This window comes from Barbatula barbatula, assembly GCF_947034865.1.
Source record: "Barbatula barbatula genome assembly, chromosome: 15".
NCBI classification, from domain to species: Eukaryota; Metazoa; Chordata; class Actinopteri; order Cypriniformes; family Nemacheilidae; genus Barbatula; species Barbatula barbatula.
The window spans coordinates 9,665,380-10,106,814 of NC_136778.1; the positions used below are offsets into that span (position 1 = coordinate 9,665,380).

The 441,435-nt window shown below is 38.2% G+C and overlaps 24 protein-coding genes and 1 long non-coding RNA gene across 49 annotated transcripts; 13 read left to right on the top strand and 12 right to left on the bottom strand.

Moving 5' to 3' along the window:
• The first annotated feature begins 8,757 nt into the window (after window positions 1-8,757).
• On the top strand, window positions 8,758-25,547 carry mylk4b (myosin light chain kinase family, member 4b). Of its 2 annotated transcripts, none has more exons than XM_079474218.1 (14): window positions 8,758-9,059; window positions 19,876-19,963; window positions 20,151-20,484; window positions 20,684-20,913; window positions 21,001-21,106; window positions 21,796-21,889; window positions 21,988-22,097; window positions 22,445-22,586; window positions 22,737-22,807; window positions 22,998-23,126; window positions 23,229-23,381; window positions 23,608-23,686; window positions 23,773-23,823; window positions 24,030-25,547. In XM_079474218.1, the coding sequence occupies exons 1-13, from the start codon at window positions 8,913-8,915 to the stop codon at window positions 23,815-23,817; spliced, it is 1,728 nt and encodes a 575-aa protein (XP_079330344.1). In that variant the 5' UTR covers window positions 8,758-8,912; the 3' UTR covers window positions 23,818-23,823; window positions 24,030-25,547. The 2 variants fall into 2 exon arrangements, with proteins under 2 accessions (XP_079330344.1, XP_079330343.1); XM_079474217.1 differs by lacking the exon at window positions 8,758-9,059 and adding an exon at window positions 17,740-18,355.
• Window positions 25,548-25,913: 366 nt separating this feature from the next.
• gmds (GDP-mannose 4,6-dehydratase) lies at window positions 25,914-83,028 on the top strand. 2 transcript variants are annotated; one of them, XM_079475002.1, is made up of 12 exons: window positions 25,914-26,161; window positions 31,446-31,490; window positions 32,033-32,120; window positions 32,215-32,235; window positions 33,426-33,535; window positions 44,843-45,035; window positions 47,510-47,614; window positions 51,064-51,191; window positions 72,199-72,317; window positions 72,514-72,610; window positions 80,505-80,573; window positions 80,662-83,028. In XM_079475002.1, the coding sequence occupies exons 1-12, from the start codon at window positions 26,066-26,068 to the stop codon at window positions 80,722-80,724; spliced, it is 1,134 nt and encodes a 377-aa protein (XP_079331128.1). In that variant the 5' UTR covers window positions 25,914-26,065; the 3' UTR covers window positions 80,725-83,028. The 2 variants fall into 2 exon arrangements, with proteins under 2 accessions (XP_079331128.1, XP_079331129.1); XM_079475003.1 differs by lacking the exon at window positions 32,215-32,235 and having other exon boundaries at window positions 80,662-81,171.
• A 1,714-nt stretch (window positions 83,029-84,742) lies between these two features.
• foxc1b (forkhead box C1b) lies at window positions 84,743-87,371 on the bottom strand. Its single transcript, XM_079475004.1, has 2 exons — window positions 87,209-87,371; window positions 84,743-87,095 (listed from the first exon to the last, which is right to left on the bottom strand). Exon 2 carries the CDS (start codon window positions 87,069-87,071, stop codon window positions 85,770-85,772), a length of 1,302 nt encoding a protein of 433 aa, XP_079331130.1. The 5' UTR covers window positions 87,072-87,095; window positions 87,209-87,371; the 3' UTR covers window positions 84,743-85,769.
• Window positions 87,372-92,233: 4,862 nt separating this feature from the next.
• Window positions 92,234-96,530, bottom strand: foxf2b (forkhead box F2b). 8 transcript variants are annotated; one of them, XR_013787707.1, is made up of 5 exons: window positions 96,379-96,530; window positions 94,452-94,626; window positions 93,319-94,297; window positions 92,510-92,736; window positions 92,234-92,427 (listed from the first exon to the last, which is right to left on the bottom strand). XR_013787707.1 is itself a non-coding variant. In XM_079475664.1 (4 exons), exons 3-4 carry the CDS (start codon window positions 94,268-94,270, stop codon window positions 92,561-92,563), a joined length of 1,128 nt encoding a protein of 375 aa, XP_079331790.1. In that variant the 5' UTR covers window positions 94,271-94,297; window positions 94,452-94,626; window positions 96,379-96,510; the 3' UTR covers window positions 92,234-92,560. The 8 variants fall into 8 exon arrangements, 3 of the variants coding, with proteins under 3 accessions (XP_079331790.1, XP_079331789.1, XP_079331791.1); XR_013787708.1 differs by having other exon boundaries at window positions 93,319-94,626; window positions 96,379-96,515; XR_013787710.1 differs by lacking the exon at window positions 96,379-96,530 and having other exon boundaries at window positions 94,452-94,637.
• A 2,366-nt stretch (window positions 96,531-98,896) lies between these two features.
• Window positions 98,897-100,306, bottom strand: foxq1b (forkhead box Q1b). The gene has a single exon (XM_079475028.1). The coding sequence runs from the start codon at window positions 100,177-100,179 to the stop codon at window positions 99,295-99,297; it is 885 nt and encodes a 294-aa protein (XP_079331154.1). The 5' UTR covers window positions 100,180-100,306; the 3' UTR covers window positions 98,897-99,294.
• A 22,601-nt stretch (window positions 100,307-122,907) lies between these two features.
• On the top strand, window positions 122,908-142,619 carry exoc2 (exocyst complex component 2). Of its 3 annotated transcripts, none has more exons than XM_079474764.1 (28): window positions 122,908-122,988; window positions 125,520-125,648; window positions 126,085-126,261; window positions 126,418-126,544; window positions 127,201-127,314; window positions 127,396-127,520; window positions 128,810-128,890; window positions 129,518-129,663; window positions 129,750-129,831; window positions 131,051-131,153; window positions 131,287-131,405; window positions 133,486-133,590; window positions 133,798-133,922; window positions 134,068-134,136; window positions 134,354-134,511; window positions 134,593-134,714; window positions 135,691-135,752; window positions 135,823-135,903; window positions 136,002-136,061; window positions 136,157-136,218; window positions 136,299-136,365; window positions 137,835-137,951; window positions 139,701-139,842; window positions 140,479-140,534; window positions 141,443-141,565; window positions 141,660-141,721; window positions 141,843-141,902; window positions 142,230-142,619. In XM_079474764.1, the coding sequence occupies exons 2-28, from the start codon at window positions 125,531-125,533 to the stop codon at window positions 142,321-142,323; spliced, it is 2,757 nt and encodes a 918-aa protein (XP_079330890.1). In that variant the 5' UTR covers window positions 122,908-122,988; window positions 125,520-125,530; the 3' UTR covers window positions 142,324-142,619. The 3 variants fall into 3 exon arrangements, with proteins under 3 accessions (XP_079330890.1, XP_079330888.1, XP_079330889.1); XM_079474763.1 differs by lacking the exon at window positions 122,908-122,988 and adding exons at window positions 123,849-123,866; window positions 123,964-124,023 and having other exon boundaries at window positions 127,201-127,520; window positions 142,230-142,553; XM_079474762.1 differs by having other exon boundaries at window positions 122,911-122,988; window positions 127,201-127,520; window positions 142,230-142,553.
• Window positions 142,620-144,505: 1,886 nt separating this feature from the next.
• Window positions 144,506-148,155, bottom strand: irf4b (interferon regulatory factor 4b). The gene is made up of 9 exons (XM_079474281.1): window positions 148,057-148,155; window positions 147,740-147,937; window positions 147,460-147,643; window positions 147,205-147,290; window positions 147,018-147,120; window positions 146,816-146,923; window positions 146,306-146,638; window positions 145,373-145,485; window positions 144,506-145,224 (listed from the first exon to the last, which is right to left on the bottom strand). The coding sequence occupies exons 2-9, from the start codon at window positions 147,935-147,937 to the stop codon at window positions 145,066-145,068; spliced, it is 1,284 nt and encodes a 427-aa protein (XP_079330407.1). The 5' UTR covers window positions 148,057-148,155; the 3' UTR covers window positions 144,506-145,065.
• Window positions 148,156-154,448: 6,293 nt separating this feature from the next.
• Window positions 154,449-157,892, top strand: LOC306904281 (adenosine 5'-monophosphoramidase HINT3). The gene is made up of 5 exons (XM_079474089.1): window positions 154,449-154,650; window positions 156,318-156,435; window positions 156,737-156,806; window positions 156,878-156,998; window positions 157,098-157,892. The coding sequence occupies exons 1-5, from the start codon at window positions 154,528-154,530 to the stop codon at window positions 157,194-157,196; spliced, it is 531 nt and encodes a 176-aa protein (XP_079330215.1). The 5' UTR covers window positions 154,449-154,527; the 3' UTR covers window positions 157,197-157,892.
• stx11b.1 (syntaxin 11b, tandem duplicate 1) lies at window positions 157,570-159,959 on the bottom strand. The gene is made up of 2 exons (XM_079474088.1): window positions 159,869-159,959; window positions 157,570-159,185 (listed from the first exon to the last, which is right to left on the bottom strand). Exon 2 carries the CDS (start codon window positions 159,178-159,180, stop codon window positions 158,296-158,298), a length of 885 nt encoding a protein of 294 aa, XP_079330214.1. The 5' UTR covers window positions 159,181-159,185; window positions 159,869-159,959; the 3' UTR covers window positions 157,570-158,295.
• Window positions 159,960-160,672: 713 nt separating this feature from the next.
• On the top strand, window positions 160,673-162,541 carry stx11b.2 (syntaxin 11b, tandem duplicate 2). 3 transcript variants are annotated; one of them, XM_079475537.1, is made up of 2 exons: window positions 160,673-160,799; window positions 161,029-162,541. In XM_079475537.1, exon 2 carries the CDS (start codon window positions 161,233-161,235, stop codon window positions 162,097-162,099), a length of 867 nt encoding a protein of 288 aa, XP_079331663.1. In that variant the 5' UTR covers window positions 160,673-160,799; window positions 161,029-161,232; the 3' UTR covers window positions 162,100-162,541. The 3 variants fall into 3 exon arrangements, with proteins under 3 accessions (XP_079331663.1, XP_079331664.1, XP_079331662.1); XM_079475538.1 differs by having other exon boundaries at window positions 161,223-162,541; XM_079475536.1 differs by having other exon boundaries at window positions 160,687-160,911.
• A 558-nt stretch (window positions 162,542-163,099) lies between these two features.
• On the top strand, window positions 163,100-189,699 carry mthfd1l (methylenetetrahydrofolate dehydrogenase (NADP+ dependent) 1 like). Its single transcript, XM_079475326.1, has 28 exons — window positions 163,100-163,566; window positions 165,066-165,150; window positions 165,289-165,339; window positions 165,435-165,488; window positions 165,887-166,011; window positions 166,119-166,219; window positions 166,493-166,635; window positions 166,875-166,986; window positions 167,317-167,393; window positions 167,532-167,629; window positions 168,612-168,785; window positions 169,897-170,033; window positions 170,176-170,222; window positions 170,906-171,013; window positions 171,400-171,474; window positions 172,372-172,474; window positions 174,066-174,142; window positions 175,152-175,292; window positions 175,517-175,585; window positions 178,137-178,248; window positions 180,968-181,107; window positions 181,187-181,228; window positions 183,032-183,132; window positions 183,222-183,399; window positions 184,468-184,575; window positions 184,994-185,146; window positions 188,377-188,490; window positions 188,747-189,699. The coding sequence occupies exons 1-27, from the start codon at window positions 163,340-163,342 to the stop codon at window positions 188,464-188,466; spliced, it is 2,928 nt and encodes a 975-aa protein (XP_079331452.1). The 5' UTR covers window positions 163,100-163,339; the 3' UTR covers window positions 188,467-188,490; window positions 188,747-189,699.
• Window positions 189,700-191,816: 2,117 nt separating this feature from the next.
• On the top strand, window positions 191,817-222,967 carry akap12b (A kinase (PRKA) anchor protein 12b). 2 transcript variants are annotated; one of them, XM_079475293.1, is made up of 4 exons: window positions 191,817-192,445; window positions 206,578-206,680; window positions 215,024-219,550; window positions 221,394-222,967. In XM_079475293.1, exons 1-3 carry the CDS (start codon window positions 192,332-192,334, stop codon window positions 219,544-219,546), a joined length of 4,740 nt encoding a protein of 1,579 aa, XP_079331419.1. In that variant the 5' UTR covers window positions 191,817-192,331; the 3' UTR covers window positions 219,547-219,550; window positions 221,394-222,967. The 2 variants fall into 2 exon arrangements, with proteins under 2 accessions (XP_079331419.1, XP_079331420.1); XM_079475294.1 differs by having other exon boundaries at window positions 215,024-219,546; window positions 221,394-222,956.
• Window positions 222,968-223,255: 288 nt separating this feature from the next.
• Window positions 223,256-229,702, bottom strand: zbtb2b (zinc finger and BTB domain containing 2b; the record flags this gene model as incomplete). Its single annotated transcript, XM_079474883.1, is given in 5 exon segments — window positions 223,256-226,562; window positions 227,825-228,005; window positions 229,182-229,296; window positions 229,605-229,633; window positions 229,636-229,702. Coding segments are annotated over 5 exon segments (1,830 nt in total). The 3' UTR covers window positions 223,256-225,124.
• Window positions 229,703-229,849: 147 nt separating this feature from the next.
• Window positions 229,850-235,191, top strand: armt1 (acidic residue methyltransferase 1). The gene is made up of 5 exons (XM_079474882.1): window positions 229,850-231,823; window positions 232,316-232,421; window positions 232,648-232,889; window positions 233,000-233,165; window positions 233,576-235,191. The coding sequence occupies exons 1-5, from the start codon at window positions 231,771-231,773 to the stop codon at window positions 234,353-234,355; spliced, it is 1,347 nt and encodes a 448-aa protein (XP_079331008.1). The 5' UTR covers window positions 229,850-231,770; the 3' UTR covers window positions 234,356-235,191.
• A 1,293-nt stretch (window positions 235,192-236,484) lies between these two features.
• esr1 (estrogen receptor 1) lies at window positions 236,485-250,562 on the top strand. Of its 5 annotated transcripts, none has more exons than XM_079473961.1 (9): window positions 236,485-236,598; window positions 237,063-237,496; window positions 241,325-241,545; window positions 243,171-243,287; window positions 244,739-245,077; window positions 246,312-246,450; window positions 247,417-247,550; window positions 248,419-248,602; window positions 248,686-250,562. In XM_079473961.1, exons 2-9 carry the CDS (start codon window positions 237,174-237,176, stop codon window positions 248,945-248,947), a joined length of 1,719 nt encoding a protein of 572 aa, XP_079330087.1. In that variant the 5' UTR covers window positions 236,485-236,598; window positions 237,063-237,173; the 3' UTR covers window positions 248,948-250,562. The 5 variants fall into 5 exon arrangements, with proteins under 5 accessions (XP_079330087.1, XP_079330088.1, XP_079330086.1 ...); XM_079473962.1 differs by having other exon boundaries at window positions 236,486-236,598; window positions 237,058-237,496; XM_079473960.1 differs by having other exon boundaries at window positions 236,491-236,598; window positions 236,701-237,496.
• On the bottom strand, window positions 250,315-325,477 carry LOC306904202 (nesprin-1-like). Its single transcript, XM_079473959.1, has 104 exons — window positions 325,319-325,477; window positions 324,040-324,222; window positions 323,827-323,928; window positions 323,545-323,748; window positions 322,842-323,049; window positions 322,281-322,393; window positions 321,940-322,145; window positions 321,414-321,575; window positions 321,019-321,292; window positions 320,192-320,364; window positions 319,049-319,358; window positions 318,780-318,944; window positions 316,462-316,821; window positions 315,220-315,356; window positions 313,458-313,635; window positions 311,884-312,066; window positions 311,231-311,374; window positions 310,079-310,234; window positions 309,664-309,828; window positions 309,393-309,565; window positions 309,130-309,283; window positions 308,850-308,993; window positions 308,517-308,681; window positions 308,090-308,407; window positions 307,850-308,005; window positions 306,405-306,575; window positions 303,023-303,349; window positions 302,786-302,938; window positions 302,039-302,206; window positions 301,671-301,847; window positions 300,202-300,348; window positions 299,924-300,049; window positions 299,277-299,453; window positions 298,475-298,740; window positions 296,193-298,350; window positions 295,745-296,082; window positions 295,426-295,570; window positions 295,109-295,318; window positions 293,439-293,707; window positions 293,082-293,247; window positions 292,116-292,271; window positions 291,874-292,026; window positions 291,595-291,777; window positions 291,296-291,433; window positions 291,033-291,218; window positions 289,719-289,841; window positions 289,322-289,504; window positions 288,909-289,052; window positions 287,167-287,361; window positions 285,362-285,496; window positions 284,256-284,378; window positions 284,013-284,174; window positions 283,592-283,792; window positions 282,621-282,794; window positions 281,303-281,494; window positions 280,140-280,271; window positions 277,912-278,012; window positions 277,518-277,674; window positions 277,257-277,376; window positions 277,002-277,160; window positions 276,308-276,517; window positions 276,111-276,212; window positions 275,879-275,998; window positions 275,603-275,803; window positions 275,343-275,516; window positions 275,129-275,260; window positions 273,905-274,101; window positions 273,659-273,791; window positions 273,379-273,561; window positions 273,149-273,298; window positions 272,872-273,048; window positions 272,617-272,772; window positions 271,714-271,869; window positions 271,444-271,614; window positions 271,031-271,164; window positions 270,721-270,925; window positions 270,140-270,322; window positions 269,848-269,994; window positions 269,609-269,763; window positions 269,384-269,531; window positions 268,864-268,958; window positions 268,535-268,769; window positions 267,950-268,144; window positions 266,054-266,179; window positions 265,272-265,427; window positions 264,083-264,241; window positions 263,740-263,906; window positions 261,795-261,957; window positions 259,884-260,071; window positions 259,205-259,355; window positions 257,985-258,167; window positions 257,753-257,890; window positions 257,479-257,670; window positions 256,888-257,188; window positions 256,707-256,775; window positions 256,264-256,367; window positions 256,063-256,189; window positions 255,695-255,906; window positions 255,200-255,400; window positions 254,993-255,121; window positions 253,078-253,290; window positions 252,858-252,950; window positions 252,278-252,336; window positions 250,315-251,239 (listed from the first exon to the last, which is right to left on the bottom strand). The coding sequence occupies exons 1-104, from the start codon at window positions 325,346-325,348 to the stop codon at window positions 250,978-250,980; spliced, it is 19,830 nt and encodes a 6,609-aa protein (XP_079330085.1). The 5' UTR covers window positions 325,349-325,477; the 3' UTR covers window positions 250,315-250,977.
• A 5,462-nt stretch (window positions 325,478-330,939) lies between these two features.
• LOC306904589 (nesprin-1-like) lies at window positions 330,940-334,464 on the bottom strand (the record flags this gene model as incomplete). The annotated part of the gene is made up of 9 exons (XM_079474575.1): window positions 334,262-334,464; window positions 333,735-333,807; window positions 333,485-333,649; window positions 332,986-333,135; window positions 332,780-332,836; window positions 331,813-331,953; window positions 331,571-331,731; window positions 331,292-331,442; window positions 330,940-331,200 (listed from the first exon to the last, which is right to left on the bottom strand). Exons 1-9 carry the CDS (start codon window positions 334,414-334,416, stop codon window positions 330,940-330,942), a joined length of 1,314 nt encoding a protein of 437 aa, XP_079330701.1. The 5' UTR covers window positions 334,417-334,464.
• A 535-nt stretch (window positions 334,465-334,999) lies between these two features.
• LOC306904590 (nesprin-1-like) lies at window positions 335,000-355,051 on the bottom strand (the record flags this gene model as incomplete). Its single annotated transcript, XM_079474576.1, has 24 exons — window positions 354,622-355,051; window positions 353,555-353,616; window positions 349,267-349,362; window positions 348,376-348,459; window positions 346,218-346,238; window positions 345,816-345,908; window positions 345,555-345,733; window positions 345,213-345,409; window positions 343,498-343,607; window positions 341,841-341,948; window positions 340,607-340,744; window positions 340,257-340,421; window positions 340,046-340,158; window positions 339,764-339,932; window positions 339,483-339,579; window positions 338,033-338,229; window positions 337,743-337,907; window positions 336,675-336,824; window positions 336,450-336,587; window positions 336,077-336,226; window positions 335,768-335,926; window positions 335,522-335,686; window positions 335,305-335,439; window positions 335,000-335,212 (listed from the first exon to the last, which is right to left on the bottom strand). Exons 1-24 carry the CDS (start codon window positions 354,719-354,721, stop codon window positions 335,000-335,002), a joined length of 3,204 nt encoding a protein of 1,067 aa, XP_079330702.1. The 5' UTR covers window positions 354,722-355,051.
• A 12,860-nt stretch (window positions 355,052-367,911) lies between these two features.
• On the top strand, window positions 367,912-370,291 carry myct1a (myc target 1a). Its single transcript, XM_079475628.1, has 2 exons — window positions 367,912-368,248; window positions 369,213-370,291. The coding sequence occupies exons 1-2, from the start codon at window positions 368,194-368,196 to the stop codon at window positions 369,791-369,793; spliced, it is 636 nt and encodes a 211-aa protein (XP_079331754.1). The 5' UTR covers window positions 367,912-368,193; the 3' UTR covers window positions 369,794-370,291.
• Window positions 370,292-371,057: 766 nt separating this feature from the next.
• On the top strand, window positions 371,058-378,521 carry LOC306904864 (general transcription factor IIH subunit 5). Of its 5 annotated transcripts, XR_013787672.1 has the most exons (18): window positions 371,589-371,766; window positions 371,853-371,889; window positions 372,322-372,464; window positions 372,675-372,764; window positions 373,228-373,359; window positions 373,538-373,659; window positions 373,751-373,879; window positions 373,964-374,077; window positions 374,483-374,645; window positions 374,761-374,911; window positions 374,996-375,140; window positions 375,277-375,377; window positions 376,240-376,337; window positions 376,454-376,636; window positions 376,731-376,874; window positions 376,970-377,114; window positions 378,048-378,130; window positions 378,207-378,261. XR_013787672.1 is itself a non-coding variant. In XM_079475031.1 (17 exons), exons 2-17 carry the CDS (start codon window positions 371,676-371,678, stop codon window positions 377,104-377,106), a joined length of 1,980 nt encoding a protein of 659 aa, XP_079331157.1. In that variant the 5' UTR covers window positions 371,058-371,106; window positions 371,670-371,675; the 3' UTR covers window positions 377,107-377,677. The 5 variants fall into 5 exon arrangements, 4 of the variants coding, with proteins under 4 accessions (XP_079331157.1, XP_079331156.1, XP_079331159.1 ...); XM_079475031.1 differs by lacking the exons at window positions 378,048-378,130; window positions 378,207-378,261 and adding an exon at window positions 371,058-371,106 and having other exon boundaries at window positions 371,670-371,766; window positions 376,970-377,677; XM_079475030.1 differs by lacking the exons at window positions 378,048-378,130; window positions 378,207-378,261 and adding an exon at window positions 371,129-371,267 and having other exon boundaries at window positions 371,670-371,766; window positions 376,970-377,677.
• A 534-nt stretch (window positions 378,522-379,055) lies between these two features.
• On the top strand, window positions 379,056-386,588 carry LOC306905135 (macoilin). Its single transcript, XM_079475535.1, has 11 exons — window positions 379,056-379,281; window positions 380,585-380,726; window positions 380,901-381,027; window positions 381,157-381,280; window positions 381,371-381,540; window positions 382,139-382,565; window positions 383,080-383,238; window positions 383,883-384,053; window positions 384,741-384,867; window positions 385,257-385,431; window positions 385,562-386,588. The coding sequence occupies exons 1-11, from the start codon at window positions 379,205-379,207 to the stop codon at window positions 385,747-385,749; spliced, it is 1,887 nt and encodes a 628-aa protein (XP_079331661.1). The 5' UTR covers window positions 379,056-379,204; the 3' UTR covers window positions 385,750-386,588.
• A 68-nt stretch (window positions 386,589-386,656) lies between these two features.
• Window positions 386,657-396,675, bottom strand: nrbp1 (nuclear receptor binding protein 1). The gene is made up of 18 exons (XM_079475088.1): window positions 396,023-396,675; window positions 395,055-395,380; window positions 394,752-394,874; window positions 393,306-393,407; window positions 393,125-393,214; window positions 392,686-392,726; window positions 392,384-392,478; window positions 392,209-392,292; window positions 391,751-391,809; window positions 391,558-391,656; window positions 391,262-391,394; window positions 391,063-391,150; window positions 390,920-390,970; window positions 390,604-390,739; window positions 390,149-390,202; window positions 389,991-390,054; window positions 389,004-389,059; window positions 386,657-388,215 (listed from the first exon to the last, which is right to left on the bottom strand). The coding sequence occupies exons 2-18, from the start codon at window positions 395,301-395,303 to the stop codon at window positions 388,120-388,122; spliced, it is 1,620 nt and encodes a 539-aa protein (XP_079331214.1). The 5' UTR covers window positions 395,304-395,380; window positions 396,023-396,675; the 3' UTR covers window positions 386,657-388,119.
• Window positions 396,676-397,534: 859 nt separating this feature from the next.
• capn3b (calpain 3b) lies at window positions 397,535-405,887 on the top strand (the record flags this gene model as incomplete). Its single annotated transcript, XM_079474577.1, has 21 exons — window positions 397,535-397,825; window positions 399,720-399,789; window positions 400,756-400,874; window positions 400,996-401,129; window positions 401,209-401,377; window positions 401,512-401,595; window positions 402,040-402,203; window positions 402,282-402,442; window positions 402,593-402,750; window positions 402,917-402,928; window positions 403,163-403,371; window positions 403,811-403,844; window positions 404,117-404,143; window positions 404,343-404,417; window positions 404,502-404,559; window positions 404,771-404,835; window positions 405,108-405,176; window positions 405,298-405,376; window positions 405,453-405,569; window positions 405,711-405,769; window positions 405,861-405,887. 21 exons carry the CDS (start codon window positions 397,535-397,537, stop codon window positions 405,885-405,887), a joined length of 2,181 nt encoding a protein of 726 aa, XP_079330703.1.
• A 251-nt stretch (window positions 405,888-406,138) lies between these two features.
• On the bottom strand, window positions 406,139-411,361 carry znf106b (zinc finger protein 106b). Of its 2 annotated transcripts, none has more exons than XM_079474677.1 (13): window positions 410,987-411,361; window positions 410,639-410,743; window positions 410,404-410,465; window positions 410,106-410,309; window positions 409,914-409,956; window positions 409,647-409,708; window positions 409,366-409,569; window positions 408,337-408,981; window positions 407,856-408,108; window positions 407,736-407,784; window positions 407,156-407,304; window positions 407,004-407,072; window positions 406,139-406,566 (listed from the first exon to the last, which is right to left on the bottom strand). In XM_079474677.1, the coding sequence occupies exons 2-12, from the start codon at window positions 410,741-410,743 to the stop codon at window positions 407,007-407,009; spliced, it is 1,842 nt and encodes a 613-aa protein (XP_079330803.1). In that variant the 5' UTR covers window positions 410,987-411,361; the 3' UTR covers window positions 406,139-406,566; window positions 407,004-407,006. The 2 variants fall into 2 exon arrangements, with proteins under 2 accessions (XP_079330803.1, XP_079330804.1); XM_079474678.1 differs by having other exon boundaries at window positions 410,907-411,064.
• A 1,508-nt stretch (window positions 411,362-412,869) lies between these two features.
• Window positions 412,870-417,981, bottom strand: LOC306904367. Of its 2 annotated transcripts, none has more exons than XR_013787626.1 (3): window positions 417,900-417,981; window positions 414,408-414,511; window positions 412,870-414,127 (listed from the first exon to the last, which is right to left on the bottom strand). It is a non-coding gene; the product is annotated as an uncharacterized lncRNA (long non-coding RNA). The 2 variants fall into 2 exon arrangements; XR_013787627.1 differs by lacking the exon at window positions 417,900-417,981 and adding an exon at window positions 415,646-415,692 and having other exon boundaries at window positions 412,877-414,127.
• Between the last annotated feature and the right edge of the window lie 23,454 nt (window positions 417,982-441,435).

Here is a 441,435-nt window from a genome sequence, read left to right on the forward strand (position 1 = left end):
TGTACATGATTTATTTATTTATTTTCCACCTCGGGAGGGCAACGTGAGTCGAGAAGGGCATATGGGCAGTTGCCCGGGCAACCTGAGCAACCCCCCTGTGCACGTCCCTGACAGGGGTAATGATCCCATTTAAAAGTTAAAAGAGTTTTATTTTACTGTAATTTACGACACATTTTACCAATATTTATTTTAGCAGTCAAAAAATATAGTCATTATGGTCATTATAGTTCACACAAAAAATGTATTTCTGTCATAATTTTAACCCTGAAGTTATTCTAAACCTGTTGTTCCTTCCTATTATAGTCAATAGTGCCCCAGAACCTTTTGATTACAAACAATTATTTTCCAAATATCATTCTGTATGTTCAGCATAACAACGGAATTCATACTGGGTTAAAACAACTTGATGGTAACTACATAATGAAAGAAATTTCATTGCAGGCAGAGAATCACACAAACACACACCCACATACCACTGCTGCTCTTAAATTTCACCTAGACAGCAAAACGTACAGGTCAGATTGAGGTTGAAATAAAACTCATGTCAACACCCTGGTTTGGTGTTTCCATACTTCACACTGCATGCTTACTTTCTCTACTGTGTGTGTGAGAGATATAATTCGACTGAAAGCGTCACAGGGTACTTGGAAGGAGGAGGGTGAGGGAGGATTGGAAATGTTAAATTGTAACATTGCTCTTTTGCTGACAGACAGACAGGCACACATCAGGTCTCTAATTGTATCAAACATCTGCAATGTACACTGCCACATTTGTGTAGTTTTTACAGCAGGTTGCTGTAGATCTGCAAATCATCGTGGGAACATTTTAGTGGCAGGAAAATTCGTGCACAAAATGACATATTTTCTCATCTGGCTAGATTTTATTGATAACATCTTCAGTTCGGCGAAGGAGTAATTATGTTGGATAAAAATACGCCGGAATTGTGTCCATGTGTATGTTATTTGTGTGTTTGTGCGTAACCATGTGAAGGAAATCGATACTGAAGTGTGCTGAGCTGAAATAGAAGCCAATAAAAGGTAAGACTTTTAAAGAGTTTAAATGGTAAGACATTTCATGTTCTTTATAAGATTCAGTGCACGGCAACCTGCAGCAACCAATGACTGAGAATAACGGGGGCTATGGGAAAAGAAATGTCCCCAAAATTCTACAGAAAAGGCCCAAAATGCTCCTGAATAATACAAATAAAAGTGTTACAACTGTTACGATTAAAAGGAAATGTGAATAAAGTGTCTTATTACATCTGATCGCATATTTCTCTGATTCGCATGTGTGTTATTTACAGCGAGCCCTCTAACCTTTCAGAAACGGTGCATGAATGTATATGGCCATTCAGAAGTTTAGATGACTCATGGCTTGCTTATAAAAACAACAGGTTTCAGATACAATGTAAGTCAGATTCATTTATTATAATGTAAGTTTAATGCAGTCGACTTCACTCTTTATAACTGCAGTGTAAAGGTTGAGGAGGGAAGAACAAAAGAACAGTACAATAAACAGAAGGGAACTAGGGACTCTTACAAGGATGATAATATAGGGCAGGTGAAGGGAATGAACACTAACGGGAAACTACCAGGGGAATATCGAATGAGCGGAGAACAAGAGGGCAGGCTAAGAGACACGACCGGAGGACATGTTGCACAGTCAAAACGAAGGCCACGTGTCTCCACACAAAACATAACAAACACAAAAGGCATGACACTTTCACAACCCTGTCCACAGAGCTAGGAAACTACTGACAAGGACATGATCATGTCATGCAGTAATTTACTTTTTCAGTTATGAGTTCAGTTATTAAATTTTGTTTATTCCCACACTTTTTTATGCTATTAAAAGAAACAATGTAAATGTATTAATGCAAAACAGCAATATCACCTATTAACTATTTGTCTTAATAGTCAATAAGAATGACCTGTAAGAATGACAGGCTAAACAATTTAAACATATTCTATTATTTGACAAAAATCAGGATTAAAGTATTAACACGAATATCAAGATATTTTTTTATATTGCAGTCCACTGTAATGAGTGCCTGTTTCTTATATTCATGACATGTGATATGCGCCTCTAACTCAGTTTAAAGACATCATCAGCCTTAAACTTTTTCTTTAAGTTTTTCATAATGTATACACAAGCATTTAAAATGACATAAACCTTATATCATTATAGAGTCGTGGTACAGTACGGCACATTTGAGCAGCATTAAAAACCGGTAGTCTGTGTTATAAACCAGATTTAGCTTCTGCAGATTAAATATCACCGGATCTAATGAATCTATATCTTTTGTATTTTACTGCAGGGAAGAAGACTTCAGACCAGGAGGATGACTCCAGTTCAGGAAAAACATGCAGATTTTAATTTAAAATTTATAAAAGAAACAATCAAAATATTTGAAATGCTTGACATTGAGGAAAGGACAGGAACAGGTGCAGTTTGGCTTTGATCCTGTTGTTTTTAATGGGCACACAATCCATCATCAACAAACGCACAACTGTCAGGCCACAGGATAGTGAACCTATTCTAACACAATAAAATTAATCCTTATAGGTTTATCTAGGGACAGCAAGAGAGGAACAAAGACTTCAACACCAGCTCTCAAGGTCTTGTATGCCTATGGAAAAATACCAGAGGCACTGTTTCTCCGTGTGACATCCTATTTTTATTATTATTATGAAATCTTTATTAATTAATTTTTTTTAATAAAGCGAATAATCCATTACCAATGTTTTTGACAATGGCATTTCCAGAATAATAGCGTTACCTGAATTACTTATACATGCAGAACTAGAGATACATTTGCCATTTTACCTGAATTTGACCTCAGGTTTCCAACTGGCATTGTTAAAACTAAAATAGTTCAGACATGAGTCTTGGGGTAGTTTGTGAGGTATTCACAGCTGATGGTTATAAATAAAAGAGTGACAAGACAAAGCCAATGAGCTGATTGTTTAGACGAAATGATCTCCATATGGACTAGAATTGAGGTGTTTTCAAATTTGTTTCATTAATGAGGACATACTGAGTTCCATCTATCCCCTAAACTTGACCCTCCAACAAACCTATTGACATTAAAGATCCTCAGTAAAACAAGAGAAACTAATAAAGTATAGCGGGTCCTGCAAACACACAGGAACACATGGTGCTGAAATTCCATACCCTCTAGAATGACATGTTTCACCCACACCAAACCACCACTATTCTCAGGGCTTCTCACCCCCACCCCACAGACACACACACATTTACACTTGACTCATCTCTTGCTGACTTGTTTCCACAGGCACATCCCACAGACATTCTCTTCTTACTCTTTGGACGTCTGTTACTGATACAGTTTACACTCTGTGGACAGCAAACCATGTCTCAGGCCGGACGCAGATTTACAACACGAAACCCTTGATGCATCTGTGTTTTCCAGCAAAAGGAAAAGAGGAAATATTGACATAGGAGAGGAATTGGACAGCTCAAATGTAAGTGGAAACTGTATGTTTGTCTTATCTCATCTGATCTTATCAAATCACTGTATTATGAGTACAGTATAGGACATTAAGATCGAAAAAAGTCTGACCTCCTAATGATTAAAATGCTTTAACTGTATCAAACTGTGTGTGTGTGTGTGTGTGTGTGTGTGTGTGTGTGTGTGTTTGGCCTAAATGCTTGTGTTGAATGTGTAAAGTGCATTGAAGCATGTGTAATTGTACACTGCTCAGCTATTGCATTAGGCATCTGCAACAGTGATGGTGATGATACGAGATAAGATATTAAATGTTCCCTGGTGCTTATCTGTAAGCGGACAAAATAGCTTTACATATTTTAATAGGACTTCAAACAACTCCATTTATCAAGACCATCCTTCTCAATTTAACAACAGTTTAATGGGTCAGTGGCCCACATATTTTTTAATCCCTGAAATATCAAACATTGTGAAAAATTTCTGAACATCTGGTGTATTAGAAGCAGAGATACTGACTTATTTGTCCTAGCATCAAAGTCTAAACTTTTCTTACCATATGTTATTAGGCGAAACTTAAGTAAAAATGTAATGCAGTATATTACTAAATAACACATTTCCACAACAGAGTGCTTATATTTTTCAATATATGAAAAGGGGCAGTTTTTTCTGTTTTATTCAATATACTGTAATATATTAACAATGTATTATTCTATGTAAACATAAATGTTTTATGTAAAAAGTCAAATGGAATGCAGGAAACATTGAAGTTCAATTTTCAAAACCTCTCAGAATTCAGACAAAACATTATAATTCAACGGTAATGATTCATAAAATGATTTAATACATTGATTAAATCATTGGATTATAGGAATATGTATTTTCCTAAGACATTCTTAGAAAGTATCAAATATATCTTCAGAAGACAATCAATAAGATTTACTTACTTTTTGTACTATTCGTGCCAGGTTTTTGCAAATTTAGTTAATTGTACATTTTACTTAAAAGAAAAGTGTGCAAAACCTTGACACAAAATAATTAAAATTTACTTAAAAAAACAGTGCACCCTGACTTTTGTTGGATATCAATTTGTCATTATTTTGCTTGTTTCATAGTTTAAAATCTTGTTACAAACTCTGAATTTGAGGTAGACCCACATTCACAAACAAACACCACATGTATTTGTGTTTAAGTGATTGAGACAGCATGGTTACCATGTGCACTACTTCACAAATATATCATCTCTATAGCACAGACATCTCCATATTGACTTTTATGTTAGGTAACTAAGTGTATCTTGAGATGTGCTGACGGATAGTCGGCCAGGGTCTTTCATCAGCGTAGCATAAGCCATTAAAAGCCCTTTAATTGAGCCTCTGTAATACTGCACCGATAAATATGTAGCCAAGATCACAGCACATGGTACACTTAGGGGGTCAGTTCGCTGGACAAAACACAAATTACATTCTGTGGGCCCTTATAAAGGTAAAGAAGCAAAAAACCTTTTTTGAAATAAGTTATTTTTCCCCTTTCCCTTTTCTAATAGATAATACAGGAATATACAGAGACACACTTATAGAGCCTGCCGTACTAATATTACACAATACATCCAACATTCTTATTTCATTCCATGGAATGAACAGTGCGTGCCCACCCGAGGCGCCAGATTAGATCCAGGACTGTGTCTGGTTTGAAAATAGAGCGATGATCTTCTTGTTGGGGTGTCCCAGACCAGAGGGGATCACTCTCCACTCATACCGACTTTCTGTTACCCCCGAGTGGATCAACATGTTAAGCACAGAATGGAATCTGTTCCAAATCTGTATTCATTTCCTTGTTCCGATGAACACAGAGAAATATATTTGGAAGAATGCTTGTAACCAGACAGTGCTTTGCCAATGGGCACCATTGACCACAGTAGGAACGGTTTGCTTTCCTACAAAAATGTTCTGTTCAACAGTTTCATGAGTAGAAATACATTCATACAGATTTGAAACAACTCGAGGGTGAGTAAATGATGGCAATATGTTTCATTTTTGTATGAACTTATCCTTTAACAGATAAAAGACAATTAACTTGCAATACGCATTGTTCCATAAGTGTACAGAAGATCACCACCTGACTCAAGGTGAAAGAAACAATCTTTACTTTACACAAAACGACCATTTGACCTCCATAACGCTTCTTATAGCTGCTGACCCCAACATCACACTGCCCAGACCTCATCCCAGACTTGCACCTGCTAACTGACTCAACACACACAACCATAAACTTAAACCTACTTCAGTCTGTTCTTTTGTTTAATATAGCTCAGGAAAACCCACAATTGTTTTCTTATTCTTAAGTAAAACCAGACATATAATAGGTCAAATAATAGCACAAGAAAGGCTAACGCACTTTATGGAATCTTCACATAGCCTACCCAAGTAAAAGCGGATAGGCTCAAAAATCTAAATCCTCAAAACATTAGTTTCCCCACATACAAAATAATTCGAAATCTGTATGACTATATGTTTTTTCTGTAGAACGTGAAAGAAGGTATTTTGAGCAATGTCTCGGGGGGGGGGGGGGGGGGGTCGGTAGTGCGCATCCCTAAAGTGGATGTCAATGGAGGCCAACGGTGTTTGGTTACCAACCTTCCTCAAAATATCTCCTGTGTTCTTTAGAAGAAAGAAAGCCATACAGGTTTGAAATTACATGAGGGTGAGTAAATAACGAAAGATATTTCATTTTTGGCTGCTGTGGGGCTGCAGTGTAACGCAGCACAATGCCAGAATTAAGCCAGACCAAATTAGTCTTGTTTATACATGCATTTGCCAAAGCATGAATTTATATTTTAGTGTGTTATTGCTGATTAAAATGTTTTTTTGTGACATGCCTTATGGATTTTTTATGTCAGGTAATGTAAAGCCATTGTGACTACTTGCATCATTTAGTGTCCTGCTACTGGTGCTACAGGTATAACAAGACCTGCTACATGTCTTATAAATAAAAAAGAACGTATAAATAAAACTTCCTGCTATCCAGGATTATGAGTCACATGCTAAAAAGTTGAATTGTTTCATCGTCTCTGTTTTTAAACTCATCCCAAAGAACACAACGTTTAATGCAATAAGGAGTTTGTCAAGTCCAATAACACAGGCCATGTCTTACTTTTTTTTGACAGCGGAGCCACTGAGGGGAAAAATCTAGTGAATCTAGAAGTTTGGCATGAGTCGACTGACGCTTTTTCACAATCTTGAACGAGTAGACGCAATGCGCTGCTACTGGGAACTCAAACATGTCCAGCTAAAACAGGTAACTCTCTAGAACACGTACTTTAATATTTAATCCACAGCATGAAGCATGATCTATTTTCTGGCAAACACTGCTACATATACTGAAAAAAAGGGATTTGTTCAATTATATTGTGGATTTATTTGTTGTACTGTTTAGTACCTGCCAACAGAGGGGTATGACCATGTTTTATTTTTGCTGTTCGCGTTTAGGCTACAGAGACGAAATTTGTGGTAGTTTTAAAATGCTGTTCATCTAATACTGTTCATCAGCTACTTTCAATCTTCACACGAACCGCAATAATTCTGGTCTATTTTTATAGACATTAAATATGAACACTTTAACACACTGTCGACCATACAAACACACACATGCCTGCACGTCCACATATATTAACACCTTTGCAAAAAGGTCATATTTACAAGGAACATGCGAATGGCAATGTGTAAACACACTGATCGTACGGCAGGGGGCGCCAGTTAATTAGTTGCTTGAGTCTTTGTGCTCCTATTACATTTAGGTTGACATTTCCTGCTTAGCAAGGACAACCATTTAAAGATTTAGAAACATACTGCTGTCCCTGTTTATTAGTCTAAATAAAAAAGAACAGAAGAAAATCTAGTTGTTTTTTGAGTTTTTAAAAAGGAATTGTTCGAAATAAGAAACAAACAGAAACAGGCTGACAACCTAAATTTAGGGTCACTTAACTGAAATGTTTTGCAGGATGTTTAAATAATTTTGAACTGAGTGTGTATGTGTATATTTCTTTATTTAGGTATTATAGAGATACAAATATAATCTCTATAATACTGAGCAAGCCTATAGAAGAACAATAATTGTCCCAACATATTAATTTCTTTTTCATTACAAACAAATTATTTTTTTAGAAATGTTTTGAAACATTTTGAACCAAATAATATAAAACATCCGCCAAGACCTCAGAACAGATGGAATCTCCTGAATAAAAGGTTTAAAAATCCTCAAGAAAATAGTGGATTAAAATTGAAAAAACACTTTTTTGCAAATTCTCAGCGAAGGGTGACTGCATTGAAGATGCTAAAATAAATAAATATATAAATATATATATATATATATATATATATATATATATATATATAGTTTGGATTTGCATGCATGTAAATACATTTTTAGATTTATATAAATTTTCCGATGTATATATAATTATATTATAGGCAATATAAATATGAACAATCGATATATAAATTAAAAAAATCTTTAAATTAAAAAGGAAAAAAGTTAAAATAAAGAAGAAGTGGCGCAAGAACAACTTCAGATAAGGTATAGAATAAGAATGTAAGTTTATGATACATTAAGTCTTTACTATTTCCCAAAGACAAAATGCTACTCAATTTTTACTTCACTTTATTTTTTGATTTCTTTAATTTCCACTAGAATGACTCTAATCCTCCGGAATGCCAACATATCAAAATCCAAACAAATTTTTATTATTACACTCTATTATGATTGTAAGCCATTCCAGTGCAAAGTGAATTCAGATAGGTATAACTTAAGAGCTCTAGTCTATTTAAATCAGACCTCTACTGTAGCTTTACCGCCCCAACCCATCACTTTGAGTGTGTGAGTCTGATTACACAGGCTTGGATCAGCCATCCATGTTGTGAATAGCTGTGAGTGTTTGTCTGAATGTCAGCCTGCACATATCTCCAGTCTCCTTATAGCAGACACACGTGCAGAATCCGTGATAAGTTGGCATATCTGATTCCAGCCCGTTGTGTGTCCTAGAACACAGAGTTTACTCTCTACCGCTGTGTATGTGTCAGATGATATACACCATTGTGTGTGTGTGTGAACTTTAAGTGCTGTGTCTAATGTTAAAGGATACATTGAGTTCTGCTAACTGCCCTTCGTGGCCGTGAAGCCAGAGATCCACCTGTTCACCTCTCGTCTTGCTGACTGGCAGATGTTTTCCTCCTTTTATGGTTGACAGGGTGGGGGCGTTCTGTCCCCTATACCAGCATTCACTCTATGTGTCCACCTTTCGTAATCTGTAGCTCTCCTGCAGTGCCGATGTCAACAACCGGAGCAGGATTAAACGAAAGAGAGAGACGGATAGAGATAGACAGAGCTAGATATATACTAAAAGAAAGAGTTTCAGAAGGAAAACCTGCTGGGTGTGAATGTTGTTGCCATGGAGAACTTTTTGCAGGATAAGGACCTCTGGATTGTGGGCAGTGTGTGTTTAGTCGCATCCATTCTATGGAGGCCATTTTGGAATTTATTTACATACAAGAGAAAAAGAGAAGTTTCACCTGAAAGTCCATGCTTTGACATACAGGTAAAAATCTAATTTATTTTTATTTCCAAATTTAAAAATGTAATTTTCATTTGATCCCAGTTATTAATCCACACATAATTGTATTTAAATTGAATGTGCATAATATCTTAACTTTTATATTATTTTATGATTCACATCTCTTAAACTAATGCGTATCTACTGTACGACATAACCTGATGATGCTCAGTAGAAATGGGTCTTAAAGCCTAATCACATAACCATGCAACCAAATTTTGCAATGGTGTAATATTCACATTCACAATGGATATTGACTGATATAGCCTATTTTAATCTGATATTTGCTGATTCTAATTTGACAGGTTTCTCAAACTCAGTGTAATATTGAATCCATGTGCAAATCCTTTTAGATTTTGTAACATTTATGACATGAGGAGTAAATAGACTAATTGACATCTAATACAATAAGTGACATGAATAACTAGCACACAGTCTGAACAGAAGACTAACGCACTTGATGCACTTGAACAGCTTATCACAAATTTTGGTCATAATAAAGAATTACAAACAGGCATACTGCAATGTTAATATATTTAATAACACAAATGCAATTTATTTTAATCTCAGTTTCATTTTTAGATGACAAATTAATATAAATAGAGAGCAAATAGGAAGTTTTGTTTAAGTTTCCTGCTTCTGCTTAGAAATAAATCTGTCAAATGGTAGATGATGGAGTCTCTTATGCAATTTAGCATTTTAATTATTAATGAAAATATAACTATTAAATTGACTATTATATACTATTAATTTTTAATTAATACATTTTTGCTAAATCTGCTACGCCACACCATAGCACACATGTACAGTATATTATAGTATATCATCACTGTCCTTCCAAAAACATGGATGTCCAAATTTTCTCTTTTTGAGGAAATGGAAAAACACTGTACTTATTAAATGACTGGGTTGTCAAAATTGACAAGCACTTTTTATACTTTTTGGTTAGATATTTGCAAAACCCACTGACGTACATAAAGGGTGACCATTATTAATGATAAAAATTTAATACAAAAATATACACGTATATCATACAATATGGATATGTGAGGTTTGAGAAAGACAGCAGCAATATGTTGAGTACTATAAATACATGTCATCAATCCTATTTTGTTTTTGCAGAAAAGAGTAAATGTAAACAGAGTGCTTTTTGATCTTTCTGATCAACAGGATTTTACAAACACAAGTCAGTAAAATATGTTGGTAAATTTGCTTTTACCTTAAATAACTATAGTGCCTTGTGCTATGTGGAAATGGTTTCTTTAAGTCAAGTGTTCTTGTGTGAGAGTCACATAGAGGACAAGTTTCATTTCAATAGCACTGCATTATGAGAGGCTGCAGACATGTTAATTCAGTGTCCGGTGTCACCATGTGACTGTGTATATATACTGAGAGAGAGAGAGAGAGAGAGAGAGAGAGAGTTTGGCATCTTGCTCTCTTTGTCTTGTGCTCAATGATGTCAGTACAGCAGCTTGAACATTTATTCATTGACATCATGGATTACTTCTATGTCAAAGAGTGTTTATGTCCACTGTAAAAATAGAAAAACACTACATCTTTTTGACATTCCCGATCTGTGTAATGAAGAAAAGTGTACACCGATCAGGTAATTGAATAGTTACTTTCCAATAAAATATGCTGTATATTTAAAATTCATACTTAAATTTTGAGAGTACAGCAAAAGCTGAATGTCAACCAGATCATTTGTCAACCTGTCTTTAAAATCCGGACTGAAGTCACAGAATATTATACGATTTTGAGTATCAAAGTAGTCATAGCCAATATATGAGTGTTTATCACTGATGGATAATATGATTTGATATACAGTTCTCAATGTTTTTTCATAATAATACCTATAATACTGAAATGATTTATTTAACATTGTGAAATTAGTTATTTTGTTGACACTACATTTTATAATGTTGCACCAAAAAGAACAGGCTGGCTTCCTAAACCTTGATGTCAATCCTTAATACCCTACTCAGTCAATATAGATAACAAGGTTATTTTCACTGATTGTTCTTTACATTATGTAATATAATTTTATGTATGCAAACAGTAAATTGCCTTTACACAAGACGGTCATCAGCATCGTAAATCCTCCAAAGTTTTTTTGTATGTATGTACATTCATAACACTATACTTTGCATAATATTACCTTTCTATCATATTAAAACCCAGAAATTAGAAAAAGGTCCATCACCAAATATAGCTTTAGCTGGGGTTTAACATAATGTAAAAAATGTCAGACCTCTCCAACTCAAAGAGGTTTTGAAGTTGGCTCCATTAAAGTTCTGTAAACTTTAAGGAACGCCTGAATGCGCTGTTGCCACAAGTGATCAATTTATATCCTCTCAAGCTCAAACATTTCTTTTCAGTCACTAGGAGTTTTTACAGTGCAGGCAAGGTCACATTTTATCCCACTTGATTTTCTTTGATAATCTGATTAAATAAAACTATAAACTATCGTGATGTAAAAATATAGATACATTTACATGCCCTGATATGCTGATTCACATTTCCCAGATATGCTGTATAATGTGTTGAAAGAAGCTGATAATATTACATTCTTACAAATAGCCGAAAGCATTGCTAACCTTATAATTAATCATATGAACCAGAATATGTAAAAGCAAACATGCAGGGGATGTGTAAAACCATCATTCTCCTTCATGAAAATCTCTGTTGGCAGATTCATAAACCTTCCATTTAGTTTTTCTAAAGTGTTTTGAAAGGAGTCAACTTTGCTTCGAAAATGCCTAAATAAAATTCCTGCTTCAGGGTTCAGTTTACATTAGAAGTCTAGCACTAACCAAATACTACGTCAGATCTTACCGAAACAGAACTGAACATTCATTTTATACTAAAGTAAAACATATATATAAAATGAATAGTAATGTTCTTAAAAATTAGCTTAAATCAGTTTCCATGCAGTTGTTTTTATTAAGTGATAGATAAAGTTTGTTGATATGTATGCATTTACAGTATATGTGTCCTCTGATCATGATTAAACTGTTTAAAATCAGTTTTGCAATCCCAATATTTAAATCCTGTTACGTTGCATAAATTAACTTCTATCACACAACGCACAGAGTGCTGGAGGCTCTGTTAATACGCATGAGCCAGCTTTTGTCGTCACCTGCAGTGAGTTCATCAGTGTTTCCCTGGGACTCCCTCACATCAACATGAGCGCAGTCAGATGCACGTCGCATTCAGTACCGATGCCAACCACACTAACTGCCAAATAGACACAGAGAAGAGGGGGTGGGGTGGCTGTTCAGTGACCTTTACTGGGACGGCCTGTTTAAATACTCCAAAAAATGCTGTTGTTTTCAATCCATGGCGGGTAGGTTAATTTAAAACAACGAATAGGTTTGTCCAAAGTTGACCCAACAGTGAATTGAAACCAATCCAGGATTTTTTGAACGAGGAGAAAAGAAAGGGTTAAAAGGATAGAAATGGAGCAGGGGGGGTGGAGGAGTGGGGGCATTTTGTTACCTCCCACCCTGAAATAGCATCCAGCGCATGCTCGGTCTATATGGACACACTGAGTCACGGTAACATGCTTGTGAAACTAAAATGTGGTTTGAGAGTTTATCTAAAGTACATTTTAGGTAAAAAAATGTAGAAACTGTAAAATAGTTCTGCACTCATTTCTAGTTGAAAAATAAAATAAGGAAATTTTATGCAGGTCAGAATTTCAAGCTTCCAATGAAGCACACAAGATTGTGCCAATTTAAGATTATGCCAAAATAAAATAATCATAATTTTACAAACTTGTGAAGTCCTTGCCAGCTCGAGTGCATCCTGTGGCATATACACAAAGAAGTTTATGATAATAAATAAATTCAACCTTTCACTCATTTTATTAGGCTGTTAATTTGCTACCATCAATAAGTCTTAAATGATAAAAATGCAAAATATGAAAATTTCTGAGTATTTTTACACCGACTTTCAGACTCCACTGTCCACATGCACAAAATCTTACACACACTCATCACTTTTAAATGTCTCCGCTTACAGTGTCTGGTTAGGGTTGCATTGTGGCTCTGGTGTACACTTACTCCTGTACCTGTACATTAGCTCTCTTACACACACACACACACACACACACACACATTCTCCGGCCATTTTAGCAAACACACGTGTTTGTGCCAACACATCTAACGCATTTACAAGAGGATTAGTTTTGAGCTATTAAAGAGGTGATTGGCACAGGTAGTTAAAGGGGCACCAATCCGTTTTTATGGGCTGTCATCAGAATCGTTTGTCTGGTGTTCAGGTCGAGACGTAAGGAGAAAAAAACATGTACTCACATTTTAAATCATTCGTTGATGTTTATATTCTTCAGTCGCAGGATGCGTTTGTTTTCCACAAAAGAAGTAAATGTCAAGCATTAAGCATGTCATATATGTAATGTCTGACCTCTTGTGGTGGATCAGAGCAGTGTCAAGCCTGGGGGAATTTTCAAACCCTCATTCCTTGGTTTGTAGGAACAATAACCATAAAATGAAGATAGCATTAAATACTGCAACACTTTGTAGCATGTTTGTTTGTTTTTAACACACACTTACAGTTAATCTAAACAACTAGAGTTCATTTGAAAAAACTGATTTAAAAAAAAGGATTGTGTTAGCTGTACTTTTTTGTTGTTGTTATTACTTAATAAAAAAACTGATCTGCAGTTTGATTGATTCTACTTGGAATGGAAAATGTATATCTGTTTTTGCAAATTAACTCTTTAAATTATCTTAGTTATTGTAAATCCATACTGGCAAACATTTAGGAACAATTAAACAAATAAGGTTTTAAACAAAATGAACACACCAAGAATATTTTTATATTTTATCAATTTGAGGTCAGGACAAAGTCATTTGAAATAATATGTAAAATAACAAAACATATTTTTTTATTTAGATTTTTGTTTTGTGATCAGTGTTTCCCTTATAAAATAAAATAGATAGCACGTTACAACATTTGTTGACATTTGTCAATGCATTAGCCAACATGAACCAACAATAAACAACACTTCTACAGTATTTATTAATGATCGTTCATTGTAATTTCAGCATTTATACATTTATAAATGTTATAAATTACCTATAATATTTTGATAATTTATATATTTATTATAATATACATTACTAATAATGTTTAAAGTAAACAAGTTGTAACTCTTAACATTAGCCATCATGAAAAAACTATATTGCAAAACTGTTGCTTTATGCATTCAAAGCTGTTAACAAATACAACCATATTGTAATATGTTTTAAATAACAAGTTTATGAAAAACTGTTTGCGCGTTTGAAGTTACAGAGTAGTGAGATCTCCTGTCAGACAGTTTATACGAGTTCACAGCTGCTCATGTTCAAATGATGTCTCCGTGTGTGTCCTCTGTTTGTCATTCTACACATTTTATACACTCTTTAAAATCCCCAGCTCAAAGTCCATCTGTGATCAACTCCTCAGAGCTGCCATATCATATATCCCTTTTATGTAATCCCAGTTATTTCCTTCTCATTTTTCTGTTTCTCTCTAAGCCTGTGTCCAAGACATTGTCAATGGAACATGAACGATATATCATTTTATGGAAACGTCACACAAGTGTTTAACTCTTTCTTACTGCGTTAGTAAGGTCACATTGATCTCTTGAGTTTATGCCATAAACTATATCTCCATTGCATATAGCAATACATTCCAATCTGATCATGTGTTCACAAATGTGACCCTGGACAACAACAGCAGTCTTATGGGTAAATTTTTCGAAATTGAGATTTGTACATAATCTGAAAGCCGAATAATAAAGCATTCTAATGATGTATGGGTTGTTAGGATATGACTGTAAATGGCGGAGATACAATCGTTTAATACTCTGGAATCTGAGAGTGTGAAAAAATCTGAATATTGAGAAAATTGCCTTTGACGTTGTTAAATAGGCACTGAAGCAGGCCTTCCTCTCACAAAAAAAGCAGTACATCTCCAAGGTCTGACGGTTTATTCCGTAATTAAATAAACTATAAACACGATCAGGCATGTGCGTACAAAAACACAAGAAGGAATGTGAATGCTTAGTCTCTTATTATTTGTCCTTGTTGTCAGAACAGGGGAGCTCACCGCACATTATCAAATTCCATTCCAAAGGCGTCACCAATCCCTCAGAGATTACTCGATGTTCAGAGGCTATATATGTGAGCCAATCAGAAAACAAACATTTACTCCTCCAACCATTAACCGCTGGTTAATATTTAGGTGGTCTATAACATACAGGGGTGGTTTCCCTTACAGGGATTTGCTTCAAACAGGACTAGGCCTTAGTTCAATTTTTAAGCTTCAATAAGTTTTTAAAATCAAGCCTTACAAAAAAGCATTATTGTTGTGCATCTTGAGAAAAAACAAAGGCACTTATGTATTTTAAGTCATGTCAGTGCAATCTTTTTTCGATTTAGACAGCTCTAACATCTATTTTAGTCTGGGACTAGTTTTAAACCCTGTCCGGGAACGGCCCCACATATTACAAGGTTTCTAGATTCAGGATAATCCACGGCTACAGTGGATTGCCAGTAATGTTCATGAGTTCATTTCAAACGTTGATCAAACTGACTGGAACTAATAGTTTTAATGCACACCCTGCAGCCAATCAGAATCGAGTATTCAAACAAACCATAAAATAAGATAATTGTATGCTCAGTTATTAGCTTATCTGTTGCGGTTTTGCTTATATTTGAAAGATATCGGCATGCAGGTTAGCATGTGAAAAGGCATTAAGCAGGACTAAGTGTGTAGATTTTGTGTGTGTTTGTCATTCATTCGATAAATTGTACGTTGGGGTCTTGTTTTCATTTTGTACTTTTTCCTTTATGCGTACATCAACCTTGAGCTTGTAAATGATGTCACAGGCTATAAACAAAATTCTTGATATGGAGATTTTTACATATTCTTTACTAAATGAATGTTTTTGCATGAATAGGGTTGTTGCATATCAGATGTTCACCATAAAATGTTATGTAAAAGGCTACTGAAGTATTAGTCACGGACAGGATGAAACATTAGCACATTAAAATGGTCTCGGATGGGCTGGTATAATGAGTTTTCTGGAAAATTCTCAGTACCATCTGTGGCATTCTGTCAGTTACCCAAGAAAACAAGTTTGACTCGTTTGTTGAGTTGAAACATATACAAAGGAAGTCTGTAGCATTTGTGCCAGGTTGGATAAGTTAAGGTAGAGTTCAGTAGCGAGAACAATGGGAATCATGTTGGAAATAGAGGTCTGTGCCTGTGGCATTGGACTTCTGTCTGTTTCATTCATCACACACCTGCTTTCATTCACTCACACATTTACTCTCCCGGCTTATTGTGTTCTCGAGCCTGGAATGAGGGCGGAAAAGGTACATAGACCTTTGTCTGGATACACCATATTTCTGAGGATATAATAGGCTGACTGTTTTATACTTTCTTTATATAATTACATGTTTACCCTCATAAAAACACACAAACAAACCTAAGGCATGATGTAAAGTCCCTCAACAGAAATGTGAAGGACTGAGAGAATGCAAAGATGAATGAAAGTTGTGAAAAAAGTCTGACTTATTTGATCTTACATTCATTTTCGAACTGATCCTAAAAAAATACACTATTGTATTGTTTAAACTTGAATATGAACTTGTTTTCCTTGCACTATTCAACATCTGCAAACATTGCATCTTTTTATTGTGATTTTGACCGATTTGTCCAGTTTTAATTTTCTGCAAATGAAATAAATGCCAATTTTCTTTTCATTTGGAAAAAAGAACAAATGTTGTTAATTCCCAAAATGAAACAAACTCAAAATTTGTTTTCCACGGCTGTATATTTTTGTCAGAGATGTTTAGATGATTAGGTAGCAAACCAGGTCAGCAGGTTGACTATTTCCACAATCAGTTCGTAAAGTGTCACGGTCAATGAGGGAACAAGGACAGAGGACCCAGGCACAGACAGCGGGTAAGGGGTTAGTTGGGGTTAACAAGACTTTGATAAAACGCAAAACAAAATCCCACAAGGGGGTAAACAAACAGATCATAGGTAAAGATATGATGGGTAAGCAGGAACATAAACTAACTACGTAAGACTCGACTACAGATAACACTAGATAAAAGCAACAACTAACTAGACTTGACTCATGAAGTCACATGAATCACAATGAATCAGAACAAGTCTGAAAACACAGGGGCATTAAATAGGGCAGCGAATCAAAAGGGAGCAGGTGCAGGGCATGAAACAATAAACAAGCAATTATGAGACAAGAGGGTGGGAACAAAGACCAGACCGGTGAGAGCGTATGGCAAGCCACAACAACAATAAATGTCTCTCTCCACATTAAACACGTGGGTTTAAAAAAGCATGACAAGAGGAGGCAGAATCGTGACAGTTAAGGGGTTCAACAGCAAAACAAGGCTCATTTGAAAGTAAAACAATTCTGTCCTTCCAATGCATCACCTGTTGCGTCAATCTCGTTTTTTGCACAGAATCTGGTTTCAATATCTTCACACCTGGCTAAAAACTTCACACTCTGATAACATGCAAGAGCTCCTCCTCCATGAAAACCCTGATATTATGCTGACCACTCACACACCAACCAATCAGAGAAAGCCTGTTGCCCACTATTTAAAGCCTGGAATCCAAAGACACCAGACACGAATACAAAACAAATGAACTGTAGGTTGGAAAGCAAATTATCACCATCAAGAAGACGTGAAGGAAGACAGACTTCAATCTTATAACCAAGTGTCATCATGAGCTCTAATTTTGTGAAGTCTATTGCACAGGTTTATGATCCCAAACCGCTACACGCTCAAAAGCGTGCCAACGGTGGACGAGCTGCGGCCAAAAAATCCACACTCTCCACACCAAACAAACATCTGTCCCCTCCTTCTTCATCTCCTTCAAGGTCTGCTTCTTCTCAGGCGAAGTCTTCTGCTCTTGTAGGAAGGGTCAATGCTTTGAGCGCTAAGATGGACAAACTCCTCGAGCTACAGGAAGCAGCTATAAAAAAACTGGATGACATTGGTCAGAAGCAAAACGCATCGAAGGATGACCGGAGCGTGGAGCAGACGTTGCGCGAAATGCGTGTTGTCATAGAAACCATTAGAGAGAAGGCGGAGCAACAGGATCGAAGGCTTGATGCTGTGGAGCATTTGGTCGGTGGAATTCAACAGGTTGTTCATTTTGTTGATGAAGTGCTGAAGCACTCTCAGTTGGCTGATATCTTCAAAAGCACTCAAAATCGCTCAAAATCCAATGGCAGGGTGAGTGTAAATGCAGGCAGAAACATTCTTCGTGAAGTACAGAAATAGTCTTGCTACAGTAAAAAATTGGCCAAAAGCACTCAAAAACCTTTAAAAACGTAGTTCCATATTTGCATATCACATGACACATACAATACAGTTTAAAGGTTTAGGGTCACTTGACTGAAATGTTTGCATGATCTTAACAATCTTTTAATCTGAAAGCATTCTATATGTCTAAATATTTTAAATTTGTTAACAAATTTTTTAGTATTACACAATATATTTATTTTTAAATTGACGATTTGGACAAAAAAAACCAGAATAATTTTTTTATAAAGCTTCTCAGGTAAAATGAAATCTAGGATCATTAGGCTATATTAAATTTTTTCACCACTTTATTCCTATAGCTACATTTGTGTTATTTCATATAGTTTTGATGAGTTTTATGTAGTGAAAAAATTAATATATGAAAAGAATGCATACATTTCCCAATTTTAGTGTATTTATAAATATGACCTAAATTTATAACATGTTATGACAATTGTTAGTTTTGGTAGTGTATAGCCCTAGAAAAGCTAAAATAGATCAAAATGGTTATCACAAAGGTTCTCCACAAAAGAGGAACTCCGAAGAAATATCTTGTTGTTATCTTATAATAATTTGTGGAGTTTAAAGTACGAGGATATGAGAATTGAGCACTGCCTGGCTAGAAGACAGAAGAGAAAATGAGCCGTATACATGCACCTGTTTCCCCAAGAAAACAAGAACGGGTTTTATATGCCGTGACTGTGGAAGTAAATGTGCATCCCGCATTGGATTGAAGAGTCATCAAAGAACCCACAAAAAATAGGATAAGTCATCTTCGGAGATGATGGACTGCTGGAAAGATTGACAAATGTGTGAGCAAATTAGTGTGTATTTTAGACGGGCTTTTCTTGAACACAGTTTTCAAGATGACTTATCACTGGCTTGAGTCATTTCTATAACAGATTGACTGTTGACATGATAAGAGATTCTCAGTAGCAGCTCAAGGACACAACTGCACATTTAACTCACAGCAGATATAAGGGAACGTGTGTGCATGTGACCAGCAATATCAGATTTATTACATGTTAGCTTGTTGCATTTGTGTGAATTACATGACATTGACCAAATAGAAAGCAGGTACTTTTATTAAAAGGGATGTTAATGAATGATAACTTTGTTATTTACTGTATAAAGGGTGATGTCAGTATTATAACCAAATGAAGAGAATCTCTTGTTTTGGTTATTTTACTGTCATTAGTAGAATGACACAGACCAGATTAAACTAGTTCATAGTCCGTAAACCTAGTCTGTCAAATATTTGAAATTTGAATATTACATCTTTTTAATATTTTTATAAACGCTTCTTTATTATCGTTAAATCACATTTACTAACAAAGGTCATTCTACTGTATTGGAGTTCTTTATTCTTTTATATTTAAAATACATTATTTTAATTTCTCACTCTTTGTCTTTCTCTCCCTCCCTCTCTTTCTGTCTCTCTCTCTCTTTAGCTGAAAGATAAGGACGGAAATGAGAAATCTCAAGAATACCCGACAGGGGTAAAATCCCAGAAGAAAAAAAATATACAAGATGCAACAGGTAACTTGTAAATATTGACAAAACCAATCTGTATTAATATCATTAAATAAATACTTTATAAAAGGGCTATATACGTATTTTTTATAACTCACGCTGAATGCTTGTACATCTAAACTAAGAAAGAGGTTAGGGTTAGACATTGGATTAAAGAGCAGTAGTTACATTTCTGTCCTCATTCATTCTCCAGACCTGGTCCAGGCTGATTTAGAAGAAGTGCAGAAGCTCAATGAACAGAACACTCAGATTTCTCAATGCACAGCAACAGCAACATCCAGCACATCAGAGTCTCTGAGTCTTTTTGAAGAAGAGCAAGAAACAGAGCGATGTACAGAAGAAAAGGATGACACACAATCAGCAGCAGTGGAGGAAGAGCCAGGAAAAGAAGAAATTGTAGTTGAATTGTTGCATGTAAAAGACGATGAACCGCCGAAAGAGAAGACACAAGATCAAGCAGAGATCCAGCAAAATTCACAAAATTCATTCAGCCAAAATGATGATAGAATTACAGTAACACAGGACAGGTACGACCTGTATGTTCTGTCTAACAAATTACCGTCAGATAACAATTACAAGCCACTTCCATGCATTTAACTACAAACATAAATAAATTGCATGGACATTCCAATTAAAGTATGTAAAATATAATAAAATGTAATTTATTTGATGTAAATGTATATTACAAATATATACCTTCCTCATTTACATCATGTATTTTTGTAGCTGTGTGGAGCATCAGGAAAGTCCTTTAAACCCTAAGAGGCATGTTAGTGATGATCTTGAGTCAGATGAGCTTAAAAAAAGTAGAGTGGAGGAGGCGTCAGAGGAGTTACAGATCCTGAAGGCATTAGTAGCAGAAGGTGAAGCTGCAGAGGCGGGACCAGAGAGAACAGAGGAGGCAAAAGCGGCGGAGAGACAAGATGGAGAGCCAGTACCTGAAGAGTATGTCATTGGTAAGAAAACGGTCTGAGAATGATTGTAGTCGAATTTCTAATTCTGATCAATCTCATTTCTTCAAATCCACATCTATCTGTCCTCAGATACATCCTCTCCTCCACCTGCTCCTTTTGAGCATCGTCTGGTCACAACCAAAACCCACCAGATCACCAGCTACTACACTATCAATAAAGAAGAAGTTCTTGGAGGGTAGGTTTCAGAAAGATGTTTATTTTTAATGTGGTTAGACAGTTTAGTATATACAGCATTACTTCGGGTTTCTTAAAGGAACAGTACTCCTAAAATCTTTTTAGTCAACATTCACTTGCTTCTTGATTTTTGTTATGGTTTTCGTTTCTCTATGGAACACTAAAGCAGATGTTTTGACACTGCTGCTTTCCATACAATGAAAGTGAATGGGGACCAGAGACCACAGAGTTAACAAATGAGAAAAAAATAGCAGCCTCTTGTCACCATTAACTTTTATTGCATGTAGAAAAACAACTTTCAGCCCAAATCTTTTTGTGATGGAGGAAAGAAAATATTTTGGAACAACATACAGAGAATAAAAGATGACAGATCCCTTTAACATCAAAGGAATTTTTCATGTTATTGTAACAGGAATGCCTGCAATATTAAACCCATATCATATGATTCCTAAAAATTTTCACACCTTCCAGGACACAAGATACACAGGCATTAAAATGATGGACAGCTGTGTGTGTGGGAAAAAAAGACGGAGAGGGACGGGCATATTTTTAGCCCTTAGTAAAGTAAACAGCTTGCTGGAAATTAAAGTACATTTCCACTGAGGTCTCACAAATGGTGTGGGAATTTACACCATGCAAATGGTTTGTCATTTGAATGTGATATTAATACTTGTATTCTGATTTTCGTAGAGGACGCTTTGGTGTGGTACACAAATGTGTTGAGAAATCTTCTGGGCTCATATTAGCAGCTAAGATCATCAAAGCTAGAAGTCAAAAGGAGAAGGTAAATGCCATCTTTAAATGTATCATTGGACAGTGGAACCATGACTAATCTGATGGACTAATCAGATGAACTCTGATTTTACGTGTTTGTGTTGTCAGGAGGTGGTGAAGAGTGAAATTGAAGTTATGAACCAGCTGAACCACGCCAATCTGATTCAACTCTACGCCGCCTTCGAATCTCGCTACGAAATGGTTCTGGTCATGGAATAGTGAGTTATTCCCACACACAACACATTATAGTTTCATGCACACACATTACATATAGCTATACCAGAGTTCTGTTGTTTTAACCCCGACCCACATCTTGAATTTCTTTCTTTAAATATATAGATTTATTTATATATGGTTTTACTCTTTTGATAAAAAGATGAACAATCTGTGTCCATCCTTTCATTTAGAAAAAAATAATGTCATCACAAGCACACAAATACATTTTCGATGCCTTCACAAACAATCCCAACAATCATATACTTATGAATGCTTTATTTATTGTTTTTCTTTAATTTGCATGTTTAAGATTTTACAATATATACAATGTATTGTGTGTAACTCCTAGTGTTGATGGTGGAGAGCTGTTTGACCGAATCATAGATGAGAACTACAAACTGACAGAGCTGGACACAGTGCTGTTCATTAGACAGATCACTGAAGGCCTCCAATATATGCACAAGATGTATATATTGCACCTTGACTTAAAGGTATCGAACACATTTTGGTCAATTTGATGTATTTTAAAGTGAATTGTGGATTTATTTGCAAATATTTGCAAGATAAATTGCACACACTGTTTAGTACATTATTAAATCCATTTATTACAAGTTTAAAATGTGTTTTTACTGTGTCAACAGCCTGAAAATATTCTTTGTATCAGTCGACAAACAAACAAGGTCAAGATAATCGACTTTGGGCTTGCAAGGAGGTAAGTATTTTCGTCGGTCTGTATGTATGATACACTGTATTAACAAAAGTATTGGGACCACCTCTTAAACCTAAAGAAATACAACATAGTATGAATACATAAAATACATTATTAAAAATTAAGTTAAAGAATGTAGCTTTTATAATGTATCTCTGTATTCCTCTCATTGGTTTGTCTTAATTTTGTTCAGATATAAACCCAGGGAAAAGCTGAGGGTGAACTTTGGTACACCCGAGTTTCTCGCTCCTGAAGTCATCAACTATGAATTCGTCTCATTCCCAACAGATATGTGGAGTTTAGGTGTCATCACGTACATGCTGTGAGTCTGTGCCGTGAACGTTAATAAACAGTCATAGAATGCAACATTTGGAAAAGCTTAACTAAAAAGGACACCTTTTTATCTGGCTTGTTTTTTGTGTAGGCTCAGTGGACTGTCTCCGTTCTTGGGTGAGGATGATAATGAGACTTTAAATAACATTCTGGCCTGCCAGTGGAGTTTTGAAGAGGCGGAGTTTGCCGATATCTCTGAGGAGGCAAAAGACTTCATCACGCGCCTCCTCGTGAAAAGCAAGAGGTGTGTGAAGTAACAAATATTGAGTTTATAGTATAATTTAAGTCTCTTTTGCTTGTTATACCACAGTTAGCCAACTTGATAAAACTTAATGTGCCAACCTCAATAAGATATGCTTGTTTTTAAATAGTGAAAATTGTTCTGAGAATGGTTAAAGTGTATGTAAAGTCATGATTTGGTTACCTGTGTGTTTGTATATGCTGATGCAAATCATATTGTGTCTGTTTAGCTGGAGAATGAGTGCATCACAGTCTTTGAAACACCCGTGGCTTTCAGACAGAGAGCTTCACTATAGTCTGCACAAAAAGGTTAGTAAACACGTTAGGTTTGCAGCTAAATTTCCACTTCAGCAATAGACATTGAGATTATAGACAAACATTTGTGTCTCTTACAGAAAAATAAGTGCCACTCCTCACATGCACCTCCTGCAGAGGATTAGACACAGGTGAGCACCGTTTGTTAACATGATAACAAATGTAAACTTTTCACAAGAATACACACCTCTCTAGTCCACAGTTTGGGAATTTTTCAATCTTGTTCCTGTCTATCTAGAGTCAATAGACATTTACATTTATGTTGATACTTATCTGCAAGTCATTGACTGACACGTGTGGTTTATGTTCACTTCTTGTTTGTGTGTGTCATTTGCAGGAGTGTTCAAAGGCTCTAGTCGTGCCATGGCAACAAACTGGACCAATAATGCTGTACCTGAACAGCTACATCTGTTACTTACATTGCTGTGTAAGGACTATTTCCTGATTACCTCAACACATCAGCTCAGAAGCCCTACAACCCTGTGTGATAAAATCACATTCAACACATTAATAAGTACTGCCCGCCATAGTACAATAATATTTCACCGTCTTGTAAAATAGTAATCCGTGGCAAATGACAAATTGGTCTTGGTTTTGTGGTGTAGGCTATGGTGTGCCGATTGAAGATTTTTTGGGATATTTTTCTTACTTTTCTTGGGCTTTTTACAGTAATATACAGGAATATGTGCACTTTGTAATAACCAGGACTAGAGAAAATACTAAACTATAACTAACCAAGAAAAATTATGGTTTAAGCTCTACGCACAAATGTATTTAGTCGTCATCCTATGAGTCTTATCATGGTAATATTCTGTACTTTGGTTTCGGTTTCATATACTACAGGGACCTTTCTGTACAAGGAAACTGTACTGTATTTTACACTTGAAACTGTGGCACCCTTAAAGGAGTAGTTCACTTCATAATCCTACTACAGTAGGAATAAAAGTTACTATAGAAAGTGAATGGGGACAAATCTTGAAGTGAACTACACCTTTAATGTCACAATCCTGCAAATGATCTAGGAGTTTTGAATGTTATGTATCTTCAGTTTTTAGGAGGTTTAAAACTTAAGTGTCACAGAATCTCTGAGTTTTGTCTGCTTGCATCTAACTACTTTTACCTTACACGTACCTGTATGCAACCATGCAGCAACCTCAAGTGCAATTGATACTTTTATTAAAATTGTTAAGAATCCAATGAGCTCTGATTTTAGACTTTTTATGAGACTTCATTGTCTTTTTATTTCTAAGCTTGAAATTTGAGATGGGACACTGGGCTTTAAGACACACTTTTAGGCAACATTATGGTGTTGCTTGCCCCCTCTCTTGGCAGACATCTCACCTTCCATGAAGGCCAAATGAAAAACACTACCTACAAATATATTGTGTGGCTCCATATATACTATAAAAAAGTTTACTTGAAATGCTTTCAAAGCAGCGCAAGGGGGAGGGGTGATGGATGGTGGGGTGTGGGGTAGGTGGGGAGGAGAAATGGACAGCTTTGGCTAACATATTAGTGTTTTTGAAATACTCTAGGAAGAGAAGGCTGACGCAAACTGGATTTTTATGTCACATAACTAAGAGAAAAACGTTATTTATTATATATGTGTTTGATTTAAAGTTTTACTGTATGATGAATGGTTTTGTCTGTATCTTTGTTAGACCTGAACTGAGGAATGAAAAAATATAATGACTCATAAACTACCGGAAAAATACAACAAATAGTTGTTTAAATGCCAAAAGGTAAATGTTGCCATCAGGAATGTGTCTTGTGATGTAGGTGCCTCAGATCTTTAAAAATATATAAACATGAAAATGTAATAATACAAAAACATGAAAATAAAAAGTTAAACGTTTGATTGTCTTGTTGTTTGTATGCATGTTTTAATGCACGATAGTGCAGTCAACTGATGAATTCAGAAGCGGGGATACTCTCTCAGAGAGATTGTCAAATACAAATGATGTATCATGATACCATCGATATGATGCACAAAATTGTATTGTAGTTGCGAGTACACCAGAGTCCTATGTGATTATTCTTGCCTCACTAAATGCTGCAAAGTGTCCTACTTTTTGGTTTTATGGAAATGGCCACCCGACGTATGATTAAAATTGTTTTGTTGTCTTTTGATTCCCCGAACTCCGTGTCCAATAGATGGCGCTGTGTCACGTCTGTGACCAAAATGCAACAGGATTTCTCTTCTCCTATTGCCCCATACGTCACACACGCGCTGATTGGCCGCTGAGCGCAGGTTCCTGATCTGTCACTAATGCAGCTGGAGTTTCGGATGCGTCCCCATCATCCGATGAGAGAGAAACACACACCGGAGTCGACTCACCTACACTCACGCAGAACCGAAACCAGCGGCACGCAATGGCTCAATGTACATCAACTACGGCCTGTGGTGAAGTGAACGGAGATGGACAGGCGAAGAGGAAAGTGGCGATCATTACAGGCATAACCGGTCAGGTAACACGAATCGCTATTCATACGTGATGTGCAGTCGCCGGGTAACGTTAGAGCGCTCTAGTGAGTTGCCTACCGAGGCAGTTTACTAGCTTTAAAGACGAGCCATGTGATGCTCAGTACAGCCTTTCTCGGTGAGCTGTTAAAGGCGCATTCAGCGTTTGGATGATCAGAAGTGTCCCTTGAGACTTGACGTGAAGCTTACGCATAGATACAGATACTTAGATATATACACCTTCCGGCGTCCTGTCGTGTTTATCGCGTCTCTGTAGGGTTTCATGCTAGCTTTGCTAGGGAAACAATATACTAACTTTGTTTTAGCCCACGTTACAGTCCTTTATTATTATTTATTTATTTTTTATTATCGCTTAAAACAATATACAAATAATAACACCTACGTTTCAGTACTTGTAAAGTGGAGAACTTTCAGTATGACGTAATATTGTGGCGCTTTTGAAGTGTGCATGTGGGTGTGGGTGTTTCATGAAAGACCTTTATGTGTGGGATGCTATTATGTCCCCTCCTTTTGCGCCCTAGTTGTGACATATTTCAGAAATATGATAGTTGTGACATATTTATGTTACAAAAGTACACAGGGTGTGGTAAATGCAGTTATTCAGTTTTCAAATATAACCTAATGTATGAACAACCTCTCATACAGTGCAGTTGTTTAAGGACTTTGAACTTTATTAGGCAGTGTTATGGGTGGAAACTAAACTTTCACAGACAAGGGGGAGGGATGTGAACTATCACTTTAAATCTAGTCCCAGACTAAACACGTCATATAAATTTGGAACGAGTCTGTTTGAGCTGTCTTTAGTGAAAACTATTTGCATTGGCCAAAGCGTACATCTTTATCAGCTTTACCTTTATTTCTCAAATATTCTGGGATCCAATGTTGTATTTTTAGTAGTCACAGAAGAGAGCCAGACATGTCTGTGTGTTGATAATATGCATATGTGTATTTGTTTAACGGTTTTGCTTTATGCTAGACTCTTTCAACATGAGTGTTTGTTACGTAGACATATTTACGTAAATATGCCAGTTCCATTGTCTTGCTTACGTTTTGGGATTAGGTCAACATTGTCCGCGAAACCGGCATGCCAACGTGTCTTATTTGCATTTTAGGAAGTGGCAAATGCGGGACACATTACACAACATTAATACTAATTTACCGGGTTTGTTTAGCAGGATAAACCGGCTTTAACGGACATTTGCTTTTGTGCTGGTACTGACAAACGCAGGAGAAAGAAAAGAATGCCATACATTTTGTACCCTCCCCTTAGAGAATTGCGATGTTATGGCTATGTCAAATGATACGAGCGATTCAGTTGGGGGCACAGCGCTAACACAGTTTATTCAGAAAAAACAATGGAACATGCAGGTGCAGTTTTCCAGATCAACAGCAGGGGGCGTCCAAATGACAAAAATCGTCTAGGGGTTTTCAATAAGTGAGTCTGGACCCATTGCGGGTCGCGCAAAGACACTTGGGAGCTGCAATGAATGGCACACAAATAGGTCAAGTGCATGTAATGATAACAATTGTTTTTTGATACGCGTGTTTGCATAGGGCGCATCCTTGATATTTAAAACACATCCGGGTACTTTCATGCGATCACTTTTCTTGAGTATTGGAACCGGACTTGGTTAACCGGGTGGTTATTGATGACGTCGACCGAGAACACGAGGACACAAGACCGCTGAAATAAGCATATTGAGACATGGACAGAATTTTCATCACTTTAAGAAAATGCATGTTAAATTAACGGTGTTATTAAATTAACCTGGTTTTATTACCATGTTTTATAGACTACTTTGAAAAACGTAAACAATGCTGGTACAGAAAACGTTCTGTTTCAGTTTTTTAACACTGCCCATATGTTTGAACTGAATACAACCAGCAGAACATTTGAACTGAATCAAAATGTTAAACGTATATCTTATATTTTCTATATGTAAGATAAAAAAGGAATCTGGAAGTGCTGCTGGAACAGTGTTCGTGGCTTAATTTGTCTATACGGTTATAGAATAGTAACCATAATTGTACGATTAAGCATTTATACTCTTTTGGATGAGCAGTTGCCATAGCAACAAAAACGAATAATCAAAATACTGTTATTGTGCATCTTTTAGTTGATTTAAATTATGTTGAAATTGTTGCATCCACTTGTGGTTTGTGGGGTAACACAGAGACATTTGTTAAGATTTGAGCTTGGATGCGGTGAGTAGAGACAGACTGTTCAACTGCGGGGGCAGGCAAATAAAAGGGACCTGTTTTCACATACAGGGAAATCAACATGTATTACGTGCACAAACTGAGACGATACATCACAGATGCAGTGACACACACACACAGTCACATACACACGAAGACTGTGGTCTTTCTTGATTCGTTTACATTCTTTCCTTCACCATTTTGGTTTTCTGTGAATAAATGCACTCCTCAGCAATCAGTGTGTGTGTTTCTATTCATCTATATTCATCAACTTCGTCTCTACATAGCGGGTGAGGGTGATGAGGATGATTGCAATGGAAGTTTTTCCAAATTAAACGGCATATCTGAGATGTTTTGCACATGTGGTTTAATTGAGTGGAAGAGAGATGATGAAGAAATAGAAAGTTTATTGGCAGAAAGTGATTGAATGAGATGGTGGCCTACAAGGTGGACCTGTTTGTGTGTGTGCATGGGCAGACTGGTTGGAATGTCGTGTCCATTTAAGTTTCCTGTCTGTAAGCACAATCTGCGGGAAACAGGCAACGTTTCCCATCAGTCTCAGCATGATGATAAGCTGCTTTTATCACAGTGGGTTATGAATCTATGCAGTTAGCAGTGATTGTGTGACACACACACACACACACAAGTATGTTTTATTATCTCCGTGGGGAATAGGCGTAATGAGTTGTGTACTGTACAAATCGTATATTTTATCCCCTACCCTTAACCCAACCCCTAAACCTAAAGATTGTAGAAAACTTTTTGCATTTTTAGATTTGAAAAAATATCATTCTGTACAATTTATAGGCTTTTGTGCCCTTGGACACACACACACACAAAGAGGCTCAGGTTGGCATAGGACAAGAATCGAACCTGGGACACCAATTGAGCTACTAGATAGTAATTTAGCAGACACTTTTATCCAAAGCGACTTACAAAGAGTTCGGGGAGCAATAAGCGATATGTCATACAAAGAGCAATAGTACAATAGGTGCTAATACAAAGTTACTAGTTTCAACAAAAGCTAGACCACTACCTGTTGAGAGAAGAGGGTTAGTGTAAGTTTTTTCTAATATATATATTTTTTCATTTGTCTGTCAGGTATTCGCCGAAGAGGTGTGTTTTAAGTAGTTTTTTGAAGGTTGTGAGAGATGTGGTTGACCGGACCGCATTGGGAAGAATGTTCCACCAGGAAGGAGTTGTGAAGGAAAATGGGATTTAGTGCCCTTATGAGAAGGCATTACAAGGCGCCACTCGTTTGTTGAACGCAGGGTTCTTGATGGGGTGTAGGAGTGTAGTAGGGTGTGAAAGTATGCCGGCGCAGATCCAGTGATAGTCCTGTATGCAAACATCAGTGACTTGAATCTAATCCTGGCTTCAACCGGTAGCCAGTGGAGAGAGATGAAAAGAGGTGTCACATGAGCCCTTTTGGGCTGTAGGAATATGAGGCGTGCTGCTGCTTTTTGAACCAGCTGTAGTGGTTTGATAGCCTTTGCAGGAAGACCAGCAAGGAGAGCGTTGTAGTAGTCCAACCTTGAGATTACCAGGGCCTGGACAAGGAGTTGTGCCGCATGCTCAGTGATTTAAAATAACGAACTTGCTGGCGCAAAAGATACGAAATGTGAATCGTCCCTAAAAGACTACTTTCATTACCTAAAATGAAAATTCGGTCATGATTTTTTTTCTTGTGCTAAACACTAAAGAAGATATTTTGAGGTATGTTGGTAACACAAAATAGAAGGACATTTTGATTACCAAAATTTTTCTAAATAGCTTCTTTTGTGTTTTGCTAAAGAAAGAAATTCATACAAGTTTAAAATGACAAGAAGCAGTAAATGATGACAGAATGTTCAATTTGATGGAAACTACTCCTTTAAAGGTCCAGTGTGTCATTTTTGGCACGATCTATTGATAGGACTGCAATATAATATACATAGCTGTCTTCAGAAGTGTATAAAGAGCTTGCACAGTAAAGTGTTATGTTTTTATTACCGTAAAATGAGCTAAATTAGCTATTTCTATATCTATCTACATACACCTTTGCATGTGCTATCAGCCGTCATAGTGTTTCGAAATGGAGGGGTTGAGTGAGCAGTTGGTTGCAAACTTATTTTCCCCTTATAGGGATTGTTCACCCAAAATTAAAATAATCAATCATCATTTTTTCGCCCTTAAGTTGTTCTAAACAATGAATATGACTCTTTCTTCTGAGGAACACAAAAGAGAATATTTTAAGAAATGTATTTTTTGTGGTTTTGTGTCCATACAATGGAAGTTAATGGGAGGTCAACGATGTTGGAATAGCACAAACATGAGTAAACGATAAAGGAGATTTCATTTTTGAGTGAATTGTCCCTTTAACATTGTGTCTTTGTTAGCATATACGTCCATGACATATAGATCCACATAATTACACACATACAGTCTCGCAGCACTGCTTGAGCCCTTTTCTCATTTTTTCCCAAAGGTCTTTGGGACTGTGCCTATATCACCCCAGCAGGAAGTGGGGGGCGGAATGCCATGGCTGGGGCGGAATGTTCCAGAGTTCTAGAATGTGCGGTCGGGAAGTATGAGAGAGGGTAAAGGGAGAATGAGAAAGAGAGGAGCATAAGAATGAGAGAACCTTGAATGTTGTTTACGTTGTGTGCGAGTTGTGTCGGTTTTTGACAGTCAGGTGGATTCGGCGGCTTAAACCGATCCGGCAGGCGTTCACTAACTGACACTGTGGCCTTGTTTGCTTCCTTGTTTTATACTTTATTGTGTGTTTATAAGATGCACCCAGATGATTCATTGAGCTTGAATAACTGGCTTACGGCGTGTGATATAAAGTGTAGGCCCTGCTTAACTATTTGTCAATTTCATCTGTTTCAGTGAGGAGAAAAACGGATCTTGAGTCTTGACAAGAGAGTGTGTGGATTTGTATAATGTAGGCGTGTATTCGCTCTGGTCTGACTCACATGTGAAATTCAGAAAGAAATGGTCATTGTGTTGCGTACTCTCTTGGGAAATGCTTGCTGTAAATGTGTGTGGGTTCTAAAGACTCCATATAATTCTCCCTCTGTGTGGTTTCAGGATGGTTCCTACCTGGCTGAGTTTCTGCTGGCTAAAGGTTATGAGGTGGGTGATCCAAAATAACCCTGCATAACATCCAAAAAAAATTTCACATTGAACCAGTACTGTTTTCGAAACTGTCATACACCAAAATATAATAAAAAATATATATATTTTAAAGTCATTCTTTCGCATGAATCAAATGTATTTGGATTTATAAAAAAGGAATAGTTCAATCAAAATTGTAAATGATTTCATCATTTACATTTACTAATAGTCATGTCATGTCAAACCTGTATGACTTTCTTTCTTCTGCAGAACACAAAAGAAGATATTTTAAAGAGCGTTGGTAACCAAACAACATTGGTACCAGTTGACTTCCGTTGTATAGACACAAAACCACTGAGACTTAAAATATCTTCTTTTGTTTTCCACAGAAGAAACAATCATAAACTGGTTTTGAATGACATGTGGGAGAATACATTTTGGCTATCCCTTTAAGCCTTTTCATAAACATTTGAGCTGTGTATATTTCTGCAAGACTGCCACTTTATCGGTTTTCATGTTATTATTATGAATCTGTGTTTTTCCTGATTCTTCCTGGACAGGTTCATGGTATCCTACGCCGGTCCAGTTCTTTTAACACAGGCCGAATCGAGCACCTCTACCATAACCCTCAAACCCACACAGAAGGAAGTGAGTTTTACATACAAACATCTGACTTTAATAATCACGTTTATGACAATTGTAAACACATGAATGGTCTCTAACCAATTTAAAATATCACTAGGCATTGGATCCTCTAAAAATTGTAAGTTGTTCATTCAGTATTTTTAATGAGGCATTTTCTGTCTAAAGCTTAGTCTGTATCTGGTTTTTAAATGAAAAAAGTCTAGAATAAGCTAGAACGAAATATAGAGTTATTTTCAAAAATCCAGAAACAGACATTATTCTTTTAGTAGAGCTGGTGATGGGTGGCTGTCATAGTTCTTCAATCATTTTATAAATGTTTTCATATGATTATGACATTTTTATATTCTGCGTTAAACGCACTGATGCGTTGGTCGATCTCGCTAAGGTGATGTTTGTCTTTTAAAGAAATATCTCATTTTGAAACTTTAAGTCTCTCCTTTGCTCATGCTTATGTTTTTCTGAACCCATGTGACTTTGGCTTCTTTAGGGAAACACAAGTATGTTATCAAGCTGTGTTTTCCATATCTTTGCCGATACTAAAAGTGAATAAAGATGGTGACCATCCAGCTCTAAAATGACAAAAAGCAACCTGAAATGATAACAAATGATCTATACAATGTTTACAGCATATTACAACAGCGTCTGCACGACTCAAATTCAAAATATAATTTGCTTGAAATCTACTCTAGTCTCCTGATTTAAGGACTCTTAAGTCAATTATTTTCACTGAATCATCAGACTGATTCATAAATCACACTTTCCATCTTCAAGTTGCTTTATGATCTGGTCACAGCTCACTAGAGAGAAATGTTGTAACTGATAACAATGTTGGACTGTTCTTTACCCCATTGCAATAATTTTTATCATATGACATCAGATGATGTGTCATATACCTCATTGTGGGTCTTTAAGATACTTATTGCAATTTTGAAACCTCAAAATTGCAGACGGGTGACTTGAATATTCTGCTAAAATTCCCCATTTGTGTTACAGAGAATAAAGAAAGGCTTGCGGGTTTGGAATGACGTGAGGTTTAATAAACAATAACAGAACTCAAATTTTTTAATTGGCTGTGCCTTTAAACCTAAGTGTGTGTGTGTGAGAGACAGAGAGAGACAGAGAGAAAGAGCTTGTGAGAGAGAGGGAGAGCAAGTTGTCTCAGCACGTCTGGAGGATCAACTCTTTCTAAACCTTTCCAGCACACTTGATTAAATAGTCATATAGATATTTTTAAATGTGAAGTTAAGAAATAAATATTCCTTAATTTGTACCTGTGCTTTTTCCCTCCCATAAACCTGTGACTCATAGACATGATGTTGCACTATGGTGATTTGACTGACAGCACATGCTTGGTGAAGATTATCAATGAAGTCAAACCCACTGAAATATATAACCTTGGAGCTCAGAGTCATGTCAAGGTAAAACATTATCTTTCTCTCTCTGTTTCAGTCTGTCTTGTCTTCTTTTCTCTCCTAAAACAATTCTTTCAATAATCCTCCCATTTAAAGGTCCAGTGTATACATTTTGGAGGATCTATTGACCTTAGAATGAGCTATTTCTATACATACCCCTTGCATGGATTTCACCTGTAGCCCTAAACAGACATTTCAACGTCTGTAAATATGTCCGAAGGATCTCCTTCGGCAAAGAATTGAAAACGTGATGACATCTCAATCCTGTATCAGCTTCTGTAGTGATTCAAAGGGGAGGGGTGGAGTGATCCGTTACTTGCAATTCGCATCCTTACCACAAGATGCAGCTACATTTCATACACTGGACCTTTTATCAAATACAACAGTTTAGGTGCAGAATATATATGTATATATGTGGTTTGCACTGATATTATTCTGCTTGTGTATTATAAATAAGGCCCAATGGGAGTTTTATACTAAAAAAATATTTTTTAACAATCTCTTCTCCTTAACTTAACCTTCACAGACATTACTAGATTGGAAGTAAAACATTATTTGGAGCCTTTCAAATAGTCACAACCAGTTTTGCTTTTATTCGTGAGGACATTTTCAAATATGTGTGCCTCACAAGTGTAGCCAAATTTGTGTACACACAGTTTCAAAGTGACTTTGGTTTATTTCTCAGTGTCTGTGAGGTGAGCAAATGACCCCAGCCAGTAATAGTTCGGAAAGGAAAAAACAGTTAACCAAATACAGAAGACTGTTGAGTCCTTTCACTCTCTGTTCCTTTACACACACCCTTAATGTCCAGTCATCTGGGATGAGGTCAGGGGATGTTAGTCAGAGAGCTGGCCATCGGTTTCTCTGTGTGGGTGCTCCACAGGGTAATTTATGGGAAACGCTGGTTAAAGTTAGGGTGAGGAAGATGATGAAACAAGATCAGAACAAAACAGAGATTCTGCAGGGGTATTTAAATGAGGCATTAATATTGATGCTGCTTCATTCAGTTACTCATGATGCTTTTATGCCCAGTCACAGGAAATATTTGAGACTGACCAATGAAATGTGCTCAACTGGGTATTAAAGACAAATAATAAGGTCATGGTTTTGCTGTAATACATTTCAACCACACAGAATACAACATATTCAATAGTAAGATGAGTTTCTTCAGAATAATTATGTGAACTAGCAGTTGAAAGCAATGTCGGGTATTTCCCTCATATATTTTCCACACATTGACCTACATTATTAATCCCATAATATTATAGGGCAGCACTCAAAAAAATGATACTTTAACTTAACTTAATTTCAATTATGGACAGTGGTTCCACATAACAGAAACAAGTTATCTCTACATGAATACTTTATGTATCTCGACTCAAATGGATAATGTAAAGGGATTCAGAATAATTGTGTTATGCTAACATGATTTATTGAAGTAAATTGAAAAAGCATCAAATTATTTCTTTGGATCGACATGATTAAAACATATTCTTTTAAATTTGAACATTTAGCTAAGCCAAAGCATACCCGATTCAAGTCTGTTTGTTTGGATTTCAATAGACTATGACAGAATCTATAGAATATTATAAAGAATATAGCGCACTACTTTCAATTTGTGCTTGAAAAGCCATTTTTGAGGTTAGGAAAGGTTATTCCAATTTGATGTGATATTATTGAAACGTTTTTGAACTGCATTAGCATAATAAATTGCCTATTAATATACTTATTTAGAAATGAAAGAACACATTCCAATAAGGTTGTATTTGTTAACATTAGTTAATGCATTACATATCATTAACTAACAATGAACAACAGTTCTACAGCATGTATAAATCTTATCAGCATTTACTAATACATTTTCAAAATCATAGTTGTATATGTTAACATTAGTTTATGGACCACGAACAAACATGAACAATTGAATTAACATTGACTAACATTAGCAAATAGTGATAAACTAAAACATTTGTGTTAGCAGATGCTTTCATTACATGCTTTTCAACAATTCTTGTTATAAAACTTATTTTTTGAAAGTTGTGAACTATACAAATGTTATTATTTAAAGATATGCATATGCCAAATAGTTATTTGTTCAGTCTGTACTTTGTGGTTCTACAGGAAATTGAACAGTTAAAGCAGTAGAATATTGGAGTAAATTGTATAAAATTATAAATATGCCTCGGTGGGTTTAGACGTCAGTTGAACTGAAAGAGATGCCACAGCACCTTCAGGCCGGCTTAACACATACAGATATAGACGGCAGCTGTGTAAAAGGGAACTAAATTATTCAGATGGAAACTCGCTGAAAAACATTGAAGAAAAGGCAATAATCCTTTTAAATATACATAACTAGGTGTTCAATTTGGTAGCTTAATTTTTTTGCAATGACAGACAATAGAAACGTTCCCTGTGGCTCCTTTTCAATGCAAAAACGAATTTACTATGCGTAGATTGAGTAGTTCATGTTTAAGAAACCATTGTCATACCAATGACAAATCGTTGTCATACTACATTGTGGAAAAATAAACAAACTTGGTTTATTTACTCCTTAAACGTAGTTTACGCATAACTTGTATAGGGAGAGTTCATTAACAATAAGTATTTTAGTCAATGCCTGAAATAATGCATTGGAAGATCAGTGATAGTGAGATTTTAGTTTATTTTTTTATTCAGCACTCTAGGCAAAAAGAGTGGCAGAGTAAACATACATAGACGCACACAGGCTCAGTTACCAGTTATTACACATAGGGGGCAGCAGTGTGCTGTTTATTCATTCACTTTTTCAATCTGGCTGGTTTTGTGGCTTGTTAACTTGTTTGTGTTTACAAGAAAGTTTATTTGACAACGATTAGCATTTTTCTTTATCCACACTAAATGCTTGGTTTGAGTTATTTAAATAAATGGAAAGTGAGACATGATGTAAAGGGAAGGCAAGTGTAAAGTCTGCAATAGGCTGTGATAGAATTTATGTGAAATCTGGATCACTTCAGGTTTAATGATGTCCACAAATGAAGACATAAATGTTGGTTTGTTTTTGTATTACAGTTTCGTAGAGTTGCCTGTTCCTTTTTTATAATTATTTCAAAACTTAAGTGTAGTTTTTATAATATTTGTTTACATTGGATCTCATTGGATACATTAAGCCATCACAGCAGATCTAAATAAATATTTATAAAGAATAGAATATACATTACAATAATCAAAACATTTTTTTATGAAAATACTTGTATAATATCTCCACCTTCTTATGCTGCAAGTACAAAATAAGCCATTAAATAGTTATGCTCTATGAACATGAATACATTTGAATAGATGGTGGGGAAATAGTGTTTAAAAATTAAGTTCTATCTTAAAACAAAAATAACCTATTTTTCCTCTGTATAGATTTTCTAAATATTTTATCCAAAGATGTCTTAATTATTATGTGCAATAAAACCAATAAACCCACCGCTCAGTCACCTGTCAGGATATTTCAATCTAATTATTAATTTAACATATCTTTGATATTAAAATGCAAAACATACAAGGCAACACCTGTTAAATACATAATACATACATGAATAAAATATTAAATAAATGGCGATAACAACAAAAAAAACCTAAATTATTCAGGTGGGATATACCAGCGTCGGTTGGTCCATCTGTCAACACACAGAGCGAGAGAAAGGCATGTATTTACATATACATGTGAATGTTAGTTATTTATTACAATGAAAAGAGCGCAGCGTACTTTACATGTTGATGTTTGTACAAACTTTAAACCTTGTGATTATTATCAGATTACTGCAAATAGATCAGCTTCACCACAATTAGTCATGTTATACCACATCAATCGAAGATCGGATTCAATGGAGTTAGACACTGTCACTTAAAGCTAAGATTGAGTGGCAAATAAAACAGGCATTTTTATGAAAAGCTAGAAACTGAAGTATCTTGTGGGACTAGTCAGTAAGAGAACTTGATTCATCCGTTTTATCAAACATTTTTTTTCTTAAAATTTAAAAGCTGTAAGCATTTTTTTAAAGTGCCATAGAACACATTTTGAGATGTTAACCGATCTTATTTTCTAAAACAGTAACAGCTCCCATTTTGTTTATGAATTGTTTTATATGTATGTATTTGTATCATTTTTTTAAGCGTTTGAAAACCAAAGTAGACGCAATATAACAAAATAAGAAGTCGTCTATCTCATTGAAATGCAGAGATGACTGTAAGCAAACCGTTTGTTTTTTTGTTTTTCGCATTTTTTGAGAATCTTGACATAAAAACATTGGCTCAATGTTGAAGTGCTACATATTCAAACATACTTGATATGATTTTTTTGTTTGGTGTCTCCAATACCACAAAATGGCACTTCACAGCTTTAAAATAGTTCCTAAAATTGTTTATTATTGCACAAAATACAAAGTTAAGAGTTTAGTCTAGTATTATTCTCTGTTGACCTTACTGTTACCTGTGAGCAATTAATTTTTTTATGATTCCGTCTCAGAAGTGTTTGTGCAGGTACGTCTCAGGACATGAAGAAGTTTATTTACTCGGCTCAGATGTGCTGTTTGCTCACAGTTTTAGGGCGGGTGTGATTGGCGTAAGCCTTGTGTTTTTGTTTGGATTAGCTCAGAGCTAGGTAATATCGGACGGGGAAAGTCAAAGTGTGTCATGTTTTGTGTTCACTTGTGAGTGTGTTTGAAGAGTATGTGTAAGTATACAAATATGTTTTGTCCCTGGAAGACTTTAACATTGTATCCATGTATGTAAACGGACAAAAGCGGGCAAACAGCATCGAGAATGCATAAGTCATTGACAAGGTTAACTATAGAATATTTTCCGCAAATGATGAGAGTATCTTTTAACAAGGCAGTAGTTGAGCTGTAGGACTTTGTGTAAAATTTAGGGAAAGTTTTCTTGTTAGTTAATTGGTCGTCTAGAGAACGCAACGCTCTTTACACAGACACACAGTTAATTGCTTGTGTAAATCATTCCACTCCTGTCACCTTCACCGGCTGATGTCACCCCCAACAAACGGGGCTTTATTTAAACCACATTACATCATGTTTAAACAAGGATTGATTGATCTGAATGATACCACCTGGGAAACTTCATTTCATTATGAGAGATAAATATCTCTGGTGCTGTACAGATACATTTTAAACAACTTTAAACATGTTTGTTTTGAGTAGACCGAGCACTATAAAAAAGGCTGATAGATGGATTATTATGCATAGATTTGTATTAGAATTGTGTACTAGCAATTATTGCTATATAACCTTGTCTTTTTTCCTTTCTTTTTTAACTGAACACTGAGCTTTTAAATAATAGGTAAATAATTGTAAAGCTATAACTATGCTCATTGGCGTTGGGCACTTTTAGCATTCAGTAGACTACTGTACCTGGGGTTGACGCTTCTCATAGTTATTGAATGGCAACACAATTGTGCTCTTGGTCTTGTTCAGGTATGAGTCATTGAAAAAATATCATACAAATGTGTCATACTTGGCAAATGGCAATTTAAAGTGCATTAAGCAGTTGCAGTGTTAAACCAGGTCTTAAAAGGGCATTAAGCTTGTCAGTAAACAATAGCAGTCGGGACATTGCTAGCCTCGCGTAAGCCATGTGCCTTTTACAGTCATTGCAAATGCAATAACTGGAAAATCAGTTAAAGCAGTATTTCAATAAAGTTGGTTAAGATTGGATTCAACCTATTCGGTTGATTGAAAATAAACATTGGGTTGATACATAAGTTATACTACAAGATATGTCGGTTTACTCGCAACAGCACTCATCTCTTGAGTGAGTGTAGTAAAATAGCCGTTTAGAGAATAAAAGCAGGAATTGCTCGAAACAATTCTTCTTTTGTGCGGGTATAAACCGACACATTCCTGTCTTATGCCCTGCCCTAGAGGTCTTATCTTTTTTTAAAGAGAAGTTTTTGAATATACCTGTGTGAACATTATTATAATAATCATCATTATAATTAGTATGGCAATTACCCAAGATAATGAAATTTACACGGAATAAACGTAAGAAAGAAAAGAGGGTAAACATGCAGGATGGTATTTTGGATCATAGCTATAGCAGAGATGTTGGTTTAAATCACTGGAAGACCAGGATTAGGAAAGATTCAGCTTAGATTTCATTAGTACAGTAGTGTGTGATTCCAAAGTAAACTCAAATAATGATTAATGACCTTTGAAATTATGATAATGTAATGTGAAGCGATTAAATCCAAAAAACATAAGCCACCACTTATTGCATTATACAGAGAATAATTAGACTTTATAATTTTATTTCCAGCTTTTGATTTAATGTCGATATGTGCCTCGCATCAGCTTCAGCTGAATTACAGGTGAAAATCATTGCACTCCCTGTGGTCACTGCTGGTGGTGTGTGTCTGCATAAGTTTTGTTACTGTCCAGGTGTATAAATAGATATTTACAAAATAAAATATATTTATATAAGATGTATTTGGAGAAATTGGCAGTACTTCACAATAAGGATTTTTTAAATTGTCTTTTCAGATTTGCACCTGTCCTGCCAACATTTTTAGGATACATAAAAAATGAATACTGCAAATTTGCATGTGTCATTTCTTCACAAAAACAATTTTTCAAATAATTTAAATAAATTATGAATGAATTAATGAAGATTTTTTTTATTCTCCCAGGACTATTTAGTCATGTTTGCAGTTTTGTCAAAACTTCATTCATGTCAACTAGATAGATAATAAGAAAGATAATTAGATAACACTTGACCTACATAAACAGAATTAGCAAATGCAATATTTATAGCGGCCATAAGGCAGACAGTTTCTGTATATCTCATGTTAATCTTGTGTATTTGCAGAATAGTGTCGCACCCTTTAAATATCCGCAGAGTGTTTGGTTTGATCACATTTATAAAAGACAGATACAGCTGTTTCCGAAAACATGTGACGCGTGTGGGGGGAGGCGGAACTAAAGCACGTGCGCACACATTGCAAGAAAACGCAGACATCAGTTTCACTTACCGCGTCTATCAGTTTCAAACGATCTCCAAATCCAGCGTTATGTCCACTGTTTATATAACATTCATCACCCAAATGCAGCGAACAAACAGCGCAACTGAACTTTGCAAACATAGTGCTCTCTCTCTCCTGCACACAAGTGAAAGCGCATGCTCCTTCTCTGTGCTTTTCCGGGAGAATTGACCAATAAGGGACTAAGAAAAGTCGGTACGTTACCATTTTTCATGTTTGAAAAAAACTTTCCGTAACCTGTATGAACACTGGGGGCGTGCATCAAGCACAGAAATACTACATAATACGTCCAACTTGTTTTTGGACAAGTTGACCATGTGAAGACAACACGCTTAACATTGTAAAGAAGTCAAAATGCATGACACACCGTTGCACCACCCCTTTAAAAAAAAAACTAAACCCGACTTTAAAATATCACTTAGAAATTACCGAAATCAGGTCATCCTTTGTCACCCATTGTTTAAGAACATTATCTTGATGTAGTTGCCGGGACTGACGTACATAGACAGGATGATCTGTATTTTGTGTTGAAAGATGTTTCCATATAATGCCAACCAGACAGCACAATATATAATTACATCTATTTATAACCTTATAACATTGTCATCTACTCTCACAATCGCACTATTGTGGTTAATTTCACGCTATCGTGGTTTTTTTTAAATCTGATGTGCACTTGATCAGAATTTTTCAACAAGAATCTCAGAATTGGTGAGGTAGATGCTCAGCCATGCGAATCTTGGCATGTCAGTTTATGTGGTGTCAGTGTTTCGACACCGTTTAGTATGTGTGTAGGCTTCTTGACGCGCAGACAAGTGCACACAATACCTTGCCTCATTTTTTCAATCTCCTGAATGACAGCACCTGTCATCTGAGAAGACATGCATGCGGTGTGTGTCGAAGTGGAGGTGCAGTCAGGAATCGCTCACATGTGGTAGCTGTTGGTCGCTGTCAACACAAGGTTAACCTTTAGGAACTGAACAGAACCTTGTGGATGAGTGTATTGTTCTCTAGTTAATGAAATGAGATGGTAAACCAAGTGTGGCTTGATTCTCTACGCTGTAAACTGGAACTGGTGCTTCTTTGAACCTTTGGACCTTTGAACCTGAAAGCATGCAGACCAGTTGCCTTATTAAAGACACTTGTTTTGAAAGGAAGTGGACTGTTATCCCTCCATAATGACTTAAAAACATTTAATGAAACTTTAAGATGGACATCTCGTAAAACCAGTGTTGTCATGTTCACTTCATGTGGACATCCTACACAGTAACGTTAGTCAATTTAGCAGAAATGGCTTGAATTAAAGGGATAGCTCATCCAAAAATGGCAATTAGGGTTAGGGAGTATCATTGTTTGAGTTATGAGTTATTTTATTAAGACTAGTAAGTATATCCCTAAATAATGCTCAATTCGACTTGTTTAAGTTTAAAAGTGTTTACAGCGTGTATGTATGAGCTGTAATGACATGCTGGATGCTGACAGTGTGATCCGCCAATTCTGTTTCTGTTCAGTCGCATGTTTCTATTTGTGGTAAAAATAGAGCTTTTGTTATTACAAGGATGGAGACAGTTTAAGGACATCTGTAACTGGCTAAACGATTCCCTCATTACTCGTAGATTCTTGATCTCTCCCCTCCCTCTCATCTTACACACATGCTTGTATGCGATCTGCCATTGCCACAGACAACTCACGCCTGGGGCAACCCCAACCGCAGCCCATAATGATCCTGCCTGTTGCCATGTTTACATGTGTGTTTATGTTTGAGGGAACGAGTGAATGATGAGGTGAGCGTGTCTGGTTGGGCCGGGAGAGGAGCGAATGTCAATTTAAGCATAGATTTAATTAGCCGGAGAATTCCGATCCTGGCTTGCTGAGGAGAGGAGGAGTAGTATCGACATGCAGGGGAGGGGGACTTGGTGAGGAGTGCTTTTTAAGAAAGAAAGCAAGGAAGAGAGAGCAAAAAGAGAAATGATGTTCGCCTGTGCACAAGTCGCCCCAGGGCCGGGGACTTTCCCCATGTCAGACATAAATCCTGCCCCTGACAGTTCCAAGTTGCTGTGGAAACGTGCAGAAAACGCTTTCGCAATATTCTTCGAGTCAGCCACTGACTAAGGATAACGCGCAAAACGTGGCCACGCTTACATAAACAACAAAATCCTTGTAATTTCTGTCTTTTCTTAGTCTACAAAAGTTCACAGCGTGTAGATCTCATGCTCTCCCGCATCAACACTGGGCTACCGCTTCAACAAACAGCTGGAACAACCAAATTACGTTATCTGTGGTGCTAAACGCTCTATTTTGGCGTATTTACCCCATCAGTCAATCAGACAATTTAGATCTGTGTCATGGGTGTTTTTTTGTACGCAGAAAACAATGCGCCCCCCTCCGAAAAAGAAAATTGCTCACGGCGTGCCTATACGCCGTGAAACCTCCCCGCACAATCTGAGGTCATAAATCTACCTGCACTTGACAGAAACATGTCGCTCTTGGTTCTAACTGGCATGATTGAATGTTTTGGCTCGGCGTAGGGAACGTGTTTGCACAGTCCAGAAAACTTCAAGCTAATTATCCCAGCAACTGTAATGATAGCTGCTGGGAAGGTGCCAAGCAACACAGCTCAAGTCAGTCCACAAAGCATTAAAAGGATTATTTGAAATCGATATGAATCTGTGTTGCGAACGCATTTAAATATAGTTTCTATCTCACGATAATCAGCTGTCAGTCTCTTTTTTTTTTTGCACGGCAAGGTGTGGTTTTAGATGCACACTTGGGTATTTTGGGACTTATTCAGATCATGCTTGTTGTTGAGGGCTTGTCTCGATGGAAAAATGTGTAGGTGTGATTCAAAAAGAGGGTGTCAAATAAGAGGAACAGGTCAGATGAGTTAGCTCTCTGTCTCTTTATTTGACTTGTTCGTGTAACTTGTTTGCCCCCTCTTTCTTTCCTTATCTTAAACATCTTGGTTTCTGTCAGGGATTTCCCAGATTTCTGGTGTTTTGGGGGCCATTGTGTCTGTACTCGTTCAATTAATGATTGGGACCTTTCCCTCTTAAACACGCACATGCTGTGCAATAATCTGAACTCATGGCAATGTTAAATTTCACATGTGCACTTGATGGTAATCTTTAAACACCATTTGTTTATTTATAAAAAAAATTATATATCCTACAGGTCTGCTTATGGACGTGTTTGCTGCATTCGCCAATTAAAATAACATAGTTCTTTCTGTAATTGGAAGTCAAATTAAAGTAGACGATTCTTTAAATAGATTTTGCATGTCAAAAATGGTTGTGGTGCAAAAATCTGAACACGGCTTGCAGGCTGGTCCTGAGTGCAAGGTTATAGAGGATACAGCACCACGATCTGGCATACTTTACCCGTACTGAACCACATCTCTCCACAACTGAGATCCAGGTGGCTGAATCAGCTTTTTAAACTGCAGGAAGTGTGCTCCTCTACACAGCACATCTGCATATTTGTCCCAGTTATATATTTTCTATCTTTATGTATTTTGGGAAGAATTTGCAAGCAAATCTTAGTTTGCCGACAGTAGAAAAAGCTACATTTTAATAGTGCCAGGCAAATAGCTTTGCCTTTTACAAACCATTGAAAAGCTATAATAATAACTGATAAGTTAATTACTCTGTCTCTGTTCACATGGTGCAGTGCTATATCTGCACAGATAGTGGCTGGTTAAACTGGATTATGGGTGTTGTTTGAAGAGAACTATCTAGTTTAGTCGCTTTTGAGTTGTTGTGTTAATGTAATTTGGACGAACTTTGTTTCTCGGTACAGTTGCATGAATGCACAGGGCATCAAAGAGTCTTTATATCAACCATCTTCTAAATCCATCTAGTAAGCCTTTCTTTCTAAAGTGCTTTGTGCTAAATTACTGTATATTACTCATTCTTTTACTTTAATTTCATATAAAAATACAAAACGTATATACAAAGCCCTCGAATGATCAACGGAGCTTCATTAGTACTATTCTTTCTAAACTGAGAGTTTGAAAGAATATGTATTTCTATATTACTGTATTGAAAGATTCCCAGAAAAAAAGGAAAGCAGTATTAATATAAACTTCCATACATATCTTCCAATTCATATAGATATCTTGGTCCTCTTTTTATAATGGTCCTCTTTCTGTTGTCCATGTACTGTTCCTTAACTTATTCTTTCTTCCTAATTTTATGTTTGTAAATGCAACTTCTTTGCTGATTTATGACATAATACTGAATTAAATGTCTTCGTGCAGTCATGTGTTTCTCATGCATTCACGTTGCATTGGTACTGATTAGATCTCCTTTGACCTGGCCGAGTACACGGCAGATGTTGATGGGGTTGGAACCCTGCGGCTGCTGGACGCTGTGAAGACCTGTGGTTTAACTGACACCGTCCGCTTCTACCAGGCCTCCACCAGCGAACTCTTCGGGAAAGTGCAAGAGATTCCCCAGAAAGAGACCACTCCGTTCTACCCTCGTTCTCCTTATGGTCAGCACACACACAGCACTTCTGAACACTCAATGTCTTAAATTTACATTTATTCATTTAGCAGATGCTTGTATCCAAAGCAACTTACAGTTAAGGAATACAGTATACAATCCAACGTGGTGTTTATTTCAGTTAAATTTCATAAATGGACCTTGCGTAGAAAAAATGGGTCTTGCAATAATACCAGGCATTTTATATCTATTATTATTTATGAATTATAATGCATGTAAAGCTGCTTTGCAACAATGAAATTATGAAAAGTGCTATATAAAATAAAATTGAATTGACGACTGATGATAATCTTTAAATTATAATTGAATCTAAAGATTTTGTTGTGTTATATTTATTATAATATTTTGATTTAGCTTTTATTTTTATATTTTTGGTTGTCAAGCAAATGACTTGTGCAGTTTTTATTATTGATTTGCTTTTGTTGAGTTTTTTAAAATATAATTTAACATTTATATAAAAATATATGATTTATTTCAGTCAAATTTTTTTTTTTAAATGTTTTCGAATAATATTTAGGTAGATATTTAATTGGATTTTAACAGAGATGGGGACAAGTCACATATGGTCAAGTCCAAGCAAGTCTCAAGTCTTAACCATCAAGTCTCGAGTCAAATCTCAAGTCACAGTTTAGATCAAGCAAGTCAAGTCAAGGGTTCACCCTAAGCAAGTCAAGTCGAGTCCTGATAAGTTTCAAGTCAAGTCGCAGTACTAAATAAACAGGTCAATTTTTTCAATACATGTTTATTTTTGCACAGAAAAGATGAACTAATAAAAAAACTAATGACTTCGATAGAAGTTAAAGTCACCCTTCAAAATATTACTTGAGTAAAAGTCTTAAAGTACCTGACATTTATTGTACTTAAGTATTAAAAGTAAAAGTATTTTTAAAAAAAAAGTGAACGGTTGGAATCAACAATAACAGTCAAATGAGCATTTTTTGATATTATCTTTAGGCTACCAAGTGCAAGAATTATAAACACTCATGGAAGCCCACCCCTACCACCCAGTCACTAACACTGTTAACTTGGATTCATTGCTGTTGTGTAGCCTGTAATGTTGTGTTGTGTTAACTGGTCGTTTGTCTCCTGTCTGTTACTAGCTGACCTATATGGCAATAAAATCACTTTGACTTTGATCAATATGTTAGCCTACATTCACAATATATAACATTAGTCGATAACAAGTTTTGAGGTAAATAAATCAAAGCAAATCTCAAGTTTAACAAAACGCATGGTGCTTTAGAAGACGCGAGTAATCCTGAATGCTCCTCTGTAACCTGCCATATTAAAATAAATCCCTTCACCGGTGTAACGCTAATTTACCGAAGGAAATATTCGGCCACTATACCAGAAACCGCTATTAACCCTTTCAGTTTATGGACATCTCTTCAAGAGTTTTGTGTGGAATTATTTCGCAGGAAAATCATTTGTGTTGTTAAATATCTGCACATTGGCTAATCAGAAAAGTTAACTAGCACACATTAGCGTGGCCATCACGTTAGCCAGATATCAGAACAGTCTTATATGATAACTAATTCATGTTAAATAACGTTGGCATTATGGCTTTATTGAATGAAAATGTATTTAACCTACCTAATTTAAGCTACGATGTGCTTCTTCATGTTGGACGGGGAGTTTTTGAATGGCAATATTTCAGTGACTCTCGGTACGAATAACAGGCACGTAATCCGGTAGGATGAATTTTCTCTCGAATGTAAGAAAATATTTCTTGCAAATACGGCCACGGGTGTGTCACATTATCTTCGTCACCACCACCAAGTTCGCCACTGTAGTCGAGATGCCCGTCAGTGGAAACGTTAGGGGCAGAACCTACAGCAGGTGCTCCACGATGGCAAGGCATCAATAATGTGACACGTCCGGACAAGCAGGACTTCTTCTTCGTGCTTGGCGGTTGACATGACTTCGAACAGGCAATACGTCACGTCACCAACATACATTTCTTCTAATTTGAAGTAACGAGTAACGAAGATGATTAGGAGAAATGTATCTGAGTAAAAGTACACGATTTAATTCGGAAATGTAGTGGAGTAAAAGTGAAAGTTGTCAGAAAAATAAATAACGAAGTAAAGTACAGATATGTGAAAATTCTACTTAAGTACAGTAACGAAGTATTTGTACTTCGTTACATTACAACACTGCTAATTCCATTACTTTATATTAAAAGTTCAAGTCATTGTCGAGTCTTCCATTTAAAGTCAAGTCAAGTCTCAAGTCACTTGCTCTCAAGTCAAAGTCAAGTCAAGTCATTTTCTAACTTTAATCAAGCAAGTCGCGAGTCCTGAAAATTGTGACTCGAGTCAGACTCGAGTCAAGTCATGTGACTCGAGTCCCCCACCTCTGGATTTAAATGAACAGAATTATTTGAATAGTTTACTTTCACCTTTGGTAAACTATAATAACCTTGATGCTGATCTTCTGAATTTAATTTATTTTTGTTTTAAGGTGCTGCAAAGCTCTATGCATACTGGATCGTGGTGAACTTCAGGGAAGCCTATAACCTCTTTGCTGTGAATGGAATCTTGTTTAACCATGAGAGTCCTAGAAGAGGTTAGAGCTTCAGACACACCACACGCATTCAAAACGAAACCATCTGCCTACACAGACAGCTCCGAAGGCATTGACATATTGACTCAAGTCGTGTGCCAGGCATAAGTGCTACGCTTGTAAACTTTCATATGAGTTTCTATTCAGTTAGACTCTTATTTCTATATATGGCTGCTTACGTACACCTTAAACATCTCACTAGGCTTTGTCAAACAGACAGTGTCGCTTTTTACTACAGTAGCACGGCAGACTACAACAAGGAAGCGATGCAAGAGTCCAGTGAGAATGTTGTGTGTGTGGCCTTCCTGTGGTGCCTCGCTCTGATTGGTTTACGGGGGCGTATCATGACACAACATTTGGTAAAGGGTGCAGCCATGACATCTTCTCAACAACAGACCGTTGTTCTGTGCCCCCACCCGTCCCCTCACACACACCACCCCAAAGCACTACTAAGAGCAGTGATGTCATCTGCTAGTATTATCGCCATTATCGCTCTGGGTATGCGGTGAGGATTTTAAAACCGGCGGCCGAAGCGAAGCCATGTGTGTCTGAAAGTAGACGGCATGACACAAGTTTCTAAATGTGTGTGTCAGAAGAGAGGGAGTACATGGGTGGAGGAGAATTGAAGATAGCTAGACAGGAGGAGAGACAGATGGAGTAGTGTGAGGGAAGTCAACTTCATTTCCTGTCCTATCGGCATAGTAAAACAGCCTCCCGTCGTTGCGCGGGCCGGAGGTGATGAGTTAATCTGGTTTGGAATTCACTTTGGTATTTTCACCCCTCAGCTAGTGTCATGTCCACCAATAAAAAAAAAGCGGCGAGTTTACGTAAGACGAGGAGAATAAAATAAATCTGTAACGGATACGAAATAAAACCTGGCTTCATGTGCTAGTGTGAGGCACATGTGAAAGAAGTTGCACTATGACACCTATTCTGGTTTTATACGGTGTCCAATAAACGTGTGTCGTTCCAGACAGAAGAAATAGCCATGCCAGTCAATCAGATGACTTCCATTACGCACTCATCTCTCGTCTTTTTGCTTTCTCACGTTCCCTCTTTCTCGTTGAAAGATGAGCGTTTTAAAAAGTTAAACCTCTCCAGGTGAGAAGAGCTACACCTGTATGAAGGTGTCGATAGACCTCTCACCTATCTTGCACGCACACACGCATGAGCTGTGAGGTGTTTTGTCATTTCAATCCTCATCAACCCTCCTCACACACCTGTGTTTGTGTAGTCACGTCGTCTCGGCAACAAAGAAGGGAAATGACTGAGATTCTCCTTTAATGTCTTAAATTAAACATCAATCTTCGCCTTGTATCCCTTGTTGTCTGTTTTGTCTCGCACACAAACTCGCTCAAGCTGGTAGAGTAACTGTTTTTCTACTCCAACTTTTGCCAGTTCGGTCTTGAAAGAGAGCAGAGGTCTGGGTGTGTGTGGTTATTTTAGTTCACTTAAATGCACATTTGAAGGGAAAAAAACTAGTTCTCGTGTTCGCGTCTGAGCGTTTAACCGTGTGTGCGTGCCTGCGCGTATGTGTCTCAAGATGTGTGTCAGGAGCAGTACCTCGTACTGACAGTGGTTTTTTTTACACGCTGGAAATATCTGAGTGTCATTGACTGATAGACCAGACATCTTGACTATGGTGTATTTCCACCTGGGTTGGCAGGGCGTCTTTCCATCCATTATAAACTTTGCATAGATACTCAACGTTACACACGTTCGTTATTCTTCAAATCCGCATTGACAGCGCCCGGGCACCTTCTGTCGCCAACGTGCACACCTGCAGGTCCGCCGCCTGTTTTGTGGCTTTTCTTGAACTTCTCTGCGCATAATCACGTCGAAACCGACCCTAAACTGGCCTGTTTTAGACTTGATGAGGGCGGGCTGTGGTCAACTCCCTGCGACTCTGCTCCTCGTCAGGGCTTCCCGACGTGCGCTAAGAGACGGCCTAATTACACCACGACTGGAAACAGGAGCCAGTGCGCGGAAATGGCCCGTCCCGGGCTTTTAAACACACTTGTGCACAGACGGTTAGCCGGCCTGGACCAGGGTCTGGTCAGTCGGCTTCGTTTTTTTCCCGAAGGAACGAACAGAAATCGGATCCTCCTCTGTGGTTTGTCTGTGACGACAGATTGACCTGGCTGTTTACAGTGTGGTATTTTAAACCGTTCCTCTCGTGCCAAGCTCACGCACCTGGCTGTAAGCAGGGATTAGAATGAGCCCTTTGTGATGGCAGCAGGACTGGCCCCGGGAGGCCCGTGCCAGAGATCCCGCAAGTGGAAGGAGTCGGCCCCCTTAGTGTTTTAGAATTGTTATATTAATATAATGCACGATCACTTTAAAGTGATAGTTCACCTGAAAATGAAAATTCTGTCATTATTTTTTCACCCTCTTGTCAAACCTGTTTGAGAACACATAAGAACATATTTTGAAGAATGTTGGTAACTGATCAATGGTGGTCCCCATTCACTATATGGACACAAAACCAATGCAAGTCAACGGGTACCATTGTTTTTCAGGTACCAACATTTTTCTTCTAAAATATTGTATTTTGTGCTCTGTGGAAGAAAGAAAAACAATAAAATCAACACAGGTTTGAAATAACAAGAGAGTAAAGTATGACAGATTCCTTTTTTGAGTGAACTACACCTTTAAATACAATTTAATTCGATTGGGTGTCAATGTTTTAACGTTTTAGCTGGAAAAAAAATCCTCCGAAAGTTATCCCAGCGATATCATTCTTCCACTGGGTCCCCAGTCTGCGATTGCGTCTATCAGCAAGCTTTGTATGTGTGCTTATGTGAGGTTTTGTGTTATTGCACTAACAAGAGATGATCTTCCCGGCAACACTGATTCTCTCAGCCAAGCTTTTCTGACAAAAACACACAGCGAGCAGAGGCTTCTGCTCAAGTCAAGAGCTTTAATAGCAGCCATTCACTTACACACTTAGTGTAAGTGTGTTCCCAAGATCTGCTCTGACCTGAGTCTTGGTATTACAGGCCTGGCTGTGCGGTGGAGGTTTCGGCTACAACTCCTGCCTCTTTCGGATTCAAGCTATAGCACAAACCAGCGGGACATGAGTCCATCCAAGATTTCCCACAGATGAGGCATATGTGTATGTGTGTCTGGCAGCCCTGTAGGAGTTGGACTGGCTTACTGATTCTCCAGGGTGGTCCAGTGACCAGACAAGAGTCTGATTTTATCCCTGTGTGTGAATGTTAGCGTGTTTCTGTTTGTGTGCAAGAAAGAGACTGACAGACATGGTTCTGGATTCATTCGACCCAGGTGCCATTAATGTTGATTGACGCATTGATTGATAATAAACAGAAGAAACGAAAAATGGGAAACAGGAAGATGATCAGGGATTGACAAAAGAGAATTAGTGGTGTTTATTTAAGACTGTATTTTTTTTATATATATATATATATGTGTGTTTGTGCATGTTGTTTCAGGTTCAAATTTCGTAACAAGAAAGATCAGTCGCTCTGTGGCGAAGATCCACCTCGGCCAGCTGCAGTGCTTCAGTCTGGGTAATCTGGACTCTAAACGAGATTGGGGCCACGCAAAAGATTATGTGGAGGTACACACACACACACATTTACTTATCTGTCTGAGTGGGGAAATTCCATAGACTTCTATTGTTTTTAAGTTAAAAACACTATGAACTACAGTTACCCTAAATCCCACTTTTACCTCAACCCAAATGAGAACTTTCTGCATTTCTTTAGGTTAAAAAAAGTATTTGTCCCCAAAATATGGTTAAGTAGACAACCCCCCACACACAAACTATTGTTCATACAGTCGTCATTTGTATTGAAGTCTCTTCATAATTTATCATATCTGACAATATGTGTATTGAAAGGAACTATTCGTCTACAAATTCTTGCACAGTTACTGTTAAATCCAAACTTCCTCTAGAAAAAAACCCAATCCAAAAGTGGGAAAAAAGTTCTGGTACTCTCTTGTGCAATTATTACCACATTTGAAATTACTAGAATGAGAAAACTGTATTTGGATATTGCTGGTGCTACATATTTATATACTAAAGGAACCATTTGCCAAACCACTGACTTAATAATGTTACATAAAAATTCATTACCTGTGGTAATAGTTCTTCAGTCTATTGAATTCTTCTGTTAATGAAATCCATCATATATACACAATCATGTCTAATGCCTTATATTCTATAAACTTGTATGTTGTTTTTTTAGTCAAGTCATGTTGCATTACATTATGTGACAAACCACCTAAGTTTTCATTTAAAGCAGCATAATTAGCAAAAGATAAGTAGTTTGCATATCTGAAATCTTACCATTTATCATTTGATTGTAAATCCGTTTTGTTACGTTTGCCTTCTCAGTTCTCACTACACAGTCATAAGCGCCCGCCTGCAGACTGTCTTCTTCAATTTGACTGGCTGAGCATTCTGTCTTCCTAAATTTAACTGTCTGAAATGCTGCTTGGCCTCTGTAATTTGATTGGCTGGATCTCCTTAAACCCTGTTTGTCACTATTAATCACCCAAATGACAACAAACCCATTATGAACAAGCCGCTGTGTCTTGCCGCGTTTTGAAGGAAATAAAAATCTATAAAATTCGGAAGTGCGGCTGAACTGCTGTTTACATCTTGCGAGGCGGTCTATATATGTATAATAAAATATGTATTTCATATTCAAAATGACAGTCATCTTAATCAATTCTTCATCCATATCTTCTCTCTCATCCTTCATCATTTTCACAAAAATGCATATTAGGTGGATGAATTTTTTACCTACATTAGGCGGGTGATATTTCTTAATTTTGTAGAGCATTTTCTTTGTTGCAATATAAGATGTTTCATTCATTTAGTTACATGGTTGGTTTAAAAACGTCTGTGCAGTTGTCAACATGTGTGTGCTTGTTTGGACTATGAAGGTCCCTTAATTCAAACTGTGACTTACATCAGTAATCTGTCAACAGTTCTGCATGACTTCAGAACTACTATTGTCTTTCAAAGTCGCATGTTGCCAATAATGTTAACCAAAAAAGAAATAATTCTGACAGTTGTTGGCTTTTAATGGCTCTCATTTCCACTTTAGTGATCTCATCGCATGTTGCATTGCTGTACGTAACCCCTTTACTATGGGCAAACTTAAATTTGTGTATACTGTATATATGAATACAAATAGTAAGCGTGTGTGTGTTTTGACCTTGTAGTTTCTTTTCAATTTGCTGTGTAATTACCCTCTGAGTGCACAGCCGTGCTGTTGTATTTATCCTGGATTAGAGCGACCTGAGTTCCTTTAGGCTTTTGCCAGACTCTGAGCTTTAGTTTTGTGTGTGTGTGAGCTGCTCCAGGTTTCCTGTGGGAATGCTGGTATTTCAGGCGGCTGAATCATGCAGCCAGGTTTATGTGGCTCAGGACTAGGCAGATTTCGGGAAATCGGACCAAAGCTGTGAGTGTGTATATTTTTAAGTGTTTTGTGTGTGTCTGCATGCGTAGATTGATGGAATAGCTTGGCCGTGGACACACTCCATGTCCTCTACTCCCTCTCCCGTGCGAAATGCAAAAAAGTAAAAGTAAACCAACGGTTTGTTTACATTAATTTTCCTAAAATGACCAAATGTCAATTACCCTTTGTTTGTTTAGACTGTTAATGTTTTTCACACACTTCAGAAAGATTTCGGAATCTTGAATTTTCATTACAGTGCCACTATTTGACACCATAAACAGTAAAATTTCATGACCTTTGAATATTAATTAAAAAACTACAGCAAAATATGCTAATAAGACAGTTTTATTAAAAAAGTTAAATATCCATATAAATGTGTTTACAAATGAACTTAATTCAATAAATCCTTCAAGTAGGACACAGTTGCATAAAAATAAATGAAGGTGTTTCAAGAACAAATAAAAGCAGTTGCTGATTTAGTTTTCTGTTTTGTCGATTTTGTTGTTTGATTATATTTCTGATATATTGGACAGTAGTGAGTCCATTATAACACTTTAAGGTGTATTGATCTTTTTTCAGCCCCACGTTTTCTTTTTTTTCCACCTGTTCACATTAACTTTTTTTAAAACGGCTGTTCATATTAATATTTTACCAAATATTTCGTTTTTTTGCGAGATAATTGCATTTTTGTTTTTGCACGCAGCTGCATTACCACAAGGCGCGAGTTTGCAAATACACATGTAAGTGTTTATAAGCAGCTCCCTGTCACTGTGTGTGTAGATGAGGTTTTGAGTTTTCAAGAATTTGTGTAATTACATTTTTTAGGTGTTGTTTTTGTATGTGCACGACATGTGTCCGTGTGTGTGTATATGTGTGCATTTGAGTACATTGAAGCTGTATGTACTGAAGCCAAAGCAGTGGGAGATGAACATTTGCATGTTTGTGTAAACGTTTGAACCCGCAGATAGTTTTAATTGGTTTGCTGTTTGTATAAATGATTGAGCTCTTTGAAACTCAAAGCTTTATAGTTTTATGGATTTTCAGACTTTCAGAACTCTACTACAAACATACATAAAATCAGGGCACAAATGAAGCGAAGTTCAAAGATTCCTGTGAAAACACATGAAGCGGGCTGATAGCGTGAAGCTCTTGGCGGGGTCTTAGAGGTTGGTGATGTTTTTGTTTTTGTAAAGATGATTTCACCACGAAACGCTTTGTTTCTCCAGCAACACAATGATTTTACCCTTTCGCTCACCTCTTACATCCATCCACGCCGCTGACCAATCGCGTACTAAAGAGAGCTCAGAGATGCCCTTTATGAGAACGCGGAGGCCAATCAAATCACTCTTTACCCCATTGACCAGTTGTACCTGCAATGACCCGTCACTCCAATAGACTCATGCTTGTAATGTTTTGCAAGAGTGCTGCATAGGATTTTCCAGCAAGATGAGGAGATTGTTTTCAGAGAAGACTGGGAAGCCATCTGGAACTTTCCGACTAAAAGGAGATCGCAATTTTAAAACACAGTTTTGGGGAATTTTACTGCGCATATCAGCTTCCTGCTAATGGTGAATAGCTAACCGGAGCGCTCGCCAACTCAGATTGATGTAGTTAAAGTAATAAAGAAGGATCTTTTGAAAAAAATGTGTGTGTGACGGTGTTTCCTGCACCGCAGTTCAGGTGCAGCACAGCTGAATTGGCACCACTGTGGTTGAAGCCTTTACATTTTATTAGTCAAAAACAATGGTTAATTGTACAAATATTTTTTAGTAATCGAGTTGTAAAAGTTACATTTATAAGCAACAGTGGTTGTCAAAATATCCGACTTGGGTGTTTTGGGACAGGCGGCGGGAGGCTGTAGCGGGCTGGTAGGATTTGGTACTCTGAGGGGTATTTTGGTATGAAGTGGGTGGTTTTGTGCAGTGTTTTTTTTTTGCGGGGGGGTGGTCTTAAACTCCAGTGGCCAGCATCCAGCAGAATAAATAAACACAGCTGCAAGCTGAGACCACCTTAATGCGTGTGTGCGTTCGTTCCCTCATTTCATGTGGGAGAACTTGGACTACAGACTAAAATCCTGCTAACACACAGATGCACATATACACACGTATACACAACCACAGTATGTAAGGTGATCTAGGGAAAGGGCTGATTTTAGGGTTGATTTAGCAGAGCATTTAACACAGGGCATTCCTGAGCTTGTGTAAAGCTCTCTGTGCTGAGGGGAGATCAGGACTATAACACTCTTTAGTGTCTCTCTCCCTCTATGTGTGTGTGACAGTTGTTGGGTTTGCTTTGAATCTGTAATGTCCCGAGCTACATGCTTCTATTAGCAGACACTAGTTCAATTACAGTTGAGATGCTCTTAAAAAAAAGCTAAATTTCAATACCTAAATTTACTAGGTAATGTGAAGGTATTTAGAGGATAATTATTTAAAGAAGCTTTTTAAATAAATGTCAGATACAGCTGAAAATGTAGTCATTATTACAAGCATTGGGTGTTTACGGTGACACTTCCAAATTTCTAAAACCATTATTTTAAGTTATAACATAAAACGAATGAACTATATAACACACAACAAGGCCTACTGTATGTAACACATTCATATGTGTATATGTGAGCCCCTTTGAATAATCGGGGATTTTTTTAATTCAGGCGTTTTACGTAAATCCAGCGGTTAACTTTTAAATGGCTTGATTTATCAAAACTGTCCAAAGTTACTGATTCACAATGAACAACATTTCCCATCAAGGGCTGTCACTATATCAGATCTTCACGATATTATCACATCTCTTAGAATTTCTTTTCAACAATACTATCGGTCAAATTATCAAACTATCTTTATTTTATTAGGTGTCTTCTCGTTTTTTTATGGCCAAATAATTCAAAATATATGAGTGTAGTGAGGCAGAGAAAGAGAGAGAGAGAGTTTGTAACCATGGTAACCATTGTAACTTATGAGGCAAAAGTTTAAGCAAGTGCCGAATTATTTACGGTATTATTATATATGTAAAAATATCACTCTATAAATAATTGTGCTTTTTAATATCACGGTTATTGAGAATACCAGTATATTACGACACTCCTATTCCCAACTCAACATGTGAGAAAGAACCATTTAATGGAGCAAGTTTGATTATATTTTCACAGTCACAGAGAGATAACAATTTTATTTTAAAATGTTACATCAATACATGTTTGAACCAGTTGAACTATTGTCACGTTTGCATGTTTTGAACTTACTGTAATCGCGTCAGAGCAGTGTTGTGAGTCCGTGGTTTTGTGTGCTTCTGGTTCTGTGTGATTATTGTGGGTTTATTCCACTGTAAAATATGTGTGTGTGCATGTTTGCGCATCTGTGTGTGTGGCAGCTGACTGTCTGTGTGATTGACATGGCTGAGCTCTTCCCCGCTGTGTTGAGGATGAAAGCAGATGCTCTTGTTTCATCCTCTCCCTTTTTTCTCCCCTCTCTTCACATGCCCTCTGTAACCAGAATCCTCAACTTTCAGCCTCTCGCAGAGCTGCAGATATGAAAGAGGGAGAGGGCGATGATAAGAAAGGGGAGGAAAAGAATTATTGAGTGGAGAGGAGTCTTAGAAAGTGCATGAAAGAGATGAAGTTTATCACGTTATTCTGTTATCGCTTTGTGCTTTGGCAGTACAGTATAGAAGCAGAACATGCCAGTATGGCCTCAGTGATTTGAGTTATTCTGTCTCTGTCTTACTGTCCTTGGCTGGGCTCTTTGGCTTTTTTTCTCATATGCATCACTGGGCTTTTTCCATCCCTTCGACGCTCTTCTAGTACCTAGCGTACTACCTAGCATACAACATTTTAAGGTCTCCCAACGCACAGACTATTGTAAAAGGTAGACATCTGGGTAATTCAATGCAAATATCATACTGTTGGTCACAATTCAATATCTTGTGGTTTAAATGCCCTTAAAGTTTTCCATAGTCAGGTATGGGAGTTGGCATATCCATAACAGTCCATTTTCCTCATAAACACTTTATTTTCATAAGTGTTTTATGTTCTATAAATGGCCATCCCTCCATTTGTTTGGTATTATTGCTGGTTTACAGAAATCTTACAAAGTTTGTTTTCTCTCAAAAAATCTTTGTCACATCCATAATGCATCTTTTAAAATCGAAAACTCCTGATATTTTTCTGATGTCTGGTCTTTATTATCAGTGGTTTAGTAAAATATGAACAGATTTTTTAATATCTTGGCATTAAATCTATATCTGAGAATTCATATTTTATGTTTGACTGAAAATGACACATCCATAATGCTGGAATTGCACATATTTTGCTGTCCTGGACCCCTAGCTAAAGATTAAGAGCATCACGCTTGGAAAATGCAATCCCATTGCATTGGAACAAGCTTAGTGATTACATTGATACGCGTAATCATGATTATGTTAATATTCATGAATTATGTCTATAGACATAATTTATTCAACGTAAAAAGTATCTAGAAAAAGGACAGTACATTTAAAAATAGATTTAGTAATAGTAATATAAATTGTTTTAGTTTCAAGTTGCTCATTTTTTGCTTGGATTTACTGTTAGTAGAAGTGCATTCTCAGTTTTGCCACAAGGGGCACTATAACGAACATTACAGTCAGTGATCAGTTTATTTTTCTTTTAAGCAAATGACCACTTATATCATAGTTTAAGTTAAACAAAAGTCACTTTTTTGCAATGAAGCTACTGAATGTTATATCAAAGTTACACAAAAGTGCATTTTGCGCATGCATACTCGAGTGAAGTATTCTGGCCTTAAATGGCAGCTTACTATGTAGCCAGCAGGCAGCAATGCAGCTCACTTGATTTGGGAATAGAACTTGTGCCTCCTCTTCTCTCACACACACACACACACACACACACACAGTTTCTTTTCGATTCAAATTAATGGCTCCAGGGACATATCCAGTCTAATGGTCTACGGTCAGTTCATTCTCTGGAATAGATATGAAGACTCGCCACCATCTATAATACCAATGTAATATCAGGCAGCCTCAGCTGACGTCTGTTTTCTCTTAGTGCCGAGTCACACCCACAACCGCTCTCGATCCCAAACCTGGCTGACCCCTCTGTCACCTCTCACCTTGCCTTGTCTCACTGAGTTACAGACCTCCAAGGCTGCTCCATATTTCTGTCCGTTCCATTCTTCTTCTGCGCAGTCAGCAGCCAAAGTCTGTCATTACAGCGGAGACACGCACACGCATATTTATTCACACTCCATCATTCAGCACAGTCACATATTTCCACTGACAGCTTCTATATTAAGCGCCTGAGTTTTTGTCTTTTGCAACATTCGGACCAAAAAAGTAAATCTAACCTGCTGTTGACTCACCACAGAAAGCAACAGCGTGTGTGTGTTGTGCCATTCGTGACCATGTGTATCATGGTTTGTAACAGCCCACATTTTCCCTCTTGCCTCCATGTTAGCACATCAGTTTTCCACACGGCCGGGTCGAACCGTGACACAACATTACCGCAAAGTTAATTCTCTCAGAAAGAAGCTCTGTTCAAGTTTCTGTTTGCTGTGCGTCTGCTGTTTTATAATAAAGATGGGTTTTAAAAATAAAATACACTGCTATAAATAAAAACGAAATGGGATGTATTACATTTCTTTTCAAATTAAATTATGGAAAGTGTGTGGAAACAGGTCACTATTTCCTTCACCTTTTTGAATCACTTTTTAGTTTTTTAAAGTACAATGTGTTGTCTCTGTAAAATGTACTATAGAATGGTTAGAGATACGTTTAAAAAAAATATTTAGTACTGAATGTCACTGCTTGACATTTCATGTCATCTAGTTAGTTATGTTTATATTGTGATCTGTCATCATTGTTAAAGATTTAGGCAGACTATTAAGAAGTACTGAAAACTTAATGAATCCACAAACATTGTGAAATAGATTCCCGGAGTCCCACAGCTACAGGTGTGTGTGTGTGTGTATGTGAAAGTCTGAGACGAGTCTTGTTTGTCCATTAGAGCGTGAGATGAAGTCCTGACCGCGCTGTTTGAAGTGATGCAGAATTCTGTGTGTATATGTGTTTGTGAGTTGCACTTACTTACTGGAAATGAAAATATCCCACATCTGTCACGTTATTCCACTTATAAATAATTCATATTTGCTTTCTCTCTCCCTCTCCTCTCTTTTTCGCCTCTGTCTTTGGGTTTTATCCTGTTAAGTTGACAGATGTTTCTGTATCTGTCACACCCGTTTCATCATTTATTTTTCCACACAAACTCACACACACACACACACACACACATTCTATATCTGTCATAAATTATTAATGAGCAGGAAAGACCATTTATGCTGTACGTTATTGGATGGAAAAACGTCAGCGCACTTTTCTTGGAAACGTCAGGGTTTGCCAGGGAAAACAGCGTTGTTAGGGCAGCATATGTCAGACGGACACGCACACAAAGTCGCCCTCCCTTTATAAGAGACTGGGCGAACAAGTGACACAGAAGAGAGGTTCAGTGTGTTAGTGTGTGTTTGTGGTCAAGAGAAGGAGGCCGTTTGCCAAACAGCATCTGTATGCAGAGAACAGAGTAGCACTGTAATGCAGCATTTTGGAAACATCAAGGGAACATAGCGTGTGTGTCCTGTGCTCTTGACCTCACTGTGAGCTGTACGTCTAAGTGTACTGCCCACTGCATTGATGCATACTATTTTTACTATTAGTTAAAATACTATTATTTATGTTAGTATGAATATTACGATTTTAGTTTACATTTTAAAGGTTTGCGTAGTAGTTGCTGTAAAACAATATTTAAAATTGCAGCGTAATATGAAAATATGTACAGTAATGAATAATCAACAATATTTATAAACAATCAACATTTCACTCTATGATATGCTGTTGTCACATTACTATATTTATTCATTCAGTTTGTCATTAGCTAATATGTGATTTATGTATAAACATCCAAATAAACAATTTATACATTTCTTTTCAACTTTCTGTGTCACAGTTATATTTCGTATTTGCCAAGTAATTTTTTGTGATAGAAAAAAGTTTTAATGAAAAAAAATTGGGAATTATTGAATATTATTATTTATTTCTATAGAGTCACATTATCCATTTCTTCCGATTTTCTGTTTATTTGTGAATATACCCACTGAAGTAGGTTATTATACACGGCTTTGTTGGATGAGTTGATAAATTGATTTCCACTAGGAAGTCACGGCGGGACATATTCTGCTTCCTTTCGAAACAGCCAATAGCGTTTGGTTAACCTCACGACCTGGATGCTGAAGTGCACAATGCTGTAATAAAAGTCATTGATCTGGATTGATAAACGTAAGACGTTTCGAATGATTATATCTGCAAAAATCTAAAGTTGTCAAATAGGGAGCACAATGTTTTATAGAAATTATAGGCATATTCATAATTAAAGCATAAAAATGAATTTTATGATAAATGACTAAAAGTAGTCTGTAACGACAAAAAGGACAACGACAAAACTTATTGACAAAAATGTTGATTTCATATCATTACTGAGGTGTCAAAGGCTGTTACGGTACAACACAAACATTTTGGATTCAACCCCAGTACGTGCATGTTTAAAAGCCCATGTATGTCACTTCAACAACAAAGAGCCTTTGTTTCGAGTTATCTAGCCTGAGGTGTGATGAAAGAACATTGTGTGTGTGTGCTCTATAGTCTGCTGAACGAATGTAAAATGTAATAAATCCTGAAGTTGCTCCCCACTGATCGGCCCACATTCACCGAAACTGCAGAGCTCAACTTTCCCCTGTGAGAGTGCGAGCGTTTGTGTGTTGAACCCTTTTGTACGGCCTGCTGTTTGGTCATCAGTCAACCTCTGTAATCTGCACGATGACAGGCTTTGGCGAAGGATAGTGTTGTCATGGCGACGCGCGGCCACGTTAACTCTTCACCCTAATATCTCACAGTGTGATGGATGCCAATGACCACCAACCGGCGTCACGATGTAGAAAAAAGTCTGGTGGGGCCTTGACATGCCGTGTGCGTTTGTGTGTGTATTTGCGTGTGCAAGTATGTTTAGACATGTGGGTGATACCGTGGCCTGTTGCATGTCTGTCAGTGTGCCCGCCTCAAGAACTCAATAGCATCCCTACGATGACTACAGACTAATGTAAGCGGCCTTCCTTTGAGTGCCTGTGTGTGTATGTGAGGAGGTGATAAGTGACTTAATGAGTTTTCTTCTCACCCGCTGCATCTAATGGACCATCAGAGATGCTTAACAGACATGTTATAAATGATGTTTTTAGGAGTCCATGGTCCGTTGTCATCTTTCGTAACTTTGTATGTGTAGATTGTGGGGTGTTTGTTGCACGTCTGGGTTCAGTAGGTCTTGTTGAGACGCCCGGGAAACGAACGCGGTGACCCTACTAGATGCTCATGCACGCGAGGTTCACGCGCACGTACTTATCCAACCCGATCTGACCCGGCCGATCCCGTCACCTTGTCATCTGGTTCTGCTTTGCCCCTCCCTCAGGCCCAGGAAATAGCTGAAGAGCCATGTGTTTCCCTGGGGGCACGTTTCACAGGTGCACCACTGTTTGTCTCTTGGCTTTAACATTTGTCTCAAATAAGAGAAATAACAAATACGGCCCTACACGGAGAAGCAGGACTCACTCGGAACTTCACACGGGGTCCTGGATTTCCATATTGACTCTCAATGTTGTCAACTAGTCAGTGTTCAGGGTGTCTGTATAATTTTGCTGGTTTAGGGTCATGACAGGGAGACACTTTTAAGTGTTTTCAAGTGATGTTTGGATGTCAAGTTTAGCTTTTTAGTAAGGTACACGAAATGAAAAGGTACCTTCTGGTATTGTCTATGCTTACATTTTGTATTTTTCTAAGCTTGTCTGGTTTACAGTTTACAATAAGATTGTATTTGTTAACATACATTAAGTAAATACATTAGCTAATATAACCTAACAATGAACAATACTACAGCATTTATTAACCTTAATTTCAGCATTTACCAATACATCTGAAGTGTAAACATTAGTTAATGCACCTTGAATTACATCAATAACTTCATTGACATTAACTTACATTAACAAAGATTCCAAAAACAAAATAGCTTATTGTCATTTTATATTATTTAATGGATTTACTAATGTCAACAAAAACAGCTTTTTTAAAGTGTTCCCACTACATAATCTCTTTATATTTTATCATCTTGTTATTAATGCTTGTTGCCTGTCTACCCCATCTTCTTGCGAGGGAAGGAAAAAACAAAACAAGAACTTCATTTTAAGTAAATATGAGATTTTGAATATTGAATCTAAAAATTAATTTAAACAAAACTGATGCACAGTAAAAATGTATGAGAACTTGCAGTAAACAATACAGACATCTGTGAAATTTTGGTCAGTGAATTTGTAACAAAAGCAGTGCTTTTTATAGTTTAATTTTAGTACATAATCGTAAAAATAAAATTACAATTATTTTACAAAATCTCTTGCATGCAAATACACATTACTTATTTTTTTCTACATGTCTCCTTATTATTTTCTTATCTTTCCTAATTTTACTTTCTCTTTCACATTTTTAAAGTCACACGCACTGAGTGAATAACAGCTTATCCACCAACATCCGCAATGCTACACACAGTAGTTTAAAGGTTCATCTTGAGCCAGTGAAACCAGAGCACTTTTTCATGTCAGCTTTAAACATCTTAATGGCACAGCAGTCTGTCCCGCACCTCCAGCATTAATCATCTCTGCACTCTTATGTTACACGCTCGCACACACTCACGCAGCATCCAGATGTGAGCGGTGATGCGTTTGATTGGATAATAGGCTTGCTGGGACTTTTTAATGGTCAAAGTTTCTGTTTTAGGGTTTAGTGGTGAGAGGTCAAACGCTGCTCTGCCCATTAAATCTGACCGGTGTGTGTGTGTGCGTTATGGTGGGTGGCAGGTTCTACAATTACTTGTAAATTCACACGCAGGAGCGAGTTAACAAACTCACTTTATTGCACTTTTTTTCTTTTTTTACTTGACACACACGCATTTATTTCTCTCTCAAAATCCGACCTAGCTTCATATCATATTTTATGTTGTTATTTTATACTCCCAAGGAGTATAAATGGAAATGCTTAATTATGATATTTGATAAATGGTGTCAAGTAGTTGATTCAGGATTTGACAGAAGTGCTGTCACACCAATACAATTCATTATTGTGTTGAGCGTGTGCGATAAAGAAGCAAGGGAGAGAAAGAATGTTACCGTTTGTGTAAATGGACTGAATGGTTCCTCTGTATAAATCTCAGGAAATCAGTAGAGACTGGCTGCTGGACCGAGTGAGTGCTTCCTGTCTCAACAGGAAGTCCTGGCTTTTAAGAGGAAAGGTCATTTAGAACAAGAGTGTTATCTTGATATCTACATAATATATTTACATACACACGTATGTGTGGTTGTGTGCCTTAATATGAGTGTTGGTCTTTATTTTGAAAATATTCATATATTTAAATAGCAAATATGTCTTTCTTTGTACTCTGGAATCCGTCCTCTGTGGATTTATTGCGTTTTAAGATTGTTTGCTATGATTATCGTCATAATCATTATGATTTCTTCATAACTGGCCAGTTCTTTATTTTTCTTTCCATGTTTAATCAAAAAGCCATTTGTCTCGTTTCAGTCGCACGCAGCTAAACGCAATCAAAACCTGATCACACAAGCCATGTAGGGCATGCAGGAACCCTGATCATACTACACACACAGCTGGCTCTTGTTATGATCTTTACAGTAGCCGACTCTCGTTCTCTCTCTCTCTTGCTCTCTCTCGGTTATTAGAATTGGGTTTTACTGCTGCCGTAGATCAGAATTTATGCAGTACAGGTGTTGAGGAATCACACACACCATCATGTTCGTGATCTATAGCCTCTTCAATGTATACAGTCTGGTATTTCTCCTCCAGCCGTCCACACATACACTCGTACGTGCACACACGTGCTGTCTGACTCCTGACTCACACACACCTCCCTGCAGGTTGAACATATCACGGTCCGTCTCGCTGAAATTGCAACATATGATTTTGATTTCAGGGCCTTCAAATCCAATATGAAAAAAATGTATTTCATTATAACTTCATATATTTCCGACTTAAGTTTGCGTACACGCATGTTGAAGGGCGGCCGTGAGGTTGGATGCTTCGTTAAACGTGTTTGTTTACTTCTCACCAGGTGAATGGAGAGCATTGGGTTTGTATGGGACTGTATTTGAAATCGTGTGTGTGTATGTTGCTAATTTCCTCTCTGTGTGTTCGGATTGTTGAGATGGAGGTTTGTCTCGACAGGAATGTGAGTTTTAAAGGCTTCGTGGTATCAGAACGTTTAAGCATATAGACTGTGTTGAACAAACACTAGGATTCTCTTTTAGATTTTCAGGGGTTGTCAGTAACTATTGAACCTTTTTAAAACGACTTGTTTTTACTTTAAATGAACGTTTAAACGGCAAAGTTTCTGCAGCCTTTTTTAATAAACTGTGTCTTTCATTGTTACCTGTTGACTTTAGAAATATTTTATTGAAAGATAAGATAACGTTATTTCTTTTAAGTTGTTATTTGAATATAAAAAACAGAAATGTTGCTTTTTATTAGGCATGCATTAGCTTCTGAGATACACATCCTCTTATGCTCACACGGGGAGTATAAAATAACTGAATTCCAGCTTTCCATGACCAACATCTATATAAAGTGAAGAGTCGAATTTTACTCCGCATTCCTGCCACACAACCTCATGCATTCAAGTCCACACAAACATGTATTCATTGCATCGCTGACCATATCTGTATCAGCCATAATCATTTTTATCACCCATTTTATTTTTGATTGTATCACTTTTATTAGGATCTTATCTTGTAATAATTGTAACAGTATAGTTTTTGTTTATACTTAAGATGTTCACCTTTTGTACTGTTAGTTATGAGGGTTTGATATCTGATTTAATTTGAAGCTTGTAATTTTATATTTATGTTTCTTTTTGTTTGAAATCACTTTCTTTCTTTTTAGAAGGCTATAACAAAAGAGAAATCTGAATTTTAGCATTACAAATGACACCATAATGCTTATCGGCTAATAGACAACATAATAATTCAATATAAATATAAAGTAAATATAACATTTTTGTATTTATCACTTTGCAACACACATTTTCAGCGATTACCTTGAGACAGTGATGGTTATTTGTAGTAATGGATAACAGCCGATCCTTTTTCATGATGGCCATTTTGCTTGAATTATTAGATGCCGTCAAACCCACACACATAAATTTAATCTGTTGTCATTTTTTAAAAGGTCATTTTAAAACTGCTGAATCTCACAGAATAATGAATTGGACTAAAATATGTTCCTTGTGGTCTACAGACACACACGTTCACCAATGCCGCCACATTCACATAAACACCCAACGTTCCTTGCTGATTCACTTTCACTGTTAAACACTTTTTAATACACACATGACGATCTCAGAGGTGGTCCGGGTGACCCTGGGAATTGTCAGCATATTTTACGAAAACACCTCCAGAGAACCTCCTTCCTAGCATTCGCTTTGTTTCTTTTTACTGCTCCGATTTCATTGGAGTCCAGAGCAGCAGCTTTACATGTGCGTCTTATTTTACTTAAGCTGTTTTTGCTCGACTAATAAGATTTTAATAAGGTTTAAAGCTGTATATTTGAAGTGGAATGACAAGATGTTAAAACGTCCCAGATCAGATGTCGGACTCCACCCCGCTGAAATCAGATCTCCTTCTATCGGCATCTGAAACGGTGCAGATATTAGAAGCGAATTAAACAAACAGGTATCCTAGGATCGGCCTCGCTGCTCTGCTGATCTTAACAGTTATCAAAACAGCACATTCTGTACATACCTTCTCTCCTGCCAGCACCTCAGGCCAAATGCAGAAGACTGACAAGGCTTTTGTCTTCTCTTCCTTATTCTTTAGTCGAAAGTATTTGACAGCTTATTGGTTGGCGACATGTTTTGGCCACTCTCACAAGGCGGTTTCAACCGTTCGTAAGGAACCGGCTCCCTCTCTACCTGCATGCAGCTTTCGTAAACACATGAAACCGAGACCTTTCATTTTCATCTCCTCTCACTTCCTTTCGGAGTCTTCTTTTGTGTTTTGAATATCGCTGGTAATCTGGAGATTAAAGGTTTGGCGAGGTGTGGATGTGTGCCGGGGATTGTGTAAGCCTGGCTGTTGTTAAAGGAAGATGATTATATGTGTACATGTACGTGTTTATCTTCAGATAAACATTTTCATTGTGTTATTGTTTATTTACGAGCATTAAATCGCCATTCTTTTAATCCAGTATAAACACATGCCAGCGTGCCATTATTCCTTTTGTAAATAAGAGATTTGTTGGTTTTATACGCACCTAGACATACACGCGGGTGGAAGTTCATATTGAGTTTGAATTTGATTCCTGAAATCTGATTCATATTTTTTCAGGCTGTCAGCAGAGCGTAATAACTTTTGATTGGTTGAAGTGGATTTTGGATTCCAAGAGCGATGGGGAAGAAAATTCATAAACCTAAAGAAAATTCAAAGTGTGCACATAAATGATGGATTGTGGTTTTTTAACTATGTGTATTTGTTTACTTTCTGCAAAAGTTATACATTTCCGAAAAATGTAATGATGATTTAGCAATTATGTATTTATCAATTATTACTATTATTATTAAAAAAATATATATATTCATGTATGAAACAGTTAACAGTTCAAATAAAGGTTATAATCATTTACCAGAGTACACAGCAGACAAGAAGGTTGACATTAAAGCAACATTCTTAAAATGCAGGGTTGTTTTCAACCCAGTGTTGGGTCAGAATGAGATCAACCCACTAGTAAGGTTAAATTAACTCAGAAAATGTTTATATTTGAGTCAACATTTGGTTAAAACAACCTAGAATTATTGGTGGAAGCAAACCATCATAGATGAATTTACATACCCAGTGGTTACGTTCATTCCTTTTTGACTCAACGCTGGGTTGAAAATAACATTTGTAGAGTGAAGGAAATGCTAAATATATCTAATAAATATATATTCATATTTATTTAATAAAAATCTTAAATAATGTACTAAAAGTACTAAAAACGGTTTATTTTATGGTAATTAAAGTACATGAAAAATCTATTTATAATGTTGTAAAATACGAAGGCTTTATAGAAAGTTGACACAGCGTTCTGAATGGCAGATTCAATCTGATTCGCTTCATTTTTAGTCAACATTTGCTGCGTTGCATTTCTGGGCACCTCTATCCAAGTGAAGGCAGATTCTTTAAGACTTTTGTATGTCTGTCATTGTGACTGTGTTAAAACAGGCAGGAAAACGCATACACACCTCTCTTTGTTCATTGTACTCCAGGCAGTAAAAACTCACCTGGGGAAAACATCAGCACAAAGATTCGCCAGCACAGCATGCCTCCACAAATACGACTGTCATCACTCTGTCACACATGCACACAGTGTAAATGTTCATTCTCCCGTTTCTCACACACACAAATACAATTAAAGTAGTCCTAATATGTGAGAAAAATGTCCTGTCAGTGTTACAGCTTGACCTTTCAGTTTTATATGACCACACAAAATGAAGCCACCTGTGAAACAGACAGCAGAAGAAAAGGGAGAGAGAGAGAGAGAGAGAGAGAGAGAAAGAGAGAGAGAAAGAAAGAGAGAGTGCATGTCTTTGCATCTGTGTTTATTGCGAACATTTATAGATGGCGGTGTTGAACTTTTCTGTTTTTCTGCTTGCAGAATTTCTGTGGTCCCAAAGTTGTGTGCACTGCTAATGGATGTGTGTGACAGTGTGTGTTCCTGCACACACACCTGTTCCTCATTTTCCAATTTGTAACCAATCTGCTCTCAACAAGGGGCTAAACGGCCCTGATAACCATCTCGACTGCTCTCTCTCTCTCTCTCTCTCTCTCTCTCTCTCTCTCTCTCTCTCCCCGTCTCTCTCTCTCTCTCTCACACACTTCACTGTCTGGATGCATATCATTTTACAATAATCAATAGTCAATAAGCTTGCATTTTCATCCTCTGTCAGGCTAAATCAGTTTCCTGTTTTCACATCGCTTCCTATATTGCATCACTATGCACTCTCACCGGATGCGACCGACACGACAACGATACGACAAAAGACATTAGAAACTCATTAGAACCCATTATAATTTAAAATTGTGTCCGAACTGAACGCTACATGACGCGACAAACCCCATTAAGAACAAATAGAACAAAACTACCCAGACATTTCTCAAAATATCTTCTCTTGTGTTCCACAGTTTTGAACGGCAGGAGGTTGAATAAATGATTTAAAAAAATGTACTGAATTTTTCCTATATCATCACTTTGCTGCGTATCGAGTGAACCTTGTGCAAAAAATCCATTGAAAATAAGGTTAATAAAGTAACCAGGCGATCTGCTGTCGAAAACACACTCTCTGTATGTGTGTGTGTGAGCAAGTGTCACACTATGACAGGCAGTCTCTGCCTAATTCAAACCACCTGCCTCAAACAGAGTACTTCTGTGCTCCGGACAAAAAAACACTATGTCTGTGTGTGTGTTGTGGTGGGTAGAGGGGAGTATTTAAACTTTCAGCAGCTCCAAAAATAAAAATAGGCTTTTAAAACAGGCCCCCTTCTAAACCAATGACTCCTGGAGCCATAGAGTCAGTTCCAGGGTATGTGTGCGTGCGCACATGTATGTGCCCTTGTTGGTGGATGGTTATGAATAGTTTTATTATTACTGGGCAAGATCTACCTGAAAGACTTGTACAGTTCTTGGGTGAGGAATTCTTTACATGGCATGAAGCACGGTTTCTTTTAGTTTTCGTGTCACAGTCGTAAACGTGTGTTTGGTCGAATCGGAGCATGTGCAGGACTGTTTAGAACAGAGTAACAAACTTAAAAAAAAAGTAAACAGCTGCAGTGAAGCGGTCCAGCAGGTCTCTCTATGTTTGCCCATCAGTGAATTAGAGGAAAATTAGTGTTTTAAAGAGACATGACATTTTTATCTGTGTGAAATAATATGACAGGGTTAATAAAACCAGTCTCAGATGAGTGGAGCGGGGTCAAAATTCATATTGTCGCTGTCCTTTCCAAACCTTGGATGTCCAAATTTGCTGTTTTTCAGGAAATTGAAAAAACACTGTACTTTTTTAATAACTGTCAAAGTTCACTAGAATTGTTCATGCTTTATAAGCTAGATATTTGCAAAGCCCAGTGACAAATATAAAGGTTTACTAATAATGATTTGTAGGAAAAAATTATGTAATATGGAGATCCAAGGTTTCAGAGGCGATAATGCTTTATTATGCGATATGGTCTTTGTTCAATATTTGGTTCTATTAAACATGTTAATGGTTCTGACAGTCTTATGTAGTTCTTTTATGTGAGTCTGCATTTGTTTCTTGTCTCCTCTTTTATTTAAATTTATTAATAATTGAATTTGATTTGTTTTTAATTTGTTCTTATTTTATATTTGGATGTATTATTATTACTATTATTATATTACATTTAATAGGGATCAAGTAATACATTTTGTACCCACAAAAACTGTGCCTATTTATTTATATAGTTATTCCTAAATTAAAATGAGATTTTATTTATATTACAATTGTTTATATTTGGGTAATACTAATAAAATAATTAAAATTCTAATTAAATTCATTCTAAAATATCAATAATATTATATAAAATAATTATTATAAAATGTATATATTTTATTCTTAAATTGGAAAACAGCAATAAGAAAGAATGCGCTTGCTTTTCTAACCTTTTGGTAGTGTACATCAAGTATAAGCTCATCACATTTCCACACAATTAACCTTCTGGTTGGGAATTCTGTTTGGATGTATGCTGTCACATGACCAACATTTGCGTAATCTTTGGTAGTGTACCATGGCAGACTGATTTGAATATTTCAAGATACTTCATTCTAAAGAACCTGCAGGGGAATATAGTCACACATACCCTGATGCACAAAAACAAAAGAGGCATTGATACCCATAAGAGGATGTCACAACAATTCATCCAATGGTTTCTATTTCACCTTACGTGTCTTAAAACCCCCTCGTCCTGTGGCTTGATGAAGTTTACATTTGCTCGTATAGATGGATAGCTGCAGGGGCACTGGAGGAGATTCGAAACTGCTGTACGTGAAATCTGCCCTCAAACCTTCCGTTATGATTTACCTCTTTGACCCGTCCAGTGGGCTTTAAAGTGATTGAACAGATGTACGTGTGCGTTTCCTGATCTACATGTAGACATCTTGGCTTCTTCCCTGGATAAGATGGTGAGTTTGGGATGAGGTTAGTCAGACATGCAAAGTAAAGCAGTAAACAATAAACAAAAAGATGTAAATAGCTGCAAAATACTGCTTCAAGTTTATCGATCATCAAACACTGTTTGTAGACTTTCTAAACGTATTCAGGAGAATAATATTTCAGATCAGTGGTACCAAACCGTGCAGTCCGTTTAAAACCCAATATTGAAATCTTTACTTTAGTGCTTTAAAGGCGCGTAGCACATACATTTGCTCCTAAAAAATGCACAGACAGCGTTGGAGCGACCAGACTCCTCCCATTCCAGCCGTTGAGTGTGTGAACAGGAAGGAAGGGGAAGGGAGTCGAGCTGCAGGCCTCTCAGCTGTCTGTCACAGCGCTAATGATCCTTAGAGAGAGAGAGAGAGAGAGAGAGAGAGGGAGGAATGGAGACGCGAGGGATGTTAGACGCAGCCGGGGCTGTTGGTTCCAGTATTCATATTTTTCACAACGAATGTGTACTGTGCCATTAAATCACCTCACTTACACTTGAGACATGCAGAAAGGGAACATTGTCTGTAAAAATTAGTTTGAGATTTCGTGAACGTACGTTTACAGCGCTTCACTTCCCTTGTGTGGGTGTGAGAAACAAAAGAGTGAAAAAGAATGTTGTTTGCTGTGACTAAAATAAGATCAGAGAATGTTTCTACTTCGCTTGAACTCTTTTTCTTGCTATGTCTGGCTCTTGTTTTCTTACACACACACACGGTCACATCAGTAACCCATAGGTTTCATCCTTTGTGAGCTTGTACTGGTGAAAATTAAATGCTTGAGCTTAACCCTTTAACCTTTCTTCACATTCCATGGTGGTCATTTTGAAAATGGGTAAATATGTACAGAATATTGTCAAATAAAGCAGCATTGTAAATAGTTTGGGTAATAAATGATGAATTAATCTTGGTTCAACTTTATTAACTTAGACATTAGACATTTATTATTCAGTTTGATTGTTTGTATTGTGCTAAAATACAAAGCCTCTCAATCTATCCGTCCATCTGTCTGTTGTCTCATTTGAGAGGTTTGGATTGAGTGCAGCATGAGTGATATAAGAATCCATTGGACGGCCAAGTCTTGCGTTCCCACTGCAGCGTATAAAACGTGCTGATGGGGTCTTTATCCCTCCATCAAGCATACGGGAAGAAAAGAGTGAAGTCCTATCGAGGGATTGGATTTATTCTCCAGCCAACTGGCTGAATGCTGAAGCGCTGGAGTCAAGATATATATATATATATGTGTGTGTAAGAGAGAGAGCTAAAGCCAAAGAGAGAAAGGAGACAAGAGACTCTGATGATATAGACCCATTGACCTGCTGGCAAGCGTTCTTGCTTTAAGTATCTCGCTATTTATTTCCCAGAAAGCTTTAGAAATTTGTTCTCTCTTTCATCTGGATCACCACAAGGACCATGTAAATGTAAACTGTGTTTGTGTCGTTGTGTAGTGGTTGTATGGACCTGGGAACCCAGTGCCTCATTCCCACAATTGATATCCCGTGAGGCTTTGTGTTGACGTCAGGACAGGGATGGACGTGTGTTTGTGTGTTGGGGCGTGTGTAAGATCATAACCACATAAAGGCGCATACTGCTGGGACCAGATGCGTCTGCATTAAATCTTCTCAAGAAGATTTGTGATCCTAAATACGAACCTAAGACAACATAGCTGTCTCAACACTGCTTTGTGCTTTACTGTATTACAGCATGCATTCTTAAGACCACCTCGATCTTATGATGTCGTCATGACATTGAATGTGTCATCTAGTTATAATGAAATGCAAATTACTTCATAACTGTATCTATCTTTGTGTCATCTTGTTACAGGCAATGTGGCTAATGTTGCAGCATGAGACCCCTGAAGATTTAGTCATAGCGACAGGGGACGTGCACAGCGTGAGGGAGTTTGTGGTACATGCCTTCAGACACGTGGGCAAAACCATAGTGTAAGAGATCAAGCACACACACTCGAACACGTACACCTCAGATATTAGCCCATCTGATTAATATGGCCCATCTGGTCTTGATTCACTCAAACACGCCATAAATATTATAAATCTGTAATGTCGGCAGATAGCTGAATTGCGAAGCGGAGAGAGAAAGATGAAGGAATGTGTTCAGAGGTCTTGTTCTGTCTTTCAGGTGGGAGGGGAAGGATGAGAAGGAGGTGGGCCGCTGTCAGGAGACCGGAGCCATCCATGTGAAGGTTGATCCAAAGTACTACCGGCCAACTGAAGTGGTGAGTTAGTGTGTTTGTAGGTTGATGTGATATGTTTCTGACTCTTTCTGCTGTGGAACAAAAAAGAAGATATTTGGAGAAATGTCTCAGTGGTTTGTGTTCATACTATGGACGTCAATGGGGCCAATGTATTTTGGTTATCAACGTTTTTCGAAATATTTTCTTTTGTGTTCTGCAGAAGAAAGACAGCCATACAGAATTGTAATGACTGGTGCGTACTGTACAATAATTTTCACTTTTGGGTGAACTATCCCTTTAAGATAGACTGAAGAAATTTGAAATTTCTCACTGTATTCAATTTCTAATACCAATATTTACATTTCATCCAGATATAATAATGCAATGCCAAGTCCTTGTTAATATCTACCCTGGTTTATTTCATTTTGTATGGCAGAAGTACTAAAATGTTTTTTTTGCATTTTAAAATAACATTTGTTGCTTGATACAAAGTGTGAGACCTAATGGAATGGACAAATACACCCTACCAAGATATATTTTACATTTCTGTATTTTGGCAGACACAACCTATCAGTATGTGCATTCCCTTGAGTTGCCATTGTTAGCACCCTGCTCTACCAGTTCAGCCACAAAAAAGTAGATCAAAATTCCCATGCCCACTTTTAACCTTTATATAACATTACTCTATTTGTAACGTATAGATTATTTGAGTGTCTGTGTGTGGTGGGTGGTCACTCCGGAATGAGAAAGGCCAGTAAATCTTTTAAGAAAACATGTGCACTAAATGATTGTTGACAGATCAGAGGTTTTCTCCGAGCGTGGGTCAGCAGGAGCTCTTTCACTGAGAAGAAAGGATCATGTTATGGCCAACGAGTGAGATGCAGGATTAGAGTTAGTCCGCAGATGAGTGACATCACGGGATTAGGAAGAACCGGTGTGAAAAGGTTCTGGGTTGACCTGCACACTCACGCGCTTGTTATTTGTGAACAGAGCCAATAAATAGTTGTGGAATCAGGTTCCTGATGACCTCAAAATGCATCATCAGTTATATAACATCAGATTAGGATACTTTAGATGACACGAGTCGAGGGCGGGTCATCCGTCAAGAGAGGTGAAATGACAATTTGACCTTTAACCTCTGCGATAGGAAGTAAATCAACGCTTTTCGCGATTTAAGTCGACTGGGTGGGTGTGAGGAAGAGAGATTTACAAATGTGTTGTTGTAAGGTAGCATTTCAACATATTTAGAACTATTCGGTTATTTTATTAAAGGGACACTTCACTCAAAAATTAAGAACTGGTTACAAGTATTTTTCCAAATATCTTTCTCTGCGTTTAACAGAATATAGAAATGTATACACATTTGGAACAACTTGAGGGTGAACTTTCCCATTAAGTCGATAATGGATCAAATAACGACCATGAATCTACTTTAATTTCACACACACACTTATTAAACGTTTCTAAGTTTCTAGTTTCTTTGTTGAATAAACTCTTGCATTTTAATAAAAGTAATTACTGAATGACTAATACTCTTCTGACTGAAACATTCCACAGCACTGCTAAAAATATCTGTCACACCCAATATGGTTTTGGATGAATGGCTACATGCATTATTATCATTCCCAAAATCAACATTTGAAAGCGCTGAGTGATGGGTATCATGCCAGACGTAGCTAGTGGTTGGATGTGCGCAAATTCGCCTTTCTTTATTTGCATAACCTTTAGAGATCACATAGCCAGCATATCTGTGTGCGCAAATGAAAATAAAATAAATGCCGTATCCTGCTGTTGATACACACTCGCTCGCATTACTTCAAGAGGTATGCGTAGTTTTAGCTTTACAATGAGAAAAGCAGGTAACTACTTGGCCTTGTCTATCCGTCACACGCCATCTACTCACGGGGTATGTGTGTGCACATTGACTTCTTTTTAAGGCTGAGAAGAGTTTTAAATGATGCCTTAAAATATTCGAGTGAATTCCGGTAACTTTACGGTTTCCTGCAGGAGTTGGTTGTAAAGTGAATCGTGGCCATTTTTTCACACGCATATAGTCAGTGACAGTTTGGGTGCAGTGAAGAACACATGAAAACTAAGCATTTTACTTTTAGCTGATCGAGGGGTTTAATAGAGAAGGTTCTGATGAATGTGGCCCCCAGACAGCCGCCTCAGACCGCTGTGTGAACCCGGCACTCTCCGCTCAGCCTTCAGTGGATGTGATTTTGCACATCCATTTCATTCGTACGGATGCTGATTTAGACAATTTTTATGAGGCTCTTTGGGGAAAGAGGACCAAAGTTTGCCAAAGGGTCTTTTTTCACTTTTTATTTTCCAGACAGTCCCTAGGAAACCCTCATCGTTTTTTTCTCTTCGTTTTTCATTTTAAAGAGTGAGAGAGCGGGCATAACGAAGGCTGAACTCGCAAAAAGTTTTGATTTATGCAAGAAACTCCATAGCAGTTTAGTAACGCTGTGACTTTGTTTATATCCTGCCATGCTAAACTTATGTGCACATCTTCTCAAAAGGACACGTTAAGATTTATTCCTTCGTAAAAAGTGCTTTGGTCATTTTGTTATATGGTGTAACCTCAGCTGCCGCGTAAATTAATGTTTAACTGTGTTTTTACAGGATTTGAGAATGTATTACTGAATATGGGGATGTGGGGAGGAATACACAACAAGGTTTATTGGAATTCAGTAGTGTAGTGTATAAATGAGCATGAGTTTACTTTGTGAAATAAGGCAGTCACAACACATTGCATGCAAGTTGCTTAATTTAGGAAGGACACGCTTGCCAAAAATATAAATGCAACGTACAGTAAATAAGTATGCGTGTGAGTATGCATGAGAGTTTGACCAAATGCTCGAGCAACACAGAGTACAGTTCACCATGCGGGTATTTTAGCAAATCAAAACTTGTTGACTTCTCTGCAAACTTGTTGTGGTTTTGCCCTCACGTACAGATGGAAATATGCGGATTATGAAGTATTAGGATTATGTTGCAATCCAGCACCTCAAAGACATGCTGCACTCTTCTCTTTTAGAGAATTTGTGACCCTGCATGTGCAAACCAGGCTAAAGTCTTGGGGCGGTTTCCCAGACATAGATTAGGTTAAACCAGGACTAGGCTTTAGTTATATTAGGATATTTTCAAGTCATTAAAAGAAATATACCAATAAAAAATATATTTCTGGAGGCCAAACAATCGCACTTACATATTTAAAGCTGTGTCATTGCACGTTGTTTTCGTCAAGACGCCTCTAACATTTCAATTAGTGTGGGACTAAGTTTAAACCCTGGCTGGAAAATCGCCCCATATGAGCATCAAAACATTTGTGCCGCATCATCTCCTCAAAATGAAGAAACCTGACTGCAGACAATGCTTTACCAGTTCAGGTTTGTGCCACTTTCTTGAAAGTTTCAGGGATAAAAGCAATTGTTATTTTCTCTTACAGCATTTTATCACGCTTGAAAATGTTAATATTTCTTATAATTTAGCTTCTTTTGATAACTTTCTGCTTTGTGTAAATAGCTTCAGGCATTATTTGATTTATACATGAACAAGTATATTCTATATTGGATTAACACATAAATTAGTTTATTTTATAATTGATAAAGATATTAATAAATATACATTTATAATCTGTATATTTCATATGTGATAAACACTTTAATCCGTACGACACATGCACATGAAGTAGACATTTCTGTACTGTTTAGATAACATGTAAGTGCTTGCGTTTCGGTTTCAGTTTAATGAAAGATGGCTTTGACCTTTCACTCCAAGGATCAGAATGGGCTGATCTTATCTGCTTAATGGCAGAGGTCAGAAGCAAGATAAAAAACATCACATAGTGAGCAACACACACACACAAAGGCCCTCACCCCGTCAATGCAAGAGCGTCTTTATCTGACCCATGCTGGGCGTCATAGTACCAGCATGCAAAACACAGCTGCACCATCACTTACCTGCAGCTTTTCCTTTTAATTTGAATGAAAGATTTTATACCAGGCTTATAGGATCAATGGCCAAAATGTGAACTCCTTTTCATCACTGGCCCGTTTTGTGTGTGAATGTGTGTCCATGCGTGTGCCTGTGTTTTTAGATTTATGTGCATGAAATGCAGGTCTCCCACCTTCAGCGGAGTTTAACCTCTGTTGTCTGTCGTGATGCTTTATGGGTAATGCAGTCTTGGGGGTTTTCTGTCTATTATAGCTGCGGTTGGAGAGGCTGGCTCTATGTGACAGTTTTACGGTGATATGCAGTGTAATAGGTCAGAGTTGTTAAAGTTGAGTGTGAATGATGTTGTAAAGAGTCTGGCCCCGGGCCAGGTGGAACTCAAACCTGCAATAAAGCCACACGCTTGGCGTACAAACTTTCCTCGTGACGATCGTATATACATCCACTTTTATATACATCAGGCCTTACGGTAAAGCTTAAATGTGACATTCATAATGTTACGTGGCACATTTTTACGTGAGGTCTTTTTACCCCGTGCCCCTGGACGTCTTCTTTAACCATGCTACTTTGTCTTGCTGTGACTTTAGATCAGGGACAGCGAGAGAGGGGCATCAGAGAGAGAGAGAGAGCGAGAGAAAGAGAGAGCAAGGGAGAGTACAGAACTGAAAAAATAAAGAGGGAGTGAGGGGTGTATGTTCTCCCGTGGCCTACTCTCTGGTATTTCCTGAAGGACTTTGACTAAGCGGAACCACCCTGGGCCCCACAGAGGGGAAAGAACGAGAAAGAGTTTTTAAAAGAAAGTTGAGAATATTACTTAAAAGCAAGTCAGATGTAAAGCATCCTGGTAAACAGGTGAATGTTTGTCATTTTCAAAACCTTTGTATTATTATTTGAGTAGGTAACTTTAGAAAAACAGCGGAAGTGTGATTTAATTCAAATTTGTCGAATTGGTTACAGCTAACGCAAAGAAAATGTGCATAAGCAAAAAGCTGTCACATTGGATAATATTGGAATGTAATATCTGAATCTGCTGTTTTTGCAAGGCAAGCGTCTCTAAGAATATAAACGTAAATATACGTTTGAACTTTACTTGACTATAATTATATGGTAAAGTATTGTGTTAGCATCGCAAAGGTCACGGGTTTGATTCCCATGGAACACACACAATTATAAATTACATACTGTAGCTTGCATACACTTAGTTGCTTGACAAACACGTAAATGTAAAAAATGTAACTTGTGGACCCTCAATGGGCTTCTTTGAGCCATAATGTGTCATAATTAGCTGACGTGTGTGTGCGCGTCCGTAAGTGTTGGCACTTTCACGGCTGTGTGTAGCGGGAGAGGGGAGGTTAATTGTGGGCTGCCCTCTGTAAATGGCTCGTCCCCGGCTGGTTATCGTGATTGAGTAATTAACTCTGGCTCTCGGCGCTCTTACCCACACTCTGTCAGAGCGCTGAACTCCTGACACCTCGCATTCCTCGCTCGCTCTCTCGCGCTTTCTGCCCTCTCGCGCTCTAACTTTAACTCTGCTTGTCTCGCCAGGCTTTCAATTTATCATCATTTTCCTTTCTCTCCGTGTCATTCTTGCCTTCACTCTCTCGCTCTTGCCTCCTCTTCTGTCTGTGTAAAATGTTTGTGAAAGGTCGGGTGTACTTAAGAGGGACACTTTTTTTTGTTACAAATGTCCCAACAAATGTAAAGAAAACTCATCAATTGAGCAAATCTTGTTCTTATAATGTCACCAGGTTTCTGTGGAAGTTAGGAAACCTATTGCCTTAAGGCTGTGTGTGTGTTAAGCATTTCTGTCATTGCTTTTCTTTCTTCCCACACATGTCAAAGTAAAAATAAAGATGATAAAAGTATTCAGCTCTTTAATGTTTGTAAACACGTAAACAAATCACCATCATACCCACATAGGCACACACAGATCCTCGCCGTTATCCAGACTGCATGTTGAGCGATTCATGGTTTCAAAGCCGTAAACTTGAACACAGTCACAAATTCAGATGGACTTTTGCTCTCTATCTTTTGTTTTCTTTATATAGTTTTCCTGTTCTGTGGCTGATTGACTGTTGTTTAAAAAGGGAAATCATTAGAGGCTTTGATCCCTCCTAAAGTTTACAATATCCCAGGGCAAACAACACACATATACTCACGCACAGAACCGCACAGCGCCTAACCCGACGTCGCAAATTTTACGTTCTAATTTGCCGTGTAGTTTTAATGTATGCTGTTGAATTCATCTTTCATTCTGTCTCGCACATGTTTGCATATAAAGTGTCTGACACTTGGGGTCCGTGTCTCTCTACTGGTGTGGGTTTACATGATCATGTAAATATTTATTAAACTCTTGAAGCAAGAATCTGAGATAGAGATGTTCTCCCTTGTGTTGATACAGATCAGAGGGTTCTGCATTGTCTTTTGTGTCTTTTTTACACTTGAAAATGTCAAAAGCAAAGTTTATTTGTAGTTTGTTGGGAGTTCATTGTAACACTGTACATAGAAGGCTAGTGAATTGTTTTATTTAGCTAAGGTTAGCACGATAAATCTAGATTAAATACAACTTTTAAGGGAGTGAAGAGACACGTCATGCACAAGTTCAACAGCCACTTTGGGCATATTCTAAAACTGGTCATACTTTTGTGGATTTGACCCTTTGAATCTGAACACCTGAACATGTTTTATTCTTATGCAAAAACATTAAAAGCCCTATCAGACACTTCTTTTATCCATATTTACAGAGTTTTTTAACCTCATGCTCAGTCATGTTGTGGTTTGCTTTGTAGAAGAGATTTAACAAAGGTTGCTTGATGTTTTTCAGGGTCTGTCCCACCAAAAGTACTAAATTCCTTTACGTTAAGTGCACAGTCACACACAATAAAAATCTACCCAGATGATGTTTATCGCTTTTATTTATTGTCTGTTTACATTTTATTTAACATACATGCAGGCACTGATTTTCCTCCCAAACGGTATACTGTACATCATTCCTTTTTTTAAATCCCATGATTTGCAGCTAATATTTGCCTGTAAACTTGCTCTTGGACTTTGTCTTGACATGCTTGACATTCTGTTTAAGAGGATTCACACGCACGGGCAATTCCTCTGTCATCTTCATCAAATTGTTACAACTCTAGTTTTATCGCTGGTAAATGCTTCACTTTGTAACTCTAAATTGTCAGTACGCGCTTTTGTGGTAGTTTGCATGTGAAGATTTGGACGTGTGACAGAAGCAGCTGAGATGAATTTGGCTTTCAGAAAAATGAAGACTAATTATGATTAATTTGTTGCTTTAATGCGGGCCTTGATTATGATGGTTGCATGCTGTTTCATGTATTGAGGAATGAACTGCATTTAGCTAATTCGTTTTTTGACAAAAGTGGTTATGTATTTTAAATGATTTAATTGGAGTTAAAATAGAACCATGAGTTACTGTAACTTCTCTAGGATGGATACAAAAAATATCTTGTAACGGCAGCTCCCAGCTGATATTTAACATGCGAGTCAAGGCACAAAAGTGCTGTTGTGAATGTGTGCGTGTGTTCTGGTTCCTTAGAACCCTTAGAGCCATGGCGTAATCAGGACACCTTCAACCTTTTACTGCCACCCCGAGAAGCACCCCTTAAAAATCAACTTCTGTCTAAAAGTGTGTGTGAGTGTTGCAGTCCCTGCAAAAGAACAGAAGGGGTTAGGCTACAGGAGTCACATAATCCATCATGCTTTGGCACTGGGAGAGGGCTGGAAAGTGGGGGTGCTGGATGGATGGCCTGCCTCTGCCCTCACCTTCCCCCAGAGACACAAACCCTGACACCTGTGTGTGTGGTGCTGGCGAGTGTGTGGGTGTGTGTGAGTGAAGAAGAGAGTGGGGGGGTACGTACAGGTTGGGAGGTCCTGTTAATAAAGAACAACAACACCACCCCCTCTACATTTTCTTCCCTTTCATTCTTGTTTGTCTCTTTTTTTGTCCATCTAGGACTTTTTGCAGGGAGACAGCTCCAAAGCCTTTAAGCTGCTGGGCTGGAAACCACGCGTGACGTTTGAGGTGAGCGTTCCTGTAAAAATCTCAGCCATTCACTTCATGCGTTCTCGAAATGAGCTCAATGTATCGGTGCGTGTGTGTATTTGTACAGGAGCTGGTTAAAGAAATGGTGGACGCAGATATTGAGCTCATGCGGAACAACCCGAATGCCTGAGCTCACACGCCTTAAGACTCTACGCTTGCCAAAGGAGCAGTTCTCATGTGTTTGTGTGTCTGTGATTCGGCCACGGGAAGAAGCCATCCTTACTGCAGTTCTTTTTCTTTATCATCTTTCCCCCCAGTTTTTGCCTTTTGACCAAACTTTTGTTATGAGGGACCCTGGTATCTCCTTTCTGCATTCCATAATACAGTCACGTTTCTGGTTATGTGTATGAATTTTCGTTTGTCTATTTTTATGAAGGTGTTTTTCTTCATAGGGTTGTTATGATGAAAATTGTATAAATTAAAAGATTTTCGATACCTTTCAAATGCCTCTGTTATTTTTCTTCCTATAGGAAGGCTAATCCCTTCATCCAAAGTTACAATCAACAGTTTGAAGGTTAAAATGTACTCATCCTTGTTTAGCATACTGTAATAAAGCATAATCTGGCTAAATTCATTCAGATATAGCCTGCGTTTATTTCATAGACACCCTAATGATTTTACCCACTGTTGAAATCAACCATGACGTTTAATGTTTTATAATTTGTAGATCAACCAAGCGACATTCAAATGAGATATTATTTATTGAATAATTATGGGGTTAGGAGGTAATACTATTTCGGCCAGTGTCTTTGTATTTTAAGTACTTTTCAGTTATCTATCCGGCCCGTGCCAGCTCTCGCGGGTTGCCTGGCGGTCATCTACCGCCGAGCACAACTGCTCACTTGTGTTGAGAGGATCGCGCGTACACGAGGCCTCGTCTATTCCAGATGCTACAGCACGGCCCACCGTGAGCAGCCCAGGGAGCCGTAACTCGGCTTTGTAAAGCGGCTCGTGTTTAATCACCTCTGACGTCGGGCGCAGCTGGGCCACTGAAGCCTGACAGCGAAAACATTTCGTCGTGCGAAAATCCTCCGGTGTGTTTATTTGCAGCGGTGACGCGTTCGTGCTCGTCAACGTAACAACAGCTTCGAGGGACCCATGTCAGCGTGGCTCTAGGAGAGAAAAGCGCTAAACCAGTCCCTAAAACGAGAAGGCCTATTCCATGCTAATTCAAGTGCCAAATCCTTGGTAAGATCATTTGACACCGACGTCTAAAGAAAGCAGGGTCTGTGAGTTGCCTTTTTAAGACAGGCGAGGCGATAGCGGGGGTGTATTTGTCCATCAAGAGTGCCATTTAAGTTTCTTACACAGCGCGCCAGTGTGAGCAGGCCTGATGGAAACCAGACGCGTCTGGATGCTCCGCGAGCGAATAAAGCACTTTTCCACTGGCCGGGGTCGCGAGCTCTACCACATACAGGTGCACGGGCCGCCGTGAAGCCACTAACTGCGTTATGTGTCTTAGCGAATTTATTTGAGCGAGGAAATTTCTGGTCTTCGGTTTGACAACTATGCCGAAGTTCCCGTAAAAGCAGTGGGGAAACATTTCCAGTAAGATTCAAATAAATGCAGGTATAGGCTATCATAAGAATTCGCGTGACATGTGATTATAATAATAAAATGACCGAAAAAGAGAAAATCGATGTACGTTTTCAAATACACATTTAATGCGCTAAATAAAACGGGGACGTAACGCTCTTGCAAACGAATGAAATATTTAACGAGGCACAAAAAATGATTGCGCACAAGTTTAGACTATTTCATGAAGGCAAATTAAATGTACTAAGAGGTGTTCTGTTCTCCTACTTTTTCTATTTATAAAATATTTGAGCTAATCGATTAATGTGGACTATAACCTATGCGCGGCTATAGGCTAACGATAACCTTGTTTAATAAATGTAAAATTGTGTCTGATCATTATACATCATTCATGTAATGTATTGCAATTCTTTTATTTGTTCATCTTAATATATAGCCTATAACGTTTTCCGATTAGAAGGCTAAACCACCAGCAAATATTTTTCTTCGTGAGAAGCTGAGAAGAAAAATCCATTCCGAGACACGTATCATATAAACTGTATTTTTCGTCTTTGTTTTTTATTTGAAATCAGATTGACATAACAATGCCTTTTTATTACCCCGTTGGAAGACCAAAGCATTACGTGTTTGCTAATTATAATTTCAGAAATGATCATATTATAAATTAGATGAAATAAAATGATTTCCAGATTGATTATTAAATTGGTAAATTGACATGTATATGTCGTGCAAATGTAATAAATTGTTCTCCGACATCAGCAATATAGGGGGTAGATTTGTGTTTTGTTTTTATATCTTTTTGAGGTTTCGAATTAATGCTTTGCATTGGTGACTTGTATCAAATACATGTATTGTGACGTTTTATGTAATACGAAAATAAATCTTCTGGATGAGCGCGGAACGTTTTTTCCTCAAACTGCTGCATATGGACCTTTTATTGCCATTATATTTTTCACTTATGTAGTCGTGTGTCTAGGCGTGTGAGAGAAAAATCTGAGATGAAGCAGGTTGCTCACATTGCATTATACTATGCATTTTTGTTTCTAAGTACGTGCAATCCCCTGGGATCGAACCCACTGAGCTACAGGAAACCTATATCTTATAAATGATGTTATGATCTTATAAAAAATATTTTACGCCGATATTTGCATTTATAAAAATTAAATGGATATAAATTCATTATTTCATTAAATCAATTTGATAATTTTTACTGTTGCTATTTTAATTATTATTTATAGGCTATATTTGATACCCTTTGGTCTTATCCTCTCAAACTGTTTTGGAGCACCTAAAAAAGAAAAGGCGTGAGAAATTAAAGTGCTATGAAACAATGCATTGTCCTGCATTTAGCCTGCTTTAGCATACGTACTCCTTTGCACCTGACGAAGCTGTTTTTTACTGGTCATTAATGAAAACTAAATTGGTTACATTTGTGCGCACACAAAGACGGCTAAGTGTGTCACGTCGGATTTCACGCAAGATACGAAACAAAATAAATACACCTCTGAGGCATATTGAGAAATCGGCATCTGGTTAAAGTGTGTTCGACACGTACAAGGCTTTCTCTGCTATATCATATTCCCCTTGCGAGCAACTCAAGCCTGAAACACGCAGTTGATGGCAACAAAGACACCTTTTCACTGGCACGAGCCCTTAACACTGCCCTCACGCACCTGGGATGCATTTGGCACTTAAGCCCTTCATACAGAGTCAAATCGCCTCGGGCTGACCTTGCACACAAAGAGACGTATTTGTGTGACGTTTATTTAGTTTCACTCTTTTCACATTTTTTCTTAATTTCTCGTTTGATCTGTCTGTCTTTGTCACTATTGATTTGTTTCTCTCAATTCACATGAGGCCTAAACCGTTTCTGTGACTTAGCCATGCGCAATCTTATTTAATCGTACAATTTATATTATTGTTATCAGATAGAGCACATTAGCTGCGCGAACCAATTATGCATAACAATAAACACAACCCTTCACCAAAAGGACATAAGGCCCTGCCTGCACTCAGACAGAGGTCCAGAGTTTCTACTGACGTTCGGCTGTTTTGTTAAAATCGCTACGTGCACTGGCTTATTTGAAATGAAACATAAAAAACAATCACAATTCGTAATTGTTATTTGAATTACACTTAAATTAAATTAGAATCTTTGTTTTTTATTTTCCCAGTGTATTGATTTAAACTTGACAACAGCGATTTTGGGGGCTTAGTTAAAATGCATTTGTAATTTGTTTAACAATAATTGCATATAAAAGTCAACAAAATGAATACCGAGTAAAAATGTTTTTGTATGCAGGTCCTGGGTAAATTCATAATTTGATATATCGAGCCCATGTAGCCTATTGCATTGCTTGGCTCAACATATCTGGCCCACAGCAATTCTTTTATCGGCTGTTTATCTCCTTTTTCATCTATTATATGTTTACAAGTGAAATGTTTTATCAAAACCAAGTGGACAATGGTTTTCTAAATTCCTCAAGATTGCAAAATAGCTGTTCACTTTAGTGATGGTGTACATATGTAACCTAAAAGGAAATCGAGTAAAGACGCTCATTTAACAGCCTGACGCAAACACCACAGTAAAAATAAACTCTTTCTAAGGCATAATAAACTGGATCTACCTATATTTACTAAGTGTATTAGACAGCCTACGTGAGATAAATGACGGTACGTTTCAGGTCATACAATATCGTAAATTAGTATATCGATTTATAATTCTGCATAAATTCCACCGTTTTAAGAGTCTAAAGAGGGGTCAAGGTCAAAGGTTATTGTGCGATAATATCTGTCAAATAAGCAGAAATATTTATGTTTGATGTAAAACATTTGAATGTTGTAAAACATTTAAATTATAATTGTATTTTTAAATAGGCTGATAGTAGCCTACGTTATTTTGGTGTGCCTCTGCATTGTTATTAGCAATGCTATTTTTCAGGAATACAGACCCATTCCATGCGTAATTGAAAAACAATACTTTCCAGATGTTTTTAAACCTTTGCCCCTTGGATCTCCCGACCCCGCGTGCCAGCACAGTGTCTTATTAAATTATGTTCCAAAGCGCAAGGCATATTTAGGAGAAAATATGATAATTGTTTAACATTTTCTCTTTATGTTTAAAAACGATGCATGCTTTATATGCTTTAATAGTCTTTAGTCTGTTAAATTTATCAATAATAAGCGCTGACAATGATTTACCTAATGTATTCAACAGGCATTATAAATAGATCAATCACTCGAGAGTTTAACTCCAAGAAAACGAGAATTTATTTAACAAATAGTAACTTTGGATATTTTCAAAAAATATATGAGGAAAAAAAGTAACTCAGTTGTACAGTCGTTGCCTTTCTATACTGAATTGATTATAAATAGTTAATGACATTTCCTTACAAAGTTGGTCCCCCTGCTCTACATAAAATAAATTAACAAATTTCCCTACTTCTGCCTTTCGTCCATTTTGACGAGCAGGTAGCGAATGTTTATGTGCAGTCCGACGACCACAGCAGAATTATTTTACTTACCAACACAAACTGGCATATAACCTCGAGTTCACTGCCTAATCGTTTCCTTAAATTACAAAAAACATGGAAAATACAAATATATATTAAACAATTTTGAAATTCATAAAACTTTTGGTCAGAACTTGCTGCAATCGTATACAAAGGCTCCGGGAGCCCGATAGAGTGGCTGACTGGAGGGAAAAGCCATTTGACAGCTATTGCTTCCGGTCACCGGAGAGCCGTTCAGAGATATCCGCTGCGTCTCGAACATCTCGCGCACCGCGTGAAAGTTCTGCTGCTGGGCGGGATAGCTCGCGCTCAGGTGTCCCAGCTCTCCGGGCTGATTGAGGTACCAGGGTGTGAGTCGGTTCTGCTGCAAGTGCTGGCTCTCCTGACTCGAGCTCTGATGGGGGTGTGAGATAGAGGAGGCGCTTGTTGTGTTCGTGTATTCCGGTAAAGTGTCATCCTCGTGGCCTCGGTCCCCAGTGTAAAGGCTCGTAGCTTGCATGTTGCAGTGATAAGTGGCGGGCTGGCCGCAGGGTGGACTGTAGTGCGGCTGCGGTGATGGCGAGTAGGTCAGAGACACTGAGCCCGGAAGAGCAGCGCGAGAGGCCGGGAGCTCTGCGGCGTGCTGTGGGGACCCTCGAAGTCCTGCCATGATTGTATCCATGCTAAAACCCTGTTGCGTCGTTTGCGTTTGGGGACTCCCGCTACACGCGCTCCCGCCGCTCTTCTCCGGGCTCTCCGTTTTGGCCACTGCGCTGAGGGGCGGAGTGCTATCATGCGGAGGCGTGCAGGCCCCGTTCTCCGTCTTTATTTCCCGGAGCTTCACTGGCTGCTGTGGTTCCTGCTCGCATGCTTGTTGTCCCGGGTTATCTTTGTCTTGTCGGTCCCGCTCCTCTTTATCTCTCAGCACATCTTTCTTCTTAAAGCGGCGCCTTCGTCGCAAGAAACTGCCGTTTTCAAACATGTTATACGAGTCCGGGTCTAGAGTCCAGTAGCTGCCCTTACCTGGCTTCTTATCATCTCGTGGCACTTTGACGAAGCACTCATTAAGTGATAGGTTATGTCGTATGCTGTTCTGCCAGCCTTGCTTATTGTCCCGGTAAAATGGAAAACGTTCCATGATAAATTGATAGATCCCATTCAACGTGATCTTTTTATCGGCTGAGTTCTGGATAGCCATGGTAATAAGCGCGATGTAGCTGTATGGAGGCTTCACCAGGTCCTTTGGCTGTTGCGCAGGAGCGTATGGCCCATAGGCACGAGCCATCCCACTGGGGTACTGCTCGTGCGCTGCATGAGAGTACATACTCATAGGCGCAGGCATACCGGTATATCCTCCACCGGCCGCAGCTCGATAAAACCCTTGGTCTCCGGTGATGTAAGGCACTACGCCTAGAGGGCTTGGACTGGACACGGGGTAGCGCGCCTGCATCGTACCCCTCTTTCCAATCCTCTCCTGCCACGGAAAAACGGAGAAAGATCTGGTAAAAACTAGCCAGACGCCTGACTTTGTACACTTCAGAAAAAGAAAGCAAATGTATTCAAAGCATTCCAAAGTTCTCCACTTACACCTTTTCTTTGAAGGTCTCGTCTTGAAACGTGTATCCAAAGTTGGTTTTCAGGGATCAGACTCGGCTGTGCAGGCAAGAAGCAAAACGTCTTACGTGGAGAAGTCGGTGAAAAGGGAAAACCTGTGAACTTCCCTCATCCGTCACTTCAGAGGGACTTTTACACCGAATTACTAAATCAGCCTTTTGGGTGCGCAAGCGCTCCGCCCCCAGCGCGCCAGACGACCAATTGACGCTCGAGAGCTCTGTGGGAAGGGTGGACCCGACGACCGTTTCCCTGTGGGTATATAGACATAGCCTATAGGCTACTTGAGTTAAGGATAAAGCAGACACAAACATACGGAAAGACTAGAGATCTTCACATAATATTCACAAATCCTCAGGTATACAGCTAAACAAATACACCGCTGGATCGTGATATTAGATTGTAAAACATAGGATTTAATATGACACATTCATCTTAGAAGTAAATAGCCTATCAAGGTGTCTTTTTCAATATGATACACACGATGTAAAATTCTTTGACTTTACATTTAAAGATGTTGTCTTTTACAGACATAGCTCCATGTTTTTGTTCACGTCCCGCACGCGTGGCTCAGGGATCATTCAAATCATTTGGATTCGCTGGAGCGATGTAAAGTGCTTTTTGCTTTTGGGAAACGAATGTGCTGCTGCATGTGGGCAAGGTCAAATTCTGCCGACCAAAAGGTGTAAGTGCGCCATTGTAAATAAGGTGTCAACAATCTGTTGTTTAGTCGTCATAAGTCGCCCAAATGGTGCATATAGCAGTTCTTTCTCAGTGTTGTAATAATTGTCTTCACGCTTTAAAACGTTGCATCCCTAATTAGCATAATTTAATAGCTTTAGTTGTTGTATTGCCTTTCATTGACAAATCAGACTTCTTCTCACATTTAATGTTTTTATCACGAAGTGTATTACTGTAGTAAGTTAAAAATGACATTTTATCATTAAGATTTATTGTTATGTTACAGGTAATTAAAAAAATGTGTATACCTTTACGATTTGACATGCTTCTGGTGTTGAAATATTTGAAATATTTATATTATTTGTTTGTGCAAAATAAAAATAGAGGCTAAAAACACGGAGATAAGAACGAAAAAAAAACAAAGGGTTATCATTATTACAAAAACAAACAAAAAACAAATAATTTAAAATAAATGTAGTTTTAACTTACAAATAAATTCCCCCGCCAAGCATTACCGACAGCAACAATAACACCCGTAAACTGTAAAAAAAGCAATTTAACAATAGCCGTATTCTTTATATTGACTCATAATCAACAATAATTGAACAACAACAAGAACAAGCGAAGCTTTCTTTTAATTTAAGAATTTTATTACTTAAAATTTTCTCATAAACTTGTTTCATTCTAGTAAATTTAATTTAATTTATTTATTTAATTAAATCACCCTGGATGAATCAAGCTGCATGTCACAAGCATTTTTAAGTAAATCAATGACTGGAGAAAGTGTTTTATAATTATTTGTGGTTTTGAAAGGATATTTTTACTTAATATGAAGGTTATCAAAAATGTTTTTATTCATGTGGAGGAGTCCTCTGGCCTTGCTTTAATTGACTATCCAAGAGCTCCTTAAGTCCTGTTGTATTTGACCAATTTGGCACGGTGCAACGAGGAGCATTAGTTAAGCTTTTTTCGTAGTATGTTGGCCAATTCACCTTCATACGTGTCCCAGTCATTGATCGCCCCCTTGTGTTCATTGTGTGCAAGCGCCTCACAAGCTTTTCATGTATTTTGAACGAAGATGTATACTATACACATTTGTGTAGGTGTACAAATAGGGATGTGTACAAAGGTATATATTCCTATGCCACAGTCAACACCTATTTAAATGAAATGTCCAAACTGTATAAATGACGTCTCTTTCTTATGAAAAATAAATACAGATAAATTCCTATCATGATGATGCCAAATGAAGCCCTCAATAAGAAATGGATCTCTGGAGCTAGCACTTCTTTTGCTGCACTGGACCACAGATGTCCGACTGCATGCGAACAGGCAGACCACACACTAACTTCTTCAAACAAATTGATTCACTACAGTACAGCGAATGAGTAAGAAATGCAGTCAGCTAATGCACTTAAAGCAATGCTCCATTCCCAGCCATGTAAACGCTGCATTATTCATGAGCATGGTGTATGTGAAGCTTTTCCCAAACTGATTTGTTATTTATACACGCTCTTGTGTAAGTCTGTGTAGTTTTGAATAAAGTGAAAGCTGTATTGAATACTTGAAATGTGATATTGTAACAAAATGCACATGACAGTATGTGCGTTTGGCAACGGAATTAGAAGCAAAAAAAGTTGGAGAAGAAATACATACAATCTCCATAATTAGACTGACAACTTTTGATATGTTCTGCTATGTCACTAAGAGCAACCACATTGAGAGGAACGCGAGAGAAGTTTCACTGTGCTGTGGTAGTGTACTGTCATAGAGTAAGTCGTGTTTATTTTTCTTGGCAGACTTCAATAGATGCGTTCCCTTTGAGCTCATATGGGCTCAACTGCAACTGAAATGCTCGATTTGCTTGGTGAAGCTTACACATTCAAAGATAATTAAAATGAAATTAACAGAAAGCCATGAAATTAAAATTTCTTAGAGAGAATGATTACATAGTATTATATATTTACATCTAATAAAAAAAGACACAGAATGAGCGTATTTCATTATCGCTCATATTATTTATTTCAACCCCTGTAAAATTCTTCTGCATGAAAAATAAAAGGCAGAGATAACTCGATTGCTATAGTTACTTTGTCTGAGCTTAATGGCAGATACGTTGTTTCTGTAGTTCAAATGAAAGTGCTGATGGCATCCAAGTTTATGAGAACACACATATGAAGTACTGAATCACCCTAGTAAAGTTCTTTGTAGCGTACCTTGAATGCACTGTGAGTTAACAAACGCGTAACTCGTTGGCTTTTATAGCTGGTCTTTGTAATTAATTACTTTTGTCCATTAAACCTTTATAGCTTCGAGAAAGCATTTGTACCACACAGTGCCAGGATTTTTTTCCCTATGAGGCCAATGAACAAATTATGCAATCATTTGAGCTACAACACATGCCCATGTAATGCTGCAAGTCATTTCTTTAATGAAAGCCATCCTGGTTGGATCATTTGTCAATCAACTGTTTTTGGTTAGCCCAAGGTTATGGTTTTCCTCCAGCATACTGTAGTTCCCTTAGTAGTACTCAGTAGAAACCATTTAGTACATGTCCAGAAAATCACTTGTTCATACTGCATCCATTTTTTGCTTTGTAAAACACATCAATTTTTTTGCTGCAATTTTGAGTATTTAAGAGCAGTTTGTACAATATAATTCATTATAAGTGTTTCCTTAAAAATTATGAATATGTTTTATATTATATAATGTTAACTATTTTATATCTAGAAGTGGCAGTGGTATTGACAATGATAGCCTTAATAGGTATTTCCAAAATAAAAATTCTAGTTACATTTCGTTTACATTGTTGTAACAGTCCTTGCTTTAAACAAAATTTAAATCCAAAAGACTTGAGAACATCATTTAAAAATGCTTGGAAATACTTTCTTCTTTGAATGTGTCTTTGTTTAACAGTCAATCAGCAATGAGCTCTCTGCTTTACAGAAGACCTTGGCTTGCGTACACATCTGGTGCACAGTTTTCAAGGCATATGGGAATAAGAACATGAAACAAACATCCATGCTGAATGAATGAATTCTTTTCAATCTGATGTATTTGAACTGCGTGACATCGTGGTTGTGAGTGCCACCTCAATTTGCTCTCATTTAGTATCTTTCAGCAACTTTTCAGTTCTACTCGGGAATTTCAAGAAGTTAAAGACAATGTTGCTCATCTGTTCTTGCAGTGATTGCAACACAATTTTTACATTAGTGTAAAATACAAAACAGTGACGTTTCACACTCAAGAGTGTAGATTAAAACTAAAAGAAAAAATACATTATACATACAATATAGGCTGCATTTTTGTTTATCTGAAATCAAAATTGTAAAGGGAGTATCTCATTTGTTGTCCCATCACCAGTTGAAATGATATACGCTCAGTCACACCTGTACTCTGCATAATGTGGACACAAATTCTCCTAATTTTCGAAGTTGTTTACTGAGCTTTTAGTTTGCTGGAATGTTTGTTCATTATGCTTTGCACTGATAGGAACATTAGCTCGGACACATCATCATGTGTATTGAAAGCTTGGATTGTGTGTTTTTTATTGCTTTGTGTCTATTTATGACGCCCTGTGCAAGTACAACAAGATACCACTAGATGGTAGTAGAGTACCATCTAAACGTTGCACCGACTGTATAAACTGAGACTGTTCAAGAAGGAAATGAAGAACTTCAACATTCTCATTGTAAATATCACTGCCAAAAATGTAAAGTAGCAACAAAACTGCCTTCATTAAATTGTATCTTATCTTATTTAATCTAAAATCATTGTTAGATGATTGTAAAAACCATTGCAGTAAGTGAAGTGTTAAATGTGTTCGTGCTGCGTGCTCAAACATAAATCTGTCAAATAAAACCTAAACCAGTAATTATTAATATGAACTATAACTGTATCAACTGTAACATGTCTTATGTTAAAATATGTTGTTCTGCAAATCAGTTAATATAAAATCGTTTCTGAGTTAGGAAGTATTCAAAGAGTGGTTTTGCTGAATTCAAAAAGTGAAATGGTGAAATGTTGTTTTTTGTGAGCGATTACGCAAAGAATGAAAACGTCGGCTTTTCAATTTATTATTCAATTTTCCTTATTTCCAATTGTAGAGTTAGAATAATTTTAGTACATCAGTTTACAGTGTTGCTCTATTTCAGTTTTAGTTTTTTCCAAACGCATTTAAACTAATCGTTATTTTCGCGAGAAAATGTTACCATCTAGTTCGAGAACCTGCAAGTGGCATTTTATTTATTGTTATTTACGCAATGGTAGGGGGTTGTAGCAGCTCAAGTGTCAGTAAGGCAAAATAACAAAAATGTTCTTGAAATATTTTATTGCTGCCGATAACATTGCACTGTACAGATTACGTGAAATATGATGAAATCTGCTAAATTCGATGTTTTTGTTGTTGACATTTAATCACAAGGCACAGCAAAAATGATCAGTCCATGAATTTTATGAACGAACAATTATTTGTTTACTATTCCATACTCGATGCGCCGTCGTGTTGTATTTTTCTGCTGGAAAACATTTGCAAATATTTGAGTGTCTACACTATTAAATGTGAATTCTTCAATAAGCTTTATTATTATGTTTTACCTTAGTTACTCAAAAGCTTATCTTTGTACAACCTGCGCCACAACAGCCTGCCTACATTACGCAAGGTTTGACGTCTTGATGCATGCTCTGATGGTGGTGGTGATGATGATGGTGATGATAATATCCCCCAGCTGAAGGATGGAAGGACGAAATCCCGTTAAAATTCAACACGAAGTCCTTCCGTTCTCCGACGGGGGAAGAATGAGTCGGATAGCGAGATATACCAACTGGGAAGAGATATATGTGCACAGTAAGTACAAAGATACATACATAAAACCAATAATTATGTAAGCGTTGTTCATAATAACGGTATAGCCTATGTAACCTATACGTTTGTTAAAGTGTGAAACCAATTAAAATTGCATAAATAAATAAATTATACTAATTTAAACGTACCATAAAATATATTTATGGTTTATCATTTTCAGAATAATTTTAACAACAAAAACAATAAAATCAGAATAATAATTTTTTATTTTTTATTGTTGGTTGCTCCTCTCATAATAATGGCAAAAAGTTTGGGCCACTCTGCACATAATACAAATAATTTGAAATCTAAATCTTCTAAACCTTTTGGCTTTTTGAGAGTGGAAATGTGATTGGAAGGCACTATAATATAGTATAAACATAAAAAGGCTTTCTAAAAGCCTGCTTCGTCATGTTTTTCGAGTTTTTAAGTGTGTCGGGTTTGACGTGATATTGACTCCAGTGTGATGTTTAAAACAAAATTTGTTTTAGACAATTTGCCTCAACATAAATTAAATGCATATTAAAAATGTTTTATAGCTGGTAATAGCTTTTTGTGTTACCTGGCATGTCTGTGTTGTCTCTCGCATTTTGTTGTATATACCCCTGCTCCAGAGAGTAGGTGAAAATACCGGGATGATGCCCTGTGGACGGCGAATTGCTCGAGTTGGTTGTCGCTTGTTTTAAGTACGGAGAGCTCGAAGAAGCCCAGAGTTGCGAGCCCTCAGAATACGGTGAGTGGCCCTCAAGCAGGCTCCCCATTGCCGGAGAAGACGGGACTGGACTAGTGTTGCTATCCCCACCATAATCTCCGTTGCCCGGGCCTGTACAGCCGGCCATGTAGCCATGTCTGGTGCTGGGGGACATGTGACTGTGATGGCCACCGCTTATTGACTCATACCCGTTACCGGACAGGTCCAGATTATACCCACTGCTGTGGCACGAAAGTGCGCCGGTGGGAGGCTGGTAGTCAAAGCTTTGAGGTAAAATGGCGGAACCGAACCCAAGGCCGTTCATCATTCGGTACATTGGTTTCATGGCCTGACATTTTCTCCGAAATCCTCGGGGTCTTCGCCGAAATGACCCTTCTTCGAACATAAACTCACTGGTGGGGTCTATAGTCCAATAATGTCCCTTTCCTGGCCGACCAAGTCCCTTTGGTAGTTTGATGAAACACTCATTCAGAGACAAGTTGTGGCGAACGGAGTTTTTCCAGCCCTGATAGGAGCCTCGGAAAAAAGGGAAGCGCGTTTGCAAGAACTGGTAAATCTCACTAAGCGTAAGACGTTTGGTTGGTGCGCTCTGAATTGCCATCACGATGAGAGCAATGTAAGAGTACGGCGGTTTCTCCGGCCGTCGCAGTCCTGAGCTGGTCTTTTTGCTCTTGGACGCTACGGCATGGTCCTCTGCGCTACCCATCGAGTTCATCAGTCCGGGATGCAGCGCGATGGACGCTGGACTGGTCCTCATTGGGGGCGTCGACCCGAGTGGTTCGTGGGAGCGCTCAGTCGTCATCTGTCCCGCGCTGACGTACGAATTAGACTCAATTGGGCAATGACGTTCACAGAAAAAAACACGCAAACTCCAACATTCAATATATTTGAGAACCAATAACGAAAATCAGTACAATAAAACTGAGAACACAAACCTAACACATGTCTGCCAAAGTTCCTCGCTTTTTCATCAAAAAAGTTACCTGTCCTGTTTCAGTCTTGCTCCCATAAAATCGGTGGCTTCAAACCTAATCCCTCAGACAAAATAAATCCAAGTGATATATTCTGGTGTGCCATTGAAGTCTAGCGTTTTCGTTGTCAATATCGACGTTTTGCTATTGTTCTTTCCAGTCTCGCTGGTCCGGGTGGTTGTAATTCCTTTTAGAGAAAGAAACGGAAAGACTGAGTACGTGCAGATCCCTCAACTAAACAAAACCCGACAGCCAATCACTCAATAACTCTCGTTGCCGTGCTCTCTTGGAATCGCTCCTCCTCTCCGCCTCATCCACCCCTTAAACACTCAGACCCCTGCAAACTCAACTTTACATCCATACTGTCCCACATGACCCTCGGTATTGTACCACACACACATCTCCCTCCCTCCTTCACTCACATATCTCACTCTCATCATCGTGCTCTATTTGGCCTGGATTCAAATTTTTCTACCATTTTTATCAGATGTTTTTGGTCATTTTGAATGAATCATTCGCAACGTAAACAGAACTAAGACTCTTGAAAGTCATCGTGAGGAGGTCAGTGTTGCACTCTAGAAACGGGGCTATAAAGTGGTAGGCCTAATGGAATACGTTTAAAGTCATTTTAATTTAGCTTAGTTTTCGAAATGTATAGAAAATGTTAACAATGAAGAACATTGTTAAAAACTGTAAATAGCATAGCACATTCCGACATACAAATTCAAACTAGATGGCCCTTAATAACCTGACTTGACAGGACAATTAAAGCAATCATATCCCCAAATGAGGGAGACAGTGATCTGTGAGAGGCATGTGCGCGCTAGAAAAAGAGCAGTGAAAGGGGGGAGTGAGTGGAATGAGGAATGGTTTTGGCTCGAGTGGAAGCAGGCTCTCTTTGTCGAGAGTGGTTTGGATACCACACACAGCGCGCCAGTATCAGTTTACGGGCCCAAGGCTGCAGCACATCCCTCAGGTCCAGCGTTCATTAAGTAAAGAAAAGCCCAATTAGCCATTCGGACTTCGACAGTTTCCGCTAGCAGAGAGGGGTCAGACTCGTCACAACACTGTATATAATGTTAATTTATTTACCTAGAGAAACATACAGAGATGTTGCTTCAGTTGTCTTATATACATCCGACTCATTTTAAAGTTAATAATTTTTCTTCTTTTTAATATCGTTCATTCATTTGATTTCCTATATTTAACCAGGTTAAAAATTCATTGAGATGCAAGAAATGTCTTTTGGAAGATTGACCTGCAAGAAGACAGCAAACAGGTAACAAACATTTACAACATCAATCACAACACATAGTAACAGGGGATATCATTTATAAATATATTATTTTAAACGTTTTTTGAGCTGAGAGCTTTAAAATGCATTCTTCTTCTTCTTATTATTATTTATATAAGTAGTCGTAACCTTGACATTGTTTTTGTTTTAATTGTCTTTAATTGTTTTACGCGTACAATGATCATTCTCAATAATATATTCTGTTGAATTATATGAAATTAAAAATATAGAAATAGGATACAAACAAATGTGTGCTGGTATTTGCTGACAAAAGATATGACAAGCAGTCTTATAATGTGCTTTATGAAATAAAATGTCCTATTTTTGTTCATTGCAGATTTGAACAGAATTACAAAAACTTCTCTCCTGTTTTCAGTTGTACGTTTTATTGGCATTCATGTTTCGAATAAATCATACTTTATTACATTATTAAATCAATAATAATAATAAACAAATAGGACTTTAGACACAATCATATGACGTTATAAACACAGCAGTTATGGCTCCTGGCAGTCTTTTCTACTCAAATGACGCGCGGGACATCTTATCTTTCGCGCTTTATTTTCCCTTCCTTTTTAATCACCCAACTCTTTTAAGTGTGTGTCTTTAAACAATGATAATCAACAATCCCCAGTTTTAGCTTACCGTGAGGATGTGGATAAAAACATGTTCCCGCGCCATAGAAGCAGTATTTCGCCGGGTTTCCCCCGCCCGCTGAGCGCCTGACCCCCGCCGCGTCCCGGATACCCGCGGCTGCTTTGGAGGAAACTCAGCTCTGCACTAGACTTTGAACACAGGGCGATTGCTATGACAGTCCACGAACTGGAATTAAAATAGATCAGTGTATGTGCATAAAAGGGCAATCTGCTTTCTTACCCACATACACTAAATTATCGATTTTCAAATGGGACCTAATTGGGCCACTGTTCAAGAACTAAGAAGAACCAACGAATTAAAATAACTTTGTTCTTTGTTCAGTCCTTTTATTTGCACCATCTGCCTGTTTTAATACACAATTGTTTTAAATTTTATCCACTGGGAGGAACGAAGTTGCGTGAAATTCACTTTTATGTATTTGTTTATTTCCTATGCTTTTTAGTAAATATCCCTGTCTTAGGTCTGTGATCATTTAAACAGTTTCCAGATAAGCCGGTGTATGTTTATACGAATGAGAAGGCCTCATATTAATGGAGTTACTCGTCGATAAAAATTCGCATCTAACGGATTTTACATAACCAGGTGTGCCATTCCGCGAGTTCACCTGCAGGTTGCAGCATCGCGCTAAAAGGCAAACATTACAACTTTGCCACCCAGACATTATGACATCATTAACGGTTTAGACGTTCCATGCACGCAAAATGACACAACACTGGTTATGACACAAAGAACGGTATTGATTTTATTAATACAATAGTTTGTATAAGCTTTGAACCTCGAACATCTCGTTTACTCAGCTTTAAATAATGGCGTGTACAGAGGCGCTTTTATTTTAGACAGTTGGTCTTCATTCTATACATTATGCATCAAGTATAGTATTCAGCAAAGAGAGACCAGTTCAGATGTGATCTGTTCTGCATCAGGCCTGTTTCTGGTCTGTCTAAAAGGTACAGTGTCATCAACGTAACAAATGATGTGGCGGAGCGCTAAAATTACAAAGGAAACGATGGTCTTGTTTCAGTACCGCGGACAGCGAAAAAGGTCTTAACGTTTTTGACAAACTAAATTAAAAAAAACAACGAAACAATATAAAGCTTGCAAATGAAATGGATTAGCTTTAGTGTTTAAAATCTCTAGCATTGTTAACGTAGAGCAATGCAACAGCAATGCAAAATTGATTAACGTGTCTAAAATACCGACATAAAAGCAATTAAATAAAATGTAGCAAGCATAAGACCATTTTTTTCAAAGGTCAATTCATTTCAATATACAAAAATTCAATATTTTGTCCGTGATAATCTATGGATTCAAATATTTAGACGTGTGTTGTTTAGTGCATTAATACTGTTAAACCCTAAAACGTATCTGCTTTTCATATAGGTGCACACATTGCACATATGCTTTTTAATGTGAGGGTCTTTATGACTCACGCATAATTTTATAAAAAAATTACCAGACTCTCATATCTTGTTGTATTTGAATGACCTTAAATACTTACTTATTTTTACAACGTTTTAATGGACAATTTCCAGTTTTCTTTGACTTTCATTCATTATACACTCTTAAAGTAATGGTGCTATAGCACTAAAAGGGATCATTTGCTCGTAATCATAGGGGACACGCTTTTAGTGCTATATAGCATCATATCTTGGTGCTTCAGGTTCGGTGGGGTGGCCGAGGTGCTTTATAGCACAGTTCTTTACAAATAACTTGCTAAGCCCTTGTATGGTTCTTCAGCGGTTCTTTATAGCACCTCAGTCATCCACAGAACCTTAAGAAGCACCAAAATATGGATCTATATCACTAAAAGTGGTGATTACGCGCCAAGAACCACTTTTAGGGCTTTTTGAATGTATATGTATTGTATTATATTTTTGATATGCCTTGTCTATTTGTAACGTTGTTTTTCCTTTGCTATTGTCTTGGCCACGTAAGTTCCTCAAAATGGGTTTTAATTAAATTAAATTATAGCAAGGTGAATAAAGTTGATTAATTGAAACTCTACTCTAATAGAAATTGCTTTTAATAAAATAAAATATTATAATTAGCCTAATATTAATTAAATGCAGTTAGCCTATTTGTATAACAAAGTAGCTATAAATTATATAATAACCGGAAAAATACATCTTCTGTGTAAACTGAAAACAGATTCCCGAGTTTGGGATGCTGCACCTGGCTGCACTGCGCAAATTATATTTCGTCGAACAGCAAGATTGGACTTTCATTTTGGTTTGCATATGGGTGTGTGTTATCCGAAATTATTGAGAAAGAACCTGTTGAGGAATCACGATTTTTGCTAATGTTTGGAAACTGACTTTTTCACAAAATAAATCATGTGCATACATGACCTTAAAAAGTAAACAAACAAAAAAAAACGTTGCAAAAAAAAGTTAAGCTGATGTACCCAGGAGACTAAATGGGAAATAGTAAATAATGTGTTGGTTATTAAAATACATTCTGGAGCTAGTGAATAACAAAATGAGACCATAATACAGTGACGGAAAATTAAGGAAACATTTTTATTCTCATATTTTCCTTTATTTAATATAAGTGGTTTATGTTGTCCGCAGACTGAGCACAGCTCCAAACAAACAACATTACAACATTTAAACGCAAATGAAACGGGTTAGAGATAGAAACCAATGAAAATACAAACATTTAAATACATTACGTTCATTATTACTGACAAAATGATGTCGTCGTTTACAGTAAATGAAACTGGAATCACTGTAAACATAGTACACTATAGTGACATTGATTAATCCAATAACACAGCAGACATGCAGCATTACAGTAGTTATGCGTATTTAGTGCATGGGTGCAAATCACAATAAAACACACAGTTTCATACCAGTTATCAGAGAAAAGTGCACATAATGGGTGTGTTTGAGTTTGTGTGTTGTTTCACGACAGCAGAGAGTCTATTCTGAATGGATGGTATCCAGTCTCTCGCCCCGGCATGCGTCTGACGTTAGTAAAGTCCGCCGTATCACATCTGTAAAATGGAAAAGCATGCGACACCTCAGATCCGATCTGGAATCCTGTCTGCGGCGCATGCGTCACGGTGGATGTTGGATAACCCATGACAACCGGCACAAAGCGCGAAGCTGCAGACAACATGAGTCTTGTTTCAAAACTCGCACTTTCCGGGACCTGCTCTCTTCGTGTAAACGGTGTTCTGAGGATGCTGTCAATGGCAAACGAACTTGAGAACTTAGTGCTTTCATCGCGTACCGAGAGCCGGCTGTCATCCGCAGGTGCGCGCTCCTCAGAGTCAGAGCTGCTGTGTACCTTCTTGCTGATGCGCTTTCTCCTCCGACGGAAAACGCCGTCGGCGAACGTGTATTCACTTTGTGGGTTTAACATCCAGTAATTGTCTTTTCCCCACGGACGCGAGGGGTCTCGAAGCACTTTTAAAAAACAGTCGTTCAATGACAAGTTATGCCGCACAGAGTTCCGCCACCCAGTGTAGCTGCCCCGAAAAAACGGGAATTTTTTCATCAAGTAATCGTTGATTTCAGCAAGCGTCAGGCGGCCGGTTGCGGAATCGCGTATGGCCATGGCGATGAGCGCGATGTATGAGTATGGTGGTTTAGGTCTGCGCGTGTACGGCTTTGCCTTCCCGTCTGAAACGGGTGCGCCAGGTACCGGGCTGTTAGCTGAGCAGTCTCCATCCGAGCCCAGTTCCTCCTCGGTGGACAGCGGTGAAGCCGCGTTCACGTCCATGTCATTGCACAGGTCCAGCGGCTTGTCCGCGAGGCGACTCGCCGAGAAAATCTCAAGTTTCATTGTGAAGTGCCTCTGCACACTGTCACTTTAAACTTTAAAGACTTCTGTTGTTGGTTTGTATTGCAATACAAACAGCAAAATCTACTTCAGCGGCATGTAAGAAACTTACTCGGTTAGAAGTCCTCATGGGAGAACAGAGCGCACCGGCGGGCGCTAATATAATCTCTGAGCAGGACCGGCCCACGGGGGCGGGGCATGTTCATCGGACCTAAACACGTTCGCGTGAGTTGAAGGAGATGCTCACCTGCCCTCGTTGGAGTATGAATAGAGTCACACGAGAGAGAGAGAGAGAGAGAGAGAGAGAGATAGAGAGAGAGCTTTTAATAGATTTGAAAGATAGAGAATAGAGAGTTTATAATTTTACTAAAACATTTGCTGCCTCCTCTTAGACTGTATGGCACTACATTTGAATACCACATTTTTTAGGGAAACATTCTCAAGTAAATCATTAGATTTTTGTCTTGAACTAAATGATCAAAATCTCTAATTCAACATGGTTCCTCTCCATACCTTCTATGTGACGGAGTAGATGCATAAAAATGTTTTGATGGATCTGATCTCATTCTTCCTAACAATGACACAGATATAAATACTCTGCTAGACAGAGCGAACATGTCTGTTAATTCATTTGAACTGTGAAATTGTTTAGGTGACCCCGCCACGGTGTGGAATGTAACACCTAATTCTGACGCACCCACACCTGACTTCAACGTGTCACTCACGATCAAGCTTTGTATACTGAGTTTACATGTTTAGCGAAACAATTCGCTTGTGGCACTCACTGACTTTGAAAAGAATGGGGAAGTTACCACATTGATGATGAGCTTGGCGGCGGCCACATATACCCATGTCAGAAAGAACAGGTATGCACCACAGAGGTCAAACATAGGTTAGAGAATATTTGATAGGGTGGGGCATTAAAAAATATATAAAGCTGAGCCCATTTTTTGATCTCTCTTTTGCATGCAGAAAAGAACAGGTAGAGGAACAGCAAAAGGTCATGAAGTTTCACAAGATCCTAACATGCCCTAAGGTGAGTGATAATCATTTAACTGTCTTCTGAGCCCCACCTACATAAAGCCTTTGGAATATTTTTTCTTCAGTGAATCCAAAACATTCTCCTGTGCACCCATGGTTTGTGTAATTTACTGGGTTCATGGGGCAGGCAAGCAAGTCTGTGCGACTAGTGGTGTGTGCCTATAAACAAACACGAATACACAGATATACACAAATTATTATATTGGTCTCCATGGAGACTGTCTGTGCACGTGTTACTGTTGGGTTGCTGGTAACCATAACGTTTATTTCAACAAGATGTCTGAAAATAACCTTTCTCTGTTATCATATTTTTTATATATATTACCTTCTCACCTTTAAGCACATATTGATGACAAGTGTGTGGCCGGGTGAGAAGTTTTTATTTATTTGCTCTGTATCTTATTCATTCAGTAAACTAACATATTTAAAACGTTTAATCTAACAGCATAGGCCTACTATTGTCATATGCAAAACATACTTTGGAACACCAGCCTTTTTAAAAGGCTTTGCAATCCAACCGCTAAATCCACTCGCAAAAACCACACACGCAACACAGCTCTAGTTCATTTGTAAACAACAAGGCTTTTCCTTTGATGAATCGTCCTGAAAGAAATTACATACCGATGTATGATTTGGCTACGTTTCTGTTAAGCTTAAAATGACTCAGAATATCCCTGGATGTATTCAAAAGCCTTGACTGCTTCCCCAGTCATAAACTCAAATAAATACATATCGAGCTCCAAACCGCAGTCAGATAGATTTTCCGCTCTGCGCTACTCATTTTACCTTCTATTCCAAGACGAAATGATTTCCAGCAGACTGAACACACGACAAGGCCTTCAACTGACCATTAAAAAGCATGTCAAAGCCTTTCAGAAAAACACAAAATGATATGTTTGATTTTGGATCCCCTTCTCCAGCTTAAAAGATTCTCCTCATACCTGTTGTGTTCAGTTGTCATCTGATAACTCCTCAGACCTTCTGTCTGAGATATGATGTGTGTGCACAGGTGTGCGTGTGGTTTATCTTTTAAAAAAATGCAGGTGTCATGATCTTTTTCTCGACAAAAAGAGAGTTCAAAGTCATCTATTGATCTAGCGTCTGGTGCTAAGATAGGAGGCACTTGATCAACCCTGAACTGAGCTTTTTCTTCATATTGTTAAACAGGGCAAATCTGACAAAGCTGAAGGATGTGTGTTTCTGCATTTGCATTTGTTTGGTTTATAAATGAAATGTAGATTTGAATGTACTGTTCATTAAATAAAATCTTTATCTGATTTAATTTGATACATCCTGCTGAAAAAACAACAATAGGACCCTGCATAGGAAATCTGATGGAATTAATGGTTATAATGGGAATTGTATTGGTTTTAATAGAAATTATAATGTTGTCTATTGATGGGATGTTAAATCATATTGGAATGATGCCCAAAACACACTGCAAAAAGGAATTTTAAATGTGTTTAATAAAAACATGCTAATGCGTATTAATGGAAACCATTAGAATGACTGGTTTGTATTGTTGTTTTCAGCAACCTATTGAAAAACTGATAAAAACCCAATGGAAACCATCACAGAAATTCTAATGATTTACATTAGACTACCCTTATAACCCAATAGCTTTTTTTATTTAAAACCATTACAAAAAATCTTTTCGTAGTGTGTTTTGGGCATGATTTAACATCCCACCAATAGAATCCATTACATACCAGTAGACACCATTACAGTTTCTAATTAATCTGCTTTAATGGTTTCTATTGTTTTTTACAGCAGGGCATCACTACTGGAAAATAGAGCCCTGGTTTCTGTGTCGGCAGATATCACTCTGAGTAATCGGTATCAGTGGAGAAATGTAGTAATGGTGCATGCTTCTCTAATTTGTATTGTTTCTTTCAGCATGGATGGTTGCGTGTACTGCTCAAGGTCGCAGTGGTTTTAGAGGTTATACAAGCAGGTGATACCAGCTGCCAGTTCAGCTCATAAATACTTCTATCATTTAGGTTACAAGCCCAGATCTTAACCACCACCAGATGCTATAATACTACAACGTTCCAGCTCTGCCGCACAAAATAACAGTGAGCCAAGACGTACGTTAGCGCGCCACTGAGCTAACAGCCGAGAGAAATAACACAGCAGCCGAATCGATGCCTTCATTATCACAGAGGCTTTGGCACATACAGCTCCGGTGTTTATGTGTGAGAAAAGAATTTCATATTTGATTACATCCTTTTTCCAAAGACACACCTTTACAGAGTTGTCACAGGAGAACACGCACCTGTTTTATGCCTTGTTTGGTTTATGCTACACAGCGTACCCAGCATTTCCCTTTCTTTTTCTCTTAATGAATTCCTTAAATTTTCTTCATCCACCCACCGCTGTTATCTTTGTTCCAAGTGCGTTATCTGATACAATGATTAGTTATGTGCTTGTTGTCGAGCGGATATGCGTTTACATCTGCAAACGAGAGAGGCGTTCTGTCACTACGAAGTGTGAAACCCAACTCCGTTTTGGAGCATGTTTCTAAATCTTTGCGTGACAGCAAGAGTATAACAGTTTGGTGAAATGTGCATGTGTTTGGCGTGATGGGAGTGGGAGAACAGCAGGTGCTTGGTGTCATATTAGAAGCTGTTATGTGATTATGGTTCGGAGTCTTTCACAATAAAACAAACATCGTTCATTGCTGTTCATCAGGGAATCGGCAAGGGTGAAAGTGAGCCTTTCGTCTTATTGCAAAATGGCTAGCGTTTTTAGAGCTTTTTCACTAAAAGCCTGTAGAATAAACCATCTCTAAAGAAATGAATTGTGTAATATTTCATATCTGAAATGAAACATCATTTTCTTTGCATTTTGCCTACTTGTTTAAAAGGATATTTTACTAAACATATGTTTTAAAGGTCCAGTGTATGAAATTAAGTGGCATCTAGCGGTGAGGTTGGAAATTGCAACCAACGACTTACTCCACCCCTCCCCTCTCTTTTTCGAAGCAATACGGTGGCTGACACAGGAAATGCTGTTATGTTTTCGCTTCTTTGCCAAAAGGAGATAACGTATTTACAAACGTCGAAATGTCGATTTAGGGCTATTGCAGAAATAACATTGTGATCCACGCAAGGGGACCCGCAGATATAGCTCATTCTATGGTAAAATAAAAACATAACGCTTCATTCTGTAAGGTCTTTATACACACCTCTGAAGACATAGTTATGTATATTATATTGCATTTTGGTCAATAGATCCTCTAAAAAATACGCATTGGACCTTTAAACTATGTTGTGTAGATTGTAAAATCTCCTTAATGCATCAACACCTGCCACTATAAATGACACCATAAAGTGTTTATTGTTATGCCATACTTTGTTCATTGATGATAAACAAGGTTAATTGATTCTGAATGTTATACGCGCAATACAAAATCATTTTTAAGAATCCTGGCTTTAGGTAGGATTTGTTTTTGATTCAAAGTGGCTGTGTGAATGTGGGTGTGCATTCGTCTGAGAGGAATTTGAAACACGTAAACTTCGTGTTTCCCTGTGTCTGCTAAGAGTAGCCATGTGTTTAACAAACGTTTACCCTCACTGTCTGTTCAGTGTTTGTGTGTATGTGTGTGTTTCCTTTCCCTGCACTTTTCAAAGCTCAACTCACAGGGCTTCTACCTGAGGTGATGTTAACTTGCCAAACCAGTTAAAGAAAAATGAACAAACATTCAGTGGTAGGCAAGCACTGTTATTGCAGAGAGGTTACGATGAGGTGGCGTATTAATTTGTGTGTGAGAGCAAATCTGTTTGGATCATCCTTGCTGGGCTTAGCGTGGTGGTCCGAAGTGTTGTGGGTCTAGATCCACCACCAAGATGATATGACAGTTTTAACCATCATGCAGTTTAGTTGTTCGTCGACTCTTTATCGCAGCTCCTCACACGCTACGGCAGCTCTGCTCGCATGCAGCCCGGAGAAAATATTACAAAAGGTATTTAAAAAAGAATCTGATAGCGGGTAATCTGATATGAGTTGCACTCTGTGGCACGTGTTGACAGATTAAAGTTCACTGTGTACTATACAGGAGGCATTTTTAAGATAAATGTAAGCAACAGCCTCCCCCCACCCTTATGGTCTGTCAGTGGATCTGTGTTTACCTGGCGAGCGTAGCCGTTCTGCTGTCTTTGTCTAAACTTGAAAGGGGATCCAAACACTCGCCCTCCTCACGCACTGAGCTTCGCACGACACACCCCGCCCATGTTTTACTGCTGGAGTGATTTACAGTAAAACAAATGAGATATATATATATTATTTTCTATAGTTTAAGTCTGTTGAACATTTCTGCCGTGGATTTCATTCACTCTTGTATGACCAAATGTAATATTTGTTAAAAAACCTTTGAGCAACTTCTAAATCATAAAATTGACAGAAAGCAGCAGTATTAAGTACGCTCAATAAAGTGGCTGTTGGAGACATTGATTTAGTGGCAGATGCTGTTGTTGATCATTATAGGTCTGTATTGATTCAGTTTTACTCCTTTATATTTGTCTAGGTTATTAATGAGAGGAAGTTACATTGGAACGAACGGTAAGGAAGTGTGTCCTCGCTGGGTAATTCAGCATCGATCCTTTAACACACACACGCACACACAGTTCTGTCCTGCTTACTGTATATTTTCCATTTGCCGTTTGCATAAGTACCTTAGAGGTAGTTGTCCCTTAAAGCAACCCAAAAATGAAATTTTGTCATAATTGTCTCAATCTCTTGTCAAGGGTGAGAAAATATTTTGATGAATGTTGGTAACCAAAAACCAATGCTACCCATTGACTTCTATTGTAAAGACACAAAACCAATGCAAGTCAATGGGTTCCAATAGCTTTCTTTCATTCTCATAAAGAAAGTAAGTTATACAGGTTTAAAATGACAAGAGGGTGAGTAAATGATGAATTTTCATTTCATCCCTTTAAGATCACCCTTAGGTCACAGTAGAAATGTGTCGACCCTTTAAATGTGTTATATATATTTTTAGCCTTATGGCAAAAGGAGCGTGGGAACTCATATTTAGTTTGATATACAGGCTAATTCTTTCTTTCCGTTGTAAACCATTATTGGCTTATGTTGCAGACTACAACTTTAAGATCAAATTGAAAGCCATGAAAATTCCCACAGCTAAAATATGAATTATGGTGATAAAATCTGTGTGTTTATTAACTTTAATGAAGAATCACTTTTCAAACATACTGTATGTGTGCAGACTGGGAGTGGTAGCTACATTAGTAGTTTAGTACCAGTTTAGTGGCTGTTTTTGTGCATGAGTGTGAGAGGAGACAGTTAAGGCGGATTCCTTGGCACATGATGCAAAACAGTTCAATTTAAGGTGATACCATAATAAAAGAAGCAAATGCCAACAGAAAATGTTTTGCCAACTGTTTTCAATAACTTACAGTCCTTACTTTGCAAAATAGCACTCACAGTAAATCTCACCTTTCTTTGCACTAAGCTACTGATTTTAGGTCATGCTTTATTTGGAATTTACACAATGACATTTGAATATGAAATTATTGATGTAATACGTATTACAGAAATACTATTTAAGCATATAGTGGTTAGGTGGCACTGCCTGGAATCAGGGTGGCATTGTGCATTAGTGGGCATTCAATCACGTTTAAAGGTCCAGTGCATACTTTTTTGGAGGAATATTGACAGAAATGAATATATTTTATCCAATAAAATAAACATAACTATGTCTTTAGAGGTGTATAAAGACCTTACATAATGAAGTGTTATGATTTCATTACCTGAGAATGATCTATTTCTAGCATGCACCCAGTGGTGGACAGTAACGAAGTAAATGTAATTCGTTACTGTACTTAAGTAGGTTTTTTGTGTATCAGTACTTTACTCAAGTATTTCAATTTTGGGAGACTTTTACTTTAACTCCACTACATTTCAAAGTCAAATATCTTACTTTTTACTCTACTACATTTTAAAAATCAGTTGTTCCTTTTTATTTATGAGTCAGAAAAAAAGTAACAATCACAGTACATCACGCGCTTTGTTTTTAACTTGTTATTTACATTTACATTTATTCATTTGGCAGACGCTTTTATCCAAAGCGACTTACAAGTAGTTTTCTACAGTGGCACATTTACTGCAGAGCAATCAGGGGTAAGGTGTCTTGCTCAAGGGCACTTCAGTCATGACCTGCTGGCACTGAGATTTGAACCAGCAACTTTCTGATCACAAGCCCAACAAGCAGGTCATAGCTGACCTGCTTGTTATGCCCCTGTTGTCGCTTTGGTAACGTTATCTACTTAGCGCGAACATACGATTTAACATCACATCAGATTCAGTGCAACAGCATAACATTTTGACTGCCAATGTCTTTTAAGTTATATCATGGAAGAAACTATAGAATCTAACTTTCCACAACACCATGACTTTACACGATTTATTTGAAATTGTTGAAAAGAAGAACGAGTCTTTCATCTTTAAGTGCCTTCTCTGAGTGAAAATAATGAGAGAGGAGGAATACACCTGTCCTTATCAGGAATGATGATGGGCTAGATACTTACATAACCAACAGTCTGCTTTCACGAATTCAAGTTGGAGAAATGTCTAATTGCTTAGCGAGAATGTGCTGTAATACGGTGCGGTGAATCCACTTAGCTTAGTACATATTTGTTTTTACGATCCTTTTGTTCCATTGCAAGTTTAAATAAAAACTTGGATTACTGTTACGAATAAATGTTAAACCGAAACTGCTCTCAAGTCCTGTTATTTAATTTTGTTCTAAAGGAAATTGTTTGGCTTCAAGGCTTTGGGCTTATGAAAATTTAAATAGATATCAGTGTCTGTCTGACTAATGAATGTAATTTTATTAATAGATTGGTGTGCCAAGAGTGACATAAGAGTCTTCACATAGACTGAGTTAAGCAAGAGTCTTGTGACAAAAATGATTATAGGACATTATAGCCATAAAAACTATTCATAGTACTTGGATACTTGAGTACATTTGAAGGCAAATACTTTTGTACTTTTACTCGAGTTATATTTTACTTTGGGTATCTCTACTCTTACTCAAGTACATGGTTTGTGTACTTCGTCCACCACTGCATGCACCACAGGCGGTCAAACTTCTCTATTTAAGGCACAGAGCGCATTTCGTAAATACATTATCTCCTTTGGCAAAGAAGCGAAAACGTAGTGACATCTATGTCTTTGTAAGCCTCTGTAGGGCTTCAAAAAGGAGGGGCGGAGTGAGCCATTGGTTGCAATTCACAACTTCACCAAAAGATTCCGCTAAATTTCATTCACTGGACCTTTAAATAAAGTTGTCTTTAGTGTTACTGTAACCAAATGATTTTGAAAGTAGCTGGCCATGTGGCAAGTTTCTCATATTCATTTTCTCTTCTAATTTTCTATCGCAGAGATACACACCAATGACATGACATCACTACATAATTGAACCCTTACATGTTAACCACAATTGATGAACATTTCTTTGAGGATTATGTGAAAAAGTACTAGGGCTGAATTTATTTCTATATGCAGCTTGCCTCTCCAGGCCGCTCTGGGCTCGCTGAGCACATGAGAAAATCCATCCCTGTCTCCAGAGGTGGCGCTCAGGAGAATACTTAGATTACAATCTGTGTGGTTGCTCGAGAACTATTTAGATTGTTTTGCCAACACACTTCACAGCACAAGGGACGAACAAAAGGACATCGCACGAAACCCTCAGATGGATCACAATGGTTTATAGTAGCATTGTTGATGAGGCAATCCGACTTCATCTTCCAAATGTTAAACATCCTAAAATATTCTGAGTAACACGGAAAGTATCTAACCATTAACATTAAAGACATTTGGTTGTGATGAGTTTGTTGTATTGACTATAGTCGTTTTTGCAGGTATTTTTTAGTTTGGAACACTGTATGTGAATTATGTTTTCAATTTAATGCTCTCGCTCTCAGACTCCTCTTTCAAGGCGCTCCACTCCCTTTTCATCTAAACAAACTCAAACAAGGCTCGCACAGAGTTCCGGCAGCCCTGGCGCGTGCTACCATAAACAAAACCCGTAGGTGGCCTATAGGCTCTACAGAGAGAGCAACATTTGCACAAATCGAAATGAAGATGAAACTTTGCTGATTGCAGTTGTTACAATGTGATGCAAAAGATGTACACTCTTACAATAAAGGTGCTTTTGGGTATAATAGAAGAACCTTCCATAAGGAACCTTTAACATCCGAAGAACCTTTCTGTGGCACAAAAGGTTTTTTGTGGTGAAAACATTTTCTTCAGATTATAAAAATATATGAAAGAGATGTTTCTTTAAAGAACGTTTGACGGAATGGTTCTTTGTGGAACCAAAAATGGTGTGGAGTGGAGTGGAGTGGAGTGTTTCAGGATTGATTACAATATATAGCAGAACAGGTTGGCTGATTGTTTACATTTTTTATAGTATATTTACACACTTTCTAGGTTTTATAAATATTACTGTTGTAATGTTTTTGTCCACGCCAGGCATTTACATTCAATGATTCAAATATTCCTATCACATATTATGAAAAATGCATATACAAACTTAAATGGATTATATTATATTATATTTCATTACATTACATTACAACAAAATTCATATGTTAAAAAAGTCAAACTATAAACTGTTTTTGTTTTAGGATGAATTCAGGTAAACTGAACCAATTCTGACATGGCAATGACATTTAAAAAGAGTTAAATTAAAATGTATGGATGTGAATTGTGTGAATTGTGACGGGCCATAAAATGAACCCTGGTGATTGGAGGAATGCAGTAAGAATTGTGTAAACAATTATCTGATCATCTTTGATTTCCTCTTAACAGAATAAAAATGTGCATTCAATCAAGCCCAAGCTGTGCAGATGAATGCATACCGGCCCTTGAATTCTGTGCCTATATTTTGTCTATTTCATGCCGAATACATACTGATAATGATGCGGTAAGCTGCCATTTAAATAACATACACTTTTTATTTATGATTTCATTCCTACCAAGCCTTAAGAACAAAGGACAAGTCTGAGAGATCAACATTTTTCACATTCTGAGATGTTATGAAAGTTTGTTCCACATCTGATGACAGATCAGAGATCTCCGAGCGTGTTTCAATGAGCAGTAGTTACAGAATGTGCTAACTTGTTCAAGATCATGTTGAATGATGCTAGATTGAGCTTGACCTGTCTTCAGAGTGTTTAGTCTATTGACACGCTCACCTTTCAGGGTATTGATGTGTGAGTGTGTGTACATGTGGGTTTTGTTTTGTTTACATTATTGGAACCTGCCAACTGTCACTGTGAGGAAAATGGCTTAATAAACAATAATGTCTTGGAAAAAATGATTTGAGGATTAGAATGAAATGATGGCTAGGTGTATCATTGATGTAATAGAAGTCAAGGTCAGTCACCATGATAGAAAAACAAACCTATATGACTCTGCACGACTTGATGAATTATGTTCTATAATAAATAAAGAAACTGTTTACCTGAGAAACATCTCATTTGGTCACGTGACCATGATGACGTTGAATTAACTGTGCCAAACACTGAATTATTTTTAGTGTGTTGTGGCAATGTTTCAGTCACAGACCCTGTCCAGGTGTGACTAATGTCTGTAGCCTCGAAAAATCGCCAGTGAGGACCGTTTTGTGAGCTTTTACATTTATTTATTTCTCAGCAGTGAAAATCTGCTTTACACAAACTGAACGGGCATGTAGATGTGTTAGATAAACCTTATGTGCGCTTTTCCCTTTCTTTATTTTTAATAACTGTTAATAGTGGGTGGAGCAGCTATAAACTCCAGCTTATATATTTTAAAGACTGTCTTGCATTGTAAAATAAGTAATGTTAGCAGTTTTTTATTACTTTAACCCATGAAAATTATTTTATTTAAATTAAATCTAACTTGATTTTTAAGTCTTTTTAATGTAATTACATTCAAGTGATTAGAGCCAGTTCAAAATTTAAGAGAATAGTTTACCCACCAAAACATTCTGTAACTCTCAAAACCCGTATAGTGGTCTCAGTGGTTTTGTTCTTACAATGGATGTTTATGGGGTGCCAATGTTTTATTGGTGTACAATTCTGTTGTATATATGTTCAGAGTTTATTGTTGTGTATGTTCTTTGCTGAACACACCAGGTTTTTCTTAGTAACATAAACCTCTACACATCCACACATGCATTTCTTTTCTGTTTAAGCCTAACTCCAGATTGTTACATTTGTATATTTTTGCTTCTCCTGGATCGAATGCTGTTCCAGAATCAGGTATTCATACAATAGGCCTTGACTGCTTTGCATCAAAGTCCTTTGAACCTCATGATGTATTAGCACGTTCACACACGCACACACATTGTAATGGAGATAGTATTCTGAATGGCAGATTATGCGTTCAGCTGGGCTTTTTGATTCGGCTTCTGTCTCTCAGTTTTTAAGTAAACTAATCTTCGGTCAAATACCCCGACTGCGTCTGAGGTCTTAATGTATTTAAAGAGCAAAACCTTACACATGCAGGCAAGTTTGAAGAGATCAAAGCCAGCAACACAATGTGGCAGCTTTCGAGAAAGGTCTGCTCCGAGTCTCGCTTTCGCTGCGGCTGCCATTGTGTTCGTCTTTCTCTACCCAGAGTTCTTTGAATTCCTCAACAGTGTAAATCTCTCTTTGTTTAGTGCGGGTTAACAGATGATATGTGCTTTTGAACATAGCCTGGCACCTCTTTTATCTTCCTATACTTTTCTGGTTACTCCATTCAAAATGACTTAAATACATCAAACAGCATTAAGCCTCAAATGGATGCCGTTTTTAGGTTGTTTTCCGATGCGTACTCATTTCGTAAAGGCAATCCACCTGCAAACATCTTTGTTTTCACTTGGTTTTTGAAGTGGTTTTTGAAGGGGGTCCCATGTTTGCATGGGGGCGTGGCCCAGGTGTGTCTGCTTTTACGCACACATGCGTCCAAATGCAAACCAAAATGCTGTGGAATGTGGATTAATAAAACTTTATATCATACAATATCAACAGTGCCGTAACATTTAACGCCACATTATGCGGTCGCTATGGCAACGACACGTTGATTATATGTAAAGCTATGCTTTGACCACCTAATGCGATTTTAAATACATCATACACACATGGGTGTGAGAGTGCGTGCAGGAGTTCATTTGTTTAGCTGTGATTCATTTGAAAGACATTACCTATAACAGCTGTTGAAATACATCTGATAAAAAGGCTTTTCATGCCCACGTTTGCCCACATACGCTTCAGGTCAACATTTTAAATATCACTCCATTTCCTCACTGTATAAGTGGGTGCGAGAGGATGATGAGAGTATATTTGCTTAATAACACACCCGTACAAAGATATTCAGATCGTAAGATAACAGATTAATGATCCTGCCATCACAGTTACAGGAATGGCGCTAAGGCCAAACTGCTTACATCTCCTGTTCAATGTAATAGCAATAGGCTAATTTTATTGTAAATGAAATGTGCAAAAATCTAAAACGGCCAAATGAAATGAGTTCCCTTTGGTATTTCTTATTTAAAATGCCATGATCCGCATAGCAATGTGAGTAAAGTGCACTGTAAAAAAGTCTAGTAAAAAACAGCTGGGGTGCCAGAAATATTCCCCAAAATAACTGTAAAATGACATGGTGTTCGATGTTTCTCTTGCTGCCTTTTTCTGTAATTTGACTTTAATTTCATTTAAGTTTTGACCGTATTTCAAAAATACATTGTAAAAAAATCCCGGGAAAAGAACGGTAATTTTCTGGCAGCTGAGACGCTAGAAATATACAGTTAAAAATTATTCTGTTAAATTAAGATTTTCCTGGTCTTCATGTAAATTTTACTTTTTTTTCTGTAATTTGACGGTTTTTGACCGTATTTCTAGAATAAGTGAAAAATCTGTTAATAAAATAGTTAACTTTTTGTAAATGTACAGGTTTTTGACATTATACTTTAGAAATCTGTAAATTATGTAAAATTAATTTTTTTTGAATGTGTTTTGAATTGATCATATAAATTCAGATTTTCTTTGTTATTGCTCTTACATTGTTTGTTATGTCCCTCCTTAATGGCCGCAGAAACTTAAACTGGCCCACACTTACGGAACCCCTGTCCAATCAGCAGTAACTACCGTACACTTCACAAATTTGAACAAATCCAGCTTGAAACAAGGGTACTAAAACATTTTTTGTACAATGTTTAGCACATTTTACATTAACCTAATTTCCCCCAAAAAATCTTAAAACTTTGTTTATTTCCAAGGTACCTTAGATTGTAAATCCTGATTTTACCCATGTGTTGCCTTTTGAACCACACCGTATGTCTAAGTTGCTGATACATTAGTGGGGAGCATTCATTTTACATTAATTTGAATAGCAACTCTTAGTTGTGAGTGCTCTGGAATACTTGATTCAGATTGGCCATTCTGGATATTTAAAGGTCAGTTATTCCCCGATAATTACCATTCAAAACCTGCAATGCTCTGTCATTCAGGTACTGTGAGTCATTTTGACAGGTGCATTTCAATATTATGCACAAAATAATTAATTAATAGCACATTTTGTGATTATAAAAATGATTCAACCAGATTGTGTGTTCGTGTCCTGCCTTAAAACCAAAAGTTAATGGGTTTTCCTTGTGAAAGTTCTGCATTCGGTACAGATGGGATGATAAAAAAATTCAATAACTGAATGTTCAACAACTTTCTTATGAGGTACATTAAGTATGTCATTTTGTATCTCCCTGGATCTTTGGGTAAAATTTCAATTCGCCTACAGTAAAGACAAACATGTAAACTACTTAAAATATTCCTCAGCTATTAGGGTGTACCTCTCCCATTGTAGTTCAAATAATAAGCTCCATATGACCAAAATAGCTTTTTGCATAATAATTCGTAACTCTGCATTTATGAGTCTTCGTAAAGATAAAGTGTTGTTTTTTTAATTGCTCTTAACCAATTTGTTGACACACATCTCACAAGCCATTTTCTTGCCTTCAGTTGTTATTCTTGAGCTCATTTAAGCGCCATCCTCACATCTTTTAAGGTGCTTTTCTATTATCACTGTTTGTTTAATTTCGCTGGCATGACATGAAACGGTGCTTGTAAACAAACATTTAGCATTTCTCTTTTACAAAGTTATCATTTTATCACTTCATTTCTGCTTGTCCTTTTAAGGATTACAGGAGCATATTAAAAAACAAAAGTTTTCAATAATTTCTCTTCTTATTTTTAAGCTAAAATTGATCCTTGAAGATGGGTTGCCAAACCTTTTTATCCTCTGTTGTTTGAATGCGGAACATTTATGTTCAAGTAAGCTCTTCGCTAAAAATATTAGTTTAACACGCAAAAGAATATATGAATGATGGTTTACAGTGTTACAACATGAACAGAATAAAGACACAAAACACAACAGCTTGTGTAAATGCATTAAAAATAGCAAAGCAGGCGGCAATATCACCGCTCTTGCACAACAACAAAATGATAAGATAAGATAAAATGATGACACTGACTGAATACTTATGGTTTTGTTTCTCAATGTTTATTTGAAACAGTAGGGGGGCGGAATATGCAAAACAGTTTTGGCACTGTGTTTGGTTACTTTTTCAAGTCTGTGTTTTTCATCACAACATTGTTTGGCAAATGATATGCCAAATTTGAATATATATTGAATTTAGCATAACAAAATACATGACAATGTAAAACTCCAGACTAGGCTATCAACATTTGATAGGATGTACACCTTTAAACCAGTGCAAACACATTGAGATTTTTGTAATAGCAAATAAGTCTCACATACATAAACCTCTCCTGTCGTTGCACACATGACTGAGCAAACATTTGTCTGACACACACATAGCCTGAACTGGTTTTATTAGCAGTCAGCTGGCCACTAGCCGTCATTCACTCAGCGGTTTGAGTGCATTAAGCTTCAGCATGAAGTCGGTGGTTATTACTCAAAGTCCTGTATAAATGCAGCTAATCAGAGGGAAAGATAAACATAAAAAGTATAGCAGTGAGCTCGTAAAGTTATGTAAACATACTGATTAGGGTAATGAGAGATAAGAACATGGGTGTTGAATTGATTTTGATTTCTATTTATGATTTATACATTTATTACCAAGGGCGGACTAATACAACAACTAAAAAACACGTCCCTAGAAAGTCATTCTTAGGGGTCATTTAAAGGTCTTTCCAGAAGCAGTTCTTATAAGTTAAACTTCACCTAATACCCAGAACTTAGTTTACCACTTTTATTATGTGGCTTACATATCGTCCCTGAAAGTTTACATGACCCTTGACATAGAGCGATGCCTGTTTGTGTGTGTAGAAAACAGGCGTGTTTGTCTGCCGTGACTCAGTTATTCTTCTCCTCGCTTTTGTCAGATTCATTATTTTATCATCTGATTAATTGGGCCCTTAATATTTCCAGAGCTATAACCACAAAACAATTAATCTATCATATACTAAAGTTCAATTCTAATGGTCCCACCTCTATCTAAACCCAAAGGTTAACTTATCTCCATTGATTTTCACACTGGTGTTCAGAGTATGTTTTTTGGTCAGCAAGTAAATCAGGGTCACATCACATCAGTCATGATACTTCTGTGGAGATTGGACGTCTCTATGGACAGTGAAGTCGTAAAAACAGTTAATGGTGGTATAACTCCCGAAAGGAAGGTCTAGTAAAATACAAGTGCATGTGTCCTGGTGGTGTTTTGTCTCGTGTGGAACATGGTAAATTGAGAACAGGTATACTAATATAAAATGGTAATGGCCTTGATAATGCCCTAAGTCTCACCCCATCACATGTTGTCAACATTGCTCCGCCCATTTGGACTTACTATTCTTCAGGTTGTTGTTTTACACATCATCAGCAGCGTTTTTTGAATTTCGAATACCACAACGTTCTCTCATCTGACCGATGTCCAGACACGTCGACAGCAATGAACATGCCACAAAAGCATCAAATGCAAGATTAATTGTTTGTTGATGCATTGTTTGTTGACGTATGTGGTTCTTCAAAAATATGGCGTTTGTTTTCCGTTGTGAGCTCGGTGAGTCAACAGTAGGGATCTGTAACATAATGTGTGCTTACACGTAGAAATGAGAATTTACAGGAAATTCATTTGTCTCAGCATCTATTATTTTTGTGTGTTTGGGAGCGGTTGCTGTTTAGGTTATATCTGTATAATTCCGAAGGCAAATTGCCACACGAAATGTAAAGACTTTATTTCTCGAAATCTCGCTGATACACACAAACGTTTACCACGACCTCAATCCACTTCCACTCAGAAGAGAACTGTTCTGAAGAGAAACTCACTCTTGCTGTGCCTTTTTTCAAACACTTACACTTTCACTTCAGGATTATACTGAATCTGAATATACTTGTACCTGCCATATTATGATTAACTGCACGATATGCATGTGCTGAGAAGTTAATAATAGAATATATTTTAAAGTAATGGTATATATTAAAATGTTATTTTTAAGCAACATGAATCATAGTTTGATGTTAGTAAACCATCAAAATTGGGCCACGGACATTCAACAAACGATGTTCTGCCTTTTGATGTTTATGCTCTTTCTCTTTTTTAAAGGAGATTTATTGTACTGTGCTATCAAGATACACATGTAAACTGTGAGCACAACCCCATTTTATCTGGATTATTTTGACTGCAACTCGTATTATCTTTATTGCCAGACATTGATTTATAGAGGTTTTCACTGGTAAACATTATCAGCAGTCACTGTCAGCAATATAAGCAATTGCGATAGATCATTATGTACAACATAATTTCCTCTTTTGAAACATGTGTTCTTTTTACAGATTTGGCCTTGAAGTAATGGATAACATTACACAGACTTAGAGTTAGTCAGGAATGATTCCATATAAATCTGCGCTCACGTCACTTATGATGGAAAATCTGACATCATTATACGGGTGAGATATCAAAATGAGGTTTTACAACATTAGGCATACTTTAATTACAGCCAGGGATTGGCTCATTTCAAATGAATCAAGTCCCTATTGAGTGAATAGCTCACACCTCAGATTGTTGAATTGAAATGACAAGAAAGATTCTTAGGTAATTGTTGGGAAATGTAGAGTAATTCCACCCTGCTCAATAAAATGATAAATGATTAACTAATAAAAGATACAAATTGTACTTTGTCAAGTTAAAAATAAATTAATAATATATCTGTATAAATATGCTGCAGTAAAAGCAATATTTAGTCAATTTAAACTTTGCTATGTCAGTTTAAATTCTTGAATTTTTGTTTGATTTTCCATCATTATGTTCAGATTTTTCAAATTAAATTCATTCAAAAGGATGATTATACAACATCGATGAACGCATTTTTACACTCAATGCTGAAACCAGACCCTTTGTCAATGTTTTGTTTTGCTTAAAGGTGCTCTTAAGATAAATAAACATCATGTCGTAATTAGCAATTGAAGAAGAGAAAGTTGACACGTGTGAAAAAATTAACATGTATTTGTTTTATAATCAATTATTTTAGACATTTCATTGCAAATTTATTTTAGGAAACACAAAACATGTGACATGAATTGAAACGAACCTCAAACATCCTAGATAAAAAATGAAATGTGACAAAATTTGGAAAAAAATATGTGTTTGAAACATTAGAAACATAGATTAAATCCTGAAGATCAACTCGGCAGTTCCTGCAATGAAATGACGCAGACACCTCTAACAAAGGTGGGAGCATGATATCAATATGAGACATCATATCTCTACATTCAAATGTGTGTTTCATGAGTAACATTTTATTTAAACACATGCTAGCTGCAAACACTCCCTGTAATTGATGACCATGGGTTGGAGAGACAAAGAGAGCTGACAAAGGAAATAAATTTCACAAACCTCTGAATAATTTTTGCTTGATAACGAGTGCAGACGTTCGGTTCTGCCGCATCTGATCGTTGAGTCTTTTGAAGTGGAACTGACTGGAAATGAGTGGCAGTGAAATCTCCTGACATGCATTTAGAGGGAGTGAATTGAATTGCATTTAAGAGAGAGAAAGAGCGAGAGACTGTGTTGCGTGCATGACACACAGTGTTGGAATGTGGGCCGCAGGCTCTGTACAGCCATCTATGTGAACTTTTGTAAACAAACTTATAGCAGGAGAGCGACCAGACCACACACAAACACACACATATCCATGTAAAAACAGATATGAAAGCAGCACTGGGTTACAGTGGAAAACAAGACTTTGAAAAGACGAAACGTTATGTCCTCATCATATCCTACAAAGCAAATAAACATTTGCATTATAATAATACATTGAATGGAGTGGTTATGGTATACAAACATAGTTCCTCACAAATATGTTAAATGACACTATAATAGATTACATTACATAACATTACACATGTAATGTTCGATTTACATAATCAAATATAAAAGTATAGCCTACTATACATCTGTTAATAAAGATATTGTTTATGGTCTATGATTATGACTGTTTAACTGAAATAATTTCCAACACCAATTTTTGTTGAATCAAAGATTCGCCTAAATTCAAATGTTATATTGTAGTGTAGTGTATTATATGGAAATATATATTTGAATTATTTAATGTTTTAAGAATGACAAAAAGTATAATTATTTATGTGAATTGAATGAAGTTATTTCAAGTTGATTGGTTAAAAAGACAGAAATGCCCTTGCTTTTTCTTCAACGTTTTGATTTAATGAGGTGTTTTGTTTTTAATTCAAGAGATGTTGAAAGGGTGTTAGTAAATAGTAGGGTTAGTCTGTAGTTAAGCATTATACAAAAACAATAGAAGTATATAGTATGTCCATATTTAGATAAACATGCGTATGAGTTATTGTTTCTCCGGTAATCATTACTGTGACTAATGTACACCTCCTGGAACAACATTACAGTTATTACTGTTGATATTATGAAACGTATTACACAATGCAAATTTTTGCCATTTCATTTCCTGTTGGACGAGAGGAATGTAATTAAACCAACGAAAAAGATTGATTCCCAATTTACATATAGTCCCACATTGTCCTATATACTGTAGATTCTTGCAGGATCCCCCCACACACCTAAACAGTTTTTACATGATCTGTTCGGTTTCTGCGGCATGTTAACATAAAATCTATAACTATGTACACAATTTTGTTCATCACTTTTCGGTTCTCACATCCCTGATTTGCATCCTCCACATTTATCCACTTATTAGTGTTCCTACCCGTTCCACACTTCTTCCTCGGGTCACAATAGAAAGCTGGAGAACAACATGTCATTTCCCACTCTACATGTATATGTTTCTATAACATGCACCACATAACACAAAGTGACATCATTTCCATTCTCTATGTGTGGAAAGTACAGAAAGTCGCCTTGTATTTGCAATTGGTTGTCAAGCTATCGGGCTGAGTTTGTGTGTGTGCGCGTGTTCTTTGTTGCAGAATGCAAACCTGCAGGTGAATCAAAGTTCAGATGTTGTCTCTGTTCTTGTGAATGCCAGACAGGAGGTGAGAGAGTTGTGAGTGGGTTGACACATCAATCAGGTTTATACTGGCATTAAAATAACAAGTGATTTACACAGAGTGGGTGGAGATTCAATCTCAGTTTGATTTAGAGGGAGAGAGCAAAGAGAGATCTTGCTACATCTACAGACAATATACAGTAGGTGTTTAATAACGCTTTAACCCTTGGCGTTCATCATTTTTCTTCCCCGTTGTTTGCAGGTCAGTTAGATCTACACCAGTATTCGATTTATAAGTCAACACAATAAAATGTATGTCAAAGTATTTTACAGATTTTTACTTTATATGAGTTATAAGCAACACAGACAGCATGGGCCATTTTTGTTATTACATCTCCTAAATCGCATTTGTGAAAAATCTATGATATGGGCGATAAACATGTTGGTCTTAAATATCTGAGGTTAAAAACAATATATTTTTAGGTAAACATTGAAAATGGGTGAACATCACACAAGAGTTAACGTACCAATATGCATTTAGATAAATACTTGAAATCATACAGGTGGTCCTCAGTCATATATTTTTATTCATCATGTCACGTAGAAAAACAGTTTAGGCACTTAAAAATCATAAATGTTCTTTTCATCTCAGTATAGAGACTATACTATACTATAGTTGTTGCCTCTGAATTCATAAAAATGTCTTTATATACTGTACGTAGTAGTAGATGGACAAGTATGTTAAGTGTAGCACACTTAATAGTGAAAAATCAAAAGTGCCAGTATTTATAGAGAGGGTTTTTTTAAAGCACTATGCCTGCACTGGATGGTGATTGGAGTTCTCTTGTTTTTATGCAGGACAGGATGTCTTTCATCCACCCTTTTCAAGAGGATCAAAAGCTCGCAACTGACCCCTGATGTTTCTTTTTCTTACACACAAATAATTTCCTCTGCCAGGTACCTCTTTCATCCACATTGTGAAAATGAGCGCCATATCCTCAAACACACACCCTTGATACATTTAGATGAATGTCTTGTCAAATTCCAATCCTGTTTATGCCAACTTACATCGAGCTAGTCAATTTAATATGGTCACTGTAAAAGCTGTTAACTCTGTACCTATAAATGTTAATTAAACATAACATGCTTATTTGACACAATGTGTTTGAATTTAGTTTATATTCTTTTCTCAGATGAGTGTAATGTAAGATAAACCTTGTGGTATAATTATATTTATATTACTTTTATCACGTTCATATTCCACAAAGACCAAACCAACAACTCGTATTACATTTTACCATGTTAACACACCTCTCATAAAAGGCAACGTAGTTTTTATATACATACAAACTTACTAGATCATAAACATGACATGAGTTTGGGACTGGGAAAGAAATGAAACTACAATCTCAGCTTCTGCAGCGCCCTCAACTGGTCAAATTTGGTACGATCAAATGAACGCTTCCTGTGACTTGAGTATATTTTTGCAATGCATTTCTGTTTTATCAGAAAACTGTGTCGTCATGTGTCTGTGTGTATGTGCATGATAGACTATAAGAGGGACAACAAATGTATTCACATCTGCCAGAAATCTATACATTTTATTATTTCTTTAATTCATTTCACGTATTAAGATTGTGAAGCCCAACCTTATACTTGATTTTTGTTTTACTATATTCAATTATACAATTTTTGACTATTAAATTGGACTATTAATAACGATACACGCGTATACCAAGCTAAATTATATCCTTAAATCATAAATTTTATTAAATCAAACGTTTAAAAATAATACTTGGTATTAGATTGCTATTAGATGCTGCGTATGTGTGTGTTTGTGTGTGTGTGTGTGTGTGTGTGTGTGTGTGTGAGAGAGAGAGAGAGAGAGAGAGAGAGAGAGAGAGAGAGAGGAAGCCTATTCACAGCACTTCCTGTGCTGGCTCAGGACCCATGGGAACCCACTGACAGATACATTCATGCAGAACAATAATGTAAAACAAACTCATTTAATGTGAACATTGTGCCATTTGAAACTGTAAGATTTTTTTATTCTGATAGCATTTTTGATAAAATATCTAACCCAACATTTGTAAAGTTGAACTGGCTGCTTTTTTCTCAGTTTGCATCTCATAGCTGTGTTGTGACCCATGGTGTAGTAATTGCCACCCTTATAATGTGAAGACTCATATCAGGAATGTGGAACCATCATCAAGAGTGGGTAAATTGAACAAACAAACAGCGTAGATCTAAAGTGAGTTATCTAATTGACTAACATTTTCTCTGTTAATTAACTGGATGGATCTTTGGCGGTGGCCCTCTTGAGAAAATAGCCTCAGCTGCATTACATGTTTACACTGCTAAACATCCCCTGTGGTGCCGTCACACGCAACACAGCGTGTTAAGACCGCAGAAATGTTAAATTGGATCTGATTCCTCAGAATAGTTTAGAATGATTGAACATTTTGACTTCCCAAGGGCCCGAAAGGCCCTTATCTCAGGGAAAGTATCTCTGCCTTGCACTATTGAAGGAGATAAGAGAGGGCATAATGTGCATGGTACTTGGGTGGTCTGTGTTATGTGGTGTTATGGTGCAACGCGTTCCCAGAACAAGTGGAAGTAACGCCATATGCATGGTGAAAATGGTTCATAATCTACATGTGACCTCACAGAGTGACTTTGATGTTGAACTTTGAGAAACTGTAATACAATTAGTTCAACGCTATAAAACCAAAAGTAAAATGTGCATATTATAGGCCTACTAATCTACATATTTTGGATATAATTTTATAGGAATACTTTTAAATTATATACTTTATTAAGCACCTTCCATAAGGCTTGTTTTTAAATATTACATGTTGATCAACATGCAATCTCTCTAGGTTCATATTTGACATATATAGCAACAGTGATAATAATATAGATACTAATTGTGTATCTTTATCGGTGTGACGTTATTTAGGAGTACTTCAGTGTTTATTTTACGCTTTAATTGATGAAAAAAACAGTAGTTTGGGCTTTAAATGTTTGTTCTCTTTCACTTCAATAATTAGAGATTTTGCCAATGAAGACATTGTAGACACTTCTACAAACCTTTAACTGCACAAAACATAAAAAGTAACAAATGATTTCAAATTACATTACTGTACAACACTTCTACATTTACTGCATAGTAAGTCAGATGCCTTATTTTAGTCTATGTCATGTGACTCGGGGTGTGGGCGTGGTAGCGGCATCTAAACCGGAAGTGCTCAGAGGAACGAAGGGTCATACAGAGATTTTCGGCATTTATTCTGTAAGTAATTCCGTTACTCTATTCATCGACAACTTGCAGAGGATGCAGCATTAAAGATAAACACATCGCATCTTAATTATTTGATGCATATATTTCTGTTTCAGATTGTTTTTTAGCATTAGCCAGTTAGCTGTCGTCGCTACTGTCGGTGCAGTTTGTTTATATTTACATGCTCGTCAGAATGTATTGGGCCCTTTAAAATAAATGTTTTTTAATTCATATCGTTGTTAAAACGCCGATTTTCTGTTACCGACGAACATATTGAGTCAGCAACCACAAATAAACATACAGCCACAAAAGTAACACGATAACATACAAAATGTCACTCTTTTAACGCAAAACGTTACTGTTTTTTAACGGTGTGGTTTAAATAGACTCTGTTGTGTTGATATGTGATCAGTAACATTTTCTCATGTGCTTTCATTTATATGACAGATGTAACTTCTGCGTTTTCGGTTCTAAAGCAAAATACTGTTTTCTTTCTTTAATTCCGCCTTGTTTTAAGTTATGTATTTTATGAGAGATCATGTTAAGTATCAGCAGCGATGTTAAATACAGAACAGATGTTTTACAAGATAACTTGCATTCAGATCTAGTCTAATATTTAGGAATGGAAAGCCGATTGTTGCTGTTTAGTCTAATACTGAAGCACGAATAAAACCATGACAGTGATAACTTAATAGTCGCTTTTTAAAATACTGACAATTGTGTTATTTGTATTCTCCCATCTCTGATTTTGTCTCCGATTTGTAAAACAGTGTACCTCAAATATTCCAGGTCTTATCATTAATCCGTATGTTTAGCTGCAGTATGATGCTGAATAGTTTGTTCAAGCTTCTGTTATGGTGTGAGTTTCTCCTGCTGGGTGAATGTGTGCTGTAGGTATGGGGCTCATTGTGTTTACAAAGGGGGTCTGAGTGTTGATAGGAGGCTGGTTGGATGTAATTTGTCTGGGACATGCTTTTTATTCCATAGGGACTCTCAGGTGTCAATCACGTAAGCCAATCACTCCCGAACATGGTCACATAGAAGTGTGTGAGTGTGTGTGCATTCTATTAGTTGAGGCTGTGACATATGTGTCAGTAGATATTACATTACTTTAAGCTGTAAAAGTGGGAGTCTTTTATTTTATTTTTGTTGCATTGTGATTGTGACAAGGCCATACAGTCTGATGTGCCAACCTACACCGACAGAGCAATATGTTGGTATTTATTTAAGAAGTACCTCCATCATTTTCTGGTGCTTTCTCACTCTTTCATGATCCCCAATCGTGAGCTTGAAGTAAGTGTAATACTGCTTAACATATTAAGCTTATTAAAAAACTACTGTCTTATTTTTATGAAGGACACACTGCATGCAAGATTGTGTGTTTAATCACGTACCAAATCTTAGCAGTAGTGATCTTTAAAGAAGATATTGCAGTATTTATTTAAATAGGATTCATTGTCAAGCACACAAAATATATTGAGAGAAAGAATTGAGAGCATTTCAAAAGACCCTTTTCAGTTTTTCTGAATTTACTATTTATAGGTTTGTGTGTGTGTAGGTTAAATGATCGGTTTCACTAACAATATTTCAACAAATAAAAAAAATTACTTCTATTTGCATTTGCATAAAATGAAATCTGGAGAAACGGGTCCAAAATAACAGAAAACATGCTCTGTATTTTGTCAGACCTAAAATACTGCAAAGTAAACAAGTTCATATTTTAACAAATACAGGAGTAATATTTAGTATTTAGAAAAAGTTCCAAAATATTTTTATCTGATAACATTCAATGTTTATTACAGTTTTCATGTGTCTTATCCTGCTGTTAGCCTTTTACATTCCTGTTGGATGATGCGATGTCACTCCTGTCCTGAGGTTTGATTTTATTGAAATTTAACAGACACTGGACTGAAATGGCCACAATACATCTAGAAATGCTAATTAAATGAAAATTTGTAGTGGTCTCTTAATATATTTCCCACGGCTGTATGTATATATAAATGCCTCATTCATTCATCTCAAATACCCAGTTACATTTTTAGATGAGCATAACGCCATGCGCAAGGGTCTCTGAGGTCCGCTGTAGAACTCAACCATCACCCTCGCCCCCTTTTATCGCTCTCTCTCTGGCCCATGCGATGGACCACACAGAAACGCACCCTTCCAGACCACACAGAGACAGCCATGGGGTCCTGCACGCAACCACCCCGGAGCTGTCACTCTTCTCCATGTGGGTGTATGTGTATGGGAGAGCATCTGTGACAGTGCAGAAGCCACGGGAAAAAATGCCAGGCTTGCTAAAATCTCCTGTCATAGCATAAAGTGTAATATCGCCGTTTCCGCCTTATCGGTATATGCATGAACAAAATCTCTGTCTCTCAGCGGGAGCGGGGTAGGTTTATTTGTTCATGTCTCCAGTGCGTTCCGCTCCCTTGCTCTTTAAGTGCACTCAATGTGCTTCAAGTTTTGATGTGTGAGCTTTCAGCAGGGACAGGAAAGTGTTGTAATGGAGTTATAATTGAGTTGAATTTTGTTTTTCCTAGGTGTGGAAAGGATGTCTCGTGCCCGCCAGCCCCCTTTGGTGACTGGGATCTCGCCCAATGAGGGCACGCCATGGACCAAAGTCACTATTCGTGGCGAAAACCTGGGCACTGGACCCAGTGATCTCATTGGTATGAGTTCAAAATAATTATAATATTTGCATATTTGCATGCATAAATATGCATGTGTTTATTCTGTTTAAATAATATTTAATATTTTAGATAATATTAAAAATAAACACAACCTGATTAAAGCACATTAAATTATACATTATTCTTCATAGATACATAAATATATTTTATTTTCACAAGGTTAAAATTATGTAATATTAAATGCTGCTCCCTTAAATGTTAAGCATCCTAAAAATGTAAGTTTTATTACAGTATATATATTTCACGAATGTGTAACATTTTGCAACAACAAATGACTGTGAAATGCTTTAAAAAATGTAATATTTTGAAATGTGATTAAAATACGATAGAGCCTACAGCTGACAATAGATTGAATTAACGAGCTAAACTAAATGTCAAACTCTTTCTCTCTGTTTATCGCTTCCTTCCTCTACAGGTCTGTCTATCTGCGGTCATAACTGTTTACTGACGTCAGAATGGATGTCTGCCAGCAAAATCGTGTGTCGGGTGGGTCCCGCTAAAGATGACAAGGGTGAGATTGTGGTCACCACCAGGAGCGGAGGCAGAGGAACATCCACGGTGTCCTTTAAACTGCTAAAGCCCGAGAGGATCGGTGAGACATGCACGCAGTGCCTTCAAACTCATGTATACACACTTGATGTATGTTACCAACCACATCCTTTGATTACGTCTATAAATGTACACATGCGTTCTTTGAAGAAGCCAATGGATTTCAGTAAGCGAGTGTGTTGGCTTTTTGGGTGTTTAGGCATTCTGGATCAGTCTGCCGTGTGGGTTGATGAGATAAATTACTACGACATGAGAACCGATCGGAACAAAGGAATCTCTCCTCTTTCGCTGAGGCCATCCAACCCTCTGGGCATCGAAATAGACAAGTACAATAACAAACACATTCACAATAGAATTTGTGTTATCCCCTTATCGAGCATTCATAACGTACCCAATTAAATTACATTGATGCCAACAAGCTAAGCGCAAATATTGATGGAGTCAGCGTGGAGACCCGAAATGAGTTTACTGTACCCAACTCACACACATGTGTGCTTCATTTGTGATAGTCTGATTAAACACACACAGATTTCCTCACACTTCACCCCTGAGTGTTTATGGAAGTGGACTGCTCTGTTTATAAGGAAGGACGTTCGGCAGAAAGTAGAAACAGCCCATTGTGTGCATGTGTGTGTATGCGTATTACCCACCTGGGTGATGTCATTGGCCCACCATTTCCTTGCATGGGAAGTGAAACTCTTCTTTTGCCTGACCTCCACTGCACTGCTAACCTTTTATAAATTAACATCTGTAGATTTTGAGATAGATAGAATGAAGGAAGGAATTAGTACATGAGTAGCCATATGTGTTCCATCATATTATTCTTTTCCACATCATAAGACACAGTTGGCCTTTTATATCTTGATAGATCTGCTTTGCACTCTGCTCTGGTTTTTCTCTATGGTCTGCAGTGTGGTCTGTGATCTATGGTCTTTGCAGATCAGCTGTGTGGAATCTGTAACCCTGTCTTCACTTTGTTTAGAGGGAAGGTTCCTCTCAAGGATTTGGAGAACATGTTTCCTGGCATGAGCGGAGATTTCACCAGCGAGAACTTCTCCGCCACGTGGTATCTCATGGATAACCATTCTTCAACCAAGTCTGTCCATCTTCCCATCCACTCATTCATCTGTTTTGTATCTGCTGGGTGTGTGATGGTGTGTTGTGTCCATTGCTATAGTTTTGAGCAGCTGCGTCTGGCTGTCGGCAATCTGAAGAAGCAGGCCAGCAAGAAGAACGAGGGCAGTCTGGCCTACGTGAAGGGAGGACTCAGTACTTTCTTTGAGGCTCAGGATGCTCTCGCAGGTAAGAGTGCTTATGTTAAATCAAACACATGGACGCAACCATCAGTATTGTTAAAGACAACATAAAATGGTATTATTATCTTTTGCGAACGACACACGGGAGAATAAATGATGACAGCATTTTTATTTCTGGCCGAACTATCCCTTCACAAGTATATGTACGTGTGTCCTTAGAGGTCAATGGCAGTAAGTGGAGATGCTGTTTTAAGCCGCGTGCGTGCATGTAGGAGCCCTCTCGGGTCACCAGTCTCTAGTCAAACAGAAGAGCTATTCTTAGCACTTTGTGTGTATGATTGACAGGAATGGGGACGGATAACAAGGCATGGTTGTGATAATGTTTAGATGAAGTTGTAATAAGGTTGTCATTGTGCTGAGAGGAAACCAGAGAGCGGCAGACGGAAGCTCGACTGATTCCCAGAGAAGACTCCCAAAACTTACCAGCCAATAGTCAAAACATACCTCGGGGACATAGGAAGCATACCACACAGCATTCCGGGCCCCGGGGGGCCGAAGGTTAGCCCTGACGTCATTGTGTATAGATGTTTTAGGAATCCAGATGTGGGAAGAGAAAATAGGCTTCGTTCGAGGTTTTTGGAAGAAAGTTAATTTTATAATTTATGTGGTGGACCATAGTGAAGAGAGGGAGAACATTTAATCACTTTCGTTCACTATTACCACAATTTCAGTAAAATGTTTGCTTTATTTTGCATGGGATGCAATCTGATCTGTTTGTTCAGACAATGTAGTACGTCGTAAGAATGTAATGGTCTGCAAGATGTCAAGCGTCTTAAAAAAAGACTTTTTTTTAGAAATAACTCAAACAAACTCATGAGACATATGAAGCAACATAACCCGAGACATAACTGTATTTTATTATTTTGTATACTGTATGGATTTAGATTTTGTCTTGACTGCGTTGTGTGTTCCAAATATGAAAAAAACTTAAGGAATTTTGAACTGACAGTGTATTTTAATATTTAAAAAAGTTAAAATAATATCAGATATTATTTCAATAATATGATTTAATATAATTTAACCGTTTTATTATATAATTATAATAAATTAGATTTATTATAACAGTATATGATATAACAGTTTTATTATATAAATTATATATATTATATATCTTTTACGTTTCATGTTTTTGAGGTGTTTTATTTAATTTAGAAGCGATTTTGTGGCTTCTGGATACTAGAGTACTCTATCCTGAAAAACACACATATAAACAAAGAACTCTAAAAAGTACATTTTATTTTACAATTTGTATTTTTAAATTGTTTTTTTTTTCAGCTATCCATCAAAAGCTTGAATCAGATGGCACTGAGAAAGTGGAAGGCTCTATGACCCAGCGACTGGAGAACATCCTTAACAGTAAGACTCAAAATCAAACACATGCTCAGAATCATAACACAGAGCCGACATGTTTAAGATCAGAGTAATGCGTGCATTCTATTTAGACCATCAAAGCCACATGTTTTAGGCAAACCTCTGCGAGTATGTCTGCGAGTGTTTGAGACCACTCATATCCCAATCATATCTCTATATCGATTCTCTCGTATGACGGTAGGTCAATAAACACGCTCGTTTCCTACAGGCTGCACAAATAATCCAGTCACACACTGACAAGCTTTCATCGCTAGCCCCTCCCCTTCCTTCTCACCGCCTGTCTTTTACATGTACATTTACATGTATGTTCTTACCAGAGCCGCTCCCTGCCTTTGACTCCTTCAGCCAATCACAAACAGAGCCTGTGTGGATGACAGGCCGGTCAGACTTTTATAGTGGTGTGGGGGCTGGTTCTTATTAAATCTGACCGAACGAATCAAGAATAACTCCGACCACCCAAGAAGAGGGGGCTGGAGAACTTGAATTCATTTGTAACTGAGTGGAGGGGATTAAATGACTTTTTTATCAGCTGCTGTCTTATTCGTTCTTTTAACACGCCTTTCTCATCTGTTTCCATTTGCTCATTCCCAAACGCTTTGTACTCCACCTCAGGAGCGAGTGAAACTGCGGACACTCTGTTTCAAGAAGTGTTGGGCAGAAAGGACAAGGCCGATTCTACACGCAACGCTCTCAACGTCCTGCAGAGATTTAAATTTCTCTTTAACCTGCCACTCAACATCGAGCGTAACATCCAAAAGGTGGTGTCTCCCTCTCCCAGTTTCTGAGTTACATTAAAGTCATCTGAGGGCTAAATGTAATAAAAATGTGTGTGTTTCTCTTTCAGGGGGATTATGATGTGGTGATCAATGATTACGAGAAAGCTAAATCTCTTTTTGGGAACACAGAGGTTCCGGTCTTTAAGAAAGGTGACAATCATTGTAATTACAGTGTTCTGGTTAAATGAGATATCACACACTATTACACTAAAGATTGATTAAATGATATTGCATAGCAATGACTGAATCAATGAGACACATTATTTACTAATCTGAATCATTCAGTAATATATCACAATGGTTTCCTGATTTGCTGAAATGCCACAAAATGTACTGATTCAATTTGATATCACAAAATCTAATGATTCATTAAAATCTCGCAATATTTACTGAATAACTAATATAATAAAAAAATCTCATATCACAATATTTACAAATGCACCGGGATTTCACATTATTTACTGATTCGATAATATAGCTCAATATTTACAGATTCAATGATATGTCACAATATTTACAGATTAAATAAAACGTCTCAAGATTTATCCATTCAATAATATATCTCAATGTTTACTGAATCGTTAAGATATCACACTTTTTTTTCAATAATACACATGTCACAATACTTACTAATGCATAGAGATTTCACACTAATTCACACTGATTCAATAATATATCTCAATATTTACAATTTCAATGATATGTCTCAATATTTACAGATTCAATAATACATCTTAATATTTACTGATTCAATAATACATCTTAATATTTACTGATTCAATAATACATCTTAATATTTACAGATGCCATAATATATCTCAATATTTACAGATTCAATAATATATCTCAGGATTTACTGATTCAATGATATATAATCAATATTTACTAATTCACTGAGATTTCCCACTATTTATTGATTCAATGGGTTATCACATTATTTACTGATTCAGTAATATATCACAATATTTACTTATTAATAATATATTTCAATGTTTACTGATTCAATAATATATCTCAATATTTATTTCACTGAGAATCCACATTATTTACTGATTCAATGGGATATCACACATATTTCCTTATTCAATAAAAAAAAAACTTTATTTACTGATTTACTGGGATTTCTCTCTATTTACTGATTCAATAAAATATTACCCTATTTATTGATTAAATAATATCACAATATTTACTGATTCACTGAAATATGACAATATTTACTTAATCAATATGGCAGTGTAGTGATTCAATAATAAAATATACTATTCACTTATTCAGTTATATATCACATCTATGCAGGAGACAAGAATATATATCAGATGTTAGTATCTGCTGGATTCTTTTGTAATTGTTTGTGAACGCGTGTGTGTAGTGTATTCAGAGGTGGAGACTCGGATCGAAGCGCTGAGGAAACTGCTGCTGGATAAACTACTGGAGACGCCGTCCACTCTACACGATCAGAAACGCTATATCAGGTGTGTGCTAAACCTCTTTCAATGTGACCAACAGTACAGCGTCAGTATTCCTGTCAGAGTGAAAGCGGCTTTAAACTGTTCTGAAAAGATTATGTCTCAACGACGATCTCATATTTCATCTCTCTCGGTTCAGATATCTGTCTGACTTGCATGCTCCAGGCGACCCTGCATGGCAGTGTATCATCGCACAACACAAATGGATCCTACAGCTGATGCAAAACTGCAAAGAAGATTTTATCAAAGAGCAAAAAGGTTTGAAATAAATTGCTGCTTTCTAATAATCGCTTCTACTCAGAAGAGTAAAACCAGTGTGTGTGTCTGTGTGTTTAGATAGAGAGCAACCCATGTGTGTGGTCTGGTCGTGACCCTGTAGAGAACAGGAAGTCCATAGAGCTCTATAGTGTGGCAGGACTGGGGGGACGGTTGGGGGGGTTGCAGTAGAGAGAGAGAGATGGGGGAATACAAGAGGAGAGAGGCGCATAGATAAACATAGGAGATGATTGGACACCTGGATCAACACCAGCACTCATTTTTTTTCAAATGAGAACGGTTCAAGCAGTTAAAGGGTGGATGTCTGTATCTGTGTGTGTGAGAAGAGAGAGAGTCAGGGCAAAATGGGATGTCTGCACTACATATTAAAGGAAAAGTCTCAAAATTGTTTTTACTCACCCACATGACGTTCAACATTTTTGAAGACCTCCGAGCGTTGTTTGTGTGCGAAAACCAAAATAACTACATTAATCGATATATTCTCCTCTGTCTGGATGGACCAATTTAACAATGTCTTTAGTACTTTACTGGACCTTGACAACAACTATAACCGTGATGTCTCTAAGGAAGCCTGGAAATCTCTCGGATGTGACCTAAAAGATCTTTAATTGTGTTCGAATATGCAGGGAGGTCTTAAAACATGTTGAACGTCATGTGGGTTGACTTTTAGACTTAATTTTCCTTTAAGTATTTCAGTCTACAGTATATCAACAAAAGGACAGGGCGATCTAAGAGTCATGCATGGCCAGAAAGAGCTTTAGTGCCATCTAGGGATGGAGACGAGATACAACATGATATTGAGCCACTTGTTTTGGACGGGTAACTTAAAGGATGTAGGTTTAAATCAGTTTTAACTTTGAAGGTACTTTGTTGGCATGATTGTGCATAGCTACAGTATTGAAACCATTTTAGATACAACACAACAACAAGTAACAACATAAATCATACAATATCATCACAGTAACAACAAACAATGTTTGTTAGTTCAATATTTGAACAAACTTCAATCTGATTGGATGACAAACGTTCTGTGCATTAACTTTCAGTAAAAGTTGGTTATCACCATCATTTGGTTTAAATAACAGAAAGGTTATAATGTAACCTACAGGCCATCACCGCACGCAGCACCCTTGTCAAACGTCAAACTTTACTGTTAATGGAAACCTGTGTACAGTTTTGTTTCAAAAGACAAAGCATTTCAAACACAACATAGAAATACATATACTGAACTCGAATAAATGAAATAACTAAATAGAAAAACGAAATGAATTAATAAACACTGAAAGCTTACTGGTTCGTTTTCCTCTTCATGCTGCTTATAACTGATGAATATATTTTGATAGGCCTACTCTTTCAAAAGTTTGCGTGATTTGTTTTTAACTGCTGATGATACAAACAAGACTAGTAATAAGTCCAGTCAAAATGTATTTATAAAGCACTTTTTAAAAGACACCATGTGTTAAACAAACTGCTGTACATGCATAATAAATAAAATAAATAATATTATTCAATGGATTTTCTGTCACATTAGGCTACTGCAAACACGGAGGTGTGCGTATCAGTCTCTCGCTCTCTCACTCACTCACTCACGGACAGTTGAAATGAGATGCGCAAGAAAGTAGTCCTACCATCAATAGCATTTTAAAGACAATAACATGACAAACATTGAAATTAAACATTTGAACCGTGGTATAAGCCGAATAATTGACTCCGGTACGTTTATTCGAAAGGTAATGCACACCCCGAGGGGTAATGCAACCACGAGTTACATAAACATAGATTTATAGCAAGATATGAACAAAATTATACTAAAAACGCCCTATGTGTATATGAATCGTACAGATCAAGGTTCTCAATATTTATATGACACCAAGCACCATCTGTTTTTTTTTAACGATTGACAACCTTAAAATAATTGATTTTTAATATTATGATTTTTTTAAGTTTTATATATAAAATAAATCAAAGTATTCCCTGGGTTAAATGCATTCCTTATTGGAAATCACAAAACAGTTTTATTGTTTCACAATCATTCATGTCACACATTGTGTGTTTGTGTCAGTGGGTGGTGTAGGGTTAGAGCTGGATCGCTCATCATCCCTAAACAAAATCAATTTATCAGCTCCGGTGAAGAAAGGAGGCAGCTTCCAGAAGCCTAAAGATGACTGTGAGTACAGAAGGATTTCTGTGCATTTCTATCTTTATCTGTGTCTCTTTACAGCAGGTCTTGTGAATACAGATGATGAATCTAGTTTTATAGAGTGTTGCCATAAAGCTTCAATTTAAAAAAAAGAACGATGTTTTTAAACTCACAGAAACTTCAGATTTTTAGAAACGAAATGCTTATAACTTTGTACCTTGTCATGTTTTTCAGCCTGGCATTATAAGAGTCCTCAGCAGGTGAGGTTTGTGGAGAAGCTCTCGGATGTGGTGATCAGCCAGCTGCCGAACTTCTGGAAGCTTTGGATCTCTTATGTCAACGGCAGCCTCTTTAGTGAGGTAGGTATACAGATGCTGAAGGAACATAGGAAACAACTGATGTTTGGACTGAAAGGTTTCAGTTTGAATGTTGAAGTCACACTAGCGGGAAGGACATGATTATGAGATCTTTTTTTAATATGTCAAAGTATGTTCTCTTTGACAGACTGGAGAGAAGTCCGGTCAGGTGGAGAAATTAAAAAAGAACGCCCGGCAAAGACAGAGTGACTTTAAGGTTAGTAAAGCAGATGTCCTGACGACTGGTATGGTGGCTGTGTTTTACACCTAGTTATTGGTTGTTTATTACACCTTTTTAGGACATTTTTCATGATTTGCTGGCCAAATGTGATGCCTAGGTAGACAACTCAATGGACTTTACAGACACAGCATGTGTTTGAGTTTTACTGTATAATGGGCTCAGTTTTGAATGGCTCTGTACACTTTGTGTTTAGTCTATGATCGAGGAGGTGACCAGACGCTTGGTGCAGCTGGTTCGAGGGGCTCTGTTACCCGACTCTCTTACTGAGATGGAACTGCGGCGTTACGGAGGCTGGGACACTAAAACCCCGCTCAGCGGAGCCTGGCTCACACAGGTCATCCACACAGTCCGGTGCGTGGTTGTGAGTTTTCTGTAAGGATGTAGGTTTGTCCATTGTATTATGTTAAACAGGTTATGTATGTTGCGTCTCAGGTTGAGTCACGAGGCTCTGTCTGCTCTGGAGATTCCTAATGACCTGCTGCAGGTGATTCAGGATTTACTGCTGGACCTCCGCGTTCACTGCCTGCTCACCACACTGCAGCACACTGAAGAGGGTATGAGCGATATATTTATTATATATATATATCTTTTTTATCTGATAATATGCATACATAATAAAAAAAAATTAAGCAACTGAATCAGTCTTGACAGCAGGGGGTGCTGTAGAAGTTTAAACTAGGTTCAGGCAACAAAACATTAAAAGGATACTTAACACAAAAAGGAAAGTTCTGTCATCATTTACTCACCTTCAAGTTGTTCCAAATCTGTGTACATTTCTTTGTTCTGATGAACACAAATATATTTGGAAGAATGCTTATGATTACCATAAAGGGGAAAAATACAGTGGTAGTCAGAAATTCCCCAGAACTGTTTGCTTTCTTATATTTTTCAAAATGTCTTCTTTTGTGTTTAACAGAACAAAAAAAAAAAATTCTACTATGGGAGTCAGTGGGGGGCAAGATATGTTTATTTATAGGCATTCTTCCAAATATCTTTCTCTGTGTTCATCAGAACAAAGAAATGTACACAGATTTGGAACAAATCGAACGTGAGAAAATGATGAGTTTTCATTTTTGGGTGAAGTATTCCTTTAAGTGCCTCGGCATCCTTCGAATTGAAGTTCATTTTGATGAAAGTAACAGTAAGGTAATCTTATTAAAGGAGAAATTATTGTGAAAAGGCCATTTCATGTTTACTTTAAAGTTGAAGTTAAACGTAAAAAGTTCATGGTGAAGTAGATCTGTTTTACTGATAACAACAAAAATAGTTCAGCTTATCTCAGATCAGTGCAGTTACAGAGATAGATAGATTTGCTTCAGACCAGTTTGTTTCACCTTTATACATTACTTAAGACATCCATGTACAGTGTCAATTTTGTATGACCAAACATCTGCCTGTATCATGTCCATCACGTCCGGTCACACATACAATTAACCTCACTGCTCCCAAATAATACAATAAACTCAAAATAAGAGATATGAAATGTCCCAGTCTTTCGTGATTTGACGTTGAGCACTTTGTGTTGTTCAGATGTGAAGAGACTTGCAGAGAAAGAAGACTGGGTTGTGGACAATGAAGGAATAACGTCACTGGTACAGCCTTTGTTTTGATCCTAAAATTAAAAATAATGTGCATATAGTAATTCTGTGTCTTTTTTCTTAGCCGGCCCAGTTTGAGCAGTGTATGATTCAGATGCTGCAGTCTCTGAAGGAACCCATGGAGTGCAAAACTGGAGAGATCAATGTACAAACCCTCAAGCCACACTCTTGTATTCCTGTTTATTCCACTGCAGAAGAATAGAACATCTTGAATGATCTGTGTGTGTCTCTATGTTCCTTTAGATCTTGAATCTGGAAGTAGTCCAGGACAAAGCCTACGAGCAGTGTGTTTCTATAATGAAGGTATTGTGAGCCTGCGTCTTGTGTATGTTGTGTCTATCTGGTGTATATTAGGATTTATCTGAATGAAAGATGTTTAATGACTCCGGTCGCTCTAGATCTTTATTAAGTGCCTGGAGCAGCTCAGCAGCAAGACAGATGGACACATTGACATGTCACAGTTAGTATTTTATCCTACTATTAGTATTATGTAGTGAAATCTGACTTTGAATGGGCGATTAATGTTTATGTTCATTTCAGTGGGTCAGTGGACTTGGCATCACCTGATCTTTTTGGAAAAATCAATGAAGACTTTAGTTCAAAACCAGTAAGAATCGTTTCTATGCCTCTTCTCTTTCTTTTCTGTCTGTGTTTACAGTAATAACACACATTTAAAACATAACTTCTGTAATATTCAAATATATTGGTCACTGTTATATAAAACTAAACTAACTAAAACTTAAATTTGTTTGTCGAATATATCATGTGGCTGTGCTGTAACATTGACCCTTCCCTTGGTGCTCATTTAAAAGTGTTTGATTCTGCACACACTGCATTCTGAATTTCCTCCCTTTTTGCTATAATATCTTGTCTTCATTTTGTATATAATTATTTATAATATATAATAACTTATATATAATGAAAGTGATATATAATAACTATGAATTATGAAGCTTAAAGTAAAAAATGCATTATATTCAGGTGTGCATAACTATTAAGTGCTAATTTTCCGTATAAATAAAATAATGCTCATTTTACCTGTAAAATAAAACCTGCTTAATAATTATTCAAGCTTGAATATAAAGCATTTTTTAATCCTCAATGTTATTTTCGTTATAAATGTGGTCATTTTTTTATTATCAGAACATCAATTTGCAAAATAATTTGCACGCACTTTACAGTACTGTAAACTGCAGCGAATGCCGCTGTATTTCAATACAGAGAATAGGAAGTAAGTAAAGATAAATGCTGCTCTGAGGCGAGAGTTCCTGACATATTTAAAACAGTCACAGAGGCTATGATCGAAATCCAATAAAGCACTTTGTTGATGTGTATCTTCAAAACCACCGAGTGTCAGTTTTACAGAAGAATCTATAAGTAAAAAGATTTAGAGAAAGCAGGTAATGGCTATGCGTGATCAAAACGAAACAGGACTTTGTAGATTGCAGATATTTAGAGACCTCAAGTAACCCTAAAGCACTGCCTCCTGTTGCTTTCTCTCCGTGTTGCTTATTCAGTCATGCCGAGTTTGTATGCATGTGCGTTCAAAAGAGAGGAAAAACGTTGAAATCACGCAAATAGAACTTGTTTTTGTTATTTGGTATTTCTGAAGAACGTTTTTCCCGCAAATACATTCTGTGTTTGATACGTTTGTCACAGTTTCCAACTGCAACACAGTAAACACTTGAGCATTACGCACCGCAGTCATGTGAATGCGACAGACTTTCTCTTCAGTCTTACAGCACAATGTGGCGGCTGCTGCGGGGTTTCCCCTAACATGCAATGGAAGAGCTGCAGGTTTCCCCTCCCCTCTCTCTCTCTCTCTCTCTCTCTCTCTCTCTCGGCTCGGTCTATGTTTTATCATTTCCTTCACAGTCTGGTTTAGAGGTCACTTGTTGTTTCAAAGAGACACAAATGCATCCAGTCATGTCTATAATATCGTTGCTGTACACATTTTTTCACCTCCTTTCTAAACTATTTGGAAGGTCAAATCACGTTTTGCCTAAAAGTCAACAAGTTTGTCTAAGAGGTCAGACAACCATCCTGATGTGTGTTTGTGTGTGTTTGCACATCCAGGAGCAACGCCTTCTCATCCTCCTAAGCAACTGCCACTACCTGGAGAGACACACGTTCCTCAACCTGGCAGAACACCTGGAGAAGAACGGGTTCACCAACGCTGACAAGATCATCAGGGTACAACGATTTACACTAAAACACCCACTTCCCTTTTCCTCTCCAGTCCAGTCTACTGGGGCTGTGTTATTTCAGTCTAATGACGGGTGTGTTGCCACGTGTGAATGCTGAATTATTTTATCGAAGTGAAAATGACTCACACTAATTGAGGAGAAGCTTGAGGGTTTTTCACAGTATGATGACAACACACAAAGACGTTGTGCCCTGCAGTGAGGAGGGTGAAGGCCCTCACAAAAGGTTATGGTATTCACTTTCCAGTAAATGCAGATGCTTTTTGATGCAGATCACAGTGAATGAGTGTATATGTGTGCTGGCCTTTAGGGGAATGTTTAGCTCAGATAACTATCGTGTGATACAGCGAAGGTCCTAGACCTCATTTTACAGATCTACAGCAGTCATCATGAGCTGTGACACGTTTAGTAAGAGAGATCTAAATAAAAGATGTATAACTGCCCTTTCTAATTGATTATATGCAAATTTGCTCACAATAGTACTCATTTGTCTCAAAAAAGATTGTTTCCAGCTGAAAAAAGGAAGTTGTATACATACATCACATAAGTGAATTATTAGAGAATTTTCATCATTTATTGAACTGTTCCTTTAAAGGTCCCTTGTATGAAATTTTGTGGCATCTACTGGTGAGGTTGTGAATTGCTACCAACGGCTCACAACACCCCCCCCCCCCCCATCCCTTTCAAAGCAGTACGGTGGTTAAGATGTCGTCACGTTTTCGCTTCTTCGCCGAAGGAGAGAACGTATTTATGCAACTTTCTATGTAGAGCAGTAAAAACAACATGGTGAATTCCATGCAAAAGGATCAGCGGTGGATGTATAGCTCATTCTACTGTAATAAAAACATAACGTAAGGTCTTTATACATCTCTGAAGACATAGTTATGTTTATCATACTGCATATCTGTTGAATAGATCCTCCAAAAATTTACACAAAGCACCTTTAATGGTGGGTCAGAAACTAGCCAATGCTCTTAAACCACATTCTTATACAGCTGATATATTATTACAATGAATTTCTAATTTATAGTAACATTCATATATTGGGTTGTCACTCATCTGTTTGGACAGATGTAAACTGTATCTGTCGTCTGTATCTGAGATGTACTCTAGTCATTCCAGAAATCTCTCCCCCTTTGAAATGGTGCTTTCCCTTTTGGTTTCTGAGGACTTTTCTGATGTTTAACACTATTAAGATGATGGACATGCATGAGTGGATTCTACTCATTCTGCAAGACAAGTGTGATTAAGCTTTTGTGGCGGTTAGATCTTACTTTGTCACATGCACTTCTGTGTTGTGCGATATCATTTTATATACTGGTGCATCTCAATGAATAAGAATATGGTGAAAAAGGTCAATATTTTTTGACACTCCTTTCAGAAAGTAAAGCCAATATATTATATGGATTCATTACACATAGAGTGAAAACTTATGGCTGCCATGTCATCTGTTGGTGTTGGTCTACTGTGTTTTCTGAAGTCCACAGTCAACGCAGCCATCGACCAGTATTTTTAGAGCACTTCATGCTTCCTTCTGGTGACAAGCTTTATGGAGATGCTAATTTCATTTTCCAGCAGGACTTGGCACCTGCCCACACTGCCAAAGGTACCAAAAGCTGGTTCAAAGACCTTGGTTTACTTTTTCACGATATTCTAATTAGATGCTCCAGTATATAGTGAAAACAAGCCATCTTTGATTTTGTGATTAGAGCGAAACGCTTGCTTTCATTATCTTCAGGTCAGCACAGAGGCTGTAAGACAACTAGACGACCATCTGTTCGAGACATACATAGAGAAAAAATCTGATCCTATTGTCGGCTCTCTGGAGCCCGGCATCTACGCTGGATATTTTGACTGGAAGGACTGCTTGCCACCGACAGGTATCGCCCACCTTAATCATGTTATCTAGAGTAATACAGTCAAGTGTAGGTAGAATACGCTGAAGATGTTTGTGTCTGCTTGAGTGTTAAAAGCGGTCACTATGGAGACATCAACATTATCCTGTTTGTCTTTGTGTCACATGCCAATCGTGTGAGCAAGCCTGTGTGATGCATTTTAGACTTAATTCTTTTGGTTGTGTGAATAATTTGTGTACTTTCAAAAACACTTCCTGCTTCTGACATTCTGCTGACCATTTTCTAGTAGTTTCGAGAGGTAACTAAATTGATGCCATGGTTCCGTTTTATATATTTATTAGGTCTATAGGTATATAGAATTTACATTGTATGCATTGTTGTATGTGTTTTCACATGCACTGTATGTGTGAGCCTTTATCTTTGCATTATACAGCTTAAAGGACTAGTTTCGACCAAAATAAAAATTCTGTCATCACTTATTCACCCCCATGACATTCCAAACTTGTATGACTATCTTTCTTCTGTAAAACACAAAAGACGATATTATGAAGAATGTTGGTAAGCAAACAACATAAGCCCCCATCGGCTTCCATTGTATGGACACAAAACCACTGAGACATTTCTCAAAGTATCTTCTTTTTTTATCTTCTTCTGTCTTAGGTGTTAGGAGTTATTTAAAAGAGGCTTTGGTCGACATCATATCCGTGCACGCAGAGGTGAGACACGCTAAACATGTTCATTTGACTTCCGTTCATATGCATTCAAAGTTTAGAAAATTCTGATTTGTATCACCTGAAGACATGCGTCAAATATAAGATTAATAAGTCATGCTGTGACCTTTTCAGGAAAGCCAAGATGTAGGAAACGCTGAAAAAACTGTATACAATACAGAACAGCTTTAAAATATTATAAAATCACTGCTGTCCTTCGGAAACCCTTCATCCCCATGTTTAGTTTACTTTCATTATTTCGTCGCCCCTATTTATTCTCCGTAACAGTTTCGCATGTAAAACCGCATCACATAACGTTTGCCAGAATGCTTTGGAAGCTCTGTGAAAAATATGGTGAACAAAAAATATACATACAGTTGAGTTCAAAATAAAAGAATTGTCTTTAACAAAAGTGAGTAAAGCTCAAAATCCTTATAATAACTTTTATTTCAATACACAAATGCATTGGGAACACTGCACATTCTATTCTAAATCAAAACATAAAGGAAAAAAGTATCAAATTTGTTATTACTCGACAGAAAGTGAAAATTGCAGTCTCAGCAGTTTTCTTTGCAAAGTCAAACATTAACTGTATAAATTGAAAAACTTCAATTAATGTTTCAATTACACAGAATTAGCAGCACACGTCATGACTGTTTGGTCTGTTGGTTTTCTATTAATCTACTACACCTACTTGTTAAATATTTGCCTTATAGAAATATAATTTCTACCAAAAACAGTGATTGATCTGGTTAGTGATGTTGGACTGCTATTATTTTGAACATAACTGTATATAAACTAAATGCAGAGATTTGCCGAAAGTAGTTAATCATATCAAACATGTACCAATAATTGTTCATTGTGCATTTTGTATGACTATTATATTACTGTGTCTGTTGCACACTTTTTATCAGGTTTTTACAGTTTCCAAGGAGCTGGTTCCTCGTGTTTTGTCAAAGATCATTGAGGCTGTAGCTGAAGAAATTAGTCGCCTGATGCAGTGTGTTTCTTCCTTCAGTAAAAATGGAGCTATTCAGGTACTTCATCCCCCACACAGAAATACACATATTAGCTCTGTTAGTATTTCATCTAGAGGTTTTGAAATTCACTCATGAATATTTCTCCCGGCAGGCACGTCTTGAAATCTGTGCATTGAGAGAGGCCGTAGAGCCGTATCTAACATCTGAGAGCCGGTAATACAGACGTTATTATATATTTGCAGAGAAACATTTAAGTTAAGCTTGAGTAGTTTGAGTATGATAATGTGTCTGTGTGTGTCATGTTTTCTCACACCTGTCACATGTTTTCTCCCAGCATCAGTTTTAAGCAGGCAATAGAAGCTCTACCACAGCTTCAGAGTGGAGCCGATAAGAAGTGAGTTACTATCTGAACCATTAGAAACTACTAATGCTATTGAAATAAAAACAAATAAATGACAGAGACTAAAGAGATAGTTTGCCCAAAAATAAACAATCAGGTATCATTTATTCTGCCTCTTGTTTTGTTTTATTTAGAAGAAACTCATATAAGTTTTAAATATTAAAATATTCATTCATGCAATACTATTAATTTGCAACCAGATGTACTTTTCTCCCTTAATGGTTTCTTGCGCTTCTCATTGACGTTTTCTGTCAAGCAAAATAAAAAAGCTATAAATAGAACATGGTCAGTTTCTGATCTCTTTCTCTCTGTTTTTCTCAGACTCTTGGAGGAGCTGCTGAATAAGTTCAAGAGCAGTATGAAGCTACAGCTCAATTGCTTTAAGCCTGCCTCTTTTCAGCCTGTGAAGAGATAAACCTTCATAAACCTATTCAACGTTTCAACAATGCCTCTACAGTTTAACACTAAGCCATCATTTCACTTAAATAAATAAATCAGTGCCACCCATATAGACTTAGTCTTCCTGAATTACACCTGTGTGTTTGTGCACGTGCGGAGAGGGATGATCATTCTTTTACGTGTCTAAAGTAATAGACACATTTTTTGTCAAGGATTGTATTGCATATTAAATACTACTGCAAGGGTTGTGTGTGTGTGAGAGAGAGACATTGAGGGCAGGTGCTCTCGGGAGATAAAGATGTGGAGTTTTGAAATGACTCCTGGCCTCATTTTGTAAAAGACGTTTTGCGAAGTTGTATATTGTAACCACACGATCGCTGATGCGAGGACACCCTGATTTAAGTGCCAGACTGAAAGACACACCTTGCCTATCCTCAACACGATGGAGGCATTTGTACCGTCAGTGCAGGAAGGGTGAAAAATTAGGTGGAACACAACCGAAAGTCATTATTGGCATATTTGTACATATTTGCTTTTAAATGTCCCGTCAAATTAGATTACACCATCAAATTATGAGGTGTGGGGTATGAAACAGACAGATTTTTAGGGCAAACTACAGCATTTCAGGGAGAATGGGTAATGTACTGAAAGTATAGAAAACCTTGAAAATAAGCACACATTAAGTACAGTTTGATCAATTATTAATATTTGCTGATCCTCTCATGTAGGTATTTTTTTGAAGCAGGGCTATCACATCCAAAATACACGTTTGTGTTTACATCATATTTGTGTGATTTATAATTTACACGTATATATAAATGCACCTACATGTGGAGGTAACAAATATTTACATGGATATACATTTATATTTAAAAACGATTTACAATATAAATACAGTATATAATACTTATGTATGTTTGTGTATATATAACATATACATGTCACAAACACTTATATTATATAAACAGAAGCATTTTATATTTTTATTTTGATTAATCACCATTATTATCGTTCTCCACATCCTCAGTATGCTTTGCATGTTGTCGGTTTAAGATGATGAGGATCCAGCACATGACCATCTTAAACTAGCATCAAAACATACCTAACTCAGCACATGCTGTTTTTTTCGACAGGGCTCAAGTTTGTTTATTGTCTCTTTTTCTAAATATAGATCTCTGACCACCCACTCATTTAAGGGAAGCAGTTTGACAGAAGAGCATCAAAGCCATGTGTGGCACCAGGTAAAAAAGTGGGTGTTTTGATCTCAGGCTATACGACTTAAGGGAAGTTTTTAATGATCGCACCTTTCCGTTCTGTAGGCAGTGGAAAATAATCCAAACATGTTTGCATGCTGACATAGAACCGTGAGCGCATAAACAGTGGAAAAGGCAGAGAATTTTTGTTTGTGTGCTTCTCGAGTCTTGGGACCCAAAGCACTGCCCATTTTGCATGTCTGCTTATCTGACGTGCTCAGTAAAGTTTACTGGATCTCGTAGCTAAATAAGCTAGATATCTAAAACGCTTCCAAGAATTGTAATTGAGAAAACTTTTCTCGGGGTATTAGGATATCAGAGGATCTTCACTAAAATATGTTTGGACCAAACTAGTTCATAAGAAGTAGATTCATTGTTGCGTATAATTCACAGACTGGTAACTTTTGAGGGTTTAAAAATGATAAACTAACGGTTAACTATGTTTATTGAAAGCAAAGAATTAAAAAAGTACTTCTGTGAATCTACCTCTTCCTCTGTGATGTCATCAACAGAGGCCCGCATCATCCTGTCTCCAAACCACAAACACCATCCTGTGTTTGCTATCATACGTTTACACATCCTATACGCTCTACGGATAACATATTGCTTAGGTTTAACATAAATGATGCGTTAAGGTGTTCACAAATTAACTTGGGGATTCCAGTTTCTGAAGTGGGGGTTGAAAGTGTTCCCCTCCTGACCTATTTACAGGCTTTGGTATAACCATAGTCAGCCCACCAGTGACAGAGAAAGTCAAACTAATGAAGCTTGCTTATGTGTATCTTTAAAGAGAATCCACTCTAGCAACCTCATACCAAAAAACAATGAAGACACAGTAAACTCTCATAATTCTGAGGAATAAATGTAAATTGGGATTTTCTTTTTAGTTTGAGCAAAAATGTATGTACACACTTTTATTATAATATTATAATTTTTATTTTTTTTATAAATCCCTAGATTAAGAAAATGCATGATGAGGCACTCTGGATCTCCAACTACATCCAAAAGCAAATAGTAAAAATATACATTCCATAATTGCACAATTATAGTCTATAAAAATCCTGCACAGTAAAAAAATAACCTATATACATAGCCTATATACATGAAATTCTTTGTATTTTACATTCTGTCTCGGTGCATCTCAATTAAACGTAACACTGGTTTGAGGAATCGTGCACAGGGACAATGCACATTTACATTCTTTTCATTAATGTACGCAACCACACAAATCATTCTCAGTATTAAACAATATATGACAATCCAACAATATAAAATACCAGGTAGTCACAGTGCATTTAAATTCATTGGTTAACATTCTCATTTGCATATTAGTTGGACAGAAACAGAAACTCTTTTGTCTATCTGTGAAAAGGTCTCTTTAGTAAAACCGTTTTAACGTTAATCTGGTGCAAGACTTCCTAACCCAGGGTTAAAAGCAATGCTAGCCCGACTTCAAAATTACAAGTGTGAATCCCAATGTTAAGCCAGAGAAAAGCTGTTTAGCGTCAATTTTGAGGACTGTGATGTGTGATGACTCTGTGGAAATCTTGGCTTGGGGTGAGGGTGTGTTCAGTAGGCAGGTGTGGAAGGTCGTGAGTCCGAATATAGTTCATGCTCCCTGGATGAGCGAGGAAGAAAAGCTGTCGAGCAAACAGGGGCTCAACCTAGGACGTGATGAGAAGATAAGCAAGTCATTATATGAAGATAGTCATAACATACCTGAATACCACTATGGCACATTTGTAACTATATGTCAGTATTAAAAAGAACCACAGAATTGTTTGGACTGAAATTGTTTGGTTATAAATGCACCTGAACTGTGTAGGACCTCTTTGGTCTTTGTGCATCGGATCCTTCATCCTCAAAGAACAGTAGCACTTGGGAACGCGGAGCGGGGCGAGCGTGCAGGTTATAACTCTGCAACTCTATTGGAGACAAAAGAAGAGACACAGAGTTAGATGGAGAAAGTGAGATCTAGCCAATCTACACATCTACGTCTCCAATGTAAACATTTTAGTCAATTCATAATGTATAATGGCTTTATTTAGCCTGTTTGACTTTATTTATTCCATGAAACATACAAAATATTTTTGTTGCAAATGTTATTGTCATTTTACTCATACAATATCAAGTAAAGCGTGTTTCAGTCACTTACTGTACATGACGTCTAACGTCTGTGTTTCGTTTTATATATCAGATTCTAATTCAAATGAAAAACAATCATTTATAATTTTATTTTGGGGAAAACTACCACTTAAACTATTAGGATTATGGATAATGAGAGGATCATATTGTCTGGTCTATTTTATTAATGTATGTTTTTCTCTTTTCCACCCATTCTTAATTTTCTTCGAACCTGTGACTGTTAAATGTGATTTTGTGAGCTGTATTTATCGTATGCTGGGAAGTCCTGTGAGAATCACAACAATCAGTGAATCTGTGACGAGCAGAAGGTGGGCGTGAGTAACCAATAGATGACTGACGTGGTGGCTTTCAATACATGTCTACCCACAGATAGAGTGACACACTATTTACTGTAAAATCTTCTGACCTGTTTGTTTACTGTAACAGGTACGTGTCTTTGTAGATGGGCTTTTTTGATGTGCAGATATGATGATGCACACAGAATACACACAATAAATGACTGACCGAAGAGTGGTAACCTATTTATCTAAATCTATGACATCACATAATCGATGATTTCGCTAACATACCTTACACTTGAATTTATTACTGTGTACTAACCTGTTATGAAAAGCTGGGTGTCCAGAAGTTTACAGGTCTGGTCTCTCTCTAGCCTGTTGGGTTTGTTAGTAGGTGGTGCATGAGCTCCATCCCAGTACACCCTGCAGGGACAGCGGCGACGGGCGTAAAGCCCATCTGGGGTCACCCAGAGCTGAACGCCGCGTTCCAGAGATGTCCCTTCAGCGTGAGGGAGTTCCACCAATTCTGGGGTGCCGGGTGAAATGTAGCCTTGTACCTCCCTGCTGGGGCCAATCTGGCAACCCTCTGGGCTACTGACTGTTACCTCCCGTACCAGGGCATCCCGGTAAAACACCATCACGTGTAAGCGGAAATCTAACCAAGAAGAGGACCAAAATTAAAGTAATTGTTTTCTTAAAACTAAATGCATGGTCATTATATTTTGCTCACTCAAAGAAAATAAGTAAACTAATCAAAACAAGTGTAATAGGGGTTGTTAATGTTAATATTTTTATAAATAAGTTTTTAGACATGTCTGTATATTTTGGGTACCTGAGAAAGCCAAAGCCTCTGATGATCTCATGCTGGAGTCCAGGGAGAAGGGTGAGGGCTGTGGATCTGATGCATTGCAACTATAGAAGGAGCCACTGAACTGGTATCCTGCACACATAGAAACAATGGACGGTTAATGTAATTGTATGCTGCATGAAATGATCCGTACTGTCTCACGCATAAGCAAAAAAAAGGAAAGTACCAGGGTCCCAGCGTGCAGTGTAGGGGGTCTGGCTGAAAGAGATCTCAGGCAGGGGGGAGTAATCCCTCCATCCTCTCTCTGCTGGGGACATGTAGTTGCACACCTGTAATGAGAAGTGCACTGTAATTGCAAGTGAATGCAGAAAGGCACACGAATATGATGAATGAATATGATGTTTAAATCTAACCTGAGCAGGTGCAGCTGCATATGGCGGGTGTATGGGGTAACTGGGTGAGGATGAATTGGACTGCGAATCTTCAAGAGATCTTGATACTGTAATATTAAAAGATGTTAGAATTTGATTTCATCTCAAAGTATTTGCAAGATAAACGTTGCAGTAAACAAATCACGTTGTAAAGATAAGTGGTGGCGTTTCAGATGTTGCAACGCGCGCTCATTTCATCAAGTGCTTGTGGTTTCTATAAGGCGCGCTCTCCCTTGCCTTTTTTGAGTCCTTCCGGGACGATCCTGTACACTTTGTAGGGATCCGATATGTCAAGCTGACTTCGCTCCACGAGCTCTTCGAAATCGTTGCTCTTGTTAAGTGCGCACCGAAGGCGCGTTTTCCACGTTGGCGGATCAGGTTTGTCGCCTTCCCGGTGTTTGCCTTTGAACAGCGCCCAAGCCTGCAGAAAATCAGACCGAGATGCCAAAGCATAAATATTTATTTGATGAACTTTTATAAGAACCCGTGGAAGTTTAATGCTGGAACACGGCGGTACCTTGAAGAGTGCAGCATCCTCATCTCTGTTGTAGTCCTGCTTGCCCGCATGCTTCCACGGTATTCTGAAGATGCTCTTCTCCTCCTTCTCCCACACCAGCCCGGGATATTTTCCGCTGTCCACCTGCTCGATCAACCACTGACGCAGCTTTCCGTTACCGGAGCCCCCGGTCATGGTGCGCTCTTCGTCTGAACCCATCTGCGAAAAAATATATTTATATCATTCGCACTTTTTCTTAGCGAAATACTCGCAAAAATCCGTAGTATAAGTACATTTAACGATGCAATGGTGCAAAGTAAAACGAAACATTTGCCTACTGTAGAAAGTACTGGAGCGCGTGGTGCCTCCTCGGATCTTTCGGGTTTTGAAATGTGTCAGTAACGTAGTTCAGTTTTCGACCGCGACTTTTCTTAAATGGTTTGCATTGACGGGGGGCGGAGCTTGCGCCAGACACGCCGCATTCCGTGCACCTGCAGCACGCTCGTGTGATCTGACGGACGTCCCGTAAACGCGCGGGGGCAGTACACACTCGAACGGGACTTTTTTGCGTTTATATAAAGGAGATTTTATTTCTTTGAATTCGATGGCGTTTAAATGTCAGATGTTTATAGGCATAAGATGGTTTATGCGTTCCATTCGTGTCTTTCTAAAAAGCTCGTGTGTCATTCCATTTGAATTGATTTAGATGTTAAAAAATGGCAGTACCAAATAAATCACCATGCAACTACAAACACAGAAATGATTGGGTAAAGAAGGCTAAATAGGACAGAACAACGCTCCAGTCATTTTATTCAGTTGCACTTACTCATGGGACGCTTTTTGGGAAATAACTTACTAGATTACTCAATTTTTGCAGACTTAATACACTGCTTACAAAAATTAAGGGAACGCTTAATCATCACAGCATGACACAAGTCAACCCGGTCAGGAAGAATAAGTGATTGTCAACCCTTTTCACTTGTTTTGGTGCAAATAAAACCGATACACTGCAGAGGCGACAGCAAGGGTGGTCTGGGGAGAACACAGGGTCACACAGACTTCCACGTGCTATGAAGTATCGGGATGAAATCCTCAGATCTATTGTCAGATCTTATGCTGGTGCAGTGAAGGGCCCTCCTGATGGATGATAATGCCCGACCTCATGTGACCAGAGTCTGTAGGCAGTTTCTGGATGATGAAGGCATTGATCGGCACTCACGTTCCCCAGACCAAAATCCAGTTAAGAACCTCTGGGATCTCATGTCCGAAGCTGTCAAGTACCCCAGACCGCTCACTCTGATCCAAGTCAGGGAGGAGATCCCCCAGGACACCATGTGCCATGTTATCAGGAGAATGGCACGTGGGGCCATGCACATTACTGACTAAGATTATGTGTTACTGTGATGACCTTCAAACAAGTTGAATCAGTATTTTCATTTTGTTACTGTGATTTTACTGTAATTCCTTTAAAAAGATTTTAATACATGGGCTAGATTAACATACCGATTATTCTAATCTTAAAGGGACACTTCCCCCAAAATGAAAATTCTTTCAAGAATGCTTATAACCAGATAGATCCCCCCCCCCCCCCCCATTGACTCGCATAGTAGAAAACATTACATCTGTTGAACACAAAAGAAGACATTTTGAAGAATGTGGGACAGCAAACAGTTCTTGGGCACATTTGACCGTTGTGTATTTTATTGAAGTCAAGGGGGGGCACAATCTGTCTGGTTATAAGCATTCTTCCATATTTCTCTTTGTTCATGAGAACAAAAAAATGCATTCAGATCTCGAAGGTGAGTAGATGATGGCAGAATTTTCACTTTTGGATGAATATAAGAATATGTAAAAGGTCTACAATTAGGCTATTTTACTATTCTTGTTATTATAGCAGAGGGCAGTAATGGAATCCTTTAACAAGTCGACAGCAAACACTAAATATCAAATTTCTATGCTATTTTAAAATGTTTATTAGTTTTTCAAAGATGGGGTGGCTGTGGTTAGATGGTCACATTTTTTTCTGTTATAATATGTCAAAATAATAAATGGTAAAAAACTCTTTAAAATAACTTATTTGATTAGCAGATGAACCCCAGATTCATTCTAATGGGTTCTTTCCAGATGCGTAAACAGAACATCTTAAAGTTAGCAAAATCGCTGGTGTCAAACGTTATTTAACACTATAAAACAACACTACCATTGTTTTCTGCAAAACAAGAGCGTGTCCTCTAATCAGGCCACGCCTCCACTTAATGATTGCCACTTGTGTGAAAGCCGCCATTTTATTTTGCACAAGGACAAGACAACAGGTAAATCAGATGTTATTGTGTGATTAAGCTTAACATAATAATTATTATTAAACCAAATTAATTGCACGAAATGCAGAAAAAATTGATATTGTGACTACTTTACTATTTCTTTTGCAACTGTTGCGCTAAACTGTTAATTGCCTTATTTTAAACCATCATTATCACGGCCACGACTTAATTTAACGGTAGGACAAACTAGTTTTTGATTTAAAGTTTATGTTCTCCAAGCTGAGGGCAGAGTTCTCTCTCGAGTCGGTATTCAAAGTTCAGACCTCTCAGTAAATGTACACTCTTCAAATGCTTGCAAAATAATTATCCACAGTAATGTCAAAATATGTAAGCTTTAATGAGCAATTCTGTGAAAATGTCAACCTTACCATGAAAAAATAAGTTTATAGCAACGGATTTTACTATGGTAACAGCACCGATATTAACCTTTGGTGGTTTAAATACCCATGTGAGATCTCTCTTCAAATTTGTAAAGCATTTGTTTTATTTTTATTGCATGGTTTTTCATAGTCAGGTAAGTGCCATTTTCAGGATTGTCACATCCATAACGCTACATATTCCTCATAAACGGACACATGAAAATTTAACGTAACTATATGATCTATAAAGAGGTGTACCTTCTCCATTCATTGGGTATTAGTACTTCAGGATTGTATATTTTATTTCACAAGATCTTACAAAGTTTGTCGTCTCCCAAAAATGAGTCCTCTTTTGGCCCATCCATAACTCTTGTTTAGTTCCCTTTCTTAAAATAGAAAATATGTTTAGACTATCAACAAGGGTTTACTAAAATATAAACAGATGGTTCAATATATTCGTATCAAATCCCATTTGTCTGAGCATGTCTCGTCCATTACATTGGAATTGCCCTAATATTGAAAGCTGGTATATTTCTTTTTAGGTTTTTGTCATAGTTTACAGATTAACTATGTCATAGTTTTCAGATTATTCCAAACCTGTATAATTTTGTTATAATTTATTCTGCTAAACACAAAGGAAGATATTGGGAAGAATGTCAGTAACCAAACAGATCTCATCCCCCATTCACTCCTCATATCTAGTTGCCCTTGACAGTAAATGGGGGATGAGATCTGTTTGGTTACTGACATTCTTCACAATATCGTTCTGTCTTTAACAGAGCAAATTAAATTATACAGGTTTGGAACAATGTGAGGGTGAGTTATAGGTGACAAAATATTCATGTTCATTTTATTCATGAAAATATACAGAGCAACAAGCACATCACTGTTATTTGTTAAACTGATCAGAGTTCAGTTCTATCTATAACGTTTCCTTTTGTTATGCTGTGTTAAGAGGATCCTGCTATGCTGGTATACAAGTTTGCAGTACATCAGTGCACTTTTTCAGTAAGAACTGTTAAAATATTGATTATTTGAGATATTTTAATACAATGTTGTAAAGTGTTTTTATATTTAACAATAACATATTTTTCTTTAACAAACTGACAATCTTTGGTAACAATATAAGGCTCTCTCTGAAGATGAAATCTCAGACAGAATTATTGGAAAAATGGAAACAAGAACATCCAAAATAATTACTGACCATAGAAACCTATGACATGTTGCACTTGTTAACAACATTTTATCTGGTCAGCAACAGTCTGATTATAGTAAGTAATCATATTTCAAGTATATATTTTAATAGTTTGAAGTTAAACTGTATGTGGGTTGTGTGTGTTTATTCTGCTAGGATGGAACAGTACTGTGGCAGCTCTCTTGCTCCATCTCTTGCCTCAAACTGTAAAAGGTGAAACTGGCAAGATTGTGCTGTGTTTTTGTAGGTACTTGTTTTTAGATTTGTTTTAGTCCGCAGTTAAGTTTTATGTTCTTGCATTGTCTCTATCTTCATTATGTACAGGTTGGTAAATATTTTGATACATTCATTTCAACAGAAATATTATATTTTCTAATATTGTGTAAGTAAACGTTGTTAATTAACCAATGAAGCAAGAACGCACTTTGTGATTTTTAGAAACTTGTTTTAAGATTAACAAGTTACCAAATGTCATTTGCGTTGCAGCTGTACTATTTAAACAGTTGTATAATATGTGTACACTTGACTTGATGTTTGTTTTCATGTGCCTGTGCTTTCTACCTACAAGTAAAACTGCTTAGTTACAGATATACTGATGTATTTTAGGACGTTAAGGGTACCGGCAATATATTTCTAATATCCCATACTACAACATAACTTGTTGTATTCATATGAAAGATTATATATAAATTAGTTTATATATACTGTTTATTCTTTAATATTTGAATGACATCCCATATTATGCCACAGAACTTCTTTTTTGTCCTGCTATTTGTAAAACTTAGAATGCTATTTAGGCCTTGTGTAATACTCACTGAACATTTTATTCTTTACTGTATTAACAGGTATAGATTATATTAGTATTTTTATTTTAAAAGATTTCAGTTAGGACCTGTTAATGAAATCTCAGATTGTAGTGTGGAAGGAAATTAAGTTTGAACAAAGTTAGTACTTTATTATGGCCTTGGCTGAAAATTGGTCTTTGGTCTATAACAACACAGCATCACAATACAATTTTGCTTTGCACAGATGTTATTCTACCAAACCATACAGTTTTATTATACCCTAAAACACTCTCAATTAAGCTACTATAAACTTCCTGCAAAACCACAAGACTTACAGAAAAGTCTCTGGTTCCTTAGCAGGAATAACCTCTGATTTGATTTCCTACAAATAAGATCCACATTTTTTGAAAAATGTAAATTGCAGTTAATTAATATTCCCAAACTTGAGGTCTTCACAATTTCCCCAGGTTGATCACATAATGTTATTTCTGTTATGGGTCCTGGATTATTAAAAATTATTTTGTCACATTTATCATTAAAAATCTGTTCTGCATATTTAGAGTTCACACAGTCATTCCATAAAAGCTCAATCAATGCCATGTCATCCGCATATTTGTATAATTTGCAATTAACGGCCTGAATTTGTATTCCATTTGTGTATACACAAAACAACAGGTGTGACAGGACACATCCTTGAGGTGCTCCAGTATTTATTAACACAGAATTTGATTTAACCCCTCAAGCTAAAACCTTGAGTTTGTCACCTTTTTCTATATCTTGGTTGAAATCTATTGGACTGAATAAGTTTCCTTTGTTGTTGAAAATGAAATGTCTGATTTCAGTAATATGATCGGTATTCTTGTAAAGAATAAAAAGCAGTTTTTTGTCATTTACATAACTGCATTGTATTTAAATGATTATGTATTAAGGTTGTTACTATTTTTACCATTTTCTTTTTTGATTGTATGATTATAGAACTGATAGATAGTGTTTATATTTTTGTGATGAGAGATTTTGTATATTGTTTTTTTAAATATGCTGTAAATTATGTAATTGATTGTGAATGTTAAATCTGATGTACTATCATTTTTCCTTTTTGCAATCAGTGGAGTATTTACAGAAAAACTTTTTAAAGCAACCAAAGTACTGCCAATAATTCGAATTTCGAACACTCAACAGTGTTGAATTTACATTACACTCAACAGTGTTGAATTTACATTACACTTGTGTTGATGTAAAAAGAGGAGTGTTCATTTTGAACACTGTATTTGTATGCTAACACAAGTGTAGTGCAAAAATAACATTGAACAGTGTTGAGGTGGTTTCACTTGTAACAACACTTCGTGTTAACTACGTTAAACGTAAAACATTTTTAAGTATCTTTGCCGGTGTTAAGTGTGAACATGTGGGTGTTCCTTGTACACCGGCTATTTTCCTATATGGAAAGCACACTGAAAATATGTGTTTTGCGCCCCTAATAGAAGGAGACTGCATAAAAGCAATAGTGGAAAATTACTATAAAGCTATTTCAAAGCTAAGGCTATAGTGAACATTGCTCTTTCCTCGTGGATTTATCTTTTCTCGTTTTGTATATGATCATATTAACCTGTTGCACTGCTGTTTTGAACTACTGGTATTATCTTATTTATGGAGATTCGGTCACCAAAATAACTAGGCTTGAATCAAGTTTTTTTATCTTAAAATAATTTGGTCTAAAGATTAGTTAGGTCAGGTTAAATGGTCTCTGTTATACAGCTAAACAGGCCGCCTGTAGCTGAAACAATATAATTCAAAGCTATTGGAAAATCTTGTTTTCCCTATTTACTTTCATGTTTTTTTCTACCAGATCTTTTAAAGCCCCTGTGTCTATTATTTAAATTTGCCGTGCCATTTCTTCTGACTATACGAGCAACTCGCGACCTATCCACTGAGTCTATGCTCCACGATGAACGAACTTGTGCGGGATTGTTCCCAAAACCACCATTAAACAAATGACTCATAGATCATGAAAGCTCATGAGTCATAAAATTAGTATCCCGGAACAAATGTACAATTCCCATCAAAGTGTTGCTGCTACGCGGAAGAACTAATCGTATGAGAAGAATGTATGTGTGTCCGTTTCTAATCCATATGACACTGTCCTGCCATAATGACAGAAGCGAAGCTCTCCAGCGAAATTCCCAATAAACGCACCGACGATGACTATGATGAAACTTGTGGTTTCTGTATGATCGCAAACGGTGACTCTTCAGATACCGATATAATGTATAACGTAAGTTGACATTCTCTTTTTTTCCTATCTATCTTAAATGCTGTTCGGTTTGTTCCTGCTTTGTCGTAAAGAATCGCCTACGTCATTCCGGATACGTTTGAATGCTGTTTCTCTACTTTGTTGCCGTCCGTCTTGTAATACAGTGAAAATATCGTTTAATTTATAATGTATTTAAGCAGCAATAGTTCAGATTCACTTTTGTGGGAGAAGCGAAGAGTGAAACTAGGAAGAAGAAATACAATCGTTACTGTAACAGTAGAACCCACTGAGCTCACCGTCTAAGCTGAGTGTGCGGCATTTCTCGTTTATATTTATTGATACTGCGTATGACGCGTAATGTTTAAAGTATTATCAGTACAGCCTTAAGCCGAGCTGACACTACGGGACTGTGAGACTACTTGATAGCCCTTACACTTCACAACTATTTGTTTCTTGTCATCTTCTTGTTGTAGCAGCACTAACAACAACGCAGACAAGTGCACTAACAACAAGACCTCGGTCGAGGAGATGTTACCAACAGCGAAAACCCCACATCGCGCTAACGTCTAGTTTAACGGTGGATAGTGAGTCGAGACAAATGAGTTGTAAGTGCGTTTACGTCATCCATGGAGCGTCAAACATTGACGTAAACCTTCTTTGTTGTGATTGGCTGGATTAGTTCTACAGTGTCGCACACAACGACATCACTTGGCGATGATATCAAGCAGTTTTTAGAATATCGTAGCGACCACCGGATCATGGAAATTTGTCCGCGACAGCAAAATCCAGCCACAAATCACCTATTGTGAGCTTGCCATTAGTTTTACTTTCACTTTCTGAATTAATTAGTTTGAATTAGTCGCTTGACCGTATGTAGAACTGATACCACGATGACGTGACTGAATGTACCTATTTTCTAATAATGATAGAGATGGGAACTCTTATGTTATTGGCACAAATAAATAGCCTTTTTGATACCACATATCGGCTTCCTTATATACTTATATAGACATTTTAAACGAGATTACTCTTGTATGTATATTTATATATTTTAATTTATATATTTTTCTTTATAACAGCACATAATACATAATATAAAACAACACTTGCTTGTAAAAGCAAGTAAAAGATTCATTTGACATAACGTGGCCTATAGGCATATGCTATAGGACTGTGTTACTTTTAAGTTTCTGTAGCTCGTACAGTGTGGAAAATCGTTTTGATCAAAATTATTGTGTGCATCTCGAAACAAAACAATGGCACTGATATATTTTAAGATATTTCTGGGCATAATATCTTAAAATAAGTTCAGTAATGACAGGTCAGGCATTCATTTTAGTCTGGGACTAGTTTTAAACCGTGTCTGTGAAACCGGGCCTAGCTAGTCTCTAAACCCTAGTCCTATAGAAAATCTGTGAAGGATGCTTAAATTCCAATTTGTTGAGCGACAGCCAAGAAGTGGTTTTGCTCGGTGATTACTTATTTCAATGACTGACAATCAATCCATATACATTTTTTCCCATGATTTAAAAAAATATTCTGTCTCTATCAGTAAAAATAAACCTACCATAACAATTATACACCCTTCATTTCTTTGTAAGCAAACAAACTTACAAAATCAGCACGTGATCAAATAATTATTTCCCCCACTGTATATATTAAAGTGAATAACAAATGTTTTTTTATAGGATGAAGACATTGTTTGTTTCCAGGACCTTCATCCAGGTGCAGCTCATCACTACCTGGTTGTTCCAAAAAAGCATATTCACAGTTGTAAATCACTTGAAGCAGATCATATCAGTATTGGTAAAGTAATAGAATCTTGTTTAACAATATAATAAAAATGTTTGTGTATATAGTAGCTACCTGAAGACACAACAATGGTTTCTGAAATAGTTATCACAACAGAGGACTGGGGCCACTAGGAGGCATCGAAGGAGGAAACAAGATTTAAAATATGCAAAAGCATCTGAAAGTCCAGATATTTCTAAACTAATATAAATCCCAATTTCAAGATTATTTTATGAATTACTTAATAAGTATACTGTTATTTTAAAAACATACATATAGTTTTACAATATTCTAAACATGTGATTTTCCTGTGCAGTGAAGAAGATGGCAGAGATTGGAAGAAGTGTGTTAAAATCCAAGAATGTCACAGATTTAGAAGATATCAGGTACCATATTTATTATTTACAGGTACTTTATTATTAATAAGGTACATTATATTTACATCACTGTATGTTAGCCTAGGGTTCCATGTGCCACCATATATCAGCGTCCCCCATCTGCACCTGCATGTTCTTGCACCTTATAGTCAACTTTACATAGAGACGAAATACAAGTTTACAGACTTCAGATACCTCACAGTAAGTAACAAGAGCCCAATGGATGTAAATTTAAACAAGACAGTTAATGTGATTATAAAGCTTTAACAATTGACCTTCTCTGTCCTGATTTTTCTATAGGTGGAAGCGTTGCTCCAGGCTCTAGAAATGAAAAAGGAGGGTAGAAAACTTATATGGATTAACTGCTTTCCTTGTATGAAAAGATCACAAGCGACTTAAGTACAATGCAATGTTCTTTTTTAATGTTAATTTCAGTGCTTTGACTTTAAAACTGTCGAAGGCCAGTCAGTTGTATTATGTTTGTACATGTTTTTTTTACTAAATAGTATGTAAAAAACTGATGTAAAACTTGACTATTTAAGAAATAATTATTTGACAATATAAAACAATAATGTGTAATTAATTTAACCTATGGATATCTTAATATCTGATATGGATAGCATATTTCATCCTGTGTCTTTATCATTTTTAGTGTTACATTACTATAAATTTCTTGTTAAATGAAACGATAGAAAATTGACAATGACCTTTTAACTTTAAAACGTGCAATTTTCTAAAAATGTTTTGAAACAGAATTGACCTCTTCTTTTTTCATGTTGTATATATTTTATTTGTTCATCATCAAGCAAACAGTGTACCAAACAGCTGTTCAAATAATTTATTGTGATTAATTTAACTCTTACAATAGCGATATATACTACTTTATACTTTATATATATATTATGTAAGATGGAAACCACTAAAAGGAATTTAACTGGTACCCTTCATATTCAAAAGTAAAACTTAAGATGAATAGGGAATTATTATTGAAGTGCGATGCTTAAAGACATTACTTAGCAATCAGAAATGTGATCTAATGTTTCAGAAGTTTCATTGACGTTATATTATGTAATGTTATAAAGTTTTTTCAGTTTTAAATGAGTAGGATAATGTTTAGAGGTAATACAGATGATGGTCTAAAAAGTTTAAGCATGTAATTAAAAAGACAACTGGTATCTCACTCAGACATCATCAAGATGTTTGAGTTCTTGCATTGCAAAACATGGCAAATTCTTCATTTCCCCAACAGAAGGCTCATTCAGGAACAGTGCATATTTAGTTCAACGAGGTTAGAATAATGACATAAATAGGAATGTAGTTATTCAAAGGTAAAACTTAACAATATTGGCTGTTTTAGTTTTTTAGCAGTATCAGTCAGGTTTTGTGATCTCTCCATATAGTCTCAATGTACAGTAGGCTATAGTCTCTATTCTGGTCTCCCATTTTTTCATCCAAAGGCACAATTTCACAGTGGTTTCCAAGTTTCTGATCAACAGTCTCAGTTTTTTGCACATGGGAAGCATCCACAGAACATTTTCTTGAGCGGGTTGTTTTTGTCATACCTCTTTGCCCGTTCCAGTTTGACAAGGACTTCGTTAACTTTAGCATCAGTTTTTTGAACATTGTTTAATATGTAGTCTGTCATAGGTCCTTGTTCCTCTACAAGCATAGCCACATCCAGGAAGACTTCGTGAAGGCTCTTGAGTCGACCTTCTAACTCCAGCAGGTCCCGATGTCTATTTTCAATCTGGTTGAGTGCAGAACGTGCTGTTTTTCCTTCCGAGATAACGTTATCGCTGAAGATGTTCCACTGACCGTTCTCCAGCATCTCCTCAATCTGGTCACCGGAAACATCTCTTCCCACAATCTCCATTTGTCGCTGAATGTGATGCTTGCAGTTCTCCTTGTGGCTCATCTCCGCATCATTGTATTCTGTCATCGCGTCACGGAAGTTGTTGCTCAGGGTGGCGTACTGTGTCCGGGCAACTCTTGCCACAGCCGAGTTGACGCCATTTTCCTCTTCAAGCTTTTTGGCCTGGGCATCCATCTTCTGAAGGGTTGCTAGGATCTCTTCTCCACGGACCTTGATGCCACCAACGATTAAGTTGGCGTCTTGCTTTACGCGAGTTGTACGAGTTGGTTCACTTAGAAGGCGTGTGTTTTGATCTTTTAAACGTTTGACCTCAATTCGGATGAGTTGAATCTCACGTCTGGTTTCTTGAGCCTCATCAAGCACAGAGTCTATCTCGTTGTTAACATAAATGACAGCTTGTTGGGCGAAGTCCTCATCTAGGTCCACATTGCTGAATGAATCTGATTCCAGCTCCTTCACATGGCTGCTTGACTCTGAGAAGGTCTGCAGATCGTCCAGTCTATCCTTCATGGTTTCTAAGGAAAAAAATGAACAGAAAAATGATTGGCTTGAGAGCAAGAGAAGGAAATATGCGACCTGATGTAGACTTTTGATAAACACATTCTACAGCAACACAAAACATCAGATTTTCACCTAGGTTGAGCCTCATATGATCATGGCTTGCAAGCATAAAATGCAAACACATTTTTATTCGTTATGAAACAAAACTGTAAATGGATACTTACTCTAAAAATTACTCTTTTAAAGGATAGATAAAATACTTTTTTTATCAACACTAAAGCTATTTCTGAGTGGCGTCACTCACAAGACAAGTTTGATTGGTTTAAAAAAAAAAAGGTTTTCTCTAAGGGTTCTCTTCGATCGGCACAAAATAAAGTAAAAAATAACTACAAATGTAGTCGCTGCATTTTTGAGCAACATAATATACAACAATTATGGAAGACATGTAAACCTGTCTCAAACTTTTGATTATTGAAAATAACTAGCTATGTCACAACAAACAACATATTTAAAATTTAAATGTAATCATAATAATTATTATATCAGAAGTGTTATTTTAACATTGACGACATAAAACAATTGTTATTACATTCCACATTTCCAAGCATTTTCTCTGAGTGATTTCTCTAGGCAAGTTCTTTTTTTAAACAAAAGTGAAATGATATAAAATCCATGCATATGCTTCAAAGTACATTACCTTCTCTCGTTTGTCCAAAATATCACAAGTCTTACTAAACAATATGTTCAGAGATGCAGTCCCATTCTCACTGCAGTGGAGCATCTGTCATGTTAATGGAGGTGTGGAAGGAATGCCCGTTCTCGGGCGTGACTTTTGACGCCAAACCTGTTCCCAAAGTGGAATGTGGTTAGTGTCTCCTTAACCCTTGAGATTTCCTTTGTTTACTGTAATGCGACTACTTCAATCTTTTATTGTTAAGGTAACATTATTCATAGATCCCGTGACATTAAGCGGTTTCGTGTTGTGACGGGCTGCATGGGACCCCCACAGTGTGTATCAATAGTGTAGGTCAAAGATAAATAAAGTTTGAGGTAAATGCGTGCATTTATTTTAACTTAAAAAAAGTGTTAAGTGCTAGGAACTCCAAAATGTGCAATTTTGCTACAATGTTTTGAAAAACTGACTGTGTATTATACATTTATACATATTATACATGTCATCTGTTCATCATCAAGCAAACACTTCACATACATTGATTTATTCTACGTAATAATGTCTTATTTTATTTAGAAATACTGTTATAAATAATTAATTTAGCACCATTAGTTGAAAGCGAATAAACGTTTTATCTATATTAACCATATAAAAAAATCACGATTATTTATAAGCAACTTTAACAATTGAAAAGAATACCTAGCTCCACGCTTCTTTCATTCATGATAGGCTTACAATGATTAGCTCTTTTCTCATCTCAAGTGTTGCAATTCTGCTGCCCTCTGCTGGACTCATCGTTCTCTTCACAGCTGTCGTAGGGCGAGATTTGGGTCTGTTGCGTCACCTGTACACCAATCGCACGCATGCGATGCATCGGATTCAATTTTGATTGTCAAAGTTTATTCTGAAATATCATGAGATGAATGCACATTGCAACTTAAGTGCACAGTTTAAGGTAGGCCATGTTGATGTGAATTTTACTAGAAGAATATGGAGATGACAAATTATACGTAATGAGCACGAGATTATTTTTGTTCTACCAAAACAGACATTTATCCGCTTTTGATGTAAGTTAAATGTTGTTGATACAGATTCAATATGATACATTTTTTATTATACCTTGCTACATTAACTTGCATTAACATTAATAAATAATTTCGTATTTTCCTTCTCTCATTTTACAGAAATCGTATGTTGATAAAGCAAAGCCTATATTTTTAAACGTGGACCTGCAGTCAGGTTCTTCTTGTCTGACAAGCTTATCTGACACCACTACTTTTCTTCACGTGACTTACGCGTTACGCAACAGACAGATGTTCGGCAACGTTGTTCGTGTGTTGGTCTGTGTCACCACTGCTAAATTTTGCTCTCTTTTCAGTCTATAAATCATGAGGGACAGACTTGAACACCTTCAGGCGGTATCAGAATCCAACGGGACTGTAGTGGAACATGAACAAGCCATTTTCTCAGATGGAGACCACAATGACCCTTCTCAGGACCTCGGCAGCGCCAACCCTGATTTGGAGTCTGTCTTTGATGAGGCACAGGAAGCTCGAGCTGAGATTCAATTGATCCGTTTGGAAGTGAAGAATCTCAGAGAGCAAAACTCACGCATCTTTACCGAGGCAATGTGCACGGGGAACCCAAATACCAGTAACTCTAATGCTATTGCTGCTGACATCAAAACCCGTGGACAGGAAATGCTCACGCACCTTCGCAAGATGGATTCCCACTGCAAAGATTTAGAAGGGAAGTATGGTGTCAATTCACCTGTGGCAAGAATAGCTCGAGCCCAGTATACAAGCATAAGCACCGGCTTCCGTGATGGCATGGGGGAGTACAACGAGGCAGAGATGAGCCACAGAGAATCCTGCAAAACGTACATTCAACGACAAATGGAGATTGTGGGAAGAGAGGTCACAGGTGACCATATCGAAGAGATGCTGGTGAGCGGCCAGTGGAACATCTTTAGTGACAACATGGTTTCAGAAGGTAAAACTGCACGCTCTGCACTCATTCAGATTGAGAGCAGACATACAGAACTACAACAGCTGGAGAGACGCATTCAAAGCCTACATGAAGTTTTTATGGACGTTGCCATGCTAGCAGAAGAACAGAGGTCAATGGTAGACTGCATTCACACCCATGTGCAGTCAACCGAGGTGGAGGTCAGGGATATCCTTGTGAAGCTCGAGAGAGCCAAGAGACATGATAGGAGCAATCCCTTCAAGAAAATGTTCTTCTGGAAGCGCTGACATGGCCACGGATTTCACAATGTTCAAAGGAATTATACCAAATGTGATAAATTGCTTTTCTCTTTTATTTTGTATACTTTGTTTTTAGATATATTTTTGTTTAAACCAATAGACTTTAACAGGATCCAAACACTTCTTAAAAATCCTAAAAATACCATTGTGTCTGTGTCAAAGAAAATATTGAAAAGAGATTGTAATGTAATACAACATGAAATGAGGATTGTGTTCAAAAGACAACTTTGTGTATAAGTGCAGTATTAAATAAGTTCGGTGAACTGTTTCATTACAAGGTATCCCTTTTTTCTGTGTTTTTGAGGTTTGAACACAGATTAATTTAACACAAAGCTTTTGACACGAATGTGAGTGATGGATCTGAATAGGCTTTAAATTAGAAATATTTGATCCTACAGTTAATCATGAATCAATAAAACTGTTAACTTTCGCCAGGAGTGCCAGTATGCTCTTTCTTCGCTTCTGAAGTTGCACCCTTTATGGCAGTGTTTCTTAAAGTGTGGGGCGGGCCCCACTGGTGGGGAATAGAGACATGACAAGTGGGGCGAGACAAATGGGTGGACATTTTAAAGATTTCATCTTTTATTAATGACTTTATTATTGACCATACACTCAAAACAAAGACACATTTAAATGTAAGTCTTAAAACAACATCAGATTGCAAATAAATTGCAAGAATGTTTTTACGTCAGAGGTATGTGACATGGAATGGAAAGAAAACTGGAGATTCGGCACCAGCAGAGAAAACCAACACAGACAAAGTTTATTACCATTTAGATTTTTGGCTATTGGTGACAGGTGGGGCTCGGACCCCTACCCTACCTCCAAAGTGGGGAATGGCAGAAAAAGTTTGAGAAACACTGCTGTATGCTGAATTTCTCATTTGTTTTAATTATTGCATGTCAGATGATGCATAGATTAAAACAAAACAACATAACACATATAAAGGAAAAAAGAAGAAATTATGAGATAGAAAATGTTTCCCAATGCAGTGTGCCAAGCCAGGTGAGTCATCTCTTCTTGACCAGACTTGTGTAGCCTATCATTATTTACAGATTGCCTAAGAGTCTAGAGTAATACCAAGTCAATTCCGCATTTCCTCCGTGTGTGCACATTTTGCGCTTTCCCGCCCCTTGACTTGTCCAGAACAGCACCTGAACACCAGACAGACTCTTCACTGTCTCTGCTTCACAATAACAGACAGCGGCGGACGTTTTCCAGCAGCACCATGAAGCTATCGGTCGCTTTTCGTCACGCTCACCGGAGCCACCCGAACATTCGACGACCAAGAACCACCGGTATCACGGTTTTAAGCCCAGAGAGCAGATTCAAAGCTGGTAGTTGTACGGTTTCTCATCAACCGGCTCGGAAAGTAAGTTCAAGCAGCGAAACGGGCGCGATCTTTAAAAGCCATGCAAGGAAAAGAGATGGACCCATGTACGAAGGTGCCATTAGGTGAGACTAAAACAAACAGCAGTGACAAATCTTCCGAGGAATGTTGAGTGTTTTTACGATTGTACAATGGTGTGTTTGCAACTTTTCCTTTGTGTTTCAAGTCGGATGTGTTCCCACGTGTTACCGGTGTTTGGCCGCCAGGCGCCAGCTGATGTAACTTCTGGCTCCGTTGGGTTTTAAACGTTTCATGCATGGAGATTGTTTTTCGTACAAATTGTCTGCATATGAGTACAGTGATAATTTAACAATATAAATGAAAATTAGTTTTAATATCTGATTGTTTCCATTTTAGGATATAAGTATTTAAGATGTAGGTCAGTGTTACAGGATATGATCGGATTTAAAGGGAGACTTCACGAAAATGACAATTCTGTCATCATTTACTCGCCCTCGAGTTGTTCCACATCTGAATACATTTATTTCTTCTGATGAGACATATATTTTGAATAATGTTTACTACTAGACAGAGATTGGTAGTCAATGTGTCCCAGAACTGTTTGCTATCCTGCATTCTTGAAAATGTCTTCTTTTGTGTTCAACAGAACAAACATAAAATAAAAATGTCCTACTATGGGAGTCAATTGGGGCCAAGATATGTTTTAGTTAGAAGCATTCTTCCAAATATATTTCTCTGTGTTCATCAGAACAAATACATTTATACAGATTTGGACTCGAAAGGTGAGTAAATTATGACAGAATTTTCATCTTTGGGTGAAGTATCCCTTTAAACAGGTGTCTCCTGTATGGGATTGTTGTTTTTTTTCAATATAGAAGTATCTATACAGTTTTTAATGCTGTTACATATAAACTAACTTCAGTAAATTCACGTATGATTTCTCAAATCTGAGAAATAAATCCATACTCTTTAACTCCGTGATTTTCAACCATTGCCTGGATGTATCCCCTTCATTTCTTTAGATATGACCTGTTTGCAAATGAAGTCAAAGTTCAGGTATGCTTCAGGGTTTAAAAAGAATCGCTAAAGATGCCTTGGCTCAGCTTTACAAAAAATGCAGATGCAGCAGATTCCAAGGCAACGTTATCAAGAGGTTATGAAGTTCTAAATGTGTCTCATCTTTTTGATGTTGCAGCTGTGCAGCAATGAATTTCTTAAATTTAGAAATAGTGTTTGAATTTAAAAATGATAAAAAGTTTGAAATCCGGCAACTGGTTGTGCCCTTGTGCACTAAGGATCAAAGTTTGTGACCCAAAGCTCAATACCAGGCAAACTGATTGATTCATTGACGTTTGATGTGTGGTCAACATTGATTCTGATCGAATGCTGTCAGTTAAAGATAACTAGCCTATATTGTTTTAATCATATCTCAGTTGCAAGACTGACAACAAAAATGATAACTTCTTGTTTTTGTCAGTTTATATGTGCTGTACTTTCATCAGCATTTGTGAAAAAGGGGAACATGGCTTCAGATCAAATCATCTTGTTTAGCACAGTGAGTTGAATGGTAAAAAGTAACTTTATGATAATTTGTCACCTACAGTGACATCATTCAGAGAAGCAGGGAGGAGCTCAGAGCTATTGGAGAAATTCACCCAGGCCTTAAACCTACACTGGCAATTATACAGGTTTGGCAGAGTTACCTTCTACATTCTACACACATTTGTCTAAGTTTTGTCTATGTTTTTCTAAAAAATAACTGATGTAACAATATACATATCTTTTGATATACCAGACACTGTGAAAACTATATTTATTCACAACAGGCTGGTGAGGATGACAATTTGCTGGAGATGAACAAAAAGATGGCTGGAAAGGTAACTGTTATATCCATCCTCATCGTCATGTACATTTTAGTTACAGAATGGGGTTTGAAGTCATTTATTGTGCTCCTGATTTTATCTCTACACAGATTGGCTTGAACGTGATACAAATGTGTCTACCGCGCCAGTGCACGGAGGATGAGGTAAGCTTGATGTTGCAACATTTGAGAGTTAATAGCCTTAGTGTCTCAAAATAAACTTCTATTCACGAGTTCGCCCTCGCCAATAAACAGCTCCTTGTTGGGATAGATGGTAAAGCATGGGAATGCAGGTTATGCGCATTTGGCGTGTTGTACAGGGAGTGGGCTCCGAGCTTGCAGGAGCTGATAGGGTAGATACGGTGATTGCTGATGGTGAACCAGGCTAGATCATTAAGTAGAGATTGCGTGCTCGACTGATAGGTGATTGCTGCTGATGGAACATCGGGCTGATTTATATGCTTAGGTTCCTCCCGAACTTTGTTAATAAAACATCATTTTGAGAGATGGCGGCAGTCTTCTGACTCCTGGACTGTTCTGATGAACTGCTTCTATGGTTATAGGTGATAGAGGAGATCTTGAGGTTGAATGAAGATTCTCGTGTTCATTGTGTTTTCTTGAACCTGCCTCACTCCTTCCTGTCCAGTGCTGTTCGTAACGCCATCAAACCACAGAAGGATGTGGATGGGTGAGTGTTTATATGCAGATCGCTTATACATACAGATTTCCCATCTGACACGTTGGCACTTGGCAAGTGTTCGATGCTCAGGCCGTCATGTGTGTCTGTGTTTGCAGAGTTTGTGATCTGAATATAGGTCGTGTGGCGTTGGGGGATCAGAGAGAAGGCTTTACATCACCTGTCGCTGAAGCTGTGCTGGAGCTGCTCACCAGACAAGGTGTGTGTCTGTTTGTTTGTGTGTACAGAGAATGCATATGAATATTAGTGAGCCTGTCTGTGAAATCCAGGACAAATCTCATTTTAATTACATTCAACCATTCACTTTACTACGATTTCAATTGTTGGCATGAGCTTACTCCACTGCGATGATTACTTTTTTCTTACACAAACTACCAAGAATTTTAAGCAATTCTAGCCAAGTTTATAAATTTACAGCTTTGAAATGTACTCTGTCAAGTTACTTGTTGTTCATTACTAGCTTTTTGTGTAGTTTCAGATGCCCTGCTGGTTGGCAAGATGACACTGCTGGTGGGTGTGGAAGGTCACCTGAAAGTGGCTCTTCAGTGTTTGTTGCAAAACAATGGCATGATGGTGCAGACCTGTGAGTGGCACTCGGAGACGCTAGAAAAACAGGTGAGAGGGGCAGTTCAAGCTTTACGTTTAGTATTTTTCTGTTTTCACCAGCAGGGGGCAGTGCTGCCTTATGAAAAGAGATCTGTTCATAAATGATGCGAGATATACAGTACAAGCTTTCATGTTGCAGTCTAGTTTCTAAGTTGATTTACTCTGAATGTAACTCGTATTTGCTGAATGATGTGGTCAATTAATTATGTCTTTCCTGTGTTTAACCATCTTGCACATTTTCTTTTTAGGTCATTGAGTCAGATGTTGTGGTTATGCTGGAGACAGGGCTTAAATGTCTCCCACCCACCTGGTTGCGGCCAGGGGTGGCAGTCATCAACCTCGGCTTTGCTCTGGGTAGAGGTACGTCTCTAAGTAAGGCTGCTTGGCAGGTTATACATGTCTGAGAGTAAAAATACACTGGTCTTTAGTCATTTGAGAATTGAGGAAGTCTTCCAAAAACACTTGATGTAAAAGGCAAGCATGTGATTTCTCTATAACGGATTAATGCAGGCAGCCCATTACATGACTTGCCATTGCCAAGGGACTGTAATGGATATAGAGCCCGTGCAGTTTTCTCCATAACCCACAAGCATTCAATTAGCATGGGAATAATAATAAAACATGACTGATTTTATTTTCAATGATGCTCAGTCTGTGCCAAGGTTTCGTATGTATGATGTTATTTCCTAGAACACACTGACAGCTGGTATGATGGAGTTGAGACTGATTCTTCTTTCGTGTCTCTAAGCGCTGCTTTAAGAATGCAGGTAAGGGACCTTCTGCTGTTGTATTATTTGCAAGTGGTGATGATGTGAATTTTGAGTGTTGTTGCATCATATTTGTGCACTAGTATGCGTTGAATGAAGAAATAGTTTTTATTTTAAATGTGTATTTTGATTGTTTAGCATGTGGTAATGAGCTGCAGGAGGTGGATGCAAGCACAACAGTACCAACCGTGGAGGCTCCGCCCACTAAAACTTCAGCCACTGTCACCTGTGCCCAGGTATGAGCAGTTCTTTATTAAAGTTACATCGTTGTTGACAACCTATTTCTAATCGGTGTCTGGCTTTTAAAGGAATTGTTCACTTTCAACATACATTTTCATGAATATTTACTCACCCCGTTGTCATCCAAGATCTTAATAAATGTTTTTCTTTAGTCAAAAAGGAATTAAGGTTTTTGATGAAAACCTTCCAGGATTATTCTCCATATAGTGGACTTCAATGGACTCCAAATGGTTGAAGGTCAAAATTACAGTTTCAGTGCAGCTACAAAGGGCTTAAAACGATACCAGACGATCAATAAGGGTCTTATCTAGCGAAACGATAGGTCATTTTCTTAAAAAAATAAAAATGTATATGCTTTATAAACGCAAATACTCGCCTTGCTCTGTTCTGCACAGCGCTCAGGACTTCATATAATACGTAATAATGTTTAAAGGTCACGCTTGATGTTGGTAGAGCAGGGCGAAAAAATCCATCTCATCTTCAAGTTCAAAATCGTCTGACATCGTTGTTTTCCCTTTTTACTCCCTTTTTTTGTAAACGGCGTTTGACTAAGTATTTGCACGTTCAACTTGTAAACACCGACTCGGTACTTCCACCTATGTCAAGCCTGACCTTTTCCACGTAATTACAGATTACGTGAAATTGTGAGCACGCTGTGCAGAACAGAGCATAGAGAGCATTTGTGTTTTTAAAGTATATACATTTTTTGAAAAAATTTAATTTTAAAAATATTCGCTAGATAAGACCCTTATTCATCATCTGGTATCGTTTAAAGCCATTTGAAGCTGCAGTGAAACTGTAATTTCGACCTTTGAAGTCCACTATATGGAGAATAATCCTGGAATGTTTTCATTAAAAACCTTAATTTCTTTTCGACTAAAGAAAAAATACATTAACATATTCAATGACAACATGGGTGAGAAAATTATCATGAAAATAAATGTTGAAAGTGAACAATTCCTTAAATGTTTCCCACAGTGACATCGAGATCTCCAGATCACAGACCCCCAAGCCCATAGCTCAGCTGGCTGAGGAGATCGGGCTGCTTCCAGAAGAGCTGGAGGCCTATGGTACCACCAAAGCCAAGGTCCACCTGTCCCTCCTCGACCGTCTCCCGCATCAGCCTGATGGCAAATACGTCTTGGTTGCAGGGTGCGGCATTTGTCTTTACTCAACTTTGGTTTAATCGCAGTATTATACATCCCGCCTCCAGTTCACGCCATTGGTTGATCTTTACAATAAAGCTAATCTGTAGTCTTTGCATATTAAACTAGTACATTAATATGCTGTATTCATCCTTTTGTATTGCAAGTAAATGAGAGCTGCTTTTGGGGGTGTACTGAGGTTTCAGGTGTGTGTGGGTGTGTGTGCGTTTGTACTATACCTAAAAATTCCTAGAGAGAGTGATTGGTGGGCTCAGGGATCTTATCAGCTGCTGGCTCTCAGGCCCACCGTGAACCTCCCTTTCATCCCTGTGTGTGAAGTGTGGCTCGGTCCCCTCCGAGCCCGGTGGCTCTTTCATGTGTGTGGGGAATGCACAGACCCCCGGCTTTATCACTACCTCTTTCCTCCCCCTTTCTTTAAGTTCAGTCCTTTGTTCTGCCTACAGAGCCTGTGAAGCGGCTCTGCCCTCCCGCACAACCCTCTCAATTACTGTCAGCCAGTGGCATGCCTTTACTGTGCTGCCAAAAGAGCTGCTTCACATAAAGAGAGGAAGAGAGGTTGCTGATGGGGTTCTTGGGAGACTGAAACGGCGAGATCAGAAGAGGGAGAGCAAGAAGAGAGGAAAGGGAAAATGAATAGATGCATAGTCGGCTAGTCGCAACTCCTTCACTATATTGGATTGAATGTGCAAAACTGTAAATTTGGTTGGTTGCAAGAAATTCACTGCAAAAATTATGATCACAAATTTTTGGGCATTTCAGCTGTATGTTTTATTGGTTTAACCAAATATTAGTAAACCTGAAATAATCTTCCCGAACCTCTGTTTTGCGCCTTCTTGATATATATTTGGTGTTGTGTACCACCAGTTAAACAAATTCCAAGAATTAGATATTCACTAGAAGCTTGTTTTAACATTTCATTTTGTTCAATCTATGACCATTTCTAATCTCATAAAAATTGAAATGCAACATTGTAAAAAGCGCTATATAAATACATTGTGTCAAAGCAGCTTTACAGTAAGAAAGAGAAAACGGACAAAAGTTGGTGTTTGTATTAAAATAACAGTGCGTTTACGATGTGGGTGGTCTGTGTGTTTCAGTATAACTCCCACTCCTCTGGGTGAGGGCAAGAGTACGGTGACCATCGGTCTGGTTCAGGCCCTCTCAGCTCATCTCAAGCTGAACGCCTTCGCCTGTCTGCGACAACCTTCCCAGGGCCCGACCTTTGGAGTCAAAGGTGCGCTTCTGTGCCTGTTTGCACAACCTCAGTTTGATATAGAAGTTTATGATTGACATTGTCTTGTTATATCAGGCATGTTGTCTTATGTTTGTGTTGCTGTCTGTTTATCAGCATGCTTCATTATTTCGTCTCCCCACAGGAGGAGCAGCGGGTGGGGGATATGCACAGGTCATTCCTATGGAGGAGGTGAGCGAGGACAGACATCCTGTCTCCTACTATCACAAATGTCTTTCCCTTAGAATTGTCTGTCACTGATGGGAGACTTCAGAATCACATAGTCATTAAAGGGATAGATATATATATATAAATATACAAATATATATATATATTGTAAGATGTGTGTCCCTTTAAGACAATGTCAAATAAGACATTTCTGTGTGTAATTAATAAGGAAATAAGAATTGTAATTTGGTACTTTTGCAAAATTATTTTGCCTTTTCTCACTCATTTAACAGATTAAGTTGATCAGTATTTTTAACCTTTTTTTCTCATTATGGATTAGTTAATCAGTGTATGTTAGTACATCTAAATTTGTATGTCTATGTAATAATATGAAGTTCTAAGTATTTGGTGTTTTAACCTTTACATTTTATTAAGATCATTTCTTTAAACTTGCATAGGCTCCCCAAATATATGCGAAATCTGATGAGCCATGTGACTCTAGCGTGATTGGAGAGTACTGTATTTGGAAAAGCATCTTGTTACTCTTTTGTACAAAATCTCTTTTTTTGTGCCATAATGTTCGTTTTGTTGCATTTTTCAATATTCTTGAAAGTATCTGATATAAATTGGGTTCTGGGTATACCAAAATGTCAATAAATGTGTGTAAACTTGTGCACTTCACTTTGTCTTTATTCCTTTTCTTCCAGTTTAATCTTCACCTCACAGGCGACATTCACGCTATAACCGCAGCCAATAATCTTGTCGCAGCAGCTATTGATGCCCGCATTCTTCATGAAGCCACTCAGTCAGACAAGGTAAACAACTGCAGAGTTTCTGTCAGATTTTCAATCTCCACGGGCTTTAATGTTGGGTTCATGAAATGGTTCACTTTCAAAATGAAAATTCTGTCGTCATTTACACTCACTCTTGTGATTTCAAACCTGTATGACTTTCTTTCTTCCAGAGAACACAAAAGAAGATATTTTGAAAAATGTTGGTAACAGAACAGCTTTTGTAACCAATGCAAGTGAATGGGGGGCTGTTAACAACATTCTTCAAAAATCTTCTTTTGTGTTCTGTGTGAACTACTCTTAGCACTTTTACAGAATGGCTTCAGGTCAAAAGTTACATTCTATCAATGAGATCTGTGTTGATCACCAACCATTATGCAACATTGAGATTGACTTACATTCTTTTGCAGGCCTTGTACAACAGACTAGTGCCATCTGTTAATGGTGTGAGATGCTTTTCTCCTATACAGCTGCGTCGTCTACAGGTGAGTCTGGTTGAACACTTCAGACAGTTCATTCATTTAGATTAACATCAGTTTTCCAGGATAGAGGTTGTGCACACAAATGCAATACATCAAGTTACCATTAGGGGCCCTCATGAAGCTATTTTGAAACCGTGTTCTCATTATGAGGAAATGATTCACAGCAGGTTCACATAAATGTTTTTGTCTTACTGTTTAAGTAAACACGGCAAGTGTTGTTTTGATTCTTACACAGATAAGCTGGGAGTCTCTTCCAAACACAAAAACTGTTTATGTTTGCCCAGGGACAGCTTGAGCTTAGTTACATTTAGAAATATTATATGATATGTGGGTAACACTTTACATGATTTACTATTGTGTTCATTAATGATAAATACGTAATATACAAATGCATTATGAAGCAGTTATAACTGCATGAATAAAAAGAGGGATTCTCGCGAAATGCCAAATATTGAGACATTTTTAACTTTTTTTAACCTATTCATTCATTATTTATTTGATTCGAAAGCATATTCATTATTATCTTGATGTGGTTTGCTATATAGGCTGTTAGACTGAACACTGTAGAGTGTTTTTTTCGTTAGAATCCCCCTTTTTATTCATGCAGTTATAATTGCTTTAAAACGCATTTGTAAATTACTTATTTATCTTCATAAAGGGTACCTTAATCTAAAGTGTTACCGATATGTTTAAGGAGTTGAATGTTAGAGGCAGTCAACAATTTAAGATTATAATTTAACCACAATTTGAAAGACATTTATGGACACGTTGGGGCTTTCAATTGCAAAATAATTTAAATTAGAAAAACATCCTGCATATTCTTTGTCTGAGTCAAGGCCAGAATTTATGAAAATGTTTAAATACTAGATTTTATGTTTGTCTCCTTACATTTGTTTTCAGCGTCTCGGAATAAACAAATCTGACCCTGATGCCCTGACCCCACAAGAGGTCAACTCATTTGCCCGTCTTGACCTTGACCCTGAAAAGGTCACATGGCAGCGAGGTAGGTGCAGGTGTATTGGTATACTGTTTCTCATAGTTTTCTTCCCATGCTTGGTAGGTCACAGAGGTTTTAGGCTGCAGGAAGCTGAGTATACTAAGATGCCTAGTAAGCTGACTGACTGTGTACCAGTCCTTGTTGCCATAGAGATGCTCTTACCACTTTCTTACATACACTGAGATGTTTCTATACCCTATTCAAACTCTATAGGAGTTTAAGTCTGAAGTACAGTAGGTGATGTGCGGTAAATGTTACCTAAATCCGACAGCTAACTGGCCAATTTGTAGTAATTCTAGTTGGCAGACAGAACTTTGGCGTAAACTATGCATGGCCTAAGTCGTATGTATGTCATTAGTCTGCGCATGTTACTATGTTATCCTTCCAGAGCAATCTTTGAAAACTAGCCCCCTCGAACCCAGTTACAATTCTCATCACATCTGCTGAGGAAACCCAACATAGACCTTCTGCGTTTTATTATGACGCTGTCCCGCCTGAGATCTGCACATTCAGCTGCATCGGGCGTCTCCCGCTTTACTTATGGTCGCCTGGGAACATCTACTGCCTTTAGCCCAAAGTTGAACGTTAGGGTGACAGCGCTGCAATGTCTAATGGGTCTGGTTAAGAGTGCACGCTAAGACGAGGGGCCTGGACGATTAAGACCAGGTTTACATCTCTCTCCTGCTCCGAGGGAGAGTGCATGTTTCTATATGTCTACCTGAGGAAATGTCTGAAGATCGTCTCTGCGACATTCGTAAAGTCTAATGTAAGCCATTAGGCTTCCCATGGGTTTTCTATGGTCTGTTATGGAAAGGTATCACTGTGAATGATGATTTTTGTTTGACATCAGCACATTCCATCCTTGTTATAGAAGTTCTCAGATTTTATGTTACGCTGTAGCTCATGTACGCCCTACGCTCGCAGATAGATGAACTGATACAAATATACAAGAGGGAAATGAGATGCCGAAAGCCTGCAAGTGTACTAAACCGCAGTCATGTTTTAAAACAAGGCTTATAATTGTTCTTCGTTTGTATGAGAAAACACCGGAGGGTCTGAATTCCTTCTCCAACTTCCGTGCCCTTTGGGAGTTTGTGTTTATGTCTCATTGCCCCATCCCACATTTTGCTTGGCCGAAAAAATGTGCAAGGTCTTTGAGGAATGCGTGTTATTGTGAGGTTATGGTTTCCCTCGGCCTAAACCGCGCTGGGTCTCTTAGGTCATTGGTTTTGTGAGATTCATTAGATTGCCTCATACATCTCAACAGTGACGGTGAGATTTGCAAGATCTATCCAGCTTGCAACACTTAGCATCCAGCTGAGATCCCTCATGCCATTTATTCTCTACAGGCTTTGTTTTCAAACACAGCAGCTATGTCTGAGCAGATATCGCAGTCTAATGTTATTGCAACCTGGTGAAAAGGTTGAATTAATGAGAAAAAGCTCAAGGAAAGACAACTGAAGTGTTTTAGTTGTACCAGATTGTTATGTTATCGTAAGTGAGCAGGTTTAAGAAGATACAGTCTTTGCCTCAAGCACGTAAATATTTTTTATAAACGTCAAATCAATTCTTAACTTTTTTTTTACGTTTATCACAGTTGTTGATACCAATGACCGATTCCTGCGAAAGATCACTGTTGGCCAAGCCAACACTGAAAAAGGCCATGCCCGCCAGGTACGTGATTTTAAAGTTTTCATTTTGTTAAACAGCAATATCCTCGTGTTACACCAAAGTTTTGTCTTGTTTTCTCAATCAGTATTTGCTTCTCTATATCTCTCGCCCTCTGTACCTCTCTCACTTTTACGTTTATTTCCTTAAACTGGAATTAATTAAGTCTTGCGGTATGTCAACAGCTGTCAGGAATAATGACCCCTAAACCAAATCGGCCAGATAACAGAATGCACCTCAATGGGACACAGGCTAAGTAAAAGCAAATGTTTCAAAAAGGGGAGACAAAAGGGGTTATTGCTTGCATAGCAAACCCGTGAGCTGGCCAAGCATGTGCTTGCATTCATCCAAAGCTCTCCCTAACCTCCCCCCATTCCAACTGTATCCCAAAACCTCTGAAACGTTCGCTACAGCACAGCAGTTGTCTTCTGGGGAAGTGCAGTGTACTGTGTGTGCATTTTTTAGACAAAGTAAAGGTTTGTTTTTGAAATGCAAAACTTTTGCAGACAAGCAAGTTAACGGGACAGTTCAGCCAAAAGAAAGAAATTTTCATTGTTGGGTGAACTGTTCCTTTTCAACATATTTTCACATTTATAATATACATATTGTACATAATGAAGAAATGTTATTATAATATTAGTTTATGAAAAAAACATTACCATGTAGCTATGTGACAGGTGCTAATGACACAAGAGATGTCTGTTAAGCGGCCAATCATCTCTCCTGATAAGGCATCTGGCCACCCGTTATCTGCTCCCAGCTGTTTTATTAAAGGAGTATTTATTAGCTGAGAGTTAAACCAGGACAGCTCAGCTTTACTCCAGCTGGGGTTGACATGGACACATGTGGGAGCAGTTTGCTCACATACTGTACGATAAAGAACCAGCCCTGGCAGATGTCTGCGGATGTGTCTGATGACATCTCACCGCCTCCCGAAGAGTCATTTGAATGGAAATCACCTAAATTATCGTGTGTGTGTTTGATAGTCCGTATGTAACCTCTCATCTTTTTTCAGACCCAGTTTGATATAGCTGTGGCCAGTGAGATCATGGCCATCCTGGCACTGACCGATGGGCTGGCTGACATGAGGGCCAGATTGGGACGTATGGTCATAGGGAGCAGCAGAAACGGCCAGCCGATCACCACAGATGACCTGGTTTGTGTTGACTGTCGACCAGTTGTCCGCTTAACATTTGAATTAGATATTTTTATTTATTTTAGCATTGAGACGTTTCATGTCTCAATCATTAACGCTATAAGAGAAAGTTGTGCCAAATATCCTTTTCAAGAAGTTCTGACGGTTAATCACTGTAAAGGCATCAGACCCCACTTGATGCTTCAACAAAAATATTTTGACATTTATCGATCACTCTCTTTCAGGGTGTGACCGGTGCTTTAGCAGTCCTCATGAAAGACGCCATCAAACCGACACTGATGCAGACAGTGGAGGTGAGACCTCTTCCCTGGTTTTGTTAGTATCTTTTACACAGGCACTCGCTTGTGCGCTATTTTTCTTATATTCTGTCACACACATCCATGCACTCAGTGGTCATAGCCGCGCTATCTTGATGGAAACTCCCAAACTTGATACTCTCTGCGTTGGTGAAGCGATAGAATATTAGAAGCATGAAACGGAAAGCTCGCGCACTAACATAAGTACATCTGGTTTTGGTTTTGGCTCAGTGGGTGTGTGTCTCGCTCTTCAACTGTCACACCCCGAGCGCCATGAGAGAAACTGGAAATGAGAAATAGACAGTGGTGAAAAGCCTGATTGTTGGAATGCCTTTCATCTTTACAGCTTTTAAACATGCTAATGACTCGCGATTGATGTTCGGTGTGTGCATGCGTGTATGCTTGCATAGGAGTTGCGTGTTTTTAGAGAGCGGCTGCAGAATTGCTTTGAGAGAACTTTCCTGCCTGGTTTCCTGTTTCTTTTGCGAGTAGGAATCATATCAGGATGGAACAGACCGCAAAGGGTTGTGGGAATTGTCTTTTTGCATGGGGATGTATTATTCCTGCAGGGATTGGGATGTGTGTGTGTGTGTGTGTGTGTGTGTGTGTGTGTTTTTGGTATGTGAATGACTAAACAAAAGGACTTGCGTGTGTTCAGGGACTCTTGAGGCCCTTTTGAGAGAGAGCGTAAGTTGTGTTAATCGGATATTTGTCTAGTTGAGTGAGGTTAGGTTTATTAACCTTAGCCCGTATGCACCCAAAAACTGCTTAAATTGATTTAATTGGAACTTAATTCTGAAAAGAACTTTCAAATCGGTGTCCATAAATCTCCTTTAAAGGTCCAGTGTATAAAATTTAGCGGTATCTAGCGGTGAGGTTGCAAATGGCAACCAGCAGCTTAGTCCTCCACTCACCCCTCTGTTTCGAAGCGCTATTGGTCTGACACAGGGCTAAGATGTTGTCATGTTTTTGCTTCTTTGCCGAAGGAGTTAAAGTATTTACAAAATGCGCTCTTGTAGAGCAGTTTGTCCTTTTAGGGCTACTGTAGAAACAACAAGGCGATTTACATGCAAGGGGACCTGCGTTGTACGTAAATAGCTCATTCTAATGTAATAAAAAGATAACACTTCATCATGTAAAGTCTTTTTAATCTTTTGAAGACATGTCTGTCAATAGATATTCCTTAATCTTCCACCATTGCACCTTTAAAAAAAAACGAACCCACACTCCGTTCTGTCTCGCTTGGTTTTTCCTGTTTTCTATCTGTCCTGGGTTTGGCACGTCACATCTCTCCCATTTTCCACACTCGCGGGGCAAAGGTGTCCCGTCATATCGGTTTGCATCTTTTGATATGATAGTTTTTCCAGAGGACAGTTCTTTGGAAAGCCAAACATCTGCTTTCCATTCACACAGTCACACACATACAGACAGTTTCTCATTCTTTTAGTCAGACTTGATGGATAGGCAGCAGTGATATAGATGATATCAATTTTTTTAATGCTTTGGTTGAAATAGTGTGAAGATGAATCGAAGAAACTATTTGAGATATTCTTTGATTGGTCTGATTTGTATTTATCATAGTAATAATATGTTATGAGCCGACCTCAACGCTTCTATAAATAAAAATGGGTGGAATATAAGGTGGTTGGCAAGTTTAACTTGTTGTACGGCAGGTCTTTTATTTCTGCTTATAAAGAAAGCATACTCCTAAATTGCGTGCATCTTGGAAGCCACAAACAAACACACAGGGTGTCGGCGACAAACCGAATAACAACATTCATTGTGCTGTGTGACTTCTTTAAATGCGTTTGGATAATGAATCAAATCAATCGTAAAGTTATCACTTATTCGATAAACAGGTAGAATCACTTTAAAAGTAATTGATGTTGACAAGCCACTGGCAAACGTGTACCTAACAGGGTGACGCCTCGATGTGAACACTGTTCGCTTAACCCGCTTGACTCCTTTTAAACACATCACCTTTGCACTTGGGTAGAATATTTAATTATCAGGGTCTGCTCATGTGGTGATATGAGGTTGCTGGCATGCACTGATAAATGGTTAGTTTATATAGGAAATCTTTCTGTTTCTCCATGGACAGAGAACAAATTTGACCTCCGTTTCATACCAGATTTTACTTCCTTTTCCTGAATTCGAATTACTTCATCACTCCATTTCTTGCTTTTCCATCTTCCTGAACTTTCTCCTTCCTGTCCGTTCAGTTGTCAGTTTACGTGTCGGAGCCTTTCCGTGGGACTTTACGGATTGCCACAGGGTCATGGGTTCAAGACCCACATTTTCACATGTCTTCTTATGCCTTCTGACACTTTATAATGAAACACATTTTCTAAAGTTTTGAACTATGTAGTTGAAGGATACCGTATATGTTAAGATTTTGTTAAAATGCCTGTTTTTTTTAATAATAATTCACCATTTTCAGATGCTTTTGTGACACTGTGTCAGTTGTGAACCCATTAGGTGCTAATGTAAGAAGTTGTCATTGGGTTCTGACAGGAATTGTTGTTGTTTGTTATTTATCTTATGCCAGGGCACCCCAGTGTTCGTGCATGCCGGACCTTTCGCTAACATCGCCCATGGAAACTCCTCCGTCTTGGCAGACAAGCTGGCCCTCAAATTAGTAGGAAAAGAAGGCTACGTCGGTGAGTGTGCTCACACACGCATACAAGCAAATGCATTCATTTGCACACCACAGCTGTTTTTATAGGGCACATATTCACTGGCCAGAGACAATGGCTATGCGGGGGTACGTTTAACCGAAAACGGTGACGCTTGGTTATTTTCTGCTTCGGGCTCTGCTCATGTGTCAGGCTGGTTTCACATGCTCAGCCACGGCCTGAGAGCTCTAGGAAACCTCTACAGCTTGCGTAAAGCCGAGCAAAGAACCGGATACTTTATCTTAAACCTCAGAGGAATGTTTTGTTTTTAAGCTGAATCCAGTTAATCCTATCAGTCCTGCACACCTGAGCATACATACACATTCAAAACCTACGTGCATACACTAAAATATTCTCATGTTCACTCTTTTGGTACTTGGGACTTTCTAAAATGTTCACACCTAGTTAACCTTTACATACACAGTGTGTTTCGTTATATTGCAAAATAAACATCTCATTGACTTCCATTGTTTCATACCAGGAGGATGATATTTCTATGTTATTAAACACAAAATAAAATGATTAGAAAGTCTTTCAAATCTTCAAACTGCACATTTTTTATGTTCTGCTGTATAGTGCATTTAAAAAGATTTGGCCCACCACACGTGTAAAATATCCACGTCTCTCTCCTTCATTCCTATTGCTTTCCCCCCATTCTTTTAACTCTGTCCCTTTCCCTCTCTCAATGTCTTGTCCCAGACACTTAAAGAATGCTAAGAATGGCTGAGGGCCCTGTGGTCCATGCTAGCATCAGAGACATTTTCAACCTTCATCATCTCAAGACAAACTAAACACTAGGTGAAAACACAGCCAACCAGACCAGCCCAGGATTTGTGTCCAGATTTGTGTCCAGTTACGGCATAATTTTTATAATCTTTTTGTTTTATGTCTGCATGTAAATCCTTCTAAATAAAGACATTGCTAGAACCCCCTGCAGGGCTATTAGAGATGATTTGATTTGCTACTTTGCAAAGAACGGCCGATGGGGACCGCTTTAGTTGAGCGGTTTAGTTTACTCTCGTTCCTAAGTTCAAGTCCTTTTGAGGCTCAGATCATCAGCCTCAAGAAACAGCTGGAATTCTGGGAGTTATGTTGACTTTTGTAAAATTTCAATGATGGGGGGGGTTGTAACCGTTACCTGATGCCAAGGTATGTGTGGTATGCTGTGTTTTCGCTGTGGGTGAGCGGGAGGACACTGCATATCAGCTGATTATACACAACAGATCCACTTCACAGCAAAAGCACTGCTTTGCTGAGGAATACTAGAGCGGTATGAGGGTGACCTTTGGTCTACACAGAAGAAGCTGATGGCACTTTAGCCTCAGACTGATAGATGACTTGATCATTCCAGGTTCTGTGCAGTGTGGATTTGTGAAAGCCAATAACATACTCCTCGCCTCACATTCCCCTCAGAACTGAGACGACTGTAAATCTGTGTCTGGAGGGTGTGTGGATGACATAAAAACGGGTTATATACTCGTTTTAATGTTCCCAGTCTTGTCAAACCCAGTTGGGGGTGGTTGACTTTGTTTTTGCACCTGGTTTTCCCAAGGTCATAAGCAATGCCTTCAAGATAAACTGATTCAGTCATATACTGATTTGATAGGATGCTTTTACATTTCAATAGTGTTTAGGTATAAAATTAGTTCCTTTTCTTCCGCGCTCTCTCGTAAATTCTTGAAGAATTTGTGATGGACATATCTGGCTTTGCCTCATCGGGAAAGGGACCAAAGGTAGAACGGCAGAACAAAGACTGACACCAGGAGGTTACCGCCGTTCAAAACATAATGCCAGACCAACACGCACACACACATATACACGCAGACGAAGAGCCTTAGAAAATGAGTGCCAGTCCTCTCAAGTGGAAATAACAACATTGCCCATCCCCTTCCCTCCTGCTCCAAAAGCCTGGGAAGTAGCACAGGAAACTTGCAGGGTTCTGGGAAAAATGGATTAGTAGAAATGCTCCAGTGGTACAGTGGTTCAGTGGTACATTCACGTTTTATATTGACCAGTTAAGAAAAAAAACAGTACATGTCTCTTACACACAAAATAAACATTAGTGGCTTGTGGGGAGGCGGAAGAGACCGGAGAATAATGCTTATAGTGCTTGTTTCTGATGCTCAAAAAGAATGGAAGATGTTGGCTTGCACTGATGCTTACTTTGAAACGGTTGTAATTATATAATTGTTATGAATAAATGGCAATAACTCGGCCTGGAATGTGGGGACACGGCTTATTAAATTAACCCGTGTACGTGAGTGAGAGCATGTGTGTACATAAGGTTGAACCCATTCATCTGGTAAAAATCATAATTCTTGACCAACTAATTTAAAGTGATATTTCACCTTCAAGTTGATCCGAACCTGTAAAAAAATTCTTTGTTTTGCTAAACACAGGGGAATATATTTGGAAGAATGACAGTAATCTGTTAAATTAATGACATCATTCAAATATCTTTCTTTGTGGTCAGCAGAACAAAGACTTTTATACAGGTTTGGATAATGATGACACAAAAATCATACAGACCTTCAGAGAAAATTATGTTATGCAGTTGTAAGAGTTTATGCAATTATAACACAGAACTTTTTTCATTCACATGTCTTTTGAGCACAATAGAGTTAATGTTTAATCTGGAAATATAAAGTCTTATTTGGACCCCAAAAATGTTGTTTAAAGTTGTTGCTGTTCTTTCTGTGCTCAGTGACGGAGGCTGGATTTGGTGCTGATATCGGCATGGAGAAGTTCTTTAACATCAAGTGCCGGACATCTGGACTGAGGCCTGATGTTGTGGTGCTGGTAGCCACTGTCAGGGCTCTGAAGATGCATGGAGGTGGACCAAATGTAAGTGTTTCTGCCCATGTAGCATCTCTATTTTTCAAACTTTAAATATATAACATTTATTGTTATGTTTCTTTTACAGGTCACAGCTGGTGTACCGCTGCCTAAAGAATATGTTGACGAGGTAAGAGATGTTCATCGTACTTTTACTTGAACAATTTTCTTTTAGTTTCTGTGATGTTAACATCACCTTATGACATTGCAAAAGTAAAGACCATTTATCAGTCATACTAGTAGTCCTACTCAAAGTAACAAGAGCACAACACTGCATTCTGTCCGCCAGCGACTGTGTCGCTAGTCTCTTGTTACGAGGTTGTTAGAAGGGGTTTCTAGCTTTGGTTAAACATTTATAAGCAAACCCTACAGTAACAGACGAGAAACTGCTGACGTGAGATGCACTGCTATACTCCTATTGGGATTCGCTCCTGAAAGACGCACATCATTTGTATAAAGTTGTGTAAATCTCAACTGACACGTCGCCAGACACGCCCACTTCCTGTCACCAATGGTCACTAGTGTCGCTGGATGTCGCCGGCTCTTGATTGAAATGAATGACATCACCTCGCTTGGTCGCTGGGTGTCGTTGGCGGTCTGAATGGTGGGTTATAGTGGACAATGGCAGATTTTGTGCATAATTCTTTGAGTATTACATTGGAAAACAAGAAAGTGTTACAGCAGCCGAGAACTCAATCACTTTTATAGACGGTTTTATTGGATCCACATGCCCGGCCTAAAATTAACTTCCGGTCTGTATATGGTTATTGGTCTTACTAGTGACTAATAATATAACATTAAAATATATAATTTATTTTATGTATGTTAAAAATAATTAACATTAATGCTTTATTGTGTATACAAATTTTAACTAGTTATTGATTATTTGTCGATTCTAAATTTGGACCACATAACGTTTGTTTATATTGCTGCTGCTGAAACCTACCATAGCAAATACAAGTTTTGTCCTTTACGACTTGTATGCACTATCTTACCCCATCAATGAGTGGCGATATTGCTCCCTAATGTTGAAAAGAAAATAAAGGAGGAAGAGGGAGATGAGTGAATGAGTGCCTGCCGCGCCCTGCTACGCTCCGAAGGCCCATAGCCCTTCTCCTTTGACCCCCATTTCTCCCTAGTGTGGTTTGTGTTATTCAATTAACAGGGAAAATACAGTGTCTGTTTATGGAGGTAGAGGCACAGAGGCGTAATGGGAGTTGTAGTCTAGAAAGAGTGATGAAAAGCAGGTACAGTGTTTCCTAAAACCAGCCCAGCTGGGAAAATAACTCAAGTGCTTAAGCTAATTGTGCGGTTTTCTAATGAGAAACAGAAGGCACCAAAGCTTGTCTCCTGAGCTTTGGATGTCTATTGTCCGAGGCTGGTTCTGCTCTGCTAGCGTCAGTTTGCTTGTAAAAAGTAACAGGAGGTTCACTCCGGAAAGCACCGTAGATGGTTTTCTCAAGGACAAACCTACTCATCCTCTGATAAAGAAAATAACAAACGATTCAGTCCATGTAAAAGAATGCAACCAAGCTTTCAGCTAGTTTATTCCACTACATTCTTGTTTTTAAAGTCCACTTAAAAGACAAACACAATGTGTTTGACCTCAACATGGATACAATCCACATGCATGTTTTCAAGACACTCTGCAAAACAATATTAACAATGTTTATTGTGCCTGTGTATGTTTATATGTACAACATGTAAATATTTCCCCCAAACTCTTTAACAGCCTCATAAAATTGCTTCGAGCTTTTTATTAGTGTTGAGTGAGTAAATTCCTTTAACCTCTAATATAAGATGTTTATGAATTAATAACTAGCTATTATTAAATTCTCGTTTTAGACAAAGATGAGTTTAGTCTGTGTGTGTTCGGAAAAAAGATCTTCTATCTATAATTGATATTTAGTGATTTATGTTTTTGTCTCATCAGAATCTGCAGCTGGTTGCGGAGGGCTGCAGTAACCTGAAAAAGCAGATTCAGAACGCTCATCTCTTTGGGATTCCTGTGGTTGTCGCTCTGAATGTATTCATGTAAGACCAATCTAAACTAAACGGTGTCAGGCTGTGCTGTAGTAGTTGTGAGTTTTGAGTGTCAATATCTTTTCTTTCTTTCTGTAAAGCACTGACACTCAATCAGAGATTGACCTGGTGTGTCGCATCGCAGAGGATTCTGGGGCCTCAGCTGCTGTGCCGTGTAATCATTGGTCAAGAGGTGGGCGGGGCTCTGTAGAGTTGGCACATGCTGTAAAAGAAGTTGCGTCTCGTGAGAGCCATTTCAGATTCCTCTATAGTCTGCAGGTGAGGCCAGACTTGTAATTTTGCTTCAGAATTTCACTTATAAACAAGTTGGATGTTTTAAACATTATCAGAAATGTATTTTGCTTTATGCTTTATTAATTGGTCTGAACATACGAGTTTTCCCAGTCAGGGTGGGATGGGGTTGTAAAACCGTCAGCTGGTTTCAGTTAACCTTAGTGATTTTTGGAGGTTGTGACTTTGATTAGGTGATGCTATGAAAGGCACTTTCTTGGTAATTTGTGTTCATGGCTTTGACTAGGTTCTATTATCCTATTAGAGGTTTGGACACTTACAATCCCAAACATTTATCCGGAAAAAAGGCTATAGGGGATTTTCTGGCCATCAGAAAGGAGGGTTATTCCAAATCTGTATACATTTCTTTGTTCTACTGAACACATGAAGATATTTAAAAATAAAAATATTTATTTTTATCATTGACTACCAAAGATTATTGTATAATTCTAGAAATTATTTTGTCCTACTATGGTAGTCAAAGGGGTAGCCGAAAGGCCTCCTATATCACAGACCATATTAAAAACCATGATTATCGATACTGAATTATTTTTACTTCCATGATATCGTAAACAATTCAGCACCCGTTAAAATCTTGCCTAAAGAACCACAAAGGTTACAGACTCTTTCTAATACATACATGCACTCCAATTTTAAGTGTGATTTTTTGGCAAAATCAGAAGACAATAAACTAAATTAAATTAAAGAATTTTATAGCATTTATGTTAACATTTAATTGAATGATAATACCGTTACCGTGGAGATATTTGGGCATCAACCGTAAAGTTAAAATCTCATATGGTGACAGCCCTAAACTAATTTAAATATGGCAACATTATATCTCGTTCGTCAATATTCATATGATTAAGTCACTGACAGAGACCCATCCCTTATTAGCCAATTACTGTAGACATATTTAATAGGTTTGCTGACATCACCCATAACAAGGTCGACCACATCTTTTTTCTATTAGCTTTTAGGAGGAATCTTTTAACTATTACTGCTATTCCGTAAAGCTCTTAGTGGTAAGAAAATGTTTTGTGACTTTTTCCACAGGATCCTATTGTGGAGAAGATTCGGACAATTGCACAGAAGATTTATGGTGCTGCTGACATTGAGTTATCGCCTGAGGCTCAAGCTAAAATAGACTACTACAATCAACAGGTGAGAGAGATTACCATTATTATTATTAAATATCATGCAGGCCTGTGTGTATGCGGTGTGTTCATTTGTTTTGGAGCCAATATGTTTTTAGGTTCTCATTGTAGACTTTGAAGAATGCTTATAACCAATCAGATTGACCCCCATATTGCAGTAGGAGAAATGTACTTTATACTTTTTTTAAATTCTCTTGAACACAAAAGAAGACATTTTGAAGAAGGTAGGTCATCAAACAGTTCTGGGGCACTGTGGGAGTCAATGGGGGGGTAATCGTGTCTGGTTAAATGCATTCTTCAAAATATCTATCTCGGTGTTTATCAGAACAAAGTAATGTATACAGATTTGGAACAACTCAAAGGTGAGTAAATGATGACAGAATTGTCATTTTTGGGTAAAGTATCCCTTTAACTGTATCTCGCAGGGTTTTGGTGCTCTACCAATCTGCATGGCCAAGACCCACCTGTCTCTTTCTCACATGCCGGAGAAAAAGGGTGCTCCCACAGGTTTTGTCCTGCCAATCAGAGATGTGCGTGCCAGCATCGGGGCAGGGTTTATCTACCCTTTAGTTGGAACTGTGAGTATCTTTAAATCTGATTTTGAAACTCTTGTCTTCCATTTCCTTTTTCCTTTTTTTCCCCCCACTCACTTCTTCCCTCTAGATATGTGTTGGCTCTTGGCTCTTGATGCCATCTGCTGCCTTGCATCTGTGTCTTTTATTACTTCCTTTGCTGGTAAGTAGGTGGATGTTTCAGTTACTAATAGGATCCAGGATTATGGTTGAACCTGTGATCTATGACCTCGCCGGGCCCTTTAAAAACAGCCCTTCGCCGAATTCCATTGGCCGTTATGTTTTGGTTCCCTAAAGCCAATATCGGCTAGCCTAAGGCGGGTATATCTGTCTGTCTGAATTCCTTACAATATTTGGCCAGTTTTTTATTATTATTATTAATGAAAGTAGGCCTCAGTTAGGGTTTGTAATGAAACCTGTGAGTCTGCTTGGCTATGTGCTGTGAAAACAAACCCTTACGGCGTGGTGTGAGATGGGGCTCAGAACTTGACTTTGACAGGTAAGACCCGTGCTTGTCAATGTGTGTGTGCGCGTGTTTGTGGTTCTCATTTAACCCCCGCTGGTTCACTTTAGGAACAACTGTTTCAAGACGTTTAACTTTAGGGTCGTCAGACCAGCCTTTTTCATTATTTTCTATTACACTTTGTCTAATTTTGTTCCACTTTGATTCTTTTTAATCTTTTCTCCCTACATTTTTTAAAAATAAATTTCCTGAATGTTTGTGTACATAAGTGAATGTTTGAGGTATTTCGCCGATCTGTAAAAGATGTCATAAAATTTGACTTTATTCTATCCCATTTTATTTGGTAAAGCTATAAGACATCTGTAGGTTGTTTTCTACAAAAAGCGTAAACCCTCCGGCTTTATGGTCCTCTTAAAACATTGTTGTGTTTAGTTTGTGTGCCGTGATTATCCTGACACAGCAATATTAGCAACGTTAGCTCTTTGTGAGTTTTAGACAAAACTGTCTGCCGTTTTATCACGGTAATTTCACAACGTTCTTGGCAGTATCTTCATCCCCTAGCGCTCCATCTGCTCTGTGATGATGTTCATTTGTGCTGACCAGCCATTGTCTTTTATCCAGTTTGATCCAGTCAGCCATTCTGTATGTAGTGCATGTTATGGTGTGTTGTGTTGGCTGGGTGAGGCTTAGGGAAGGAAGTTAATTTCCGGGTTGAGAGTAAGGTCCAGGCTGTGATGCAGGTTCAGGGTCGGGGTGAGGAGTCCACAGTGCAGCGTTCTAGGGGTTGGGTTGCTGTGACCCCGCCCCTCTGGTTTGGTCACCGGTCTGTTCACTTTTATCTCCGCAGGGCTGCTGCAGGACGCACGGCCAGCGCTCGGGACCCCTCACCCTCAACCCCTGTCATACTTTACTGCCAGCGCTTTGAACTTCAGTCTAATCCCTCTATCTGTCTAATGTCTTCCTATATGTCTTCCTATATGTCTTTTTTATGTCTTCCTCTCTGTCTTTTTATACGTCTTTCTCTCTGTATTTTTATACGTCTTCCTATCTGTATTTTTATACGTCTTCCTATCTGTATTTTAATGTCTTTTATCTGTCTTTCTTTATTTCATTGTTCTTGTCTTTTCTTTCCCTTTCTGTCTGTATGACTGTTTTTAATCTGTCTTCATGTCTGTATCTTTCTTTATTTCACTGAATGCTCTTAATTCAGTGTCAGTTAAATAAGGGTCCATACGATACAAAATTCTCTCGCTCTTATATCAACCTGCAGTTACATAGAGAATCCGTTTGTCTGCCTGGTTCTTTCTATAGAAGTCCCCGTGGGACAAAAGCAGACTTAGTGGGGGTAACAGGAGGAAGTGGCTGATGTCATATGCCAGATATGTGAGGGAGGGGTCAGCCAAAAAACAATTAGACTCAATGGATCATAGCTTCCACACAGCTCGGATTTATTGCTCAAATCCGTGTCTGCTGTAAGCCGCACAATAGATTCCTGATGATACTGCTGGAAGGCTTATGGTGTTCTGGCAACCTGACCAACACACTGCCATGAACAGATGCTTGTAACAGACACTTTTACTCAGCAAGATTTTGAGTTTACTTGTGCTTAAAGGCTCTCTGCAATTACATAATGGTGTGTTAATCATGGATATAATTGGGGGTACAAATTGGCTTAATTGAGAAAACAACAACATTAGATATACAGATTGGACAAGCCATTTTTATGTGTCAATACACACATGACCAGGTACATTTAAAGGGATTGAAATACAGTTGTGGAGATGCCTGTACTGGTAATAAAATAAATGTAAATGCACTGGGACGTATTCTGTGTTTGTTTTTTGCTTTGAAAGAAAAACAGGAAATTTGTCATCACCAGTCCTCATCATCTGCAAGGAAGTTCATTTATTCTTGTAAGCCAATAAACCACTCCTGGGTCATCAGGGATGAAAGACATTTTTCTTTTGATTGAATTATTCAGAGAGGGAGAAAGAGAGATGGGCCTTTGTTCTAAGATGGGACACCACAGTGGTTTGATGTGAAGTATACAGAAAATATTCACATGACCACAGAAAACAAATGTTTACTGGCCATTAGGAATCAATACTAAAGTATTTGATTGTGTATCCTCTTATAAGTCTGTAAGCAGGGCAGTTAAAGATTTTTTTCATTGGATCCAGTGCAACAGACTTCAGTATCTGAGACCTCTGTGAAATTCAGGTTAATGTTCTGTGGGGAAGGTGAAATTGCTGGATAAATGATGTGTTGTTTCCTCTCTTTCTGTCTTAGTCATTCTTTTTAATGATGAAATTTCATTACGATAATTACTTTCCTTTGCCTGTGTCTCATGTGTGCTAGTCACTTGATTTCAATTCGTGCTATTTTAAGGTGCTGTTCATTTGTCTGTCAGCTTGACTGAATTTTGTTGTTAAAGGATCAAAATAAGTAATATTATAAAGGTTAATAAATAGCAATTCAATAAGTAATTGCACTGATGTATCAATATTTACAAAATGTATATAGAGACATTGCTGTATCTCTTGAATTACCAGTTTTTATAATAGAATCTTTGTCACATGCTGCAGCAGTTTAAAATACCTCCATTCACAGTCTGACACTGTGTGGCTTGATATATTGTTCACACATTGTTTTTAATGTGCTTGATATAACTGACAAAATATCTATTTTAGTTGACAGATATATCCAAGGTTTCCCAAAGATTTATCGTCAATCAGAAAGACTTCTTGCTCATTGCATTGTACCTGTTTTACAGATGAGCACCATGCCTGGATTACCTACACGGCCTTGTTTCTATGACATTGACCTTGATCCTGTTACGGAGGAGATTAAAGGACTCTTCTGAACGTGCTTGTGTAGCCCTTGAATGGTAAGATGACACAAAGGTGTGTCAAAACAGTGATGCTGTTTTGTCTTCGCACTTCATCCAGGCCACACACCAAAAAGATCATATCTAATCCCAAAATAAGAAGGTCTGTTTTGAACAACTACAAGATGGTATTTGGGTAGCATTGATTAAAATCTAGGTTGTAGTTTGTTCAACTCCAACGTTTATTTTTGTGTGCTTTATGAACTTTGGTTTGTGTGATTTAATGTATGCAAAAATGTGTCTTCTCTGTTCTCAGATGTTCGGCAGTATCTCTGTAGATTAGACCTTCATTCACACACATCTCATCCACAGCCCTGTGCCAACATACCACTGAGAATTTTACACTTTTAACAGTTTCTTATTTTATTAAGGCAATATTTTAAGTCCTCTTTTTATGTTCTTTTATGAATTTCAATTTGATCAGTAAATGTCTGGATTTTTTTCTTCTAGTTACATACTTTCACTGTTTACAATGCAATGACGCACAAAAGCTTCCAAGCGCATTCCATGTGGCTTGATACATAGTATAAATGCTTTAATATTTGTGGCTTTAATGTTTTAAATAACCTACTGTATGTCAACAGTATTCAAGAGAATACCTTTATTTGCTTTGCATTTGCGTACTGTTAACATTCTCTTTAATTTGTACTGTATTTGACTTCAATTTCAAATATGTGTTACAGACAATTATGACTGGAATCCAATGTCTAAGGTGCTCTTATTTGGACACTAAACCACCCCAAAAATTCCAGATGTTGTCTGCGGTTCTTTTTTGACACCTGTTCGGTCTCTTTGTCTCTCTCTGTTATAAAGAATCAAAATGCATGTTTTTTTAAAACATACTTCTCATAGTTTTTGCACATTTTTGAACATGAATGTACATGCCAGACAATCTTGTGTGAAACATTTCACCATTATCTGTAATTCAGAGGCTTTAACTACAGTGCGCAACGGGAGTAAGGAGAGGAGCTCCATTCATTGTGTTGCAATAGTTGCAAAACCTGTAGTTTTCAAGTGTTGAGGGAAACATTCAGCAGTGTAAAGGGCACTTAAAGAACGAGGTGACAGCGAGTGTTAGGAGTAAAACTGTTTTAGTGATGTGAGTTAATTTAATTGAGAACATGCATATATAATATAATTTAATTATAAACCCAAATCAGAAAAGTTGAAACGCTATGTGAATAAAACAATGCAATGATTTGCTAATCTAATAAACCCAGATTTTATTCACAATAGTAGAACTATCAAAAGTTAAAACTGAGCAGATGTACACTTTTAAGGAAAAAATAAGATAACTTCTATATGATGACAGCTACCTTTTTCCATTCCACAAGTAACCTGATTCATTTGTGTGTGGGATTGGGGCTGGTTTCACATATGTATTGGGAACCATTTTTGTAAGCATTGGTTTTTATAGGGATTTGGTTGGAGATACAACACAAAAGTCAAGCTCCCCATTAAGAAGCAAAAGCAAAGTGTGTGTGAAATACATGTGCATACATCACTCACACATTCTGAGTGTTTTTATGAATTACTAATCCATATTGTCAAGTCAGACTGATAGTTCACAAAGTTTAAATTCCCTTTGATTAGATTTCTTGAACTTTTATTAAGAATTGAGTTGTGATGTCTCAAACAGTAGATGACAGGCCCCCACAGTCTTTCTATTCCTAAACCTCTACAGGAAGCGGTCCGTTGCAGTCCGTATGGCTGTACTCATTCATACCATTTTCAATGTAAGGCCTGTTGCTCCAGTCATTGAAGACACCCATAATTAGTTGACCTGCTCAGCTTGCCATCTACTCTAATGCTCAAACACAAAAACTTGTAATCTCTTTTTCTGTTTAGATGTTTCCCTGTAGAGTTCACCCATAGAGTGGTTCTCGGTACCCACAATGCACAGGCAGCAGTCTAGAGGTTGTTATTGTTTCTTTTGTTGCATTTCGCTTCTTACTTTTAAATGGCGTGAAAAGGAATATTGTGTGTGTGTGTGTGTGTTAGGAATTAAAAAAGGGAAAAGTCATTCAATGGATTTGAGATCAGTGGGATCTCAGATGGATTGATTTCTGATGCTGATATTTTGACCTTTTGAAGGGATTATCTAAGGCAGTGGTTCTCAAACTGGGGGCCCCCAAAATGCCGCGGATTTTGTTGCATTTTGTGAAATATAGAAATGTATCATCAATTTTATGTAATTAAACAGAAAAATTTGACCACCAACAAAAATAATTGATGTTCCAGCATTGTATAACTGAATATGTTTTTGATTCAATTAAAATTCTAAATTTAAGATTATAAGTCTTTATTTGGTGGGCCGCAAAGCGATGCACCCTACACAAAGGGGAACTCACAACGAAAAATTTTGAGAACCACTGATCTAAGGTCACCTTGTCAATATGGCGTCATAATACAAGGTAGCATAATCTGATCCCCAACATGAGACAGACGTTGTGAATTTAAGAATCTATTCCTTTACTAAACCGATTAGTTTGCACCTAACTCAAATGTATTATGCTATTCACGTTCTCTGTTTTTCATTAGGCTGCTTTTACACCATAAGTAATCCTTATTGATGACAACATAGTTTAACGATATGATGAATCACTTGAACACAGAGAACATACAAGGGTTCATATTGGGCGGAGTCATTGCAATTTGATAATTGAATGAAGTTTTAAGACTACATCATAATTCTTCCTCTATGTAATTGAAAGATCAAATAAAACAAGTTCCATAAACTTGCTGATGTGGATAGATCACTGTTCTGAGCAATAACATACTTTAATAAAACTTTTTGAGGTTAAATAAGGTTATAAAATCACTTTCTCTGACGTTAACACATCTAAAATGTATCAGTTTCAACAACCTGAAGTGTCACAAATATACCCTGGTGCCTCTAAATATAGTCTAAAATGTGTTTATTTTAGTAAGAAAGAGTATTTCAGAGAGGCCAACATGTTTTCAATCCATTATTTATGGTCCATTGCGCTTAAGTATAACTTACAGTGGACCTTATTTTTCATCTATAGCCTAATATGCAAAGTTTTGCCACTGCACCAACCATTGTTTCTTGAAATGTCCCTCGCATAACACGTGATGTCGTATGAAACGATAGATCAAGAAAGAATTATACATTTCCGGCTCTTTGGATTTTGATATAACAATTTCAAGCTTAGTCATGCATAGCAGAGCACTTGGTGTTTTCTATGAACACAGGTCTATTGCTTCTCGCAAAAAACGAGCTGGCTTGTGCTATTTAGGCTATGAGGCGTAATTTACACATTTAAATAACCCAAATGCCTTTGAGCACGCAAACACACACACACACACACACACACACACACACAGACAGACTTCTTGCTCCGAGACGCAAACAACAGTATCCCCCCTTAACTCGAGATTTCCTGCGGGACACCATCCACAGGGCTGTTTTCCCGTCGAGATCGACCCTTCTTCATGCGAACATCCCCACTGTGCGTAAATAAAACTAATAGTTGTGTGTGCAATTTTAAGCCATGCAGATGCTTCTGCCTTAAAAATCGTACAATTCCACAACCTTCCGCGTGATAATAAATGCAATTATTTTACGCAAGCCCGTTTTCTGCATGTTGTTTTATTCGTGCTGTTGTGATGCTGTAAGGCGTGTCTGGGTCTTCTCCATGTGAGACTGATAGGAGGAGGTCTCCTAAAACTCCATCTTCAGACCTGTTTCAACACTTTCCCAACGAGACAACCCTCGGGACGGACTGCGGGGCGAATTTACGCCGGCTGTTGGATACCTGACTGGGACAGTTTCCTTTTGTACGCGTGATATTTTGGAGAAACGGCGTGGGGTTTTATCATGGGAGCGACACCATCCGTGCAGCGGGACGCGAAGAGCCCTGAAGATGCGCCAGAGGACGCAGTCAACGCAGAGGTGAACGATAGGCGTGATGGAGAAAACGTGGATGACAAGGTAACATTGTGGCTGAGTCGTAACTTTTTGTTCCTCAGAGGGGACGTTTTTGACAGAAAACGCCGAACGTGCTCACCTATGTATCCCCATTCGGGACCTCTTAATTGGGATGTGTGGCGCAGCTAGATATTGAGCTTTGCATCGTGTAAACACCTGATACCTCCGCACAGATGTGACTGCACTCAGCGTTTTTACAATTCTGCTTAACGGGTTTTACTTTAAAAAAAATGCTTAGACGTATTTCTAGAGTGTATGCAGTTCGTGATACCGCACATTGGTGTGGGTTATATACAGTATGACAGTATGAGGCAGGCTGGCTCTTCAGAAACCACTTGCCATCACGAGAAAGCTGCGCCACTTTTTGTTGTGTTCATAGAAATAATATGAGATGTCATCGGTAAAAAGAAAATGAAGGTGTTTTTCTATCCCATTTCTAGTTAACCATTGCGAGGCTGAATGAATGCATCAGCCTGAGAAGTTGTTTGCATCATAAAATAATCAATATGTTGTTATATCAAATGATGCTTGAGTTTCATTTTAAAAGCCTGGGCACTTTCACTCTTGTGTGATGTGAGCATCTTAATATAGACACAAAATTTGCACTGTGCTGTTATTTCTTGTCATGTGTCAGATCACGGGATGCATAACTTACACCTTAGTGCTATATCACTTTTAAAGAGCCATGCATCACAATGACAAAGAGAGAAGGCAACTGGGTAATGTACCCAGGGTGGACTAGTGGGGGGATTCCCAAGAATCAGCACATAATTCATGTTGAAAGTGAGGGAAATGTAGAAAGTGAAAGAGTCCTTTACTATTAAAAAGTATGATGATATTCAGAAGATGCCCCAGTAATGTTATTTGGGTCCTTAATCTTGCATGATGTACAATGATACGTTTATTTCAGCACATTGTGGGACAGATGGACAATAACAGCTACGTGTTGTGTTGTTCTTGTATACTGTAACTGTAAATATATTTTCAAGACACAATTTGATGATTGTTCCCTTAGAAGCAACAATGGCAGAACATTTAGGAATCGATTAAAAGAGTATCAGATGTCTTTTTTATGAAGACAAATGGGCGATATAGATTTTAATATACTCTTGAACTCTCTGGTTGTTACAGGAGCCATTGGCAGATCTTGTAGAGTGAGGGTGTAGAGTAAAATGGTTTTATTTGATGTTACCCAAAGGAAGCCCACTGTTTAATGTAGTGAATTAATAAAAAGTACTAAAACAAATAGACTACATATAACATTTTTAAACTGTTAAATTTAATTCCAATTTAACTCAATTTTGTTAAGCTTTATTCACTGACTATTTAAAGCACGGTGGCCCTAAATATTTAGAAGAATTGAAATCTAAAAACACCTGTTTGCACCGTTTCACAATTTTTCTGTGCAATTGCGGACTGAAACTTGCCGAGACCTGCCTCTGGTATGGAATATTCAAAAATGTTTGGATGTTTGTTATTCATCAGATAAAACCAGATTCCTTCCAGCTGCCCTTGAACAGGTGTGGTCCGACGGGCCGTTGTGTCAACAGTGTATGCGTGCGTGATCTTTAGCAATATGAGTGCATGCTGTGTATACAGCGTTGGTTTGAGGCGCCCTACTGGAGATGTGGTTGATAAACATCCTCTCTGGCTCGCATAGGAATTTTAGTAATTCCTCTCTCTCGTCTGCTCCATCACCCGCTTTAAAATGGGTCAAAACATGGATACGGTTGAGCACCTACTCAGACATCACATTTCAACATTCATTCCCTTTAAAGTAACTCCAAAACACTCCTTAACATTGTTAAAGAACCAAGAATGTCCCATTAAATGCATTCGCTGCTTGCTTGGTTTGTTCCACTATTTATTTGCTGTGGATAAAATGGTATTCTTTGAAGCCACGGTTGTAAACATTAACAATAATGCCTGTGTTTGCCTTCACAAGAAGATACACACTCTGGCCTTTTTTCCAAACCAACAAAGCAGTGATTGACAAGTACATAAACACTCTTCAGTGTGCGATTAGCGAGAGTACATTCACACTATTTAAAAATCTGGCAACACGCACACAAACACTCCAAACACATGCCAGTGTATAACCTGTGTAAACTATGAAGGATTGCATAAAACCCTTAACATGTCCGAGCAGTAATGAGAGAGGGGTGGTGTGGGAGCATTTGCAATCAGATAAGAGCCTCATAAAAGATGGGACTCCAGAAGAGGAGGGAGGAGTGGAGAAGGTAGAGAACAGAGGCCCCATTTAGGATGGGCTAGAGTACAGGTCCCAGGGCAGGGGGGTGTTGTGTGCGCATGGGCCCGAAGAAAGAGAGAGATTGAGGGAGGGGGATTTGAAAGTAAGGTTGCTGCTGGCTTAAATGGGGCTGTATCACAGAAAAAGTAAAATGGAGGGTGCAGGGAGAAGAAAAAATTTAAGGACATTGTTGCATCTGCTTTGTTGCCTGGGGAAGAGGAGGTTCAATAAGTAACTATGATATGAAGCTTTGGGAATGGTGCTGTTTTGGACGTGTGAAGTGAGAAGAAAAACGAATTTAACCTTGAAAAATGGACAGAAGATAGCTTTTTTGTAGGCAACCAGGCCAAGATTTTTCACATTTTCTCCAGTATCATATTTGGGACACATCTGTGAAAATAGATGGAATGCAATTAAAACGTTGTATTTTCTGTGAAAAAATTTAACTGAGAGTACCACAATACTATCATTCATTGACCATAGTCTTGTTCAAAACCTGTATATTACTATTTTTTCTGTAGATCTCAAAAGGATTTTTTTTCATACAATAGAAGTCATTAGGGGCCATTGCCATTTGTAGCCATCACTTCTCAAAATATCTTTTGTGTTGTGCTGCTTGTGCAGAAGAAAGTCATACAGGTTTGTACTGACAAATTTTGTGTAAACTATCCTTTTAAAGGATATAATTGTAAGTTATAGCGTGAAACTGTTATTCAAATTTTCTGTTTTATTGTGAATAAGATTAGATAAGAGCTTATTGTTTGACATTTACATATACAGGTTACATTGATAACAAATGTCATTGTCATCTGTGACTGATGATCAGACAGAACCTGTACTCAGTTAGTCCTGTAGTGAGAAGATCTGTTCCAGGATCAGCAGAGGATAGGAAATAGGAGTTGGAGTCAGATATTATGCAATGGTAGGATGTGACAGAAGTGCAGTCAGACATCATGGGATCTGTGGTTTAATGAGGATTTGGCATGAGCAGCCAGCCTGCATGCTCCACCGTCCCATTCACCCTAATGCACCACAAAGGGAGTGGGGACTTTGGCAAGAATAATTTTGTCAAATTGGTTAGAAATCGGCATTGTTTAAGACCGGGCTGAGCTGGTTGATTTATACGTTACTGCAATAAGATTTTTAGCAGTATCGTAAAATCACATGAATGTTGTCGTAAGACTACTTTGATGTGCAGCAAAGGAGAATAATATAGCTATATGAGAAGACCATTAGTCATTCATGTGTGGACAGAGGGAGGCACTTAAAGTAATCCACTTACTTCAACGAGGCTGATGGAGAATGAGCTAGAATTAGGCAGTGAATGATGTACAGATGAGTGAAGCGGGAGAAGATCTGTTCGTTTATGATGTCAGGTTTACAAGAAAGCAGGACCTTCATGCCCCGATTTTGGCACCAGGTGTGACTCACTCACTGCTTAAGACAAGATAAAGCATTACCAAAACTAGTAAAAAACACATTTTTATGACATAAGAATTCAACTAAATCTTGTGTTAAGAATCCTTCAGGTACCACCCAGTTTCATAGCATGGCTGATGTCAGAAGCGAGGGTATCACCAAAAATTAAAGAATGCCATAGAAGAACCATTTTTGGTTCCCAAAGAACCATTCAGTTCAAGGTTCTTATAAAAACATAAAAAATTCCACTACAAAGAATATTTTGGGAGTAATGAAAGTTCTTCAGATGTTTAAGGTTCCATTGGAACATTTATGGAACCATTCAGGCAAAAATAGTTTTTCTAAGGTATCATAAATAACCTTTTTTTAAAGTGTGGGTCAAAATCAAAGGGTACCCTTTTGTGTTTTGCTCCTCTCTTTTCTCTCTGTCTTTTTGTTTAGAAATTAAGTTGGCTTCATCAAATGTGCCAGGGGTTACATCAAATATTCCCAAAATAGAAAACCGAGAGGCCAGTGAGGCCATTTAAATGCCGAACAAAAGGACAGTGCATAACACACTGCTCATCTAAAATCATCTTTAATTAACAACATTTTTGTTTGCTGTTTTTGTGAAGTAAACAAGTCATTGGAGTTGGACTTGTGCTGGTAGATGTAACGCTCTCTCCTTGTGAATAGCTGAGACTAAGTGCTTCCATCAGGAGCCAACGTCAATAACATTTGATTACTGCCCTGCCAGAAATAGACAATCCTTGTCAACCATTTACTTCTTTCTGCACCTCACAGCCGAAGAACCCTTTTGTTCTCGTGAACAGCAACTAAAGGCTCCTGGATGTGCTTGTTTCACAGCTTATTACATATCTGGGGGACTATTGACTCACGAGCCTCATTTGAAAATACAAACTTTAAAGGATGGATTCTGGAAGTATTTTGGATTTGACTCAACCACAGGTGATTCAATGCTTTTAAATACATTTTAGGAAAAATGCAATTAGCATAAATTAATGGTGGTGAATATTGGTTTTAGTTACATTAAATCATACGCATCAACAAAGGAAGAAATGCGGTGGGGCGGCAGCCATAAAAATGACAATCTAATGACCCTCTTTAATGTGAACATTGCATTGGTTTGGGAGATTATGCTGCTCCCAGATTGTTTGCATGCTGCTTTTATTGATTAGTAACACTGATTGGTTTTAGCTGATGTCATGTGCTGTTTCCCAGCAAAGGGTTGGACGCACTCTTGTTCTCTATTCATGCATTAGGAAATTCATAGAGCCACTTGATTTTAATGTCTTGTGCTATGAAATATGCAGTCAAGATCAAAGGCATGTGGCGAAAACGTACATTCCCAAACTGTGATAATGTTGATTTCAACAAGTTAATCAAATCCCAGCAATGGATCGTACTACATGTCATCACAAACAGGAACCACTCCCATTCAAGTAAACCTCAAAACAAAAAATCTGGAATATATTTGTTCACCCTTGCTAATTTTGAGTTGATTGGTAATGGTGTGCTAATCTCTCTTTTTATTTTAGAAATGAATCACTTGATTTTATGATCCATCCATGGGCAGTTCTTTCTTTGTATTTACAGAAAGCTGCAAAAGTCAATTTCTCTTAGTCATTAAATGTACAATGTTACTAAATTTGAATGTATTTAACTTTTTAAAATGAATTTTTTTTTGTATTTGTATTTGTTCTTAAAGGCGCTGAGATGTTATGTTACTATAGAGACATGATGAAGCCATGTGATTTATCTTAGGAGCTTTCCAATATGTCTTAAATTGAAAATTCATCCGTCATGTCAATCATGGCAAGCTGTAATGGCCTGTTGTCGTGTTTATTACACCCTTAAGATTTCCCTTAAAATCCAGTTCAAACTGAAAAATATCTGCCGTATTTTTATAAAAGAATCATGTTGTTTGTGCTGTTTGCTGTTGATTTATTTTTTATTGTTAGAATATTTGGGTAATACAGAAAGAATGTTTGAATAAAGCCTGTGCTGGATGAATGAAATCAATATTGGAAGAGGGTTCTAACCTCAATTAAAGTCACGAAAAAGCATTAATATTGGATAGTAACTACTACTTAATGTTTTTTTGTAAATCACTCAACCAGCCATTTCTTGTTGATAATGTCCTGTTGAGGAAATATGTATTTTTGTAGCGACGTCATTGAGAAAGTAACTGTTCTCTCTTTCTGTTAAGAAAACTTGCATTTATAAAGCATCTTCAAAATGTGTATTGTGTATAAAAATGTACATGCATACATATTGAGGCTATACATGAAAGAAACAAGTAAAGTTAGTATCATTTATAATTTATTTAAATTAATAAAATGTTTAAAGAATTTTTCAAGGGAGGATAGATGGTTGCATAAGAAACATTTAGAATTTGACATCCACAAACACATCATTTATGCCAGCAGAATGCTTATACATTTGTGTGCATGGTGCAAGTGATAAAATAAGAAAGTATATAGATTAACTACATTTACTAATGGTGCCATTATATAAGTTAAATAACAACAGAACCTACATTTAGCCCTGGGTTTCGTTTGTTTGTTTTGCTGTAGTTTGTTTCTTCTGGACATCTAAACACAGTAGGAAGCAGGGGGAAGGAGTTTAGCACTTCCTGTATCAGGCACATGCGCTATATCCCCTACACTGCAGTGCAGACTCGCATCAGCTCTGTGCTGTGCCAAAAATAACAAGCTCTCTGTCTCTCTCTCTCTCAAGGATAACCCCTGGTCACCATTGAAATTCAAATCATGACTCTTGTCTTTTAACAAACTGCTGTGATCCTGTATTTCTGGTAAAATTGTGTTTCTGTATCGGAGTACGTAGGGAGGGAAAACGCAGAAAGCACATATCAGATTTGTAAGCATCCAAGCATCCAAATCTCAGCACAAACATTTATAGACTGAAAGGTCATATATCATTTTGGCTGGCTTCACAGCTATCAAGAGTTGCTGTATGTAGAGAATCCTGCAATGCTGAGTAGGAAACACAGATCGCACATAAGATGACATCTGGGTGAACTAAAGAAGATAATGATATCCAGTTTTCAAGTTTATTGCCCAGAAATTCTCACCAACAGTGGTTTGACATCTAGAAAATATGGAGCCACAGATTACGGTACAGTTTTACATAAAGATTACAATTAAAAAAAAAATGCTGAGTTGTTTTTAACCCATAGTTGGGTCAGGACTGTCATGAACATTTCATGAGTTCCTGATTTTGAAATTGGCATCGTTTTACTCTCCCTCGAGTTGTCTGTATAAATTACTTTGTTTATCTTATAAACATAGAGAAAGATATTTGGATGAATGCTGCAGCGAGGTAGGCGAGATGAGAGCCGGGATGCGAGGCCGGTGCATGAGTGTTAACGGTCTCGCATCCCGGCTCTCGTCCCGCCTACCTCGCTACAAACCGAAAAGTTCTTGCCCACCATGGACTATAAAAAGTGCCCCAGCACTTGATTTTAAATTCACTAAATATTTTAGGGTGCTCAGTAAAAAAGAAATATGGCTATAAACCATAGCCATCAAACAGAAGATCCCAAGATCCTCATTCTCAACTCCCTATTGCTGTTTCTTTAAAGTAACAGGAGAGTCACATCCAAGCTTTTCTTTCTTATGATCGGAACCGCAGCCGAAGTAGGACCCTTGGGTAGAGGGATGAAAAAAGGTTTATTGTTTCAGACTGTCTGTGTCTGTGGGGGGGGGGGCTATCTGGGACGGTCTGGCTGATCTGTTGGAGACACAGGGAGGTCCTGTCCTATTACATTGATGTTTGCTCATGAGGGTGGCATTAGTGACATCTGTTTGGGGAGTAGGAGGAAAGGAAGATTCCCAGTATTGGCAGGAGACAAATATTGAATCAGGAAAAGCATGGAGTCGTGCACTGGGGTGGCTGGCTCACAGTTTGTAACTTTTCTTATACACAAAGACAGACATTTATTTAAACAGCATATGTACAAGTTCCTGGAATTACTAACAAAACACGTTTTTTATCTGGCTCCTGTTCAGTGCCAAAAATCTTTTTTCTAACTAAGAAGGTAAAGAATTCATAGCATAGGCTTCCATAAAACAAACAGACCTGAAGCCAACTTGAAGGAAGTTTTAGAAAGATTGCGCAACTTAATCCCCGGCAGCCTCTGAGAAATGATTTATCAATTCGAGGTGTAGAAATGCACAGAACAATGTTTTTTTTAACGCTTCGGCATAAATTTGCCACAGTCTAGGAAGTTCAGGCAATAAAAGGTTGTGTTTGTCCGCCTTTGAAACCACAGATTTTCTCCTTCATTGAATGAGAAACGAGCTTTTGACGGGTCGAGTCCTGACTCAGAGCTTAAAAAGACAAATGATTTGTGGAACTCAAAGACTGATCTGATTTAAAGCAGTTTCATTAAATCAAATCAAGTCTATGAACATATGAGATGATTCATCTTGCAAGTGCATTTCAAACATCTGTTTGTAAGGATCAAGTTGTAAGCACTCGCCTATTAAAACACTCAGAGTCGTAATAATACCGTGGTGTGGACTGTTTGTGAAATAAGTGTGTTCACAAAAGACTGAGGTTTTGTGTGTGTTGCCAAAGACTGATCGTTTCACATCTGTGTTTGTGTAGCAGGAGATGATGCATGCAGTTTGTGGTCTTTGAGGGTCCAATACAGAGTTTGTGTTACCCAAGTGTGCATTTGGGTTTGTGTGCTACACAAACATGTCTGTCTTTCTCAATACTGGATGGGGCGTGTCAGTGTACCGTTTCAAAATTCATTTTCAGATTTATCGAGAGGAATGTGTGTACATCAAAAACATGTTACTACTGTTTCACGTGTAAGGGTATCCACAAGAATTATATTTAGCTTCCCAAAAACAATTCTTAGAGAGATGCCATTTTATAAATTGAATGCAATATTTGTTTCACTGTGTTAAATAAATTAACTTGACAATGTCTTGGACATGAAGCCGAACCACTGTGTGTTCCTTTTTGTGTTTGAACGTGTACAATGAATAATCATACATCCAACATTAGATCTTTAAATGCAACTTCAAGTTTCATCTAGATTACAGTATTACCAAAACAAACAATGAACGAATTAGGATTCATTTTTATTAACAAAGCAAATCATATGATCTGTTTTTTCCAATACAGAGTTACACAGAGCCAATTTTTGCTTTAATTTCATTCGCTATGGTAAACATGGGAAGCCTTAAGAGCGTGCACCAAGTGCCAGATGTGGTACTGAGACTCTGCACTGGCCATCTTTTCATCTTTTCAACACTAACTGCAACAAACGAGTTAGGTCTGTGAGAGGAGGCGGGGCTCTTCTGTCAATGCGTTCACGTGCAGTGTGTATCAACCGTCAACCTTTTGGTCGGAAAAGGAGTAACATTGTTACAAAAATCTCACTTTGTGTTCAACAGGACAAAAATATATATTTATATAGAATATATTAGTATACAATAAAAAAATACAATATTATTTTTCTACTATGGTGGTGGATGATGTCACAGAACTGAAAATGGCTAACATTGTTAAAAATATCTTTCTTTGTGTTTTTAACAGAACAAATAAATGTATATAGATCTTTAACATCACCATTTACCATCACATGAAAGGCAACGGTTCATATGACTGCAGCAATATACATTGTTTCAATATGCCCAAGTGTGTTTAAAGTTTAATATACGAATCGAATAGGAACATCAGAATCAATACTCAGTCCTAAACAAAACCAGACAAGATTATGCCAGGAAGCCTAGAATGAATGAATCTTAAATCGTGATTTATCACAGAAATGTGTGATTAATCAGATTATTTTTTTATAATATAAAAGATTCCCAATTGTTTCTATTCCCATTCATTTTATATTGTGGTCAGGTGTAAAACTGTGACTTTTTAGCATCGTTTTGCCTTTTTGAATCACATCTGGTATTGCTTTTTGTGTTTACAAAACAAGTGCTTAAAAGTGATCAAGATTCGTACTATTCAATTAAAGAGAAAATCTATCAGACAAAATACTTTTTCCTCTTTTCTATTAATTTTTGTTAGCATATTTTTTGACCGAGGACCACAAGTGTGACTGTTTTAGTACCATTTCGCATTTTTAAATCAAATCTTTTTTTGGGGTGCTTTCACATAGCCAGCGCCAAATTAGTCACCAAGTGGCCCTAAACAAGGAGCACCAGGGAGTTAAAATCGCCGGACATTTCTCTCTTTTATGTCAATAAATTTGTCACCTAAAAAGTATTTGATATATTTCACCCTCAATAATCAGACTTTAAAACTGTTCATTCAACTGAAACTGCTGTTCTTGTCAACACATTTTTGGGTTTGAATTGCTTATGGCTGCCAGACCACTCAGTTCCTCAGTTCCAATTGACCCGTCCAATGCATTTAACTTTAGTTTACCATCTGCTGATGTTGGATCTAAAATCTTACTTTCTTGTAGCCTCCTTTGATAACATGTTATATGATGTTTGATTTGCACACTGAGTACGCCAGAGTTCTCCCCTATTGCTTTTATGCTGACGTTACATGGCTTTACATCCATATTCCTTATCCATCTGCAGCTTTACAATCTCAGTGATCTCAGTCTGGCTCTCTGACCTCTCATCTTGGAAGGCTTCATGTAATGACCTCATCTTCTGCAGTTCTGCTGCTCTCCTCACTGCCTTTCCTAGGGTTGCCAGAATCAGATTAAAACATTTCTAAAAAAATGCTTTTCTGGCATACAGTTCTCCCAAATGGCTGCCCTTTGTTTAATACAGGCAATGGCTGAGTAATGCATCAGCACATTTAAGTTCAGATGCATCCATCTGTGTGGTCTATTGAACTAGCGTCCCCTAAATACAGCTATCCTGCATGTGAAGTGCCTTTTCACTTGGTTTGAACTTTTTTTTGTTCTGTTTAACACAAAAGAAGATGTTTTGAGGAATTTAGGAAAGCAAAATGTTTTGTTTGGGTACCATTTAATGTTTTGATACGATGGTAGTCACTGATGCCCCAGAAATGTCGGTTGCTAACATTTCTACTTCTGCTAACTAGAGAGTGAATAATTCATGACAGAATTTTCATTTTTGGGTGAATCTTTAAATTTAGTTCTGGAAATGTTTTTATTGTAAATTAAATGCTAAAGATGTGCCCATTTGCCTTCTTTATTCTGCAATTCATTTCCCATCAGCGAGGGGTCAAAAGGCAAAGGTTAAAGGACTATGAAAAACCATGACCCCAAGAGGATTTTTACAGCCCTGTACAAGGCGCAGTGTGGATCTATATTAGATTTTGAATTTGCCATCTGGTTCTCAGACACACAGTATATGAAGATGTAATATGGCTAAAACATGGGTTATGAAAACATGTTGCTGACAGACATGCTATTCTAGGCTTTCAGTTTTATGAGATAGTTGTATCAGCATGTGATGTATAGTGATGTCTGCAGTTCACACCCTGCTGAAGATCATTCTTCATAATGCAATTCATCTTAAGGTCTAATGTTCTTAAAATTATTCACGCTGGGATAAATTTCACCCTGTAAAATTCTCTAAGCATCTAACTACAGACACTTGAATTGTTGTTTAATCTCCATAAATGTCTCAATTTAAAATGAAAGTGAAAGCATAATCTTTTATCTTAAACAGTTTAAGAAAGTTTTGAGAACCTTCAGAATAGACAGATGACAAATAAAGGCCATCCGGAGTATTTGACTGTATAGAAAAAGGGTACAAATTCTCTACTTTACTGTCTCATTCTATCCCCTTCTCTTCACCAGAGAACAGATTTGCAATCCCTCTGCGCAGTGATTTGTGGGCTAGACAGCCGCCGCTGAATCTGTGATCTGCACAAGTGAACAACAGAGAGACACAGAAAAGGAGAGGAGGGGGAAAACAGGAATCTGACAGCTGTGTGCAATAAAGGGCAGCCAAACATATGGAATCATGAAAAAGCATAAACGTATTGTGAAGATAATGGAAGTTCAGACAACTTTAGGAAAGACAATGGGCAAAAACAAACATTGTTTGATGTACAAAATAAATATGTCCAAATGTTGGACCACAAGGCAAGTCACAAATCACATTAATGACAGAACACACACACCCGCACCTGATGTCACACCTCTGTGCAAACCTCCCGCACAACAAGTGTGGTGTCATAAAGACAGATAGTGTTTACCTTAAGTTATTTCAGTTAAACAACTGTCAGTTAAAAACACACATTGTGTCAGTTTCTGTGGGGCTGAACAGTTGTTAACGGTTCTGTGTGATTTAGGATCGTGATGGGTGTCAAGTGTGTCAGAGAGATTGAGCTTTGACCGTTTCGCAAGAAGAGCAACAGTACGATTGGTTAGGAGATCTTATATAGTTTATTATGGTGAAACGAACCTAAATATGTTTGGTTACACCTATGAAATTTTAAGTTAATGGCACATTTTAGTTTTACATTTAGAGAATCAACCTTTAATTTTATAACATTTAAATTTGTCTAGATTTAACTGTTATTTAGTTCATGTATTACATAGATCCGTTTTCAATAATTTTGACATAGTTGCTAAATATGGCAACAAATGTGTGTCAAATGCACACCACGTCAATCATTTATGTTGCTCTATATTTTAAGCGAGGACATTCTGGACAGTTAAAAATGGCTATTGACTATAGGTCGAATGAGTGATGGGATGAAATTGAGGGTCGATGGGGGAATCTGGGTGGGGTTGCCGCCATCAGGCTGGAATTCTGTGAAGTGGCCTTGGAATGTGGGGAATGACTGTCATGAGATAGTCCCGGGGGTTAGAGGCCAGGAAGGGTTAAAAGGGCACCTGCTGGACCTCTGTCAAATCTGAACAAGGCTCGTGTTTATTTCTACCACTAAAAATAAATCAACTTTCCTAATGCAATTGCATAGCAAACATACTTTTCCACAGTCCCACAAGAGCGTCTTTTGGGATCCCTGCATTTACATTGCGTACGAGCGATTGGCTGACACTTTTTTCCAAAGGGATACATTTTGTATAATTACATGTGATCTTAAACCCATGACTTTTGTGCTTCCAACGTAATGCCTTCCGATATACATGTACGGTTATTGTTGTCTTGTTTATCTAGAAATTAATTGACCTGTTTCATGATCAAATCTTCAAGATGTTGCAACCTACAAATGTTTTTTCTGTTCTCTAAAAACGTCATGCTTTATATTTATATTGCCCTTACTTCAAACTACCATTAGGTAAGGAAACTGAAGAAATGAAATACTCAAATCATATCTGCATAGATCAGTAAACACTTTGCATGCAGTTAACCAAATAACCTTACAGGACGGTACAATAAAAGGGTGCAATTTAGATTCATTCCGTGCAAACAACCCTGACTGGCTCTAAAATGCGATAGACAGCCCACAGTCAAGATTTAGGACACTCAACCATCACTGAAATATTTAATGTACCTGTGGGAATCACGGATGCGTGGTTAGATAGACGTCCAAATCCACAGAAATTCCTGAGAGAGTCTGACAGGTCATCTCTCTTTGATTCTTTCCTAGCCTCTCTCCCCCTGTCTGTTTTCTGCACGCTAAAGCTAGTTTTGATTCATTACGTGAACATCCAAACCATGAACTATTTCAGATAATCTCAAATCTTGGTTCTTTACCTGTATTAATGCATTTATTTCACGATAGGTGCTAATACAAAGTTACTAGTTTCAACAAAAGCTAGACCCCAACCTGTTGATAGAAGAGAGAGATAGTAAGGACTTCACTTACAGTAAGGACGTAAGTGCCAGACCCTTTGGATGGTGTACAGAATATGGTCAGAAAGGTTTCTTCCTTGTGGAGGCCAGTTTTTTTTCCATTAGTTTAATTAAGGGAGTCTTTAGGGAGGCTCTGTGTGTATGTAGGTGTATGTTTGTGTCTGTGTGCTTGAGTACACAATGAGTGCCACCCAGACCACAGCCAGAGTCCTTCAACTTGTTAAGTGTTATTTTATTGGGGGAAATGTCAAACTGTTCAAGCAATTGACTGATTTTAAACATATTTTACTTTGCACACTTTTACGGGATTCAGACAGCAGCAATCGAAGTGCACATGTGTTTACGTCTGTTTATGTTTTTGTGCCACAATTTTTTTAGAAGGGCTGTTTAATATCTGTGTATTGTTGTTAAAGTTTCAGATTGTTGTTTTTAGATTTTAATTTAAACCCTGCGAAAACGTTAAGTTTTAATTTTGGACCATGGCTACAAATGTGTAACTTATAGAAATACCTCAAGGATTTGTGATTATAAAATAATGTTTTGACAATATGAGTTAATAAATATAATTATCCATGGAATGCAGATGTCTGGCACAAGTTTGACGTTGTTCAGGATGTTGCACAGATGTATTGCAATACAACAGTTGCCAAAAAAAATCAACACGCACCAAAGGTCAGCTGTTTTTAGAAAATAACTCTCTCTTTTTTTCTTTTTAGCCCCTTCAAAAGAACGGACAGATCTCTATCTCCAGTCTTAATGGAAAGACAGAGGATCAGTCAGAATATAATGGTCACACAGAAGATAACCCACCAGCCGAGGGTATGTGTAATATCGTGCATGTCCTCATGTATGTCAGGACTCTCCATATCTTTATTATCACATCTGTGTGTGTGTGTGTTTGTGTGTGTGTGTGTGTGTGTGTGTGTAAAACACCAGGGATTGACACAACCACCCTGTGTTAAGTGTCTGTGTGTGTTTAAGGCTTTAGACTTGATTTGTATCTCTTTATCTGCATGCCATCATTCCCCAGCTAAACCTTCACATAATCCCCAGCTAACCTGAAGTGCAGAACACCTACATAGATGCTACGCTGAATGGACACTAACACAGTTGTCTGATTCTTCTCTGTGTCTCTCTGTGAGCAAAATGGCATACCATGTTTATTTATGTTTGTTTCTTTTTGTTCTTTAAACTCCGAGAGACCACCTAGATGTTTACCCCAATAATATTTAGCAAGCCATGACCTAGTCAACCCTTAAGGAGACCAGTGCATGGTTCTAATAAGCGAACTGCATCGCATGTGTAGATTATGCCTGGTGACCTCAGAGGAGCAGGGAGATCTAATGCCTCCATTTGTTATGCTTATATGGAGTCATTTATGGTAAATCAGAAAGAAAAATGCATCCATAGTGATGAACAGAAAATATGTTGTATGTATTGATCAAGAACTCTCCGCAGAAGTAAATTCTTAAAAAAGTTGCTTCACGATGCCATAGCAGGACATTTTTGCATAGGAAAAGACTTTAGACTACAAAAGTAAGATAGAAAGTTTTTTTTATAAGAACCTTTGAGAGAATTATTCTTTAAGAACCCAATATGGTTCTTCTCTCTGTTAAAAATAATTTTCAGAATATTTATGAGGACATTCTCAAATATTTGGCTCTCACAAGTACAGTCAAACCCGTATATACAAACACATGCGAGGGATTTGATGGGTCTACACTTTGCCAAAACTCAACAAAAGAGCAGATACTACTATAAAATGAAACATTGTTAGTACTTTGTTTAATCAACGTCTTTTCATTTTTTCATTTTGACGATCTCCGGCTTTTCAAATGCTCCCAAATACACCCTTACATCAAATAATCGAGAGAACTTCAGAGAACATGCCTTTTAGTCATGGACCGCTATACAGTTTTGAAGCTTACATCAGCAGAAAATTCCAGATGCAGATGTGTGAGCTAAGCTACATACAGTACATCAGATATGTACACATTACAAAAGTCTGGAAAAGAATAAAGCTCTCACACACACACACACACAATAGTTGGCTGCAAGGCTTTTAGGAGGGAGTGACTTGAGTGAATCCAGAGAGTGAGCTCAACCATTATCTCATACACAGTCCTCCCCCACTGAGTGTGTATGTGTGTGTGTGTTGTGCTTTTGTTTTTACTCTGATAACATGTGCTCATATCAAACATGTTTTAACAGGCTGTTTGTGATTATCTGTTTATCTAAGGAATTCAGTCTTACTGGCATGTGTCATTATACTGTACATTTTCTTTTTCCTGTCTGTTTAGTTTGTGCGTTTGCATGAGTGACCTATTTATGTGGAATTGATGTGTGATTTGAGGTCAGCTTCTGTTGTGTTGTTTTTTATGCTGATTTTGTCAATTTATACACAAAGGAACACACAGACAGAGTTGCTTTGTAGGGTCCTAAACGTTTAATACTAACAGTATACCGTATAGGCCTACTTTAGACATTCAGATATTAGATAAGCTGAGGTGACATACATGGATTTTGAGATGGCAAAAGGGAGGACAGGGAAAGTGTGAAAATATATTTGATTTATTTTCATCTATTTCATTGCTGGCAATGGATTACTGAACAGAAACATAAAATAATGCAGAAAAGCAGCTTCATTAACTAAATTAATTTATTCAAGTATTTTAATTTTAAAAAGTAAACTTAATGTTTGTTCCATGTCACTGAAGTCAGAATTTTGTGACTTTGTTACATTATTTCTTAAATACTTGCCACACAAAGATCGCATTATATTTTAAGTATTTTAGTCTGAATTCTCAAAAATCTGTCTGGTTTAGCTTCACTTTTTAAAAGTTGAGATAATATGTCATTTAAATTAATATATAATAAAATGTATTATCTCAAACTTAAATGTAAATTTTTATAGTATGTGTAACTATTCTCATTTCCGACTTCAAACATTCCTCATGTTCCGACATCAGTGTGTCATATAAATAAGGCCATGCTGTAAATGATGATGTAAGCCTTAATACTCAAATGAAGCGTTGTAACAAATCATTAGGAAAGGATGTCCTGTAATATATTTAATTATATGAAGTCTTAGTCAGAATGTCCTTTCTGAAATACACCCAGAGAAAGAGAATGATCGTACAATGAAGGAAACTAGTAAAAGAACGGGAAACTATGACGCAAAAGAATGAGCACAGTTCCTGTGCAGCATTCCTCAGCTTCCTTTATCCATAGAAAGCACAGGAAACAGCTAGCAAAATAGAAAGCATGAAATAAAGACCAGAGATACAAAAATGGAAAATGTATTTTGTTTAATGCTGGGAGTTAAAGCAGGTGAAAGTACTCAGCAGGAGTAAAAAAGAGAATGCTGGACATTCAAAGACAGTGTGATCTTGGTCAGATCTGCTTGCAGCTCTCATTTCCCTTTCCTCCCATTATTTCGACATCATCTTCCTGGCTCAAGGAATGCGTGCACAGATGAGAGCATATTTATGTGGAAGTATGTGTGTACGTTTAGGTTGGGGTCTGCAATAACGTCACAGCATCCCTTGCAAGCCCCTAGGCTAGCGGGAAGCCCACCTCTCCTTGTTCCCAGCCAAAACAAACCCCAGCTTGCTACTCACGTTTCCCTGATGTCGGAGATAACATGAATGCCTTTTCATGTGTCAGGTTTGCCATGCTAGCCTAGACCATGACTATCATTCACTTTTACATGTAAGCAAAAACCCTTTTTCTCAATTCTTATCTGAAGTCATGTACGTCATGTTAAAAATTTCTTGAAACATGTTAACTTCTCGAAAATGACTCAGTTTAGCTTGGTACATAGTAAAGGAAACGCCGAGGACAAGCATCCTCTTTTGAGGAATGTTCATTATAGTAAAATGGGAGTGACTCACATTGTGAAACTTTCTTTAGTGTGAGGGAGTCTGTGCTTATTGAAATCCACTCGTATAGTCACTGAGCACAAAAAAGGCCTTTCCCATGTGTCAGATTCCTGTGATCTGGGCCCCATGACACTGTCTGCCATTGCCTCCTATAGATCACAATAAAGTCTGAGGACTGCTATTCATTAAATTTTCAAGACCAGCTCTGTGCTACTTGTTGCCTCTAGCTTTGTACCCAAACACTTTATGTTGTGTTTGGGCCACATTCCAATTGGATTCATTAAGTTGTCTTATTTACTAAGATTACATTGTATTTAGATATTTTATATAATATTGCAATTTTGATGAACTGAGCGTAATGGGGTCATAAGAGCCCCCTGTGACAAGATTCCACTCTTAACTAAATTAGTTTCTTCATAGTCTGGAGGTTCCAGACCAAACTGGATTAGAGTGGTCATCACCCGTTTAGAGGAAGATTTCACCTGGAATTCGCACATTCCATGGGAACAATAGCAAGGTGTGAGATCTGATTAGACCCCTGTATTCTGAAGATTCTCGCTTGCATTTTTCACCCATCCTCCTTCAAAAAAAGTTCAATGAACTAAAGGGGCATCAATTTACACTTTGAACGAACCATTAGCACAGTTTGGAGCGGGATACTCATTACTTTAGTGTAGAAGATATTCTGGGAATCAACGCTTATGCTAAGAAAATATATTTTATCAACTGTCAATATATTAAACCATTTAATATATATTTTAAAATATATATTTAATTTTGTATTACAGTATTACAATATATTGAATAATGCATAAGCACTTGGTTCCAACATATGGAAATGTATTATTCACATGCAGGTTTGTTTAGTAAGGAAAATTAAAATTTTATTTATAAGAACAATTCGTGTGTGACTAGGTAAAGGAACTTTTAAAGCTTGACATGTTTTAGAAATTATACCATTCACCTATACCATTCACATAAGTATATGCACAGTTTTACAATGCATAGAAAAGTAATGTCTGTTTAAACGTTACATAAAGAGTTGGTAATGCTGGAGTTTGTAGTGTAGTGGGTGGAGGGAGTGTGTGTAGTGGGGCGGAGGAGGAAAGAGGAGGGAAATTCATTCAGTAGAGTGGGGCAGTGAACAGCTGACAAAAGTTGAGGAGGGGCAGTTGGGGGGGGGGGGGGGGTAGTGGGGGTTCAGTAGGGTGGGGTGGTCTCACACAGGACATGTGTCAGTATCTGTTGAAATGTGTGTTACCCTCCCGCTCGGCTCATTCTTACCCAGAAACTCGGAAGAGAGGACTGCATGCAGAGAGGACAAGCGAGACTAGTGCAGCTTTAAAGCCGTTCAGATACTTTTCAGAGGACTTTTACAAGCAGACAGCATCACTGTCAGGTCATTTATTTAAACGATATTAAGCATTTCTTGAAGAAGTCGTCGTGAAGTTTTGAAATGCTCGGGACAATAACTCTTACAGGTAAGATGCATCTAAAAAATGTGACTGAAGTTTAGTTTTTATGGTTGATTTATGGTTGTTTATTTAACTTTGTGAAATTGCGATAGAGTCTGTGTGATGTGTAGCTTGTGCCATGACTCTGTACCCATGTTGGATGTTTTAAATTAATGTAAAGTATAGTTTGCACCTGTTGTTGAAAGGTTTGAGTCGACTATAAAAGTTCAGGTTTTACCAGTGTGTGGAAGCATGTATGTTTTTACATTTAAATGTAGATGTAATTGGATTTAGTGTGGAAATAAATGTAACAGTTATGTCTTCATAGAATTTCAGAATATTGTCAGGATATCTGGGAATGTTTTAGGGCTTCATAACAATATTCAGCTGAAAAAAGTACGAATAACTTTTTAAAGCCCTAACGTTTCCTGCATGTTAGATAGTCATAGTAATTTTCTCTTTATTATTATTGAAAAGCATAAACCCCATTACATAGGAAGCCTAATTTCTAAAGTTTATTCTATGGTAAGAAGAAGATTCAGCTTGGTGTGGTATACATGTACTGTATGGAATTCTTAAGTGTCCAGAGCTGATGGGCTTCAGGGGTCTCGGATGTTCTTCTCATGAGGAATGTTAATTAGTTTTGTAAGCCCCTCAGATCTTAGTCAGGGTTCTCTTGAGACTCGATTGGTGGTGTGGGTGTATGGAATTGATTACCTGCTACACGGCCTTCAGAGAGTGTTTTGATAAACTGGGAATGTATTTTAGGATTCTGAGTGGATATGGATACTTTATGTCTGACTAGTATCATCTGTTTTCCTTTAATTTACTTATTTGAACAATGTACCTGCAATGTTCAGCATTTTTATACATCCTAAAAATGGATGAGGACCACAGAGGACCACGTTTCGGTAGTAAATTAAATCGGTAGTAGTTCACCAGTGTCCATTTTCAATACTTCCATTATTGCCAGTAATGCGTTGACCAGTTGTAATCTTGAAAGTTCTATGGTTCACAACTATCTCAAAGGGAGCTGGAGTCTAGTGTAGTTATTTAGTGTCGGAGGTGGGGCAGTTAGCCTGGTAGGGGCCGACAGTCAGTCTATCACCAAGTCTTCTTGCAACTTCCCTAAACTCACAAACTCCTGTAATGACCAGGCTGCATTTGCATGTAAAAACAAGAGGTGGGGGGTTGTTGACCATTACTTACTTACCCCCTCATCTTAACAAACATCCACCCCTCCTCCATATTCATAGAAAGCCCAGCTATCACACCACTGTGTTTCAGATGGCATCCGACCCCGCCCTTTCCAAACGCTCATCTACGGGTCCACACATTAGCAGCCACAACAGACGTTCCATCGAATTCCTAAGCTCAAGTTTCTCCGTTTAGAGCCACCATTGAGACAAAAGCAAATGTAGGGTGACTGGTGGCTTCGACGAGCCCTTGGCCCGTTTTGTCTCTCATGGACCCATGAACAAATACACCCTCTCATAAACAGAGCCTCCCTGTCTCCAGCTGTGTAAGGCAACTGGAACGTGTCTTTTTGCATGAGAATGTATGTCCTTCAGACCATTACAACAGTGTAAGCAGAAACCCCTGGGAGCACATCCAGAGGGAGACGTCTATAAAATGTAGTAACAATGAATTAAGAGCATAGAGTTGCAGACCTAAATACACATTTGTACAGCTGATAAGTTTTGCCTTTTCAACATGATAATACATCAAACCACAAATTGTTCATCTGCATGATTTAGGGCACTTTCTAGTTTTATAAAACTTGGAGGCCCAAGTTTTATGAAATGTTTACAAAACCACAGTAAAGCATTCAAACACTCTTGGACTCACAGAAATACTTTACAGGACTGAACGCGTCTTTTTTTTACTAATTTGTTTTGTATATCACCAGGAATGAGTAATTGCAGGCACTCTATGTGGCCTCCCACAATGCTTCCCATATTACATCCAGAATTTTTTCATGGTAGTTTAGGTTCCAGGACAGACAATAGTATGGGGCCTCCACCCATTTTAGCCAAGGCAGGAAAAAACTGGGGGCCCATTGTGAGACAAAGAGAACAACACAATACAGTCTTCCTAAGCTAAAGTTTAGGGTTTGGTTTGCGGGGGGATGGTTTGCTGTATTGCAGGGGGAAGGGGATACCATTGCATCCCAGTTCCACACAGAATTGTGGAATTAGTTTGCTGCTTCACTAAATTTAAAGTAGACATTAACCCTCTGGTGTTTATGTTTTTGTTACTCAGCCAATGTTTGCAGGTGCAGTATACCAACATAATGTTTACTTTTACCGATTACAAGCAATATAGGAAACTGGGCTCTGGAAATACACTTGTATAATTATGTGTTTACGTGTTTTTCTTGTAAATGAGCTTTTTTATAACGTAACATTTTCTTATCGTATTCATTTTTTTTATGAAAATCTGTAAAGAAAATCCAGAACATTTTTGTAAAATTATGGGGTTTTCTACAGTGTATAGGGATAATATTTGTTATTTTTTTTGGCATTTAAAAGGTGCAATTTATTTTTTGAAAATAACTTAAAAAGGGAAATATATGATTTGGGGGAGGGGGGGCGTGTTTATCTTGAATAAATACAAATGTCTGAGGTTGAAAAACACTTAATTGACTTAATTCAATACTTTTGAGTAAAAATCATGAAAATGCCACCGCACAACTGGTATTAGATCAACAGAAAGTTGTCCATTGGGTGTTTTTGACAGCATTTTAATTTTCTGACTGTCTATTCTTAAATATCTCCAATATCATATATCACACTGTAAATATAAAACATTCTTTTGTTTTATTGTAATGTTTTTCTTAGGGTAGCCCTGCCCCACACCAGCTTGAAAAAATAATCATAGACAAAGACATTTTAGAACAGTATATACTGCCGCACCTTTATCTCACCCTGTGTCATAGAAGAATGTAGGAAGTTAAGTAATGCGATATCCATGCATTAAAAATGCTTGGAATTTGTTTTTAAAGTCACTGGCTGGGTTTGTAGACCCAAGAGCAAGCAGTGCCAGATGTGAACAGTCCTTTGCTAGGTTGGATGTCAAAGGGAAACTGGGCCTCCAGGAGGCCCACACTACTGCTAACCCGACTCCCCTTTCATAGGCCCACACCCTCATATCCAGCCCACTTCTGTCAAAACACAAGTAGACGAGGAAGAATTTATGACATTATGAATTTGTGTGTGTTTGTTTATCCCACCTGTCTTTGTTAGATATTGCATTTGGTTTGGAAACGCTAGAACTGGTGCGTAAACTAGCTTGATAATAACAATTATTAATGGGATATGACAACACATCTGCAAATATGTTTGTCATTTTTTAAGAAATCAGGTCAATGTCTTTGGCAGTTTAGCCTGCATAACTGTGAAACTTACTACATGGAAAATCCCCTTGTAGCATTGATGTTGAATGTTGTCATCATCAGCTTATATTTTTGGTTGCTGCTCACAGGAAAATGTCCGGCACATGTAAACTTCATATTGAATTTCCAGCATATGCTTGATTAAATCTTTATGGGGGTGAACATTTTTTGCACGTAGCGGTGTGGCTCTGATTCCCCAAAATGCCTCAACCCTCCATCTTGAATTAATTATACTACTAGATCATGTCTATTGCTTTTATTACTCAGATATGTTTTTTTGACAGCCGCTGTTATAAGACATGTTTGCTTCATACTATTTAATAATCGTGAATAAAAATGTTAATAAATTTTTTTGTAATATAATTAGATATTATCTAATTACCTAAAACTTTAGGTAAATTTGACTGAAACCTCTATGTTTTTTTCTTTGCAGTTGGCCAGACGGAGAGCATCTCCCAAAAAGAGGACAACCCTGATTCAATTGAGGTACATCAGGAAGAGGCTGCTCCACAGGTTAATGGAGAGAAAGGAGACGATTCTGCAAATGCAGATGAAATTACAACCACAGAAGAGAAGACAGTAGAGGAAAAACAAGAGGAGGGCAATGAGGTGGGCTTCAAGAAGATCTTCCGTTTTGTTGGCTTTAAGTTCACACTGAAGAAGGACAAGAGTGAGAAGACTGAGCCCGTGCAACTACTAACAGTGAAGGAAGCAGACGGTGGTGCACAAGATGCAGCTTCTGAAGAAAACAAAGAGGAACCTACAACAGAAGAATTTACAACAGAAGAAGGTAAATCTGTGGAAGAAAAATCCCCAGAAGCAACAGAGAAAGAACGAGAGAAAACAGATGAAGATGTGACTGATAAGGCGGAGGCAACAACAGAAGAACCTGAAGCTGATGCTGCGCCAGAAGCTGAAAAAAGTAGTGATGAGGTGCCAGATAAATCTGCAGAAGAAGAGGAGGCAAAGTCAAACAAAGAGCCTGAGCCAGAAGTCCCAGCTGAATCATCCACCACTCCACTCTCTCAAGAGACACAGAGTCCCTTTAGGAGATTTTTCACTCAGGGAATCTTCTCTAACCTTCGCAAGAAGACAAGCTTCAAGAAGTCCAAAGATGAGGAGCAGGTCAAGGAAAAGTCTGTAGAGGATGACATTAAGGAGACAGAGGAGAAAGCAGAAGGTGCTGTTGACGGTGCAGAGAAGGTTGAGGTTGATGCAGATAAAGGACCGGTTGAGGCAGAGCAGATAGAAAAGCCAATAGAAGCTGAAACTGAAGCAAAAGATGACACAGCTGAAGGTCCATCTGCTGATATAGAGGATCTTAAGGTAGATGCTGAGCCTGCAAGTGAAACTGAAACTGTGGCTCAAACTGAGACTGTTGAAGCTCCCGCTGCTGAAACTGCTGATGATGTGCAACCCACCGAAGATGCCAAACCAACAAATGACAAGCCAGATTTCTCTGAAGAGGTGACCACTGAGGCTGAAATCTTATCCTCTCAGGAGAAATCAAAACCACAGGGAAGCCCACTTAAGAAGCTGTTTACAGGAGCTGGTCTGAAAAAGCTGTCATCCAAAAAACAAAAGAGTAAGAAAGAAGCTGAGTCAAAGCAAGCGGAATCAGGTGAACAAGCTGCTGAGCAAATCCAGTCATCCCCGGAGTCCCCAGAAACCCAGAAACCTGACAGTGGAGCATCATCTCCAGAAGAATCTGGTGAGCATGTTGTAGGAGAGGTCAGCCAAGCCGTAGAGTCTGAGGGAGAACCAGTTACATCTGACAGTGAGAAGAAGAAGGATGGAATCTTACCCTGGTCGTCTTTCAAAAAGCTAGTCACTCCAAAAAAACGTGTCAAACGGCCCTCTGAGAGCGAAGATGAGGCAACCACAGACAAACCCAAATCTTCTACCTTATCTTCAACTGAGAGTGCCAGCCCCGTCACTGATGAAAAAAATGATGAGCCTAAACCCTGTGAAGAAGTGCAACTTGAGCCCAAAGAAGAAACACAAGAAGAATCTAACATTGAAGCAAAACCTGAGAAGACTGAAGCAGTTGCAGAGGAGCCAAAAAGAAAAATGGACACATCTGTGTCTTGGGAAGCTCTTATTTGTGTGGGGTCATCTAAAAAAAGAGCCAGAAAGACATCATATTCGGATGACGAAGAACCTAAGATTGAGGAAGAAGTGCAGCAGTCTGGAGAGGAGCAGCCAAAAACCACAGAGTTACCTCTTGTGAGTTCTGTTGAAGCTGACCATGAAAATTTAGCATCCTCACCCGAACCAGAGGAAGAGCTAGTTTCTACCTGGGAGTCATTCAAGAGGCTTGTGACTCACAGAAAGAAACCAAAAGCAGAAGAAAAATCAGATGAAGCCTCAGGCCCAGAGCAGACCACTTCCGACAGTGAAATCCCCAAAGAAGAATCCTCTTTCTCTTTGAAGAAACTGATTCCACGCAGAAAGAAGAAATCTGACCGTAAACAAAAACATGCCTCTTCTGATGTTGGCTCTGCAGAGGATGACTCTGACACTCCAGCCGTAGTTCCTCTATCTGATTATGAAAATGACACTTCTGCAGAAGTTGCAGAGAGGCCAGAGGAGGTAAAGCAGGAAACTGTGCCAGTCACTCAGGTAAAGGCCTCATCTGAAGACAGATCACCATCATGGATCTCAACGGCTGTGGAAAATCTTGAAGATGAGGCAGATGGAAAGCCACTGAGCGACATACCCGAAGAAGGAGACACGGCTGCCACACCCAAATCAGCTGATAACACAATTGCAGAGGACATTGTTGAGCTCACGTCAGAAGCTGTCACCGCCCTTGAACAAGTAGAGGAGACGGAAATGGTTTCAGCTGTTTCACGTGTCACAACATCACCAGTTACGTCAGGTGAGATGACTCCTGTCCCAGGTGATAGTGTGGAGACCAAGACTGAGTTAGTACTTCTGGAAGCTGTAGAGACGATCACTGTTTCCACAAGTGCAATCACCGTCACCACGACTGAGGAACAAAAGACAAATGCTGTTGTCATCAATGATGCTCTTCCTTTTGAGTCAGTGACCAAGGAAGAAAAAGTTGCACATAAGAAAACTGAGGCAACAGCCATTTGCACCGGCCTTGACACTAAAGAAATACAAGTTGTGAAAGAGGAGACCATCTCGAAGACTTCAGTAGAGTCTGTCACAGTTGTTAGCCAGGCCGTAGTCACAGAGATTTCAGTTGAAGACACAACAGAGAAGTTTGAAAAGGCCAGTGTTGTTAAGGAAGAGGTTTACAAGGCCCAGGTGAGCGAAGTTAAGCCAGACCTTCATGATGCTCTTTTGGAAAATGCTGTTGAGGTAAAAGTTCAGTTTGAAGAGGTAAAAGAGACACCCGAAGCAGAGACTGTGACTGACCTTCAAGAAGTAGCAGCAGTCAAGTTAGCAGTCATGACTGCAGTGCAACAGGAACCAGATGTTCTTGAAGAGCCAGTGGTGGCTGAAGAACTCCCCAAAGTTGAGACAGAAGGTCCTGTTGAACCAACCGTTGAAGAATCAATCTGTGCCAAAACTGCAGAGGTCACTGTAGTTGCTATTGCTAAAGATGAAAAAATGCAAGTGCTGGAGGATGTTAAAGAGTCAGCTGCCAGTGTCGAGGTAGCACCTGTTGAGGAAGTATCTGTGGCTGTAACAGAGGAGGTCATGGCAACCCTTCCAGATGTACCTACCACTGAAACTGCTAAGTCTCAAGAAGATCACATTCCTGTCATGGCTCCTACTGAAGAATTTGCAGTCATCAAAGAGACTGTATGTGTTATAAGCTCAACATCTGAAACTACAGAAACCCACACAGCAGTACATGGACAAGAAGCTTCAATGGAAAAAGTTCCCCTTATTGTTCCCACCGGTGACCACAACATTCAGGTTATAGTGAATGACGTTGATGTTGTATCTGCTCAAGAAGTTGTTGAGAGTAACATTGAAGTGGCTTCAACCAAAGTAACCGTTGTGGTTGAGGAAACGTGTGAGGCTGTGTTAGAAGATGCTGAAGCGATGCAGGCAAACCAAGTATTAGAAGCAGAGATCATTGAGAAACAGAGCAGTGTTATTGTGCAGGAGATCATTCAGAATGTTGTTGAGAACTTTGTTGAAACTCATGAGGATGAATCAAGTGTTGAGAAAGTAGAAAGTCAAGAAGTCAAGCTTGAGGGGACCCCAGCAGCTTCTGAGATAACTGAGGAACCTTCAACAGATGTTTCAGAGAAACAACCAGCACTAGAAACAACCCCTGAGAAACCAAATACATCTGAGACCACCTCCAAAGATGAAGACAAACCAACTCGTATTGTCATTGAAAAATCTACTAAAACAATCAATGAAGCTGTCGAGGTTGCTGAAACAGTCCCTGTTTCTCTCACAGGTAAAATCCCAGTTGAAAAAGAAGAGGTTGCTGCAGTCTCTGTGACAGATGTGCAACAAGAAACAGAGGTAACAAAAAGTGAAGTTGAACTCAAGCAAGCAAAAGAGAAGGCAGACACAGAAATTGAAGATGGAAAAGGTCAAGTTGAAGCCACGGAGACATCAGCAGAGGAGAAGCTCTTGAGTACCAAAACACCTGCAAAAGTAGATATTACAGCTGAGCAGTGTCAAGTGGCAAAGGAGGTACCGATTGAATCCACACAAGAGTTTAACGTTGGTGTCGTAAACACAATAAATGCAGTCGACGAACATGTTCAAGACACAAACAAGACAGAAGACAAGTCAAAGGGTCAGGAATCAACAGAAGACAGACCTCACAAAGACTCAGAAGAGCAAGACACGAAAAAGCAGGATGAGTCCAGAGATGAAGATTGTCAAAAGTCAGATGCTAAAAATGTATCGGCCAAACAGGAGATTGCTGCAGAGAAGACAACAAATGCCATCGCAGTGGAGGAGGTGGAGAATGACATTGAGCCTGTCTCCACAGAGGTTGCCACGGTGTCATGAGTAGGTTAGTCTTTATTCTTTATTTAAAATAGTAACATAACATTTTATCTGACAACAAAAAGCAATACAATATTTATAAGCCAAAATTATAAATAAAACAAATACAAATATATTTACCAAAAATATTTTCTACTACTATAAACTGAAAACAAAAATAAAATATTTTATAAATAGATTTTATTAATGGAATAAAATAATATTTTTAATAAATACCTATATAGTATATACAGAATATATAATCATATATATAATCGTTTTATATATATATAATAAAATATATAAATCACATATATACGTAATTGATAAACCATCAAAAAATATTAAGGTTTTGTCCAAAGCATTAATGAGTTATTTTTCCACATTCCTTAGTCGAGCTGTGCCAAAATTTGATTCTCTTTACAAAACAAATCAATGGATCTTAGGTTTATTAGAGGTGGATTTGCATTCGGTGAGATGAAAAAGCTTTTGTTTGATGTACCAGTAACCAAGGTTATCAAAGCAGGAATGCCGCAGCCTGACCCTTCACTTTGTATGCTGGGTCTTAAAGGGAAGCCGTGTGAAGAGAGATGAACTTCTGCTGAAAGACCGAGTAAAATTCTCCCGGGCCCGCCCCCTACCTAATGCACAACCTCTCTTTATTCTCTTCCCTTTATCAAAGCCGAATAGGATATTTATTACTTAAATACAATGCTTAGAAGTGTTGTTACAAAATGGTTTATTGATTCAGTTGAAAATCACAGTGGCTGAAGGATTGTACTTCTCATATGATATTTCCATGTCAGATTTACAAAGTGGTTCGGAAGAATAATAAAAAGATGTGACAGGATACTAAACAGGATACTAAAAAAAACATGCAGTAGATGCAACACAATAGGTATATTGTGTAAATATGTTTGAGGAACACTAAATAAAGTGACACACATAAATATCTAACACGTGTTTTTAAGGAGTAGTTCACATTAAAAATAAAAAATTCTGTCATCATTAGCTCACCATCTTATTATTTCAAACCTGTATGACTTTCGTTTTCCCGCAGAACAGAAAAGTAGATATTTTGAAGAATGTTGTTAACAGCCCCTCATTCACTTGCATTGGTGTCAATAGAAGTGAATTGTGATTTTCTGTTACCAACATTTTTCAAAATATCTTCTTTTGTGTTCTGCAGAAGAAAGAAAGTCATACAGGTTTGAATTGACAAGATGGCGTTTAAATGATGACAGCATTTTCATTTTTAAGAAGAACTACTACTTTAAGAATATTATTTTACAAGAGTGATAAACATAACCAGTACCAATAATAAGACAAAGCTCCACTATTACCTCTCAGTATAACATATTATCTTCACTGTTCAGTATGAAATGTAAAATGGGTCATGAAAAGGGACCAAATAAAGGAAGAGGGAGAAGAGAGCCGGGCGTGTCTGCTAAATGTTTGATAAGTGCTAATGCAGCACTGCAGCACAGCAGAGACAGATGAAATATAGCATCACAGCATGAGCTTTGGTGCAGAAAACTCTCTCACTTCCCCCCTGTGCCTCGGTGACTCGTGCTGAGTCATAAAAACAGTGAGATGGAGGCTTGAGCCGCAGTAAAGATGGAAGTCCAGTTGGAAAGAGCAGTTTGTAAGCTGATGGGTGAAGCACTAGTGTAATATAGGATGTGGAAGTAGTCGGTCATGGTTATAGATAACAGATAATTGAGAGAAAGAAAAAAAAATATCTCTGAGGAATAAGCAAAGCATTACGGAAGGCATCTATGTAATTGGGTTCTGTAAAAAATATTTGATGGTTTTTAATACAGTTCTGGTTTACTGTGTTTCATGGCCACTCTCCTTCATTTGTCTTTCAGTCTGCATGCAAGAAGCGGTCACATGACTGGGAATTCAGAGCTTTCCGGAAACAGGACGCGAGAGGAGGACATGGAGGACACTAAGCGATATTGCTCTGTCCAAGAGCTCACAGAGACTGAAGGCCAATCTCTCTCTCTTTTAATCCATTCATTCTTCTATCCCTCGTTTCAGTTTTCCCATCACTCTAAACAGCTGCCATATCATTGAGCTCTCTCTGGACTCGAGGGATATCCCCCACACACACCATCCCCATTATTCTATATTTTGTTAAATCGTGTCAGATCTGTGAATTTTGAACACTTGTGTTTTTATTATTCGTTCAACAGTCCTGTTGAATAGAGAGATTATGTGTATGTGGTTCTTGTATGAGTGTGCGTATTGAGTAGGAGGGTTGTTTTTTTTGTATATTGTATTTATATCTAAAATATTCTTTCGACCCTCTCAAACACATTCTAACATTTTAAACCCATTGATAATTGATGTCTCCCTGGTGTCCAATATTATTTAGACAAGAAATTCTAACAAACATGGTACAGATGCGCTATAGCAAATAACAAAGTGCATTAACTGTAGGAGTCAGATTCACTCACACGTGACGTCCAGCCATTAATGTTTTCATTCCCACTGTAGATAAACCACTTCATACTGTGAAACATTGTGTCTGTTGATCATGTACATTCACAATGCATGACATTCGAGATTTTACAGCTCTGATGGTCTGGTACCCTGTGAAATAGATTAATATGTTGATAAACACCTGCATGAGTAGGGATTGTTTAGTAAGGACTTGTCGTCCACAGCATACGTCTGCACTTCACTGTTTGATGGCCTTAGTTTTAACTCCTAAGGTGCACCCAAGGTTAAAATTGTGAGGAAGTTGTGCATAAGACTATAGGCTAAGACTGGGGAATTGTATTGAAACCATCTATTGGTGACTTTACAAGACTGTTAGTATACTTACACATGATTTGAATTCACAGACAAGTTTTAAATATTTTTTGCGTTCCTCTTAACAAGGAATGTTATTCCTTTAAAATGCATAGTTGTTGCCTTTGTGTCAAATGTCTTTGAAATGCGTAACATCATATCCATATACTGTATACTTGCAGAGACCACGATGTCCATGGCAAGCATTTCAAAAAATTCTATGTAATGAACATTGAAGGAAGTTGAACGATGATGGTTGCAAACTGTAAAAATACGTTAAAATGATTTGCTGAAAATGCTTTTGCAGGTCAACCTACATAGAGGATGCATGGTATTCTCAGTTCAATAGAAATCCAGCTCTGCTACTGTCACTCCTTGAAAAGGCAACTTAAATTTCTTTCTTAGCTTTTTATAATACGGTCGTCTACTGTGAAGCTCTTTAACATGTGTAAAAATTGTATACCTATGTACCTAATGTCATATTGTAATATTAACAAATAACCAATAGAAGCATTAATGAATGTTGTACTAGTAGCATGAATCTCACATATTCTTTTTGTATTCTTCAAGCTGTTAATAGTATGGATACAAAATCATGTCTATATTTCCTTCAAATAAAGTTAGTGTAAACTGTTTCTTTTCACACACGTTATGTTTTTGCAAAATCTTTTTTGCAAAAAAAAAAAGGTATCATTATAATAATATTATTTAATAAGATATATAAAAATCGTGAATATAGTATGTTTTGGTGAAATAACGTTGGGAGTAGTGGTACCACATAAAAAACAATAGTGCCATCTTGTGGAACACAAAGTCACCATAAAAACTCTGGAATAATATTCAAGGCAAAATACTTGTCCTTGTGGTTTGTTATAAGATTTACAATATGAGGTCAAATACGTTGAATAAATATGATAAAGAAAAACCCACTTCTCCAAAAAACATAAGAATTTATTGTTCATTATTCACAATGAAAATGCAAAGAACATTTTTTCCAGAGACAACCTTTCAAATCATCTTTCATGTCCCTGAGGAGAGCGAGATCACAGTATGCTTGCCATGGCTCTGGGGTTTGTGCATGTGAGGGAGGGTGAGGGTTTGCCCTTTATCCACTCCCTATAACTGCCTCAAAGAGCAACAACTTGCATATGTACAAATCATAAAAAGCCGGTACAACGTTACATAAAGAAGCATGACATGAAGAACAGGAGGCCTTGGCCAAATATATTTTAGCCACAATAAAACAAAACGGTTGTAACAAGAGGATTATAAATTCCTGAAAATTGATTAGTTATTCAGTAGTAACTTAACTCACAGTGCCCTATAAAATATATTTCTAGATTTTTACAATTTAAAACATGGAAAAATATTTAGCACTGAATGCATGTAGCCCTGGTTTAAAACGATACAAGTTTCCTGATATAGCACAAGTATATTAAAGTAGTCAGGGTTCTTTTATAGATATCAGTGCTGAGCACGACCTCGCTGCCAGTGTCAATACTATAAGAAAATGCCATTAACACAGCCAGGAAAATGCATGGAAATCAAATATACATACACTTGTGCTACACTAAAACAAATAGGCCTAATATTCTAGAATAAATGCAATTAATAATGTACAACATCTGCGATTATAAAATTATTTGTAAATACAGCACTGAATATAAAATTAGAAAAGTTATACAAAACTCCAAAATAAAGAATTTAAGAGCATATTCAAGCAAGTAATTAAATGGCAAAAATGACAGAAATATGTCCAGTCAAGCAATGTTATGTACACTTGTGTAGGATTGGCCACAGTGTTCACCCAATTTAGACACAGTAACAGCTTCAAAGAGTATGTTTATATAACACACAGCACGACTGTAAACACGTTTATCCGCAGTGAAAACAGAATCAAGTTGGTGATAAACTGATCACTGCAATTTAGAAAAAAAAATTACTGTCAGAATGTTTATCATTTACGTGGTCACAAAAAGAAAATGGCAAATGTGAAAATATAAAAATAGATAATACAGAAAATACATTGTGGGACACATGAACTGGTGATTCTTAACATTAACTCCAATATAAATTACTTGAAATGTGATCTAGCGCTTCTCTAATGAAAGTTATTTACACAAAACCTTGCTTTTGCAAAAGCACATCAGATAGTTGAAAAAGTGTCAGAAAAACTTTAAAAAGATGTTGCTGAAGCATTAAGTTTACTTTGATCCTTGACCTCTATCTGGTTTAGGCAGTAAAGGATACTTGTTCTTTAAATCAAGGCCCACACTTAGCTGCACAAAATAGATCACATACTGTCATATTCAGATTTTATTTTGTTAGAACAGGCCATACAAAAGTGAGTTACGATGTTATTTTCAACCTGGGGTCTATGAGAATACAAAAAAATTAACATAAGACTTCTGAATATTAAGTTGAATTACCAAAGCTAGTTTTTGTCTGACAATTTGGATGCCGACAGTTCACTACATCCTTTTCCTGTAGTCAGTTAGACAGAGGAAGAAATTTAACCACAAGCGAAAACCGTGGGCATGACCCTAAGTAAACTAATACAAATCTCGAAAGAAAACGAAGTTAGAAGTCGTATACAATAATCAAATACAAAAAAATATAACAAGCTAATTTATGAGCATCAGTTCTGCATTAAAAATGCATCACACCAAATATAAAAGGACTTTTCAGTAGAAGGATTCCCTGAAATAAAAATTTCCGCACGGTTAGCTTAACTTGATCATAATTTATCCACAAACAAATGCAATACATTAACAAACAATACTAAGAAGTGGATGAATGTGAACTATTCCACAAAGACTTCCTCAGTTTTAATAGACGTTACCAACGGCCCACCGCTGGACGAATCCGAGCCTTCATCTTTGGCCAGGTTGTCACTATTCAGCCCCATGACCCCCATTCCTATAGCTGCCCCACCTGCAAGAGCCCCCTGGTTGAAACAAAGGTGTTTGATAACCTCATTGGGACTAGAGAAGGTCATTTCGCATATATTGCATTTGTAAGGTCTGCCCGATGAGCCGAGAAACAGTGCCTCCATCTGGCTGGAGTCATCGGCTGCGCACAGCTCCATGCTCTGCCGGTCCACCATGGTATACGCCGGCTCCGAGCCCTGATTTATGCAAACGTGCCGCGCAGCCTGATTGGCCCGGCAGAAGCTCTTTCCGCAGGCGCTGCATCGGTACGGCTTGCCCGTGTGGATGTACATGTGCTCTCTCCAGTGGCTCTTCTGTATGAACTTGCGGCCACATGTGGAACACTCGTACTTTCTTCTCTTCACTTCCCGTTCCAAGTCTGTCACACCCTCGAGGTTATCAATGTCAGCGATATCGGACGGAGGAGGCGTGTCCGCTTGGTGTTGAGCAGCATAAAGGCTGACGGCTGTTGTCGTAGGGACTGGCATAGCGGTTTCAGCATGTGGCGAGTCTTTCGAGTACAAATTATGCTCGCTGTCACTGGCCATGTCCATGACGACAGGGGTGGCAGCATTGGCTTCGCTACCCCTTACAAATTCTTCCACCTCCGACATGGCAGCACCTCCGGTTGCCATGGGAGAAGTTGCATCACCCGACTCTAACACCAGGGGAAGCATAGGTTGAGTGTGCAAAACCAGGTGCTCTCGTAAGGCTACCCGCTGGTTAAAGCGCCCCCCGCAAATGTGGCACGTGTAATGCTTCCTCATAGATGAACTTCTTCTCATGATGCTGGGCTTCACATGCAGAATCGTGTTGGAACTCGGAGAGCACGATGGGGCCTCACCAGCAGATGTTTCCGTTTCTGTTATCTCCCTCGCAAACTGACTTGTGCTCGCAGATGCCTCCGCCTCGGTTTCTGACAGCGCGTGCCTGTGCTTGGATCCAGACCGTGTCAGCGAGGTAGCTTTATTTGTGGTGACACACTTCCCATCAAGCATGCTGTCCATGTCGAACGGAGAAGACAGGTGCGTTCGCGCCGGAAGACGATTTGTGAGGGAGGTTTGCTGATCTGATATTTGAATGCCGTAAAGTGAGGATGAGAGGGGAAAGTTGATCTCGGGGTAAGACTGACTTGAATGACTAGCCAGACTGGCCTCCTGAATGAGGGGGTAGGCATGGAGAAACTTCACACCCTGTTCCAGACGAGCCGGGTCAATAAGTTGTGTTGCCAGTTTGCCAGTATACATCAGATTAAGGAGGTAGCTGAAGATGTCTGGCTGGATGTCTGCGGGCTTCAAGCGAACACAGTCACTGCATGAGGAAACAAAGAAAGATTCAACATTAAACATGTTAGTGTCGGAAATTAGGGATGTCCAACGAATAATCGCATCCAGAATATAAGTTTGTGTTTACATAATATGTTTGTGTACTGTGCATATTCCTTTTGTATTTATAAACACTAAAACATATGTATATATTTAGATGATTATTTATATTTATGTAAATATTTTGATATAAATATTCTATATATAGAATAATTGAAATTATATAAATAAACGTTTATTTTTATATACATGCGTTTATAAATACAAATTGAATATGCACAATACTCAGACATACACTGCTCAAAAAAAGTTTCAGGATGAAATCCTCAGATCTATTGTCAGATCTTATGCTGGTGCAGTGAAGGGCCCTCCTGATATATGATAATGCCAATCTCATGCGACCAGAGTCTGTAGGCAGTTTCTGGATGATGAAGGCATTGACTGGCACTCACGTTGCCCAGACCAAAATCCAGTTGAGAACCTCTGGAATCTCATGTATCCGAAGCTGTCAAGTAGCACCATAAACTGTCCAGGAGTACCATTATGCTCTGATCCCAGTCTGAGAGGAGATCCCACACGACACCATGTGCCATCTTATCAGGAGTATGCCCAGACATTGTTGGGAGTTCATACGGGCATGTGGTGCCATGCACATTACTGACTAACATTATGAGTTACTGTGGTGAAATTGGAATCAGCCAGTATTATCATTCTTACACATTAGGCAAAGTATATAGGTGAAAAGTTTTAACTTGGATATATCGTTCATTGAGATCTCAACTAGTATGATGTATGTGTTCCCTTATTTTTTTTGTTTTGAGCAGTGTATATTATGTAAACACAAACATCTATTCTGGATGTGATTAATCGTTTGACAGCCATAGTACAAATGCTTTTAATATGTGTTTTTATAACTTTACTTTATTACCTAATATGATAACTATATGTGTTGCGCAAACAAAAACTAATTTCATGAACTTATAACATATGTGACCATGTCTGTAAAATCCAGGTTTAAGACTCACAATATGAGATAAAGGAAGCATCAAAGTTTGATTTCAGTTATTAGTTTTTTCTATGACTTTAACTTAGCACTTTGACATGCTCTTACTTAGTCAATATTAAACATATCCGGTTATATTTTCACAGACTTTTTTTCAGAGGTAATTTGCAAACAAAAGTTGGTGCACTTCGTAAAAAAGTAAAACGCTCTCTTACTGGGTGTGATCAATGTGTGTACAATCGTACCTATCTTGGTGTATAAATAGCATTCTGAAGTAATTCGAGAATGCGGCCAGTACGGCCTTGTGTGCTTTGAAGAAGACGTCACCGATGGCGACCGTGCAGTCACACAGGAAGCCAAACTCCCTCTGCGCATTGAGCTGCTGCAGAAGGATAAGACCATGATTGGCCAGCTCCATACTTCCACCTACACAAAAGAGGGTCAGATATAACAAAGATGACTTCCTGTATACTAAAGACCACAATGCAACACAAGAAAGAAAAACAGACTTTGAGGAAAAAAAAACCATAAGTTGTCTTTGGACGTGAATATAATAAGCAATAAGAAAGAATGTCCATAAACACATTGCATCACACACACAAAAAGAAGATGGTCTCAATATCTATGCACTCTAAAGAGCAAATTTTTTAACATGATTACACGTTAACCTTTAAAACAAAATTGAAAATACTTTGCTTTTCAACTCTGAATTTAACTGAAACATAAACGTAAAGAAATAGCACTGCTGAACGACTGTAAAGGAAAGGTGTGGTGTGTGGATTTATACTACAAGAAAAGAGAGGATCCTTGCCAAATGGAATGCCGCACAATTATCGTTTACCCTGATAATATAATGTTTTTGTAATTGATGAAGGTCAAAACTGACGATTACGATTCATTTTCGATTAAATCGCACAGCCCCACTACCACGTGATCTCGGTGTTGCAAACCTGACCACACAGACTCAACAGAGCAGTCAGATACAGCCCAGAGCCAAACATCTGAGGCAACCTGTGAACCTTGTTCAACCCTTGAACCTTGTTCTCAAAGCTTGACTGGTGAGCTTATTAAACCCCATCTACAATACCAGCTATGCAACCTCTGTGCATTAGAGGGCCACTCTGTTACATCCATTACCCACAGCTTTGTGTGATATGATTGGCTCTTCAGACAGCAATGCTGAGGCCACTTCCACCCGGTCCCTAATGAGGGAGAAACGGATGTGTTCACAGTCTAGAGTCAGAATGCTGGCAGCCTTTGACAACATGGGCGGTGATGTCACATGACTGGACGTGAGGATTACAAAAAACGCAATTTACAAAAAAATGTTTCCATCCCATACATGTAAAGCTTAATATGTGTATTCTAAGCGACCTCCATTTTCAAGGTAAGCATTTTGTATAGCACGTTTACAGGGAATCGAACACAAGACCTCTGCGCTCCTAACTCTGTAACAAGATACAGGAACATCTTTAAGCAATGAACTGAAATGTTCAGGCTATCCAAAAAAAAAACTTTTGTTAGTTTTACTTTTATAGACGGTTTACAAAACATATGAAACAGCCATTGCAGTTCCTCATTCGGAGATAAAACATTTTACACTTCTCGGTTTTAACTTGCTCTCATTGTGGTGTTGTAAACTAGCCCCGCCCACTACGGAGACACGTGGAACGGACAGATCTCCCGCAGAGAGCGACCACTTCCGCAATCTGTTTTTCTTCGCAAATAGAAAATAAACCGTCAAAAAATGAAACGTAACTGATACGATCAACCCATAAACGTCCCGCTTCACCAGCACAACGATCTGATCGCGAATATAGCAGAAACATTAAAACAATAACGGCAACGTAAATCCAGAATGGAGGAGGTTAACTGCTCGGCGAGAAGCACGTATAAACGGAGCTTGGTGAAACGGACACACACTCCCGCACGCGGGGGGAAGGGGTGGTCACCGAATACATTTCCTCCAGTACAAACTGATCCAGAAATTAAACGATAAACATCGATAGGTAAACACACACGTACCTTTCCTCCGTTTGATCGCGTGGAGTTTGCGAGTTGTCTGCTAACGGGGGACTTGTCCGTTGGGCACGCAGCTGCTCTGTTCCTCTCAAACGCAGCATTGGCGGCGATGGTCGTCGGTGTTTTCCGGTCGGGTTACGTTACAATCACATGACTGTCTAAAAGGGCTTAAAACAGCGGTTGTAAAACCCACTTCCCTGGGACGCCGAAACAAACGGTACGTGGCGGTAAAAGCCGCCAGATGAACGAACTGCTGAACGTTTACGGTGCGGCGGAGATGAATGTTGAGCGATCGTTCAGGAGTGATGAAATGTTCCGTTGGTGAACGTTACGCTTAAACGGATTGCGGTGGCGTTGGATAGCCGTGGGTCATCCGACCCACCCCCACATTAAGATAACGTATCGAGACAGATACGCGCCACGGGGAAATTTGCATTTCGGTTGACAGACTGGGCACTTTTACATCCGAGAGAAACATGCACACGAGCAGCGTGTACTTTGAAACACGAAGTCACATCCACGGGCTACAATGAACTTCGTTGTTTATAAAATACAACTTCGTAATTGAGGTACTCGTTGTGTTGCCTGTAACAACGTGTTTTGTGACACAATGCAAATAGCAAAAGTCTATAGAAATTAATTTGAATTTTTGAGAATATTTTATACATTTTTAACGTGTATTTTGACAATTAATTTGGTTTATATTAATGCAAACTAATACAAAAGACTGAATGATATACTTATTGTAACAGACGGTGATGAATTGCAGCCTCTATTTATTTGTGAAATGTATTGCCTCTGGAAGGTCTTGAAAAGCCCCAAAATACAAACGCTTATTTTAAAGTGTGACTAAAAATAATAGAGTCTGACATATATTGTATTGCATGTATACCATCAATATATAAATAAAACTTGTTTATTTCTAGTGAATGGCTGTACATAATATGTTGAACTAATCCGTCATCTAGTGTCAGCGAGAACATTTTCATAATATTTTAACAACCGGACCTCGTGTTATTTAAAATAATTTTAAGCTGCTTTTAGTTGTAAGCTATATTATTTCCCTTTCCTAGAAACCACTTTTATGAACGATTAAGCTTAATAATAAATGGCTTATTTTCATTTAATTCTGAACAGTGCTGTGCACGGAGAGCCGGACAACGTGAAAAAAGATAAACATGTTTCTTTTCATTTTGTTTGTGCGAAGAGCTACAAAGCTTTCGCTATACTGGGGGGGGGGGGGTGACAGGATGTAAACTGGCTTGACCAGAGATGTCAGGAAATGTGGGGGATAACAAGCACGAATAGGCTACACGAAACAACTGTGGAAAATGTTAAGAGGTTTGTCCAACAGCCTGGAAGTGTAAAACTGCAAAATGAAAATGCCAATATCGGTTAATTATGAGTTTTGCAAAAAAGAACAAGGAAAGGGAAGTTGGGGGTGGTGACTCCATAGAAAGCAAGCTGTCTGTTAGGCCCTTAGTGTTGTGGTGAAATGCATCTGGGACCATGGTTGTCAGTTTCTGAAAATCAAATTAGTTCCTTAAATGTGTTAAGTCAAAGAAAAACTAAAACACGGGAATGCTAAAATTTCAAATAAGTTTAATAGTCAAATAATATCAAATTAGTTTAAAAGTTAAATGTCGGAACATTTTGTTACAGAATTTTAGGTCAAGATTAGATACATTAAGCAAACCAGTGTATCTGTTTCAGATCAATAACAGTCAATCAGTAACAAACCCTTTATTGTTGAATCTTTAAGGCTGCATTGCAATAGCATATTCTGAGCCATTGCTTACAAAACAAAAATGATTCATTTAAACTGAATAAATTGCGTAATTTCTGAGTAGCTGCTACGATTAAACAAACAATTTAAAAATGTATCATAAAGATCCATGCGCATGCACGACATTAATCTGCTTTTCTTCTCATTGCCACAAGAGGACAGTAGTGGATCGAGAAAGATATTTACAATATTTTAAGAACTGTTTTCTTATAACATTAAATTACACGTTTGTGTATATCATTTCGTGTATCCACGTTGTGCGAGTGAAGCAGAGAAGTGTCTTAACGGGTTTTAAATCTTCACGTGGCATTGTGCATTCATCACCGGTCACTTTTAAATAAAGTTTTTCGGAGAATCTTCACCAGTTCTTCCGGGTTGCAAAAATGGAGGTGGAGAAGACGTTGGCCCCGCTATCGCTCTCTGCCAAGTTTGAGGGGTATGTGTAATTATTGACCTTCTTTAAACGTTTACAATTTCCTGTTGATCTGTAAACAGTTCGGCTACACTGAAAAACATCCTCTTTTGGCCTGTCATTGCATAATGCAATAAGCGATCAATTCCAAAATTCAGTGTTCTGCTTACCTAGTGTTTTAGTGCATCATAAGCGAATCTATAGTGAGGTTAACTCACACCCATAAATCCAGAAGACGTGTTTATAGTAATATGCAAAAATATAGAGAATAAGACTTTGTGTGTCAAAGTCACAATGATGTCATAGATAGATGCTGCTGAATGTTATGTTGGCTCCAACCCCTTGATGCCACTTATTGAATGTAAAGCCTTTATATTTAGGTTTATTTTTTAATGATTATGCCTTATTTAAAATGGTGTTGCACGTGAAACCTTTTTATAACGCAGTGAACACAGTGTATTAAATTTATTTTTAACTAACCAAGCAGACATTAACTCATTTGAACTTATTTCTTAGGTCCTTTGCCTATCTGACTGTCAGAGACAGGCTGCCAATCATACTGACAAAAGTGATAGACACAATACACCGCAATAAGGATAATTTCTTCAAAGATTATGGAGAGGTAAAGTATAAAGGATATTTTACCATAAATACATGGCAATGGTGTGATCTCTGATCTTTCAATAAGGAATTATTATTAAGTAACATCTACGTCTGAAGTTTAGTATAAAATTAATGTTTAACCTTTTTGTATAATATGGGTCATAGATTACTGGGCCGTGCCGGAAGACCCTATGTGGGAAACTTTAGTTTACCTGATTTAACTTGTTGATAACCTGTTTAATCAGGAGGGGCTCCAGGCAGAGAAGAGGGCCATTTCCTTCCTGTCCAAGATGAGGAATGAACTGCAGACAGATAAACCTGTGCTGGTTTTGACTGATAATGCTGAAGACACAGAGACCTGGAACAAGTACATGCAAAGACAGCAGGGCCTGATGGAGGATGGACAACCTGTCAGCTGGTTCAAGTCACCATGGCTGTATGTGGAGTGCTACATGTACCGGAGGATCCGAGAGGCCTTGCATCTAAAGTAAGGCAGTTTTCCATTTATACAAAGTTTTCCTTTATTTATTGTACTCTAGTTGTTGCTTTTTTTGGTGGTTTCATGAACTTTGTTTCCTTTTTCTTTCTACCCAATAGTCCACCTATGGATCATTTTGATGTGTTTAAGGAGGGAAAGACACAAAGCTTTTTTGAATCTCAGCAGGCAATAATATCCCTCTGTACATACCTTCAAGAACTCATCACCAACATGGAGAACATGTCTGAGGTGCAGCTGCAGGAACACTTTCTCAAATTGCTCCAGGTTTGTATTTGGAGGTTTTCAATACTCATTTCCAAAACTACTTTATATGACATTGAAACCAAACAGCAGCAATGCTCCTCTTGTATTGGTGATAGCTGTAATGGACAGAGCCAAAATACCCAAGAGCCGAACAGAGCCGTTATTCCAACAGAGCCGAATACCCTGGAGGAACCCTTAATGAGCCGACTGGAACCGTTAACCACAAGCTTCATGAGTCACATCTTTAACATTGAACAGAAAATCTTGTTAACCAAAGTCATATCCTGTTTGTGATGTCAAGTATCATGCCCGTGGGTGATTCTTGTTTTCAGCATTGCCTCGAATTCATGATCGAAAGAAGGACCTTACATTAATGTTTCTGTGTATTTTACCAGTACCAGAATGCCTGATTCATTTGGTTTACTTTGTAGGTCTCGTTGTGGGGAAACAAGTGCGATCTGTCCATCTCTGCCGGTCAGGACAACTCTCAAAAGTCCTGTCCCATCGATTCTTTACCTGATCTTCATCGCTTCATTCTAGTGGATGACTCCAACAAGGTTTGGTCAACGCTGGTTGCTGCGCATGGCTGTGGAACCTCGAGAACGAAACGTGCGAGTGTTGACATTGTTTTAGACAACGCCGGCTTTGAGCTCATCACTGATCTGGTCCTCGCCGACTTCCTTGTTTCTGCTGGACTCGCCAAGAAAATCCGATTTCACGGCAAATCCTTCCCGTGGTTTGTCTCCGACGTCACAAAACAAGATTTTGAGTGGACCATCATGCAGACCATGGCGTCCAATCACAAGTGGATGTCGGCCAGTGGTGTACAATGGAAACATTTCATGAAGGACGGCACTTGGTCATACCACGACCATGCGTTTTGGACCTCACCCCACGAGTTTTGCGATATGCCAGCTGATGCAGCTGATCTTTACGGCATGCTACAGGATTCTGATTTGATCCTGTTCAAAGGAGACCTAAACTACAGGAAGCTGACTGGTGATAGAATGTGGGAGCACACAGTTCTGTTTGACCGAGCTTTGAGAGGGTTCCAGGCCGCCCCGCTCTGTAGTATCAGAACATTGAAGGCGAATGTTCAGGTAGGATTGCAGTCAGGCCACGCTGAGCAGCTCAGCTCGGAAGATCCAGACTGGATGACTAATGGTAAATATGCTGTGATTCAGTTCTCCAGAGCATCTAAGGGACAGTAGGGCAATATTTAGTAAGAGCTTAGTGATGGAAGACCAACCTGAGGTGAGAAAGTAAATGTATTCATGAAACGAAACTAACCAACATGCCAAACAAATGTCTGCTGTGTCATTTGGTTTTTGCTTTTAACCGGCAAAGGTTAAATACATGCTGCTCATGTAAATGGCACAACAATCGGTGACATCTAATAGTTGTGCTGCTGTGATGCATAGTAAATACAAAAAAAGTGTACTGAAATTAAATTCCTCCTCGATGCATTTCATCCAGAATTCTTGAGTTTACAGAAAATAGTTTGTTTCAGTATTTCGATCTAGACATTAAGCATATGCTGTGTAACACTGTGTGTTTGTGTTCTGGAAATTAGGCTTTGCATGAGAACATCATTGACAATTGTTTACATGATATACTAAATATTGGCTGTTGACCATTAAACCGTTTTCATTATTTGTTTACGCTTTAGAATGACTAGCACTACTGTTTCAAAGTTTACCAGATGTGTAGAATCTGTAAGAATGCTATTTTGTTTTATTTATGATCATGTTGAAAACAAGATGCCAGTCACTCGGGATGCATCTGTTCTAATCCTGCAATTGTCTGTTTGTACTCTTTAAAATGCTAATTCTTTGTTGTGTAAATGTTATGCAATTAAATGTTTGAAAAAACGTTTCTTGATTGTACTTTCTACTCTTCTAGTGCAACCAGTGAGTTTAAGATGGGTTTTATGTCTGAAAAATCCTTCTCAGATGTACTTATATTATAAATAATAAAATATTATGATCCATTACATTATGTTTGCAGCGGTGTTCCCACTGTAGACATTTGCTGGATTCTGACCTATCTTCTATGTGCACAATTTGTTTACTTTCACAGGAACCTTTCTGGTGAGGATATTTCCAGGGATGCACAAGAGGCCTTGCTTTTGTTCTGCAATGTAGAGGCATTTGAACCCCAAGCATTTGTTAGCATTGATAAACACACGAATGTTATCTTTTGGTTTATAGGGTGAGCAAGGTTCTGTGTACATGCTGGTTTCCTGGAAATCAAGGTCACAGTTTTAGTCTTTGAACCTTGAATGATGAATGCTGCTAATCGGTGGACTAAAGATTCAGTTTCATTGCGTTAAATCAATGACTGAATAATTCATTTTTGTTGTTTATCCAGTGTGTTTTCAATTGTAAATTGAGGGCAGGAGATGGAGACTTAATCGCAATCGGTGTTCATCTATCACTGCGTGCAGTTGAGTGTGTTACACCACATAACTACAATAGTTATCAAATTGATGTCCCAAGCTATTTTCAACAATATTTGCTATTTCATAATTCCACTGTTCTAAGTAAAGCATTAAAATATTTGAAGTTTGGGACAAAACCATGTGGCAAACTACAGCATGTCATAGAATGTGGATTTTATTCAAAAAAGCATTGCGAAACATTCTCAAATGTTTGCGAGGAGACGGTGCACACGAAAGAAAGCATAACTTGACATAAAAATAATATTATTAATATTTTGTTGGTTGTCTCTAGTTTTTCACTACAACAGTCATTTCAGACTCCGTAAGCTTTTTATGTGTTTTGTGTGTAATAGGTTACCATGTCACCCTAAAGTCATCTGAAACCTAACCTACAGTTTTCACTCCATGTAAAATTACTGTAAGTAGTTCACCTAAAAACGGTCCCCATTTAGTTGACCATAGTCCTTTTAGATTCCTCCATGGAAAGTCAATGGAGACCATTATTTGGGTAAACTATTCCTTTTAGGAATTAATGAATGCACTATGTTGTAATGTGATCTTAAATGTTCTCCTGGAGTCTGAACTATCTGAAAAGGCCTACAACGTGCCCACACTCTCTCCATTTACTTTAACTGCTGGTGTTAATAAATAGAAATTATCCATTTTGGTTATTTTGTTTTTAAAGAGACAATTTCTATCAAATTAAATTGAGTATTTGGTATAATTACCGGTGGTGGCAGTATGTAGCGAGCACTTTTAAAACCCACCACCTGTAAAATCATTTGGCAAGTGAATCAGATGGTGACCTCGTATCTCTTGTTTACCTGGTTGCTTTGACCTGCTCTGAGAGCGACTGTCAATATCGACCTGTCTTTAATTTGTTTACCTCTTTTTTTAGCCAGAGCTACAGACAGTTGAGGTTAGAAAGACGCAGGATGATAGAGATACTTCAGCTGCACACACAAAACAGCCATTGTGACTAAGCTTCTCAATCAAGGAACGGTTTGGATTTCGGTAAGGCTGGTGTAGAAGATTCATTCTTCAACATATCTGTTTTGGGTTAACCAAATGTTTTTAATAAGGTAAATACTTGTTTCCTGTTCTGTCCATTTCCAGTTTAATAGAAAATCTACTTGGCTGTCAGGAAGAAGAGATCAGGACGGAGTGCTTTTTGTGTTTAAACGCTTCATTAGGTTTAATATTAAAGCCCAGTGAGGGCCATCGACAAGGAAACACATCTAAGAACGTGGTCCTCTCTACCCAAAGAGATTCGAAGGCGAGAGGAAGGGTTTCTTTTTTATTTTTTTAGACGTAGCAGCAGGGCGGAAGCAAAGTAGAGCAAGGGGGAGAGGGTTTGAGAGGCAGTGGGAGGCGAATACAGAGCTTAAAAAAAGTATTTCGGTCGTTGCTTATGAACAGATAGTACCCTAAGTCATGCTGGCTGTGTGTGTGTTTCCATGGTGATGTCTGGAGGGCAGACCAGCGGAGAGGCTGCTGGTGCCAGGCAGAGACGCAGGACAAGCCTGAGCCTTGAGAGAGAAGATCCGGAGGGACTTTCCTCACCACCCGCTTTCCGCAAACTCTCGCCCATGTACCCCAAGGAGGAGAACAGCACGGGGGGAATCACCACCTCTGTCAACTACCTAGATGGAGTTTATGAGTACCCAACTCAGACTTACGGCACCTCATCGCCCACTGAGCCTTCTTCTGTCGGATACTATCCGGCTCCCCCGGACCCTCACGGTCCAGCGGTTGAAGAACATCTGCAGTCTTTAGGCACGGGATCCAGCAGCCCTCTCATGTTCGCACCCTCCAGCCCCCAGCTTCCTCCGTATCTTAGCCATCATGGTGGCCACCACTCTACTCACCAGGTGTCTTACTATCTGGACACCTCCTCTAGCACAGTCTACAGGTCAGTGGAGCTTGGGCATCTTTAAATGGCTGGTTCACCTAAATATGAAAATTCTGTCATCATTTATTCACCCTTGTCTTTCCAAACTTGTATGACTTTCTTTCTTCTGCACAAAACAACAGAAGTTATTTTGAAGAATGTTGGTAACTGAACAACAACACTGACCAACATTGTTTTCTATTGTATGGAAAAAACCACTGAGACACTTTGTTTCAGAGAACTCATATACAGGTTGAATAAAATGAGGGGGAACAAATGATGACAGAATAGTATGTATATTTTGGGTTGAACAATCCCTTTAATATGAGCTGTGGGACTCATAGTGTTACTGTGGTGATAATGTATGTAGACATAACACCCAAAACCTGCTAAAAACAAATAAAATAACCCTACAAATATTTGCTGACCTTGATGAAAGATGGAAATGTTGTGAGCTGTTCAGTTAATCAGATGAAGTGAATAAGGTAGGAATTGTTTTACGCCTTATTTAGGATTCATTGAGGCACGATGTTTGTTTAGGTCACTACAAATTCTGCTCAGGCACCTGTTTTCAAGGCGGTTTTATAAAATAAATACAACATATAAAACATATTTTTATACACTTGTGAGGCTTGTTAAACCAATCTATGCTGATGCTACACAAAACTAGGTTAAATGTTAAATGTTCATGTGTTTCAATTGCTTAACAACCCATGACTTTCTAGTAAGTACCATTAGCAAAAGTACTTCATTTGAATTCAATATTTAGCCATTTAAGATAAATCTGTTGAATTCAGATCCGATTGCATTTTTATTAACATTTATTTTAACATATGGGTGTATTTTCTTTTGTATTCATTCCTGTGGCACATGCATTTTCTGTGTCTATGGACTAAATGTTCATGACATATGGTTGGTTGGAAAGTACATGTTGTTCTCATAGTACAAGCCAGTCTGCACACTCTATCTTTATTCCACTAAAGAAGAAATGTTATGTTAGGTTTCTTTCTGCAAAGGAGCAGTAAAACTGGTCTCAGTTAGTCTACCACAGTATATGAAGCTAAGAATTAATTTGTCTTTTTTTGGGGTGGGGATAGGAAAGTAGAAAATAAGTGGAAGACTGTACTAATGAGTCAGATGTTGAGAAAAGGGATGTGTTTTTAGCCGATTCTTAAATACAACTGGACATTTTGCGTTATGGACATGACATAAAAATTCTCAGAGAATAAATTTGTCACAATTATATTGAACCTTCTGATTATATTAAACCCTTGTGGATAGAGTCTAAACTTAAAAAAATGTCAATCTATGTAAATAATTTCTTTTTTAAAAAGGGGAAATAAACATGCGTTATTGGATGTGACAAAAGAAGGACGTGTTATTGGGGAGACAACAAACTTTGTAGGATTTCTGTAAAATAAAATGCACCATCCTGAAGCAATAATACCCAATGAATGGAGAAGGGATGCCTCTTTATAGAACATAGACTATACTACTTCATTTTCATTTGTCCATTTATGAAGAAAATGAAGCGTTATGGATGTGACAATCCTGAAAATGGCACTTACCTGACTATGAAAAATGAGGCACTATAAGAGAGATCTCACATGGGTATTTGAACCACCAAGTGTTTATATCTGTGGTGTTACCATAGTAAAAGATTGTTCCAGAGTCGTGGAACACATCGGCAGAAAGTACGTGAGAGTAGTTTTCCCCCTGTGTGGGACAGCACCACAAGATGTTGTTCGTTTGCAGAGTGCAAGGATCGGATGGGTACATAAATCTGAATTAGCCAGTGAAGATGTGGTGGTTTTGTAGGCAAAGAGCAGTGATTTTAATTGGATGCGATCGACTATAGGGAGCCAGTGCAACCTAAAGAAGAGAGGACTTCTTCGGCTTGTTAAAGACCACTCTTTCCGCTGCATTATGGATCGTATCCTCGTTGTACAAGCTGGAAGACCAGCCAGGAGAGCATTGCAATAGTCCAGTCTGGATAGGACAAGACCTTACGTAGGATGCTCAGAGAGGAAAGGTCTAATTCTCCTAATATTGTAGAGGATGAAAAGTTGTGAAAGGTTGTGCTGTTTTTAGTAGTTCAGTTTTTGCAAGGTTTAGCTGCAGGTGATGGTCCTTAATCCAGAGTGCAACGCAGAAACCGTTAGATCATTAGGCTGAAATAACAGGTGGAGCTGTGTGTTATCTGCATAGCAGTGATAGGAAAAGCCATGTTTCCGAATGACAGAACCTAGGGACATTGTGTATATGGATAAGAGCAGCAGTCCAAGAACTGAGCCCTGGGGTACCCCGTACTGAGATGCTGGGACTCAAAGACCTCACCTCTTCAGGATTCTCTGTATGACCTATCTGAGAAGTAAGACTCGAGCCACTGAAGCGTGGTTCCAGAGACACCCATATTCTTGAGGGTCGACTGGAGAATGTGGTGGTTGACAGCGTCGAAAGTGGCAGATAGATCCAGTAGGATGAGTGCAGATGATTTAGAGGCCACTCTCAGGGCTTCGATGAGTGAGAGCAGTGAGGTCTCGAGGGAATGACCGCTCTTGAAACCAGACTGGTTGCTGTCCAAGAGGTTGTTCTGTGTGAGAAATGAGGAGAACTGGTCAGCTACCACATGCCCAAGGGTTTTTGCAATGCAGGCGAGGAGAGATAGTGGTCTGTAGTTTGTAAACGTATATGGAGTAACGTGCCTATTTAATCTGTATAAGGGGCACACAGGCACACACACTAAAAACTGTCTGTATTCCATGTCTATTCACAGAGATTTGTAAAGTCTGTCATTAAATTCTGTGTCTAGACCTTGAAAAGAGAACAATTACTGAAAACAACAGTTGTATTACAGTTATCACATTGCGGCTAAGAGCAAAAAGCACTTTCTACACTTTTAGAGGAACCCAAAAGTGATTTAGTGGCAGCCAATGGTTTAATGTTTTTTTTAAAGCTAAAAGCAATGCTTTTCCAGCTTTGCCTATTGAGTATGTGTTTAATACACAGCTGAGACATTACATTTGACATTGGATGACATTAGACAGCACTTAAGTCTATTTCTGAGGTTATGCCAGAAATCTGTTGGACATTAGAATTAAGGATAAAATAAATATTTACAAACACTAGTACAAGAGGTCAGGAAAGAACAGGGGGCATTCACAGTAGAGAGGAGGTTTGCCATTTACTTAAAGAAATTATGTGTATGTACAGCAATTTTTGAATAAATTTGGTATCATCATTGATTTTTTTAGCCAAATTAATTGTGATTTTCAAAGTACTAATTGTTTTTATTTTTATGAACTAGCTGTGAGGTAACAGGAAGTCTAAGTGAAAAAAGTACAAATTGTATGAATCCATCATTTCACCAAAATCCATCTGAAGTTCAAGCCCTTTTCTTTCAAAACATATAATGAATATTAATATTTTTACATGCTGTAGTTTATTATAACACAAGTAAAGTATGACGTTTCAGGAGTTTTAAATGCTTAAATGTTTTAAATTAGTTTTATAAACAAAAATTAATAATTGTGCAAATATATTAATATCTTTAAGCACTTATACTATTTTACTGAACTAAATAATAAAGAAAAACTGTGATCAGAATAAATATGAACACCATGGTGGCTGCTTGAAGATTGTGAAATAAACCAGTTTGAATTTATTTTAGATTTTCTTTAGCCACTTCATTTCCATACATTACAATTGTGTTATTCCAGTTTTGATAAGTTCTGTTATTGTAAAATGTATGAATGGCAGTTCACTTTCAATATTTTATCATCTGCTTTTTTCCAAAAATTGCATTTTCTTTGATGACTTGTGACACCTCATACCACTTCCTCTGTTCAGGTCCAGTGTGTCAGCTTCTCAGCCTGCAGGTGTCGGCTTGTGTGAGGACCTCTGCAGTGCTACAGACAGGAAGGAGTTGTATAACGGGTCAAAAGCCACAGGGTTTGGTCTAGCGAAGGAGACACGCTTTTGTGCTGTGTGCAGTGACTATGCTTCTGGTTACCATTATGGAGTCTGGTCCTGTGAGGGCTGCAAAGCTTTCTTCAAGAGAAGCATTCAAGGTAACCATCCTGCATGTGACAATAGCCGAAAATGAGAAAGCAATGAGCTTTATTATGTTTAACCTTAAAATCTAACATTGTAATGCCTTGCTCTCCTGTAGAGCTGAATATATCTTAATATATCTCATAAAAACTACATGATATTTTAAGAACATTATTGCTTAAAAAAACAAGGTTTCATCGTAGTAACTTTAAGGCCAGCTGCTACATTATTTCTACCATACATGCACAAAACAACAGCAGATCTACAAAACTCATGCGTGCAATGTTTAAATAATTTTTTTTTGTATCAATGTATTATAGTTATTTATTAGTCATTTTCAAGTCAGGCCCTAACAAAAGTTTGAATTGAATGAATGCAGTTCACAATCAGCCTTACATATTCTCTTCTCTCCTTCCTTTTAAAGCTGATAAAAAAGGTGAAAATCGAAGTCTCACACATAGATCTGATGAGACACCACCTGACCGTCACAGTTATCGCTGCCTGTAGCTCATTTGTGGTTCAGTATTACGTTTGAAGGGGCTGCAGATCTAGGTGGATTTGATGAGATGACAGGCTGTGTAGATGCTTTGAGCCTGACCCTGACATAGTAGCTTCTCTTGCAGGAAACCAGCAGGGGAAATGTCTGTAACTGTGTTCCTGCCAAATGTGTTTTAGGGTACAGTATGTGGGAGTACAGAAGGATAGGCCAAGATATTTATTAAGAGAGCGAGAAAGACCTGAAGCACAGAAAAGAAAATCATATAGCTCTTCTCTTAGAAATAAATATTACTTTCCTTTTAAAAGATCTCCCTATAGCAATACACTTAAAAAACATTTATTTTATTCTATAGTTGAAACTTATTAACAGATTTAGCCTACTGACATATCGCTTAAGACTTACTGACATAAAATTATCATTAAACTTTATTTGGAGTCCTACTTGGAGTCCTAATGCACATTTCTTTATATTAAGCCTAATGTGTTTGAATGTGACTTTTGATGAGGATTGCATGATTTTTGAATAATATCAGTCTTTTAATGCAAGATATTTAAAGTGTACCTGAAGTAGGTCCATACTTGCTATAGTTACACTTGAGCACTCTCAAATATTCTGAAGTATATCTTTTAGTTGAGAACCCAAGGCTCATTCAAGGACACATTGCTGACTGTGCTAGGTGTCTCTCTCCTCAGCAGTTTATTTTTTGCACTGAACCTGTCACTTTTACTAGCCATCCAAATGTCTTATTATCTTAAAATCATCTTGTTAACCCGCCAATTTTCATATAAGTGCTTTGCATTCTCTGATCTTATTGAAACCTTAATTAGGATTTTCTGCTTGTTTCATACAAGTGTTTGTATATCATGCCTCTGTGTGTGTAGGTGTGTGTGACATTTTTGCCTGAGACACAATCATCTAATTTAAAATGTAATTTGTAGCGCTGGAACAGCATGTTCTTGCTCTCAACACTTAATCAGATTCAAGGCCGTCACTGCACTGCCCCGCACGCTTTGTTGCTTGTGACAAAACAGTATTTACATATTGCTAATACAGAGTTAAATAATGAAAACATCTCCAAAGAATATAAAGATTTTGGACCTATGATCTTCAATAACAAATCAGTCTCGATATCTCTGCCTCCAGGTCACAATGACTATGTTTGTCCTGCGACCAACCAGTGTACTATTGACAGAAACCGCAGGAAGAGCTGCCAAGCATGCAGACTACGCAAGTGCTACGAAGTAGGGATGATGAAAGGAGGTATGCATACTATATACTGCCAATCTTCACAAAAAAGTTCCGAATGCAAACCTTGCAAAATGTTTATTCAAGGGTGCTCTTAGCATTTTTCAGAAATATACTTAGTTTTCAAACAAACTTGTAAACAGTAGTACACAAAGTATATTTATTCCTTTTTATATTAAAAATGTAGCTTCACATAGTTTTGAAATGATATGCTTACAAGTACAAGTTTAGCACATAAAGTAATATCATTTACAAAAATTCTTAAACTTTACTTAAGTATAGACCGTTTCATCGGACACACGCGCCTGACCCCCAGTTAACTTCCGGTTTGTGTTTGGCTAGTGTCTAATAATATAATATATATTTTATATATTAATTTTATGTTAATATCAATTTGTATTATTATTTTACTGTATAATATTTGTATTAAATAAATGTTGAATTTGATGTATGTTCATTTTATTAAATAAACAATGTGTTGAACGGGTCCTGTATTTCGGTCGCATTTAAACAAACCGTATGGTACATTGGCATACATTGATATAACATTGAGTCTAAGTTCAAAATATTGGAGAGGCAAGTTTAGCCAACCGGAAGTTCAGTTGGGGTCAAAAAATGCGCATCCGCAGTAACATTTATTTATATTGTTAAGATGAAACCGTCTATATTCTCAAAGTCAAATTAAGTGTGCTATAGTATACTTCTGTTAAACTAAAAAAATAAAAAAGTATACTTTCCGTACACTCTGAAATATATTTAAAATGACACACTGAAGTTTACTTGACTTGATATACTTAAAACTATAATGAACTATTCTAAGTATGCTTGTCATGTGTAATAGCTTGTATTTGTGGATTCTCTTTTCATTGAGTAGCCTATTAAAAATCTTTTTTACTAGTTACTTACTGAGAGAATACTTCAGCGTATACTTGTTTTAATCTAAAAATGTGCTATAAGTATTTAACTAGTAAACTAAAAATCAGTATACCTTCATATAAGTTCACTTTGTAGTATAGTATTCACATGAAGTTATAAACTACACTTAAACTAAAGGTGAGAAAAATCTTAGGCGAGAACATTGTGGGGTGTGTGGGTGACCGCGGACCCTCCTGATGACAAAAATGACATGATGCCGGCGGCGCATGGACTGCCGGACTATACTTTGGGCTTAAGAAGTACTGATATGGTAGTAATGAAATTGGTTTATTAAGTACTGAATTGGTACTGTACACTTACAAGTATACTACTACTATTTATATACAATTTATTCATACTGTAATTACATCATAAAGTATGCTTGTAAATATACTAATATAATAAAATAAACGTATACTTATTTTTTGTAAGTTTACCTACAAAATGACGTTAAAATATGCCTAATTAAAAACAATTAATATAAAAAAACAAACAAATACAAAAACAGTTTAGATTCATAATGTAAGGGGTTCCCATCATTTCCATTGCAGGTATTCGCAAGGATCGAGGTGGTCGAGCTGTCAGGCGGGAGAGAAGGAGGAGTGCTAGTGAGGATCATGACAAACGCTACAATGAACAGCCGACCCATGTGGGTCTAAAGACGGTTGCTCCACAGAACAAAAGGAAGAGAGGCAACGGTGGGGTGGTCAGTGCTTTATGCATGAACCCAGAACAGGTGCTGCTGTTACTCATGGGGGCGGAGCCACCAGCCGTCTGTTCAAGACAGAAATACAGCCGCCCGTACACAGAGATCACAATGATGTCCCTGCTCACCAATATGGCCGATAAAGAACTCGTCCATATGATAGCCTGGGCTAAGAAAGTACCAGGTAAAAATAATGAACGTTTCATTTCATTATGAGCACAACATCGAGGGAATGGTTCATACATCTTAACAAGTAATTTCTGGGAGAAGTACAGTAACAGCCTTGCCTGTTTTTTTGTAACCGTGGTAGCAGATTTTAAAAGCACAGGTGGCAGTGATTCAAACGACAAGGTCACAGGCGCAAAGATAAAGAACATAGGGGTTATTACGGTTATCTATGCTGCGCCTCAGTTTGATTTGACTTCCAGCTGAGCTTAGCACACACACATAAAACCCGCTGGGAGTTTTAGTGAGCCATTACATTTGCTGTTCAGAGGTCTTCATTACCCTCTCCTGAGAAGTAAACACTTTCTTTTATGAGCTACAGCAGACAAGATTTTCATTTCACTGTATGTGGGCGAGGTCCCCCAAATTTTGGGAAAGACTAATAATGAGTCGTGATGATCACGACTTTCATAACCCTCACGTAGTATACATCAGAAATGAAATGTAACACTCCACGAAGCATCAAAACCATCCGATGTGATACATTATCTTCCTGCAATAGGCAATTTCATGGAAAAATGTCAACATTAAAATGAAACATCAAGTTTTGATCAAAGGTTTTCACCGAACTTTTAGGTCCGATTTCAATATTTGGTGGTTTAAATATCCACGTAAAGCCCCTCTTAACAAAAGACTGACAGCATGATAAGACACAGGAAAACTGTGGAGGTTATTACATCATTTTTTAACCTTTTCAAAATACATGTACACATATCTCTCTGTTGTATTGCTTAAAGGGGAATATACACCTGTTTCCATTTCAGTATTTGAGGTTTGAAAAGAAGCAGAGATTCTTTCATGTTTTCATGTTTTACAAATAGAAATAATATTGTTATTTGAAATTTGTCAAAACATATTGTTAGTAGTTCACAGACTAAAACAAAAATGATGATTTTACCTAAACATATATCTATAGAACATTTTAAAGCAACCCTTTGTTGTTTTTCGACCTTAAAATTATGTCTTAAAATTATTTTATCCTTTGCCGATCCTGCTCCCCTCTCTCATCCCAATAACTTCCTATCTCTCTACACTGTCCTATAATTAATAATAAGGCAAAAAACCTAAAGAAACATCACATCGAAAATGCTGGAATTTCCTAAATATGTTTATTTTATAAAAACATTTAAATGAGCTTTTAGTCCTACAAATTGTATTCTTTTTTTTCAAGATGATGTCACTGTTCTCCGCAGGGTTCCAGGACCTCTCTTTGCATGATCAGGTTAAGTTGTTGGAGAGCTCCTGGCTGGAGGTGTTAATGATTGGACTTACATGGAGGTCTATTCACTCACCTGGAAAACTCATCTTTGCTGAGGATCTCATCATCGACAGGTGCTGTATGTTCTGTACCTCCTCTTGAATGCCACTGTTAAGAAGCTTATTGCAGAATATACGTTTGCACTCGTGTATTTTGCACAGACATTTTGAAACGTTGTAGTGGCTTAAAATACGACTTAACCTGAACTTGGACTAACCTGAATTAAATCCTCTGATACTCTTGGGTTTAGCATGACTTGGATTTCTCCAGTGACACATGAACAGACAAATGTGAACCACGCTTTGACAAGCATGAAACATGCTTTCAACTGTTTTGATTGAATTTAGCCTTGCTTGACTGGTAATGATAATGGAAAAGGACATATGTGCTCTGACAGAACCTGTGGGGACAACTGTTATACTCTAATAAACTCAGTTCTGCTTGTTTTACTCCCACTTCTTGATGCTTAAAACATTTTTACTTGATATTGATCTGGTGAGCTTGAATGTGATTGTCAGCTTTTTGGAATGTCACACCGACCTGATGCATTTCCGCTACGCTTTTTTTTGCATCAATTTCTCAAAGAACATTAAGGTGCATGAGGTTTTATCCCCCGCAGAAGGGACAGGCCCAGAGGAAGGCTGTACCTTACAAAACAAAATTGAATGATTGTGAAAAAACTGGATTGGTAAAAGAGGACGTGGGGACTATTTTCTGAAGAGCTTATTGCTTCTCTTCAGAAGACCATGTCACAGGTAGCTTGTAATTAAAGAGAGTCCAATTGGGAAAAGAGGAACAGCATCATCGATGAGTAAGGGGATATGAATTTAATAAAAAACAAACCCGCGCAAAAGTAAAGGGTCGTGGGTTCACAGGTTTGAGATAATGAGGTTGGCTTAAAGTAAATCATATTTACAATACCACAATTTAGTGCTTTGAGAAACCACTTTTAAAGATGCTATATAAAAATTATGTGTTGTTATATTTGATTATTTCAGGGCATGTATCACAGGAAATGACAGGAGTCTTTTAATTTACAGGAGTGAAGGAGAATGTGTCGAGGGAATGGCTGAGATTTTCGACATGCTCTTGGCAACCGTGGCTCGATTCCGCAGTCTCAAACTTAAGACGGAGGAATTTGTGTGTCTCAAAGCCATCATACTGCTTAATTCTGGTAAGTAGTTGAGGTTTATGAAACCTTTATGAACCTACAGTGATGCGTCACAAACACACATGAAGTCCCTATGGCTCCAGATCCACTAAGGGCGATTTTAAGCAGATGAAAACATCAGGTGTTGTTGCGGACACTTGAACGGCGTGTTTTTTCAAGCGGAGGCGCATTGAATACTATGATACGCTGAGCGCCTGTGCTGACGTAGCGTTTCCGTTGGGAACGATTGAAAAAATAAGCTGGCAGAAACACCCTGGTTGACACAACCCCTAAGTGACATATACTGATCTGGGAGTTTTGTGTTTCCATGACAACATTTCCAAAACCGTGGTCTGCCTGGTTGGCACATGTTGTGGTTTTTAACCAATGTAACACCTGAAGTGTTTTAATAACATGTCCAACATATTAGATTTAGCAAGTTTTAACCCACGTTTCTCTGTAATTTTATTAAATTGACATAAAAGGGGAAGGGTCCTATAGCCCTTCAACCAAAAGATTTTTCATGACCTCATTCCAAACAAAGGGGTATTGCATTTTCCAGCATGGCTGCTCACGCGAGTATAATTTATTTGCCAACGTACCGCATTACTTATTTCACCGCATCATAAGACAACTGTAAGGGGTAGGCGAAGGGGTATGCAATAGAATTGGGCCTACATACTATTATATTTATAGTCTGGTCTATAATTTATATTGACCATTTTGCAAGATGTAAAAAACACTGGTCCAAAATATAAAAAATCTTTATCTTTAAGTATTGTTAATAACATCTCATTTACATCACAACCCGTGTCAATAAATCTTACTTGTCCAAGATGTCAGCTCCACTTTAACATAATCTTCTTCTGCTTAATGTTTTTGATCTGGACAGGTGCGTTTTCATTCTGTTCCAGTCCTGCGGAGCCCCTGACAGACAGCTTCATGGTGCAGTGCATGCTGGATAACATCACTGATGCCCTCATTTACTGCATCAGTAAATCAGGCGCCTCACTGCAGCTGCAATCACGTCGACAGGCCCAGCTTCTGCTGCTCCTGTCCCACATCAGACACATGAGGTAAAAAAGATTTGGATCCATAAAGGAATAATTTTGTATGCCGCAACTTACAATAAGTGATGGGTGATGCTTCCTTCTGAAAGCAACAAAGGGATGGAGCACTTGTACAGAATGAAGTGCAAGAATCGAGTCCCCCTGTATGACCTGCTGCTGGAGATGCTGGATGCTCACCGGTTCCACTCTTCAGGGAAAGTGCAGCGACCCTGGGCACATAATGAGAAAGATCGGCCCTCTACACCAACAACTAGTAACGGCAGTCCCTCCAGAGGACATGGAGTCATGCAGCTCAACTCCGAGCCAAAGTCCGGAGTCATAGCATCTGAAACACATACTGGTAAAATTTAACAGCTAAACCGTGGACTGTGATTCATCGCAATGTTGCTGCCTACTAATTCAATTGGGGATAAAGGGGAGTATCTGTTTGTGCCTTAAAAAGATTCCACCTCAAATTCAGATGCCTAACCAGATTAATACAAGTGCCAATGGGCAGATTAGATCCTCAAACACTTCACATTTATGGTCACAGTTTTAAACTTCCTTTATAAAAGGTGTGTTTGGACTCTGTCTGTCATATTCGGAGACACAGCTTTATGAAGAAGCTGCTATTTTTTTCGTTTAGCTCTATTGAGTGACAATATTCTCAACAGCTGGCCTATACACAAACACTTAATGAAGATAAAATGTAAATTGCATAAGATACGTGCAATTTCTTCAAAATTGTATGAAAATCAGTTTAATTCATAAAAATGTAGTTCCTTACCAACGATAATCCAAAAAATTGTTTTGTAAACAAATGTGTTACTTTCAATACATGTTCATTGTCGCTTCTGAGCTGTCAGTCACATAAGCAGAAGAGCAACACTTTACAGGAATTAAACTGATTTTCATACATTTGACATGCTATTATAATTACATTACAATTACACACAATAGCTGCTGTGTGTAACTATAAGCAGCTACACAAAATATAAATAATTCATCAGTGTTAATTCTAAGCACACAGTCACATGAGCGCTGTATAAGTTAATAGAAAAATAAAGACAGGAGCGCCGCCTGCAGGCCAACACGAAAACAGCGTTACACGTCTAAAACTATTTTCTTAAATTGCATATCAGTGTGATTGATGCTCGTAATCCGATCTGTTTATGAATAAAATGTGCTATATTTTTTATATTTTTAGATGTTGAATTTTAAATTAAATGACAAAAATGAAAACACATCATAGATCAGCGAAAGGCCTAAGTGCTGTAAGCCTGTTTTATGATGTTTATATGGCTTGGTTCGTTTTTTAGTATTAACTGATTTTTACTGTGACAGTGATGTCATTGCTTTGATTGTATGACCAGACTTATAAAAGACCATCATTTGAACATTAATTATCTTTGAAGATGATTATAATTATTGATATCCTAGTGATAACTGGATATAACAGACACTGACTGCCTTGCACTACACTCTGCTTCTTTCGCGTATTATTGTGGTGAAGTGTAAAAGCATGTGTGATTATGATGTGATGTCTTTCAGATGACCTCCTGTGTGTTTATGTTTGGTCAAAGTCCTGCAGATATTAACATTGCATTTATCAGCTATTACATTTCACTCATTTAAATTTGACATATTACAAGTAACGCATAGCTCAAGTTTTGATTTTGAGTTGATGCAAATATTTGAATGATAAACTATAAGCAAACCAGCAGAATTATACACATCTATCGAATGAAAGGATGTGTTTTTTATTGTCAGCATTAGCAAACTGTACATACATAAATAGGCATAGACGTTGTAATCATAATTAATGTTTTGTCACATTGTCATAACACAAATTAAAATACAGTAAGTAGATATCAATCAGTAAAAAGCACACATCTCTCATAGATATACACCTATCAGTGATTGTTTCGCATTTGTGGAAAATAAACTTGTACTCCATGCCAAAAAATAAAAAGATGAATTGCCATGCAAAAAAACCCTTGTATTTAAATAATACTGAAAATAACGCCTTCCTACCATTTGAATCTTAAATAATACAAAAATAAAACAAAGTATTTTGGCCATTTTCGTGGACGGTATAAGTGCTGTACCATTATGTCAGTGCTATTAAGTAGATAGTTATGCTTTCATAGTTTTTCTTCTGTTTCTTTGGGACAGAAGAGATTGGCTACAGATGTCCAACACTAGTCTACATTGCAATGATCTCAATAGTGATACACGGTATACTGAATGAGAAAAAATGAAATTAGCAGCAGTATCACACTGTACAGGGACACGAAAAAAACGACTTTGGCTAACACGTCCATTCTGTGTCCTGCTATGCCCTGCAGTACTTCTGAATCTAATAATAAATATATAAAGGCATTTGTAAAGTCTCGTCCTGCTCATACAGGCGGCGGGCCGTTGGTATAGCGGAGCATGGGGTGGAAAGATCGGGCGAAGTTGTTCGCATGAGCACAACTGTAATCTTCCTCAGTCATTGGAACCAGACAGGTTAGGCCCACTATGAGCAGCAGTAACAGCTGGAGTGGCAGTGCTGCCCGGAGCACTCTCAACAGAAAGGGCTGGCAGCGAGCCACAGCAGCGCCACCTTGTGGCCGGGAGGAACCAGAGCGAGATGCAACGCATCCAGAACCGCTGGCCAACCTAGGAAACAAATCAAATGGATTACGATTATCATTCAAATATGAATTTCGATGACGAGCGCAGATGAACACAAAGCAGAAAGCTCTATTTATTTCAAATGTTGTGACTAGTTTTAACTTCTCTCCATCAGTTTATTTTATGGCTAATATTCAAATCTCTATAGGCTACATATTTTGGACAGACATATATATTTTTTAAATTGCTGTTATTTGTATTGTATAATCAGAGACATCGACTAAATTGACTTTATTATATCTTTCTTTAAAAAGTTACAACAAACATTCTACAATGCTTGACAAATAGTCAAGCACATCAATAAAATATTAATAAATGTAAATTTATGAATACAAACTTGAATGATTATTTAGTTATGTACATGAAAATAACCCGTTGCTTATCATTACATAGATTACAGATCATGTTTTTTCACGTTAAATGAAAATTATTATAATGTTTTTTTTCCAGTACTTCAGCCGATTTTAAGAAGGATATAAGAGCACCGTGATGAATAGTTTGCACCCAAAACAAAAAGCAACAAAATGATGATAGCAAAAAAAACATGATTTGGATTTAAAGGGATAAGTCACCCAAAAAAGAAAATTCTGTTATTTATTAACCTCTTGTCATTTTAAACCTGTATGAATTTCTTTCTTCTGCAGAACACAAAAGAGGATAATTTGAAGAATGTTGGTAACCAAACAACAATTATACCCGCCATTCACTTCTATTCTCTGTACACAAAACCAATGCAAGTCAATGTGTACCCTCGTCGTTGTTCGGCTACTGAAATCCTTTGAAAAATCTTTTGTGTTCTGCAGAAGAAATAAAGTCATACAGGTATGAAATGACAAGGGGGTAAATTATGACAGAAGTTTCTTTTTTGTGAAACTTATCCCTTTAATAAATTTGTATATTGTCATTCGGCATCAAGAATGGAGAAAGATGATGGATCGAAAAAGATTTTCCATGGTTCAGACAACATGGATCTGGAACGAGTTGCATCATCCCCCTGCATTCTAAAGTCCAGGAGACAGGTACCTGTGGCGTGGATGTCTGGCTGTGGATCCTGGTTCTGACACACTACATTTGCCTCGTAGCTGTTGTGCAATGAGCAAAAGGGAGGTAGGGAGGGATAAAAGAAAAGAAAGAATGTTTCAGTCCCAGCAAATAAGGACAAAGCTTGTGGTGACAAGCAGAGACATATAGCCAAGCGATCAATATAGTAACAAATCTGTAAAGAACAAAACAAAAGGAGGCAGCAAAAAATCCAGTAGCAATGACAAAAAAAATCTTGCAAGATGCAAGAAATCTGGCGTTCCAGTACAGACACCTAAAACAAATTTACAATTGTCTGAAAGATACGCCAGTATTTCTTGTAGAACTTTCACAAGAAGTACATTACTTCCTGGGTCAAAAACATAAAAGCATTACTGGGGGTTGAGGTGGTGAGCTGGTGAGCTAATACTTGAGGGATTTTATTAGTTTTCAATATTAAACTGGAGTAAACTGTAAAAAATTCTTCTAAAGTTCCCCTGATATCAGCTCATCCTCGGAACAGTGATGTTAACAGCATGCCAAAAATAATAATATCAAACCGAAGGGAGAGGAGTAGCATTACCGGTTGTTGTTTAGTGGAAACGGCGACCTCTGGAACAGGATTTACTGATCCAGAAGTATCATTGTCGTCCGTAACAGACCAGACAGCCGCATCCTGTAGGTTTGATGAACAGTCAATTGAGAAAACGGAGCAATGAAAGATCTAAACTGATCACTTAATATGAACACCGGGGGTGATTCCCAAGTGTTAGTCTTTTTAAGTTTGAACTTTTAAGACTGACCTGTCTATCCCCATGAAGCTGGAGTTGTTTTTCTAGCAGCTCCAGGTCAGTGCTCACAGCCTTCAGAAGCAGTCGCAGGCGGTTCCCGATGACATGAACCCTCTCCTGGGCCTCCAGACACTCACTTCCACGTGCCTGTACCAGCAGCTGAACTGACAGCTCCTGCAGACTGTACACTTTCTGCTCCGTTTCCATCAGCTCTCGTTGGATTTGCTGTGAACAAAGAATGTAGTTTAGAGTGGCGCACATGAAACGTTTGTATTGTCATTTATAGAACTGTGGGCTTTTATAAAGTTGTAATTTATAGAAATGTGATTAACCGAGTTTATTTATAGATATGTAACTGCACTTATTTACAGAACTATGCTCTTTTACAAATGATTGAATTGTGAATAAGAGAGCAAGTTTATACAGCTTAGTTTGAGAAGTCACAGTTATAAAAAAATCTGTGCAATCAGAATGATCATTTTTAGAATGTATTTTTGTAACATGATTTATAGAATGATATAAAAAACGATTTTTAGAACTGTGATTTGTACAACTTGAATTTTTAGAACAATGATTTATAAATTAATATATTACATGGCGCGCTTGGATACTTGATTGGCCAATTGCATCATTCCAAGGTCAGATATTTCCAGATAACAACTGCTCATAAAAAATAACACTTGAAGTTTTTAGATTCACATGATAGCCTGGATGCCTCAAGTCATTTTGACAGACAGAGTTTACTATTACGCAAAAATCGTATATATCTAAAAATATATATTTTAGTAAAATATTGTGGTTTTTAGAACTGATATGTAGAACTGGGATTTTAAGAACTGGGATCTATAGAAAACAGTTTTAAAAATTATTTAAAACTACCTATAGAAATATGACTTATAAATGAATTTATTAATATTATTTTTAAAACTGTGATTTTTAAAACTAATGATATATAGAACTTTGATTTATAGAACTGATAAATAGAATTGTGACTTATTGAACTTGATTTTTCAGAACTATAAATGATATCATATTTTATAGAACTGTGATTTTTAAGAAACTCTTTTAGAACTGTAATTTACTATGACTTATAGAACATGAATTTCAAATTTTAGACGAAATGATTATTTATAGAATCATTTGTCTAACTGTGATTTTTAAGAAACTCTTTTAGAACTGTAATTTACTATGACTTATAGAACATGAATTTCAAATTTTAGACGAAATGATTATTTATAGAATCATTTGTCTAACTGTGATTTTTTTAGAAGTGTGGTTTACTGAACTGATTTTTAGATCAGAACTTTGTTTTAACTTCGACTTTGATTATCTAAAAGCACATTGAAAGTAGGGGTGCATGATAAATTATCGGCCATATTAGTATCGGCAGATAAATGGTTATATTTAATGTTATCTGTATATATATATTATATCCGATACATCGTAAGTCATTTCCTCTGGCTAAACTTCTTCAGCTGCATGCTGCTCAGTTAAAATACAGTACAGTACTGTCTTTCTGTCGTGATCATACATTTACTGCTATTAGCAAAACATTGAGGCTTAAAGAATCATTAAGTAGTGTAAAGTAGGCTTGGTGCATGATTTTTAAGGGAAAAAGAGAACTTTTCTTTTCAAATAAAAGCAGTTGTCCACTTTTTGCCTTTTGTTTCAGTCTTAGGGAATTTTATATTAATATTTAGATACTGTATATTTCGGAAGAGAACGATCGATTATTGTTATGGCCAAAATGTACACATCAGTGCATCTCTAATTGAAAGTATTACACCATCCAAGCACATTTGACATACAGTACTACTATTGAAGTACTATCATTTAAGATTACTTGCACGCTACATAAGGATGGTTTTAGCTTCAGACAATAACACTAAGCACACACTCATAAAGAACAGAAGTATGATAGTGGTACCTTCAGTGCTCTGTAATGAGCCCTTAGTGTATGCCGATCTAGCCCTGATGCGATCGGGACGATCTCATTCCTCCGGCGGTCAATGTTCTCCAGCCAGAGAAGAAGACCATGGCTCAGCTCATGGAACTCCTTTAGAAAAGCACACAATGTAAGTGTTTATTCATCTTTCTGGTTGTAGGTCTCTGGGTGTGTCGTCTGTGTCTATACCTGGCATTGCATCAGTGCATCTTGGAGAGCCGTTCTCCACTCCTTGAGTGATTTTCCCAGTCGATCCCAGGATGAGTTCATATCTTTCAGTCTGTCTTTCAGGTCCCGGCCCTCCTTAGATTCTGACTGAAGGAGTCCAACGCTACTTAAGTTGATGGACAAAACTTTAGATTTATGGGAATCCATGGCCTTCAGTAGGTCCTGTTGAGAACAGGTGCACTTTCAGCTCATTGAATACACAGTACACGCGTGTTTGTGCGAGTAAAAATAACTCTGGTGTATCAGATGCCTTGAGAGGTGTATGTGGGTCAGTGGGATGGTGACTTTCCTCTTGTTTATTTTCGTTATGATGAAATCCTGACCGTTTATAGCTCTATAGTCTATGTGTGTGTACACTGTAGACACGTGACACTTATCTTACCACAGCACGTGCAGTATGCAAAATACAGTACATATCCATAGGTACAAATGCATTATGAATCAAGCGATATAAACCTTTAATTTCCGAATCCTCTGTTCAATAGTATGTATATCTGTACTGAGATCTCTCCCCCTCAGCTCTGCTAACTCCGTCTCAGCTCGGCTGAGCCACGCCTCCATGGCACTGAGGTCAGAGGTCAGCTGTTGCCATAGCATCAGGTCTTCCGTCTGTCTGTGATCTGCGTCGGCAGTCTGGGCCTGGATCAGCTCCCAACGCTCAATCACACCTGAGAGATCAAATACAACATTTTGCACAATAGCAAGATTCAATTCAGTGAACAAAAACTTTAATAGAGTGACTGGGCAACATTTCATCTGGAGTCCATTGGGTCTTCTAAAATACAGAAATGACTCAGTGGCCTGCGTCTCAGAGCTAGACTGACCTGTGCTCTGTGTTTCTGAGTTATCAGGGTTGCTGATTCCGGACAGATTGTCATCATCCTCCCCCAGCTCTCCTTCAATCCTCTTTACCTCCTTTAGACTGCCCCGGCAGTCATCCATTAACCGCATCTGAGCAAAAAACACAGTAAACTTCACCGTTTAAATGCACTGTACCTCAAATACTCATCTTCTTTTGTACTTACATATCCCATGTAAGAGGTGTCATGGCCACACATAGCGCCATCTGTCTGCTGGTGACTGTAACGGTTGGTGTCCAGCATATTATTTAATAATCGGGCTGTTTCACCTGCATTAAAATGATGCACCGATTAATATAGAATGTCACATGACCCTTTTCACAGTAACTACGGTTAGTGAATCAATGAAGTTTATCCAAACATATGATTTGAAATATTGTAATAGTGATACTGAAACGAGGAAAAAACATCATGCAAAATGGATGACGTGTTACATGCTGGCATAACTGTGTTTCATGCTATGTTTAGTTGGGTTATTGCAAACGTGGGATACTGACGTATTTAGAATTCATGTTATAGTGCAGTTCATGGAATGTGATATTTAGTGCACTTCATCATGCAGGCTTGAGCATTAATTTAGCATGCCACACATTATAACTCCTGCCTACCAGAGGAGGACCTCAATGTGTTTTCTGTTATTTTTATATAAGCCTCAGGGCTCTCAGGAATCACTACTTCTGCAAATAGAGATACACAACAGAGTTACTGACACCACCTACTGAGCACCCAGGACACCCAGGAAATCATCCAATACGCTAACATCCCTCTATGACATGTAAGGATGCTCACCTGAAAGTGCTGAAGTGGTGATACACAATAACTCTTCATCCTCATCTTTGCTTTGTCCTCCCTGTTCTCCAGACATGTTATGGCCCATGGGGTCAAGATCATAGTCGTGGTCCCATTCCAGCGGGATGGAATCTACGCTGGCGGGTGTGCCCCGTCCTGAGCCGTTCATGCGGGCAGGAGCTGTGGCAGCTGAGGGTGGTCTGCTGGATGAAGGAGGGATGGCATCCTCAGCCCACTGAAGGTCTGAGAGGTCATCTGACTCGAATTCCTGATCAGAGTCGTCACACTCGTCATCAACCAGCTGTGTAAAATACAGGACAGCAAGTCAAAACACAATAAAAACTCAAAATGAGTTTTAAAATATTTAATTAAATGTCTTAATTGTTTCATTTATTTTAATATATATTTGTAATTTAATTTGTATTTATTTATTAAATATTGAAATCAAAATTATTTTAAAAGCAATACATAAATAAAGTTAGTTAAGTTTAATTAAAATGGATAACAAGCAATTAAAATTCTCAATTTCATCCAATTTGATGCTTGCATGCCTGAATTTGTAGCATTTATGTGCACGAATATGTTTCTCACCGGCAGGCGTGTGAGTTTCTTGTAGTAGCGCTCCACCCGACCAAACACCTCCTTACAGTATCTCTGCAACTCATCCAGCTCCTCCTCTATGACAGCAGCATCCAGAGGTTCGCTCTTCTCCATCAGTACCTCACCCTGACCAAACACGCTCTCCATCTTCCCCATGTTCAGACTGATCTCCTTCTGGAACGCCTGTTACGCCCATCGGTTTCAAAGGGTGAGAGATACACATACTGCATATTGCAATAAAGAGAAAAACACGCACGGTGCTTACCTTAAGTTGTTTGATCTTGGCCTGAACGTCACACTCTGAGAAATGCTCAATGTTAGTGAGCTGCAGGTCCATTTCAGTCAACCAAACCAGAATACCATCTCTGGCTGTCTCAAACTCCTCTCGCTGAGTGATGAAATGCTACAAAACAAAACACAGACAAATGTCACTCCATGTCAATTATTACCATTTTAATTCAATAAATAAATGAATAAACTTTGTCTATATTCATCACCTTAAGTCTGCGCAAGATGGCGGCTACTCTTCTTTGAAGGATGTCCCAGCGTCGGTTCCCATCGTGCACCATTTGTCGCAGTCGGCAGGATGAATCTGTCCGGTTCTCACGAGCCAGTCGTCTGTACTGCTTATTGATGAGCTCCAGCTGGGTCAGACACTCCTGCACCTGTCTCTGAAATGCCTGCAATGTGGTGACGTAATGTTTGTAAGATCAGGTGTGCCATATACGTCTTCTGGGCCTTAGTCAGCATTAAAGTTGTGAAAGTGTATTCTTCTGATGTATATCTGAATTAGAAAAAGGGCGGGGGTTGATTTTGACCTTTGAAAATTGATTGGATTGTTGGAAGCCAAGCCAGCGGACCATCAGTATAGTCCCGCCCACAGGCTGAGACATATGTCATTCAGAGGAGAGATTTCGTTTGAAGGAGGAGGGGACATTTTTGACATGAATAAAAATGATGAATAAATTTTTTTTATAATTAACAAATTGGAATATAGAAAAGTGTATTACTAGGGATGTAACATGATGACTTGGAAACGTGCCATAAGCATCCTCTTTTCTTTATCCTCTAATCATAACTGTTGCTTAGAGGTATGAGTTATAGTATGAGATGGGTAAAATGACCAAAAAATCCCTTTTATAAAATACAAGAATTGCAGCAGATGGACCTTGCCAAAGGTAGCATCTATTATTTTGGTAACACTTTAGTATAGGGACTAGTGACCAATTCTCACTATAAACTATTTGCTTTTTATTAGTACTTATAAAGTACATATTCTGCCTGATCATATTCTACATCCCTAGTCCTACACAATACCTTAACCTAACAACTACCTCTTACTATTAATAAGCACCAGATAAGGAGTTTATTTAGGCAAAAGTTTGTTAGTAGCGAGAATTAAACCTTAAATTGAATTGAGACCATTGTTTTTTCGAACATTTTCTATGTTAGGACAGGAAGACCTATCGTTTCATACAGTCATGTGAGCGTGATAATATTGAGACAATTTTGCCATTGCGATAACATGATAATATGGTTACATCCCTATTTATTACACTATCACACGTGTTGAAGTGTGCTATTTTATTGCACTGTTGCCACCGGATGACAGCAGTGAGGTACATGTAGGTTGGACCCCACTGACCCAGCCTGCCAATAACTGAATCCTAGAAAAGATCTTTCATTCTGTTTCATCAAAATATCGAATAGATCTCACCTCAAACTTCTTGAGCTCTTCTTTAGCGACGGTGTACAGCACCCCAGAGGAGTTGGGCAGAGCCGCTGTCCTTTCAGACACCTTCAGCCACTCTTCGAAACGGGAGTAATCATCCAGAAACTTCTGCCACAATCTCCACGTCTCCTCAATCCTGCAAGCACGCACCAAATTGTGTTCCCAGATTCTTTAGGAGTCCTTATTTCATTCCTCATTCCGTGCAGTGTGTAATGTGGCTGTGTGTGAATGTAAGCAGTCTGCTGAGTTGTTAAGCTGAAAGTGAATCACGCGAACTAGTCGTCTATCCTTCTAATTTAAGTTCCGCGTCATATTTGCGTCACTCGGTGTGATGCCCGCCTACGTTCCATTTGTGACACTGCCATGCTGTACACGGTAGTCAAATCACAGCAGACTAGACCATCTAACAGTCAGATCAGAGTAGGCTGACAGAAAGGAGGGGATTAGACAGATGAATTGCCGAACGAATGATTTGAGAGTCAGTCAAGAAGTATTTTAGAAAATAAAAGTGTTTAAACACCTTCAAATACATAAACTTGTTGTTGGACACTCCATAAACCAAAGTCTCTTTAAGTACAGTTGCTTTACTGTTGTTCTGTCATGTGTTTATAATTGTACACAGAAACAAAAACGTGTACACTATCCATTTTATCCACACACTCACTTGAGCCTCCTCTCCATAGCGATAGCACAGATGTTCCTCCAGCGACGGTCCAGGCTGCGTGTGGCCTGCTGGATGGATTCACAGTCTGTCTCTGTGGCACAGGCGTCACAGTCGTGCAATAACACCTCACACAGATTCAACACGGACGCCACACCTGTGCTGTGCTTCTCAATGTCCCTCTGCAGATCCTGTACAAACATGGTACACGTGCACATGATGACAATATGAAAAGCAGAGCATGCATGTTTAAAAAGGTGCCATGCACAAATCACACTAATCTCTACAGGTACGGTGCTGACCAAATGTATTAGACCACCACCCAATGTACGTCTTGTGTCACAGCTGCCGTAAGCCTAAAATACTGTTCAGGACCAAAATACTTTTTTATGTTTCTGTGATGTTTAATCTACCAGTATGTGTAAGGTGTTTAGTCACAGAAGTATTTCTAAAGCTGAAATAAAATGATTGTTGTTATCAAGAAAGGCAAAAAAAGAGTAAAGGACTTTGTTACTTACTGTGAATAAATAAACAATAATAGAGATGGAAAAGTTCATACAAAAGACTGCCAGCAAGAATGCAAGAGAATGGCAAACTAAATATGACGAATGTTTATTTTTATGTGGAAATAAAGACTAAAGTTTCAGTTTGTTATTTGCCCAATAAATGACTATACATGTTTTTTAACAAAAGTTTTTGAACAATTTCAAACATATTAGTTTTCTCCTTATTCTTAAATGTGGTCTCATACATTTGTTAAGCACTGTAATGTATGTTTCATCCTGTTGCATCATCCGTTCAAAAACTCCACAGGAAAAAACATTTCCTCTTTACAATAGCCATGTTTCCTGCACTCTTATACAGTAGTCGTGGATAGCGCCACAACAAAAATGTAATTTAATTTTAGCTTTTAGATTTCTTCTGATAAAGCAATAAGATTTAAAGATGTGTTACACAAGATGTACTACACAACATTGCCAAAAAATCATGTTTTGTTGTGTAGTCTGATTCACAATCAAACAAATTATGGTTTCATCGGATGCACGTGCCCCAAGTTAACTTCTGGTCTGTATTTGGTTATCGGTCTAGGTCAGCCCTTCTCAAACAAAAACGTATGTAAACGCGTGCACACACACTCACACAGTTCCACCACAGGCACAAACCAGTGTTGCAGTGTTTACCGACTCCTTCTGTCAGGTAAACCACGTAGCAATTAGAGACATTTTGGATAAACCTTAACTTTCATGCAGTAGAAACATTTGCCGGTACTGTACAAGGTTTCGCTCGTCGTTCCTTGCGTATATCTATGCCGCGAACAGCAGAAAACAGCAGCACATTCAACTGAACGAATGAAAATTCTCTCACTGTTATTGACTGCCTGGGCATATGAACATGAACGTAGTTTGAACATTATCGGTTTTTGTATATAAACTCTTTAATTGATTTGTTGTTTAGTAATTTAAAGTTTATTGAAACAAGTTTTGTAATAACAATTTTACCGGACCTTTGACGTTGACGAGAATTCAGATTTGGACCCTTGAGTGTTAACTTTGAGAGCCTGTGGTCTAGGTAGTGAGTTGTATATAAAAGAAAACTTTATTTTATGTTCATATTAATTTATATTAATATTTTATTGTATATTAATGTTTTTAAATTAAATGAAAACTACTCAACACTTGTTCTCTTTGACAGCAACATTCGTTTTTTTGCTGCAGAGCGAGATGTTTCTGGGGGAAGTGAGGATCGAGCTCTTATTTTTTCCGAAGAATCTTCAACAGACTTAAAAAAACACTAACCTATCAGTTATTAGTTTAATGTTTAAGTGTTACTTGTCTTTCCCTTTATTATTTGCACAAAATATAATGCGCCTGAAATGAATGTTAATGTCCTTCTTTGTGTGCATGTGTGCGTTACCTGCTGCTGGCTGAGTTTTCTTTGGATCTCATGAGAGTCGCTGGTCTCATAGACGATGGGCCGCGAGAGTTCAGTCTCAATGTGTGCCAGCCAGGAGCGCAGACTGCTCATGTTCTTATCTAGCTGCTGCACGGCCACCAGAGTCTCCTTTAACTTCTTTACCCTACAGATCCCAGAGACACAAGACTTAAAACATCCGAAACAACCAATCAGATAACACGTCCACGCTAAAAACACAATGCGATATGTCACTATGCATATTATATTGTAAATAAGCTTTATAAAAATGCCTGTGAGCTGTAAATATTTCTTGTATGTTAAAAGGTACTTAACATTGTACTAAAGTTTATGATGTATATTTATTGCATAGTAAAATCACGATATTACATTGTGAAGTTACTCTGTCACCTCTGGATTTTAATATTGGACAAATTTATCATATAAAATATCATTAACTGAAACACATCTTAACTAAAAGCAAGTTATAACGTGTATAATAAAGTGTGCATTGTAATACAACATTACAAGCAGACAGAGACTCTAACCCACTGGTGTTTCCTTCATATTCCTAAAAATACAGAATCACAGATTTAAAGCAGCGCCACATACATACTCACGCAAACCAGCATAGCATGCTTCACATCTCAGATTAGATCAATACGCACTGATGCAGAGTGAATGGGTTTTAACTTCAACTAACTTTCATAGAAACGTGTGCTGTGTGTTGCAGATAGAATGTGACCTAGTGAGATAAAGCCCTCATGTACTTTGGTATGTGAGTGGTCCAGTGAGCCACACTGTAATCTTTAATACAGCAGAAACAGAAAACGTGCTTGAATAGAGCAAGTTATGACACAAAACACATATTTAGACAAGACAACTTATTTTAAAGAAAATGTCCATTCAGACATTTGATCAGAAAAAAAATGCAACATAAGTCTAAACAAACGTAACGTTTTAAATACGCAAATAAAACATGGATAAATATTTTTCCTGCCTGTTAATATCGCAGTCACATTCTGGCAGATCTGAATCCTGTCCCGGACATCCTGCCATATTATCAGTGCCCATATCCAGCACCATAAGGCCAAGTTTTCCCAACCGAGGGTCTCCAAAGAAAGAAAAACTTCCACACTGTCCAAATTCCCCTTCTCTTTCGTCTGACCAACAAGTGTCCAGGCTTTCTCTAACCCTGTGCGTGTGTGTATGTGTGTGAACTGCTCTCAAGTGCAGGCATGAGCAGCTGAGAGTGACAAATACTGCTGTGTCTAAAATAAGATGACAGTCATTAGCATGTGCTGCTCGGTGGACAGGAATCTCACTGTGGGTGTCTATTTTAAAAGGTTTATTTGCCTTATAATACAAAGAATATAAAGTAGAGAGGTGGACATGACTAGAAATAACATGTGTACATGTTTTTTTTCTGATCACAAAATATTTATTTACAGCTGACTGATCTTGGAGACAAGTGGTCTCGGCACTCACACACAGGACTACAGCTGTCTTCATACACATGATGAGTGAGTGAGTGAGAGAGAGAGAGAGAGAGAGAGAGAGAGAGAGAGAGAGAGAGAGAGAGAGGGAAATGCACATGGGCCACATTGGAATGAACACCACCCACGTGAGAAGCATTTTAGTCTTGACCGCAGGCAACTCGACTATACCGGTCATACCCAGAGACGCTATGGTGTCATGTTTATGATCCTGATGCAAAATATTTCCCTTCCAGCCACAACCCATTAGCAACTTTACTATAACACAGTTCTACAGTTTAGGCCCCCGTTTTAATAGATACTTTGCTACAATAACAAAACGCAACATAGACACAAGACACCATGTAAAAAAGTGGTAAAGCTACGACTCAAACATATTTAAATACAGCACAATAGGGACATTGGTTCCCCACCGTACGCTTTATCACATATAATGTAAGTGGGAGACTCACCGAGCTGCTATGAGGTCAAGAAGATGCTGCCAGCGCTCATTGACTTTGCTGAGTTTGTATTGGATTTCTGCTGCTTTGCTTTCATGGCTGGCCTGAGCCAGTCTTTCCCCCATCTGCTCCAGCTGATGCTTGTTCTCCTTGGCCACTGAGATCTCTTCTTGATAGTCCTGAAAAAAAGATCAAAGGTTTATTCAGCCAAATAATTCCTGAGCATAGACATTTTTCTTTCTTAGCAGATTCAATATTTTTATTTATTTATGAGATTAAACAGACACCACTTTCTGTGATATCACAAGCGCAACGTATTATTGCTATATCAGATCTGTTTTGAAGTCAGCATCACCTTTCTGAGTTTCTCGATCATCTCCTCAATCCTGATGTCACCGTTCTGCGAGACCTTGCTCTCCATGTGGGTGAGCCACTCGCACAGCTCTTTATTCTTCTCGTTGAACACAGCCCACTCGTTTAGTCTCTCACTGACCTGCTGTCTGCGCAGACACAGCTGCACACACGACAGAGATCAATGAACATCATGCGATTTACAGGAAATATCATGTTTCTTCCTTACTATGACACATTAGTGTCCAGGGCACACTGCTGGATTTCTGCCTATTATAGGCTTCCAGACCAGGCAAACAAGAACCTATTAAGAGCTTTTGGTGTGTTTTGCATTATGACTGATAACTAAGGCCGTGTCTCAATCACCTTCTTCGTTCAGTAGGAAACATTGAACACAAAAGAAGATATTTTGAGGAAGGTAGGAAAGCAAACTTCCAATGTAGTTTTACCTACTATGATAGTCAATGATGGCCAAGAACTGTTGGGTTACAAGCATTCTTCCCAATATCTTACTCCGTGTTCATCAACAACAACTCGAGGGAATCTTTTATTTTTGAGTGAACTATCCCTTTAAGTATATTTTCGGCCAAATTAAGTGCATATTCCTGAAAACTGTATTATATTTAAGCAAATAAATTGGTGAGAAATTTTATTTATGAACATAAGCCATAATGGAACATAACTACAAATTTGTTTAATTGTTAAAAAATGACTGAATCACCAATTCGCCAATATTTTTGGCCAATTTGGGGAAATGGATACAAAATGTATAATGTTATCTTATCTTGTAGAAATTCTCTCATGCTGTCTCCACCGTAAGCAACACGAAAAATGATAATAGAATCAATTTTTTTATTTCGTCCACATTGAATGTTGCACGGCACGCTGCGACACTTCACCAAACGACAAATCCATTAATGGGCAGGTCCACCCAAAAACTGAAAATCGGTCATCATTTACTCTTCCTCGAGTGGTTTGAAATCTGTATAAATGTATTTGTTCTGATGAACACAGAGGATGAATGCTAACCAAAGAGTCTCGGCCATGACCGACTACCATAGTAAGAAAAATTACAATGGTAGTTAAAAGTGCCTCAGAACGGTTTGCCTACCTAAATTAAGCAAATTTTTCCTACTATGGTGGTCAATGGTCATGTGACGGCATGTGTCTATCGTGTGTTTGTGCGTGTGTACCTGGTGACAGGTCTCCTCCCACTGTCTCTGCAGTAATGCCAGTCTCTCCTGTAAGACTGTGAGGTCTTCAGCACTGAGGCCAGTGGAGAGAGACTCTCTCAGTATAAACAGCCCGGCTACATCATCAGCCCAGCCTTCAATACTGCCCTCTAGCTCCTATCACACACATACAGAGAACACGTTCATCCATCAAATTACGAAGCAGCATGCAAAACTGTCTTTTGAAATGAAATGTGAAGTGTGTATGGTGTGTTTTCCGAAGAGTAATGAGCAGAATAGAAAGCTACTTTCTACTAAACCTCTGCGCTGACCTGATGGGTTGTAACACGTTCACTATAATGTACCTCTACTGCCTACCCTCAGGAAAAGTCACAGAAACTACTGATATTTTACCTCATCGCTATCTGATTGGCTCTCAAACCGCTCCTACTGCACACATCTCCTTGAAACATCATACATAAAAAATCAACTCTCCTTTCCAGATAAAAAATTCATCAGTCTACGTGCATCATCACACACGCAGCCAGCAAACTACAAAAAGCAAGCAAATCGAACGCATTAGCGGACTGCAATAGACTACAATAATACAAATAAAGCATAAATAACCGTAGAAAAAGACTCCAGACTCAACATATATATTATATAAATACTCTCAACTCCAATCCTCTCTTCAAAGCTGAAACACAAATGAAATGAAAGATATGAAGATTGACAATCCTTTAGAAGGTCACTGGAAACAAGTGGAGTTAGATTTGTGTGTGTGTGTGTGTGCGCGCGTGTACCTTGCAGCGGATCTGTTCAGTGTGCAGCTCCTCATGGTGATCGGGTAAAGGTACAGAGAGCTTCTGCTTAAAATCTCTAAGCTTCTCGTGTGATGCAGCAATACCTTTTTCACACTGCTCCCAGTCCTACACACAAACAAACATAAATCATAAACATAAATCATCATATATAGAGAAAGCACATCCTTGAAGTCATCAACATAGATATGTACAGTATAACACTAATGCTTAGCATAGTCATCATGATGCTGTAATGCAAAATGCCTGTTTATTCTCAAATCGGACTGAAATTCACTGTGAAATCACGTCAGCAACAACAATTTTGGATGCAAGAGATGTGACGCAAACATATATGAGCAAAGTTTTCATTAAAATATGATCAGAGTAAAACGTTCAAGGTCCCCTGATTGAGGAGAGAGACATTATTATGCAAATATAAAGCAGTCAGGTACCATCCGTCACTGCATCCGAGAAAACGGAAGAAGGTGGATGAGAGAGGAAGAGAGAGAGCCAGAGGCCGGAGCAAAGGGAAGCCATTTTCTTTTACAATCCCAAAATGTTGTCCTGCCTGCGTCTGTACCACAGTGTGCTGCGTCAAATGTGTCCTGTCTCCTACAGTACTAAAGATATCTTGGTCGCCTTCGCATCTCTAGCTTCCTCTTCCTCTCTCTTGAACAACCCCCCCCCCCCCACGCATGCACATATATACACTCGCACCAATACACTCTTGTTGTGCAAGCTGGACTCTGTTTGATTTGTAAGGTCAGATGCAAAGTGTTTTTTTGTGTACATTTAATTTAATATAAAGGTCTATGAAGATGTATAGCTTTGCAGCATTTTGGCTGCGGTTTATAACAGTATATATTCAACTGTTTGTGCATTATAACAATGCAAAATGTTCCACAAAAAAAAGCATTGTGATGCCACATTTTATATAAGAAAAGAGAATATTTCCGAATAAAGCTAGAGAAAAAAGCAAGCTATTGTTCCAGTTACATCAGAAACTAAGTTACTAGAAATAGCTGTTGATTTCTTGGGGAAAATGCAAGAGAATGTCAAACACTTCCAAACTTTCCAAAGGTTTAAATATGGATATAGCCTTAAAAAATATGTGGCATAAGTAACTTGTGCTATAAAATTAGTAACAAATGATATTTCAATGAGGATTTTCCCACAAGAAACGGCTTGTCATTCAAGATGTCTATTCATACGTCATCATACTTATATACAGTAAAACAAGCCACCAAGAAGTCTATTGAACTGAACCAACAAAACACAATAGAATTAGACATTTGCAACCAAGGTTTTTGCAGTTTCTATTTAAACTTAAATAAATACTAAAATAATTTAATTTTATATAGCAACATAAAAAATAAACAAATAAATATTAAAATAACAAAAGCACATAACAAAATTACAAGAAAATAGCTAATTCAAAATATTAATAAAACTGATTACAAAACTATAATAATTCTGTATGCAACCATTTGGAAATGATTTCTTAACGTAAGAAAACAATAGCCTCAGCATTTATTGTTTGCACTTTGCCAATGATATGAACTACTGAATGAATCAATGAAGCAATAAAGTAAATCTGAAAACACCCAAAAATGTGCAAAACCTTCTGCAAATACATCACAGAACTTACAGTTAAGGGCTGTCTCCACCGAGACGTTTCTGTCTTTTCAATTGATTCCAACGGAAACGGCGCGTTTTTTGAGAACGGCAGCAGCTGGCATTTTTTCCATGCTCAGTCCCGGTCGCCCAGAGTTGAAAAATGCTCAACTTGGGGCAGAACGCTGCAGTGGCCGTTTTCATACGCGTAAAAGCGCCTCGGTTGACACAGCCCCTAATAAACATGTCTGAAACTATGTAAACTATGATCTCAAAACGCACCCTTAGCAAAGACAGCAGTTCTTTCTTCCTTTCATCGAGGCGAATGTTAGCGGTCCTCCAGTGCTCCTGTACATCAGTGAGGTCAGTGTGAAGTAATGCCTCTGCTTTGGCATCTGCCCACAGGAGTAACTGCCTCCCAGCCTCAACTGTTAAGATATAGCTGCCCTGTTGCCTCTGAAGCACACGCTCCTTCAGCTAAATGGAGAGAAGGACATTTAGTTTACTTGCAATGGCTTTCAGGTGGGTTTACTGCTTTATTTCTACTTTACTGTGGTTTACAATATATTTTACGGGACAGTGTACCTGGGAAAAACTGTCTGGTTAAGCTTTTTGGGGTCTGCACCTGCAACCTTTTTTATCTGGCAAAATTGTATATTTCTATATATAGTAATATTATGTACATGAGTTAATATAAAAAATATCCCATTCATTCATTCATTCATTAAATATGGCAATAATGCTAAATATAAAAACAAATATACATATTTGGTGTGTCGATTCATCTGCCATTGGTAGATGTTGAATAATTCTCTTCAAATACTATTTTTGCAATATTTTCTTTGAGAATATAAACAATGTGCTCACCTGTATGTGATCTAACAATCCTCGGATCTGCTGTAGTGCGACCGTTGACCCCTGCTGTTGATCTTCTGATTCTACTGATATCTCTTGCAGCCAATGACGTAGCTTTCCTATCAGCTCTGTGTATCGCTGCCATTGGCGAACGAGACTGTCAATAATCCCGCGTCTTTGCTGGGCCCGCCTCACCACACCTTGCCACTGGTTACTAAGTAGTGCAAGTTTCAGACCAAAGTCATCCCTGTTGTTTAGATAACAAAAAAAGAGGCGGTCATTTCCAGGAATGTTAATATACAGTAAACAATAACAAATCACTGTAGGTTCTGCAATGTTACCTGTCTTCCACCTGTGCCTCATTTAACAGCTGATGTCCATCACTGATGATAGAGGAGAGAATCTGTTGTCGACTGAACATTTCTGCTTGGAACAACTGTTCATAAAAAAGAAAGTTACAGTCATTAGCTACAATGAAGGATTCGACAATGACCCAATATATCATACAATCTACTGTATATTTTGATTCTTTGTAAGGGACAGTTCACCCAAAAATAATACAAATTCTTTCAGCATTCTTTTACCCTTACGTCGGTTTAAAACCTGTCTATGAATATTTTGTTTCTGTGGATCACGACAGAAGATTTTTTGATAAATGCCTCAGTGGTTTTATGTCCATACAAAGAAATTGCGGACCAATGCTATTTATTTAAAGACGTTCTTAAAAAAAATGGTCTTTTGTGTTCTTCTGAAGAACGAAAGTCATACAGGTTTGAAATATCACAAGGAAGAGTAACTGGTGAAAGAATTCATTTCGAGTTGAAATTGCAATATAATAAAATCATTACGTCTATCATATACCTCATGTTCTCTCTGCTGTCCTAACAAGCTCTGGTAGTTCCCGGAAATCTCAGCGCCCAGCTTTTCCTCGGTTTGACTGAGGAAGCTTAACCAAGCATCACACTTCTCCAAGTAGGTCTGTTTTTGCAGGACCAGGGCTTGGAGTTTACTGTGACAAAACAGACATTATAAATATCTAGCGATTTTCACAGTAAGATCTACTGAGGATAAATAGAAACCGTGTACCTGAATCGCTCTATTGTACGTGCAGAGTTGGAAGACCAGCTCCTGTTGAGGTTCTGAAGTCGCTTGATTTCATTATCATTGAGGGGAAGCTGATAACCTAACTGATTCAAGCGTTCCAGGTCAGGTGAAAGACTGCTCAGCTTCAACATTTGGCTCTGTGGACAAGCATTTATCCTGTAAGAACATTGACGGCGTGCAGAGGTGCTTATGCAACGTCATTTTATCAAACTATTTAACACCTTAAGTTTTCCCATGTGTTCCTGCACAGTTGATATATCAGGCGATTCAGCTGGGTCTGGCTCCTTCAGAACCTTCTCTGCTTCTTCTGCCCAGTGGCTCAGAGAATATACCTCCTCATTAAACCTCTCATAGTCCTTAAAACCCCCCTAGAGGAAAGAAAGAAAAATTAAATTATTAAAAAAAAATAAAACCCATTTGCTTTAAATATATATTTTTGAATGTTCAGTGGTTCAAAAAGGTGTTTGTGAGGAAAGGTTCAATTTTGCTTTGAATTATTTACTCCTCTCTTACCTCTAAAAGAGACTGCTGTCTTTGGAGGGCGTGTCCAACCGTTGCCAAGCGCTCAGTGAGTGACAGGTGGTCTGTATGGAAGGTTGTCATGGCAGAGGGGTCCACCTGCTGTCTCAGCTGCCCTGCAAACTTGTTCAGCTGCTGGATGACAGACTCTGAGGATCCCTCGGCCTTCATCAGCTCCTACAGAAATGCCGGAGAAACATTTGTGCACGTTTACAAAAAGAATTACGAATACAAAAGCACAATTCATATTGTGTTAAATGGATAGTTCACTCAAAAATGAATTATTTATTCATCCTCGTGTTATTAAAACCTGTCTAGGTTTGAAACACAAAGATATTTGTCACAGTGGTTTTGTATCCCTACAGTGGAAGTCAGTGGGGCCCAAACATTGTTGAGGCATCAACGTTTATTGAAACATCATCCTTTTTGTTCTGCACACGAAATAAAGTCAAACAGGTTTGGAATGACATGAGAACATTTGTATATGTCCCATTTATTAAACAGTCGACAGTGTGTTAACTTGTGAATATGCAAGTTAATGAGCATTTACAAATACAAATGCTTTCTAAACCCACCGTGCATTGATGCAACCAGATCTTGACCTCCTGTTCAGTGATGTCCCTGTTGGTGGCGCTCTTGAGTAGATGTTCCACCTCTTCCTCTAGTTTCTGGATGTCGGTGTTGCTTTGAGCATGAAGAGCTTTATAATGCTGCCACAGCAGTAGAAGGTTTTTACTGCTCCTCAGCTGATCTGAGATCTGCTCCAGTAGTGTGTTCCACCTGACGGCACACCAGCAGATGTTCAATGATTTCTATTGAGTTAGTATAGGATCTTAATCTGTACGTTATTGGTAGTTAGTTGTTAAAGTAATGTTCTATGCTCACCTGAGGTTGACATCACCAAGTGCTGTGTTGAGTAATTCACTCACTGATGGATGGCAGTCCTTCAACAGCTGTTGTGTTATGGAGCCGAATTTTCGTAAACTGCTTTCCTGTTTCTCAAGCTCATCTTGTAAACTCTAAAAAGCACACACACAAAGCCATGTATGATATTAGTTATTCGCTCCACATAATGGCTATCACTATAGTCGTACAAAGTTCATCACCAAAATAATTGTTCCTTTAGCTTAAATGGGACAGCATTGTAACGCCATGGGTTCGATCCCAGTGGCAACTGATCGAACGTATACCTTGAAAGCATTGTAATTTGGGTTACAAATACATAAATGAATCTTAACTGTTATTATGGATAATGTGAATGTTGGAATTAAACGTCCCAAAGAAAGAAAGATTAGCACCTCAAGATTCTCCACTTGAACCTGCACAGCCTCTGGGGAGCCGGTGAGGAGGCGCAGGCGAGAAATCGTGTAACGCCCCTCCATCAGGTAACCCTGAATCTCATCGTACGCTTGTTTATACACACTCCACTGCTCCAGGATAGCCCGAAGACTGACCGTTTGCTGCCCGACCTGTAAAATAAACAACTGACTAAGCCCTCAACCCATCCACTTTATAACTCAAGTTAATGTTTATGTAAAATTGTGATGTAAACACTGTTTAAAACCAACCATGTGATTTAGATTGGCCCAGGACTGGTTGAGCCCTTTTAGAGTCTCCATAATGACAGAGCCGGTCTCCCCTTTCTTGTCCTGGATAAGTAAGCATCCTTTCTCTTCGGCCTTCTCCAGATCCTTCTCTTTCTCTTTAACTAACACTTCCATTTCCTAGCACAACGAGACACAATACAGTTTAACAACTTTGGACAAAACAAAGAAAATTATTTCATAAAGTGTATTACAGTACGTACTGTGAAGTGCACAGTTACAATAGTTTTATTTTATTTTAGAACAGTTTTATTATTTAGATTCTTGGTCTGTTCAGTTTGTTTTCATCTTAATTTTAGTGTCATATTTAGAAATTTTGTTAAGACGACATAATTGTCCTTACATTCTCCTCTGTAGCCTAAATCTCGCTTAATTTTTTTTTTTTTCAAAATAGGTTTTTTGAGAGAATAAAGCATTGTGACGTCATAATGCATTTTAAACTGCACGTTTTCATAATTTTCTATCTTTTAAAAATTATTTATTTGAAGGGAATGGAAAATTGTGAAGGGAAAATTTTTTGGAGATCATTTTTTTAAGAGAGAAAAAAAACAATTAGGCAAACTACTTCCAGATTTTTTTACAATGTGTTTTAGGGCTTCCGTAATATTTCTATATATGTATTCTTTTATATTTATTTTTTTCAGTTCTGGTTTTAGTCTTAGTTTTAGTTTTTATTTATTTCCGGGTAATAATTGTAGTGCCTCAACAAAATGTTAATTTCTTCTTTAGGTCTTCAAATAATATTTAAGCCTATATATTATTTGATTTCAATTAATATAACTGTTTCACTAGTTTAAGGTAACTGTAGCAACCATGAAGCACAACAACTAGTAGGTTTCTTTACATTTTAATGAGCGTATTATCTACCTGACAGTCCTTGAGTGCATTCTGGGCTGAGGAAACATCTTCAATCCTGTGTTTCTTTTTCAGTTTCTCTTCCTGTACACTGAACCAAGTTTTCAAGGTCTGGACTACGCTTTCATTCTCCAACCAGCTTCCAAGAAGACCCTCTAAAACCTGAACCTGTGAATCGCAGAACACACCAGTTTAATGGAAGAAAATTGAATGACGTACAGTGCATTGATAAAAGTTGTAAGACGTTTTTTCACAGACATGGCTGACCTTTTCTGTAACAAGTGCCTGCAATATCTGCCAGCGCCGGTTCATGGCCCCAAGACATTCAGCAAAGTCTGTTTTGTCACTGCGCTTCCCTTCCACATCCTGACTGCTGATCTGCAGAACCGACTGATTCACAAAGTCCACCGTCAGCTGTTTGCAGGACAGGTCAATCGAAATACCCTGTTTGGAGGACAATGAGAGGGGTAAATATAGAAAAGCAAAACACTGAGCTAGAAAGTAAAACAATAAAAGATAAAGGAATGTTCAACGTTTCTTATACCTTGTATTTCTGAAGATACATTTGCACAACCTCTGATCCAACTGCCCCCATGATCTTCGGTTCATCTTCTTTGATAATGTTCTCCATGAGGGATATCCAGCTCATGAGCTCAGTTATTGCATGACGGGATGGCAGCTTCTCCATCTGCAGCTGCAGTTCACAACACGAATAAAACATTTAGCTCCGTGATAAACTGGGAATCTGAACCATCCCAGTCTAAATCATCATACCTGATGGAGCTTCTCCTGGACCACTGGGATACGTGTGAGAAGATCAGCCCATTGTGTTTCTATCTGGGCCAAGTTTGCCCTGAGTGTTGCCGTGTCCACTTTCTTTAACCGAAGAAGCTGGTTTCCTTGGCTCTGAACTGAGGCACGCAAAGATGACTTGGCATCCACCTCTTTGGAGAACTCCTGCAGATATATGGACGAGGTCATGTAGAGTGTTTTGAAGTAATCAATGTTGCTTAAATAATCTGGCTAACAAACAGTATTTGTTTGAGGATCTTACCAGGAACGCATGAAGATGATCTCTGACAGTTTCCAGCTCTTGAGGTACTGTAACAGACTGAGTGCTCGAGAACTCCAGACGGTCTAGTGCTGAACTCAGCCACTGCCTAAGCTCAGCCGACTCACTTTGGTACCTATATAAAAATGTATAGAGATGTCATATGGAACAGCTACGTGTATATATATATATATAATGTTTTGTGAGGGACGACAGAAGCACAAGTAGTAAGCAGTCAGATGTTGAGACCTTATCCAGTGTTTGAGGGTGGAGTCCAGTCGCTGTAGCTCTTTAATAATCTTAGTTGTGGTACTTAGCCAGTGGTCACCCAGCTGGTTTAGTTGAGTCTCCAGCTCTGAGCAGGACACATGTAAGAGAAGCCTCTTTTCATCATCCAACAACTTGTACAACTGCTGCTGGCGCTCAGACAGACTGGATTTAAGACGCTAAAATGAGAGACAAACCAACATCTGAGAGATCACACAACAGATAATGTCAAACTTACTTAAAATCATGCCTCAAAGTATAATTTATTCTTAGGAAACACGTTTTAAAGGTCCAATGTGTACTTTTTTGGGAGGATCTATTGACAGAAATGCAATATAATATACAATATATAATATAAATATAATGACTGTCTTCAGAGGTGTGTAAAATATTTTATGTTTTTATAACCTTAGAATGAGCTATTTCTATCTACATACATGAAATCGCCATGTTGTTTCTACAGTATCCCTAAACACACAAATTGCTCTACAGAGCGCGTTTCGTAAATATGTAATCTCCTTCTGCAAAGAAGCGGAAAAAAGAGACGGCATCTTAAATCTGTGTCAGCCACCTTAGTGCTTCGAAATGGAGGGGGAGGGCTGGAGTGAGCAATTCACAACCTTGATGCCGCTAAAAGTTTAATACTCTGGACCTTTAACTAACAATTTATGACTAATATTTAGTCATTTATTTTATAATATTTAAAGACCATGTGTGGTACTGTATAAAATTAACAAAATATTTTTATTGGACTATTATTTGACAAAATAGCAATCTACAGTGTTTCAAGGAATATGAGCTTGTTTTAATATAAAAGAAATGCACGGAAAAACAAAAAGCTGACAGGAAATAAAACGTGCATTAACTACCGTTTTATTAATTGTATTATTATAATTGTATCTGTTATTAATCTTTGTTGATATTCTTGTGTTGTAATATTTTCTAACCTCGACTCTATACCTTGTTTGCCAAAGCTGAGCTTCAATTTACACACCAACTATGCAACATTAAGTTAATTCTCTATAACTGGACATACATTTTGACAACTACCTGTACTACATACTGCATAAAAAGTAAAGACTTCTTACTATTTTTTGTCCTTTCTAACATTTTATTTTCTATCCCACTCTATACATATCTATCACTGTTGGATTATGGTAAAATGTACAGTATGTGTGCAACGATGTCTGTGTGTAGATGCTGTACCTGGTACAGAGCGATTCTCTCTCTCATTCTGTCTTCCGTCTCTTCCACCAGGCCCACACTGGGGATGCCACTCTCTACGGCCTCCAGCTGCTTGTACAAGGCCTGATAATCAGCTGCCAAACTGCTCCACCACTGCTTCCCCAAAACATACAACAGTCATTCAGCTCATTCAGCTATTTTAAATCTTGCATTATTAATGAAAACACAAAGTCACCTCCAGGATGCTCTCAAGCTCCACTCCTCGTTTATGGGCCTGTTTAAGTACAGCCTGAGCCTGGGAGACAGTTTCATCAAGGCTCTGAACCTCTCTTTGCACCACCAACCCACTGACCTGCCTGAAGAAGGCCTGTGTCAGCACGACATGTGTCTCCAACCCCTGGAAAAACTCCTGCAGGAGAAGCCAAATAGATTAAATACCTACACAATACAAAAAGCAAAGAACCAGAATGAATGAAACCAACAAGACAGTATTACCTTGTGTTTATCCAAAAGGATCTGAACCTCGATCACAGAGCTCACTTTCATCTTCTGATCTGCTGCCATTTTGTCCTGGGCTGTGTCTACCAGATCTATCAGGTCCTGCAGAGCCCTCTCGTACTGAGCCTTTAGGACCAACGTCTGGTTTAGACCGCTTCGCTTGGCACCCACCATCTCGACCAGCTCTTCATAAGCATCCTACATAAAAGAACATGGTTTAGTTATATGATCATGTAAAAACTAAAAACATGAAATCAAGAATGGTTGTAAAACCTGTAGTTTCAGCAGCTCTTGAGTGCACAGCTGGTTAGGCTGCAGTGTCTCTCCTCTACTTTTCACCTCAGAAACTTTCTGCTCCAACTCCCTCAGACTGTCCTCCGCTTCAGCTAGAATCTGTGTATCACGGACAATTCATTCATCTTAATTTTCAGACAAATTATATCATAATTTAAATGTTTTGATGGGGTTTGTATGACAGGGAACATAAAAAGTGTCTGAATCTGACCTCCATCTGTTTGGAGGCGGGCCGTTCCATCGCTGCGTTCATTTTCTGTGATAGCTGGAACTTTGAATCGCTGAGCGCAGTGAGCAGGAGCCTCAAATCGGTCTGACAAAAATGCAAAGAAAGAAAGAAAAACAGATGAAAGTGTATCTGTAAGGATGCATATAATAATCAGAAGCAACATACCTTAGAAGACTTACCTGGAAAACGTTGAGTTCCTGCAGCTTTTCTTTTATATTGTCACATCGCTGCCCTAACTCGGAATCCATAAGCTTCAGTCTTCCCTCTAAACCATCTAACACCTCCTTAACTAAAACATCTCCTTCACCCCACAGCCGTTCTTTTCCTACAAGCACCGCTTTACACCTAAACACCTCCTCATTGATATTCTTCATCTCCTTACTCAAACCCTGAGGAGACGAGCCAAAATGAGAAGAAAGGACAAGAAAAGTTGAGACAAGAAGAGACAAAGTCTCTAAAAAAAGAGAGTAAAATTTACTCCGGTCAAATCATGATAAATCGATTCCCAGTGTTTGTAAGTGTTTGTGTTTATATGATATATTTGTGTGTGTGTTGTATATATTAAATGTATTTATAAATGCACAAACATACATTTATAATTTCTTTTGCTAATTTGAACACATTTTCATGTAAAAATATACCTTTATACATTTATATTTCAATATAATTTATATGTATAACATATGAATATAAATATATATTACAAATATTTCCTAAATATATACATTTATGTTCGTGTAATTATACATACATTTAAATATTCACACCACAAACACATATTATATAAACACAAACATTTATTTTGGAATCGATTAATCGCAATTAATCGATTTGACAGCACCAATAAAACACAACGTGAAATGCCTGTCTCACCTCTAAATGGCCCAGGTGAGTTTCTGAATCAACGGATAGTAGCATTGGACCAGATACAAGCTCATTATCAGCATCGTCCAGCCATGAGGAAGCTGATGACACAGCCTCATAAAGAACCTTCTCGAGAGCATGAACACGCTTACTGTCAGCACTCCCTTCCTGTCGGGAGGACATGAATGAACAACCAAAACTGACTTCATTAACTCCATTCACACTAAACATGTTGTAATGGTCTAATATCAAATGTTGCAGTACCTGAGGCAGGTCCTCCAGCTCTTGGTTGAAACCTTCAAACAGACTTCTGGGTGACAGGATGTCCTGTGTCATTGGCTCACCTCTGAAAACCCCACAAGGGCTGGACACTGGCTGGTACACCTATTAGAACACATACAGGTCCTTATTTAAGGAACAAGTCTTTGTGTACCTGGGCGTTGAAAGTGACCGTGGAATGAGATCAAAACAATACAACCTTATCATCTGAAATGTCAGTTCTAGCATAGTGTGGATGTTGTTTACCATGTTACACGTCACCTGCTCCATCGTGTTGAGTGACAGCTGGAGTTTGTTGTTGAGGTCTTTGCTCATGTTCTCCCATCTTACTCTCATCTGATCCTTTGAGAACATGTTCTCAGGCCAGTGATCATCATCTAGTTCTGAATGATCTGTGGGAGAACTATGGAGGGCAGAAAGCTCATAATGTTTGTATAGTCTGTACAGTATACACTTGTTCTTTTTAGTACAATTAGGCAAAAACATGTGTAATGTGATATTTTCATAACAAAAGCATGCAATTGAAGAATATTAGTAAGACAAATGAGTGCAAAATGTTCCTCCAGCATACAGAGAAACCTTTCTGACATAAATTTAAAGGAACAGAAGTAGAGATAGTGGATGAATTAACAGGCCTCACCTCTTTCCATTCGGTGTTGTTCTCTTTGAGAGAATCTCCTCTCCTCTACATGTTACAGACTGGAGTAACTTCTTCTGTTCGCCAAGCTGCTCCTCCAACTCCTGCATCACATGTGAGAGCTGATGTCAACAACTAACCTCCAGATCAAGCGCAAAGGTCACTTATTCAAATGCACGTATCTGTGTCCTAAGACGCATTCAATTCAATTCAATTCAATTTTATTTATATAGCGCTTTTCACAATTTGCATTGTTCCAAAGCAGCTTTACAGGGGAAAAACAAAAAACCCAAGAAAGGGTAAAACACACTACATGGTGTGTTATATAATAAATCCAATTATTCTAGTAAATAATATCTAATGTCAGCTTCTCCTGGTGGTTTATTTAGCATATTTGCATTAAGTGAATGCTTGGCTGAAAAGATGCGTTTTTAATCTAGATTTAAATTGGGCGAGTGTGTCTGATCCTCGAATAATATCAGGAAGGCTATTCCAGAGTTTAGGTGCTACGTATGAGAAAGCTCAACCCCCTTTGGTGGATTTAGTTATTCTAGGTATTATCAAAAGTCCTGCGTTTTGAGATCTTAGAGAGCGTGATGGGTTGTAGTGTGATAGAAGCTCTGTTAGGTAGGTAGGGTTAAACCCTTTAAGGCTTTATAAGTGATTAAAAGAACTTTAAAGTCAATACGATACTTAATGGGTAGCCAGTGAAGGGTTGATAACATTGGGGTTATGTGATCGTATTTTCTGGACCTGGTTAGAACTCTGGCAGCTGCGTTCTGAACTAACTGTAGTTTGTCTATTGATGATGCAGGACAACCACTAAGTAGCGCATTACAGTAGTCAAGTCTTGAGGTCATAAATGCATGAATAAGCTTCTCCGCGTCAGCAACACACAGAATATTTCGTAACTTGGCAACATTTCTTAGGTGGAAAAAGGCTGTTTTTGTGACATTTAAGATGTGATTTTGAAATGACAGGTTGTTGTCCAATATAACGCCTAGATCTTTTCCTGTATTTGTTGGAGTAACAGTACATCCTTCAACTTGCAGTTTATAATCAGAAATATTTGTTTTGCGTGTCTTTGGTCCGATAAGTAATATTTTTGTTTTATTAGAATTTAAAAGAAGGAAATTACAGGTCATCCAATGTTGTATATCTTCAATGCACTTTGCCAATTTGGATAGCTGGGAGGAATCATCTGGTCTTGATGAGATATATAGCTGAGTATCATCTGCATAGCAATGGAAGCTAATTCCATGTTTTTTAATAATGTTTCCGAGGGGAAGCATGTATATGGAGAACAGCACGGGTCCTAGAACCGATCCCTGAGGTAATCCATAATTTACATGCGTTAGATTGGACGATTCTCCATTTAAATGGACAAATTAATGTCTGTCTGACAAGTAAGATCTAAACCATTGTAGTGCCTGTCCCTCAATACCGGTATAATTGTGTAAGCGATCAAAAAGTATGTTATGGTCTACGGTATCGAACGCAGCACTAAGGTCAAGCAGGACCAGGAGTGAGATGTTACCTTTCTCTGATGCCATAATTTTAACGAGCGCAGTTTCAGTGCTATGATGCGGTCTAAAGCCTGACTGAAATTTTTCCTGCATGTTGTGATTTTGTAAGAAAGAGCACAACTGAGTGCACACTACTTTTTCTAGTATTTTAGACAGGTATGGGAGATTTGAAATCGGTCTATAGTTTCCAAGTTCATTTGGATCTAAGTTTTGTTTCTTGATTAGAGGCTTAATGACGGCCATCTTAAAGGGTCCTGGGACATGGCCTAGATTAATTGATGAGTTGATAATGTTGTAAATGGGCTCAATTGCAACAGGTAGTAACTCTTTTAATAATTTAGTTGGTATGGGGTCTAATAAGCAAGTTGTAGGTTTAGAAGTTGCGATAAGTTGAATTAAATCTTTCTGTTTTATAGGTGAAAAACGCTGGAGCCTTTGTTTTGTAGCGATGGTTGGTGCTAATTCATAAGACAGATTTGGAGGTTGAGTTTTTACAATTTTGTCACGGATGTTTTTGATTTTCTCTGTAAAAAATTTCATGAATTCATTGCTACCGAGGTGTGGCGGAATAGCCAGGTCAGGTGGTGTCTGTTTATTTGTTAATTTAGCGACTGTGCTAAATAGAAACCTTGGATTGTTTTTGTTGGTTTCTAGCTATCATGTTTTTACATTTTATTGCTTTTAAGTATTTAAGACGCTCTATACCCTCTGTCTTTGGACTGTGTCTTGGTGCTGCTGGTTGCGTGTAGATCGTGCTTGACTGAGCCAGTCCATCATATTGGGGCTCTGAGACAGAGACGAGTCTGATTCAATATCCTCCTGCTCCTGTAGTGACCCCTTAAAGGAAAGACAGAGGTCAGTTAAAGATTAACCTTTAAACATACACAATGGAAAAGACATTTTAATGTGTCTGAATAATAATGTAAAACAAAGGTTATAAAAATGCAATCAACTGTCACAAACTATGCATCAAGTGAAAGCTAAAACACTCGAATTATGTTCTGAACTTGTTTTTGCAAGCGATAAAATGCTCATTTAAATTACTTAAACGGATATTTAAGAATTTTATAGATTTGTTATATATATATTTATAGACTGCACTCATGGAATAATTCAGTGCTGAGCATAAAAAATACAGATGCACAAGATTTTATCAATGTTCATGTCCTTTTCAGGTCTGAAAATTCTATTTTTGAATGGTTTGGAAACCATGTACATTTGTAGTATTGCTAAAACCTTATTTTCCTTGTTCTAAAAGCAAATCTATTTAAACATGAACCAGCCTGAATCTCTAAGATCTGTAGATAATATAAAATGTATTTTCCTTTAAATTATTTGATGCACAAAAGAACATTACATACTGTGAATATAACTTCACGTTTGGTTCAGTTGTTTTATAGAATGGGTCCAAACTATAAAACTACATAAAAACCCCTATTGAAAAAAATACATATACAAAAAAAGGAAAAAAATATTTCAATATAGGTCAAAGTTTAGACTGCGGAAAAATGGCACAAAACCCAAATGAGAATGCATTATGTCAAAGACAGCTACATTTACACAAGCAGGACGAAAATGCCAGACATTCACCACCATTTCTAAAAGCTCTTTGTTTTAGACATTTGCTGTTGAAGCGCAATGGAACATCTTTCTCAACAATGAACAGCGCTTGCCTTTTCTTTTGTACTATTGTACAAAGCATCCATTTGTTTGTATATTTTAGAGTTTATGTTAGTGTGTGTGTGGTTCTTGTTTCCTGTAGCGCCATATTCTGTATTCTGACCAATTTTATATATTATACCCAACTATTAAAAATGAGTTTTCTTATTTTAAATGTATGTGTTACGGTTGGAGACGGTGTCGCTTACCTGTATGTGGGTCTGTTTGTCCTGTAGGATTCTTTGTAGCGCCAGCAGGCTGGATTTAAGGCTGTGGAGTTTGAAGGAAAGATGCTCAGCGTCGCTCCGTGTACCGGCTTTCCCCTCCATGAGTAAACTCTCACTGTGTACTGACAGTTCAGATAGACACAACACCTTCTGCTCGATCTCCAGTAACATGTTCTACACCAGCAACAAGAGATTGAAAATAGGACTTAGCAATACATTTATGCAATAATTACAGTTTTATCCAAAAATACATCTACTGACCTACAGCTATATTTTTCAGCATGTCTATTTCTTAGGAACTGAACACTTTAAGCTTAAAGAAGTTCTCTTTGTTTGTCATCATTGTCAAAAACTGCCATGAAGATATATTCTTATAAAGCCTTTATAAACAACAACACATAACTTTCTTTTATAAATAGAATTATTATTATGAATAGATGATAAAATATTGATTATGAATCAAGAGACGGACTATAAACCCTACAGGCATAACACAAGGTGTAAGATGCTGTAAATAGAAGTCGAGAGGACAAAAGCATGTGTGCGTGTGTTTGTGTGTGTACAGTGACTGATAATCTTCTTAAGCTCGGGTCTTCAGACATCTAGACACTACCATGTCACAGCAGAACACAGGTACACTAATCCAAACTGCATGCAGTTAGTATAGAGTGCTCTGCGGATATGTAGGACAGTTTAAGCTGAATAGAGCTTCATTGTTAAGAGAGCCGACAGCATTCAACAGTGAGGATTGGAATAACATTAACAGCGGTCAGTTGAGGGTCAGGGCCACCCTGGATTCTCAAAAAGAGCTTAATTCTCAGGTTAAAGGTCAACCTGATCCCTACAAACCTCTCGTCAAAACACAAGAAATGCCTACGAGTAAGTGTGCGAGTCTCCTTGAGGGAATGCAGACATGCACTGTTGGACAGCACTGATGACTGCAGAGGAGAAAGAAATCCCTAATCCGACTGACCAACAGATCAGGACAAAAGCACACAGCTAATCAGGTTTACCTTAAACCACTCTGGTGGCTTCAGACATGATACTGTATCACGGATTTCTAATATTGTGGATATTTTATTCTTTCTTTATTTTCGCCATACCGTAGAAACAGTTAAACTAAAGGAAGCTACACAGCAATACAGGTTAAGGACTTTCTGCATGTAAAGTAATTTGTGCATGTAAAGTTTAATTACATTTATTTTGTCCAATAAGATAAGTGGTCGATTATTATTTATCTTTAATAAAATAAACACTTGCTTCCAGTGTCACTCTATCCTTTAAAAGCTGGTGCTCTTACCTGGCAGTCAATGAGCTGCTCCTCCATGTCCATATCCTGTGGGTGTGGCTGTAGGGTGGAGCTTAGTGTGGCCCGTGTGCTCAGCAGCCAGTTGTCAAGCTCCTCTGCTTCGCTATGGTAACGCTGCAGCGCTTGTTCCTGCCGCTGTTCCTCTAACTGCTCGCTCAGGCGCTCCTGCGTGACAGAGAACGCAAAGAATGAGGCCGTCGGTAATCTGTCAAGTAATCTTTTTAAAGGTGTGTGTTTTGGAAAAACGTTCAAACGTTGACCCACAATCTGGTCATACACCATCAACAGCCTAAACCATTTTTTGTAATAGAAACTTGTGAAGTATAACGCACAACTTAAAATACGAAATTTTTCGTCTGCAAATGAAAAGACTGACTCGCAGGGAGTTCACAGGAGGGCCAACATGATCAGATAAACAGAATAAAACAAAGCAGGAATATAAGTATTAAAATGTAAAATGACGGCATTTACTTTGCTGCTCCTCGGTTCAAATTCACTCTCTTTTTCTTTCTTTGCCCTTGTCTAGGTGTGTCTAAGGTTTGGTGAAATGAACAGTACTAAACAGGGTGTAAAACGGGCAAGGCAACTACAAATAGTATTAATCATAACCCATCACACGCCTATTATAGGCTTTCCACCAAAACAAATAGTAAAACAATTATGAAACACAAAACAACATAAATACAGGTTAAACATTTCTCACAATTTAACCCTTTAATGCATCGAACTTTCGCCAGTGGAAAGCTCATAAAAAAGCCATTTCTTGTTTATGCATGGGTTGTTGTGGCACAATTGCTGATCAACAATTACAGGACAAACTACTGCATCAACCTAAAACTGGCACCTTCTACACCTGTCCACTATTTGAAAATATGTGTAAAAAACGTACAATCTTATTTTATGTCCAAGAATAACATACTGTAGGAAAGAACGCAAAAAGGAGTTAAATAATGCATTCTCACCTCCAAAAGCTGACGCTTGCCGGATGCCTTCATGTGGATGGTTGCCATCCGTTCTCCCAGTACAGTGAGAGTAGACTGCAAGGCCAGCTGGTCTCCAGTATCTGCATCTAAACTCTCCTCATCCATCTGCAGCTCCTCAGAAAAAGAGGCCTGTATCGCACTGATCTCATCCTGAAGCATCAGGATCTCATCCAACAGAGCCTTCAAAAAAACAACAAATGTAACCATTTAAAACGATTGATAAATGCTATGCCTGAAGTTAAAGAAAAGAAATGAAAAGGTAATGCCACAGAAAATGAAAAGTAAACTAATAAACACTACTTAGTGTATGGTATATGTTGTGATGTTGATATCTAATGATAGGTTTAAGTTTATTTGTGATCTAGCTTTATTGCTTCATCAGATGGCCTGTATCTCTCACCTGGTGGGCGGCCATCTGGCTCTCTGGGCTCTTGCTTGGCTCTAACCCCTCATTTAGTGCCGTCTCGATGGACTCCATCTTTGTCGAGACAGACTGCAGGGTCTCCTGATAATGCTGTTGTCTCTCCAGAGCTTCATAAAGACTCCTCTGTTTCTCACTGATCTGAAAAGATATGCACGTGTTAACCAGCGTACAAGGATGGGGTTTGGTTCTAGAGATGCGAGATGGTTCGATGAAATTTACCACATTCTTCAAGGTCTCCCATGAGCGCTGAAGGTCATCCAGGTTAGCCGAGGCCGACGACTCCATGGATGGGTCATACAGCTCCTGTAGCGGTGCTCTGCTTAGAGGAGCTCGACCTGAAATCTGTAAAAAAGAAAAGCAACTGTTATCAACAACTGTGACTGTATTTGCATTCATGCATGAATAAAAAAACAACCTGTGCTAATACTCTAAAAATACATCAAAACAGTAGCTATACTACTGCGTGTTGAGCATCTGTGAACGCATGTTTCACAATGTTGCCTGAAATCAGCATTCACATTTACACAGTAACAACGACGAACAATGATGCGGTTGATCCTGTGTTTGCAAGACGCTTCAACATCTTTGTTACTTCCAAAGCCCCTTTGATCAAATCAGGGTTCTGCAGTCCAATCATTACATCAATGTTGTATGTGCACTAGTGTTGGGAACCAACTGCAAGTATTTTTTGATGTAACTTATCTGTCGTAGGTATAGCCTGCCAGTTGTTCAGCTGTTCTGTTTTTTTTTTTACAACTTTGTTAAACAAGCTAATTTGTTTTGACAAACACAAAGGAACCTACCAAATGCTGATTTGTTAACGTTGAAAAGTTTAGTAAACATTTATTGAGTTGTCTGTATACATTATTAAGGCTCTGACTCCAAAAAATAAACGTTTGTGTTTACGCTTTTTTCTAAATTTCACTTTTAATGTACTTTATTAGTACAAAATAACCTTTTATTACTGACTTGTGGTGTGGCAAACTGCTTTCTAAACTGGTTGCATGTTTGAACCTGTAGCTTATTGTAGAATAGGAGACTGTCAAAGCTGTTGTATTGGCGTTTCAATGTTTGGCACCAAGTACACAATCCCAGTTTAAGCGTTATAAGAAAAATATACAAAACTTCACATTATAGACATTTACATAGTTGTATTCTATATTCACATAAAGATTTAAATGATTGTATTATACAGCCACCACTTTTCCAGGACAATCACAACTGTGTTCAATGAGCGTGGGAACCCTGAGACAAACATTCCTATTCAAATCGATATGTGTGCAGAGGCTGCCGTGAGAAATGTATTGGTAAAGTGCCGTTGGTACCTGAGAAGTGTCAGCGTTAGACCCGGGTGAGGGGGATCTGCAGGCCAGGGGAGAGGAGACCTCACTGTTGGTGCCCTCCTCACCAGACTCCTCTGTTACCGGGGAGAGGAGAGTATGACAACGGCCGGCTGTCATCTGACCATTTATTGGAGCCAAAGAGAAATAGAGAGAGAAAGAAAGAGAGAGACACAATGAAACTAAGCGGAAAGTCCAGCACCAAGAGAAGATGTGAAAAAACAAGAACGGCGATAAAGAAAATCAGAAGACTGAAGAATAATATGGGCTTATCACACTGATATTCAAAACCATGTAATCCTGGGATATCTTCTTTTCTTTCATTCAGATTGTTTGCCATAAATCTTTATTATAAGACACCCTTTATGTTTGTCACTGGGTTCTGCAAATATGTAAACATAAAAAAGTATTAAAAAGTGATTGTCAACTTTGTCAAAGTAGTATTTAATGATTTAAAAAGTAGAGTGTTCTTTCCACTTCCTGAAAAATAGTGAATTTGGACATCCAAGGTTTCGGAAAGGCAGAAACAAAACGTTTTTATCGTTCTTACATCAAGTAAATAATCCTGAGCAGTCAGGTGTCACACTGTACATTTGAAAACCCTGAATAAATGTTGAAATATGTATATTTTGAGGTGAAATATTATTGAAAAAGTACATTGTCTGAGGAGCACGGAGGTCTCAGCACATGCTTGTCAAATGTCTGTCGTTGGAAATGTCTTTGAAACATACTTGCTTTCATTATCAATATTTTAGGCTTGTACCAAAACAGCTTTCTGTGACTATAGGCCTACAAAGCCCATTTTTAACAAGGTTAACACTGAGGCAGTTTACGAGGAAGTTTATGATGCTGTATGTTGCTAAACATTTGAGCACCACGTCATTACACAATGTACACCTTTGCCACAGTGACACACTCCAGAACTACCAAAAGCACCGAAGCGACATAACCCGAGGCGAGAAGCAGTGCTGTGCCCTGCTGTGTGACACTGATTTACTCAGGGTTAACCCTGACCCAGGATTAGACACAGTGTGAAAAGCCTTTAACTTCATTCAAATCTCACAGGAAGTCATGCATCAGGCAGAAACCCGATATTAAATTCCCTACTGCAGCACCACAGAACCACGAACAGACAGAATTTGTTTTAAGTAGTTGTGACTAACCCATTTCCACAACTCTCGTCATGATAAAGGAATGGACCAGGAAGCACCCACACACTTTCATCATGTGAAAATGTACGCATGGGCAACGGCACAAGACAATTGCTTGGGTTTGCCTGAATAAACTAAAGTAATCTACACCCCTGGAGCTCTCAAGCATCAGGCTAAATATAGACCGAGCTACAATGACTGCTGAACTACTGCAAAGCTACCCCTCCTTTCTCTGTAAGTCTGTAAGGACAGAAGCTTGAATTCCATACACTCGAGCCAAACTGCACTCCGCTTGTTGGTTTTTAATGTGAAATCCAAAGCAACCCTCACTGACGCAACGCAGGGCAATCTGGTCCACCACATGGGACCCAAAAATGCTCTGAAGACGAACAATGTTGATAAAGTAAACGGCGACTAACACCCTTATCCTGTTTCCTTTGGTCAGACAAATAACAGCAATAGTCAATACCCACTGGCGTAGAAAACCCCTGGATAGAAACAAGAGTCACATAGGATGGTTGTCCACAGAGAGGACGAGAAAAAGAAAGTTGATGAGAGAGAATGAATAAACAAGCACGACAAGATAAAGCTCCCATGCTCCAACGCCCTCCAAAGCCCTGACATGTGTAAATCACTCACCATGACAACAGAGGGGTGTGCGGGTGGGTGTTTGGGCATCTCTTCCTCCTCATCCTCCAGCTCTTCCAGGCCGTCGGAGAGGCCGTCAACCATCAGCAGCATGGTAGCGTGTTTGGCTTTTACGGTCAACATCTTGCACTTGGAGTTCAAAGCCGAGATCTGCTCCTGGTAGCCCTTTATCTTCTGGGCCAGTTCCTGTCACAAACACACATTGTATTATTGTTCCACGGAGGTCCACGCTGAGGACTAAAGTCCCTTAGGTGTTCAAACATATGTCCCGCGAATTATGTCCCATAGATGAGGGGAAAATGGGCTCAACAGGGTTTTGTCAGAGAGCGGCACCGGCGAGCTAAGCTGAGAATTTCTCTCTCACTCTGTCTGTTTGTTGTAGAAAAAAAGGCACAGGCGAGCGGTCGCTCAATCAGAGGCTTTTTGAGCTCTCAGCCAATCGGAATGCTGTGGAGGAAAGCTCACAAGCCAAGCCTTCAGGCACAAGCAGACTTGAATGGCGGAGAGCTCAGCCAACCAGAGCAAGCGGGAGGGACTGGGGAAAGGAAGAAAACGTAACACAGCAAAATCGCTCCCGCCCCAACCGGCCAACTCACACTCATACACACAAAGACCCCGGGAACAGGAAATGAGCTCATTGAGAGGGTCTGTGTATTTCCTTCCCCCGTTGCACCAATCCCGAGGCTATTTTCATGAAAACAGAGAGGCAGGGAATGAGAGGGGCTGGAGGAAGGGGCCTCGCGGTACAGATTTTGTGCGGCCCCTCCTCCTGTCTCTCTCTCTCTCTCTAACTGTCGTTCAGTTTCTCACACATACACAGACGGAACAGTCTCTGATAATGAGGTCATGCGGGACAAAGCTGCAGCTGTGGCATTCGGCACAGCATAGAAAAATAACCCTGAGTGAATAAGCCACAGCCCAAATGACCTAAGCTCCACGAACACAGCTTACACAGAGTACAGTTCATTTTTATCTGATGTGTTTTAATCATGATTTGAGTTTCTGTGTATATGGTAAAGCCCAAGGCGTGAGAGATAGGAAGGAATTTGGTGTTATTCAGGACAACAAAGAGAGGTCAAAGATCTCAGCAGTTCCTTTAACCACCCTTTGAGAACACGTTAGGAATTTATGACCTGACTCATTCAAACTCAAGATAGGTTGACTGGCAAAACTATGTGCTGAGTGTTATCAAATGCTGCAGTGGTTCTTTTGGTTTTAGTGAGGGAACAAGATTTTACATTTGACCACAAGTGGCGAAGCAAAAGTGCCATCGTGCAAAATGATTTTAAATGTAGCTTGTCCTAATAATATCCTCAGTTTCTAAAGGTTTCTTGAGTTTCAATGCTCCCAAGGCACTCGACAGTGGATTATTCTTCCACAAATTGTAGTTGGCACAATTTGGTTAGCATCTATTTAGTGAGAGACGAGTCTAAACTAAAATACAATGAATGATCATTCGATATACAGCCTCTGACATCAACAACACAAGCGATACTGTAATATGCTTTTTCTCCTTGCTTTGAAAAGTTAAAAAGCTTATTTGTTTTTTATTATAACTATATATGATTATACAATCATCTGCATTTGCTATTGTTTTGCACTGCTGTTCACAATCAGCACAAACCTGCGAGCCGTTTGATGCAACCTAAAACTAAAGAACCATAGCTCGTTTTTTATTTTCTGCCCAAATTTGCATACAGGAAAATAGATTAAAAAAGGATGTGCTTCCTCACCTCATGATGTTGTATCTGTGTTTGAAGCTCCTGTATGTTTCCTGTGGCAACAGGGCGGTCCTGGATAACCCGATGTGCCTCCTCAATAAGTCTCTGTAGGTTCTTCACTTCCTGTTCATACTGCTCATACTGCACCATGGCCTCCTGAGAACAAGATGATAGAAGCAAGATGAGCCATTGAAACCGCAACTGTCACATTTGTATCCTGTCATGTCATGCTGTGAGACATGTCATGCTCAAGAGACTTTATTCTGTACACTTTATAAATTGTCTTCAGTGTAAAGAGGTATTTTGATATATATATATATATATGTGTGTGTGTGTGTGTATGTGTGTGTGTGTGTGAATGTAAAACGACAAACTCCACACCTATAAGAGACAAAGGACTAACTTTCTGTTTTGTGTGTAGATACCTGTAGTATATTGCACTGTTGAATCGTGTTGTGTTGGAGCTGACTGCTTTCTTGCTGCAGACTTTGCGCAGTAACACAGAGCGGTAATGTTGCCATGACCTCCTCTGGCAGCCGGAGGGCGCTCTGACACATCTGCATGGCTTGCACCTGCTGCTTGAGACCCTCCATCTCAGACAGCAGTATCTGAGGAACACATATTCAGCATTGGTTTGTAGCAGCCTATCAATTAAATCCTCTGTACTCTTTATTTTGGTTCGTAGAATATTATATCAATTCACTAAGCGGTTAACTGGAGAACCCCTATGACTGGATCATTGAGTCAAAGAGAAGTGAAAAGTGCTCAAACCGGATGAGATAAGTGAATGAGGATATGTGACTGTAGAAATGTGGAGCACACCTGTCTCTGAGCCAGCTGTTCCCTGAGGCTGAGGCGAGCCAGATCAGGGGAGACCAGAGTGTCCTGGACTCTTTCTAAAGACTGATGGAGGCTTTTTACATCACTTTCCAGTCTCCCCAGGTCCTAAACGCAGAGAGACAAGATCATTAAGTGCACAGCAATGTCCAAGTTTTACTTTACAGTGATTTAATGTCTGCTACAAAACACACACACTCTAAGCAATCTATTGTAAAGCACTAATACATCACTAGGAAGGGATATTGAATATATATTTAAGTTTAAATAATTTTGTCACGTGAAATAAGAGAGGTTGCAGAGGGACCCAGATTATAGAATAATTTCCATTATACAATGACGTATCTGTCATTATACAAATTATTTGAAAGCATAACACCAATATAGGCCAATAATAATCAATTACTCCAGAGAGGCAAATAATTATCTGATCATAAAATACACAAGGTTGTCAAATATATTTCCTTTCAATAAAACCATGACCAAATTAGTATTTCACAATGTGAAGCTTCTACCCTGCCACTATATACATGCTATTCATCTTGCAGAATGTCCCATTAGGATATGACATCAGAAGAAACCAATGGCAGGGAAATAATTCAAGCCAAAACCTTTTAAATTAACGTAGCCACTATATCTAAACAAGTAATGAATCTGCTCTTTATTAGAAAAATGTAAGCTCTTAATTAAATTCCTCGCATTTATTCATGGAACAATGCCAGTTTTGTCATTTGTAAATTGTATTAATCATCATGGAGAATTTATGATGGTGTATTAATGGAGACATATATATTTATGTGCATTTCACAATATATTATCCTAACACTGCAACAATTCACTTTGCGTTATTGACCGTACTGTTTAAAATAAGGCTATAAAAGAATGTTTAGCGAAGCAGTGTGAGTCTACAGCAATGAAGAGAAACCAATTAAGTCATAAAGATGGAATTATAAATAAGAAACTGTAGCTTTGTTATAGGCCACTAGGTGGCGTTGTCTCTCTTACATTTATAGCAAACTTGAAGCTTGATATATTGCAGTGGATTTTGGATTTATTGCAATGACTTTTTAAATGAACTATATCTGACTTTGGTTTATTCAGTGAATATTTTAGTTTGAATGCTGTGAGTATATATATATATATATATATATATATATATATATATATATACACATACACTTTTTTTTAAACATTTCACATAAATTTCACATAAAACTAAACATTATGGCCAATGAGCCTCAGTGCACATGCGCTATATTACAGTATTATTAGTTTGATGAGATGTGCTCTCTATATTACTTTGGCTGCGTCCTGTAGGGTCAGAAGTCTTGTTTTGGCTGTCTGCTGCAATTCTTCGGCATGTCGGCTCAGTTCTGCCACCTGCTGGTGAAGAGCGTCTGTCTGGATGACTTCTCCCAGCAGTCCCACCCTCTCTACCAGACCCTCAAACTCTCCCTGAAGCTCTATCCACTCCTGCAATAAAGCCTGGTCGAGAAAGATCACACCATAATGTTATAATAATGATTTAAAAATAATGATGCAATGGTGGTCTGGTTTAAAACCTGGTGGGTTCTGATTTGCTCCTGCATCTGAGCGGCTGGACTCCACGTGAGGTTGGCTGAGACCACAGTCTCTGCTTTCTCAGTCCAGTTGAGAGATAACGTCAGCATTTCATTGAATTCTTCAAAGTTTTTCTCTGCCTAAAAATGAGCAATAGGTCAAGACTTAAGTCGAGGGGCCAATATATAATATTAATGCTCAGAGCTTCTATAAACCAAGACAAATTCCTTTGTGTATAAGCAAGCTCTTCTGATTATGATTTAACGTTTGGGGAGCGTGCTGCACATGCTGAAGCTCTGACCTTCTGAAGGCACGTTGATTTTTCCTCTGCCAGCCTGCTGGTCTGAACGTGAAGCTCATGCAGTTTGCTGAGGCTGAAGCTTAGCTGCTTGGCCAGCAGAGGATTCTGCTCCCCAAACTCCTGCACTGCAACATCCAGCTCCGACAGGGCACGACCACACTCCTGCAACTCCTCAAAAAGAGTCTGGATAAAGAGAGAAAGAAATTAACAACACACACTATACAATGACTGCACTTGTAATACAATTGAGCTCCGAGAACATCTGTGTTGAATTCATACTTCCGTCTCCTCTTTAGCCTCCTCAACATCCACAGCTTTCTCCTTTAGTTTCAGAGAAATGAGCTTGACTTTCTTTGCGATATCCTGAAGTCTGGAGTTGATGTCTTCTTTAATATCTCTGCTATGTTGGACCTCCCTCTCCCGTACATGCACCTGAGGCAAAACAAATAGGCATGTGAAGATGCGAGAGGAACGAGATTAAGAACGTGTTTGAGCATGCATGTGTGTATGGATGAAGGTACCTGATCTTCTGCTGAACCCAGAGCCAGTGTGACCTCTGCCAGCTTGGTGCTGATCTCAGAAGGAAGGGTAGCATGGAGGATTTGGTATTTTATCTGCTGACGATCTGCAATCTGCTCCAGGGTCTGCCGGTGAGACTGCATGCCTTCATGAGCCGACTAATGGAGACCAGAAAATAAAGCACGTGCTTGAGACGTCCACTGACATCCAACAGCTATCAATGTACATCAGTTCAAAGGTTTTAAAACACTTATTATAAAAAGGTGAAACTACAGTATGTTACTTTCAAGTGTTTCAAAGTAATGTACAAAATCATACTTTTGGCATTGTATCAACCAGCTTAAAGAGTCACCTTTTGTTTTCTAATCAAAGACATTATGTTAAACATTTCAGTCAAGCATTTCCAAAGTTCTGACCAGGACTGTGTATATATGTGACCCTGGACAACAAAATCAGTCTCATGGGTCAAAATTGAGAATTTAACATCATCTGAAAGCTGAATATTCATTGATGTATAGTTTGTTAGGATAGGACCATATTTGGCCCAGATACAATTATTTGAAATTCTGGAATCTGAGGGTTTTTGGCAATTTTATAAGTTTTGATATATTTACGGTATGAAATTTACAAAATATCTTTATGGAACATGATTTTTTATTTAATATCCTAATGAATTTTGGCATGAAAGAAAAATTGATCATTTTGACCCATACAATGTTTTGTTGGCTATTGCCACAAATATTGTGCTACTTGAGACTGGTTTTGTGGTCCAGGGTCACATCTATTATACTAATTATATTATGTTGTATTGTATGTTTTATTATAAAATTGTCAAATTATGCAAGTGACATTTTCATTCACAGATTTTTGTCAAAAATATTTCAAAACAGGAAATAGAGCTGGAGTACATCAGACAACTGAAAAATACATCAGACATAACAGTACTAAAATAAGTTATACTCTAGTACCTCCAGGTCAGTGAATAGTGTATCCAGATCTGCAGTGGGGCTCAGTAGAAGGCCCTGAGTGTCCTGAATCCAACCCTTCAGCAGTCCCAGCTCCCTCTCCACCTCCTCTCGCTCCAGCAGCTCTACCTGCACCTGCTGTCTGCTGGCAAACACCTGCTGCAACAGACTGACGGCAGAATACATATTAAACAATTAACTGAAAATGCAAATGACACAAAGTCTTAAAAAATACGTATATGTGTATAGAGTCATACATTTATACAAAGTGGACGGACCTGTTGACTATTCGATAAATTAATGATCGGATGTAACCTGAACCATGAACCGTGTAAAATAAAACATGTTTTGGTTTCATACTTGTCATATTTCTCCTGAATGCTCTGAATCTCTTGCAGACAAGGATTCTCTTGGTCATGTTGGTTGTGTGTGGCGTGAGGATGGAGGAAGAGGCTGAGCACATGGTGTCTGAGGAGGGTCAGGGCACTGCTCTCTCTCACCACCTCTCTGCTAAAGGAGTCATGATATTCCAGCAGACTCTGCAGGGAGGCCATGCTGGAGGCTTTTTCCACCATGCTGTCAGGAACACGGCTGTGCAGGTCCTCAGAAACAGTTCGCATTTTCTCCAGCTGATCACAGAGACATCAGGGTTACATTATAACGACAGGTTTCGCTTTTATTACTATGAAATACCATACTTTACTGTTGAACTATAAAATATTGCTCAAGGTGTGTTTTTATGGTTCAGTTGCACGATTTGGGCTTTTATTAAGAATCTTCTTTATAAAAGAATTATAAGATGAGAAGCGAATGTTAAGCTGTCAATAACTGAGGTCACAATACAGAGCAGCTATAACAGCATGTGTGTACTGTAGGATTTTAGCGCTTAAAGGGATAGTTCACCCAAAAATAAAAGAGTCTGTCATCATTTACTCATCCTCTGGTTGTTCCAAATGTTTCTTTGTTCTAAAAGAAATACATTTGGAAGAATGCTTGTAACCGTTATTGGCCACCATTCACTACCATTATAGGAAAAATTACAATGGTAGTCAAAAGTGCCCCAAAGTTGTTTGCTTTCCTTTATTATTCAAAATATGTTATTTTGTCATCAACAGAACAAAGGAAAGCAAACCACTCTGGGCATTTTTGACTACCATACTAGGAAAAATTGCTTGATACATTTCTTTGTTCTGTTGATGACAAAATAAGATATTTTGAATAATAAAGAAATGTATTAAGCAATTCTTCCTACTATGGTAGTCAATGGTTGCCCAGAACAGTTTGGCCCAGAACAAAACCAAGGGTGAGTAAATGATGAGAGAATTTTCATTTCTGGGTGAACTACTCCTTTAAAGATTATTCAAAACATTTCTGTTGTTACATTCAGTTCTGCAAGAACCGTGACTTCTTCCTGGGTGATGTCATATCCTCAGCTGAACAATGAAGCTGGGTTAAGTTACAAAGAAACAGAAATGATCAAGTTTGAGCTTCCAATAATAAATAAAACGACTTAAAGGAAGAATGCATGACCATGAAATGTTCTCTTATGAGGTCATTTCCTGTCAATGCAGCAGAGACTTGGCGGGAAACGGGATGAGTTGGCGCCTTCCATGTTGTGCTATTTTTGTAATGGACTGTCATTGCCAGCCATTACATCATTTTTAGGCAATTGCCTGCGGCTGCTTGCCTGGTCAGATCTCAGAATAATGAAGATTTAGTCCGCAAGGACACGCTGGTTACAGAATCACTGCTATTATTTCATCATTACTAGTGCTTTCGTCATCATCTATTATTTGTGCATTGATTTAAAGTTATTAGAAAATAGTTTATTGACCTCAATGTACTGCATTACATACAAATTACATTACATGTACTGTATATTGTAAAATTTGCTTTTTAATTCTTGGTTGTTATAAAGGATCTTACAACTCTTTATGGAATTTTGTTCATTTAATCAAGATTCTTTCTGTTAAATCTGCTCAATTGGTAAATTATTTAATGAATATTAACTCTTGGTATGAGTCTCGTACCTTCTCAATGGTGCATCTCCAGTTATGTGCTGAATCCTTCAGGACTTTTTCTTGAGCTTTAGCAACACTACACAGACGAGTCCACCGGTGTCCTAATGAACCAACTGACTGAGAAACAGTGTAATTTATGGCAAGCTGATCAAACTGTGCTGCTTGTGCTTTCAGTCCGTTCAGTGTGTCCTCAAAACCCTCAACCTGTGACACAATTTCCTGTTGAAATAGTAGAATAGGAGATATTTATAAAATCTCTATACGACATCTATATCAAGACTGCATTTAATGGTTAATAAAGTGATACTCTCTGCTTTGCCACAGACCTGGTACAAACAGAGCTTGTCTTCAGCCTCCTGTACAGAGTTTGCATTGGCCGTCCTAAACTCTTGCATCCTCTTCCCAACTTCACTCATCTGCTTTATAACTTCATCTATCTCTTCCTGGATGGACCGCGACTGAGCTATACATCTAAAACAACAGATGGGTGACTAACAATTTAGTGGCATACATAATAAAAATTAATGTATGTTAAGAAGTCAAATAAATATTTATATTAACAATATCATGATGTGGTATCAGGCAGAAAGCAAATATACATATTTAAAACTAAATAGGTATAAAGGTACAATATAAAGGCATTACCGTTTTAAGCTGTCTTGGCGATGTTTTAGCTGCTCAATGATCTCTCTAGCCTTGTGGTGAGACTCTTCAAAATATGTCTGGATTTGTTTCAATACAGTAGGGCTCAAAAATTCATTCATTTGAAGGATTAGACCCTGCATTTCCTCGATCATGTTCTTCACAGTCTTTTCCTTTGCTATCAGCATTTCTAAGTCACTGAGACAGTTTGGGAGTTTCTCCAGGTCGACGTCACAAGGGACCTGCTCTTGCAGAGCACCGGCATCCTTAAACCACTGCTGGTAACACCGCAAGGCATGCTGGTACTTCTGAAGCAGGAACAGAAAGGACTGCAACGCCGCCTGATGGTTAACATTAGTTTGAAAAAACATTCAGGTTTCCTTCTGCATTGCTTTAATAATTTAGCTAGCTTTGAAATCATATAGGCTGCAAGGACATAATATAATCTTACCTGTTTAGTATTCAAAGCTTCTTGAATGTCAGCCTTCAGTTCTACAATATCCTTTAAAGTAGTTTCCAAGAATTTGGGAATTGGCTGTTGGTTATTGATGTACTTCTGTTTCTCCTCACAAGTTACAGCATCCAACACCCTAAGCCTAGATTTCATTTCCTCTTGAAGTGTCAAAAGTGACCTGACCTCCTCCTGTACAAGCTCGATTTTTGCTTTTTTAAACATTAAAGGACTTTTTAGTCGATCCCTAAAATTCCTAAGCCAGTCTATTGATACTCTCATATCAGTTTGAAAATCCTTATTTTCCATAAAACACTTCTCACAGTCTTTAATGTGTGTATCAAGTCTTTGCTTTAAGGTAAGAAGTTGTTCCTCCCTGAAAATAACCTGAGCCTTAAGGGTCTCTGAGTGCAAGTGTTGATTGAGGTCTTCTGTTTGTACTGTGAGACCCTCTGGATAGAAATTAATTTCTTCAAGATTTTTTGATAGGTTGAAAAGTCTTGATAATCTCTCCATGGCATCCGATTCTACCTCAGAGTCAAGGTTGTCAAGCTGTTCCTTCAATTTGATGATGCTATCATCCATTTTTTCAACAATTCCTCTATGATTGTCTAATAATTTTAATGTTTTCTGTAATTCTTTGACTTTATATTCTATCTGCCGGTTGAGTTTGCTGTGAAGGTCAACTAGCTGGTCTATGACTTCAGGTGTATACGGCTGACCCATGCTAAGGAAATTCCGAGTTTTACCCCTAAGATCTTTTAATCCCTGAAAGAGGTTTGCAAGACTTTTCACGAGATCTTCATAACTGCTATGCAACTTTTTCCCCTCTTCAAGACTTTGATTTGCTGACTCATTCTCCAAAGAATCACACTTTTCCTGCAGTTCTTCCAAAGCTTTTCGTGTTACATCGATGAGGGATTCAAACTCCCTCCGCTCCACAAGCACTTGTTGAATCCTATCACGTTTTTCTCTGATCAACAACAGCATGTCATTGTAATGTTGCGGAAGACCATTGAGTTTCTCATCAAGGTAGCAGTGGTCCACCTCATTTAAGGTGGGAAGAATCTCCTGTCCTGCCCTCTGGACAATGAGCAAAAGGTTCTCATACTCCGAAGCACAATCTAGAAGATGCTGATACTTGATCAAAATGTTCTGAAGGGCGTCGTCATTCCCGCTCAGATCAATAATTGGAAATGTGGCTACTTCTGCCTGTTTTAGCCATTCACAGATCCTATCCAAGTCCACTTGAAAATACTTCCGGATAACCAGCGCTTTCTCTAGATGTTGTAGATGTTCATTGCTCTTTTGCAAGGAGCTGTCAAAAATGATTTGTAACTCCTCCAGCTTCTGAAGGGTCTCCTTCTTTTCCTCTTCTGTAGCATCCTTCACCAATTCCCTTCCCTGTGTCCAAAGTGACGTCAGCTCTACCTGATACGCTCTTAGGCTGCTGGTAAAATTCTTACAGGTGGACACCTGCTTGTTCAGTACATTTGGTAAAAGTGCCACATGATCACCATCAAGTGCCCTTTGCTCCTGCTTTTTGATCCATTCGGTTGCCCTATCTAGGGCTTGGAGGAACTGTGTCCGTTCTGTAAACACCTTACTGAGGCTTTTACGATATCGAGCTGCCTTAGTTGCAAGAGCTTCCACCTCTACTTGAGCTTCCTGGATCAACGTTTGCAGTTTACGTCTTTCATGAAGACCTAGACGTGAGGACAGGCTGTTGGCATCAGACGCAGCCTCTGCCACAAGCTTCTGCTTGGCCTCCAGTTCTCCGCAGAAGCTCAAGTGATCGAACAGAAAGCTTTGGGCCAAATCTGGAGGGGGGCTGGTCTTAAGCACCTCAGAGAGGGATGGCTGCTGCAGCTCGGCCCATTCTTGGGCCTCTCGCAGATGGTCCTCAATTTGACTGAATTCTTGTAGCATGTGGGTCGAATCTTGGATTTTCTGTTGGACGAGTGTTTCCACCTGGGTCCACCGTTGCTCCAGGTAACCCACCTGCTCTTTTACAAGGTCTCTGTCCTCCAAGCTCAGACGAGGCAGGATCCCATGTCTATTATTTCTGAGGTCATCAAGGACGCATCTTTGGTCCTGTAGGTCTGTGGATAACTTCTTTAAGGCATCTAGACACTCGTTGGTGCTCTCAATGTCTCCCCTGGAAAAAATGTTGTTTGAGTCAATACTTATCGCATGATGGCTGACAAAAACATAGTCAAGAACACATGGCAACTATCAAGCATTAATATGTTGTACAAATGTTGAAAGGGAACTTCGCATGCCTGGCTAATTGATCCCATTTCTTGGACAGCTGGTCAAACAACTCCTCCACCATACAAATGCAGTCATGATAGTCACCACTCCTCTGCAGATCCTCTTCTTTCTGCTCCAGCAGCTGCGCAGCCTGTCTGCCCAGATCCAGCCAAGCGCAGCGCAGACGCCCGACTTCCAGAAGCTCAGGGGACTCCTGACCAGCCGTTAGCCTATTAATGCTTTCTCTCAACTGGGTCAGCTCAACCTGCCTGGCTCGCATCTCCTGAATAAAGTCCTTTGTGGCAAAAAATATAGGGTTTTATTATTAAATGCAGCCTGTCTTTATTTGATATCCTGCCAAATGGACGACACTCTGTGTTACTGGCTAAGAGTGAGCTTTGAGGTAATAGAGGATTTCATTCATTCTATTGTTGACTCTTCTTAGCACATTTGGAGATGGTAATATCTATTATTTTTGCAGACATTAAAGGGGTCTGCCTGGACGTTGTTATTACAGGCACTGACAAATCAATTTTCACATCTGTAATTACACCAGACGAGTAATCTGAAGAGGAATCTTTATTAGTGAATCAAGCTTCCTGCCAGGAAATGTAATGGAGGGCAAAAGTCACAAGCGCTTTGAGCAATACACAATAGAACGCCAATGACAAGCTGATGTACAGTAAAAGCACTTTTCACACAAAACACAAGTATGTTGTCTTGACGCAGTATTAAATGTAGAACAGGAAAATAAAAAGAGCTTCTTTATTACAAATGATTAAATATTTAGCTGTCTTCAAATGGTCATATGGTCACAAAGTTGACGCTTACCTGTGCCTGGTCCAGTTGGTTCTGGGCAACTTTTGGCTCAAGCTCAGCTGGCCTTCTCAACATGCTCTGGAGGAGTTGTTCCGACTCAAGAAGACGACATTCGAGGTTAGAGCGCATGTCCTTGATCTCTTTCCAGCTATCTGCAAGATCTTGAGATTCAAGCATCTTCTCCTCGATCTGCATTCAGGGTAAAAGGTATCCGATCAAGTGATTCAACCAGGACATTTATTAATGTTTATATATACTAGACAAACTGTTTAATTGTACATAATGCATTCTGTAAGAATACTTTGCATATAGTATGTAACGATTCCAAATGAGGTTTGGTAAACGCATAAAAAGTTAAAACATCTGAAAATCCTTTTCATGTCATCCTTTATATAGATATTTGCTTGTCATTTCAAACCTGTATGACTTACGTCTTACGTCTACCGAACACTAAAGAATAAAATGTAAAGAATCTTGGTAACAGAACAAAGGCGAAACCCATTGACTTGCATTGGTTTTGTGTCTATAACAGAAGTCATTGTTCTGTTACCAACATTCTTCAAAATATCTTAATAAGAGGGTGAGTAAAACGATGACAGGATTTTTATTTTTGACTGAACTATGCCTTTTAAAAAGCAGACCTGATGTGAGTCATTTACCTGAAGTTTGACCTGCTGTATCTCAGCGGCAGTCTCTCGCACCTTCGCATCTGAAAGATCACAAGTGGAGCACACCAGCTGCAAGTATGTACTAGCCTGCTCCTGTAGAGTTCGATCCTGCTTCATCTAATGGGGTATTTAAGAAACAGCAGGAACCATATAAGATATACTGTAGGCAGCGGTACATCCAGTTTTCTGGCTTTCCAGTTCATTAAGTGTAAAATAAAGCAACTGTACGTATACAAAGTGAAATAAAAATGCAATGTGATAACATATACCTGTGCCAGGGCCTCCTTTAGGCAGTGTGGTGCATGCACTGGTAGTTGCATTTCCTCCTGCACATTTGAAAGCCACGTCTGACACTGCTGCAAAGTATCCCGCTCACTGACATGCTTCTGCAGTTCCCGATCCAAACTCTGATAGACCTGCACAGAAGAGAAGATATTTTAACTGTGTAGCTCAATTGGTAAAGCATTAGAGCAATGCCAAGGTCATGGGTTCGATTCTTAGGCAATACAGACACTGATGAAAATACAAATAACATAATTCATCAGAAGCCAAAACATAACTACAAATAACAAGGTATTTAACAGTAAATAGAGTATTTAGCTGTTTAAATCCTAATAACAGCATGACTCTGACATATTAGAGAGGAAAATGACATGAGTGCGACACACTGGATCAAATAAAGCAAAGACCATTTGACAGGTGTTGAATGCTCTGGCATCTCTAATCCTATGAGCAGAAAAGATGACGCTGATTGACATTCTTAATTCAAAAGCCCTCGCGGGGGGCAGGTAAAGACCGGCTTGCTTTGGCAGACGGTGGGTGTTGGCAGAGCACGTGCAGACTGCGGAACTCATTGACCAGATTGCCAGGTGGCGGGATTTTCGGGGCGGCATTGTTCTGGCAAGGTTGGCGCAAGATGTTCGCAGGGGGTCGAAACTAGTAAATAGAAAGGGAGGGGTTTTATCAATGTCTGGGGTAGTGTTGACTGATTTGTGCAAAATAAAACTGGCATGGGAAGGTGGTGAGGTATTAATAGACTCCGAGAGCGACGGAGAAGGCACTGCGTCAGATGGCAGAGAGTGGCTATCGGGTGCCATATTAGGGGTGAGTGTGATTAGGGTTTTTAGAAGAAGGCAGGTGGCAGCTTTTGGTGGGATGCGGCAGTTGGGGGGGGGTGCTGATTGCTAACAGGGGGGGGCTGTGCTCCCTTTCATTGCCTTAAGCTTAAATGATTTGCTTTCACGGAGTGCCTAGTGATGGTCTTGCCGGTATGCATGAGTCAAATGTCAAGCGCATTTTATAGCCAGGCCTCTCTGGTTTATTGACTGGTGGTAAGGGTTGATTTAATCTGATTTAAAATACAAATGCATTGAATCGAGTATTTTGTCAACACTTCACTTGGTGCCAATAGAAAGCCAGACTGGGCGGATTAAAATAATCTGCAGGTTCTGGCAGAGCGGATATAAATTGGCACACTGCACATGAGTTTGCTGGAAAAGGCTTTCATGTGAGGAAAAATACACAGTGACACTGGCACAATAACTGGAAATTATACTAATAATTAACATGCACTTAATCCTACAAAACTATTTTAAAATGTTCAAACGAACAATATTAGGGCTTTTAAAGACAGGATAACAGTTTAACTACAGAAGCAGTGGGTCTATATTTACAGTACTCTTTATTTTAGGCACACTCTATGTAGGTCTAGTGATGGTGTGTTGGCAGGAGGACTCACACGCTGGGCAGTGCTGCAGATGGCAGAGTAGCTGTCTTTTGCTCCCTGCTGGTGAACCTGAATTTGCTGGCGAAGTCGAGCCTGGAGGCGCTCGCTGCAGCCGGACAACAGCTCCTCTCCCTTGTCCTTCAGCGCAGCCAGACGCTCCTCAAAGCCTGCAATCTCCTCCATTATAGCCTGAAATGAGGCGACAATATGTGCAAATTCATGCTGAGTCTACATAACAAATCCTTGTCCAGAAGGAATGTTTTCAAACAGGCCAAAATGTTTCTATTCTGACATTAAGATTTTGTTTTGTAAAGTATGTTTTCTATTTGATTGGTTATTTGAGGAGTATTGATTTTATGTAAAGCCTTGTGATTGGTCACCTTATGTGTGGCCAGCTGCTGAGTGGCAGCTTCAAGGCCGCCGCTCGATGACGGGTCGGGTGTCACCATCCTGCTGGACATCTGCAGTAGCCAGCGCTCGATTTCCTGAAGCTCTTTGTGGTACGCTTCCTGTTTCTTCACCTGCCCCTCCAGTCTCTGAACGTGGGACTTAGGAAATACATTCACACCATTTAATTGACGAAGCACTCAAACGAAAGCAGTTATTATAAATGCAGAGCTGGAAATGATCACGCACAGAAACAGCTTCCGACAGCTGCAAGCATGTGATGGATCATTGGAAAATGATAGCACTCTGTACTAACTGCAATCAGTGGATGTCATCTTTTAGGAAATAGCGCAGAGAGCTTCCCCATTAATATTCAAAAGTTTAAAGTGGACATTTTCTGTACCCCGGAAAAGTCCCTTAGAATGAAATAAGCTGTACTGCACATTATAGATTTTATGCAGAAATTAGCTCTGTTGTGATCAGCAGGTGAAATACATAAGAAAGAAAACGTTGATATGTATAGATGTGTACGTGTTGTCCTGGTTGTACAGTTTTGCTCTGATAACTTTGATATACATGATGGCATGTTCTCAAGGACCCATTTTTTATAGAGGTTCTATAAATGTGCTTCAAGGACTGGGAGGGCTTTGCCATGTGAACGTATATACCCACATTTTCTAAAACGGTATTTTTACAATCCTACTTTATGTAAAGCAGTTCTGCAGTGAATGTACACTTACCCGTGCTGAGAAGCACAACTCCTGATAGTCCGTCTGTAATCTGGTCAAGTTGTCTGTGATAGACGGGGAGTGTAGCAGCCTCAGCAAGCTTTCCCCTTTCTCTAGAACGAAGCTCACCGCTGAATCACGAGACAGCAAAGTCTGCTCCACGGCCTGGACACAACCCGCACAACTCGAAACTAACAAAAACATTTCAAAATACAGACAAAGTGCACTATTAATTGACATGGACTCTACCTTGTACTTGGTCAGCTGTGCTTTTCTCTGGTATAGTTCTGCTCTGGGTTCAACAGTGGAGCTGAGCAGACCACGAGTCTCCCTGAGCCACTGCATTTGACTCTTGCAGCGTTCTTGAAAATCTTTATAAAGCACAATTCCCCTTTCTAGGGTTGTGTGTTCTTCTTGTAGCCCCAGCGTAAGCTTTTCAAGTTGTGATCTGCCCGTCTGCACATCCCTCTCCAGCTTTGATGCTCCGGGGTCATCCAGGAAGGGTACCGCCTGCTCTGAACGTTCCCGAAGCATTTTGAGAAGGCTGTGACCGTTATCCATATCCCCCTGTAGAGACTGCAGGGGTGAGAGAACATCATCAACTCTTCTTTTAAAACAAAACAACATGAAATATGACAGAAAGAACAATAACAAACAAACAAAAAAATCTATAAGTCCAAAGGGAAAATACAGGCTTTCCCAATACAGCTTCTATTCACGTTTGGTTTTAGGTTGGAAGTGTGCTTCTCTGAAGTGGACCTCTGACGGGTGCTTTGAAGCCTGCCGGGCTCCTGACACCTGTGTCAGAGATATGAGAGGAAGCACCAATTACCCAGGCCTTAAATGGGTCTGGCGCAGTGGGGTTTCCCCAGCAACAAGCCCACTCGGCCCCTCCTACTCTCATTTGCTCTTTACCTTTAAGCAGGAAGCATCTCAATATGATATCAGCCTGTGGTCTGTATAAAGAGCCGTACACGAGAGGCTCCCGGCTGTACCCCTGAATCTGGGGCTACTGCTGGGTTGTTGACAGGGAAAGGAAGCCCAGTAGAGCTGCAACTAACGATTATTTTAATAATCGATTAATCTGTCGATTATTTGTTCGATTAATCGATGAATCGGATACAAATTTTTAAAAGCATTCATTTTCAACCCTTTATTGAAAAATAGAACTGACATTGCAAAACATATTTCAAAAGCTTTATTATTACTTATTATATTATTATTACAGCTTGCTGTGGTTTACATGATGCATTTCCCATCAAGAAGCCTCTCATGGTTTGCTGTTTTTTTCGGGTCTCTCTGATGGTCTTTCCTCTACCTCCGCTCTGCTTTTTTTAATTTATTTTTTCTCCGCTATGCTGCGCGGCGCGATCAACTTTTTTTAGTCCTGTGACACACTAGATGCGTGGCGTGAGCGTCTCAGAAGCCTGGCGTGACCGTTTTTAAATCGGCTCCCATGTTAACAGGTTAGAGCTTGCACACTGCCTGCGTGAGACGAGCCGCACGGAAAACGCGTGCATGCTAGGAATTGAATCGACGCCTATTTTTCACGAGACACGCAAGCGTGTTGGAAGCGTTTCCAGGCAAAATAGAATAGGAAAAGATGTTTATATGTAATTTTGTACACGAATACATATTAATGAATGCCATTTTGATGTTTGAAAGCTAATCATCATTTATTTGATCGTATTTTCAAATTGAATTTCATTAAACCAACATCTACACGTTACGGGGTTTACATGTCCACTGTAGAAAACATCAGGAGTTAAATCATGTTTATAATGCATTTTTGGAGAAACAACAAGTGAATATTGAAATAAATTATACATTAATATTCCTATTAAGTATGAGATATTATTACTAAAATGTTGCAAATGAATACTCCAATTAACTACTTTTTTCCATAAAATCTTCCTCCAAGAAAATGCTTAGGCTATATCCAATGAAAAGATACATTGCATTGAATGGGAATATTAATTTATGTCCATCTTAAACACATATTGCATAAAGTAAACTCGTGCATCAATTGATTACGTTACATCTTTAATAACATATCTGAGAATCATCTTAATACGAATTGTGGTTCGTATTAAACCCCAAAATGTATTGGTGACTGAATTATTTTTGTTTTTTACGCTCTTAACAATGTGATTAAAAATGGAAAAAAATATGACACACTACAATAACAACGTAGTCTAGTGTGTCATCTGAGTGACGGTCCAACATCAGGTAATAAAGCTACAAAACATTTGGAAATGTTATTTAAATAAACAGACAGCCTACTTACTCATTTTTCGGATTTTGGAAGGTGTAGGTTATGTGAAAAAAGTTTAAACTTGTCGTGAATACAAGACCCTTGTCTGTCGGCGGCCTCCCTCTATGTCACCTATAGCAGCAGCAGCGCGCCAGCGCCGCGTCAGGCACGGTGCTGGTGTGCAAAGATACAGAAAACACGACGCAGCCGCCACAGAGCTGACACGCAACAGAAACGCCACGCTCACGCCACTCAAACATGTGGCGCGCGTTATAGTCGCGCGATACAACGAATCGATAATGAAATTCGTTGCCAACATTTTTAATAATCGATTTTTATCGATTTTATCGATTCGTTGTTGCAGCCCTAAAGCCCAGTGTTTTAATGATGATCTCCGAGCACAAAAAGGGAAGACAAGACGTTACCGATGCGGAACGATGTAAGAGCGAAGATAATTGGGGCCAGATATATGTTGCATTGGGCTGTCGAAAAAACGCATATTTAATTGAATGGTTATTACTTCTGAAATAAATGCGCCTACTATATTGGTGCTGTTTAACAGACCGTACATATGTGTGTGTGGGTGTGTGTGGACGTCACCGTGTGACCATCGATCCAACATTATGAACTCTATTAACAGTATATGTAAGCCTGAGCCAAATGAGCATTGCATGTGGATGTGCCGTGTAAACCCCGGTAGATGTTTGTGTGTATGCTTGCATGTGAGTGTGTGTAATATAGAAGAGTGTGCATGCGATGCTGAAGCTGTAAGGGCATAGCATCAATTACAAAGTCTGTGCCAGCAGGTTCCATAGACAGGCCGCTCCTTCATCTCAGATCTCTCAGTGGGGGAGTATGTGGAAGGATACGTGTGTGTGTGTGCACATAGGGTGCAACTGCACTAAAGCTTTTTTGCTTTGTCTTCGTAGGGATATGATCAATATGGTACACAAAGAGACTCGCACATGTGCGCACACACATGCACTGGCCTCACAATCTCAAATATGGGCACAAAACTGTGCCAGCCCCACTGAGAGTAACAGTCTGTAGTGTGCGTGTGTGTGATTTTATCAGGCCGAATCAATAGCTCTAAACCACAGGATACAGTTCATATGTTCATATTTTCTTATAGTCTATGCATAAAAGTATATACAGTAGATACGTATGATTAATGTATAAGAAATGGAAAATATATGCCTAGATATGTTGGTTTGCGACAATTTAATTGAATAAACATATGTGCATAGCGTTTGGTCTCTTTAAATTAAAAACAAAAACAAAATTTTAATGTTTTTGGCTCGAATCACAAAACCCTTATGCACCTAAAAGTCAAAGGCGAAAGAAATCCTATATAATGCAGTGTTTTTCATTCCATACCTCCAGCCTCTTCATCTTCCTTTCCATGGTAACACGGTCAAGGGCTTCAATTTTCTCTGTAAACATTTTTAAATTCTTCCTCGCGCCACTGAGCCAATCAGAGAAGGTCCTTAGAGCGTTCTGCGCCTCTGTGATGCTCTGCATCTCCTCCTGGAGCTGTCTGAGGGTCTCCTGAATGACAAAAGAGAAAATCTGAAAGGCTCATTGTCAAGAACACTCATTTTTCTCGATACCAGAATGTCGTGTTTTGATTGATTCCGTGCTGCACGGTTGTGGCCGTTCGCTCCTGGGGGCTAAAAGCGAAGCTATTTTGCCGCATTCTTCACTTGACATGCAGATCCCTCATGCGCGTGGCACCAATTAACGCTTTGGGCTGTGCTGAGCGCGCACCTATCCGCAGACACATAATGGCCCCTCGCTGTAGCGCATGCGGTGGCCTGTTGTTTCTCAGAGGATAATTACACTCATATGTGTCATAGTCAGGGTTTGTGCGTGAACGTATGTCAGGCAGAAGTGAGCATAAAGGAGAGGTGTTAGAGCAAGTGTTAAAAACAATTCCGTTGTTGCCATGAAACAGCAGCAGCGATTGATGGGCAAGATTGGCTCGTATATTGTTTAATTACAAGCTTAGGTCTCTACGTGGGAGAGACATTGATTTTCCACCACAGCTTTTATTTTTGTCCTCCTAGAGGGACGATGGGAATAAACAAGAGCTGGTTTACCACGCTGGACAGCTTCCAAAGTTTTGACGGCTGAGGATTTCAAAATCAGTTTGTTTTGGCAGCAAATGCGGGTGAGTGAATGACACTAGGTTTTACTAAAATAAAACGCCACTGCAGGCCAAATACATACAGAAGGACCTGAGTGTTAGTTAGAAATGTATGTTTAAAGTGTAGTGACATAGTAACATATTTATTGAATTAAAAACATTCTGTAGCAATTACAGTATTCCTGGCAGCAGTTAGCCAGTAACTTACTGTAGATTTACATTTATGTAATTTACTGGCATCAGCTTGTTCAAAGATAAATTTACATTAAACATTAACAAGCCTTTATCTTTACAGAAAATACCTAAAACATTTCTAGGAACCAAAATTAGAGGATTTCTGGTTTCTGGAAATTGTATGGTTTTTTTCTGTAAAGATAAAGACTTATCTTAAAGAATTTGATAAATATAAATCTACAGTAAGTAGCAACTAGCTGCATAACTACAAATAAATATTACCGGGAAAGATTTGCCATGTAATTACAATAAATAAAAAAATGTAATTGCTAAATTTGCCAAGCAATTACAATGAAAAGTTTTCAAACATTTTTACATTTGACAAAAAGCAATAATATTTAGAATTTTTAATATAAAAAGAATTCTATTTCAAGATTTCAGTTTCAAAATTAAAAATCTTGGGTGAACTATTCCTTTGATGTGCTGTAAAGCGCTGACTTGCCTGTATCTGTAGTAGCAAAGCATGATAGCGCGTAGTGAGTTGTGTAACCCTGGTACTGATCCGGCCACTGACATGAGCATCCTCTACGACCTGCTGTGCAAGAGCGCTTAGGCCCTCCACCTCAGCCTGATGCTGAGCGGCTTCAATCTGCCATCGCTGCAGAGACACAACAACATGAAAACCTAAAAATCCTTCAAACTAGTGCTCATAAAGAGCATCCATATCTACAGCTGCATTTACCTTCAACTGCTGTAGCTGGGTCTCCTTTGCAGTGACATCAGAGCGACGATGGCTTCTCACTTTGACTTTGAGCTCCAAGTCTACTAACCACTGGTCCAGGTTTTGGAAAAGACCCTCTAGTCGCTGAACCCTTGCGAGGGCCTGCTCTACCTGGACTTTGGTCTCCCCGAGCCGGTCTTGGTACCCCTCCCATTCGGTCTGTGCTGTTTCCAGGGCCCGATCCTCGATTTGAGGAGCTCCCCATGGAACGACCCTTTCTCGACTCGCAAGAACTGAGCTGAGCAAGTTATGTCCCTTAGGACAATGAGACTGGAGAATCTGGAGATGATTTCAGACACATGATGGCTGTCTCACTTCAAGCTAAAGGTTTGGGGATGTTTCTTTTAACGAAATAAAAAAGGAGTAAAATGAAATCAGAATTACTAACCTGCAGTTCTTTCAAAGTATTCTCCAGAGAACTGATATCTTCATCCAGTGGTGATAAAAGAGCCAGACTACTCTGTTCTTGCTCCAGCCAGTCTTCAAACATGTGTAGTCCGCGCTGGTACTCTTGATGGAGCAGAACCAATTCTTCTGCCTTACTGACAGATGCCTGAAACACCAACAGCATCTCATATATAATATATTTAATGCATGGCATCTCATGGACACCTTGTACAGATCATTGCAGGAAATCAGATTGACTGTTTTCTACTACTATGTGGTAAATAATTCCTGTTAACATAACTATACACATTGAGATCAGGCATGATCTGCATACCTTGGCTTTATCTTTAATAGCTGCATAATTCTCATTAAGTTTCTGAATCTCCTTTTGGGTGACTGCATGTTCAGCCATGTTGGAACCCTTGGTTGCAATCGTCTGTAAGGGGCTGGAATGGCTGAGAACTTCTTCATAGAGGAGCTGTACAACAAGAAAAAACAAAGCATTTAAAGCAATAAACGCCAAATATGAGCCAACTCAGCTGCATCATATTAAAAAAAAAACAGAAGTCAAGGAGGTGCTCTGATTTCTCTGATCAAATGTAAAGTTTTGTTGCCTTGGCACGGCCCAGATTTGCAGTCTTGTCTCTCATTTCGGAGTAGTGTTTGTCTGAGTTGCCAAGACTCTCTTCCACTCGCTCCATCCAGCACTCAAACTGACTGACATCCTCCTGGTAACTGGTCCAGTGTGACAAGGCTCCTTCCAGCTGGCTGTATGCATGGAAACAACATAACCTGAGGCACAATTCTCCATCATTCCCACACTCATATTTGAAGAACATAATGACAGAAGCTTTTAGGTCTAGGAAATCTGTCTGACCTTTTGCATTGTATTGATGAGGACAAGAGTGAATCCCATGAGTCTTTGAGGTCTTGGATCTGCTTGCGAACTACTGGTACGCCCTCGGCTGAAGTGTTTCTCTGGACAGACTCCCCTTTAGTAATAAGCATCTTCAACTGGATTTCTCTTCCCTGACAAGCTGTCAGTAGAGCCTGGAATTGACAAAAATTATATTACACTGCTCTAGATAATTCTAACCATAGTGGCTTCAGTGTTAATAAAAAATGTAACATCTGCACAATAAATGTACCTCAAGCTGGCCCATTCTGGTAATGAGGACACTCTTGTCAGATGTAGGAGATCTGCAGGTCTTTAGTACCTGCTGGGACTCTGAAACCCAGTTCTGAAGTTCCTGCAAGCCCTGTGAGAAAAGCTGATGCTCTCCCACCACTCGTTCTACCCTGGACACCTTCTCCTGCAGATGGGACAGAACAGAGGTCAAGACAAGAAGAGTACAGGGCTGGAAAAATATAAACCGCTCTGTTTTTCCCTTTGATTTAAATTGTATTTAATTTTAAATTAGCTTTTTTATCTTTTTATTTTATTTTTTAAATCTCAATAAGTAAAAAACTAAATAATACATTTTCTTCCATCACAGATAATGGTAATGATGTACAAAGCAAGCACAGGACAGGTGAGGTATACACACAGGTAGTGGAGGTTACCTTAATCAGGTTGCTCAGGGCAAGGTAGCATGCAGCTAGCTGACACACTCGATGCACAAAACTCTTCCCAGCACCCTGACCATCCCAGAGGCCATGTGCTCTCTCTCTCAGCCCTGCCAGTTCAGACTCTCTGGAGTGCATCTCTTCCAGCAACCCCTGAGGATGAGCAACAGGGGGTCACAGTGCAAGCAGGGGTCAAAGGAAAAAGAAAGAGGAGGGTTCATGCCGTGAAATATCACACAGACACAAAAAATCTGAGATTTTGGCAACAGCCAAGGAAAACTTTTACTAAACACACTTAATAAATCAAGGGCACAAAAGACCAACCAAACCAAATTTCTTGCTTTTTTCTTGAGATGGAAAAAAAGAGCACAGTGTGAAATTGTCATTTAGGCAGACACAGTTCATGATAATAGAGTCTATCATGTTGGGTGCACTCTAGGGATAAATGGATTAGAAGGAAAAGTGGGTAAAAGAGGGGAACGGGACGGAGGGAGGGCTAGATAATTACTCAGAGGACCTCAACACACTCAACGCATACACTGTTGGAAATGTAATTGCCGACAGAGCAAACAAAAGGGCCCTGTGGGCGACAAAGCAATACAAAAATAGAGATGAGAGATTTTGCGATAAGGCAAAAATAGGAATATTTATCTTTCCGACTTCTGTTCTACTTTCACATAATACGATATTGGGTTTTTTGTTCTTTGAGTGCAAATTGAGAAGAACGCTGTTCTGAAAAAATTAATTAGGCCCGCATCTCATTATTATCCTTCATATTAGCAAAAAGCTTGACTCAGCAGAATCAGTACTGACAGACAGGGCTTGTTTCATTATCTCCAACAGATACAGCGTCTGTCGAACCGATTTAATAGAGTTTAAGTACCGCAAATTCCTCTGCCACATTTTATCGGATAATATTATGAAATGCTGGGTTCAGATGTGGTGCATTTAAAGATGTCAGATTATGTTAAAAAACATGCTGCAAATTCTTTTTTATTATAATCTATTGATAAATAATCCATAGTTTGTCCTCTTGTTAATGAATTATATTACACAGACTATCTAAGTAAGGTCAGAGAGAACAGGAAGGTAAACAGCAACGGGTGATTTAACCGAATCAATAGGATGATGGGTAGGATGTAAGGGTACCTGAAGTTTGGCGAGTTCTTGTCTCTTGGCTGGCAAATCGTGAAGGCGAGCGCTGCTTTCCTGCACGCTAATCTCAGTTCTGTTCAGCCAGTCTTGCAGGGGTTCCACACTTGCTTCAAAGTCCTCCATCTGAGATTGCAGAACCTGTCAACACATGTTATGTTACACATGTAGCTCAGTTTGCAATGTTGACTTTATAGAGCCCAACACAAAAGATATTTCCATTGATACCATTCAAATGTTTAGGGTCACTTACTCATTCTTCATCAATACTTTTTTCACATTTAAGAAAAAGATTAACTTAATAAAACTGATATATCTATGGGAACAGTTACATGCAAAATCAAAAACATCCTAAATAAATTGAACCTTTTATACTTGGATTCATCTACCGCCCTCCTTTGCCCACAGTTGTGACCAAGTCTGTGAAAACTCAGCTTAAGTTATTTATTTTTATTTACTGTATGTTCATCCTACATAATGTACCCTTGATATCTTTAATATTGACCTAGTAAGATCATGTCAAAGATCATATTGAAATGAATGGTTGAAATCAAACTTTGATGCTTCTAATCTCCTAATGAGAATCTCATTTCAGACTTTTTACAGCCAGATTCAGTTTCCAATCCAGTTTAAGATCAGCTCTACAGTACCTGTAGGGCCGTCTCTCTCCTCTGTAGATTCTCCATTAGGCTCCTCCAATCATCTTTGGCTGCACTTGCTTTGGCCCCGATGGCTTCCACCCTCTCCGCAGCCACCACGCTGCTAAGCTGCTCCGTGTATGTCAGGACGGCATTTAGTCTGGTCTGGCCCTGCTGCCTGTCACTCATGAACTCCTGTGGGGCAGAAAGAGCAAGACATCAGCCATAGAGACACAAGCAGAGTATCACAGATCAGAGGGCTGTAAGCGCGATGAGTCACGTTCAGACACTGACAGAAACCCAGCGGGAATGTCTGACCATCTGTGACGTGCATACGTCCCCTCCTTTTTCCTCTTTCTCTGCTCAAACGGTACGGACGCAATTATGTATGACCCAAAGCATGTCTGCTGCTGTGTTGGCGGTTCAGGGAAGTAAGCCATGCAGAAACATTGTTCCATATTTGAAATGTCTGCGATGGTAAATAAAATATGAGCGTCTCCCCTACATCCCTATTATTTTTGGCATTATTTTTCTATTGTCTGTTACACCTCTTTTTTTATTTGTACGTATCCTATTCTCTATGAATTGTGGGGGGAAATCTACTGAATTTAGTGGAAGGGATTTAAATATGGAAACGCAGATTGTTTAACATGTTTAAGAGAGTTGACAGTGGTACTGTAAGACCGTCTTGCTGGTAGCTGAAAATATTAAATAAAGGAGCATGTAAAGCCAAGGGGGATGTATTTTAGATATAATTTAATAAATGATGCATTGTGCGCATGTGCTCCCTTTCTTTTGTGGTATTAATCTTTAATAAAACTTAATCAAATAAAGCATTAATATTTTTCTCAACTTGTGTGCACTTTATGTCAGAAACCAAATAGCTATTTATTTTGTTGTGTTTAAATTTTTTATTGCTGTCTATTATTATTTATGTACTCTATTGTTTTTATCAATATTTTTTACTTACTAATTATTATTTGTTTTTGTTTATGTATTTTCTTTATTGTTGGTTACTATTATTTATTCACTTAAAATAATTAAATATACAACAAATAAATAATAATAAACAAAATAATTTAAGTTGAATTACCAGTCACTTCTTGTACTGTACACAGGTTTTGAATGCTTTAAAACTTTGGTCAACACTAAAAACTTTACTATAAGATCCAGCTACCACTTTTATTCAGAAGACGAACACCCCATTTCTATTTTTGGTTCCTGCAGGCGCCCCAGATGCATGTTCGCCTTGTGCAATGATCTGTGAAACTTTCATTGTGTCCAGACCTAACCTTCATCACAGCTATACATCATTACTATGCATTTGCGTGTGCTCTCACAGGTCTTCTGCTGTGCTAATTGAAGTCATAAATAGCCCAGTCTGGCACATCTTTGGCTGTACGGTGGATTCATAAACTGGCCCATGGGACCTGAGAATAGACGGCCACTTTATCAAATACTGCCCAGGGCCCACCCTAATGTACATGACAAGAAAACAGACAACCTGCGGCGGTCAAACTGGCTATAATTCAAGAATCTTGTCCTGGTAGGATGAGCCCCCCTGGACAGGGAACTTCTTCACCTACCTGGATCCTCTGGAGAGCAGCAGAGGCATCCTGGATGCTATGCGGGGAGTCAAAGCATTTGGCAGTGGAGATATTGGCATTGACCAGCCACTGCCGGAAGTCATGTAGAGAGGAGCGGAAACGTTGTTCTAGGAGTTTCTCCTTATTCTGACATTCCCGAGAGGCTCGCAGGCTTAGACTGGAGAAAATGAGAGAAAGACCCACACATAGATGTGTTAAAAAAGGAAAGGCTGGGCTTAAATTGTGTGTGTGCGCGGGGTTTATAGCGCAAGGTGTGCATCTGTTTCAATGACAGGCTCCCTCAGAGGGAGACTTTAGGTATCAAAAAGTGAAAACGCAGCAGAACGGATGCACACAAGAATACACTAGCATGTATTTACACAAGCACACATGAATGTGGATGAGGCTGGACAGATAAGCAAGATTTTTTCTTGTTTGCCGTTATACTTGAAAAGCATGCTAACAAGGCACAGCCTGCAGTCATGACAGGTGCTCTCAACTGAAACATACTGTGAGGTGTTATATATCACATGCCTACAGTCACCTCAATTCACACAATTTATACGTGTAAATGTATTGATTTGAATAGATAAAACGCATGTCTGGAGCAACAAACCACAATAAATATTTATAGATATTCATTTCAATCTGTCTGTCTACTGTACCTATGGGATGACACACATTAATTCAAATGAATTTTTTATGAACTTTTGGTAGTTGCATACGAGGCAATTAAAATGTACTCCTTTGTTTATTATTCTTGTGTTCATTTATTAGATTTGATTTTATGTAATAATACAATTAGTCATTTGCTCAACACAAGCTGGAATTAACTACAAACAGTGTTAGTTTTGCGTTGTTTCAGCACCGGATTCACTTCAGGAATTATGCAAATATTACAGTACAAACAAGTCTACCCTTAAATTCTGCAATGCATGCAACTTGCAGACACCTTGCATACAGTATATTACTTAGACTGTCAAAATACTCCACATCCACTGTACAGTCCATGCACTTGATCAGAGTTTAAAACACCTGAACTGAGAAAATTTAAAGATGCTTTGTATGTTTTCACAACTCAAATGCCCCAAAGAAAACAAGTTCATATTCACTTTTAAACAATACAACAGCAGTATTTTTACGTGTATTTAGGAAAAGTTCAGAAATGATGTATTATGTGATAACCTTGATTTATGTGGAAACCGCAATATTTATCACAGTTTTTATGTGTCTTGTCATGCTGTCAGTGTTTCACAGGGCTGTTGGATGACTTTATGTCACTCCTGACCTTTGATTTTGTTGAAATTCAACAGCTACTGGCCACTATACATCTAGATTAAATGAAAATGGTCTCTTAATTTTTTCCGCGTCTATATGAATAACCATATGAATTACCATTAATGCAAAGAAATGTACACAAACATACAACCCTTAAACTTATTAAATGTCTGCTCTCCACAAGTTGCAAAAGAGCTTCATAAACTGTATGAGACAAAAACCTGCTGACTTTTATGAATAAAGAACATCTATAATAGCCTAATTTACATAGAAATTGGCATGTTAGTGCTGAAGGTTTATAAAAGCTTACAACGTTAAAAACTTTTAAGACGCAATTACATGGGAGCTCTGTAACATGTTTTACTTGTCTGCACAAAGTAAACAAACTTCCAGCCAATGGAATGTTAAACCAAAACAGACTGTGACTGTTTGACTTTAAACCCTCTAACCTCATGCATATGCCTTGCACGTCTTCAGCACTCACCTGTTATGTAGCTTGATCAGAGCGCTGACCCTGTCCGACTGAGGACCCAGATCACCAGAGAACCCACACAGCTCATTCAACTGCGCTTTTAGCTTCTCTTCCATAACTTCGGCTGCCTGAAGCCCCTCCAAAACACCCTGACGGACACGCACAAAAACACACACAGCAGGAGAGAGAGTGTCAGTACAGAGGCCAGGCTTGACGTCCGAAATCTCATTTATCGGCTTGATGCTCCTTCTAGCAAAGTTCTGCACACACACACACACATACAAACACTTGTGAGCATTGACAAACAGCTCTATTCAACTCAATAACGGGCTTCTTACAAAAGCATTTCTGTTCTTCAGCAAGAGCAGGAAGCCTTCCCGCTTCTTCCAACATGCTTGAAATGAAACAGAGCCAAAGTCATGTCTCTCTCTCTCTCTCTCTCTCTCTCTCTCTCTCTCTCTCTGAGTTTCCACCCTCCTTCACAAAAAAAGAGGAAATGCTTCCCTGATTTCCCTCTACAGAACACTTCCTCTTCTAGATTCTCTCCTCCTCTTCCTTCTTCCACCCCTCCTCTCTTCCACTTCACATGCTGCACTCTTCCACCCTCTTCCGTGGCTCTAATTCACTACTCTCCGCCTTTGACATGTTCTCTGGCTTGTGATCTCACTTTCTCTCTTTCCCTCCCTCCTGTTTTCATATTCCCTCCCGCGTTCCTCCCCTCCTCTGTCTCTCCCGCTCCCGATGGGAGTCAGCTGTCAGATGTCGAGGAGCCTGTGCCGCACAAACGAGCGTGTAACACAAACAAGTCCGGACAGCGGAAACGGGGATTAGAGAAAGTGAAAGAGCCACTATTAGATTCACTATAGTGACAATTACCCCTATTAAAATGAAATAAACGGCACTTCTTTTTTAATGATCTGAACAGCAAGAGGCAGATGGGAGTTAAAACAACCTCCGCAGAAGCAAAACATCACGACTTAGTTTAAGAGAAACAGCAAGTTAGTCGGACATGTTTAAAAGAAAGAAAATTGAAATCTAGGAAATTTCTAGGAAATAAGCGCGTGCTGCTATATAACGATAACAACAAACAATCTAATAATGACTGAGACTTGCTATTTGTTTAAGCCGTCGACTCTTAACAACAGGCCTAGCTGTTTGACTGTTTATATAATCTATACATAAACTATAATTAAATACCTTTCACCTTATACCCCGTCCCCCCCCCCCCCGCGTTCCTCATCTCCACTTAATTACCTTGGCTACCGTCCATCCCTCCACCGCCGCAGCTCCGCTGTTCCTCCTCTCCGCGCTGCTCAGTCCCTCGCTCCACTCTTTCAACTGCGCCTCAAGCTTCTCCATTTCCCCCTCCAACTGCGCGGTCAGCCGCGTCTGCTCCATCTCGGCCCCCGTCGCCGCGGCCACGGCCGTCTCCAGGGTGTCGCGGGCTCGTAGCGATGCTCCCTCCCACTGGTGCAGGGCTCGAGCCAGAGCCGCCACCTCTCCATCCATCAGCTCGCAGCCCGCCGCCGCCGTGTGACTTCCGGCTCTCTCCGCGCTCAACCGCACGCGCCTCAGCCGCTCGCGTCCCTCGCACGCGCCGCGCTCCAGCAGCCCCTGAAGGAGGGAGGGAGCGAGAAGGAGAGGGAGGGTAAAGTTGCTACGGAAACTGCGGCATATCGGTGGCTGTTATTCAAGCGCTGTCGCCGCGGCTCGCGATTCTCACGGCGGTCTAGAGCTCGTTAAAAACTCCGCTCTCAGTTTTCTCGCGCTGCAGAAAATGAGCGCTAATCCCCTCCGCATCATTCCTTTTTCCTACACTACCTCCTCTTCTATAGAGTCTAGCTTCAGTGTCACATTCATCTCACATTCAAATTACAAATGCATACATTATCCATACATTTAATATTGTTAATGATGGAAAATATAGTGTCTCAAAGTTGAGTTAAAAAAATCAGGCTGACCGTGAATAATAATTAAAAATATATATTTATAGCCTATTTATTTAAATGTATAAGTATATGTTAGCTACCTGTCAAAGTCAAGTTGAATGAATGAATAAATGAAAATACAATGGTCCTAATAAAGTTATTCTCAGATGATCATTTTGGACTGATGTATAAATCTATACATGTTCTCAGATCTCATGCATGCCCTCCAGAGATGTGTTTCCTGTTGCTTATCATGAAGACCCTTAAAACCCAGCAAACATAAAAAAAATCAACATTTTTGGAAAAATGTAACTGTTCTATAAAATTATGACAGCAGAAAAATATCAAACCTTCTTTAAATTGAAGTGCTGTATATCATTCACAGCGTTAAGCATTTTCTAAACATAGCTACTGTATAATAAATGCATTTACATTTATGCTTTTATCCAAAGCAACTTACAATGCATTATACATTTGTTTCTAAATAGGCTATGTGCAATCCCTGGGTTCAAACACCCGACCTTGCCATTGCGAGCACCATCCTCTAACCACTGAGTTACAGGACAGCTCAGTGCTCAAAGAAGCAAAAAGAACCCGATTTAAAAACGTTTGATCCCTGAAAAAACACACACTGAAAAGGATAGCTGTATTTGAATAGCTTATCCGAAGTGCTCCTTTAGTTTTTGTTCCTCTGTTTCCTGTCTACCACTCTTTCATTCCCTCTGACTGGCACTGATTATCCTCGGATAAAGGTGTAAAAAGCTAAATCTGCCCCCCAGTTCCCCCCCTTTTCTAGCGCCTCTTATTGGATTCTCACTGCTTCTGGTATCTTCTTTCTCACTCTCATTTTCCCTCTCATTGAACGTACACTTCATTCTTTGAACGTGTTGTGGAGATGAACAGAAGGTGTCACAAGCAAATCAGCACAAAAATGCGGCAGTTCCATTAAATGAGTTCATGTAAGGACTTGCTTCTGTTCATCTGTGACTGGAAGAGATAGAAACCTCTGGATTTGGAATGAAATGGACGTTTTCTTTCATTCGCGTTTGTTCACAGGCATACAGAGCAAATACACATGAAAAAATATATGTTTTAATGAAAATAGTAAATGCTCTAGTTGGCACATTGGTTATGTTAAATGTTCTGTGAATTTTTTATTTGTAAATGTGCTGTACTGTGCTAAGTGGCTGCTATTGTAGTGCAATTTCCCTCATGGGGTTAATAAAAGTACATATCCCTCTATCTGTCTATTTATACACCCACACACGCACACACACAGCTACACTCTCATATGTGCAGGTGAAATGCAATTATGCATATCGTTGTCTCACATAATTTCACATGCAGTCTCACACCCTCTCTGTTTAAAAGAATTGATCTGTTTTCATTTATTTCAAACCATACACAATAAAATATTTTTTAAATGCTGTTCGATATAGTGAAACACATACTGTATGTACAACTTAAAGAATATAAAGCTGTTTATTTTACAGATGTTGCCAAATCCCCCCAAAAAACATGTTTTTTCTATTACTTATATAATATATGGGATTTTATTACTTATATATTCAAACTAATTTAAATAAAACCAGAATTAAAAAATGCTTCTATATATAAATATAAAATGTCACTAGATTTTCTTACCCGGACTTCAGTCAACTTCTGACTTAAGGTGGGAGAGTGAACACATGGGTCAGAGCATTGCTGAAGCTCCTCCCCTACCACCATAAGCCAATCAGTGAGCTCCCTGATTGTTTCCATGTACTTCTTATGATCGAGAACAACATCCTCTGACAGCCCGACTCTCTCCTAAATGGGACAAGTAATCAAACTCATTAAATTATTTACATGGAATTGTCAAATCATTCACTGTTACACCTCAACCATCCAAAAAAACATTTAAAACATTTCACCTCAGCTGCAGCTTTGACATCTTCAAACTGCGCCCTAAGGACGATCATTTCTTCCTCCTTAAAGACAGGGTCTCCGGTGCGTTTGTAAAGTTCAGCCGCACTCTCCTCCAGATAGCACAGAGCACCCTGGTGGTCCTCAACATCAGATGACAGCAGGCGCAATCTCTCCAGTTGCTTTCGTTTCTCGCGCAGACCGATCTGAGGTTCCAGGGGTCCTTTGACCTCCTGGCCAACTTCTTCCAGCCATCTCTGCAACTGTGCACGAGACTCCACAAATAAATCCCACTGATTGACGGTCCACTCCAATCGACTAAAACAGGACAAAATGACACAGGGAAAGAAAATGTTATGAAATTAAATTAATACAAAAACATTCACTAAATAAATAAGTAAATTTGTCGACCTCACTGATCATGTTCACTCCATTGTATGGAACATCACATTTCTGAAGCACACAAAATGCTCTCTATAACATTTTTAGGTAATACTAAGATGACATAGATTATCAGGATGTGTAAACTTGTAAACTCCATGCCAGTCTGAAATATCATTCAAAGCACAACAATGAACGCTTATTCTAAAAAACTAAATACTAAAGGTCATGAAGGCTATCAACTCAACACATTTCTTTAGCTGATGACATAATTTGTGAATAAACTGTAACAAAATTAATCATATTAGAAACATTCCAAATATATTCACAACGACCTCTATATCATTTAGAAAATCTGCAACATAGACCCCACTATCAAACCATGACCAAATTATTCATCAGATAATTGGAAAAACAGCTCCATCATTACACCCTTGGTGTTAATTGAAACTGATAGAGCCAGATAATAACTTGGTTACCATAGTGATGATGTTGTGATGATATTAAATTGAATAAAAGCCCAGGTGGCTGCCACCTGCAGTCAAGCACACTTGCCAATTCGAAAACAGACCACTATATTTTTCCTTTTATCTCTCTTGACCCGAAGTACCTAAATGGCCCAGGTAATTATATTTCTATTGATCTTCCCATCGACGTGGTTTGTTCCCATTCGATTTCAACGATAAATTGACCCAAACCTCTGCATTGATGGTCATGCAGTAAGCCATGTTTTTAAAAGAGGGTCAATGAGTTCAATGGGCTGAAATCACCTGTGGCAGCTCATGGCTCTCAGCAGCAGCGCTGCCCAAGCATCTTCAGCTTCCTGGAGCTTAGAGCAGATCACTCCTCGATCCACCTCTCCGCTGCTCTTGATGATCTGCTCAGCCTTCCCAGCAGCCATGTTGAGCTTCACCTCGCCCTCGCCCTTCATAAGCAGGATATCCTGGATAAGAGGAAACAAATTACAGCTACCTGCATACAGACTTAAAACATTGTTCTGTTTATTATTCTGATTCTTCAATAGAGTAAGGAGAGATTTGGTTCAAGTTAAACTGAAAACAAACATTTTCATATTCCTCTGCATTTAATATATTTGGTTGCATCAAATTAAATTATAGTGTCAAAATAGAATCTTCTAGAGAGAATCTACACAAAATTTGACCCTGGGTCACAAAACCAGTCTTAAGTAGCACGGGAACATTTTAAGTAAAAGCCAAAAAGGTAGATTTTTCTTTTATGCCAAAAATCATTAGGGTATTAAGTTAAGATCATGTTCCAAAAGACATTTAGTAAATTTCCTACTGTAAATATATTAAGACTTTATTTTTGTGAGTGGATGACCTGCTACAGCGTCTCTGATTAACAACTTCAATGGCATTTTTATCAATACTTAAATTGTTTGCACCCTCAGATTCCAAAGTTATAAACAGTTATATCTCCGCCAGAAAGGATCCTATCCTGACAAACCATACGTCAATAGAAAGCGTATTTATTCCGCTTTCAGATGATGTCAAAATCAAAAAATAAATCTGGGAAAAATGGGTTTGATGTCCAGGGTCACAAATGATGTCCTTCAGACACTTCCAGATGAACGCACCTGTGCTCGCTCAAGTTTATCTTCCACCTCTTTTTTATTCCCTTCTGTGTTCTCCAGTTTCTCCAAACTTCCCTCAACATCCTGCAACCATGTTTCCACTGCTTTTAACGCCTCCTCGAACGCCTGGTAGTCCTGCAGGCATCGGATTTGACTCCTGGCCCCCTGGAGCAACGTTTCATGGTTGGAGAGCAACTCCTTTGCTACATTATCATGTGATCTAGATCCTCCCTCTGTCAGGGTGAGAGATGACTGACATAGACGTTCAAGAGACGGCCTACGAAAGAGCCAGATAAAACATGCAGGCAACTGTGTTCCAGCTCATAATAACATTGAATACTGAACATTCTTCCGTACACATGTTGGCTCATAAACATGCGCAGATCGACCATATGTACCTCCTCATCAGGAGCTCTCTGTGGATTTCCTCCACTCTTTTCAGCTCTTCAGAGCAGTCAGGGGCTTCTGGCTCACTCTCACCCCACAGAGGACCATCTGTCTTCAGCCTCTCCTCCAGCTGTTGGAGCCAGTGTTTCAGATCCACCACACGTGTCTCATACCTTAATAGAAGAGACACAGTGTTCGGATTTTACTTTTTATTCACAGAACATGTTATATTATATTTTATGTTAATTTGATTAAATAAACAGCTTGTTGAATGGGTCGTGTAACTTTGTCGCATTTAAGTTTAGCCAAGTAATGGTTCTTCTACGGGTAACTGAAAATATTACTTTTAACTTGCTAGCTAATGTAATTTACTTATTTCTTTTGCTTGTTTTCAGAAATAATCTACAGGGTCTCCACTATTTGCTGATGTGTACCAGATGTAAATTTTATGCCACAAAAGCATACATATGCAGTATTGTTTATGCTTGTAGGCATGTACTGGAGATAGGCTTTTCCCTATCCCTGCCTGTTTCTTACCCATTCAAAAGCTTGGCACTTTCATCTAATGACCGCAGGCGCTGTCTGCATTCCACAACAAATGTGTCCAAGGCATGTTGACAAGAATCCAGTTGCTCTTGTACACCTCCAGTCCCACCTTTAGTCAAATGCAACAGGAGTCTCTCTCCTTCCTCACACACCCTGGCCAAGCGCTCCTCGCCCTCCATAGCTTCCTCTAGGGCAATCTAAACGATGAGGGGTTGATTATCACATTTCACGGCAACAGAACGAACCATTGTTATAAGTAGCGTTAAATTTAAAGTCTTAGATACAGAATAAAACCCTATTAGATGGAGTCACATTTTACAGTTCGATGCTACCTTGAGCTTCTGTTGTTTGAAAGAAACGTAAAGAGCATCGCCTGTTTGCTCAAAGCAGCCTTCTATCCCTTCCTTCAGCTCAGACAGCCAGCAGTGGAAGCATTGTGTTTTGTCTGCCAAAAGAACGGAGAAACAAAGAGAGAGAGTGTGACAACCCATAAGAAGACATATATGTGAGCTGTTGCTGCGTGTGGCCAGATGGACTGTGTAGGTGTGTATGGATGCTAACAGCTCTCTGTTGTCTTAGTAACCAGCCTCAACCAATTCCACAGGGAGCTGTCATAATGTCAGTGGGAGATGCAGCGTCTCTGAGGCACAGGTGTGTGGCAGGGAGTGCCATGTGGAGTCACTTCCAACAAACATAAATAATGGAATATTTATGATCAACTATTCATGAGACAATTTAACGGTAAGTGGCTTTAAAATCACAGCTATAGTTTACGCACAACTGGAACATATAAAATTGATTTGATAATTTTAATATTTTGCTTGTATAGAAATAATAAATCAATTATTTAGATATACACATACATACATACTGTATATTTCTACGTCGCTCACCGGTAAATCTCTGCAGCAGAGTGTCCTGAAGGGACCCCAGAATCTGCCTGCGGTGTTGGGTCACTTCCTCATTTCTCTTTACTAAGTGGGACACAGCTTCACCCAACAGGGTCTGGTGTTGAGTTGGGTAGGCTCTACACAAGGCCCTCAGAGATTCACCTGCTACGTCCACACTCACCTCCAACTGTTTCTGGGACCTCTCAACTTCCTAAAAACAGAGTCAGGGATATACAGAATGCTATTATCAAATAATGGGATGTAAGTGCTGGACAACCCTGCCAAACAGCACACATAGTTGTTTAAACTCTGTCATTTACTTACCCTCTTATTATTTCAATTCTTACTTTCTTTCTCCTGCAGAACACAAAAGTAGATATTTTGAAGAATGTTGGTAGCCAAAAAGCGGCGATAGCCATTCACTTCTATGGTATGGACACAAAACCAATGCAAGTCAATTGGTATCGCTGTTGTTCGGTTACCTAGGATTCTTTAACATATCTTCTTTTGTGTTTTGCGGAAGAAAGAAAGTTAAACAGGCTTGAAATGATTAAATGATGACAGAACTATCCCTTTGCTGGTGTTTCTATCAGGCATTTTTATTTATTTTTTCCAGAAGGACCTCCTCGGTTATTTAGCTTCATAAGAACAACTAATTTTACACTAAACAGTTGGTCATCAGGAAATTTTTATGCAATTCACTGACCCTAATCTTATCCAAAATCTCAGGGTCAGAGGACGAGGAAAACTCTGACAATGTGCTCTCTGAGGTCTTCAGCTGTTCTGATATCTGGGAGATGAGATCCTGGAGCTGCTGTGTCTGAGAGCTGAAATCTTTATGCATGCCTCTGGTCTGTTCATACACGTCGGCCGCATGGCAAATCTGCTTTTTCAGGTCTGCAACCATCACCTTTAAAAACATACAAAAACCTTCACAAAGACTGGCAGCTTGTAGTTTTTTTACACAGATTACACGATCTGTGTTTACCTGTAGCTCAGTGTGTATGTAATGGGCATTCATCAGTTCCTGTAGTTCTGTTATCTTCTCCTCCAAGATCTTCAATTCATCCTCCTTAATATCCAACTCCAGCTACATACACAGAAACACATTTTGCTATTGTCTCATTTCATTTTTTATCCCACGTTGAAACCTAAAGTAAAGCAAATAATGCAATTTTGCAGTGATTGAATCAGATCTCACCTTAAAGTCAGTGAGGTGCTCCTCCATGTTTTGCGTGGAGAGGAGTCTGGCAGTTCCCTCACTGAGTTCGCTCACAGAGACGGCACTCCAACTCTCAATGTCATTGGCCATTTTATTAATGTCATTCCAAAGCTCAAGAGAGCGGGTCAACAGACTGATGTCTGAATCCATCTTCTCAGAGATCTGCACAATGACAGATGGTTGTCATTCAGTTTTTGTTATAAATGCATCATCTACAGTGTATAGTGAAATGATAATGCATTTTATTCGTCCATGCATTCCAGGGGCGTTTCCTTTCGAATGAGAATATTATTAACAGTTCAGAAATAGAATAGGACAGCGGATAGAACGTATTGAGCTAAATATGAGATAAATCAGCGTGTACAACAGTGTGAAACAGCAACCCCGCTCGAAAGAATTCCAAAAGGGAGGCAGCGTTTCTCTTGCCTCCTCTAAGCTCATTGACTTTACATATACCCGCTAAAGCGTGCTGTGAGTTTGAGTGGGGGTAATTGAAAAGAATGGAGAAAAGTCACGTGAGATGAGGCAATGCCTCCAACGGGCTATGATTGGATTAACTCATCAGCGAGATCCCGCCTTCCTGCTCGTCTTCGTCATACATTTTAAACTGTGGGTGCTAAATTAGACTGAAGGTTAATTAAATTGTTTTATTAGTTGTATTAATCAGAGTTTAGGATTCGTGTCGGAGATGGCGGAGGCAGAGGAGTTATCGATTGTTGACAGAATATTACGTGGTTCAGATTTGTTCAAAAACTTTTGCTTGTGATCAGGCTTGCTCAGGATAGCAGCAAGGCTAAAGTAAGTCACATCTATTTGATTTGATCTCTTAAATGCTTTTAGTATTTCTGGGACTGCTAATAATTAAATTGATGGTATTGGTAATGATGTTATTCTTATATAGGAAATCCCAAATGTTCCAGAAGAAGACAAAGGTGGTGTTGATGTACCTTTTCCCAAAGCAGGGAAAATAAAAAACTAAAAAAATCAGAAGTACATACTGTAATGAACTTGTAGTAATTAAAAGGAATTTTTCACACATAAACACTGAAATGACACTGGTTTTCTGACAATCGCACTTGTTAATAGTGCAGAGATGAACAAAAATGACATGGGTAGAAATCTGCCTCCTCATTTTTTTAAGTCCACCGCACACCACTGATGCATTCCTATGGAATCGAAACCATGACCCTGGCGTCGCTAGCACAATGCACTACAAGTGGCCATTTATACAACATCCAATTGAATGTAGACAACATACTTTTAGCCACTGATCTACAATGTTATCCATCTCTCCGGTGATCTTTTCACTCTGCAGGTTTTCCTCTGGAACCTTCTTTAACAGACTAGTGAAGCGTTTGCCTGTACCAATGAGCTGATTTAGGTCCTCCTTAGTGGCCGCCAACTCTGGCTTCACTGCTTCCAGCTGAGTAAACAGAGATAACAACATTACATGATCAGATTCTTTATCGTCTGTTTAACAGCAAGAGCATACACCACCATTTAGACTGGAAGAGGCGCTTACCCGTAACAGAGCTCTGCGGATGTCATCAGGGTTGTGTGGGTCTGACTGGGCCACGGTGATGGCATGAGCTCTCTCTATGACAGAGCTGATCTTGGTTCTTAAAGTCTGGTATTCCCTAAGGACATCCAGCAGCACTGCAGACAGGTCATGGCTGTATGGGACAAACACAAGCAGTCAGGTTCTGTGTCATATCGAACAACAGAAATCTAGTTTCTTTGAAAGGCAGTGGGGTCCAAAAGCCAAAATTCTTATCTGATTAAAAAAATAAATAATGGAAATCACAAAAATGTTAACTAGGTCAATAGCATCAATAGAACTATACAAGAACACACTTGAGGTATTGGTTATATTTCAAAAGCTCTCCTCTCTTTCTTCGGTTTCTTTAATCCAACACATAATCCATTTAGAGAGTCACCCACATATCCATCAAACAATGCACACACAATAAACCGCATTTAAACTGCATTTTAACATGGCAACAGTCGCAACCTGTCAAATTTCCCATCCATCAACCCACTGGCCCAGTCCTGCCTCCCCCACCCATTAGTCATCTATATCAAGCTCAATTTTATAAACCATTCATCTACCCAATCACAGAGCTTTTCAATGAGAAACTTAGTGTATTAAGACCTGCATTCTAATATACTCACGCCTCCACAATAATCCCCCTGATTCTCTCCCAGGTGGACTGGACCAGGGCTACATCCCGTTGGGCTTCTCCTGCCAGCTCAGAGTCTCTTTGGATTAGTTGTTCTCCTCTTTCCCCCAACCAAAGTTGACTGTGCTGTAGGGCCTGTAGCTCCTCTTCCAACTGCTTGAGCATCCATAACCTGTCAATCATATAAAATGACAGAACACTGTGGGTTGAAATAAAGGTATATTATCACTACAATAAAATTACAAAAAATACTAATTTTATACAGTATACAGCTAAACCATCCACACCGAGGATACATTTTTAGCACAAAAAATATATGATGAATTAATAATTAAACAATTATATTTTTAATATCAGAAATATCCTCTTGCTTTGTATTAACATTGAAATGTTCTTTTTCTCTATTTATTGGTACTATTTTTTTTCTTTTAAAGTGTATTTGCTCACAATTACTTTTGAGTAATGAATTGAGTATCTTCTTGTTCAGTTTTTTTGTTGATGCTTTTGTACTGCATCTTAAAATGTATAAAAAAATATAATAAAACTATATATCCTAGTGTAACAATGCAGGATTTATTAAAAGCTATGTCAGTTTTTGAATTGGTCAAAATGAGAGAATATTCGTTATTGGTCGATAAAAGCAATTCTTCACAATATAGGCAATCAATGAATAAATTACATCTGAAAGTTATGAAATATTAATTTAATCTTCACAATCGGTATTCAAGAATATCACTCAGGATAATTGACGATCGGTATCGGTGGAAAATTTATTTATTTAGTATTGGTGCATCTTTAGTCAAATTTATAAGAAATGTAAAGGTATTCAAACCTTCTTAACATTAAACTTAGTGTAAACATATTTGGTCTAAATACATAAATGATTTATTGATATTATTATCTTTTTATTTAATAAAAATAAATGTATCTAAATTTTAAAACATACTGTATTTTAGATAAGTGATGGTTGCACTTCAAAGATATATTGAAATTAATACTAAATAAATAAATATTAATAATAATAAACCTCTTTCTAACTGACTTGATGGCACAAATAGTTTTCCATATAGAACCTACATAAGGAGTCATCAGTCTCATTCATGAATTAGAATGTTCAAATCATTTACTTCCTCACTGAATTGTATCAGATTATGAGCTTGCTTACTGAACCATATTTACGGTACAACTGAAAAAGAAAAAACATAAAATTGGTGTAAACAGTCCCTAAGGAAGAGCAAAGAATCAGTGCTGGTGTACCTCTGCTGAAAGGCCTGTGTGCTAGCTTCTGCAGGCCATGGTATATTAACTCTGTCATCCAACTTTGCCAGACTCCCGAGTAGTAGCTCCTTCCGTCCCCTAAAGGAGCTCCACAAGGTCGCCAGTGCCTCTGCTTCGCTCTGCTTTGTCCCAATGCTCCTCTGTAGCACCTGCAAGCTCAATGCAATATAATCCACCAGTTCTCTGCAGGATGTTCTTTCCCCCTCGACCCCCTGCAGATGTAAGTGTGCCTTGTTCAGGTTAATGTCCAAACTGATGGCCTGCACCTCCAGAGATGCTAACTCCTTAGCCAGTTCCCCCAGTTCCCGATTTACATCATTGATTTTAGATCTATCCCAGCTTTCTTTTCCTTCAACTGCTTGGTGAAACGTCCGAAGAGATGTTTTAGATTTATTATAGGTCTCAAAGAAAGCTTTGAGTTTGAGTAGAGCTTCATCTCGATGGTCTAAAAAACTTCGAGCGTCATTGAAGAGTTGATAGCAGACATCCTTCTTGGTCTGGAGGTGTTGTAGGTCATTTGGGGCTAAAGATGGACCGAGGGCATCTATATATGGCAGTAAAGCCTCTATTGATTTTTCTTGGGTTTTGAGAGAGGCCGTGTCCTCCTTTAGACAACACATAATAAATAGACAAAATTAAGTTAAATTGTGTACATTGATGACAGGATTATAACTGCACTACACAAATAATGTACCTTTATTTTGGAGTCAACAGACTTCAGATCAATGATGCTGACTGTCCAGGTGCTTTGAATGTGTCTGAGGAAGTTCTCACTCCACTGAGTCAAATCAAGCAGAGAATGACTGAACTGCTCCAACTGAGCGAGATGAGACTGGAGCTCATGAATCCTAACAGAACATCACCAAATGCATGTTAACGCCAAAAAAATTATAACAGTTTTCTTAAAACATTTGGATTTGAGAGGAACATATTCCAGGATTCAATTATTTTTTAGTGTCATGTTTAAACTCTGTTTTCTAAGAAGATAACGTTTTTCAACGTACAGTCATGGCCAAAAATGATGAAAAATGATGCTCTATTAAGCTGTATTCAGTCAAGACTCTGACTATAAAATAATACATCCAAAGAGGATCAACAAATATCAATCACAGATCAAGTTGAAGTCAATAGTTGCTTCAGGCTGGTTTTTCAATGCATTTGTTTCTGTATATTAAATTAAACTCCCTGATATGCTGTTTTTGACAAATCTTTTTGTCCAGTGTTTTGTCCATTTGTTACCATACCCCTCATATTTGGATGCTTTTATCTAACCTGAGGGAACATTATTAGCAAATTTTGTACAAATACTGTATGCTCCCCGGAACATCACTTTTGGACACTAGTTTGTCTCTGCTATTTAAAGTTATTTAACATTCTGAACAACAATCAGGAGCACAAAAGCTAAAAACCTTTTTAATAACAACCTGAAGGTAGTTTATACCTGACTGGTATGTTGGTACTGAGAGAACACCACCTCTCCTCCAGGTTACAGTGGAGATCTCCGATTTCTGTGACTCGTTCTTCTAAACATGAGGCGTACAGAGACTCTTCCCGGGTCTCAAGACTTTCCAACAAAGACTCCTGAAAGGGAACTTCTGACTGCATGTCCTGGCAAATCAGAGGACCATCAAGACAAATCACCTCATATGGCTTCAGGTTTAATAACACCCAGACAAATAATACAGTTATTGAATGATTTAACTTATATATTTTTTGATTTACACTCACCTGCAGTGTCTGAAGTTGGCTGTTAAGGTTTGCGATGTCTGCGCTCAAGTAGGGACAATCTGGACTGCATAGAGTTTCACATCTGTTCAACCAGGACTGCAGAAGCAACAGATCCCTCTCATACCTGAAATCAGAGGGGGCCAAAACATTGTTGTTTTTGTTCTGTTCTTGTTTGTAATTTAGGTAATAGAGAGACACACCATGTCACAAATAAACAAGTAAACACATGCCTCTGCCACAGAGTCAACAGGTTTTCTAGTTTTGATTGTTTTTCAGTGGCCTGCTGGGTATGTAATTTGTGAGCTTGCTGAAGCTCAGCCACAGCTCTCTCCAGCTGGCCTTCATCAGACATCAGTCTCCTCCAGCCCAGATTCAGAGACATCAACCTGGGTCCCAGCTGCTGCAGACGCTGCATTACGTCCTGGGAATCAAAGACACATAATCATAAAATCTATAGACTTTAGTTTACATCACAGACAGACAGTGATTTGCTATTAGTAGTCGAAGAGGCCGCTTTTAATGGGGGATTATTCTCAGTGCATTTTATTTACACAAAATAAAAGTGCATTATGAGTAATCAATATGTGAAATAAATTGTATGGTACTTATACATACACAGGAAAATCGCCAGTGTTCAAAAAATTTAATTAACACAGTGAGTGTGAGTGTCAAATTAACACTCAAAGTCTATATATAATCCACACTCTCAAAGTATGGATTATATTTACACTGTGAGAGTTAATTTGACTTTTTTAACACTAACAATTTTGCTGTGATATGCACTCAAGATCTTACATTTTTAGACTTTTATATTATGGTTTAGAATGGGTAGTTAAAATTTACATTAAGATTTTTGATCAATTAAATACTTTAATTTACTAATATTTTAATTTTAAACTATTTGAATCACTATTTGCTGCCACAGGTCTAATATGGTCCTGTATTCTTAAAAATCAATTGGCAACAAGTCTACAAAAACAAGTTGGAAGGTTGGAATGCGTGCCGCTATCTCCTTTGTTTGACGTCAGATTTCAGGCTTCTGATTGGCCAACATGGCTTTATGGTTAGGGTTATATCGCCACCTGTTGGTTTGGCATGCATTTGACAGTGTTTTATAGCGGTTTTCGTGTGGATGCGCGTTTTTTTGAAACGAGGAAGGAAAATCTCAGTTCATAAAAATAACGGTGTAAGTGTTATTATGTACAAATGAAGAGTTTGGTTCCAAAATGAGATCAAATATATAGATTTCAAAAATCATGTTGTCTTGTTATAGTGCATTCCAATTAATATCAATCAAACCGCAGTTGGTTTGTTTTGATTTAAGCCATAATAACAAAAAATACAGCAAACTAACACAAGAAAAACTATTTTAACAGTTTAAAAGTATGATTTAAAAAATATATTTAAAACAGTTTTTTCTTTTTGGAACCAAATTCTTCAAATATTGAATGTAGTCTCTTCCTCCCAAAATAATAAATGCCAACTACCCATATAAAGGTTCCTGGCATGGTGATACTGACCATATGTTCATGGAGCGTTTTATATGTTCTTGACGCTGATGTACAGGAAGTTATCGGCACATTCAGCTTTTCTTGTAGTCCTGTCATCAAACCTTCAACCTTAAATGCAGGAAAAAATAAAAGAAACAATTGTACAAATGAACTTCATTACATATTAACATGAAAAAGCTCTTTCAGAAATCAGAATGTGTGGACAGCGCTGGTACCTCATTGAGATCTTGGGTAAATTGTTTTGTATTTCTCAAGCTGGATTGTAGCTCAGCCTCTCGTTGCTTAACGCTGCTCGTAAACTCTTCCTGGTATCTCCCAATCTGCTTGAAGCGAGCTTTAATTCGGCCTGCTTCGTTTGGCATGATGAAATGCATTAAAGTCTGAAAGTCTGTCTTCAGTCGACTGAAGACTTCCACCTTCTCCTCTAAGCTCTTCCTCGACATCTAAGGGAACAAAAACATTTGATCCAGGCTTCAATGCTTTTAAATACAAATCAAGCTATTTTCTTCTGGTACCGGACATTTGTCTGTTTACCTCAACAGCGTGAATCTGCTCATCCAGGTTAGCAAAGGTTCTGCTCACATCTTCAAGATCCCTCTTACTATCACAGATCCAAGAGAAAAAAGCCTCAGACTCACAGCTGAAACTCTGCCACCACTTGTGCATCAGCTCCAGATCTAATGTGCTATTAGAAAAGAGAGACAGGAAAGATTAATAATATTAAGTATAATGGATCAGCAAACATCCACAGCAAATGGTGAATCTATTAAAATATGGTACAGAACTGTATATGCAAAGACAGTTCAGTCTTACATTTTCTTGAGGCTGGCCTGTATCTCTTGAACTCTTTCTCGTGTGGAATAGGCTTGGTCCTGCAGTAAGGACTGATTCTGAGGTCCAAGCCTTATATCCAGTGAAGACTTTTCCAGTGACTCAGACCGTGCAGCAAACCTTTTACTCTGCTCATGAAGATCCTAAACAAACACAAAAAGTATTATACTGAGCCTGTTCATCTGATGTATTTTTTTATTACATATTTTTGTATATGCTCTTACTTTCACATTGCTTAGTTCAGTAGCGAGGCTCTCCAGGCTACTAAAGATACGCTCCCTCTCCAGGACAACACTGACATCAAACACAAACTTCCATATGGCCTTTCTTTCCTCTTCGAAGTCCTGCCATGCACTTACAGTCACCTTATAAGCAATATGGAAACACTTTTAATATAATATATGATGTGCAGTCATTTAATATATAATACTTTGAGCATTAATAGTGCAGTTCATCAGACGTAAATTACTTTTGTTGTATCATATATGACTTTATTTAATCCATAGAACACAAAAGGAGATTCTAGGCAGAGTTTACAAGAGACACGGCCATGAGATTCATTTAAACTGTATGGTTGTACAGCGGAAATAAAAATGTCATACAGGTTTGCAACCTAAAGATTTACCATTTTGATTTAAAACTTTGGTCGGGCCATCATTTATCTACGAACATTGTTCCTTTGGCTCAGTGGTTGGAGGAATGTATGTTGGTTCAGGGAACACAAATACTAATAAAATGTAAGTAGCTTTGGATAATAGCGCCTGCCAAATGCATACAAATTTAAATGTGAATATGTGCTAACAGGCAGCTTCCTACTGTATGTAACTTTTTACAGATGTCAGAAGAAATAAACAACATTGTAAAGATCAATCTGATAAATATGTAAGTATGTTGTTTGACTCCGAGAGAGTCAGTCACAACGACGGTAGTTCAATATTTTCACGAGTCACGTGATTCATGGAGCCTTCAGATAATTCCAGGAAGTTATTTTTTCTTTTAAATGTTTTATTTCTTTCATTTTTTATTCATTAAATGACTTACGTTTTTAAATGGGTTAAAAGTTTGTCACAATCGGTCTGTTTAGCTATTGAGCGCCTCCATGAACCGGCATTGCTGTGAAAAAAACTGTTCCATTGGAGTCAACGGAGTTGTCGCAACTCTCAATGGCTCTGGTTAGATTGAAAGCATTACCTCCAGGTGTTTCTCCTGAACATCCATCTCATTTGCGTATTGGGACTTCAGATTTTGCTGTAAGTACACATAGAAGAGTAAAATAAATTATTTTCACATCTTGGAATCATGCTTGACAAACAATCATTTATTCACCGCAATTGGTTGCAGACATTCATCACTTTTATTTAATAACATGTCAGCAAAAGGAATCTCACAATCCCTACCTGGTGAATGAGGAGCATCTGTTTCGCCTCCGCGATGTTTTCAGCTTTCAGTATTTTTCGGTGCTCCTGCGTGTGGATCCCCTCCTCTTCATAAAGCACCTCCTCTTCAGTCTTTGTGTTCTTCTCAGTGGGAACTGCAACAGTACCGTCCTGAGAAAACAGACAAAAAAACGATTTTAGGTGCGATATATAATCTCAAATTGTTTTAACGTCTTTCACCAGCTCCCAGAAAAACTGTATGATACGATATGATGATTTCTTCCCGAACACTGTTTCAGAACTTGTTTGAGCAGGCCAGTAAAGCTAAATTAATATATTAATATTATTAGAGTTTATCTGTAAAGACTCAGAATAACACTAGAGATGATAAATCATAATACAGACCATATTGTGTTCAGAAAAGCATCTACTAGGTGGACCAGGCACACATAAAATGCAACTGTCCAACTAAACCACACTAAAAACAAGGACTCGCTGAATACTTGAGATCGCCATTCACCTCAGACTGACAGAGTAGCAGTGTAGAAAACTCTATTGCGAGTTTCTCGAGAGCAGCTCTGTGTGTGTGAACGTCACTCTCAGGACTTATTTCTTCCAGCACAGTGAGACGAGCTCTGAGCCAGCCCAGAATCTCACCCTGAGCCTTCACCGCCGGCCGCTCCGTCTGCAGACAGATAGGGAAGATGGGGTTATGTCAAACTGCGGTCTGCATTTAATCACGGGCATGAATGCATTAGGGATGAGCTCACCTGGACAGTGGAGCTTTTAGCATCAACCTGCAATGCCTGCTGGGAGAAAAGCCATCCAGACAGCTCACTGAACCTAGAGTCACAACGAGACAATATAATTCACATTTATTTGTATAAAGCTTTTCATAATGTATTTAACAAACAGAAACAAATAAGATTTTTAGACAAAGTGAAATTAAAAAAGTATAATTTTAATCACAGCAACATGGAGAAACAAAACAGCTTATAGACCACTTCGTAAGATGTAAAGAAGCACTTCCAGTTTCATTATTATGATTTTTTAAATCTTACATAGATAATAAAATCTTTAAGATATTTGTTGATAAATGTTTTCAGTTTTACATGTTCTGTTGCTTGTACTTTGTAAAAAACTGAAACAGGAATTTCTTCTGGAACGGCATTGTTCATGTCTTCCAAAGTGGTCTATACCAGCCTTTCAAAGGGGGCTTCAGCACTTGTCAGATGGTCAAGTTCAGAAACCTGGGGGTCAACCAACTAAAACAGCTGAACACCTGTTTGTATCTTACCTGATGTGCCACTCTCTCCATTTATCTGGATGTTTTTGGAGTCGCAGGTATGTTCTCTCCACTAAACTCCTGACGTCTGCGAGATGATCTCTAGTCTCTTCAAGCTTTTGATGGCCAACGTCGTTTTCTGGAAGATCTTGACAGAGCTGCTCCATTGTCTTAAGTCTTTTTTCACATTCAGATAGAGGGTTTTTCTCTCTGAAAAATGTCTAAAGGTCCATAAAAATACAAAATTATATTATTCACATTTTAATACAGTCTTCGTGCTGCAAAGACCGGCTTTAACTTCGGATGCCAGTCCCCGTCATGGGGGTCTGGTATGCTTAGACTTTTTAAAAGGGTAGTTCACCCAAAATGGGCAATACTTTCATCATTTACTCACCCGCATGTCATTTCAAACCTCTATGACTTTCTTCTGCAGCCCACAAAATATATTTTGATGATATGTTGATAACCAAACAACATTGGCCCCCCATTGACTTTCATTGTATGGACATAAAACCATTTAATAAATAATAAAACCAGACATTTCATAAAATATATTTTTGGGGTTTGTTTTACTGTAAAAAAAAAGTCATACAAGTTTTAAATGACATAAGGGTGAATAAATGATAGGTTTTTGGGTGAACAATCCCTTTAACTAGCTTACATGGAAATCTCACTTGTTCATACAGCCAGCCTCATCAGCGAGCCCATGCTGGCTGACAGTCATTTTTCATTGGTAAACAAAATCCACAGCTAGATCAGAACCAGATCTGCATGAACCAGCAGAAAATTCAAGCTGGTCTTTACCCTGTGTTCTTTGATCAGTCTCTCACTTCCAGCTGTGAGCAGAGCTTTATCTTCTCTTTTTAGCTCTACCCTGCACTCCTGTAGCGCAGCCATCACCAAACGTCTCTGTATTTCCACCTGGAGTCTGAGCAGGTGGGATGGGGCCTCGGCTTGAATGTCCTGGTAGAAATAAATCAGATGTACCAATGAATTCTTTACTATTGAAGAAAATAAATTATATTTCAAGATGCTGCTGAGGAACTGAAAGTGACCTTCCATTGCTTGTGCAGTTTTCTAACCGTCTCCCGCAGACTCTTTTGGTCTTCATCAGAGATGATGTCAGTGAGGTCATCGCACGCTTTTAAATAAGCACTCAAAATGTGTTGGTCCAGACGGCTGAAGAACTCCTGAGAAAATAGTTACAAACTGAATTAAAGTACACATTAGATCATATGTTTATAGAGGTTTATGAAGATGTTATAGACATACATTATGTTTGCAGAATAGCTCGTCTGGGTCTCCATTTTCTTTCAGACAGGCCTGGCCCACCCGCAAAGCTTTCTCGAGGTCAGCACGTGACTCCTCAAACTTCCGCATGAGGTTGCCACTGGTCTCGGCCACCTGCCTCCAATCTGAAGCCTCCTGCATTAGAGCCTGGATTCACAAATTCACAAACCAGTGAGTCAATTTAGCCTATTTCAAAGATATAAACAGTAGTTTATAATGTGGTCTGACCTCCGCAGTGGTCTGTATCTCAGTGACTCTGTTCTGCAGAAGAGACACATCAAAATTGTGTTGGGATTTTGCACCGCACAGCAGCCTCTGTAGGGACAGGTAACTGCGCTCCATAGCACAAATACAGTGCTTACAGTTTTGCTGCTGTGTTTGTAGCTCCTGTTAAAATTAATAAAACAGAAAAATACAGAAATCAGACTCAGATACAAATTATTGTGCCCCAGACATACTAGTTCCATATTACTCTTTCACCGCACTGTATTCTTCAAAGTCTAATAATGTTTTTGTTGTCCCAGTTGTCTGTCAGACCTGGCACATTTGCTGGTTGTGCTGTTGGGTGATGATGTGTCCAGCGAGCTCCGCTGTCTGATAGAAAGCTGAGATTTGGTTCTCTAGCTCTTCTAAAAGAGGAAACAGACTCTGGCACTCCTTCAGAATTAAAGGACACTTTTCTTTCAGCTGTAAGAACACAAACATATACACACGTCTAGGTATACATAATAATACAAAAGTAAACAAAACTGTTATACTGTACGAACATGTAGGAACTATGGAAGGTAAAATAAATTATTATCAAGAATATATTATACTGTATATGTGTATTACTGTAAATCGCAGATGTCCAATGCACCCTAAAGCAAAACCAGTTAAGATCTAATAATTTCATAAATGTAGCACAAACCTGATGGAGTTGTGTTTCAATCGCTGTTGTAGTAGAGAGAGTTCCACTACCATGAACAGATTCAATGGCTAAGAGCTGGGCGGAGCGAGCCGCCACCTTATATTGTGCTTCCATAGCGGGTAGCCTGAGTTTGATGTCCTATAGTATATGTGAAATGGAAAAATTATTACAATGGAACTTGAACGGCATCAAAAGGTTTTTTTAAATACAAATATATTGCTTTACCTCAACATCCAGCATAAAGGCTTTGACATCCAGCAATGACACTTGAAGTGGCGAGGTAAGCTTGTTCAGAGAAGCATCCAGAAATTCTTGTAAGGCTGAGGTGTTATCTTGGTGTGCTCTCACATTTTGAGTCTCAGGCAGACGGGCATACTGTGATAAGAGAAAAACACACTTGTCGTAAGTAAAGTGATTTGTGAAGTAAAGTTCACAAATAATTTTTTTAAGATGCACCGATATATCGGCAAATAATCGGTATTGGTTGATTCATGTAAATGTATAAAAACAGCAGATGATAAGAGATGATATATCTTATTAACAAAAAGAGGACAGGAAAATGCTATATATTTATGCTCTGTATATATAAAATATTAAGAAACATCACCAGTTTGATGTTCAACTTTAGTAGTCATTATATGAAGTTATAACATTCATCCCCGGTTTCACAGACAAAGCTTAAGACTAGTCCCAAGACTAGTTCCACTAAAATGAAAGTTTGAGCTGTCTTTCCTGAATATAAATTGAATATATAATCTTAAAATATGTCATTGCCATCGTCTCAAGAGGCACACCTGTAATATTTTTATCCAAGGAACTTTAATAAAAGCGCAAAATATCCTAATTTTACTGAGGCATAGTCCTGGCTCAAGCTAAGCCTTGTCTGTGAAACCGAGCCACAGAAAGTTAAGAAAAAACTATTTGATTGGTATTGGCATCAGAAGGTATCACTCAGAATAATGGGCTATCGGTAGTGGTGCGTCCCTAATATTTTTAATTCAACATCAAACCGTATATTACTAAACAAAACCAAAAAACTAGGTATTCTACGAGTTGAACTATCCACTTTTATTAGGCTCACAATTGACTGTAAACCTGTTTTTAAACAAATAGTTTTAAGCAAATACAATGCATACTAACCAGTCAGGGCAGAGGTCATTAATTCTAATGTTATTAGTAAATAGTGGCAGCGGGGATTGATGGATCTCTGCTCGATGTTTCAAGTCGATGTTGTTAATAATTCATCAAGTAATTCATCATTGAGCGCTCCATCTGTTGTTGACATTCGTTTACCTGTCTGACTATCAGAAACATCTCCCTCCATCTTCCGTTCAGCAGTAGAAGCTGATGCTTCACATCACGCGTCACCGTTTCATCACACGTCTCGATCAGAAAGTTCCCTGCGTCGTTCATAGCAGCATGCTGGTCCATCCAGTGTGGAAGATTTCGGAAAAACTCCTTTAAAAAAAGACACAGATAGAAGAACGGCCTATAGGCAGGAACAGATTTGTATACTGTATACATTTTTTCAAAAAACTATTTTTTTTAGGATATACAATATATACAGTGTGTGGTTATCTCACCCGTTTGGTGTTTTCAGGTTGCCTGAGAGCAGTCTGGGCGTCCTCCAGCCATGCCTGAAGTGAAGCCACGGAGCTGTTGTATCGTAACCAGTTACATTGCACCTCCTCCAGCATGGACCTCACGCTTCGAACCTCCACAGACAAACTCCTCCACTGATCAGACACCTCTCGCAGGAAGAATTTTACTCCATCCTCAACTACGATATCGAAACACACAAAATGAGTACAACATAAAATATAGCTTTAAAACTACAGAGGTATTTTATACATAAACATACATAAATATAGTGTATATTTATGAGTGTGTTTATGTGTGTGTTAATATAATGTAGTCACCCTTTATGTGTCTTACTGGGTTTTGCCAATAAAAAAGTATTAAAAAGTGCTTCTCAACAACAAAAGTTTTGTTTCTTTCCATTGCTTGAAAAACAGCATATTTGGAGATCCAAGGTTTTGAGAGGGCAGCAACGATTTCTTTCTTTATATAACGCAAAATTGTAGACCATCTTTAATAATAGGCATGTAGTAAATTAAAAGAGGAAAATTGCTCAATGACCCATTCATATCTATACAGTATATGGTATACGCCATGTCCATGATGAAATGTCAATGGCTATTTTGTGATCTTCCAATCACATTTATCACACAAACCCCACCTCTTTGTTGAGGGTTGCCTCAGGCACAAAGAAGGCAACATGATGGGAGACTTTTGTCCAGAGAAACCCAATTAGAATACACTATCTCCACTAATAGACCGGAATTCCCTTTTGAATTTTGTGCCTGGGAAAACCGCATTTACCAGTAGCCCAAGGATGAACATCAGAGGGGGAAGAAACAAAGAGAAAAAGGGCAAGTATGAAACAGAGAGAGAGAGAGAGAGAGAGAGAGAGAGAGAGAGAGAGAGAGAGAGAGCAGGGGCTACAGGCACAGACTGATTGACTACTGAGCCCACAAGGATTAAACTCAACTGAGGGTGAAACTGGGTGAGATGCAGACTCTCATTCTCCCCTCAGGACACCAAGATGCTGAAATGTGAAGGCTTTGCTCTAAAAATCTGTTTTGCCGTGAACTTTTCATCATTACAAATATACTCTTTGATTTGAAATCACATAGCCTCAACCTTGGCCTTATCTATTTTGTTACAATTCACAGGACTCAAAACTGTGTTTGTTAATGGATGAAATGGACGGCTATAGAGTTTCTAAGTGCGGCCCCTGAAAACAGCCTTTCCAATACAAACCAAAAAATATTTATTTATAAATTTAATTTACCTCTCGGGAAAGTTTTGCAAAATATGATTTATTTCCAGTGATTATGAAAGGTGGTAATTTGGACAATTCAGTGATGAAGAACAAATGAATCTGTTGGTTTCAAACTTTCCCCCTCAGCCGTCCCTTAGGCAAAACTATTTACATATAAAACACATTATTATTCAGCTTATGAAGCGTACCTGAGTTGTCTGCTTTAATGTAAAGCTCAGCAGCTTTTAGCAGTGCGTGATGGCTAGATTCATACTTCTCAAAGAACTGCTGTCCCTTCACAAATGACTGCGAAAGCACAAACGAAAACAAAGAATAAGCATTTATTATACCACAAAATTATATGCGCTAACAGATCCCATCCTGAACTGGATAGAATCAGCTTGAGAATGAATGTGTGTAACTATTGTACTAATTTATTTAGGTGATGAAACATCATACACAGAATGAAGCCTTTGGCTTGTAAACTTACACCGTAGCTTTGCAGCAGAAGCTCCATTGACTCCAGTCGGCCATATTTAATGATCCAGGATTTCAGCTTAGACTCGGCTAATGTCAAAAATGCCAGCATGCGATATTTTGACTGCCAGAATTCCAGTTTGCTCAAGTGAACATGCGAGGAGGTAGATATGTAGTTCAATCTAAGAACAGTTCAATAGAGTTAACAGCTATTACTGTACCCTGTAAATCAGCCCTTGCAATATTAGAAAGTTAAATCCTTCATTGATTTTAGAGATTATCTATTGGCATTTACCTCTCTGCCATATCTTGCAGTTGTTCTGTTGGAATGGGGACATTATTGACACATCTGTCTCTGTGGATTAACTGCAAAGTCTTCTTATGTCTTTCAACAAGTCTTAAGATCTCCTGCACAACCAAAAGCAAAAATGTTATTCTTGAAAAACGTTTTTCTTGATAACAGTTGTCCAACGCACATGAAGATAAAGACAAATATTCTGTTCTACCTGGTCGTGTAAGCGTTTTTTGTGAATGGCTTTGGCCATCTCATCATGGGCTTGTTGAGGGACCAGCTCCTCACGAAGGATCTTCTCCGCCTGATGTAACCACACACCGATCTTGCTAAGAGGATCTGGAAAACCGCTATCCAGCTGTAGATGCCAATCCGAAAGCTGCAGCGAGGATAGCCATTATATTAGTGTTATTTTGTTAGCAATATCAAACGGAGTTGGATAATAATATATTTTTTCATATGATCACACACTCCAAGCTAGCTACACATGGACATGAGAATGATCTCAAAAGTAAAAATCATTCATAAATAAAGGGAATTATATATAGAGAATGTGTATCGGACCCTCGCAGACAGTCTTTCCCAAGCTTGTTTGACCAGAGCCTGATCTGCAGTCAGCTTGCCATCCTTCTGAGTGGATTGAACGCACGTCTCCACCTCTCGTCTCTGCACCTCATACTGTACACGGTAACGTTTGAACATCTGGAGAGACAGGAAAAGAACAACGCAAAGTGTGACTGAAATGTTTAATATGCGTCCTGAATATTCACATTTCCAACATAATGCTAAAAGCAAAGTAACAAGAATAACACTCCCTGTCTAAGCGTGACAGAACAGTCAGCAAGAATGAGAGGGTGACAACACGAGGAGGAAAAGACACGTATAAAAGAATATAAACAGCCGAATCACACATTCATGTATTCATCCAATAATGGACTCCAATTTCCCACTTTCTCTCTGGCCATGCGGGGCCTGCCAGAGATCAGATTCTTTTGAATATTGAACATATCCGTGGGCGCCACAGACAGCGACAGACGACAGTTCACTGCCTGTGATTATGAGAGCAATGCGAGCTCTCAACTCTAGTGCATATTAGAGCCGTGTGCATGTGCGGAAGATGTGTTGCAAGTGGGCTAAACAGTGGCTGGCTTGGTCCGGTATACAGGGGTGTCACAATATCAGATTTTAACTACATGGTTTTCGTGGCCATATTCATATTCATCTTAAACATAAAACAAACAAAAAACAGGTAGTCCACACCAAACTCAAGTTTTAAGTTTTGTCAAGTTCTGTCAAGCCCATTTTAAGTTATATTATATATTAGTTTATATATATATATATATATATTCTACTGTCTCGTTCCGTCTTGCCACGCTTGTATTTTGAGTGCAATTGAAGATAAAAAATACAAAACAGACAAATTAAAGTTGAATTTGACCGATAGTTTTGTTTATTTCTTTTTTATTCCAACAGGTATCATGATAATATTGTTATTCGTCATGCCTAGCACGCCCTTCACTGTTATAAAATGTACTGTAACTGACTGCTTTTTGGGGCTTATCGCGATAGCCCTGGGTGAGACTACTACTTAGCTGCCCTATGGAAGGGTTATACTTTTTTATAAGCATTACCAATTAAACCGTGTATCATTAAGACTTTTATATCCTTTTATATCATATAGTTGTACATAAGCATTTTAATTGTAATGTCTCTTATATCTATATAAGGCTATAGATTCAGCCCTGTGAGTTCTGGTCCAGTACGTGTGTTATCATGTGTGTGAGCACACAAAGCTCACCTGATACTGTACACCAACACTTCCTCCATCCCTCTGGGCTTGAGCACAGTCTCTCTCCAACTGATCGATCCAAGCTTTCAGCTCCCTCAACGTCTTGCGCTGCTCCCTCTGGGAAAAGTTCAAAATGAGAGTCAGCCTGGATTTTGGAATTGAGGGAAAAATCAAACATTTGAGTAGATAAGTCCCTTGGGCACCCCAAATCTCCTAATTTCCTCCTAAACATAATTTAACTCACTTTAAATGCCTTTTACTCAATGCAATTTCACAGTTAAAAGATGCATCACTAATGCCACCTTCATAAAAAGACTCTGTGCTCCTGCTGTTTACAGAGATCTTCTCTCATCTATGTGGGTCTGCCCCAAACCTCTCCGCGGGGGAGCAAGAAATCAGCTCCGTGGGGGAGATACTAATCATTTTACACACATTTACTCCGCCTATTATGAATAAGGAACAAGAGAGAGAAAGCGGAGGAAATGTTCAGCTAATTCTAACAAAATTAAGCCTATTCTGCCAGCGCTCATCGCACATTTTGGCACGCACACTGAGGAAATGCCTTTGGGTCATCAAAACGATTATCATGACCTTGCCAACGTCTGCCGTACGATCTCTTCCTCGCCTCCTGATTACAAATACCGGCACATGCACACATGCCCTGGAATATTAAGCCTAACCTAAATAGTTTTGGTTTAAACGTATAACAAAGAGGTGAAGACCGTTTCATTGTATGGCTTATTTTCCATAAGGAGCAGGCAAAGTCACAATGAATTCACCTCGGCTTGTTACAGTACAAAACCAATCATGTTCTCCTTTAAAAACAGCTGCTAATGTGAATCCTCAGTATCAATGCAAAGAAGAAAAAAGCAAAGGCCGTTTTTGTCATGTAAATGTCGGCCAAAGTCCCAGTTCAAATGCAAATATAATAGTAAAGGGAGTAAAATTATACAGGACATATCAAAGGCATACAAAGCCCTGGAAGATTAGACCTTATCCGCGCTCTGCTCATGACGAAAAGGAACGAATCTATGATATTAGCCTCTGAAGGCAAATATTACTAAAAGGGTTTTAAACTACACGGTGCAGGGAAAACAGTCAAAGGGGGTAAAATGAGCTTTATAAATGCCAACGTACCTCTAACATTTCTTCAATGGCTCGGGGAGCAAGAATAAACTTGAGACAAAGACAGGAACAATGGGAGAAAAGCGACGCATGTGAACAACACAAAGTAAAGAAATGCAAGAAGATGCTGCGGTGACTAAACTCCACAAACAAGACAAATTATTGACAGTGTTAAAGAGTTAAAGAGATAGTTGATCTAAAAATGGGAAATCTTCCATCATGTCCTCATCCTCATTTCATTCTAAACCTCTATGACATTCTTTCTTCACCAGAACACAAAAGAAGATATTTCGAAGAACGATTGCAACCATACAACATTGACCTTCATTCACTTCGATTGCATGGATACAAAACCCCTAAGACGTTTCTCAAAACATCTTCTTTTGTGCTCGACTGAAGATGAACGAAATGAGGGTGAATAAATAATGACAGAATGTTTATTTTGGGGTCACTCTATTCCTTGTAGGACTTTCAGACCATGAGACATATACTCAATGAACAGTTGGTTAAATTGTCTGGTTGCAGGATAAGAATGATTTACCTCGACTTGATGTTGTCCACTGTCGGTCTCTTGGTGGTCTGGGTGATGTTTCAGGAACTGTGCCACATACGTCATAATGGACTTTTCATCTGGCTTATCCACATCCACATCTAGAGCAAAAATGAGCCCAGATCTAATCACAGCTAGCAAATCTATGCTCAGTGAACTAATCTCTATTCAAAAACGTATTTTCTTCCCAAAGAGAATGCTGAAGGTTTGTTTAGCATCTGCTTTTGTGTTACCCACTCTTGTGGTTTTATTGTTCCGTGGAAAACATGATTTCATAGTCACAGTTTCTTGCATTTTTCTATATCTCCTGGTTTCTGGGTTTACATGCATTATCATTAAGCTTTAACAAAGCATGGAATTACAAACTACTTCAAATACAATAGGTGCACAACACATAGCGGGCAATGTTTCAGAAATTAATTTATCTGGCAATTGCTACAGTTTCTTAGATGATGCTAATACATAGAGATATGCCAAGAATTAGAGCAAACAGCAGTAAAAAGCTAGTCCACCTAATGGATTTTTAAAGAAAACTTCGACATTATCATATAAAGTATATATATATAAATATATATATATATATATATATACACATATATATACACACTCTATACTTTTTGCTTTCATTTCATAATTAGTGACCCAGAAATATAACAGAATCTCATTTATTTCTTACTTAACTTGAACATTTGGTTTATATTTATATTAAGCACTAAACTTATATTTACAGAATCCTGCAAATACATCTTATTACCAAGTTTAGATTATATTTTGAATAGTCATTTTTAGGACATTTTTTATTTTATTTCTTTGTAGTAAATGTAAATTTTGTAATGTTTGTACGTGTCTATTTCGTGTACAGAGCAGTAAATATTGTCTCAGTGAAAGTTTTATTATTTTACGTGTACATATAAATAAAACATTTGGAATGCCAGATTTCTTTTGTCAGGGCTTTTGGACCTTACTCTATGGGGCAGGACAGGGAATTATATTAAACCAGGACAAGACCTTATTTAAATTGAAGTCGTTTTTACAAGAATGCTTTACAAAAAAACACCCCTACAGAATATGTATACATGTTTACACTTTAAACATACAATAACTGAAATGGTTCAGAGAATAAACAATAAATCACTGAAGACTAAAAACAATGATATATACATATTTGGCAACACTGGTGAATCTCATCACAATAGGTTCATGGTTGACAATGTCCCTTGACTGATCATTCACACACTATTTGTTTAGTCATCTTAACCATGGCTAATGAGCCACTAATCATTTAAATGTCAAACTTCATTTGTCAGACTCCTGATAGCATGAGGAAACTCAGATGGTGTCTAGCAGGTCTAAGGCTTTACCCCTCCATTAAAAAAATCATCATTCACATCCGCTGTGAGTGGCATGCTGCAAATTACAAATTAAGCATTTAGAGCTTAGAGTCTCACACAAAACATCTGCTAAATACAGACAAACAAATATTAATCTCCCCCAAATTTGTGTCCTTAACAAGATTATGCTGATACAATGCTTACCGGCACGATACTGAAATTGCAGGAAACTGAAAAATGGAATGGAATAAAACAAATAAAAATAAAATAAAATGATACCTTTTATGTGTTTTTAAAAACATACCATGTGCAAAAATACAGAAATATACAGACGTTTTACCGTATTGCAGTAATCTGTATTATTATTTGTATCACCTTCAGGGTCAAGAAGCCTTGGAATGCCCAGTTCTCTCTCCGCCAATAGGAAGGCCTCCTCCAGGTTAACCCTGTTGGGTCTTCTCCAAGCCCGTTCCATATTAACCAGATGGGGTCGCAAAGCAAAGATAACAGCAAGAAAAGCCACCCCTGTGCGCCAACTGGGGCCAAAATCCCTCACGTCCAAACCCAATCGCCTGTAAATTTAGTAATTTTTACATAAAATCAAACCCCAAGAAAAATGCAGAAAACAGGATTAGAGAGCAAGGAACAATATCTTCCTTGTTGCACATTCTCATACCATAGACTCTACCAGGCATGGATTTATATCACGGTTCTTACTTTGTTGCTGTGGTCTGGACCCACTTGAGCAGGGATCTCCTGGCCCCGCCCTGAAAGGAGAGGCGGGGCTTGCGTTTGACAGGTGGGCTGCTGGTTTCAGTGCTGTTGGAGCTGTCCACTGAAGAGTTGCTGCTGGACTGAGGCTGCAGCGCTGGCAGATGACTAGTCAACTCCTCGATCTGAACAGGAACGCAAAGAGAACCATTTAAAACGAATTCACTGTATAAAATGTTGATTTGAAATAATCTGTCAAACTCTTACCTGGAAATATAAGATTATGGTCCAAATCAACCCCAGCACAATAGACGGTCTACCATCCACAACGTCCGTTGTGTTGATGTTAACCAGTTTAATCTGACAAGCAAAATAAAATAACAAGAAAGACATAATAAATAAAAAAGCGTATTTAGCCTATGCAGTATACAACATATACTGTATGCGTGTTTATATTTCTACCATTTAAATATATAGTCTACTTTTAATATGATATCATATAACTATATATTTACAAAAAACTGATATTGCTAGCATTACATTCACTGCTACAGTGTCATTGTTATCAATTCCTAAATCATGATTACATTTGGACGGTTCCTGATTCAGACACTGATAATGTCAATCACAGTTGTTATATAGACAGTCACAGAAAAAGGTCATACTAACCGGTGATCCCCTGTAGGCCGACTGCACAGTGACAAAACAGAAGAGAGAATGAAAGAGAGAAGAACAATAGAGGTGATTACATGCTGTTAACAATAGCGTCTATAACTAAAGCACTATACACCCCCCAAACTAAAAGACAAGCGATAAGGACCCTCAGCAACAGACAAAACCCTTGACAGACAAGGTGTATATTGAACACATGCACCCCATTGTTACACACACAAACCAAGGCACCCCAGAACCAGCCAAGACAAAGCACAAGAAGGGGTTCGCTAATAAAATGAAAATTTACCCAACCTTGTGTCATTCAGGCATGTGAATCTGACTTCAATGTCGGACTGTTTGAATTTTACACTTAGATTTGGAAAAGAGCACAAAAGAGGTAGACTGCTGAAGCATGCTGCTTTTTTAAAGCCTCTTGACAAAAGCTGTGGAACAATTGTTTTTGCTTTGTTTTTTTTACCTTTTTTAGAGCACACTATAGAGGCAGACAGAAAAGTGGGGGAGAGAGAAGGAATGGGATCAGAACATGACCCAAGCTGGATTTGATCCCCGGTCACCGTGAGCCAATAGCTTTGTGAGCAATATATGTCATGGGCAAGTGCGCTGCCCTCTGTCACAGCTCCAGCTATTGTGCACCACAGAAAAATATAACCATAGACAGGTTTAGAATGACAAAAGAGTGAGTAAATAATATATTTCTGTGTGAATGGTTATTTAAAAACCACACAATAATAAAGATACAAACCAAATATCAATTTCCATAAACCAAATAACAGATACACATACAAATACAGCAAATACAAAACTGTTTTACTCTGGTGTCTCTCACTGTGCTCCATGGGAAACCGAGAGCGATAAGATATACTAAAAGTCCATTTGAGGCTGTAGCACAGAAATGGATTTTCAGTTTCTTTGAGAGATCAAACAGACGGACCACCGTCAAGTGAGGGAGGCTTAGATCAGTTTCATTCACTGACGGAGCATAATTATATTCTGAGGCGCAGATACACTGTATGTCTAAAAGAAATATATGATGGATGCCCTTTCCCCAGAGAGATCACATGAACAAACATGAGGTGTAATGCACTGTGAAAAAAACACACAAAACTAAGCTCCTCTGTGTTTTATAAGGTAATGATAGACCTGCAAAGAAACTTTTTCTTTAATCTATTTTCAAACACTGGGATAACTGAGGTGCATTGAAATGAATTTAGTGCCGCATTGGCAACCAGCTCATCATCACACCTGAGGGACCAGAGGATGATTTGTGATACTGTGCGATGGCTCTGTGCTAAACCTCAGAAATGAGAATAATTTCCGTCTAAAGTGTCAACATCATCTTATAAATCCATGTCAATTTATCGCAGCCTGTCATGAACTGTCAAGCATGTTGTAATGAATCCATTAACTAGACTCTAGTCTTGGAAGGCAACTGTCCTGATAAATCCAGGACTGCCATGAACTCTTAATTTGTCAGTAAAATCTTTAACACATAAGCTGTGTTTTAATTTCAGTGTCCCTACAAAGTGTAAGTACATAAAAAGTTAAATGTATATTTACATAAAAAGAATTATGTTATTATTGTATATATTTAAATGAATGTATTTTGTCATCAGAAACAATACATTTAGTAATTAAATGACAATATAATTTGGTTCATGTGTTTTCTTAACTATTTTATGATCATTTTCATGATACATGATAACACTTATTGATAACATTTATGATCTTATTTCCCTCTCCGAATCCTGAGAAAAGTGATATAGACTTAAAAATTCTGTCATCATCATCCCAGAAGAAAGAGTCATATACATGTTTTGAACAACATGAGGGTAAATAAATGTTCACTAAATTATCATTTGTACTATCCCTTTAAGACACTACTTCACGGCTGGAATTTGAACAACGTTTTTGATAGCGTAGAATGAGACACTGTAAATCCAAATATATTCAGCTGACCTGTAGACAAAAGGTAAAAACTCCCTTTCCTTCTTCCTCTTATGTCTCTTATGAGATAAAGCGCTTCGAAGTGATGGAGCAACAACTGAGTAGATACTAGGGGGTAAACCTTGAAAGGTCACGTAGGTCATACAGAGTAGTTATGACCTGGAGCTCTACACCTGAGCAAAGCACTATGGGGAATGCGTTCTCTTACCCTCCTGCCCTCCAGAAACTTGAGGGCTCTTCCTACGTTAGCAACCCAGTGGATCCTCCTCAGCTTGCGGCCCTGCTCGCACGGCTGTCCCAAGGGAGAGGATAGTACAGCAGACAAAAGTAAAACAGTAGACAGAGGAAAATGTAAATTAAAACGCAGCAGCAGAGACAGCAAGATAGCAGATGATCAGGATGGTTATATATAGTACGGAGAGAAAGACAAAAAGAAAATTATTTAAAAATATATGCTGACACACCAAAAAGATGAAAGGAGGGAGAGATGAAAGTCCCATGTGTCACTCAGTTTATTGATTGTTACAGCATTTCACAAACTGAGGCACCACCGGCCTTATAGTATTATGCTCTCTAAATCCTGTCTGTTGGGTGTGAACAGTATATAAAAACAAACTAAATTATGTTTATTTGAACATGTAAAAATAAAGAAAGGTTTGTATGTGAGGGTTAGGTTTAGGGGAATATAGAATAAACATGTATAAAAATCATTAAGGCTTCATGGAAAGTCCCAATTAAACATACAAACCTAACGTGTGTGTTGCAGTACAAATAATAATTTTTAACAATTCCTTAATATGTGAGTTTTTGTAATTGTGCTACAGCATTATACTGTTTATTATATATATACTATATTATGGCTACCTGCCATCGATCAAATTTTGCAATGATACCATTGTATTGTATTTCTTTCTCTATGTGATTTTTTGTGATTTCTTTTTGTTGATGTACAGCTACTTTGAAACAATACAACATTGTAAAGCATTATATACATGTAATCTTGTTTGTTAAGCCATTTCCTTTACAAGAATATCAAACACCAAAACAAACCTACTGAATGCACAGGTTTTTTTTCCCCAAACAACGAGGAGCAGCTTACCAGTTTGTTACCCGATAGAACTTCAAGAAGAGCTAGGAGCTTCACACCATCTTTCACATCTTCAAAGAGATCTGACACCACCAAAGGCGGATTACGCTGAGGAGGGAACAACAATCAATCAATGACTTTATGTACTGTCTGTTTACGATTTTAAATCGAAACCTGATTTTTTTACAAAACCTGAATCAAACATCTCGAATCAAAAGCCAACTGGAATAAAAACAAGTGAATATCTGGGCTGTCAGGCTTTAGCTGTCTTTAGCTTGAGAATTATCCAAAAGTGCTGATTCTGGAGACGACACAGACTGTCTGACCTGACGGAGCCCTTCCGCTAATCCATCCGCAGCCCCTCTTTACCCGCACGACACATCTAGGATTTCTCTAATACAGCAGCCACATGACTGGGATTTGGAATGGAAAGCTGTTGGTGAAGTCATTCATGGGGAGATTAATACGAAGCAGTAAAAGCGAGAGAGATGTATAGAGGGGTGCAGACTTAAATGGCAAGAGGAAGAAAAAAATGGTCTAAGTGAAAGATGTCGAGAGAAAATGATAGCGGTGTGACCTTAATTAGAGACAGAAGACCGAGGTGGAAAGCGAGTGATGATTTTCTTCCTAGATTCCCTTTTGAAGCATTTTTGAGAAAGCAGGGGGAGGAATAGCTGAGATATTCCAATTAGCTCTAAATAATTTAAAAGCTAATTGGATAAAATCACCTTATAGGATATTACATTAAAAAGAGGCACTTTGAGTAATTATGCCACTAATGAAAAATAAGAGAAAAAAAACACAAAAGCACGACCAGCAGGGCTTAACAAACTCATTATGTGTGTCGGGTTATTACAGATGGAAATAGATTGTCACGGCAGGCGCTGACTGACAGCATTTATCTATGGTGGCTGCAAATATCTGTGATAGTTGGGTAACCCCATCAAAGTTCATGTGAACACAGAAACGCCTGAGGGCCAATCTAACTGTTTTCAATATCTATCAGTTGGGGGGGTTGAGTTCAATGAAGGTTGAGGGTAGGACACGGCTAAGTGCTGTTTGAATGCGATTGGCGTGATATTAGTCATCCAAATAACTTTTCAAACTAGTAATATTCTACTTGAAATGAAGGTACACAAAATCAACCAATTTAAAGCTTATCACAAAAACCATGGAATAATCGTAACTGTGGGAATTATGTTGTGATTAAAAGCATTCAAAATAAATAAGCTTTATGTTATATGGCATCTTTAAAGTTGTCACTGCCTAAAATGAGCAAATTCGTACAACTTGCCCATTTTCATTCAGCTTCTTGAGGTCTCAACCTAGGAAGCTTTTTAAAGAGTATCAAAGGAATTTCCATCTGTGCTGGACTCTTATTGGCTGCTTTTGATTCAGTATTTGATCTAAATACTGACAAAGAAATCTATGTAAATCTGGAACAACTCGAGGGTGAGTAAATGATGACAGAATTCTCATTTTCGGGTGAAGTATCCCTCAAGTCCTGGCACAAAAATGTAAATTGTACTTTATTTGCGTTATTATGAAGGTTCTGAAAGAAATGAAACATTTGCGAGCCATACAGATTCATAACTGAGTGAGCCGTCTACAAATCTCTGCGACACTTTAGGTACAAATGGCCAAATTTAAAGTATTGTTTGAAAATCTGAAAATTTTGGACCTAAACTGTCCGCATACAAGTCACAACCTCTCGTTTCCGATGTTTGCGTTTCTAGTGAGAAAGCAGGTGGAAGCAGTGGGGTTTCCGGATGGCGTCTGTGTGTGCCGTTAACCCGTGCTATCTGTCAAACACATGAGAAACAAGCTCATCCTCAATATTGGGCATGCCATAATTAAGCCCTAACCTTGTCTGAGAGGATTTGTCAAAATTGAAATGGAGGGTGGCCTCTTACTCGCTGCCTTAAACATACTCTCTTTCGCTCTTTCTCTTTCTCTCTCTCTCTCTCTCTCTAGTGGCTTAATCAAGTTGGGGCTCTTAGGCAGATTAGTACTTCAGTCCCGCCTCTCTGATGTCCTTCAAATTCACAGACATATGCATGAGTGATGAGGCCTGAGGTGCTGCATGTCCTGTGATGCTATCATATAATGAACCATTTGGATTAGGATTGTGTCAAATGCCGCAATGCAATCGATACCGTGGGAACTGATTATTGGTTTGAATCAAATTTGTGCTAAGCTTTTTTCTGTAGGAACATGTTTGTACTCTAGGGTTGAAATAGTTTATTATAGTTCATCATTTGTATCACTCACTAGTGAGATCTGGAAACAAGAGATGTAATTTAGTGTGTTCAGATCTAATTACATTTCATTTTTTATCATGTACCTATGGGCGAGTGTTTTGATACAACTCTAAAGGAAAGAAAATGGAGAAGCAGTTGTGGGTTTTTCTCATTTTGTATTATCTCAGCTTTGCTGTTAAGAATTAATCTCTTGCCTTTGGGATATAAGCAGAGACTGTAAAGCACAGATGATTTGCATAAGAGCTAGAGATTTCATAAAAAATACCTGAAACCCAATTCTAAACATGACTACAACAGGGATCGCTCAAACAGCACATGTAGTTTCTCTTCAGTCTATCTCTTGAAGAAGATCAGTGTCTCAGCGGCCTGTCAGTCACATTTCTTCCTATTTACCAGACGCATTATGAAACTTCAACTGGAAACACTTGAGTGTTGTCGCCCAGGCAACGTCATTCAGCAGTCGGATGAGGTCAAAGGGCAGCAGCGAAGACGTGGGAACAGCAGGTGTCTGGCACTGCGTGTTGGTGTTAAGCTTTTGAACTCATTTTTGGGATTTATATGATATGCTAAACGTAATTGATCCTGACGGTTGTAGAAAAAGTTCAAATAGTTCTCGATTAGTAATTTTAATGAGACCATCTTTTTCCTTTCTGCGCATATATTTCAGGAATGTCTATTAAAGCACAGAGTATATCTGTCATACAATAGGTATAGGAAATCCAAGATAATACATTGTATACATTCCTTTGCTAGTTTCCTCAGTGCAGTCCACTGAAAAATATAATGAAGACTGATCGGAATTCAACTTAACTTTACCTTCGTTGTTTAATCCGCATCCTTTTCACCGCTCTGACAGAGTTAATGGAGGAGCTAAACAATACAAGACAGTCTGAATGCAGTTATAGTTGGACAGTGCCCTGTTTTTTTTGGAAAAAGGTTGCCGGTCAAAAAAAGCTTGCTTGAAATTCACCAGCTTTTTTGGCATTAGTAAATATAGTCACGTATGCTAACAATCCTATGTGTCCTGTCAAGGAAAAAATAGGGCATACTGTATTATGAATTAATAAGCACATTGACATTTTGATTCTCTAACTGTCAAATATGTTCTTGACAGATAATGAGCAAATAAATAGACAAATACTGTAAATAACGGCTAGACCATTAACCCATTCCAAACATTTATAATTAAAAATGTCAGCAGAAAAGAGCGCTGGCACACAAATCCTATTATGAAATATCACGTCATGATGTATTCCTCACAGACTCAAATTAATTTTCTGCTGTCACAGAGAAGTCGAGGTAATTATACTGGATATATTCGGAGTGGCAGGTAATTACAAACGGCTTGACCAGTCATTCTCTACAAACAAATCAACATGCCATTGTGTTATTACATGTGCATGATGAGGCCAAACGCTCTAGTGTCGTATTATGATTTGCTAATTTTTACAAGCTTATTAACCTTTTAATATCACTCCTATTGTGATAATGGCAATTTTACTGATTGAAAAGATGGCTTGCATTTCAATTCAATATGTTAAAGGTGCAATGTGGAGATTGTAGCGGCATCTAGGCGAGGAGGTTGCGAATTGCAACCGATGGTTCACCCCACCACTCACCCCTCCCTTGCCAAGCACTATGGTGGCTATCACAGGAGAAATATTGTTGCGTTTTCGCTTCTTTGTCGAAGGAGATAACGTATTTACGAAATGAGCTCTGCAGAGCATTTTGTCCGTTTAGGGCTACTGTAGAAACAACATGGCGAGAGGGGACCATGTTAAACATAGTTATTATGTAATGCTGTGCTATTACACAGTAAGCCATAGGTAAGTCCCGTCAGCAGACTGACTGTACCCTGGTAAAATGAGGTACAGTAATCTACAGATGAGATTAAAGTGCTTGTTTATGCTAGATTTAGGCCAGTGCCACCAGTCATATGACAGATTAATTCTGTAATGTGGAGAGAAAAACATTTATGTACTTTGTGCTTCTGCACATATACATGTATCTGTGCATGATTGTTCCACATCACAGCTCACCTTTGCAAGATGAGAGTTGATCCATTTAGTGAAAGTCCTCTTCTGTACTGCTTCCTGTTCATCTGAAAGAAACACATATACAAAACACATTAGAATCCAGAGAAACGCATTTCCAATGTGTTATTACCATGCTTTTGCACCAAAAGCTTTAATAATGTTTAGTAAACATTTAATTCACTAAACAAAATATTCCGCTCTATTCCAGCCTTGATTCTGGATTACAAGGAGACTAATATTCTTCACCTTAACTGGTATATCATGACATGACAAGTGATGCAGACCTGACATCTTTAATAAAACCACTGTCTGATGGATCACACTGAAGTCGGTCAGTATGTCACACATCATCTTTGTGTGTCCGTGTTAGGAGAAGGAGCTGGCTCATGCATAATGCAGACCACATGTGCTTATGTCACATGTGCTAAAAATGTGTATTTTTGTGAATTAATCGTTTTCTTGAATCTGTTTCAGATCTATAGTAATAAAATATTGATGAAAAGAAGAGTGTGATAAATTATAATAGGAGTGATTTGCTGCTGCATTAGTGTGTGCGTGTGCCGTGTGCCCAGCCCACCATCATAAGGACAGGGTGACTTTGAGCCAGACAGATGTAAACTCAAATACAAAACGCTGTTCCATCAAAGATACACGCACCTGACACAAATTGTGCCCATTGAATCCACATAATTATATCCATGGAGTCTATGTGCCTTTTTTCTAATTCCTAATTAAATCCGTTCCAAAATAACCACCATGATTAATCAACACTTCCTAGTCTCACACAATCTCTCTCACACAGTCAGTCACACACACACACACACACACACAGTGCATCAAATAAACGATTTTTAAAATAACATTTAGATAGTGTGCACAGATTTAAAAAGCTTCAACATAGCATCACAGAATATGCAAAGATGTAAATCTTCCATGTAGTATTTCTTATTTAAGTACACGCACACACACACACACACACACACACACACACACACACATATGCAATGTTAAGGATGTACACCACTGCAAAAATCCCAAATTTTTAGGAGGAAAGTATGACAAATTCTTACCCCGCAGGTGCTGAGAAACCCCTGGCACTAAGTTGAGGCATGTCTTCTTTTGGGCAGCTATATCTTCCCACCGTTGTCCCACCTTGCCCTTGACTTCCATTCCCACAATGCCTCTGTGAACCCTAAGTCCATGAAGGGTGCATCCACCTGTGATGGTGAGAGTTCCTGCACAGGGTAAATTCCCCTCGTCCTCTACTCCTGCCCTCTCTTTCTCGTGTAAAACCTGTCAAAATGTTCCACAACTGTTCTCTTGCTGATCTAGGACCAGCTCCCGCCCTCTTATTGAGCTTCCCTGCTTCCTTCTACTCAACCCTCAGAAGTAAGCAAACAGGACACGTGTCCTCTCTATACTGCATATACTGTACTGCAATGAAAAGAGTGTGTGGGACTGTGTGCATGTGTGCAACACCGGTCTCAGCATTTCTCTCTCAAATGGTACGACTGCAGTAACAATCCATCCCCACTTTACCTCCAGCCAATCGGATTGTGTGGGAATGTGTGATGTCATCACACATATGAGCATAAACGGAGGGGGAGTGGTGTGTGTGCGCGAGTCACATAGCTGGCACACATGCTCTTTAAAAACCAAATCGGGCAGGACGTGCTTGGCACTGAAATTCCCCAAGATCAGCTGAATTCGCTCTCTCTCTCTTTTCTCCCACAAAATGCACTGGATTCCAGGGTTTTAGAGAAAGCCACAGGGCTGAGCTGATTAACTTTGCCTGAAAACACTGCTCGATCTAATTTGCCGTTCCCAGTGGCTTTATACTGTAAACCTCCTTAAACAGTCTAACAAAACAAATAGCCCTCCACAGCTCACTGAAAAAAAAATGTACTTAATAAAATCCTCGTAACAATTTGCACGAACATGTTTTCAGTCAAATTTGCTGCTACTGTATAATTCACGTACAACTTCAAGTAACCAGAATAATAATAATAAATGCATTTAGTTTTTGTTAAATTATCAAGTATATGTTACAAACGCTGAATAAGAATATGTGTCCAACTCAAACTTCATGGATCACTTACTTTCATATTGAATTGTATATATATTTTTACAACATAGATGGTTAAGTAAGAAGAGACTGGTGGTCTCTGTCCTGGTATTAACACAGTTACTGCTCAATAACCGCCTTCATGACTGCAGCCTAGGCACAAGCACCGCTCTTCTGAACAACGGTAAAAAACCCAAACTTAAAAATAATACCAAAACTCTCCTAAATCTCAAAGGTAAATCTTTCTTTTTACTGAAAACACTTAAAATGACAGTTAATCTGGTAAAAGAATCTACTAATGCAGTCAGATACAAAGGATGCTGGGAACTACGGATCAACGCCAAGTTAGTTATATCTCCAAAAATTGTATGGGTTCAACATAATAAAATTGAGTTGGCTTTATTTCATAATTTGTTCAATTAAAATCACTCAAACAAAATAATTAAAATAATAACCCAAATTTGCAGATTATAACCCCACAATAACCCCCAAGGGAGTTAAAAATTAATATAAAAATGATATTAAGTATATTTTAATAATTTATTATCATACAATCTACTAGGGCACATAATACATTTTGTCAGTGTAGATGCATTATTGAAATGCGGGTTTTGATTATATTGTGCTCTTTACCAAAAATAGCTTGTTTACAATGTGTATGAAAATTATGTTATAGAACGACATTTTAGCTTGGCATGCGTGAAAGAAATATCCTAGTCTTTACTGTAGCAGAATAGAGGAAATTAACCACTATTGTAGTAGACTTTAAAAATGAAGATACAAGAAAATTAAAAGCCTGGGGAGGGTGATAATCTCTAAAATGATGATAGTTTCATTAATCAAGGGTATAATTTTCCCCATTATTTGTCTCCTCCCAAAAGGGTTTTAAATGATGAAAGTCATTAATACGAAATGGCTCCTGTCATATGCCATCAGTCCCCTGTTATCTTCAACTCACTAACCTAGCCTGGAATCTCTTCTGCAGAATCTTTAATGAAAATCTCTCTCTGACAGGTGTGTGTATGTGTGCATGTGTGTGCATGTATGTATCCCTGTGTGCGTGTGTGTATGTGTGATAATTTATACATTTGTGGTGGTTAATGTACAGATTCGACTCATTTTAACATGTTAAAAGTTTGTTGTAGAAGTGCCTGGTCCCTGTCCATGGTCCTGAAATGAGGGCACTCTTTTTAAATACACTGTATATTACGGTACATACAGTCTTTGTTAATCTAGTCTAAATATATTATACTTTCAGGTGATAGAAGCCCTAAAGAACAATCTTCATGAGAAAAACTGATTTTAAAAAGAATTCATGCTCATTTAAATAGATTTTCTTTTCATTCTTTGTTACTAAAAAAGAACCTTGTGTGAAAGCTGAGGGATATAAACTAGAGATCAGTAGAGTACAAACAGATGCTGGGTCAGTTTGCCTAATACCTGGGGCTATCCAACTAACCCCATGGGTTTCCCCTCTCTATTAGTCCATACACGCATGGCTTACAGACTAATGACTGAAAGAAAGAAAGAAAGAAAGAAAGAAAGAAAGAAAGAAAGAAAGAAAGAAAGAAAGAAAGAAAGAAAGAAAGAAAGAAAGAAAGAAAGAAAGAAAGGGGGCATTGCACCACCTAGTGGTATAGTGAATAAATTAAATAACAAATGTCATTTAAAAAGGTAAAATAGAATAGTGAAGTGAAAAGTGAAGGGTCGATAACTAAACGAGATGTATGTTAAGGGTTTACTGCCAAGTTCTGAAATATGGACTTACTGTATGGATCAATCCTTTTCTTTTTGTAATACTCGACTCTCTCCTGCCACGCACACACACGAGACAAACTAGGCTCACATTTGTGAATAGCAACATATTCATAAATCTACCCCTCACTATAGAAAACAATTACATACATACACAGTGTTTCAAAAACACACACACACGCGTTTCATCCATCACTATAGCAACAGCTATACATAAGGATTATAAGAACATATGCAATATGGCCGGTGAGTCTATGAGTGCTATCTCATTCACTGAAATCGGAAGTCTCGAGTCAAGAGCGTCTTCCCTCCCGCGTCTTTCCCCTCAGACATGTGAGCAAACCTCTTTAAATGTGAATAATTCAGCAAACTAATGCTGCCAAATTACCATCACTAATTACAGTCCAAAGACACACATGATTTTCTGAATAACTCCGCATGATTACTAAGGGAATTTCCTCTTGTGGGTTCCAATGATTTGTCCACTTATCGCTACAGATGTGCCCACAATACAGCTCAAATTCCGACTCTGTCTAGACTTATTTTGTAAAAAAATTGATTAAAATGTGGATGCAATGAAAGACGTATGAACTGCATTAAATCGACAGTTATTTGAAAGAAAGAAAGAAAGAAAGAAAGAAAGAAAGAAAGAAAGAAAGAAAGAAAGAAAGAAAGAAAGAAAGAAATACAACAGTGGTTTACAAACTAACTCAAAACGGATGTCAATCATGGCATCTAAGCGTATTAAAGGACCTCCTGTTGGCTTTTGTAATGAAATGATGTTGTGGTCAGAGTCAGGGCAGAAGTAGGTCAGACAGACTAAGCATTTGATCCACATTGAGAAATGCCCACAATATACTGCCCATATCATGTGGAATAATAGAATCGCATAGACACAAGTTCACCGCAATTACCACTTGAGAACATGCAGATATAATGAACATTGATTCAGTGTATTGACTCAAGATCTGCATACTCTGGTTACAAAACATTCTCCCTAAAAACAAACTCACAAATCAGGAGATTTCATCACATTTGGAGGGTGATGCCCCACTGACCTTCACTACTTTACACGGTTTGCTCGAGGCAAGGTGTCCCAACGTGACCAGTTCAGGGTTCATTGATATTGACTGAGCGGAAAACTCAAGGTTGGTCTGCCTTTGAAAGATAAGACAGAAAAATACTATCTGGAGGGTGTTATAAGTGCCATGGATGATTCCAATGACTCAAAGTGAAGTCAAACGTAATCTTTTCGGCTATCTAATAAGACCGGCAATGCAATATCACTGTCAGTGGGAATCAGCAATTATTTTCTTGGGGACATCCCTATAGCTAAAAACTGTGTATGGAATTTTCTTTTCCTGGTTGTAATGTAGATTAACATTGTATTCACACATGACCATGAAGAAGGGTCTGGCTCCATTAAGGCTGTATGGTTGATGCAGGGTGCATGATATTATCATGTGCTCATGTCTAATGGACACCCCTGCATTGTGTGAGTGGTGCCCTATTGATTGTGATGTACATTACTCTTAAATGTAGCTCTGTTAAATAGAGTTAAGATGAAAATGTCATTGGTATGATCTTCCTGTGAGCCCGGGGACAAAAACTTGGGAATTGTTATATATTTATTTTAATTACACAATTCTGAAAGACTTTAGACTCAGAGCCAAGCAAAGGAGCTAAGAAAATCCAGTTTTGATAGATACTAACCCTTCAAATTGAAAATACGGCCAATGGAAACATGTCAATTCAGCAAATACTCCCACAGATCGCAAAAACATTTTTGCGCTCAATGAGGTCTTTTTCCAGCCAATTCAAGAAAAGAATATTTCGCAACTGCAATTGAAACATTTTGGTCGCATTAATAGGTCAAGTGGCATATGAAAACGTCACATGACCGTCTTTTCAAGATGGCACGGTTTGGTTGGGCTAGATTTCTTTTCACGGCTGGTTTGCAACCCACCATAAAACTTAAAGAACAAGTTTATCAAAAATCACAAACCCAATTCCTATTTAATTTCTGTAATCATTTGTTGGGATCTTAAATTTGTTTTCATTTCTATAACTAAAGCACGTAATATAATGGTTCGAGCAAGAAAACACGAACAATGTCTATTATAAATTCTTCATATGTGATTTGTTGCACACTGTATCTATTTTCTTCTTCAGCACATTGTGTCTGCACCTCTATTGTATTACACCTTTGCACAGCTAGGAGCCAAAACAGAATGCTGATTCTGTGTGATGGAATATAGAAAACAAGAGGAAATCATTGTTAAATATCTGAGGCACCACAATAATGGAGGAGGACCATATCCAAAAGACCCCTCCACTCCACAGCGTTCAAGGTGACCGTCTGTGCTCGTGCTGGTCAGTAGGAAATTGGCTGCTCTCTGCCATATATGGCACAACATTACACCACTGAGCCAATACTCTCTCCCTCTATCTCACTGGCATTGTGCCAGTCTTGCCTCAAAGAGAACATGAGCACATGGGATGACCTCCATGTACCTCTGTCTCTTCCTGTCTTTGTGCATGTTATGAATGCATTCACATAAATAAAATGCACACAAAAAGAAAATAATTAAAGTGCCACCTACGCAAGAAGCAAACGGTAAACTTTAACCTTTGACAGGTTTGTATGACTTCTTAGCATGAAGAAGACAAAAAGCCAGCGGACAAAATAGCTTAATTGCTCACGTGCACCATACACAGAACATTTTGTATTTATTTTTTCTTAAAAAAAAATTATGAAGACATTATTCATGGTGTTGCCCCTTTAGGGACCCACACTACACACAACAAAGAAAATAAAAAGTAGGGGAACAGGACAGTAAAACCTGTTTGTCTCATTGATTTGAGAAACCCACTGTATGTGTAGAAGTGGACGTATGACCACCCACACAAATGATCACTGAAAACCAAATTACTGAAAGTATGCAGAGAAGTGGTGTTACTGTCAAGATAATGAGAGATACTAAATAGCAACATATAGGACGATTTTAAGTCTGCAAGGACTTCAAAGCAGACTAGCTGTTCTGGCCATATGGTGCCATTAATTGCTGTGTTTTAACAACCTGTCACTGTTTGGATATGACGTACCCGCGGAGTGGCACTTTTACGGAGTGGCAAATATCTAACGTTTATGATTCATGTAATCTTAGAATTATTACATTTTATTTGAATAGTACTTAAATGAAGATTCAGTTGGGAAGGCCCGCCTTCTCTAACACATTTCAACAACGCATAGACTTTCATACATTAACAGATCTGATCACGCAGTATTAATGATGATATTTGTTATTGAAATAAAAATGATGTTTAATTAAACAATAATTTATGTCTGAGGTAATGTATGGCATGGCATAGTTTATTAATATGAATGAACCTATATGAACATGGGGATGGATATTAGTGTCATTAAAACCCAATAAAAATGCTCATAAATGCATAAATAAATAAATTTCATGAACATGTTTGTGTGATGGCAAGTATGTGCGTGCGTGCCCATTTTGAAAACAGAAGACACAGGTGCTCCTTAGCAATACATTCCCTCTCTGTTTTCAGCAATAAAACAGGAAATTGAAATGATAGTTCAAATGTTTTGAACCCAATGAATATTGCCAATGATGAGCTCTTTGTTGCAGGCAGGAAGGGAAGCTCTCACCAACACAGTAATGGTAGTCTAATCTGATCAAAGCAGTGGATCAAATCGGTCTAATTAGCAACTCTTATCTGCTCATTCAGGAATAGCTGAAGAATTCTTGATTTACGTGAGGAGTGAACAATGAATACTGAATTTTAATCTGTGTTTAATGTTGAATTTATTTACAGAAATACGAGACAGAAAGCATAGCGAAAAAAAATCATTTGATTTGGAAGTCTACACACATACGGTTAAGGCCAAAGTACTTCAGGCCTGCTTAAGAGATGAGATATTTATTCATCTATACTATTTTTCTTTTAAATCGGTATCATAATATGACAGCTCCGCTATTGCTGTTTCATATTATGCATAAGCGTAACACATAAGCACATGGTTATGTATTTCCTGCTCTGACTTAATTTTGCAACCAATGAGGCATAGAAGGGCGATGACATGCTAAATAACATATTTAGCATCACATGATTCATTCCCCCCACGAGCAACTTAACACACCATCAATCTGGCCTGACACTCAACACAGTGCTCTACTTCTGGTGTCTAGGGCGACTAAAGTCTTTTTTACCTACAGAAATATTGTTTCCATGCAAGTGGCTGATGACCATGTCATAATCATTGCCAGGTAAAGGGTTATAACAGGCGTTTTTATAATGTAAATTGGAAAATAGATGGATACATAATAAATACATACTGTAAGTCATAAAGGTAACACTGCACAATAAGGTTGTATTTATCAACCTTATTAATGCATTAGCCAATTATGAAATAAAGAACAAAAGTTCTGTTTACATTTTACATTATCACGTGTTAGTTTATGTTCCTTCAGCATTACTCAATTTATTACGTTTTTAAAATCAAAAGATGAAACTATTAAAGTCACCATGAAATCAAAATACTGTGCTTAGTAAAGTACTGTTCTTACTGTATTTTATATGTCATAATAGGAAAAAAAGACATTCACAACTTTTATTTCATGGTGACTTTAACATTAGTTAATGCATACTTCACTAACATGAACAATTGGATTGGCATTAACTTTTTAACATTAACAAAGATAAATGAATGGACACAGGTTAGAATCCTTAACCAAGACATTCCCTTTCTGTCGGTCTCTTGATGTTGTATTTGTGAGTTTCCCTCATGAGGTTAACCCTTGTATCTGGGCTAGTGCTACACACGTAGTGACTCCCCTCCTTGGGTAGTCCTGTCTGACACTTTCTCTCTCCTGGTTCCCCTGTTGGCGAACTTGTGACCTCCACCCAGTGGACTCTACCGCTTCTGTGCACTCCTGGTTGGGGCCGAAGGGAGATAATACGTGGAATACCTACATGGTCTCACCAGTGGGGAGAACTCATGGGAGTAGAAGTGCTGGGCCCCAACCAGGGGTGAACAGAGGCGGTGGAGTCCAACGAGGGGAGGTCACAGGCTCGCCAACAGGGGAACCAAGAGTGAAAAAGTGTCAGACGGGATTACCCAAGGAGGGGAGTCACTACATTTGGGGCACTAACCCAGATACTAGGGTTCACCTTGTGAGGGAAACTCACATATACTGGGTTTGAATACGAGCTGCTCCACTGGGCTTGTAAACCTGAAGTGCTTAGCGATGGATGGGATGCCTATACTTTGTCCAGTGGAAGAAATAGAGTAGCGAGCTTACTCACCTAAAGAGGGGAGAAGGCTATTCACAGGCGTACGTCCAACCACCGTGGGTCTCACTCAAGACCCGGTCCAACACTTCTTCGGGGGCTCGAACGGGGCCTTACGCAGGCCCACGTTAAGGTCTGAGGAGGGTACAGAGCGCAGGCGGGGGGGGGGGGGGGTTAGCCCTTTGCGCGCCCCTTAGGAATCTGCTGATCGGGTCATGCTGCCCGAGACATTTACCTGCAGGGGGACAGCACAGACCATAGCACTCTGTGCGAGAAGACGCGCCACTAGCGACATTCGTCTAGTGGTTTGTGCTCTTGCCCAAGTGACCATGCTCACGACTCCGAGAGACAGGTCACTCCGGATCTCCTCATCCCGTCCAGGGTCCAGACATGGAGGTTCCAGAGATCTGGTCTCGGGTGCCAAACCGTGCCTGTCCTTAGTGGAATCGGCCAGGGAGAGTGGCAGTCAGAGCGTGAGCTCCAAGAAACAAGTCTGGTTGGGTCAATTGGGCGCAACTAGCAGACTTAGATGCTCCTCTTCCCTGTTCAGGAGACATTGGTCAGGGAGTACCAAAGCAGGCAATGGGAGGTGTGCAGGGAGGCAAACCTGTGCTGCCTGAACTGCTCCCAATGAGCTGGACTGCCCGGAAATGGAGTCACCATCGTCCGCGGAGCGACCTGTCGAGAGAGCACGTCGGCTGTCTGATCGAGATCGTCCGGGATATGAATGGCCCGCAGGGACACCACCCACTGCTGACTCCAGAGGAGGAGGTGAACATCTGCCTTGAACATGTATGCTCTTGTCCTGGTTGATCTAGGCCCAATCGGCCGAGGTGCCTGCACACAAGGTCCCTGTGCGTGGGCAGTAGATCCCGCAAGTGAACCAAGATAGTTGAGGGTACGCACGCCCTGCTCCTGGGGGAGTGAGAGCAGCCTCCACGACCTTCGTAAAGCCACAGGGAGAGAGGGCCATACCAAAGGAGAGGAGGCTGTACTAGTATGCTCAACCCTCGAGGGCAAACCGAAGAAATGGTCTGCCGGGGGAGAAACGAGACACAAAGTACACGTCCTTCGGGTCGAAAACCTCGAACCAATCTTTGTATCGGACGGACTCCATGATGCACTTCTGCGTCAACATTGCAGGATGGGGCAGATGTCAGCCCAAGACATCTGGGTCAGAGGGATGGGCTTGATTGCCCCCTTCTAAAGAAGGGGAGGTTCTGTGGTGGGCAACACGGCTGTCCCGCTCAGGCTGCGGAATGGCATGTCGCAAACTCAAGTTGCTGTAGGCCACCAGGAAGAAGGAAACTCTCCTGAAGACCAAGTGGGCGCCAGGCCCTGAGACGTAAGACGTGGTAAGTACTGTCCCAGAGCGGCTCGATAGCGATAACATGGCTGGAGCTGTGCCCGATGTCCTGCGTCTCCCCGGGTGGCTCCTGTCATGGCCGCTTGCTGGAGGGCTGCTGGCAGGGAGTTGGGGCTGCTGGTATGGAGACGCTGTCCAGGACCTCGATGCCCTGGCATATAATTTATTGTGGTTTACAAAGACTCGCAGTAGGTGTAAGAGGTGACTTATACAGACGTCAGCTATTTCGCTTGTATCCCCTCTCCATCAATCTTAGGGTCTTAGACAGAGCAATCTTTTATTATAATTACATTTCTTAACTCATTCACTCTTCTCCTTCCTCTCTGATTTCATCTGAAAAGTGGTCCACGCACAGAGCACAGAAGCACAATAATGCTGGTCAGTGTAAAACTATAGATGTATTCATTGTAAACAACATTCATATTTTATAGATATATAAAGAAATCAACATTATCTGAAAAGGTTCAGTTGAAAACTGAATGTATGTGTGTATAGATTAAAATAAACACTCCTAAACTCCCCAAGGACAATTTTGAAACAGGAGACGTCACTAGAACTGCAAAGCACCAACTGAAAACAAACAAACTTTTCATGCATGCAGTTAGGACAAATCTGCATTGCATATCCCTTGCAAAACATACATCTGCAGAGCGGCATCTGCTCAAAATATGCGCCAAATAAGAATTGCAAGGACTCTTTGTATACTGATGCATGGATGCAGTTATCATTCAAAACAACCTTACAACATACAAAACATATCCACCCAGAACCCCTCAACTATTCAAACCTATTCAGGTTATTGACAAGTCAGCCTTACAAAAGACCCAATGACATCTACACACGTATATGCTGTGTCATCCTACACAACAGCGAGGTCACCTTTAAGATGCATGCGTAGGCACTTACCCTGCAGCCTCTGCATCTCATTGGCAATCTCTCTGTCTGAACGGCCATAGTGCTGAGCGGATGCCATTCCACTGATTTCAAGTCAGTTGATGCTGATTCAGGTCAGCCACCTGAGAATTCTCCAATGATCCGGGACCAGTTGAATGTACATTAAGTGCTAAAAACTCCAAATCACTGCAAGCCATGCAAACATACGGTCCCTTTCCTCCCCTTGAAGTTTTGTGCCTTCTGCAGGAAGCAACCTCTACACCTTCGCTCACAGTCTCTCTCTCTCTCTCACTCTTTCTCTTTCTGCATCTCAGACACCACAGTAGGCATCAGCGTTAGTTTTCACTGCCACCTGGTGTCCAATCAGAATGCAGATCTTGAGTGCATGTTATTGACCAATAGTGGGGCCTGAATGCTGCACAGCCACATTAGTAAGGCAGACAACATTACACTGAGTGAAGGCCGTCATCAGGGGAGATAACTGTCTCAGGCCCTGGGAAGAGGATGAGCCCACTAAGATCTTTTGTATTACTACAGTTTGCATGTTGGGCGCAGAGGAGCGGGAGCCCATCCCCCCAAAAATGCCCAGGAAATTATCAAGGCAAGTTTATGTTTACCATGTTGTGTCATTAAAAAACTTAATTGAATGAAATCCTGAAAATGGTCCCATGTCAGAGAAATATAATCTTGTGCTCTTCACCTGCAGTACAGCTTAAGTCACACACGTACATGTTATTGATAAAAATGCAAGTAAAACGCCTGACTAAAGCGATAAGCAACGCCTGACTAAGGGGATAAGCTCACAATTCATAGAGCATACTGCTGAGTGTGCTGGTTTTCAAGCAATGCAATGCTTAGCAATGACCTCCACGCGGTCACTGCAGATGTTTGTGTCAGAGAGAGAGAGTGAGAGAGAGAGAGAGAGAGAGAGAGAGAGAGAGAGAGAGAGAGAGAGAGAGAGAGAGAGGGGACTTCATAATGATGATCAAACAATCAAAAGCTGGATGGGGATTCGTTAAAAAAAAATTTTTTGAATAAATGCATATATCTGTATTTATAAAATATGGAATTCAATAAAAAAATTGTCCAATAAAGTAGCTGCAATAAGTTCTCCAAAGAGTAATGGCTCCATCTGCTGTTCATATAGAGAACACTTTTATTATGCTGGCTCATCATAAGTGATTTCAACTCAAGCCTAGCAAAAAAATAATTTAGCTTTGAAACAATAACCAAAAAGTAAAATGCCATGGGCCCATGGGAAGGACATTTTTTAAGCGTGTCTGCACTTTTTTACCTTTGTTTAACATTAATATTCGATCTACTATCAAAAACTATTCAGCATTTAAGAGCAACAACACGCGTACAGTAAGTAGCTTAATATAAATCGCAATCTATTCTACAAAATATGTGTTTGGTCAAAGTTGATTCCACAAGAAACAATATGAGGAAATGTCAGTTTATCCCTCCCCTCCCAAAATAGCGACTCTGTCTTGAAAAAAACGCCATTTCTAATCACTAACCTCCAGATACCTTCAAGAAGCACTACGTCTCACTAGGGTCTAGTTTGTGTCACTGTAACTGATTTCTCTGCCGTATCTCAGGATAATGTTTGGTCAGGATAACCCGGGACTACTGGCATGTCTATACAGAAAACATGAAGTTCTGTGATGACCTTCAAGACTAAAGGAAGAGACATTGGAATTGTAAAAGCTCACGATTCTTAGAAATTATGTGGGGAAACACAGAAAAATGCTAACCTTTTCCTCCTTTCATCTTGTTTTTTATAATCTGGAGAAAGTATTCTTGATACTTTTTTTATTGTGAAAATGTCCTATTACGGATAACTTTAACTTAAAAAGGTTTTGTAGAAATACATTTTTCTCAATGCTCAATTACTCTTATTTATTTTTATTTAATTTATTTATATTATATTTCAGGTAAGGCGGGTACAGATTTTTTCAAACTTTTTTTGTCCTTAAAGGGAAACTCCACACAAAAATGAACATTTACATGTCATCATTTACTCACCCTCGAGATGTTCCTAATCTGCAAAAATGTGTTCGTTCTGATAAACACAAAGAAAGATATTTGGAAGAATGTCACTGACTGACAGTTCTGGGGCACCATTGACCAGAAAAATACTATTTCTATTTATTGTTCTGTTGAAAACAAAATATATTTTTGAGGAATTTAGGAAAACAAACAGTTCCCGGGCACCTTTGACTACCATTGAAACATTTTATTTCTGATTTATTTTCTACTATGGTAGTCATGATGCTCAGTTGTTAACATTCTTCCAAATATATTTCTTTGTTGTCAAGCAAACAAAGATATTAAGACACAACTTGGGGGAGAATTCGTAACAGCATTATACTTTTTGGGTGAAGGAGAATCCCTTTAAATTAATTTTTTTATTTTAACCTATAACAATCTTTTTGTTGAATCTAAGCCATTTGGTGTAACACAGTATTCCATAACAATTAACTGAACAATTATCAGAGAGTGTCACAATTTACCATCATACATAGGATAAATGTATTTAATAATAATATATATATATATATATATAAATAACATGTATATGTATAATATATACTGTAAATAATATGCTAACCATTTTATAAGTACATGTTATTTTAGTTGATTTAATTGATCATGGATTTAGTGATTATAGGTTTAATTTATATACTTATACACTGAGATATGATTTCTATCATTATCCTATAAATCGCAAAGCATAAAAAGCATGTCTAAACTACAGACTAGCGAAATGCCATCTGTGGGACACAGAGCAATACATCTTTCAAAGTTCATGAGTTTATGGAGAACGAAGAAAAGGAAGGAATGACAAGTAAAATATGATGGATGAGAGCCATGGGGAGCATGGTCACACACACCTTGACTCTCCCCCTCACTCCACCCTCCTCTCTTCCCCTCCAGCCCACAGGAACCCTGTTCTGTGCCGATAAGGACAGCCTGCTGCTAATTTTACGCAGGAAAGGCAGGAAATGTTAAGAGAAGACTTTGCCTTGCCAGAAACAACAGAGCAACTCCAGCCCTGCACAAGATCCTGTGTGCCATAGAGCCGAGTCGTCCCGGGCTGAAAGACGGGCACAGAGAGGAGGGTCATGGAGAACTAAGGGGTTGCCCAGACACAGTTATAGAGAAAAGAACAGAGGAATAAAAGGAAAACGTGAGTGGGGTTTGGAGGGGAGACCGTGTCCTCTCTTGGACACCTCTCTTGGAGCTATGGCAGATAACAGCACTCATCCTATTGTGGAAATACTGGAGTCTTTTGGATTGAGTAAGTTATTTTACAATATTTATAAAGCGTTCTCTCTCAGATTTTTTATTTATAATGTTGTGTTGTCAACTCTGAACTGCTATAAATGTCCGGAGAGTGTTGAAAATAATGTGCTGAGAACTTTAGAGAATGTGCTTCTCGACAGAAAGGAAGAGAGTAGTAAAGAGAAACAAAAGACATCGGCAAGAGTTATCTGTGAAAAACAACAGTCAAGTCAGCATGTAGCTTTTTCCATTAAGTCTTTCCAAATGTAATTTCCAGATGATCCTTTACTCTGGACTGTGATTCTTTTCTCCCAGAGAGAAAATTTTATATTAATACGCACTTTGGAGTACACTGAAGAATCTAAAGAGTTTTTGCTGTCATATTGCAATAACATAACAGGAAGTTATGCCCTGTCATTATTTGTCTGACAACTCATTCTTTCAACAACCTGAAAAAGATTTTAAAATCATGCTGACAGACACTTCAAAACTATATTAAAAAACTAAATATTACATTTATTTTCAATTTGTAGATTTCAAAGTAGCTTTAATGTTACGTGACACTCAAGATAACAGGCGTGTGTGCTACTGGAATCGGTATTTCTCTGGACAATGGAATGTCACAACAGGAAACTTCCTAAAATTCTAACTATTTAATTCAGTTTAACGCCATATGGGTGTACTCTATGTTAGGCATTTGACCGCCCACTATAAATGTGTCAGAGTATAATTATTTTATTTTAAAAAATCCTAATTTATTTCTATTATAGACAAAAATAACACTGAGGCATTTCTCAAATATCTAGTTTTTTTGTGTCATACGTGTTTTAAATGACATGACACAAAAGTGAATAAATTAAGAATATATCGTTTTTATTTTTGGCTATTGCTTTATTTTAACCGGACTTTTATAAAGAAAAATAAGTTTATAAATATACTTTCCTTAATGCTTTTATTAAATTACCTCTCTCGTCCTCTAGGGGATGTCATACTGGCCTTCTGTCTTTCTATGGTTGTTGGTCTACTGCTAGGTGCTCTGGTCTACATGGCTTTGACCTGGAAGTCTCGCCGTCGGGCCTCGGCAACAATCACACGCCTGCCCGTCCACCGTTCAACCACCCGTTCTTCCTCACCGCGCTCCCGTTCTGGCTTCAGTCGACACAGCAGCAGCCACGACAGACGCAGCAACAACAGCCTGGCCAGCGCTGCCTTTTCTTTCCATCGACAGACCTCTTCCTCACCAACAGACTATGGCGACTTGATGGGCCGCAAATCTAGTTTCCGGGCCTCCACCTTCCATCCTCTTCTCCAGTGCAGTCAGATAGCTCGTGAGGCAGAGGAGGGTGCCCAGGGTAGCCTGCCACAGACCCCAACTCTCACTACAAGCCCCAGGGTGGCTGGTTCAACCAATACTGTGAGTTCTATGATTACTCCACCCAGAGCCAGGACCAGACCAGATTCCTTTTGGAGCAACAGCAATCTTAGGGGCTTCCATGCAGGTCAGACCCCACCTCCTGCCTATGACAGTATCATACGAGCCTATCAGGAGACGACCACATGATGGAGAAGACACTAATAAAGTTGGGAGACGACAAATATATACATAGACTTGGACTTAAAATTTTCTTTCAGTTTCTTCTGGTGTTTCTAAACTCAGTCATGGCCAGTTATCCAAAATTGTTGTGTTGTGTTGTGTTCTGTTATATTTATGTGTGAAGGTGCTCAATTGTGGTTGTGCATACAAGTGTAAGGCTGAGGGATTTGAAATGCGAGAGAGAAATGATAGAGAAGTAGAAATAGAGAAGATAAAGCAAGAGATATCGGAGGTCAGGATGGGGTTGCAAGTAACGTTTTATATTGATGTACAGACATTTATTATCAACAGTAATTAAAAATAATTGAAACAAACTCATTGGATTGAGTATTTATTAGTTTTGATAGGGACTCGAGTCTTTTAACCCCTTTTGTACTCATAGGAATAAACTGTTTTAGTTTTTTATGTTTTTATTGCCTGTTATGACTAAATAAATCACTGCTACTTTTTGAATGCTTAAATCTCAATAGAAAGAGAACTTGTTTTTATTTTGCCATCCTTTGACGTGAATTGGTCCTTTGAAACAGCCGTTGAACATATACAAAACAGTGACAAAAATGAGGGTTTATAGCACACATATCCTGGACGTGACCTGATATCCTTCACAAACATGAGTGGATTTCCCTTAACAAGAGGAAGGAATTATCTCACCACATTGAAATGAATGCTATGTAAACATAGCTGTGCCAGCTGCAAATGACATATCCCAGATATATAGTCATTCGCTAGACAGACAATTGTAGTTACTCTGAACAATTCTGCCCTACAAAGGGAAAGTGCAGTAGCCTAACTACACAAACACCGAAACAGAGAAAAATGCCTTCAAAGTTTTCACACCAGCCACTCATTGCAGAAAGTTACTGCCATTTTGACACTCTTGTTTCTCTGAAATGGGACAAAGTTGAACCAGGAGACAGAACAGATGTTACAAAGCCCATTTTAAACTTAATCTTAATTTTGACCAAATGTGTAGTTACTGCACTTTGCCTTTGTAGGGCAGATTTGTAGTGCGCACTGCGCAGTATTACGGTCAGTGTTGCCAGATTAGACCGGAGAAAATTGCACAGGACGGGTGGACAAAATCTGGGCTGCTTATGAAATAAAAAACCAAGCAGCTTGCCTTTTCTTTGCTTTTATTTAGTCAAGTTATTTCAAAACTTTCGAACCAACGTGATATATAGGCTATCCATTGTTCAATACAAATAAAAGGTTTTAAACTTCTATCAGGAGTGATCTATGAACTCTGATGTGCGATCCGTGTTCTGGCAACACTGATTACGGTAAGACATTTGGATACGTGACACTGGTGTTTACGGTAATGACGCTTCACGTTCAAGTCCGTTCAAATACAAAACAGTTCCTGTCTATTTATAACAGTTGTCAAAAGTGAAAACGTGTATGCGCAAACCCGGTTTATTTGAAGGTGCTCCTGTTTTTAGAGGTAAAGTGCACGTTTAAAGTACGCTTTCATTGACAGTTCCAAACGCAGACAGGGAATTAGCTATCCAGCTAACTGTTAACTCGGGGTTTCACGAAACCACACTGCTTATTTAACCTCGAACAATGATGATTTTTCATGTATGTGCGACATGTTTAAGAATAATCAGCATTATACAGATAGACCATTAAGCCTGATGTATGTTGTGTGGAGAGGTGTCGAAAACAGGAGATCAAGTGACAGTGACCCCGCTGGCATGCGTTGACTTCACCGCTTTCTTAACTGGTTAGGTTATAATCGACGTGAGAAGTGTACTGTAGAAGTGAGCATAAACACCTGTCGTATGTCTCACCGGTTTTTTTGTGTCATCTGATGTGTGTTCTTGTCGGGTTTTTGCGAATAAAGCCGCAAATGTCGGCGTCTGCCCTACGACTGATCCGCTGCCGCAGGCTGAGCACCAGCGGACCTGCTGTGAGGAGACCGCTGCCATGGAAGGACCTCCGTAAGATTTGATTTGATAGATTATAATACACATTTTGTTATTCTTATTATACACAAGTCATTTTGACAGGTGCTTTTTTTATTTAGGAAAAATGGCAAAAGTCACTGGTGCAGTAATTTTGGGGTAAGTTTATCAGTTTTACTGTAGTTTTGTGGTCAACCTAACAAGAAATTGAAATGTACCATTGCTTCAGTATAGTAATCTTAATACATTACATGTGGTACGGTAAAACCAACATAATCAGAAAATAACCATTAAACGTGATTCGTAACCATAGTTTTACCATGATGTATATTTTTTAAAGTACCATAACAAACCCACCAAACTACTATAACAAAACCATGGTTAGTTTCCTTGAGAGTTTGCAGATTTCATTTATTTCTTTGATGTTTCTATATATTTAACATAACCTGAATAAAATGGCCATTTTTGTGAAGTGCGAGCTTTTACAGTTTTAATTCAGGCATTGGAAACAAATAAGATTCAGAATGTATGTTTGGGTTTCTGTTGAAGAGAAACCCAAACATACATTCTGAATCTTATTCGTTTCCACAGGGGATGTGTTTTCATCACGTATGAAGTGGTTACGCTGAAGCAGGCCGTCACTATCGACACCAGTGCCATTCTACAGGAGAAACACAAGTCCTACATCTACCTGACTCATGCCACCAATAAGGAACAGGAGAGTCTTGCTTCTGGTACATCATGTTCACTTTTTTACTGTATAGTTCTTTACATTTATGTGCTATAAAAGCAATCTTACTGAATATACATTATATACAGTAGCTAAGCCTTAAGAAATGATCTATCAGTCGAACAACAGGAGCACTACTGTAGTCGTAAAACATTAACTCATACCTGCATTTACCGAACATAAGTAATGTAAACAGACCTTTAAACTTTTTCAGGGCTCACTAACAAAACCAGAAAAGAGCTTCATAAAGCAGTTAGAAAGTTTCTTGAAATTTCATCCAGAGTTATGCTCCGCCCCCTGGACGGTGAGTATTCATCTGTTCCCATTAACAATTCATGTCAGTTATCGTATCATAGCTGATTAAAATGTCAATGTTATGTAGGATCTTACAAGTATACCAAAGGGTTTGCTTACAGAAAACCCACATAGGACAGAAGGGTTCATTTCAAGTTTTCAGGAACCATATGCATATATCTTTCTGTTGATTGATAAAGATGACTGTCACATGTAGCCACAAAGAGAGGAACTGAAATTCAGTGTTGTTCTTAAATAGTCTTATAATAGACCCTGTTTAACGTTAAGCTCTGTTTTCCATCTCAGCTCACTTGAAAGCATCAGGTTTGAGGGTGTAGAGTAGTGTGAAACAAATAGATTGAACCCAAGACAGCTTAGCAAAGTGATCCACGGTAGTAGACTTTTAAAATGTTTATCTGATATGGATCACGTGTCGATGGGTTTTCTAACTGAGTGCTTTACTGCTCCATCAGAGCATCTAAGTCATCTGGACGCAGACCCACATGAATATGCCCTTTGGATCCTGTTGAAAAGAGCCTGCTCTGCCGACCGGGCCATGAGACAACAGGCGGTGCAGGACCTGGCCCAGAATCACCACTGGCAGGGTGAGAGACTAAAGCTGTTCTTACTACAACTGTAATGACTGGCCTTAGTACTGGCTTTATCTCAGCACTCCTCACAATAGATACAATAGCGTGCATTGAATGATGTTGCATCCATGACACTAGGTGTTAGTCCATGGCAGCTGATACTCTTATTGGTTTTATGGCCTGTCCATCACAGATTATCAGTACCAGACAGCAGCACAGGTGGTCGATCAACGCACCACTGTGGGTCTCGCCCGCATCCCTAACGTGGACCTGCGCTTCTTCCTTCCTCCACCTGCACTGCCACACAAAGAGGATGTGGGTAGATACCCCAAACATTAGTTGAGCTGACTTAAAATGTACTGGCATCACCTGCTTGCGTTAATGTTCATGTGCTATGTGTGTATAGGATATATCAATAGAAGACAGCCTTAGACAGTTGCTTGCTTCTTTACCCCAGTCGGAGGTGGATCAGTGCGTACAGTACTTTACTTCTTTGGCACTGAGAGAGAGCAGCCAGTCAATGGCCTCCCAACGGGTGAGACACACAATTAAATACATTCGCAAACCTGATTTTGGATGAAAAATCCACTCTAATAGCTGTTTTGCTCTGTGGCTTTAGGGGGGGCTGTGGTGTTTTGGAGGAAATGGGTTGCCCTATGCTCAAAGCTTGACTTCAACCCCCTCAGAAAAGGTGGAAACTTTCTGCCTGCAGGCTCTGGTGCAGCACTCTAAGGTGAAGATTCGCCTCTGTTTATAATCTGCTGAACAGCATTGCAGTCCATGTAGTGCATTCCTGCACACATGCACTTTTTGTAGAGCAAGGAAATTAACACTGATCAAAGGAAACAGAGTTCCTGTCAATGAGTAAAGCTTTCTCGTGTCATTTCAAAGTTCCCTCATGTCATTTCAAATGTGTATGACTTTCTTCTCCAGAACACAAAAGAAGATATATTTGAAAACCAGTGTTTATTCAGACAACATTGATCCCCATTGACTTCCATTCCATGGACACAAGACATTTCTTAAAATAACAAATTTGTGTTCTACAGAAGAACGTGTATACAGTTTTTGAATGGCCTGATGATGAATAAATAATGACCTAAGTTTTTGACCTGAACTATCACATTATTCCTCACAGGTCCCCAGTCATTGTGACCACATTGTTGCCAATGGAGGATTGCAGCTTTTACAGAGAGTCTACCAGCTTCGCCGAGACTCTCCCAAGATTCAGCGCAACATTGTGCGAGTTATAGGAAATCTTGCCTTGAATGATAGCTTGCACAGCGCTATAGTACAGTCAGGTTAGCTTTGCTCATAAGCTTGTTTATGTCCTTATTCACTAAGAATCATATGAACTGTTATGACATTTATAGTTAATGCTATAACTGTATTAATTCACATTCTGTATTTCTCTAGGTTGGATGTCTGCCCTGGCTGATATGATTCAATCACCACACATCATGCAGGCATCTCACGCTGCCCGTGCATTGGCCAACCTGGACCGAGATGCAGTAAGAGAGAAGTACCAAGATGGCGTTTATATCTTGCATCCGCAGTGCCGCACAAAGTAAGCATACTTTAAATGGAGCATGAACTAATAAAAATGCTCCATAAATCATATTTAATCTAATTTCACCTCCTTTATAATCAGCCAGCCCATCAAAGCTGACATCCTTTTTGTGCATGGCCTGCTGGGAGCAGCGTTTAAGACGTGGCGCCAAAAAGACTGTGATATTACGGGGGATGACAAGACCTCAGAAGGGATCCGAGATGACTACACTGAATGCTGGCCCAAGGTTAAATATTTTTGCCAAGACCGCTATGAATGAAGCGTAGGAGTAAAATCACAGAGTTGTCTGTGGTGTAACAGCATTACAGGGCTGGAGAGGCATTTGGAAAGTCAGTCTCCATCTCGTTTTGTATTTTCCACAGTCATGGTTGGCTGCAGACTGTCCAAACCTCAGAATCCTATCAGTGGAGTATGACACGCATTTAAGTGACTGGAAGGCGAAGTGTCCTGCTGAAAACCAAAGGTAAATGATGTTTTATTAACAAAGTTCGGGAGGAGCACGTGCAAATAATTACACAGCTGCCTGTCATTAGCTATTACATCACCCGTCCTTCCAAATCAAGAGCGAGCTCTATGAATCGCCTTACCTCCTTTCACTGTACATTTTAGCAGTATCCCTCCTCCGGCCCGACTCGCCATTAAACTCAGTAGCTCCTCACTGCACAACGCGAGATCAAGGGGCAAGGTTGGATCCAGCCTCCTCCCATTGCATTGTGATTGGTCGACACAGGATCCAGTCTCCTTCCTCTGCGTCATGATTGATCGATTGGTGTTCACGTCATACATATTAAATTATTAATTTGACAGAAAAAAAAGTTTTATTAGATTTAGAGTAAGGGTTTGGGTTAGGGTACATTTAATAACATATTTTATTATATTTAGTTTTAAGGTAACGGTTTGGGTTAACATATTTTACTGTGATCATTACTTACAGACGTACACTAAATTATGATTACATTGATAAGAGCAAACGATGGCGACCACTCTTCAAATTGTATATAAGTATATAAAGTGGGAGGAGTCTGATCTGGATCCAACAACGCACCCTGGTTGTTGTGTTCTGCAGTGAGGACCGCATCTTTAAACCTCTTTTCTCTCCCTGGACAAGTGGGAGTGCTCCGGGTTCGGTAAAAAATACCAGCCTCGGAGCCCTCTCCATGGATAATACGCCAAATACGCATACCATATTGTCCACACACTTAATCGCCGCCTATTTAATTATTTGCTAAGGGTGAACTTGTGAAATAGTTGTGGTGTGAAGTATGTTAGTAAGTTATCAGGTTAACTTAATTGTATTATGATTATTGTTTCTTTTTTCAATACAGGAAGTCATTGGCCTACAGGAGTCAGGAGCTGCTGAGGAAATTGAAGGATGCGGGTGTAGGTGACAGGCCTGTGATTTGGGTAGCCCACAGTATGGGAGGTTAGTTCTTAAAACACACACCCGTAAAACTTTTATATGGTCTTAATTGTACGTCATCTTTATGGTTTATAAGTCTGTAAAATTAGTTAAGTTAACTTATCTTTTTTGTTTCGTAGGTTTACTCGTGAAAAAGATGCTTTTGGATGCCTCAAAAGATCCTGACCTCAGTGCGCTGATCAAGAACACTAAAGGAGTTCTGTTTTACAGCGTTCCTCACCACGGCACGTTCATGGCAGAGTATTCTGTCAACGTTCGATACCTTCTGTTTCCCTCTATAGAAGTCAGAGAACTATGTAAAGGTGCAATACTTTCGTTCTCAGAATTTCTTATTTATTCTTCATGGTATGATTAGTACAAATTAGTCTTTGTCTCACACACTTTATTTCTGCTCAGACTCTCCAGCATTGCGAGACCTGAACGAAAATTTTCTTCACATTGCAAAAGAACGAGAGTTTAAAGTTCTTAGCTTTGCAGAATCTCTGCCTACCTACATTGGACCAATGCTCAAAATATTGGTTGTTCCATATCAATCGGCAGGTAGGTCAGAGTAATCATTGAAGCTGTCATTATATAACAGTGAAGGGCCATGTTTCATTTGTAAAGTTTTTAATATTTTATTTTTCTTCCTGCAGAACTTGGAATTGGGGACCTCATCCAGGTGAATGTAGAGCACCTAAACATCTGCAAACCAGAAAAAAAGAATTCCTTTCTCTACAAACGTAGTTTACAGTTCATTCAGGATGCTCTTGGAGGACAGAGAATGAAGTAAAATCAAGTGTAAGTTAAGTTATACAAAAGGAACTGGAGAAGGAATTCAGTTTTTTTTTTTAATATTTTCTTAATAGAATCATGATGTTTTAACATTCTGCTGTAAAATGAAAACGCTTTTCCGGTTCATTCTTGCGATTATTTATGTCTAGAAAGTTTTGTTTGACCTTTTACTGTAATAGGCCTTGTGTTTTGCTTACCTCACCTTTGCCTTGGAATCAAATGGAGGACAATGTACTGTACTTCTGAAGGAAACATTTAGCATCTCTTGTTGTAACATAAAATGCACGAGTATCAAGTTATGTATCTTCTATAGCAATGCAGGTTAAACGACATAGAAAGTTAGGTTTATTTAACTTATTTATTCTTTATATTATTAGTAACAAATTTAACGTTGAAGCATTCTCTAGTCTTTAGGACACCAGCACAGGAAGGTACTGATGTTGGCTGTAATATGCAATATTTTTATACTAATGTTGTAGGACCATACTTTGGTGTTTATCTCACACAGTTTTGCCAAATCGTCATTACATCGCTGATATAAATAAAGTTCCATTCTCACTTTTAATTTCTATTTTCTTCTGCCGTTTATTTTATCTATGACATTTTTAAAGTTACATCATCTTCAAAAGCTCCGATGCAGCAAGTGGCGCTATAGCTGTAAAGCGCGTACAGGAAGACCATTGTTACTAGACGTGTTCACTGTGAAAACAAAGTGCCGTTTGAGACGCATGAAAACAATATATAAATGTGAGTGTCTTGACTTGGGCTTTAAAGTTGCTGTTTTTAAAACATAAAACTTTAGCGGCTGGACGCTAGTAGGCTTTAGCATTTAAAATAGCATTTGACTTATTTAAAACATTCATGTCGCGTGTGCATGCAAACATTTTGCGCATATAATATTTATATTCCTAAAACCGCTTTCCCTTTGTCCTTGAATAGATACGAAAGATATTTTTGAGAAGGCAGTGTTAACACAGCCCGTCCAATATGGTCAACGTATTGAAAGGAGTTCTCGTCGAATGGTAAGCTATACCTGACAGCCATTTAAGATCAAATGTGCTCCTTCGGTTAAAAAAATGTTGTTTTCTTGTCAAACAGCGATCCAGCTATGAAACAGTTTCTTTTGTTTCTGGACGAGACGTCAGCCCTGGGTAAGAAGTTCATCATCCAGGATTTGGACGACACGCACGTTTTCATCCTGGCTGAAGTCGTGCAGATTCTTCAGGAACGTGTAGGAGAACTGATGGACCAGAACTCATTCCCCGTCACCCAGAAATAATCGGCTGACGAATCCGACAGTAACCATTACAATTTGTGGGAGCTGATGTGGAGATTTGTCCAGCCTGAACACCGAAACAGAGATGCTCATGCAGGAGGATACTCTTTGTGGCATCGGTTATTCTGTAATAAAGATTGTGAATACGAATATAAAGGGAGAATGTCATTAAATATGAAGAGGAATGACCAATAAAGGTTGTAAAGCCTATGCAATATTGAAAGATGTTTGGATAATAAACAAGCGCAGGAACGTTTGTAGATGTCGAATAAAATGTTGAACAAATATGGTCTGCTATATTTTTTAACTTGAATTATGTTAATTCGATTATAAGGTTTAATGTATAAATGAACGCTTGCACACATCAGGGTCCCTTTGTCTCTATTTCTGCTGACCCTGAATCAATTTCGAGCCATCAGCCTTATGTTTTTCTATGCACTCTATTGTGAGTCAATCCAAATACGAAATGCTTGAGATTTTACACTTTCCAATATTTGAAACAGCCTCGGATTTGGTTTACCTATAACGCCTAACTGCATTTAAGAAAATGCATTTAAACCGTGTAAATATTGTAATAATACGGTAGCGCGCTAAACGCATCAAAGCCGCATGTGTGGTCAACAACAACGCGTTTTGTGCAGCCACATATCCTCCAGACATACATGCGCGTCGCTGCGTTCTCGGTGAAGTTCTCGTCGAGCGTGCGCACATCTACCTTCACGCACAAAGCGCTTCTGCTCAGGTTACTGTAAATGAGACCTCCACTCTTACAATTACCCATTTAATGGACTAAACTGCCAAGAGGACCAGAAGCCATAACATGAAGAAACGCTACATGGATATAGGCAGGCTACGGAAAATGAAAAAGATCAAACTCACAGAGAAGATTTCCGAAAGGTAAGACAACACAGCACTGCTTTGTTGTTGTGTTATTGCCCTTATGCGTTTTGCACCTGAATGGATCGCGCTCGTCAATTCCAAGCCGATGCGCGGATTGATGTAAACAAATAAACAAACAGTGTCTGTTATTATTACCAATTGCGTTTTAAGTCGTGTAGCCTAATGCTGATTAAATGAATCCATAAGGCCAAATGGCTAATATTTTGCGAAGGAAAACGGAATTTTACGAGATGGCCACGTTACTGAAATTATTAAATAACAAAATGTTATCCCCGTCTATTTTTACGATCACCGTTGAATATTCTGTATCGTTTATGCAATGGTGTTTATAAATGTGGCTATGTTGATGTAAGCTCTTTCTTACGAGTTGCCTTTACATTGTGTCTGAATGACAGTAGAATTTCTAAGAAAACAGATTGTCTGAAAACACAGACTAGGGCCTGAGGCTAGACGAAAAAAACAGACGGAAAACACGCGATAGTGCGTTTCCACGATAGACTAAAGATTGTGATGTTTACTGTATTAGCTAAAGTACGGGTATAATAATAGTATTATTGAAAAAAAAAATTCATAGCTTTGTTTTTAAGTTGCTGAGTGCATCTTTATATTTGATACAGTGTCGCTGCTTTTCTATTGTTCTCAATCACGTTACAATCTAGTTTAAAAGGAGTGTTGTTAAAGATGATTGTCTTGTATTTTGTAAGCGTTAAACAGAAATTAATGTGCACACATTTCTTGCACAACTGATTCTTGTTCTTTAAATAGCCATGGCAACACTGTAGATTTAGGTGCTGATGCAGAAGATGAAATGTTGTCATGGTTACCAAACACAAAGGGAAGTGAAGGGCTGAAAGCTTGAACAAAGGAATGGACCACAATGGATTGCACGATCAACATATTATTTGTAAACTCTTGAAATACTATATGTGACTTTTTACTTGTATTTTCGTTTAATTACTCAAAGCAAATCGTTTATTAATGTTGGCTGTCAGTCATCATTAAGTTTATACACAATGCCTGAAGGAACTCGGTTTTTTTGCATTTGTACAATGACTCAGTTTTTGAAGCTTGATTTGATCTCCATAGACTTGAAGAGATGATTCATGTTGGTATTTTTATAATATAATTGTTAATATTAATTTTATTATGGAAACGGTTTATAAAAAACTGCAATCTAATGATATATTAGCTTATGTATAATTAACTAACATTAATTTACACATTTAAGGGAAAAATATATCATTTAACAACTTGTTTTATGTAGTTGAATGTAAATAACTTTAAATTTAAAAACTTTCAGCGCTTACTCCGTTCTGAAGTTAATGATCGTCTGGATGCTGGTGCTGTTTGCTGACTTTATTCTGGAGTTCAGACTGGAATACCTGTGGCCCTGTTGGCTCTTTCTAGGAACCGTCTACACCACATTTCACTGTCATGGGCTGGTAGGCAGTTTTCTGTGAATTTAAACATCCTTGACTGTCTATTATCTTTGTCCTGGATAAATGTTCCTTATATAATATATATATATGTGTGTATGCATAAAATACATACATAAGACCAATAAAAATAATACTTAATAGAATGTAAAGATGCTGATCGCTCCTTTTCTTTTCCAGGCCATCTGTGTGGTTTTTGTGTGTGCTGCGTTTACTCTGGACTTATTCTGTTTAATTTTTGTGCCGCTTCACTGGCTGTTCTTTGCAGCCAGTACATATGTCTTACTCAACTATATGTGGCATACAGGTAACACCCAAACTCTTCACATTATCTTTATATTGCAATACAGATAAACATAATAACCTCTGCCCCTGCATGTATTATGGTGTTCCTGTTTCGTAGTTCCTGTTTATTTATACATTTGTTGATTTGCAGAAAAGGGAATCTGTATGTCAACTGTGACATTATGGATACTCTTAGTGTATATGGAAGCCTCTCTGCGGCTGCGGGACCTTAAAAGTCCCCATGCAAATCTGTCCCATCTATTTGCTGCACACTGGTAAGTTCTGATTGTCAATTTATTTCAGAGCTGGACCTTTATATGTCACACATTCAGCAATCACTTAATGAAACTCATTATTTCTCCCAGCATTGGTTATCCACTAGTGTATATGGGATTTGATGCAACATGCTACTTCACCAGTATGTTCAAGCTGCGCACTGAAAAATCCATTCCGAGCGAGAACGACCTCCACATGGATCTCTTACAACAATCGCTACCTCCTTACATGCACCTGTACCCAAAATTGTGGACGGAAGGTACATATAACTTCCTTCTATAAGTGTTTCCCTTTTCTAATGCGTGTAGTATTAATAGTTCTTTTATAAATTAGACCCTTAAAGGGATACTTCACCCCAAAATTCTCTCTTCATTTACTCACCTTTGAGTTGTTCCAAATCTGTATAAAATTCTTTGTTCTGATGAACACAGATAAAGATATTTTGAAGAATGCTTTTAACCACACAGATTTTGACCCCCATTGACTCCCAAAGTAGGAGTACGAAAATACAATGGTAGTCAAAAGTGCCCCAGAACCGTCTTATGTTCTTCAAAATATCTTCTTTTGTGTTCAACAGAACCAAAACATTATAACGTATATTTTCCTACTATGGGAGCCAAATATTTCTCTGTGTTCATCAGAACAAATACATTTATACAGATTTGGCACAACTCGAAGGTGAGTAAATTATGACAGAATTACAATTTTTGGGTGAACTATCCCTTTAAGTTTTCTAAAAGCTCATACCTTGATAACGTATTACATAAATTGAGTATTTATAAGTTTCACTTCAGTTATGACAGAACATAATATGATCGTGTTAAAATTCCTTCGAAACTATTACCTTGTGTTGACAGATCCCAAATTCAAGGTGACCAAATCCAGGCCAATGCAATACCAGTGTCCAAATGATGACATCACATCAGAGGACAAGCAAAATATGGAAGACTGTCTGCAAATCCACAGACTTCCTGGACGACCTGAAAAAGACACAAATCCACAAGCTCCAGGGCCCAAGCACCGGGGAGGTGAACTTCTTTTGGACTCTACATCCATGTTAGAAATCCCTGAAAACATACCTCAGGAGGATCAGAGCACTAAAGCTCCTAGACCTCCCAGGAGCTCCCTGCCCAAAGTGCAGCGAGGTTCAGTAAACATCCCTACTAGCAAAGGGGAGAAAAAGCAGAAAGCCCCGAAGGCCAACAACTCTACAGGGGATCCTGCCGAACGGTGCTCAGCGAACATCTCAAGTCCTCAGAACCAGCATGCTGACCAGATACTGAAGTACGTATCCAATTTATATGATTAAACAACAAAAATATGATATGCTTGCAACTGTAAAATGTTTTGCTGTAGTTATGCAGCTAGTTAAAGTTTACTGTAGATTTATATTGATCTAATTTATTGGCAACAATTCAAAGATAAATGAACATTAAATATCAACTAGTCTTTTTCTATACAGGAAAAAACTATAAAATTACAGCCTCATGCAAAGCATTCTGGGAACCAGAAATCCATATCAACCTTTTTATGGTTTTTTTTCTTATTTTGATTCCCATAATGCATTGCATGAGGCTGTTATTTTACAGTTTTTTCCTGTAAAGATAAAGACTTGTTGATATTTAATGTTTATTTATCTTTGAACAAACTGTTGCCAGTAAATAACATAAATGTAAATCTACATTAAGTTATTGGACTGCTGCCAGTAATACTATACATTTCTACAGAAATTGTTTACAGTGCGCGTGCATCAGTTCGTATTACATTTGCTGTGTATTGATCTCCATCTGTTCTACAGGCTGGAACAAGAGACGAGGAGAATAAAGGGCGAGCTGCAATCGAGCAGACAGAGCGAGCAAGAACTGCGCAGTCACATTTGTAATCTCACCAACAGTGAACACAGTCTGCGGCCAGAAGTCTCACTGCTCAGACATGCAAATGAACTTCTGCAGAACAAGTGAGTTCTCTGATCTCTTCTGCTCTCTTTCTGTTGCTCTTGGCATTAGAACTCTGACTTGTGTGTTCTGTATTGCACTTAAAGTTTGAGTTGGTGTTCATAATAAACATGTACTGTGTGTTCCAGAAGTTCATTTTATTTATATTTTTTCTTTGTTAGAAGGTTATAGGAAACATATGTTAAAGGGACAGTTCACAAAATTCGGTCATTATTTCATCACCTTCGATTTGTTCCAAATCTGTTTTAATTTCAGAGATAGTTCTTGGCCACCATAGTAGTACAATGGTAAACAAAGGTGCCCCAGAACTGTTTTCTTTCCTACATTCTTCAAAATATCTTCTTTTGTTTCAACAGACCAAAGACATGTATAAAGCATTTTTATAATGGTAGTCACTAGTGTCCAATTTTGCCTAGAAATGTGTATTGTAAAATAGTTTATTTTCTAAAAGCTCACACGTCGTCTATTATTCTTGCACTGAAATATCTGGCTTTTATTATGGTAATTTAAATCTGAAAAATAAAACATACATTTGCAAATAATTGATGTGCTACAAGGACATTTATAAAGCTTATACTGTAAAAGTTTGACTTGAACGTGAAAGCTAATGGTGTTCATTTAAATTCTCTGGTGTGCTGCCATGCAGGATACAGTGTCTGACAAAATCCCGACAGAAGGACAAGCAAAACGGTTCCATGGTGGAGAAGAAAATCAGAATGGAAACAGAAGCCCGGCTTTCAGTAGAAAAACAACTTGCAGAAGTCAGAATCCAAAAATTTGATGAAGCATCTATTTTGCTTCGAAATGCGTCACACAGGTAATTTTTATGCTAAAGCAATGGAATTCATGCAGTATGCATATATTAGTCATCCATTGCAATATAAACTAGTAATACTTTTCCAGACAGAGCATCAAAAATTCAATGTTTTGGTCAACAATAACACAATGTAACTAACTAATTTTTTATACAAACAAACTTTTTATAGTTCTTGTACAATTCTGTGGAACTAATTATTGTGTTAATATTTATTTTCATGTAGCATCAATGTTTTAGTGTATATTTACCTCAAGTAAAGTTTGAGCTTACATACTGTATATCATTTATTAAAATATATTGCAAGTAAACAAAAACGTTTCACATATTTTAAAAATTATATTAGAATAAAAAAAATTCTAGAAATGTTAGTAACACAGGGAAAGTGGGATGATGATGATGATGATGATTGGTGACTACATCTTGAAAAATGATAAAATGTTCACTTTTGTTTCTGTGAGTACTGGCGATGGTAAAAAAATGTATGTGATTTTCTTATTCAGCATGTTAAACTTCATAAAGAAACAGTAAAAATTTAAGCGAATCACAGCTTTTTAAAAAATCTGTTATATCGTGTAATACACTATTTAGCTTTTTTTAGGTCAAAATGGACTGCCTTTATTAGAAATGTGATTTCAATTGATCAAAGTAAACCAGATGATATAAAATTGTGTATTTTTTCCATTGTAGGCAAGAACACAGTGAAACTCAAATGCTGAGGAAAAGAGCAAAAGATCTAGATACAGAATATAAACAACTACAGCTGCAATACCAGGAGAAAGAGAATCGAATGATAGCTTTAGAAAATGAAGTGGAGGTATGTAACAGGGTTCATAGATTTGTTTCGTTTTTTTGTTGTGATGGGCTTTGTTGTGTTTTATATTTTAATTTGGACTCAGATAGCTTGTGAATGAAAGTTTCTGTGCAAAATAGAGTTACTGGTGTCTCTACTATATTAAACATGCCTACACAGAAGTCAGGTCTTTCAGAAATTGTGCGAATTTTTTATGCCGTGATGACTTAAACGATGGAGGGAGCCGTTGGCTGCAATTCACAACCTCACCACTAGATGCCGCTAAATTCCATACACTGGATCTTAAACGAAAAAAATAATTAGACAACTGAGATGTCAATATACTACTGTACTGTATTGTCCGATGCTGTTCCATTCTATAACCATCTCATATTTGCAATGTTCCACTTTAGACCCTTCAAAGGAGCAGATGTACAGAACAGGAGGCAGATGCCATGCTCTCAGCTCTCTCATCATTGCAGGACAAGGCACAGCATCTAGAGTACAACCTGAGCGCAGAAACCCGCCTCAAACTAGATCTCTTCTCTGCCTTGGGAGATGCCCGTAGACAGCTGGAGATAGCTCAAGGTTCTTCTTCTCATTTACAATTTTCTATGCATCTTTAAAAATTTCTGAAAGTATTACTGATCAAACGTGATTCTTTATATCTCACCAATTATTCATCTGAGTCTCAATATTTATTCTCCTTTTGTTATAGTTAAAATTGTAAAACAAGACCATGAAGTTCGAGAAATGAAGCAGAAGCTTGCAGAAGCAATGGCTGTGGCTCCAGGTTTGTCCTTTATGACCCCGCGGTCATCTATGCCCCAGTACCTCAAGTTCCTCAACTCAGAGCGCTACATGCTGAATCCAAGAGCACTCATGTACCAATGTCTAAAGAAATAAGGCCAGCGAGGACCAATCGGACGGCTTTTAAAACATTTTTGGACTCCTCTTTGACATTCCAAACTTGGGGCATCTAAAAGCTACAAGATTTGCCTGGAAACTTTGCCTTTCGACAATGTCAACAGCCCCTGGTGAGTCTACGGGTGCACTGATTTAAGCAAAGACACCCAGGCCAGTTACGGGTGACCTTGCGCTGAGCCAATGATTCAAGATGAAAATGAAATTTGACTGTAAATACATAGAGTTGTCCGGCGGAAGACCATCAAATACTGAGCGAACCGCTGTAAGCTTTGTAAACAGCAAGATATCAGTATGAAAAGCACTTGGCTGTCAACGTACACAACGTGAGTTCATGAGGAGAACAGGATATTTTGTGTTGAGTGTACGACAAAGAGGCAAACGCAACACAGCCTTTCTGTGCCTCTCCGTTTATGTGAATTCAATTTCTATAACAAGCCAATATCAAATGTAAGTCCGTATGTGAATATTTGAGTGCTTTGTACTGTTTTGTATTCTTTTTACATTACACACATTATAAATGAAGTAACAAACACCCAAAAACGTTTGTAGGTTTTCATGTTTCTGAAACCTTTGCCTTTTTTATGTATCACCGGGATGTTTTTTTATGAGAAGTTTATTTTTCTGCCTTGACAAATTTCTTTTCTAAACCAAAATTAAATAACGGTTTAATTTTGTAGTTCTACTTGTGGGTCTGCATGCCAATTTATGTAAAATGATTGTTTTGGACAAAAAAAAAGTTTTGATGTCTAATTGTGCATTTGTGCAAGGGCTGTTTTCTTCCAATGATTCTGGAAGCAGTAATAAAGTCAATTTCAATGAGAACCTTTTTTCTCTTAAAACACCCCAGCTTTTTCAACAAAAAAAAACGACACGCAAACACAGAATAGTTGTTGTCTACATCTCATCTTTATATCAAGAAAGGGTGCAACTCTGAAAAGATACGGTTAACAGATGTAAAAGCAGTTTTCCAATATTTAGCATGAGACAAAAACTAAACACTCAAATCATAAACTCTAAATTCTGGCCTCAGAATTTCACAGGAAGATTCATAAAAGCTGTTGTTTCCTTCACAGCCACACAGAATGAATCATGCTTTTCCATTTTAAACTGATTGCATTTGTCTTTGCTGGTCTGCATAACCACATTTTTTTTGAAGGTGGTGTGCTTTTAAGTGTGCCAAGCATCATCTCCATTGTCTGATGTCTGAAGCAGTCCACATCATGGAGTTTGCATAAAAAAAAACCATCAACAAATAAACTAACTTTTTTTACATAACTTTTTCCATTTCAAATGACAGCAATTGGATGTCGCCATATTTCATGCATTGTTCAAATTAGCAGCTTGTAACAGACAAATGCCGATGTACCATTAAGATGAACTTTGATTTATTGAGGTAACAAGCATATGTTTGGAGTTTTAATATGCTGCAAAGGTGCCATAACATTTTTACAGTATACTAGCATGCAGACCAGATGGTGGCTGGACAGTTTTCATAAGAACATAAAAAAAATAAAGGATCTGCATGATGGAAAACAAAATATACAAGAGTTTGTCTATGGGTCTTACCACAGATTGATTATGTCTTTGTTTAAAGGCACATTTTAACACATTTGGTGCTCTGCAGATCATTACTTTTATACTGAAACTCAAAACCGTGTCACATACATGGGAGACAAAAAGGAAAAAAATCTAAAAACCAAGTCAAGTGCCCTTTTCTTAGAAAGCTTTAAAAAAAACAGCCACAGCAAAGTCAAATTTGAAACGTTTAAAGATGGATCATTCTCCTTTAGATAAATAATCGGTTTGCTATTTTTACTTGAATGTTTGGAGAACCCATTTCCTTTCACAGTCTTAGCGGATCTTGCGTAGGTTGACAATTAATTTGAACCTTAAAGGTACATTTCTCATTAAAATGGAAACGCATTCCTCTGACGAAGAAGAATGACAGAAAGGGAGACTCGAGAGAACAACTGAAAATGTGCCTTAAAGACAACATAAGGTTTGCACTTTAGTAAATCCTTGAAGTAACCGATCCCACGCATAATGTAAGCAAAAACGCTCTGAAAAACAGATTGTAATACTGACTTAAATAATAACCAAGTCATTTAAATAATAACAGAAGCAGACTGCTGCATTGACAGAATAAATATATATGGGAACTATCTGCCAACACTTTCGGCCACATGAAGTGGTGTGAAAAACAAAAGTTTAGGGGTCGTTTTGTTTTCGAGGCATCTGGATCTCTCCCCGCAGAGCTCGCACACAATCTTCCGAGTGATGGAGCACTAGAGTTCTGTCCTGTGCATGAAGATAAAATGGTGGAGAAGAGCTGGCAGATTCAACCCTCTGCTACGAGGAAACGGTGACAGGATTTAGAGAGCCGTTGCGGCTGTAGAATTTTGAGAAGGCTTCCTCCAGCACGGTCGTGAGACGTGGCTGATCCCCCTTAGGAGAGACAGAGATAACATATCTAAGAACAAGAAAGCGACTATCTGTATTGAACGTAAGAAGCATATACAGCTTTAGAGCTGGTGAGTTGAATTCATCTCAATGAATCAAGAATGCTTCTAATGCGATACATTAAATGCAAATACTGTACATGCAAAAGTACTATTTCTTCAGTCCAAACTAAAATCCATGAGGTACAGATGGTAAAGCTGTCATTTGCACTAATGTTGCGATGCCAAACCGTTGTGGTATTGTGTAATGTTTGGCCCCAGCCTGAGTATTAATAAAGGCAAGAAAGTGTTATTTCTGGTTTTTGGGACAGCTAATCTCGGCTTTGTTTGCGGTTGTTATTAGCTTGCTGTTTATGTAATAGCCCTCTTCCATCGTCACATTTCCAGGAATCAGTGACGGCTTGCTTCAACCATCTCCTCAAACAAACAACTGAATTATTGATTGCTTGAAACAGTTTATTAAAATGTTGGCGCATCTGCTTTAAAAAAATAAGCAAACCTGAGCCACAAACATTGTGTGATATCACCAGTAGTTTGAGCTAATAAAAAAATCTAAATGCCAACAAACGAAGTGCAATGTCGTCATCGTATTTGGCATAAAAAACTAAGAATCTACATCAGTAGCTGGAAAAATGACAATGCTAATACGCTGCCTAAAAATTAACAACACGAGATCCAGGCATTCTTAATGAAATACAGATGCCATCCAATCCTTAATCCCATTTTATTATCAGAAGGTGTATTATATCTCGAGCAGATCCAGAGATCTCTTACCTCACTAATGAAGCCAAGCTGGACCAGTTCCACAGCCAACTCCTTTACATTCTCATCTAAAAACACACAGAGCTCAACATCTTAGCTTTCAGCAGTACTTCGCCAATGCATGTCAACACTAAAATCATAAATCTAAAGATTTCTAAAATCATAAATCTGATGCTTGTGAAATAACCCTTTAAACCAGATGTGTTATTCCAACATAGCAAACTAGCTTTAAATATAATAACCATATAACAGTTTTTACATTTATTTTACCTTTAACTTTTTATGTGATACAGTGCAGTGGTAGAGAGGACAGGAAGCAAACTTGAAGAGAGAAGGGGGAGGAATAGACCTCGAGTCAGGACTCGAACTCAGGTAGACTGAAGTGCAGTTGAACTACATGTCACCCCGACCCATTCAACTAGTTTTAATTTCTAATCTAGCTATTGTGCACCAAAAAAGGTCAGTAGAAAACAGATCCTCTTACATCTTATCACTAATTTGAAACAAGGGGAGTGGCTTCACCGCGTCAGATGTCACTTGGCTCAGAGCTGATTGGCCCAGCTTCAGTTTGCTATCTCTAACCCCGAGTAAATCCTGCTCTGGAGCAGGTTAGCTTTGTAGTGCCAGTTTCCAGGGCGAGAAAACCCGCCCCAAACCAATCAGCCTTCTTGAGCCTGTAAACTAGTGTATGCACACACTAAACTTACCAGGGTATAAACCGAAACTGGCTTTGTGCAATACATCACGACATAATAATGGTTTGCGTACCTCCAAACGCAAACTTACCTGGGTATAAACCGAAATTGGCTTTGTGCAATACATCACAACATCATAACCGGACTGCAACATGTCAAAAGTGCGTCTCGAGACCTGCATGTTCAGCCATGCACTCTTCTTTAACAATTCCTTGTGTTTTTAGACACAATTAAGCGTTCTGTGGGAACAGCCCTTTACTGTTCACGTATAAGCATAATGGCTGTAGACTGATGAAACACTTACTTGGCGCTAAATCACAACTCAAATGTCGGTTCAGCTTATCCTCCAGTTTTAGCAATAACGTCAACTGTAAAAGACAAAGTGAGAAGGTTAAACAAAGTATTTTACATTCATTACTTAAGTCTAGTTTACATTAGCCCAATAATGCAAGAAAGACTTACATGGTGCTTTGCTCCTTCCTCCACAGGCTCGATGTTGCACTGCATTTGTACAACCTTAATAAAGACATATCGTCTTTAGCACAGATGCTTAATGACAGTTCATTTTGCTGAACTGACTATAACTATGCACTTAGATTTGGATCAGGTAGCACTTTATTATACAGTTCTGTTCCCCATGTTCATACTATATACTTATAACAGTAAATATAATAACTAGGTTCTGACCCTGAACCTAACCCTAGACCTACACCATGTAGTTACCTTATACTACCCAGTTCTTTCTTAGGTAAGTACACTATAGATACACTTACTGTTAAATAAAGTGCAACCGGAAACTAGATATATAATACACCATGTATTAAGTCACACAGAGAGTCTGACTGATAGCAGGGGAAGGTGAGAAAACTGTAAACCCTCCCCCATTTACCAGCTCCGTAATTCATTCCATTTCTCACCTTCCTGGTCTCCAGTTCTGCAGGCTCAGGCGTGGGCGATTTGACAGAGGGTGGTACGATGGGGGACTTGACAGCCTCCTGCTGGGGCTGCTGTGGGCAGGGTATGCCGAATGCAGTCAGCGGATAGATTCCATTTCTACAGTATGAGAATCAATATTACACATCACCGTCTTAATGACATCAGTCAGGAATGCTTGCTTGATGTCAGCAAGAATGGCAAAAGCTGAATTTTGGAAGAGTATAAAAGCTGGTTTATTGAAGTACGTAGGCCAAGTTGGGTTTGGATCGGATATCTTTAACATTTCAAAGTGCTCACCTCACATCTTCAAGGAACTTGTCAAGCTCCAAAGCAGGAAACTGGGAGAGTCTAATGTAAAGAGACAGGATTATAGAAGCTTTGACACTCAGCATTTGATCAATTTCAAAATCATTGTATTCAAAATAATCTATGCTACTCACTTAAGCTGGACCTCTTTCATTTCCAAGATCACTTGGTTAGGGTCCATGTTCTTGGTAGTTTCCTCCAAAGCATTTTCAGGGTACATGTCTAGAATCCAGCCAAGGGAAAATTTATTTGAATCGGTTGAGTGCTCCCATATCCCATTCATAAAGGTCACATATGCAACTGAATGGCAATATGATTAGCTTAGTGACTCACGCTGGTGACCGACGATACAGTGTGCAGCCAGTAGTTTCAAAAGGGGCACTTCAAACAGAGCTTGATGGAAAAGCAGCTCTCTGGCTGTGGGCCTCTTGCTGGGGTCCACCTCCAGACACTTCTGAATAAACTCCTTAAACACACCCACACAACATGTGTCAAACATGTGACTGCACACTAACCATAAGCATATAAAGCAATTAATCAAATAAAGCCCCTTGAATCTACAAGAATGGGACTTTCGGTAGGTCATCTCAGAGTATTGTGCTAGCAACTGTGTTTGCTCCTGTACTCACTCTCTGCAGTGGGTCCTCCAGAAAATTGATGGCACTATTAATGGCTTCATGTGACACATATGACGACTCTCCGTTACTCTGGATCTCCAGCACAGCCATCTAACAAACAGAGTGAGGATAAAACTTGAATAACTGGTGCGGACAGTGTGATGCCCTTATAGGATCCAAAGCCCACATTAAACAAATTGCTCACCTCTAAGGCACACATTCCAAAGGAATAGATGTCCACGGCTGTGGTGACATTGGCAACAGCTGAAGTTGATGAGGGAAGAGGAAAAATTTTACTAAAAAACCTAAAACAAGGCTAGAAAGGCTTTGTGGTGACATCAAAGAGATACATCACTCCATAAAACAAAACATTCCTTATTATCCTCATGTAATGGAACAGAAGAAAAACAATCCGGATGCCTTATTTTTCCTCCGCCGAGGTGAACTTGGGAGCAATAGGCCTTTTTCACGCACGCTAGGGAGGCATGTCCCATTCAGCATTACTTGTGTAAATCTTTTTCCATAATAACACTTCTTTACAATAACTAATATAATAGGATATATGACATGTGAAGCAATATAACAGATTAGTTGTTCTGAATAAAATGGTCCACGTTTAGTAAATGTAAAGTGTCCCCAGTTACTTAGTTCAGCATGTTTTACCTCCATACTCAGGAGCAAAGAAGTGCAAACTCTTCTGTTCCTCCCGACAAGTTTTGACATGGTTATTAATGGTGTCTGGGGCCACTAAAAAGACAAAGAAACTTTAGTACCAAAACGTATAACATTGAAAAAAAGATTAAAATCTATCCGTCCGTAAGTGTAAGGTTTAGTCCACCTGAGCCGATTTTAATAAGTCCATTGTGCTGAATGAAGATGGTGTCACAGGTCAAGTTCCCATGGATAATTGGAGGTTCACATGAATGCAGATAACTAAAAAGAAAGCGGTGAGAAAATTGCGCACAATACAACAGATCTCCACAAAAAAAGCAAAATACAGTGCAACATAAAATTATGTTTTCAGGTGACAATAGGCACACTATTTTATTGGTAAATACAACTTATAACATAAAGCAAGAACAAACTACAAACATAAATTATCTCTGGTTAAAAGCTGGGGGAACAAAGAAAAACACACACCTTAAGGCAGATAAAATTTGAGTGCACCAACGTTTCCATGCCTAGAAAATCACAACAAAGAGTTAACAATGATATCTGAGCACACATGTCTGCGTCCAGTATTGAAATTACTATTGGATATTTAATTAAACCCCATCTAAAAGCCACATTAACCTTATAACTTGACATGATTAATAAATAGGGTGTACAAAACTGGAGAAAATCATTTATAGTGCTTACAATATTAAACTATTAAAATATAAAGACATAATAGTAAAATATATTTGTATAGGTGCCAAACTAGTAATATAATTCAGATTTTCAAATAACTGCATTCAGTGATGCACATACTAACTGAATAGCACACATACTAACATTAGGCAGCTGCATACTTTAAATCACAGTCAACAAGGACAAATATTCCAGCAATTCCCATGAGACAAAACAGCAGAATTCATACCTTCTCATTCATGGTCTTATGATTCTTCTTAGTCTTTTTTAGAAACTGCTTAAGACTCCCAGAGGACATGTATTCTGTTATAAAAATAACCTAAAAGATGGTGGGGGGAAAAAGCTTTTTAATATCTTACAATACTCAATACTATTTAAAAAAGGTGTTTCTCAATAATAAAGTTTCTGACCCTGGCTCGGTTCTCTTTCACATCTGCCCAGTACTTGTGAAACTTCACTATATTCAAATGTTCAAGCTGGATGAGGTTATCAAACACTGCTTTCACCTTTTCCTAAAAAAACAAAAATAAACAATTTGTCAGATCGATTTTTTATAGAACCGTTTAACACAAACAGACAAATCGTGTGCTTATGGAAATGCAATCAACAATGTGGACTGCAAAACCAGTCAAAAAGCAACCTCTAAAATTACTTATTGAATTCCATCCTTGGCGTCTGCCAAGCAGAGAGGTGAGGGGGTGCAGTACGTGGACGGGCCAAACAGATGGCTGTCCACGACTCTATGCCTGACATTAAGGAATAGAGCTTGATTAAATAGCGCTTCCAGGCAACAACAGTTTGCAATAAGCTATCTTAAGGATTGCCTTTTAACATTTTTAACACTTAAGAGACACATTACCACATAGTTACGCAACCACGCTGAATGTTTTCCTTATTATTTTATTCATTTGAAGCTGAGGGCTCTAAGGGAGAATGCGGTTTCCATAAAGGCATCGAACAGGTCAGACCACTTTGTTCAGGAAACTTGCCCCCAATAAAAGCAAACGAACACATTTGATCTCTTAAGTAGTCAACCTGCCCTATATGACTCATAGAAAGATAATCAACGGTAATCCAAATTCATAGCATTCTCTATTACTAACCATAAATACAGGAAGCCACAGATTAGAATTTGGTGTAAAGTATGAACTTTCATGCTGGGTGTGATCACACTTCTCACATATCCTGCCTTGGTAATTTTAAAGCCCCACTGCAATGCTTTGGACAAACAGCATTATTTGATGTGTTGACATAATTTTGACCAAAAAAACGCAGCTTTTCATTTACAGCACACAGCAAAGCGGCATTTAACAGCATAATAGCCCCAATGGTGTAAAGTCTATCGAAAAACAATAGAAAGACGAGTGATACCAGTGATTTACGTTGGTGAGTGACACTGGCGTTTGTCTTCTCCTTTATTCAGCAAGGCTGCAATGTCGAATCTCTTCCATAGAGCTATCATGCTATCGTGGCTCTGAACCGGAGGACACTCACGTGCAACCGCTGGCGTGACACTAACGCAAAATGTAGATGTTAATGGTGATGTAAATGTAAATTATGTGTCATTCACCATGTAGGACATAATAAATGTGCAAAGAAGTGGCTGATTTGAGGCGATGCGTCCGCAGCGCTCATAGTGAAGCGGGCAGTACTCTTCGGATTCTAAAGCAGATTTGATTGGACGAGATCTTTAATGAGAGGCTCAAGCGTAGCGTGATCTCAAGAAAGATTCTAGAAACATAGCAGTTTATTGATTTACTTTTTTTTTCATCATTTTGCTTTCACTGGAGGTTTTAGTTTACATTTTTGCCATAAAGACAAAGCAAGCAAAGGCAGAGAGATAAGTTTAGTTCTACCTCCTGTACTTTATAGTTCTTCCTCTCAGAAAACATGACCTCATTCCACACCACCTCCACGCCTTCCTCTGTGTCCATGGCAAGGTAAGCGTTGTCGATACCAGGTACATTACGCTGGTTTACCTGTGAGAACAAAATGAGCTTGAGAACACTTAAAAAAATACACCGACAGCAATGAACCCATATAAACGTCCATAACTTCCCCTTTTAAATAAAAGTGTTAGTGGTATGAAACTATACAAATAAAAACAGATCAAATTGTAACCAATTCTATAAGTCTATAGGCTGCACACAGATCGGTACCTCCTCTCTCCGTTTCTGCCAGCGTCCACAGGGGCTTTCCTCCAGAATCTCGGATTCATCTTCGCTCTCCTCCTCCTCCTCCTCCTCCTCCTCAGTTGCGGGTGGTGCAGACTGCGTTAGGGTGGATACGGGGGGAGACACTGAAGAAACCCCCTGAACTGGAGGTGGTGAGGCTGTGGAATCGGACTTGGCATCCATCGTGGACGCGGGGGCAGGTGCGGAAGTCTGTTTTGCTTCTTCAGACATCATTAAGGGATAAGACAGACCCCTGACCTGAACCGCCACAAAAATGAAGCCTGTCTCAACCTCGAGGCCAGGAGGCAGAGCTGCCGGAGAGGTTCAACAGTATAAACATTATGGTTTTAAATATATACATTTTAATATCTACTTTAGCTAGTTTATCTGTTAGTAATAATGTTTGCAAATACATGTAAAATTGCATGCATAGTGTGACTGTAAAACTAACGTAAAGCAGGCCTTTGTGGCTCACTTTATAGATATCTGATTTCCAAATAAATTGCGGTTTGATTTTTTTTTAGAAGAAACAATAACTGAAATAAATAAAGTAACTTATACAAAAAGATATTATACACGCTCATACAGAACACGATGAACGTCACTTGAACTTGACTAAGTTTTACGGGCGACAAATCAGAACCGACGCAGGAAATGACGATTATAACGTAAATGGTAACTCGGTGTCACTGTGCCACTTTAAATTCCAAGTTTAACACTTTACTCTTTATGGAAACAAAACAAACAAACGTATAAAAGCTGTTGAAACATTAGCAGATATCTGTTTACTGTTTACATTTTTCTGCGCGTTGTGTCGGTGCTGTCCTCAGTTCAACCCCAGACCACAGTGTGAGTGTTAAACACACAATAAAAACGACTATAATGACAATACATAAAGACGGACAAAAACGCTATCATGCACATTATTAAACAGTGAAGCTTTATAATCTTACTGTAGTTTATCCTGAGATGAGTGGCGTATCCAGCTCGCCGGAAGCAGCTAACGTTAGCCGTCACTAGCTAAATGTATCAACAGAGCGGTGGGAAGGTCCTCAAAGAAATGTGAAAAACATTGAATCCTCAAGCTCAGTACGTCCGTGTATGATCTCGGATTAATATTACAAGTCCGCGATAATAACACTAATAACACGTAAACTATTAGTTCTTAAGCAGCTAACTTACACGGGACCGAGGCTAGCAGTGTAAGTTAGCTCTGCGGCCTTCGGTACAACAGCCGAATTAATAGCAAAAACAGCTCCTGTAAGAAAAAGTAGCAATTGTCTTAAAGATTTCAGGCTTGAGCAAAAACACAACCACCAAAAATGAATTTACTGGATGACAGATTTGATGCGGTTAACTGGATGGCCGCAAAAACTACACTGCCGGATATTCGCGGTCTTCTTAAAGGTGCTCCCAGAAAGACTTGTCTCCTAAAAGACTTCAGTATGCGACAATGAATTTAATATACACCAAGGTCTCCCGAAAATATACACGGAAATGGCGACAGCTCTGAGTGCTAAGTTAGCGGGCTGTTGCTTTATCCCTGCGTGAACCTCCACTGGCGTTTATTAAGTGAGTGTAAAATAAATCACAGGCGAGTGCGCACAGCGACATCTGCTGGAGCCGCTCGGGATTTAACTGTGTGTTCTGCATGACCTGTGACTACAAACAGTACAAATTAAAAATATAAAATGAAAACAACAAATTAAATGTTTGCATACATGCATTAAATGTACAGTATTCTTGTGTAGTCTTGTAGTTTGTGTATAATGCTTATATTCTACATTTTCACTGAGACAATTTAATTATACAGTTAAGTTTATGTCTTGTGTTGTCTTGTGTAGCACACTGGTCTTGGAGGAACGTTTACTGTGTACACACTGTGTATGGCTGACACGACAGTAATGCTTTATTGACTTTTTTGGAGACCATAAAAATCAATATAACTTCCATTTAAACCATTACATTTCTTTAAAAAGATCCATGAAGATCAACTTGCTTTTAAACACCTGCTGATGTGTGAGGCTTGTGTTTCATGGCATCGCGTCCCAGAGTTGAACTTTTCAAATCTTGTTTTGGAAACTTTTATTCCCATCATCTGCATCGAAAATCCCTGACATCATCAGCTGGACAGCATTGCAGGCAGAAAGAGAGAAACCCTCACGTCCCTTTAAGAGATCTATAAATAGAATTAACTTCTAAGAGGGAAGGCTAAATGTAGGTTGGGAGTAAGTGTGTATGCAAGTATGTGCATGTGAGCATGTGCAGTGTAAGCATTTAACTTATTGTAAATGCTGGTTTGTGTACATGACCAGGACTGAGCCCGTACCAGAATATAAAGAAACTAAGGACTGGAAGAAGGAATTGGCATATCTTCAGAGAAAGCTGACCTGGATTGACACTGGGTTGTAAATTCTTACATTTATCTGCCTTCACCAGCCTTAGAGGACACCAAAACGAGAAATATGGAAGAAAAGAAATTTTCAGAAACCTCTGTCCAAATAACTGAAGCTGCCCCACAGATTGTGGGTGGCACTGAAGTAAGTTACTTTGGTACCCCTGGCAACATTTATTCTGCCATTTTGAGTCGCAATGAGGCAGTTAAAGATAGCAGGCGCCTCAAGGACTTTGTGGAGCTCAGAGACAAATACGCGAGTAAGAAGGTGCTCTTTGAAGACCCACTGTTCCCTGCTCAGGACTCCTCTCTCTTTTACAATGAAAAGTTCCCTCTGAAGTTAGAATGGAAGCGTCCGGCGGTGAGTGAATGACCTTAAGGTGGCACTGTATGAGGTTATGTTGCATCCGTACCTTCTCTTTTGAAATGCAAAAAGTTATTTTGGTATTGTTAGTCTTACTAATATCCTCAAAACAGGATGCAGTTACTTATTAAGTCGATTGTTTAAAGTCACCATGCAATCAAACAGGAAAATTTTTAGTGTTTTAAACAGTGTTGCAGTGATTATTCTAAATTATTTATCCGTGCACACGCCATTATTTAAAACATTTTTTTTATCAAAAACGTCAAGCTCTTCTCAACAACACTCTTCACCAAATGACATCAGCAACAAAAAAGAGGTAGGACTATACGGACTGTCCAATGCCCAGGCATTATTAGCCCTCCCCTGCAGGCCCAACTTTCAACAAACCAATCAAAAAGGGAAGGGCAAAACAAAGCCCCGCCCTACACTTTATTCTAATTTCAGAAGCCATTTCACTACGTTAAACGTTAAAGAAACCAATAGCAACTTCCGTTTCATGGTGACTTTAAAAAAAATAAGTGTTTCTTGCAGTGTATTTGCTTGTATTATGATACTGTATTTTGATTTTTCTTATTAAAAAACCTTTTTCCACATAACTTGTTTTGCTTTTTAAAAATCCCACATTCGTATTGCAATGATTTCCAATTTCTGTAATAGCATAATGGCATTATACACAGTAATAATTTAATATTTTGAGTTTTGAATGATTGACTATGAACAAATTTATAAATATAATTTTTTTGTCACTTTTACAATCAAGGTCGATGATGCAATTCTTTGCTATTAATTCTATAAATAAATAATTTTATCACATAAGCAATTAGGACAATTTAGTTTTACTTTCTAACTAAAAAGGCAGAAATGCCAATGCATCGAAAGGGTTATCTCCTGCAGGCGTGTCATGAGAATGTGGCATTGATCCTGCTGTGCATGTGTTGTGTTGGGCATGGTTGAAGTTCTACTAGAACACGCTCTAGTCATGCAGCTGACATGCCAATTCATGCCATGCTGTTTGTCAGTGATTTATTAAGCAGACTTCTGCCGTATCAGTGGGTTTGGACTATTTCTTATCCTCACAATTTTGGTTTTCCACATGGCTGTTTAAAACATTGTCCGCAGAATTGAGTTTATGCATTGGATATTATAATTGGTAAAGCGCAGGTGGTTTTCTTTTTTCTTTTATTATTTTCATACTAGCAAAATTGTTTTAACACGATAAAGGGATTCCTTGCATACAAAGCCACAAATAAAAATTCAGTTCCATAAATGTTCAGTTATATGCAAGTTAATTAAATCATTTGCATATATATAGTGTCTTCAAGATACTACATGAAGCCTAATGCTATCTGATATGTTATAGTTTCCATGTCTCACATATTTAAAAAAAGCATAAAAAAAACTAAATTTAAGTTTTATGTCAGTTCATAAAAACCTGACCTGTGTGACTTTTAGGTTTACAAGTTTTGCATGTATATTGAAACGACTGTATCGTGACTGGCCTTGTTATGGTTTAGAATCAGGCTACTCTGTTTCCGTTTCATCCACCTGTGAAGTCTTTGGTAAGTCAGGAACTTTTTTGGACCGAGCTTCAAACAGTCGAGCAATTCGCATCTGCTTACCAACACTTTAAAAATAATGCAAAGGAGAATGTGTCTCGATGGACATACTTACATTATTTTGCCCTGATATCCCAAGCTTGTAAACACTTGGCAGCGAATGTTACCATCCTTGGCAGCTGTTGAATGGCTGTGGTGTTGAAATCTTCATCACTTCATCTTCGTCTTGTTCTTTTTGTGAGGCCAACAAAAGTCTAACAGTATGACCATCATTTGAAATAAACGTTTGTCTATGGCACAATTAACAGTCTATATTGTCTCTCTTTCCTACACAGGAGATTTGTAGCAATCCACAGTTCATTCTTGGGGGAGCCAATAGGACAGATATCTGCCAAGGAGACCTGGGTAAGAAAGTACAAATGTATGTTCTAATTACATAAAATATTAAACTTATTTTTTTACCTGGTGAACAAATCAGAAGTCATTAGAGTTTAAATGCAACTACTATAATTCCCTCTGGAGATACCAAGACCAACCTGATCTCCACGGCATTTATTGAGACACACAATATGATTGACATACACAGGTGAATTGGTCAAGTTTAATACAGACAGACTCTGAATAAATCTGTCTGATCCAGAGGAGACAGAAAGTTAAACATCTTCTTGCTGTATAGCATATACAGTCATGTCGTTTTGTGTATTCTGAAGTTTCGCACAGTGCACTTGTGCATTGTATTCATGCATTTATCACCCTCCTATCCAAATAAACATGTAGGATTTGATCTGTTTCTGGGTGTCCATGATCGAACCCATGATCCTGACATTCGCAGTGACATGCTCTAGTAAATGTCGAGCAGTAGGGGCTTTTCGTTTAAATGTAATAAAAATAGACGGATTATTAGAAAAGTTTGCAATATGAAACTTCATAACCCGTTTCTTTATTTGGATCAATAAGTAATTTTGAGCATGTATATACATGTGGGAATCTGATCTTTGTCCTGCTCATCTGTGCACCCTATAGTCCATACAGGGCTGTATGAATGGGCTGCAAATGTTCATGCTGAGTTCACGCTGAAATAAAATATAGGCCTAAAGTATAAAGATAGACTTGTTATGCATGATATTTCCATTTCACAAGGGATATTTAAAGGATAATGTACAGTCAGTAAGTCACTGCTTGTGCATCTGTGGATAAAGGCATCTGCTATGTAAATGTAGCTTAAGATCAAAACTTGCTGTTGACCAATTAAGGACCAGAACTATCCGTTTAATAATAAGGGATTTCAGACCCATCAAGTATAAATCAAGTAAATTGAGCGTTCAAAATTTTACCTAATATTAAATTCGATTATTGTATTAATTATTGTAGGAGACTGCTGGTTGCTGGCTGCCATAGCTTGCCTGACTCTGAATAAAGTACTGCTGCAAAGAGTGGTCCCACATGACCAGAACTTCTCTGAAAACTATGCAGGCATTTTTCATTTCCAGGTAAGTTATTTCAATTTGCGACCACTAGATCCCTCTAAGATCTCCAAGTTCCTTCTTTAAATTTCATGAATGAAGCACTAATGTCTTGAAAAATGTACCTATTTTCGGCTAATTCTTCTAGTTCTGGCGCTATGGTGAGTGGATGGACGTGGTCGTGGACGATCGACTTCCAACGTATAAAAACCAGTTGGTGTTCACCAGATCTGGACAGAAGAATGAATTTTGGAGTGCTCTTCTCGAAAAGGCATACGCAAAGTAAGTTTATTATCATGGCATTCACATGTACCAATTCAATTCTGATGCAAAACCTGATGGTTTGAATTATGGGACCCAGGATACATGGTTCTTATGAAGCCCTAAAGGGAGGAAACACATTGGAGGCCATGGAGGACTTTACCGGAGGAGTAACCGAGTTTTATGAGATTTCAGAGGCCCCTAAAGAGTTGTACAATATCATGAGAAAAGCTTTAGAGAGGGGGTCCCTCGTGGGCTGCTCGATAGATGTAAGTAGTCCACCTATTAAAGTTTAGGACTATAAACCAGCTGTTTAATATATTTTTTAATGCACTGCATAATGATGGAATTAAATTCAACATACTGTTTGTCACTTACCAATGTTTTGGATTATGCCACACAGACATTGGTTCCAACTGCTCAGATGACGAAAACTGTATCCGGACTTGTAAGAGGACATGCATACTCAATCACTGGAGTCGAGCAGGTGGGAATGTCATGTACTTGAGAATTCAAGTATCACATTAAGTAAAATCGCTAACATATACAATACCAATCGGGGCTTTTTAGAGGTCAGTTGAAAACACCAAATCAGCACCCATTTAATTTAGAAATTGAATAGAGAGAGAGAATCGTTTATTATACATCAGATACCTATTGTTTTTCATTTACGGTAAAGGTTTGTAATTACATATATTGTCAATTCAGGGGTTACTTGTCTTGTGATATTGTTTTGTAGTATGCATCATTAAAGTCTCTTGTCTTTCTAGTGTTGTTTAGTGAAATTTTGTTAGTACTTTAGTAGTTGTTTGCCAATATGTTGTGAATTCTGAATGTGAGGCAATTCTTTCAGGATTTTAGAATGTTGGCCAACCTTCCAACATGTATCAGCAAATGTTTTTCAAAATAATAGCAAAATACGTTTTCTTAGGGTAAACGTAAGGATGGCAAGGACCTAAAAATCCGTCTTGTTCGTGTACGAGACCCATGGGGAGTAAACCCCCCTCCTGCCTGTAGGTCGGATGAATGGGCTGCACTAGCCACCACTGAACAAGACAAAGAGAGACTCCGACCCACAGAACGAGGAGAGTTCTGGTTAGTACTCTTCTTTCTGTGTAAAATATCTCTTCTTTTTATTGCCCGTAATGACACACCTCTTGCACTCAACTCAAGGATGGGCTTTGAGGAGTTTCAGAAGAACTTTACAAAACTGGAGATCTGTAATCTTACTCCAGACACCCTGCAGGATGACCAGATGTTGAAGTGGAATGTGACTGTTCATGAGGGCCGATGGGTAAGAGGATGCTCTGCTGGTGGCTGCAGAAACTTTCCAGGTAGGCCTATCTACAATGAGACTACATTAAAAATCTGGATATTATTTCATTTTTGTCATTCGGGTTGTTATGCTTATAAAACAACTAGCAACAGACAAATCAGTTGACTCAATATACCCATATCGTTCATTTATCTACTTTCTGTCCCAGACACATTCTGGACAAATCCTCAGTACCGCCTGAATCTTCTGAAGGCAGATGCCAAGCAGAAGACATGCACCGTGGTGGTGGCACTGATGCAGAAAGGCAGACGTAGCGAGCGCTGCGCAGGTGGCAACCTACACAACATTGGGTTCGCCATCTATGAGGTAAATTTGTGGCTACATAGTAGGCCTACTTGTTTGCAGTTTGATAACCTTTTAGTTCGTATTAGCCAAATTCAGGTCTATTTATCCAAATCATTAAAAAAATGAAGGCATTCTAAGATGTTTTGAATGATATTTATTTCAACCCTTTCTGTCCTGTCTTTCCCAGGTTCCTCAAGAGGTATAAGACCATACCATGAAGAGGCCACATGATATATGTCCTGTCGGTCCGGCTGCATGTCATCATTAACCACTGTCTTTGCTAGCTCACAATTGAAACCCTTGAATTTGTTACAGCTGAAACTCAATCACCATTTAAAGTGTAACCACTGCCATTTTATTACAAATCTAAACATTCCATGGCATTTCATGACATTTTACTGTCTATAGTTGAATCGTGTCTCTGTCATTGCAGATGAAAGGCAACCAACAACAGCTGCCGAAAGATGTTTTCCTTTATAATGCATCAAAAGCCCGCTCTAAGTCTTACGTCAACATGCGTGAAGTAACAGACCGTTTCTGTCTAAATCCAGGAGAGTATGTCATCATTCCCTCCACTTTTGATCCTCATAAGGAGAGTGAGTTTCTTCTCAGGGTCTTCTCTGAAAACTGGAGCACCTCAGAGTGAGTAATACAACTCTGTCAATTCAATATTCAGTCATTTGATTGAGTAAATTGAATTAATAAAACGAATAGTTGTCAAGCATGATAAAGATGCCATTTATATATCACTGACTGTAAAATGTCGAGGACACCATTTTTTTAATCAACAAACAGTTATATAATAGCAGTCAGGTATTTGAACAATTGGGCATTGCACGTCATGAATAACAATGGTCTCTATCCGTGGCTGCATTCACAATATGCAGATACAATTAGAAATGTAATGTTCCTACAGGTATTTGAATGTATATGCATTGCTTACCTGTTCGCAACCTTTAAAGGGATTATAGTGTTTCCCATTAAAGTATCCCATTAAAGTTTCACGTGTTACAGTGAAGCATATTTTAAGTGACCTCTTGACTTGTATACTTTTAGCTGACAGCTGCATGTTTTCTCACAGGGTTATAGAAGCAGAAATCGAGGCGGGTCTTGTGGTGAGTCAACACCTGTGTTTGTCTGTCTTGTTGTGTTGCAGCTCATAATGTCTCTATACTTGGTTAAAGAAATGAATCACCATAACAGCCGGCCTCGACTTTTGAATATATGATTTGGAATATGATGTTGCATCTATATTAAAGCCAGACCTAGTAATTTGATGGATTTTTTTAACTCATTAACAGCAGCTATAATTAAATTTTCATAATTTCATATAATAAATATTTCGTATTTTATTTAATGTCTACCATGTTTTACTTTGTTATACCAGGAGACAGATACAAAGACGAAAATCAAGGTAAGTGAAAATGATGGATGGGCCAAAAATGTTTAACTGTCTTCATTCACCCTCATTTAAAACCCGCATAAGGCTATGTCCTCTGTGGAAGACAGTCAAAACACACAATATTTTACCAATCATTTTTCCATCTTCTGTATTTATGTGGCCAGTAGAACAATGTTTTTGATATAAAATATCAAAATTCTCCCACATTCAGCTAATCAGGCCTCTCGTGGAAGAAACTGAAGAGGAGAAACAGTTCAGGTCCATCTTTCAACAGATCGCTGGAGATGTGAGTGCAAATTCAAGTCTCAACTTCATACCCATACCACATTACTCGAATGGTGCCACATGCATTTTTTTCTGGTCTCGGCAGGACATGCAGATCAACGCCTATGAACTCAGGACTGTCCTTAACAGAGCGACTGCCAGACGTGAGGGAAAGTTTATTTTACTGCTACCGTTTTGCAATACATTACACGCATGCATTTTGACATTTCAACGTTTTTTTTTTTTAAAGTTCCTTCGAGCCAAATCGTTTTTATCAGCATGTTTGTTCTCTTGGAATCAAACCCATAAATTTTCATTGCTAATGCAATTATCTTACAACTAAGCGACACGGTTACACTCTCTCAATTTTCTCAGACAAAGAGCTGAAATCAGAAGGTTTCAGTCTGGAGAGCTGTAGAAGTATGATTGCTCTCATGGATGTATCCTTTACTACTGTTGTACTATTAAACTGTTAAAGGAGTAGTTCACCTCAAAATGATAATTCTGTCATCATTTATCATTCTGCGGAAGAGAGTCATACAGGTTTGAAATGACAAGAGGGTGAGTAAATGACGACACGACTCCTTTAACAAACAAGCAATACGTTTCAGGTGCTTCCAACATCATCCTTTACAGAGTGGCTCTCCCTAGTGGACTAAATGACAAATGTCTTTGACACACTGATCTATTGACCCTAACCATGTCACGCAAGACTGATGGAACAGGACACCTTCATCTTTTAGAGTTCAAGCACTTATGGAACAAGATTAAACAGTGGAAGGTATATCTACATATTTATTTTGAAACACTGTGGCTGTGAAGACACCGCAGCATCAAAGTAGGTTCATTTTATCACATATACTGTACAAATATTCAGGGCATAGACACTCTGTTGTTTGCAGCTGGTTTTCACACGATACGATGCAGATAAATCCAGTACAATCAGCAGCTTTGAGATGAGAAACGCAGTTACTGATGCAGGTGAGACACTGGGTCACATGTTTGGGAAACTGAACTTTATATATGCTGAAACCTGTGATATCTTAATGTACTGCAGGTTTTCAACTCAACAATCAGCTCTTTGATATTATTGCCATGCGTTATGCTAATGAACGCTTGGAACTGGATTTCGACAGCTACATAAGCTGCCTAGTGCGACTCGAGGGAATGTTCAGTAAGTGTACATTTAATCACTTGTTTACAAACATTATTTAGCTAAATATTTTGAAGTTCTAGTAGTTTGAGAAGCAGTGGACTAGACATGCTTTCTTTTTAACTTCTCTAGCTACTTTAAGTTAAGTGAATTCTTTTATAGGGGCATTTAAAGCTTTTGACAAGGATGGAGATGGCCTTATCAAACTTAATGTTTCTGAGGTAAGCTGCATACATTTGAGTACATATTACATGTTATAAAACAATCACATTCTTCTGGTCTTTTTAACATGTCCCTGTTTTTTGAACACAGTGGCTACAGCTGACCATGTACGCCTAAACAACGCCATTTCAGCTCCATTCAGTTGTGCATCACAGACAAATATGAACCAGTGTTGGAAATGTTCACAATACGTTTCAGTTCTTCAGAGAATTGTGATCTGGATACACCCTTAAATTTGAGCTACAAGTTAAGACCACGGTCTTTAACCTCTGTCATGTAAAGCAATCTTTTGGTTGGCGATACCTTTAATTTGACATTTTATTTTCAATGAAATATGGTCATGAAAACAAATTTTCAGTACACAAAACTGATCCTTGCATAGGGTTTTTATTTTTGCTAGTGTACAAAATTAATTGAATAAATTGTTTTGCCCTGTTTTTGGTATCCTATATGTGTCACCATAACAGTTACACGAAGCACAAAAATATTTATGACCGCAAGAAATCAACATGTCCATAACAAATGTACATAACATATGAATGCCTCTTTCAATTTTTACATTTCCTAGACGGACCATACTAAATAAAAAAAAATGCAGTTTTAAAATCGCTCTTACAGCCTCCTGCGAAGTCTGAATTAATATGCTGACAAAAATTATCTTATTTATAACTACATACAACTTTTGATCTTGTTGCATCAAACAGGAGTTTCTCATTGAGACAAGCCCACTATTTGTTGCATCATCAGGTTAGAAGATGAAAACAGTCACAACAAGAGGTTTGCGATTAGCTGGGATCTAAAAAACAAAGCATAAGTATTAAATGGTTGTTAATTATGAATAAGCCTAAATATTATTATAATATTAACGGGGTAAAGCCATGAAATAAATGGTTCGAATCAAACTCTGATGCTTCTTTGCCTGGGTCGCATTTTTTGGTCAATACCGTAACAACTGTTGGCTGACTCGAATATTCATCACTTGCTGAACTTTTGTCATGAAATTCGATCATGTTTTAAATAAGCCACGTCAAAAAGCATGCTAGCTAGTTTGTAGCAGACATCATACAATACAGTGTCTTTACGCAATTTATAAACTAAAGCTATCTTTATATAAATACCAGCAGCTGCACATCAAACATAAAAATAATCTACCACAAAGATGTCTACAACAGAAAATAGTGTTTTCATATTGGCTAAAACATGAATAGAAAAAAATTTTGCAATAATTCTTACTCATCACTCAATCATGTCCTGTAAGAGTTGAATTCGCTTTGCCCTGAGGGAGGACATCTCTGAGGTTACCTGACAACAGGAGAACTTCGATTATTTTGGTTTTGGTGGCTTTGTGTTCTTACGTCATGCAAACATGCTAATAGAGCAGCTACCTCTTGTTTAGCTGTTAGAAGATGCTGAACCTCCGCGTAAGCGGTATGCAGGGTCGCATATGCCTGGAACAGCTGGTCACCTACATTCCTTAAAGAGTCGGAGAGCTCCTCTTCTCTTGAACACAGCGTCATTAACGCGTTCACTTTATCTAACAATCACATAATATCATAAGACAACTAATTAGTTGTACAAGTTTGATTTATAATGACTTGTACTTGATTAAATGACCATTATACTTCAATAGCTGAATGGAGTTAAACATTTAGCAAATGGTTAAAAACATTGTGCCATCAAATCAATGAATCCTGATTAATCGCTTTCAAAATAAAGGTTTGTACAGTGTGTCTGTGGTGTATATAATGCACACATATATAAAATCTGAATTAAAATTATTTGAATCTTTATGTATGTGGAAATATTAAAACATTTGGTAAATAAGTTCATGTTTCCCAAGTCGAGTTGTGCACACATGCTCACACTATATAAACACGTACATTTTTTTGTGTAAATTTAAATTGCCATTAGATTTAAAAGAAGATATTTACAATTAGATTCAAATTAAAGCTGGAAGACACTCACTTTGTCTACGTGTTGTCTCAGGATTCTGATGAGTTGTATTTGAAATGTCCTGAAGCAAAATTCAGATATTTCAATAAAGCACAGATTTAGATATATACACACACGCACACATTTTATTACCTGTTCTTTTCTGGGCTTGTAAGAAATGATTTGGTGGCAGTCAAGGCCCTCTTGTGATGTTTCTGCATTATACCCGGTTTCTGCAGTATCAGCATCATTCCAGAGTGAATCATTTCCACCAACATCTAATATCTGGCAAACATTGACATTACGGGTTGCTGTAGTCTGGCTCTGAAATCTTCCAATCTTTTCAGCCAGTGATGTTACAGACGAAGGGGAGGCTACAGAAGCCTCTTGTCCATCTATCTCTTCTCTAAAATGAAAGGTAGAAAGCGGATTCAGAAAGTGATGACCTCATCCATCCATGATCAAATTTACTTTCACATCTAACGCTTTAATGTCAGATGAAAACACACTCCGTTCTCAATTCTAGTTCTGGGACCCACGGCACTGCAAAATTTCCACAAATCAGTCCGGCTCTCTGTTGACAAGCCAGTTATTTGAAACTAATTGAATTTTATAAATCAAATGTCGAATTTACCTGGACATGCATCGCTCCTGCTGCCTGTTTGTATTTATCTGGTCCTGTTGACTGTTTCTCAATGTGTAAAATGCATCATGTGAGCAAGGGTCCTCTCTGCTTTTCCGAGAGCTGTGACTGCTTACATATTCCTTGGCTCGTTCTTGTTTCTTGTGCTTCTTGTTGAATTTTGTTTCCCCTTTTAGCGCTTTTTTACAGTTGGATTCACAGGTCTGTCTCACCACACGTTCCGTGTGGCTTTCTGCATTTTCTTCTGAACAAACATTAACATCTTGAGAGTCTAATGATTTACGAATTCTCTTTAACAAAGTGGAAATCTTTCTCTGAACTGGTTCAGGAGCACACATAGGCTCTCCAGAGACATGAGCAGAAATCTCTGATGGAGGACAAGGCCTTTTCACAAGTGGGCCATTAAAGTTGTCCATACTCTGTTGTCTCCTTTTAAGCGTTGTTGGGTCAGGTCTAGAAGTTGAGATTTTCTGTTGGTCTTCCCAAGAACTGAAGAGTTTGCATTTTCCTGGCAGCTGGTCACTTGTGAAATCATCACCGACTTTGGCAATTAATTTAATTTGTTGTGCTTTCCGCTTTGCAGCTTCCGTTTTGGCCTGCTTCAATTTCAACTGTCGCTCCTCTTTCTTTTGATTTCTTCAATAAATTTAAGATTTGACAAACACATAAAAGACCAGTTGTTAGTTATAGCTGTTGACTTCAAACTGCTCATAAATGAAATCCATTGGTGATTTACAGTTTACATTACACACATACAGATGCGGAAATCATAAAGAGACTGTTTTTCTGATTTTAAAATGTACTATTTTTATGTGTATTTAGGAAAAGTATGAGTATTGTCAATTAAACCAGGCTTCCACATTGCTGTTGGATGACTTTGTCACTCCTGAGGTTTGATTTTGTTGCAATTGGACTGGATTTACCAAAAAACCTTAATGCTAATTTAAAATCGCAATGGTGTCTTTAATTTTTTCCACAAATGTAAGTGCTTGTAGTTAACGTACGAGTTGAGAACCTTACTTTAGTCTTTCTCTTTCGGCACAAAGGGCTTTTAGCTCCTCGTCAAACTCCTCGCCGTAAACCACAGTGCTTTTGCGATCATCTGAACGGTTTGCTGTCAGAATCAACATCATGTGTTTGTGGTAGTCAGTGTTTATATGTTTCTTAAACTCCTGTAAACCCATCATAGACTGATCACAGGCCCAGCACTTCTGCAACTGTTCACTGAAAAAAAAACACGCTTTATGTTTTTTTTATATTTATAAGCAGGACATGTAAAGGAATACTTTTAAGTTCCATACCGGCCCTTTAATTGCTCAATCGTCTGACGATGGATAAAACTATGCATATGTTTGTCCAACTCCTGTGGAAAAAAAAATAAATAATGCATATGCTTTGTTTTAATATAACTTCTATGACTTACCTATATGAATGAATGCATAATGAAGTAAATCATCCCTGTTACATCATAAGTCCCTTTTATAGCTCCATACATAATATTGTACCAGAACAAAAACGGTTGTTTTATGTTATGTTACTTTTGAACTTTAGCAAAAATAAAAACTCACCTGTACAAGGAAGCTATGACAACAGACAGAACATCTTTGATGTCTAAATTGATACAAAAGGAAACACTTTACAATTTGCAACCAGGAAACAAACTAAATATTTAGATAATATTCAAACATATTTATAAAGCCAATTAATCCAGAGTAATAAACACTGCAACAGTATATTACACCATGAAATGACAATCTTACCTCATCTTTTCTTGACTGTAAGGGGTGTTGACCTCAACATCACGCTTAGTATTGTAGTTCACGGTAAAGGTTTGCTTTTTACGTGTTTTGCACTGGAGTTCGATCAGATTTTGTTTGTGTTTATCTTTAGCAATATGCTCCTGGTACTTCTCTAGTCCCATCACAGACACATCACATGCCCAACATTTATGGGCCACCGGTGTACTGTAGAAAACATATCAATAAATGTATATATGCATGTATGATTAAAGCAATATTTTCTGATTTATACTTAAGTTATAATTTATGACATTTTTACCTGCCCATGAGCTGTTCAATTGCTTTATGGTGAGAATAACTATGCATGTGTCTATCCGAATTCTGTGAAAAATATTAGGGTAAAAAGAGTTTAGGGAGAAACATTCTTATGCAGAAACAAACTACAATAAATGACCACTATGTAGTCATCATAAGTTAATAATAATTATTTTAAACTGAGGAAGGTCGTGTCCTATCAAACTAGACCGAATAAGGAATTAACCAAACAGCCCTACCCTTTCTCCATATTCAAGAGAGCAGACACAACATTTCTTCACATTGTTTGGTTTGGTCGTCTTTTTTCGTTTCTTCTTCGTAGCGTTCCCCATACCTGCCTTCATCTGAAATAAAAAATATTTTTGTTACAAGATAGAGTTGGAGTACCCGTTCTGAATACTGCTAACGTTATTGCAGAAGCAGTTATGCAGAATGAATGCTTAAGTCGAATGCGTACACTTTTAACACAATCACATTTTGATTCAAGGAAATATCTAAAACAATGACCGTGGTGTCAAAAAAGCATGTTGGGGTTTTATGATGTAACGTTACTGAATCACATAATCCACGTGCTTGATGAATCTTACCACGTTGACCAAATGTTGCCGACTACAGATTTGCGTTCTTCTGAGGTTTTATGTCATCTTGTTCCGCACTACGTCATCAATAATCGTCAAAATCCGTTCAAATCCAGTACCTCAGAGATTACGTATTTTTGTAGGCAAACTCGGAAGTAAGCGACACGTTGGTTCCCTCGACGCATTTTTCGCATAGACTTTTGGAAGATCGCAAAAAAACTGTGTGATTATCGGCGGTTTATGATGTTAACATGTTTTGTCTATCAAGATAATCTTAACAAATGAACACCCCAGTTGAAGCCGAAATACAATAGGCGGAAGTAAAAAGCTAACACGATGCTAAACGGACTACATTTCAGGTCGCTTGATACCAACGTCACCACCACCAAACCTCCGACAAGTTTCAAACTTTATTTAAAATGTGTTCCCTAGAAAGTAAATAATCCGTGAATGTACCCGCATCTACGTTTTCAGAGATGTGTGCCCATGTTGCATTATTTTTATTGATTACAAAATCTTAATTCAACAAAATGGCATCAACAACTATAGAAAGGAAAATAATATTGTGTGGAAGGCTCAGCACAGTAGAACCATATTATTTCCAGAAAAAAACAAATATTCATTCAAAACATAAATAAACATAATAACAAAGTAAATTATATAAAAAATACTATACAACAGATTATACAATACAAAAAAGTAAGAACTTTTAATGCCTTTTGATTTTTAATTATACAAGGGCATCTGAGAAATATTTAAGATCCTTTCCAAAAACAATAAACAAATGAGGAGATTTAACATATCTGCACTGCCCATGTTGCATTATATGGGGTTCCATGTGTGCCAAAAATGTGTCAACTGTTTTGAGCTTTGTACTATACAATTGTCTTTTTTTACGGTCATTGCCGTCTTTTTCAGGTAAATCAGTATGTCTTGACATTCATGCTGTCTGCTGATGTCGTCGTATATGTCGTCCTGCCGTCTTTTCACAGTGAATCCTTTGTTTTGTAAGCTTTGCCGTCGTCTTGATCTCTCGTTAGTTATGTCATCTTTGCTGTCGTCCGTTATGTCGTCTTGATCTCTCGTTAGTTATGTCGTCTTTGCCGTCGTCCGTTATGTCGTCTTGATCTCTCGTTAGTTATGTCATCTTTGCTGTCGTCCGTTATGTCGTCATGATCTCTCGTTAGTTATGTCATCTTTGCTGTCGTCCGTTATGTCGTCTTGATCTCTCGTTAGTTATGTCGTCTTTGCTGTCGTCCGTTATGTCGTCTTTGCTGTCGTCTTTGCCGTCGTCCGTTATGTCGTCTTGATCTCTCGTTAGTTATGTCGTCTTTGCTGTCGTCCGTTATGTCGTCTTTGCTGTCGTCCGTTATGTCGTCTTTGCCGTCGTCCGTTATGTCGTCTTGATCTCTCGTTAGTTATGTCGTCTTTGCCGTCGTCCGTTATGTCGTCTTGATCTCTCGTTAGTTATGTCGTCTTTGCCGTCGTCCGTTATGTCGTCTTGATCTCTCGTTAGTTATGTCGTCTTTGCTGTCGTCCGTTATGTCGTCTTGATCTCTCGTTAGTTATGTCGTCCGCGCTGTTACATAGTATGTTAATGATAAGTTCACTTAAAAAGTGCTATTTTGGGGAATATTAATTTTTTACCAAGTATATTTTAGTTGTAATATAGTTGTAGTAAAGTAAAATTTAAAGTCTATTTAGCCCACTTTTGTGTGCTAAAGTGGAACAACTTAAAGTATATTAAAATTGTACCAATTACATTTTTACAAGCTTATAGCTGGATTGTGCCCCGAATCTAACTCACCTTATTCTGCGTTCCAGACAATTCAGAAGTAACGTTTGAATTTAGTATTATAAAAAAATGCTATCTGTTATTTACTAACATGAATACATTGAAAGTTTTTATTAACATGAGAAGACAGCTGTTCCAAAAGTATTCACGGGTTGTAGTTTTCTCAAACCCAACAGTATATGCAGACTATAAAGTAGAGCCTCCTTGCAGGTTTGCAGAGGAAGGTTGCAACTAAACTGTTCAGCACCTCCAGGACAGAGTTTGGACACAAACATACACAATACATCATGTAACATTTATCAATACAGTTGAACTCAAAAGTTTACATTCTTCTAGCAGAATCTGGAAAATGTAGAACATTTAAGAGGTAGCCTAATCCAGAATCTTTGCTTTTTCATTATTTCTGTATACTTGATGTATGTCCAACAGTAACTGTATGTTGTTGAGATTCATCTTTTTACATTGATCATACACAAATATTACAATCGAAAGAACCATTCAGTGATGCTCAAGAAGTCAACACCATTCATTGAAGTCAGGTGTGTGTAAACCTCTCAATGTTTTTTGATGTACATATAGTTTTGTTCATTTTTCATGTAGCAATGTATTTCTTTTATTGTTCTTTGGTGTGAACTTTGTGTTAACATTTCTTTTGCGAAATAAGTTGTTCAGGGCAGGAAAGAGTATTAAAAATAAATCTTCACTTTCAAAATACCTCTCATTTTTCCCAAATGCTCTGCATTTTCCAGGTTCTGCAAAGGTGACGTAAACTTTTGACTTGATTTGAATATATGATATTACATTATTAAACTATAACTATTTTTGTTCAGTGGATTTGTGAGTATATGGTGAGGACTGTCTAATGGTAGCAGAAAGAAGAGTACATCACTAATGTGACTGGAGTCACCGAAGACCCTCTGAGCGTTCCTCACACCCGTCCTTCTGTAGATGTCCTGGTGGAAGAGAAGCTCAGCTCCAACAATGTGATGGCCTGTTTGTAGCACCCTCTGCAGAGATTTGCGGTTTGGGTGAAGCAGTGTTCACACCAGGCTGTGTTGTAAACAGTTGAGATGCTGTCCAAAGATCAGGTGTAGAATAAGATGAAGATTGCAGCGCTTATTCCATACTTCCTCAGTTATCTCCAAAATAAGGAGAGGAGTCATTGCTGGGCCTTTTTCACCATCACCCATGTGAGTCAGGGATCTGAAGTGGCTGACTCCTTCCACTGTCATGAAGTTGGTGGCGGTGTGTCTCCTGAAGACCACCACTACTGTCTCTTCAGTCATCTTCTCTTTGAGGATGAGATGATTCTCCATTGCACCGGTGTGTCAGGGTATTTGTAGCACCCTCACCGCCTGATGAGGGGAAATAAACAGGAGTCAGAGCGACTGTGTCTTCTGATGCAGTGTATATTGACTTGAGCAGCACGCCCCCCCCTCATAGGTGAACACTCACAGAGAAAGACAAAAGTAATCAAAACAGATCAACTGATCGAAAGACATTTCGTTATTAACATAAAATATGTAATATCACCCACTAATGTAAGCTCCAAATTAAATGCATACACAATTATATTAACTTAAATATAAACTCTTTTGCATTGTTTATTATAACCTCCACATATTCACCGCTAACCGTTTCAGTGATCTGATCAGTTCAGTCATTTTTCTGATGTCAAGACAATTCAGGTTTCAGATGTCCTTCCCAACCTGTCAGGCTTAGTTCCGTCTGACGGCAGTCTGACATAGGCACACAAGAGTTTCGGTTAACAGGTGTACATGTAGACTTATTTAAAATTGTCAATTTATTTGACTTAATATACAGTTATTGTGTATTGGTGAAAACAAAACTCAGCAGATATATTTCTCTTAACTAAACCTAACTAGAATATCATATTAGGCATTAAGAGTTTTCATTAAAACTATTCACCCTGGGTTGTAAGTCGTCCTTAAAAGAGTTCCTGAGAAAAGACTAAGACTCATACTGAAAGCTATGGAGTAAGTCAAAGCATGTACACAGAACACAATTGCTAACATATAATCAGTCAATAAATTATCAAGGTACCTCAAACAGTTTATCGGTTTACATATACTGTTTGCCTACCGATATGAAACTTACATGGCTGACTTGCTAACTTAGCACAACAACACTTTTTAAATACTTGTGACCAAAATTCAATGCAAATGCGCGCGCGCGTATATATGCTGAACAAAACAATCGGTCAAATGGATTAAACTCTTGATAAAATAGAGCTGTTTTCTTAAATAGGAAATTTCCCTGATTGGAAAGCAAAAGCGGTGTGTGGTCGAAAGATCGTGGTGCTGACCTCGTTCGTAAGTCTTCTTCTTTAGGGTTTATTTGGCGGTTGGCAAAACCATTTTTAGGTGCATTACCGCCACCGACTGGACTGGAGTGTGCAACACGGATTACATGAATAATTAAAAAAAAAATACTGCTACAACTACTTATAATAATAACCTGTATTATTTTGCTTAACCCTGTTTCTTTTACAAACTTTATTATATTGTCATATATAGTATCACCTGTTTTTCATAAAATTCCTGATAAAGAAAAGTCATGGTGTTTAACCTTTTTTAATGACTGGAAATTTTTTATTCTATTATCATTGTATTGTTCACAATGAAATATAACATGTTCAACTGTTTCTTTATGGTTACAAAAAGGGCATTCCCCTGTTGGGTGCTTGCTTATCATCTGCACTGTGTTATTAAGCCCAGTATGACCTATTCTAAGCTGCGTTATAATGTTTCCTTTCCTTCTTTTCCTATATGTTACGAGTTTCAAAGTTCAGAAACTGGAGTAACAAAAAGATGTTCATCTGGGGTTCACTACTCTCAACTCTAGATCTCAGCCTGGAAGACAGAATCAGCAATTAGTGAGAGAAAGAGCAAACCGCCATCTTCATTTCCAAATCTCAATATCTTTATTACAAATGTATAAAATTATAAACCAATAACATTCCCTTTTTTGTAAACATTCTTTCAATTCCGGTGTAATGTCAATTTAAACACCTCAATAAATGTTTCCGCTTTACACGTCATAAATCAGCGTGCAACATTTCACACTCTTATTCACAAAATAATTAGGTCTCTGTAAACATAAACATCACTCTTTTCTTTAAAGTGCAACAACATCCCAAGGATGGATCATATTTCAAGCTTACTTATCAAATAATGTAAAGCACAAACCCCTTTAGGCTGTATGTGAACATACAAATGGTATTTCAAGTCATAACAGGAATATTACACTTAGGGAAAACTGTTCAAATGATCATACACTAGGGCTGGGCGAATTTTCCGATAAATTCGAGTTTACGTTTTAACACGATTTAATTTTTGTTAAATCGAGACATCGAGATTTAAAAAAAAAAGTTTATCACGCACATCCAATTAGATATGTTGGAAATACTTGTCAATACCACTTGATGGCGCGCTTGAACGCGTCTCAACCGCTCACTCAGTGAGAAATCAGTAACGTTGAAGTTAACGGCTAACATCATGGAGACGCCTGGCCTTCGCATCAGGATGATCTTGTATCAAAGGAAGGTAGTAATGTTACTTCAGTGATTTGGAAATGGTTTGGATTTGAGAGGGCAGACAAACTTTCGTCAAATGCAAGATATGTCGAAAGTCAGTTGCAACCGGCAGTGGCAGCACAACTAATTTGGTTCAGCATTTGCGACAGAGACATCAGGCTGAATGGCTCGAATGTACAAAATTAAGAGATGAAAACAACACAGTTACTGTGTGTTCACATAGAGCGCGAATGAGGCGTCAAAAAACGCGCTATTCGCGAGTAGTTGGACGCTTGAACATTTTGTGTAATTCGCGTCATTCGCGCGTGAAATTCGCGTCATTCGCGCGTGAAATCCACTTCATATATAGGAGGGGCTACTACTACTAGAGCAGGCTCCTGATTGGTTAACGCGACGCGAATTTCCGCCAAAGTTCAGATTTTTCAACTCGCGCGATTCGCGTCATTCGCGCCGCCTCATTCGCGCTATTCGCGCCGCAAGCGCGTCCATCGCGTCTTTACATTGACTTAACATGTAAATCACTCGCGCTTGACGCCTCATTCGCGCTCGGTGTGAAGACACAGTCAGACATCCAAAGACGACAGATACACCTCGAAATGCACAACGCCAGGTTTCATTGGCGGCATCATTTTCCAACGCCATTGCATATGATAGAAAGTCACACCGATGGCAAGAAATAACAAATGCTGTGGCATTTCATATTGCAAAGGACATGGTTCCCATGCACACCGTGGAAAAGCAAGGGTTCATAAATATGCTTCACGCCGTTGATCCAAGATACAAGTTACCAAGCCGCAAACATTTTACAGAAGCCGCAATTCCCCGAATATACACTGAAACACGCGAAAAAGTGTCGGAACAGCTTTATAGCACATCTGACGACTGACCTGTGGAGTAGTCGTACTCTTCTGCCATACATGAGCCTCACTTTTTTTAATTAAACTATAGTTGCTTTTATTATTCAATCATATATTTTGCAAAGTTGTACTTCTACACCTTCTTGACCACTGTAAAGTATAATGAAAAAACAACTAGGCACAATACAGAAATGTTTTAAAATACAAAAACTTTCCTTATTTATGTTTTTTTTCTAAATTACTAATAAAGATAATGTTATTTCTGTACTTTATTGTTGTAGTTGTTTTAAGTTGACTAGTTAAGCAAAAACGAAAAAATCGAAATCGTGAATCGGTCAAATGTTCAGAAAAAATCTAGATTAGATTTTTTTGCTAAATCGCCCAGCCCTATCATACACTTACAAACACAATTCAGATAACCAACGGCTTCTGTAAATTTAATAACTCTCGTTTTCTTAACACTTACAATATTTTTATAACCTGTCAGGATAATTCAAAACACACAAAGTATTTCTAGGAAGTGATGACCTCAATGCATGGATTCATACACAGTTACAATATACACGTGCGCCATTGTTCACACATGCTTTCTCCCGCGATTATAAACGCTGCTATATAACTCTATTTCACAGATCACAAATTACATTCCAGTTTAAATACACTTCATATACATCATTAGGAACAGTTAGTATTATTGTTTTACAGAGTACGAACCTGGAAGACAGAATCAGCAATTAGTGAGAGAAAGAGCAAACCGCCATCTCCATTTCCGAGAGAAAGGCGTCCGCCTTTACGTGGCGGGTTGCAAAAATTCCCACACTTTGGTTCCGCTTTCTTTGGTCCCCCCCCCCTAATTTACATTGTACAACACCAAAGCGGTCGCAATTCCAATGAACGCTGCATGTTATCAGACAGGCGAATATTCTTTTTTTTTAATTAAATTGTACCGTCACTTAACGGTGTATCACTTATACTCTTTTCTCCCAACACCAACAAGCTTTTGTATTTTATACAGGTGTCTCCCTGTTTCATTTTCATTCCACTCTACCTGCTATACCAATTGTACATAATTTTTAATAAGTGTTTTTGCCTTTGTTTTCTAAGGAATTTGTAGTTCGACTTGCTTTATTCTTAACGTTTGTTTGGCCAGAATATCAACTTTCTCGTTTCCGTCTATCCCTACATGAGCAGGGACCCAAACTAAACGTACACATAAACCTTTCATTTATAATTCATACATCTTATTAAATATATCATTGATAATATCCATTCTAATTGATGACCTGCCAGATCTAATACTTTCAGAGCTGAATAGCTATCAGATGCAATGACACTGTTGTTTATTCTTCTCTCTTCTGTCCACTGTATGGCTAATAATATTGCCAATAGTTCAGTTGTAGACTGACACATGATTAGTCACTCTTTTCTTAATATAAAAATTATTAATTGGAACATATACTGCTGCACCAGCAATTCCTGTACCAGGATCTTTTGACCCATCTGTATATATAAATACAGAATCCAGGAATTGTTTCTCAAGGTAATTTTGTAATATGAGACTTTCTAAATTTCCTTAGGGTTTCCTTTTAATTCCTGCTGTATTCTAAAGTCAACTAGGTAAGGGGAACCACCAGGGGGGAATGAATGAAATTGGGACGGTATTGCTGTAACTCAGTTGCTATAGTCCTATAATCCTTGCCCTCACTCCTATCCACCCAAAGCTCATCACAATTGTCTTACTATGTTCCCAACAGTCATTTAATTCACTTTTAACAGGATGTGTTTTAACATGTCCCTGTATATTAACCCAGTATGCCATCAATAATTTCATTCTTCTAATTCTTTTTGGACATTTCACCCATTTTCACCTGCATTGAAGATATGGGCGATGTTTTAAAAGACCCACTACATATTCTCAAAGCCTGTGCTTGTAATATGTCTATCTCCTTAAGAATTGATTCTGCTGCAGACATATATGCTATACATCCATAATCGAGAACTGATCTCATTACTGCCCAATATATGTTATGCAAAGACGCTCTATCTGCTCCCCATTCTTGTCCTGTTTACATTTGCCCTTGATTTTATCCAGATGAGCTTTCCATTTTAATTTTTCATCAAACCAAATCCCTAGCAATCTCACAACTTTAACTTGTGCCAAAGGTTGCGCATACAATTTTAAGGTAATTGAGGTATTTTTATGTCGCCTAGAAAAACAAATAGGCTGTGTTTTATCTAATTTTAGTCCCCATTTACTAGCCATTTTTCAACCTCATTTATTGCAACTTGGATTTTCTTATTGACATAATATAAACTACAACCTCTCATCCATATAGCCCCATCATCTGCGTCCAAAGATTTCTTTACAATTTGATTAACCTAAGAAAAAATGTCATTGATCAAAATATTAAACAGTAGTGGACTGCACACACTTCCCTGCGGGGTTCCATTCTCCACTGTATATAGTGACGATCGGGCCTGTGGCAAATCAGCGTCACCATGGCAACGGGGAATCAAGCCGCCACACCTGTGGATCGTCACCACCTGGACCCTATCATGCTCACCTGTATAAACGGAAGAAGAAGAGGAAAGGGTGAGCGTGTTCTCCACACAGAGATTCCCATGATTAATGTGTGGTTTTCCTTATTTCAGAGACCAGCGGCTGACCATCCACTGGCACCCCTCACGGAGCACACCACCGTCACAACGTTCACCTTTTGAGGCATAAACACCGCTCATCCCCAAGGAACGGAGAAGAGTTAATTCCGCACGACTCTACACTAGCAAGTTCACTCATTGTGTCTCAAATCACCCTCCAGGGCTAAAAGTTGTAAGTAGCCTACTGTGTTCGTCTTGTTTTCTGCCTGCCACAATATACTTTAGAATATTCATCACCTACTTGTATCTTCCTATTAAATAAAAAATCCATAACCCAATTAAACATTCTACCCTCAATTCCTAAAAACCTTAATTTAATCAACAATCCTTCTTTCCAGAGCATATCATACGCCTTTTCCACATCAAAGACCGCTATCACCACTTCTTTGATAATCTGTGCTTTCCTTATATCAGATTCAATCAATATTACGGAGTCCATTGTATTACGACATACACAAAACCCTCTTTGATATGGAGACAGTAGTGCTTTACTCTAAAAAATGTCAATCTTTCTGTTATTATTCGTTCCATAATTTTACATAAGTGACAAATCAAGCAATAGGCCTGTAACTGGATGGGTCTAAGGGATCCTTTCCTGGTTTAACAATTATTGCATTCTTCCACTCTGATGGCAATTGTCCAGTTTCCCAAATGAGATTAAAACGTTTTAACACTGTTCTCAATGTATTATGTCATGTTCGCCAACATTTTATAACATACACTATCTTTTCCAGGCATCGTTTGTCTAGCATTTGTAACTGCTTTCTTCAGTTCAAACATATTAAGAGTATTGACATGTCTATTGGATTTCCTGACATCTCGTTTTTCTCTAAAATAAAATGGTGCCTTGCTAAAGTTTTATTCCTACTGTCAGGGTTCTGCCACGAAGTGTCAGGTTTTTCTTGTCTTCGGGCAGGATCTTGACGGTACCATGTCTTTTGTGTGCGTCTCGTCTTTGGCCCCGCCCCTCTCGTTCTCTCATTAGCGTCCCTTTAGTGTTTCAGTCCCCACACCTGCCTTGTATTAATTATCCTTGTTAGTCTCCTTATATATTGCCTCTGTGTTTGCTGTCCTGTGCTGAATTGTTTTGTATTACTTTCATGTCGTGCGATCTTGTTGCCTTGCCTTGCCGTGTATCCTGTGTTCTCGTTTTTGCCCTATTGTGGGAAGTCTTTTGTTCTTGTTTATATTTAGTTTGGTTACATCTTTACCCCCTCGTGGGCTTTATTTTATTATTAAATACTCCATTTATGCACTGCTGCCTGCGCTTGGGTTCTTCCCTTAAAAATCCCTGACACCTACATTGTCTGACCTCTTGTGTCATGACGTCAGACCACTCGTCATCAGATGCATGATTTGATTAAGGCATTTATAGTTTAGAAATTACAATATTGATTTAACATTTCAAACGCTTTAATGCAACACACACTCGGTCACTTTTGTGCTTTAAATTCTCACATAAGGTGATTTTTGTGTTTTTTGTTTTGTTTGTAGACCGCGCATTTTCTTGCCTGAACATAGGCCTACAAATAAACAGCACATACAGTATTATCATACATTTAAGAAAACAATGTTAAAATGGGCTTTCAACAAATTTACAATTAACAATTTCTGAAAAAAGTGAATTCTAAGCATGAATATGTAATCTAAACCTTCATATTACACTCTGAAATTAAATAGAAATTAATGTAAAATGATAATTTCAAGCATACCATTAAAATATACCTTTAACATATTTGACAAAGTTAAATGAGTACAGAATTTTCTTTATTTTATTCAGAAATGGATGTTGTTAATATAAATTTAATATATTTAAAGATGGTATAATTTTTGTTAGACTATTTTCAGTATACTTTTAATAATGGAAGTATATTTGAAATACAAAAAATATATAAATTTTTCACCAACGAATGCAAGATAGGCTTTTTAAAGTGTACCAGAAATATACTTGCAATAGTTCCACTTTAACACACTTAAATAGTGTTTATGTAGATTTTTATAATGAAATCCAAGCAGTTTTATAAATGTGATCTCTGGTCTGAGAAAATTGTCTCCCTTCCTCAGACCAGTCTGAAAGTTGGGTTGGAGTTTTGGTTGAAAGTCAGAAAATGTTCTATTAATTTTTAGCATACACTAAAAACTTCCCAACCTGGCCATATCCTGTTGCACTCTGCCAGTCAGCTCCTTGAGGCAACCTGCATTTCATCTATTTTATAAATTGAATTAGTGTAGGCCGCTGGTAAGTGAATTGTACTGCCACTTACTGATTGCACACACTCCACTTTGAGAAACGCAAACATTAATGTGCTAAGGACCTGCACCCAGGGCTCTCCTCGAGAGGTTAACTAAATGTCTTGTTGCATTCTAGTTTAACCTATTTTTTTAGTAACGCATAAAACATATTAAGTTTATGGGTTATGTGTGATAATTCTTTTAATGAGAATTTTGTTAATGTTTTGCAGCATACCTACATCTTGATGACCAACATATTTTTTTCTTAAGGGAAAACATTTCCATCTCATTTATGAACATGATATTAACAATAATCTGTGTCAAGATAAAATTGTATTCATTATATTACATTCAAATAATTGTAATTATCCTAATAAATAGATTAGGTTAGATTCAACTTTATTGTCATTACACATGCACAAGTACAGTGTAACGAAATGTAGTTTAGGTCTAACCAGAAATGCAAATAGAAAGTACATGATATACAGTGTGAATAAATACAGAAGAAGCAATATCATAGAAAATATTTTACAGGAGGTATGTATCATGAACAATATAAACAGATGGCTATACTATAAACAGAAAATTACTGGTGGATATGTACAGATAATAATTTAGACTAAGCAGTAGTGCAAGTGATGTTTAAGTGTGCATAAATTATAGACAGTAGCTATTAAAGTAATTAATGCGGTTATTAAAGTTACAGTGCAGTAGATGAGTCAATGCGGTTATTAAACTTACAGTGCAGAAGATAAGTTAATGGACTACCAGTACACAGTACTGTAGTGCAAATGATGCTGTGTGTGTGTAAACAGTCCGGTAAAGCAGATAAACATGAAGTACTGGTGTGTACAGTCCAGTCATGCATTGACAGCCCTGTAGTGCAAAAAAACAATGTCTAAAGCAGCATTAAGGTTAGAGGTAGATGAGAGTTAGTGGAATCAGTGGGGGGCAGAGTTCAATAATGAAACAGCTCTGGGAAAAAAAAATCTGTTTCTTAGTCTGCTGGTTCTTGTCCGGAGGCACCGGAAGCGCCTGCTCCAAGGCAAGAGAATAAACAGTCTGTGTGCAGGGTGAGAGGAGTCCTTGAGAATACTGCGAACAGCGTCTCTTTTGGATGTCTTCAATGGATGAAAGTGTAGTCCCTGTGATGCGCTGGGGATGTTTTTACCAAATGACCTTGCCTAATCAAGTTATGTAATGTTATTCCTGTTTAATAAAAGTAAGTACCGCTAGTGATTATAAACTAAATATTACACTATTGATAGTTTTGGGGGGAAAATTACTAATTACTCTCCGCCATATTTTGGGTAAAGACTTTGAGGTCAGCAGCAACAGCCATTACAACCGGAGTATCAGAAAGAAGCTGGGTCGATGGCATTTTTTGTTACAAAGTCGTAGGGTTCCATCACGGCAAAAGGCGGTCCATAGACTTCATCGCAGCAGTCAGCTGATACACTGTCAGATGCCCAGTAGTCATTCCCCAAATATGCACACGCTGGTTGTATTTAACCAATCATCATGCTCCTAATTAACTTCAATGAAAAAAATATAATTAAGTGGTAACAAATTAATAGTGAGAAATGTAAATGGGTCAACAAAATGTAACTTTATTTAAGTAATCAAACAATTTGCCCATACTTTCAAAAGGTCCAACAACAACAAAACTGCTTGTATAGTGAAAAGTTGAACATAAACGTGAGGTAAAATTTTATGGAAAAAAAAAACATAATCAGGCAAAACCAAAAGTTGGAGACTGCAGAATCCCTGACTCCATTTTCTCTCTGAAGTTATGATAAAGCTGGTGCAGAGGCAAACGCAAGGTCACATCACACGTATTAGCCTCTGGGAAGATACGCAATCCATGGTCCTCAGGGTGCAGAAACTGAATTCTAGGTTTCTGGGGGAAACCCAGAGGTGGTATCCTGTCCGCACCAGAGGTGAAAACCAGGATTTCTTGGAGAGTCACCGGCCTGCTCCCCTCTTAGAAAAAAATTTGATAGGACAATATCAAGAATTTTATAATATATCAAACCAAAAACAATAAAAAAATTACACGGTTCACACAGTTTTCATACGTCATCAGCGCACTCACGTCCGATAAGCCGTGAAAAAGCATGTTTGTGCAACCCTAAATGTGTAACACAACAACAATGACACTATCAATAGAATGCATCATTAAAATACATACCTCCAACCTCTACGAGCCAATCCCTCCAAAACATCACTGTTCGATTTTCTATACTCCGCCTATTGCTGCCGGAGTGGCTAAAATCTACACTAAAAAGCTCAAAAAGGTCATCCACCTCAAGTGGTTTAAAACCACTTTTAAACAGTGGTTTCATTAATTGTGGATTTGCTATGATCTCATCTATGAGACCCAGGGTCTTCAACCCATCAGTCAACCTAAAACAAGGAAAAAAATCTAATTAAACAAAAATGAAAGTGAGGCAAGTGATAAGCAAAAAAAGGAAACAAAAATAAAAACATTTTGTTTTCTATATACTTTAGCCATGAGATCACATACACCGAAGTACACCAATCTCACTTGTGAAAACAACCTTGGTGGCTTCGACGTGGGTGGAAAGTTGTTGATTAAGGGGCGGTAACATTAAAATAAGGGCCTTTTTCAACATCATAAAGGAAGGGAAATCTGAATGTCTCAATTTCTTACATTCTTGCAGGGAAAGGCCCACGTTACAACGTAATTTGATCTTATTTTTCACATTTTCTGAGTTGTCATATGAAAAATTCTTAAAAAATACTTTTTAGAACTCTGAAATACTCACTGTTCCAATGCTTCTTTTAACCGGCCTTCAACATATGCTTTTGCAGCTTCTTCCACAAGGGCATCTTTTTCATGCAGACTCCTCAGGAAGGTGGAGCATCCAAGTAGTGTCATAGTAGCCGAAGCATCAATCAACCCCTCCTGCGCTTCCGCCAATGTTTCTGCATTCTTGATCTATTTGGAGATGTAACATAAGACAAAGATGTAGTGGACAAACAAAACTGCTGATTGATTTGTTTTTACATGGCACGCCATAATCAATACTGCATTACTGATCTAAAAAGAGGTGTGTTCAGGCACATTTTCGGTGCGTTGCTTTTTTTAGGGACTGAAATAAGACTGGCCCATGGACCAACTCAAATGTTGTCTAAAGTCAGACTTTTTATGTCAAAAGCGCATTTTTAATATTGTCGGTCCATAACAATACTGTGTAATACTGTAATATGTCCCTATATACAGTCATGGTGCATGACACAAAGACACATCATACCAAATAATAAGTTGATCGGCCAAACGGTTGCGTAGTTATAGCTCTTTTCGAGTTCATGTATATTATAGCGCCACCTAGTGGCCAAACGCCGACTCCTTTTTACTGTGACCCCGGACTGAGAGTCTGCACATATGGTTTAAGCCACGTGAAGATTGCTCAAACGGTTCACGAGTTTTGGCCATTTTAGTCAAATATGCCACTTCCGGTTCAGACGTTTTGGCGCCCCCTAGCAACGGTGAATCTAAATTTAAACCTTTTTTGATAATTATTCACATTCACACTCCACAGAATTCATCAGCGTTGGTTTGGTTCCGATCGGGCAAAAATCCAGGGACTGGATTTTTTTTGGCATAAAATGCAAATTAGCGGAAAAATGTGCATACTGGAAATGAAATCGGAGATATACGTTTTTTAAGTTTTGAGCCAATCATTTCAATGATATAAAACACTTGGGTGTGCACCAAACGGTTTAGGGATTACGAACGCTAACGCGCTCAGCATGGCTGTAGCGCCCCCTATGGTCCGACATGGCTGACTCCGAGTATCTCTCATCTTTTATCGTGAATTCTGCCATGGATTTATTAATAATAATCAAAGAAATTAGCAAAATGACACTTTTACCTGATCATGTAGATAAATTATACCTCAATTTATATAAACAGGACACCATATAACACCACATAATGTTGCCAATCAGCCAGGTTTTTTTTCCCTCTGATTCCCCAAATTGTTCCTCTTTGACTACAGATATGTACTCCATAGGTACATTATTGTTACAACTATTTACGATCTAGATTCGGTTTAATTATGCAGTACATTGCAGGCCGTAATCTTAAGCGTTACTATAAAAGCTCTTAAATGTACTTACATTTTTTAAAAATGTTTCTTAAAGGTGTGTAAATAATTTTTGAGTGGCATTTAATGACGAGGTTGCACATTCCAACCCACCAGCTCACTTTAACCCTTCCCACTCGTTTTAAGCACTAGAGTATTAAGATGTCTTAACTTCAAAACAGATAACGTATTTATGAAACGTGCTTTGTGGCGCAGTTTGTCTCTTTAGCGATACAGTAGAATCAACATGGTGATTTAATGTACAGTAACTTAAATAAACATACCTTCTGAAGCATCTGCCTCACTTCCCAGTCGTCTATTTCTTCCAGGTCGACAGGAGGACTGGGACAGTGGGAGATAAGACTGTAGAGTCTTTCAGAAAAAAATGATGGAGTAACTCCAGCATGGACTACTGATACAGCCAGCATCTTCCCAAGTATTCTGTACTCTCCTGCCTGCACAGCTAAAAAAAAAAAAAGATTTCACAGGTTTGCAAAAAACGCCCTTCTTTGGAACTTTTGTTAGTGAAAAGTGTTTTCACCTCGAGACACCAAAGCCAAATTTTTTATGTCTTCGGCACCACAGAAGTAATGGCTGTTCTTCAGCTCCACCATGAGTAATCTAAAAAATTCCCTTGTGGGACCTCCAGCGTCTACTGCTCCCTCCCCGGTGTTTTCCGCATCCACAAAAATGACATTAAGCCTTCTTTCTGGCGCAAAACGTTGGCGAGCAAATGCCCTCATGGCGCTTGACAGCACCGTGTCTCGCATAACATTGATGTAGTTGGACACTGGTGGAAGTCCAGGGTCCAGCTGGTCCTCCAGTCTCCGCAATGCAGTTTCCAAATCTGGCCTGTTATGAAATGGTTACAGTTTCTATAAGATTTTTGACATTGCATGCCCCTATAACTGACTGTGGCAATGCATCACTTCAGACATGAAAACCTTTGGTTATGGTAAAAATAATACAATAAAATAAAAACTGTGGTTAAATTGTGGTTTTGTGTTCTTTTACAGATTACTTACATGTTTGCTGTTGTTGGCTGGGATGGGTACATTTCATTAAGTTGGTGTTCACCAGAATTCCTGTTCTGTAATCAACACAAAACAATAAAATTTTAAAATACATATTCTATGTAATTAATTCTGTGTATTATCTAAAAGATATTCAGAAACTATGCTAACGGTTTTGAAGTTGTACGTTTTTTTTATACCAAATTTGTAATCACCACTACAAAGTCAATTGACTGCCAGTCCATTTTCAAAGTTGTTTAAATGAATATGGTACCAAAGAAAGAACGTTCAAACTTTTTTACTGTTTGAAAATAAGAAATTACAATACATTTAATGTTAACTGTGGAAAAAACAGTAATAACATGAACAACAATGTCATGATCACCACTCTGCAGATCCACCAGAGGGACCAGCATTGTCCTCCCATGATATACTACACTATCTATAACTCACAGTCTGTTGCTCATTAACCTCACTATACTGTCTATATAGACCTCTGTGTTTTAGTCTTATTTTTGGTTTGTTATTTTGCATGTTTGTGAAGCCGACACCGACATCTGTTCAGAGTTCCTGTGCTCATGTTTGGATTTACACTGTCTTGGATTATTTTGATATTTGCTGTTAAATAAACTTGCTGCAAGTTAATTCATACACACCATAAACACTTTATAATTCTATGATTCATAAGTGTATATGGGAAAAATACCGCTTTTATGCAGATCAGTCTAAAATAACAACTTAGAAAAGTAAACTAACTGCATTTCTCTACAAGTATCTAATAAAAAATCTTCCGATTTTTCACAAATATATAATACAACAGCATGTAAATTAGTTAACAACCGAAGAAATAATAATTTATGCAAAACATAATTCTTTCTGAATACCGGTAAACTTACATCATGCGTGTCCTCTTCATCACTTGTGATTACAACTGGTCTGTTTAGAAAAAAGTAAAGACAATCCTCTTAACTGTTAAATTCACATGTTGGAATTTGGCATAAAGCACGAAATCTACCTGGCATAAATCAAATAATTTAAAAGACACATACAGTAGGACTTCAATTTGTGGTGCAACACAAGATGGATCAGCTCCAGCCTCGTTTAACCCATCTGCTTGAGATAGTTGTGTGGTCACACAATCCTGCTTGTGTACGAATGTAAAATCTGTTATTTGTTTGAAACATTTAGTAAAAGTAAATCTTTACAAGCATACTAACCTGTAAAGATAGTTCAATAGCCATCAGCACTGCTTCATCATCACTGGAACTGAAACACAAATTCCTATATTTTAACACACAACAAGCACATTCACCAACACGCTAGGGCACACAGTACCATACCTATTCTCTGATTGGCTGACCGAATCCTTCGATTCTTCCGAATTTTTGTTATCATCTTTGCTGTAAACATGGAATAAAAAAAGTTGTTGTATCTTTTCTAAAGGTACTCAACGCTTACATTAACAATAAGATAGAAACACAATTTACCATTTGCATATCTCAAGGTGTTCAGCCAGATTCGAAAGCATGACGTGGCTTTTGCACGTAAAACACTGCTGCATGACAGCTGGAACCTAATGAATTGAAATTAATTAAACAAAACTTAAACATTTACATTATTCAGAAACTTTTACTACTGCGCTTAGCACATTGCACTTACATGTTCTTTACGTTGCAGCTCTATTTGTTTCTGTAGGGGAATAATGTAAATTGGAGTCCGTTTTCCTTTGCAGTAATGTCTTACATAGGGAACCGAGTAGCCTGAAGGTGGCATTGGGATGTTGGTTAACTCCCTTCTACGGTCACTCCTGGCTAAGACGTACCCCCCTGCATCTCCAAGTAGTGGGTATTCCTGGTAAAGGCATTCAGTTAACTCTGAATGGCTGCCAGTGTTGCTTGAAAAAGTTACCAATTTGCGGCCCAGGCCACATTCCTCAAGAACCTGTGTGTCCTCAAGACTGGGCACAAAATTACTTTCTGGTTCTGAGAGACAAAAAAAATAATGGCTCCAGGGTACTTCTCTTTTCTTTTTCAGATATTTCCCCTTGGAGCCCCCCTGCTCTGTATTTGAGTTATATGGTCTAAAAAGCCTAGAAAGATTCATTTGTATGCCATCTTCCTTTGATGATTCTTGGCTGCTCAAAAAACCTGAGGTAGAGGGATAAGGCTGCCAACGGGTTGAGTTTGTCCTGAAGCACGATGGAGTGGATGTTAAAGTTGGGAGACGAGAGTGAGAGGGGGGAATAAGAGACGAAGATGTCCCTGGCAGGATGTCCCTGGCATGATGTCCCTGAGAGGATGTCCCTGGCAGAACGTCGCTGGCAGGGGTTCGTTGGGAAGAGGTCAATCTTTCTGCCAGTAAAGTGGTTGTTCTTTGCATCTGGCGAAGCAATTCGCGCATTTCTTCATCCGAGCTGTTAAAATACAAGCACAAATTTAAAATACAAATTATATGTCAGTCAATTTTTGTATTTCAATTCAAATAATTTGAGAGTCAGTCAAGAAGTAAGGAAAGAATAGCTGCTTATTATTATGAAATAATAGTGTTTTTACACGACGTATGTACACAAACAACCCATAAATGATGCTCTTACAAATCATTTTATTTTTACATTTAAATGTTCTTGTGTTTTTTCCCCTATGTTATAGTTCTGTGCTGCCTTTAACAGTAAGCGTTGTCTCTTAGCAAGTATTGTTGTGGTTTTGTATTTCCCTTCTTTATAGTGAAGTGAGTCTTGGGTTTTGATTGCAAAAGATACTATTTATTGATTAAGGCACGAAGTAACCGGGATCTCCATAATAAACCAAAGTACACCATGGCGGACCACAGTGGACAAGGGAAAAGCTCCTTTGAGCCATAAACCACAATAAAGAAGCTCCTTTGTCCTCACGCGGACGGCCCTTTATAGCAGTTCTTACACACACGCACACACAGGTCGTTATGTTAGGTCGCTGAAAGTCGGTTTAAATTGCATTTATTATGACTCATAAAATCTCAAAAAGTAATTAAAATTGCAAACTCAATTCAACCCTGTATAGTTTTACATTTTATTTTAAAATGCTTACCTGCAAATAAAATGTAGTCTTTAAAAAATAAATCTTAGGGACTCCTAAACTCCGGGTCATAACGGGGCAGCACATGTTTTTGATTTATCAATTGTTATGCAGCCTAACCGCACCTGATCATAAAATCAAACAGACTCACAATTTTGACAAATACTTTTATTTTTATATGGTTCCATGTTCTAACATTTTTTTGACATTAGAGGATTTTTATCGACAAACGGCATTTCCATCATATATAAACATTTTGAAGCGCTATACCTTCTTTCCCATGGATGAAAACTTGGCTTGTGTAAAACGAGGATGTGCATAATAGAGACAGTGCTTAGTAATATAACTATTTAAATTGGATTTTGTTTATGGTTATATTAATTTATGTTATTATATAATCGTTGTATTATACAAACGATTTGTTGAATGTTGTTGTATGTTAATTTAATTCAATAAACAATTTGCTGATTGAGTCCTGTAGTTAGGTCACATTTTAAGAAACCGAATGGGACATTGACATCTAGTGGTTGAGATCGCTATAGCAGTCTTATTTCAAAATACTGAAGAGACTAGTTTGGGCAAGTGACGTCTTTCTCGGTTTCTTTTGCAAGTTATAAGAAGTAATCTACAGGCAAAGAGTATAGATAACATGATGCGAAACTCCAGTGCTTTTTGTGTACCACCACTAGTTGGCGCTTCGCTTGCGCTTCTGACATTTTGGAGTGAGATACTGACTGGACACCACAGCAGAGATATACACTCACCGGCCACTTTATTAGGTACACCTTTCAAGTACAGAGTACCGAGTTGGACCCCCTTTTGCCTTCAGAACTGCCTTAATCCTTCGTGGCATAGATTCAACAAGGTACTGGTAACATTCCTCAGAGATTTTTGTCCATATTGACATGATAACATGATTCGCGTCATGGGAGGGGCTTCTGCCGCTCGCTCACGGCCCTACTAGAGCAAGCTTCTCATTGGTTAACGCGGCGCGAAAGTTCAGATTTTTCAACTCGCGCGTTTCGCGTCATTCGCGCCGCAAGTAGGTCATGGCGACTTTGCATTAATTTAAGATGTAAATCACTCGCGCTTAACGCTTCATTTGCGTTTGGCGTGAACACACTATGAAGTAAGGGGCGTATCGCGTCATCGCGACTTTTAACGAGCTTCCTTCGTTCTCCGAAAGTTGAACTTTAACTCCAACTATTAACAGCATTACTAAAGCAAACTAGAATGTTAATATTAATATTCTATTAATATTCTATTAATATGCTATTAATATTCTATTAATATGCTATTAATATTTACGCACAATTTCATGCACACCACCCTTGCACAAGCAGGTGAGAGAGATGCGCCGGCTAAATACTGACACGACGTGTTATAACATAAAATGCTTTACGCCCTCTGTCGGAATAAAAAAGTGGTAACCCCAGCACCTCTAAGGAAAAGTTACATTTAAAATAAATCGATTCTGAGAAAAGATCAGTCGATTTTTAAACCTTTTAATAAAGAATTACTGTAGAATCGAAAGTGAACTACTCCCGGAATATTTTGGCGCCGGCCGGTTGTTAGTCGACAACGAGACATGGTGTGAACAGTAGATTACATTAGGCTAATAGGTCTTGTTTTATTAATACTACGTTTACTAATCTGTGCAAATTTGAGGTAGGCCTATTTCCGCAAAGTATGGGCAGTAGACTATAACTTAATTTTCTGCTTTTTCTATCACATATAGTTGGGTACAAAATGTTTAGTAATGTGCTTTAAATTTGGTCACGAAATCTGATGTGGTTACTGGTAAAACACATGGGGAAAGGAGACTTATTACCTTTGCGGTTGATCCTTGTTATCCATTTTTTCGGTTAAGATTCGGGCTGAATTATGTGCTTGCTCCTAAAAAAGAAACAAACCAGGTTGTTCACAAACAGTACACACAATGCAAATAACGTTAGATCGAAATAATGTGGGTTATGTAATATAAAGTATCAAAATGCAAGCCACATAGCCTACCTCTTTTTCCACGTTGTAGCTCTTCTAAATTATTCAACCTCTTATAACTGAAAAAAATTAACTTCCTCCCGCCTCAAATGGAAAAGCTTGCTCTATTGGTTAAGATGTTTGTGAAGCATAACCGCGTCCTCTGGACATACTTGAAAATGAGAGGTCAGTCGCTATTGGTTAATATGGTCCTTTCTTAAAAGTGGCATCCAATGAAACACAGTTTAATTAAAAAAATGCATATTATAAATTTTGTTGTTAAGAATCTACCTTGACATGCGTTTCAATTTCTTTTTTAATCTCATTGATATTTTATTAAAATACCTATTCTTCTTAAACCCTGGCCTTTTCTTGAACAATAAGCTCATGAAGGTGAAAAAGAGGCGTGGTTGTCCTCTCAAAATACAATTAATCAATGTCCCAACATGTCTGTAATATTTAAAATATTTGTATGATGCTAAAATAATTTTCCATCTTTGGGCTGAGTTGTGCTAAAAAAATAACTGGCGTTTTCTTAGAATAGATGGTATTTGGCCTTAGCCAGCTATGATGTCAAAAAGTTCTCACACCGAATTTAAATGTTTCGTATCAAGTGCTGTGGCTCATAGTTAGGGCGTTAGTCTCTCGAGTCTGAGAAGTGATGGTTCGAGTCCCGCAAGGCGCGGGTGAGTGTAATAATTTTAGTCATGATTAAAAACTACCAACATTTGATTCCTGTTAATAGGAGTAAGTTTAACATTTGTTAAGTTTGTTATTATGTTTTTTTACGTTTATTGGTTATATTATGTAGGCTATAATTATTTACATATCACCAAGGACCATGCTACGAAACCACAGTGTCCACAAAATTGCTTTTTTTCCTATATACTCCAGTAAGGTAGAACCACACTAAAAATTCAACTATCGTAATACAATAAGTTCTACATAAACATGGTTTCTACATATTCAAGAACCTCTAACTGGTAAATTGGAATATATATTTACATTTAGTCATTTAGCAGACGCTTTTATCCAAAGCGACTTACAGATGAGGAAACATTGGAAGCAATTATAACAACATAGGCAACAAAATACATAAGTTCATCAAAACTAGTCCTTTAAAGCCTAGCACAGTATACAAAGCTAAGAATACTGAGTATATATATTATAAATAATAAGACAGAAAAGAATGAGAGGTTGAAATCAAACAGCTACATATTGACGGAAGAGATGCGTTTGAGGCGTTTTTTAAAGATGGCAACAGAGTCTGCTGATCTTGTAGCAGCAGGCAGATCATTCCACCAATGTGGAACAGATCCAGAGTGAGCGTTCCATCCCAAAAAGGAAAAAAAGTCACTCGAGAGTTTTTTTTCCCTTTTTTGGATGGTATCACTAGTCGTTGTTCATTTGCAGACCGCAGGGATCTGTCAGGAACATGCATTAGCGAGTGGAGATATGATTGTGCAGACCCGGTGGTGGTCTTGTAGGCCAGGAGCTTTATGCAGGTGGCAACAGGGAGCCAGCCAGAAGCGCATTGCAATAATCCAGTTTGGACAGGACAAGAGCCTGGACTTGTGTAGAGTGCTCTGATAGGAAAGGTCTAATTTTCCTAATGTTGTAGAGGATGAATCTACAGGACCGGGTGATGCTGGCAACATGGCTTGAGAGGTTACGCTGATCATCAATTACCACCCCCAGGTTTCTGGCTGTTCTGGACGGTGTAATAGCTGATGAGCCTAGTTGAAGAGAGAGGTGTATGATGATATGTATATGTATGTATATGTAGACCTATATGTATATGTATAAGTGTATGTATGTATGTAGCCTATGTATGTATGTATATATATTTATATGCATTAACTATAACAACTGTTTAAAAGTACAGTAATTGGAGTAAAACAAAAGCATACAGAATTGTAACTAATGTAAACACACTCACAAACACAAACAAATTCACATCTTTCTTTCTAATCAAGGCTAGTGTTGTGCACTTATCTTACTGATGTCATATTTTTCCAGCAGTGAGATTTATACAAACATAAACATGTGCAGTATGAGAACATTCTCAACAATTTTTTAAATGAACAATGGCACAAAAATATATAAATTAAAGCTGCAAGCAGCATTTAGCGGGTTCAAGCACTTTTAAGGCATCTAAAGCATCTTTCCTTCATCAAGTAGGCCGAGGACTCTCATCCTAAAACAACCAAGTGGACTATATTCCCAACGCCTGAAAAATTATAGATACGGTCAGCAACGGTTCATAGACACTAAATGCCTAATTGCATTGAGTTGCTGCCATGTGACTGGCTGAGTAACTATTTGGGTTTACATGCAATTAAACTGGTGTACATAATAAAGGTGTGTGTTAAGTTTAGCAAAACAGCATCTTACAACCAGCAGACATGTTCTATATTTATAGATGTGTAAACATGGAGCAACGTGTAATGATTAATGCATTACATGTCTAACACTGTGTTCCTGTGAGACAGGAAATGTATCCCTTGTCCGGTCACCATCATATTTGCATGCGTGTTTAGTGTAATAAGATGTATGATTGTACTTAATGTCAAGTCAATTGGATTATTTGTTAAGGAGTAGCAAATTTTCAGGTACACCGTTCACTTGAATATAATAAAGGAGCCTGTAATGGTCATGCAAATGAAAAAGTTGACGATTTTTTTTTATAGTTATTGATCAGGAGAGTCCAGAGAATTGTACTGTGGTGGAAATTTTGAAATCGCTTGAAAAACCTATGACAAGTTTGCAAAAGTAGGTTCTTAACATCATCACAGATAACTCACAAACTGTTTGTGTCATGATTCTGCTGCATCATGTCATGTTTCTCTTAGTATAGTGGCAGGATCATGACAGAACCTCATGTTTAATGTGGAGAGGCAATTGTTGTTGTCATTGCCTTCCATATACGCTCTCTCCGGGTCTCAGTCTCTGTTCCCATCCTCTCGTTATTGATTAATGCCCTACACCTGTTTCCCTCTTGATTTGCTCCCTTATTTAATGCCCTTGTGTCTTCTGTCTTGTGCTGGTTCATTGTGGTTTGTGCCTGTGTTATGTTACTTTAGTCATGTGTAGTTTATGTCAAAGAGTTAATTTAAGTTTTGTTTCAGTGTAGTTAGTCATGTTATGTATACATGTTTTGTTTTATTATTTATTAAATTATCTGTTAACCCCTTACCCGCTGTCTGCACCTGGGTCCTCTCTCCGTGTCTCACCACTCGAGAACCATGACAGTTTGATCGACAAGGTTGTGCTCTGCTCCCTACGCGTCTCATTGTCAATGGGTGGGGTAATATTAAGGGTCTCATTGGTCAATGGGTGGGGTAATATTAAGGGTCTCATTGGTCAATGGGTGGGGTAATATTAAGGGCTCATTGGTCAATGGGTGGGGTAATATTAAGGGCTCATTGTTCAATGGGTGCGGCAATATTAAGGGCTCATTGGTCAATGGGTGGGGCAATATTAAGGGCTCATTGGTCAATGGGTGGAGCAATATTAAGGGCTCATTGGTCAATGGGTGGGGTAATATTAAGGGCTCATTGTTCAATGGGTGCGGCAATATTAAGGGCTCATTGGTCAATGGGTGGGGTAATATTAAGGGCTCATTGGTCAATGGGTGGAGCAATATTAAGGGCTCATTGGTCAATGGGTGGGGTAATATTAAGGGCTCATTGGTCAATGGGTGGGGTAATATTAAGGGCTCATTGGTCAATGGGTGCGGCAATATTAAGGGCTCATTGGTCAATGGGTGGAGCAATATTAAGGGCTCATTGGTCAATGGGTGCGGCAATATTAAGGGCTCATTGGTCAATGGGTGGGGTAATATTAAGGGCTCATTGGTCAATGGGTGGAGCAATATTAAGGGCTCATTGGTCAATGGGTGGGGTAATATTAAGGGCTCATTGGTCAATGGGTGGGGTAATATTAAGGGCTCATTGGTCAATGGGTGCGGCAATATTAAGGGCTCATTGGTCAATGGGTGGAGCAATATTAAGGGCTCATTGGTCAATGGGTGCGGCAATATTAAGGGCTCATTGGTCAATGGGTGGGGTAATATTAAGGGCTCATTGGTCAATGGGTGGGGTAATATTAAGGGCTCATTGGTCAATGGGTGCGGCAATATTAAGGGCTCATTGGTCAATGGGTGGAGCAATATTAAGGGCTCATTGGTCAATGGGTGCGGCAATATTAAGGGCTCATTGGTCAATGGGTGCGGCAATATTAAGGGCTCATTGGTCAATGGGTGGGGTAATATTAAGGGCTCATTGGTCAATGGGTGGGGTAATATTAAGGGCTCATTGGTCAATGGGTGGGGTAATATTAAGGGCTCATTGGTCAATGGGTGCGGCAATATTAAGGGCTCATTGGTCAATGGGTGGAGCAATATTAAGGGCTCATTGGTCAATGGGTGCGGCAATATTAAGGGCTCATTGGTCAATGGGTGCGGCAATATTAAGGGCTCATTGGTCAATGGGTGGGGTAATATTAAGGGCTCATTGGTCAATGGGTGGGGTAATATTAAGGGCTCATTGGTCAATGGGTGCGGCAATATTAAGGGCTCATTGGTCAATGGGTGCGGCAATATTAAGGGCTCATTGGTCAATGGGTGCGGCAATATTAAGGGCTCATTGGTCAATGGGTGGGGTAATATTAAGGGCTCATTGTTCAATGGGTGCGGCAATATTAAGGGCTCATTGGTCAATGGGTGCGGCAATATTAAGGGCTCATTGGTCAATGGGTGCGGCAATATTAAGGGCTCATTGGTCAATGGGTGGGGTAATATTAAGGGCTCATTGTTCAATGGGTGCGGCAATATTAAGGGCTCATTGGTCAATGGGTGGGGTAATATTAAGGGCTCATTGGTCAATGGGTGCGGCAATATTAAGGGCTCATTGGTCAATGGGTGGGGTAATATTAAGGGCTCATTGGTCAATGGGTGGGGTAATATTAAGGGCTCATTGGTCAATGGGTGGGGTAATATTAAGGGCGGGTCTATGTGTCGTCTCGTCCTAACCTCGCCTTATTGGTTAAACACATGTAACGACGTCGATTCTTCAGTCTGTATCATTTCCGCTATATCTAGCATCACGGTGAGTACACGGTCTGTATTTGGGCGTTTTTTTTCATAAGGTTTAATCCCCATGTATAATGAACTTGATTGTCATTGATAAACAATTCAATAGTTCAGATGCAAAACCCTCACATCACATCATTAACTTGTGATGTTGAGTCAATGTTTTTTTATACATAGCAGTCGGAAATTTATGTTATTAATTGATAAAAATTGTTTTTGTTTAAAAGAAACGACGTCTGATTGACTCTCCAGATAAAAAAAATAAAATCACTGTAATGAAACTTAACTTGTTAACAAATCTGATAAAATTCTGATCCACTTTCTGTAGCCCACTTATTTCTGTTTGATGATCCTTTTGTCCTTGTTTCTCATTGATAACATGCATAAAACCGTGTTAACCAAAGGGGATTGTTAGAAGTTGTTAACGGAATGCAGCAAGTGCCGAATTTTATTCAAATCCTGCTGTGGATTTGTTGGCAATGGCAAATGTGGGGAAATCTAGAATATATATATTGATAGAAGAGTATAATTGTTTTAATATAATTGTGAGTTAAAGTTAGACCCCCCCATGTAATAGTTTTGGTCATTTCAGTTATTTTATTAATAATGGTAATTTAATTATTCAGTACATGCATGCCAATTTGTAGTATACAGCTATGTGATGAGTGTCCAGTTGGTGGCAGTAAGCCTGAGGAAAACCCCCGGAGGAAATCCTAAAAGAGGAGAAGAAGAGTTGGTTCGCGCGAGTGTTAGCGAGTTGTATTGTACTGTGTGCTACGGAGCTGTTGCGAATGATGCGGGCTGAATAAAAGAACCCAAGCAAATCACACGCTTGTTCATTCCTTCAAGTGTGATACACAAACGTGGTGTCCTGCATGGTTTTTATGGCAGCATAGAGGACCCAGTCAGCTGTTTTACTTGCCACTAATTTAATGTGTAGAAACATTACATTTATTTGTTAATTGTTCATCGTTGTCATTTTGTGTTGGTTTGCTTATGTTTTCGTTTTTTATATTCATATACATTTTAATAATTTGTTGTAATTGAAAAGAAGTGAATGATGTAATTCAGTAATTGTGTCTGCTTGTTTTTTATAGACAAGGAACATTGAAGCTATGTAAGATAAATTATGTTAGTTTTCGCAAAGGATACGCCAAAATGAGAAACTATGGAAGGATTTTTCGGTCAGAATATAAACTAAAAGTCTAAAACTAAAAGTTTTAAACCAAAACTAAAGGTCTAAATTTGAAACTAAAAGTCGAGGTTGAAAATGAATTCGGTATATAGGATTGGGCATTTTGTATGTAGGATTAAATCATTTAGCCATTTAGGTTTGAGGATTTGGGGATTTAGGATTGGACATTTGAGGAGTGTATGCAAATTAGGAGGCGCGGCCCAAATACCGGGGTCATGTGCGCGCGAGTCCAATGAAACGGTCTATAAACCTGTGGCATATGATGTGTTTTCTTTTTTTTTGCAGACTCCAACACAGTAGGTGGTGATAATGCGCCAGTGCAACCCGCCATAAAACCAAGAAGATTTTGAAAGACTTCTTCACGATTTAAGCAAGAATGACTGCGATAGCAAGGTAGGTTCAATAATGCATTCCACCCCGTGCAAAAGTAGACTGACTCGTGATACTGCCTCATAATTAGTTGGCTTCTAAACCGCGTGCAGAACGCTAGTCGCATTGTTTTCTCCCCAAAGCACCTGAGCATGCGGTCTCCTCACGTCTTTCGTTGCTAATCAACATGGGCCACTGTTGCCGTTTAGACGAGTAGGTATTAACCGAGGACTAGATTATTATATATAAGGTAAACTCGATTTATTAATGCTGTATTCATCTGTGTCTCCATGAACTTGTCAATGTTGGTCCACAAATTGTGAATCTGATCAATTGGTTCTTGTTACATGTACCGCTCAATCGTTCCAAACAGTTAATGGTTTCCTAATAAACTGCGTCCGAAATCGCATAAAATACACTACATACTGACTAAGTACCGACGTATCAACTGTTATTTTTTATATATATTTAATATTATTATATATATAATATTGTTCAGCTGCAACAGCGGAGGCCACACTTCCACGACCGCACACCTGGGGACGCACTTCTAGGACCCTCTTTTTTTTATTTAACTTTTTATTACTATTCCAACACAAATAACAGTAGCAATGGTCATTATATTGACAATAGTAAAAGGGAAAAAGTATCAAGACTTTCACATTAGGCTACATACGTATACAATACACATAATTTAAAACAAACATGAATAAATAACTAAGTAAATTGAAATTATAATAAAAAATATATATGTTTCTTTATTTTGTATTTTGAACAGAGCAAGGAGGTAAATAAGAAAACATTGTGAATCCAACAATCATATTTATAATCTTGTGTTTTAATGCATTTCTTGTTTAAGTTCATTTTGCAAAATGTTTGGGAAAATATTCTTAATTCAGAGCAAAAATCTATAATGTTAGGTTTAGAACCTACAACTCTACATTTATGGATATAGTTTTTTTCCAAGCAAGCACAGGATTCTTATAACATTGTCTATAATAGTGACACCAGTATTGAAAATAGACATAGGACCATCTCTTTCTTAATAATCAAATTATTAAACACTTTAAAAACCAGTAACGAAACGTCAGACCAAAATGACCTTGTAAATGTACAACTAAAAAATAAATGAACCACAGATTCATTTTCCTCACCAGAAAAAGAGCAATCTGGTTCAATATCCATAAACTTGGATCGAAACAATTTACAGGGGTAAAAATTATGAAGAATTTTTATGTGAAGTTCCTTGGCTTTGTTTCGTATTATAAAATAATTTTGAACAGACCAGATATTATAAGGAAATATCAAGGGATACATTTGTTTCCATAAAGCTAAAGATTTCAGGGCAATACTATTTGTACAAATTAATGTTTTTCTAATGTGCCAATTATTGAATTTTTTGTCATGCAAGTCAACCCCATCTATAAATAACTTATGAATTTCTCCCATTAATCTAGAATATTGTAACGATGATTTAATAAGGTGTAAAAGTTTAGGAGATGTTTCTTTAATTAGCCTAAAATATTTTATGCGTGTAATATTAATATTGTTATCTTCGACACATTTTCATAACTAATTAAATTTCCATTATGTTCTATGAAGTGTGAAATAAAAATATTATTCTCAACACTGTTTTTCGAAAATTGACATTTTCTAAATAAAACATAGGTTGTTCCACATAATGCATTTTTGAGGCGAAAAGTTATGCTTATAGTTCAATTTCCATGAATCCAGTGCTAGCTTATGAAAATTTGCTAGCTTGATGTGATTTCAAATGTAATAAACTACCCAACTCAACAAAAACTTAAGCCCACCACATCGGTCAAATAATACGTTTGGGATAAAAAACCAAGGAGCATTTCTTCTAATCATGCATTTTTATAGTCAGGTAATTTTGCAAACCTGGTTAAGAGTTGTGAAGTCAATAGCATTGATGCCTCCATCAGCGTAAGTTCTGAACATTGTTTTTCTTTTAATATATTCCGTCTTGTTTTTCCAAATAAATCTGAATAGAATAGTCAATTGCAGATATTGCAGATAGTTTTTTCTAGGACCCTATTGTTTTGTGAATTCCGGGGTTCCAAGACCCCATTATTTTGAGGACCGAAAAAAAAGCTAGTATTTGCGCCAAATTAAAATATTTAAGGTTTATAACACCCAAATACTTATTTTTTTACAATAAAACCTTATTGGTTAAGGTTGAATAATTACTGTAATCACTGGCATATTATAACATCAAGTTAAATAAACAAGTAATCATGGTATAGCCTTTCAGTCACCACATCCATGCAAAATTAAGACACAAGGGTGACGCTATGTGTAGATTTAAAACTGTAAATTTAATAAAATAACAAATGAACAATTAAAATTCTAAACACAAAAAACTGTTCATTGACTTCATCACTGAATTCTAAGAGAGAAAGAGAGAAGGAAATGAAATGAGGAACATCCAGTTGAACATTTCTAACGCTCTCATCTCATATTTCATATTTTAAAGATCTTAAAGACCATGCTTTTTTGATACTTTGTCAATAAAGTCCCTATGA

What these genes read in the sequence shown, in the direction of transcription:
- nrbp1 (XM_079475088.1), bottom strand. Translation starts at nt 395,303, where the DNA reads ATGATGTCTGAAGAAGCAAAACAGACTTCCGCACCTGCCCCCGCGTCC. An exon ending in TGAAAGAGAACCGAGCCAGG is followed by an intron (nt 393,215 to 393,305) that starts GTCAGAAACTTT and finishes ACCATCTTTTAG; the next exon opens with GTTATTTTTATAACAGAATA. An exon ending in CAGAACTGGAGACCAGGAAG is followed by an intron (nt 390,203 to 390,603) that starts GTGAGAAATGGA and finishes GTCTTTATTAAG; the next exon opens with GTTGTACAAATGCAGTGCAA.
- akap12b (XM_079475293.1), top strand. Translation starts at nt 192,332, where the DNA reads ATGGGAGCGACACCATCCGTGCAGCGGGACGCGAAGAGCCCTGAAGAT. An exon ending in GAGAAAACGTGGATGACAAG is followed by an intron (nt 192,446 to 206,577) that starts GTAACATTGTGG and finishes TTTTCTTTTTAG; the next exon opens with CCCCTTCAAAAGAACGGACA. An exon ending in AGATAACCCACCAGCCGAGG is followed by an intron (nt 206,681 to 215,023) that starts GTATGTGTAATA and finishes TTTTCTTTGCAG; the next exon opens with TTGGCCAGACGGAGAGCATC.
- armt1 (XM_079474882.1), top strand. Translation starts at nt 231,771, where the DNA reads ATGGAGGTGGAGAAGACGTTGGCCCCGCTATCGCTCTCTGCCAAGTTT. An exon ending in TCTTCAAAGATTATGGAGAG is followed by an intron (nt 232,422 to 232,647) that starts GTAAAGTATAAA and finishes CTGTTTAATCAG; the next exon opens with GAGGGGCTCCAGGCAGAGAA. An exon ending in ACTTTCTCAAATTGCTCCAG is followed by an intron (nt 233,166 to 233,575) that starts GTTTGTATTTGG and finishes TTTACTTTGTAG; the next exon opens with GTCTCGTTGTGGGGAAACAA.
- myct1a (XM_079475628.1), top strand. Translation starts at nt 368,194, where the DNA reads ATGGCAGATAACAGCACTCATCCTATTGTGGAAATACTGGAGTCTTTT. An exon ending in ACTGGAGTCTTTTGGATTGA is followed by an intron (nt 368,249 to 369,212) that starts GTAAGTTATTTT and finishes CTCGTCCTCTAG; the next exon opens with GGGATGTCATACTGGCCTTC.
- gmds (XM_079475002.1), top strand. Translation starts at nt 26,066, where the DNA reads ATGGCTCAATGTACATCAACTACGGCCTGTGGTGAAGTGAACGGAGAT. An exon ending in CTACCCTCGTTCTCCTTATG is followed by an intron (nt 45,036 to 47,509) that starts GTCAGCACACAC and finishes TTTTGTTTTAAG; the next exon opens with GTGCTGCAAAGCTCTATGCA. An exon ending in ACGCAAAAGATTATGTGGAG is followed by an intron (nt 51,192 to 72,198) that starts GTACACACACAC and finishes ATCTTGTTACAG; the next exon opens with GCAATGTGGCTAATGTTGCA.
- foxq1b (XM_079475028.1), bottom strand. Translation starts at nt 100,179, where the DNA reads ATGAAACTTGAGATTTTCTCGGCGAGTCGCCTCGCGGACAAGCCGCTG.
- stx11b.1 (XM_079474088.1), bottom strand. Translation starts at nt 159,180, where the DNA reads ATGAAGGATAGACTGGACGATCTGCAGACCTTCTCAGAGTCAAGCAGC.
- stx11b.2 (XM_079475537.1), top strand. Translation starts at nt 161,233, where the DNA reads ATGAGGGACAGACTTGAACACCTTCAGGCGGTATCAGAATCCAACGGG.
- exoc2 (XM_079474762.1), top strand. Translation starts at nt 125,531, where the DNA reads ATGTCTCGTGCCCGCCAGCCCCCTTTGGTGACTGGGATCTCGCCCAAT. An exon ending in CCAGAAGCCTAAAGATGACT is followed by an intron (nt 133,591 to 133,797) that starts GTGAGTACAGAA and finishes CATGTTTTTCAG; the next exon opens with CCTGGCATTATAAGAGTCCT. An exon ending in CAGGTCATCCACACAGTCCG is followed by an intron (nt 134,512 to 134,592) that starts GTGCGTGGTTGT and finishes GTTGCGTCTCAG; the next exon opens with GTTGAGTCACGAGGCTCTGT.
- LOC306904202 (XM_079473959.1), bottom strand. Translation starts at nt 325,348, where the DNA reads ATGGATAACATTGTAGATCAGTGGCTAAAA. An exon ending in CGTACAATAGAGCGATTCAG is followed by an intron (nt 269,532 to 269,608) that starts GTACACGGTTTC and finishes GTTTTGTCACAG; the next exon opens with TAAACTCCAAGCCCTGGTCC. An exon ending in GATTGTTAGATCACATACAG is followed by an intron (nt 268,145 to 268,534) that starts GTGAGCACATTG and finishes CTCTCCATTTAG; the next exon opens with CTGAAGGAGCGTGTGCTTCA.
- mylk4b (XM_079474217.1), top strand. Translation starts at nt 17,843, where the DNA reads ATGAGCTCTAATTTTGTGAAGTCTATTGCACAGGTTTATGATCCCAAA. An exon ending in CTAGAAGTCAAAAGGAGAAG is followed by an intron (nt 21,890 to 21,987) that starts GTAAATGCCATC and finishes TTGTGTTGTCAG; the next exon opens with GAGGTGGTGAAGAGTGAAAT. An exon ending in CTCCTCGTGAAAAGCAAGAG is followed by an intron (nt 23,382 to 23,607) that starts GTGTGTGAAGTA and finishes GTGTCTGTTTAG; the next exon opens with CTGGAGAATGAGTGCATCAC.
- LOC306904281 (XM_079474089.1), top strand. Translation starts at nt 154,528, where the DNA reads ATGACAGAAGCGAAGCTCTCCAGCGAAATTCCCAATAAACGCACCGAC. An exon ending in ACAGATTTAGAAGATATCAG is followed by an intron (nt 156,807 to 156,877) that starts GTACCATATTTA and finishes ACTGTATGTTAG; the next exon opens with CCTAGGGTTCCATGTGCCAC. An exon ending in CAGACTTCAGATACCTCACA is followed by an intron (nt 156,999 to 157,097) that starts GTAAGTAACAAG and finishes ATTTTTCTATAG; the next exon opens with GTGGAAGCGTTGCTCCAGGC.
- znf106b (XM_079474677.1), bottom strand. Translation starts at nt 410,743, where the DNA reads ATGAAGGCAGGTATGGGGAACGCTACGAAGAAGAAACGAAAAAAGACG. An exon ending in CTCTTGAATATGGAGAAAGG is followed by an intron (nt 410,466 to 410,638) that starts GTAGGGCTGTTT and finishes TATTTTTCACAG; the next exon opens with AATTCGGATAGACACATGCA. An exon ending in ATTGAACAGCTCATGGGCAG is followed by an intron (nt 410,310 to 410,403) that starts GTAAAAATGTCA and finishes TGTTTTCTACAG; the next exon opens with TACACCGGTGGCCCATAAAT.
- LOC306905135 (XM_079475535.1), top strand. Translation starts at nt 379,205, where the DNA reads ATGAAGAAACGCTACATGGATATAGGCAGGCTACGGAAAATGAAAAAG. An exon ending in ACAGAGAAGATTTCCGAAAG is followed by an intron (nt 379,282 to 380,584) that starts GTAAGACAACAC and finishes AAAAACTTTCAG; the next exon opens with CGCTTACTCCGTTCTGAAGT. An exon ending in CATTTCACTGTCATGGGCTG is followed by an intron (nt 380,727 to 380,900) that starts GTAGGCAGTTTT and finishes TTTCTTTTCCAG; the next exon opens with GCCATCTGTGTGGTTTTTGT.
- LOC306904864 (XM_079475031.1), top strand. Translation starts at nt 371,676, where the DNA reads ATGTCGGCGTCTGCCCTACGACTGATCCGCTGCCGCAGGCTGAGCACC. An exon ending in CCAGAATCACCACTGGCAGG is followed by an intron (nt 373,360 to 373,537) that starts GTGAGAGACTAA and finishes TGTCCATCACAG; the next exon opens with ATTATCAGTACCAGACAGCA. An exon ending in CACTGCCACACAAAGAGGAT is followed by an intron (nt 373,660 to 373,750) that starts GTGGGTAGATAC and finishes ATGTGTGTATAG; the next exon opens with GATATATCAATAGAAGACAG.
- foxc1b (XM_079475004.1), bottom strand. Translation starts at nt 87,071, where the DNA reads ATGCAGGCGCGCTACCCCGTGTCCAGTCCAAGCCCTCTAGGCGTAGTG.
- esr1 (XM_079473960.1), top strand. Translation starts at nt 237,042, where the DNA reads ATGGTGATGTCTGGAGGGCAGACCAGCGGAGAGGCTGCTGGTGCCAGG. An exon ending in CTTCAAGAGAAGCATTCAAG is followed by an intron (nt 241,546 to 243,170) that starts GTAACCATCCTG and finishes CTCTGCCTCCAG; the next exon opens with GTCACAATGACTATGTTTGT. An exon ending in AGTAGGGATGATGAAAGGAG is followed by an intron (nt 243,288 to 244,738) that starts GTATGCATACTA and finishes TTTCCATTGCAG; the next exon opens with GTATTCGCAAGGATCGAGGT.
- irf4b (XM_079474281.1), bottom strand. Translation starts at nt 147,937, where the DNA reads ATGGGTTCAGACGAAGAGCGCACCATGACCGGGGGCTCCGGTAACGGA. An exon ending in ATGCAGCTGCACCTGCTCAG is followed by an intron (nt 147,121 to 147,204) that starts GTTAGATTTAAA and finishes TTCTCATTACAG; the next exon opens with GTGTGCAACTACATGTCCCC. An exon ending in CACTGCACGCTGGGACCCTG is followed by an intron (nt 146,924 to 147,017) that starts GTACTTTCCTTT and finishes CTATGTGTGCAG; the next exon opens with GATACCAGTTCAGTGGCTCC.
- foxf2b (XM_079475663.1), bottom strand. Translation starts at nt 94,270, where the DNA reads ATGACGACTGAGCGCTCCCACGAACCACTCGGGTCGACGCCCCCAATG. An exon ending in AGACAACACAGACATGCCAG is followed by an intron (nt 92,737 to 93,318) that starts GTAACACAAAAA and finishes ATCTCTTCCCAG; the next exon opens with TTGGTATATCTCGCTATCCG.
- mthfd1l (XM_079475326.1), top strand. Translation starts at nt 163,340, where the DNA reads ATGAAGCTATCGGTCGCTTTTCGTCACGCTCACCGGAGCCACCCGAAC. An exon ending in GATTCCTCTATAGTCTGCAG is followed by an intron (nt 183,400 to 184,467) that starts GTGAGGCCAGAC and finishes CTTTTTCCACAG; the next exon opens with GATCCTATTGTGGAGAAGAT. An exon ending in TCTACCCTTTAGTTGGAACT is followed by an intron (nt 185,147 to 188,376) that starts GTGAGTATCTTT and finishes CCTGTTTTACAG; the next exon opens with ATGAGCACCATGCCTGGATT.